The sequence below is a fragment of the Triturus cristatus genome, chromosome 2_2 (genome assembly GCF_964204655.1).
Source record: "Triturus cristatus chromosome 2_2, aTriCri1.1, whole genome shotgun sequence".
Taxonomy (NCBI): domain Eukaryota; kingdom Metazoa; phylum Chordata; class Amphibia; order Caudata; family Salamandridae; genus Triturus; species Triturus cristatus.
The window spans coordinates 322,919,844-323,496,559 of NC_140582.1; the positions used below are offsets into that span (position 1 = coordinate 322,919,844).

Here is a 576,716-nt window from a genome sequence, read left to right on the forward strand (position 1 = left end):
CTTGAGGACATCAATGTCCCGGGGGGTCACTCCCATGGAATTCACCTGCGCCTGGATTCCCAGCCAGATCTTCCTTTTCTCTGATTCAGCCACTTGCAGTGACTGTTTTCCAAACAGCTTATGGTGCTGCTTTACCACCTCCTCCACAAGTACCTGCAGTTCCTTTTGGCTGAATTTAAGTTTTCTCTTCCTTTCCCCTCCATCTCTCTCTGTGTCCTGGCTGGCCATTGTGTCAGTTTCTTGTGCTGAATCAGGCACTGGCTCTGTGCCTCTCCTCTGCACTCCCAGCCTCTGCTGATTGTGTGCACCTGCCTGGGTGTGGCCACTTCCTGGTTGGGTGGGGTTGGGTTTGCACAGGATTGGCTGATTCCTCAAATGATGTGTATTTGAATTTCCGATTCGGAAAATACCGATTCGGTATTTACCGAATCGGTAAATACCAATTCGAAACTCCGGTCGATATTGTGGATTCGGTATTCATTTACCGAATTTTACCGATTCGGTAATTTTTACCGAACTATTTGGTACATAGCAAATACCGATTTCTAAATACCGATTCGGTAAAATTCGGTATTTAGGAATCGGTATTTCTGGCCTACCTACATATGGCCCTTAATGTAATACTGGAAAACATATATAAAAAAATCTAGATTAGTTTAGTATAAAATATGGTAATAATGTTTTTAAATTTAGACATTAATATAACCTAATTTTTTTATAAAAAAATAATTACATTAATTTAATTTCATTCTATACATAACTTTCAATCATTTTTACTACATAATAAATATATATAAATGTTATCCTTTAGGTGGGATTTTTTTCATTTCATTCTTAAGAAAATTAAGTTTCATTTAATTTAATGTAGTGAAATGTTTAATTAAAAATTAGGTTACTAACAGTAGTATTTATTTTGTTCTACATTTAAAAGACATTTTGTAAACTAATTTACATATAGTTATCTTAAAGGTTTTGCTATTTTTGCAAACTTTAATAAACTTTTAAACAATTCTTTCTGCTTTACCATAGGGAGATCTCTGCCCCGGTGGCAGAGATCTCCGCCTACCTGTGAAAACATACAAGTAGTAACTATACACTCCTAACTTAGGTCCCCCTCCCCAAATTGAAAGGGGTGGGACAGGTGAGGTGACACTGTTGAGTAACATTCCACTTTTAAATGGTGAATAGTAGAAAGTAGTAACGTTACTCAAACGTGTAAGAGAAAACTTACCTTTGCAGATTTACTCATTACCTACGCGAATAGCCCCTACATGCCCAGCTTCATATAATACATTTCACAATTCCTGTATGTACTTTTGTGAAACATTTTCATGTCTTTTCTTCATTGCTATATTCCTGTCTTTCTTCTTTTCGTTCTTCCTTATTTGTAAACAGTGCTTAATTACATAAAGAAATCTGTTCATATATTAACCTGTGTGTAATTATTTTTGACTGCTGTACAGTGTTGCTGTCACTGCCGACCAATGTTTACTTGTAGAGAACTATGAGGTCTGCCTGGGCCCCCACAATGAATTATTACTAATGGTCCTTCGTGCCCTAACTCTCATTATGAGAGCAGTGTCATGTATTTCATAACACTGAGAACACCTGTCTAAATTATTTGCATGTCTCAAAAGTAATAAATAAACAAGAACAAAGGGACACAACTGATTCTTGTGTGCTTCACAACTTAACATTTGCTATAGGGCTCGTTTAACATTAACGCTGTATATTCACTGGAGCAGTGTTTACGTTAAGGGGACGTTATGTACTTTTATCAACACCCATATATTAGGCGGCACCTCAAGATTATTTTCAAATGAACAGAAATAACGTTCACTGCAGAAAAGGTTGGTGCCAGTGGTCTCCAGGCACTGTTGCCAAAGAGGAAATGCGGGGAGCTAGAAATACACTGATGGTTCGCACTCTTGTGGGGTTCCAGGGTTCAGGTTAGATGATTATAGTATTGTTTTGAGGACAACACCTTTCCAGATAGAGATCACTTTAAGGCCATTCTAATCATATATTCTCTTCAGTGAAGGCTTTGTGGTTTTGCTAAAGTCTCTTCAAGGTTTGCAGAGAATCAAATTTTGTGTCAGTTTTAAGGTCTCGCCTGGCGAACACAGCGCGAATGCGCTGTCGCCAGCGAGATCTATTGTTGCTGACTTGCCTCGGAAGTGGGACAGAAGATGGGCACGCGCAGGCTTTTGGCGGATGTGAGTTGGTGTACATGCACATGAACACGCACATCCACACACGCGATGTGCACATCTCCTGTCCCCCTTCCGAGGCAAGTTGGAGCGGCCCGCTGCAAGACGGGGCCGCTCAGAATGCCAAAAGGACACTGTGCCTCGATCAGGCACCAACAATAGCCCACACGGAGCCCCCCAGCCCTTCTTCACTCACCGGGCTGCTCTTCTGGGGGAGGCTCCTCCTCGCGGCTGCAGCACTTCTCTTGCAGGGCTTCCCTGCACTCATTGGAGGCCCGCGCTGCCGTGAGCAGCCTCGGCCGCTGCACTCTTCACCCGGGCCCCCTTCTGGGACCCTGGGCTTTTCTCCACTCCGGCCGCCACCGCGGGGCTCTCCCTTCAGCATGGGAGCCCCGCGTTAGCATGGCACGCCGGTTTCTGTTTTTGCCGGAGCAGGCCCCGCCCACGTCCCGGCCAAGGGCGCTTGACTTCCGGTTTGTTTATGTCAGAGCCTCTAAGGGTGGCGTGCACATCTATCTGGATCCGTTTTTGTGTCAGAGCCCTCAAGAATCACTTGTCCAGGCTTGCTGTTAAAATGTCTACCCCACAGTCAAGAAACCCATAGCCTCTCAAAAATAACCACGAATAACAGGAGCACATTCTTTTTTGTTTTGAGTGGACTCGATGGGTCACTTCGACGTCCCTTTGTACCAACAGAGGAGATTGCGTGTTAGCGGCCATTCTTACAGGTAGCCCATACCATAGAGTGCAAAGCGGGGGCCCCATTGTCTGGCCTGACGGAGATCACTTTAGCCCGCACTCTCATGTCATTTGCGGTTCATCGCGTTTGTACTTGTAGAGATTCTCGTAGGCTGTTTTGTCCTTTCTTGTTTACTGAGGCTGTGGGTTCGACCAGGTTGCGTTAATGTGTTTTTCGAACGGGCCTTTTTCCCCTCATTGAGCTGCGGAGTTACTATGCGTGTAACGCAGGCCCCTTTTAACCCTTGTGCCGTGTATCACGTTATCTCTCCTACCAGTCAATCGTGACTCTCCTCAAAAGAGATGTTTCGGGAAGGGGCCTGGTTGCTAGGCAGCGGGCGTGAGTGCGTGGCTCCGGAGGCACAGCTTCAGCACACAGAGCTGCCCTTTCACTTACCGTAGTGCCGTGTAATGCATAGCGCATCCACAATGTTCGCTTTTTGTTAGCACATGTAGTGTGTGTATTAATAGCACCTCAAATCATACTATTGATTTCATAATGCCGGAGAAGCTCCAGGGCTGTTTTTCCACACTGCTTAAGAGAGCGCTGAAGCGCAGAACCAGTGTTATTCTTTTTTTAGTATCATGTGATTTTTATGTGCAAGTGCAGCACGCCGTAAACAGGCCCGTATTTGCCAACTCACACAGTGCCACCGTGTGACACACGATAGGCTCCCCTCGCATGATCACCCGGTGAGGCGCCTATATCACATGTTGACAGGGAAAACGAGCTGAAACTCACTGTAATAGTGGTTTTCCAGTTTATTTCCCGAGGCTTTGAACAGTCGACGTCCATTAAGGTGTGTTCCGGGACATTGGCACCAGCCTCGGCAAACTTTTTTTGGGGATGGGGTCAGGCGCTTGGGGGCAGGGTAGGGTTCTAAAGTGCCTCTTAGGTACTTCTTGCCTTTGAGGCCCCGCCCCCTCTCGCTGTAAGATTTTTTTTCAGGTTGGCAGGTATGCAGGTCCCACAAGGAGATCTGGTCTAATGAACAAAAATTTACATTTTCGAAAGTCCGCCACTGTCACCCTTAAGAGTACTCTGTGGTGCTGGAAACAATTTTCAGGGTGGATTGCTGACATTATGTTACTTCACCGACGTCCTGGGTAGTGAAAAATCGAAGCATCACACAAAGAACAAAGTGTACCAAATGAGCCTCGTCCATTCAGCATGCGAGGTAAGGGTGTGGTGTGTAGCTGGTGGTGCATTTTAGGAGCACAGGGTCTCACAAATTAATAAAGCATGGTGTGGGAGTACAGTCATTTACAGACAGCACATTCTGCATTAAAACACCCAGTACATTTGCACAGACATGCAGTTTTACTGATGATACTTTGCAGCGCACAAACAGTAATTTGTGGAAATTGGGTTTCTGCAAATATTTATCATTTACACATAAAGTAACAGTTAAGTATCTTGCTTTCTTTTGATCCAATTAAATTTTTGTTTGTTTCGACCGCACTTCTGAATGACAAAAAAGTGCTTAATGTGTGCTTTCTTAACTGCTGATACTTTGAATTATTAGAACAGTACATTTATAGGTATTTACATTTTGTTATGTGTTAAGAAGAAAATTGACACTATACAGCCTTTAATTTCACACCAATAAGAGTGTCACATAGTTCACTTTCCAAAATCCTCTCGCTCTGCAGTCAGAGAAAGAAAAATTAACATCAATCCTCATTTAAAAGAATAATTAGCAATTTGTTGGTAGCTATCGCCTGGCATTTGACCTATGTGACAGGATAAACAAGCATTTGCAATGCAATAGGTCTCGCATTTACATGAGTTTGAGCTATCTGCATTGTAAATGACAATGCCTTTTATTTATGTTTTGGTTTTTGAAGCATAAATAAAACGCATTCTCATTTACAATGCCAATAGCTCAAACTCCCGTAAATGCGATACCTATTGCATTGCAAATGCTTGTTCTTTCAGCGCGTACAGATTGTGGTAGGACAGTTTTGTAAAGAACACTGAAGCTGGATGAGCTGATATTTATTGTTTAACAGTGCCCCCTTGTGGGTAGCTTGAGAAGTTAGGTTAGTTTTGGTCCTTTGCCTTATGGAGTAGCTATTGGAATAATACATATTAAGAATTGGAGGTTCTCTAATGTAGAATTTCTTAATGAAGCGAGATAAAGTGTACTGCGTTTGAAAATATTTACAACTGCTGCAGAGCAAGATGTTGCCATATGGTTACAGGGGCATATGGGGAAAGCGTTTCCCCTAAAAACCATGTACACTCTTAACTTGCATTGAACCACAATAAGGGTGCTGCAGCGACTAAACTATCCACATCGAGGGGTGTGTTAAATTTGTGATTTTTTATTTTTAAATACAGGCCATTTTCGCGAAATTGCATATATTATGTGGAACAATTTATGCCCGAACCATCTGAAATAACTTTTCTCTATGAGGGTATACTTCACTCAAAAAAGTTACACGAATCACCAGCAGTAGACTGGATACAGGGGAACATATCTAATTCGAGTCGAAGACAGCAATCGAGACATCATCTACTCAATCAAATCTCCCACTTACAAAAATCACACCAAACTTTGCATTATGGGTAATCGCGAAACTTTTTCACAACAATGACATCTCAAGTATGGCAAAACCCCACTCGTCATAAGGGAGCTATAATTTTTTTAAATGCTCAACTTTAGTGGCATTTCAAAAAAAGCTTAAAGACAGACCAATGGAAAAAAGCATGACAGCAGAGACAAGGCATTTTGTTGCACACAGTGTGATAGCATAATACATTGTGTAAGAAAGACAACGTGCTTAAATACAAGATACCTCCATGCTTGCCTGACAGAAGAATAAGTATATTCCACCTCCATAACAGGATAGGGATGACCCTAAGACAGATGTATCTTGAAATGGACGTTCTATAGGCACCAAATTATGTTATGTTTTTGCATGCAACCACTGGCTGGATAAACGCATCAGGCAACAATTCATTTCTAAAAACGCTTCATGTTTACAAAGGGCATCCTTATTTCTCCAGTTCAGCCCAATGCCCCTTTTGGTTATTAAAAGGCCCATATTAATAAGCTGTGTCATACTTCATTATCTTTTTTGTCTGCTTCGAGTCCAAAAAGAGCGATCTTGGGAGTCAAAGTGGCTTTCCACCTGACAGCAACCGGTAGAGCCTTTGCAACATCCCTCCATCACACCAGGATAATACTGCAGCCACACTCAGAGTGCAGGAAGATTCCTATTTCAAAGTCACATCGAAGGCAGTTGGTGGGGGAGTCTGGTTTCATGCACTAGAATCTCACCTTTTTGTAGTAAATATGTCAATCGACTCCAAAATGTACGCAGGAAATCTTTAAAAAGAAATCTAAGAAATATCCCATGTTAGAGTGTTGAAAGGTTCCAGCTACACCTCCCAACAACATTCGAAGATATGAAGGCCTTCTTCCAGGCTAAGACCTGTAACATCTGAGAGCCCATTATTAACAATTCAATGTAATCACTTTAGGAACTGCCTTCTGCTTCTGATGGATACATCTGCCAGTGGATTCCTCACCTTGTGAATATCCCCAGTGCCAGCATTCCACTGAACTTTTTTCCCCAGCTCTCTATGCCGACGTGGACATCATAATGCTTCGGCTCCGCTCGCGACTCCGTATGACGTCACCGGAGCCATAAGAGAGCCACGTCGGCGTGATGACGTCAGTTCCCTTTTTTCCGCGCCGTCGACGCGTAACGGTTTTCCAGCACTCTCCTGCTACTTTGTAGTCTTGTAGTGGTTATTGTTTCTGGATTCACCAAGTCTTCGACGAGGAAGTCTGGTTTCAAACCTTGTAGGGAATGTGGGGGCCACATGTCAATGACTGACCCCCATGAGGATTGTTTGTGGTGTCTTTCTTCTGACCACGACGTGGAGGACTGTTCCAGCTGCAGAAGAATGAACCCCAAGGCCCTGAAGGAGAGAGAGGCGATACTCTTCATGGCCAAAGCAAAGAAGGAAAGAAGAGGTAGAAAGTAGCAGAAATCGAGGCCAGAGTCGTTGACTTCGCACTCTTCGAAGTCGAAGAAACACAAGAAGAGGAAGCATAGCTCTCGGCGCCGGTCCTCAAGGAGTAAGATTTCGAGATCGCCGTCGCCTCGACATCGAAGTAAGGATGTTGTATCTCCTTCTCCATCTCCTAGGAGGTCACCAGAGAGGTCGCCTTCGCCGAAGCGAACTCTGGCGAGGTCCCCGGCGCGGTCGCAGGCGCAGTCACCGGAGCAGTCACCGGAGCAGTCACCGGAGCAGTCACCGGCGCCAGTGGAGTCTTCTGCTTCTGACACTGAACAGGAACAAGAGAAAGAGCTTTCTCCAGGACCAGCTGATCCTGCGGCGCCTGGCGAGGACACTTCGGCGCCGGTTCCGGTTACTCCTCGACCGGATTCGGAATCAATCCCTTATCCGCAGTTCCCGGCGCCGGGTGCAGATTCAACGCATTTCCTTAATGCGATGTATGGGATTTTTCAACGGGCTGCCTTCCCATCCGGCGCACCATCTGGTCCCGTGGGTCCTATTGCATACACCTTGGGAGTGCCGCAGCATTATGCTCAGGCCCCGTTTATGCCCTTTTTGCAGATGGCTCCTTCGTGGCAGTTTCCAGCGCCGTTTGGTGATCCATCTCGACTTCGGCTTGAGCGGCCTTCTTCGGAGCCTTCCTCGATGCCGTTGCCGACTCCTTCGGCTCCGCGCCTGGCGCCGCCGACTCCGGCGCCGCCGACTCCACGTTCGGTTCCTCCGACTCCGCGTACGGCGCCGCCGACGCCGGTTCCTCGGATCCGTACAAGGAGAGAGGCCCAGAGAGTCTTGGAAGAGGAGCGTTATAGGGAGGAAGTGGAAGAAGGTGAGGTGGACGCATCTTCTGATGACTTTGAAGGCATTCAGGATGCTAGTGGTCTTGATACCACTCCGGAGTGGGAGCATTCTTCGACTAGATCTTCGCCACCACAAGAATTGGCCCCCTATCATTCAGTTATCAAGAAGGCCGCAGAGTTGCTGGACTTGCGGTTACCCTCTGCTGAATATAAGCCAAACCTCCTGACTGAAGTCCTGCATTCACCAACTTCGAATGTTGAACCCTTGTTGCCTTTTAATGAGGCTATCTTAGAGCCTGTAATGGATGTTTGGCGTAAGTCACTCTCTTCGCCTGCAGTCTCCAGACAAGTGGCAAGGAGGTATAGGGTGGCTCCGGGAGATCCAAGCTTTCTTTCTTCCCACCCTTCTCCAGAAAGCCTTGTGGTGCAAGCTTCATGTTGGAAGCATTCTTCAGGCGCCTTCCCTCAGACTCCTGCGGATAGGGATTCTAAAAAGACTTATCAAGCAGCCAGAAAGGTCTTTTCTTCAGGGAGCATGGCGCTTAAATCTACTAATGCCACTTGTTTACTAGAGCGCTATGTTCATGCTCTGATGGACTCTATGAAATTATTAGCCCCTAAGCTGCCAGAAGGAGAGAAAGCTTCTTTTATAGAGGTGGTCACTGACACTCAGGCTGCTGCAAGGCAGGTAATTCAGTTGGGACTAGACACGGCTGATTCAGTGGCAAGGATAATGGGGTCTTCGATAGCCACTAGGAGGCAAGCGTGACTTCGTTCTTCTGGCTTCTCTACTGATGTTCAAGACACTTTGGTAGACTTGCCATTTGGTGGAGAAAAACTTTTTTGCGAGAAGGCTGATTCTGCCTTGCAAAGATTTAAAGATAGCAGGGTTACGGCGAAATCTTTGGGGCTACAGACTCCTGCTAAGGGATTTGGTCTTAGGAAATTTAGAGGCTTTGGGAGAGCCTCTTTTCGTTCCTTCCGGCAACCTCAGCAGCAGCAGCAACAGCAGCAGCAGAATCCCCTCTATAGGTCATATAGAGGAAGGCAAAGGGGACGAAGAGGTTCTGGCCACAACCCATCTTCATCTTCTGCCTCCTCTGCACCCAATGAAGCTTCAGGGAAGCAGCCCTAGATCCCCCATCCTAGATCATGTGAGACCTGTGGGGGGTCGGGTGTCCCACTTTCTGCGAGGTTAGAAATCTGTTACGACCGACCTTTGGGTTTTAAACCTCGTGGAGACTGGGTACGCCCTTCCCTTTCGGGAGTTTCCTCCCCCTTACCCTCCTTGCCAGGGTTTTTGCTCGGAAGACCATCTGCTTCTTCTGCAGACGGAGGTTCTTACTTTGTTACAAAAAGGTGCGATAGAGGTGGGTTCGGAGCAGGAAAGGGGTCAGGGATGCTACTCCCGGTATTTCCTGATTCCCAAGAAGGACGGCAGATTGCGTCCAATCCTGGACCTCAGAGTCTTGAATTTTTACCTGAAACAGGAGAAATTCAAGATGCTGACCCTTGCGCAGGTTCTTCAAGCGTTGTAGCAAGGAGACTGGATGGTGTCGATCGACTTGCAGGATGCGTATTTCCACATCCCAATCCTGAAGTCGCACAGGAAGTATCTCCGTTTTATGGTTGGGTCGCAACACTACCAGTTTGCGGTCCTCCCGTTTGGTCTTACTACTGCACCTCGAGTCTTCACGAAGGTGATGGCAGTGGTGGCTGCTCATCTCAGGAGGACGGGGATTCCAGTTTTTCCATACCTGGACGACTGGCTTCTGAAAGCGAAGTCCCCGGAGATGGTGCTACATCATCTGCAGGTAACATCTCGGCTGTTATTCGACTTGGGTTTTTCAATCAATGTGCCCAAATCTCACCTGGTGCCCTCTCAACGCAACCCGTTCATAGGGGCGGTACTGGACACTACTGTGTGTCGAGCATTTCCTCCTCCTCAAAGAATTTTCGACATTCAGGAGATGATCCCTTTATTCCAAAATGGAGCGGTTGTTCCAGTTCTGAAGGAGCTTCGTCTGCTCGGTCTGTTCGCCTCTTGCATTCTGTTGGTCAACCATGCACGCTGGCACATGAGGGCGCTCCAGTGGTGCCTCCGCAGGCAGTGGTATCAGCACAAAGGAGATCTCAGGGAGTCGATCAGGATCTCCAGAGAAGCTGCAGCGGATCTATCTTGGTGGAGCGCGGAGGGCAATCTGTCTCAAGGAAAGCCCTTTCATCTACCTCCATCGGTGGCCACAGTGATAACGGATGCATCCACTTTAGGGTGGGGTGCGCAACTGGGGAATCTGGAAATCAAAGGTCTTTGGTCTCCAGAGGAAAGGTTGCTTCACATCAACCTTCAGGAATTGCGGGCGATTCGTTTTGCGCTCAAGGCCTTCCTCCCTTCCCTTCGCGGACAGTCGGTTCAAGTCCTGACGGACAACACTACCGCGATGTGGTATGTCAACAAGCAGGGAGGAGTAGGGTCGTTTCGTCTCTGCAGGGAGGCGTTACGACTTTGGTCCTGGGTTCAGGATCATCGGATTTGCTTGATGGCAAATCATCTGGCCGGGGTGCTAAACATTCGTGCAGACAGTCTCCGTCGGCAGTTCTCCTCCGACCACGAGTGGAGGCTTCATCCGGAGGTGGTTCGTCACGTCTTTCGGACGTGGGGAACTCCTCGGATGGACCTATTTGCCACCCGCGAGAACGCGCATTGCCCTTCATTCTGCAGACTCCAGTTTCTGATGCAGGGGGCGTTGGGGGACGCGTTTCAGTTTAGTTGGGGCTCACAACTACTTTACGCGTTTCCTCCCATACCTTTGATTCCTCGGGTTCTGAGGAAGATTCGCCAAGACCGGGCCCAAGTTATTTTGGTCGCCCCGGATTGGCCAAGAAGGGTGTGGTACACAGATCTTCTCCACCTCTCCTCGTGCCCTCTGCTCCGTCTCCCTCTGAGGGCAGACCTCCTCTCGCAGTCGGAGGGGCAGGTTCTACACCCCCACCTCCAGAGCTTACACCTTCATGCCTGGAGATTGAACAGGGCAACCTGAATTCCTTCTCTCTCCCGCCTGATGTGGTGGATGTTATTTTATCGGCCAGGCGACACTCCACCAAGTCCATTTACTCCTACAGGTGGTCTAAGTTTCTAAAATGGTGTGGGGAGAGATCCATTGACCCTTTAAAGGCCCATCTTTCCAATGTGCTTCAGTTTGCTCTTTCCTTGGCTCAGCAGGGCTGTGCTGTGGCCACGGTTAAGGGCTATCTATCGGCCTTATCAGCTTTTCTGTGTCTTCCAGATCAGCCGTCTTTATTTAAATCTCCTATTGTTTTAAGATTTATCAAAGGCCTTACTAATAGGTTCCCACCTACTCCTTTTGTAATGCCACAGTGGGACCTTAATCTTGTCTTAACTTTCTTGATGGGGTCCCCTTTTGAGCCCCTTCATAGTTGCCCTTTGAGGCTGTTGTCTTTTAAGACGGTCTTTCTTGTAGCCATAACCTCGGCAAGGAGGGTGAGTGAGCTTCAAGCTCTTAGTTCAAAACCCCCGTTTTTATCCTTGCATGCTGAAAGGATGGTACTCAGGACCAGGGCTGCTTTCCTACCTAAGGTAGTTACTCCCTTTCATCTGGGGCAGTCTATTACTCTCCCTGTTTTTTATCCACCTCCTCATCCCTCCAAGGAGGAGGAAAGACTTCATCGTCTGGACCCAAAAAGAGCTGTGAGCTTTTACTTGGACAGAACGATAGACTTTCGTTTAGACGATCAGCTCTTCGTGGGCTATGTTGGACATTCTAAAGGAAAAGCTGTGCACAAGCGCACTCTGTCCAGAAGGATCATCTTAACCATCAAGATCTGCTACGCCCTTGCTGGTAAGGTTCCTCCTGAGAGTATTAGAGCTCATTCAACTAGAGCTAAGTCTTCCACCTCTGCTTTGGCCAGGGGTGTTCCTATGGCAGACATTTGTAAAGCTGCGACTTAGGCCTCCCTCCATACCATCGCAAAGCGTTATTGCTTAGACTCTGAGATGAGGAGGGAGGGCCACTTCGCGCGCTCTGTCTTGCAAGACTTTTTGGTATAGGAAGGTGGACACCCTCCTCCGGGAGTGGGACTGCTGTGGGAATCTATTCACAAGGTGAGGAATCCACTGGCAGATGTATCCATCAGAAGAACAAGTTACTTACCTTCGGTAACGCTTTTTCTGGTGGATACAGTATCTGCCTTTGGATTCCTCACTGGCCCACCCGCCTCCCCGTTTTCCACCTTTGTATACCTTAAAGGATGCCTTGTTTGACATGTTGTTTTATCTGGTACACTTTTAGGAAATGCTTTTGTTCCTTAGCTTTCCTTTTTTATATATGTACTATGTATATTTGTTCGAATGTTGTATACTGTGTATACTTTGAATCTGTTGTCGGTCCACCTGTTCGCCTCAGAGGCACGGAAAAAATGGGTGGAACTGACGTCATCACCCCGACGTGGCTCTCTTATGGTTCTGCTGACATCATACGGAGTCGCGAGCGGAGCCGAAGCATTATGACGTCCACGTCGGTGTACAGAACTGGGGAAAAAAGTTCCGTGGAATGCTAGCGAAGGGGATATTCACAAGGTGAGGAATCCACAGGCAGATACTGTATCCACTAGAAAAAGCATTACCGAAGGTAAGTAACTTGTTCCTCACTCCTTTCAGCGTATGTGAGTAAACAGGGCCGGCTTTAGCACTGGTGGCGCCCAGTGCGACAATGTTTTTTGGTGCCACCCAATGACCACCTCCACCACGGATTCCATCCCTACAACCCTTTAAAAGTCTACATAACCACTCTCTCTCAGATGCATTTAATTAATTTTATAGCGTCACTCATAAAAGTGAAGGGTGTCAGAGCACTTTACATAACACATACATTACAAAGAGACTATCAATCATAGGTGTGTAAATCAGTGTATAGGAAATGTTATATAAGACAGAGGACTACAAGGGGTGGATTCACATATTATTCATACAGGTAGGCAGTATAGTTGAAGAGTACTTGGTGTGCAGAAGCACAAACTCTGAATTTAAAATGTAACACAATGGATTGGGGCTCTCTTTAATAAAAAGAACTGATTTTTAACAAAATGAACCCTTTTAGCAACATTAAAATAATGAAAGTCTGGGGAAAAAATCCATATGCTCTGATCTATACCATAAAGGAATGTATGATGATACAACGCGATTATTTAGAAAGCGGTACATTACATTGCTGCTTTTACAATGCAAGTCGTTACAACGACTTGCGCTGGGGGGCGCTGGACTTATGAATAGTGTGATCTACTATTCCAACTCCAGCCTACGGTACAGTAGGGAAGGTGTTGGAATAGTAAATCATCATCATCATCATTTATCTTTATTTCGACAATCAGTCATAAAAGTATCTATACAATTGACAATAAAAACACAATAAAATTAATAGAAATATAGAAGATCATACAACCTTTTGCAATAAAATAGAGGAAAGTGCAATTATATATATGTCAAATATTACAGCAGCAAAAAAGTAGCAGCGCCCATAGAACATACCAATAGTGATAAGGACTCAATGTGTCTCCATTTAAAAACCACCTCATAGCAGTTGTCACATTTTGGTGGGAGGATAAAATTTCAAGCAAGGTTTTCACGGATCCTTCTTTTCCTCCACACAGCTGCGAGGAATGATGACACAGCGAAAACTATTACAATAGTTGGATCTGTTTTAAAAATTCGGTAAGCGTGCATACAATGCGTAAAGCCCCAATTTTTACAAAGTGGAACGATCCAGCACCTCCTACACTTTTTGTAAGCCGGACAGAAAAATAATATATGGAGTTCATCTTCCTGTTCGGCATCACAACCAGGAAAATTTTTTGGGGAGAGCGGAGACCATTTACTTGTAAAAGCTCTTATAGGTAGGGTGCCATATCTCCATTGCACATATAGTTTCCTTGTGAAATGTGGTCTGATATCATTTAGAACATGCTCAAAGTGATAAAAATCTTTGAACATTAAAAATGATTGTATTAAGATGGAAGATTGGGATTTCTGTATTAGGGCAGTTAATTTGCTTTCATAATACAAGTTAGCCAGGTACTTTCGTGAGACACTAATACATGCTGTCGCCGGATTAGACCACAGCTGCGGAAGAGCTATTCTCCCCATTTCCTCTCTCACGTACCTCAGCCAACAATGTTTCCCTGTGTAGGAGAGTAGGGTCTGCAATCCTATGATCACCCAGATTTTTTGCTTTTTGCTTCATTGGTTTACGACTTTCCCTGGCTGTGGGCCTGCCAATCAGACCCACAGCCTAGCTGTTCTCTCTCGAAATTAACACACATGTACATTAGGTGCATCCACTAATTGGAACTGGGCCGCCTTATCAGTCCCTGTATCAGCATACCACAGGTATCCAGGGCATCGGTGTACCCAGGGCCTACCAGGGGCTGCAGCATGTATTATGCCACCCCTGGATGGCCGCCCAAATCTGACACAACTGGCTGCACGACAGCTGGGGCAAGGTGGTGTAATCACCCGTTGCTGTAGGTGTAGTATTCCTATACCTAACCCTAAAATGGACACATGGATTCCTATCAGTCACTCCTATGGCAGGCCTTATCAATCCTGAAGGCAGAGTGCGGGGAATCATGTGGGATGGTGCTCTGGCGCGAGCTGAGCCCGTTGACGGCTTGCGGAACCAAGTCCTAATAGCCGTTCCATGGTGACGCGTGCCAACTACCTTAAAATGCATTATAATCCTCGCGGTTACTTGCTAACTCTGGCATCGCATCACCCACACATGTCGAGTAAGGTGTCATACGAATTGGAATACGAACCCCTCGCCAATTCTGGCGACGGGGTTAGCATTCCCCCCTTTTAGAGGGGCACGACATGGAAGTAACCTTGAACCCCGGTTAAAGTTGACTCAAGCCTCAGCATCACAAAATGGATGCTGCCACCAGACACAAGTCTGACCTCCTGCTGCTGGGAGACCTTCCAGCGAGGGGAGCTTGGACAAAGGGTTTCCTGTCGAGGGCGGTGTTAGCACCATCCCAGACAGGGTTTGTGTATCCCAGGTAGGCAGGGCTGAAAGGAAGGTGATTGCAAGTGGCACCCCGGTGCTCACTGTGCATAGCCCGGCTCAAACCAGTTCGGGGGCAACCCTGCCCCTGAGCTGGGGCGAAGCCGGACAAAGGATAGGGGTGTAACCACCCCCCTCCTGGCCCCACCCATAGGTAGGACCTAGTCACGGGCCAGCCTCTTTTCCTAGAATAAAGGTAGGAGTGAGTCCCCTTCCCAAATTGGTTAATTCTGAATCTTGAACTACTTTCCACGAAAGGAACTCTTGACTATTTCTGAAGACTCTCCCTTGTGGCTAAGGAGTAGCCACCCTGCACCAGCAGGCACCACCTAAGCGCTTGCGGTTTGCTGTACGTCTCTCCCACGGATCAAGACTGCCCAGCTCGACGAGACCCGGGTTCCCTGCCATCTCTGACCTCTACCTACATCGTCAGCCCAGCTGAGATTCGTAGGTGTGACGAGACCTGCGGGACCGGCCATCTTCAGAACCTGCACGACGCTTATCTAGCACGCCCACCGAGGGACCCTCGAGTGAGTGCACCTAGGGTTTGAGAAGCCCTAACCCTGAGCGGCTCCAGCACCGAAGTCTGCCTCCCCAGCATCCACGAGATCTGCGTGGGGGCCCTTCTGCTCCTTGCTGCTCACCGCGTTGTCTGACCACTCGCCGACCGGCTTGTGGCCCTCTTCACGACGCACCACGACAGTCTTTCATCACTGGTCTGGTTGCTCCAGACTGGCTCTTGCTCCCCTTCAACAGAGGAGTACCTCGGACCCTCCTGGTCCACTCCAGACGCCATCTGGACTCCACCGCGTGGGTTTGCCACTGCCAAGACCTGCTGCCCCACTCCTGGGCCCAGCATCATCGACAGCAGACACCTTCGTGGGACAGCTCGCCCTCCATCCTGGTCGCCGCCGCGCCTCCTGGTCCGAGGAACAGCCGAGTCCGACGTCATCCACTCACCTGGTCGAGGTGACTTCATCCGGTACCTCCCTGGTACCCACACGATCGCTGGCTAGCGGTTGAGAACTGAGTCCCCTCTGCTTTCAGGTTCCCTTCATCACCGATCCAGGCTTGGATCTCGCTGAACATCGACACTGGTCGCCTGCCAGCAACTTCTTCTTTCAGGCTCCTGAGACTACAACGAGGACTCCCGACATCTTGCTGAACCCCACGCAGCCGCAGCCTCTGGGCTAGGTAACTCGAGCATCTCGGTGCTCCATCGTAGGTTCACTCTACAAGTGTCCGGTTCCTTTTTCGTTTAGTCCCACTGATCGGATTCCTCCGGAATCAGTAACTTTAAACTTTCTAACCTCTCCCATTCCACTTGCAGTGTAAATGGTTTCGTGCCCTTCGGGCATTTGTGTAAATTGTGCAACCAGAAGTATTTTCCTAAGAGTTTTGTATTGTGCTTAGCTCCCTGATTCATAAAGAGCCAGGGTAGTCTTGTTATAAATAAATATCCTTTATTTTCATAACAACTTGTGTGGTGTCCTTTCACTTGGCGTTCAAGGGGTATATGTGATGGTAAACAGCTGGCTTAACACGCCCTCTAAAGTTTAGCCTGAAGACTGCTCTTGTCCACGCTACTAGGATAGCTGGTCTATAAGGTTGACTTACAACCAATCATCAATAAGGGTCGTTTGGAATGATACACAGTGATCACTAGAATAGTGAGCACAACATATCAGGCCAACTTCTCACACCCTGCATTAGGTAATCCCAAAAGTTCCGTAAGTTCTTTTCTATAGCCCTCTAGCTCTGGGGTAATCCAGATCCTCCGCCAAAATGTTAGCGGTTTAAGGCCCAATTCCTCATCTATAGATCTGAGGCCCAAGTCAAGTCTCAGTGGCAATAGGGGTGTACTGGAGGGGAGGGCCAACAATTGCCTTAAAAATGTGTTCTCTATGACTGTGATCTCCGGACGGCAATGAAAGCCCCAGAGTTCACCACCATAGGTTACACCACCCCTTGCCTGAAGTTTGTATATTTCAAGGGGTGGGGCAATTGGTTTGGCACATGATTTATTTAAAAGTCTTATGATCCCCCCCGTTGCTTGGGCTAGTTTCAATTGGGCTTTGATTTGGTGTGGTACCCATGTCATTTTTTCATTTAAGGTGAGCCCCAGGTACTCAAAGGTCTGAACCCTTTCTAAGCTAGCTCTCCCTATGGTCGGGTTAGAGCATGTCGTTGGTGGTGGGTTAAAGATCATGTATTTTGTCTTGAGAGTGGTTATTTCTAGGCCCCGCTCAAGGCAAAATATCTCAAAACCATCCAACACCCGTTGAATACCCATCGGAGACTTAGAAAGCAGAAGAGTGTCATCTGCGAACATAATCGCAGGAACCCGAGAACCAGCAAGCTTGGGGGCATCGCTATTTATGACCTCGTTCAGATGTGTGAATACTCCGTTGACATAGAGGCAGAAAAGGGTGGGGGCCAACACACACCCCTGTCTGACTCCCCTGTCAACCGGAAATCTAGATGTTAAGGCACCCTTTTTCCCACACCTGACCTGTGCAAAGTTACCCTTATGCAAACGAATTATCATGTTCAATAAGGGAACAGGTATGCCCATCAGTAGAAGGACAGACCATAATTTTTGCCTGGGAACCAAATCGAAAGACGCACGAAGGTCCACAAAGACAGTGTATAGCGAGCCACCCTCAACTTTAACAGTTTTCCAGAGTAACAGGGTCAGGCGGAAGATCTGGTCTATAGTAGACACATTCTTCCTGAACCCAGCCTGATAAGGGCTCAGGATAGAGAACTCTTCCATCCAGTCCCTGAGGCGGTCCAAAATCAGCCTTGCAAAAACATTTTTGAGATACATCAATAGGGCTGATAGGCCTATAATTGACTGGGAGGAGAGGAGAGCCCGTCTTAAAAATTGTGACTATCTCAGCTCCCAGCCAAGTAGTAGGTATCGCCATCCCTTTCTGGACTGCATTATACAAAGCCGTTAAGTAGGGAGCCCAAACCTTAGGTTCATGTTTAAAAAGATCTCCAGGGAGTTTGTCAAGCCCAGGCGCTTTGCCAGTTGGAAGTTTAGATTTTATAGCTAAGACCTCTTGTTCCCTAAACTCATCCTCATATGGATCAGAGGTAACTAAGACCTCTTGTTCCCTAAACTCCTCCTCATATGGGTCAGAAATGGAATTGGGCAGTACTGCCCCCTGCTCTCTGTCAGGGGTGGAATGATCACCTTCATAAAGGGTGGAGAAATGCTCTTCCCAAATACTGGCAGCGATATTGGGTACAATCGCCGGTAAAGGGTCAGACGACCCCGTGTTGACAATTTGCCAGAATTTCCTGGAATCTTTTGTTTTTAATGCCAAGGTTAGATTGGCCCAATTGTCGCTGTCCCACTCCATTGTGGCATGATGTATTAACTGCCTATATTCTAGTCGCTTTTTCCTTATTAGCGCCTTGTTGTTATTATGCTTAACGGCCTTGAGGAGTTCTGTTTTAGACTTTCTGCAAGCAGTATTATACCAGGTAGGTCTATTACTGCTCCTTCGTTCTTTAGGCGCTATGGGATTAAGGACATTAACCAAGACCGTGGTCAATTCCAAATTTAAATCCCTAAATTTTTGATATGTTTCAGGTTCAGGGCGCTGTAGCGGAAGGGAACCAATTGCTTCCAGTACCGGAATTGCCTGCTCGTACAGTTCTGCCACTGACTCTGGGTGGGTAACTAGTTTTTCCCACCTAACCCTACGCCTGTTACTAGATAGAAGGCACCTAACATCTAAGTCATCGTTTGAGTTAGGTGAACCAACAGAGTTGGCCGGGGATAGAAATACTAGGATCAATGGGTTATGATCACTATCTTCCCTAACTTCTATCTTAAAATCAATGACCTTATCCCACGCGCAACTTTCGACAAATATATAATCTAAGCGAGACTCTTGGCCTGGCTTATTGAAAGTGCACTTAGATGGGACGTCTGATAATGTACGGCCGTTACATGCCCTGATTTAATGCTTTAAAGTTAGGGCCATAATTTGAACAACCAAGGGAGCCCAGGACCTAGGTGAGGGGCCCACTGCTTGCGGAATTTTCCAGTATTCATCCTCCTCCACGAAACCACTATCCGTCAGTCCCAAAAGCATCTCAAAATGACTGTTAAAATCACCCCCTATAAGAAGAGTGGTGCCCTGTGGAATTGTATTTAAGAATGTAGAGAGTTCTTCAATGGTACCAGACTCCGATGTAATATTTACAGGTCTTGAGTAAATGTTAATCAAGGCAAGCCTGTAGTCATTCGGCCACTCTAGAATAACACACTGCAAATCCTCTGATGCCGTATTCAGAACCCTAGGTCGGCATCCCAAATGGGTGCGGACCCAGATTAATAAGCCCCCAGAAGGTCTACCCTTCCCCCTCCACCTTGCCGGGACTGAAAAAGAAGCATAACCACTCCGATGGTATTCTTCCCTAGCCCATGTTTCCTGGAAGAGGCATATATCATTCGTATCTATAAAGGAACCCCATTCGGGACACATTATTTTGTTGCCTATTCCTGCTAAATTCCATGACAAAATAGTTAGTGGAGCTGGAATAGGTATAACTTCCGGTGTTAATTCAGCTTTGCCCTCAAAATTCGTTTTAATCTCCACCATACCACCTTCTACTGCAATCCCGCTTTTGTCATCGGAAGTGGAAGTGCCAATAGAAGGCCCTAACTGGGCCCACTGTGAACTGTCCATTCTCCCTGGTCCACCCCTATTCGTGTCTGACACTGAACCATCATGCAGAACAGATTTGTTCGTGCTAGTACCACTCGCCCTCTGATATCTCCCTGAGTTGGAATTATTAGGTAGTCAGTCTACCCCATCCAGGCAGCTGAACCGATTATAGTCCAGATATTGGGGTGTCCTGTTAAAATAATAGGGGATATTTCTATTCCCTCTGGTATGGCTTCCACATCCCACCCTTGTCCAGCCCTCTTCCAGTCGCTTGTCAGAACATCTAACATGGGGTGGATAGAAGAAGGACAGTGAGAGTGTCCGGATTGTGGAGTCCTCCCCAGAAAACGGGCTAGTAAGAATATGAGAAACTATCCCTGGGTCCCTAAAATTGACCACAATACAGTCACCTCTGGTATTTTTCTTGGTTGTTCCCAGCCATGAGACCATTCTAACCATCAAAATTTCAGTAGAAATCTGTGGAGGGAGAGGTCTGTGCTTATTTAACCAGCCTATTACTTTGTTTTTAAGTGAAGGAAATGATTCAGGTCTTGTATTAATAAGTTCGGGAACTCCTACCAGAACCACTACCAAGGGAGCAGCTTCAGGGGGAGATTTATTACCAAACCATTGATCGATCTATTTCCCTCCGAGTTTTGATGTTCAACATTTGCAATAGGCTTTTTCGTCAGCACCTCGGAGGAAGAAGGAAGGGTGGAGTGAGTGTTCCCTTTTACAATGTCCTGGGCTTGAGAGGGGGAATTTGTCAATAGTAATGATGTTGTTAAGGAAGGGGAATTGACTAATTGTACCCCTCTTATGTTGATGTCCCTCCCCCTTTCGATGTTTTCCACAATTTGGGGGTGGTCTGCCCTAGACTCAATGGCCCTTTCTATATTTGCCAGCCTAAGATCAATTTGAGCAAGTCTGGCAATCATAGGGTCCAGTAGAGGTTTCAGAATACTACCAAAACCTTGTATTTGGGAGTTGGCCGTTACCTGCGCATCATCACTAATGGTCATAGTGGAAGGCTGTACTACTGAGGGACTCTGTACAGAAAAGTTGGAAAAATCATTGGCTGGAAAGGAGGTCGTCTTAGCTTTTGCCCTATCTTTAGGGATAGGAAGGGGTGCGGAGTTAGATAGCCTTGCCTTCTTCCCGCCCCCGACCTGTGTCCCTCGCTTTCTTTTTGGGACAGCCCCCTCCCTTTTGCCACGTGATTGAGATGAACTAGGCATAGAATCAATGAGAGACATCACTTTTATGGTAGTGGGTGGCGCAATACTTGAGTCAGTAGGAGCCGATAAAGAAAGTCTGTTCGGACCGGTACAGTCCCCAGGATCAGGCAACATAATTGATTCAAAATGGTCATCGTTGGATGCAATATTAGGCAGTGGACTACACCTATCAGGTGTTCTTACATTCGCTATATGGCAGAGCGACGATCTTTTAGCATTGTCAATGCCCTGGGAAAGGCGACGTTCAAGAATGGTAATCTCGTTTGATAACAGAGAATTAGCTTTGATCAGAAAGCAGTTCAGGGTGCCCGCCATGGTTGCACTAGACGACTGGGCTTTACTTCTTGTCTCCCTGACCGACATTAGCCTGGGAGTTCACAATGTTATAGCCCTAGAATACCAAACACTTACGCAAATACCTCCGTTCACACCAGCCCAAGAGGGGTGGCCCGGTCCGGTCTCACACGGTCTGTAACGGGCTAGAACGGGCCCGCCCTTGGCCCGGGCTTCGCCCGCGCGCGTCCCGCGTTGCGTTTAGATGGTGCCGTGATATCTGACCAGGCAGGGGGCGGGGTCGCGAGGAAAGAGGCTGCAGCTGGGAGGGAATGGGCTGCTGGTCCTCGCAGTCCCTCGCACCGTCTTTCACCCCAGCAACAACAACAAAGGCTCCCACGAGCGGCGTCCAGGCAGGGGGCGGGGTCGCGAGGGAAGAGTAAATCACACTATTCCTTAGTCTAGAGCGCCATCCAGCGCAAGTCGTTGTAAAAACAGCGATGTAAGTGTATCGCGGTGTTTTGACTGCGTTGTAAAGGTCATTTTCCCTTAAAGTCTGCACGCAGTTCTTTGATGACAGTTAATAGCTCACTGTAAACTGCAACTAACAAAAGGAAGTCTCCGACCTGTTTACATTACATTCATTTTGTGATCTGCATGGTACATGTTCTTTGCCGCAGGCATATTAACCCTCAGCGCTACCTTACCATGAATCAAAACTTCCAGGAGTCACAATTTCTACTAGACAAAACTCTGCTCTAGCCTGGAAGAACATTAATCACCAGAGTTTTCTTGACATATTAATTGTGGCTGGAGGCTAGGAACGCGGCAGCAGGTGCTTTTAAGCGCAATATAAACTAGCAAACAGGGGTCCCCATGCCAAGTCAGCACCTGCTGGGGTGGCCCTAGAACCGGCCCTGTGAGTAAAGGTAGTTACGTAGGCGTCTAAGAAATCCAAACCCTCAAACAGCCCATTGAAGCCTTATCAAGATGCATTCTCCTTTCCCCTCAAAGCTTAAATCATAAGTATTATTGATGTCTCCTTTCTAAATGATTTAGTCCTATTCTTTGACATTCGCAGACGTCACCACCCACCTTAGGGAACCGATGGCAAACTCCTGCCCTGGCAAACTAATGTCCAATATCACTCCTTCCACATCCAAGCATAATTTTGGAAAAAGAAGTTACCAGAAAACTGCAAGGGTATGTGGAACAGAAGCTCCTCCTGAATGAGCGATAGTCTGGATTCAGACCCACTCAAGGCATAACATCAACGTTGGCAAACATCAGAGAAGAGTTGTTTGTCAACCCAAAAAATAGTAAGCGGCCTTGATACTTATTCAATTCCTTAGCTGCTATGACATGATAGACCACACCTTCTTTACGAGCAGGATCGTTGAATGGGTAACATGGACAGTCTTTTTTGTGCAATTTTATATGGCGCAAACTCGATCCGAAGGTATTGGAGCACTTTACATCAGGACGTTACACAAGGATACATTCATTTTTTGGTAGGCACGGGGAGATTAAGGGCCAGATGTATCAAAGGGTTTTACCCATTCTATGTCTATGGTAAAATGTGTTCGTACATATGGCCCTAAGTGATTTGCCCAGAATCAAATGATGTTGAACCGATGCCGAGACTCAACCAGGTTCCCTAGTTCCAAAGTCATCAGCTCTGACAGGTATGCCACAGCCTTTGAATGGATTCTTACATTTCTCTGTCTCATCGTAATGAAAAGTGCAGCGTAGTCTTAAAGGGGTCCTCCCACCCCCATTTCTCTTCAACATCTACATGCTCTCCTTGACTCCAGTACTAGACCCAGGTCAGGTAAAATTCTCGATGTACGCAAATGCTTTCCAGATCCACTTCTGTAAATAGAACCCAGCATAAAAGCATACTCGGTCTGTACAGTGCTTTCACCATGTTTACCTTTGAATGAAGGAAAGTTGGCTCTTTTTGAACTGATCAATGATGGTACTTTCTCTTCTCCTCATAATCCTCTTTTTAAAATTTGATCACCATGTAGAGCTCACACACATGGTGATCATGGCCCTACTTGACTATTGTAAAATGCTTCACACTGGCTTCCCCAAAACATTAATTGCCAGACTGCAAACACTGTAAACTCAGGCAGCCAGAATGTGCCTGCATGCATGAAAACTAGACAATATTAAGTCAGTTCTGAAATCTATCTCTAGTTCAGGATTGTAGTTTTAACCCTTATATTAACCCCTTAGCCCCAAAAGGAAATGCACGCTTTTATGAGAAAAGGGGAACCAGCAGGTGTCTCTCACTTCTCTTACCTGCAGGTGATGAGAGACAGAGCTTGGCCCTATAGCCTCAAATGAGAATGCACATAATATGATTGGTATTTTACCATTATAAAATTATTTAGTTTGAAGTGTTTGTCTACAAATCATGTGTATCAGAAGTGCAAAGATTCTTAAAAACAAATCAGCATATAATGTACAGATCAGAGTGAATGCTAAGGCAACTCCGATCATATTTCACTAAACATCTCAAACCTATGAGTTCCTTCCCTATCCAAATAACCCAATGTCAGCAACCAAACTTACATTTCTATATCAGTTTTCTAAATTGACATGTATGCCAAACCATGGACAGTTTTCCCGCATAACTTATACTGTCATCACGTCGGTAGTCGGATTTCACCACATCAGCGTCTCCCCTCAGAAAGCAGTCCATGTGTCTAATCCAGTGCTTAATTTGTAAAATATGAAGTGCAGGTGCTCAAATGTTTGTCAGAGGCCACGCTTTCTTTTCTCCAGCTCCACCCACTTCCTCCATTGGCCCCACCCACTTACTCTATTAGCTCCACCCACATCCTCAACTGGCACTGCAAAAAGTCATATTAAGGTTTTGATCACACTAGAGGAATATTTTTTTACGGAGCAAAATAGAGTACATTTTCACCAAAACCTTGGCCTACAAATTACAAGCATTGCTCAAAGGTGTTGAACAATCACAGACGTTTAACACCCTGTTTGGGAGCATAATGTTGTGGATGCTATAATAAAGGGTGAGAATTCAGCTCCAAACGTATGATTTAGACAATCTCGATGCACAAATGGGTGCAATGTCTTATATTTATATGTTTCTAATCTCTCGTCTTCATTGCTTGATTTTGCTCATAAGGAAGTGTCATTCATAGTCGTTGAAATGTCAGTCATAATTACACTGAATTGAATGAAATTATGAAAATGGCACTCATAGCAATCTCAAACCTTGGCAGCTATGCGGCAGGTCTCAGTGTCACTGGGTGAAGGGTGCACTGCACTGCAACGAGAGCAGAAGGACTTCACTACCTGGCAAATGAAACTCTCCACTGTGAGCCCTGCTGCCAAGAGAAGAACACTTCCTTCCAGGCCTGGCTGTTCCCCATTTACTCACCCAGCCTCTGTCTGCAAGGGAACCAAACGGCTTCCTGCACCAGACATTGTATCCTGCTACCAATGTCTATACTTGCTGTTAAAGGCGCCCTACCCGAGTTAAGGGCCTAACTCAATGGCCTATAAGGGATAAAGTGCAACCCTTTAACAAGTGGTATTGACATACTTGCACAGAAGGTTAATAAAGCTGTTAGCATTTTGCCCAATGGTAATATGATATTTAAAACTGGAGCTAAAAGTCTTCCAAGGCAGTGCAAGCAGGCACCTCAATCCGTCGGTCTATGGTATGGGCCCCAGGCATGCATAGGTAAATGCAGAGAACAAATTGATGCCAAACTACACTCACCTGCTAAAGCCCCCAGGACCCTGCTATTTACAGAAACCTAAAGAAATGCCTCCATGCAAATGAGGAAAACCTTTTTTCTCTGTGCAGCCTCTCTACGCAACCGCATGGAGATATCAGTGCAGGGCAAAGGAGCAGGCAGGGGCCGCACTGTGTGCCTCATATGAGTTGGCGCACTGATTGTGGCACCCCTTGAAAGGGGAGAAAAAGAGGTACCGTGGATGCCCCAAACATCCCTCTCCAGGCAGGTGCAGTAACAACAGGCCATGTTGCCATTAAATTGTGAAAAGTGGAACAGCTACTTTAGTCAGCTGGTCAATGTTTTTCACTAATGTGCTGCCTCCATAGCAGTGTCCGTCAAGTGAGGTAGGGTATCAATCTTCTGAAGTGGAGGGTCTCTCAGTCCAGTGAGGGGAAAGTTTCGGCCCATTCATTTGAGGGTTTCTCAGGCTAATAGAAAGGAGTCTAAGAGACCAGTGAAACAAGAGTGCAGCTGAGTGAAGAGGTATTCGACCATTATTAAGGCAGGCATTTAAGGCCAGTGGCATGCTAGTATCAGTCAAGTGAGTGAGGTGGATGTCTCACAGATGACAGGAGGTGTATCAGTCTATTTAGGAGGGTTGCTCATTGTGACGATGAAAGAGAGTGTCTGACCAATGTGAGTAGGTATTTTGTAGTAAAATGGTGTTTTAGACAAAAGTGGTGTCTTGGTTCACATAGGTACTTGGGGGGCTCATAACAAGTGATGTACGATGTGAATACATTGCGGAATGGACTTGGAGGCTTTTTGTGTAATCTTGGAGTTGCAGATTATATGAAGTTAGGTGGAGGTCTCATTATATTGAGTTTGGAGTCCTATCCGGTCTGCAAGTATGGAGAAATCACACACCTTCAGGTTATGTGGCATCAGCCATGGCATTAGGACCCGGGTCTCCTTTGTGGCCGGACCCACATCCTCCCTTGCTTGTTCTCATGATTCTTTGCCCGGGGAGCTGCTAGTGTAAGGATACATGAGGCACTTTATTTGTCTGTGATACTGATAGGTGACGGACTTCCAGTCTGTTGAAATACTTCTAGACTCCTCAAACTTTTGCCCCTGCTGTAAGACCAAAGGCAGAGGAGCAGCTTTAAAACAAGCACGTAGCCAGGAAAATATCATTCTGATGCTCAGTATATCCAATATGGCCACCCCAAATCCTATATACAAATGAAAATGTATATGGAGCCAGTTGCACACAGTTTGGCGCCACACCTTTGTGGACTGAAGGCATAACAAATTGATCAGTCTGTATCTGGTACTCAGTAGCATGTCATCGGTATGGTAGCATTGGTAAACAAATAAAAATCAAATGGAGACTGACGGAGGCTCATATGAGGAAATAGATGCATGTGCCTAAGAGCAGCTTCACAGAAGACACAATTAACTTAAATTCAGCGGTCATGCCGCTATTTAATTCTGGCATGATTTCATTCCTGGAACTTAATCTATACTCACATGGATGGTCAAGAAGTCATACAATAACTGCAAGAACTGATGGTGAGCCAAACAGAGTGAGACCTACACGGTCAGGAAAACCACATTCTAAGTACACCCTGGTGCCCCTTGAATCATAGTGAGTTGAGTACATAATACATTGAAACTCCTACGCTCTTGCACAATGAATGAGTAAATGCTCTGGGATACAGGTTGGGCTTCCAGCTCCATGTCTGGCAAGTGTGGGGCTGGGGTCGGACGGCAGAAAGGTGACTGCTCAAGCTGCCTGCGCGACGTGCATGTCACTCCCGGTGTTGCAATGATAATGGGCTATTATGCCCTCAGCCTGCATCGGATTGGGCTTTCCGACTAGGCCATCGCATCATCATAACTGTAACTCCTGTTGTGCCCACAGGAATTGCTTCAATAATTCAGCTCCATTTTGCCGTTTTGTGTGCTAGGGCCTAGGGTGATTGATAACGCATTCTCTGTGGAGTGGACAGTGGACTCCGTTTGCCTATTTATTTTGGAGCAGCAGTAAGGGACCAGAATAGGACCGCATTTCAGTGATTGCCCTTTATTTATTGATAATCATCCATTCCGATTTCAGTACCTGAACTAGCGCTATCAAATAATGTTTATGTAACGGCGCAAGAAAATTGTAATTCAAACAGTGTCACGAAGCTCGACAGCCCCGTACACAGGCGCTGGTACAGTGCCACACCAAGAGGCTCATTTGGCAGCCCAAGCCAGGGCCGGCTTTAGCGCTGGTGGCACCCTGTGCGACAGTGAACAAGTCTCCATAACCACACTCTCTCAGATGCATTGAATTACCATGTAGGGTGTCAGAGCACTTTGCATCACACACACATTACGCAGAGACAATCAATCATACAGGTGTAAATCAGTGTATAGGAAATGTTTACATAAGCCAAAGGACTAACAGTGTAGGAGTCACATGTCATCCATACTGGTGGGCAGTATAGTTTAAGAGTGCTTGGTGTGGAGAAGCACAAACTCAGAGTCGAAAAAGAAACAGCATAGTTGGGAGTTTTCTTTAATAATAAGAATCGATTTCTAGTCAATTTAACCCTTTATGCAACATTAATCAATGTTCTAATGTATGCTTTGCAGTGTGTATGCAGTTCTATGATGAAAGTTAATAGCTCACTGTTGAATATTAGGACTTTAAGTTATAAATTGCAACTAACAAAAGCATGTCTCTTTTAAAATCAGTAATCTGCTGATCTATTTACATTATATGCACTCTGTAATCTACTTGATACACGTTCTTTGCAGCAGGCATATTAACCCTCTGTGCTAGCTTCACGGAGGTCAAAACCTCAACTATACAACATATTGATCTCTCTCCAGGAAACTAATAATCACACGAGTTATCTCGACATTTTTGTGAGGCCTGGGAATTGCCGGAGGAAAGAAACGGTGCAAAAACAACGCCGCCCTAGAGCCGGCCCTGGCCCAAGCTATGGCTGGAGGGGGACAGTAACGAAGACGCGTTTATTGATCCTACTGCTTACTATAAAAGGAATACTGCTAATTATTAGTACTTACTACTTACGGTTACTTGGACTGGGCCGGGCACACTGCCTTAGAGACATCATTAATAAACCAGCCTGGGCCTGGTGCTACTGGCTGGCGCCTGCCATCAACGTCGTTGTGCTGTGGCCGCTGCCTTCAATGATGATGACTGCAAGTGTGCTGGGGCGTGGCAATGTGAATAAAATATGCGCACGTTGCCGCACAGCCACTACCCGCGAACAAACAAATCCCGCCCAATGCCCCAATCTCAATGTCCCGCCCACCTGCAACAGCAAAATTGAATTAAGGGCCGGCCGAGGCTGCCAATGCCGTGATTGTCATCAAATTGCATCTTCTGTTCTTGGCCGAATCAATGGCTCAAACTCTCTCAGCCACCACTCTTCTTCACCGGGACTCGGGAGCAGAGCCGGACTCGGGACCTATCAAAACACTCTGCGCCGAGACAGTGAGTTATATAATATTTATATATATGTGAATAATACTGGGTGCAGCAGGCGTGTAGACCCGGCCCTGATAAATAAGTGCCGGTGCTAAGCACCGGAAGGCACCGGCACAAATTAAGCACTGGTCTAATCCCGACCGTGCACTGTTAGCTTATATATTTCTTAATCTCTAATGGTGTCTTACGGAGCACGGAGGGGCCACTCGTGTTCTGCTCCTCCTTTGCTATACAAATGTGCAAACAATCCCCTGTGCAAAAGCATACAAAAGATATGGAAGCAAGGGCCAGATGTACTAAGAAACCTTTTTGCGATTCCCTAATTGTGAATTCTTGTGCTTCACAATTAAGAAATCACAAAACGACATGTACAAAAGTGTGTTGAACACTTTCTGCGATTCCCAATAGGTCGCAAATGATCTACCTCATGAATATTAATGAGGTAGGTCGCAATTTGTGACCCATTAGGAATTGCAAAAATCACAGGGATAGTGGCCTGCTGAGGTCAGCAGACCACCATGTCGATGATTGCTTTTAAATAAAGCAATCTGTTTTTTTTTTGGTAAAGCAGCTCATTTTCCTTTAAAGAAATTGGGATGCGTTACAAAAAGAAAAATGAAAAGTTTTCTTTTAATTTTTTAAGAGCAGGCAGTGGTCCATAGGACTGGTAAAATGCTTCGTACATCTGCCCCTAAATGTTTCTTCTCTCTTCTTCATTCTAAAATGGTTTCAATCACCTTCCTTGCAGTCGCAGTTACAACACATGCACCAGAGAAGTGGAAAGTTCACCTCACCTGTCCTGTTAGTATGAATGGTGTCAAGAATGGCGTCCATGTTTTTTAATTTCCACCCAGAAAACTATGACAATCAAGCACATGCTGTTAGCATTATCCTTCAAGAGCTGGCCTGTTCTTTGGCTCTGCACCAATTCCATGCATTCTCTGATATTAAAAGTAGTAATCTGGCCTGTCTTGCATGTTGAATACATTTCTTTCACACAAAAGCTCTGCCATGCACAATGTAATTAAGCTCAAAACCCTTTTGATTTTGCACAAAACATAAAAGAGAATGTTCCTGGCTCCTTCCTGAATTTGGCATGCCACTACCCGCCACACTGGGAGCATTCAGTCCTTCTTGGCTCATTTGATTTTTAAACTTTCTTTTAAGAAATTAAAGTATGTTGGAAGATGGTTCGGAGTCCAGGATACAAAACCCTGGAATGGCCTGGGTTTGAAACTGGCTGGAATCTCATCTTCTAAGAATTTTTTATGTCTTTTTTTTCTTCTTTTTCGGATCCAGTAAGGTTCCCTAGATGTGTGTTGTCGTTTATAATCAGTGCTTAATTTGAGCCTGTGGTTTCCGGTGCTTGGCACCGGCACGTAAGTTGTCAACACCGACGCATAGTGGCACTTTTTGTCTAAATTAGAGAGGAGCACAACTATAGTTGTTTTTTCATTAATTATCCATTGAAATGACTAATACTTGCTGCCCAAGCCATTCTTATGGTTTTGTGGGCCTGGAATAGGCACACTTGTATGGTGTGAACGATTAGTAGTTGTGTTGATGCTACCATTGGCAGCGCTTGCAGGTGCAATGGGTGGTGCAAGCTGCAGTGGCCTCTTGAACAGGGCCTCGACACTAATATTTTCAACAAATTAAGCACTGTCTATAACACTCCATGACATAATAAAAATAAATAAAATGTCTCCATCGTCTTCTCTGCCAAGATGCTGTAAATGTTATTTCTGTTATGGTGGTGGAGTAGCCGCCAAATCTATGGTGACTGCCCTGCCATAAGCTCTGGCGGAGTTACCCCTGTGAAAGACTACCATGAAAAGTGTGGCATTTCATGGAAAGATGTGCATTGTGTACATAATATGGTGGGAAACACCTGTAGCATGTAGAGGGGCCCAAAACCAGCCCCCACCCGTGCAGCGGACCAGGGGATTGCCCGGTGCCCGCTACGGCCAGTCCGTCCCTGATGTAGACTAGATTTGTGGGTAGTGAAAAAATGCTCTACATTTGGCCACATTTTCAGTGACTAATGTATCTTTCACTATAGACACCAGTGGGATTTCTACACTTCCATCGTTATGGCAGAGATGTCAAAATTGAGCATAATATTTACCACTAGATTGCAGAGCTCTACATCGCAATACAGGCGATGGCAGACTCGTATTGAGGTCAAAGAAAGGATTGTTCTAGCTTTATGTTATTGCAATGTTTATTTATACAGCGGCAGACCTTTAAGTGGGATCAAAAAGCTTGGGTCCCTTCAAAAGGGGCGTGGCCAATGTAATTGAGGATCTTTCTTAAGAAAACATAAGCTAAAAATCCGTGTTTAGCATAGTGCGCAGCCTGACTGATGATTTGCTGCTTCTGTCATTGCATCCAGATATGTAATACAACAAGTAACAATATACCTACAACAATCCAGGACTATTGGCTTTTCCAATGGCTGTTATTTGCGTAAGATAAATAAGCAACAACTATGGCTTTGTTGTATAGAATATTGAAAATGCTTCAGTTCTGAAATGAGAATGTGAAATAACTATATTGAATCTCTTTGAAGTTACATCAAGGGCAGTGAAGGGTGGGATCGCTGCAGAGTTAAGATTTGTTTTTTACTCTAAGGATGAGGACAAAAATGGAGAGCCCAATAGGGATCCGTCTCAGCATCTGCTTTATAGAACTGCTGGGTCTGAGCACCAGCAGGACACGGCCCACTTAACGCCCTGCACAGCGCACAACTCACATGAGAGGGTATCCTGGTGATGATGCCTTAGAAAGAATGGGAACAATCTTTATTAAAGAATGTGTAAACGTTGTTTCGTTTGGCTCAAGCAGAGTTTTGCACTCATCAAAGACAAGTGAAAGAACAACTAGTAAGCTAGCTCAAGAACGCAGCCGAATGATTATGCTTTACAGGAAGGTCCTATCACAATGTTTGACACAATTCTTTCATAAAAAACTGAAGTCAACTCAAATTGTTTCAGGATTGAAATGGAAGCAGGGTGTGGTACATAGGTATGAGAAAGTTAGTTGTAAGACTGATAAGAATTTCATCATTCAACATCAAAACAGGGCTTTAAGTGGGCCGGGTCCTCCTGGGTCTCAGATGCGGTGGTAATAAGAAACGGACATTGAAATGGGTCACTATCCCGCCCTATGTTCACGTCCTTAACCTAACTGGCAAATACACTAATCGATTTCTGAGAAATGATTTAAATAAACATTTAGGGTATCTTCCCTGTCACTGAGATCAAGCCCCCAGGTTTTAGCTAATCAAGTGCAAAAGACTAAAACAGTGAATTGCTAACTGCTACTGACCACCAGGGGTAAGAATTCTAGCAAATGAGTGAACTGATTGTGCATTTGACTAATGGGTTACTAAAATCTGCACCTGAGCCTTATTCGTAATTCTACTGTAATTGCGCAGAAATACATTTGTCTAGGGTCACCTGAGTGGGAGACAGCACAGAGGAAAATTTGACATAGCACCCACAAGAGAGTTGTGACCAGGCTAAAAACACCCTGTGTAGTACTGAGTACTGCTGCAACATTAAAAAGTAATTTATTTTCTAAAAAGACAAGCACTGGGCTGAACTATTCTGCCACAGTTGATGGACAGAATGCAGAACAATGTCATACATTCACCCCAGTACAGAGATCTGGCCCTAAATTCATTGTTTTTTTGCTCACCATGCCGTTCCAGTTTGAACCCAACCATATGCAAATCAGTCTTGACCCTGTGCCTCATGGGAACAGTCCAGCTCGAACTGCCAAGCCAGGTCCTCCCTGGACTGGAAACAAGCATCCTAGGACCAGTTTCGGGGTTTCACCCCTCTTCAGCCAGGATAGCTTAATTCCAGTGACATGGAGAGCATGGGACCCACGTCTGGGCATACCCTTCCCAATCAGGGTGACAAATGCAAAATCAACAGTTGATGGACAGAATGCAGAACAATGTCATACATTCTCCCCAGTACAGAGATCTGGGCCTAAATCCATCGTTTTTTTGCTCACCATGCCGTTCCAGTTTGAACCCAGCCATATGCAAATCGTTCTTGACCCTGTGCCTCATGGGAACAGTCCAGCCCGAACTGCCAAGCCAGGTCCTCCCTGGACTGTAAACAAGCATCCTAGGACCGGTTTCGGGGCTTCACCTCTCTTCAGCCAGGATAGCTTGATTCCAGTGGCATGGAGAGCACGGGAGCCTGTCTACAACATCTACTGTAATTGGTCTTTTTGTGACACATGTTATATTACAGTTTTTCAGGTTGGATAAAGTTTGGTCGCACCATCTATGCAGGTAACTCTTGCTGCCTTTCTTGTTCTTTTCCTTGGTAGGCAGGATGTAAATATTGGCTTAACACCGTTTGATGGTGGCTGCTATCTACCATAGCCCTTGTAAGTCTACCAACCTCTTGGATTGCACTAAAGACTTTAGGCTATTCTGAGTTTGAGTGTTAAAAACATCTCATATGTTTCCAAACTTCATAGTTTGTTTTTGGTATGCTGAGTATTCCGTTTTCAAAGGTGTTGATTATCTTTGATATTAGATTCTAAACCCCTGAAAACAGTGATCATCTAACTCAATGATCACCACTAAAAACAACTGATTTTTTCTCTATGATCTGTACGTTTTAATTTCACGACTCTTTCCAGCATTGAGGGAAAGATTCCTTTTCAATTTATTTGGGGAGTTAGTCTACTTTTCATCCTGAAATGTTTCTTTCCCATAACCTGAAAAGTCCTGCACTCATATGTCCTCTGTATTCCTCATCATAAATGTCAGCACATAAATCTATAAAGTGTTTCCTGCTAACCCTCAACAGGGCTTTGACACTGCCAGTGGTGGCTGGTTACATTTGAAAGTGGTGAAACATAAACGTTGGACATTACTTTTATATAGAGAGTGATGTGAACAAGTTCAATGGACAAACCTGGGATCCAGGGTGAGCCCCTCTCCAAAGAAAGAAATGAAAAAAGATTGGCAAATGGTGCATTTTAAAGCAAATGAATGTAACGATAAAGCAAGGCTTATAAAGCAGAGGTAACGTATAGTCTTGAAATATTAAACACATTAAAAACTGCCCCATACCTTCCTGCATTAATATGTTCAACAGTTACTCTAATGTGTAAAGTGTACAGCATGACAACTTTAGCCCTTTAAAATGTATGCTTGCCAGTGTCTTGCACTGCATGCAGCATTAAGTTTAGAAAAAAATGCCCTAACCATACTACGAGAAGCACCCACAGCTCTGAGATGTATCCAAACAAACGACACAACAATTGACATACACCTAAAGCCTGTCAGTATGATTGGCTTTGTCAATGGGAGTTAGTTTAAGATAAATGAGTAACAACAATGATTTGTTATGAATAAATAACACTGGAAATGTTTCAGTTCTGAAACTGTGAGTCTGTGAATTATATAGCATTGAGGCCTGTGGAAGGAGTTTTGGTCTTCAGTTATGTGTGTGTTAGACCTGGCACCTTGGTGTGAGTCTCCCTTCCACTTTTTGTCGCTGTGCCTCATGTGTTTTTATGGTGTTGGCCGCTCAGAGCACTGTGCCACTGCCAACCAGAGCCACAGTGCAAGTGCTCCCTATTTAAAATGTATATGTTGGTTGTATTCCATGATTGGTTTATTTGGTTTACTGTCAGACCCCAGTAAAGTGCACCAGGAGTGCCCAGGGCTTGTAAATACAAATGCTGCTAGTGGGCTTGCAGCACTGGTTGTGCCACCCACAGAAGCGGCCTGGTAAAATGTATCTAGGGTCTGCCATTGCAGAGCCTGCGTGCAGTCTGGTACTGTCATGCTGACTGGGTAAGTGCACACACTTGCCAGTCCCTAAACCTTCACTTAACTTCATATTAGTCACCCCTATGGTAGGCCCTAGGGCAGGGTGCATTGTAAGCATAAGGTAGGACAAGCCCTGATGTGTGTGGCATGTCCTAATAGTGAATTACAGCCATTTTCGTTTTTCACTATTGTAAGGCTACCTGTTCTCCATAGGCCAAAATGGGCTGTAAGAATTGTTACATCCTATGATCCTAACAGACCCAGGGAACATGGTAGAAATTCGAGTTTAGTATGCCTGAACTCAGAATAATAAAATACATATTTTAGTAAAGTTTATTTTAATATTCTGTGTTTGCAAATACCACTTTTAGAAAGTTGGTATTTGCTTGCTTGACCATTTCAGCCCGCCTCTGCTGAGATGTGTATCTGCCTGTCTGGTTGTGTGAGTGACAGGGCTGGGGAAACCCAGAGGGGCAGGGCTAGGCAGCCTGGTGGTGAATAGGAAGATTGGCAGTCAGATGGGTGGGAGGAGTACACCTGGGCTCTGAATAGGGTTGTGCTCTGCTACCACAATGCTGGCTCCACCTCCTGCGGAGCGGCTGATGTCATGTCAACAGAGTGCTCAAGAACTGGTTTGGACTGGGCAAAGGCCCCTCAACCCCTGAGGAACCAAGGAATTAGGGTTATAAGTATTGGGACCCTGCTCCCAAGAAATTAGAACAGATCCTGCTGAAACAAGAAAAACCTCTGCCAGAAGAGAAGGAACTGGGAAAGCTGTAGGAGGAGTAACTGTCCCTGACCTGGGGGATTGGCCTGCGGTGGTTGCCTTGCTGCTGAAGGAGAGGAGAAAAGACTACAAAGACTTTTATTTCAACTTGTGCTTAAAGATCTCCAAGGGCTTGAACTAAGCTTGCCCCCTGAACGAAGTCCCAGGACCAGTGGACTTCATCCCCAGCTCCCCAAAGTCTTTTGGAAGTGCCTGCTGCTGTTGTTGGGCCTTCTGAGGGACTGCGTGTCGCAAGGAGCTGGAAGCGCGACGCAAGGGAGAGAAGCGTGCCGACGTCGGAGCCGCTGTCGTCGCATCTCGCAGAGAGTGTCGCCGCTGCAGCATCGCATCGAGCGGAAGCGTCTCGCATCATTCCGGAAGTGTCTCGCAACGCCGAAGAAGTGTGTCGCCATCGCAGCCATCGCAGCTGTCGCATTGCACCGCATCGAGAGGAGAGTCTCGCATTGAGGAGGAAGCGTGTCGCCATCGCAGCCATCGTAGTTGTTGCATTGCACCACATCCAGAAAAGCGCCTCGCATCCACGGAGAAGCGTGCCGCCATCGGAGCCGCTGTCGTCGCATCTCGCAGAAGGGGTGTCGCCGCTGCAGCATCGCATCGAGCGGAAGCGTCTCGCAACATCGGACAAGAGTGCCGCTGCCAAGGCCGCTGTCGTCGCATCTCGTCAAGGGTGACGCCGCTGTAGCTGACGCATCGAGTCGAGAATTCTCGCAACATCGGAGAAGCGTAACGCATCTGGAAGATCCCGTCTTTATTTCTTTTGCACCAAGAACTTCAACGCATCTGCATCGCTGCAACACTTTCGTTGCCCTGCGCGCCGCATCTAAGGTACATTGACTTAAAGTGTCGCATTTAAGAACATGAGGAACTAAGCAATCTTCTACCAACTAATAAACCATATTGTGTATTTTTAATCGTTTAATGGTCTTGTGATAATCCTATATAAAGATTCCTTATTTTTATTATAAATACCTGTGTGGTGTCCATTTGTAGTGTTGTCACTTGGTTACTGTATGTGTTCACAAATGCTTAACCTATAACACCCTGAGATAAGCCCTGTCTGCTCGCGCCAAGCTACCTAGAGGGTGAGCAAGGGGTTGTTTTAGTAGTGTAACCCCTCATCCTGACTAGAGGAAAGGTTCCCTGCTTGTCACAAGTACCTACCTGTGCCAACCAGAGAACCCGGATTCTAACAGTGTGCTTTATGTTAGATATGTATCCTCTTTTTCTCTGCATAGCTTGTCCATCTGCACATCTTCAACCACCTTTTTCCTCTTCAGTATCCTCGTTTCACACTTCTCAGAATGCGCTTCCTCACATCTTTGTCACTTCACTGTTCTCAAACATGCACTGCACTCCCTCAAATGTAAGCGCTTCAATTTCTCTTACTTTTGCCTTGCAAATATTTTGACATCTGTATACCCTCTTCACACACATATCCACAGAACTATAGTTGCAAATGGAATACATAAGCATTGTTCTGTATGCTCTGCAGAGAAGCCAACCCACTGACAGGCACTTTGATTGGCTTCAGCCTTAGCGCCTGTGCACTCAATCAAAGCCCCTCTTATTCACCTGGCATTGCTCAAGCCTCAAAGTATGCACAGAACAAAATACAGATAAACAACACAATTATAAAATAGACAACTCTTGGGGAATGCAAGATTAAGTAAAGCAAGTGAAATGAGAGGGGCACTAAATTGCCGAAATGCATTCCCTCAACGTTTTTAGCATTTATTGTTTGCAAGTCAATCCATGTTTTTGGCATCAGTGTTAACTTAGTGGCATGAAGACACGCCAGTTTTAATGTCATACATCAGAGAACTGTCCACTGTAAGCACATATTAATCGCCTTGCTTGACTTGGATATTTGGATCAACTTCGCAAGGGAACAAGAACCGTGCTTGTTATTTGGATCCATTTAGCGGGGGAACAAATACAGCAGCTCCACTTTTAACGCAGCGGAGCGAGCAATCTGCAGCAAGGGCCTTGGGTGTCACAGTAGGGGAAGTTAGCGTGATAAGGTGTCTCAGCACAATATACAATATAAAAGCCCTGAGTCCTGCATTGCAGTTCAGAAAGTTGATTTATTGCCTGGCTTCCATCTCCAGCTTTAGAGCAAGGCGAAGCAGGCAGCCTGAAACAGACAGCCCAGAATTAAATACATTGATTTATTTAGTGATGCAATTGTATCTCTAAATAAATCAATCTTTTTAATATGTTTTTATGTTAATGTGTAGGAATTGCAGAGGGCGCAGCCACTGAGACCTAATGGAGATACCGCCCCTGGACACTGCCATAGTCTGAGGGAAGGACGAATTGTATGTCAGTTTTTACCCATGCCATCTTGCTTGCAGATGTTACATAGCAGTAAGCTCTGTCCATTTGCAGTTTTTTTTTTAAAATACTTAAGAATGTCTTCCCATTTTCATACTTAACTTTTTTTGCATAGGTCCAGTCCACAACAATTTATTGAGGCTCTGGAGACCAACTGCAGTCTAGAGACTCATTCATTTACTTCTAGCACTAGGGTGCTTTGCACTGTATCTGCTTCTTTTTTGTTTGCGGGGTCTTACTGTGGCTTTTTTGACTACCAGCTTGATTGCCATGCATGGCTAAGAAGTTTTGGTGTGTCTCTGTTCGAATGCTCAAGGCAGCATATTTTGACCACACAGATAGGTCAGAGTGGGAGTTTGAGCTGTGCGTTTTAGTAATTTTTCTTTTTAAGTGCGCCATTCTTGGTTGAGAAAAGTCTGAAAGATTTATAGTCCTATAAGCTTTTTCTCATTTTCCGCCTTCTTTTTACATTCTTTCTCATTTACTCTCTTTTCTCCAATGTCCCCACCAATGAAACAGATTCAAAGCTATAGTCAACACATTCACTGACGTCGTCTAAGGGCAGCAGGACCCATCTGTCTGCACTGTCCTCTTGGTCTGTGTGCTCTGTTGCTCTGTGTCCAGTCTCAGTGGATGTGAATGGCTGGCATAGCCCCCTTTTTGGAAAAGGACCCCAACCCCTTTAGACTGAGAATGAGAGAGCAGGGACTGGTATCTCATTAGAGGATACTGTTCCATTTATTGCAAAATGTGGTGGTAGAGTGGGTGCTTGTTTTCTTAAAAAAGAAAACAAGACTTGTAAATGTTCTAAATAAGGGATGTCTTGGCTAAAGAATGATGGTTTTGCACATACCTGTCTCCAGCTGATGGTCACCTCGCACTCCAATAAGAACGATAATACAAAATCATTATTTCGTTTGTAGAAAAAACATTCATTTTATTTACTCAATAAAAATGGCACTTTTTTAAAGTACTAACCAGGTTTACAACTTGAAAATGTAATTCGAGCATTTTTAAATTCTCCATTTCTGTGTATAGATGTATTTTCTTGTTAGGTCTAGGCCTACAAGACAGCACATCTGTCTGGTTTGCTAATGACATCTTGGGGACATTCGGAAATCTTCCCTGGAAATGCATTCAGTCCATTGCTTACCATTGGCTTTGTGGTTTGGAACTCGCATTTGCTTGTTTTCTATTTGCTGGCTTTATTTGTTTTAGGCTGTCTAGCTTGAGTACTTCCTTTCCCTTTCCCAAACCTTATTTACTATATACTTCCACAGGCACTAAATTTCTGTAAACAGGCATTTAAATTTTGTTTTATCTTATCACATTCACTGTGCATTCAAAGACAGAGGTCAAATGTCAGGCTTTGTCTTCCAGGTAGTTTCGTGTTTACTTTTCTTTCTTGGTGAGATAATTTATGTGACAATCATTCTGGCTACTTGGATTGCGCTGTATGATGTTGGTCTTTTTCTAGCACAAAACCAAATTTAAATTTCTGTAAATGAACTGTGGAGGTATTTCAGAATATGGAAAGCATAAATGTAGAAATTGTTTTGGTATTTCTGAAGTGTGGTGGAAACAAATACATTCAAAACAAATCAATACACTACGTGATGACATTTCCATACATGTATTGTTTGTGCACTGCATTCTTCTATCAGTAAAACTGTAAGTCTGTGCAAGTGTGATTGTCCTTTCAATTGAAGATGTATTGTCTGTAATGGCAGTGCTCTACCTCATCATGCATACTCCTCTTTACCTCACTCCACTCTACCCTGCATTAGTCCATAACAATGCACTCTACTCTGCACCACTTCACACTATGCCACACCACTCCATGCCACTCCACACTGCGTCACTGCACTCTATTCTGTACCACTCCAATCTACGCCACTTTACTCGACACCTCTCTACTCTACTCCCCTCTACTCTATGCCAAATGCACTTTATCCCACACAACTCTACTATGCACCATTGCACTCTTTGCCACTGCATGTTACACCAATCCACTCTAAGCCACTCTAATTTACTCTGCACCACCGCAATGTATGACACTGCACTCATTGACACTCTAATAATAATAATAATAATAATACAGCATTTTCTAGAGCGTGAACAGCTACCTCACAAGGAGGTGTCCCGGTGCTAGGAGCAGGCATAGATACAGATACCAATTTAAGCAGTTAGCATGGTTGGGTGAAGAGCCAAGTCTTCAACATCTGCTTAAAGCAGGATTCGGAGGGGGCCTGCTGAAGCTCTGGGGGCAGGGAATTCCATAGCTCGCCACATTGGCCGAGAAGGTTCTTACTCCCAGCCGAGCCCTTTTTATTCGTGGAACTGCTAACTGAACGCGGCAGTTGGAGCGAAGGGAGCGGGCCTGGGTGTATCTCGGCAACCAAACTCTCAGGTAGTTTGGGCAGGTACCATACAAAGATCTAAAGGCCAGCGTGAGTGCCTTAAATTTGATCCTGCTGGCTACAGGTAGCCAGTGAAGTGAAAGAAGATGCGGAGAGACTGAATGCTTGAATGGAATACGCATTAACAGTCTCGCAGCCGCATTCTGGACCATTTGCAATCGCTGAATTAGGTACTTTGGCAAGCCCAAATAGAGGCCGTTAGCGTAATCCAGTCTTGATGTTACTGTAGCATGGATTACTGTTTTTCGGCAACTCTCTGGTAGAAGTCGCAGAATCTTCAGAAGATTCCTCAACTTACCTAGACAGCAACCAACTACCTGTTGGATATGCGAGGCGAAGGACAGGTTATTGTCCCAACGCACCCCCAGGTTTTTTGCCGTTTGGCTAGGAGAAGGGGCCGGTCCCATCGCCGTCGGCCACCAAAGCTCAGAGGGGGGAGAGGAGCCTTTTCCGAAGAAAATCACTTCCGTCTTGTCCGCATTAAGTTTTAATTTGTTGGTGTTCATCCAACACGCAACGTCTTGAAGACAGCCCTTGAAGCTTGACAAGGCCGCCTCTGACACCTCCGAATATGGAAACACCAGTTGGGTGTCATCGGCATAAGATATTGCCTTGACCCCCCAATTGGCAATCAACGTAAAGAGCGGAGCCAGGTAAATATTAAATAATAATGGGCTAAGTGCCGATCCCTGAGGGACGCCACAACTGAGAACCTTAGGTGCTGAAGAAACGGTCCCCAGTGCCACCTTCTGGGTTCTCTGAGACAGATACGACTGTATCCAGCCCAGCGCTTGGTCCTGGAGGCCAACCTCTGCCAGTCGCTTTAACAGCCTTGCGTGGTCGACTGTATCGAAAGCTGCCGATAGATCCAGGAGCACCAGCATAGCTGAGTCTCCTGAATCCATCGACCACCTTACTGACTCTGCCACCTCAATCAGTGCTGTCTCGGTGCTAAAGCCGGGTCTAAAACCTGACTGCGTCTCGTGCAGTATCCTATTTTCCTCTGTAAATTTACTTAGCTGCCGCTGGATTACTTTCTCAAGCATTTTGCCCGGGGCAGCCAGCAGAGAAATTGGACGAAGGTTACTGAGGTCCGTGGGATCCCCATTAGGTTTTTTCTTTAATGGGAGGAGGGTGGCGTGTTTCCAAATCTCCGGGAACACCCCGGAGGAAATGGAAGTATTCCAGATGTGCTGTATAGTGGGAGCCACAAAGTCAGCCATTGTGCTCCAAAGCTTGGGGGGACATGGGTCGTCAGGTGATCCTGACTTACAGCGTCTTAATTCCTGTATGACCGAGGTCAGAGCTATAGGCTGAAAATGAGCCATAGATTCACCAGTCACCTCTTTGACAGCCCGGTCTGTCTTCACCGTCCTCCTCTCTGGGCCGAAGGACTCATAAACTCGCTTAATTTTTTGGTCAAAGAAGTCAGAAATGCTATCGCACAAAGTGACTGACGGAGGTATCTCCCTCTCAATACACCTGGGTTTGAAAAAGGACTGAACCACCTTAAAGATTTCCTTGCTTGAATGTTCTGCCTGCTGAATCGAAGCCGCAAAGAACTGTTTTTTGGCCTTTCTGACAGCCTTCTGCAATTTATAGGAGGCTTCCTTGTATTGTGCTTTTTCCAGAGTCCCGTAATTTACCCTCCATTGCCTCTCAAGCCTCTTACACGCTGCCTTCTCTATTCTAAGGTCCTGTGAAAACCAGGGAGCAGAAGGGGATTCCCTCTTGGACATTGTGCGTTTTGCTGGAGCAATGGACGACACCATATTCCCAATCCAATCATTAATCCGTTGTGCATCAGTGTTGGCATTCAAGGTTAAAGTTGGTTTATTCTGAGCCAAAACTGGGCCCATATTGGCCGGGACTAGCTTCTTCCATTGTCTCCTCATAAAAACGCACTTGCTTGGCGCAGGTCTATCGGCCGCTAAATTTATTTTAAATGGAATGAGCGAGTGGTCTGACCAGACTAAAGGCAGTGCCGCCTCCATCGTCACATTTTTAATGTTGAAAAGAATTAAATCAAGCGTATGACCCGCTCTATGTGTGGGGCCATCATTGATTAGTCTCAAATTGGCAGCATTCAAAGTGGCCCTCAATGTCTCTGCAGGGGCGCAGCCCTCCTTATCCACATGGATGTTAAAATCCCCTACTGTGAGGAAATAAGGATGAAGGAGGGAGCTCTGCATGATCACATCCAGCAGAGCTATCAGGTTGGGCTCATCCCCGCCAGGAGGGCGGTATATGACTAGTCCCGCTAGTGAGAGCTGAGGTCCCACCTGAAGGCAAAAGTGTAATCCCTCCAGTCCCGGAATCAAGGTAGGGGCAGAGGATGTCAATATAAACTGCTCCTTAAATATAGCAGCCACCCCCCCTCCTCTTCTAGCGCCTGCCCGGTTCGAAAAACATATTGTGTATCCTGGGGGTACCGCCAGCGCAATGGCGGTCACATTGTCCTCATTAAGCCAGGTCTCTGTTAAAAACAGAGCATCCCACTCATGACCTTCCAATAGCAGCCAAATGTCGTCTGCGTGCTTCGATAGGGATCTACCATTCAGAAGGCCAGCTCTGAAACCTCTGCTAATGAGCGGCCTGGGCCTGGTATACACCTCCTCCCCTCCATCGCCCCTCACACCCAGAGATTTCCCACAAGCCCCACATGTCTAAGGGAGGGTGTCAGACCTTAGGTCTATCCTTTGAGCGCAACACGCGGCAGCCGTGTTGAGCGTCCACAGATCTTCCCGCGACCACACGATCCTCACCTCGGAAAACCCCTCACGGACAGCATGTCTGGCCCCGGCCGCAGTCTGGTCGCGGACGGGTGCAGACGGGCTTGCCTTTGGCGCGCCTTCGGCGCGCCCGCTGCGCGTTAGCCAAGGCATCTGTTTTAAGGAAGGGAAGGCGCGACAACTAGAGTGCCAACCCCCGAGCACCGGAAGTTGCTAAACTCCCTCCACAACAATCGGGACTACACCCGCGATGGAACGGGGAGGGGCAACCGGTCACTGCAGATACGGTAAAATGCACGGTAAAGTGGTACTGTATACCACTGCACTCTATGCCACTCCACTCTACCCCACTGCAACCTACCCTGCACCACTCACCTCCATTCTTCAACACTCTGCTCTACATCACTGCACTTTACACCAATCTACTTTGCACCACTGCACTGTATGCCACTATACTCTACTCTGCAACACTCTTCTCTACTCCACTGCACTGAACACCACTCTGCTAGTGTACACCATTGTACTCTATGCCATTTTACTTTACACCTTTCTATCACTGCACTCCTAAATCAATGAATTCTATACCACTCTGCACCATTATACTGTGCTACACTCTGTTCTGTAACACTGCACTCTCTGCCACTGAACTCAATGCCACTCTACTCTGTGCAACGGCACTCTACTCTGCATCACTGCACTCTACTCTGCATCACTCTACTCTATGCTACTGTACTGCACTCTATCCCAATGCACTCTATGCTACTCCAATTTACTGTGCCCCACTGAAGTCTCACACTGCACTGTACGTCACTTCACTATGTACCTCTACTTTACCCTGCACCCCTCTGTTCTCTGCCAGTGCACTCTACCCCACTGTACGATGCACCACTGCACTCTTAACAACAGCACCAGTGTACTATGCACCACTTTGCTCTATGCCAATGCACTCTATTCCATTGCACTCTAGGACACTCTACTCTGCAACAAAGCACTCTCTGCCACTAAACTCAATGCCACTGCACTCTATGTCACTATATTCTGTCACTTCACTCTATGCCACTACACTCTGCACCACTCAAATATACACCACTCTACTGCACTCTACGCCAATCCACTCTACGCCAAACCACTCTACACCACTACACTCAACATCACTCCACTCTACGACACTCTAATCTACCACTCTCTATTCTGCACCACTACACTCCACACCACTCTACTCTATGCCACTGCACTCTAGACCACTCTATGCTATACCTCTGCACTCTATCCTGCACTACTCCACTCTACCCCGCACCACTCCACTATTCTTCACTCTACTCGAAAACAATCTACTCTACGTCATTGCAATGTATGCCACTGCATCTATCCCACTCTACACCACTCTGCTCCACTCTATGCCATTACACTCTACACCACTACAATCTACTCTGCACCACTCTACTCTACGTCACTGCTCTCTAGCTAATGGACTCTTCACCACTTTACTCAAAACCATTGCACTCCACGGTAGTCTACTCTGCACCACTCAACTTAACTGTAGTCCACTCTATGACACTGCAATCAATGATGCTCTACTCTATTAAACTCTACCCCACTGGATGCCACTCCACTCTGCAACACTCTACAAAATTACTCCACTGTGTGGCGCTCTACGCACCTCCCTCAATGCCACTCCATGCCACTATACTCCACTCCATTCTATGACACACTACTCAACTCTGCTGCACAATACTCTGCTCTACTCTGACACTCTATGCCACTCCACCCTACTCTACTCCACTCAATTCTACAAGACTGTATTCCCTTCTGCCATTCCACTCTCCTACACTACTCTGCTCTATGCCACTCCACTCTTCAACAATCTACTGTATGTCACTCTACTCTATGCCACTCCAACCTGCTTTACACCACTTCACAACACTATATTCCACTCCACTCTATAACACTGTACTCCACTCTGACACACTACTCCACTGTATGCCACTCAACTCTGCTCCACTCTATGCCCTTTCACTCCGACACTGCTTTCTCCACAGCACTCCAGAACCACTCTTCACCACTGCTCTTTATGACACTCCACTTCACTCAACTCTACTCTAAACCACTCAACACCAATCCATGCCACTTTACCCCACTCCACAACTTTCTATGGTACTCCATAACATACCAGTCTACTCAACTTTATGCCCGTGCACTCCACTCTTCTTTACCACGATAACCTTTAGCCATACTGAACAGCAGCCACGCCGGTGTACAACATGGCTAAAAACATATTGGCAAAGCCAATAGCTCTTGAATAGGCGAGGCCACTAGGTTTGCCAGTGCTGGTTTTTGTATTGCGCTCACGTAATCAAGAGGCCACGGAGCTCACGCAGTTAGGAGGCTGCTTGGGGGAGCTAGTAAAAACAAAATAACAAAATGTATGCATTGTGTTGCACTTTTTTTAATGTATCAGTTCACGTCATCTCATATGAATTTGAAGAGTTCCAGATAAAATGATAACAGCATCAAAGAGCATAGCTTCTGAAACAATCTATGTATTTCTGAATTTATGTTGTACTGTGAGGCAAGTATTTACATTTGTTGATAATTCTAAGCTGTGCAATGTATTGAATTTTAACACATGAATGATTTTAGAAAAAAAAGACTTCTGTACAGCCCCAAAGATTGACTGCTTTGCATTCACAGACACATAGGGGCCGATTATTAGTTAGATGCCACAGTCACTCCGGATAGGATACAGCTCTGGCCTATCATGGCTTGCCTGGTCTTCGCATACTTGAATTTCCTGGGTGCAGGAATAGTGGACCCAATTTTGCTACCTATAAAATCTGCCCAATAACATTGCTTTGGCATTGGGCTGTAAGTGCATCCTGATAACAGTTCTCGCCCAAACACCTTCTAAGGCGGAGGGGGGCATACATGCTCGTCCCTGCAAAACCACATATTTCCCTTTCCCTCTATCATCCTCATCACTTCTCCACTCACTTTCTACCCTGCACATTCTCCTGGTCCATTTCACCATCTTCCCAGAGTAGGTGGTAAAGGGAGCATTAATTCCCATGGAACTGGGAATTTGGTTTTATAATTTCACCCTGAAAAACCATCCTCACTCAGTGATTTGTTATACCCTGTGATTAACTTGTAATAGCCAGATTTATACATGGGGATACTGACTGGAAACGTTATGTCTGGCCACCTGGTATCCCCAGCAAATAATTCTGCATTACTTGTAATCGGGCCTGAGTCATGAATTAATTGTTTTCATATGAATATATACATTGTGCAAATGTCCGGTCCAAGGAAGACCTGGCTTGGCAGTTCGAGCTGGACTGTTCCCATGAGGAACAGCGTCAAGACTGATTTGCATATGGCTGGGTCTGCACTCGGGTGGCGAAGTGAGCTAACGAACGATGATGGCTTCAACCCAGATCTGTGACTAGGGGTGAGTGTCTGAAAAGTTTCAGTGCCCCGTCCATCATCTCCTTGTGTTTGCTTTGTTCGCCCTTAGTTGGCAGGGTATGCCCAGATGTGGTCCCTTGCTCACTTTGTTACTGGATTCAAGCTAGCCAGGCTTATGAGGGGTGTTACCCCGAAACCGGTCCCATGATGCTTGTTTCCTGTCCAGGGAAGACCTGGCTTGGCAGTTTGGGCTCGATTGTTCCCATGAGGAACAGGGTCAAGACTGATTTGTATATGGCTGGGTCTGAACTGGGGTGGTGAAGTGAGCTAAAGAACGATGATGGATTCAAACCAGATCTGTGATTGGGGGTGAGTGTCTGAAAAGTTTCAGCGATCCGTCCATGTCCTTGTGATCGCTTTAAATTTAAATGCATGTATATGCATATATGGTGCTTATTGTCTTCAGTCTTTGAATGGAAGACACCTATTCCCAGTAAACCTAGCATTATGATATATCTATGATGCCATTTTCTATAACATCTGTTCCTACGATGCCACTCCATGTGTAGACATTGCACATCATTTAGGACTACCTAATTATTTCTTTCGCCTACAGGCTAGCTAGTTCATCACCATTCAACTGCTAAAACACCTTGCATACATTTGCATAGCTTTATTTTGAGGAATTTCACAGGATTAACATATCTAGCCCAGCGCAAATAAAATGTAAACTCGACATAAGTATGAATGTGCAAACGTATTTCGACATGCAAACCAAAATGTACACAATCGGTAAAAAACAGAGGTACGACATATTACACAAAGACGAAAGCTCAGCATTTATAGGAAGTCGCATTGCACTAAAACAACAGAATTTTCAAAGTCTGTGGTTTAGAATGTTCGACGCAACAGCAAGTATATTAAGTTAGTAAACTTAAAATGCATATTTTTTATTTTTAATAAACAATATCACAGGAGTCAAACAAAATGTCGAAATATCCCACACTGTATATACAGAATAATTACAATTGTACTATACAAGGCACTTAAATTACATTAAAACAGCATTTATTTTAAAAGGAATACAAATAGCATTTCTCATACAATAATACATATTTTACTGCTTTACTCTGTAACATGTCCCCAGATTCTGCAGCATTAGTCATTGCATAGAGGTAAATGAAATGCACTATCTGACTTGGCAAGCAGACTAGCTTTTGGAATACACCCCCTTTAAAAAAATACAATATTATGTTTGAGGTCTTTAGCTGCTATGTTTATGATCCTTTTCATTATTTCAAATGCACGTACAGTAATAAATTAATAAAACAGGAATCACAATATATTGTTCGCTTTAAAAGTGAAAAAATTAAAATGTGTCTCTGTATAACAAAGAGCAGTGTGTGGTTCTCGATTCACAATATTGGAAATCAGGACCTCCCTTCTTTACGAATTCAAGTATCCCCAGTGTGTAAGGATGATAGTTAAATAAGTACTGTTGGGAGGGCAGTTATCAATCCTTCATATGCAACAGGTCAATGTGGTCATATGGTGGGGTAGATATGGCTCACAGTTCTGGGATGCTCGTGAGGTACACTATGGTAAAGAAGGACAAAAGCAGGTCTTTTTTATAAATGCTGCTTAAGTCAATTGGGAAAACTCAACCATTTAAATTATGATGTAGGATAAATACATCTTCAAATCAGAGCACTCTTGTATACCAAGCCAAGCCATTGGAGCACCATTCATACTTGCTCTGGGAGGAGATTGGAGCATGTAGTTTCACATTTGTCGAATTGCAGATGATCAATTTTTACCCTGCGAAGCAAAGCTAGACTAAGAAGTCGGCTCCACCTGAAGGATATCTTTGGCTATGAATTATGGATAATAACATGCTCCTACTGCCTGTAGCTTGCAGTGAACTGTTGATACTGCAACAACTTTACTAAAGACCACTGTGTCTGACTTAGAAATATCTTAAATAATGAGATATGTATTTACAACATTGCTCTGTACACCTACCTGTACAAGTGAGTTGTCTCCCTAGCAACATATAAGAAGAAGGACCTGTGCGGTGGGGTCTCTAAGCTTTTTGTTGGTCGACGTGGTTGAAAATTCCACTTTATAGATGAACCCGTTGAGGGCAATGCAGAAATAGGCATGTTTAAAAATATTGTGCTCCAACGGCGAGAAAGTATGCTTTGATTGACACCACCAGCCAGGAACCATACCTTTTTCCCTGTTGGCTGGGGCATCTTCAATTCTCCAAACTCTTGTAGCAACTCTATTGCGAAACGAGGAGTGAGGGCCACTTTCCAAGGATGCCTTCTCAGTGGCTTTCACTAAAATTGCCAGTGAAATGGCTATCACCAAATAAATAATTAAATTGCTCACCACATTTCAACATCAGAAAATTCTGGATATTAGTAAAGGTTCAAAAGATATTCTTTTCTCAATGTTTGCCAACATGATTTCTTTAACAATATGGTGCATCTCCCGAGCCGCATTTCAGGATTCTGCTGATTTTTAATTAAGTTAAAGTGTATAATTTTATACATTTTCACAGCTTATTACAGCTCACCCCTGGTAAATAAGGGGGAGAAAAAACAAAATGCAACAGCCGGGATGTGCAGAGCCTGCAGTTAGCATGATGCTCACAAACATATTGTTTTCTGTAGTTGGTGCCCTGCCACATAGTTGACACATGGAGTTCCCTTTTCCACAAACTGATGGCGAAGAGTGTGTTTTGACCACGGAGAGATAGTTCTGCCACTTTTACACAAAGGACAGAGGGGGATTACAAATAATGCTGTCTTAAAACAGTGTCCGATTGGGTAAAGATCGCCATGGTGACTGACGGGCTCTTTCCTTCTCACTTTATGCAATTGTATATTTTTGAACTCTATCGTATCACCAATGTTGCCCATTCTTCTTTCCATTCCAGAAGTAATGGTCAACATTTAACTTAATAAGTAATCTGTGCTGAAAAAAAACACCCTTCTAGTTTCAAAGCAGAATCTTCTACCTGGATGGATTGTCACCAAATGTCCTCTAGGACAATCGTGTTTTGGAATATTAAATAGGTAACTGTTAACAACATGTTCTACATCCGGTGGCTGCTCTGGAAGTCCATTTAGGCAACATCTTAAGAGGCTCACATATTAAGGTAGGTCTTTGTGAAGGAACACAATTAGATTCTTATGACCCCTCAAAGACACCATGCAAAGTTGCAGCCTTTAAATCTTTACAATGTGCACAGTAACATTTCAAACAACAAATCCAGGAATGTGTACTAGCACCAGAGTTACCCAAACATAAGCTTGGGTTTCCTGAACAGTTGCCCATGACGGGCACAGCAAAGCATGGAGTAGGTATCTTCTGAATCTGGAACACTGTATCAGGAAAATGCAATTATGTCGAGAAAAACAGAGGAGAGGGTGGATACACTAATAGGACTCAAGAGTTGCATTCACATACAAATTTACACATAGTTCCACTAACTCAAACACACTGGCCTTTCAATCGAACTTTGGCTTTCTGAACGAAACCACGCTGCTTTTTTAAGTCAAATATAGAAACAAATGGATGTGTTTGACCAATTGGCACAGAAATGTCCTTGAAAAACAACAAAAGTTGCCTCCTTCTATTGTCATGGAAGATCAATGCTACTCCTGGCTAAAACTAGTTTTCTTATTTTGCACCCTTTAGCAAGGTGTCCGGGAGCGTCAGCTGTCATGCCATACATATGCACCTGCAGAACCTTTTCAGAAGCAACTGCAACTGATTCGTCTATTGATAATGTTTCAAATCTTACAAAAAACATAAGCACAATTTGTATGAAAGAGTAAATAAAATTATATCAATATATAAAGTAAGATTCTGGTGTCTGATAACAAAATGAAAACACCAATAAATAAAGGTATTGGGATATTACATCAACTACTCCTCTGTGTATATGAGAAATAATATACTCTCTCGACCCCCACCTTCACACCTCTTGAGATCCTTTCTCCAGGTAGCAGCTGCTCGGGAAATGACTGCACACCGGGAAATGCCAAGCGATTCTCCCTCCATCAACATGCTTTCAACCCTAGCTCAGAAACCTTGCTTTAGCTGTGTTGTGTCTGGTGGTTAATTAATAATGAAACACGTGACGTGTTTTTGGCACCTCCTATCAAAGCCCATTAGTGCGCCTCTATGATGTGCTCTTGTTCAGAGGGAGCAGTTTCTATTTACAGTCTGCATTGCATTAGCACTCTGACAGGCCTTTGGTGTGGATTTTATACTGGATAATACACTTGTGATAAAGTAATACTATTGTGTTTTTCTCTGCACAACTGTCTTTGGAATCTGTCATACAAAATTTGGTCCACTACATCATTTACAGATTTGTCACATCAAAGACTTTGGTTGTAGCATAATGTTTTTTTTTCTTTTTTTTGGTAAATAGTCTGTTTTTGTTTTTTTAGGTGGATTTTTCGTTGTCCTCGCCTGTCTTCTGGACGCGAGAGTACTTCTTGCAGGAGGATTTGAAGCAGCTGGGTGGCCAGGATATTGGCCAGGCGAAGCAGCATGGAACCGTGCCTTGCACATTCTTCTCGAAGAAGATGAACGCTGGGAACCACCATGCTCGGGACAAGAAATTCGTTTGTGAAGATGTTTTTAAAGACTGTTGCAAAATAAAGAAAGATAGTGTTAACAGGAGGGACTAAACAGAGTAGGCCAATGAGTAGTGGTAGACATACATATATGTGCATATAATAGGGAAAACCTGCATTAAAATACGTAATGATTGAGACATTAAACCCACAAACCACTGCAATGATCCAGTATTAGTTGTTTTTATGTAGCACTCTTCATTTGGGAAAAGTGCAATGCCATTACCTCAAATATACACGTCATCTGGTTAATTTCAAAGTTAAAGACTTCTTTCCAGATAATGGGAGGTTAATAGTTAGGTGAGGTTGCTGGTTGAATCAGCTAGTGCACTGCGATTGTTTTAGTGTTATGTCGATTTGTGAGAAGAGGATCCATACGGCAGCGTTGGCCAAATATGTTGCTTGGGCTTCTAGGGCACAGGTGATGGTCTTTGGGACTAGTCCGGTTGGTGGCAGGAGTATTATGGCAGGTTAGGCTCCGGCTCTTAATGATGCCAGGCACCACTGCAAGTGCTTTATATAACTGAGAGCTGCCTCAATCCTATTTCTCAGAATCTGAAGTACTGGCATAAGAAATGAATCACAGGGCACTTATGTGTGGAGTTCCTTCAGAGCTGCCCCAAATACATACATACATACATACATACATACATAGATAGATAGATAGATAGATAGATAGATAGATAGATAGATGATAGATAGATAGATAGATAGATAGATAGATAGATAGATAGATAGATAGATAGATAGATAGATAGATAGATAGATAGATAGATAGATAGATAGATAGATAGATAGATAGATAGATAGATAGATAGATAGATAGTGCATGCGTGCATGGGGATAGGACTGGTATCAGACTGTGATTGGGCCCTAAAATCTGTTGCCCAATATTTGGTTTCCTTGCACAGCCAACAGCAGAATGGAAGAAGGCTCATACTATAGGGTTTTGCTGGGCTTAGACATTGGACAATAGTGCCCTGCCTGGCCTTCCACCTGTGCCTTGACTTTGACTGTTATTTGCCCGCATGTCCCAATTTGACTATCATCTGGACCTTTATAAAAGCCTGCCCACAAGTTGCTTGCCTGTCCTACTGGTGTCGATACTAGTATCACTTGACTGGGCTCTTCAGAATTGTACTCAGCACTGCACTGCACTAGCCCATGAGATCACCAAACTGGGTCATTACTATAGGGGAGATCATGATAAGCGGTGATGCACAACCACAGTGGTCTAACCTCTGGCAACCATTCTGAGTGGTCAGACATCCAAACATGGAGTGACAAGACAGTAAGTGCTCACCTGGAACAATTTGAAACTGATACCGCAAAGGCCCTTTACTTAGGGTGCCGTGGAAGACCTACAGCCTTTCCACTTTGGTGCAGAGGTGAGTGTGCACAGTCTAGCATATGATTTGTATTGCAAACATATCCTTCTCCTACAAATTCCTATGCCCAGAGACATTTCAGAAGGATCCCATTCTTCAGTTGTGGGCCTTCTACTTCAGCACAAATGCACTGCGTGCATTTTTTTAGAAATGAAAACATTGCCCCTTGTTAACGCCAGCTTCAAGGAGGAGCTGTTTTATGCTGTAAAGGTTGGCCTGGCATTTTTAGTACATCAGGCTTTGTGTCAAAGCCTATAGGTATTTGCGCTGGTCAGCCTGAGGAATGCCCCATTAACTCACGACGCAAAATGATGCAGAGTAAAGCAAAGCACTTTTTGCACATTTCCAGGGGAAAATAACTTTTGAGCTGGAAAGTAAATACCAATGCGTCACATTGCGATATCGCAAAGCGTAAGTAAGACCTAGAGCATAATGGAAATAACTCTGTTTATGATGGTAGCCCCTTGCATAGAAAGGAATGCAGAAGGCATTATATTTTCTGACATATGAGTTTTGATGGGACATAGTCAGGTACTTGAACAATGGTATTTGTTTACTTCAGGGAGTTTCTGGGGTCATGTTTGAGTTTAAAGTAGTCTAACACAGCGAGTATCCAGCCTCAAGATGAGGAGGCCTCCTCAATGGAGGTGGTGGTAGTAAAATGCTCAATTACAAGGAATCATTCCAATGGCTAGATCATCTTCCTTTTGAATGGACTGTGATAAGCTGTGAAGAATACTAATTTTCTTGTAGAGGGAAATGACTTTTGTGTACACCGCTAAGCTACATTTGTAAATAGTGAATTACCTAGAACATATTTAGTTTAAACAGAGTGGTACACCGAATTGTCAAGTAAAACAAAACCAAGAGCTTTTATCATCTACCCTTCCACTATCCTTTTTCAATCCAAATAACAAACTCACATGTCCACTCCTGAACTTAATTTAATATCTCCCTATACTAATTCACCACTAATCCTTTTTGGGTTCCAGGGTAGCGTGCTATTCACCAAAAAAGCGCTTTGATGCCTCGTCAAGGGTAGTAAGCACTATATAAATGGAATTACAATTAAAATGTATTACAAACTCATGCATCAAATAGTGACATGCGTAATATCCACAAAATTCAGGACAATCCCCCTCAAACCATGATATTGCAACTTTCATAGAGAGAACATATGATATGAGTGTTAACACAGTTTGTTTCAGAGGAGTCTTGCCTGTCACTTCCAGCGATCAGAGGCCGGGAAGCAGAATCGGAACACCTTTTGTAGGTGGAAATAGGGCCTATACTGGGTTGATCACACAAAAAATCTGAAAATCAAGAGGCTTAGGATTTTCACTAGATATAAGTAGGTATTCATTTATAAAGTCAAGACATTGTGATAAAACTATGGAACCTGAAAAATTAAAGTGCTTTTTTACTATCTAACAAGTATAAAAGCATGTACAACGTTGTATAAAATGTATTTAAAAAAAATATTTTGTTGCATGTTTTATAGTCTACAATCATTTAGTACAGTAATTCATTTATAGGATGTGTGTGTTCTTACCTTTTCATTAGCCATTGAATGGTACCACCAGAAAAGCCTGGTGGTAATGTAATAAGCGATTATTACATCAACGGTGTAGTGTTCATGGCCGACTAAGATACAAAGAACGCCAGCAGCACTGAGCAACCAGCAGATCCAATGATACCACCAGAAATGACGTGGGGAATCTGTTGACAACAAGAAACATATTCACATATTCCGCTTGGTTGCCAAGAATATAGACTGCAGATGGTGAAGCAGTCTCACAGTAAACCAAAATCCAATATATTCATGATCAGCATAGTTTAGCAACAAGGTTTTGAAGGGTACAATGTCCTAGCTAATCTGCCAAAGACTTAATGGCATCCCCCATCAAACCGCCCGCTTATTGTAATGATTCTAGCACAGCCTCTGATCAAAACATGCACAAAAGAGGTTGAATCCTTTTTAGATCATGAACGTATCCCTATCTGAAGAGATTTTTCCTAGACCTCTAAAGGTGGGCCAAATAACATCCACATTTCTGTAAAAGTATGTGAGAAAGCAGGTGAAAGCAGGCGAACCCCATCATTTCTGCATGTTACCACCAACATCATATCAATTTGTCTTCAGACCTAGGTATAGTTCTGACATGGCCAAGCAGTGGCAGCTTTTTGGTTATGCACTGAACATTCTAGAATATGTTCATGCCTGTCTGTTGGTACTATTAGTCCATTCCAGTTTCTTCTATGTGGTTTAGCACAACATTCGTCTAGCTATTCTGGACATTGAAGTGCATCAGCTTTTTGGTTCTAAACTGGTTCACATCATTTCTGCCTGGAAGAAACAATTTATTAAAACTGAATCTTCCAAGTCACCCTCTCTTCTCTTTTGTAGATAGTGCCTCTTGGATCTATCCTGTCCCCTGTAATATTAAACAATGACCCGAAATCACTAGGCTATATGATTAAAGTCAACAAACTCTTTAACTACTGATAACCAGATGAAAAGCGGCAATGTCTAAAAGGTACACCTTATGTAATATTTCTGTCCTCATTTTAAATCTGGGTCGTGTAGAGAAACTCACTGCTGCATTTTCCCTCAAACTTATCTTTGGAACAAAAACAAGTTTATCTTCTTATTCAGTAGTGATTCATCATTGTTGATTTAATCACACCAAAATAGTACTCCTCCACTTGGGGTTACTCCCACCCTGATAGCTCTCTGAGATTTACCATTGACATAGAGCTACAGCCTCACATTGACAGAATCACAACCTTTGTTGTCTAGCACTGTTCTTTCTTCACAGAGTTAACCATCAGCGGTACATTTACTATTATTTCATGCAAAGCTGTGCAGCTGCGTTGTGTGAAAGGGAGAGAGCAGAAATGCTCTATATTTACAAAGATATGCACCATAGTGCAATGGTGCCTGCATTACGGGCAGGATTGTTCTTGTGCAGGAAAAGATACCTTTCTGCACAAAAGCAACCCGAAGAGGAAATAACAAGAAGAAAATAACGTTCCTCCTTTTTTTACCATCATCAGGGAGGTGTACCAATTTGACGTAATCCTACTGCAAATGTGTCAAATGCATGGGTGGTTGGAATGGAAATCCCGTGCTCCACCTATGGAATGCCTCCCTGCTCGAAATGTAATGTCATGCAGTGCAAGCAGCTGGGTTGCATTGCATTTCTTTACAAAGTCTCACAGTGTGGAACACATCACCCCTTGCATGGCTTTATAAATCTGAATTAAGTAATTGCACTGTCTTGCATCACCTTGAGTGATGCAAGGACAATGCTGCTTCTTGATAAATCTGGCCAACTATTCCTCAAGGTTTTGATGAAAGCAACGCCTTTTGGAAAGGCTTTCTAAATCCAACCTAGCCACAACCAAACAAATTCCCAACTCCCTCATTCTTTTTGTAACCTGAAATGGGGTCCAAATATTTATAGAAGGCACTTTGTAGTACCCCAAAACAGTGGCACCCTATGCATTTAAACGAGAAATTGGAAATGTCTTTCTATCCCCAATGAAAATCATAGAGGTTTGTGTTGGTGTACCATACACCTAAAGTGAATGAGTGCTTTGTAAGGAAATGTATTCTTATAAAAATTCCACACATGCAGTATCAGATCTAAATGCACTTCAAAGGACTTTAAACCTTCTGGGTAAGAGATAACCTGGACAAGCATGGAAAAGATACATGGCTTTTTTTTTAAGGATTCAGGTTTCAGTAATATACAAAGGAGTCGACGCATATCATAGAACATACCCTTTACTGACTCCTAATCCATAAGGCCAAGCTGAGGGGATATGCAGTACATTAAAATGCTTATTGGTTTATTGAATTTTATGATCAGGTATGTCCAGAAAAGAGAGGCTGCCTAGAATTCAAGAGACCTCAAGAACTATTGTCGCATCTCTAACACAGATTCCCCGCTACATGTACTTGAGAAAACTGACAACATCCAACTATGGCATTTTCTAGAACAACATCTAGATTGGAAAAGTCTCTGTCAGGCTTTAGGCTGGGTCTTTCTATTCAGGGACTCTAAAGTACGGTAAAACCTCCCACAGCGTTTATGTCTAAGAGATCAGCTATAATTCTTTTAAAAAGATTTAAAGACATTTGTTCTGTTGATGTGAGAGGGAGTCTCTTGGTTGGCCATGGGTTTCTTAAGTGCTGCAGAATAGCCCCTTGATTGACTGACTGACTGATTGAAGAGTCAACATTCAACAAGCTCATTCAACAAGATCAATCCTCTTCTTATCAAACCACATTGGTTTCTCCTCCGAACATGCACCACTGCTCAATTTGAAGACCGGCTTTTAAAGCAAGCTTCCTGACTAGGGTAACACTCATACTTTAAAGTTGAAGGGGCTCATTTATGAGCCCCTGCATAACTTTTGCCCCACCAGTGCGTCACTTTTTGTGACGCACCAGTGGTGTAAAACATGCGCCATGTCGCGCCATATTTATGAAGTGACGCATCTAGGTAGATGCATAATTTCGTAAACTCCTGCGCTACATTATACCTGCTCCAGGTATAATGTATGCAGGGTGGGCGTACCCCCGCAAGAAAGGGTCGTAGGAGTGGCGCAGCGAAATCTATGAGATTTTGCTGCGCCACTACTAGGACGCCAATGCGTCAAAACCTTACGCCTGCCTCATGGCAGGTGTAAGGGTGACGCAGGCCCTTTCACATGGGGCTTGCCCTGTGTGAAAGGAACATTGCTGGAGTTGCGTCAGGCTTCCAACACAACTCCAGCAATGCGCCACTTTTTGCACCGACAGATACGTCAGTTATACTGACGTATCTGTCCTTCCTTGCGACATGATGCGTCATATTATAAATATGATGCATCATTGGTGTCGCAAGGAGGGCGCACTGAGAAGTGACGCATCGCTGCTTTCATGCAGCGATGCATCACTTCTCATAAATGAGGCCCGAAATATCCATTGCAGCTGGCACCAGAAATATAAGGAGCAACCTCGCTGTACCCTGGCCATTCCATGAGCTAGAGATATAAAACACAGTAGCAGGCCTTCTAATGTATAGCTCAATAATTGAGAGAGGATACTGTTCATATGTGATTAATCCATGACCTAAAGGCCATATGAAAATTCGTGAGACTCTTTTTCATTACTATCTTCTCATTGACCAACTGCTCATATACTAGAAGTTCCTCCTGTTGTTGTCTTTCTTAAGATTGGCATTTTATTAAATGGAAAGTCCTTTACCCAGTGGTGAGTTCTGCTCGCCTTAAATCCTTCCGTAATTAAATGCGCTCCAGTCCATTTGCTGCTTTCATGGCTTCCTTCACCAGCTGCTTACCTCCATATGAAGACGTAGCTGCTCTCTGGTCCAACAGAAATGGATCCAAGGATTGAACACCAGTCTAGGAGCGGTGCACCCGATGAGCTTGGGCCTTGGAACTCCAGAGAAAGACTCACAGATTCATCGCCAACTCATAACTGCCCCTCTTCTATGCAGATCACAGAAAGCTAGTGGGTAACTTTTCACTTTCCTTTTTGTTTTGTTAACAGATGGGATAATGACACCTATTTAAGCCCTTTCCATTCACCAATCCCAAAGCCAGTAACTCCACCCTTCTACCCTCGCAAGGGCTATGCGACAATCTTGCCACACATTTCAAACATAAAATTGACAAAATCTATAACACGTTTGAAGTGGAAGAGGCGGTCCTGGCCTCAACACCTCCCTCGGAAGATCCTCCCTCCCCCAGTTTAGAGACCTTCTCAGCCATCACCACCGAGCAAGTGCGTGCCTTATTGGTACACACTAAATCAGGCTCGCCGTTAGATGTGGTTCCCCCCACATCATCGCAGACCTGGCACTGGCCTTATCAACCCCAATTATGGAAGTCTGTAATTTATCTCTAAATTCAGCCGTGTTTCCTTCAAAATGGAAAAAGGCCTACATAAAGCCACTGCTTAAGAAAGCGCTAGCGGATCCTGCAGACTTACAAAACTATAGGCCAATTTCTCTTCTTCCATGCTGTTCTAAAATTAAGGAATCCCTGATTAATCAACAACTGCGGGCCATCTAGAACAATATAATCTGCTCAATCCTTCGCAGTCGGGCTTCCGTGCTGGTCACAGCACAGAATCTGCGTTGACAGAGGTAACAGACTCAATTAGAATGTTGTTGGATGAGGGAATCCCCACTATGCTAGTCCTTTTGGACCTGTCGGCAGCCTTTGACACCATCTCTCATAGTATCCTTTTGGGTAAGCTGCGAGAGAATGGTCTCAGAGTTTCAGCCTTAAACTGGATGCATAGCTTCCTGACAGACAGAACACAATGTGTACAACTGGACACATTTGTGTCTCAAACTACAGCGGTGGACAAGGGGGTTCCACAGGGTTCCATCCTAAGTCCCACCCTGTTTAATATCTATGTCTCCTCTCTGGCCCCAACCATTGGTCCTGTGGGTTCCAGACCATCTCCTATGCAGACGACACCCAGGTGATAGTCCCATAGGAAAGGACCCCGCTCTGACTAGAGAAAAATTCAAGATCTGCATGCTAATAACAGCAACCTGGATGAGGAAGAACTTTTTACAATTGAACTCTAGTAAAACTGAGATCTTGCTATTTGGGAAAGCTGAGGAGTTATGGTCCACGGAGTGGTGGCCGGAGGAATTGGGGGAAGCCCCCATTCCCAAAAAATGTGCGAAGAATTCGGGCGTGGTGATCGATGACAAGCTCTCCATGGAGGAGCATGTAAAAATCACCTCGGGCAAGTGCTTCGGCATGATGCGCATGCTGAGAAAGGTCTTCCCATTGATCCCCCTTTATACCAGGAAAGTTCTCATTCAGGCGCTTCTAGTCAGTAGATTAGACTATGGGAACTCTCTACTGGTAGGGATTAGAGGAGATCTGTTATCAAGGCTGCAGGTTGTACAGAATACGGCAGCGCGCCTGGCCCTCACCAAGTCCGCACAAACCCCTTCATTACCTTTACTGCGTCAATTACACTGGCTTCCTATCAGGAAAAGATCAATTTTTAAACTCCTATGTCTGGTATTCAAATCCCTGCAAGGACATGGACCGGCATATCTAATCAATATGCTGGAATGGTACACCCCAGGGCGCCTCTTGAGATCTAGCAGTCAAAGGCTGCTTCGCACCTGCAGAATCAGAAAAACCAAGATGGGAGGGCGTGCATTCTCTCACCTATCCCTCACCCACTGGAATACGCTACCAGAGGATCTGCAAGCATTTCCTAACCTGGCATAATTCAAGAAACTTCTCAAAACGTGGCTGTTTGATAGAGCATTGTCCTTCTTGCTATCTGCTTCCCAGGCGCCGAGAGATCCCCTTGGGGATGATTCATCGCGCCATACAAATATTAAATACTAAATACATACCCTACGCTTCACTAAAGCATGTCCTGGTGGAAAAGGGGCGCTACATAACCCCCAGTAACCCATTATGTTTGGTATTCACCAGGTTTAAAAAAAGGGATTAAAATGAAAACCAGGATTGTTCGAACAATATGCTGCAAATGGAGTGGCTCTTTTAGGGAGATTGACACTTTTTGGGAAACTATGAAAGGCAGCTGAAAAACAGGGTTCATCATTCACTAATACTGCATAGCTGCCACATTCACGCTAATAACTTAAGGCGGTGTGGCAGATACCAGTGAGTGCAGTGGAAGAAAATTGACCAGAGTTAAAGAAGCGTGAAAGAGAGAAAGATTGCAGGTGAGACTGCAAAAAATGAGTGACCACAAGAATAATGTGGTATCAGCATATGCTGACTGCATCTATCAGCTTCTGGCTCTAGCAGCCAAAGGAGGGAGAAGGCTGTGCCTGTTGCTTTATCACACGGCAGTAAATGGAGTCTTTAGTTTGAGGCAATGATAAGTGCTCTGGGCGGCTTTGCAAAAGCATTTTCTGAATACAGGAAGCAGAGCGCTCATAAGCACCAATCAGATGAAATCAAGACTCCATGGCCGACTGAGAAATAGCTTTCACTGGGGTAATTACCACGTCACCATCAATGTCCCGACCTGGGATATTAATACGCGAGGACATTTGAGCTAGGATTCTGTCCTGGTTTGTATTTCTTTATAAATATTTGTAAATAATAACAACATATCTTGTTGTGGTAGGTCATGTTGAAGGTTGTCGCAATCAAACTACGCTAAAACAGTTGAGAACAAGTATGAATCGAGCGAGCAGTGATTCATTGGTGACAATCTCCTGAACACAGGCCCTGGTATCTGCTCATCGTTCATATCGCTTACCACGTGATGAGGATCTCATAACGGAGACGTATTATCATCCCTCAGATTGGGACAGGACTTGTATCTGCACATATAGTTATCTACAGTCACTGCCTGTGGCCTTTAGTGCTGCTTCTGTTTATCGTACAGAAATGCACATCAGTGAGCAACCCAAAAGCATGGGCTGCAACACAACGCTCCAGAACAAGTATTAATCCTCCACAGGGAGCAGGAGGTGTTATAAGAACAAGTTACATACATTCGGTAATGCATTATATGGTAGAGACTCTATCTAGGTGCAGATTCCTTACCTTTGAATTTCCCAGGCATCAGGCTGGATCTGGAAACTTTTGCTGAGCAATACCCCTTGCACACGGCATCGAGTGGCTTCATTAGGCTCCGCATGACATCATCGGTAGCGTCAGTTATGAGGTCGTGGTGCCTATATAGGCGCCACCCGGGCGCACAGACATTTTTTGTATTTTCCATACCAGAAGCGCAGAGCCACGAAGTAACTGGCATAGACGTCTGCTATAGTAGGGCCCTGAAAAGGGGAAAAACCCTAGCCCTGCAATATCAGTCCGCAAAGTGGAGAGGCATGGGTGGGGCTGTGATGAATCTGCAGTAAGATAGAGTCTCTACCAGATAATGCGTTACCAAAGGTAAGTAACTTGTTCATCTGATAGAAACTTCTAGCTGCAGATTCCTTACATTTTGAATCAGATACCTGAGCTATACCATCCCAGTGGTGGGTTGCCGCTCACATCCTAGACTAAGAAGTCTTGCAGGACTGAACGGGCAAAATGTCCGTCCCTGCGCAATTGACCATCAAGGCGAACGTGTGCAAAGATGCCCACGTTGCTGCCTGACAGAAGTCTTGGACTGGGACACACCGAGCCAAGGCTGTAGTCGCAGCCTTTCCTCTGTTGGAATGGGCCCTTAATCCCTTTATTAATGTTTGGTGTGTGCGTGCGTGTTTGTATGAATGTTTGGTAATGAGTGTTGTGAATGGATGTGTTTGTGTGTGCGCGTGTTTGTGAATGCATGGCTGTGATTGTACATGTGTGCATGTGTGTCCGGTCCACCCCCTTCCCTCCTAAACTTACCGGATGCCACTGGTAGTCACATCATTAAACAGAAATGCAATAGCTAGAGAAATACCTTTAGTGGTTCTACTACAGACACAGACCTAACCCCCACGGTGTGCATCTCTGTCCTTTGTTAATAAATGTCTTTGGTAATCAGAAAAAATGTGCCTAGTAAAACTTATGTTAGTTATGAGGGACAATGTGCTGCTCTGGTTGGTGCAAAACTGGATTCAAGCTCAAAAATAGCCAAATGACCTCACTTGCTCGTCAGAGCAATGTGTTCACATAAATAATGAACTAAAATTACTTCAAATCTAATGGAATCCTACCACCCGTGAAAGTTTGTGAATGTGATCCACTTGAAAAGAAATGCATATTGCTCCTTATAATATTTAATGTGTTGCTTCATCACTGCAATCATTTCTACCAAGTTCGACCTCAACTAGAAAAGAATATCGTCATGGAAATAATAGAGCAACATAAGCTAAAAGGCATGCATAGTTGATCTTGTGCCTGCATATGCACTAGTAACAGAAAAAAGCATTACTGTACCAGTTTTTTCACAAGTGCCCAAACGAAGATGTTTATCATATATTAACGCTTATGCATAATTTACTCCCCTTCGTTTACAAGAAATTATGCTTACACAATGAACTGGTTATTAAAGAGAAGGAAGGTTTATTATTTATTAAACAAGAGTTTCCTGTTACAGTCTTTTCCAGCCAACAGAGTTTCATGGAAATGTGCTGCTAGCCTGTGCTGAAATTCTGCAGTCGTGTTACGAAAATTTGAACAGTGGAATATGGAGAGCTCCACTAAAGATAATGGAGTGGCTCAGAGCCAATAAAGGCTGATTTAGGCCTGTGGATCCAACATGCTAATGTTTGTCTTTCTGTTTCTTCCTTTTTAATTTAATACATTCTACCCACAGCTTGTGACTAGGGCTTTTAACAAGAGCTATGGCCTGTTGACAGCAGGCTATAATACTATAATATTTGGATATCTATAAAAAAAGTGTTAAGGTAAACATTTTGAATTTACCTAATAGCAATTATGAGACACTTAATTAGATTGCCTCACAGATCTACAAAGGCCCTTAGATGAGCAGAGCTCCCCTCACTGCCGGGCAGTTACTGGACTGCAAATGCAGGAGACCCCATGTTAATTTCCTAAATTGCAGTTTTTTTTAGTACAAGACTAGACAAAAGGGAGCCTGCAACATTGAGACTTAAGTAAAGAACTAAAACCTGTTCATATCTTCACCCACCCTTCCTTCACAGCTAACTATAGTCTTCCTTCATCTGTGGCTATATGACACCTGTGGGCTGGGCCCCTCCCATCGTTCTATCCAAGCCAATCATGTTGCATTCAAAGCATTATGACACTGACAGAGTGGAGAAAATAAAAAGGCTGCAGAAAGTATTTAAGGTAGAGGCTTCACTGGGTCAAAGGAAGCTTTTCTATTATCTGTATCCTATGAGGCAATATTAACGGTATCAGTCTTGCCTTACACAAATTTAGAAAAAGCAATATTATCCCACATTTGAATGGAAGAAGTTTGAATACTGGACTATTTGGTCTTCTTGTCATTTATTTTCAGAATCTGTGACCGAAAAAATCACATGATCTTAATATTTTCCAAAAGAATATGTGAGAGAAGAATGCCTCTGAGCTTAGTCATCCAAGAATGTGCTGGTTTTATACAGTGTGCACCTAGCTAGAAGACAAAGCAGTGCTTTACCCAAAGGTGGCTCTGGACTGGTATCAAAAAATAAGATTATTGTTGGGGTCTTCACATATTTATATCAAATTTCACATATTTACAGATTTTTAAGCAGATGGAGATTAAGGCCATCATTAATAGTGGCTGGGTAAATGATGCAATGCTTATCGGGACTGAAAAAAACCGAATCCATCGAGATGGAATTTATAGGGTGTGATAAAAACCACCAAATTACTAGTTTGTAGGTTATATATGAATATGTTGGTACTTACTGCAACAAAACCTTCATGTTTTGGTTAACACAAGACATTTCAACTGATAAATATCAGCAGATTTAACCTGAAAATATTTATCACAAATGTGGTCACAATATGTGCAGTAACTATATGCCACTTCCTAACTAGCACACAGTTAGAGCACACCCAATGAGCCTGTTAGCACCAGTGTGCACATCTCTAATACTGTATGAGGTGTAGGGGCAAAGGTATTCCTTTTATTACACGGTCCATGTCCCCATGCAAATTTAGGAATGTGCCCCTTCTCATTGCGCACTCACTCAATTGGTATTACCGCAGGGGCTGCACAAGAGTGTGCAGCCCCCGCTGTAATAATAAAGACGTGCCCTGGGACTGCAAAACGGGAATGTACACTACATTTATACAACTATATGTCTCTATTTTCCAAATCAGCAATTTGGTAACTCAACCACATCACCCCCATTTAGACATTGAGCAACCCATGGTTCATTGTGCTCTATTGGCCTATTCAAAAAGTAAGCTTACACGTGAGTAAATCTACATGTTTAAAGTTACTCTTATACTTTGTAGTAAGTTTACAACTTTTGGCTATTCATCATTTAAGAGTGAAAATGTACTAAAAAGTATAGACTTGCATGTCTTCCCCCCTTGAAATCAGAAGTTGCAGTCTAATTTACAAGTGTAAAGTTACTACTAGTACATTTTCACATGTAGGCAGAGAATTTCTCCACCCAGGCAGAGATCTCCCTATGATAAACTACAGGGAAAGGTTAAAATATGTATTAATCTCAAAAAATATATTTGCTTAAAATATGTTTATGTTAAATATTAATGTCACTTATATCTATATATTTATTGTACATATAGAACATCAGATAAAATACCACAGCACTACTAACTTAATTTTGAATTAAATATTTAATTAATTTAAATATATAAAATTACATTTGAATTGTTTTTAAATACTTGTTTAAAAAAACTGCCTGAAATTAAATGTTTATATTTCTTTTTTAAGTAGTAAACCTTACTAAAAGTTATGTAAATAATTTAACTTAAATTATTTTGCCATAAACTGAAATTGCATTTATTTTTAAATTAAAAAAGAAAATATTTTATAAGTACATAAAAAGCTTTCATTATATGTATATATAATATATATCTGGGGGTGTATATATAATATATATATTATCTATATATAATATTCACTGAAAAAACCATAGGTTTCACACATGTTATAGTTAGCTGGACATTTTACTGATAAAAAACCAATGAAATTCCCCCGTTATAGTTACTGCAGGCAACTATAACTCACGCGACCGCAATCTTCTGCTGATGCTAATACTGTATTTAGACACTTATTTGCCCATGTCTTCTTCCATAAAATTTTAGCTTTACATATATTACAAATATTTTTTTTTCATAAAGACACATATGTCATCAGCAGAAGATTGCGGTCGCGTGGGTTATAGTTGCCTGCAGTAACTATAACGGGGGAATTTCATTGGTTTTTTATCAGTAAAATGTCCAGCTAACTATAACATGTGTGAAACCTATGGTTTTTTCAGTGAATTTGCAAGGTTTTTTAAATGCTAAGTTACTTTACGCCATTCGTGGCGTGCGCGCCCAGTTAACGCAGTTCGTTCCGTGCGCGCACGGTGCGCTTCGCGAACCGTGCGCGCACAGTGAGCACGCGGTGCGCTTCGCGCACCGCGCGCCCACTTTACGCAGTTAGTGCCGTGCACGCACAGTGGTCACGCGGTGCGCTGCGCGCACCGCGTGCCCACGTTAAGTGGGATGGGCCATGTACGCACGATGCGCTTCGCGCACCGTGCGCACATGGGGGACATATTTTGCGCATCTTTGTGAAATGTATTCTTTGTTAACTTCTTAGATGTTATATGCCATGCACAAATGGTGCCCTTCGGGCACCATTTGCACACGGGGTGGGGAGAATGTGGATAATTTCTTTTTTTTTTACAATTTTTTACCGTACGCGTACGGTAAGCGTAATCGGCGATTTTCCGAAAAAAAATTTTTTTTTTTTTGGGGGGTTTGGGGGTGGTTTGGGGACCCCTGTATCAATGCTGGGTGGTTAGGATCTCATGAAACTGCCTCTTTACACATTTTTGGGGTTCGTTTTTGCTGCCCAACTCAGGAAGCGAGAGAGAAAATGGCGGCCGCCGCTTCCTGGTTTCGACCGGTTCGAATGTTTACTAAGATCTAAGAGCCAATCAGAATCGCGCTCGCGCACGCCACCGTACGCGTACGGTAAGCTTACGGTAAGCGCACCGTAAGCTGCCACAGATATATATATTGATTTAAAGGCTATTTTCTCAGAATCTACTGAACAGATTTACACCAAACCTACAAAAGGCACTTCCTTGACCTGGGGACTGCCTCTCTGCCAAATTTCATTAAATTCTGTTCAGCCGTTCGGGCTGTAGCCCTGTCTAAAGGTCCTATGGAAAAATGCATGGGAAAAACGCGTTTTGGGACCCCCCTTTTATCTCAGCCCCCGCTTGACGAATCCCCCCGAGACTTTCAGGGTAGGAGCGGAGCGTAGCGCCCCACCTATTTTGAAAAATTCGCGAGGATTCGTCGACCGGCGCCAAAGTTATTCAAAATAGAATGTTGCGGATTTCCTATGGAAACGTGGTCCTAACTATAACTACCTACTGGCGACCGCCAGTAGGTAATATATATATATGTATATGTATAGATGATCTGTTTGTGGTGTGGGGCGGGAGCAAGGAAACGGCTGAGGAATTTATTATGTCCATCAACAAAAATAACCTCAACCTTAGCTTTACAGCTAGCATGAGCCAAAGCAGTGTTACTTTTCTGGACACTGAGGTTTATATATCTAATGGTGCCATTGAAACTAAACTTTTCAGAAAAGAGACCGCAGGTAACACAATATTACATGCCACCAGTGCTCACCCACAGCACCTCATCAATAGTATACCATACGGTGAGATGCTACGATTACGTAGGGTGTGTAGCAATGACACGGTGTTAGAAGAGGCACAAGCAGCTAGCAAATTGAGATTTCTACAACGTGGCTATTCAGAGAAGATAATTGATAGGGCCATTAATAAATCCTGCAGTAGATCAAGAACAGATTTACTTGATAAATATGACAACACGCTCAAAAGTGATACAGCAATACAAGTAACACATAAACAGAAAAATGATTTTAGAATCATAACAGGTTTTAATAAACAACATAAAGAACTGTATCGGATTTTCAACCGAAACTGGCCCATCTTACTCAGTGACCCCATTTTGGGTCCTACCCTACCACGTAAAGCAATTGTAACCTTTGGCAGGGCACCCTCCATGAAAGATCACATAGTGGATACCAACCCTGAAGTTATGGAAAAGACCAGCTGGCTTCAAACCAATGGGGGTTTTTTTAAATGTAAAACTTGCAAAGCGTGTACGCATGGGGTCAATACCAAGGAATATACCGATGGTTTTAGTGACAAGAAACATCGCATTGTGAAGCTTTTAACGTGCAAAACAGAATACGCTGTGTATGTGCTCCAATGCTCTTGTCCACTCAGATATGTAGGCAGTACCAAACTTGAGGTACATAAACGTATCCTACAGCATCTTAGAGCCATTGTTAACCAGGACAATACCTACCCGGTGGCACGCCATTTCAAGGAGGCACACCGCAGTAATAGTAAAGACCTGTCCTTCTTTGTCATAGATGCAGTACCAGCTAGCCGACGAGGAGGCAACAGGGAGGCGAAGTTGAGGCGGTTAGAAACAAAATATATACTTCAACTAGATTCTAAATCGCCAGGAGGTCTCAACATTACTGAGGATTTACATACGATTTTATATTAGGTGCCACTGCTCATTAATTGTACCCACCACCAACGTACTGGACGATAATAACAATGATGATGCTCTGTACATGTGGTCTCAATGTTGTGTTCTAGCCTATCAAAATATATGGATTTTATCTAAGGTTTTTATTGTAGTGGGATCACAATTTTAACCTTTTTATATTCTATTTATAGTTTTACCACCTGAGTATTTATTATTAGTGATATTGGTTACATCACCAATATGACGTACTTTTGTTAAGGCTAGGCAATACACATCCGCCTCTCCACCTCCTGGTCAGGAAGTACTACTTAGTACTGCACATCACACGACCCGTTTAACAATCATGTTAATATCAAAAAAATATAAAAACAATTTTTTTTGGGGGGGCATTAACATGATGAGGTAGGATACATACGAGCAGCGATCTATCACCCCGTTGCGTATACATAGAGGTGGACCTCAATTCGATAGGCAGTAATTGATGCTTTGGCCCAGGAATACACGAAAGCCACAGTATACCAAACCACAGGGTTTTCCATACCGTACAGCAGCTTTTATGTTGAAAATTGCCATGGATTTACTATGTGGATGTCTAAAATGAGAATGGTGATTGGGAGCAATCTGCTGTCCTCGTTAAATTGATCTACATATTTCGCACCTACGCAACAACCGTGACTTTTTATCATCAATGTTTTTAGCATTCGCATTTTCATATATGAATTTTAGAAGTATTTTACTATATGTCTTTGATGTTATGTTAAATTATTTGATGATGTGTTTATTTATTGGCGTTATTTGCACTGTATACATCTCCTCACTTTCGCACGCTGCAGGGATCTGCAGGGTACAATGGGGCAAGAGCAACATATCGTAGAGCATAAGGGGGATTCATCCCATTAGTAACAACATTACAGACTACTGGATGAATACATTGGGATTTAACCCGCGATTCATGATTAATACGGACATTACAAGGATTTTATGTCGACAGTAGATGGATTTGATTTTTTTCAACACGCATTGATAATGTTGATTATTGCACAACTATGTAAACTATTTCAATGTGATGCGTTATAATTTATTTGCATTACAGTGGTTTTTTCATGTGATTTTGACTTTGGTAAACCTTTGGGTAATTTCAAAGCATGATATGAATTATGCCTCAAGTTGGTAGCATTTGAAACCTTAATCCATCAAAGTCTGTTGTTTATGTCTATACTGACATATACCACGTGTAGAGCTCTTGCCCTCCTATTTAAGGAAGTTGATTGATTGTATATGTTGTCATGTGAACAAGGCTCTTGAGGAGCCGAAACGTTATGGCGACTACTATGCGAGCAAGCGAATAAATTGCACTAAAGAATAACTGGTCCGTGTCTGTGATCTCTGGGTGTGAGGCTTCAACGATTCAGCCACGCCGAGTTAGCACTACCTGTTGGATATATATATATATATATATATATATATATATATATACACATATATATATATATATATATATATATATATATATATATATATATATATATACATATATATATATATATATGGTTGGTTGGTGAACAAGCTTGCAGGACAAGCGAAACGCGTCCAGCAGCTGACGATTAAAATGTTGTTATTCAGCAAGACATGGCGTTGTCATCTTTTCACTGTGGTGATTTGGACTTTTGGAGATGTTAACGGATCTTGCCTGGTTGATCCGCACGGACGACGCGCCCTTCGTTTAGGAGCAGCGGCAGTTGGAACTAGGCATTCAAAACGTGCTCGTATATATATATATTCACTGAAAAAACCATAGGTTTCACACATGTTATAGTTAGCTGGACATTTTACTGATAAAAAACCAATGAAATTCCCCCGTTATAGTTACTGTAGGCAACTATAACTCACGCGACCGCAATCCTCTGCTGATGCTAATACTGTATTTAGACACTTATTTGCCCATATCTTCTTCCATTAAATTTTAGCTATACATATATTACAAATATTTTTTTTTCATAAAGACACATATGTCATCAGCAGAGGATTACGGTCGCGTGAGTTATAGTTGCCTACAGTAACTATAACGGGGGAATTTCATTGGTTTTTTATCAGTAAAATGTCCAGCTAACTATAACATGTGTGAAACCTATGGTTTTTTCAGTGAATTAGCAAGGTTTTTTAAATGCTATTTCCTAACTATAACGTGTGTGAAACCTATGGTTTTTTCAGTGAATTTGTACGGTTTTTTAAATGCTAAGTTACTTTACGCCATTTGTGGCGTGCGCGCCCACTTAACGCAGTTCGTTCCGTGCACGGTTTTTATCAACTTTAATAAGCCCTGTACATTTGGTGGCCTTCGGCCACCAAAAGCACAGGGGGTGAGGTCAATGTGGATAGTGTTTTTTTTATTTCGATTTTATAATTTCATGTTGCCAAAATTACGTTTTTTTTCTCTATTAATAAGCCCTGCACATTTGGTGGCCTGCGGCCACCAAAAGCACAGGGGGTGGGGTAAGTGTGGATAGTGTTTTTTTTATTTTTATTTTTTTACCGTAAGCGTACGGTAAGCTTACGGTAAGCGTACGGTAAGCGTACGGTAAGCGTACCCCGCGAAATTGCCGAAAAAAAAATAAAACCGTTTTTGCTCTTGGGGGATGTTTGGGGACTCCCTCAACATGACTATGTGGGAGGGAGTTGTCAAAACAGCCCCGTAACATGTTTTTGGCCATCATGTTTGATAAACAACACTCAGTGCGAGAGACAAAATGGCGGACGCCGCTTCCTGGTTTCGGCCGATTCGAATGTTTACTAAGATCTAAGAGCCAATCAGAATCGCGCTCGCGCACGCCACCGTAAGCTTACGGTAAGCGTACGGTAAGCGTACGGTAAGCGTACCGTAAGCGGGCTCAGATATATATATTGATTTAAAGGCTATTTTCTCAGAATCTACTGAACAGATTTACACCAAACCTACAAAAGGCACTTCCTTGACCTAGGGACTACCTCTCTGCCAAATTTCTAGTAATTCTGTTCAGCCGTTCGGGCTGTAGCTCGTTCTAAAGGTCCTATGGAAAAATGCATGGGAAAAACGCGTTTTGGGACCCCCCTTTTATCTCAGCCCCCGCTTGACGAATCCCCCCGAGACTTTCAGGGTAGGAGCGGAGCGTAGCGCCCCACCTATTTTGAGAAATTCGCGAGGATTCGTCGACCGGCGCCAAAGTTATTCAAAATAGAATGTTGAGGTTTTCCTATGGAAACGTGGTCCTAACTATAACTACCTACTGGCGACCGCCAGTAGGTAATATATTGAACATTTCATTACATTTATATATATTTTCAAGATGTCAAAATGCACTAATTTATTTTAACATTATTTCCTATCGGGTGTTATTTTAAGTAAGGGTGGGCGTAGTTCGCGAAGTAGCACTTCGCGAAGCTACGCAAAGTGAAGTTCGCACTACGCGAGCTACGCGTAGCACTTCGCGAACTGCGTAGTAACATGTTCGCACTGTGCAAGATGTTGTTTTCAATGATTGCACAGTGCGGACATGCAACCGGCACTGTGCAATCATTGAAAATGGCATCTTGCACAGTGCGAGCTGTAGTTCTCTGCTGCTCGAGTAGATTTTTACTCGAGCGGCAGCTTTCTCAACGCGAACTGGTAGTTTCTCATCGCGAGCGGTCGCGAGCATACGCGACCCCTCGCAATGAGAAACCTGACCTCCTCGCGTTGGGAATCTCGCCGGGAGGTTTATTTTCCAAGCTCGCGATCGCGAACAAGGAAAAAGACTCGCCGGGATGTCATTTTGCTTGCTCGCGGTCGCCAACTTGACGTTGAGGACCGCGAGCAAGCAAAAAATGACCGCAGCACTACGCAACACTACGCTACGCTTGTTCGCACTGTGCTACGTGCAGTTCGCGTAGTGCGAAGTAGCGCGAACTTCGCAAACTACGCGAGCATAGCGTAGTGCTTCGCCCAGGCCTAATTTTAAGTTCCTGTCTCCATTATTTTCTTTGGCAGGGTGTTGCAGTACCTGTGGTTGGCCAAGTGTGGTGCTGAATGATCTGGAGTACATTTACTACTGTTTAGGGTCCTTTTTTTTCTTGTAGTAACTTTAGAAGTTAAGTTTGTGAAATATCTTACAAGTTCTGAACTTGTGAGTTTCCCTCTTCAACATAATTTGAACCTTAGGGGTACTTCATTATTGCCGGTGCTCCAAGACAAAAAGTCTTAAATTTGCCTCTCATTATAAGTGGCAGCAAGAAGGAGAGCAAAAAATGCTGTTACTTTTCAAGTCACATCTCAAGTGTGTCGTTTTCAGATGGTCTGGGTGTAAGGTTTTTACAAAAGGCACTAATGGAGGTGCGGTGATCCGAGGCATTGAGTGTAGTCAGCAAAGCCATCTGTCACAACTAAGGCAGCATTTAAAAATATATGACCTGATTTATTGTCGAAGATTTCCAAATATAAGTTAAGATGTCATTATGAGATGATAAAATGAAAACAATAATAAAATGTCCCATTCAAGATAAAAATAAAGAACAAATTAAAATGTAGGTAAAGTGAACAGAAAAAAAGAAAAAGAAACGCTAAGGCAAAAGACCCCACCAAACCAAACTAAAAAACTAGAAATTATTTAGAAACCATTTCTGCATGCCTGTCTTGTACCTTTTTTTCAGATCAACCGTGATATAAAAAATAGATATTTTTTTGTGAGCACATCTTCAGAGGTAAAATGGAAATTACAACTAGCTTGTAGAGGTTGGACTCTTTTATGGTCTTTCCAAGATTATATGGGTCTAAGCAAGATATCTTAGCATAATAATCCAGATAAACTAAACATGTTTTACAGTGTGCTAAGAGATCCTTACTCTCACATTGTATAATGAAGGATTGTAATTGTTTTGGAAGAGTAACAAATCCAGTTAAAACTAAATTACTAAAAGTGACAAATATGTGGATCTGTTTTATCCACAAAAAAGCATTTGTTGATCAAATGGCCACGTACATCAAAGGAGCATGGTGGGATTTGACTAATGTGAACCCAAATTCAGAATGGTGTGGGTATACTTAAAGGAAGTATTTAATATATCCTACATTAAGTATTCTACATCAGAATGCTGCGTGGCCTCATAAACTCCTTTTCATTGAATATGACAAGATTTGGTAGAGTTTGTGAAAGGTTTTTTTAGCCCAGGTGACTGCATTTATTTCAGATATGTGCATTTGTTTATGTTTAATCTTTTAATAGTATCCCAATTAAAATTATGTGGTTATTAAGTCCAAGTGATTCCTCCTCTCATCTCTTTATGGCCATTTTCTAATGTGAAACTCTTTTATTAACACCATGCTTAATGTATCATTTCATTATCTTTATTTCGACATAAAAATGTCATAAAAGAGATCGCAATACATTACAAAACAAATCATTACAGATTGAGATATAAAATTCTGGAATACAAGGGTAAAAAATACAATTTCCCATCACAATTATTAATCATAAAAACATTTTCTTCGTTTATACCGAAAATCAACTAAAAGTCCCACTCCTCATTAGTAGGCTTTATGCACCTTGGGCTAAACACTGATGCACCAAGTCTCATTTTACCACATAATTTCTTCTAATATTCCACATGACAGCTAAAAATTTGCTTACAGCAAAAACAGTTAATAGGGATAGGTCAGTTTCTAATATTCGATAGGAATGCAAGCAATGCCTAATCCCCCAATTTCTACATATGGGAATGATCCACGTCTTCCTGGGCTTCCGGTAAGAAGGACAGAAGAACATAACGTGGATATCATTCTCGAGCTCCTCGGTGCACGCAGGACAGTTTTTGCTGGTAGATGGATGCCATCTACTGGTAAGGGCTCTTATTGGTAGGGAGTTATGTCTCCATTGGAGAAAGAGTTTCCTTAGCCCAATGTGACTAATGTCATCCAAGACAGTCTCCATCTTATAGTAATCTTTCGATGCTATGAATGTACTGGACATTGACCCCATTTGGTTATTCAGTAAACAAACAGACAAATTATAATCATAATAGATGTTAACAAAGTCTTCGCGCGATATATTTCTACAAGCCTCTTCCGGGTTTGTCCACAGTAAAGGGCAACCCAACCTCTCAAATTCCTGCTTTATATATTTTAGCCAGGGGAATTTCCATATATTAGGGAGTTTTAATAATTCCATAAGCTCTTGCCTAACACTAAAAAGTTCAGGTGTTACCCATAGGCGCCTCCAAAAAGTTAAAGGCTTCAGACCCAATTCCTCCTCTAATGATCTTATTCCCAAATCAATCCTGAGTGGAAGAAGGGGTGAACTAATAGGCAGAGAAACTAACTGCCTAAGAAACTTGTTTTCCGTGGCAGTAATTGCAGGGGCACAATTGTGTCCCCACAATTCACCACCATAGGTTATTGCCCCACGTGCCTGCATTTTATAGATTTCGAGAGGGGGCCCGATAGGTTTTGTCGTGGATTTATTCCATAATTTAATAATCCCCCCCGCCTTTTGCGTTAACTTTCATTGGGATTTAATCTGATGCTGAGGCCAGGTCATATTTTCATTAAGAGTCAAACCCAAATACTCAAACGTCTGAACTCTTTCCAGGCTCACACCATCTATAACAGCTTAATGTATCACTTGAAGAGCCTTATGATGTGAGCTTGTCATGCCCGAAGTGGTCTTTCCTGTTCCTTCACAATGACAAATGTGTCACTTAAGTAAACTTCTCTTTAGCTTTGTTGCAAGGGGTATTTGGTGATATTCAGCTAGTCAATTGTTGTGTCTATTCCCTTTAGTCCTCGATTCACTTTTAAATTCAAAATAGCTGTTCCTCTTTGGGTTTAGCATAAATACCCTGTGATCATAAATTAATACTTCATGTTTTCCATATTTACTTTTCTATTTTGTGACTCTAATGCCCCTCATGTTATTTATCCTCCTTCAATTTCTGTCTTCAAGTTGTTAACAGGACTTCAGCACCAAATTTGTTAATTCCTTTATCTGAATTTTCTGCAATGAATTCACCCTTTGCTTTAAGAGAAAATGTGTTTTAGATCTTAAGCTTTGTTTTGCTCCCTGCTAAGGCATGACGAGTTCAATGCACTGCAGTTAGTGGCACGAGTCAAATATCCTTTCAATACAGGTCAACAATATTAGGTAATACCCACGTTATAAACTCTTTGATTTGCTGATCCTATGTCAGTATTTCATTGAGGGTTCTAGTCATTCACAACACTCAAGCCAGAATGGCACCTAATGGTGTCACTCTGAGCTTGTTTTTCTGCTTTGTTTCGGTGATTCAGGTATAAATTTGACAAAAACCAACATTTAAGTCCTCTTTCAATGCATAAGATTAGCAGAGGAATTGTAAAGTCCTTACATTCTTTAATGAACATGTAGGTTAGGGTCAGCACAACAGTATGGCCACTGAAGAGAAAATCTCCACATAAGATGTGCGATCCAGTTATAGACAGACCTCCGCCGGATAGCAGTCTCAGTACCCGCTGCACTTTTGCATGAGAGTCCCCATTCAGCTAAAAAATAAAATTAGACATAGTTTTACTTCTTTTTCCTTAGAACAATTAACAAATGTTCAGATGACTACAGTTCTACAGCAATAGATCCATGGCATAAACACACATCAATGAAGGGGCACTTTCAGTCATAAGTCAGCCCTATTGGTTCTGTTAATTGGTTTACTAGAAAATATTTGGATGGCTATGCACAACCTGAGTTTTGTGGAAAAGGGCACACATTTCGAATGGAAAAAAAGAAAATGGAGAACTAACAGCCTTTTAAGACTGAAAAAAGAGGAGAACATTGGTTTAAGGTGTAGGGTTGATGAACTGCAAGGTGGAAACTCCGAGGCAACAGCTGCATTTCTCTGCAATGTGAATTCGTCCAAATTGGCATGGCTGTTCAGCCCGGCTGTATTTCCCACCCTTGGTAGCAAAGACTACTTCCCTTAGCTACCCATACCAATCCACTCTATGCTTTTGGTGGGTGTCACCCTCTTTTTATTTCTGTTCACCTGTCTGACAATCAAAATGCATCCATAGACTTTAAAGGGGCAGCCACTTTTCAAATGTTTATCACCCTCCCAAACATGTATGGCTGCCTATATTTTTTATTGAAGAGGTCGACAGGTATGCTAACCCCGTTCAGAGTAAGGAGCGAATAGGGAACGTGGAAATGTAACATGCTTCTTTGCAAAAATGTAATGTGACAAGATTTTCGAAATGTATGACATGATTTGTCAAAATAATTGCATTAAAACAGCACGAAACACTACTGGAGCTCAGGCTATGCTTCCTGTGCCTTGCTGCACACTGTATGGCATACAGCTAAAGTTTACGTGGTGTCAGGTGGACGCATTACTTGTGCACTTCTACTGCTCAAGTTTTTAGGCGCTATTTTTTTCTTTGTGTTTAAGCACTCTACCGGAGCGCGTCTTTGTCAGCTGTATTCCTGTGTACTTCTACCCCCGGCCAGCCTCCTGCCGACCCTCCACTGTTCTCTGCGTTGCTCCCCTCTCACCCTACCTTCATTGTCCATGTTACCCCCACCTGCCCTGCGTCTTTTGCCCTTGTTTTCTCTCCCATCAGTCTCTCCTCCATTGTCTAGGATTTCTCCCCCGCTGTCTGTGTTTCCCTCAACATATGCCCCCCCCACCACTGTCCGTGTTGACCTGCACATCCTCCCTCGCTCTGTTTTCCCAGTTGCAACTCCCAACTGCTTTGCCCCTCCCAACTCCCATCCCCCATTGTCCATGCTGCCCCTGCCACCTTCCCTTCCTCTGTTGTCCGTGTTGCCACTGCCACCTGCCTTCACTCTGTTGTCCATGCTGTCAACCCACCCGAATAACAATGAAAAGTGCTGTGATGTGGGCCAGCGCTGGCAGTCATAGCGCTTTTTACCATACCCTCCATTGGCTGAGTTGCCCTCCCACACGCCATCCTTAACTCCATATTGCCTCCTACGCAGCCCTCCCTCCAACCAGGAATAGAAAAAAGCGCTGTTGCTGTCATGCCTTTTAAAAAAACTTTCAGCCATGCTGCCCAGCAGCCACTCTGCTTTGCAGCAGCATAGTTGAAGCCCTCCCTTCCGCCTGCAATAACAAAAGCACTATGATAGGGCCAGCATTGGCTATGCATAGTATTTTAAAATAACATTTTGGCCATGCTGCACAGCTGCTGTGCTGCTGTACACCATGGCTAAAAACAGTGACAAAGCTAATACCTTACGTAGGCAAAACCTATTGGCCGTGCCAATATTTGTTGCTATTGTGAGTAATTAATCGCACAAAACAAAAACACAGTTTATTAAATGGAACGGCAAGACGCAAATGTGTACGCCACTAAAACATACATTGTCGCCCCTCCTGTCCTTCATACTACCTTATATGATGCAATGCCAAAAACTAGCTCTGTTCCATTTTTGCACACAAAGCAGCTTTATTGCAAAAGAGGCCAGTTTGGACATCTGGTGCAACATGCGTCAAACAACTGCACAAGGACTGCAATCAAGGGCATGAAGGTAGGTCGTTACTTCACAGGTAGTTTCAGTGGGAGTCATTACATCTCAGTTAGTTCATTGGGTGTTCTTTTAGATCGCAATTTTTAGGTCAAGCTTTCAAGACCTTTTGTATATACTTCAGTATACTTCTTTGTGAGCTTAACTGCTTTTAATTTGTTTGTTTCAGTGTCCTTTAAAACCAATTGCCTGCTAGTAGTCAATCCTTCACTTTTCCCTCCTTTTTGTCTTTCTGTTACCTCCCATGGAGCAGAGACTAAGTACTGTATCTTTATGCTTTAGCTGTTTACTTGTTCTTTGGGGGGACTCTTTTTTTCAAAAGTTTCCTGCTCGTGTTGGGTGAAGTTCCCCTTTTCATGTGCAGAGCATTCTCGCTCTGAGCTTAGGTTTGCTCCAACACTGTTTCTGTAGATAGGGCAGTAAATCATGCTGTTATCTTGGTCACAAGTGCTGATCATTCAAAAACTGAGATCAAATTGCAGAAGGGGCCTGTTTGTGCCCCAACCCCCTCATCACTGCTTTCCCCTCCTGACATATCATACTCATCACATTTTTATTTTTCATTTTTTCTTAACAATCACTCACGATTTTGAGCATCCCGCAGAGACTCAAAACCGGTTCCCCAGTTTCAAAGTCGGCCGCTCTAGTCATTACGCCACATTCACATTGACAGGACTGATCTAGCAGCCATCTTAATGTTTTGTCGCTAACTCCATGTTACAACATCAGTGTGCCCACCAAGACACTGTTGTCCATAGAAATGCAGTGCAAGAAGCAAAGGGCCGACCAGCCGTAGAGACTGAAGAGGGTCTAGCAATTCCAACACTTGCTCGAAGACAGTAGGCAGAGCATGACCCTGGAGGCTTCAAGCTGTTTACGGATAAACTTGCCGCAATCTTTTTATTATTCAGCTTGTTTTACAGTAGACCCCAGTGTGCGTCTTCCAACCAACAGATATACTGTGGGTTTTGTTCAGCTTCGGTGCCCGTATTTCTGGTGTCCATTCCCTGAGGCTATGCACGTTGTCCCGGTAGTCTGCTGCGCTCAGTGAAGTTCATTTCCTGTGTTACTCCGAGCTCGACTCAGGGCCACCTCCCTCCTGCCCCAGGCTACAACTTCACAAACAAAAATGGCAACTACTGACTCGTTAAGTGTTTACACAATTGGAACTCGGAAAGGGGATTCCCAAAATTTAGACTTGTTTCTCTGCTTTTCCAAAAGATTATCATAAAGTGCCACTCATATCTGAGGGGTGAACTGCACGGTATCCTGCTGTGTACTGATCATGAGTTACACAGCTCGGTCATTGAGAGAGTGAGTCCAAGGCACAGTGCCCCGTCCTATAGAAAGGGTGAGCATACACTACAGTTTTCTGCTGTTCCATCTCTTAGGGATGCGCGTTCACACTACAATGCTCCGCCACGCAGTGTGTGAGTGCATAGTACAGTGTCCTGCTGTGTAGCAAAGTGTAATTATGTTGCCTTGTGATAGGGACGGTGAGTTCACTGTAGGGTGTACTATCTTATATGATGTGTAATGGTAATGCATAGTGCTGTGTTCTGCCATTGACTAAAGGGGAGCTACAGTGCTCTGTCACATTAGTAAGGTAAGTGCACAGTGGAGTGCAGGGAAGGTGATTGTGCTGTTCACAGCCGCAGTGGTAGAGATCTCTCAGTGCAGCATAGATTTGCCTCAGAAGGATGGGGCCAGCAGCTTACACCTAAGAGACCTTCCAGGCATTAAGCAAGTGTGTGCAGAGGCCTGAGTATTTGGACCAACATATCCATGTCTGTCATTTTGCCCTGTTCACCATATGTGATGAAGCTTAGGGCAGGCTATTTTGCTTGACCTCTTCACCTGCTTTGATGGCTATCTGGAGCCGGTGCATACATTCTTTACCTATGTAGCACAGGTGATTGGCTGTCAGTGGGCCTGTGTAGTTGCCCGCAGTGTGTGTGTTGTCCCCACAACGCGGTAACTTTACAACACGGTTGTTACAACGACCGCGTTGTTACCACGTGTGCCATTACATCACAACTCATATCAACAACTTGCTTTAGGGGGTGTGCAGCACCAGGGAATGTGTTGGATTTTAAATCCAACGCCTTCCCTTGTTGCCCAAACTGGAGTAGGAATAGTCATTAATACTATTCCTAAGTCCAGCACGCCCCCTATAGCAAGTCGTTGATACGACTTGCGATGTTATGGCATGTGTGGTAACAACGCAGTCATTGTAACGACCACGTTGTAAAGGCATCCGTTGCAACGTCACATATTCGTGTATGTTTGGCACATAGAAAGTTCACGGCACTCCGTCTGTGTGAGAGGTGTACCCTTGCCCCCCACCGTTCAGGGTTTGTTGTTTGTTGACCAGTAGAGACTGTTGCTTGAGGATGTGAGGTGGCAATGAAGGGCCACGTGTCAGTGCGCCTCCTTACTCCGGTGGCCTGCAACTGTTCCAGGCAGTTGAGACCTTGATAAAGCAGTGGGTGTACAGCAGTTGCGCTCTATAGACACTACTGGTATTGTTTTAGTTGTGAAAGTCTAGTTACACTTGCTTCAATAAAGATACAGATATAATACAGCCCTGGCTGCCAAGTATTTCCATGCAACTTGTGACACCTTTCTCCAGGCCTGACGCGGCGCCTCCATTATTTTAATGGGAAAAGCAAAACTAAATGTCCCAGAATGCAAAGTACTACAAGTAAACAAAATAATTACTGGCTAAGGTGTCGGGCGTGACAGGGAGCCACTGTGCAGAATATTACATACTCTTCTTAACCAACATATTTCAGAGTAGTGGGCTGTTACTCATTAAAGGTGATTATGTTTCAGGGATTGGTCCAGGATGTTTAAAATGAACGCCCGTGCTTCTGCAGTAATTACTGATGGGGAGTTTTAAGATCTCTGGTTTAGTGCTCGGTACCCAAGAGTCTCTACCCGCTGGGGTTGTCAGTGGGGCTTATTATTTCCCCACGAGTAAAGCTGAAGTCAAGGGACGCAGCTACAAAGCCTGCACGCGCCAGCCACCATTACTTCATCTCTTCAATAACTATCAACAAGTCCAGCATTTGGTCACGAGGGCTGGGTCCATGCCAGATGTTCAGTATATTACACGGCATAAATTCACATTCAGTGGTTATCCTAAAAACCTGGCTTGCCAGATGCCTTTCTGGACCCCCTTCATGCGAACTCTTTCCTTCCTTTCCCACCCACCGTTGTGAAATCTTTTCGGGGTGTCTGACTGCAGTACTGGAGTGTTCTTAACATTTCTCCCAGTGAGCGCTGTGTACCAAGTTTTACCATGGTGTTTCTAATGGCTACAGTCATGACTTGTGATGCTGGTTTACACCTGTCTCTTCCTTTGTAATGTATCCTTGCGCTAGTGTATATGCTGTCTTTATGTAAACTCACATAATCTTGTGGTACATTTTAGTAACAGGGGATAGGGTACAACATATTACATACTCGAGTGAGCAAGTGCACAGGCATTCCCTGCAGACGGATAGGGGTTGTCTGTTTTGCGTTTTCTCCGTTGTACTTTAGTTTTATTAGGTCTTCACTCAGTCCTTGCAGCATGCATGTGACGTAACCCCTCCACTTACGTGTGTGGTAAACTCAGCTGCGAGTCTGGGCAGCGTTGGCCCAATGATCATCACCAACTCCTTTGGGCCTGAGCAGACTTTCCAAGAAAACTGTACATCGACGTTGAAAAAAAGCAGTACCTCATTTTGTAGGCCTTGCCTAGACAATAATGACTTTTTGGATATATATAAGGTAACGAACAGTGGCGGTTCCTGCATGAGGGCGTAGGGGGCGGGGCATCACCAGTCTCAGAGGACAGAGAAGAAGATTGGACTGGTCTGAGGCTGCGACACTTACACTGTCCAGTCTGGTAGTAGTGCAGCACAGCTGTGTACAAATACACGCTTCACATGCGAGGTCGATGACTTCAATACCGCCCAAATCCCGTATGTGCAGTGTGCATCTGTGAGACAGTGGTGAGGGCAAGAAGGCGCTATTTAAAGCAGCAGTTTTGCCCGGACTTTGGTTGAATGAATACTCGGCTCGCCCGGATCTATGACGTAGCTCATAACATCCTTCTAAGATCCTACCTCTTCCTCTGACTGGCTGTGACCCTTGTTACTGTCAGCCTATGAGAATAGGAGGTGGGATTTCTAGTACTGCTTCCTTCGGTCTGTGCTGGGTTCGTATTTCCCTCCTTCCTTCAACCAGCTGCAGCTGGGCCCGAGAGAGACATCTCTGGGAGAAACACCATGACCAAGCTGAAAACGGTGAGTTCAAGTGCGCCTTGCTTTGTTTTTCAAGCTGCCTTAGAGGCCTGGCGCCTCGTCATCTGCCTTCCATTACTGCCATATTTAAAGTCTGCTGGGATGAACAGAAGCCTCTCTACTTTCAAAATTCACCAGCCGCCACTGGTAACGAAACTGCTTATAACACTACTTTATTATAACATCTCAACATTCTACGCAGCATCTGCTCTACAACATAACATAAAGACACTAGCAAAGCCAATAGCTCTGGCTGAACACAATATCCCCAAAGCGAGACCTATTGGTTATGCAAATGCTTCTTTTACATTGGGAGTGCCTTTACTCTGCAGGTATGTTCACAATGATTATTTTGAACACCTATTTGATTTATATGTATATATTCAAATACAGACACACACACACATGTTTATATATGTATGTGTGTGTATATCTATACATATATAGATACACACACATACAATTTTATATCAATATAGGTGGTTAATAAATGCCCACACACAAATACACACACACACACTTCATTCTAAATTAACACATTTTAATACTCTGATAATTTAAATGTTCTCTTAATTAAGTTTCATTAAAATATTATTAGTTATTTAATTCACTGAATTTTATTTGATATAATTACATTTTATCTTACCTATTCCTGCACCCTGAAAAACCCTTAGCAACCCTAATCAATATTCATCCCTGAACCCTAAATCCTACCCATCTCCAGTAGCGGCCAGTGGAGGACGTTCCATGGGGCGGTGGGCAGTAAACTCCGGCTCATGGCCAACCGGAGTAATGTAAAGAAATAAAACGAATTTCATTGCGCGCGCTGAAATGCATTTGGCGTTCCAGCACCTGCAATGAAATCAGTTTAATTTATTTATGTATTTACATTACTCTGGTCGGCCGTGAGCCAGAGTTTACGACCCCCACCTTGCCCCTCCCCAGCTCCAGCCCACCGCCCCACGGAACTCCCTCCACGGGCCGCTACTGCCTGTCTCTAAACCCTAAAAACTTTTATCTCCTATACACTACCCATTCCTGTACCCTAAAAGTTCCTTACTATCCATCCCTGAACCATAAAAACTCCCTTCTCACAAACCATAAATGCTATACAGCATTGAACCCTAAAACTCATTACTACCCCTAGACACTACCTAGCCTAAATCCTAAAACCTTCTTACAACCCCTAAACTCTACCTATTCTTAACCCCCAAAACTCCATAGTGCCCCTAAAAACTTGTCATCCCTGAACCTTAAAAAGCTCTTACAATCCCTATACACTACCCATCCCTGAACCTTAAAAGCCTCTATGTCTAAACAATAACCGTCTTTCGGATAAACTCTTTTATATATATCTATATATATATCTATATATATATATATATATATATATATATATATACCTATATACATATACATACACATATTACATATACACATATAGAATGCTAAAACACTAAAAGAGATACATTTAAGCAGTTACAAAGACTCCGGATTTACTTCCCTGCTGTGTAATACTGATGACTCACAATGTAAAAACTGTACACTAGTAGCATACCGAGGGCATTCTTCTTGCCAGGTTCGGTAACAAAAATAAACACTCTTTCGCATATCCTGGACCACGGCCAAACCTTTCTTCCTACAGGAATGTGTGTACATGCAAAGTCGCTCTTTTTAAAGCATAACTCCTGGCGGAAGTTGCAAATTATGAAAATGTAAAGTATAAACAGGCATTATATCAACACACTTTGCTGCAGAATATTTTCAGAAGGCTCATTCTTGTCGTTTTGTAAGCTACCTACAAGACCAGAATACCATCCACTTTGTGCACTAGCATCTTTTATTTGGCTATTAATAGCTATTGTAAAAAATATGAAAATTGCTATATTTTCTTAAACAGCCCCGGAACGATTTGCAATTTTTGTAAGATTCAATCTATCAAGGGGTGTGCAAACCAGTATTATGTGCAGTTTGTACCTATGATTTGTAGAGTATAGCACCAGAATACCACGGCCTAAATATCATGAGACAAACATATCATGTCATAAACATCTTTTTTCATGCATATTGATCTATGGACCAGATGTACGGCCATTACATTTTGCGACTCGCAAATTGCGTTGCTTTGCAGCACGCAATTTGAAACTCACAAAATGCAAAGTACATCAGTGTCACCGACACTGTTAGCGATTCCCAATGGGGTCGCAAATTGCATGCCTCATCAATATTCATGAGGCAAGCGCAATTTGCTACCCCATAGGAAATGGCTAACACTCCCAGGGATGGTGGCCTGCTGTGGTCAGCAGACCACCATGTCTGGGACTGCTCTTTAAATAAAGCAGTTTTTTAAAAAAAAATGCAGTCCGTTTTCCTTAAAGGAAAACGGGATGCATTTAAAAAAATTAAAAAAAATGAAACTTTTCAGTTTAATTTTTTAAGGGCAGGCAGTAGACCCTGGGACCACTGCCTGCTTTTAAAAATATTTTCTCACACACTTACAAAGGGGAAGGGGTCCCCTGGGGACCCCTTCCCGTTTGCGAGTGGTTTACCACCTACTTGAAGTAGGTGGTAAACTGTGAGTGTTTTGCGGCCGCAAAAGCGGTTGCAAAACAATAGTACATGGAAGTGAGTCTCCCTATTAGGAAGGAACGCCCCTTCCTAATAGCGAGATTCGCAAACGCTATTTTACGCATCAGTGACTTAAAACATAATGTTTATACAAGCCATGACCTTTTTTTGTTGTCGCAAACAGGCTGATCTCCCGTTTGTGAGCACAAAAAGGGTTGTACATCCGGCCCTAAATCCACTAGAGCCTACATTCCCTTTTTAACCTCTGTTGAGTTAACTGTCACATTGAAATCAAGCCAGGGAGGACACAAAAACACACGCTGTGAGTATAGATCATCAGAGGCACATGAATCTGATGAATTCACCTACTCACTTGTTAGACTGTATGCATGCGCCCTGTTTGCATGCAGAGGTACCTATGTAGTGTGAACAAAGTGTAGAACTGCAGGCCAGAGTTAAGGTGTAGATTTAAGATAGTTATAATACCACTGGGCGACCGATGTGTGTTGTGGACGTGAATCGCTTTGAAGATATATGTCTTCCATTTATTTCAAGACTGCAGGAGAGTGGGAAGCAGTTCTGATGCAGAGAGTAGATGGTGCTGACTGAAATTAGCTTCAGTCGCAGCAAAGCAGTAGGAACCCAAATGATTATATACAACATATGCTGTCCTCACGGCGATATTAGAGCTACCTATATTACTACCTCACTTCTACATCCGTTTGATACATACAATTCACTTGATTGAATAAAGTGGTTCTTGAAGAAAAAAAAAAAAATTCACTTGATTGCCTCCTCACTCGCCTCCCTATTAGCTGCCGACATTCTGATCTGGCTGTGCTTTGCATGCGCATGGTGAGTAGAAGTGAGTTTTTTTTTTTAAAGAACCTTTTAGTATTCAAGCATTTCACACATTTTCTAGAATATACTGCATCAGAAGCAAAAACATAGACATGTATCCCTTGCTCATAGAATATCTTAAACATAATAATGAGTCCTCAAATGGGGATCACCTTTGATTGTTATGAAGAATGATGTTTAATGGCCTTGGTACCTGTGGGGCTGGTCCTTTTTCAAGAAGGGAGGGCGTTTGAACGGCATACCTGGATACTGGATGCCATGTTATCTACATTTTATGGCACATTATTACTACTTCCTGTGGCAATTGATGAGAGAAGGTTAATTCCATGGATACTTGGACTATTTTATATTGATTAACATCATCTTGCCGATGCATAACTATCCCAAGCTCAATACTCACAGCACAAGAGTGTAATGTAGGGGGGAAAATGGCGGCCGCTAGCTAGTAGCGGTCGCAGGCTCGGAATCTCGCTCCCAAGCAAGTACTGCGGAAGATAGCATGAACGGATGAACAACGTAACAAGACTCTCACCTGGATGTGGGGGGATTTTTCAATGACTTTCCCTTCAGACTCTCGGTCCTTTCGGCGCTGTGTTGTGGTATGTTCTCTCGGCGTTTCAGGTCCCGGCATTCTCAGGTCGCGGCGCTGAGGCGGCGGCGGCGGGGCTTGAGGAGGAGTGGTGATTCGCGGGAGGTTGGCGGTTGGAAGCTGCAGTGATCCAGGCAAAACGTAGGGCGTGCTGGGGGAATTTCTTTTTTTTTTTTTTTTTTTGTCTTTGCTGCTGGAGACGAAGAAGACAACGCTAAAAACGTCTGCGCTGACAGACTGTAGTTGTATTGGGCTGGGCTCGTTTGCACTATTTTCTTCTCCTCTTGTTTTCTTCTCGGTTTTTATGCCCTGACTTGCGTTTCCTTTGTGACCTCCGGAGTCAGTCGCACCGGGCAAAAACACGAGCGGCTTACAGTCCATGCCTGGCGGTTTGTCTGCTGTATCCCCCGTTGGCTCTGGCGTGTTTGGAACACCTACCCCAATATTGTGTTGGGGTCTTGCCACAGAGGTGGCGGCTAGAGAGGGCGTGGCGACCCGTGGGGGACGATGGTCTGAAGCCGCGTTAAATTTGGCACAGAGGAGAGGTTATGCGTCAGGAGCTGGTTTGAAGAGGAGCTTGGCACCGGCACTATCTTTTCCTTGCCTGTTTTTGAAGCGGGGTTGTAAATTCTCTCAAGCTGCTAAACCAGGAAGCAGAGAATTGGAAGGAGTAGAAAGAAACACCCTGGAGAACCACTGTTGGAAAACCACTCCCACACTAGAAAGGGTGGTGGTGGTCTTCCGGACACACTGTGGTAGCTTGGCTCGAGTGGTCAGGAAACAGGCGCAGTGCTAAGCATACAATATACCCATACAATAACCATGCGTGCATCCGTTCCAAAAACGACTCTACACCGTAAAAATTATGAAAATATTCTTCTTTATCTTTTTCTCTTAGTTGCTGATTGGAAAAATAAATAGGTCAATCACAATATACAAGTTTCAATTAGTGCAGGTCAAATAAATATTGGCTGTTTGATGAAATAAATAGGGGTGATCATAAATAACAGGGCATAAATACAAGTGCAATATATACAGACAATTAAATACTTTGAGGCAATAAATACTGTACCAATAAATATTGTACACCAACAAGTCCTGTGGACCTATAAATATAGTGCAGCAATAAATAGATAAAAATTCAATAAATACAGTATCCCCAATAAATAATTAAAAGTATACAGCAACCCTCATATAATCAGATGACACTTCACTTCTTAAGGGCTGATTTGGCCCAGGCACAGCTTGTAGGGTTGTGGAAGGCTTGAGGGGGGAGGCTACTCCCTGGCTGGGACAAGGCTGAGGCCTAAACTGAGGTAGATCAAAGGGGGGAATACCAATGCCCTGGCTTCCCGTCTCCACACAACCTCTCTAGGTCAGTCCCAGTTCACCCCAGGCACAGTCAGGTGGGTTTCAGCACCTCCCTAGCCCCTTAGAGTAGTCTCTCAGGTCTCCACAGGGCCTTAGGCGCCCTCTACTCCACTTACTGCCCTTTTTCTGATGTTCCGACGCCGCTGGAGTCGTGTCGACGCCGTGAGGCGGTTCCGGTTCGGTCTCGGCGGCCTCGGCACAATGTCAGTTCTTTGACGACGCCGGTAGGCGGTTCCGGTCCGATGTCGGCGGCCTCGGTTCGATCTCTACCTCCGGTTCGACGGCGTCGGGCAGTCTCTTCACGATGTCGACTTCGGGCGACTCCGGTCCGATGGCGCTCTCGGCTCCGATGACGTCGGCCGGCCTGGCCTCGATGTCGACTTCCGGCGACTCCGGGGTGCGATCCTCACCCCCGACCTCCGGTGCTCCTCCTCTCAGGTTCCGGGCGACTCCGGAGTGCGATCCTCACTCCCGACCTCCGGTTCACCTCTACCTCGGTCTCCGACGACTCCGGAGGGCGGACTTCACTCCTCCGATGACGCCGCTCGCTCGACCTCGGTTCACTTCCTCCTCGACCTCTGGTATTCCTCTCGACCCCCGTCGGCGCCCTCTCACGACCTCAGGCGGCTCCGGGTACGACGTCTGCTACTTCAGTCAGCGCCGCTTCTCCACCTCGGGCTCCAGGTCTTCAGGCTACTCGACGCCGGACTCCAGGGAAACCAGTTTCCAGGTCAGGATCTTGCTGCTTTCTTGGTTCTAAGGCCTGTTCCTGCTGTCCAGGTCCTTAGGATGGTTTTCTTCTGTCTTCTTCCCACACAGGGCTATAGGCTGGGATCCATCAGTAGGGACAAGTATCAAGGGTGGGTTTATGGACCCCACTCCAGGCACAAGTTTCCACCCCTGCTGCTTCACTCCTTCCTCCTTCACTGTTGTGCTCCTCTCTCTTCACCAGTCAGGTGCCAACTGCCAGCTTCAACTGCCAACTGCCTCTCTTATCCTCCCAACATTCTAAACGGTCTCCAACTGTCACAGAGTTCTGGAATCTCCTGGAATGTTCTGGAAGGTGCTGGTAGGTTCCAGTGGATGCTGGTGATGTCACAGGTGGCCACCATTTTGTGCTCCAGGCCCTCAGACAGAAGTTTCAGGGGTAGCTAAAATGGCTCCCTGAATCTGCAGCAACACGAAAAAGTCTGGTGGTTCCCAAAAAGGAAAAATTCAAACAGGGTTTGAGGCAAAAGTGGGACAAAAGAAATAATGATGAGGAGGGACCACCCAAAGGGCTGACAGGTCTAACACGCGTCCCCCCCAGCTGAAAGTGGGGAGAGCTACCCAACCCCTTGGGAGTTCTCATCACTAAGGCGGAAATACCTTGAGAGACCGTCTGCATTGGCGTGGTCCACTCCAGGCCGATGTTCCACCTGAAAGTCCATCCCCTGTAGGGAAATAGACCACCTCAACAACTTGGGATTCTCCCCCTTCATTTGCATCAGCCAACGAAGGGGTCTGTGGTCGGTCTGAACAAGGAAGTGCGAGCCAAACAGGTATGGCCGCAGCTTCTTCAGAGCCCATACCACTGCAAAGGCTTCACGCTCTATTGCACTCCACTTCTGTTCCCTGGGAAGTAGTCTCCGGGATAGGAAGACCACGGGTTGATCCAGACCCTCTTCGTTGAGTTGCGATAACACTGCCCCAATGCCATGTTCTGATGCATCTGTCTGGACAATGAACTTCTTGGAAAAGTCTGGGGCCCTTAAGACCGGGGCCTCGCACATGGCTTTCTTCAATCTCTCAAAGGCTTGCTGACAAGCCTCCGTCCAGACTACCCGTCGAGGTTGTTTCTTGGACGTGAGCTCCGTGAGGGGGGCTACGATGGTACCGTACCCCTTCACGAAGCGGCGGTAATATCCCGTGAGGCCCAAAAATGCTCGGACCTCAGTCTGTGTCTTGGGGGGTTCCCAGGCCATGATGGCCTCGATCTTCGCCTGGAGGGGTTGCACCGTTCCCCTACCCACCAAGTGTCCAAGGTACACTACCGACCCCTGCCCGATCTGGCACTTGCTGGCCTTGATCGTCAATCCAGCTTGTCTCAGGGCCTGGAGAACAGCTTGCAGGTGACGCAAGTGATCCTCCCAGCTGTTACTGAAGACGGCTATGTCATCCAGATAAGCAGCAGAGAAACTCTCCATTCCGGTGAGGATCTGGTTTACCAGGCGCTGAAACGTGGCAGGTGCGTTCTTGAGCCCAAAGGGCATCACACAGAACTGGTAGTGGCCATTGGGCGTGGAGAAGGCTGACCTTTCCCTTGCTCCATCAGTCAAAGAGATCTGCCAGTACCCCGAAGTAAGGTCAAAGGTACTTAGATATTGGGCAGCTCCCAGCCGGTCAATTAATTCATCCGCCCTAGGGATCGGATGTGCATCAGTCTTTGTCACTGAATTCAGTCCCCGGTAGTCCACACAGAACCTCAGTTCTGGTTGGGCACCCGGTGGTTCAGCTTTCGGTACTAACACCACCGGACTGGACCAGGGGCTGCTAGAAGGTTCAATCACTCCTAGCTCCAGCATCTTAGTGACTTCACTATGAATGCTGGCCTTCACCTTGTCTGACATCCGGTAGATCTTGGACTTCACAGGTGGGCTGTCTCCTGTGTCCACGTCATGGACGCACAGGTGAGTCCTACCCGGGACAAGGGAGAACAACGCAGAGTACTGCCCCAGGGCCTGGCGACAGTCCTCCTGCTGTTCAGGAGTTAGAGATGGGGAGAGAATCACTCCCTCCACCGACCCATCCTTTTCCTGAGACGCAAACAGATCAGGGAGAGGCTCGCTTTCCACGTCCTCTCCTCCGTCAGTCACCATCATCAAGATGACTTCGGGCCTCTCGTGGTGGGGTTTGAGGCGGTTGGCATGCAGCACCCGCAGGGGCTGACGAGGGGTCTTCAGGTCCACCAAGTAGGTAGCCTTACCCTTCTTCTCCAACACCTCAAAGGGTCCTGACCAGCGATCCTGGAGGGCACTAAGCTCTCCTGGTTCGATCACCCACACCTTCTGGCCAGGCTCCAACTCCACCGGGTGAGCGTTGTGGTCATACCACGCCTTCATTACAGCTTGGCTGGCTTCCAAGTTGTCAGAAGCTTGCTTCCACAACTTAGCCATTTGGCTCCGGAAGGCCAGCATGTAGCTCACCACATCCTGGGGGAGCTTTCTGGGAGTTCTTTCCCATCCGTCTCTCACCAGGTTAAGAGGTCCACGTACAGGGTGCCCATACAGAAGCTCGAAGGGGCTGAAGCCCACTCCCTTCTGTGGCACTTCCCTGTAGGAAAAAAGTAAACAGGGTAGGAGGACGTCCCATTTCCTCCGCAGGCTTTCGGGCAGACTTCTGATCATGCCTTTCAAGGTTTTATTAAACCTCTCCACCAGACCATTGGTCTGGGGGTGGTAAGGAGTTGTGAACCGGTAGGTCACTCCACACTCCTTCCACATTGCCCGCATATATGCTGACATGAAGTTGGTCCCCCTGTCGGACACAACTTCCTTGGGAAAACCCACTCGGGTAAAGATTCCCATCAGGGCCCTAGCCACAACAGGTGCTGTTATGGTCCTCAGAGGTATTGCCTCTGGGTACCGTGTGGCATGATCCACCAGAACCAGGATAAACCTGTGACCAGCTGTAGTTGGTGGATCTAATGGACCCACAATGTCGATGCCCACCCTTTCAAAGGGGGTGCTAACGACAGGGAGTGGTTCCAGGGGAGCTTTCAGCTTCACCCCTGTTTTCCCACTGGCTTGGCAAGACACACATGTCCGGCAGTAGGTATCGGACGACACTTTCATCTGAGGCCAATAAAAGTGTGGGACAAGACGGGCGAAGGTCTTGTCTTGCCCCAGGTGTCCTGCCAATGGTATCTCGTGAGCCAACTCTAAAAGGAAGGCTCGATAACGTTGAGGAACTACCAAGGCTCGTGACGATCCATGTAGGGGTGCCTTGGGTTCACTGTAGAGGAGGCCATCCTCCCAGTAAACACTGTAGTTCCCTTCAACGTTCCCTGCTGCCTGGGCTTCGGCCTGTCGCCTCAGCCCCTCAAGGGTAGGGCACTCCCTCTGGCCCTGGCAGAATTCCTCCCTGGACGGGCCTCCCTCCACGTGCCACTCGGCCGGGATGGGTAGGTCCTCCAGGTTGGTAACGTCCCCCTCCGCAGACTCCTGGTCCACCACCTCCGGTGGCCTATCCGTCCTACGGGGTGGAGACGCCGAGGCAGGCTCCTCCTGTCCTCGGTTCTTCCCTTGACTGGCAGCTGGCTGGGCCTTTGTTCCAGGCTCCAGCCGGAATGAACTCCCTCTTCGGGTAGTCGCGGACCTTGTGCTAACACAGGCCCAGTCAGGTGTACCCAGCATCTCGGTGTGAGTCCGGTATTCCACCTCCTTCCAAGCGTTGTGCTCCATGTCATTGCCCAGCAGACAATCGACTGGCACGGCAGGGCTTACGGCAACTCGAAGTGAACCTGCAACCCCCCCCCATTCAAAGGGAACCTCGGCCACGGGATAGTGACCTGTTCTGCCGTCAGCCATCGCGGCTGGGTGGAGTACATCGGGAATTACCTGCTCTGGAGACACCAGCTGGCTACGCACCATAGTCATACTGGCTCCTGTGTCTCTCAGAGCCTCCCCTCTTTGGCCGTTGATGGTGATCCACTGCCCATACTTTGCGGTATTTGCGGGCACCTGGATCTTAGGAACCATCTCCCGTTCTCCCAGGGACACTTGAGTGACACCCGCCCACTCCCTTCCCTTAGTTAAGGGCATCTCCTCCCCGAGCACTACACTAGCTACTCCGGGGGGCTTTCCTCCAGTGGGAGGGGGTGATCGTTTCTGACACTTCGGATCTCCTTTATAGTGTCCAACGCCACCGCACTCGTAGCAATGGACAACCCTTGGCTGCTGACTCTGGCCAGGATTAGGGTTTCTGGGTGGGTTAGCCTTAGAGGTGAATCCTGTTCCCTTCCCTTGGAAGTTATTTTGGGGGCCTTTGGAGAACTCCTTTTTCTTTTCCCCTCCCTCTTTCTTCTGGGGGGCGCCCTGTCCGGCCTTTTGAGTATCCCCTCCAGTCCCCCTTGTGGACACCCGGGTACTAGCCCAAATGTCCGCCTCCTCAGCAAGCTTCCGGGGGCTGGTCAGCTTGCTATCCACCAGGTGTTGCCGCAGTTCAGGGAAACATTTCTCGAGTAGGTGTTCCTTCAGTACTAGGTCAAACAGCTCCTCGTAGTTCCTTACTTCACTGCCCTGAATCCAACCTTCCAGTGCCTTCTTTGCATAGTCCAGGAAGTCCACCCAATTCTGTGTGCCCAGTTTGTGACTACCCCTGAACTTCTGTCTGTACTTTTCAGGTGTTAGTCCAAACTTTCTGATGAGCGCCAGTTTCATGGTGGGGTAGTGGGTCTGCTCATCCTCTTCGAGGGCCAATAAAGCATCCCTACCAGCTGGAGGCATGTACCTATACAATCCTCCTCCCCAATACTTCACTGGAACCCCATGGGCCCTCAACGAGACCTCATAGGCTGCTAGCCACTTGGCGATGTCGTCACCCGCCCCATAGCTAGCTACTATGTCCTTTGGCAGGCAAGGTTTGGATTCCCTGGTGATTTCTTGGTCTTTGCTGCCACCATTAGGAACAGTTGGTGCCCCAATTCTTAAGATCTGAAGCTCTATCTCTTTCAGTCTTATCTCATGAGCCATCCTCTCCTTCTCCGTCTCATGAGCCAACCTCTGTTCCTCCTTCTCCTTCTCCAGCTTTGCTAAATCCCATGTGAGCTGTCTTTTCTCTCTCCGATCTGCTAACTCCACGCTGGATAAGCCCCCGCTAGAGACAGTGCTGCCCTTCCTAGAAAGTGTCCTGGGCCCTGCTGACAGGTTCCCCACCTCAGGTTGGTACATCTCAGCCCCCTCGGGGTTAGGCTCTCCATCCCTGTCTTCCTCCTCAGCCTTGCTTTCTCGGCGTGCCTCCCCCCAAGCCCTTAAGCTGGTTTGGAGGGCACCCTTCTTTGCTCCTGGGGGACAGTACACCCCCTCCCGCTGGCAAAACTCCCTGAGTTGGGCCACAGTGTACGTTTCTAGATTCTCTAGTACAAACTCCATCTTGCCCACTCAGGTTAGAGGACAGGTTTTGTGCAGTAACAATGCAGGGGGGTACCTTTAATAATACCTCCTCCCACCACCAGAGTAAATTTGGAAAAAACAAAAACCCACAATTAGGAAGGCCGCTGTGAGAAAACTCCCGGTGTAGGCCTATGGACTACCCACAGTTATTGTTGAGTATATGTAGGCACAGCTCTATCCCACCACTGAACACCAATTTATGTTGGAAAACCACTCCCACACTAGAAAGGGTGGTGGTGGTCTTCCGGACACACTGTGGTAGCTTGGCTCGAGTGGTCAGGAAACAGGCGCAGTGCTAAGCATACAATATACCCATACAATAACCATGCGTGCATCCGTTCCAAAAACGACTCTACACCGTAAAAATTATGAAAATATTCTTCTTTATCTTTTTCTCTTAGTTGCTGATTGGAAAAATAAATAGGTCAATCACAATATACAAGTTTCAATTAGTGCAGGTCAAATAAATATTGGCTGTTTGATGAAATAAATAGGGGTGATCATAAATAACAGGGCATAAATACAAGTGCAATATATACAGACAATTAAATACTTTGAGGCAATAAATACTGTACCAATAAATATTGTACACCAACAAGTCCTGTGGACCTATAAATATAGTGCAGCAATAAATAGATAAAAATTCAATAAATACAGTATCCCCAATAAATAATTAAAAGTATACAGCAACCCTCATATAATCAGATGACACTTCACTTCTTAAGGGCTGATTTGGCCCAGGCACAGCTTGTAGGGTTGTGGAAGGCTTGAGGGGGGAGGCTACTCCCTGGCTGGGACAAGGCTGAGGCCTAAACTGAGGTAGATCAAAGGGGGGAATACCAATGCCCTGGCTTCCCGTCTCCACACAACCTCTCTAGGTCAGTCCCAGTTCACCCCAGGCACAGTCAGGTGGGTTTCAGCACCTCCCTAGCCCCTTAGAGTAGTCTCTCAGGTCTCCACAGGGCCTTAGGCGCCCTCTACTCCACTTACTGCCCTTTTTCTGATGTTCCGACGCCGCTGGAGTCGTGTCGACGCCGTGAGGCGGTTCCGGTTCGGTCTCGGCGGCCTCGGCACAATGTCAGTTCTTTGACGACGCCGGTAGGCGGTTCCGGTCCGATGTCGGCGGCCTCGGTTCGATCTCTACCTCCGGTTCGACGGCGTCGGGCAGTCTCTTCACGATGTCGACTTCGGGCGACTCCGGTCCGATGGCGCTCTCGGCTCCGATGACGTCGGCCGGCCTGGCCTCGATGTCGACTTCCGGCGACTCCGGGGTGCGATCCTCACCCCCGACCTCCGGTGCTCCTCCTCTCAGGTTCCGGGCGACTCCGGAGTGCGATCCTCACTCCCGACCTCCGGTTCACCTCTACCTCGGTCTCCGACGACTCCGGAGGGCGGACTTCACTCCTCCGATGACGCCGCTCGCTCGACCTCGGTTCACTTCCTCCTCGACCTCTGGTATTCCTCTCGACCCCCGTCGGCGCCCTCTCACGACCTCAGGCGGCTCCGGGTACGACGTCTGCTACTTCAGTCAGCGCCGCTTCTCCACCTCGGGCTCCAGGTCTTCAAGCTACTCGACGCCGGACTCCAGGGAAACCAGTTTCCAGGTCAGGATCTTGCTGCTTTTTTGGTTCTAAGGCCTGTTCCTGCTGTCCAGGTCCTTAGGATGGTTTTCTTCTGTCTTCTTCCCACACAGGGCTATAGGCTGGGATCCATCAGTAGGGACAAGTATCAAGGGTGGGTTTATGGACCCCACTCCAGGCACAAGTTTCCACCCCTGCTGCTTCACTCCTTCCTCCTTCCCTGTTGTGCTCCTCTCTCTTCACCAGTCAGGTGCCAACTGCCAGCTTCAACTGCCAACTGCCTCTCTTATCCTCCCAACATTCTAAACGGTCTCCAACTGTCACAGAGTTCTGGAATCTCCTGGAATGTTCTGGAAGGTGCTGGTAGGTTCCAGTGGATGCTGGTGATGTCAAATGGTGGCCACCATTTTGTGCTCCAGGCCCTCAGACAGAAGTTTCAGGGGTAGCTAAAATGGCTCCCTGAATCTGCAGCAACACGAAAAAGTCTGGTGGTTCCCAAAAAGGAAAAATTCAAACAGGGTTTGAGGCAAAAGTGGGACAAAAGAAATAATGATGAGGAGGGACCACCCAAAGGGCTGACAGGTCTAACAACCACAAAGAAGTGGAATTAAATGTATGGTTAACTTCGATGAGCACGGTAAGGAGAAGGGGGACAGACTGGGATCCTGAATTAAATCTTGAATGTGGTGTGGAAAAACAAGAGAAAAAAAACGAAGGACTACCCAAGGAATCTAGTAGAGTTAATAGATATACATTAAGAAGTAGGGACATCTGGGGTTTAAATAAATTACAGGGCACAATAGTTAATAAAGACTTGACTCCCCAGGTCTTCTGACAGAGCAATCTAAACTCGGAGAGTCAAAGCCAGTTAACGCTGCCTTAAATACAAAAAAATCCCCAAACCTCCTAACTAAAAACTCTACTAGAAAAGAACGAAAGAAAATACTTAAAAATAAACCAGGAAGCACTCGAATAACTCCATCCCTGAGATCCTACTTTAAGGTACAGGCCCTACATTCCCCCCAAAAAGATCTAAACCATTCATTAACGCCTAACCCAGGCTTATTAGCTGGGGAACAAAGGCCGGTAAGCTCTCATCATTCTTCACAACAACCCCTGAATATGAACGAGAAAGGGGGAAGAAAGGACATGAATCCAATATCCCTGGAAAATAGGTATGAAGCCTTGTCACAAGAAATTAATGAACTGATAGATGAGTCACCATCTGTCCCCTCCTCGCCCAAACCCGGAAGAACCGTTCTAGAAAAAGACATCATACAGGAAAAGAAGGGGTTATCAGAAGAAACAGAGACATCTGATCGCTCAAATGTAGAACGGGTTATGGGAGTTACCTCCCATACTGAGGGGTTATTAAATACATTACTCACAGAAATAAGAGACAAGTTTGCAATCTCAGAAAGCAATCAACTGAGAATACAGAAAGTCTGTGAGACCCTCGAATCCAAGATGAACGTTATTTCCAAAAGGGTGGGGACAATGGAACTAGTGGTTGAAGATTTAGTAAAGCAAGTGGACAAAAACACCCAAGATATCCAGAAATTAAAGGGTGAGGATAAGATGGTAAAGGATAAACTGGAAAGTCTAGAAAATGTTTCTAGGAGGAATAATATTAGACTGTTAAATATCCCAGAAGATGAAGAAGGTGGAGATATAAGGTCATTTGTAATCAATCTTCTTGTAGAGCTTCATGTGGATATTGATAAAGCGATAGCAGTAAGATGGTAACAGTTCCTTATGATAAAGCGACTCTTGAAGCTGATATACAAAGAGTCCATCGGGACCCTTTTAACAAAAAACCTGGAAAGAAAACCCCAAGGAAAATTTTGGTTAACTTTAAATCATACATGCTAAAAGAAAAAATCCTGGCAGGAGGTTTAAAGGCGGGGGTCTACAAAAAGGCTGGATGTACATTTCGTATCAGATCTGACATATCCCACATCACTCAAGAAAAACAATGGGAACTGGGAAAATCAATGCAAGAATTAAAGAAACTAGGCGCTACAGCAAACCTTTGTTTCACTGCTTCCCTTTAAGTAATGTGGAACAATAAGATGTTTACCTTTAAAGATCCAGAAGAAGCCAATGCCCTTATAAATAAGATAAAGAATTCATCCGAATAAGAGATTTTGGAATAAAAAGCTGGGAAAGAGATAGAGCCTAAACTCTAGAGGAGTTCCTCTAATAGTACAAAGGGGGGTTTCCCCAAGGGCTGGGGGGAGGGGTGTGCACTTAAAATGCAATAAAACAAGGTTTTTACTAGAACACTGGGTGGGGGAGCATGTGGGAGAAAAGCAAAAAAAATTGTCCTCATTTGACAAGGTCAACTAAAAAATCTCTATCCTTTTTTCTTTTCTTTTTACAATTTCTTAATAAAGGCAAATATATAAAAACCTATGCCTAAAAAAGATGGAGCTAAAGACCTGGGGATCATGTCGTGGAATGTAAATGGGTTGAGGGTTCTATCCAGAAGGAAAAGAATATTAGAATATTTAAGGCTATCAGACTGTAAGATCTTCCTTGTTCAAGAATCCCACTTACTGAAAGAGGAATGGACTATGGTGTTAAAACAACAGAAATGGATTGAACACTGTATTTGCACAACACAATCCTGCACAGTGAAAGGTGTAGCCATCCTAGTTAAAAAATCAGCATCAGCAATACTGGGTGAATATAAAGTTGATACGCTGGGGAGGTGGGCTATTGCCAAATTAAAAATTAATGAGGTGTGGATAACTTTTGTAAGTTATTATGGACCGAATGTGGATGTGGATGATCCAGCTCCCTTATATACTTTACTTCTACATTTAACTGAAGTCAGTGACTCTATAGTGCTAGGGGGTGATTTTAATTTGGTTCTAGATCCAGGTCAAGATTCCACCTCACGTAGAGTAGCCTCCAACACACAAAAAATGAGAACAGCTAAAAGACAACTAATGACCTATATAGGGTTGATAGACATCTGGAGGGAGATGGCTAATAGATCTAGAATAAATGGAGGAAAATTGAAAAACTAAAAGCAGAGACTAAAGAATTCTTTGATATAAATCTTAACTCTGCCCCAATACAAACATTTTGGGATACGTATAAGGCCTTCTTGAGGGGTTTTCTAATAGCTATATCCTGCTCACAGGCCAAGAAAACACAAGAAGACACTAAGAAATTAGAGAATGAGATACATAGACTGCAAGAAAACTTTGAAAGGGAACAGGGAAATCCAAATATCTTAAAAAATCTAATGAATGCAAAACACAAGCTCGCTGATCACCTAGAGACCATAATTAAAAAAAAGTGGGATGCTAGTAAACTAGCTCACCACGTATATGGAGAGGGGTGTAGCAAACTTCTCGCCTGGAAGATAAAAACTGACCAAACGAGAAATAGGATAAATGACCTCCGTAATGCAGATACTGGCAACATAATAACAGATGATACTGAGATTGAGGAGGCCTTCGCGCAATTTTTTGAAAACTTATATACGGAGGAGAAGATAACTGAGAAAAAAAAATCAATGAATTTTTATCGGAGTTGACTCTTCCCTCACTTCAACAAAATGAAAAAGAACAAATAAATTGCCCCATAGTTGTGGAAGAAATAACTCAAGCTATTAGGTTTTTAAAAAAGGGTAAAGCGGCAGGTCCGGACTCCATCCCGAATGAGATATACAGTCTATTAAAAGAAGAATTGACACCTATTCTACTTCAACTGTTTAATTCTTGCTTTTTAAAAGGTAACACCCCCCTGCATCATGGGAAGAGGAGACTATTACAATTCTGTTAAAACCAAACAAAAACCCACGAATATGTGAGTCATATAGGCCTATTTCCCTTCTAAACTGTGACCACAAGATATATACACAGATTATCACCAAACGTTTAGATAAAGTGATGGGTTCGATCATACACCCAGATCAAAAGGGCTTCATGAAAGGGAGGCAGCTCAGTGAATTAGTACAGGACCTTATCGGAGCTATAGATATGGCCCAAACATATAAGACCTCTCTGGCAGTAATGACTTTTGATGCTGCCAAAGCTTTCAATCGGGTCAATTGGACATTTTTGTTTAAAGTGATACAACGTTTTGATCTGGGTGAAACATGTATGACAGCAATTAAAGCCATTTATAAAAACCCCTCAGCAAAAATTTTGGTGAATGTGAAATTAACTAGACCCATACAGATTGGAAGAGGGACTAGACAAGGCTGCCCTCTTTCCCCGTTACTTTTTAATATGTATATGGAACCATTGGCGTATAAGTTGAGAACCAGCCAGAATATTATTCCATTTAAATGTAACGGATGGGAGAAAAAAATTGGGTTATATGCGGACGACCTCATCATTTTTTCAGGTGACTTAGAGACATCATACACAGGAATTTGGTCTAAAATAGAAAATTTTGGCAGGGATTCAGGATATTTACTTAATCAACAAAAGACAGCATTAATGAAATGGAACACAAATTTCGAAAGTATCTACACAAAAAAAGAAATAAGGTATTTGGGGATACAGATAACTCAAAATATTGATAAAATTGCACAGAAACTTTGAAAAAGTGACAAAAAAAGTAAGTTCTCAATTACAAACTTGGGGAGCGTTGCCTCTTTCCTTTCTGGGTAAATCTAACTTATTAAAAATGTCAATTCTTCCTCAATATACATTTCTATTTAATACCGTTCCCAAGAGTCTGGTTTAGGAAGGTGCAAGGGCTTTTTTTAAGCTTCATATGGGGAAATAAAAACCCGAGAATAGCCTTGAAAAAACTGAGGGGAAAAAAAGAATATGGAGGAATTGCAACCCCTGATCTATATGCGCGTTCCAGTTAAAAAATTTCCGGCAATTGATGATAGAAAGCTCTATGTTCTCGCCTCTCTATAAGGCGCTCACTTTTGACTTTTCCCAACAAGCTGGATGTTTCCTTCTAAAATTTGGTCATCCAAAATTTTTCAAAAAAGTTAAATTGAAGATTTTTCTATCTGCAGCAACGCTTTGGGCCCTAGTGAGCCTTACTATAATGATATTACACCCGTCTGGGATTCTCCGGGGACGCCTTTGTGTCTGGAGGATGCTCTTGCAACACCTTTGAGGAGATGTGGAATTAATACTTGGGGACAACTTTTATTTGAGGCGGAACTTATATCCTGGCCCCATATATCTGTAATCTGTGAAGATTAGGTATCAAAGTTTAAATACTATCAACTGTTAAGCTGGACAAAATCTTCCAGAAAAGAATTAGAAGGAAACTCGAACTTGGCTCTAAAGATAGCCTCTAGACAAACAGTGGCAGAATGGTACTGGCTACTTGTCCAAAATGGGGAAGAGGAGCAGGTCTTATTCATGGAGACATGGAGAAAGGACCTACCGGATGAAGATCTTGAAAATATTGGGCAAGTATCTATGTCTTCTTTATGGTCTTGTATAAATGCTGCACCTTTCAAAAAGAATCATCTCTTCACAGTCCATAAGGCCTATTGGACTCCTCAGAGACTATCGAAAATGGGAAACCGTGAAATCAAGAAATGCCCTAAGTGTGGAGAAGATAGGGCAAATGAGGTCCACATGTTCTGGAGCTGCCCGGTAATACACGTCTTCTGGAACAATGTGGGTAAGACCATATCAGATATCATGGGTTTGGATATAAAATTAACAACTATGTCGGTAATTTTTGGGCTACTCCCAAGGGAAGCTGTTGGAGGGGTATTAACAAAAAGTCATCAAGCTCTATTTTTTACTTTGATTCTACTAGCTCGAGGCAACTTTGTATTAAATGGATTCTATCTTGCCCCCCCACGAAAGAAGAATGGATTCATTCCATTCAGAGGGTATCTTTCTTAGATCAAGCTGGTAAAAGTACTAAAAAAACAAAATATTGGGAAATCTGGGATAAATGGGTGGAGACAGGAACTACCTATATATAAAGCCCTGTGAAATCCGATTTTTCTTTCTTCTTTTCTTTTCTTTCTTTATTTGTAACTTTATTGTATTTTTATCATATCTTGTTTGCTAGTTTTGATCTCTGGGTCCGATGATTAAAAATATGCCCCACAAAAAACCCCAGGATGGGATTAACTCTCTCCCCCTGAGGAGGGAACTGTGGTTTTATCAAACTCTCAAGATAAAGGTTGAGGCCCATATGAGTATTTGAAGGTTCGGATCTGCAGATATAAGGCATCCTCTCCTCCCCTTTGGGGCATGACCAGACCGGTAAAAATTTTGCCTTTAAATGTTCTAAAAATGGGTCAGAGAAACCTCTTTTTGAGTTGGAGCATATTGTGGTTAAATGAGGACTAAAAACATAAAAAAATAAAAATACTCACAGCACAAGCGCATGACTGAGAAAATACTTGTGATGTTGATAATATAAGTACTTTGACACAGAATTTATCACAGCACGATATTCACAACACGAGCATTTGGCTCTAATATTGCAGATCTTTTACTCTACACTATTCACAGCCAGATTGCAACTACTACTTTTCAACGTAAAATAGATAAGCATGTCGGGGGCATCACCTACAGCGTAGGACTCTCTTGATAATTACAAATAAAAAAATAAGTCTAAATCTTTAGCCCATGATTAGCGCTTTGCACGTGATGAAAAGATTTATAATTCTACTCTGTGCAGGGGCTTGGATTCAGTAAGTGTGTGACACCTGAAGATGGCCTCCAACCAACAGGGTTAAAATTGGAGACTTCCTTGAGTTCTGGTTTGAACTCTTGAGTATAGTAAATTTAGCCCATCGTTTATTTCAGAGACTGAAAGTTGATTCCTGCTTAACTAGACAGCATCGAGACAGGTTCGCGTATTCCGCACTTGGAAACGCACGAGAATAGACGTCCGCAGACCATTGACCATGGAGTATGAGTGATTACGGTAAGGGCTTATCATGATTGACTACTTTCGGTTTTTATAATTATTACAGGAATCCCATCGTATTTAGAAATGGGTTGGGTCACGAGCTGCTGTGGTCAGATTACTTTGGCTTTAGATCTAAGGCGGGATATGTGGTTTACGAAACACGATGCACCTAGCAGAGTGAGCACATATTACACGATGTATAACGTTAGCAGGACTGGTAAGAGGTGGGCTGCTAGAAGGTGGCAGAGGTCGACTTTGCCTTCTGTCCAAATACCACAATGTAATACATACTAGCATAGGGATAGCATCTACACGTGGGGCACACTTATGCCGACCGGAACTTTTGAAACAGGGACCATGTTTGATATTAGAATCTTGAGTCTATCCTAGCTCGGTGATAATCAATGTTGACTGACACTCAGATGCATTATTATGATGGGTAATTCTATTTTAAGGGTGACGCTTCCTTAGCGCACATGCCTTACACATATTCCTTTATCATGTTAATATAGAATCGCATGCCAAGCCAGAACATTTGGTGAATTGTAGATTATACCAATGGACGTCTAAGAGAACAGAACCCATCTGTGGGTTGGAAGTATCACCACAGACAACGTAGGTGACTCTTTTCGTTTGCTATTTTGATAGCAGCGGATACTTTGAGGCTAATGATGGTATGTACTTATGTATGATACTATTTTGTGCTTCTTACAATAGGGATAGATTTACAAAGAAGAAAGGTAGATATAGACCTGACCTATAACTTCACTTGGGATCTACACTTCTTTAAGCACCCCCTTTTTCGGCCATCACGACCCACCAACTCATTTGATCAAAACTCACTCTGCTAGTCAGTTTGCGGGAGCTCTCACAGTATACAAGTGATGACACAAAGAGCTAGGGTTTTTTTCTGTAGAGATATTTTCTCCTCACGCGTGTTTCACTTCTCTCATACCATTTCCACTCGTGGTTTCTGGGATTTTCGGAATCCCTTTTGTATTTTGGACATTTCGTGACTACTGCGTGTGTACAGACCTTGTGCATGTCTGTGTTATCGCACATGTTTCCATATCACCAACCACAGGGTGATGTTTTAGAAAATTGTGCACACTTAAATCAGTCACTAGGTGACACATCATGTTTCTCATTTGTTTCTACACAGCCTTGATAAAGTCGCGGGACAATTTCCCATGTTAGCGACGAAACATGTGTCGGCTGTTTTGAAGACCTGAAGAATTAAAAGGGAAAACAGAACTAGAACCTATGTACTTGTGTTAAAATTTGTGCTCACACTTTGCACTTTGACATCTCTGCTATGATATAATCGTGTGCTGAGGATTTTGCTTCTACATGGATATGTCCAACGGCTTCAAATTGTGCATGGGGAAATAACTCAGTGGGGTATAGGAGGGTTGAAAGAGAGGGTGACAGTTGCAAGGTGAGGTGACTAAAAATGGAGGGTAACAGAGGAGATAAAGAGAGTAGGAAGGGTTTCTGGTCCAGCTCCTCTAAATAATGATGGAGCCAATGAGCTAAGGAAGAATAAAGAAATGAGACTAGAAGGAAAGGGGGAAATAAGTGGAGGGTGTGAGACAAATGGATATGCTGAGTGATCTAAGAGGGGGCATGGCTGATAGGATGACAATCAGTATCTAAAATATTTGTATCTCTTATGGCCCCCAGTCACACTTAAAATAGGAGACAGATGCTCATCTAATACGACTTAAACATCTAATAGGATAGTACAGTTGGGTGTTGTCCAGTGTAAGCAGTACAGGCATGGTCATAATTCAGTCTTGATTAATATTGTCATGTTTGACTAATCTTCTCCGTTACATCCCTATATTCATCCTCTGGTGTCTATGGAATTACAAGAATTCCATCCCCCAAAGAACCTCAATGAGTGAAGTGCTTGGAGTTCTCGCATTAACATGCATGAATCAATAACACCACAAACCATTTCTCCGGGGAGCCCCCAGTGTGACCTATGCACCCCTAATGATAATCTCTCTCGGTTTAACGGATTTATGATGCTGCCTAACGTTACTGTCCAGGACTAACACTTTTACCTCATTTACAGTTGTTGTCGCTTGCATCCTATCCTCCATGTTGGTGCAAGATATGGCCTCCAGATTGATTCTGCTCTCTACTGTTAACGCCTTAGCCGCTAGAACAGTAACCTCAGCATAGTGCCTATGGCCTAAAAGTAATCAAACATCACGGCCAGCTGTGAAGCGTTGACCATTTTGGAGCTCAAGAGGGTGAAAAGATGATTTCCCCCATTTTCACCTCAGGCTGACAGTGTTATCCGCACTTGGCCAGTCTTCCATGGTTACTTTCGAAATTGGAGGAAATGTTCAAATATCCCTAGGCATAGATGACCTCTAATGGTGGGTGCACTGATGGTCATTCCCTCTTTTCCCCGACTGTAATTACCTATCTCCTCAGTCGTATAGTGACCCTTCAGTTCTGAGGAGATGTCAAAAAGTAAATCTGGTTTGACGCATCTACCGCTTACTGCAAGATTCAGCCACCACTCATGGCTGGCAGCAGCATTGATCCAGACTCCTTTCAGGGAGAGCTTGTGCCTGAGCCAGGTCGCTCATTCAGCACAGAGATCTTCAGGCGTCTATTTTAGCTTCCTCCTCTGTTTTCTCTGTTAATGGTTGGTGGGAAGGTCTCTGCCGTGCCTAACTACCCTTGGATTCACAGCTTCTCATAGAGGGCCTTTTTAAAATTTCTCTGCATCTGCCACCCATGCTGATGGTGTTCTGTCGATCTGAAGTATTTTCCTGGGGTGCAGATCCTCCCAATTGTCGGATTTATGATAAGAGTGCAAACAAGGGGTGACTATCAAGCTTTATGCCTATCCCCGCATCCTGATCTATGAGTTCTTGTCACTCAAATATTTCATACCAGTGTCTCCATGCCATTCATGTTTCAATCTACCACTTTGTGTGATTGTTAATTTGGTATCATTTACGCCCCACCCAGTAGTTCATCTTAAAACTGGGTGGATGCCCCCGGACTGTGTACATCCTCTCCAGACAGGATGTAAATGCAGTATTCTCTTCTTGCTACCCAGGTCTCTGATAATGCGACTCCAGTAGCTCGGTTTTCAGTCATTTTCATGATAGGCACCACGGTCAGTGCCAAACTCTCACCTCAAGACTCATACATCTTGAGTGATTAGTGTGCTTCTGTGGTTTTCAGCTAGTGGTGACATAAAGTTGTCAACGTTTTGGTCTTTTCCGCGGTTGTGCACATCCTATAGTTGTTCTCCTTCAGCCTGATGCTCTTTGACTTTGGGTTCCCAACACATTAAGTAGAAAATGATGGTCAACTACAATTTATTCATTTGTGGTACTTTAGAATGTGGTGATAGCCACGTGGTCAATGAAGCACTTTAAAAAATAAATATAACAAAAGATACATTTAATCAGATATTGGGAAAGGCGTGGTTGCACTGAAGCATCACATTGAGTAGTCTTGAAGGTGTATTCAGAAGAGGTAAGTCTTTTCTAAAAGATAATAGGTCAGCATTGAACCTGCGGTGTTCCAGGAGGTAACTCCTTTGGCATGAGAAGATTTCACTTAGAGTCTTGCTTATTTTCTTACTCAGAAGTGTGGAATTGAATAAACCATCTATTTGTTCAAGGAAATCCTCTTCTCCTGTAAAAAAACATGTTGTCCCATTTAGTGCCGTGCACTGCGGTAGTGAAATATGACTGCGTTCGCTTTATATGACAACTCTTATAAAACCCACTCTGATTAAGCCATTGCTCATATTAAGTTACGGATTCCAGAATGGTTCTCTATTCTCCGTCTCCTCTTCAATAACGTCCCGCAATGGTAAATGTCCGAAATTTACTTCTGACAAGGGCAGGTGGAAAACTTAATGCAGGGTGGGGAACACGACAAGGGTGTAGGAATGTTTTTTCTATAGGCAGATAATAGTTACCTCAGAAGAAACTGAAAAAACTTTTTAAAAAGTAATTTTGCAACCACTGAGCATATTTTCGCGAAAAACAAATATATTTGCTCATGTGAAAATATAACTCACAAAAGCTTGTTAAGACTATGGTTTTTAGGCCTACTTCTGTACAATTGTGAATTCGGAAAGTCCAAAACCTGTGTCAATGCAAGTTTATCAAACTTTGGGGTGCTTCTGTGGCTTCCTTTAATGTGGCACTTAATTTATTTTCATGTTTCCAATTATATTGACCATAATGGGTTTAATTGATTTAATTTAAAGTTTCAAAAGAGTTTATCAACATGTTTTTTTTAAGTTGCAAATATTTTTGTGTACATTTTATTTTAAAATCAATCACCAACATTGTTTTTCTGATTCTCCATGTACTTGAATATAATCCCAGAGCATTCTGGAAGCTATATAAATAGTCTCAAATTGGGGAGGGGCGGAGCCAGGGCGGCTAAGATGGCAGCCACTCGTTCTTGAGCTCCTGCTCGGCTCCCAGCCCACAGCCTATGGCAGCGGTGCTGACGTGCTACTCACCCTCACTGGGCAGGCCTTAAAAGCCCCGGGAGGACACTGACTGGCCAAGGTGGCTTGACGTAGCTGCGTACGACTGCACAACGATGAGGTGGCGAGCCTGGCTTGTGGTCCCGCCTGTGCTGCCCGTGGCTGCTGCCAGAGCTTGAGGACCCCCTGCCCAGCTGGGCCCCTGTACTAACCCCCGGACGACATGCCTGGGTGAAGGGGCATAGGGAGTAGGAGCGGGTGGTGGGATGGCTGTCAGCCCTTGCCTGTGCCACATGGGACCTATCACTGGCAGGCTCCGGCTGCTCATGCTGCCCACACCTTGGCTGCTGCAGGGCAGGAGACCCGGATTCTACATGATCCACATGCTGTCAGCCTTTTGGGGCCACTGGGGGGCTGCCAGACAGACAGAGTGGTACTCCAAGCATCAACATAGGGCACAACAGACCTGAGGGACCACAGCCCAATCAAAAATGTATACATTTACGGCCTCCTACAGGAGGAAACAAAGGGTGCGCGGGCGTAGAGACTCAGGCTGTCCAGGCACAGGGAAGAAGGAATACCACAGTAATCCTTCAGGTGATCCAGGACTCCCACATGGCACTCCAATCTAAGCTAAGGGAGGTGCATGTGGATGTGGCCCTCTTGAACCACGGTCTCATCAATACTATGGCAAGGGTCTCCGAAGACGAGGGGCACATCTCTGATTTGGAGGATGCGCTCCATGAACTTAAAACAGAGGCATTTCTCCTGAACACATCCTCCAAGATTACCGAAAGAGCCGAAGATGCCAAAAACCTAAACTGCAGAAGCAACATTCAATTTTTGGGTGTCCTGAGGGAGTGGAGGGATCGACACCTGAATTATTTTAGGAGAAATGGATCACAACCTGGATATTGACCCTCCTCAACTGTCGACATGTTTAATTGTTGAACGAGCACACAGGTCCCTGACCCAAAAACTCCCTGGGGGAGCCCCGCCCCAAGATTGCCATGGTCCTGATTTACTGAACCCGTCAGGTCGGGTAATGGGGTTTCCAGACTACACTAGACAGGCTCATTCCCATCACAAATCTTATGATCAAGTAAAACACAAAACTAAAAAACTATGGTGCTACAATACTACAATAAATATTTCTCTTCCTGGCATGCCTGAGGGTTATCTTTGAGAGCAATTCCCATTTTTCGACACTCCAGACGAGGCCTAGTAATGTGTGACTGAACAATGCCCCTTGCGTCAGGAGCTGCTGCCACCGTGGCAGGACCACCCGGCTCATGAACCCCAAAGGGATGCGGCTCCCGAACGAAGTGCTCTCAGGTTCAGGAAACGATCTCACAGGGGCTGTAGAGACCATCTGGATGTATCGGTTACCTCGAACTCTGAAAAGAAGGGCACAAGGTTCCCTCATTCATCGGGGATTGACAAAGCTGAAAATACTTCACCCTAGGTTCATGGTGATTAACATAAGGTGTATTTGTAAAGCACACATCACCCAAGGGTATTAAGGTGCTGAATAACAGATGTTTATTGTTACCCAACTCAGTGTTACTCCTTTTATCGACCTCAAAAGGGTGAAAGGCTGAGTGGACCTGCCGGGAATTGAACCTGTGACCATAAGGTCACACACAGGCCCCTCCTGTGGACGTAGTAGTCCACTAAGCCACCAGCCCTAGCCCAAGTGAAAGAAAAATGAAGTGTGACTATAGAACCTATATTTGCTATACCATACCTATGCACACCAGCACCATCTTATCCATCCTCAGTCCTTAGAAGCGGGAGCCTCAGGCTGGAGTCCTTGAGATCAACTCCTATCACTGCCCAATATTGTGACCAGGTTTTGAGTTCGGACAACAGATGCCTCTATTGGTTGGAAGTATAGGGAGGAGGGCCTTGAGGGGAAGGGGTTTTGGTTAACTGTTTATAATGTTTGGTTTGTAGTTAGTTTTCGGGCATCACACAAGGCGGGCACGCTTTACAACACTGTATAGCCCGCAGATCCACCACAGTCCCCATCCGCACAGTAGAGATAAACTGGGAGGCGACCAAGACCCCGTAAATGACATAAAGTGTTTCACCACCCTCCACTAATGATTTCACATGACCCACCATGAGGGCATTTACGGCCATGACATGGAACGTAAACTGTCCTATAGACAACATTAAGCAGGGTGCTGTCCTGCAATTTCTCTGCTTACACGACCCTCTGGTCATGATGCTGCAGAAAACGCATCTCATGGGGACCAACTGCACCTTTCTAGCCAGGTATGTGTACACCAGAGTTTACCATGTAGGCTTTGGCCATGGCTACAGGGGAGTAGCAATTATCCTGCACAGATCTCTGCAAATGGTAGTATCCCGTTTGACCAGAGACGCTCTGGGGAAATTCATGCTAGTGGAGGGCTCCGTTTACAACCTTGTAAGCATATGCATCACCCCACTGCTCGCCGCTTCCACATTGCGATCACTTTGGGACTGGGTATTATCTCTCTCATCTGGCAGGATCATCATGGGGGTGATTTTAATGGTATCCTGGGTCCTCTAGAATGCCTCAAGGGGACCCCAGGGATGGCAGGGGACTGGCCGGGTAGGCCTTGAGTTTGGGGTTGTGCGATGCATGGCGGACGTTGAATCCCACAGATTGGGAATACACACATGCATCAGCAGCACATAGCCCCCTCTCCTGTACAGAGTTTTACTGTTGTCAGCAACTGATCTCTTATATACAGGCGGGCCCAGCATCCTCATCAGGGGTATTTCTGACCACGCACCAGTCATCTTTCAGTTGGGATACACTGAAGGGAGAGGGAAAGACAAATGTGGCTCCTCACGCCTGGTTCCTCATGGGCAGACTGCTCACCTGGGACCTGGAGATAGACCTGCAGGCCTTCCTTGATATCAACCAGGGGGACTGTTGTTCTGGTGGGGTGCAAGGCCACTATGCAAGAGAAAGCTCAATCTCGCATTAGGGACCAGGCCCATAAGACACAGGCCCGAATTGCGCATATGAAGATCTTGATTCTGAGACTCGAAACCCATGGTGGGGGTAACCTGACAGAACTAGTGAGCCACTGCCTTGCTGTGGAGAATGCTGACCTGCGCCAACTGTGTGTTTGCTTTGTGTCTATATCACAACTAAAAAAAGCAATATTATAAAAATCAAATAGCCTCAAATTGCTAACATTTGTAAACACTTGTTGTTGGAAAACGAGGCAGTATCTGTGAGACCTGCACAAATAACATGACTACATTTGCCCTTCACTGGGAACCAAACACCCAATTGTAGCGCCTGACTCACAGAGGGTAGCGTTGCAGAGCAGTCTGAGGCTTACTCAAGGGAGGTGGTGTGGGCTAGTAATCGCCATTACAGGTGCGCAGAAGTAACACTCAATAATTACTTTGCTTTATAAAAGTAAGAGTACATTTATTAAACACATACACTACTCAATACTATGCACCAATCTACAAATATACATAAGCTGTTGGAATTACTTTGTGACATTGCATAACATCACCAACCCTCCCGCAGGGGGGTGGGGTCTTGTACCACCACTCCCATGTATGCACACCATCTTGCCCCCTAATGCAGGTAGTTGAACATCACCTGGAGCGATGGCCCTGCGCACTGGCACTATCCCAGTGGCGACCCACCCCATTACCTCAACCAGCATTTAAAATAGGCAACCCTGCCCTGGTGACACATAATCCTGTCTGAGCATCTCCCACTGACCATACATGATACACCTCTACATCTTAGGGGCTAACAGTCTGGATTGTTCTTCACCTATGCGCAGCAGCAAGATTACATGTTTAAGCATCACTTTAGAATGACAGTACTCATCACATTTGTGGGTCATTAGAATGCGTTGCAATTACAGCTTCTAAAGACATCACAGATGAACTCACCGGATTAAGCACATACAGCCAGCCACCCTAGCAGGAATGTCTGACCAACATAACCCCATTTGGCTTATGACATCACCTTACACAGGTACTTCACATTACACATGTGACTCTCAGTCCCTCTAAAAGAAATAACGTTAGTAAATGCAGTTCTGGTGCAATTACACCTCTTCACCTCCTGGGGATGCCCTTCTCCAGGCATCCCCAACTCAGCCCTTCATCCCTTGGCGCACTTCTCAATACACTCCCAACTGCAGAACCAAAGTTCCAGCCCAGGAGATGTTAAAATGCTGGCTGAGCCCTTGAGGGGTTATTCTCTTCAAGTCCCCAGGAGACTTAGGGAGGGACTTCCATTTTCGTGCTGGGGGAGACTGCGTTCTCCTGCAGCTCCCCCTGCACCTCGTCACACATGTGGTGGTGACCCCGTCCTCCTGGGGCCACCACAAGTAGAGAAACGCAGACTTTTCCTTGCAAGCCGGTCCGGGCCTGCAAGGCATTATGTGGCGCTTCCTCCATTCCCTGCACATATCAGAACAGCCGTTCTCCCGATGTGCCGGGGAGAGCAGTGCAAACTGCATTTCTTCGTGGGGGCCCGGACCCCCAGGTAAGTGGATGCGGCTCGGGGATCCCACCCCGGCCACTCTGTGGATTGTCGGGGGCCCAGTACCACCTGGGCCCCTTGCAGCTCCTCTCTCTGTTTGCGAGGTCCCGGTCCCACCTGGGACCCCCACATGCATCCATGTTGGAGGGCAGCCCGGGAGCCCACCCCCGGCTGCCCCCGCCAGCTCCCCGCATGGTCAGCACCCTCGTGTGCTGCAGCGGAAGCCGGCACCACATTTCTGGTCTGCCTGCTCTGGCGGGCAGACCCGGAAGCTCGCGCTGATCTCGCCGGCCTCGGGGGAGTGCGATGGCACTCCCCCACCTTCTTGCAGCTGCGGGGGAGTGCAACGGCACTCCCCCATCCTCCCTCCGCACTTCAGGGGACCGGAGATGGGGTCCCGGGCCCCCTGGGCATTTCTTCATGGCGCGCTCCCCGACTTGTGCTCTTCTGCGGGGTCCAGGGTGGGCTCCTGGCACCCTGCGACCACCTCTTCACAGGGAGCGCGACGGTGCTTCCCGGCTTTGCTTCGGGGGATGGGATCCCAGGCCCCTAGAGACCTCTTTGCGGGGGGCGCAACGGCACACCACGCCTCCTCCTCCACACACGGGGCCCGGACTTGGGATCCCGGGCCCCTCCCCCTTCTTCACAGGGAGTGCGACGGCTCTCCGCGGCTTCGTTTTCGGCGGGGGCCAGGGTGGGCTCCTTGCACCCCGCAGGGCCACCTTCACGGGGTCCGCAACGGCGCTCCCCGACTTCCATCTTCACGGGGGGGCGCGACGGCACCCACCACCTTCAGCGGGGCCCGGAGTTGGGATTTTGGGCCCCTTTGTCACCATCTTCACGGGAAGCGCGACGGCACTCCCCGTCTTAGCTTCTGTTGGGGGCAGCCCCCGGGACCTGACCCACCACGAGGGCATTCTCTGGACCGGCGGCGGAGCCCCACACGCTTCGTCGTCGGTTGGCCAAAGGCCGCCTACCTTCTGGGGGGCATTTCTTAGCCCCCCAGGAGTCCGATCTTCGTGATCTTGGCCTCTTCTTGCTCCTGGTGGCACACCCCAGCCACTGGGAGCACTTTCCTTCACCCTCCTGGTCACACGGAGGGTGGATTCAGCAGGGAGCTGTCTTCACTGGCTCCCTGCACCAGCCTTTCGCCTGGCTCTCCTCCTGGGCCTCTCTTCTCCCTGTGCAGAGGCCCCTGCTTCTGTGCGCTGGTCCTGGTCTCTTCTCCTGGCGCTTTTCAGGATCCTGGGACAGCCAGGGGGTTCCTCCTTCCAACTGCCCATTGCGCCAGGCTCCAGCACCCTCTGCCTCAGCAGACCACACCCCAGAGAGAGCTCCTCTTCTTGTGCAAGTTCTTTTAAAGAATTGGGGAGGGGGCTGGCAGGAAGTCTCTGTTTGCCCTATCACACATTGAAACCTCACTTCTCTGCCCCTTCTCCCTCCTTCCTGCCCAGGCCTCTGGTTTTGTTCAAAATGGCGTGGTCCAGAGTCTCCTGCCACATGGTCTCTGAGAGCCCCTTTCCCCGCGCTGCCTTCTCCCTGGTGCAGCTTGGTGCTTGGCACCAGTGACAGCTGCTGATGGATTAGCCTGTAGCTCCACCCATCTTCTCTTCTTGGAGGGAAGGTCATCAATCCAGCCTGCTGGGGTCAGCCCCCAGCCAGGACCTGGTTATGAGCTGACTCCGAGAAATATAACATTTCTGGATGACCCAAAAGCAGTACAAATATGACTTTGGACTCTGCAGAATACTTCTTCTCACATAGGTTACAGTGGACTTTGGTGCGTGTCTGGAATTTGTAGGCCCTAGGAAAGTAAAACTAGCCCATGTGCTCCCTATCCTCATAAGAGAATAATGGAATACACACTGTAAAGCACACTGACGTTCCCTGGCACGTTTTTTCCCACTGTATAAAACCTATTCCATGTCACCACCCAATTCTGCATATGTCCTGCCACACCATTCATTTTGTAGTTGCTCCTGGACTGCGCACGCCAGGAATCTCCCCTGCGCAGCCCGTACACGTGTGCACACGCATGTACACGTATCTGCATGTAACCAGCCCAGTGCCCCTTACTCCAGCTGCTGCGCAGCGGTCTAGTCAAGCTAGGGGAACACCAGTAAAATCCGGATGTATGACGTTACAACGCACACTTTTACAACGCATGCACTTACAACGCATTTTTTACAACGCATAATCCATTACAACGCATGACATTACAACGCATGACACTACAACGCATTTTTAAAAAATACCTTTACAACGCATTACCATTACAACGCATACTACCTTTACAACGCATACCATTACAACGCATAATATTAAATTACATTTAAGGTAAGTATTAGATAGTATAGGGGTAAAAATTACTATTCTAACTCCAGGGGGTGCAACAGTAGGGTAAGTGTTGGATAGTATAGGGGTAAAAATTACTATTCTAACTCCAGGGGGTGCAACAGTAGGGTAAGTGTTGGATAGTGTAGGGGTAAAAATTACTATTCTAACTCCAGGGGGTGCAACAGGAGGGTAAGTGTTGGATAGTGTAGGGGTAAAAATTACTATTCCAACTCCAGGGGGTGCAACAGTAGGGTAAGTGTTGGATAGTATAGGGGTAAAAATTACTATTCTAACTCCAGGGGGTGCAACAGTAGGGTAAGTGTTGGATAGTATAGGGGTAAAAATTACTATTCTAACTCCAGGGGGTGCAACAGTAGGGTAAGTGTTGGATAGTATAGGGGTAAAAATTACTATTCTAACTCCAGGGGGTGCATCAGTAGGGTAAGTGTTGGATAGTATAGGGGTAAAAATTACTATTCTAACTCCAGGGGGTGCATCAGTAGGGTAAGTGTTGGATAGTATAGGGGTAAAAATTACTATTCTAACTCCAGGGGGTGCATCAGTAGGGTAAGTGTTGGATAGTATAGGGGTAAAAATTACTATTCTAACTCCAGGGGGTGCATCAGTAGGGTAAGTGTTGGATAGTATAGGGGTAAAAATTACTATTCTAACTCCAGGGGGTGCATCAGTAGGGTAAGTGTTGGATAGTATAGGGGTAAAAATTACTATTCTAACTCCAGGGGGTGCATCAGTAGGGTAAGTGTTGGATAGTATAGTGTAATATTATGCGTTGTAATGGTATGCGTTGTAATGGTAGTATGCGTTGTAATGGAATGCGTTGTAAAGGTAGTTTTTAAAAATGCGTTGTAGTGTCATGCGTTGTAATGTCATGCGTTGTAATGGATTATGCGTTGTAAAAAATGCGTTGTAATGGTAGTGCGTTGTAAAAGTTGCGTTGTAAAGGTTGTTCCCCGTAAAATCCACACGCAGTCTCTTTCATCATTAGTTCACTGTGGGTGAGTCCCAACTTATGAAGCTCTCCCACAGTAAAAGCTCAACAAATAGGCGCTCAAAAAACGAAAAATCTGGGCGGCTCAGAGTGTCAGAACCACCTTCTAACACTTGTACACTTCTTTTTATATTGGAACGACTGTCACAATTTCAAACTGAACTTATAACTCATAGCATTTCCCTAGGGCACTCAGCCTAAACGTAAAGTGTGTGCATTAACGAATCTTATATGCAGCTTGAAAAGCTTAGATATTGGCGTATAAAACGTGTCTTACTAGTGATATTCCCTTTCCTACAATCATACGTTGGTGCTTTAAACTGGCAACCATAGAGTTTATGTGACATGGGGTTAAGCCTACCCATCCAGTGGACACAATAAATATTAGAACTTATTGTCCTTGACCCCAAACAATATGTCCTAGGCAACAGGGATGCTACACCTCTGACATTTTTAGATTTCAAAGAGTTAGTTAACTTCAACTCTTGTGTGTTTTTTGCCTCCTGTGGTAATAACTTTGTCCTTTTGGTTTGTATGTAAAGTGGAGTGTAGACATGTGGGGGTTCTGTTGGAACTTTAAAGTCAATTCCGGTTTTCTGAGGGAGATGGTCTTTTAGGATGGGGGTGATGTGACTTCTTTGCACCTTTGACCAGCAAGGAATGCTTTGCCATACAAAACTACCAAGATTATTCTTGTGCCCTGTCTGTGTGTGCCAGGAGGGCTTTAGTTTTGTACGGAGACAGAGCTGAAATGATGCAGTTTTCCAATGTACCTTGTCATATTAAGGCTTTGGTCAATGAAAAAGCCTAGAGATTTGGCAAAGGGAACCAATGATGGAAAGATGCCTTCAGCGCTTAGTATTGTGAGACATTTTGTCTGGGGTTGGAGTTCTTTAGAGAGGAGGAGTTGGAAAGCTGTTTTAGTTGGGTTTAGTTTCAACAATAAAGGCATCATCAATTTATTCAATTTTTGAAGAGTTTTTTTTAGGCTTGTTATTTTTGAAGTGTTGGCAATGTAAAGGTACAGCTGAGTATCATTTGCATATTGATTATTGGAGACTTCAACCTATACATGGAGGCAATGGGTTCAATATATAGGCTGAATAGGTAAGGTGGGAAAATTTAACTTTGTGGGCATCGCAGTTTAGGAGAAGTGCTGAAACTCTAAAGGAGTCTATTTTTACAGGCTAAGATCTTGACATGAGGAACTATTTGAATCAGTTTTAAAATGTATTTGTATTGCCATGGTCGAAGAGAGAATGCTTGCTTTACTTCCTGCTGGTATAGGAATTACATATCACTTTCCATCACCTTTTTCACTCACAATACACACATAAATATGGTGCATACACACACATCTGTAATTAATTTTTATATGGTGATTGTCAGAAAGTGTGTTATTAATTTGCGAAGAGAGTACACTTACTTACTAAATAAACCCACTGTGTTATGTCTCAACACAGTTCTCAGAGAAACTCTGCTAAACCTTTGCTACCTGTGGCACAAGCAGCAGGCAAATGCATCTCTTAAGTTAAAGCAGTACTAACAACTTTGAAGTCACAAAAATAACATTCCTAGATCAGTTAGAAAAACAGAGAACAAAATTAATGGGCAAAAGTACACCAAAAATGATCAAAATTGGATAAGGTGAACTAGAGAAATTAATGTTCTAAGGCTTAAAGGCAAAAGTACCCAAGAAAAAGTAAAGTGTAAATGTGAAGTATCTATTCCCAGTTAACCTGAAACAAGGTGAGATTTCTGTCAGACTGTGATGAAGTATAGCTCAGCTAAAATAAGCAGGTCACGCAGGTTAAAATGTTGGCCTTGAGATGTAGTATACTTTTTGGATTGCAAAGTTTTCCAGTGGGGCATGGTTTAATGCTGAAGCTAACGAGGGTTCCTCAAAGTTGAATAGATTATCATCAAATTCCCTCAGAAACTACTGGTTTTGACACCTGAAGCTCTGAGTGTCACAAAGGTGGATTTTGTAGCCCCTAAGGTGACTATGTTCTCAAAATCCCCCAGTGGAACAAGGGTGAACGCAATAGATAGGCAGGGCTGCACAGGGCTAGATACCTTTACCATGTTGTCCTGCTGAACCTGTTTTCATCAAAGCAAAAAGCTCACAGTGGAATGATCCTGGGAAAGTCTCAGCACCATGTCCTGGTTCTCTGAAGATTGAATTATGACCTACTTTTCCCCAACTGCAGAGTTTCCCATGGTCACTCCTGTAGCTGTCAGGACCTAGGATAGATTTATAAGCAAATGGACTCTCTCCAGCCAGGGCTACAGCAGGGCTAGTCCTCAGTGGCTCTTCTGCTTTTTGTCTCCCTATAGCAGGTAATGGGTGGCAACCACTTGATGCTTGTAGAGAAGTTCTAGTCCGTGGGTGCCAAAAGTGGTCAACAACCCTTGTTTCTTCTTCTGGCAGCCATGTAGAGTCTTCTTTCTTCAAAATGTTTTCTTCCAAGGTCCAGAAATGTTCTGAGGAGGTGGTTGGGAGGTGTGAGTCTTTTCTTGCCACAACCAGTGACTGAGAATTTCCTACACACAATCCTGAACCCCCTTTTTTTAACACATCTTTATTGGCACTTCAAAGCTGTGAAGAACAGAAATTTCCAGAATAGGACTATCAGTGAGACAATATCACACCCTCCTATCATCCATTACATCAACAGAAACAATCCATTACGATCATGTTTTGCATTCAATGAGGATGGCGGTGGTCGGAGCCCTATTCCTTTGTCCATGCCATTTAACTCTCCCTTACTCCCCCTTCCCCACCCAGTGTCGAACTTCCATGTGTAAGGTGTATCACATATGTGCATTGCCCATGACTCAAAAAGTCCCCGCAGGTGCCCTCCTGAGAGCCATCAGTAGCTCTCTGTTCCCTTCCTGGTACGTGTTTTCTGATTCGTCTGAGGTCTGTGGATCTCGTAGATCCGTTGGCATCGATGCCTAGGCTCTGATGTCAACCTCAAGTTTTTCATCTGTACGGACATGTTTTATGCATGCCGCCTCCACAGTGGCCCATTCAGACATGTCCTTCATCCAGGTCTCTGCAAGGGAGGGGGGTATATAGCGTTGCCATGTTATCGCAATTCATCTTTTCACCAAAACCAGCCATAAAAGAACACATTTCCAGCTCAACTTCTTTTTTTGGGGTGCTGGAAGCAGCCCCAACAAGACTATCGGAATCTCTCTGGGCATTACCCATCAGGTAGCTACCCGTAAACGAGTCTGCACTGCCTTCCAGTATATCGTCAGGGTCGGAAAGGTCCATACCATATGTATTAATTATAAGGTCTGGGAGCATTCCTCTCAAGCAAGAGATCTCACAGGGCTCTATACTGAGCCCTACCATATTCAGTCTCTATATTGGCCCCATTGCAGAAATTGTAGAAAAACACAATGTAACAATTGTCATATGCGCGTGATACGCAGCTCATTGTGACTCTAGCTCAGGACACAGAGGCGGCTGCAACTCAATTCTCTTTATATCTAGAGGAGCTAAAACTAAATGGCAATAAAACAGAGGTAATGACAGTAGGGTATGCGCCTTCTATCTTGTCCTCAGCTGGGTGGCCGAGGCCCTGGGCAAACCCCTGTTCCTAAAGCAGAACCTAAGAACTTGGGGTCTGGTTTGATCCCAAACTCTTGTTTGAGAGTCAAATTGAAAGGTAGCTGGAAAGTGCTTCGGGACTCTCAAAGTCCTAAGAAAACTCCTAGACCTACTACCTATAGTGGCCAGAAAAACTATTGTTCATGCCCTGGTTACATCTCAAATAGACTATGATAATATCCTCTATCTAGGAGCTTCTAAAAGAAGTTGAACTAAACTTCAACGCATCCAAAATGCTGTCACGCGTCTGGTCCTAAATCACGTGAGAAGAGCATCCACCTCTAAAGCTCTGTCTACTCTTCACTGGCTACCAATGGAGAAGATTATTACCTATAAGGCCATGTGCTACTGCTAAAGAATTTTGTGGAGCAAGGGCCCTAGCTACCTTCGATCTAGTATAAATCCTTACATACCTGCATGTAATCTAAGACTTGCAGGAGCTCATCTGGTCATGGTGCCAAGAATCAAAAGAGCCAGGATGGGAGCCCGATCTTTTAGCTATCTTGCGGCCAAAAGGTGGAACACTTTGCCATTGAATTTGAGAGCTGAACCTATTAAAAGGACCTTTTGTAAGGGACTACAAACGTGGTTTGACCCTTAAAATAGGGAACTTCTAGTTGCTTTCCTTCAGTGCTCCTGCTCTTTCTAGCTTGGGTATAGTTCTCCTCCCTTTTTCTCTTCTTCTTTTTTAGGAGGCTTTAATCCTAGCGCGGGGACACGCCGTTGGGTGTAACCAGGCGCATTACAAATGGTAAATAGATAAATAAATACATTTAGCGTCCAAAGTTCAGCAAGGGGGACATTCGACCGTGCGGTCTGGGTAAATTCTGCATAAAGTCCACGGCGTAAGATAACTCTGTGTATAAAATTATATTGAGTGAGTATGAAGCGTGCATTAGTACTCATGGTCCTGACTCCCTCGTTAATTTTCAGCCAGTCCTGTGCAGTAACAGGTTCCCCAATTACATCTTCCTATTTTGCCTGTACTGGAAGGGCCCCCCTAGGCTCGTCATCGCGTAGCGCCCGGTATAAATGTGAGACAAGACCACGGCCCTGAGCCATATATAGCATGACACTTAGCAACATTAGTGCAGAGGGGCTCCTCTGGAAACAATCTCGCAAGCCACACGTGGTGAGGGGGGCCCCCAAGCTTCAGAGGGCCCCCTCAGCACAGTAACCTGGCTGGAGAGCTTCTGATCAAGTCCGGAGGGGGCCCCTCAATGTACCTCGCTGAGGGGCCCCCTTAAGTTTCGTTACACCACTGGGAACTGTCACATCCCCAGTGCGAAGGAGGTTTCCGCCTCTGTCAGGGTTATAAAGTGCCCGTTGTGATAGAGATCTCCCATAATTTGGCAGCCCCCTGCCTGCCACCTTCGTATCGACATAGAGTCCGCTATTTGCCAGAAGGGCTTCACCACCCATAACGGCATATCCTGGGCATAAGGCGTGTGTCGTATCATCCTGCGGACCGCTTGTTCCCATACCTTCGTGACATGTTGTATGACATGGGCAAATCCACGGGCACCATGATGCAAGCCTCAAGAGCTCTGATATGGGCTGATCCCCATTCAATTCTGATTACTTTTGGGCAGAATCCCCACCTTCTTGTCTGTACTTCCTCTCTTGGTTTACTGCCAACCTTCATATTGCCATCCTACACCTGAAGGAGTTCTGGTCCTTCCCCAAACCACTACCCTTTCGAGGTAAGGTGCTCCCCCCTCTGTCAGGGCCAGAAATGTTTTTCCCTCCTCCTGAGCTTGGAGCCAGAAAGTCTAATAGGACCCTAATAATGAATGGTAGCAGTTCATGACATTGCCATTTGGCATATCTAAGTCAAAGAAAGAACTGTGAAAACTATCCCTTGTTCAGCCAGCTATTTCTGGGCCCCTCCCAGATGGCTAATCCCTGCTAATCGACCACTTGTTGACAACACCGCTGTGACTTTGGGCACAACGCCACACCATTTCCCTCCGGTAGCAAAGTCGTTGGCTGTCACCCGAGTCTGTGCATTCAGTCCCTAAAACAGAGCTGAGAAGTAGAGCAGTTCTAAACTGGATGTCTCTGACACAGCTAGACTACACTTTCGTAAAGTTACTTTTCCACTAAAGTAATATAAAAATGTACTTTCTCCATTGAATTAGATTTTTTTAAATAAACATAACATTTAGCCATCTCTCTAGCATTTCCCATTGACAGAGATATGAAAGACTGGATTTAATTAAATATAGTCTGTTCTTGGAAATGCAGCTTTATATATACAGTGTAAACAGCTTTTTGGATAATTATTCACTGGGAGTGCATAATATTTCAACTGTCTAGTATGTCACAATTGTATATATTAAACAGCCAATGGTAGGGCTTACATAACCCACTATAACACACTATAGTGGTTTTTCTACATGGCAAACGTATTGTCCCCTGCAATGTGTCACTGCAGTGATGTTGAACTACAGCTCAGTGAGTGGACAAAGGTGTTCCCTGATTTTATATATTTTTGTCATGCATGTAGGTGGTGTAAAGACACACTGCAGCCCACGTATGACATTTAACATGCACAGTACTAGTGAATTTCTTCCACCATTTACCATGGCCTTACACGAAATTTAATCGAGCCAATTAGGTGAAACCAATACACAGAACATGTTATGGGGGAAAGCACAGCTGCTATATGACTTTGTAAGTGTTTTACCACATGAAACCCTCAAGCCAACAAAAAACAGGAAAAGGGGAGGTACCATGGCAAAAATGAAGCCCTTTCTTTGGTTGTAACAATAGAATTTCACTTTTGTAGTCCTAAAAATAATAAGTCTGATTATTAGGAACCCAGTGGTTTTCATTATTTTGTCCATAGAAAGAAGAATAACAGAGTTGATCCGAACAAGATTTGTACTTGTTACCTGCAAGTTGAGCACAGGTTTCCACATTAAGAATATTAACCGGTTATGATCTTAGCAGCTATATCTGCTGACAAAGTTTGTTGTACTGTAATAACTTAGGAAATAGTTGCAGAGATCTTTGTGATTTAGGTAGGCATTAAATGCCTCTACTGATAGAATAACTCAAGAGGTTTAGGTGTGTGTTGCAGGGAATTGTGAGTAAGCTGCAGCCAATTTAAGTTATGCCTTTGCCCAGCCGTGGAGGTCCTAGCCCAATTCAACTTTGGGTATATTGGATTTTGGATGTAAGAACAAAAAACATAAGAATTGACAGTCCACACTTTTGGGGCAGATTTACAAGTCCCTTGCGCCTCTTTGCGTCACTTTTTTTAACACAACGGCGGCGCAAACAGTGCGCCCTATTTACAACGTGACGCATCTAGGGAGATGCGTCACGTTGTAAAGCCCTGCGTCACATTATACCTGCGTCAGGTATAATGTATGCAGGGGGGCGTTCCTATGCAGGAAAGCCTTGTAAAAGTGATGCAGTGAAATCTACAAGATTTAACTGCATCACTTTTAGGATGCCACTGCGTCAAAACCTTACGACTGCTTGAAGCAGGCGTAAGGAGTGACGCAGTGTAGTGGGAATAGGCCACAAAATGCATTGCTGGAGTTGCGTCGAGCTTGCGACAACGACTCCAGCAATGCGTGACTTTTGCCCTAACAGATGCGTCAGAATTTCTGACGCATCTGTCAATCCTTCCGCCATGGTGCACCGTATTGTAAATACGGCGCATCCATGGTGGCGCAAGCATTTTTTAGAGTGGTGCAAGGAAAGTGACACATCTCTATAGATGCGTCACTTTCTTGTAAATCTGCCCCTTTTGACTTTTGCATAGTGAAAGCATTTTGCTAAACTTCACAAACCCAATTAGCACAATTGGAAACACAGTGTAGGCTTCTGTAACACAGAGCACATGCAGCAGCACCAGTTCAATCTTTCCTCATACACATACTGAAGAGGTAAAGGCAGCATCAGTGATTCCACCAGATGTACAGAACACGCAGATTTTTGTTTCCATCACACTTAAAACAGCAGCAGTGCCAGCTTCCTTCGATTACAGAGGACAGTTATCAGGGCTTTAAGTGCGCTGGGGACATGCGGGACTAGCCATTTCACAAACCCCTTCCGTCTCCCATTTTATATGTGGAAAACAAGCTGCAGTCACCAGCCTGTACTGAAATAGATCGAAAGAAGAGAGCAGCAGCCTCTGGCGCTTCCGATTGCCTGCTGGGTGATTTCATTGGAGTAGCTGAATTGCTGTTAATGGATTCAGGGACAGCTTTTCTGCTTTGCGAAAAAGCAAACATATCATTAAGAAACAAAAATATCACTCTTTCACGAGTAGAGAAGCCATTTAAAATAAGAAATCTAAAATATGTTCGTCGGTGCTTTTGTGCAAAGAGCTTTAGATGATTATTGATGTATTATTATTGATTATTAATTTATTCTTCAATCAATAACAACAATTATTACAATACATCAATAATCATCCAAAGCTCTTTGCACGAACCGCTAAAGAACATATTTTACTTTTAATGTTTGTAAAATGGCTTCTCTGCTTTACTCTGTTCCATAATATTATTATTCGCCAGGTACCAAAGGTTTCTGTTGCTTCTTATATACTGGATCATGCCTTTATCATCAGTATCTGTATGTGCCACATTATTGTATACCTTATGCAACTATCGGATGTTGGAGGTTTATATTTTTTTTTCATCCTTCCTCATTTCCTCTGTACTGATTTTCATGATAAAAACCAATAACATGTATTTAAAAAAATACTATTTTTAAAATTATTATTAATAATGCATCAATAATCATCTAAAGCTCTTTGTGCGAAAGTGCCAAAAAGCATATTTTAGTTTTACTACTACTTCTACTACTAATAATAATAATGCATCAATAATCATCTAAAGCTCTTTGTTCGAAAGCACCAAGGAACATATTTTAGTTTTACTACTATTATTACTACTACTACTAATAATAGTAATAATAATAATAACGTTATTGCTGGGGTTTTTTTTATTGCTCAATACTCATTTCATTGATCTCTGAACGATGAAAGGTTGAGTTGTCTATGAGCTTATCCTGTGACATCAATAACACCTGCATTTTAGCAAGGACTGTGTTCATATATAAAGGTACAACAGTTTATAGAAAATCACAAGAAATGGACACAATCCTTCCTCGTTGATTAATAAGAACAATGCAAAAGTTCCCTTTTTACTATATGTTTTCTTGATCATGTAGCGAGGAAGATAGTTCTGCAACTCATGTACCTGCTGGAGAGATCTATGTCTGCAGCCTGAGGATCCAGCCCTATTAGGTGTAATCCAGACATTTATCCTTCTATGGTAGGATGTGGATTAGTATAATCTGTCAAAGAGGTGCTTGGAAATTAGATAAATCTGATGTGAAAAAGATTGCAATTTATGTTTACCTTTCGAGATTTTATCTTTCTATATATCTCTTTTTAGGTCTCGCCCAGGAAGCGCTTGCACTGTCTCTTCGAGGATGCTGTATCTAGGATATGGGCTTGAAAAAACACCAATCTTTTCCATTGGTTCCTCTGCTGTCCTGCTTTTCATTGGTTAATATGCTTAGCAGATCCTCCTTTTCTACTGTTGTAACCTCCCATGAGGACTTCCGCTTTTACATATGCTGTTACTGTTCATGATAATTTATGGGATTTGGAGAGCACTATTTTTTTTTGGTTGGCCTGCCTCTGCTCGTGCGTTTTATCTTTACTTTGAGCAGGCTGAAAGGTTCCCGGCTGCATCATTAACGGCCGGGAGTCATTCACCGATGATGTGTGTTCTGCACATGCTTCGCGGCATTATTGGTGTTTGTTTATTTAAACTTTTACAGGCTTCACGCAATGTTAATTTTATTTTGCATTGTTTTTGGTGCTTCCCCTGTCGTCACTCCTGCAACCCGCCCTCTGCATTCACGGTTCCTCCTGGTCGCCCCGATTGCTGCAGGTCCCAGCTGTTCTTGCTGAATACTTTATTTTATTAAATCGCATTTCTGCTATTGTTCTAGTGATGATCGATTCTCATGTATTTACATTCTATTTTTTATTTTTAAAGACACAGTTTTACCGATGCTGAGATTAGAACGTGCTTCCCAGATCCAAAGTCTGCACCTGTAAAGGTTATGCCACAGTCTCTCTCCTGCTGGTTAACTTTTGCTTGTTTCATTTGGAATGTCAATAGCTCAAACCGTCACTTATGTGAGAGCTATTGCATTGCAAATGCTTGTTAGATCTAGCCTCTAGGCAGTGTTAGCTGTCTGCCAGGCTGTAATGATAACAAAAAATCATAAATAAAAATTAAATAGTTGTATACATACATGGATGGGCTTCGGGTCCAAATAAATTCACTTGTCTGTTTAAATGGCATTCAAATTTTGCCTCCGGCTACAACATCAGACCCACTTCAGCCAACAGTGGCTCACTTGCATTGTGAGAGAAGACGTGTGAACATCCGCCTTATAAAAAGTGCACTTCAGAGCCTAGGCTGTTGAGCCAAGACTTCAATTTGCCAATGTTTTTCTCTTTCTATTCTTTGTCTTTTTCTTTTTTTTGTCACCACATGTCTGTCTTGCCTCAACACTATTCACAATGCAATGGTACTTCTTCTTTGCACCAGTAATATTCATACTTTCCTTTGATGTGCTTTAAAACTAAAAAAAAGTTTTCTATAACTGATCTAAGTGTGCCTGCAAGCTCTGAAGCACAATTACTGTTCCACTAAAATTCTATGCAATGGTTACTGCAGAAGTCAGCCGCGTGAAGTTAGTCACTTCTCATGCACTTACATGAATGTGCGAGCTGACTGTTAGCAAGCCATTGGCAGGCCGGCTATCTCCTATCCATGATGTCTGTGACATCATCAATCCGGTAAGGCCATATGCTTCTGTGCTATGGACTAAACCCCAGTAGGCTTCAACACTAAGATGCCCGGGGCTTTTCATCAATCATTGGACTTAACTGTCTGGGGACCTCATGGCACCCCACCTTTTTATAACCCATTACATGGTGTGGTGGGTCCAACAAGGCGCTCTGACCCCGCCATACCCTGTGACGAGCTGGAAAAGGGTGGTGCGAAAGTAGAGGCTGCAGGTAGAAAGCTGAGCTCTTGAAAATGTAGTCTATCAGCACACACAGTGGTGACTCACTGCGCAGGCTCCAGCTCTCAGTTTACCACTTTGTGCTAATATAGGGCAGTACTACTGGAGTGGATGCACTGCATTCAGTTTGTGCACATGCAGCCTTAGCCCAATAGGTGGTCATGAAATATGTCTAGTGCCTTAACATTGCTCTTTGGGTACTACCTGATTGTGCTACCCTTGTGGGGTCGGTGGGTGGTGGAGCGGCGAGGAAAGAATTGTTGGGTCTCGCCTGGTCACCCTGCAAACTAACAAGCATTTGTGTTGCAGCTTTTTCCTTGACCCCACCACTATTAGCCGGGAGCATTAAATGGGTAAAGCTAGTGTCTACAGACTATGGGGCACATTTTCAACCCTTTAATGCCACCGGAGTAGCACTTTTCCTGATGCTACGGTGGTGTTGTGCCATTCCCCATATTTACAGGGTGGCCCTAAGCCACTTAACGTGGTTTAACACCACCTTGCAAATATGGCCCCTTCCGCAGTCTGCTAGTGCAAAGGGGCAGGTTATGGTGTTGAAGTGGGCGTTCCACCGCAACACCCATTGCTTTTTGATATTGTGCCAGATTGACAAAGCTGGGGCAGCGCAAAAAACGAAGACCAGGTAATACCTGGTCTCAAATGATGATACGAAGAGAAATTATTAATATCTCCTAATGTTTTGGTCTTTCTGAGTGGTGCATTCTGCAACACACATAGAAAGAGCAAATCACCCTTACTGATTGTTTATGTGCAGGAAGGTGTCCCTTGCTGCACATAAACAATCGCCCCTGCAGCGCAGGCACCCTTGCAACATGGCACAAGGGAGCCTGCACTGCCGGTAGGCAGCTTTTTTAGTACCAACGCTAGGGGAAATGCAGGGATGCACCGAAATCCCTGCGTTTTGTACATTTAATGAGCCTCAGGCAGATTGGCAGGTGTACATTAGGTTCTGGGCACATAGCCTGTCATCTGATTGCTATAAGAAGGCTAGGAGATATGCACTGAGAACTGAGCCAAGAGGGCAAGTGAGTGATTGCGTTTAGAGAGGAAAAACTCACACTTGTAAAAAGTGCAGGATGGTTAGTCACTGGTTAACAAACTAGGCTGGTGAAGGCATGGAGCACAAGGACCGCTTCCCATCTGACTCCTATGTGCATTACTGGTCCTCTGTGCAGCAGTGCCAGTGCACAGAATAAGCAATGTTGAACGTTGGCCAGCAGTGCCAGTGAACAGAAAAGGCACATTAGGACATCAGCCAGCCGTGCAGTGCACAAAATAAGCACTGTAGAACATCGGCCAGCACACAGTGCGCAGAAAAAGCACTGCAGAACATCAGCCAGCAGTGCACTGCATAGACTAAGTTATGCAGAACACAGGCCAGCAATGATAAAGCACAACATAAGCAATGTTGAACATCGGTCAGTGCGCAGAAGAAGCACCGCAGAACACCGGCCAGCAGTGCCAGTGCACAGAATAAGCAATGCAGTACATTAGCCAGCAGTGCAGTGCACAGAATAAGCAATACAGAACATCAGCCAGCAGTGCAGTGCACAGAATAAGCACTGTAGAACATCTGCCAACAGTGCCAGTGCACATGATAAGCACTGTACAACGCCGGCCAGCCATTGCCACTCGCGCAACGTTCATTCTAATCCATTTGGTTGGGTAGATGTTAAGTTATTTTTGATTTGGCCTTCCACTTGTTATTGTGCTGTATACATATTCACGTATTAAAATAATATATTTTCAAATCCACAATTGTCTCTCCACAGTGTTCTTGAACTTATTCAAATATTGTCTTCTTTTGACTGTATTGCTAATATGTTTCCAAATTTCCGGACGATTAGTCGAAGCAAAGTTTTGACAGTATTTTTCTTAAATTTACTGCTCCTGTGGCAATCCCACGCCCGTGCACTGTAGTCAATCTATGGATTTCCACTTTGTTGCATCAGACACTGAAGCCTGCTACAGATGCGTGACCAGGGGAGTCGCCAGAAAATTGAAATACCCCCCACTTTGAACCAAAGCTTGGGAGCCTAACCCTCCCTAGAAGAGCTTACTTGTCTCTTCCATCCAAGCATCTTTCAATACACCCTTTCACCTTTCCATCCACCCACTGATATCCACCAATTCATCTTTACATTCTTTCATCCATTCATTCTTTCACCCAGCATTCAATCTTTCACCTTCAATCCACTGATCCATCCATCCTTTCAGATTTCCATTTACCTGCCATTCTTTTACCCACTCATCCCCTCAGATTTCATTTACTCTGCCATCCATCATCTCAAATTTTATTAACTGTGCTATCCTTACACCCACTCACCCATCCATCATTTCCATTCACTCTGCAATCCATCCATCCATCTTCTCAGATTTCCATTTACTCTGACATCCTTTCACTCACCCATCAATCTATCCACTCACCTATCCTTTCGTCCACCCATCAATATACCCACCTATTCATCCATCCTCTCATCCATCCATCCATCCTTTTAACCGCCCATCCATTTATCCACTCATTCATCCATCCAATCTTCTTTCCCTTTTTATATCCACCCATCTTTCTTTCTTCATTGTAGAGTTAATTATGAGCCTTTATATGCCAAGTTGCAGAGAGAAGGGGCTCAAAATGAACCCCTCCCCCCGCTGTAGTTGATGAAGCTGGGGGTTCATGATGCTTCTGTATGTGACACTAATAGATATTCCTTGAGGCTATCACTGGTACAGGTTGTTCGGTTACACAGGGTTCTACGGTGTAAAAGGCACACTTAGCCCTTAATTATAGCTGTCTTTTATTTTCTAAGTCAGGGTTGAGGACCCATCGTCCTTGGTTGCATTTGGACCATTGCTTTCTTGCTATGCCACTGATTTATCAGGTGTGGCTTCACAGCACTGCACTTCTTGCTGCCACCTAAACCTCCTACTGCAATGAGCAGGCCATTGTAAGAAATCAAGTTAGTAATTGAGGAGAGGGTAAGTACTCACCTCAATTAGTAATCACAATCCTTGTCAGGGTGAGTCACTATAGTCAAACCCGAGTTCAACACCCTGGTTGTTTTGGCACAGAGAAGACCGGCTTAACTTAGAGGCAATGTGTAAAGTATTTATGCACTATTAAAACAGTAATACAAATGGAATAGCTATTACAAAAGGAAATAGAAAAATAGAGTAGAATTTAGTAAACAAAATCATACCATAATGACAAAATTCCAAAAAGGATAAACAGAGAAACACATTTTGGAAGATTTAATTAGGAATTGCCCCGCGAAGCACAATATGCCAATGAAAGCAAATGGTCACAGTATACCTGGAGCTAGGTGTAATTTGATGCAGACCGCGATGGAGAGCGGGTCGAATACAGTAACCAGGTCAGTCCTTGACAGAGATTTCACCTTCGAACTTTATTCCTTTAAGTCCCAATCCACATCAGGAGTACATTTCTAAAGCCCCCGGGACCTCAGAGGTGCCACTTAGAGACTCACAGAGTGTCTGGCCGAATCAAGACCATGCCCAGTTGCCACTGATCAGCTGGGCAATTGCAGGAAAAGGCCTCTTGTAGCCAGTGGCATAACGAAACTTGAGGGGGCCACCCCTGCAAGGGACGTGGAGAGGCCTACTCCGGACTCAATCTGGAGCTCTTCAGCAAGAGTCTTGTTCTGAGGGAGCCCTCTGGAGCTTGGGGGCCTCCCGCATAGCGTGGGCTGCGGGGGCCTCTGTTACGCCCCTGCTTGTAGCTTGTTGTGTCCATGTATCGTTAACAGGAGGTCAGACTAATGACCCCTTATGACACCTCTTTGTCCTGAGTACAAGAAGGAAGGCAGATCCTGTCTTCTCAGGTCTCAGACAGCAGTTTCAGTACTCTTCTGATCTTCCACAAGTTCAGGGGTGTTCTGAAGTGGGTGCCTAGGAGTACCACATTTATGCCTGGCACTAGCTAGTCGGTGGAATTACCCCTGGAGATGCCCTAGCCAATGGGGTATAGGTTCCCAGGGCAAATTAGACCAACTTTAGACATTTTCAAGATGTCAAAGCCTTCAGCCACACTAAAGTTGGACTTTGAGGTTTAGGGTTGTGTGGGGAGTCTACTAAGGTACATGCCATCTAATGCCAAAATTCAGTTTGTACAGTCCCTGTATCCACAACAACGTCTGAGACAGAAGTATGGTATAACAAAGCTGATCATTCAGCAACCAGACAGCGGATACACACAAATTGTTTTGCATTCTGTTTCCCTCTTTTGATGTGTGCCCCAAATATAGCAGACCTGTCAGACAGGCTGTGACACTAATGTCAAAAGCCACCCACTGTGGTTGGGGCCTGACTTGCTGGGAAGACAACACCAGGACTCTGCCCAAATGTCAACTAACATTTTCCTGTGACATTAGAGGTCTCTTTAGAGGGTGCCCCAAGTGTCAAATAAAAAGGCCCACAGACCTGTCAAACAGGATGTGCTATTCAAGCAGGACTTGACACTTTAATGCCAAAAAAGATCCTCCGAGCCCTCCTGTCAGGTTCAGATAGGGCATCTCTAGTCATTGAGGCCAGCCTATTGCTTTGCTCCAGGGAGCAAGCTCACAACTAATTCACAACTATTTAAATGCTAAAACTGGCTGGCTAAAGTGGGGTATGGTATGGTATGGAATTGCATAGCATGGCCTGTCCTGGTATGGTATGGTCTGTTACTGTATGGTATGGTTTGTAGTGTGATAATATTGCATAGTATGGCTTGTTTTGGTCTGTGCTTATATAGTATGTTATGGTATGTTATGGCCCATCATTGTTTGGTACGGTACTTTATAGTATGTCCCATCATTGTATAGTGTGGTCTAGTATGGCCTATCATTGTATAATAAGGTATGGTATGGTATGTCCTGCTATTCCATAGTATGTTATGATACAGCCTGTTATTGAATGGTATGGTATAGCCTGTAATTGGATGGTATGGTGTAGCCTGTCATTGTATCGTACGGTATGGTATGGTATGGCAGGGCCTGCCATTGTATAGTATGGTATGGTGCGGCCGGTCACTGTATGGTATGGCATGGTCTGTCGTTGTATGGTAGGGTTTGTTATTGTACAGTATGGTATGATATAGTATGGGCTGTCATTTTATAGAATATTATCAGATGGGGTAGTATGTTATGGCCTGTCATTGTCTAGTCTAGTACGGTATGGTATGATATGTCATTGCATAGCATGATATGATTTGGCCTCTCATTGTATGCTATGGTATGGCTGTCACATTCACTGTTATTGTATACTATAGTATGGTATGGGATAGTATGGTAAGGTATGGCCTTTTGTATTATATGGTATGCTATTAAGCTGCTTTCCATGGCTACAGTGTTAGCAATGAAATGAGCCACAGAGGAGAAAAACAAGTAGTTGCACAAACTGATTTAATAAAAAAGTTAAATTGCACATTGAAAATGGTTTTAAACATTAAATAGGCCCACGACTACTGTGTCAGCTTGGAGGATATAAATTCAATGTTGTAGTAAAGATTGTATTTGAAAAATGAACAAAGTGTATTTGCACGTTGAAAAATAAAATGCTTTTAATCATGAAATACGTTTGTGGGTACAATGTCACCCTGAAAGATCTAAAATGAACATTGTGGTAAAGATTGCATTTGTAAATGAACAAAGTGTATTTAAACATTAACTAATTTGTATCCTTAGTACTTGTCTGGGGCTTTTAAGCATTAAATAATTCCATAGACACAGCTGACAGTCTCATGCAGTGGCATGAACTGCTTTCCCTGGCTACTGAGTTAGCGCAGACAAAATCATAGCTGAGAAAACCTGCAGTCGCACAAACTGCTTTAGGTAAAATTGTACGTTAGAAAGAAAGAAAATGCTTTCAAACATTAAATAAGTCTGTGACAACATTGTCACTCTGGAGGATATAAAAGCAATGTATTAGTAAGGATTGCAAGAAAACAAACAAAGTGCTTTTAAAACATTACAAAAGTCTGTCACTGTAGTATCTCCCAGGAGCTTTTAAATATTAAAGAAATCTGTGGCTACAGTATCAAAATGCCCCAATCCAAGCATGAGCAGCGGAAGGACACTAATAAAGACATTAAGCAGTACTTGGTCCATGCTCCATCCAAGAGACAGACACACAAAGAGAGAAAGTGAAACTGGCACACACTGACCAATGAGAAGCAAGGAAATGAGAATGAAGAGGAAGTCAACCAATGGTAAGTAGCAGGTGGGTGCTAAGCCCCCTTTAAGTTTAAATCAACAAAATAACTTGCAAGGTACTGCGCATGAGGTGTATCAGGTGAGACCTATAAAAGTACTTAAGTGACAATGAGCAAGAACACCATCCGCAGTAGTAAATACATTATGTCTGCAAGGAATCCTGTTATACGTTCCTGACAGGCTTAAATTAGTTATTTTTACCTACAAACAAATGTTAATGTCTGAATATACCTTGCTGATTTGGACCCATTGTTTAACCCCTTCACTGCGGGGGTAATTCCCCGCTGGTGCAAGGGGGGAAAGGAGCCGCGGCGCCGCTGTGCTCGTGACGAGCTGAGCTCGTCATGACTCACAGTGGAGCTGTGCTCATGACGAGCTGAGCTCGTCATGATCCCGCCCACTCATTAATTCTCCCGCACAGGGGGGAAATAATCACGTGTGGACGGGCCGCGGGCGTTATGACGAGCTCAGCTCGTTATGAGCACAGCTCCACTGTGACTCATGAGGAGCTGAGCTCGTCATGAGCACCCAACTGGTTAAAGCTCTTACACCGCATAATTTGTCTTTTTTTGTTGCATAATTTCGTCAGCACTGCTTTATAATATGGTCCTCCAGTGCCGCATAATTCCAGTGGCACTGCTTACCACTCACTAGGGCAAAACTGGCCTGTTCTGTCTCTGCACAGATCTGATTTAAATAGGCATTTGCAGGCCAGCGTGATGATGTTCGGTTTAATACACTAATTCATACTGAGTTCTCGTAAATCCACTTCAGGTTTACAAACACAGTCAAATACATTTGTTTCCCTGGCAGGGGTACACCGCATCATGGATCTGCCGCACAGTGCTTCATTTTGAGCAACAGCCAGTAAAATAAAAGCTAGTACCAGGCTTTTTATTGAACCGACAGCCATTAATCCACACTGGAAGAAAAGTGTTTTGAGCTAAGAACAAGACGCAATGAAGGAAGATGTGTGTCAATCCGTTTGTGGTCGTGCAAATCAGCGAAAACCCCCGTGCAGTAATTAGCAGTGGTTCTCCTGATTACATGTTCTTATTGTGACACTTATCAGTGCTTACCAAACTTTTTATTGCAACAAACTTTCACGACCCACCTAGCTTTAATGGATATATAAGGTGGGCATGTTTTTTATGTAACTATAGCATTGTGTAGTAGCGCTTTTTCATTTACAGACAGCACATTATACATTGAAATGGTTACAACCAAACTATATTTCACACAAATGATAATGTGTGGAAAGTGGGTTTCAGGTAATATTTATTATTTGTGCATCGCCATTTAAAGTGTCTCGATTTGTTCTGATCCTATTAAAATCTTTGCTTTCATCATACTTCAGAATTACAAAAAAAGTGCAGAATGTTTGCTTTCCTAACTTCTGAATGCATGCAGTTTCCTTATAGGTATTTACATTTTGCTGTGTGTTATGAAAAAATGCATCCTGCAGCCTTTCCTTTCACACTTCATGTATCCCAGCATGATTGTCACATAAATCAGTTTGCTTTCTCTGACTAGAAAGTGAGAGAAGTTTGCAAACACCAGACCCTTTTTAAAAAACATAAGCAACAGAAGACATAGGCTGACATTTGACCTCTGTCTTTGAAACACAGCAAATATGACAAGATAAATACAAATACCTCTTTATTTATTGTTTTGACTTTTGCGACCCACCAAAAATGAACTATTATAATATGGTGAATTTGAGGTTGATTGCAAATTGAGATGCACTACAATTCATTGCCATCATAGGGATGATGGTCTGCTCAGTTCAGCACACCGCCATGTCCGTGATTACTTTTAAATAAAGCAACATTTTTCCTTTTTAAATGCAGCTCACTTTCCTTAAAGGAAAATGGGATGTGATTTTTAAAAAACGGAAACGTTTCACAAACTCTTTTCTTAGGAGTAAGCTGCTCCTGAAAAATGTTTTTGCAACATTCACAAGGAAGGAGCTCTATGGAGAGTCTTCTCAATATGTGAATGGGTTACCACTTCCTTTGAGATGTCAGTAAAATATTAATGTTTTGAGAATTAATTTTGGTTGCGAAACATTAATACATACGCCCTAAAGATGCACCATCCAAATACCTATTTCGCATGGGTTATTTAAAGTTATTTAATGATTTAAAAAAGGTTTTCCAATTTGTTAAATGGGCGTAGTACATTTGAAAAAGGGTTTTAGTATTTCTAAACCCTCTGACTTACCAAATTAGACAGTCTGTAAATGCAAAAAACCCCTTTGGGCTACATTTATAATATTTTGACGCATGGCAGCGTAGCAGGCCTTCCTGCTGTGTTGCTGTGGGTCAAAAGAAAAGGGCAGAAATGAGCCGTATCTACAAGATGCGGCACATTCCTGTCTTTTTCCTCTGCGCTAGCGCACAATGGTCTGCTATGCGCCAATGCAGTCCCCTTTGCGCCATGGTACAAGGTTGTCTGCCATGTAGAGGTGGTTGTTTTGTACAGGAAAGGATGTCTTCCTGCCCAAAAACAATTACAAGAGGGGTTTTTCTCTTTCTATGTGTCAGGGGTGGCTTCTCTGCTATGGCAGAGGAGTGTCGCCCAATTGCTCTCAAAGCAGGAAAAAGAAACAATAAAATGATAATAACATTGTTAATATCATTGTATTTTTCGTAAGTATGGGGCAGGGTTAGGGCGGGGCAGGGCTGGTAGCATGGGGAGGAGGAGTGGTTCATTCACTTAAGTGTGCAGGACTGCTTGTCCTTCCGTCTTGGGCTGGCCAAACAGTCATGCACACTTAGCATGTTCTCCACCAGGCTGTAATACACAGCTTGGATGGAGAACATGCACAGAATCCCAGTCCTCATCTGGGCACCGACCCACGGCACTCAGACCAATCACAATACTGCATTGCAGCCTTGTGATGTGCTTAGGAGAGCTTGTGTGCTTCTTCCTTCCGTGTTGAAGCAACGACGGAGGATAGATGGCAGCCGGCAACTGTTAGGAAGTAAGTGGTTTTAGTTTTTATATTTTATCCCCAACGCCTGCCACCCCCATTTCCCTGCCAGCCTCCACTCTCCTCGTTGCGACTCCCTTACACCTCCCCTGGGGAAGCGTAGATATCTGACGCAATCCCAGGTTTACGAACAAATCTTATAAATCTGGGAATGTGTGAGGTTTCATGGATGTTGTGTGGGTCTCTTGCTCACCTTGCCACTGGATACAAGCTAGCCTGGCTGATGAGGGGTATTACCCCGAATCAAGTTCTAGGATGCTTGTTTCTGGTCCAGGGAAGACATGGCTTGGCAGTTCGAGCTGGACTGTTCCCATGAGGCACAGGGTCAAGACTGATTTGCTTATAGCTGTGTCTGAACTGGGATGGCGAAGTGAGCTAAAGAACTATGATGGATTCAACCCAGTTCTGTGACGGGGGGATGAGTGTTTGAAAGGTTTCAGCACTCCGTCCATCATCTCCTTGGGTTTGTTGTGTGGGAACACCTACAGCAACACCCAAGGAACACCCCTTTCATGCAGAGTAATGCATGAAAGGGGGCCATATTTACAAGGCCATGGAAAGGCATGCAAGGTGGCTTACGTAGCCTTGTAAATATGGGCAGGCACACTGAGCCATCGGTGCATCCAAAAAAGTGATGCACTGGTGTCGCAAGCGGCTTGTAAATTTCTTTGACTCTGGACATGAAAGTTATACTCACAGCTGACACAGCATTGCTTATTGAAATTTAGATGCCAAATAACATTTGTGAATTCATAAAACACAACCTTTCCGTGACAAGACCCTAGAACATTGTGTTTAAAAGAAAGCACTATGTGCTCTGCAGTCTATTTTCAAGCTTCACACTGTTCAAGTCTAGTACCATTGTATAATCTGAAGGCAGTTGCTCTACCCTACAATGTGTTGTGAATTCACTCATTTATCAAGAAACACTCAGCTCGTTCAGGCAACCACAAATTGCCCAAACTATACTTCATACCTGGTACTGGTGTCTAGACAATGAGGTGTACTTAAATTACCAAACGTTTAAGATGTCATACACTTAATTCAAACAGGTGGCAGAGATGAAAGAAAATATTCTCAAATCTCCCTGCCTCTAAACCCATTCTTCCCTGCTGTGCTGTTCATCCGTCTTCTACAAGCCTCTGAAACTGCAAATCCGATTAATTGACATGTGGTGGGGTTCCATGGTTGGCCTTGTGATCATTAGCTGGATTGCTTATTTTAGGAAATTGGGTTATTGTTTGAGGGGGGTGAAAAGCCTACTCAAGCAACAACCACAATCCTTGTCACGGTGAACCATAAAAGTCACTAAATCAACCTGTGCTTAACCCTCTTGTAGCTTGCCACAAACGCAGTCAGGCATAATGTAGAGGCACTATGTGCAGTGTTTATGCAGCACACAAACAGTAATGAAGAGAAAACTCAAGAGATATCCTACACCAATTTAGAAAAATAGAGTAACATGTAATCCATAAAATGAGACCAAAACAACAAAAATCCAATCAGTAGAGCCAGAGAAATGCTATTTTAAAGGTTTAAATAAAAAAACGCCAAGTAGCAGAAAGCGCTAACTGTGGGTATCTGGTAGGGCTAGACCAGGACATAGTCACAAGTTCAGGTCGACCACAATGGATTGTGGGCTGGATACAGCGGCCAGGTTAGTCCCTCTGAAAGATGTACCTTCTCAAAGACTGGTGCGCAGAGTTCAAAACGTCAGGATTTCCCAGAATGAGCTCAACTCATGCCAGCCAAAGGTCCAGGACCTTGGGGATCAGGAACTCAAACCAACAGAGATTAGCAGGGCTCAGGCGGATTCAGTTGCAGGCCAGCAAGATCCAGTTGCAGGAAATCAACTAGGCAGTTGCAGGGAGGCCTTTAGAGCTTGCTGTCTCCCTGTAGCTCAGAACAGCAGGTCAGACAACTGACTCTTGGAGTAACTCAGGTTAGTCTGGAATGAAGGGAGCTGGTCCAGTCTTTCTTCTCAGAGAGTTGGACAGTCTTCAAGCAACAGGACAGTCCTCTGAAGAACAAGACAGGCCTCAAGCAGAAGGGCAGTCCTCTGGGGAACACAACAGGCCTTAAACAGCAGGGCAGTCCTCTGAAGAACCAGGTAAGTCTCAAGCAGCAGGGCAGTCCCCTCAAGAACAAGGCAAGCCTCCCAGTAGTGAAAAAAGAATTTGGGAGTTTTCCACAACCAGGACAGGAACAACTAAGAAAACAGGTTCTAACTTTTAAATACAATGTACCCTGCCCTTTGGGCTGTTTGGGGCCTACCATAGGGGTGTCTTATATGTATTTAAAAGGGAGGTTTAGGCCTGGCAACAGGTTTATTTTGTGAGGTTGAATTGGCAATTTAAACTGCATACAAGCTGAAATGGCAGACCTGAGACATGTATTAAATGTCTACTTAAGTGGGTGGGGCAATTAAGTGCTGTCGGCCCACTAGTTGCATTGAATTTATTGGCCCATAGGTACATGTAGTACCACTTTATTAGAGACTTTTAAGTAAACTAAAGGTGTCAAATTTACCATGTTTAAAGAAGAGCGCACAATCACTTTAGCACTGGTTAACAGTGGTAAAACTGTACAGATACCAAACTTCAACAAAAATGAAATTCAGAAAACAGAAGGGGAAAAGGCAAAATGTTTAGGGATGACCCACGGCCAAGTCCAACACTTATAAATGAAAGCAGGATCGCCAACCATATGGTTAATGGACCAAAATTCCAGCACAGTACAGACTGTGGGAGCAGCTGTAATCTTTGAGGCGCTGCTCAGCAGGAAGCCATAGAACTCCAGTGCCTTCTCATGTCTCAAAACATAGAAGTAATTAAGTTGTACAATATGCAGCTTACACATAATTAAATAAATAAAAACCTCTTGAGAGGTTTCTCTACAGGCAGGACATTACAACAGAGCTGTCTTAAGAAGAAATTAAGCTTTTACAGTCTAAAGATGTATGACGGTATCGTAAGGTGTACCATTTCTTCATTGACACTCTTTCTCCCACATGCATTAGAGTAAATATTTCAAGGTTTTTATTTGAAAATAGTAAAAATACAAAAGGACTTCCTAAAGAATATGACCAGTTAATATTCGAACCTCAATAATACGCAAAACACGAAATGACTTTCTGGCTCTTTTTTTAAACTATTCATGCCTAAGGAAACAACAGCTAGGGCTGAACAAAATTTAAAATATTTATTTCAGGTAATTTTCACCCGCTGGGTCTTGCAGAATTTAGCAACAGGTATTTTCTGCTCAACCCTGTCTCCCGTCGGTATCTGTTGGAACTTTTTATCATTAAGTATGCCTTCCCTTGAATAATCAATCTAGAGACCAACAAACCAAATTTTTTCAGCTAAAAGTCTATATCATAAAATTTCAGAGATGCTTTGTGCAATTAAACGAAAGCAAATAAACAATTTCACCTACTCAGCACTAGCATTAAAAATCTAAAAATCTATGGATACCCACATACATGGCGTGACAGTGACAGACAGTAAGACTACAGCAATAACAATTCAAAGAAATTGCATGCTCTTTAGAAAGAAACTATGGTACGTGAAATATCAAACTTGTAGAAAGACATGGCACAGAGACAGAAGCCTTGCTTAATTATTTGTCTTACCTTAGGTGCACATTGAAAATGCATTCCAGGCACAGGTAGTGTGGTAACATACATGGTAATACAACGGTACAGGTACAAAGTTCCAATTATAAAAAAATATCTGCGTATCACTATCGATCTGTAAACAGAGAAGAAAGACTGTTAACAAGAACATTGCAAACAATGTGAATGTTTTTCATCAATAAGTATTAACAAGCAGAATAAGGATGGTAAATCGTGGTGAGAGCCGCAAGTCAAAAACAACAAGGGAAGCAAAGAGCCCCAGTGAAGACTGAAGCAAAGAGATAGTAGATTATGGCTGGTAAGGTCGTGAAGCACTGTTTGAAAATGAGTGTCCCGCGAAATCTTATCAATCAATCAATCAATAAGCTTTATTTCGATTTAAAATTAAATCATAAAAGCAATACATTTAAAAGAAAAACCTCACAACCAGTCAATACAATACACAATCTTCAAGTTCATTACAATGGATTAATAAACAACTCCTCTGGTTTTACGTAATCTCATAGCTGCCTTCAAAAAGTTTAAAACACAAAATAATGTCAAGTGATCAGTAGACATTTTTAAAAACAGTAATGCCACCCTTACATGTTTAAACTTATGTTTCTTGAGCAGATCTTTCAGATACTGTCTCCTTGGCCCAGCATAAAAAGAGATGAAAAATATAAAGTGAAGGGTGTCCTGTGGAGATCTGTGATCGCAGCCGCAGGGCCCTTTATCACTAAGTTTATCAATAAAACCCTCTGGCACTGCTAATAAAAAGTGGATAAAAACAAATCTAAAACGAGTCATTAAAAATCTTTCATTTGAGTTAAGTACAAAAGACAGATAGGGTTCTATACCAGTAGTTGTTTTGACCATGGCGTGATCTCTCACAGTCCGCTTTAAGAGTTTCGCCTTTTCACGAGTGGTAACCAGAAAATAAGAATGCAAGATCTTTATACTTCCCTTGTCGCTGGGCCTAATTATCTGGGGTGCACTGTACAGTTCCTCACGTCCCAACTTCATGAAGGTGGTTTTGACGTATCGCAGCCACGGGATTCTGCTGCTATGATCCAGGTTCAAGCAGTCCAATAAAACAGATTTTGTTAGGCCAGAATCTTCATTGAGCCAAATTTTAAGCCAGCAAAGAAGAGGTCTAACGGTCACCAAGTCAGAGAGATAGCTAAACCCCAACTCCTCGTGTATGCTAAAAGTGGGTGAGCTAGGCGGAACTCTCAACAAGCTTTTCAAATATTTATTTTCCACAGTTTGAAGTTTAGATGTTTCTATGAAGCCCCAAACTTCGCTACCATATAGAACCGCTGAACAACAGATGGAATTATACAATTTTAAAATTAGACAGGGCGTCCAGTACCCCAGCCGAGTGGCATATCCCTTGATGGACCCTGTAATCCTGGACATATTAAGACATTTTTCATCTATTAGATTTTTAAAATTCAGCTTTACATCAAAGGTTATGCCTAAATAAGTGAACATGGGTACGTTTCCTAGTACATGTGTGCCAATTGTAAAGTTCTGTTGTCTTCGTGATTTCTCCCTTACCGTCATCACATATGATTTAGTGAGATTAGCAGACATGTCCAGATTTGTCATAAAAGTTGTAAAACCATCTATTAAAATGTGCATGTCATGATCAATCTACAAGGGTGCATTGCTTTACATTAGCTCTTGTGTGTGTGCTCTTTTAGCAGTGGGTCAGTGGTCTACTCTAGTTTTATTGCTGGGAAGGCAACACACTATTCGATGACATTGAACTAATCCAATATGGTCAACAAACACCTGTGGCTTACCATGAGGACAAAGGGCCTAACTGGCTAACAAAATGGCTGCCCACCAATGTCTGTTACATGAAAACAATTTGAGTGAACTTTTTCAGCATGGGAGTCAGTGGCTAGTACAAGGTACTATAAAAAAAAAAAGCATTTGCAATGCAATCGGTCTCGCATTTGTGAGTGTTTAAGCTATTGGCATTATCATGTACAATGCCAATAGCTCAAACTATCGTAAATGCGAGACCTATGCAAAGAAGCTGCCACCAATGTCCCAGGCTGCTTAGAAAGTATGAATGTTGCAGGAAAGCATGTCGTGCCTGCAGTAGGAGAAACTACGTAACCTAACCTGCCGCCGGTGCCAGGGATCGAACCGTGAGTGAACCCCGTAGTCAGGCACCCTGGCTGCTGTGCCACACCTCTTCTTAAAAAGTGATTTTAACATCAGTCATTAGCTGAGACCCATTCACTGAATGAACCTATCGTGGCGTCGTTTGTCGGTGAGACATACTGTGAACATTACTGACCTCTTGAAAGCTCCAGTCACTTGGTGAGAGCTAGCGTGGCATGAGATGTGTTGTGAGATAATCCACTTCATGAGACGTCATTCCCTGGGTGATCTCTATTGTGAAATCATTCCCTTCATGAGAACTGCTATGAAATCATTCACTGGGCGAAATATATTTTAATACAGTTTACTGGTGAGCCCTCCTGTGACGTCATCCACCAGATGAAACCAATTCTAGCATAATTCACTGAATGAGACCTGCTATGCCGTCATTCAACAGTCGAGACCTAATTAAGGATCGTTCTTTGGATGAAACATATTGCAGCGTCATTTCATGTTACGATCTGGTGCATCATTACTCAGCAGAGGAAAATTAGGGTAGCACGATTCACTGGACAATATCTATTGTGACATCATTCACTCCTTGAGACCTACTGATACCATTCATAACACAAGACCTATCGTGCCCTATTGTGACAACATTCACTTGATAAGCGATATGGATGAGACCTACGGTCACCCCTTTCACCGGATGTATAGATCGTGACATCATCCAAGCGACTAGACGTATTGGCTCATCTTTCACTATACAAGAATGACTGCTATGATCCTCAGCTGTGAGAGGTTTCGCCTGCCTTGGGATACCGAGGGCAGGGGACAGGGTATTCCATGGTAAGTCTGTGGTGAGAAGAGAGAGGGGTGTGGCACTCTGGGGCTGGACTCGCCCCAAGGAGGTACAAAATATTAAACCTCAGCAGCCTTCACTTCGGGGTCTGTGGTTCCGGACTTCCCCGCGCCACGGCTTGGGGTTGTAAGGATGGTGTCACTGTAGACACATTACCAGATGATGGGTGGATGGATGTCTCTCTCGTCGCCTCGGTGCCAGTGGGCACTCTCACGCCAGCCTGCCATGATGCGGCAGACAGCCCATGACTCTGGGACGCTCTCATCTGTAGAATAGGCCCTGGCGTTAGATGCCATGATGGAGATGAATACGAGAGCTCACTCAGCTGACGGCAGTCTGTTTGCGAGAGAGACAAGTTGTCAGCTGTGAAATGTAGGGACGGCTGCCCGACATGCGAACGGTGAAAGTTTGGAGGGTGCCGGCCGGAAGGAGTGAGGGCGCCTGAGGAGGCTGGGCTCTGAGATGTGAGGAACGGTACCCCGAGGCGTGATATGGAGCGAGCAGATGGCAGTGACGTGGCTGAAGAATCAAGAGTGAAAGAAACCAGCTGAAACCTGAGGAGTGAGAGGACACGAGCAGCCGTGTGAGTGGGAGAAGAGGGGCTGAAGTCTGGGGCGTGACGGGCTGAGGAGAATGAAACCTAATGCATGAGGGGGGCGTACGAAACGGAACCCTGATGTGTGAGGGTGTGAAGGGGAGTGAGGAGGCTGAGATGTGAGGGGATGAGGAGGCTGAAACCTGGAGCGTGAGTGGAATGATGACAATAAGAAGTCTGGACTCTCAGGTGCGATTGTGAAGGGGAAACCGGTGTAGCAGCAGTGCCTCGTAGATGCGTCCTGGTTGCTAGGCGACGTCCTGCAAGCACGGATCGCGGCACAGTTCCTTCTTCCTCCAGCAATGACGTCCCGCTGGGGGCTCCCCTTTGAAGCAGCGCTGCCTAGTGGATGCGTCCAATCCAGTATAAATAACAAGGAGGAAGAGACGTGGCGAGACGACGTGTGCAAAAGCGTGCCTAAATATTTTTAAAAGCGAGTCTTGATTAGTTGTGGTTTGTGCGCACGTACACGTGGAATTGGGGAAATATAAAAACGAGTGGTGCGCGCGCGCCACACCAAGACATCTGTTTCCTATTATCGCGCACGCCTCTGTGCACGATAATTGAAAACAGATGTCGGGCCTGCGGGTAACCGACACCAATAGGCCATGGGTGGAGCAATGCGTCCGCCTTTGGCCAATTGCGTGCTGTCTTTGTTAAAAAGACGCACGCAAAGGCCAATAGCGTGTCCCAAAAGGGAAAAGCACACGCACAAGCATGTGCGATTCCTAGGTCAGTTTTGAAACCCCCTACAAGAGGTCTCTTGCAGCGCTCCTCCTCGACTCCGAGGCCTTCATTCATTGATTTGCTACCGGCATAAATAATTATTTCTCCGGCGCATGAACGCTGCCGCCCCGCGGCCGAGTGACTCCTTGATTTACCACCGCGTTTTCCAAGCTATCCCCCTCCGACCAGGGCCTCATTAGTGTGCAAATAATCGCATTCGGCCCTCGATTGTTTGAAAAGTTTTCACTGACGCTCACAGATACGGATACATTACACCGCCTCCATATCTACCAATTCTAGCTGCTCACATTTTGTCCTGAAGATGAACTCGAATAATTGAGTTCGAAACGTCGTCGACCTCTCACAACATGAACCCTTTAAATTATGTTAAAAATCTTTAAAAAGTGGTTCAACAATTGTTGTCAATGCGATGTCTTTTTTTAAGTTCACCCTCACTTCTCACGTCACGCTTATTGTCACTGAACATGTGAGCACTTGAATTCTATCTATGTATAATAAATATTTGTCATACTCTGACTTTCATGTCCCTCTCCTATATTAACTACTGCTCTCTTCTAAGATTTAAGCTCTCATACCTCTATTAACCTCATTGCCCTTCCTAGGGTAATTTTGTCCTGGACCTTTTTAGGCCATCTAGAACCATTGTTCCTCTCTACACAGACACTAACACCATGGCACGCAACCTCCACCGCTGGACCCCTCAAGAAATCCACGGGATTCCGTAAAGCCGATATGTCCCCCATAACGGACCCGCAAGATATAGTTAACCAATTTGCTGACCACTTCCACACCGTTTATACCTCGATAGCACCATACAATGAAAGCGACGCTGCCGAACTCCTGCGGGACATCTCTCTCCACACACTTTCAGTAGAGGACCGTGAATTTTTTGACAGTGCTCTGACCACAGATGAGATAGCAATGCCATACGTATGTTACACCCTGGCAAGGTGTTGGGTCCCAACGTTATCCCGATACAACTGTACAAATTACGGCCTGACAACCTGGCTCCATATTTAAAAGCCATGTACGTGGACAGCCTAGACCAGGGAATACTACCGTTAGACCAAAGAATAGCTTCTATCGTCACTATCCACAAAGAGGGCAAACCCAGGACAGAGTGTGCGTCATATCGCCCTATCTCGCTCCTTAATGCGGAACACAAAATTCTGGCCAAACTACTGGCTAATGGATTGGTCAAAGTTATTGGAGGCCTAGTTCATCCGGACCAATCCGACGTTATTCCGCACAAAAACACGGCACTGGATATACGCAGGGTCCACGGTGTCCTAGGCAGAGCGTCCACTATACAAGAACAGGCTACAATTGTCTCACTAGAAGCCACCATGGCGTTTGATACTCTAGAATGGTCATATCTCTTTGCTACACTCGCTAAGCTGGGGTTTGGGCCTGGTTTTAAACAATGGGAACGTCTCCTTTACCGTGAACCCCTGGCATACGTGGTTGTTAATAACACAAATCAGGGAATTTCCAGCTCAGTCGAGGGACACTTCAGGGATGCCCCCTTTCTCCCCTATTGTTTGCTCTTGCCCTCGAGCCCCTCACGGCATGGATCCGGAAGGACCCAGTTATCCGTGGAATGAGCTGGTCCCTGAACTGGGAAGATCGTATTTCCCTCTATGCTGACGATGTTCTTTTATACCTTACCTCCCCCAGGTAATCTCTGATTGCGGTGTTTCACATCCTGACTACTTTTGGTAGATACTCCGGCTTCAGCGTAAATTGGCAAAAATCTCTCCTTTATGTCCTCAGAGGGGACCCACCCCAAACACCGCTAGGCTGTCCCCTTCAAATCGCAACGGAAGGTTTTAAATACCTGGGAATCTTTGTTTCCCTAGACCGGACACTCTGTTACTCCCATAATCTTGTCCTGCCGCTGCAAAGACTCAAACAGGACATAACGAGCTGGAAAACGCTCCCTCTCTCACTGTTGGGCAAGGTAGCCCTTTTTAAAATTATGTCCTTACCTCGGTTCCTGTATGCTTTACAGAATTCACTTGATCCTGTCCCCAACGCTTACTTTAGGGAAAATGAAGGGCTTCAGACAGATCTTCTGTGGGACGGTAAACCGCGAATTGCTTTGCAGAAATTAACCCTCAACTGGTATGATAGTGGAATTAGTCTACTAGACATTAAAAAGTATTACTGGGCGGCGCACCTCGCGGCCATAAACCACGGTACCTACGGTCGCTTAGACGACCTTGGCTATGCTATGGATAGATGGCTCCTCCCTGGGGGGACCTTCAACCGGGCGCTATATTCTAAACCAGGCAGATATCCCCTTACAGACCCTACCAAACACTCTACTGCCGTATGGCACGCGACCAATAGGTCGCCAGGATAGGAGACGAAACTCACACTGGCTACCCCGCTGTGGGATTCCCAAAAGCTGGGGGACCTATGGAAATCAAAAGGATTTGATAAGTGGAAACTCATTGGGATCTCACGTGTCCAAGACCTCTGGGATAAAAACAGGATAAAATCGTTTACCACGCTGCAGCACCAATATGAACTAGCGGACTCGGAACGCTTTCGCTACACACAGGTGCATCATGCGCTTCGATCACTCCTTCCCCCTTGACGCGTCTCCCCTAGAGGACAGAATAATTGACGGCCACCTACCGGAGAAAACCATCTCACTAATATACAAAAAATGAATTAATAACATGGAGAATCCCCTACATGTACTACGAGAAAAATGGGTGAATGACGGTATTTTAATTGATGAGGAATGGCAGGAAGTGCTGTCCTCCCCGCGAGTAGTTGCAATCTCTGCACGTCTGCGGCTGATACAGCTTAAAATTCTTCACAGAGTCTGTGACGGGCCCCAATTGCTATGCATGGGAGTGGCTGGGGGGGGGGGGGACTGTAGGAGAGGATGCACTCAGCTAGGTAAATTTCTCCACATCATCTGGGACTGCAATTATATACAACCCTACTGGGTAAAAATACACGAGGTAATCAGCGAGGTCCTTACAATCTCTCTCCGCCCGGAGGCGCGTAGATGCCTTCTCAACTTCTGAGAGCCCACAGACCTAAACAATTATCAAACAATATGGGTCACTCTGGGGCTTACTATAGCGAAAAGGAACATAACGTGACTTTGGGGAGCCGCTCATGCGCCCACCCTTTCCGACTGGAAGAAAGACCTTGATTGGTGCATGTTCAGGGAGAAGACAGTGTATATTGCTCGGGGCTGCCCCCGAAAATGGACCAAAATCTGGGACCCGTGGAATTCCTACAGGGGGAATGTTTTTAACCCACCCCGTGTAACAGACCCCGATACTGTCTCTTCGCCATGACTTCCAATACGAAACATTGTTAATTGATGATCGTTGTTTGTCTCCACTGTACACGCAATTGCCTAATCCTTCGTACTGTATGTAAATGTCAATGACTGTTAATAAAAAGAATTATTAAAAAAAATTAAATCCACGGGATGACACATCAGGAGAGCAAGCTTTTTCACCCCTGCACTCCAAGAATCCAAGCGTTCCTGCCGACGACTCAAAAAGATGTGGAGCAACAACAGAACCCCAGAAATATGCCCTGCCTACGGAGCAGCCACCACAGCATACCACCAACTAATCAAATCCACAAAAAGGAAATTCCTCCAAGACAGAATCCTCACCAACACCCACATAACCAAAGAACTCTTCTCCATGATCCAAATATTTGCAAAACCCAACAGCGAAACAACAGACGTCCCACCCTCCCAAGACCTCTGCAACAGACTCAGCACCTTCTTTCACCTCAAGATTAATATGATCTACGACAACTTCAAAAACTAAGACCTCCACACCACTCGAGCTCCCACACCCAGCAACGCCACCCGACAGACCCTGCTCACTTGGACGCCGCTCACGACAGAAGACCCTAAAGACCATGAATAGCATCCACACTGGAGCACCCTCAGACCCCTGCCCACTCCACATCTTCCACAGAGCTGCCACGGCCATCGCACCTGAACCACGCCGGATGATCAACTGCTCCCTCGAAAACGCCACATTCCCCGATGACTGGAAACACGCTGAAGTCAACCCCCTCCTGAAGAAACCCTTTGCAGACCTGATGGACCTCAAGAACTTCAGGCCCACCTCCCTGCTTCCATACGCAGCCAAGGTCACCGAAAAGGCCGTCAACACCCAGCTAGCAATCTTCACCAAAGCCAACAACATCCTGGACATTTCCCAATCCAGATTTCGCAGCAACCACAGCACCGAGACCGCCCTACTCGCCACCACCGACAACATCCCCTCCCTCTCTGACCAGGGCCAAAAGGCAGCCCTCATCCTCCTGGACCTCCGAGCTGACTTCTACACAGTCTCCCACCGCACACTAGCCAACAGACTCCATGACGCCAGCATCAGCAGAAAGGCCCTTGACTGGATATGCTCATTTCGAACATGCAGAACTCCTGCCCTACCTCACAGAACCAACAGAGACCAGATGTGGTGTGCCCCTGGGATCCTTCCTCAGCCCCACCCTCTTCAACATCTACATGGCCCCCCTCGCAACCATCGCCAGAAACCAAAAACATTGTTTCCTACGCCAAGGGCATCCAGCTCATCCTCTCCGTCACCAAAGAACTCAACATCACCAAGCATAACTTCCAAGAAGGGTTGAAAGCAGTCGCCACCTGGATGAAGAAGAGCTGCCTGAAACTCAACTCTGAGAAAACAGAAGTCCTCATCCTTGGCTCCACCCCCTCAGCGTGGGACGACACTTAGTGGCCCCCGCCCTCCAAAACCCCCTCACCCCGACAGACCACGCACTAAGCCTCGACATTGTACTTGACTCCTCGCTCACAATGAACCGCCATATCAACGCCGTATCCTCCGCATACTTCGAAAAACGTTCAGATGAATCCCATCCGAATCCAGAAAACCGGTCATGCACGTCCTCATCAGTAGCAGACTGGACTACGACAACACTCCCACACCGGAATCAGCAAGAAACTACTTCGCAAAACTCCAGCCCGCAGCCAGACTAATCCTAGACATCCCCCGTCACAAACACATCACCCAACGTCTCAGCGATCTCCAGTGGCTCCCCATCGAAAGAAGAATAACCTTCAAGCTCCTCACTAATGCATACAAGGCCCTCCACAACATTGGACCAGCATACTTAAACAACTGTCTCTCTTTCCACGCACCCAAGAGACACCTACAATCATCTTACTTCTCTCTTGTCACCTTCCCACGCATCTACAAGACCAGAACGGGAGAAAAGTCCTTCTCTTACCTCGCAGCCAAGGCCTGGAACGACCTCCTCCTCCACCTCCAGCAAGCCCCTACACTGATCCAGTTCAGGAGGATCTCAAGACCTTGCTCTTCAGAGTCACCCCCCAAACCTCCTAGAGACCCCCGCCGGTGAGTATCTGAGCTTTACCAACCCTGATTGAGGTGGTGGAACTACGCTTTTAGTAACAACGTTCACTTGCTGGATGAAGGAAAAATCCTTGGCAAACATGCCATCTATATTTTGTGCCTTGAAGACTGGAAATGGTGAAGTACTCTTAGAACCTGGACTGGTGAAGAGAAGCAAAGATGGTTTTGTGTTGCACACTAAGATCATGCCAGTCTTTTGGCAGTCAGAGGAAGTTTTGTTGCATTTGGTGACGGATGGTTAGGTGTCTCCTGAGTTCTTCTCTAGTCCGATATGAATCTGTGTGCCTTTGATTCCCGGGATAAAAAAGTTTGTCTATAATACGGGCCAAGAGACTGTTTGTATCTTGAATGTAAGTGATGTTAATGTTGTATTTATATGTATTTTTAAGGACTGATTTATTTCAAATGAATAAGCCTTGAATTGAATGTATCGCCTTTCATAGTTAAATGCCTTACAGACCCAACCCACTAGTCCATCTTTTTAGAATTTCTGAAGATACCTACACATAGAGTGAGAATCTGGGTAGAATGCACGGGGAAATGCTTTCAGAAGCCACTGTGTGTACACAGGCTATTGTGAAGGCTTGAAAACATGTCATTGTTTGCTTGACATAGCTGTAGAGGTGCATACTCATTTCTGTGACGCCATTACTGAAAGAGGCCAAATCGCTAGGCCAACAGTAAATCTACACAGCCTCCCCGGTGGCAGGTGGAGGTAATAATCATTATATGTAAAGGACATGAGGCAGTAAAGGTCGGTCCCAGTAATGCCTAACTGAAGTAATGGAGCTTCTTGTGATGACGTAGACCCACTGCAGCACCATTTCATGACTCGTCACAAGTCACATCTTTTTGAAGGTGGCAAAAGATTAATTTAAATTCGGAGTATCAAATGGTGCTTTCTGTATCAAAATACTGTTTTATATTAAGGAGATCATAAACTAAAGGTAGACCATTAGTAAATGTTTATTTTCACTTTCCGTCCAAAAAAACAACACATACTCCCTTCAGACTTAAAATGCCCACACGTTCCTGTGCCAGGGCTGGAAAATCAGAACGCCATTCAGTGTGAAATATAAAAACAGCACAGCACTCTTGTCTGAATTCCCTCTAGTACTGTTGGTTTATTCACCACCAGGAATAAAGAGACATAGATCTTCACTTATCCTTGCTTAGGTCAACTAACCTTGTGCGCCTCCATTTGTAGCTGTTCTGCCGCACAACAAAGCCATGTACTTCAAAACCTCAATCTCCTTTTCCAGAGCTATAAATGGACCACAGTGCATTTATATTCCTTTCAGCAAAGGTAGCGGTTTTCGTCATGAGGTAATAAAGTATTTCAGGTCAATATACCCTAAATTGATTTATAGAACTATGGATCAGATAGTGAAGGGATTTATAAAGAGCAGATCATGCTTCTGAAATATATATGTGAAGTTATGGGGCATTTCAAGCATAGATTCCTGAGTATTGCCGATTTCATAATAAAGGCCTGAATGATATATTCTACTCTACTTGGGTTATATATATCAGCAAAGCACTCTCCTCACTCGTGTCAAACCAGCTGAGTAAAAAGGAGCACGGACCACGGGATTCTTGTTCAATATCTACTTGTTTATTCAAGGATCTCAGACAAACAAGACGGCCATTACGCGTTTCATCCCTCCTGGGGGACTTGATCACATGACGCAGATCAACCAATGGCATACGGTATTTAAAGAAAACATTTTTTTACATTTTTTTAAACAACATGTCATCTGATTGGGCAGCATTCCACCAATAATTTCCTATGTAAATTACATTTCTGGTGTCATTTCATCAACACAGATATAGAATAAGTCATCATTATTCAAGCTATTACGAAAAATCATAGGATAAATCCTGTAATGCTCACTAGTAGAAACTTGCCGATCAATTAGAGAAATCAAATCCGATTCTAACTTGATAGTCTAAAATAGGACCCGTTTTTATCCACAATAGAGTGAGGTATATATATATATATATATATATATATATATATATATACACACGTATATATATACACACATGTATATACATGTGTGTGTATATATATATATATATATATATATATATATATATATATAGAGAGAGAGAGAGAGAGAGAGAGAGAGAGAGAGAGAGAGACACAAATAACATGCATAGTAAACACTTTGAAGTGGCTCCTTTTAGAAGTGTTTTGTTACATTTTGATATGGAGCAATTTGCCAAGACCTGCTGGAAGTTTAGTTCGCTGCAGCACCTGTGAATAGTTGGTCTGACCACTACAAAGAACCCCATACTCCTTCTTTGGTTCCTGATAACTATATGGCTCATCATCATGGTGGTCTGCACGGTCATTTTATCTGTTTCAGCTAGTCTCATGGAGAGAGCTCTAAACCCGGGGTTAATTTTTCACCCTTCCACTGAACCTGTTTGTATTTTTGTGTGTCTAGTGTGACAGTGTTGTCGGTAATTGTTGGTGGTCCATAGGTGTACTATCATCTTACCGGTGCGCGTGGTTGTGATTCTCAAATTATGGGTAGTTCCAATGGGGGATCAGCAAAGTGGTTCATGGCAGTCTTGTAACATTAAGGTGTATCAGATACATTAAATAGAACGCAAACAACAGAACAGATTATTGTAGATCATCTGGCTGTATTATAGGAACTATTGAGACCAACATCTATTGATACACTCAGAATGAATTTTTCTAATCCATATGCAGTCTATGCATGGTGGAGAGGTATACTGAGCATATATGGTATAAGGGATGATAAGATGCAATCTTTAAGGGGAGAGGGAGAATGAGACACGTTAGAGAAGTAAGGGTCTCGAGATATGAGCAACGTGTGCTGGATAGGTTTAGAAAGAGCGTTAAGCCATGCTAAGGATGGAAAGAGATGGGGAGGGAGCGAGAGGTCAGTGAGAAATTTAAGAGGTAGTGGAGGGAATGGGAGGAATGGGAGGGATATGAGGTGCACGCAGTGGTAAGGTGGTTGTAAAGTATAAACAAGGAAAGTGGAAGGATGATGAAAAGCAGTTGTTGGTGGAGTTGATCAGGGGAAAGATGAGCACGAGAGATAAGAAGTGCACTGCAGGGACTGGAAAGAAGGGTGAGGAAGAATGTGAGCGAGGAGGAAAAGAGTGGAATTGGAAACAGGTTAAAGAGGTAAGATGCAAGGCTCATGCATTTTTTAGGGGGAGGGATCTATAGAAAGAGGTGATGTGAGGGTGGGAGAAGTGAATGAGATGGAGGCGAGGTTGAGTAGTCTGTGAGGAAGGTGTGGGCAGGCAGCGGCTAGATGAGGTAGATGAGTAAATGGGATGCATTTGATGGAAGAGTTAGGAATATTTTGAGGGTAAGAGGTGGGGATGAATTCGGCAAGAGGGTGTCAGTGAGAGACTAACGAGACTAACTTGAGATGAATGTAAGGTGAGAGCCTGAATCTTCAACTGTGAGATATCTTTGGCTATATTTGGGCAGACCTAAGTCTGTCAGCAGAAAAAGTAGAAATGACTGAGGGAAGTTAAGACAATTAGATGACTTGGAGAAGCGATCCCAAGAGGAAAAGATACTGCATATACATTGACTCATATGCCTTCCAGACATGTATACTGAAGTGTATAATCTAAATTTGAGTCACTACATGCTTTTAAAAACCTTGGTGGTATATTCCAGCAATCAATAGGATCACTCCAAATCCAGAGATCTGTCGAATCGGGCCATGGATTGTTGACATCAGTGCCTGGACTGGCAGATTTCTTGTCACGTGCAATACATAACGGGGCTCTCCAGCCAAGGGTCAGTTTGCCGTATCAGATATACATGCCAGCTTGTAGGCACGTTTTTCTCTACTCTGGATCACCAGTGTCCTTTGGGGCTGGATCTGGTTTCCTCTTGGCTAATCAAGTTGACATTTCGTTCCTTCATTTAATTTAAAGGCCAGATGCGAAATCCCAGTCTGAAGTCATATTTCTCAAGCAAAGGAGCATGAAACACACATGTAACTACTACTCCCAGTTTGACAACCAGTCAATTGAAGAAAGGATTCTCTGAGCCTTGGCTACCAAAATATCATGGAGCACTGAGGTCATAAGTATATATTCTAGTGACACAAGATTAAACATTCCTCAAATTGAATCATGAAACCTATATTGAAAGTTAGTCCTCATTGCTTGAATGCATGCCAAAATGCACCCATTATAGATATTTAAATCTGTTTAGTGTTAAAATGTTACTATTATATTTAATTTAAAGTTGATCATAGTCACATATAAAGGCTGTCATAATTGCTATGTTTCATTTAAAAGTATACTTAAACAGAAAGGTCCTGCAGTGAGTGTCCTTCCTGAGTGAAATGTTGCTCATGACCTGAAATGCTGTGTTGGTGTGTCTTGGCAATGCAATGCATATCTGATCCCTTACAAATAGTGTCACATCTTTGCTGAGTACCAAAAGCAAGAATATGAGCCTTGCTAAGCAGCATCCAAACAAAGCTTACGTAAATGTATCCTATAACCCAACTTTATGAATACCTTACATGCTCACTACAAATATTAGAGTCCTTGTAATCTAATTATTCTTAAAGTCAATATATAATCTGGAATTTATTTGGTTACATTGACTGCATTTTTAAAACAACAGGCAAGTGTTCCACACTGCTTTATTCAAGACACCAGTAACTTCCTCAAGAAACCACAACCCACGTAAACACAGATTTCAAACTCTTTCCTGGTCACCAAGGTCATGAATGCCAAATACCAGGGTATGCAAGATAGATCCACCAGTGCCATATTCTTTCCAGATGTTCAGAATATCTTTATACGAAAAATTTACAAGCAATAGATCTAAGTTGGACTTTTGTAGATACTGAGAAGTTATCCTGACTATCGCAAATGGAACCTGCCCTCTTGGGTCTATGTTGGAGACCCCTCCTAAAATCTGTGGCTTGTGAAGCCCTGCTTAATTCTGCAAAGCTTTTCTAGTTGTCTGCGAATTGATTGTCAATATGCAACAGTAAAGAGCACCCTTGTTTTCATTTAAGGGTCCTGTTGTATGGATTACAAGAGGGTGAAAGAGCTACAGAATGTTTTGAGGGTGCAGGGGTTGAGAGACGTCACAGCAATTCTGAAGTAAATATGGTTGCTGCAGGTATTAATTGACAAATTGGCTGCTTTTAAAGAAGGCTCTTTTTCTCTTGCCTTCATAGACATCCATATTTGACTGAGCATGACATACTCTGGAGCATGCTGATACAGATGGGCATTGATGATGTATAGCAAACTGGAATCCAGGTGTAACGGTTTTTCAACTAACCGAATGTGCATTGCTGTAGGAGGGGTAAGTCAACATACTTCTCCCTGGAGAGGCATGGGCCTAGAAAGGGGAAATACTATCCCTGAGCCAAAATGCTCTATGCTGAATGTAAATCTCCCCCCAACTTCTTTTATTAGATGTCCTTGTTCTTGTACCTAGAACTGAGGCATTGACAAAGAGTTTACAAAGAGTTTATTTACAAAGAGTTTACACAACACAGCGCAACAAATAAAGATGCTGGGGTGCGTTCTGTGAACAAGAGACGGCAGAATTGCGCTCTATCTACTTAGAAGTGGCACAGTTCTGCTCTCTCCCTATACTAGTACACTTGTGGCTGATATGAGTCAAAGCAGGCATTCTTGCTTCATAGTGCAAGGGTGTCTATGTTGGAGCCAGAAGAGTTTTTGTGCAGGAAAAAGTCGCTTCCTGCACAAAACAGTGCTTTGCAGCATTTATCTCTTTCTGTGCAAAGAGGAAAAAACAAGGAGAAAAGAAAACATGTCCCCTCGTTACGGCTGCTTGAGGGAGGTGCAGGATTTTGGAGCAAATAGGGATTAGCATCAAAACCCATAAATGGTTGCATGGGGATGCCCATGCATCACCCATGAAATGCACCCTTGACGCAAAGTAATACAAGGGAGCGCATTGTGCTGCCTTTCATTGCTTTGGGTTACAAACACAAATTGTGGTTTGGGTTGCGTTGTAAATCCCAGCAGAAGATCTTGCGTTTGGTTGCAGAAAAAAGTAACATAAACCTGATGCAAACTCTTTGGGACTATGGGTCTGATTTAAAATTTGGCAGCTCAGCTTTCCTATGCCAGGGAGACAGAGTGAATTACTTTTTAGCCCTGGCGGAGGTCCTGAAGACCACATTTTGAAATTTCCGTCTGGCCAGCAGACATTTCAGTTACTGACAGGAACTGCCGTCAAGGTGGTTCCTGCCAATGTATTGTAACTTTGCGATATGGCTCCGTCAAACATGACAGAGCCGCACTGCAAAGTTCATATTTTTTTTCAAAACAAAAAGCCCATGAAAATTAAAAAAACACTACCCCCCTCGCAATTGGAGTTATCTCTTATAGCGAGGGGGGCATTTAGCAGTTTTCACTGCCCTTTACCACCAGGATTTCCTGGTGGATATGGGCAGTGAAAACTGATCTCTATGTCAGCACATCTAAATTTGGTGGGCAGACATGCAGGTTAACCTCCAATGGCCTTTTCTCCATCAGGCCAGCAGAGGGTTGTAACCTCAGCGGAGATTAAGTAGTCTATGGTGTCTTTATACCAAACGTTTGCCCATAATTAAATCGGGCGGGCTGACAATTGTGTTGGGGCGGAAAGACCGTTGTCATTGCAACGAAGTACACTTTCCGCCAACATATAAATTAGGTTCTAAGTCGTTTGCAGGGCAAACCACAGCCATTCTAAGTATTCCGAATTATTAAAATATAGAAAATAACTGTTTTCACCTTTTGTCAGACTAGATGAACACGAACTAAACCATGTGGGAGATGACACTGAAGATTCGGATACAGATTTGCATGTGGCACTCCTCACCATGAGCAGGTTACAATTGTCTTTAGAATTTTATTAGAAAAAAGGAATTGAAAAAGAACAATGAGAAGCTGTTTAAGAGAAAGGTGGGAAGGAGATAAAGAGGAGACAGGAGAGGGAACGGGCATATGCAGCCTTTAGATAGGATCTCAAAAATCTACCCCTTTACTTTCCTATTACTTTCCCATTCCTTACTTCTCCTGTTAGTCAGGTCTATTAAAGCCCATCATAACTGAAATTCTGTCATTAGGTTCTCCTCCAATTACAAGTATATTTGGTTGATCATCTGTCCTAGGGGCTTATTTATTAAAGCCCTGTGTCACTTTTGCACCACATAAAGTGCTACATGCATGACGCAGGGCTGTCAATCGGATATATGAAGCCATGCAAGGCCACCCTGCATGGCTTTGAGTGGTCTCATAAATCTTGAGTAAGGCAACCCAGCGCAAATCAATGCGTCACCTTACTTTGCACATGGTAGGCGTTCCATGGGCATTGCAGTGGCTTTTCCCGCACAAAACCAATGAATTATTACCCTGTCCCAGATTTACAAATTATGGAAACCTGAGAAAGAGCATTTTGCACCACACATAGAAAGAGGAAAGTGCCTCTTAGGATTGCTTTGTGCAGGAATGTGCAGCTACAATGAAATAAATATATATGTATTTAATAATAAATGGTTTTGATTCTATACATTCGTTTTATTTATTTATATTATGCTGTTTTCTGCACATTGTAAATACAGAAAAATGAATAATATCTGGACGATAAACCATGGGCTCCAATATGGACATAGACAATTATGTTTGTGAGTATATAAGCTAATCCGATTTTATAGGAACGTTTTGCTAGGGATGGAGCCAATAAGAGAGGTGAGTAAGTTAAAATGCACTGTTGAGGTCTGAGTGTGAGCTGCAGTTTACACATCCAAATCGTGCTTAGGACGACTCATCCTTTCATCCATCCCAGGAGGATAAATTGAGTACACTTCAGCTGTATAATAGCAATGAACTGGCAAATCTGTGGTTGGCAACTGCTACGCACAATAAACCCAAGTGAATATTATAAAATAGCTTCATACATTACTGCCCAATGTACCAATTGCAGATGTTGTGGTGTCAAATCTAAACTGTACTGAGAATGTGTTATTTTCAGGAGAAACTGTAACTCATTTGATTGATAGGAAAGGAGGCAGTTTGTGAGATTGGTAGTCTCAAAATAAATTTGACAGAGCTAATGTGTGAGTCTAGAAATTTCAGTGGCACTTTTAAACACTCCGCATAATTCACCACAGACTGACAATGAGGCCATCCAATGAGTTCTGTATCTAGAAATTAGTAAGGAGGACCGAAAAGATGCCTTTACAGGCCGTTTTGTGCTTCTCCCGGGAAGTGTTTTATCCCCAGTTCTTCCGAAACTTAAAAAGGTCCCACACATACAGCAGTACTGGGACGCAGTCACCCGTCAAATTGTGAGAACATGTGATAAGCCTCTGCATGTGTCCCCCCAGCTCTGCCTCCTCACTTTTTGGAAGGCGACTGACCTCTCCCAGGCCGAACAGGCTTGGGCTGCGATGGGCCTTATTATCGCAAAGCGCAACATTGCACAGAAACGGGGGGTGGACGGGGTCCCGTTGGTGAGAGATTGGGCAAAGGATATGGACTCGGCAATGATTGCAGAAAAGACAATATTCAGAGGACGGGGCTGCCCTGGGAAGTTGGACCGCAAGTAGGGGAGGTGGAATAGATACAGAGGCGACATTTGTATCTCCCCTACGATAGCGCGGCGGCGCAAAAGACAAGAAATGTTGGACCAGTTTGTAGCCTCTCCCCTCCCCGTGTAGGGAAGTAAACAATGCATTGACCTACATTATTTGTTGTGTTTGTTCAAGTGTGCATCCCTAGTTATGTGCCCCGAGGATGGCTGACCAGCGACCAGAGGTGTTGAAGCGCTCAAGATTGTGCTTAGATGTATATGGACATAGAGTTCCGGACACACTGTGGGGGGGTTGTAATCACTGTACGTGATACATGATGTATGCCGATACTATGTTGCTGAAAATAAAAATTGTTTTTTTTTTACAAAAAAGGTCCCACAGAGTACACAGTGGATAGAGAAGGGAATTTAGATTGTATTTGATTTGGAAGATTTTAAGTGATATATCTAAGAGTTCATTAAAAAATAAATTTTGTTACAGAATTTTTGGTCTGCACAAATTCTTTGGGTTAGATTATCTCCCAAAGTATCCTTTTGAGAACCTTTAGTTTTTCAGGCAAGGAAACCCAGCAGCATTAATGTTTACACTGACAAGTAAGTACAATAAATACAAAAGAAGTACAAAGATGATACAGCCTGAAGGCTAACAGATAAATAAAATGGACAAAAGCTCTTCACTACAGTAAAGTGTAGTAGATAAAATTATTTTGCCATCGAGGAAGTGCACCACCGGAATTAAGGCAAAGAATGTCAGTGTTAATTCAGAAAGGGAAAAGTCCACGTTTTCAAATTCAGAGAATCTCCATGCAGTGTTTTAAACGAAACTTTTGTCAGGCAAAGACAGCCACACAGTCACAAAATGCTTACATTTGAAGTAAGGAGAAAGTCCTAAATCACTTTTTATTAGGATAGACAATGAGTGCATCCTCTTTGCCATGAAAGCCATATTACAAAAGAGACTCTGGTCCAACTAATCTATATTGAGATTATCTCCACTTTTGTGTTTATAATGATGAATGCTATTCAGGCATATTTGTTTCATTAATGTAGGGTATCTTATTTTATAAGATGCTGGACTCTTGCCCACAATTATGTGGCATGCTTCATCCTCGAGTCCACTGCTAAAGACACCTTGTCCTGGATGAGATACACAGAGATGTGGTGGATGCAAACAGCTTAGGTGCAATGGCATCCAGCGATCACCAAAAAGTATAGGGTGGATACTAAGAACCCTGTTCCCCCACATTCATGATGCAAGTTGCATAAAAACTTGGGGTCAACAGTCAAAAACTTAGGGCCTGAGTTATATATTGGTGGAGAGGGTACTCCATCAAAATAGTGACGGATTCCCTACCTGCCAATAGTGGTCCGCCCGCCAAAATTTAACTGCTGGCGGACGTTAAGTTTGGCCACGATGGAGACTACTCTATCTCCACCATTGTCAAACTTCTTCGATGGCCCTGTGGAGTAAGGGCCATCGAAGAAATGGCTACATGTCCACCCATCCAATTATGATGGACGGACATGTAGTCATTTTTTACTGTTCCTTACCGTCAGGTAAAACCTGGCAGTAAGGAACGGTAAAACCATTCTAATGTTCTCCTCATCATGGGAGAAGCCTCCCATAGTGAGAGGAGCATTACACTTTTTCTTTTCAAAAAGAAAGTCCAGTTTTGGGGTTATACTGTTTACTGCAAGGCTGCGTCATTCAAATGCAGCCCTGCAGCGGTTCCTGTCAATGCCTTTATAAATGACGGCTTGCTTGTCAGTCATTTATAAATTAGGTGGCGGGCCTCTTCACCATGGGGACAGAGTCATTTACTCCGTCCCCATGGCGTAATGGAGAGCCACCCGCTTAAATATAAATGAGGCCCTTTTAGATTTGCTGCTATAAGCATTGACAAGGTTATAACTTTGATGACGTAGGAGTCTACACTTGTTTGTCCTAATGAATACCCAAGAGCAGTGTTTGGGATTATACTATAGGGCAGAAATATGTTGACTTTGTAGTATAGACCGCTTGGTCCTAATATCCCACTATAGGTCTCCTTTGTGTTTAAGCTTGTGAATGGAAAATATCAATAATAAAATCAAAAAAACTGTCTACTAATACACAGTTGTAACTGCCTCTCATTCTAATGTGGAATATTTCCACGTGTCCATAACTGCTCTGAAACAGAATTAAAGTCAAGGGCCCTCATTATAAGTTCAGTGGTAAATTCAATACCTGTGCAAACATTATTACAGTGGGATCATCGGTATTAAGAGTTATGTGATCATTAATAGAATTCAGGGGCATATTATCAAGGACAGGCGATAAACTTATCGCCGCTTTAGCGTCCGTTTTCGGGCGTAAAGCGGCCTATTATGTCTTCAATGCATCATTGAATAAATTTAAAATTGGAGATAATCTCAAGTAGGTTTGTTGGACCATAATGCCTTAGTTTATATGAAAGAGTAACAATAACAAAAAGCCCACTTCGATAAGCATGTATGGAGACATTACTTACTTATATCTGAGAAACAGCCACTGTGCCAGCCAAACTCCAACGAGTATCATCCCATTTATTTCCGATATAGAAAAAGCCCATTTCACTCGATCAAAGTAATCAAAAAATTTGTCTGGCAGGGGAGGGCTAAGCTCCTTGGGGGGCACCCTCTCGTGCACCACTGTGATCATGACAGTCGTAAGCACCATGTTCAAGAGGGCGTAAATGAAGGCGATGGCTGTCTTCCACCACTCCAGTGGAAACTTGTTCCGAGACTCAGCGGGCATAGAAATCTGGACATAGTCCGGGTACTTTTTGGAGCCTTTCCGCAGACCATTAGATAACATCTTTGGCTTGTTCTTGGCATTTTTATCCTCTTCGCTGGCCTCTGGGGTGGGCCTGGTGTAGCCATTCGGAACCTCGATAGCGGGTGCTTCCATAGGCTCATCAACCTTTTCTGTCACAACGGCATCCATGAAAATGATAAGTATAACCTAGCTGTAACTTTGTTTGCTTTTAATTTGTTTTTAAATCAACGAGTCTCCTTTATGCTTGACTTGTATGGCTATACTTTTCGAAGAGGTAAAAAAAATATCAATTCAGCTTCTTTTTTCTGGTCATTGGGTACTGGATTTCAGGTGTCGATGTATAGCAACTTTCTTACTGAACAGAAAAGGTCCTTTTATCCCTTCCTGGGAGCGGTCAGATGTTCATCTGTAAAAAAAACAAAGCATGATTACATTTAAATGTTTATCCATGCCCATGATACTAATACCCGAGAAAGAAAGTAAACACCAGCCGAGGTGACGCGCACATTCCTTCCTCTTTACCTGCAGTGCCACAGGGTCTTGGTTGGGGTGGCGGGTGTTAGGAGGTGGCAGTACAGCCGAGGGGACAGTGATCTTTCAAAGCTGCCCCCAGCATCTCCACCAGGCCTCCTGCCATTTCCTTCTCAGGCCTGGCACGGCAGGGCATTGTGACATCACCAGTGACAGTTAGCACATGGGCCAGCACTTCCTGGAGGACATCCTAGTGGATGACAACAGAGTCTTGGCTACGCCCCGGTTGCTATGAGACCAGGCTAAACGGAGCTGTGGCGTTGCTGCCTGTCCCTCCGTCAAATACCCGACTCTACCAGGTGCGTTTCAACCTCTAAAACGGGCCGGTGCTGTTTGGTGTTACCTACCGCTGATTCTAAGAGGGCCCCACAGTCACTAATGATAGAAAAATAAACTCGCTTTTTAAAAAAATCATGGAGGGGTAGATTTCAGGGGACAACCCTCCTACTGACATTCGGAATTTTTTAAGAAGGGCATGGTTGGTTATTACCAAATGGTTCTAGTGTTCTTTTTTATTTTATTATTATAAATAATACATGTCCACTTCCATGGCCGATATTATTTTTAAATGGACTATCAAGAGAAACATGAATAAGACTTTTAGTGTCTCGCTCAAAAAGGGCCTTTTGGAGAGGATACTATAAGAAACAGCGAGTATTTGTACTTCATCTTTTTACATTACAATTCTGTTATAATTTAAACAAACCACGCTCTCTCCAGCACAGCTGATTAGAGGCTCACCTGCCACCACTGAAATTAGCCTATTTTAAAGAGGCAACAGTGAATGTCTATAATGCATAAAACATATCAGTCGTTTAGCTTAGCATCACTTTTTCAAGTATACAATGAAACTGCTCCTCCTCTTTGGAATGAAACAGAATTAACAGTGAACAAGGAGAGGTGCCTTTGAATGTTGGTTTTTAGTGTAGAGCAGCATTTTCTAGGGAGGTATTGTACCATTTTCGGAGCGACAGGCAAATTGACATTTTGCTGTTTGGAAACCACCTGTTTTAGCAACGAGGCACTATTTGCAGCCATTTGCTTTAATCTCGAGCCCTGATGTGGTCTCTTGTGGTCGAGCTGTAAGCCACCTGCCCAGAGCAGGCTTAGCATAGCACCAGTCCTTCTTTCAACACTAGGATAATAAGTTAGGTCTGTTGTACTGTACAACCTAAAAGTGCTTATTAATCAATAAGAAGTTGGGTGGAGCAATCTATCTATCTATCTATCTATCTATCTATCTATCTATCTATCTATCTATCTATCTATCTATCTATCTATCTATCTATCTATCTATCTATCTATCTATCTGTCTGCCTGCCTGCCTGCCTGTCTGCCTGCCTGCCTGCCTGCCTGTCTGTCTGTCTGTCTGTCTGTCTAAGATTTTCTGTAAAGTACCCGAGATTTGACTACTCAGTGCCCATCCTAAATTAACCCCATACCACTAGGGCGACAGACAATTTCATATTTGCCTTATTGTGAAATCTTATGAAAAATATTTAATCTTACATTTATTTGCTCAATAGACGAACAGTACAATCTCAGTGACACAATCACAGTCATAGTAGCACATTACAGTCACAGAAGCAGTGCTGCCCCCAAAGAATCACTTATAATCATTTCAAGAACTCTGTTCAAGATCATTCATTCCCCAATACATAACCCTGTTTCTAGTCCTCTTTTAGTGAAGGCAGCAGCAAACAACATTTTTCTCATCAACTCCCTCCATTGTTCTATTTCCTTTGCTGCTTGAGAGTCAGTGCAGGTATTAGGTCTGTCTGGTTGGAAAATATCTGTTGTGGGTTTACCAAGAACTTACAATGGGCTTTTTGGCCTGCTCATTTCTTACCATTGATTGATTTTATTGTCACTCTCTTTTGCTTGCTTTTTTTATGGCTTTACTTGTCCATCTTGTATGTCTCCTTCCCCTGGAGAATATCCTCTTTACCATCCTCTAGATTTGGTTGACTTATATCCTTGCACTGCCTGCTCACTTTTAGGAAGTACATTTGTTTCTTTGGTTAAGCAAGTGTTTGTGTGTTTTACAGCTTTCTTTCTGGTGCCCCCCCCCCCCCAAAAAAAATGACCTCCACCCAGCATTTTGTGTTTCTCTCTTGTGTACTACTTCCTCTGCCCCCCATGCTACATGTTGTTCTTTTCCTTGTGTGCTTCTTCCCCGCTCCCTGTGTTGACCTCTCCTTCCACCCCATGTAGCTTTCTCCCTCATCTGCTGTCTTTCCGCTCCTCCTTTGACATTTCCTCACTATTGTGATCTATTTTTAATTTGCACTTATGCACTCTAAAATTTAAATTTCTTCATTTACCAAGCAGATTAATTTTGGATCAGTAAATAAAAAACAGTACAAATGGCGCTATGTCCTCTGTTGGTGCACACATCTGTTGTTCTGCATGCACATGGACATTCCATTAGGACCAGCAGTTGCATCATTACCTTTTTGTTAGAATAAAGTTTGTATTTTAAAAAAAAAACAATATTGCAAAGCATTTGCTCTTTCTCCCCAACGATTGTTGTCAAAAGGCATTGGCAAAGCCAATAGGTTTTAGGGGCAATTAACATTGGCTTGGTCAATGCTTGTTCAACATATGTTACTCTTCATCCACTGATCACTCCTCCACATTGCACTACCACTTTGCTAAAGGGTGTGCGGGGGTCTGGTGGTTACATGCATGGTATAGCCACCCTCATTAATGCCAATAACGTTCAAAGAGTTGTAAATCTATAGCCAATAATCCTTTCCGTGGGCGTGGTTGTAGATCGGGCAGATGATGTTTACCATTCAGCTGAATCATGTTTCCCACCGTGTGCTCATTTCACCAGTATCATTTTCTCAATAAGCAATTATTAAAGGGCATGTCCAGACCATGTGAATGTAAACAGCAAGCGCATGGCATCTGGGGCAGGCCCAGTACTTTCTGGGTATAGAGTGTTGTAAGGGTCAAGTGAATTCTGTGTAGACTTTAGCATTGTGCCAATTGCAATTTAGCATTTCCTAACACCCGCTTAGCAAACTGACAAGACCCTTGTCATTCTGTTTCTGCTATATCCTCCTTGTAGTCCCGATCCCATGTTGCTATTAATGCCAATGGTGGGACCTTGCAATCTCCCCTAACGGCTCAATATAACACTTCCACTCCTGTGTTCCCCAGTGTCTTTATGAAACCTGCCCATGTTGTTCTCTCTGCCTGCACCAAACGTGCATATACCAGGAATTGACACTTCTGAAGATTAAGCTGCCTTTAACGCTCAGCAAACCCTACAAATCTGCCATTCTCAAACAGGTGCTCCATCTCAGTACATTCACCCTGCAACCATCTTGTGATCACAGTGTCCATTCATACACAATTTAGTCAGAGCCCACAGTGGTGCTTGGTGCTCGACAGAGGGGTTGGACACACTAGCATGCCCGATGGGCTAGATTGAAAATGCTAATGTGTGGGGCAGTGCTAGAGTGCCCGAAAAGCGATTCCAATGCTGATGGTGTTCATTCAAGATGACCACGCAGGTTCCTGCTTTCTGTCCACATCTTTTCCATGTATTGGGCATTAAGTGGACCACATAGGAGCAGGGGCGGCTCCTCCGCTAAGGCGGAGGAGCGTCACCCCACTGCTCTGTGAGCAGGTGAAAAAGGAAAAATAAAAGGATCATAACGCATTGTTATGATCATTTTATTTGTCCGTCCTTGCTCAGCTGGTTAGGGGCGGACGGGCTGGCGTATGTCAGAGGAACATGGGGAGGAGTGGCGTCACTCTATTCTAACTGCGCATTAATGTTTGGCTTGCCATCTCGGGCCGGTCAAACAGTCATGAACACTTTGCATGTTCTCCACCCAGGCTGCCTGCCCAGGCTCCCACTCTCTCTCTGAGCGCTGAACCATGGTGCTCAGACGCTATCAGCAGCGTCGTTATTGGCTAGGGGAGTCTGGAAGCCTGGGTGCTTCCTGTATCTGAATTGAATTGAATTGAATGGGGTACTTATAAAGTGCAAATGTCGCTCCGGAAGGAGCCTCATGGCGCTGAATGGATAGAGGCAAGCCCAGACCCTGATCGTGAGGCCTTGGAACCTAGATAAGGGCATGACTAAGTTCATCTGAGGCTCCAAAGATCCATGTTTTTAGGGCCTTCCTAAACTGCATTTCTGTCTCTAGGAATCTCAATTTGCTTGGCATGAGATTCCAAGCTCTTGCTCCTAACACTGCTGCAGATTTCCCTCCCCGCGTTTTAAGTCGGAAACCAGGCAATTTGAGGAGGTTTGCCGATGAGGATCTAAGTGTCCTTGTTGTAGAATATGGTGTAATTCTTGCAGAAAGATATACTGGACCCAGTCGTCGAGCTGCTCTGAAGGTGGTGACAAGAAGCTTAAATAAAATTCCCTTATGTTGCGGAAGCCAATGAAGAGATTTCAAAGCAGCTGAGGCGGAGGCCCTACTAGAAAGTTTCAGTACCAGGCGGGTTGCTGCGTGCTGAACTACCTGTAGCCTCTTCAGGGTAGATTTGTTAGTACCCGCCAGGAGGCTATTACAATAGTCCAGAGGTGAGAGTATCAATGCCACCGTGACTGTTTTCCTGGCAGAGAGGGGGATGAGGTTGAATAATTTTTTTAGAGTTTTAATTAAACCAAAGCAGGTCCCAGCCACTTTAAGTGCATGCGGCTTAAAAGAAAGGGAGGTATCGAATAACACTCCCAAATTTCTTGCCACTTCCACAGTGGAGGGGGGGGGGCTGCTGCCTCCTCTGGCCACCAGGCCTTTGGTTGAAAGGGATTGTCTTTTCCTATCAGCAGGATCTCTGTCTTATCTGTGTTGCAACGCAGATGGTTGCTTTTCATCCAGAGGATGACCTCCTTAAGGCAGAGTTTGACATTTTCTTCTACACATGTGCAATTGTTATCCAGGGACAGGATCAACTGCGTGTCCTCTGCATAGGATGTAATCTCAATCCCAAATTATGTAATGAGGTAAATGAGCGGGGACATATAATTATTGAACAGGAGTGGGCTAAGTGAGGAGCCCTGTGACACTCCTGCTGTAATGGAGCGTTCGGGGATAGAAAGGCACCGAGGGAAACCGCTTGCCTCCGATTGGTCAGGAAGGACTAGATCCAGGCCAGAACAGTGTTGGAGATGCAGCAAGATATTAGTCTGGCCAAAAGTATGTCATGAGAGATGGCATCAAAGGCAGCAGACAAATCAAGCAAATTCAGTACTGCCTTCCTGCCACTATCTGTAATATATTTTAGAGTGTCTGTTATCTCAAGGAGGGTGGATTCTGTGGAATGTTTGGGGCTGAAACCTGACTGGTGTGAGTGGAAGGTCTGAGAGTTTTCAAAAAAGTTTGAGAGCTCCTTGTAGACCATTCTTTCAATCATTTTGCCCAGAATTGGCAACACGGATATCGGGCGAAGGTTAGAATGGTTGGATGAATCCACATTGTGTTTTTTCTTTAATGGTTTTACTATAGCGAGCTTCCACTTGTCAGGCACCTTACCGGAGTCTAGAGAGGAGTTCACAATATGGTTAATTACTGGATTAACCATATCCATAATTTGGTGTAATATCACAGGGGGGCACGCATCCAGTGGTGAGCCTGATTTACAGGCTATAATTGAAGCTTGTGTGGCCGAAAGTGTGACAGGTTAAAAGGTATGCAGGGAGGGCCTATTGTAAGTATGATCTACTTCCTTATCATTAATGGGATCTTGTTGAATAGGTGTTACAAAATCCTTTTGGATGTTCTTAACCTTATCCTCAAAGAATATGGCTATATCATGGCAAAGTGCCTGGGAGGGGGGAATTTCAGAATGTAGCACTCTGGGGTCAATGAAGGATTTTACGATTGAGACTATCTCTTTTTGATCATGCTTGGCAAGGGCTATTTTGTTAGTAAAATAGTCTTTTTGGCAATTTAATAGCAGTATGATATTCTTTCCTGTATGTTTTAAAAGCATGCAGATCTGCTAAATCATAACCCCTCCTCCACCTACGTTCTAGTTGTTTACAGCGTAGGTGTTGCTTTGCAAGATCTTTTGTAAGCCAAGGGTCATTTTCCTTTACTACTTCTCAAAGAGTGTTTAAACTGAATTAATTCCTCATTTATAGCCGTCATCCATGTGTGAAAGTGAGAGGAGTCCTCTGTAGGATCACCAGTTAAGACTGGCTTACTTTCTTGGGCAAGTTTGGGCAACCCGGGGTTGGAGGCTACCAGATGCCACTTACGTTTAGGCAGCGCTATAGTGGATTTCTTAGCTGCTAATGCAGTGTTATGCGCTGAAATGGTCAGGGGGATAAAGCTTTGATCTGACCAGGCTTGGGGAGTGGGAGTGTCTGTAAGGAGTAGAGAAAAATTGGCGCAGACTCCATCCAACATATGCCCTGCCCGGTGTGTCGGTGCCCTGACTAGTTGACTCAGGCCAAGGGAATTAGTTATTTCCAGAAAGGTGGCCTCCCCTGGGTCGTTGCTACAGTCTAGATGGAGATTGAAATCACCAAGTATGGTGAAATTCGCGTATCTTAGCAGGGCGTGACTGAGTGTTTCACCTAAGGAGTCGAGAAAGGTGCCACTATTGCCGGGAGGGCGATAGATCAGTGCTCCAGAGAATGAGAGGGAGCCATTTATCGCACAGCAGAAGCAGAGGATGTCTGCCCCCTTAAGGGTATGCAGGTCGAAATCTTTCCATTGTAGTGAATCCCTATGAATAATGGCCAACCCTCCTCCTCTAATAACTTCTCTGTCTTTCCTGCAGATCGAGTAGTTGGGGGGCAATGCAATCACAATATCTGGATTGCAGCCTTCCTTTAACCAGGTTTCTGTAATACATAGGAAATCCAATTCCTGTTCTATAATTAGCTCTCTGATATCAAGTGAATGTTTGACTAAAGAACATGCATTGATTAATCCCCCTTTTATTAAAATCTGACGATGGGCGCCATTATTTCCAGCCGATGTGTGTTTTACTCCGATGAAAGGTAACTTAGCTCGGCATCCCAAGCAGGAAATAGGGTCTCTGATTTTATCTACTTCCTTTTGGTGGCTATACTTCGATTTAGGGTTTAGGTTTCGTAAATAGGTCAACGAAAATGAGGTAGATAAGTTAAAACTGGGTCCGCTGCACGTCTGGTGTGAAATCATGTATAAATGCCTATCTGAAAGCCCGCCAGCAGCCCGACAGCCGGCTGGAAGTGGGGGTGGTCTAAGTGGGTGGGAGGATTAGCCTATAGCGTTTCTCCGTACAATCGGCACATAGCAGCCGCGACGGACCGGAAACGCAAGTATGTGCAAATACGCTTTGTGCAAATAGATTAAAAGCTTTAAAATTTCCAAACACTATTTTAAAATTCCCAAACAGTGATAAAATTCCCGGACCTGAGTACAATAGTAATATTTAAAAGTTTTTCACCGAGGAGCCCTCTCCCTGTAGAGCGGACCTGCTTCCTGTCCTGGAGTCCAAACATTTTGTCTTCGCTCCTCCTGTTTGCTGAATACGTTTCTAATGTCTTAAGGATTCTGTACACTTAGCCACTGCTAACCAGTGCTACAGTGCTTGTGCTCTCTCCTTCAAGCATAGTAAAATTGTCTTACACCTAATTGGCATATTTAATTTACTCATATACCCAGTGCTGCAAATTAGTGCTATTAGTAGGCCTGCTTGTTATTAGAAACAAGGGAACCCATTTACAATGGTCAGGGACCTGACAAGCTGCCGCGTTTTTGACCGAGACACCTACATTGATGCCCCCGCTCTGACACACCGCTGCATTTTTGACTGAGAGGCCTACATTGAAGCGCCCGGCATGTTCTATGGTTGATCGCAGCATCCCTTCAAAATACCTCGAACTGGACACGCAATTGCGGTCCTCTAAATGGCAATTTTGATCCAGTGGCCCAACACCACAGGATAGTTGGTACGGCTCATCGAACCACTTCACTCAGTACCTGGTCTATATGTTTCCCATTTGGACACGCTGCTGCTGTCCTTTCACACGGCTTTAGGTTGGTGGCATCGCACCGCCATTCTAATTCTACGGCTCCTTGGACCACCATCCCTACCGGCCTTTCTCTACTCCCCAAGAGAAAATTGGCCCCCGCTTGGCCACGCTGCAGCGGTCCATTGCCAGGAATCCTTAGTGTGAGGCATAGCACCTCTCACAGCAATTTAACTCAGGCATGTAATGTAATATCCTGATGATGATCCCACAATTGCTTACATGGGATCGAAACTTTGTCGACTCTCTGTACACCGTAAACGCTATTTAACCTGTCATTACTCATGTGTAACGGTGTCTCCACACATTTATGCTTGTTTTATTTAATGAATGACGTACAAGCATATGTTCTGCCTGAGCCTCTGTTTTGTTTTGTTTTATGTACACCTAGTTGGATGCAGGATTGTGTCCCCGCTTTATTCTTTGCAAATATTTGAAATATTAAATTGATCCTGCCCGGCTGGACAGCACAAATATAGAATTGATTCTGAGTCTATAGTCATCTCCCTCTGCTCCTATTGTCCTTGTCTGGGATCAGTGTGTTCAAAACTCATTAGTAGGCCTGCAGCACTTGTTGTGCCACCCACTCAGGTAGCCTTTTAAAACATGTCTTAGGCCTGCAACTGCAGTCGGTAGTGAAGTTAGGGGCTCATAGGGCAGGTGCTTTGTAATTACAAGCATAAGAAATGCAATTGGTCTTGCATTAGTTAGAGATATTGGCATTGTAAATGGTCATATCTTTTACTTATGTGTAAGTTCTTGGTAATAAAACAGCACTGATGACCTAATCGTCTATGACCAAGTGGTAGCAAAATAACTTATTGACGTTGCCCTGGTATTCAAACAGCCCTTCTCTTCATTTGATCACATGAAAGTTGAAGGGTATACAACATAAGAGATGTGGGGAGGGGTTGAAGCAACAATAGACAGTGGGGGCCAAGACAAGGGAGGAGAGAGAACAGCAGGGTTGGACTGCCAAAATGCTCTCTTGGAGAGTGATTGGCCAAAAGCAAACAAAACACGCAGAGACTTAAAACCAGTTTTGATTTTACAATGAAATTATTATAAGTAGCCAAAACGCACAATGCAGTGTTTGTTCCATGTGTGTAACTTGAAGTGTGATGTTGTATTGGGGGATAGCAGCGTTTATGGTTGTTTTCTTGTGCCGTCCTGAGGCCCATGCAGTACCAATAAATATGTTTAGTACAGCTTCGACCCGCCCCCAACAAGTCTAACTATGCTGCTGGGTATCTCAGCTAACAATATTATAATTTATATTATTTGTAGGAAAGGCTGGGTGACCACATGGCTGTAATGGGAAGCAAAGTAAACAAAACACGGACACTTATTAACACAGTGCCCAAAGTAGATAAACAAGGGGAAATGGCTGCAATGGAAGGAGTGTGCTGCTTTTAATAGAGTATTTATTTTAGATTTGGGGGATGCACTTTAACGCCGTTGCACAGGTATGGCTCATGGCGAGTAATGTGGCCACTTTTTGTCTATTATTTTGTTTTGCCCGCAAAATTAAAAAAAAATGTAAAAGGTGCAAAACAGGGACATATTGTCTGAAGAAAATAAAAATTCCATTTTAACTGCTCTTGAAAATGTGTGCGTTGCTGTATGCGGTTGGCGTAGTCTATAGCATTCCACCCATAAACAAAAAAGGGGGGGGGGGAAACAGAATGCACAGCAAATGTGGCAAGATGACAGCAAGATTTACTGCCCTGTTTACAACAGAGCTCTGTAAACCATGAGCACTGGTCTCAAGTACTCCGGTTAAAAAAACAGTCTGAGTAACGACACATGTAACAGAGGCAGTCCTTGAAAATGGGCAGAGCTTAAAGCCCATATTCAGAAAACAAAACGTCTCAAAGAGACAGCGCAAGCACTGCCTGGGCGAGTCCAAAAAAAGTAGGACACATGGTTCTCAGTTACATATATCCTGGTAGTGAAAAACTCCTAAAGTCAGTTTTCACTACTGTAAGACCTATCTCTATCAGTGACTAACATGGAGTTACCTTATTATATTTTATAAGTGATAACTTTTCATTGAGAGCAGGTAGAGCTATTCTGTTTAGATTCAAATTAATTGTACTTTAAAATCCCCTTTAATGTTAAAATCGGATTTTAAGTCACAATTCTGAAAATGCCACTTTTAGAAAGTTGGAATTTTCTTGTCCTAACCATTTGTGCCTCCTACCAGTATTTTGGGTCACACGACTGTGAATGGCTCTGCTGTGAGGGTTTGTGTATTCTTTCCAGACAGTGAAACAAAAGCGGATTAGGTGTCCTGGCAGGATGGCTGGAGGCAGAGTTGTACCCAGTCCCACTTACATTTCAAAGAGCCTTGCCTCCTGCACACAAAGGAACCTGACACTAGCCATTTGTCACTTCAGATGTCTTGGAGATTCGACAGGGAAAGGGAAGAACTTTACAGAACCAGATGTTGGGGTAGTATAGTCAATCCCCCCACTTCAAAGACTGGTTCCCCAGAGGACTTCCCTTCTGCTTGAGATCTGCCTTGTACACAAGAGGGCTGCTCTGCTGCTACCAAAGGACTGCCTTAATGCTTGAGCACTGCCTTGACCTCCAGAGGCCTGCCTTGCTCTTTGAGAATGTAGATGACCGGCTCCTTTCATCACAGGATTCAAGAGTACCTCCAAGGGTCAGTTAGCTAATCTCTTGTCTGAGCAACATGGACATAACAAGCTTCAGCGGCCTCACTGCAACTGCTCAATTGACCTGCTGCACTGGACCTGGAACTGGACCTGCCTGAGCCCTGCTGGCCTTTGCTAGAGTGTGTTCTTGATCCTCAAGGGGTGCCTCCAGGGGTCCTAGACCCTCTGCTGGCATCGGTTGAGCTGCTCCCGTGTATAAAGGTGAAATCCTGATGTTTTGGGCACTTTGCAACTGGGAATGGGCCCATTGTTGCAGAATCTCTGCTACCTGCAACGATCGCCAATGCGAAATACCAGTGAACCTGACTCTTCGTGATTCCCCAACCACCAGCAACACGAGATCTGTACTTTGCGCTCCAGCAAAGACAGTCTGCCATGACTGCCAATGTGATGCTCCAGCAACAACAGTGTAAGACGCCCAAGCGGATCTTCGTGCTACAGCGATGACTATCCGTAACCATCTGCCTGCTTCTCGCAGCCTCCTCCACCGCGATTGGAAGGCTTCACGTTGGACTTTGAAAAGCAAAATTTTCAGTTGGACTAACCTGGTGCCTGTATCCAGCTTGGCCTCCATCAGGGTCTTCCTGAACTTGTGACTTTCCCTAGCATGACAAGGTGACCACGAGTGGCACTTTGTGGTTTTAGATGCTATATCTACCTAAAACTTTGAATTTGAATATCTCAGGTTCAACTGATTCAATTTTTTCATGCTGGTATCATTTACAACCTATAATCCAATTTCTTACAAATATAATAACTTTCTCCATGCAGTTATGTGTGGGCCAAAGTCATATTGGTGCAGCTCGTTACCACTGTGTTAAAGGTCTTTTCCAATTTAAGGAAGGAGACTGCAAACCTTACACATGCTTTCTTTAAGTGATGCTATTTTGCACCTGAGACCTTCGATTTAACAATATATTCCTCTGCAGGATAAATCTTAATAGGTCGGTATGTATCAATGAAATGACTCACTTCGATAGCTGGGTCGCTGCCGTTTTCCTCAGGATTTTAACATCAATATTGAGCATAGATACACTGTTATGATCTACATATTCATTTTTGGTACAACCATTATCAGCACCTCTCTCATCGCTGGGTGAACTTTGTTGTGCTCTCATAACACTTATTTTGATTAGGCAATAACTACCTAGGGCGTTTAGACTGGTACCGGGCCTAAATCTATACTTCTATAAGACTACCAATAACACAACCAATTAACATTTTAATAAAAAACCTATCTGTCCATATGTTTTTCCTTTCTCCATTTCTGATATGGCCAGCTACAGTTTCTCTCTAGTCAGCACTTTACTAGATAAGGTTAATGATCTGCCCAAAGACACAGCAGACAGGCGGCCTTCAAATATTATGTTATTTCTGTCTCAGTCAGTCATCAACTGTGCACACAGGCTGTTCATACAGTGAGTAAATGTTTAATTACACACCATAGAATATGGGTGCAATATGCTGCTGCTCTCACAAAAAAGTTTAGATCCACTGCGTTAGGGCCGTAGACACTCAACAAACCCATTTCTCACCTGTCCATCAGGCCCAGCATGAAAGAAATAGCTACCGTTTGGACTGTAATGTCCCAGTTACCCCAGGGGGAGTACCAAGGCCATTCATGTGGAATGGGATTTACAGATGATCAATAGGGGACCTGCAATATTTACAGACACTTACCTTTTTCATTTCCCACAATGTATTGTCTACATACTCGTTTCACTGTCTGAATGTAGCATCTCACAGGAGCGACCATGTGTAGTTTCATCATGTTTTGGTCTAGTTCTATTCCTTTTCTTGGCCCACACAGGTTTTTCCAGCTGCTCAGTCAGTTCTATACGGATTCTGGGGATCCAAAGAAATGCATCTTGCCATTCAGTCTGACCGGGGTATAGTGGCATATAGCAGAGTCTTCATTTGCTAAAACTTGGTTTAACTGCTTCAAATGTTTTAATCTGCCTCTGTATTAATTGGATGCAGTCAGGAAAAATCATGATCTTCAATCTTTTAAATTAAGCCTGTTAGACCTGTCAGCCCTTTGGGTGGTCCCTCCTCATCATTATTTATTTTGTCCCACTTTTGCCTCAAACCCTGTTTGAATTTTTCCTTTTTGGGAACCACCAGACTTTTTCGTGTTGCTGCAGATTCAGGGAGCCATTTTAGCTACCCCTGAAACTTCTGTCTGAGGGCCTGGAGCACAAAATGGTGGCCACCTGTGACATCACCAGCATCCACTGGAACCTACCAGCACCTTCCAGAACATTCCAGGAGATTCCAGAACTCTGTGACAGTTGGAGACCGTTTAGAATGTTGGGAGGATAAGAGAGGCAGTTGGCAGTTGGAGCTGGCAGTTGGCACCTGACTGGTGAAGAGAGAGGAGCACAACAGTGAAGGAGGAAGGAGTGAAGCAGCAGGGGTGGAAACTTGTGCCTGGAGTGGGGTCCATAAACCCACCCTTGATACTTGTCCCTACTGATGGATCCCAGCCTATAGCCCTGTGTGGGAAGAAGACAGAAAAAGTCATCCTAAGGACCTGAACAGCAGGAACAGGCCTTAGAGGCAGAAAGCAGCAAGATCCTGACCTGAGAACTGGTTTCCCTGGAGTCCGGCGTCGAGTAGCCTGAAGACCTGGAGCCCGAGGTGGAGAAGCGGCGCTGACTGAAGTAGCAGACGTCGTACCCGGAGCCGCCTGAGGTCGTGAGAGGGCGCCGACGGAGGTCGTGAGGAATACCAGAGGTCGAGGAGGAAGTGAACCGAGGTCGAGCGAGCGGCGTCATCGGAGAAGTGAAGTCCGCCCTCCGGAGTCGTCGGAGACCGAGGTAGAGGAGCACCGGAGGTCAGGAGTGAGGATCGCACTCCGGAGTCGCCCGGAGCCTGTGAGGAGGAGCACCGGAGGGCGGGGGTGAGGATCGCACCCCGGAGTCGCCGGAAGTCGACATCGAGGCCAGGCCGGCCGACGTCATCGGAGCCGAGAGCGCCATCGGACCGGAGCCGCCCGAAGTCGACATCGTGAAGAGACTGCCCGACGCCGTCGAATCGGAGGTCGAGATCGAACCGAGGCCACCGACATCGGACCGGAACCGCCTGCCGGCGTCGTCAAAGAACTGACATTGTGCCGAGGCCGCCGAGACCGAACCGGAACCGCCTCACGGCGTCGACACGACTCCAGCGGCGTCGGAACATCAGAAAAAGGGCAGTAAGTGGAGTAGAGGGCGCCTAAGGCCCTGTGGAGACCTGAGAGACTGCTCTAAGGGGCTAGGGAGGTGCTGAAACCAACCTGACTGTGCAAGGGGTGAACTGGGACTAACCTAGAGAGGTTGTGTGGAGAGAGAAAGCCAGGGCACTGGTATTCCCCCCTTTGATCTACCTCAGCTTAGGCCTCAGCCTTGTCCCAGCCAGGGAGTAGCCCCCCTCAAGCCTTCCACAACCCTACAAGCTGTGCCTGGGCCAAATCTGCCCTTAAGAATTGAAGTGTCATCTGATTACATGAGTGTTGCTGTATACTTTTAATTATTTATTGGGGATACTGTATTTATTGAGTTTTTACCTATTTATTGCTGCACTATATTTATAGGTCCACAGGACTTGTTGGTGTACAATATTTATTGGTACAGTATTTATTGCCTCAAAGTATTTAATTGTCTGTATATATTGCACTTGTATTTATGCCCTGTTATTTATGATCACCCCTATTTATTTCATCCAACAGCCAATATTTATTTGACCTGCACTAATTGAAACTTGTATATGGTGATTGACCTATTTATTTTTCCAATCAGCAACTGAGAGAAAAAGATAAAGAAGAATATTTTCATAATTTTTACGGTGTAGAGTCGTTTTTGGAACGGATGCACGCATGGTTATTGTATGGGTATATTGTATGCTTAGCACTGTGCCTGTTTCCTGACCACTCGAGCCAAGCTACCACAGTGTGTCCGGAAGACCACCACCACCCTTTCTAGTGTGGGAGTGGTTTTCCAACATAAATTGGTGTTCAGTGGTGGGATAGAGCTGTGCCTACATATACTCAACAATAACTGTGGGTAGTCCATAGGCCTACACCGGGAGTTTTCTCACAGCGGCCTTCCTAATTGTGGGTTTTTGTTTTTTCCAAATTTACTCTGGTGGTGGGAGGAGGTATTACTAAAGGTACCACCCTACATTGTTACTGCACAAAACCTGTCCTCTAACCTGAGTGGGCAAGATGGAATTTGTACTGGAAGACTTAGACACGTACACTGTGGCCCAACTCAGGGAGTTTTGCCAGCGGGAGGGGGTGTACTGTCCCCCAGGAGCAAAGAAGGGTGCACTCCAAACCAGCTTAAGGGCTTGGGGGGAGGCACGCCGAGAAAGCAAGGCTGAGGAGGAAGACAGGGATGGAGAGCCTGACCCCGAGGGGGCTGAGATGTACCAACCTGAGGTGGGGAACCTGTCAGCAGGGCCCAGGACACTTTCTAGGAAGGGCAGCACTGTCTCTAGCGGGGGCTTATCCAGCGTGGAGTTAGCAGATCGGAGAGAGAAAAGACAGCTCACATGGGATTTAGCAAAGCTGGAGAAGGAGAAGGAGGAACAGAGGTTGGCTCATGAGACGGAGAAAGAGAGGATGGCTCATGAGATAAGACTGAAAGAGATAGAGCTTCAGATCCTAAGAATTGGGGCACCAACTGTTCCTAATGGTGGCAGCAAAGACCAAGAAATCACCAGGGAATCCAAACCTTACCTGCCAAAGGACATAGTAGCTAGCTATGGGGCGGGTGACGACATCGCCAAGTGGCTAGCAGCCTATGAGGTCTCGTTGAGGGCCCATGGGGTTCCAGTGAAGTATTGGGGAGGAGGATTGTATAGGTACATGCCTCCAGCTGGTAGGGATGCTTTATTGGCCCTCGAAGAGGATGAGCAGACCCACTACCCCACCATGAAACTGGCGCTCATCAGAAAGTTTGGACTAACACCTGAAAAGTACAGACAGAAGTTCAGGGGTAGTCACAAACTGGGCACACAGAATTGGGTGGACTTCCTGGACTATGCAAAGAAGGCACTGGAAGGTTGGATTCAGGGCAGTGAAGTAAGGAACTACGAGGAGCTGTTTGACCTAGTACTGAAGGAACACCTACTCGAGAAATGTTTCCCTGAACTGCGGCAACACCTGGTGGATAGCAAGCTGACCAGCCCCCGGAAGCTTGCTGAGGAGGCGGACATTTGGGCTAGTACCCGGGTGTCCACAAGGGGGACTGGAGGGGATACTCAAAAGGCCGGACAGGGCGCCCCCCAGAAGAAAGAGGGAGGGGAAAAGAAAAAGGAGTTCTCCAAAGGCCCCCAAAATAACTTCCAAGGGAAGGGAACAGGATTCACCTCTAAGGCTAACCCACCCAGAAACCCTAATCCTGGCCAGAGTCAGCAGCCAAGGGTTGTCCACTGCTACGAGTGCGGTGGCGTTGGACACTATAAAGGAGATCCGAAGTGTCAGAAACGATCACCCCCTCCCACTGGAGGAAAGCCCCCCGGAGTAGCTAGTGTAGTGCTCGGGGAGGAGATGCCCTTAACTAAGGGAAGGGAGTGGGCGGGTGTCACTTTAGTGTCCCTGGGAGAACGGGAGATGGTTCCTAAGATCCAGGTGCCCGCAAATACCGCAAAGTATGGGCAGTGGATCACCATCAACGGCCAAAGAGGGGAGGCTCTGAGAGACACAGGAGCCAGTATGACTATGGTGCGTAGCCAGCTGGTGTCTCCAGAGCAGGTAATTCCCGATGTACTCCACCCAGCTGCGATGGCTGACGGCAGAACAGGCCACTATCCCGTGGCCGAGGTTCCCTTTGAATGGGGGGGGGTTGCAGGTTCACTTCGAGTTGCCGTAAGCCCTGCCGTGCCAGTCGATTGTCTGCTGGGCAATGACATGGAGCACAACGCTTGGAAGGAGGTGGAATACCGGACTCACACCGAGATGCTGGGTACACCTGACTGGGCCTGTGTTAGCACAAGGTCCGAGACTACCCGAAGAGGGAGTTCATTCCGGCTGGAGCCTGGAACAAAGGCCCAGCCAGCTGCCAGTCAAGGGAAGAACCGAGGACAGGAGGAGCCTGCCTCGGCGTCTCCACCCCGTAGGACGGATAGGCCACCGGAGGTGGTGGGCCAGGAGTCTGCGGAGGGGGACGTTACCAACCTGGAGGACTTACCCATCCCGGCCGAGTGGCACGTGGAGGGAGGCCCGTCCAGGGAGGAATTCTGCCAGGGCCAGAGGGAGTGCCCTACCCTTGAGGGGCTGAGGCGACAGGCCGAAGCCCAGGCAGCAGGGAACGTTGAAGGGAACTACAGTGTTTACTGGGAGGATGGCCTCCTCTACAGTGAACCCAAGGCACCCCTACATGGATCGTCACGAGCCTTGGTAGTTCCTCAACGTTATCGAGCCTTCCTTTTAGAGTTGGCTCACGAGATACCATTGGCAGGACACCTGGGGCAAGACAAGACCTTCGCCCGTCTTGTCCCACACTTTTATTGGCCTCAGATGAAAGTGTCGTCCGATACCTACTGCCGGACATGTGTGTCTTGCCAAGCCAGTGGGAAAACAGGGGTGAAGCTGAAAGCTCCCCTGGAACCACTTCCTGTCGTTAGCACCCCCTTTGAAAGGGTGGGCATCGACATTGTGGGTCCATTAGATCCACCAACTACAGCTGGTCACAGGTTTATCCTGGTTCTGGTGGATCATGCCACACGGTACCCAGAGGCAATACCTCTGAGGACCATAACAGCACCTGTTGTGGCTAGGGCCCTGATGGGAATCTTTACCCGAGTGGGTTTTCCCAAGGAAGTTGTGTCCGACAGGGGGACCAACTTCATGTCAGCATATATGCGGGCAATGTGGAAGGAGTGTGGAGTGACCTACCGGTTCACAACTCCTTACCACCCCCAGACCAATGGTCTAGTGGAAAGGTTTAACAAAACCTTAAAAGGCATGATCAGAAGTCTGCCTGAAAGCCTGCGGAGGAAATGGGACGTCCTCCTACCCTGTTTACTTTTTTCCTACAGGGAAGTGCCACAGAAGGGAGTGGGCTTCAGCCCCTTCGAGCTTCTGTATGGGCACCCTGTACGTGGACCTCTTAACCTGGTGAGAGACGGATGGGAAAGAACTCCCAGAAAGCTCCCCCAGGATGTGGTGAGCTACATGCTGGCCTTCCGGAGCCAAATGGCTAAGTTGTGGAAGCAAGCTTCTGACAACTTGGAAGCCAGCCAAGCAGTAATGAAGGCGTGGTATGACCACAACGCTCACCCGGTGGAGTTGGAGCCTGGCCAGAAGGTGTGGGTGATCGAACCAGGAGAGCTTAGTGCCCTCCAGGATCGCTGGTCAGGACCCTTTGAGGTGTTGGAGAAGAAGGGTAAGGCTACCTACTTGGTGGACCTGAAGACCCCTCGTCAGCCCCTGCGGGTGCTGCATGCCAACCGCCTCAAACCCCACCACGAGAGGCCCGAAGTCATCTTGATGATGGTGACTGACGGAGGAGAGGACGTGGAAAGCGAGCCTCTCCCTGATCTGTTTGCGTCTCAAGAAAAGGATGGGTCGGTGGAGGGAGTGATTCTCTCCCCATCTCTAACTCCTGAACAGCAGGAGGACTGTCGCCAGGTCCTGGGGCAGTACTCTTCATTGTTCTCCCTTGTCCCGGGTAGGACTCACCTGTGCGTCCATGACGTGGACACAGGAGACAGCCCACCTGTGAAGTCCAAGATCTACCGGATGTCAGACAAGGTGAAGGCCAGCATTCATAGTGAGGTCACTAAGATGCTGGAGCTAGGAGTGATTGAACCTTCTAGCAGCCCCTGGTCTAGTCCGGTGGTGTTAGTACCGAAAGCTGCACCACCGGGTGCCCAACCAGAACTGAGGTTCTGTGTGGACTACCGGGGACTGAATTCAGTGACAAAGAATGATGCACATCCGATCCCTAGGGCGGATGAATTGATTGACCGGCTGGGAGCTGCCCAATATCTAAGTACCTTTGACCTTACTTCAGGGTACTGGCAGATCTCGTTGACTGATGGAGCAAGGGAAAGGTCAGCCTTCTCCACGCCCAATGGCCACTACCAGTTCTGTGTGATGCCCTTTGGGCTCAAGAACGCACCTGCCACGTTTCAGCGCCTGGTAAACCAGATCCTCACCGGAATGGAGAGTTTCTCTGCTGCTTATCTGGATGACATAGCCGTCTTCAGTAACAGCTGGGAGGATCACTTGCGTCACCTGCAAGCTGTGCTCCAGGCCCTGAGACAAGCTGGATTGACGATCAAGGCCAGCAAGTGCCAGATCGGGCAGGGGTCGGTAGTGTACCTTGGACACTTGGTGGGTAGGGGAACGGTGCAACCCCTCCAGGCGAAGATCGAGGCCATCATGGCCTGGGAACCCCCCAAGACACAGACTGAGGTCCGAGCATTTATGGGCCTCACGGGATATTACCGCCGCTTCGTGAAGGGGTACGGTACCATCGTAGCCCCCCTCACGGAGCTCACGTCCAAGAAACAACCTCGACGGGTAGTCTGGACGGAGGCTTGTCAGCAAGCCTTTGAGAGATTGAAGAAAGCCATGTGCGAGGCCCCGGTCTTAAGGGCCCCAGACTTTTCCAAGGAGTTCATTGTCCAGACAGATGCATCAGAACATGGCATTGGGGCAGTGTTATCGCAACTCAACGAAGAGGGTCTGGATCAACCCGTGGTCTTCCTATCCAGGAGACTACTTCCCAGGGAACAGAAGTGGAGTGCAATAGAGCGTGAAGCCTTTGCAGTGGTATGGGCTCTGAAGAAGTTGCGGCCATACCTGTTTGGCTCGCACTTCCTGGTTCAGACCGACCACAGACCCCTTCGCTGGCTGATGCAGATGAAGGGGGAGAATCCCAAGTTGTTGAGGTGGTCTATTTCCCTACAGGGGATGGACTTTCAGGTGGAACATCGGCCTGGAGTGGACCACGCCAATGCAGACGGTCTCTCAAGGTATTTCCGCCTTAGTGATGAGAACTCCCAAGGGGTTGGGTAGCTCTCCCCACTTTCAGCTGGGGGGGACGCGTGTTAGACCTGTCAGCCCTTTGGGTGGTCCCTCCTCATCATTATTTATTTTGTCCCACTTTTGCCTCAAACCCTGTTTGAATTTTTCCTTTTTGGGAACCACCAGACTTTTTCGTGTTGCTGCAGATTCAGGGAGCCATTTTAGCTACCCCTGAAACTTCTGTCTGAGGGCCTGGAGCACAAAATGGTGGCCACCTGTGACATCACCAGCATCCACTGGAACCTACCAGCACCTTCCAGAACATTCCAGGAGATTCCAGAACTCTGTGACAGTTGGAGACCGTTTAGAATGTTGGGAGGATAAGAGAGGCAGTTGGCAGTTGGAGCTGGCAGTTGGCACCTGACTGGTGAAGAGAGAGGAGCACAACAGTGAAGGAGGAAGGAGTGAAGCAGCAGGGGTGGAAACTTGTGCCTGGAGTGGGGTCCATAAACCCACCCTTGATACTTGTCCCTACTGATGGATCCCAGCCTATAGCCCTGTGTGGGAAGAAGACAGAAAAAGTCATCCTAAGGACCTGAACAGCAGGAACAGGCCTTAGAGGCAGAAAGCAGCAAGATCCTGACCTGAGAACTGGTTTCCCTGGAGTCCGGCGTCGAGTAGCCTGAAGACCTGGAGCCCGAGGTGGAGAAGCGGCGCTGACTGAAGTAGCAGACGTCGTACCCGGAGCCGCCTGAGGTCGTGAGAGGGCGCCGACGGAGGTCGTGAGGAATACCAGAGGTCGAGGAGGAAGTGAACCGAGGTCGAGCGAGCGGCGTCATCGGAGGAGTGAAGTCCGCCCTCCGGAGTCGTCGGAGACCGAGGTAGAGGAGCACCGGAGGTCGGGAGTGAGGATCGCACTCCGGAGTCGCCCGGAGCCTGTGAGAAGGAGCACCGGAGGTCGGGGGTGAGGATCGCACCCCGGAGTCGCCGGAAGTCGACATCGAGGCCAGGCCGGCCGACGTCATCGGAGCCGAGAGCGCCATCGGACCGGAGCCGCCCGAAGTCGACATCGTGAAGAGACTGCCCGACGCCGTCGAATCGGAGGTCGAGATCGAACCGAGGCCACCGACATCGGACCGGAACCGCCTGCCGGCGTCGTCAAAGAACTGACATTGTGCCGAGGCCGCCGAGACCGAACCGGAACCGCCTCACGGCGTCGACACGACTCCAGCGGCGTCGGAACATCAGAAAAAGGGCAGTAAGTGGAGTAGAGGGCGCCTAAGGCCCTGTGGAGACCTGAGAGACTGCTCTAAGGGGCTAGGGAGGTGCTGAAACCAACCTGACTGTGCAAGGGGTGAACTGGGACTAACCTAGAGAGGTTGTGTGGAGAGAGAAAGCCAGGGCACTGGTATTCCCCCCTTTGATCTACCTCAGCTTAGGCCTCAGCCTTGTCCCAGCCAGGGAGTAGCCCCCCTCAAGCCTTCCACAACCCTACAAGCTGTGCCTGGGCCAAATCTGCCCTTAAGAATTGAAGTGTCATCTGATTACATGAGTGTTGCTGTATACTTTTAATTATTTATTGGGGATACTGTATTTATTGAGTTTTTACCTATTTATTGCTGCACTATATTTATAGGTCCACAGGACTTGTTGGTGTACAATATTTATTGGTACAGTATTTATTGCCTCAAAGTATTTAATTGTCTGTATATATTGCACTTGTATTTATGCCCTGTTATTTATGATCACCCCTATTTATTTCATCCAACAGCCAATATTTATTTGACCTGCACTAATTGAAACTTGTATATGGTGATTGACCTATTTATTTTTCCAATCAGCAACTGAGAGAAAAAGATAAAGAAGAATATTTTCATAATTTTTACGGTGTAGAGTCGTTTTTGGAACGGATGCACGCATGGTTATTGTATGGGTATATTGTATGCTTAGCACTGTGCCTGTTTCCTGACCACTCGAGCCAAGCTACCACAGTGTGTCCGGAAGACCACCACCACCCTTTCTAGTGTGGGAGTGGTTTTCCAACAAAGCCATAGTAGCTGTCTGTGCTTGCTTAAGTCTCAGTCTAGATAATTTGGGAATCAAGCAATCACTGCTTGCAGTAAAGTAGACATTGTGACCAGCACTCTGTGCATCTAATATAAAGAAAACAACTTTGAGTGGTCTTTAGGTTTTAGACTGTTCAATATCCAGTTCTCCAAAAACAGTTTTTTTGGGCGGACCATCCACCCTCTTAGGCAAAACGAGGAATCCAAGGTTGTTCCTTCATGTTCATCCTTCTACGTACCTGCCATGGGCTTCAAAAGTACAGGCACCCTCCTGGTATCTCCCATTTCTTTAATATTTGTAGTAGTTTCCGCAAACACATTCTCTGTGGCTTTATATCTATCAGTTACTTTCCTCAAACCAGCACTTATCAGGTTCATTTCAATTGACAATGAGTTAATTTTTTGTTCCAGTACCACATGGGACTACTTGATGGTGCACAATGTCTGCTGTCCATGGCCTAAGTGTCCAGACTTCGCCCACCGTGGTCTGTTTACCAGTTGCTGCAGATGTGTTTATCATTCTTAGGTACTGCAGCAATTTGATCCCCTGTGCTACTTTGTATTGCCTGCCTTGACCATAATGCTATCTGGGATGTCATCTCCCTGACAGCCTTCTGATCTCCTTGGCGTGACCCTGCAGTGACAAGTACCAACCCACAGCAACAGTGAATTCTGTTTTTGCCAGATAGGGAGCACATGCAAAGCCTAATATTTCCATCTCTCTTGGCTGAGGTAAGGTCCTCTCCCTCCATTGCCGACCACACCCCAGTTCATTTTCCAGCAGTGCCCGACAGCCCCCTCCAGACAGTGCACAGAAACAAAATACGCATCACCCGATTGGGATCCATGCCAAGTCCCAGACTGTTCCTAATGGAAGTCTCACAAACATCACGTCACTCAGGCCATCCAGACTGCACGGGTCTTCCAGGCATGGTTCCAGTCAGGGCACATGGGGGCCGTTGAATAGCCTGGAGTCCTGCAATAGATACCCCACAGCATCCAGGGCGTACAGCAACAGGCTGTAAACACTTCCCGAACGACTACTGTGGATTTACACTTTCACTAGTCACTCAGCCGCTTATGATAAAGCAGAATTTCTTTAAGAGTTGACACATCCTGGCAGATCACCTGAGGCCATTCATCTTGTTGGCCTTGCCCCTATCTACCATTTTAGGAACTCCATTGACCAGTGTGAGTTTTGCAGACTGCACAATTGAAAGTATTTCACAGTGATGTGGAGCGAGTAGGGTGGTCACTGTGTACATCTCAAAAAGGCAGAATATGCTCTTTCCTGAGAACTAAAGACTCAGTTTATAAGCATTGAGTCTGCAGATATGAAGCATTCTAGCATGTTATGCATATTTCAGTGAAGATGTCACTAATGCTGCTGCACCTATGTGGAGCTCAGTCAAGTCAAGGATGTCAATAAAAAAGTTGTGGCTTTGGACAGCATAAAAAAGACTGTGTGGATTCTGTTTGAAGAATAGTATTTAATAGCTGATACTGAAAAATGCATGAAGTATATGGCACAAAACTGGATGACAGAGTAGTCAGAATTGTTTGAGAGGTGCGCTTTAGAGATGGAATGGCGTGTTTCACCATGGAAGATCAAGTGGCCAAATCGGAGATATACATAGGCAGGATTATGAGGCTGAAAGAGGTGGTTATAGCAAAATAGTCCAACCTTACTGACAATAAACTGCCATAGCAAACTCTAATGGCGTGGAAGCCATAGAGACAATGTATTGCTTGAAGCTTTCCAAAAACAATAAATTCTTCCCTTGTAAGAACTGCTATATCTATTATAATTTTACAGATCGTTAAGTGGTAGAATCTACCAAAAAGAGCATCTACCAAAAAGAGAGCATGTCCCCACTTCTTGTTAGCTAGAAGCTAACAAGAAGTGGAGAGAAGGCAGGAGTAAGTGGGTTCTGGCTTTGGTTTTGGGATCCCGCTGGTTTCTCAGCAAAATGTGCATACCTTGAGATGCGTGGTAAACGTGTGTATGTGTAATCTTTTTGTTTATTATTGCCCAACTTTGAATTTCTGACATTAGTGTATGTACACAACAAAGTAAACTATCTTGATCTGGAAAGACTGTCAGAAAGAGTTTGAAATAAATGTAAATTGGCAAGAAAAGGAAGTACTAGATGCAAATGGTAACAAAGTTGTAGCAGGCAGGCAGAAAGTTACATCAGGTATGCTCAGAGGTCCTTAATAGCAGTGACAGGAATTGAACCTAGGCCATCCCCATCATCTGAAATCTCCTTTCTATGAAGGCCAAGAAGCACCCTAATCAATCCCTCACAATGACTGCGTTTGTTTGTATGGAGTTGATTGATGTGAGATGGTGGATTGTAAACTGGTGGGAAGGTAAGGGGGAATGTGGAATGTAAAAGGTCAGGAGAGAAGACGCCATGTTACAGTTGGAGGGAAGTAAATATGGGGCAGGGGCGTTCATGACTTGACCTTCTATACAAACGTGGCAAGTCGTTATTGCTTTGAGGATGTGCTCTTGTAGGGCTTTAAGTGGGATGAAAAAATTAGGGGGTCTCTCTAAGGAGCATGGCTGATATAATTAGGGTGTGGCTGAAAAAGTACGCTAAAAATCTATGCTTAACATAGTGTGTCACCCGACTGGTAATTTGCTGTTTCTGTTATTTCATCCTGATATATAATACAACAAGTAAAATTAAACCTACAACAAGCCAGGACTATTGGCTTTGCCAATGTTTGTTAATTGCATAAACTAAATAAGCAACAACTATGGCTTCATTGTATACAATATTGAAAATGCTTCATTTCTGATATAATGAGACTGAAAGAACTATAACGAGTCTCTTTGAAGTTACATCAAAGGCAGTGGAGCTAAAAAGCTAAGATTTGTTTTCTACCCGAAGGTGAGGGCAAAAATGGAGATCCCGATAGGGACTTGTCTCAGCACCTGCTCTTTAGAACTGCCAGTGCTGAGCACCAGCAGGTCCCAGACAACTTAAAGCCCAGCACTGGGGCTGGACAGAGGTTTTTCACTTCCTATCCGCTTTGGAGATGACTGGTTCATCTAAGGGTAAGTGACCTGAGTCCGGTCAGGATAGAAAAGATCTGTTGTAAAGACTTCCAAAGGGCTTTGCATTGGGATCCCCTCCTTGTAGGGTGAATGAATGTGGGCGTGTCTGTGACTTCAGGTGGATGAATGAATATGACTGAGTCTGCCCCAACTGAGAGTCAATAGGCATAGCTGGGCTCAGGCATATGACTTGCAGTCAAAGGACCCACAACCTACAGAACCGGGAATCTGCACAAAGCCAAACTCCTGGTGTATATTCAGTAATAGCAAATAATCCATAACAGAGTAAAGATATTGGATAAAGGTTTATGCCCTATTCCTGTAAAGTAATGCACTTGAATACGTTTATTTCCTGTGCTTGGAACAAAATGGTGCAGGAACTAACTAATAAGTACAGTGCCACTACAAACTCCTAGTGCAAATGCATCCCTTGTTCAGATCTCCTACCATTTTGGGGGTAGGAGACAGAGGAGGTCTTATTAAAGGGTGTAGCATTCCGGCTAATTGATGATGGCTGGCTGTAGAGAGTGAGCCCCAGCACTGAGCAGTGGAAAGTTGTCCTCGTAGACTCCCACACAGGGTGCTGGACAGCATTGGATTGGTAGCGGGGGCACTTGGGCAATGCCCGAGGGGCTGGTATCCGAATTCGAGCTGTAGGCTGCTTTTTTGAGCAGCCTGGGGGGCCGGTTTGGGCGGTTTCTGCGTTGCTCGATGCTGCCAGCGGCCCTGTGGGTGCCTAAGTGGCCCTTTCTGGAGGCAGATGGGCGTCAATTACCTTCCTTTTATCATCAGTAGGGGAGTCACTCCCTTTCTCTCACTGGGCCGGCCCATTAATGTTTGCATATCGAGCAGGTGCAGGGGGCCTGAGCAGAAGTGGCCTCACTTGTTTTCAGGCGTGTTTCACCAGTGTAAACTTGCTAATCCGTGCATATTCTTTAACGCCCCTCCCCCCACCTTTTTTAATAAAACTTTTGCCGAAGCAGTGTTTTGCTGAAAGGCAATATGCAAATGTGGGTCACTTTTTTTTTGCGTGCCCGGGCCGATTTTTAATCCCAATCCAATCCTGGTGCAGGAGGATAGATGGAGAGGGAGCGTGAGTCGCACGACTAGCGCATTGACACCAAGACAGATGGGGGCTTAGAACGCAACAGTGTAGAAAGGATGCCATGAGCCCTGGTGCAAGCAAATAAATGCCCCCTTTAACTGCTGTTGGGGTAAATAAAATACAGCAATGAACAGGGTTGAATGGGCTCTTCAGGGCTCTGGGTCCCGGTGCCACTACACCTACTGAACCAGTGTTAGCTACGCCTCTGTCACAAAGACCAACAGTCATATAATGCCTCTGCTGTGGGACCCTTGCATGGCACCTCGTGGTGCGATGACGCTACAGCAAGAATCAGGGGGTGCAGCAGGAGCAGCTGGGATTAGTTATTTACGTATTTATGTAGTGCAGCTTTTTACAGGAAAAGATTGACATGAATCGCGTCCTGAAGCTACCAAGCACCACATCTCCACAGTGCCTGTTCTTCATGGAACGCACCAAGAGCCCTACAGCTCTGTCCATTAGCCAAGACTTTCTTTAATCTCCTCACATCCTTCTGCTTTCTAATATACTCTCTTGATAACGGCCAGCCAACTTAGTCACCCTTTCTACCAGGGGCGTAACACGGGCCCTGAAGGCCCCGCGTGCGGAGGGGGGTGGGGGGGGGGGGGGGAGGGCCCTAAGGTCCGCACTTCGGCCGGAAAGCCCCATATTAAGTCCGGAGGGGGCTCCTCCAGTACCCTGCGGGGGGAAGGGGCGGGGGGGGGGGGGGGTCTCAAGTTTCGTTACGCCACTGCTTTCTACAGGACAGATGCAAACTGAAGGCATTTCAATGCCCACTGAAGGCATTCCACAGCCAGCCGGCATGTTATTCAACTTAAACCACAGCCCAGCCAACAAAAGGATACCATGCCATTCTGTAACAGAAAGTAACCGAAAGTATCGTAACACAACAAACCACAGAATAACATGACATAACATAATAACATATAACAAATCATAACAATAAGTCACCATAAGACATTATGATATACCACAATGTACTGCTATACACCATACCATAGCATAGTGCAACTGTACTTCCTCTACCGTACTGTAACATTGCAGACCATAGCATGAAATACTAAACATTCCATATTGTGCATTGGCATACCGTGTAATACCACACATGCCACACAAACTAACTCGGCCAATTTCGCGCCACAGCAAAGCATGCTTTACTGTAGCACATCACAGTATTTAAGCTGAAACCGCCCATACTATATAATACGGCAAAGTAGGAGTGGCATGCACATGTCACACAATACCATGGGTAAAAGAAGCGTACCTTGATCTAATGTACCGAGATGCGTCACGGGTTTCAACGGAAATTCTCCAGACGTCGCAACACCTGCTCACTCTCTTGAGTGAGGCTCGCGCCTCTGCATAGTTTCTACAGGGAGTTGCTGTCACTGGGGAAGTCTCCCCACCTCGCCTTTCAGCACATTCTCTCCTATTGAGCACGAGCCCTAAACAAACCAATCTTCACATCATGAAACCTGCTGCTAGGCACTGGGAGCGTTAACAATAGCATGACCTGCTCTCCACAAACAATACTGGAGAACTGGTTCTCCAGCCAGAAGACCACATTGCATTGCGCTCACGCTCCAGCAGGTGCCGTGTTAGTTTTTTGTCTTTAGTGCCGGCCACTGCATAAAAAGCAGCACTGGCTAATCTTATAGATCTGGAATTTCCAAGCTGGCCCAATGGTTCATTCTTTTTAGTTTATATTGTTATTTTTTTATACGCCACAAAAATATAAAGTATGCTTTCCCTTATACGTGCAGATGCATGACGAGTGATGTTTTTCAAACAAAAAGTCTTTCAGTTTTGCCTTGCATTTTTATGTCTCGTCTACAGAGCGCCTGCGCTGTGCTGCTAGACATATTGGGTCAGATTTACTATTCTTTCACACAACAAAGTGCAGCAAGGCAACTTGCTGAGCTGCATCTGCATTGCATGAAAGGGAGAGATCAGAAATGCGCCAATCGTACTAAGATATGGCGCACTTCTGCTCTCTCAAAAGCGCTGGCGCACTTCAGGCAAGGATACCTCCCAGCGCAAAAACAATCTCTGGCGGCATTTTCCTCTTTCTATGGGTGCTGCAAATTTCAGCACCCATAGAAAGAAGAAATAACGAGGAGAAAAAAGGATTTTTCTCCTTATTTATTTGTTGTTGAGTTTCATATAGCACTAGCTTGATCCGAAGGTATCAAGGCGCTAAACATGTTATGTAATTAAGCTTACTCGAACTACATGCGAGGATTGATGTGGGCAAAACAGTTTACAAAGAGTATAGAACAATACATCAATAAGGTAGTCAAATCAGTCACAAAAGTATATGATTCGCATTAAGATAACTGCATCAAGCGGAGCTGGTAGGCACCTCATTTCACTGTTGTATAAGGCCATGAGGGCAGATGCAAATGGGATGGGAGTGCGGGCGCTGAAGGTCACGGCATGGCTGAGAGATGTGCGTGAGTGGACACTAGATGAGGAGGTACGTATGAAAGTGTGTCGTAGAGACTAGAAACTAGAGGAAGATTTAAGGGCATGGAGGGAACTCTGCCATGACTTACTGGTTGAGAAGCCACAGGCAAGTCCATGAAGCACCCTCGGTGGGGCGAGGGGGTGTCTACAACACGAGCTCCGAAGGGGAAAGGCATTAAATGGTTGGCACAAATGTGGGGGATTCTCACGGGACTGTTTATGCCATGTCCAAAGGCTGGGATTGTAACAAACGTGTTTAAGCTTATACTATCAATGAATGCTGTGTTTGGAATGCACTCCAGGGCTATGTGTTAATCAAATTGAATATATAAAGTTAATTTAAAAAAAAGGTAACTGCGTTAGTGACAGATAAGAGACTGAGCGAGTCAGGCGACCGCATCGAGGGATCCTGTTGATGAGGGTTGCATCTTTGAGAATACATTAACTCAGTTTGTGAGCGTGTTGAAGTAGTTGTTAAGCAGTAGAGATTCGAGGGCTTGTTTGAAGCAGGAAAAGGAGGGGTTTCAGCAAAGATCCTTAGTGAGTGGGTTCCAAATTCTAGGAGCAATTCCTGAGAAAGGGTGTGCCTGGGATGAATTCTTCAGCTTTGGAGGTATAAGTAGGAGTGAGATGGAGCTTCTTAGTGCCTGGCCTCCTCCTGCTCTCAATAGTTTGGCTTCTAGGTATCTGGGGTTCTTTGTATGAAGGCCTTTGTGAGTGATACACGCTGTCTTCAAGATGCCTCTTCCTTCAATGGGAAGCCAACTGAGACTCTTGAGGGCAGGTGAGATGTGATCAAACCGTTTGATTCCTGGGAGAAGTCTAGCAGCCTCATTGAGGGTTGCTCTTAGGGGCGCAAGGTGACTTTTTGTAGTTCCAGTGAAGATGGCATTGCCGCAGTCAAGTTTCAAGAGGACTAGTGATTGAACTACCACCTTAAGCTCATCAGGGGAAATAAACACTCTGATTTTCTTTAGAGGTTTTAGTGTGTAGAGTGCTCCTTTGGCTGAGTTGTTGATGTGTTCCTTTATTTACATGTTTTTGTCCAGGGTGATACCTAAGGACTTTATAGAGTTAGAAAGTGAGACAGAACAGTTTAGTGAGTACACATTTTTCAGCCAATCATGGATAGGTAAAGGTTTATTTTTTGAAGAGAGAAGTTGTAGTTTATTCTTGTTGGGGTTCAGGTTTAGGTGATTGGTGTTTAACCAGGTTTGTATCTTTTTTAGTTTGGCGTTCAATCAATCAATCAATCAATCAATCAATCAATACATCAATCAATCAATCAATCTATCAGTAATTTGTTGACTGCGGCAAATCTCCCTTGAGGGTCTTGAGGCACTGGGGCTGTTTACCGCTGCATGGAGGTGGTTACTCAAACAGCCAGGTCTTTAGGTCTCATATGAATTGTTGGAGGGATGGTGCGATCTTGAGTTGCAGGGGGAGGTTGTTCCAGGTTTTGGCTGTCAGGTGAGTTTAGATGACCGATGTCTCTAAGTGATGTTATTTTGTAGCAGAGTTGTGTGTCATCAGCATATAGGTGCTATTTGACCCCTGCTTGGTTCAGAATAGCTGTGAGGGGTTCCATCACGAGATTAAATAGGGCTGGAGAGAGTATAAAGCCTTGATGTATACCTTGTGGAACTGGAGAAGGCTTCGACAGTCAACTGTTGATTTTTACTTGTTTGGAACAATGTTACAGGTAGGACATAACGGTACAAAAGGGGGTGGTGATGGACGGAGCATCAGAACCAACCAAACACTCACACCCAGTCAACAGATCTAGGTTTGATCCATCACCGTTCTTTAGCCCACTCTGCCACCCCAGTTCAGACATGGCCATATGCAAATCAGTCTGACCCTGTGCCTCATCGGAACAGTCCAGCCCGAACTGCCAAGCCATACCTTCCCTGGACCGGAAACAAGCTTCCTAGGACCGGTTTCTGGCATTTCAGCCGTCTTCAGCCAGGCTTGCTTGAATCCAGTGGCAAAGTGAGCAAGGGACTCACGTCTGAGCATACCCTGCCAACTTATGGCGAACAAAGCAGTACAAAAGGGGGTGGTGATGGACGGAGCATCAGAACAAATCAAACACTCACACCCAGTCAACAGATCTGGGTTTGATCCATCACCGTTCTTTAGCCCACTCTGCCACCCCAGTTCAGACATGGCCATATGCAAATCAGTCTGACCCTGTGCCTCATGGGAACAGTCCAGCCCGAACTGCCAAGCCATGCCTTCCCTGGACCGGAAACAAGCTTCCTAGGACCGGTTTCTGGCATTTCAGCCGTCTTCAGCCAGTCTTGCTTGAATCCAATGGCAAAGTGAGCAAGGGACTCACGTCTGAGCATACCCTGCCAACTTATGGCGAACAAAGCGGTACAAAAGGGGGTGGTGATGGACGGAGCATCAGAACCAATAAAACACTCGCACCCAGTCAACAGATCTGGGTTTGATCCATCACCGTTCTTTAGCCCACTCTGCCACCCCAGTTCAGACATGGCCATATGCAAATCAGTCTGACCCTGTGCCTCATGGGAACAGTCCAGCCCGAACTGCCAAGCCATGCCTTCCCTGGACCGGAAACAAGCTTCCTAGGACCGGTTTCTGGCATTTCAGCCGTTTTCAGCCGGGCTTGCTTGAATCCAGTGGCAAAGTGAGCAAGGGACTCACGTCTGAGCATACCCTGCCAATTTATGGCGAACAAAGCGGTACAAAAGGGGGTGGTGATGGACGGAGCATCAGAACCAATCAAACACTCACACTCAGTCAACAGGTAGGACATAAACCATCTCAGGACTTTGCCCTTGATAGCAGTACAGTACTTGAGTGTCAAGTAAAGCTTGATGATTCACTGTATCAAATGCCGCTGATAAATTGAGTAGGATTAGGAGGCAGGAGTTGCTTTACGTCATCCTCTGGGAGGCGTAGTGATTTCACACAATCCCAGGTTTTACAAATCTTTGTAAGTCTGGGATTGCATGAAATCCATGAATGGATGCATGGGAACGCCTATGTTTCACCAATGGAACGTCACCCAGACAATGCACATTTCAAGCTGCTGCGTTGCGTTACATTTTTTTCTACACAGCTACACAAGTGGGCCCAAATCGCCCTTTCCTTGGCTTTGTAAATGTCTACTAGCATCATTTTGCTTCATTGCTGTGCCACAAAAGCGGTGCGTGCGACCATGACACAAAATGTTAGTACATCTGATTCATTGTTTATAATTAAGTGGGCTTACAAACTGAACTGAGCATACCATTAGTTGTTTCATTGCTACTCATTCGCAATCTTTAGATTGCACAGGTCTTGTAGGCTTCCCTTCCTTTCTTGTGTTAGCTCCTGCCTGAAGCGTGGACCATGTACACATTTTTCCTCGTCTTTGTTCTTTCTCGTCATTTTGCAACACACATTTAATTTATTTTATAAGCGTTTTGGTATTATTGCTGAATGTGCGTTGGGGTATTCTACTTTTAATGCAGACATACAGCTTCTTATTTATGCTGCTTTCACCCTATCAGCTGTCTCTATTGATGCTTTAGTTACTTACACCTACAACAGTACTACTCTATGCCACTCTACGCTACTCCACTCTATTCCTGTCTACTCTATGACGCTCTACACCCCTCTATGTCACTGTACTCCACTCTATACCACTCCACTCCACTCTACCCCACTCCACTCTACGCCTCTTCATTCTACTTTAAGCCACTCTACTGTATGCCACTCTACTCTACACCATTCTACTCTACACCACTCTAGGTCATGCCACTCCACTCTACTTCATGCCACGCTACCCCACACCACTCTACCCCACTCAACTCTAGGGCAATTTACTCTACACCACTCTATTCTATGCCACTCCATGCTACTCTATGCTACTGCATTTTACACCATGCCACTCTACTCTATGCCACTCTTTTCTATACCACTCCACTCTATGCCACTCTGCACCACACCACTCTACTTGGTTTCACCCCACTCTATGCCAATCAAATCTACACCTCTCTATTCCGTACCACTCTACACCACTCTAACCCAGCCCACTCTATGCCACACCACTCCATGCCTTTGCATGCCACTTCACGCCCCTCTACTCCAATCTATGCGACTTAATTCTACTCTATGCCACTCCACACAATGCCACTCTACATTACTCTACTCTACACTAATCTACTCTACAACACTCTACTCTACACCACTCTATTTCACTTTACTATACACCAGTCTATTTTATGCCACTCTACTCGATGCCACTCCATGCCTCTCCACAATACACTACTCCACTCTATTCTACGCAACTCTACACCATTCTGCTCTTTTCCATGCTACTCTACTACACACTACTCTATCAATCAATCAATCAATCAACACATTTGTAGAGTGCGCTACTCACCCGTGAGAGTCTCAAGGTGCTAAGGGGAGGGGGGGAGGCAGCTACTGGTCAAACAGCCATGTCTTGAGGCATCTCCTGAAGGTCAGCAGGTCCTGGGTGTGACGTAGGTGGGCGGGGAGGGTATTCCATGTCTTTGTGCCGAGGTGGGAGAAGGATCTGCCGCCGGTGGTCGTTCGGTGGATGCGTGGGACGGTGGCGAGGGCGAGGTCGGCGGAGCACAGCTGGCGGTTCGGGGTGTAGAAGGACAGTCGTTCGCTGAGGTATGCTGGTCCGGCATTGTGTAGAGCTTTGTGTGCGTGGGTTAGGAGTTTGAAAGTGATCCTCCTGTTGACTGGGAACCAATGCAGGTCTCGTAGGTGGGTGGTGATGTGGCTGTGGCGGGGAAGTCCGAGGATGAGGCGTGTGGAGGCGTTCTGTATGCGCTGGAGTCTCTTCTGGAGTGTGGCCGTGGTTCCTGCGTAGAGGGCGTTGCCATTGTCCAGCCTGCTGCTAACGAGTGCCTGGGTGACCGTTCTCTTAGTTTGAGTGAGGATCCATTTGTAGATCATGCGGAGCATTCAGAGGGTGTTGAAGCAGGAGGAGGAGACGGCATTGACTTGCTGGGTCATGGCGAGTGTTGTGTCCAGGATGAACCCCAGATTGCGTGCGTGGTTTATGGGTGTCGGGGCAGCTCCCAGCGTGGTCGGCCACCAGGAGTCGTCCCATGCGGAGGGGGTGGAGCCGAGGATGAGGACCTCCGTCTTGTCCGAGATCAGTTTCAGGCGGCTGGTCTTCATCCATTCTGCGACGGCCTTCATTCCCACGTGGAGGTTGGATTTGGCGATGGCCGGGTCTTTGGTGAGGAAGAGGATCAGCTGCGTGTCGTCGGCGTATGAGACTTCAATTCACTGTACTCCGCTCTACAACACCCACTCTATGCCACTCTACTCTACGTCACCTATGCATTCTCCTATAGGCTATTTAACTCTCTGCCACTCAACTCTACGGCAATGTAATCTATGCCACTCAGCTCTATGCCACTCTATGCCACTCCATTCCACTCCACACCGCTCCACTCGTGTATGCCACTCCACCTCACACAATGCCACTATCCATCAGTCTATGCCACTCCACTCCATGCTACTCTACTATAATCCACTATAATCCTCTGCACTTTACTCCACTTCACTGTACGTCACTTTACTTCACACCGCACCACACCACTCCATTCCACTCTACGTTACTTAATATCACTAAACTCTATGCCGCTCAACACCAGTCTACTCTATGCCACTCTACTCTACACCACACTACTCTGGTCCACCCCACTCTATACCACTCTACTCCTCTCAAAACTACGCATTCTGCTCTATTGTACTCTACTCCACTCCACTCTATGCCACTTTACTGTATGCCACTCTACTCCACACCACTCTATTCCACTCTTTGTCACTCTATGCCACCCTACCCTATGCTAATCTACATTACCCTACTGTACGCCACTCTACTCTATGTTACTCTACTCTATACCACTCCACTCTATGCCACTCCTCTGCATGGCACTGTACTGTACACCACTCTACTGTACGCCTCTCAAATCTATGCCACTCTACTCTACGCCGCTCTACTTTACTCTATCCCACTCTAATCTTTGCCACTCTACTTTGTCACTCTACTTTATGTCATCCTATGCCACTCCACACTACTCCACTCGAGTGTACAACACTTTACTCCATGCCACTCCACTCCAGGACAGTCCATGTCACTCCACTCCCCACAGTACCACTCTATGGGACTCTAGGTCACTCCACTCTGTGCCACTCTACTCTACGCCACACTCCTCTATGCCACTCCACTCCACTCTACTTTATGCCACTCTACTCTACACCCCTCCAGTCTATGCCACTCAGCTCTATGCCACTCTACTCCACACCACTCTACTCTACACCACTCCAGTCAATGCCACTCTACTCTAAACAACACTACTTTACGCTACTCTATTCTGTGACACTGTACTTTATTCCACTATACTGTACGCCACTCTACTCTACACCACTCCACTCTACGGCTCTCTACAATACACCACTGCGCTAAATGATACAGCCACTTCAATCGACTCTACACCACTCCACTCTACACCACTCTACACCACTCTTCGCTATGCCACACCAGTAACTTTAAGCTATGCTTAACAGCAGCTGTGCTGCTTTACAACACGGCTAAAAGACATTGACTAAGCCAATAGCTCTTACATAGGAGAAGCCCATTGGCTTTGCCAATGCCTGTTATTATTAGTATTATTTTCGAAGGAGGCTTAAGCATTTAATTAGCCGACAGCTACACTATTTCAATGTCACTTAAACACTTTATAACATAAATATTAAAAAAGAGGGCAGCAAAAATAAATAGCTAGAAAAGTTACCCTAAAAAATAATTAATATACAAAAGCTCACTTTAAACTAGCTTTAGAACTGAAGAGAAAAGAACTATTTTTTAGGTGAACAAACGTGAAAAATGTGCACAGGCTTTGTGCAGTCACTTGAAATGAAGGGAGACAATAGGTAAAGTGGGCTGCCCCATGCTGTATGCTGTGGTGGGCAGAGGCAAAATACTTACCTGGGAAAGCCATGTTACCTCATGCTAATATATTACGTCATACAGGTTGTTGAGGGTCTTCTAATTGAGCCCTTCATCGATCTTAAAACAACTTCTGTAACTGGGTTCTTTCTCATTGTCTCCTGGCTGAATACTATAAAACCAGTGAGAGAGTAAGCAAATAAATGCTGGAGATATTCTCAGAATGCAAGGAGAGGGCCAGGAGATATGAGGCGGGTAACCGTTGTCACCATATAGCAGAGTAAAGCACTTAATGATTTTGCCTTTTATAGTCCAGTCTCTTTCACAAATGGATAGGTCAAAGTAATTGCAAAAATATTGGCAACCAGCTAATTTAGGGTTATGTGCAATGAATGCATTTATAGGAACTACTTTCGTTCTATATCCCAGAAGGTCCAGATTCACTCTTAAAATGGTTTATAACTTAGTAGTCCTAGCTAACAATACCGAGTTACCTTTATCTACCACAGCCTTATTATCGGGTATAGCTTTCAGCTCCACTGTGTGCACATTTCTCTAGGGTTCATTCTGTAATTTAGGTTTGTACGGAATTGTGTCTTTTGGTGCAATTTTGTGTCATTGTCAAATCTTTCGAATTTCACATCTGTAACATCTTTCTGAGTCACAACTTTTAATATCTGAATATAACAGTGAATAAAACTCTTGCTTTAGAAAATTAGAAAGAAAGATGATCCTTAGTTTATTCCTGAAACTTCAAACTTCAAATCCTATCGAAAATGATTTTGTTCATTTCAGAGTCGGACAGAAAAATAGTGTTGCTTTCCATAATGGTTTCTTCTACGAACTGCTGGGTTATCTTTAGCCTTCGCTCAATAAGCAAATCGTGGGTGCCTGAGCTTTATTAAAGAGAAAACATTGGCAACGTATATCCCAAATGCTCAGATTCCTCTGCAGAACCGCATACAATGTGTACCAAATGGTCAAATTCAATTGCAACCTGCAAATGCAAATACGTAGCCCGTCTGCCTACATTTGGGATGAAAACCAACTATACCCACCCCCATTAATCTTTGCTTATCCTCCATTAAACTATAGCAAACCCCAAGTTATTTTAAATGTATAAATACAAGATGCGGTTTTCCAGTAGGAGACTATAAATTTACCATCACAGTATACAATTCTTGAATTCTCCCGCCCTGGGCCTGAGGTCTTGCATGATCTCCTGCACCTACTAAAAGAAGCTAAATACATTGTTATTCTACTTAAGTCCTCGTCACAAGCGGTGCATTAAGATCTCTTTCAAAACCCTCGCCAGGAATTACCATTAGATGTGGCCTGATAATTTTGGGGTGTAGGAAAAACATGGATTACAAGCTTTTGGAGAATAACATAGGGGAGTTAATATTTCTGCACCAGATCCCACATGCATGCCACAAGAGTTTCACAAAGATGCTTTTAGCAGCTAAAATTTCCATATGAAAAACGTGTAAATCTGATGGGCCTTGTAAATACCGCTACCAGATCCATCGAAATTGATTGCCATTTGTAATCAAGGCGGAACTGTCAACATCCTTTCCCGTTCATACTGCCATCTGTGTGCTGATATAACATCTGATGAGTCTTCTACACAAGATTTATTTACACTGTTGGCTTAAACAATAGTTGTAAAATAAAAATGGATGCACTAGAAATAGAGAATTAGTTCTAGCTTCTATGTGCATCTGGAACATAAACATTGCTCTCCTAGCTAACTTGGCGCAGATCCTCGAAGCAACTGGGCAGGATCTATTATTGAAGCTGTTTTCTATCCATGGCTCAGCCAGCTGGACCTTCTACTTGTCGTCCAGGTCAAAGAGAAGATCCAAAAAGCACTGATGGGGTGCATTTCGGCCACTCTGTGGTGGATGAACGGCAACTTATTGAGACTCAACATGTTTAAAATTGAAGTACTGATGCTTGATCATAACAATGCCTTATCTCAAGTCCGTTGGACCTCCAATTTGTGAACGGCACAGTTGAAAAGGTTAAAATCTTACATTTCTGGCTCGATACGGCTCTCACTTCAACATCCCATATTAATGCAGTGACTTCTTCCTGTGTATTCCTGATACAAATTCTTACTAAAATGATGTTGTGCAGCCCTCTCATCATAGAGCCCTACTGGTGAATATAGCCATCAACTCCAGATTAGACTATGCTAACACCTGCTACGTGGACATTCCTACACATCATTACAAAGGCTGCAACTTGTCCAAAACATGGTGGCTAAGCTAGCGTATAATGTAGGGAAGTTTTATAAACGCTCTGAAGTCCTTTGAACCCTTCACTGGCTCCCAGTTGAAAAGGGAATTCAATTCAAGGAGCTGTGTCCCCGTCAAAAAGCTTTTACAAACATGGCCCATCCTTTTTCCAGCAGTTGTTACCCACATACTCTTCGTCTTACTCTCCTAGGTCCAGCAGATACCCACAGTTTACCATACCTTGCTTTGCTAGAGCCAGATTGGGTGGTCAAGCCTTAATCATTGTGGCAACCACTCTATGGAATGCTCCTCTCCCATCTACAAAAAGATTTTTTTTCAACTGTATAGAACGTCTCTCAATACACATCTTTCCAATGAAGGCCACTCATCTTTCTCTGTCAGTCTCTAGTGCCATGAAGCCCTTTAGCAACTGTTTTGCACTTTGTAAGGTTTTCATTCATTCATCTAAGAATGTACCCACTTAAATGCAGTTGCTATGTTCATATCAGAAAACATGTTCAGTGTGTTATTAATGTTCTGTGCTCAAAACATATTTGTTAAAACTGTGAAACCTTTGCCTGGATCAGACATGGTCGCCACTGTGATCCAACCTCGCCAGCACCAACAAGCCAGTCTTCAAAAAGCCTGTGATGTGTGTTGTGTTAATCAGTTTCAAAGTATTAGTACTTTGTCTTCCAGTCACTTTAACTTACAGGAATAAGAAAAATCAATTAACCGTAAATGGTCAGACCGTCAATGTGATGTACACCACAGTTCAGATAATAGGAAAAAAACACAATTACAATTGCAATACACAGTGTAGCATACACAGTTCTACTTTTCAGTAGCAGAATGCTGACAATGCATTAATATGACCTGCCTCAAAAATGGCTTCTGCTGATTTTAGATAATGATAGGGAACATCTAGAAGATGTTGTGACACGAGACAATGGGAATGCACATAGAAATGAAGCCTGTGTTACAATTAAATGATATTATCTGCTTAGCTCAACTGGAATGGAAGATTAATTGGATCCACCAACCATATGTCTTTCCTTTGTTGCACATTAAGCTCACTGTCCCTTTCTAATTCTTGCCTGCAACAGCGCATAGGCTTCATACGCTCTCGCTTGCCATAGATATTGTATACAACAAGGGGCTTGCAGCCTACCCATAGCTCCGTATTCAGTGGCTTTATTGCCACTCTTATTTGCTACCTTCCAATTGGCCAGCATGTGCAGGCTTCACTTCCTCTTAGTTCGGCTGCAGCATGAACCAAGTACTGATTGCTTCAGCTTGTTTACTGCCCTTCCGCTGATTGTGTTGTGATTGAGGTACTGCTTTTATTTTTCCTTCTTCCTTGTCGTCCTTTTTGAACCTCTTGTTCTTTGTATCTATGTTTTACTATGCCGCAGGCACTTCAAAGGAGCACTTTTCACCTTTGGAATGGATGTCAAGTGTGACAAAAAATGTTTTCTGCTTTTATTGAGACAACAGATGTTATCTGCTTCCAAATGTATTCTCACCAAGACACGGGCGCAATTACTGTCTTTATGTGATAGGATTTTTTGCTAAATGTCATATTTTTTACACGAGGAGATTAAGTGTGCTCAGAATCACAGGGGTGTTGTGCCTAAACCTAACAAGCATTAGCAAAGCCTGTAGGTCTTGTCTGTGAGACAAATGGCTCTGCCATTTGACTATTTTCCATGCTGTACAGCCTGGCAATTGCTGACTTTAGCAATGATTTGTAGCCATGCTGTATAGCAGTGTGGATGCTGTGCAGCATGGCTAAGAATAATATTAATGGAAATAGGACTGTGAGGCATTCAGCAATAATGCACTGAAAAAAAGTGTGTAAATAAAGGTCTGGCAGTGTAATTAATCTTTTTAAAATTAGTTTTAGCCACAGTGCAAAGCATCCGCGGTGCTGTACAGCATGGCTTCAAAAGATTGACAAAATTAATGGCTCTCATACACGAGATCTATTGGCTTTGCCAATGCTTGTTTCATGTGAGAGTTTTTGTGGACAACCTGATGAGCAACATTGCCTATGATGTCCAGAGGAGACTAGCCGCTTTCAGCTTTTGAACTCCCTAGCATTCATTCCAGCTCCATCAAATGGCAGGGAATTAGCAAATATCTAAATCTGAAGCACTCCTTGAGCTCCAGGCAGAGCACACATTACCCTTCTGGTCCACCTTCTGGGGGTCTATGGATGATCATGCCACCCTCAAGCCTCCAACCATCCCCCCCTCCAACTTTCAAAAGTGAATGAAAAACAACATACATATGTTGCTCCATGCCTTGCCCAGAACCAGGCAAGACACATAGAGAAAGTTTGAAGTCGAGCTGAGCTGACCACAAACAGGGACTGCTTTCTACACTACTACAAAGAATGTATTAGGTAATAACTGGGCGCAGCGTCTCATCTCCAGCCAGATGGGCTCTCTTGAGCACAAATATAAATTCAACAAGCTAAGAGAAGGTGTAGGACCTGAACATTGTTGTGACAATGTTGTGTGATATACATAGTGTCCTAAATACTGTTAACAAAAATATCGCCCATTTGAAGTTAATATTAGAAACTCTACACCCAATAAATTGATATTTTGGCAAACGACATTTAGGACACAATATTTAGATCAGTTGATATTTTCATATTTCATTTTCTAATTTACAGCCATGAGATACTGCCTCAGAAGAGTTTGGGGTACCCAGCATATACCTGGTGTTTTGGGCATGTTGAATTACCTCCTCACTTAAATCAACTGTGGCCCTGCTGCAGATAAAAGCCTTGTAGCTGCTGATGAAAATTCATGCCTTCATTGGTGCAACCGTGGAGTTTCCACCGGGGATTACGTGATTAATTACAGTATAAGAAAGAACCAATGGGTCTCTAAGCCAAATACATGGGAAACTGAGCAAGTGGACGAGACCTGTCAGCAGCTGCAACTAGGAGCATTAACCCCCTTGCAAGATTTTACATTTTTAAATAGCCTGTATTATAGTTCATTCTTCAAGTTTTTTTCGATAAAACGCAATAAGGCTTAGAGACAGGCCAGCATCCTCCCTGACTCAGCCAGGGCATCTTGCTCACCCAGACTCCCCGTGCCACCACAGATCAACAAGCTGCCCCCTGCAACATCATAAAACCTCCATCACAGGGTTTGTAGTTATCTTTTAATGGCGGAAGCCTAAGGTATACTTAGCAACCGATATAGGGCCGGGCCATTGTTCAAAACCTGGTAGGATTTTAAGACCACTCACTATACAAGGACGTCAGCACCAAGATATCAAGAAACAAGTGCATTTTAAATCAGGTTGGTCCAGTATCACTGATAACATATTTGAAACTACCTTAAATGTAATTTATTTTTTGTCTCCATTAAGTTTTAAGAGGCAAATTATGCATTTTAAGATACAAAATGTTGGTAACATAAATTTAAGCTTCAGAATATTTCAAAACATCTGCATAGGCTTTGAATACGTGCTGCGGGTGAGGTGATTCTGGAAATTTGGCAGTACGGATCAATTAAGACTTATTTGTGACATGTTCTGTAAACAGGGCTGTAGTGAAATGTAGACCTGGTGGAAATTCAACAAGCAGAGCACAGATCACAGCTAGCCTGCAGCAATCATGTTTTACTGCCCATCTGTAATCTGGGGTACCCCCTGTACAAGATGTGATTAAATGCCACAGCCATGTGCACTCCTCAAAGACCTACATTATGATAGGAAAGTGATGTCGTCCTTTGTGATCCTACTCGTTATGGCACCGATGGCTGCTGGCCTCTTAATGCACTCCATAAAGGCATCTGGAGGTGAACATTATCACTTTTAAGCCAGGTTATGGCGACAACTCTTGCTTGGTAGCTGCTTTCATAACCAAATGTCCTGCCTGCCATCGTATCCCTCATGAAAAATTGCAGTAAACTGTTTCACATGTATTGATAAGAATTTGAGATGACTTGGTGCCAGTAGTATTCATTCTTTATAAATGTCCCATATTTAAGATATTACTGATCGTCACCTATGGGACACCAGTGGGGCAACCTTACACATCCTGTTAATATCACTGACCATCATATAGAAGCACTTTGTGATTATGGCCATCAACCCAATTAGAAGCTGTGCGTATAGTGCTCAAATGAATTCTTAGGTATTCCTAATGTTTAATTATAATCTTTTTGTAGCCTTTACAGCTATCAACAGCTGTACCAGATACATTGTTTTTTTAGACTGGTCTGATTTGTTGGAACCTCTGTATGTATGTGTAGAGTTGGCTAGATGGTTTGGGACTACCTTAACAGTGCTTAGACAAATATTTCTGTTATTATCTAGAAGGGCAGAAAAGCATAGCTTTCAGTGGATGGTTTACACGAGTTCTCCCCAATGTGTAGCTCATGAGCAACATGTCACTCACAGCACCAACATGTGTTGCTTGCCACATGATCTTTACAACTAGGCTTTTCTTTTCAATCGGAGGCTGGAGAGGCTGTTTTGGATCTCAGCTGCACCCCTGACACTTGCTTTCTGGGGGATTATCTAGAAGAAGCACATAGGTTTCAGGATCCCAGAATCTGAGACATGAAAGCCAGATAATATTTAACGGCAAGTTGCTGTCTGTAAAAGGGATCTGTAAGCTCCCTGCTGAAGGACCTTCTGTGGTCAAGAGCAGGGGCCATCGAGTGACAGCTGATGAGCAGATCATCTTGGGAGAGTATGAGACAGAGAAAGACAGACAGACTGTTGCTGCTCATCTCTGCCTTCTGCCTGTTAGCACAAATCTGCCATACTGCACTTGTCTTACCATTGCTGATGCCTTCTCCTTTGTGAGCAGACTGGGCAGTGGAATGCAGGGTTGGGTAAACACCACAGAACATTTGACCCCAGTAGAGTGATTTTACCCAGAAAGCCCCTGTTCAACTACCCACAGCCTGCCAAGGAGCATGCACTGTGCTAAAATGAATGTTATAAAGTTTGTGAAGTGTATATACTGCATGCTTTATGGAAAACAGCAAGGTGTGCTGCCTGGGCCCTAAAGAAAACTGCAAAAGTGTGATAACTCGGACACTATGGACATTTAACTGAAAATGTATGAAACTCCAAGTATATTGATTGTTTTTCCTGCTTAAATTTTCATTTTACCCTGCTGGAATTGTGGCCTCTGCTGTTTGATTAGACACACCAAACAAACATACCCAACAGAACTCTGGCACCTTTGGTCTTCTATAATGGTGTCTCTTGGCTCTCCCAGGTCAGTTCCTACTATAGTGGGACTGGCTGACTGCCTATCAGGTCCGAGGTGGCTACGTGGGAATAATTTAATATCAATACATAGCCCATTTAAAGGTAAGAGTGGAAGCGGTCTATCCTTTCTGTAGCCCCTGGATCAGTCATGGAAATGTGGAGTAGGATATTTTCCCCATAATTCAAAGTGAGAGCGAAGCTACACTTATCCTTCACTCATCTGCCCATGACCCATAAGGATATATGTAGTTATTGATTTGCAACTCGGAAATGGTGGATCCTGCCAGTGGATTTCCTTATTGGGTCATTATGGAATTACACGATTCTGCACAGTGAGGCCACTGTGAGAGATTGCTAAGCAGAGTGATAAAGGATGCTTTGCGGAAACTAGCTATGTGTATTAATGGGGGTATTGTGGAAAATCGCAAACTGTCTTTAGTCACCACTGTAAACAATCATAACAATTTTTCCTGGACTAGTCTGCTATAAAATCTACTATTTACGTTGGTGCCTCCCAAAACAAATCATCCTTGGGTAGAACGCAACACCCCCTCACGTAAAGTGGTCTTTATATGCTACCACATTTTGGCCACTATTAACAGGTTTCTTTCTACTAAATTTACTAGAAGGCCGATGGGAAGAATCCCTGAACCCCTCCAAGTAAAGTGATCTTCAGTTTTGACCAATGTTGCTGGAATATTATGCGTTCAATGTGTCGTTTACTTCTAAAGTCTCCATTAAGAGTGACCCGGTGAAGTGTATAATATTTAACACACCTAATGAAATTTGACACTGCAAAAGTCGGAATTTATCAGGTGCAACCATTAGCACCTTTTACAAGATTTGGGGCATAATGTGACAATTTTTGTACTTACCTGAGCAAAATAGGCATGTTCCAGTAATTATTAGACATTTTCCCCTGTTAAATTATGGCAAGTTTGACCTCTTGAAATTGAGCAGAATATTCGAACTTTATCACGTCCTACGAATTACCTGGTTGGTGGGATAACGTGTGCATAACTTGTAATTCTGATCCCAGCAGAACCAGGAGTTTCGCAATGGTGGAAATTATCCAGGCCACTTGCAATGAGGACCTAAATGCAAGGTGTTCACATCTCTATGCTAAATTGTATTTTAATCCCAAGATGTTTGTGCAAATGTTACTGCCCTAATGTATGGTAAAATGCACCATTTGTCATTAATGTCCCAACAATATAAAGGGGAGAGGAGTCAGCTACCTTCCTGAGTAGTCTTTAAATATTTCCAGTTTTGACCAGTTTTTCTGGCACAATGTTATAGTTTTCAAATATTTTTTCCAAAGAAAAAGCAGCAGGCAGGAAGTGTGTGTTGAGTTCAAGCACTACCACAATTTTAAAGTGATGAAAATAATACATTAATATTATCATACTAATTTAGAAAGGTAGAGAACAATGTATGGAGCAACCAGACACTAAGTTCATTACATTTGGATATAGTGAAACAGGGATATGAATCTTTTTTAGGAAAAAAGTGCTCAGGAATGTAAAGCACCATTGAAAACCAACAGCTTTACTGTTGGCCGGTACCAAGGTGTGATTTCAAGCCGACACTGATGGGGTGAATGTCAGTTACATCAAGGAGGTTGTTCTAGGTAATGTTTTCACCTTCTGACTAAGGGCCTCATATAGGATTTGGCACACGCGTACTCCGTCACAAAGGTGAAAGATATTCCATCCACTGTATTACAAGTGCGGTTGGATACAAGGCACCTGCAATACACCAGTTTGGAAATCAGTCATGTTTGTTTCCATCCACCAAACCAAAGCAGGGCCTAAGTCTTTGATGTAGACATCAAAATACTTCAGCAGGGCAAAGTCCAAGTCTGAGGCTGGTAAGGGGCCCTCAAAGCCAGATTTGTAATTGTCAAGCTCTCACTAAGGGCCTCATGTAGGTAGCCAAATACCGGTCGGTAACGGCCGATTTTCGGTAATTATACCGTTACCGACCGGTATTTTGGCTTTTGGTATGTAGGGGGAGAATTTCTGTATTCGGAATTTACCGAATCGGTAAAATTACCGAATCGGTAAAATTACCGATTCGGTAATTTTACCGCTTCGGTAAATTCCGAATACAGAAATCAGATGTAGGGGGACTGTGTGGTGTGTGTGGGGATTCGTTATTTACCACCAACTAATAGTTGGTGGTAAATGACGAATATGTGTGTAAATGCAATATTTTGCCCGTAGATGTGTGCAATGTGGCAGACACACATGCCCTCAGGGCATGTATGTGTGCCACATGTGCACACATGGCCGAATCAGGGGTGCAACAGGGTTTCAATGTGACACCCTGCCACCCTTGCATGTGCTCCCCCATTACCGAATCGGTATTTACCGATTCGGTAATGAGGCATACCTTCCCACCAATGGGAAGGTATGCCTCATTACCGAATCGGTAAATATCGATTCGGTAATTACCGAATTATTCCGAATCGGTAATATTTACCGACCAATTACCTACATAGCATTTACCACTTCATAAATACCGAATCGGTATGATTCGGTATTTATGAAGTGGTAAATGCAAGCCCACCTACATAAGGCCCTATGTCAGCTGGTTTTGGTGGCAGCAGCTCAGGGTGAGACAAGGTTTAATTGTGTAGCAGCCGAAGTTGCTTGATTGATGAGATGGGTTTACCATCTCACCCCAGTTCAAGGTTTTTTCCTATGTACTCAATCACTTTTTGGTTTTCAAAATCTTCCTGCTGGGAAAAGTTGGAAGCTTTCAGGGCGCTCCAATGCTGGATACATTTACTGAACCCATTTGAAGAGTGACAAAAAGATCCAATCAGGACAAACTTGTTTTTATGTCTGCCCTGAATGTGGCCTTTTTGGCTTTTTATCCTGTTACTCTTGAGGTAGAAAAAATTACTATGTGCCACTTTCCTCCATTTGCTGGGAAAGCTATTTCTGATCAGTGCCACAGCCCCAGGTTCAGGGGTCCTTAAGTCATTTTCTTCAGCATAGTCAGAAGTCCTTCTGTCCTTCAGAAATGTCAGAAGTCTTTTTTTTATTTTAGCAGAAACTTCTTATTTGGATGGAAGTCTTTGCAGGTCTGGGAATGTTCCGAGGAGGTGCTGGCGAGGAGGCAATCTTATCCCAAGCACTAGCCAGAGATTGGTGAATTTTTCCTAAACAATCATGTCTACTTTATGCCCTATACCTATCCGCTTTTGCAGTATTTTCTCTTTGCTTTACCGTACAAATTCCCAATAGCCTAAATTAAATATGGCTGAACCCTCCTTTCCTCTGGAAAAGCTCCAGGCATGTGTCTAGCCACATCAATATTTGGATAAGCTCTCGTCCCATATCCTGGGGTCAAAACAGTTTTTCTCTCCTGTTGGGATTTGAGCAAAATAGTCTAGTAGTGCTCTGGGAATAAAAGACAGCAAAACCTGTCAGCTGCCTTTGAAATCAGCAAGTCAAACAAAAGCGTCAAGGCTGTCATTTGTTCTGCTACCTGTACTGTAACCTTCCCAGATAGCTAATCTCTGCCACGGGCCAGTTGGTGACAGTACCTTGAATTTCTGTGCCCAGAGGTCAGGCTATTGTCCTCAGGCAGACAAAAACCTCAACTCCAGTCAGGAATATATATTGACCTCGAGAGGTGTGATGAGTGGCAGAACTAATTTTAAGACAGTTCTGACTCCGGCCATCCCAAGTACATTTTTACAAAAATACATTCCCATCCAGCTATCAAAAATCTAAATTCACCATTAAATAATACTGTTGAAAATTAAGTGGAAATAACATTGAATTATTTTTCAAGCAAAGTACTTCCCTTAAAGTGAGCAGTGGTAGAACACAAGTAAAACGTCTGTGCACCAGGGGATGGACAAACACAAGGAGGACAAGTAAAGCCATTAAATAAGAAGCATGCAAAGAGGGTGACAATAATACCAACAAGCAGTAAGTAAAGGACAGGCTTAAACCCACTGTAAGTTCTTGATAGGCCGACGCTAAGGGTCATATTTATCAAAGGGTTTGTGTCGTCCTGTGTGACTTGGTAAATCTGGAGTAAAGCAAAACAGAGTTACTCTGCCCAAGGGAGGCACTCCATGGGTGGAGCATGGGTGTTCCAACGCATGTACCCATAGATTTTGGTGCATTCCCAGTTTTACCATGAGTGGCAGCCATGAGAATGCTTCAAAAGGCTAAGCCTCGATAAGGGAGGTGTAATGTGGAAAATATCTTTATTTCTCCTCTTTCTAAATCTGCTGTACTCTGCAGCACACACAGAAAGAGGAAACAGCCTAAAAAGATTGTTTTTGTGCAGGAAGGTGCCCCATCCTGCACAAAAACAATCCTGCCTGCAACGCAGGCACACTTGCACCATGGTGCAAGGGTGCCTGCATTGGCACTCGGCAGCCAAAAGTGCGCCAGCGCAAGGAGAGAGCAGGTATGTGCCATATATTGATAGATATGGCACATTCCTGCCCTTTCCCTGTCACGCAGCAAAGTGTCTTTCTGCGCTGGTTTGCATGACATTTTGATGAATCTTCCCCTAAGTCTTTTGCAAGTCTAAGTATATATATACTTTTTAGGACTAGATTGGAAGAACAGCTGTCAGCAGACATAATGTATTTAACCTAAAAAAGAGATTTAAGGAGTACTACAGAGAGGGACTTTGGGTCCGCCCACATGTTGGTAACGAAGAGTACATGTTTTCATAGGGCAGATATTGTCTGCTTTATCAGAAAAAAATGCTTGCACTCCACACAGCTTTGATTATTTGGTTAATTTATCCAGCTGTCTGAGCCAGCAGCAGCACACTGCTCAAGCTTTAATTTTCAGGGAACACACATGGTGTTGTGATGCTTTTAAAGTGCCTTAGATACCTTGATAATTTATGGTATTTGTATTCTCTGGCAGCAGCACAGATGGAACAGTACAGTTTTGTGTTTGAGGGCAGTATGGGATGCCCAGTGCTAAACTAACCTATAAAGATTTGTAGGCCTGGCCTGACAGTACAGCTGTTGTCTGACCTTATGTGATCAACGAAAAAGAGCTATCTGAGTACTACTGAAAGAGAGGCCTAGGATCCACCCACACGTTGGTTCCCTTGAGTATACAGGATTTGATCGGGTTGAATTTGTGTGCTTCCACTAAAAATAATGCTTGTATTGCACTTTTTGGACAGTGGCAAAGCTTATAATTGATACAGCAGGACTGAGTTGGTTATGGTGGCAGGCCAAGGATCATGGCTATAGGCCTGATCTGTTTATTATGAAGTGCTATGTTAAAGGCAGTAGGCCTGATGAATTTATTGCGAAAATCAAAAAAAGTAATTAGGCATTTATGGGTGGATTGTTATTACTCTACATTAAAGCTTCCAGATAGATATTTTGTTATTTGAACAGAACAGAGTAATGTAGATGAATTATTGATCTGCGACACCTAGTGGTCTGGTCGACATGTTTCGGCCAAGTGGTTGCCCCTATGGGTCTAATGCCTTTATCAGGACGGTTTGTGTGGGAAAACCTAGACTTAAGGGGTTCCTTAGTGATTGGTGTGTGTGAGGTTACTAACTTACAGGTCTTCGTCCAAGGTTAGTATTGTGCCTTGAGTAGATATTTTGTTATATTCTTTGTCTTTAGCCTATACTGGAAGGAAAACGAGAAAAGGGTTTAATTTCTGAACAGGGGCTCAACTTGCACGTTGATTTCACACACATTTTTCCTTCGTGCCCAATGATGTAACTATAAATGATGCAATTCATTTGTTCTTATTCTCGATGATGAATAAGTGCTCAGGGGGAAATGGCTGTGTGGGGAGCACGGTTGTGCACTGAAATACAGGGGTTGCACACATATGTAAATGGCAGGGATATCCTGTTGTGTGTTAAGTGGTGTACCAGAGTATTGGGTACAGCACCAAAAAGTACCTATATATGTTGCCCCAAAAATGCTGTATACTCATAAAAAGGCCTTAAGAGCTAGAGTAAACACAATAGGTTTTCAGAGAACATGTGAGGAGTATGGTTTTATACTAAAATGAAGGTACAACGCTTGTTAATGTAAATACTTTGTTATACAAACATATCTTATAAAACACAGATGAAGGGAAGACATTTATGCAACATTTTGAAATACCTTGTGGGGAATATAGGTGTGCCCCATGGGAATCAGGAGGGTTTGATTGGTTTATTATGATCTATACAAGTAGAAGGGGTATTTTAAAAACACAGCGGTAACGGCATTGTGTCTTTTAGACCCAATGGCATTCGTTCACATACTTGGTGCAAGGCCATCCTACGTAGAGTCGGTCTGCCTCTCTCCCATCCTGAATATTAAAGAGTATTAGGGGAGGTGCTGTATTTATAATTATCATGAATCCCCGAAAGTCTACTTTTTCCCACACACACATACACACGGTCCAAATGAAGGCCTTAGACCCATAGGGGCACCCGCTTGGCTGAAACATAACAACCAGACTCCTAGGTGTTGCGGATCAATAATTCATCCACATTACACCATTCTGTTTTTTACCCTTATCCTTGTCCCTAACTTTTATTAAAGTTTCCTCTTTAAGGACTAGAGATAATTTTATGATCCACTTCCAACATCTTGACACTGTCACCACTCAGACAGTCTCCTTTGTGGTGGAGGACGTTGTCACTTGGAGAACAGGACCCTCAAGTAACTAGACCCAAGGATCTTTCTATCCACCATTGAGGGTGTTTCAGACAATCTTCTTAGAGATCCTGTCAAATATTTTGTAGCTCACTCTCATTAGATTAGGAACATTGTAATGGGAAGCTAAACAAACTTCTACCTCTCTCTTACCCTTCTTGATTAAGAGTATGGAAGTACGATTTTAGGCCGACCATGATGGAACATCGGTGTGATACATCCCGGTCAAAGATTTTACCTTCTGACTTGGTCTTTTTTATGGAGCTCAGAAGCCTCCATCGGGGCCAGCCTGAAGCTGTGTCTGAAGAAGGTGCATTGAAATCGGACACCTTAGCCGTGAGGTCCCCTGGCAGCTCCAAAGGTCTTGGAATGTAAACCAGGAAAGTTTCAAATTCCGAACTTTTCAGGGTTCTGGAGCAGTTCCTCTGGGTCACTTCTAAGGCTCCCAGGATGTTAGGGACAGCAATTAGGGACCTGGACCTACTCCTGCAGAGGCTACCAACAAGGCAAAGCCCATGTCTATTTGCTATTGGGAAACTGGTCACTTCAGGAAAAAGGCCTCTTCCAGTTTGTTGTACTTTGTAGCCACGACGGAGGTCAGCCAACAGACACTTGGAGTCCACTTCTTTATCTTGGTTACAAGAGGGAGCAGTCCTAGTCCTTTCGGGCTCCTCTCAGGTCACAGACAGCCATGGACATCATTTGGGAGTAGTCAGAGGTCACAGCTGTGACCTCTAGCTTTCTTCCTGCTACTCCTGCCACTTCCTTTGTCACCCCTGGCCTCAGGGGTCACAAAACAACAGCCAGGAGTAACAGGGCGCAAACTACAGCTCACACATTTGACCCCTGACTACTCCCAAATGACGTCCATGCAGACAGGAGGTCCTGTACTCTTCTGATCTTTAGCAGTTCCAAAAAGTGTTCTTAGGAGGCTGTCTTGGGGGTGGCACATTTATGTTGGCACCAGATAAAGGGTGTGGGTGACTCTTGACTGCTCCCAAACCAATGGAGTAAACATTCCTAGGGCAACACGACCCACTTTTTCAGGAGTTCTTGTTTGTATTACCTCAAACAATCCTAAAGTGATCCTCATATCTAAAAATCCAATAAGAGGAAACCCATCTCCCTTATGCAATGCTCTTATGGTTACCCAGAGATGTGGCCAGGGAAAGGAGCAGTCCCCTTCCACTGAGTTTTGAGCCAATCTGGCTAGTGTGGCACTTAGAGATAAAGGCTTTCCCTTCTTCATATCTCTCCTTACCATAAACTATGAATGACGAGGCCTTACTTCTGTCCTTTTCAAATTAATGACGTTACTGGGTCCATCCCACTCTCCTTCCTGGGCTGAGAGGGATCACATGCCCCACACCCATTCTCGCCTGTCAACAGGCCTAAGCCACTGTTCTAGTCTGGGAACAGTTTGCTCACCTCATTAAGGTCAAATACTTGCTAAGCAGGTGCTGGGAGGCTAATATAAAGCAGCCTTCATGAGCCTCAGGCAGAGAAAAGGTAGCTTTATGACATTTCTAAAATATTTATTAAAAATCTAACCTCACCAATGAATTTGACTTTTAATAAATGTGAAAATAGACTTTGAATTGCCATCTTAGCCATTTCCTGTCAACAATTACAGATTAAAGTTTACAATCTGTACTTTGACATGTTCTAGGATTCAGCTACATCCCTGTCAATAAAAAGAGCTTTCAGGCTTAGTGACTGGAAGAACATACCAATTTTAATTTTTACATGTGTTCCACTTTTAAATATCAAGCACCCTATCTTGCAAGCAACAAGTTCTACTGGGGGGTGGCACTTGTTAATATTTAAAAGCAGGTTTTCCCACCTGTCAACACATTTTTGACCGTTGTTTGACAGGAGTGAAACCAGGGTTATAAGGCTAACACAGTCAGGCAACATATGGTAGGCCTGAAGCCATGTTTTCCAGGCCTATTCTGTGGATGGCACAATAAATGCTTCTGTCCACAGGTGGCATTTAACTTCCAGGCCCTGGGTACATTTTCTATACCATTTCTTAGGGATTTATATGTACCGTAACTAGGTAAATTAGGGGTAAGCCAATTCAACCATATTTGAAGGGGGAGCACCAACATCGTACTACAATTTAGTGGGGGTAGTAGTGCTCAGAGTTCTAAGTCCAGCAAAAATAAGGTCCAGAAAGAGGTGAAAAACTTAAGTGACCATGCAAAAAAGGCATATTTCCCACAATATCCATATATCCTACTCCTCCCCTCAAAACCATTAAACACAGGAAACTGACTAGAAACCTTCACCTTATTCCCCCGGCAGAGTTGGAGACCAAAGTCAAAGCACAACTGCAACTCACTCCTCTCTGCCAAAATGCAAATTATCTCACTGATCATTTTAACAAATCCATCACTGAGGTCCTCGACCAAATTGCCCCAGCAGAATTAAAAACACAAAAAACACCTCCTCCAAATCCTGGTTCAATGCTGACCTCAACAGGGAGAGACATTCTGTTAGAATGATTGAACATACTGGGAGGCAACACCCGTCCCCCACAAATCTGACCCTCCTAAGATCTGCTAGGTCTAAGTAGAAAAACACATTCTCAACGAAAAGTCCTCCTTCACAACTAAATCGGGCCAAAAATAGACCCAGGGAATTGTACAGCATTGTTAAAAAACAAACAGCCTCGCCCCCCCCCCCCAAGTTGATGGCCTCAATTGAGAAATGTGAAGAAATTGCTAACTTCGTCTCTGAAAGAATCACCAAAATTGATCAATCCTTCATCTTAACCCCCCTTCCTCACAGTACCTTACCCCACTTTGACATTTCCCCCAAAGATTTCCCCTTTTCTCCTATTCCCCTGATGCCTCTCTCCTCCCTCTCATCATTTCCCCGTCTGAACACAACCCCACCTACTCCCTGTTAAAAAATAATGCCTCCTGGCATAACTTCCACCCAGTTACCGAACGTGATGTCCTTAACATCATTACCAGACTTAAACCTTCCTCTCACACCAGAGACCCTCTCCCTGATAACCTTGTCCAAGATTTAAAACACATCATTGCTCCCTTTTGGACCACCTACATCAACTCGGCATTGGCTACGGGTTGTGTCCCTGTCTCCCTCCAACTTGGACAAATCACTCCCATCCTCAAAAATCCTCAAGCCAATCCAAACAACCTTAATAATCTCCGTCCTATCTCTAACCTCCCGCTTCTCTCTAAAGCCCTTGAAAAATGTGCCCTGCTTCAATTGGACAAACACATTAACACTTTCAATCTGTTACTTACTACAATTAGGCTTTAGAACGGACTGTAGCACTGAAACAGCCATGCTTAACGTTATTGACGACATTCGTCAATCCCTTGACAAGGGTGAGTCCTCCCTTCTCATTCTCCTCGACCTCTCTGCTGCTTTCGATACTGTCAACCATTGTACCTTACTTAGCACTCTCAAAGATCGTTTTGCCTTAATGGCTCAGTCCTCAAATGGTTCTCCTCCTTTTTCTAACAAAGAACCCAACAAATTAAAATTCTCAACCGCCTTTCTAAACCTAAGCCTGTCTCCCTTGGTGTCCCCCAGGGATCTATACTCTCTCCCTCTCTTTTCAACCTCTTCATGGAACCTCTCACCCTCATTCTTTTTTTTTTGTTAAACAATTTTATTAACATTTTGCGTATCATCACAATGTCTTGTGTTACATCAATAGGTTACGGTGTACAAACAAAGATGAGATATAATAGGTATAATAGTCTTGGAGCATATACACAGTAACATCTTGTTGCTCTGTGTCAATGGGGACAGGAGACCAACTAAAACCGTACAGTATTGTCACAAATTAAGGTGTGGTCATTCACTATTATCTGACCCTGATTTCTCTTGTGGGGGGGGGGGGTTCGCATATATTTCCACAATAGGTGTTCCACTTCCCCCATACCCTTGCCCATTTTTTGGGGCACCCTCGGTGAACATAGACTGATCTCTCTGCCACCATAGCCATGTCCATATCTATGCACCATTGCCCACCCACATTCTTAAGCACGCGGGAATCAATTACCACCTCTATGCCGATGACACCCAAATCTACTGCAAGATTAAATCACGTTCTAATATCCTACACCTCAATGACACCCTGATTAAGATTCAATCCTGGTTCCATTTCAACCACCTCAAACTCAACCCTAAAAAACCTAAATCATCCTCTTCTCGCCAAAAAACAACCCGCTTCCCATCCAAGCCTGGATCTCTGACCTTAAAGCTCTCAACTGTTCTCTCACCATTTCCAACTCAGTTAAATCCCTCGAGATTAACATTGACCGGAACCTTAGTCTTATTTCTCACATAAAAAAATGCAGCAAAGGGTGCTCTCTTCATGCTCCATCACCTCAAGAAAATCAAACCATTCATTCCTGCACATGACTTTAAATTAGTTGTCCAATCACTGGTCCTATTGAGAATCAACTATGGTAACACCATCCTCGTTGGAACACCTAAAATCCACTTAGCCCCAATCAAATCTGTTCTCAACCTTACTGCTATGCTTATCACAGATTGCAAACGGTTCGATCACATCTCCCCTGCCCTCAAATCCCTCAAATGGCTCCACATTGAAGGCAGATCCACCTACAAGACTGCTTGCAACACGCATAAAGCCCTTCACCAAAACACCCCGCGGTACCTCTCGGTCAAACTCCACAAAGCCGGCGGCTCTAGAGTGTTTAGGAGCACCGACACACTCGCTCTCATTCCCCCACTTTTAAATAAGAAATCCACACAATCACGCTCCTTCTCTGGAAATGTGCCTACCATCTGGAATTCCCTCCCTATAGAATTACCCTGCAACCCCTCCTACTACAGCTTCAAAAAAGCCCTGAAACTGCACCTTCTCAACAAATACTGGGGTCCTTAATCCCTACACCAGGCACTATTCCCAATGCTGCTTCTCACTGTTTTGGGTTCCCCTTATCGATCTCCTGACTTCCTCTCCCCCCTCTTCTTATAACTACCCTATTTTACTACCTTTCCCCTCTTATATAACTAAGTCCCCTTATAGTCTCAGCCTGCGTCTCACTGTTTAGGGCTCCCCTTACCAATCACTTGACTTCCTCTTCCCCCCCCTCTTCCTATAACTACCCTATTTAACTACCTTTCCCCTCTCATGTAACTAAATCCCCTTATAGCCCCAGCCTACACTTACCCAGTTCTTCCTCACACTTCCCCTTCCATTGTCTTCCGCCATTCCTGCTTCCTCCCCTCCTTCTTTAGCATTTCCCAACCACACTTGCTGTATTACTCATGACTCGCTGTATTCTAATGTAAATCTTGATGTAATTAGCCCTGATAAATATTTTGGTCTGTTTTTATTGTTCTAAGTTTGTGTATGCTACTTCATTATACAAATGGAATTTCGCAAATTTTTTCCTCAAAAAAAAAAAAACCATGTAAAGTGCTCTGATACCCTCTGGCCTAGCCAGCGCTATATAAAACCTTATAAATAAAATAAATAAATAGGTATATAGAGGGTGTTTGGGCCTGCTCTGTTCTGCCATGGTCTGTCTGAGTGTCATTTACCCACTACTTCTTTCCATGACAATGTACTGCATGGGGTAGTGGTTCATTCCACATCTGTCATTGATTCTCCTGCCCTGTAAATGATAGCATTTTCTAACTACATGAGTACATCCATCAAAAAATGTTGTGGGCTGGTTGGCTAGTCCTTTAGTTTTTAATTTTTTCCTTTTATAGTTTCATTTTATTTCTTTTCTTCTCCTCCTTTTATTTCAATGTTTCTTAAGATGATACTACAAATCTCCAAGCAGTGGTTACTTGTCACTTGCTTGCTGTTCATTTCATCTGTAGGGTGCCATATCCCATTGAGCAACTTCCTCTAAACCAGGAGACCAATGTAGAATGCTTTTGTCCATAGTCTCTCATTGTTTTACCATTTCAAAGTTAACAACACATTGCTTCAAATTGTGGCAGCCTGATGGAACTTTAAAACAACAGTAGACTACTCACAATACCTATGCAAGACAGACACCAGCTGTTAAGTTTAGTTTAAATATTGAAAGCATATGCCCACTGTGCTTAGACTGAAGCATGTTTTCTTTTTTTTAACTTTTTTACTTGCATTCTTATAATTTAGCTGGCATATGTTGCTGATTTTTTGTGTTTTTTATTGTGGTCATGTCAGAGTGTGAATACAGGAATTAGTGAATTGATGGATGAATGCATGCACAAGTTTAAAGATAAGTAAGAGAGTGAATGTATGAAGACTTATTTAGTGACTAAACCGATCAATGACACAAAAGGCACTTACAGTCATCAGCCACACCAAATGAAATTGCCAATACTTGTTTCACTGGGTGGTGTTTAGAGGTCTTATTCCGGTTTTTAAAAAATGCATTATTTTCATTTTCTGTACCCTACAAAAGTTGTCCGTATGAAACCTCATGAATTTCTAATGAAAAGATGAAATCCAATAGCATATTTGAAGTCAGACAGGGATTTCCTCTTGGGTGATATAAAAGTCTACTGTCTTTTCAAACAGTCAGGCAATGTGATTTATTTTTGGATTCTTTCGATAAAGTCAGTTCAATGTATACAGAAAGTCAACAGAATTTGAGCCCTTCTTTTCAGTGATAAATAATGCAACAGCTCATTTAAATAAAGAAGAGCCTTAGATAAAAGTGACACAAAACCAATGATTAACATATCAGACAATAAAATACAGAAATGAAAAAGATGTAAACGAGGAGCTAAGTACTCCAGGCACTGAATTAAACAGAGCAGTTAAACATATACTAATACAAAATGCATATTTTAAAAAGCATACAACAACTCTGGTGGTTGCTATAACAACATAGATAAAAATGGTTCATACAGGACATTAGCGACAAACAATAGTGAATCAGACTTCCGCTTCAGACCGTCTCACATCATTGGTTTATAACGTAACCCATAGGACGCAGCAAGGACCGTTACAACTGAATAACCAACTTGGCAGGCTTGACTTCTGGAAAATTTTGCTCCAATGATCAATTTGTTTCCGATCCAAACTTTGCCGATTGGGATGCTCAACCTTTTCTTGGTATCTTTGCACAATAAAAACACTTTAATAGCCCTCCCTTAGCTCCATATAATTAAAAAGGAATGGAAGTCATCCATACCAGCCATCTTGGCATATCTTGGACATATACGTGCAATGAGTATAACATCTATTCAAATTATTGAGTAACTCACTAAAAGCAATAGATAGTGCACATTGCCATGCTGCTGTTTATCCACACGGGCATAAAAACCCCAGTGAAAACAGGGCCACTCAGGTTAATATCGTCCTCAATTTATATTGCGTTTGTTATTATGATTCCTAATGGATTCGTTTGATATGAGCTGCTTACAGTAGGTCTATTGAAACTATACAAATTGTAGGAAAAGTGCATATTGTGGTTTATTTAGGTTAGATCAGCAGTATTTTTGTACAAGTTCCTATTCAAAAGTAGTCTAGCCCACTACCACAGTAATAAGAGAAGGACACAAGTGGAGTCACTGCTGACTTTCTAATGTAGTCTAGCGTCATGTAGGAAATTAGAATACACATATTGTAAGATATTCCTCTGTCTCAAACGAAATGCCAAGGACTATTTTGAATAGGCTGTTCCTTTTCTATAACAGTATTCCTCATAATTCTGGCATATTTGTTTCCTGGTGCTCTCCTAGGGATACCATAGTATTTCCCCAAGAAACCCACAGGAGTCCATTTGGTTTCATATAAGAAGTCTCAGGAACAAGGAACAAGTGTAATGAATTTTGAATGTTTAGATCTGGCATTAGCCAAAACCTTACGATTTTACCAAAATGATATGCATAACATACTTACTCACAGGGGCTTTCAGCCAGCCCTCTTCATTTATTGGTCTGCCATTGTATCATATACATTTTAATTCCACCTATTACAGTATACAGCATGGGGGAATGATTCAGACCTCTTCAGCCATTGGCCAACTACACTGTGAATGATGGCTTTCTGCCCAGTTACAAGAGCACATTAGCACCAATGTAGTTCCATTCAGTGCCAGGGTGTATTATGGCAATGTGTGATTTTTTAAACCAGACACTGACAAAGCCAAAAAGCTATCAGCTAAAGCCAGACCTATTGGTTTTGCATATGCTTGTAGGCACCACATGGAGCAGTCCTATTATCCTCGACTGGGTGTATACAGTACACCCTCACACTCATACACACAGAGACACTCACTTTATCAGTAGGTGCTGTCTTCAACTTTCATTTCTGCTCAGATATTGTTGCACCTATAATAAGCCTGCCAGACCACATTATCAATACATTCGTCGCACTGTTTTTCACAAACAACTTTAACTTTTTTGCAAGTGTTGCCAGACACCTCAAACAAGGTCACATGAAACGGTCTGCTGATAATGATTAGGATGATCACAGGGCTGCTTTTAGCATTGCAGAATTGATTGGCGTCTATGTCTTCTGAGAAGCAATTGGTTAGGTTTTCAGTGTGTTTTTAGCCTGGCAGTGATTCCATTTTGTGGTGAATGAGTGACAGACTGCCGTCTTAACAGAACAAAGAAAGCCTTCAGATCAGTGGGGTTCCTGCCATTTGTTCTTCTGTGCTGTGGTCTATTTTCTGCATGGGCATGCTTCCAGCTGGCTTTGAAGGCCACACACGCGCACTCACGCGCGCACACACACACACACTCTCCTTATTGTGCAAAAAAACATGAGCAGAGCAGACCCACTCCCACACAAGGAGATACAGAGGTAGAAGTGACCACAAGTGCGATTATAAGGATTGAGACTGAAAGGTTAAATTGTAAAAAGAAACATAATGGTTTCCATCCATATCCTTTATCACTCAATGGACACTGAGGTGAACTGGACTCCTTTACACGGAGTAAGATTCCCGCACGTGTTAGAAGGCTCTACCACATTAAAATCCATGCTGGGTTTTCAGTCTTCCCAGTGATGGAGCAAGGACTAGTAGAAAAGAGACTTGCTCGGAAGCAAACCTCGCATTTAACTTTTAACAATGTATTAATTACGTATTGTATTAATCTAATATGCACGACATTGAACATAAAAGACAGAGAAGCTTGCCTACGTGTTTACTAATAAGTAACTCGAGCGAAATTTTAAAATGGCTGCTAAAGGGAAATCTTTATTACGCATGCATCAGCTGCATCTACGTAGTATGACGAGGGAATTTCTTGCGCCTGCACAGATGCCATTAAAATGGTGGCTTAAAAACTCATATGCTTAGCATCTGTTTTGCTGAAACTAAACCCAGCTATTTTACTAATGCTAACGCGGGGAAAGTAATATTGATTAAAGGGGGTTAGAGTAGAGGTAGGTGGTATACAGTGAAACCATTTATTTTTGGAATTAACATTTGTTTTTTTGACTCTTTTATTATTATTTTGGGCCTCTCGTATGTATCCAGAGTTTGTTAGTCACGAGTTCTCCGCACATGCCTGGTGAAATGGAGTCGGAAGAGTGACGGTATTCTTGAATGCGGTCCAAGGACACAAAAGTTACATACCCTAGGAGCAAGCACAGAAGACCTCTGGATGAATAGAAATACATGATAAAATATACATTTGGGCAGAAGTTGGCGAATGATAGGCAATGAGAGTGTGGGTAATAATGTAAACTTTTGTGGTTGCATAATATGACAACTATGTAGGGGTGAAGGGAGGAGCACAGTACTCCTGAGTATTGAATGCATCAATTATGAAAGAGATGATGCTGAGATGGAAATGGAAAATAATAAAAAAAATTGTTACAAAAAAAAAAAATACATTTGTTTCTAATATGATGTAAATACGGGTTGGAATCACGTTTTTTAAAATTAAAATTAAGGGGTGGGATCTTTTGATCAATAGACTGATAGACTGAAATGAGAAATAAATACAGTGTGATGATCTTCCCCCCCTTGCCTGTCCAATCAGAGTTAGTATTTTTACAATATTGAAACATTAATGGGAGGTAAATGAATATAGATAGGTATAATTGAGGTTGTCTTAGTTAGTTACTTAGACGGAGATTTGCTGAATGCTTCAGAGCTCGGGATGCTGTCGGAGTGACAAGTGATGCTGATGAAGAATCGAATGCAGAACCATCTACTTAAACCTAATTAATTTAAAAGAAGATCGTGGAAGAATCTCAAGGCAGAAGAGAGTGTCAGAGAGGGGTGCTACGCAAGCGTCGGTGTTAGAGAGGTCATCTATCCTGTCCTGATTCCTGTCCTGAAGACTTTGTCACCTTATCTTTTCCTGAGGACCTTTCCCAACTCCGTGGCCAGGGGGTTGGTTTTCACACCCTCCTAGGTAACTATTATTTCTGTGAATGTGCAGATGTCCTTTTCTCTCTGTCCTCTCCCTTCTGAGCATTAGTCATTGCAAGTTTAATGTATGTGATTGGTGATTGATTAATTGAATCTTGCTTCCTATGAGTGACGGAGACAGTACTGTACTTTGAAAGTGGTTCACATGAAATTAATTTAGATAAAGATTTGAAATTTTCCCGAGTCTGTGGTTATTTCAGTGCAAAGAGAAATAATTCATGTCATTTCACCATCAACTAGTTCAACTAATGGTCCATTGACCAGAGGAATGAACTTTTTGATCAGTGAAAGATTAGTTGAGAACGAGAGGAGACTAATCTTGAAATGGTAAAGTCATAAACTTTGACTCCAGCGTTTAGTACCAGGCCGTGTGTGAATGTGTGTTTATGGGCACAGTTGAGTATATGGTTTTGGAATATCTGTTGCTGGTTCACCACTGGATCAGTTTTCTGGTAGCAGAGCTATGGTTATTATTGACTAGTTTGGTGATAATATTGATTTTTGATTGACTGATTTATGTCTAAAGAGTTAGCGTCTTGTTTTATGTTGTCTGGAAAATTCCCGGGGAATTAATAGCGGGTGGTGATAGAAGCCATACTGCAGTGAGGTTACTCGTCTGTTGGAATAGCACTGAGAAGCTATGCAGAGCTGGCAGTGTTAAAGTAGGGACTATTTCGTATAAAAGTTGAGAGTGATTGATAGCAGAGAGTTCGCTGGTGAAACTTTGGTCTTATATCACCTAGTAAGAGTAACACCGAAGGAGTAGCAGGTTCTTCCGAGCTTGAAAGAAGGGTAAGCGGAAGGTTTTTACTCGCAGTGTATGAAGAGTAAGCGGAAGGTTTTACTCGCAGTGGAAAGAAATAATCTATCTTTTGATTTTAGTGGAACAGTGTAGGAGAGTAGGATCTGCACTTATGTTACCCCCACTTTTTTTCTGATGTTTACACTGGTTTCTGGCTATAGTCTGGCTGGGTCCCTGCTAATCAGGGCCCCAGCCTCTCTTTTCTCTCTAAACAACTTGGAGTGCATACTAGATGCACTAGTGATTGGATACTGTGGTACCTTATGAGCCCCCAGTATATGGTACCTTAGGTACCAAGGGCATAGGTACTTCTCAGGCCTACCAGGGGCTGAAGCATGTATTATGCCACCCCTGGGAAGCAGACTAAATCTGACACCACAGGCCTGCTACTGCAGCCTGGGTGAGGTAGTGTTAGCACTCCTCACTGAGGTATAGGTTCCCTATATCTCAGCTTACACACACATATAAACCTATCAGTCACCTCTAAGGCAGGCCCTATCAATCCTGAGAGCAGGGCCCCTCTGCAGCCCTCAGAGTCTATTCTCTGTGGCTGTTTGTGGATGCGGTTAAACCATATACTCTTAAGTGCATTATAACCTAGCGGTAAATGCTAACTTTGGGATGGCTGCATCAAAACATGTTGTGTTTGGTGTCAAACACCTTGGAATCATACCCACACACCAGTAACTGGTGCGGGAGTATGATCCCACCCTTCTAGAGGGATAGACATGTACCTACTGTGGAAACACGGTAGAAATCTGAAAGAGCCCGGCATCACAAAATGTATGCCACCAGCACAGACACTGGGCTGCCCTCCTGCTGCTGACTGAAACTCACAGTGTAGGAGGCCCAACAATAGGCATCCTGTCACAGGCAGGTGTCACCACCTTCCAGACTGGATTTATTATATTGGGGCTGGGTGGGTGCACTCTTAGAGTGCTTTGAAGTCCTGCACTGGGGGAGCAGTAGGCTCCTCTGTGCATATGCCAGCTCAAACCAGTTCAGGGTCTACCTGCCCCTGCTCTGGCGCGAAACTGGACAAAGGGAAGTGGGTGTATCCACCCACTCCCCTGCCCCTTCCAGAGGAGTGGTCATAGAGCTAGTCCCTCCCTTTCCTTTAGTATAAGATAGGGAAACCTTGCCATTGCAAACTAGATATCCCTGGACAACGCTCTACAAGAAGAATCCTGGACCTTCGATGTTCCACTAACTTTGGAAGACTGAAGAATCTCCCTTGGAGTCAAGGAGTGACAAGGAGTCCGAAGTCCCTGCAGCCCCAGAAGTGGATTTCCTGACTTCCCGACGGCCATTGTGAGTCCCCAGCAAACCTGAGGCGAGTGAACCCCACGAGTGACGAGGAACAGCAATACCCGTGTACCGTGCACTACTCTCAAGTGCAACCCCTTCACGACGTTCTATGAACTTGTGCATTGGACCACTTGTGGTCCAAGCCTCCAGCAGGATTTCCCTAGAAAATCAGAGGCCTACCTCGTCCCGAGTGACCGTGGGCTCCTGTGAAGCGAATCCTCACGAGGCGTCTTCGCGATCCCTTGCCGGTTGGCTTGTGGGTTCCCTGAAGACTTTCTCATCAAAACAAAGGGCTCCCCTGGTTGCTCCAGTCCTGCCCTGACTTACCCTTGCTGGGTGAGTCCCTCAGACCTTGCTGGTCTGCACCGCTGACTTTCTTCACATTCCACGAGACTTGCTGTTGCCAAGGCTTGTTGGCTCCAATCCAGTTGCCGACACCTCATTAAGCTGCAGACTTCATGGGACACTCCGAATCCAGCTCCTGGTTGTCGTCGACGCCTCCTGGACCTCGTGGCTGATGAGTCAAGACACCCGTGAATCACCTGAAATCACCCGACTACCGTGAGCATCCATCTTCCTGGCCCCGGGTCACTGGCAAGTGACTGTGAACACTGTCCCTTCTGCTTTCAGGTCTTCCTTCTTCTGAATCCAGCCTTGGATTCCACCGGGCACTTCTCCAGTCTTCACAAGCAGCAAATCTTCGGCTTCCATTGAAAAAGACGCTGCGACCCAACACCAAAAGACACCTATGCACCCGGCTTCCCTGGGTGAGGTAACTCGTGCATTCCGGTGCTCCTGTGTGTGTTAGCCCTCGAAGTACTTACCTTGTAAGTGGCTTGCTTGTAGACTCTTCCGAAGTACCCTAAAACTTTAAAAATCCAACCGCGACTTTCTCCTTTGAAATCAATAGGGAATCCGTGGCTGTGTTCTCCCACTGCACGCGTCTCCCGTGGGTCCTTTACTTACCTGCCTTGGGTGGATTAGTGAGGCCCCAGCGATTCTAAAGGCCCTAGGCCTTGTCCCCTGGCAAGTCGACATTCCTAAACCTCTTTTTTAGTATATGGTCTGGTACGCCCCTAGGTCCCCAGCCATATAAGTGCTTAATTTGTTGTGAAATTGATTTGTGCATATGTTCCTGACTTCTAATCTCATAAAGAGATTATTAGAGTGTGTCTAGAAATAAATACATATATATTATATATATATACCTGTGTGGTGTCCTTTCATTTGGTAATTCAAGAGATTATGTTATGTTATGTTATGTTATTTTCATTTATACAGCGCACAGCTACTCTGAAGTGTCCCGGCGCTATAGACCGCTGGGGAACCCGTCCTGGCTATCCCTGTGAGATGGTCCCTTTCTGGGTATCTCCAAGGTGAAACCAGGCATCCCCGGCGTCTGTGGGGGGCCGTTGTAGAGATGAGGCAAGCTTAATGCCCAGAGTTGCCGAGTGTGTTCCTGGTTAGAGTAGGTACCGAGGCGAGAATTATCGAGTCCGTTTTGACCCTGGTCCATGACCCTGCCGCGTCGAGAATTGAACCCTGGTCCCTGGCCGATTCTCTGCTTACGGATCTGCCACCTCTAACCAGTGAGCCACACCTCTCCACTCATTATAAGGTAAAACAAGCTGCTTTACATTCCTCTGAGACTTAGCCTGAAGGCTGCTCTCCACAGCTACCACTAGGATAGCTTTCTTTAAAAGGTTGTCTTAAACCTATCTACCATAAGAGTCGAATTGGACTGGTGCAAGGTGGCCACTTTAACTAGTGACCAGCATATGCCAGGCCAACTTCTCACAAACAGGCAGAGTAGCAAATGTTTTCATGTCGTTATTAACGAGAATTTAATGCAAAGCATTAAGAAAATAAGTTTTCGTAATACCTTGTGAAGGGAGGGTACATTGCCGGAGTTGCACTGACGTCACAGAGAGCAGCCATGGGATAGGCTGAAACAGCGGGCGTGTAACTGCTGTGGAATTGTAAAGGAGGGTACAATAGTAAGAACTGACGACATTGAGAAGGCCGCACTGGTATTGGTCAAGATCAGGAGCATGAGCCGCAATCTGATTGGGTGACCGAATGAAAGCTGTTCTAAGATTGGTTGACAAACATTTGTATGGTTGATTCTCATTTGCCTTTTTAGGTCTCGGCTAGCGAAGGCTGCGCTTGCACAGTCTCGCTCGCGAGATTTAATGACTTCAGTACGGGGCTTAAACCCGCCCCTCTTCTCCATTGGCTGGCTTCCGTTTAGGAGGAGAGGGGCGTCTGTCCGTTTAAGCCCCGTCTTTTTTGGATTCGGGGGCGTGTTTTTTACTTTCTGTCTCTCCTCTGGAATGTAAACATTCCAGCCAATGGCAAGAGGAGAGAAAGAAAAACACGCCCCCGAATCCGAAAACGCCGCCGTGTTTCTCCGAGGCATTTCTGCTTGACCTCGGAGAAAGGCGGTGGTTTTCATGGCGTCCTCTTCCCCCTGCTCTCGGCTCCCTCGGTGCTCCCGTGTCCGGCTGCTGCTCTGGTCGCGATGTACTTCTTTGGTAGGTACCTCTTATCTTCTCTCAGTGGTGAACCTTCCTCCCCCCTCCGCCTCTTCCCGCTTTGGAACAAAACACAGCTCTCCGGATCCCAAGACTCAACTCGGCCGAAGAAGCGAGCGAGCAAGAGATTTCCTCTTCCAGGCAGCAAGGAGCGATTTGGCAGGCACCCAGCGCAGTTGGGGCCGGTCCACTAAGTTGACGGGGAATTTTCGATACGTGTAAACGTAGCACTTTTCAAGAAACCAGGGTCCACTAATCGCCAGGGGAACTGGACACAAACAGTACAGACCTCGAAAATCAAAGTAGGGCTAGCCCCGGGACCACCCAACACTTTAGTGGTGAGTTACTTCATAATCTGTTATTCAGGGGCGGGGGTGCTGCAGGCGCCATGAAGCCCAGCAGGTCCAACAGTTAGCGCTGAAGTGCTTGAAAGTAGAGTTGCGTCAGCAAGAAAGAGCAACGTGCCCACCTGCATAGCCCACTGCCGGCGTTCTCAGCTATTCCACGGGAACACGTACCAGTCATATAGTGTCTGCAGCCGCAAGCGTAGAGCGTGATGTCTACCTGGCGTATTGTATATGACGACTAGGCGATGTTGACAAGCGGATGCAATATTTAAGCGTCAAACCATTTAAAATCACGTCTTTCGCATTAGAGTGCACTGTGTGATTCAGAACTCCTCTGTAAAATAATCACGGAAGACATTGTGTGTGTTGTCTGCCTGGGGTTAGTTAGATTTGTGGTCTGGGAATATTTGAATCAGTTAGAAATGGCACTTCCTAACCCCGAATGTTCATTATTGGCTATATAAACAAGCATTGACAACGTGAACAGTTCGGACTGTTGTTAAGTCGGAACTCGGAAGATTTTATCAAACGTCACAAACGCACACAGAACAGGTACAGCAAAGCCAGCAGCGGTGCAAGCTTCCCACCCACGGAAAAGGTTCGGTAGAAGGAAGTGGAGGAAGTTTGCTTTACGCGCAGATAGGCACAGCCGAGGTACACGTAGTGCAAACATCAGATACAACCACAACAGACGAGTTGTGGCACGGACAGCAGCACTACAAAATTACCTCATCCACAAAGCAAGCTTCCCTCAGGCGCACTGAACAGGTGCAGCTGTCCGCGATGCAAGCTTCTCTCACGTACACATAAAAGTGGACAAGACAGGAAGTTCACAGAGAGAGCAGTTGCAGAGCCAGCCAGGGGTCTGGCTTGATTCTAACAGTCAAAACACGAGCTGAGTCATAAAATGTTATGCATGTAACATATACTGCAAAAGTCTTGTAAAAACGCGATAAAGACTTTCAGATTTGAATTTTTATTCTAGGAGCGAACCAAGAGATGTCAGTGTATCATGTGCACTGTATACATGTCCGCCGATGTTATACGTCGAACAACATTACCTATTAAACCACGCGTGTGTGTTTTTTTGTATATAGCTTGCATCCAAGTTTCCAGTTTAAGTTTATTGTTTAGTTATTTAAAACCTTAACAATTGTGGCAAAGAAAAGCGATCGCAACTACATTTATCAGATAGAACAGATTACTTTGAATTCACATGATCCTGATCGGTCTGAACTAAATAGTTAGTTGCTAATCCTTAGCAACACCTAACACTTCACAATGAATTGTAAAACCTATTAAACCTTATTTAAACCTGAAAACAATCTGAAGCTTTCTTCTGCGAAGGAGACAAAATAATTTGCAATACGAGACATTTCCACCGCCTGAATATTGCACGGTGCATGGGAGTAAGGTTGGAGATACATTGTGCTAAAGTGCCTATGTGCGTTAAATAACTCATCCTGCTGCTTCAATGTTCTTGGTTGAGTACTTTCTTACCCTTACAAAACGTTTTAAAATACACAGTCAGTCATAAAGCCTTATTTACGGGAGAAGGTGTGGCCTAACGGCTAGAGTGGTGGACCACGAAGCTGAGGAACTCGGTTCGAGGCTCAGCAGGGAGGATCAACACCTTAATCTCCCCGTGCCACACAAAAAAATGAATGAGTGCTTGTGTAATGTAAGTTGTGCTTATGTAAAGCGCTCTGATACCTTCGGATCTAGTCGCGCTATATAAAACTTAAAACAGTTAAACCCTTTTGAGACACTCGGGCTAACCAGGTACGAACGAATGAACAGTAATAGACCCTGGGTCCACCTAGTTCTTACATTTGGGCCGGGCAAAAGATGTAATTGAGGTCTGTCTAGGAGAGCTGTGGCTTTTCTTGATAAAGCTGGTACTTCAATGCACTCACGTATTTGGCACATCTCCCCAGAACCCTAGGTGACCTGCTATTATTAAAGCAAATAAAGGAAGCCTGTGTGTAAATCCGTGCTCCCTTGGGCAAAAAAACGGTTTTAGTAAAAGTATCTGTTGCAGATCTAGAACGAAGGAACAACACAACTAATGAGCCATGATTCTTGGCTTTTGTGGCATAACCTGCAGGCGCTGACGGTACCCAGCCCAGAGCAGACGATTGTCACGCCATCATAAACACCTTTTAATAACTCTGTGTCTGTGTGTGTGTGTGTGTGTAGGTGGCTCTGTGGGTGGCTCTATTTGTGTGTGGGTTGCTCTATGTGAGTGGCTCTCTGTGGGTGGCTCTGTGTGTGTGGGTGGCTCTATTTGTGTGTGTGTGGCTCTGTGTGTGGGTGCAAATGCAATAGCTCTCGCATTTGAGAGTGATTAAGCTATTGACATTGTAAATAACAATGCCGTTTCTTTAAATGTTTTTTTTTTTAAAAAACATAAACAAAAATAATGTCATGAGCAATGCCAATAGCTCTAACTTTAACAATGCCGAGACAATTGCATTGTAAATGCTTGTTATGTGATTCGCCCTGACAGAAAAGCTTGAGAGTTTGCGGATTACTGTTTTATGCATCGAGTGTCTAGAATGTATGGAGAAAAGAGAAAAATTTCACTAATAAAGAGAAATAATTCATGTCATTTAACCATAAACTATTTCAACTAATGGTCCATTGACCAGAGGAAAGAACTTTTTGATCAGTGAAATATTAGTTGAGAACGAGAGAAGACTAATCTTGAAATGGTACAATCATAAACTTTGACTCCAGTGGTTAGTACCAGGCCATGTGTGAATGTGTATTTATGGGCCCAGGTGAGTATATGGTATTGGAATATCTGTTGCTGGTTCACTGCTGGATCACCAGGACCTGGAAAGCTGTCACCTTAGCATGGGAAGCACTAGCCTATGCTAGCCTTCTGCTGAGGCCCCGCCTCCTCTCCATGTCTCCTTCCCTTCCAGGCTTCAGCCTCCGCTTTAGGACCACACAATCTAAAGAATTCCAAGAGTGGCAGGTTTTTGTTGCAGATTTATATAGCGTGGACTCGACCCGAAGGTATTGGAGCGCTTTACATGAGCACCAGTTACGTTACACAAGGACGCATTGATTTTTTGGTAGGCACGGTGAGATTAAGTGATTTGCCCAGAATCACAGGATGTGGATTCTGCACTGGACACCCAAAACAAGTCCAGCTAGGGGCTGCTTCATAGCTGGATGGTCTGCCATCACTCACCCAACCATGCTCTCTTGGTACTGTTCTACATGTGCTCGAGTGTGGGTCTGGGTTTAACGTTTTTGCCAGGGTTATTTTAGGTTTCTAGTCTGGCCCTGACCCCAAGTTCCTCTCAAAATTCCAGAGAGGAAAAACATTTACAAGTGTCTAAATTTGAAGCACTCTTGCAGTTTGAAGCCAGGCCAGTTATTTACGTCCGCATCGCATCATTCAATGTCATTGTTTTGACTTCCTGAACTATTAAATATACGGTTTAACTTGCTAACATATTATTTTATTCGTTACGTGAGAGATACCTAATTGTGATTTTATGACAACCTACTAGTACCTCATAACTTTCACTCGAAGAAAAGTGTGCAACCTTTCATCAGATATTGTGAAGAACAATAATGAAAGGGTTCAAAGCCTGAGAGAATGTGGTGAGAATTCAAAAGCTTCTCGACTGCAGACACTTAGCTTCCATGTGCCACGTCACTGGGAAAATGAGGATGGGTAATTCTCGTTCATTCAGTGCGAACTAGGTTTTTAGCCAACAACATTTTGCATGCTGGGAATTGTGGTTCGTCAAGAAGCTGTGGTGGCCCTCAATATGGGAGCAGTTGTGGAGTAAAACAATATGTTTATGTTTTGCTAGACGTTATTGTCCACACTGCATAAAAGACTACAAAACATGCCTATTCTATTAGGATTTCACATTAAAGGCGTGTGAGCATTCCAAAGCAAAGGTTGTTTGCAGCTAAATGCATTGTCGTGAACATTCAAGATTTTTGAAAACAGACTCTCTAGGCTTTTACAAGTAGTGAATAAGGCTTCGTTACTGTTTAGGTTGGCATTAGAGCAAATCTTTTGAGGGGTGAATTTAAACAGGCAGAGGGCCAGGCCACTGGTTGCAAAGGATTACGTTAAACCAAGCTTCTTTGTATGTGCAGACCCCAAACACACAAGAACAAAGAACACACACGATCAAAGAATACACACGAACAAAGCATGCTGTAACTCCTCCTTCTATATTTGATCTCATTTGTTTTTTATATGATTGTTCACTGCATATTTCTGTTTTGTTCCTCTTACAGCCAGTGTTATGTAAAGCGCTCTGATATCCGCAAGGATCTTGTTCGCGCTCTATAAAATTTTCTAAATAAACACACAAGAACTAAGAATACACACGTTCTTGGAACCCGCTGAGTCAAAGCTCACAGTAAATTCGTTTCCCTAAGAAGTATGTTGAATTCCAACTAATAAGTTCAAAGAGCTGATTTGTTGGCAAATTTCGTACCAGGAAAGAAACCCACGTGACAATAAAATAATTCCTACTTCCATCACCCTGTGGTTTTAACAAGAACCACTGGCAGGCGAGGACGTTTCCACCAATCAGAAACAGCCTGTTGCAGTAACAAGCTTATCTCTTTAACATCAAAGATGGGGAGCGTTAATTCCACATTAATTCAGATCCAGACCTTGAGCGACCGTGTGATGTGTGATGTTTGAGAGGATTGTTCTATATGGAGTATGTTCTTATTACTCACAGTGGCTTGTTACGTTTAGTAAAGAAGGAAAGGCATAATATGCACATCCTCTTATTAACATAATGAGAATTTCTTTTATGCAGGCTATCAAAATGTCACTAAAGCACTTTGGCGGGTTCTAAAGTGTTAAATAGCACATTTGTAATAGAAATCTGTTTATGTTTTCATTATGTTTTTTCACTGTGGTGTACTGTTCTTGGGAACCACCTCTTAGCTAATGCAAACAGAGGCAACAGAGAACAAGTTCTTCTTCTGATTTATTACCACATTATCTTGTTTTCTTACTCTGAAAATTCTAAGAAAAGTCCTCCCGTTAATCCCGATGAATCTACAGAAAACAGTGATCGTAGCCTTGATATTATCAGGGATAGACTACTGTAACGCTATATACCTGGGAGCAAAAAGCAGATTGTTCTGAAGTTACAGTCACTTCAAAATGCAGCAGCACATATACTACTTAAAATCCCAAAGTTTAGTCCTGTTTCAAAAGCTCTCCGTGATCTGCACTGGCTGCCTGTTATGGAGAGGATTCAATTTAAATCATTGTGCATTGTTCATAAAACACTGTACGGCATTGGCCCTGCCCATTTCAACAAACACATCAGACGGTACACCCAACAACGTAATCTTAGATCACTATCGGCCTCCTTGCTCCACATTCCTAAGGTACAGACTGCACAATTGGGTGGTAGAAGCTTCTTCTACCTCGCCTGTAAATTATGGAACACGTTACCACTCACCCTGAGAACCCAAACTTAGACACAAACTTTTAGAAAACCTCTCAAAACATGGTTGTTCTTAGCCAGGTCTTCAGCCAGCGTCAGTCTTCATTGTACAACGCCACTAGCAATTACCAGCGCTAAGACGCCAATGGCATTTACGAGCTTTATAAATCTCATCATTCATTCATTCATTTTAATGATGATTGCTACGTGGCGGAACACGTTCAACTACGCCTACCATTGTTACAGGAAGTGCTGTCAGCTCATACACAGTCCCCCCTGCTTTTGAAGAACCTTCCAGTTGAGCAAAAGTAGTAAAGAATCTCACTGCAGTAACCTTTCTTAAACTTCTGGCATTCCTCAAATGGAATGTCAGAAGGGAAGTTAAAATGAAGTGGTAAATAGACAAATGCAGCAGAAGAAGAAAAGTATAAAATCTCTCTCTAAGAATAAGTCAGCATGAGTAATCATCCTGTGGTGAAAAGCTGTGATATGCATGTTTGGGGGAGGGGTGACAGGGAGGAGAAGGAGAGAATGAGCATCCTGAGTGTATAAATTGTAGTAGAAACAAAAAGAGGGGATTACAGCAAGTGAAATGGCGGAAATAGAAAACAGGGTGGATCCCAGAATTAGTAATGAGGGACTCCAACTGGTAGAGAAGTGGGTGAAGATGACCTGGAGGACTTGGTGGCTAAGAAGTAAAATGTGAGAAAAGGAGTAGAACCAGTTAATGATAGAGCTGGTGATGCCTTGGGAGTTGAGAGAGGAAGGTAATGCCTTGGTGACTGCGTAAAATTACTAAGATAGGTGTGTTGTTGTGATGAGCTGCTGTGATCAAGTTGCAAGTGGGAGAATACTGTCTCAGAGTGGAGGGCATGAAAGCCAAGTAGTAGGTGAGCGAGCAGGTTGTTAGAGGAGAAGAGAAAAAAGAGGTACTGGGAAATATTTAGAGGAAGATGATGAATCGGCTGAGGATCTTTTGGGGAGGTAAGACCAATGCAGGGTTGAAGCACCATGGAGAGAGAGAGCGAGCAAGAGAGAGAGAGCGGGAGAGAGGGATATGGAGAGGGAGAGGGAGTGGAAGGGGGAGGGGATGGAGAGGGTGAGGGAGAGGGAGAGGGAAAGGGAGAGGGAGAGACCATTTTCCCCACCGTAGCTCCATACACACCTAAACAGATCAGGCATAGGTGCTGGTCCTCCGTCATCTTTCTGTAGCCCCAGCCGGCCGCAGGCAGGCTCCCAGGCTCTCCTGAGACATTCACAATGCTGCAATGCAGCTTTGTGATTGGTCTGAGCGCCGTACTTCTATTTTTATTTTTTAATACTTTTTATTTACTTTTCACATTTACATTAGCTGTCATATTCAGGGTTGCAAATGCAGTGCTCCATCTGTTACATTTCACCGTAGTTCAGCGCTCAGACGGGGAATGGGAGGCTGGGCATGTTCCTCATCAGGTTGTGTAATGCAGTCTGGTGGGGAAGATGCAAAGTGCACATGACTGTTTGGCCGGCCCAAGTGGGCCACCCAAGCAGTCGTATGCACTTAGGGAGTGTAAACCACGCCTCTCCCTGCTTGGCCAGCCCCGCCCCACCCAGAGAGTCACTGACTGCAATAGGAAAACTAAAATGACAATAATGATAGATATTATCATTTTATTTTCCCTTTTGTTCAGTGGGGCGACACTCCTCCGCCCTAGCAGAGGATCTGCCACTGGAATGCATGCTGTCTATGGGTGTATTTTCAGCTTTCCCGAGTGCATGTATGTATTAGAATACCAACTGCCTGCAGGTATGTTTTGTTTGTTGTCATGGCAAAACATGAACAAATACAGCGCAACAGAGAAAAAGATACCACAAATCTGTGGTTCATTTTTAAACAATGATACACTTTTACATGGTTAGCCACCTGCCTATTTCCAACAATTGTGCATAAAAGAATCATATTGTTTTAACTTATGATTTCTCAAATTGCTGGAGTGATAACTATAAAGTTTAGAAAGTTTGAATTTTTAAGTTCTGGAGTCTGGAGAGAATGAGCGTTCTTTTATGTCGAGTTTATACATTTTGGATACATTATGAAATATTGTAAGGGGGGATGAGGTCATTTTCTCTAAAAAATGTAGACAAAGGTTAACATTCCTTAGTTGCTTTTCAATTTATCAGGATACATTATATGCTAGGTAAAGCACTGCAAGTGAGCCACGCTTTTCAGGTGAGAACATACGAGCCATCTTTAAAAAAAGCGTTCTGTTTATTTTTTTAATAAATGAAATCCATAATATAAAATTATAAAACTGTAAGTGAGGAAGCTTAAACTTCTACGGTGGAGGTGAGAATGGTATACAGGGGTTTAATATAATCAATAAATGTTAACAAAGATGGATGTTTATCAATATCTTTTAATTTTTTTATTTTCTCACAAGCAGGCAAGAAAGTTGTTGTTATGGTACGTTGAGATCATTCTCAGTATTCTAGGCAAAGGCAATGAATTTAGGAGGTTGATGGGTATTGAGCAGGGCCAGTTCTAACATTTTTGGGACTCCGTGCAAAAGGGAAAATCCAAGTCCCCTCTATTTTGCATGTGGCATCACAAGAAGTGACATCCCAGAAAGTGACATCACGGGACTTTTTTGGTATCGCCAAGGGACCTTGTATGGGCATATCAGTCACATGGATAAAAAGATAAATACCCAAATGAAATAAGTCAGTCTATTTTAAAGCTGTATGAAGTGTATTACATTAGTCACATTGAACATAAAAGCTAGGCACAGGTCTCACAAAGATGGATCTTCCTTACTCAGTGTTAACTGACTGTTTCCAGATTAGTGCATGATAAAAGGTCCAGAGCACTGTGGAATATTATTTGAATGGCATCACTGTGATAAAAATGATGCAATTGGATATAGCGAAATAAAGTTGAGTTCAAGTACTTGTCCCTTTTCATTTTTATTTAAAGGCTTTATAAATCACAGGTCAGAACTAAAAGGGAAGCAGAGTTCTGCAGAAACAAAGCAAGACATGTATTGTAAACAAGCACCATGCCCCCATGTGAGGCAGCATCAAAGAAGGGTTAAAATCGCCCCTTACTGAAATGGCTGTTTAAAATGGAAGTTTTTACAGTTCCCAAGCTTATACATCATTTGATTTATTCCTTTTATTTGGATCTTGTATTGTTGCAGTTATGTCCTCCTGCACATGACCACACAATACTACATCTCCCCTTTGTTAAATAACAAATGTGGATAACGTACAGACATTAGAGTTCCTCAATGAGTCATCGAGGTGCTTGCACCAATCTTCCAGAATGAGTTATACGAGGTGAAGAGAAGGTGCGCAGTCATCTGACATCGTAGATGGAAACTCTGATGCTTGACTTGGGCACTCAGGTGGACTTGTTTCACTCACGAGGTCTGAAACCGATAAACATCAAGGCAGATGTTTGAAATGGGACGAGTCTCTCCTAATTAACTTTCCGGGACATTGAGAAGTCACCATATGTCCTTTACTTGTAATGACTCTCAATCGATCAGCATCAAATGGAGCGTCAGTCTTGTGTTTCCATTTTTGTTTGACTAGGACTCTGTCTCTTCTACGAAAATCGTGTCACTAGCGCTGCAGCGCTTACCTGCATAGGACTTCATCTTTCTTTTACGAGAATTGTCTGTTACACAAATCTCATCACTGGTTAGTACTCAGCTTGGGGTCCATTGTGGTAGCATTGTCCCAGTGACTCTCCCAAACAGAAATGTGGCATGGCTTTCACCTGTTGAGGAATTGGGCGTTGACCGATAGGCCCGAAGGGCTGGACACAAAGCTGACTTGAGATCGATTCCTTCAAGAGGAGCATGCAGAACCTCTCTCTTCAGGGTTCGTTCAACAACGCCATTTGTCTGTTGGCAGGGAGACGTGCTTTTCAGTAACTTGACGTTCAAACAAGAAAGTCCTTAAACTCACTGCTATTGAACGGTAGACCGTTGTGTTATTTGAGAATGGAGGGAACACCCCACGCTGCAAAAAATATCATCCAGCCTCTCAATTACTTTGTCATGTGTGGTCAACTATAAATCTTCCACTAAGGGAAAACGTGAGTAGTCATCAATAATTACCATAAGATGATGATGATGGCCATTGTTTAAAGGTCCAAAGAAATCAACTGCAATTTTCTTCCCACTCTTGTCTAGGGAGGTCAGACAAATTTAGCAAATGCCGTGTTGTCTTGGGATTACACAGGTGACACACTTTCCGTTTTTTTCTCGACTTGTTCGTCAAGGCTAGGGAACCACACTAGGTTTCTGAGGGCTCTCTGGGTGGCTACAATGCCATGATGTCCTTCGTGTGCCAGTTCAAAAACTTGTCTCAATCTCTCAGATATAACAGTTCTCGAACCTCTTCGTATGATACCTTCTTGAGTGACAGAAGGTTCTTCCTGCCCATTCTTTAATTTTCATGAGCATGTTTTCTCCATGATTGCGTTGAAATTATATCCTTGAGTTTGAGCATATCTATGTCTGTATTGGTAGCAGTAAGGATCTGCTCAATAGATAGAGCTGCAGGAGTGCTGGGTTTGACTATAAAAGTAATGAACGCTTCAGCCGCTTTAAACGTTGAACTTTGTCGCTGTAATGGCACTCATGAGAAGTAATCTGTGAGATTTTGATCCTTCCCCGGCTTATGCACAATAGTGTAATCAATCATACTCTTGCAATCTCAGCCTCCACTCTCAATGCAAGGGGGCATCTTAGCTTTTGGATTTCCACAAATGGTGAGCAATGCATGCTGGTCAGTGACAAGGGTGAACTGTTTTCTGTACAGAAACACATGAAAATGTTCACAAGCCCATACTACAGTGAGGCTCTCTATCTCTGGCTAAGAATAGGCACAATGTGCCTCTGAGCATTTGGAACTCTATTGTGTTGAGCACGGATCGCGCCCAACCTCACCGGGATTGCATCTACAACAATCTGAGTATGTAACTTTGGATCAAAGTAAGCTATTTCAGTTACATTTTTAATTGCAGATTTGATTTTTTTGAAACTTTGATCACATTCAGAGGACTATTGGAAGGTAACAGTCTTCTTTGTCACTCTCGTAATGGGGCACTCACCATGGCAAAATCACCAATGCATCAAAGAATTTGAGTTTGGTTTTGTGAAACTCACACTCTTCTGCATTTAACGTGAGACTTGCATTGGCGAGCAAATGACACACTTATGTAAACACTTAGTCAAGTTCTTTTTGTGTGGCCCCAAACACCAATATATCATCACTGTACTTAAAAGCATGTGTGATAGGTTGTATTATTCGGAGGAAGGCATCCTGAAAGACTTCTGCAGCCGACGACACACCTAAATTGAGCCTTTTGTATCTGAACAAACTAACAACAGTTGAAAAAGTAGCAATATACCTACAGTTCTCTTCCAGCTTGAGCTGATGGTATCCATTATTCAAGTCAAATCGGGAGAAAACTTTGGCGCCATTCAGCTGAGTAATCATGTCCGCTATGTGTGGACCTGGATATCTTTCTCTCTCGATTGCTTTGTTGGATTGGTGCATATCAAAACAAATGCGCACTACACCTCCATTTTCCTTTCTTTGGCACTACCACTATGCACAAAATCCATGGTGTTGGACCGGTAGTGTGCTCAATGATATCCTGCTTCAATAATGTTTCCAGTTGTTTCTCAACGGCCTCCTGTAAATGAAAAGCAATCCAACAGTGTCGCTGAGTAGTGATGGGCGGTAATCTCCGCTCTGCCGGTGGAGTTTTACCACTCTGCGCTACGCTTGGAGCACGAAGTTTGGCAAAAACTGCAACACCGCCAGGGGGCGGAGTTTGCCGTGCCCAGCACTTAAATGAACGCATATGTGTAAACAAGGTGGAAGCAGCAAGTAATGTGCTAGCCCCTCCCACCGATATAAATCGATTTCAACGCCCTCAAGCAGTCAAAGCATAATCTACAAAGAGAGCCAGCAAATTGAGATTTCAGAGTGTGGCGTAAAGTCACGGATGACTGCTTCTGCTCCAGGCGGCATGAGAACACTTCATTTCTCGTCATGGGACTTATAATCCCTGTTCAGTGATAGTGAAATGCAAGAAGCAGAAGGATCAAGAAAATAAAAATATCTGATTTTGTGACTGAAACAGCCCAGCAAATTCTCATTAGTACAATATACTAATAATCACTGAGCACATGCCCTCAGTAGCTAGAACCTACTAATTAAACTGAAAAAGTTGGTTTGTGATGAATGATGTATTGTGAAAATATTACACACTTGCATTCATAGGCTTTAAGCATGCTGGTCATTACATTTAAAAATTACCAGCATGACACCACCCTTCCATGTAACAATTTCTTCTTATTTTCGGAAAAATTGTGTTGTCTTGATACTGAGTTTTAAACTGGTGATAGACGCAAAATACAGTTTTTAGAAACCATTCTTTGCAGCCAGATTCTCTTTCTCCTTGTACCATTTATCCACTTTTTGTTGTGACTCATGGTGCAAAATGTAAAGTAAACTTCTTCTCCAAGTGGTGGAACACACTGGTAAATAAAATACTAATGTGTATGTCCTAGTGGCATTAAACAGAGTAGTTCCTTATTGTGCGCTTGTTAGCTTGCCCAGTCACTGGGGTCCCAGGAGCTGAAAGACACAAGGTGCAGGAAAAATATAGTTATATAATAATGGTCCTGGGTTCCCAATTCATACACCCTACATGGCTCCCGCCGGAACAACATAGCTATAGATTTATGCCATGGTCTATCCTTTACAGCTTGCCAAGATGTTTTCACTGATCACTGCTTGTGTGAGTACGCCTGCATGACCTGGCAAAAGGTAGTTGTTTTTGCCTACCTCGACTCGTAGTGCACTTGGCAGAGGTGGCAGCGGCCCCCGTTCGCAGAAGAGCAGTAATGGGTGTGCATTCTGCGTAGCGCTGCACACCCGACAACTAAATCATGAGCACCTGTGAGCCCGCGCTTCGTTTGTTTTTATTTTCGCGGCCGGATCCGCAGATCCTCTGCGCATCCTGCGATTTAAAATAAAATAACTCTTTTTTTGGCCCTGGGAGGCCTAGGGGGTCAGGGTGTTCCTACCCTGCCCCCTTTTCCTGTTTTACTTATTTGTTTTTCTGTTTTCTTGTGCCTCGCTTCTACCGAGGCACAAGATGGCTGCCAACACTTCCTGGTTTGGAGTGTTGACAGCTGATTAGCATGAAGCTCATGATCGGGAGGGTGCGCGGATCCTTCGCGGCCATAGATATCACTATCTTTATTTCTTAAATTTCTCAAAAACTACTGAATGGATGTACACCATTTTTAAAAAGAACGCTTTCTGAGCCAAGCAGTACCCTTTTGCCAAATTTGGTGTAATTCTGTTCAGCAGTTTTGCTATAACTGTGTCTAAACTTTCCTATGGGAAATTGATTTTTTGACCTCTATTGCTTGATTTTCTCAGGAGCTACTGAACGGATTTACACCATTTAAAAAAAAGGTCTCTTTCTGAGCCAAGGGCTACCTTTTTTCTTGGCCCCCGCTTGACAAATCACTTTCAGGATAGGAGCTCACCGGAGCACCCCACCAGTTTTGAAAATTTCGCGAAGATTCGTCATCCGGCGCCAAAGTTATTGGGAAAAGAAGGTTACGAATTTCCTATGGCTAATAGGTCCTTACTATGACTACCAACTGGCGACCGCCAGTAATATATATATGTATGTATGTATATATATATACATATATATATATATATATATGTATATATATGTATATATATATATATATATATATATATATATATATATATATATATATATATATATATATATATATATATATTCACAGACTGCATGCAGAACCGCATGTCACGCACCTGACAGCACTATAAGCTATAAGCCAGAATCACTCATACACTGGGACATGCAGCAATTTGCGTAAACTGTGCACCCAGAGACCCCAAGAGGTACAGACGAAGGCCATGTGTGACTCCAACCTGTACTATAATACCTGGTTTACCTGATTGTGTATGGCGGACCGGAATTCCGCCGCTCACAGAACACGATGGATTCTCATGGAGTTTTGATGTAGCTCCATAAAATTCTGCAAAGTACAACTCTGTGAGCTTCGCCCAACCCTGTCACTGATCACTGAGCAACAGGCTGAATGTCCTCATTGCACCTTCATTGTCCTAAGTATCCATAGTCCATGAAATAATGAAGGGAATCGACTTAATATTTCAGAATGTGCATTGAGGTTGTATTTAATGGATATCGGTCCCATGTAAGCAACAGTGCTGAAACTGAGTAGGCATGCACTAGACGAACTAAGTTGGAGAACATTAATTGGTGCTTGTTCTGTCGTTTTCTTATGCCTCATGGTCGCTGCAAAATACCCTTGACTTTGTAATGGTGTAGAAGCAGCCCACATGCACACCTTTGTTTTTAATGGTGTTAGACATGGTACCAGAGACAGTTCCTTGTATTTTTCTGCTGGCATGATGTTGATCGATGCATCACTGTCTATAATGAAAGTTGTAGGGCAGCCATTCACCTTCAACATAATATTGGAGCATCAGCCAAATGAGTTGGGTCGTTTCACATGGCGATCTCTCTTTGATATGTGTTCTTCTTTGCAAGCAGACAATCCTACATGGGAATGTTTTTCTGCGGTGGACATCTTGATGGCACACCCATCTTCTTCACTCTTGCTCGATGATGATGCTAATAGCCTTTGAAATGTGACTCTGATGACAATTGACTTTGTTTAGTCTCTACCTGCCTCACTTGATGTTGCAGTATGGCCTTGTGGGCATGGCTAGAATGCTTCTGGAAATTTCTGGCACCTATTTTGTCTTCTTGTCATGATGTAGTTAATTTATCTATTTCTTTGCAGCCCGTTATGTAGTGATTTTCTCTCCCACAGCCTTTGCATATCTGTCCAATGGTGGGACATTTACCTTAATGTGGAAATGAGAAGCCATATCGGAAACACAATTTCTGTTTCTTCTGAGACATCGTCTTCTGGGCCTCCAGTTTGTGTTTCTGTTTACTTTTCATGATCAATGATGATTCACCTTGGGTTGTTCCAACTTCCATATCATCAGACTATCGATCTGCATGCTCCGAAGCTCTCGCAGCCAAGAGTGCCTTTTCTACATGGAACATCTCTCTCAGCATGCATAATCTGATTGAATCGGGGAGGCATCCATTGATGACTCTAAGATGCATGACTTCTTCATCATTGAATTCACAGAATTGGCAATGTTGATGAGGGTATCAAGTCTTTGAACAAACTCATCCATTGTTTCACCAGGTTGCTCTCTTGCCTGGTTGAAAATGTATCTTTTATAGTTGGCATTCAGCATTGGCTTGAATTTGGCTTACAATGTTTTCTCGATTTGATGATACAATAGTTCGTCAACTTGTGATATTTTCTTTATCACTTCTTTCACACCATCTCCTACAAGTTCTTTTAATATTTGATGATCTATTTGTTATCTGTCACCAATATTCTACTTTTTGGCAGTATTGTATGGCAATGGTGGTTTCGGGAATGCAGTTGCGCAGTATTTGGCAATCTTTTCTGTGGCCATTGGAGAACTTACATTTCTTGAAGACCTTTTGAGTTGCACTGAGTGCCCCCAGCGGCATTTTGGTTGTTTCTGCAGGGACCAACAGCTTTGTAAGCACAACTCCCATGTTTGCACTCAAGTCGCTTTGCCGGATATTGAGGTTGTACGGCAATTTGTCCGTTTTTTGCTGGTGAATAGGCCTTCGCTTCTTGTACCTGATTGCCGCTGCCTTTAGTGTTTCTTTGCAACTGTTCATCTCTGCATCCAGCGTTTTCTTGCCCCTGCCTGTCGTTGCCTTGAGCTTGTATTGATGATGGCTCTGTGTTATTCTGTGGTGCAATATCTCTTTTTTGGGCCTTACCATTAGGCTTCTGGTGGGCTTTCTGAAGTTGCTCCTCTGTAGGGCCTTCACCTTCTTTGAGGGCCTTGTATGAGCTAGAGTTGCGGTTCGACTCCATTTACACCAATTGTAGCTTGCTTCTTTGGGCACACATGGCATGCACAAGCAGTAGCTGGACTTCAGTAATCTCAGGGAGCGCAGTCTGGTTTCTTCCGGGCATGCACCTCTTACCTGTGTCCAGTTTTAGCATCCACCCCAGCTCTGGAGCATGCAATTGACTACGACACACACGGAGCTCAGTAATACACGTCTTTATTCTTCAGCATGCAACTTTTAACTGAACATACTGAATCATAGACTTTATTGACCACACCCAGACACACCCAAATACCTCCCAACTGATTACGTAACTTCGTAAGGAGGTAAAGGTAGACTTTATACATGTTTACATTAATAAATATATAGCGCCTTATACTTGTGACAGTCTATTTCTAAGAGCTTATTCTTTAGATGATATGGTAACTCAGATCCGATCCAGGGAGTTAAGTGACTTGCCCAGGATCACACAATATTTTGGAGCGAGGATGCGTAAGTTAAGAAAACACAAATAAAAAGAGCCCAATTCACAGAACAAACTTAAGACAAAATCCTAAACTTAGTACCATTTTGGTATTCACAGAATGCACTTACTACTTCTGGTATTCACAGAATGAACTTACTACTTTTGCGATTCACAGAATAAACTTACTACTTTTGCTATTCACAGAATGGATTTACGACTACTAACTTTACGTCCGCACTCGGGCCGGAAATTCCGGCCCGGAAGCCCTACCTCCGGGCCGGAAGCTCCGCCTCCGGGCCGGAAATTCCGGCCCGAGTGCGGACGTAAAGTTAGTAGTCGTAAATCCATTCTGTGAATAGCAAAAGTAGTAAGTTTATTCTGTGAATCGCAAAAGTAGTAAGTTCATTCTGTGAATACCAGAAGTAGTAAGTGCATTCTGTGAATACCAAAATGGTACTAAGTTTAGGATTTTGTCTTAAGTTTGTTCTGTGAATCGGGCCCAAAGTGTTTATATGTGGAGAGGGAAGTGTGAATATCAGTGCGCCCTGGCAGTTATCTGTGGTTTTGAGTGTTTCATCTATATGTGTATTTTCCATAATTTTCTCCTATAATTCATCATTTCACCATAAGAGTGTACAACACCCACTATCTTTGGGGCTACAAAGAGCTTTATATACTACAGTAATAAAAAAACTATACATATGTGTCAGTGGGTGTCTTTTGGGATTCACTGTATGCTTGTGCCTGTACGTTTATCTGTACTACATGTGTCTGAAAGTGATGTAAGTGTGTTGGCCGGCCCAATATGGCAATGCCGGAGGGACTGAGACAGCAGTAAAAAACACATCTCATAATAATAAGGAGATGCATGCTGTTTATACTGCACATGTTTATATAGACAGATAAAAAGGGAAATGCAGAGCGAATGTATGGACAATGTAAGAAATTAAGATAGAAAGTGAAAAGAGAGTCAAGTCTATTAAAGCATATAAAGTTTGGAACACTAATTGCCCCAGTGGACTTATGAATGAATACATTTGGATTGATTTTTAAACATTTCCTTGAGAGTAAATCCTCAGAAACCCTACAAAGTGCATTTTACAGTCCTTTCAAATGTTGACCAATGTTCAATCCTTTACGTTTTTACTTTGCAAATTTCTAAATAATAGAACCTCCTAAAGAGGCCCTTCAAGGACGTGTTGGCCGTGCCCCATCAAAAGAGTGGCAACCCTGCTGAGAAGTATACAGGGCCTCTTCAGAAGTGCTGGTTCCAATATGAATGTGAAGAGTAAAGTTCCTAAACTTTATTTTAACTGAGCAATTACATTACATTGTGACTCCTGATCCATAGTGGACCCTTTTATGCCATTTGAATTGCTATGCATTGGGCCTCGTCAGCCTAAAGGTATGCACTGTGCAGAGGGAGGGGAACATACTGGCATGAAGAGGGGGCATGTCGGGACTTCTCTTCCATTATATGTGTTGCATTTTGCCGTCAATTCCCAAAAGGACATAAATTAAGTCCCCTGTAAATTTGCATTCCAGCCATGCAGCATCAATGGTTCTGACAAAATGCCCACTAATTTCAAAAATGGACCTGGAAGCAATTCAAAGGCGGCTGTAAAAAGTTATTTAAATGCTATTAAATCTTCACCACTAGTACTGACCATATACGCTTCAAATTTTACCCCTCATTTTCCCCCAAAATTCCATGCGCCAGACCCCAGAAAATCCCTATAAAGTTCCTTTTAACTTTCATTCTGTTTGACACAAGGTGACTGCTCCTGCGTGCTTCAGATTGTATGTTTTCTCACATACATCTCAATGGGAAGAAACGCTCTGCAAAACTCTTTCAAGTTTCAGCCAATATTCTTTCCCACGATTCTTCAAAGAAGAGAGCACTAATATAAAAAAGCAAAACCAACAAAGTCTGCTTATAAATCTTATCATTTGACGCCACTTTAAACAGTATTACTGCTGGGAAACTCAGCCCCTGTGCCTCTCTCATGTTGTAATCACGTGGGCCAAGCGCCTCAAAGCTTATATTTCTACGACGAACTTAATTCCACACACTGGTGGGAAAAACACACTCGCAGACATTCTGTTCCTGCAGAAAGAGAAAAATTGTTGGAGTGAACAATTGCCCTACACATAATATACTATATGCAGGAGTGGGCATAACTCACACAATTTGCTGTACTTTGATTACACAAAATTATGAGAGATTACGAGGTGCATAACTCAGTATTTAGTGCTATTTTGGTCCCGAGAAGGAATTTTGCACTAAGGAAATATTACTAAATGCAACAGAACATGAATATAAGCAGCCAGAGGCCACTTGTGCTCTGTTCATGTGCTCTTGCAGTAAGCATGTTGCCTCAAATTATGCAAGCAGGTGTAATTGCGTTATTTTCAGTAATTTCATGTCAGAAGAGTAAAATTACTCCGATTACACTGGTTTAGTTCAAATGTCTCCCAGGCCTACTTTTATGACCAAAGAGCCTCGCCCTGGCGCATACAGGCTCCCTTTTGATTTGAGACATGGAGAAGGAATATGGTTAGGGCCTAACAGGGAATGGCTAATTTTTTTGTGTGAGCATTCCCGATGGCAAGAAACCCTGCTTAGAATCCCTCTCTAATTCGTATAGTACACTGTATGATATAGGTATTTATGTGAGGCTTACTATCCCCTGATGGGGCTCCGAAGCACTTTGCAGATGGGTAGCACGCTATTCCACTGGCACTAAGCGCTAATTATTAGTTCACACATAACGGCTACAGTTTGGCAAGCTGTTTATTGTGCAATTTGTTAATCTTCTTATCCAAATTTTTTATGCACTTTCTTATGTAATCAGATTATATATGGTCATGTATTTTGGTTATGAAAGGTGCAGACCATTATTAACTTCATCATGTATAAGAGACCTGCAAAAGTCATGCTGGTTGTTATCTAGGAGCAAGTTCAGATTGGCACATAAAATAGGCCCAGGCACCAAACTAAAAGTTTCCAACCTTAGCGAATCAGATTGCTAAAACAATGGCCTTCATTAAGCAATCAAGATTGGGGCAGTTATGAAGTTGTAAAGACATGCTGTATGGTTATTTTGCAAGGTATGGGAGACTGCATGCATGTGTGCTCGCTGCGGGCTATGTTTGTGGTAATATCAGGGAAATCCACACACCCACCTTTCATACCAGCCATTCTGGCACTGCCAGATTGCCTTGCCGTCCCATCTGACCCAGCCTAGGAATGTATTATGCGGCTTTCGAGCAGTTTTGTTTATTTATATGTCAATAGACAAAAGCCGGGTGGTACGCGCAAAGAGAGTACTCATGAAAGGGGTAGGCAGCAGAAAAACTGAATTTCTAATACCCAAGACTCACAAAGGGCAGTAAAGTTGGGACATCCAAAGTAAAGCAGGAGACAGACTTAAGAGAGTTTCCAGGCATTGCAACATTTGGAGAAACAGGCAGACTCCTTGTGTCTGGGACTCCTTTTACGGCATCGTTTGTGTAATAGATCTCTGAGTACTATGATGGCCCCCCCAGAAGTCACTAGGATGCTTGCACCTATTTATGCATGGTGCTTGTCTGTTTGAACTGTCTGATAACACTGCGTTTTCGTTTTTGTATTGCTATATACTTGCAGTGTGTAAGAAATTGGGTTACTGGTTGAGGGGGGCAAAACCCTGCAGGAGGCTGGCTTAGTATATGGTGCACCCTTATTTAAGTCAAGCACCTTGCACTAATCCAGACAACCTTTATGGTGGTTTTAGGGGTCTTAGACGACCATAGAAAGCTCTCTGAGTGGTAGCTGTGGACAGCAGCCTTCAGGCTTAGTCCAGAGGGAGTGTTAGGCAGCTTGTTTTACCAGATCTAATCATATAGTGTAGATTAAATGAAAAAGAACTACACAGTATATTTATAGAAATATGTCTATTTATTATACAACACTCACCAACACATTGTCATATCTCCTACCTGGAGATATCAACACAAATACACACACTATTGCAATTGTACGCAGGTAAGTAAGCACAATACACAGTGGTCTCCAGGGGAAGACCGAACCATATACTAAGAAAGTGGAATGCGAATCGTGGCTGAAGTCGGGACTTGGACCAGGAGACTCAAAAATGGGAGACAAGGAACCACCCAAGGTAACTACCCAGGAACCCCAAGGAGGCTGTGTGCAGAGTGGGAACATAGCCGTGTACTCATTAGAAGTCAACAGGAAAGTCGTGGTTGCAGTTTTGAAGAAGGAACCTTCCCAGTGGAACTTGAAGAAAACCCCATGGAATCAGAAGGTTGGAGAGTCACCCCGCCTTTGGATACCCCAGGAACCAGGATACCTACACCAGGTAAGCTGGGTGCATAGGTACGAAGTGATTACGGAAACCGATGTATACCACAATGGAGGACTTCAGAAAAGATGCCACTGACGAAGACTGTGCAACAGTCTGGTGGAATCCCAGGGTGGATTCTTGAAGAGAAGAACCTGCAAGCAAAGGGGACTGAGTCTATGTCACTCGAAGGTGACCAAGAGGCACGTAAGAGCAATGACCACTGATGACGGAAGATGCAGGAGTGATGACGGTGACCTTGTGGTTGCAGTTGTGAGGACCAGGCCATGCTGTGGAAGACCAGGAGCCGTTCACAAGCTGTCCCACATTGGAAGTTGAGACCAGGGGGTCGGTGTCCAGAGGGAGCACCAATAAGCCTTGGCAGCAGCAACAGACATGAAAAACGATGAAGGAGCAACAAGGGACTCACCCTGTGCAGGAGAGTCAGAGCAGGCCCGAGCAAGCAGGGAAGTCCACTAAAGCAAGAGAAGACGCTCGAGAGGACCCCTAGGCCGAAGTCACAGAAGTCGCAAAAGGACCTCGATCAGCTCACCAAAGATGAAGGCCCAACGTGCAGAGGATATGGTGTGGACAAAAATCTTAGCAGAAAGAGATGCTGGAGCTTCTTTTAGCCAGAAGATCTCTGGAGTGCAGAGCCTACAAGCCTTGGCAATGGCAAGTTGACGTGATGCACAGGGGTTTGGTCCCAGTGGTTCTGACGAGGGATACTGACCTCTAAATAGCAGAGAAGACAGGGCGAGCCTAGAGGGAGTTGCAGAACCACCACCTGTGTTGCTGAGCCCCTTGAAGTCCGTGGGACGTCAGGAGCAGCATACCGGTCAGCTTTGTTGCGGTGCCTGTAGATGCAAGGGAGTGACTCCACTCCAAGGGAGGTTACTTCAGGTGTCCTTGATGCCCACAGGTCTGTTATAGATCCTGGATGAAGCATAGACACAGCCGGCAAAGAAAATTTGCAGAACAGCAAGACCAGGAGCAGCAGGAGTCTTCCTTGATGCAGTCTTGGTTACAAGCAAAGTCCAGCAAAGTCCAAGTGTCCAGACATTCGAAGAGTTACGTGGTTTCAGCCTTGAAACTTGTCCCATGATGAATCTGAGGGCCCACCCACAGGTAAGCCCTTTTATACTCTAAGAAAGGGGTTAGGGCAACTCAGGGGTCCCTCCCAGGGGAGGGGCTGGACAGAGGGGAGAACACTTCCATGTCCTTTGTCCAGTTTCATGCCAGTGCGGTAGCCAAGGACTCCCAGAACTGGTTCTAACTAGAGCATGCAAGGAGGGCACCAAAATTGCCCTTCAAAGCAGTCTGGTGGTGCTGGCAACCGCCCCCACTCCAGCCCAATACACTAAGTCCTGTCTGGGAGGGGACAGGAAACTTATTGTTCTACCTTCCCCTGCTCGAGCTCAGCTCAGCAGCAGGAGGGCAGAATAGGTGGAGGTACCAAAGTACTTACCATGTCAAATTTAGGGAGGAAGCTCAATGGCTGTGGTCCTGATTAGCAGGACCCCAGCAAGACTAGTAAAAAAACACATACTGACAACAGCAAAAAGTTAGGGTAACCATGCTAGAAGGATCCTACCTTCCTACAAACCGTAATCAAGCAGGAACCACAATTCTTATCAGGGTGAAGTCACAAGCAATCCCCAAATTAAAATGTGCTGAACCCTATGGTAGTTTGGCACATAGCAGTCAGGCTTAACTTACGATCAATGTGTAATGTATTTATGCATCACTGGAATTACTAATAAAGAGAAAATACACCACAAAAAAATCCCACACCAATTTAGAAAAATAGAGTGAATTTTGATGAATAAATCAAGACCAAAACAACAACAAATCCAATCAGTAGAACAGCAGATATGCAGTTTTAAAGATTCCAGTGAAAATAGCACCGACAAAAACAAAGCACCGAGTGTGTTTATCTGGTCTCGCCGGACAGGGACAACGTCACAAGTTCAGGCTGCCCGCGGTGGAGTGCGGTTGGCTACAGGCACCCACTTAGGCCCCCTGAACATGATTACCTTTAATATTGGCTGCGAAGAGATGTGAAGTGCAGGGTTGAGAATGTGTTGCGCGGCAGAAGCAATGTGAGGTCCGACGGAGGAGATGCGTCGCGCAGTGGCGGGACTGGGACTAAGTTGGGTTAGGTCAGTGGTACTCATAGTACGGCCTGCGGGCCGCCAGCGGCCCGGCAGGCTTTCCTTGGTGGCCCGCAGACCTTGCAGGTAACGTATCCATGGCCCCCCAGAAAGAAAGAGAAAGAGAGAGAGAGAGAAAGTGGAGAGAGAGAGAGAAAGTAGAGAGAGAGAGAGAGAGAGAGACAGAGAGTGGAGCGAGAGAGAGTGGAGAGAGAGAGAGATTGGAGAGAGAGAGTGGAGAGATAGAGAGTGGACAGAGAGAGTTGAGAGAGAGACTGACTGACTGACTGAGAGACTGAGATACTGACTGACTAGGAGACTGACTGACAGCGAGACTGACAGAGAGAGAGACTGACTGACTAAGAGAGAGACTGACTGACTGACAGAGACTGACAGAGAGAGACTGACTGAGACTGGCTGACTGACTGAGAGAGAGACTGAGAGAGAGATTGACAGAGATATTGAGACTGACTGAGAGAGAGAGAGAGATAGAGAGAGAGAGAGAGAGACTGACTGACAGAAATAGAGAGACTGATTGAGAGAGAGACTGACTGACTGACAGAGACTGACTTACTGAGAGAGAGACTGACAGAGAGAGAGAGACTGACTGACAGAGAGAGAGCGACTGATTGAGAGAGAGACTGACTGAGACTGACAGAGAGAGACTGACTGACTGAGAGAGAGACTGACAGAGAGAGAGAGACTGACTGACAGAGAGAGACTGACTGACAGAGAAACTGGCTGATAGAGAGACTGACTGACAGAAAGAGAGAGACTGACGGAGAAAGAGACTGACTGACTGACAGAGACTGTCTGACTAAGAGAGCGAGACTGACTGAGAGAGACTGACTGACTGACTTAGAGAGAAGACACTGACAGAGAGAGAGAGAATGACTGACTGACAGAGAGAGAGAGAGTGACTGAGAGAGAGAGACTGACTGACAGTTAGAGAGACTGTGATGGAATTGAAGTCGAAGTGTGTATGAAGCTATGCAATGCCTCTTACGTTTGCTATTGTCGGATAATAAAAATGTATTATCAAAATGTGCTCTTTGTAGTTACATCTGCTTTTAAAATACAGCATTGTCTAATGTTTTGAAACGGGTTTGACTTTTTTTACTCTAGCCCCGCCACCCTGCTGACCCCGCCCCCCCCACTGACCCCACCCCTACCGGTGCGGCCCTCAGCCACAAACCACACTGTTATTTTGGCCCCAGACAGAAGGTTTTTGAGTACCCATGGGCTAGGTGATGTCCTTGCGTGCAGATGCATTGTGTAGTAATGGTTCTGAGAGGCTGTGTTGGGGGAGACAATATCCTTGCGTGGAGATGTGTTGCGCAGCTGCGCTTCTGACGGGCTGCATTGGATGAGGTGATAGCCTCGTGCGGAGATGCATCGCGCAGCGGCAGTTCCGATGGGCTGTGACAGATGATCAAAAAGTCCTTGCATTAGGAAAGTCCACACAGCAGAGACAATACGTTGGTTCCGAGGCTGGTGCATCGAGCAGCAGAGGCAGCGCGCCAGTTCGGCAGGAGATGCACCGCACTGCAGAGAAGATGCATCAGTTCTGCTCGATCCACAGATCACCTTCAAGGCTCCAGGACTGGGTTAGCACGACTTGGGAGGGCAGGGCTCACAGCGGGCCGAGTCCAGGTGCTGGGTTCAGGGTTGTTGCAAGCATGTTATATCCCTGAGGCTTCTGATCAGCAGGCCAGACAACTAGCCCTTGGAGTCACTTTGGGGTCCTAGGTTCAGAGATGCAGGTCCAGTCCTTCTCGCCTAGGGAATAGGGCTGTAGGTCAGCACAGCAGGGCAGCAGTCCAGCATAATGGCAGTCCTTTCAGCAGCACAGTAGTCCTTCTTCCTGGCAGATTCCACAGGTCCAGAAGTGTACTTAAGAGTTGGGGATCTGAGTCTACCTATTATACCTGGTGCCCATTTTGAAGTGGAGGAAGCTTCTAGAGTTTTCCACTCCCCTGAGGTGTCAGGCAACCCATTCATCCCTGTCCTGAACCCAGCTGGTGTGGTATCCCAAAAGACCAGTGCCAAACCTTTTGTGAAAGGTGCTCAGACAGAGCCTTTGTGGTGTGCAAGTGTGGTAGGTGACAGCTTCTCCCCCTCATTAACTCAAGAGTGGCCTATTCTTCCAAAACATATCTTCCCTTTGCTCACTGTCTGGAAGCAATACACAAAGACCAACTGCCAGCTGCACCTACCCATGTAACACAGGAACAGGCAGCAGGCATCAAATGATGAGGACAAGAAAATGCAAACTTTCTAAAAGTACTGTTTTTGAGATTGTGACTAAAGATCTGACCTTACCATTAAAGAGGGCATTTAATTATAAAACTATACACACCAAACTTGACCTCTCTACCTGCTCCCAATTGGAAGTTACAGCTCATTAAATCTAATAAGGCACCAATGTTATACTATGGGTGAGGATGGCCATGCAGTAGTGAAAAACAAATGTAGAGGTTTTTCACTACCAGGCGATGCAAAACTTAAACATAAATGGCCTACTTTTTAAATACACTGCACTGTCCTCTGGCTGTTCAGGGTCTTCCTTAGGGGCGACATATGTATTAAATGGAAGGTTTGGACCTGGCTAAAGGTTTATTTTGCCAGGTCGAAATGGCAGTTTAAAAACTGCATGCACAGGCTATTTAATGGCAGGCCTGAGGCATGTTTACTTATGTAGGTGGCACAGTCAGTGCTGCAGGCCCACTAGCAGCATTTAATTTACAGTTCCTGAGCACATGTATTACCACTTTACTAGGGACTTACAAATAAATTAAACATGCCTATTGGGTGTAATCCAATTCAACTATGTTTAAGGAGAGCGCATAAGCACTTTAGCACTGGTTAGCTTGTTAAAGTGCACAGAGTCCTAAAGCCAGCAAATAAAATATAAAAGTCAGCAAAACAGAAGGGTTGAAGGCAAAAAGTTAGGGTAGAACCACACCAAGGATGCCAGGTCTAATACAGTGTATCTGTGGTTTGTGACGTCAGTGAAGGCAATATCCATCTGCGCCTTAAAACATCAACATAAAGAGATGTAAACCCCTCTCTTGCATTGGATCCCGCTGTATTTGCATTGAGAAACACAAGCTGCTCCCTTGTGCTGGCAGAAAAGGGCCAGGCTTAGGCACAGCTCATGTGGCATGTGCTTCTTCTTTCTGCCTAAAATGTAGGTCGATCTGACCTTTCTACTTTTGGATCTGTAGGGGACCACAATATTTTCATTTTTTAAATCAGCGAATTCTATTTTCTTTTTTAATTTATCAATTTAACCTTTTATTAAATAATGGACTAATTAGTTAATTTATACTTCCACGTCAAATCCAAATTCCAGTTGGCCGCTTGCAGGTTGTTTTACTAGCTCCTGTTGCAACAAATAGGCTCTGGAATATTCAGGTATGTAAATCCAGGGAGAAAAAAACTGATTTTGAACTGGTTGAAGAAAAACACCACCTAAAATAAATACATAAACAGCCCCAGTTCGAACTGGAATTAACTCTTTTCTACGAGGCACGCCAGTATGAGTCCAAAAACATCGAAAGGAGTCCAACAGAAACCACTTGCAACCGGTCAGATGCAATTTGCACCAAGGCACATGAACAAGCCAGCAGGAAGATTAACATATGCGAGCTTCACTAACGAAACTCCTGTAAGTACTTGAAAAAGTAACAACAGGGAGAAGAAAAGGAGTGTTTTCGTCCTCTAGTCATGGTGTTTCGCTTAATAAATGCCCGAGATTAAATTAAACTTCTCGCAAAGGACAAAAAACATTGCCAAGCCAACAGGTCTGTCCATGGCTGCCAGACTTTTGGCTATGTCAATGTATGTTTTGGATTTTTGGGCGTAAAACGCTGTTGTTGGGAGTGTTGCTTGGGCCCTCGATAATTTAAAAGAAGAATACACTGGCTGACATCAAAACTATTTTTGGTCTTAAAAGGGCACACATTGCTATAGTAGTCCCTGGCCCTTTGTGTGTGGATGTGATCCTTGTAGAATATCATCAGTCACAGTGGAGTCAGCAAAGGCTGAAGTGGGCCGACCCATTGCCCCTTGTTCTATGCTGTAGTGGTGGCAGTAAAATGTGAATGACAAAGTAACAGACCAATGGGTGAAGACGGATTGTGGAAAGCCCCAGTAAGAATATTACATATATAATTTTAGTAAAAGCAAACGGATTTGGCTAATGCGAGACCTACAAAAGATGGCAGGGGTGCTTGAATTACTCTTAACAACCAGATTGCATTCCATTCCATCTTGTTGTTTGGGTCATTGTGTAGCATTACAGACAGGGAGCAACCATATATGCAACTCACTTTTGGCCATGCTGCAAACTACTTGGCCCATCTCCTATGAACAGAATCCAAGGAACCCCGGAAACACCTCACCTGTGGGATAAACTCCTCCCAGCGGATTTGTAAAGCCCTCAGACGCGCACGAGAGAAGTGTCGCGTTGCACAGCCGCGGAGACATGCTTTATGGCGGGCTGGCGCTGCGTGTATCCCTCCGCCAGCCTCACGGGCGGGCGGCTAGAGCGAGAGATAATGGCGCTGCGTCTCAGGGGCCCCAGAGGCAGCCGTCCCGCTGCTCAGAGGCTGTAGCTGTGCTTATGCAGAGCGCGTCCCGCTAATAGTACTTGAGAGGACCGGAATCGATAGCGTGATTGTCTGTCTCTTCGCCGGGGGTCTCACGAGAACAAGCGAGCTCCTGACAGAGAACCCCAGAAGGGTTGCTACAGTGCGAAATGGGAGAGATGCAGGGTTTCTGACACCAAGTGTCACCCTGGGGAGTTCATGTTTGCAATACATGTCACACAAAAAAGATTCGCTTGTGAGTTTGTCAGTTCACGAATACAAGCTGTATATTTCAGGTAGGTTTCACATTTATTTGTCGAATAAACAGAAGCAGGATGATGGTTCTGGTCTTGGACGACACTATAGGGTACAAAGGTGCGGATACGGTGTTCTGTTCATTTCCCATTTAAGGTCGTTCTGTTTATTAGGGTTTAGAGGTTACTGGCGCTGTTTTGCGTTGCTGATGGCCTGCGTCTCCCAGTAACTGGAGGTGTCTCCTTGAAGGGCGAGCAATCTCCCTGACTGGCTCAGAGTATTGACGCTTCCCAGTAAATAATCTATCCATTATAACCACGTCACCAACCGTCCTTGTCACAGTCCTGGCACCACAGTATGTATGTACATGAATATATATCAGGCAGTCACACCGCACACTCAGATACATGAATACTGAGAAAGGTATGATGCGGCAGCAAGCAGGGGTGAACAGCTCAGAGACTACCAGCACCAAATGACGCAGAGCAAGTCACCCGTCAGAAATTCAGGAATAATACACAAGGCCAAAAGTAGGGTACACATAGCAACACAATAGATAATAGACAAATCCCTGCATCCTAGGAGGAAGTCAATTGACAATTGCACAGTCCGCCTCCGGGCTGGTGGAGTGGCCCCAGAAAAAGCACCATTTTGAATCAGCAACTGAAAGGACCCACAGTAGGCCAACCACCCAAGCCAGAGGAACCAAATGGTACAAACAAGACCACCGGATTACGAAGGCGGCAGTAAGAGTTAGAGACACATATAGAGCCCTATCAATATCAAGGCTGGGCCTCAAGGAGTCCATAAGGGACTGGGGAACTAGAAAGAAGCCCAGCAGCAGAATGACCTGGTTGAGATGGAAACCCAAAGAACCAGTGGTACCCAAAGTACCAGAGGTCAACCAATGATTAGTTGAGATGGAAACCCAAAGAACCAGAGGTACAAAATAGGCTCCGACTTCGCCCACCCGACGAGCCAAAGTAACGGACTCAGAAACAATCCTGTTACTGAAAGAAGGCCCAGCGGATCTCCTGAATATATGCAAAAGGGGCATCTGCAAAGCCCACAGGGCCAATGGTAGATCCCATGCAGGGACATGTGAATGCAGAACAGACCTGTGACCTGCTAAACTAAAGGTGAGCCAAGAGACCAACGGCAGAAGGAAAGAGAAAACTAAGCATGAATTGGGCCCATGACAGAAGTGCTGAAGAACACCAAGCCTAGGAGGAAAACCCTCACACAAAAGTCAAGAACATGCAAGGAAGCACACTGCCTGGGATGTAAGCCCTGATAACAATACCAGGAGGAACTGAGACCAGTGGGCAACACAGGACTACATGACAGAAAGCCAACGGCCCAGATTGAGGAAACAGCCACCACCCAAAAACACCCTAACTGCCAAAACACATTCTGACCAATCACCAAAGACCCAGAGAGAAGATACTGCTGTCAATCACAGTTAAATTAGACAATGGCTGACGTATACTGATTCACCTCCCCATGCTGTATGCTGTGATTGGGGCAAATGGGAATGTTACAACTGTAGACCCCTGAATGAAGGAGACTCGCTGAAAGCCCATATACGTGTATTATATATATATAATTTTTTGTAAAATCAAGATGTCTTGGCTAATGCCAGATCTAAAAATGAGAATGTGCGCAAAGCAGTTGGCTCCCCTACATATAAAGAGATAATTGACTGCTTCATATCACCGGCAACGTGTCCACAAACTTGCACCATTCCTTCGTTGTTGCATTCTGATTATGGTGCTGTTTATCGAGTAGTTTGGGCCATAAGCTGGATCAAAATAATAAGTGATCACAGTAATAAGCGATGGAGGCGGAAGCCTTTCAAGAGCAGGATACAGCCGCACTGGCGAGACAGGGCCGGAAGCTTGCACTGCTGCTGCTGCTCGCAACGTCCTCCATCCCTGTGGCAGAGGGCAATCCCAATGCACGTATTCTAGAACATTCTTCAAACGTTATAAAATCAGAAACTCAACTCTCAAACAATACTTTTGTAGAAACGGACTACATGGAGACTAAATCACTCAAAATAGAGCATTACGGAGCAGATTATCAAGACACGGCGTTAAAATTATCGCCGCTTTAGCGTCAGAAAACTGCCGCTAAAGTGGCGATAATGGACTTGATAATATGCCCATGAGCATTCCCATAGAAGCCCATGTTCTGGTGTCAACATGGGCTTCTATTGGAATTCTCTGCGGCATATTATCAAGCCTATTATCGCTGCTTTAGCGGCAGTTTTCTGCCGCTAAAGCGGCGATAACTTTAACACCGTGCTTGATAATATGCCCCCCAGTCATTAAGCGGACTGAATTTTTAATGCATGTTTTTCGTTGAGTCCTGCCACCCATATTTGGGCCATATTATCAAGGATGGAGTTAAAATTATCGCCGCATTAGCGGTAGGAAACTGCCGCTAAAGCGGCGATAATGGGCTTGCTAATATGCCCTTGGGAATTCCCATAGAAGCCCAGGTTCTGGTGTGAACCTGGGCTTCTATGGGAATTTACAAGGGCATATTATCAAGCCCATTATCGCCGCTTTAGCTGCAGTTTCCTGCCGCTAAAGCGGCGATAATGTTATCGCCGTTCCTTGATAATATGGCCCGTGATGTTTTAAAAGCTGAGCTAGCCTCCGAAACGGAGAAAGAAATATGACTTTCTTCAAAAATATTTTTAAGCTGTTATTAAACCTTACTAAAAGTGTTTCTACCTTTTGTTTCACGAGAAAATGTCTCCTCGCATTAGCTGACGTCAAAATGGTGAAAGAGTTCTGTAGCTACGCGCAACACTCGAAACTCAATAGTATCAGTCGATAGCGCTGGTTTGTGTGTCATGCACAATACACAGTGGTAATGTATTTGTCAAGCTATAGATATAGTCTGTGACAGAAAGGTGACTCAACGCTAGAGTTGAGCAAGAGCACCTTAACCTTCGACTAATGTAGGACATATGGGTTGGAATATTTATCTATGGTTGGTGCTTGAGTTAAGTTTGTTTGCTGGGCTTCATGGGTTATTTAACCACTGGGGGCTGGCTGGTCAAAGGGGACTGACCAGGTTGTGTTATGACATTTCTTCCTTAAGGTACTTCACAACAGGGCATACAAAGCATTTGATAGTGACCAGATGATTTTTGAATTTGACCATGCCCCTTATGGATGGCCAACTGAGCCTTCCGTAGTCTGTTCCAGTGTGCTACCTTTCTCTCAGTCGAGTGGTGAGCTCAATGGTTGCGTTCTATACTTTCTGTTGCTGGTCTTTATTACTGGTAATACAGTTTGTGTTTATTATGGAACCGAATACTATTATATGGTCCGGGGGAGGGGTCGGAGGGGAGAGGAGCAGAGATTCTTTGAGAACTTTCAAGGTCCTCATTTAAGATCTGAAGTGGGTGGCCTACCAGGTTAGCTAAAGCTCTGCCCCCCCTTCCCTGATGGGGGATCACCCGCCATAGTTAGAGATCCCTGCCTCGCTGATGAATACCATGGGGGCTCTATGTTCTCTGCTTAGCATTATTTTATTATTTTGTCAACAGAAATTAACTCTTGATGCTGGAGTTTGTACCAGTAAAACAAAAACCAATGGCCCTGATGCCCAGAGAATGTTCTGCCTGCATGCCTTAGTCATTGTTTGTTTTCACTGCCCAGAAAATGACTGTCTTGGGAGGCAGGGAAATCCAGAGAAGGCCATCTACCTTAAACCGGGCAGCGTACCTGTCGCTGTGACATGGAGGCCCAGTGACAGATGACAGCCAAGTCAAGAGTTTCAACTAGGAGAGCCAGCTGAGGCTTCAGCAGTGGAAACCCTGCAGTCTCCTCATCTCAAAGTGGGCTAGTGGAACTGCGTGGCTGGTAGAAGCTCATCCACAATGTCTGTTAAGTCTTTTGCCATATTCTTGAACGACTCCCGAGGGATGTAGAGCTTTATGTTCTCAGTATTGAAGTGAAAGCTCACATTCTGTTTTAAATATGGTTCACAACGAGGACTGCGATTGATGAATAAGATGTCCGAGATGGAAGAGCATTATTGAACTCGGCATACAACAAATACTGAAAAAGAAGCAAAGTATGACCTGTTGGGTGTAAAATAGAAAGGTTTCAACTGGGTGAGGGTCCACTAGGTGGAACATTTAGTCAATGAGAATAAGTATAGATGGTGTTGCTAAGGCTTAGAAGTCGATGAGGACTAGCACAGGGGTGGAATTAGAATCAGCATCAATGTTAGCCAGGACGTTGCACAAAATCATGACTAGCATGGTTTCAGTGGCATGTCTGCATTGGCAAATCATACTCTTGTGTAATCTATCCTGTATCCGAAGGACGATCTTATATCTGTGTTTCCATTATCCGAGATACTATCTATTTTTAGATAAGGATTCACTAACATTTTTTAATTAATAATACACTTTTAATGTCTTGTTTCACACTTTCCCATACCTTGTTAGAATACTTTTTGTAAAAAGAAATTTAATTAACCTGTATCTCATGTTAAAATGTAATGGGGCATTAAGATATCGTTGTAGCTTCTTCTCTGTAGCACCTAGAAGACTTGCTACCCATCAACAATTTTTACTACATTCTCATCAGTACATGTTTACAGTAAGTAAGCTTTGATCTGTGTCCTCTTGAATGATGCCTTGTCAGACAAGACTGCCTGCAAACTATTTATTATTCAAATGGTCTAACAAGAAAGTTGCTCCTTTCAATATAGCAATAACATAACACAGGCTACTGTGTAACTCAATGTAATTATATACGAAAACCTGAAAAGTATTCAAATAATGACAAATTGGAACTTTTCAGAGGAAATATGGTCAAAAGTGATACAACTCACAGGTGGACTTAATTGGTCAGAGCCAAGGTTTGATTTCCCTGCCAGGGACGGCCACCCATGTGTAAAGGTTGGTGAATACCTTTAAATTCAGCAATAGTCTTGTGTATGCACTCACTAGCCTGATCAGGTGGATGATGGGGAAGATGAATCTACTTCTCAAAGGTCTTCGTGAGATTTTGAAGCTTATTCTTGTATTTGGGACCCACTGACACCTTTCACTGCTGCCCACAGACGAGAAGGAGCAGGCGAGGAATGCAACTATGAAATCTTTCTTTTCTCTGTAGGCCGATGCATGCTATGAGCCATGAAAGACACCGGGCTCAGGTTCCAGTTGGCATAAGGGGGCCAAGAACACGTGTCGGCTGTTTACTTCTGCTTCAAATATGCTTGTTCGCTTTATTTGAAAAAATTTAATCCTGAATGATTGGATTAGCTGAAACAGAAGTCCTTTGCCTGAACAAATAAAATAATAATTTGGATTTACCAATCTATATTGATTTTCTTGTTCTTTAAACCTAATTGAGAAGGAGTGAATTGACTCACAACTGAATGCATGTACTTTTCTGAGACCATAGAGGTCCAGTGTCTTGAGTCATCCTCCACAAGGAATAAGTTACATAAAAATTTAGCAATTTTCTCCAGAATTAGGATCACTGGACCTTGGTATCTCTGCAATAGTAATGTGTTGAAGGGGAGCTTGCAATGTATTGTAGGTGGAGGGGGCTACGGCCACGGCATTCTGTATGGAATCCACGGATACAAAGAAGGACTGTGGGAGCATATTTTGTCAGTCTTTGGGGGAAGAAGCGGGGAGTACTGCTGTAGAGAGGTGGATTTTACAGAGCTGCTCAAAGGTAATGTGATGCTGAATTGAAAGCCACTATAGATTGTGTGGGATGGGTAAAACAGGGAGCTGCCGATACTAGACGGCTTGCCTGGTTTTGAGTAGCTTGTATTCAGGAAGCAGCAAAGCTCTGAAGCCCAGGTTAAGGCTAATGTAGTGGTCCAGCTTTGAGCCTTGAGGGCTCCCATGCAGGTACATCTACAATCTGTCAGAAGCAAAGGCAGAACAGGATGACAACATCTCACTTGGAAGATGCAAAGTGAGATAATGAAGGAGATCTCGTTTTCCATCTTGATGCCAAAGTTCTTCACCACTTTAGCAAATTTAAGATAAATGCCAAAATCACTGAGATAGAAGAAAGAATGCTACAGATTGGGACTGTCAACAGTAAATTACCCAGAGACTGCATAATACGAGGCCCTGAATGCCTCTGTGCTAATGTGATGACAGGACATAGTACGCAATTAGGCAAAAGTGCAGCTGGGGAAATGGTATTTTGCTTAAGTTTACAAATGTGGCCCGCTCCTGGATGAAAGGCAGTGTCAATTTACATAAATGTGGGAGAACTGAGGAAGGTACAAAAACCTCAGTGGCAATCCAAAAAAACAAGGTGATGAAAAGGCAAAAATATTGAGGTGCCCACAAGAGCACGGGCAATCCTTATACTATGAAAGTGAATTTGTATTTGAAGTAAGTGTACAGAAGTAGTCACATGAACATAAAATGATCAGAGACCAAAACATCCTTCTTTCAGAGATCTCCAAAGGCCTTATTCTGGGCTTTCCATGGTTCATACAAATTCGGCTGTTATGTTCAACATCATAATTTTAAGGATAGGTCTTTTTAAGGATAGGTCTCCACTGTTCAAAACAATCAGTCTTAAAAATTTAATAAGAAACGCCTTCTGCAATCAATCATGGAAATCAAATCAGCTGTACCTCAGTTTATTTGGTCGAAGTGATGGCATGCCAGTGAAAATAGGTCTCAAGTTTTCAGTTAATTGTAGACATCAAGGGTTGCCTCCTAAAATTCACGATTTCTTTCAAGATGTGTTAAATCTTCACTTATCACACACCACAAAGGGCATTTTAACATGTGGAGACCCACTTCAATGCACATGGGCTGTTTGAGATTTGATGGCTACCTCATGCTTTTAGGGCATGCCTACCTGGTGGGCTGCTACCACTAGAAAGTTGATCAAATCTATGATTGAATTCAATGCAACGATTCACTGAGAAATCTTCCACAAGAGCCCAGTTATTTATGGTTAGATATTCTCTTAATCGGCCCTAGAGGTATCATTGGTAGAGCTTTCGGAACTAGTTCCACCATTTCATTTTCTCATTATTCTCCTGGTGAGATGTCTTGGGCGGGGAAACCTTGCTTACTGTGTAGAATTACATGATAGTTTGGAAGGTATCTTTAACAAGACAAATTACATTTTCCGAGTTGGTGATAAACATTTTGTCTTAATATTTGGTTAGCGGAACAAAAGTATTTCAGCTAAAGACACTCTACACCCTTGTATCCAACTAGACCCTAATCACATCACGCAAGCACACATTCAGTGTCTATCTTCACGGAGGATACTAAAGCTTTCACAAACAAGGACACGCCCAATAGGTTTGCTATGAATGCATAGAGAGGCACACAACATTCACGCACCTATGCATGCAGAGCACTCATACATGAACATATCTGTACAGACCAACATAAAGATATATAAGATTCATGCAAACAAGCAAATGTATAGACACGTATGTTGCATGCAGACTAAGATAGTTATACAGATTCACACTAAACCAGAACTACTGGTAGGTGTGCAGACAGACCAATAAACACATAGGCTTCCAGACACAGAGACCAGCAGATGTACTGACATTCATGCGATATATGCAGATAGGCTAGCAAGCACAGAGGCACCAATCTGCCTTGGCCAACAGATTTACAACCATTTGTAAGTACAAACCTACAGTCATGCAAAGCCCTATTTAGTAAGGTGTATACAGTGAGGTACATAAAGGAAGTACAGTGTGGTGTGCATAGGAAAGCACCGGATGGTGTGCAGCAGATGAACACAAACTGAGGTGCATCATAAAAGTACAGGCAGCATGCTCCAAGGAAGCATGGAGTTTTATAACTTTGGGGAGCACTGGGTGACGTGCCTCAGGGGAGCACTAAGGATTGTGTATCAAGTGAGTATTGACAGCTTTGTATCAGGAGAGCACAGGTTCATGTGCAGCAGGGGACAACAGGGCATCGTTTAAGTGCAATAAAACCATGGAAATCTTTAGCGTTTGTGATTACCGAAGTCTGTGAAATTTGTACTTTACCAGGCTTACCTTTTTTTACAGATAACACACATTTTGGGCTTTCCATGCTGTCAATTTCACTTATTTTGTTTTTACAATTCTGTACATCAAATAGCAAATTTGCTACATGAAACATTTAATTAACTAGTCTGGAAATTTTTTTATTCTTGTTTTGCAATCTCATTTAGTCAAGTTGGGCACATCTTTTTCCCTCTTCTATCCCTCCGCGATCCTTCTGAATCGAAATAACTGACTAACCTATCCACCTTTCAATTTACTTTCATATTTCACTATACTAATTTAACAATAATCCTTTATGTGGTTCCGGAGTAGCGTGCTACTCGCCAAAAAAGCACTTCAACAACCCATCAGGGGTAACCAGCGCTATATAAATGCAAACCTTTTTTCCTCTTCAATCCATCCGCTATCCTTGTCAATCCAAAAACCTAACCTATCCACCACTGCAATTACTCTTGTATTTCACTCTACTAATTAAACACTAATCCTTTATGGGTTCCGGAGTAGCATGCTACTAGCAGAAAAAGCATTTCAACGCCTCATCAGGGGTAGTAAGCGCTATATAAATGCAATCACAATCGAACACAATACATGCAATATATTGTTCTAATAGGTTGTTCAAGTAAATATTTTATGATATACTGAAGCAAGCATGTTGAAATTGAGGAATTGCTTATCAGACTGCTCAATAATAATATGTAAATGGACAATGACAACAAAGTCTCAGCTCGAGAAAGGATTCCATGAAGACAGAATCCATGTTCACAATGAAAACGGCAGATGCCTCTTTTGCATGGTGCAGCAGATATACTACATTACTGAGTTATCCACGCGCAAACCCGGCAATACTCACAACACTTTAATCTCATAACGCCAAAATAATGCCGCTTGCTAAACCTAAAAAGGTTTAGGTTAAGAGAAGGAACAGAAAGTCACCACCATTGCAAAGTCATACATTATGGTTCACAGGTGGCCTTTTAGTCATGTGTTAGCACAAGTTTGCTGAATCATTATCCAGTCACATGTATGGGCGTTTTGGAAAGGGAAGGCCAATTCCCCTGCAACCATGTTGGTCCAGATCTATTATTCATGTCCTCGCCATAATTGCTCGCTTTGTAACAATGGCAATCTTCAGCTCCATGTTCATAGCCTTTTTCAAAGTTTCTACATCCCGATGGAGCCACAGACAAAGACAGCCATTGAGGTTGGGCCCATGCAGGACTTCCGCCAAAAATATGGAAGGAATTCCGCATTGAGAAACTCATTTAAATGAACATTTGTAGGTCACGTACAGGACAATCCTTTTCAGGACATATATAAAATCACCTCCATCCTTCTTTGTCAGGCACTGTGCAGGACACAAAATCTGAAATGACCCCTTGCCAATTGTAAGAAGTTCATTGATGCCAGTTCATAACACTTTGGACCTTCTAGGTATTCTTTTCCCATTGTGCATCTACTAATAGTATTAGAGTACTGAGCAGAAACAAGAACTTCATGTAGTTGAGTTGAGGTCTCTGCTGTAGGCATTTCAATGTAAGGCAACATTTTGATGAGCTAGTTAGCCCCAATGGGCTGAAGTGACCCCTCCAGTATGCCGGCCATCTGACCTACCCCTTAGTAATAGAAGTGCTTGCTTTGCAATGCAGGCAGTACTCACTTATGCAGAAATGTATCTGATGACATTTCTAAATAAACTGTAAGCAGAAGTATCATTGCATCACTAAAACATCACAGTGCAATATCATTTTCATATACACATTTTTGCCTGGACACCCATGAGTACCTGGCATTTCAGTTCAGTGGAATATCCTGGAGACGCCATGGTACGCAGCACTACTGATCGCAAGGGCTGGACTGATAGAGAGCAAGCAGCTGGCCACCTACTCTTCGTTTCAAAGGGATGGACGACCAGGAGAACGTTGTGCCACGATTGCTGAGCTGCACCGGACCTAAAAGGGGAAGAGTCAGAATTTTATGTCAATAGGCTATTCGTATGTGACCACAACTGCAATACAGGTACAATCCACATACTGCAATTGTTCTACCACATCAAGAGGCAAAACAATCAGTGCTGAATTTGTCTCGGTGGCTACGGGTGGTGGACACCGGCATTTATTTTTGAGAAATTAACAAAAAAAATGTATCAACAGACTTTTACCCAGAGCAAGAAGGAGAAAGGAAGAAAAGGGGAAGAAGAAGGAAGAGAAAGGAAAACACTGATCAAAGCTGAAACAAGGATGATAAAGAACATGCAAGACTGAGAATAAGACTGGGGTAGTGCAGGGTGGTCGATGCACGAGACACGAGGTGAAATAAAGATTAGGCATCCTTCATATTCAGCCAGCATTCCCAACATTCGGCAGTGCAAGCGGTGGACTCCTGAGGATAAGTCTGAACCTTGCACTTCTTTTTATTTTCTACAAATGTAAGTATGACATTTTTTTAGGAAGTTTGTTGTCACGTACAGGGTACACTGGGGTCGATTTTAGACAAGTCACTGCTGAGTTCAATTAAACTATCGTTCTGGAAAGTTCCAGAAGGCAGCCTGTGTAGCTGATTCTGAGTTACCTGATAAAGTGATTACAACAGCTCTTTCAGCATTTTCTAAAGCCATTCACTTCCACATCAGCCAAAGCAACACAAAATCGTTAATAGTTTTCAATATGTTTTAACGTTTCTTTTGTATGAACTTTTTAGGGCTTATTTACAAGTCCCTTGCGCCACCAGTCCATCACTTTTTCCTATTTTTTAAAGTGACGCACCGGGGGCGCAAGGCTTGTAAATGCGCCCCCGAGAGAGGTCAGATGGAGATGACCTGGAACTAGTTCTTGGGAACTGTTAATCCTCTTCCAGTGGCATTATGAAAGTTGTTGACACATTTCTGACAAAAGTCCAGGTGAAATACCACTTTTGTCCTTTATACACTCTGGAGGTCGTAATTACAGGTGTGTGTAGGACGGAGAGGTGAAACGGACCCCATTAAAACTGGTCGCAAATGAAGCCTGCACTCCCCGCTGGTGACCTCAGCTGTTTATCTGCTCACCATGCTGAGAAGAGATCTAATCAATATGTGAACAATAGCCTGCCAACGAAAGGTGGACAAGCCCACACTTGTTCTAAACAATGATGCCACACAGTCCATCTCATAAAAATACTTCCCTGTTAAATGAATAACGCGCCATACAGAGTGAAAGCCATGATGTGATGTGTGGATATGAAAGATAACATCGCCAGTATATCTACGTCACTGCCCAACAACTGAAGATTGTAAGTCACGGTGAATTACTTTATCAGCAGATTTCCCAAGTTACTTTCCCATCCCTCGTGGACCATGTGTTGTTCCATTGACATCGAGATGTGCTTAGTTATTTTTCTCTTTCCGGCCTCAGCTTGTTTATTGCACTTGGGCTTCTTTCCACAGAAAAACAAGAGTGCTTGATAACAACTACTACTGCTTCACAAAGTGAAACCATTCCCTTCAAAGCACAACTTCAGAAGGGCCGTGCAACACTATGTCTATCTGTCCCCAATGAATGCTAAGGCTCATTTGCTGCCATTACAGAAACCCATCGAAGCCCCCTCAGCAGGCTTTGCTACTTCTTGCTGTGGCATGTCTCATCAAAGTTTGATATACAACCTCAGTGCTCCTCTGGGTTCCCTTGCCCACCTGCACAATCCTGGCACCTTGCTGCATCATGTATAGGGAAGCCGATATTCCTAAAGGTGAGGACCCTGGTGGCAGTCATGCCCAAGGGCCGGTCTACCTAAGGAAGGGTGCTCTTACCATTAGCCCATGCTAATTACCGAAGACCGCAGAGTCACAATTTGCGGGTGTGCAATTAATTCCATATGTACCTTCCTCTGTACCTATGAACAGATTATCTGGTACAGTGGCGTCGTGAACCCCCGATTTCACAGCTTAAGTGGGGTGATTTTGACAATTATAGTTATTTATGACCCTGTCCTGGCTGCAGCTCTGCAGATGAAAGCTATTAAAAAATCAAAAGTAATGGAAAATGATAAACAGCAGAGGGATCAGGAGTTAACCACAGCAAATAAATTAGAGGGGGTATGAAAGAGAGAGGGGAGGGAGGTTTGGAAGGAAGAGGAAAAGGAGGGACATATAAAAATAAGGAAGGAACCGTGGATGAACGGATGAATGCAAAGGTAAAAGGACTGATGGATGCCAAGGGAAACAAGATTTACATGGGTGGGTGGTATGAAAGTGTCAGTAATGATGAAAGGCTGGATAAATTGGTGGATGAATGAATAGACAGCTGGATGGAAGATGAAAGGATGAATTGGTGGATTGATAAACGGAGGGTGAGTTGGTGAATGGATGAAAACAAATGATTGGATGAAAGTTTAAAAGTACGGAGGAATGGTGGGAAGTGTGAGTAGAAGGATGGATGCAAGACTGCAATGATGAGAAGCTAGATGGATGGAATGGTGAAAGGATGGATGTACAGTGGAAACATGAAAAGATGGATGGATGCATGACAGGCTTAAAGGATGGAGAAATAGATGAACAGAAGGCTGGATTAAGGAACTTCATGTAGAGTATGTAGAGTTTACTCGCTTTGCTCACCTGACGGTGTTCGAGAGATGGATCCAAGTGTGTGGGGGAGATTTTGATTTTCTGGCTACTCCCTTGCTCTGGTAGAAATCTGCTCTGTTTCTCTGACAATGAACAGTAAACAGGTTTTTCTAAATTGGATTTGAGCTAGTGAGAGCACATTAAGGGCTGTTGCCGTGGTGTTTTTGTGACGGCCTGGCATTGTGTTCTCTTCTGAAGAGCTATACTGACCCAAGAAGCAGCAGGCTCTGTACCTGCCAGCTGTTTACTTAGCAAAGAGGCTCAAGCAGGTCACAAGGTATGAGCCTCGCTCTGCAAGAGTCACAAGAAGCCACATTGTAAAAACTGCAAAACTAAGTGCAGTAGAGCCTGCCAAGTGTTTTCACAAGTCGGCCTGAAAACCTCTTAATTAAATGTCAACAGACATAAGCACAAGACACAGAAAGTCAGTTCTGTAAACGTGGTGCTGACTATCTGTCTAAGTGTAAAAAATACATTGGATTGTCTCTATAGAGACACGATCCCTGCTGGTGCCTTTATTTGTTGTGATATTGTCTTGAATATGACAAAGAAATGTATTTATGGGCTATGGCTACATCCAGGAATAATACCCTAATGTGGTAATGCCGATGCCTTCTTAAGGGTGTGGTGCAACCCTGGATTTATGTTTCCTGCAAATCTGTACGAATAAATACTCCCTCTCCTTCAGAATTGGGTCTTTTAGGGCATTTTTCTGCACGTTTCGCAGTGCAATACATAGGTGAGAATACTTCCAGAAATTATGCAATTGCATTACCTGGCGTGATTACGCCGCCTTCACATCAAAATTTTAGTGACGCAGAAAATGGAATGGAAACAATGAGAGCAGCTGTTGTTTGTGGAATTGTTTTTTGCGCTATTTATTAGCATGGAATGCACCCTCGCATCCCAAATGGTTGCAAGAACACTTTTTGTGCTAAACTATTGCGCTAAATGATGGTTTGATAGTTGGATGGAGAGGTGGAAACAGCTGGGTTTTTTTGTTGTTGAAAAGTTTGCTAAACATCTGATTAAAAGATATTAGGGTAGGGTGAAGAGTAAAAGGGGGTGGTTAAAGACGGAGAAAAATAGGGCTAGTGAAAGGGGTTATTACACCTCAATATATAGATAGGCAAATGCAACATTTTACCTGAAGAAGATCCGAGATGTCAGCAGAAAGAGAAACGTGGCATAAACACGTTTGCCAAAGCTAAAACTATAAATAGATGCAGGAGAAATGAACCATGGTAATTAGTGGTGGATTCTGAGGGGTAGGACACGCCTGTGCACCACACATCAAGAAAAGCTGTGCTTGTGTCAGCAGCTGAGGTCACCCCCAGCTTCATGAAACCACATCATAGCACAACGCCAGACCCACAATCACCCTTCCATTCCCAAAGGCGAGGCCTCTGTGAACATATGTCAAACAAGAGCAGGCGGCCATGACCAACTCCCTATATAAGTACACGTTCCCAAAACTAAGTAAAGACCTGTTCGTGTTTAGTGTCACTAGAACCAGACAGTAAACGCCTGATGCATATGTGTGCCCTGACACTATCTGTAAACGCCTGTTTCTAAAACAAGTAAAATAAAATGTTGTTTTCAAGCATTCTTGTCCAAAAGATTCTTCAGGCACCTGCTCTAAAACTCTAGACTGATCAGTGGAGGAAATAATTAAACCCCATTAAAAAAGCCACATTAAAAACATATACTTTCAAATATTGTAAATGAATCGCATCTCTCTCTTTTTTTTTTTAAGAGGTGTACTTTATAATGTAAAAGTATCTAGAGAGATTTAAAGTTTTCAGATCAGAAGCCTATTCTGTAACAGTATATCCACGAACAGTAAATGTGCACATGGTGACATAAACAGGCTCCTCCCAAAAGTGATGTCCATTGTTCAGCAAAAAATAAAGACAAAGGGATCTTTTATGAAACTATTGGGTCGCCAGCAAAGCTGGGAGCTGATGTATGTGTATTGTTTTATCGCAAATATTGCCCTTGCATACCAAGATAATTTACACTGCTGGAAATGTTTGTGTTGACAAAAGTTAACTCGTAGTACTAACGCGTTAATCAAGAACATTTCTGTATAATACATGTATTCACGCTAATCCTATTTTTGGTTTAATTTCTACACCTGTCATGCTTTGGATGGTAGGGGTGTGGATAATTATTTGGTAAATGTGGTAATAGCTAAGCAGAATGTCCAGAGTGAATATATTATTGGAGTACGTGTTACTTTATTAGCGCACATAGAACCAAGTTCATAGTGAATTTCAACACTGAATCTTTGCTGGAATGTTTCGCGCCCCCTAGTACGACAGTAAAACTCTATAGGACCCACAGACAGAGTTAACATACTAATACTGCCATAGGATTTCACTGATGTGATAGACTATATGCTCTAAATATGCATGGACTTTTTATTTGCTACTTCCCAGGAACTCACTGACTGAAAATAGCCCAAGAACATTCACTTGGGAGTCACATTTTTTAATAAAAATACAAGATAGATGCAAATACCAGCTGCCGAAAAATGCTTTCCCAGAAACCTCAACAGACCATTAATAAAGAACATACATAAAAGAGACTTTGTTGACGACGCCATTTTGGGCCTCAGATTGTCACTGGGAAACTTTTGTCATTAGCAGCAACGTTAAATACACAATGTATAAATAGAAAATACATTTGTATGGTAACAACAATGTACATATTTTATTCCAAAGACCTACACGGTTCAGGTAGGGAATTGTTTAAGCCAGTAGAGATACAGGCTTTCCAATGAATAGTTAAGTCAGATTCAAACATACATAGAACTAAAAAGCATTCCAAGCCAGTGGAGGAACGCAAAATGATGGGGTGCCCAGGCATGTGGAGCAAGCACACCGCTGGCAACTTAACTGCTCAACCACAAGCCTGCCCCCAACAATCAAACCTCAATTCAATGACAGTGCAGTTATAGCTTTCTATTTTAGGGCCATTTTAATGACAGCCGAGTTCTGTCTGGAGTCTGGTAGTCTGGGGTGAGGTGGAGCCCCTTGGTCAGCGGAACACCCATGACACACACGGTCTGTGGTGCGTGTCCTATTTTACAGTCTTCATGTTTATTCACACTTTTAATTCATGGGGATCTCCAAGACTCATATAATACATTCGTATTTTTCATGTAAAACCCTCTCTTTTCATTTACAAGGACGAGAGCTTGGGTTTGAGAGTTAACTGTAGCTAGAACTAAGTAACCTGAGCCACAAATGACCAAATCTAGTGTTTTACACATTTTGAAATAGAAATCAGTGGCGGCCGGCACAGGTAAGAGTGGTAGGGTGGTGAGGCGGTGAGGTGGGGCAGGGGCAGGGCGGAGTGAGGGGGGAAGTCGAATGATGACTGGGTAGGTAAAATAACAATTAAAACCACTTACCTTGCGCACGCCACATCGCCGAGTCGGCGATGCAGCGAGTGCAAGGTAAGTGGTTTTATTTTATTTTTGATCACATTTTACCTACCCCGTCATCTTTCGACACCCCGCTCGCCCCACCCCACCGCTCTTACCTGTGCCGGCCACCACTGATAGAAATTGCCCAATCAGCCATCTATCAAGCAAAAGTAGAGTGACAGGTTCAATCCCTGAATCTAGAGTGCAAATAATAGATGTTGCCAACCCTGTTGAGTGAACAAATTCAGTGTCTTAACTGGAGCGACACTGCAACATCTACCAGAAGGCTCTCGCTTCAGTAGTATCACCTTCTTACCCAGCACAAGAAAAGTGTGTTGGCTGGTTCTCGGAGCCATATTTCGCAGACATTGTTAGGTTTCACCTGAGCATTTCTCGCTATTTTGAATTCTCATCCTCCCTCAGATTTGGAGATCTCCACACTTTTTAAATGTTGTCTGAGCAAATGTCCTTAGAGGGTACTTTCCCTTCTTGCATCAGGTTTTCCTTCAAGAATGTGTCCTGCAAACAACCTACTGGTTATCTGGTGAGTGCAAGTGTGAGCTACAGCTGACCATCTAACACCCTCACCCGAAAAGGCATGAAACCCATTCTCTGATTATTCCCAATTAGCATAAGATAATTTCCAATATTTACTGAGCAGTATTGGAACTGCCAAAATCATTGAAAATTACTTGACAATTTCTAAGTGAGGGTCTGACACCCTGCCCCCTTCCTTCACTCTAACAGGCTGAGAATATTAAACACTAAAGTACCCCAATGGTTAGGCAAGACAGCAGCTGGTCAAAGAAAGGTCAGTTGTTAATAATCTGAGATGTGTTCTGCTGTAACCTGCATTGCGATAGTGAGCCTCATCTGGTATCTTATCCATCACGGTCCTTCGCCTAGTCACTCTTACCACTCTTACCACAGACCCCTGCCTATTGTAACATGATAAATACAGAGTTAAGCTCCATTTTCTCTGGTTGAGCTTGGTCCATGCCCTCTGGCCGGCCCTCCATGAAAGTCCATTGCAATAATATTAATACAAATTAATTCATTCACACTCCCTGTTACTGCAGGAAGGTAAAATTGTCATACTGGACCTCATCACTCAGGTGCACCGCCATGTCAGGGCGTTCATATTATCCTGAATAACTCACACTAAAGTCTGCAAAAACAACAGTTGATGGACAGAATGCAGAACAATGTCAAACATTCACCCCAGTACAGAGATCTCGGCCTAAATCCATAGTTTTTTTGCTCACCGTGCCATTCCAGTTTAAACCCAGCCATATGCAAATCAGTCTTGACCCTGTGCCCAATGGGAACAGTCCAGCCCGAACTACCAGGCCAGGTCCTCCCTGGACTGGAAACAAGCATCCTAGGACCAGCTTCAATTGTGTATCTTTTGCTTTCTCACACTAAAGTCTTACAATCCATAAACAAGGAGCACAGGTGTGAGAAGTTGGCCTGATATGTAGTGCTCACTATTCTAGTGATCACTGTGTATCATTCCAAACGACCCTTATTGATGATTGGTTGTAAGTCAACCTTTTAGACCAGCTATCCTAGTAGCGTGGATACGAGCAGTCTTTAGGCTAAACTCTAGAGGGCGTGTTAAGCCAGCTGTTTACCATCACATATACCCCTTGAACGTCAAGTGAAAGGACACCACACAAGTTGTTATGAAAATAAAAGATATTTATTTATAACAAGACTACCCTGGCTCTTTATGAGTCAGGGAGCTAAGCACACTACAAAACTCTTAGAAAATACTTCAGTTGCACAATTTACACAAATGCCCGAAGGGCACGAGAAACCATCTACGCTAACAGTGAAATGCGAGTGGTTAGAGTCTGGAGTTACTGATTCCGGAGTGATCCGATCAGTGGGACTAAACGAAAAAGGAACTGGACACTTGTAGAGCGAACCTGCGATGGAGCACCGAAATGCTCGAGTTACCTAGCCCAGAGGCTGCGGCTGCGTGAGGTTCGGCAAGATGTCGGGAGTCCTCGTTGTAGTCTCAGGAGCCTGAAAGAAGAAGTTGCTGGCAGGCGACCAGTGTCGATGTTTCAGCGAGATCCAAGCCTGGATCGGTGTTGAAGGAAACCTGAAAGCAGAGGGGACTCAGTTCTCAACCGCTAGCCAGCGATCGTGTGGGTACCAGGAAGGTACCGGCTGAAGTCACCTCGACCAGGTGAGTGGATGACGTCGGACTCGGCTGTTCCTCGGACCAGGAGGCGCGGCGGCGACCAGGATGGAGGGCGAGCTGTCCCACGAAGGTGTCTGCTGTCGATGGTGCTGGGACCAGGAGTGGGGCAGCAGGTCTTGGCAGTGGCAAACCCACGCGGGGGAGTCAAGATGGCGTCTGGAGTGGACCAGGAGGGTCCGAGGTACTCCTCTGTTGAAGGGGAGCAAGGGCCAGTCTGGGCAACCAGACCAGTGATGAAAAACAAGCTATCGTGGTGCGTCGTGAAGAGGGCCACAAGCCGGTCGGCGAGTGGTCGGACAACGCGGTGAACAGCAAGGAGCAGAAGGGCCCCCACGCAGATCTCGTGGATGCTGGGGAGGCGGACTTCGGTGCTGGAGCCGCTCAGGGTTAGGGCTTCTCAAACCCTAGGTACACTCACTCGAGGGTCCCTCGGTGGGCGTGTTAGATAAGCGTCGTGCAGGTTCTGAAGATGGCCGGTCCCGCAGGTCTCGTCACACCTATGAATCTCAGCTGGGCTGACGATGTAGGTAGAGGTCAGAGATGGCAGGGAACCCGGGTCTCGTCGAGCTGGGCAGTCTTGATCCGTGGGAGAGACGTACAGCAAACCGCAAGCGCTTAGTTGGTGCCTGCTGGTGCAGGGTGGCTACTCCTTAGCCACAAGGGAGAGTCTTCAGAAAAGTCAAGAGTTCCTTTCGTGGAAAGTAGTTCAAGATTCAGAATTATCCAATTTGGGAAGGGGACCCGCTCCCACCCTTATTCTAGGAAAAAGGGGCTGGCCTGTGACTAGGTCCTACCTATGGGTGGGGCCAGGAGGGGGGTGGTTACACCCCTATCCTTTGTCCGGCTTCGCCCCAGCTCAGGGGCTGGTGTGCCCCCGAAACTGGTTTGAGCCGGGCTATGCACAGTGAGCACCGGGGTGCCACTTGCAATCACCTTCCTTTCAGCCCTGCCTACCTGGGATACACAAACCCTGTCTGGGATGGTGCTAACACCGCCCTCGACAGGAAACCCTTTGTCCAAGCTCCCCTCGCTGGAAGGTCTCCCAGCAGCAGGAGGTCAGACTTGTGTCTGGTGGCAGCATCCATTTTGTGATGCTGAGGCTTGAGTCAACTTTAACCGGGGTTCAAGGTTACTTCCATGTCGTGCCCCTCTAAAAGGGGGGAATGCTAACCCCGTCGCCAGAATTGGCGAGTGGTTCGTATTCCAATTCGTATGACACCTTACTCGACATGTGTAGGTGATGCGATGCCAAAGTTAGCAAATAACCGCAAGGATTATAATGCATTTTAAGGTAGTTGGCCCGCGTCACCATGGAACGGCTATTTAGGACTTGGTTCCGCAAGCCGTCGACGGGCTCAGCTCGCGCCAGAGCACCGTCCCACATGATCCCCAGCACTCTGCCTTCAGGATTGATAAGGCCTGCCATAGGAGTGACTGATAGAATCCATGTGTCCATTTTAGGGTTAGGTATAGGAATACTACACCTACAGCAACGGGTGATTACACCACCTTGCCCCAGCTGTCGTGCAGCCAGTTGTGTCAAATTTGGGCGGCCATCCAGGGGTGGCATAATACATGCTGCAGCCCCTGGTAGGCCCTGGGTACACCGATGCCCTGGATACCTGTGGTATGCTGATACAGGGACTGATAAGGCGGCCCAGTTCCAATTAGTGGATGCACCTAATGTACATGTGTGTTAATTTCGAGAGAGAACAGCTAGGCTGTGGGTCTGATTGGCAGGCCCACAGCCAGGGAAAGTCGTAAACCAATGAAGCAAAAGCAAAAAATCTGGGTGATCATAGGATTGCAGACCCTACTCTCCTACAACAGGGTCACATGTTCTGGTATCCCTAAAGAGGCAGATAAAGTGATGGCAAACAGTGAATTTGGAAAGTGGTAAACAGTCCTCTTAAATTTGTGTCTCTTGATAAAGATCTTCCACGTTTCATTTCCATTTCAATGTAGTAATCACACTTGTGCATAGTTACCATTTGCATGTTTGCCTGTTCCGAACTTAGACCGAGAGCCTGCTTTTAGATGCAATCCTTGGCTAGGTACAGAAAACATTGTATGACATGTCTCTGAGGGATATGGGAATGCACTACGGGGTTGATGATTGACAGTATTTACAGTATGCGAGTATTTCAAATACAGTTCATCTAGCCTACCTTCCTGGAGGAACCAGAGCAGTCTCATGTACTCGGAGTGATCCTAGATCCGAGCTCCTTTAAATGTATTACATCCTGCCTGAATGTGACCCTGAAAGCGGGTAGGACAACGGTGTCTGGGAAGTGGCGGGAGGAGTGGGACAAGGAATTGGAGTCTCCACTAGCAAACATAGCCCTACCGGCACTATTGCGCTGCCGGAACGTCACTTTTTTTACATTTCGGTGGCGCAATGTGGCACTGGCATATTTATAAGGCCACGTAAAGCCACGTTATAAATATGTGCCCCTTTCACGCAGAAAATTGCTTGAAAGGGGCGTTCCATGGGTGGTGCTGGGGCGGCGTTCCCAACAACATGCATGGCTTTTTGACACTACCCCAGATTTACAAGAACTCGTAAGTCTGAGGCAGCGTCAAAAACTTACGCCTCCCCAGGAGAGGCATAAGGGAGGCACAACGAGGAGAAATATCTTTTATCTCCTCATTTTTCCTCTTTCTATGGAGCATATTATCAAGGACGGCATTAAAAATTATCGCCGCTTTAGCGGCAGAAAACTACCGCTAAAGCGGCGATAATGAGCTTGATAATATGCCCTTGGAGGATGCTCGTTTACATACCTGGGTCCTAAACTTTGGAATGCCATACCGCAATTCTTAAGACACTGCACCTCTCCGTGGTGCTATTTTGCAAACATCTTAAAACTTGGTTATTTGAATTCTTTTCTCTTCAGCCCAGCAACATCTCTACTTATGCTCAGTGCCGGGAAACCCGCCGGGTTGCCATGCGCTCTATAAATGGAAATTATTTAAGGTTTACAGCAAAGAAGAACATCCCTGATCCCATCCACTACTCCTCAGTCACTCACCTCTGTCTTAATACTTTACATATAGACTTACACTTGATTACATTTGAGTCCCCGTGTATTAAAAATATGAAATATGATTAAAAAAAATCCTACCAAAACGTTCTTTTGATTAGGCATGAGAAACAATAGTAATAAGTTTCTGCCTATTTCAAGGAATCTTTTTCTCTGTTCTTCATCATAATTAAGTTTACTGAATACCTTTACTTATAAGAATATGGTTTACCAGGTCTAAGATCTCCCATTACCACACAGAGGTGGAAGTGGTCTAAGGTAGGCAGTGGCAAAATAACATTGTGAGCTGTTGTTTTCTGAGGCATGGCATATTATGTTATGTGGAAGCAATTTCTGAGATAGGAAGTCTACATGGGTGCAGGAATCTTCCTTTATTAGTCCACTCATGTAACTCTGAATAGCGGGATGTCTGGTGCACCCAGTCATGTGCGCACCAACCTATATTGAGCGGGCCTCAACTAGTTAGATGGAAACATGGGCATAACAAGAGGTATCCTACTGAAAAAGTTAGGGACTTTAGCTGTGTCCTCAGCCAGCGAACACACTGCCCCAGGTCCTCCATCACTAAAAGCCTTTTAATGCTCGACCCAGATTTCGCCCCATTAAGTCGGCCCACCAGGCATTGCTAATACTCAAAATAACTGTACATGTGGAAGTTGGAGTTAATAGGAATTACTAGATGGACCCCAAGGGTCCCCGAGAAATTAGGCAAATTGAGAATTCCAGGTCTGATTGCCTTGGCATCCCCTCATTTTCCCTCAAAAGTTTAATCTGCTTTTAGCTGCCAAAATCTCTGAGTGAAACGTTCCCAGGAACTTGAATTCAGCTCCTGTGAGAAAGGACCACAGGAATACTTATTTATTTGTTTGAGAGTTTTATATAGCGCTGTGAGACCTGAAAGTATCGGAGCGCTTTGCAACAGTAAATGTTCACATCAAAGATAAGGTTACACAGGTTAGATTTTATAGACCCTCATAGCATGCAGCCATGTGAATAAATGAGCACATTATTATGAGGATTGCCCAGCACCACCCAAATTGAGGATAGTCATATTATTTAATGACACACATTTCTTAAAAAGGATTTAAGAAAACAATAATAACACAATGAGAAGATGTGAACGACTGCAATTCACAATACATACTGTAGGAAATTACCATCTCTTATTTGGCTCACCCCAATTTGTGCCTAATGTGTTTTGCTGGCTTCAGAACTATGTGCACATTATCCTTACTAAACAGCACTAACTGGCCTGTGCTTCCACTTTAAACGTGGTTAAATTAGCGTATCCTTGACTTAATTGACTTATTTAACTTGCCTAAAAGGCTTTAGTGTATGGGATAGAAAATTAACCCAGTGCCTGGAAGTTAAAAGCAGCCACGGCCCGTAAAGGGCGTGCTAGTGGGGCGGTGACGTAGGGAGGGGGAGGGGCAGGGTGGGGGGTTGTAAAATGCGGCATACGGCCGATTTCAGGTAAGTAACGGAAAAAAAAATACAACGAATTTCGGTGCGCGCGCTGCATCGCCAAATGCGATGCAGCATGCGCAACAAAATTCGTTTTTTTTTCTGTTACCTGAAATCGGCCGTATGCCGCATTTTACAACCCCCCACCCTGCCCCGCCCTTCATCGCCGCCCCACTAGCACGCCCTATACGGGCCGTGGCTGGTTAAAAGCCACCTGTGGACTACACTACCCATTGTGCCATCCATACATTTTGCCTGAAAAACATGATTCAGGCCTACCATGTGTTGCCAGCTTCAATACCTTCTGTTAGACATGCCACAATAACCCTTTTTGACAGGTAGTAAACCCTGCTTTTAAATATTAATAAGTCACTTCCAAGTACAGTTTGCTGCCTATATGGTAAGGCACTCAAATTTAAAAGCTTGCAAGAGACTTGGAGCACAAAATCCCAGGCTGCAAAGGGCCACCACAGAATCAGCTGCACACACTCTATTGAAAGTTAAACAAGCATTGGCATAGCCAATAGGTCTCGCCTTTGGGACCTTATAAGTGTTTAGCCATGCAACAGTTGCATAACTAAATACTTATAAGGTCCCAAAAGCGAGACCTATTGGCTATGCAAAGCGGCCGCGAAAGGTAAAGTGATGGCGATCAAACATCAAAGCGCGAAAGTGAAAGTAATCGCGGTAAAGCGCGACGCGCGCGCCCGCGCACATGCACTGTAGCTCTAGGCTGGCCTGGTAGCACTTTTTGGAGCCCTCTCAATAAGTCTCGCCAGACCAGCGCATGCGCTGGGTCAGGCGAGACCTAAAACGGTGGGTGCACGCCACAAAGCCCCCAAAGGGTATTCTTGCTCATATTTTGGGCACTCTGGGTTGCCATATATGTAGTGCTAAACAAAGTACTGCAAGGAATTAACAATGTTATTTGTATACCAAGGAATACGTGTAAGCGCTAGTTTGGGGATATAACACTGTGGGCCCGATTACAAGTTACATGGTACAGAGGGCACAGCAATACTGGGAACTGAATTACTGATTCCAGATGGTATTCCAGCTTCTGTGCTGTGCAACTACAAATAGGGAATACCATGCAGGTCCAGGAATTACTAAGGCTATTCCTGCATGCAATTGTCCAATTCAGGGTCCTTTTCCAGCAAGAGCCTTTCCTTTTACTGGGCAGGTTCACGCACCCAGTAAAATTTTCTACTCAATCTAGCTCTGTATACTGGCTGAACTCAACTACTAAACCAAGGAACGGCAAAGTCAATAAGTCTGGCCTTCCATGCCAGCCTTTTGGCTTTGTCTATGCTTGTTTTGTTTTGTCATGGTTTTTGAAAAACTTTATTGTTGGGGAAGTAGCCGACTTATCAATCGAAACAAAACCAGTTAGCTAAAAGCCAAAATATTTTTCTGGTCTCAAAAACCACAAATTGACATAGTAGTCCATGGTACTGAAGGGAACTATGTTGTGTGGGCGTCTTGTGCAAGTGCAAAATGGCGACACTCTCAGTGAAGTTAGCCACATATGCTGGAGTGAGTTACAGAAAAATGTGAATGATGCAAAAACAAGCTAATGGACGAAGAGAGCTGGCTGAAAGCCCCTATAATTAAGCATGAATACAAAATAATTTAAGTAAAATCACAACGCCTTGGGTAATACTAGGCCTAAATGTGCAAATACCGGGCCATATTCATTTTTTTGTTCGTCTTAAATTTCAAGTAGATGCGTTAAGCAGCAATCTGCGACATATACTGATTCAACGTACATTTACAAACACAAGGTAATAAACAACATGTTTACCTTGGTGCATGTACTACACTAATTAAACTGCAGGTATTCTAAAAATGCGACTGAAAAATGGGAAATTACAGTTGAAAAAACGAACAAATTGTTCAGACCGTTCTGGTACATCCTTCAAACAAACATTCTCATTCTGAAAGGAATCAAACAAACATCTAAGAATGAAATCCCTGGTAGCTGCTGACAGACCTGGCTCTGGGAATGAGACCTTTCCGAATCCCCCTGGAGGAGAAGGCACCTTTGATAAACGAGTCCAAGGGCAGCCAAGTGAGAGGGCGTCTTATAAATAGACAAAAACTAAACATTTGAAATGCTCGCACAGCCAGGAAATGGAGGGGAGCACGCGGATAATATTAGCCTGCGGCATTCATGCGCTGATGTCCATGGAGGAAGATGAAGGGCAAATGATGATAAGGGTTGGGAACTAGGACCGGAGAAGAGGAAGCTTGCCAAGCAGCAGCAAATACATCAGGAGTGGAGGTACATGTGCTCAGTCCATCACCAGCATCTCTGTCCTCATTATTCACAGCTTGATTTAGAGTTGTGCAGTAGGAGGAAATCCCACAAAATGTGGAGGAAGTCCACATTCTTGAAGAGACTCCACCTGTGGAATTTCTCCTACTAAAAGTTTGTATACTAGAAAAAAATCCATAGGGTGTTTCTACATCCGAGTGCCTGTATGTGCCACCCGAGGAGCGCTTAGGCAGAGAAACACTTAGGCAGAAAGTCCAACAATGTCAAAATGGGGAGCTGCAAAATGTATCCACAACCTGGCGGGACATTGTCGGTGCTCACATATCTACTCCCTCTCATCTTCTTGAGGGTGCTTCCCAGCATGCTTTAGACGCCATGATTGCCTTTCACTGAAAGTCTGATATTGTTTGCTTGGTGAACTCTTACAGTGGTAACTGGGCTCATCCTCTTTAGATCTGGTGATTGAACCTCCCACTTGTCTGGCAGAGTTGTTGATGAGCATAAGCAGCACAGAGGGCAGATCCATAGGAGTTTCCACCCGTGGAACACCTGTGTCCACATGGCTCTAACTAGAGTCAATAGGCTGCAGGAGAGAAATGCGGCAGGAAACAGTGAAAATCATCTATGGTGCCTGAATCAGCAAGTGCATACTGAACTTAATATAACATTCTCACTTTACAGATTTATGACCCCAACTAATAATTCTGCCCATTTAGTTGGGGAAGTTCCTCTGGGTGCACTCACAGAAAACCATACCGATGTTCTCACTAATGGCCGCTGTTTGTGACATTGAGGTTTGCGAAACAGGTAGCCAATCAAGACCCCATGGTGATGGGTGCCCAATGTATGACATCGCTGGTCCTGTTGATGTGCCACCCGCCAGGTGAAAACCAAGCATGAATAAACATAGTGGGAGCAATCCTGATCTCAGCTTCAGTAGAGCAGCCCTGTATGTAAGTGGGAAGAAGCATTGTCTTTGAGGGCATTAAACAGATGAGTAACCCCACGCCCACATGCGCTAACATCCACAAACTTGTGAGGTTGCCCAGATGCTTGAATCAACACAGACCTGCCTGTAAGCAATATTTAAGTCAAGCTCAACTTGGAAGTTTTTTAAGCCAAAGCAAGTTTGCAACCAAAAACAGTGCCGAGCAGGGTGAAAGGCTAAAAGACATCCATATTTTGGTGTGTGTATTCTTAAAATGGCTGGGGTCGGATCACATAATATAGTACAATTATAGCACATTTCTGCTTCAACATTTGACCAAAAAACAAATACAAAAACATCATTTGCATCGGGGGAGGGGGCAGGGAGAAGTTGATTTTTGCACAGGTCAGTACTAGTAGTTGCAAATATTGGGGTCATAATTACGCTCTCCTCTTTTTATTTAGTGTGATGTGATTTAAAAAGAAAACGGTATGTTTGAGCTGTATAGTTACAAAACTCAACAACATTTCACAACTGTTAATAAGGATTCAATAGTTTGCCCAGATATAGGGCAGCAGCCATCAGATAGAATTCTTCCTACCTCTTTATTGCCCAGCCAATGCTTGTTTGCTCAGAAAACAATGGGGTATGTTACATATGTAATGTTTTGGGAAAATAGATCCTTTGCACCAGTGGCAGCTCTCAGCATTTAGGATAGCTGCAGAACAATGACCAGCATCATGTAGCACCCACATGCTCAACATCTGCAAAAGAACCAAATTAAATAGAACACCACTCGAAAACAAAACACAACTCATAAATAAAATAGTTCACTACAACTTAAAACCACACATCACAAAAGATCAACACACAAAAAACACACCTTACCAACACAGCACAATATCAGCTATTACAACTCAACACAACTGTATGTGTGTTGTTATGCTGTTGTATTTTGTGTGGACGCTAGTGTGTTGTGGTGGTGTGGTGTGTTGTGTTGCTGCACAGTGTTGGTGTGTTTTATTGGAGTGTTCTTATGGTGTGTTGTTATTGTGTCTTGTCTTCTTGATTGATGTTGTGTTTTGTTTTGCTATGTTGGTTTGTTCTGTTAGTGTGCTGTGCTGAGGTGTTACTATCTTGTGTTTTTGCTTCTTTATCATTGTGCTGTTACGCTGTCTAATTGATGCTTTGTGTTGAAGTTGTGTTGTACTGTGTTTAGTTGTTATTGTGTGGTTTTATTTTGTTGTGCTACGTTGCTGATGTGCTGTATAGTATTCCTATGTTTAGGTGTGCAAGATTGTTCTGTTGTGCTGTTGCTTTACTGTTGTTTGCGGTGATGTTATATTACTTTTGAAAGGATGTGTCGTTATGATATTTTCTTGTGTTTCTTTTATACAAACACTGCACTCTGCCCACTTGAATATGTACACACGGTCTTGTCTTACAATACTGTTGCTAAAAATCCACATTCATTATATAGTGGTAAAAGGTGATTTCACTAAATAAATGTGCTATTTACTATTAAAGACATCTAATAGTGCTGGCTAAAAATGTTTTGTGTAGCGGCCGATAAAGGGGTTACAAAGCTGCAGTTCTTGCTCACTTAGTCACAGTCCAAAATAAATGTTGGACTTTGTTGTGCCCTATATGCAGCGGCAGTCCGTGCAGGTAAACGTAGTGGGGCGGCGGGGTGGGAGGGGGTTAAGTTGACAAATAAATAAACCCTATTCCGTCGTCTGTTGAGATCCCCCAACCCCGCCCCACCGCGCTTACCTGCACGGACCGCTGCTGCCTATATGTGGTCATTAATTGTATATTTACATTCACCAACCTACATAAGAATAACACTTTAATAAGACATGCGTTGAATAAGCATTATTATTTTCCTTGGTTATCCTAAACACAGGACCCAGTATATCCTGCTGCCCCTCACTGCTCTGTGATAATCAATACATATATTCTCTTCATGCTTCCTTTGCTTGATAACAAAACATACATGAATTTCTAGGTTTATCTCTTCCTACTTTGAGAGGTGACAGGGCAGGGTGCATCTTTGTTTCCCCTGGTATGCTGCAGGCAAAAGTGTGGACCCTTCCAGCTGAATGGCCATTGGCACCTTCTCACAGCAGTGGATCAAGTGACAAACACAATTATCTACAGAATTTCTTGGATTTGTACCAGTGATTCCTAGAAAGGGGCTGAGGGGGGCTGGACAGTGTCAGCCTTCGATTCTGCTGTCTCCACTTGGCATGACTGTTCTCTAGCTGCACTGCAGTGTTTGCTGGGCTAACCACGTGATCTGAAGTTCAGCTGAACACTGGACACTCAGTGACATAGAATTATAGATGGCTGATACTGAATTACGAGAATGTTTTTCACTGAGGGGTTCTCAGTGACATCACAAACACAACAAGAGCACAGCTCAGGGTGTCAGTGAGGTCACTCAGAACCCTGATGCGAAAAACACCCCTGCATTCACTTTATACCCATCTATAATTTTATGTCATGCATGGCCCCAAGATCATCTGCCCCTGATTTCAACTGCTACGCAGGGGCGGAGGAGTAATAGATGACCCATAGATAATATGGCATCTTCTTCCTGACCCAAATATGAAAAAAATGAGTTTTGTTATCAACTGTTGCTATAGCATAGCAGTGAGTTACCAGAATCAGAAATGGATATAAACGATAGTGGCTCTTTACCAGAGCCATAAATAACAATAGGAATACCACGCACTACTCACACCACCACTTGTCTCATGGGTCTGAAGGCTCCATGCTATGACAATAATGCCTCACATCATTCTGATTTACAGGCTTTCCCTTACACACTACACCTTAATAGTCCCTCATTTACTGTCTAAAAGTTCAGTCTATCATGGACGGCTTATACAGCGGCATATATATGCCCTTCCCATATCTAAAATGAATCCTTCCACCTGAGCCCTCTTCTTGAGGTGTCAGGGGTCCTATCTCAATCTTTATTAGTGGGATCACTGAACCATGCTCACGTTGACATGCATAGTGGCATGGAGCTAAACTTTACTATACATTTGCAGACCCACTGCAGAATAGCCAATTAAATAGTTTATACCAAGTGCAACTTAGACAGAAGTAAAAAAGTAAGGGCAGAAAGACAAGACTGTGAAAGTGACAATGACAGGGGCAAAAGATGGACGCAGGGAGGAGATACACCAGATAAAGACCTTCAAGCGGTGCTTAATTTGAGCCGTGGTTTCTGGTGCTCGGCACCGGCCCTTACTTGTCAACCTCGGCACTTATGACAGTCTGCCACATGGTGGCACTATTTGTCTAATTTAGAGATGAGCACAACAACAGTTGTTTATTAGTTCAATATGAGTTACAATGATAAATACCTGATGCCAAAGCCATTCTTATCTCTCTTGGGGCCTGGACTAGTCAGAGTTGTCACAACTGTGGGAGTGTGATGGTTGGTAGTTGTGTTGTTACTGTAGTTGGCAGCGCTGACAGTGACAATAGGAAGTGCAGGAGTAAGTGGCCTCCTGATGAGGGCCGTGACACTTATATTTTTTTGAAATTAAGTACTGTCTTGAAGAAAACGTAATGTTAGTCAAAATGTATAAAGACTGAGTGGAAACTTGTAAAACAACATGAGTCAACAAAAGAAAAATGAATGCATATCTGAAAAATTGTTGGAGTTAATTAGACAAAGTAGAAGAAAAATCTGCTTGAGATTTGGAGACAGGAAAAATATAATAGACTCGAGGAAGATGAGAGTATCCATTAGTGTGGCTGCCAGCACACAGGGGATATGAGATGGTGGGGAATGGGAAAAGAGGCTCTCTGGCACATCATGCTAACATTAAAACATAATGTGAAAGGGACATAATTGACATGCTCTAAAGTGACACCCTCTGTATTACCCTTTTAATAATATAATAAATCAGCTGTGCTTGGAAAATGAAGAGGGTGGATGTGAGGATCTCTGCGTGTACTGTTTAATTTATAGTGCCATTACTAAAGATGCAAGCTAAGCCGTGCCTAATTTGTGAAAATATAAGTGCCATGGCCCTCGTCAGGAGGCCACTGCATCTTGCACCTGTCATTGCCCCTCCCATCAATGCCAACAGCATTACCAACACAACTACTAACTATCACACTCTTACAAGTGTGACAATTCAGACTATTCCAGGCCACCAAAGCTATAAGAATGGCATGGGTGACAGGTAATAGTCATTTTTAATGTATATTGTATTAATAAACAAGTGTTGTTGTACTCATCTCTAAATTAGATAGACAGCGCCACCATGTGGCAGACTGTCACAAGTGCCGATGTTGAGAATTAAGTGCCGGTGCCGAGCACTGGAAATCACAGGCACAAATTAAGCACTGTAGCTAAGGCAGAATGTAATTACCTAATCATTTAAATATTTCATCATCATTACTTTTTATCACGATCACTTACCTTCACTAAAGTGGGCCTCGTGGCACTTTCCGAGTATGGTGTCTATATTTACTATCAGAAAAAGTTACATTTGACAGAGGTAGCCAGAAGTTTGTGTTCTGGAATGGAGCTGGGGTGGAAGGTGGTCTGGAATTTAATCTGCAAGGTGGAATAAATGGGAGGATGAAAGAAATTAACGCTTAATCTGAATTGCAGATAACACGTCCATGTGACAGAAGCAGGAATGACAAAGGCATGCCAGCACAGTGACCTTTTAGCAAAGGCAAAGTCATTCAGCTGCTGCTAATCCAGGTGCAGGACAGTGTCTATCAGTTTAAGCCTCCCGTGTTTCCAAGCCTCCTGTCCTCAAGCAGCAGGGGAATCACAGAAACATGCCCAAATATTTGAGGACATAAAAATGTAATACTTTCAACTCGATCTTCGCAGATGTAGGGAATGGTTGTTCTTACTGCAGGGACAGAAAGCAGGTAGAGTAGAATTATGAGCTTGTTAGAGTGCATGCGGGCAATGGATTCATATGATCAGCGGAGGTGACTGGGCAATGAAAGACAAGCAGTGCTAACAAATGGAACACCAGCAGTAGAGACAAAGATCAGGCCGCATCAGCAGGCGCAGGGGGGCAATGCAAGAACACACCAAGATGGTCCGAAAGAGGCAACGGGATGTTAGGGTTAGGAGCAATCAGGGGCGGCTCCTCCACTAGGGCGGAGGAGTGTGGCCCACTGCTTTCTAGCAGTGCGGGAAAGCCAAAACATAAAATGGTAATAACTTTTGGGTATTACCATCTTATGTTTCTTTGGGCATTGCGGGCGGGTGGGCGGACGGAGCTGCCCAGGCAGGGCAGGAGTTGTTTGCCCACTCCTCAGTGAGCAAAGACTGTTTGGTCCGCCCTCTCGGGCCGCCTAAATAAGTCATGCGCACTCTGCACTTCTCCATGTAGGCTGCAGTGCAGCCTACATGGAGAACATGCCATCCCCTACAGCCTCTGGCTGGGCGGCGTACCCACCAGTCACAACGCTCCACTGGAGCTTTGTGATTGGCTTAGGGGAGGAGAGGAAGACTGCCTGCTTCCTGTTCCTGTCGGAAACAGGAGAGAAGGAGCAGTGAAGACGCGGGAAACCGGGCCGGCGGAAAAGTAGGTTTTCATTTTTTATTTTTTTTAATTATTGACACCCCCTCCCTGCGCGTCCCCGTGCAACCCCACACCCGTCCCCGCCCCACCACCCACGAGCCATGTTGGCCGCTACTGGGAGCAATGGTGGGAGAAAGAGAAGGAAGGTAGTGGGAATGTGTGTGACTTGGTAAAGGACGGATAACAAGCCCTTCTCCCTGCAGGACGTGGATCTCTGGAGAACAGACAATGAAGCAGAGCAAACATTTGCCCCTGGATGTCACCCTCTGTATCTTGAGATGGAGCCAGTTTCGGACTAGCATAACATGTTTTGGATAAAGAGAAAAAAAGGAAAGGAGAGGAGAGGAGGTAGCCATGCCTTTTTCTTATGTTATGTAGATTTTTATGGCGCAGCTTATCATCTGTGAGGTTATCCAGGCGCTGGAGCAGGAGCGTAGATCTGGCTGCGGTCCTAGTTGAACAGCCAGGTCTGCAGCTTCTTATGGAAGTTAAGGAGTGGAGTGACAGTCCCGATGTGTAGAGAGAGTTCGATCCAACTTTTGGCCCCAATGAAGGAGAAAGCGCACCCTCCTGTCTTGCCTTCATGGATGCAGGGGATTCATGTGAGGAAGAGAGAGAGGGGGAGCGTAGCTGTCTGGAGGGTTGGTAGAGTTGGAGTCAGTCATTGAGGTAGGCTGGTCATCTTCAAAAAAATCTTGAAATGTTCTTAGTTTCGACTTACCATGAACTCTTTATTGCAATTTGATCAAAAATAGATTCCCATTTTTAACTGCACTGGACTAATTTACTATCCTAAATCCTCTTCTAAAGAGGTATGATTGCTAATTTTTATCATGCCGACATTTGGTCTTGAAATGTCTGGATTAACTGGTTTTGTCATCCCATAAGAGCTTCTCATGGGATGTGGCACCGCCTGTGAATGACGCTGTCTTTAGCGGTAGATTGAGGCAGACCCAATGTTCCTACCATTGTTGCCCAAGCTACCCCTTTGGAAGCTTGCAATAAAAGATAGTATTTATTAGCTCCCTGGCATAGCAGGAAGCAGGTAAAACTAGTCAATTTCTTTAATTTGTCAAGTGTCGTGGAGTAAAGCTTGTACAACAGTTTTAAGATGTGCAGAACAGTTGAGGAAATGAGGAAAGCACTATTACTAATAATATCTCTCACACACAGGTAAGAACATTCCAGAAACAACGTGTGACGCAGTGCATATGACGGCACGGAATAATCATCCACAGTATTCGAAAAAAAATCTATTTCCTCTGCGTAAACGCTTCAGCTGTGGGTGGAGTTGAATATAACCATAGGATGCTAGGCTGACACTAAGGCTGGCAAATTAGACACATTTGATGACTTCTTGATTACAGAAACATACCATGCCTTTATTGCGCGACGTTTGCTGATCAGCTCACAGGTCCCAAATGGACAGTTCAGGATCTTGTTTGTCCATTGGACACATAATTTAATCCAATAAATTGTTGCACTGTACACATGTTACACATAGTCTCTGTAGGCTGACAAGTCCACAAGGCTGTTGTAGAGTCTAACCTCGAAAAGGTTTGTGTGGGGAAAAAAGAAATGCGTGTTTGAACGATACGCATAAAATTTAAAAAAAGATGAATGTCTTTGGAAACAAGCCAAAACATTTATTGGACACTTAATAATGCTTTATATGCCTACGGGTGCGCCAGTCTGGTTTGTTATCTTCTAGTTCCTTTAAGATTCATGGCTGTTTAAAGTACAGTTGTAATTTGCTTGGACAAGCCGGTGAAGGAGGTTGTTTGCTAAAGGTCTGCATCATAGCATTTGTATAGTGCATTCTACCCCCGCGGGGAGTTGAAGTGTGCATTCACAAGGTTAGTAAGCTACACTATGTAGGGTGTGTGGCTGGAAAGATGCTGTTTTTATTTTGAGCCTCAGTGGAAATGATTTCATATCCTGTGTGGTGACCACCGAGGTACGGTTATCATGTACTGGAATACAGCGAATTGAGGTGTGATGGGTGAGGGTATGTGAGAGATCGACGTACAATTTACAATTATAACAAGCATATAAAACATATAGGCAACTACACAGCACCAGCCTGGCAGGAGGGCAGCAGGACATGCAGTGTGTGTACACCAAAAACAGAGGGGGACTCAGAGAATGTCAAGTGAACTATACAGCAGTATGGGCCAGAGAGTGGGTGTTGGCTGAGTGAAAGGATGTCATAAGGGCAATAATTGGAAATGAGCAGGAGCCAAGCACTTATTTTAAAAAGTAAAGATACTGCCTACTGCTGAACACATATACCGTATGAACGAGAAAGGAAGTGGAAGAGCGTTCAGGGTTGGCAACCTGAGAAGAAAATACACAATCGTTAAAAGGCCCAGACTCCATATACACCTAGGCCAAAAGAAGCCAAAATGTTGAGCGGGGCTTTGTGGTTTGTCTTTCTCAAGTTCCCAAAAGCGGACAAGCTCCAGTTGAGTGAGCCTTTGTTGAGTTGTGACTCACACCCTAGCCAGAAGGGCACCCTGCATGTAGGTGACCGAAAAAGTGACAGTCAAAGTGTTTTGTTGATTCTGCCGTGCCAGTGAAAGGGCCGATCTGCCTGCCTCATGTTACCCATCTGTGCTCACCACTCCATGCAAGCCCCATACTTTCTTAGATCCTCAAGACTCTTGCTCTTTCTAGTTTACACAATGAGGCATCCTTCTGGTCGTTCATCTCTGATAACTTCCTCTTTCATTACTAGTAGTGAATGCCATTTCAGGGTAAAAAGATACTTTTTGGTGAAGAGAGACTTATTCTAGTTCAATTTTGTGACTAGAACAGCAGCAAGGCAGCAAGGCACAGGTTTGATAATTCTCTTTTTGTGCAGACTTAGCCCAGCTCTTCCCTGACCTTGACAAAGACAACTTTTATCTATGTCTTCACAAGTTAACTTTCTTACAGATTACCTCTGTCGCATCAGGTTCCACTCTCCCCCTTCTCCTACATTATCTCTGCTCTCACCTCCAGCAGGCGGCCTTCGATTGGAAACAACAGTAGCCAATAGGTTTCATGCCTGTCCTAGATAGCTCTTAATTCAACTTCTCTAAATGTTGGCTCCAGCCAGCCGAGTGTGCTGATGGAGCCTGCTGGGCAGTGCACTTAAGTCTACCCTGCTTGCCTTGTTCATCCAAGAACTCTGGCCTCGGGCCCTCTTGGCACATTTTAGTAAAAATGTTAATTATCCCTTACTAATTTAAGACTGGTCGTAATATCTTAAGCTAGCCCTGCCAGTCCTTGGACACTTAGACCCATCATACTGACCTTTCCCATTGCAAAGATATGATCCACAATTTGCCTTCATCGGCATTAGAAGATAACAGTGTGCCAAACCATGGCAGCCAGGATAAATCAAACTACCCTTTCCCACTTAAAGGCTGGTCTCAATGTCTTGAGTCAGGCTTTCTGATTCCAGGGCACGTGGACCCTTTCTACTGACCCTCACCACTTCAGAGATATATCCCGCAATTCACCTTTTTCAACATTAGAAGATAAAAGTACGCTGAGCCCTGCCAGCCGGGAAAAATCAAACTATCCCATTCCACTTTAAGACTGATCTAGCGTAATCCAAGGTGTTAGTCTTGCTTAACCCAAGGCGCTTGGTCCCACCCTACAACCCGCCTTTATCAGCATTAGAAGATGGAGGTACGCTAAGCCCTGCCCAGGAAAAATCGGACTATCCCTACCATTTAATGCTCATTAGAATGTATAAGGCTTGCACGGCCAATTCATGGGCAGTTGTTCCATCCTTCTGATCCTCACAATTGCAGAGATGTCATCTACAATCTGCTGTTATCATCAGCATTTGAAGCTGAAGTACACTGAGTAACTTTACACATACCTAACTTTGACCAATATGTGTTGGTGGCTGGAGTGCCGTTTGGTGGATTTATCACAACTTTAAATCTCAAGTCGGCCTTTAAAGTAAGGAGCCATTTGCTCCTTTGCAGTTTTGTCCTGTGACTTTTGCATAGCGCTAACTATCCTTATGTGGGACGCACACACGCTCACCCACATGGATAGCAAATTACACCATCTATGGTGTGTTTTTGGAAGCATGTTCTTTTTACTTTGAACCTATGTGGCAAACATTTTTTTATTGGGCTTGATGACCTCCAAGGTGTAGTTTAGTGTTACGGTTTTGACGTTGTATTGTGTGTTTTTTTGGCAAGTTAGTGTATATCATTATCTAGTGGGACATGGAAATGTGTAGCAATGTAGGCGGGGTGAGCCATTAATTCCACGAACACTGGGCAGGGCAAATGCTTAACATTGATGTGCATATTATTCCAGTGGAGAAAACAGGCCCTGAGATCACTGAGGTGATTGGATGTACCAAAATGTCTAAACGTGGATTGTTTTTTGCATTCTAACAGGTAGAAGCGGCATTTAAGTAAAGCAAACAGCTGGGAAAGGTGAAAAGCAGAAGCATGGAGAAGATGAAGAAATAACATGCAAAGTACAAGGCAGAGAAAGAGGCAAATAGCCAGCAGTAGATTGCAATAAAATAAAGAGGATTGGATTAAACATTGTGAAGCATTAGATAAAGATATTCGTCACTGAATGAAACAGAGATGCCCACAGAGAATGCCTTGATCACTCCCTGTTCCAGAAAGTGTCATTCTATTTTAAATAAATATAGCTTTGGGTCATAATATCAGTCGGTGCCTTCATCTTTGCTACCCATGTCCCCAAACTTATCACCTCACCCATACTGAGCCTCATCTTCAGTGAATGCAAAACCCTCTTCATGCATAAACCTGTTCTTTTGCACCAAGACAACCTTCATTGCTGATTACTTTGACTTGCTCTAGCCTCCTCTTCACTTCCATCCCCAGCTGGCATCCACACAGACCATGCACTTGCCAAGGTTGTTGGTTAAGCCTTCTCCTCAGAACATTTATTGCTTTCATTACATCCCTATCTTAAGACACTTCACCCTCCTCTCTGGAACAAAGTGGTCATAACACATTATCATCATTCAAACTACATATTATTTCAGTAAATCAACCTCCGGGAGCCATCAGCCCCTACTTTGATGATCCCAACTCAGGGGGTGATTACGATGGCGGAAGGCCAGCCACCTCCAGCCGTGCGGTGGCGGGCCCTCCGCCATCTTACAGCAATTCCCCCCGGCCAAATTATGATGGCAGGGGGAATCGCTTTTGGACCGCGGCAGTCACAAAGACCGCCCACCACACTTCCGCCACAGGCAATCGTACCGATTGCCTGGCGGAGCTGTCAGCATGTGTAAAATGGTGGAGGTGCTAAGCAGTCACCGCCCGCCCAATTAAGATGCTGGCTGTAGCCAGCCTTTCCATGGCGGCAAAACCGCCATGGAATGGCTGGCAGGGTTTGGTATTGGGGGCCCGTTGTGGGCCCCCCTTGTGTTGGAGGAGGTGGTGGTGCATGGGGGGTACCTATGGCACCTCCCTGCATTTCCCTGCATGAAGTGACAGGCACCGCGTGGTGCCTGCCACGTAGTGCAGGGAAATGCACTACATTGATTTTTAGCATGAAAGCGGGTGCTGCAGCCAGCAGCACCCGTCGCAATGTTAAATTGCTGGATGTGACCGCCATGGTGGCTATCCGCCACAAATGTGACAGATAGCCTTTCTGCCTTATTACAAGTACATTATGTCCCAAATCATTTATAATAAGGCAGACAGGACATCCGACCCATTTGAGATGGAGCAGCCCATCTACAAAACTCTAAATCAGGCCCTTGGTCTGATAATGGGGGAGGCCCTTGTTCCTGAGGCTAAATAGTGTGATGTATTTATCCATCTAGATGCCACATGCAAAAATCAGTTTTTTAAGTGCTGAGTTTGGGATGGTTGGCATACATTTAGGAGTCAACTGCTTGTAGGGATTTCCCAAATCTACTGGAGTCAAGATTAGATTAAAGTTTTATAGTAATGTGTATATCAGGAGCATAGTTGTAGCAGCTTAGATGAACAAATGTAATGATATGTGTTTATGGGCTAAGCTACAAAAGGTGAGTCATAATAGAGCCCTGTGGTACTCCTGTTGTGAATTGGAATGGTTCATAGGAGAATGGGGGTAGCGATATGATGAACATCTATCTGCAAGGTATGACATAATCTATTTCAGTATGTGACCTTGAATTCCAAAGTCATTCAGCCTCTATAGTAGAATGGTGCTGTGAACCTTGTTCGAAGCTGAGGTCAGCTCAAGTAGAATGCGTGCTTCTACTAAAAGTGTACAGTTGATTTGATATTACCCCGCTCTGCAATTAGTGATGCTGCAAAGCAAAATCCATGACAGAATCTCTTTTGACTGTCCGAGTGCAATGTTTGGTCTTGCATGAATGTGAAAATTTGTTTGAATGCAAATCTTTCTATCAATTTGCATACAAAGGGGACTTCCACTATTGGTTGGTAGTTGTTTGGATTGAAAGGATCAAATCCATGTTTCTTTTCAATAGGTTTGATGTGTCATTATGAGTTTCATCCGCAAAGCTCCCATTGCGAAAGAATGATTAATTATGGCCCTGGCCAGTATGACCACAGAGCTCTTGAGCAGGATATCCCTAAATATATGGGCTGAGCATGAGTCTACTGGGATCTGGATGAGACACTTTCCTTTGTTGTAGTTGTGAACTCTTCTGGTGTAACAGTGCTAAAGTGAAGTAATTTAACTTTAATTTAGAATGGAGGTAGTTTGAGCGTTGCATGAGGAGGCTGAAGTAAATTTGCCTTTCTTTTGAAGGTTTCAAACCTTTTGCTTTTGGAAACAAGTGCTTGGCCAGGGAGTTGCATAGTTCTTGTGAAGAGGATGTTTTCAGCTTAATGTATTCAAGGTTCTGGAACTCGTTAATGATTTTACGTAGTTCAATGGCTGGGCATGCTGCTGCTGAAATACAGCAGGAGTAGTTTCTCCTTGTTGTTTTCTTCACAATGGCCTTATAGGGTCAGAAATGGTGTTGAACTGCAAACTTAGACTACTGGAGAACTGATGAACTATTAACTGTGTGCTAGAGGGTATGGAGGTAAGTAGAATGGAGTTAATGGATGCTCTCCATGCCACTGGAATCAAGCTATCCTGGCTGTAGAGGGGTGAAACCCCGAAACCGGTCCTAGGATGCTTGTTTCCAGTCCAGGGAGGACCTGGCTTGGCAGTTCGGGCTGGACTGTTCCCATGAGGCACAGGGTCAAGACTGATTTGCATATGGCTGGGTTCAAACTGGAATGGCATTTTGAGCAAAAAAACGATGGATTTTGGCCCAGATGTCTGTACTGGGGAGAATGTATGACATTGTTCTGCATTCTGTCCTTCAACTGTTGTTTTTGCTGCTGTAATACAGCAGGAGTAGTTTTCCTTTTTGTTTTCTTCACAATGGCCTTATAGGGTCAGAAATGGTGTTGAACTGCAAACTTAGACTACTGGAGAACTGTTGAACTATTAATTGTGTGCTAGAGGGTAAGGAGGTAAGTAGAATGGAGTTAATGGATGAGGTGTTCTGTTTCTTCAATAATCTGACAGCTACAGATTGATTTGAGGTGTGACTTACTTGCAGGGTCGATGGAATAAAGATGTTGAAGGAACACAGGTTATAATTGCTCCAGATGAGTGGATAAGAGTCAGTCACTGAGATCATATTGGGAGACGCAAATATCACGTCAAGTGTGTGACCTTCAGTGTGTGATGGTCCATGGATTACTTGGAAAAGATCTATCAATTCGAGGTTGCCGGGTAAACTATTTCCTTGATAAGATTTGGGTTTATTTAACCATGTGCTGAAATCTCCAAATATGCAAAGGTTTTGGGTACTTTAAGAAGATCTCAGCAATGAGGCCCAAGAAAGTTTCCGCAAATAATGCCGTGTATGGATGTGCTCTCTAGACATGGAGGAAGATGCAAGTGAGAGTTAGTAATGGATAGCAGTGGATTCACAGTGAGGCACTTGAATGTCCTCTATTTGTGTTGTCTGACACTTCTTTGTGGCCAATTGCTGGTGGAGTTTTGACTACACAGTTCTGCTGAAGTTTCTAATATGCAGTGGGGATGTTTTTTTTTTAGTATTTTATATAGCTCGAACTAGACCCGAATATATCAGGTATCAAAGCTTTTTACATGAGCACCAGTTTCTTTACACAAGGACACATTCATTTTGTTAGGCACGGGGAGATTAAGTGATTTGACCAGAATCACAAGATGTTAAGTGTTGTTGCCGAGACTCAAACCCGGTTCCCCATCTTCAAGGTTGGTTGACCACTCTCATCTAGGTTTCATTCAGGCTGGGTGGAGCACCATCAGTATGACATGTTTCAGTTACAAATAGTCAGTCAAAGATAGACTGCAGAACAAGGTATCATATATTGAGACAATGTTTACTCATTGATCAAGTTGGAGAGAAAATTAGGGCACTTTGTGGTTTGAGGGGGGCTAGGGTGGAATACTGGGTAGAATGAGGAAAAGGATTCCCTGGTGATGAAGTGTTCAGGTTATAATCAAATGTTCTTAACAGTGATTTTGTAGGACTGGGAGGTAAAGGGGAAGGGGTCAGACAAAGAGCAATCAAGGACATTAATGATAATGGGTGGTCTGGTGCTAGGGGATGAGTGGAGGAAAGATGTGATGATAGGGTACATGAGGAGTAGGATGAGAGAACTGGAGAGCCGAAAGATTACGGTGTAGTGAAAGGTGAGTGATGAGCAGAAATGGAAGGGGGCAGTGGTTAGAGCAATGGTTATTGTGAGGTTTGATGCATTGAAGAACATGTGTGAGCTAGAAAGCATTTAGAGTTAGGAAGTGCAAACTGACTTTCTCAGATGGACGTAATGGGTAGGGTGCTTGCAGCTTGAGTAGGGTTGATGGGGAAGAAGTAGAGAGGTTTATGAATGCAGGGTTACAGGTGTGTGAATTAGATGGAGAATTAGGGGTGTGAGTAGAAGTTTGGGAGGAGTGAGATAGTGAGATAGTGTAAGCCAGGTAGGGTAGAGTCAAGATGAGACAGAGGTAGCGAAGTGGGGGAAGAAATGTCAGGCTGGTTTAGAGGTGCAATGACAGATGGGGATGGAACAGTAAGAGGCAGGGTGGAATGTAAAGGGTGTCTTTACTCACATGCACGTCGAAACAGTCTTTGTTCATCTTTATTCTGGTGTTACTTCTGCCTGGAAGTAGGCCTACGTATTGTTGTTAGCCTTCTGTAGGTTCCAATCATAGAAGCATGGGATGATGTGTTGAGGACTGATTCTGAGTTATAATATTAGGATATGATTGTTGGTCAATAAAGGGGTAGATGCTTTTAAGTTATGGAGCCGAGCTAAAGATGTGCCACTTGACACCTTAGATGTTTTTGGGCAGAGAGTTTGCTAGAAGAAACTCAGTCAAATAGCACCTTCTTGGATATTCTGGAGTAGTGGAAGCCGGCTACCATTTACTACATGCATTGGTGTAGAAATTCTTGATAAAACTACAGCTCCGTCAGGTCTAACTTGAGATTAATAAGTGGACATGAGCAAGGGACGTGATCCCTCTAGGACCTGTTCCACAAACCTTAATCACCTACTTCCCTGTGACCTACCTAATCTTAAGCCCTTTCAAGAAAACCTGTGCAGTGCCAACCTCATCAACAGACATGGAGCTGAGTCTTTCCTTCTTGCTTTGAGTGTACACTTAAGGCCCATCACCATAGCCTCAGGGGTCAATGCGGCTAACCTACCACGTCATCGACTTTTTCCTTCGCCACTTTCCCATTCCCATCGCCCCTTTTCCATCAGGCTCTCTATACTGCGTACAGCTGCAAATGAACAACATGCATTATTACATCTAATGTAACATTTACTCTTCACCTCACGTGTGGTGTAATAGATTACAACCCTTCCTTTCGTGTTGTGAAATTCGCATGCTTCAGGAGTGAGTGTCGCTTGCCATTAAATGTGGAAACATCAAAATCTAACGGCTTTTCATTTCATACTGCCCGTTTCATCACTTCTAGAAAGCAAGTAGTATGCTGTCAAAGGAAATTTGAATCATGCAGCATAAACAGATATTCTAAGTAATAGTTATGAAATCTGCAAGGGGAACAATACATTCTGCGTTCAATTGCAAAATAAGGTGCATTTCATGAATCAAATAAGGAATCACTTTTCAAAATAAAGAAAAAAACTGAATAATACTCAGAACAGACAAGGGCCAAATAAAACCGGAGGTTTAATAAGCATCACGAAAACAGAATCAGTAAAAAAAACCTGTCAAATTACACCTGAACTTTAGAAGTTGTGTCCACAATGCCATTTCAGAAAAAAAAGGAGGAAAGGTTGTTGTAAGTTAACCAAGAAAGCGGTGCTTGAAGTGTCCGCGAGGCAGACCCATTACTGAAGAACTAAGCAAAGGAACTATCACAAGTTAACGTTTAGAATTCAAAACGAAAGTGATAACACACAGATCACCCATGTATGTGTCTTGGTCTCTACTGTATATTATACCGAATGCCGTAGTCAGGACCAGACTGGCATTTCGGCTGTTGTGACATTACCCCTTTACCCATACATCTTGCAATGAGTAACCACCCACGTCTTTTTAATTCATGTTATTTTACCGCTTCTTGCTGTGTTAATGTTTATTTCATGCAGTGCAACATGTTATTGAAGCAGTCTGGGTTGATTGTATTTTCATGTTCATTATGTGCTTTTTTCACTTTATTTTTCAATTTTGTTAGAAAGAAGGCAGTAAATATACAACGCACAACAAGACCAAAAGACAGTGCATATTTTTTAACATAATTCAAAAATTCATAGAGCCGCTGCAAAAGTAAATCAAGAAACCTATTATAAAAGTAAAAACAAAGCAATGCAAATAATAAGTTGCACTAGTTCAGGTGTCTCCAACCTTTTCTGTAGTAAGAGCCGCTTATGTTCAATGAAAATCTTCCTGAGCTACTAATGTTAGTGGTGTAATAGTAACCAAATCACATAAGATTACATTGCTGGCCATGACATTCAAGACCATCAGCAGGGATCACCTCAGCGCATCAGGCAGAGTTACCAGCAGTAAACAAGCATTGGCATAGTCAATCGGTCTCGCCTTTGGGACATTATAAGTGTTTGGCCAGAGCAATTAGCTCTGCCAATGTCTTTAACCTAAGGTGTAGAGCACCGTGACTGCTGTGCAGCATGTTGAAAAGTTAGATTAAAAAAGTCTTATAAGCATTTTTCTTACCGTATATATATAACCAAGAAGAAATTATATACAATTGAATGACCCTATTAGAAAAGAGTTAACATAAGAAGTCTTCTGGTTTTTTTGTCCTTGCAATGCTGGCAACTTCCTACTGTCTGTTCTAATGCTTGTTTGGTATAGCTTTTTTTTTGTTCTGGAGTGGGAGGGACATAAACATCAGGAGGGTGGATGTTGGGAAATAGTACCTGTTAAAGAATGAAAGCAGAATTTCTTGTTTTGTTGCATTCTGTACAACTAAAGATTTCCTGCAACATATCCTCAATTGTCTGGAATGTTATGTAAATCAATGTACAGGATGCGTTACAGGTGTCTTAACTCCTTAAGGTATTTTAAAATGCAGACTTTGCAACCAATAAAGCAGAACTAGAACACATTTACTGCCACGTTTTTCCTTGTTGACAATTTCTTTGTGGCAGAGTTTAAAAAAATTAATGTATAAGTTAAGGCCCCGATTTTGCGTGGGGGTTATTTTACTCTTTTTTTGCACAACCCCGATACAAAATCCTGTTTGTCAAATACTATAATGTGCTCAAATGTACTTATGATGGACCTGCGAAACATGTGCGTGAGGTCTTAAGATCTGATGCCACTTTTTGTGATGTCACTTCTTGTGAAGTCATGAGTTGTTATGCCACTTCCTGTAATCCATGTGAGATGTCACACACAGTGATGTCAGGCTATAAGTTCAAGCGCCATGATGTCATTTGCATACTGCCTAACTGGGTTAGTATACCCCACTTCTTTTTTTAGGACTTGTGCCCTGCCAGTAAATAACAGGGCCATAGCAATCAATAATATAGATTGCAATATACTTGCATTCAAACTGCGTTAAATCTTTTATAACAGATCCTAAGCTGTACAAGGTCGGGCATTAACACTTATTCTGTCCAACTTCTTTCTTTACATTCCGGTACTTGCAGTCCTGCATTTAAATGTGCAAATGCCACACTACGCATGTATACAAAAATAAAACAAAACTGTGCAACTATTCAAGTTTGGCAGGTAAATGCTACTTCTTTCCATGCTATAAATGAGCTGTCATTTGATTTCCTGCTTTTCACGCAGAAGTGAGCATCTAATAAAAACATACAATTCTGGTATTTTCCTATATCCACAGAGATTGACCCATGAGGCAGCGCCGGTTTCACTCTTCTGTCAACTCATCTTCAGCCTTCCCAGTTCAGTTCACAACATGCATGCTCGCAAAACAAACAGCTCAACTTACCGCCTCTAGAACCCCTGGGGCATTATAGCCTTGGTCAAAATAGGGTAGGGCATCCACCACTACATCACTAGCCACCAAACTCGTTCCGGCCAACTCCTTGCTTTGTCCGACATTGAAATAAAAGACGGTGGTGTTTTTTAAGCCTGGGTCTAATTCACGAACATTAGATAAAGAGCTGCTGCTCAACAAAAGGACTGCACAAGTGTAACGGAAACAAAGAAAGGACTCGAAGACTGAAGGCGATAGTTCACAAATATAGCAGCCATCTCGGTTTCATTATATTTCAAATTAATGAATTTGGGGGAAAGCGGATTCTAAAATGATGCAATGGACCAAAGCCCATTTGATGGCGATCCATTTTGCTTTGTCAGGCGGCAAAGTCCATCAAATCGCTCATTTAGTCCGTCTACTAGGGGTTAGTATTCGTGCCACGAAACATGACCTCTTGTTGGAAGAGTTGTAGCTAGGTGGTAGCGCAAGAATATATATTTCTGTAATTAACCTCTTGACTGCTAAAAAAATAATAAAAAGCAAGTAGCAACAGTCTCGAAGCACTGAAAATACGGGCAGAACGTGGTGGCAGGAGGGCGGCACGGGGAGATTAAGTGAACTCGACTGGTAGGAGGTATTGGCGGAGGGACGGCTGGGAGCCAAAGCCGAGCACGCACCAAAGAGCCAGCAGGAAAGAAATAAAAAATAAGCAGGAGGGAGGCGGAGACTGCAACCTTGAGGAGAGGGAGAGAGCGTAGGCGCGAGTGTTTGCATATTTAAAGAGCTGGTCAAATAAAAAAAGGGGCCCTGAGCCTAAGGTAAAATAGAAACAAGCAAAAATAAAAAAAGAGTTCTCACAAAGTGTAATAAATAACATAGGGGCCGGTTCACAGAACTAATCTGAGGCAAAATCCTAAACTTACTACTTTTGGTATTCACAGAAGACATTTAGTAGTAGTAAAGTTAGGATTTTGCCTTAAGTTAGGATTTTCTCTTAAGTTAAACTTAAGTTTGTCTTAAGTTTTGGTCTGAAGACAAAATCCTAACTTAAGACAAAATCCTAACTTTACTACTACTAAATGCCTTCTGTGAATACCAAAAGTAGTAAGTTTAGGATTTTGTTTCAGATTAGTTCTGTGAATCGGCCCCATAAAGAGTAAAGGCACATGTAACAGGGGCAGTCCGCATGGGAGGTTATGTTGCAAAAGTACAAAAGGAGGGACTGCTAAGCATATTAACCAAACAAAAGCAGGCCTTTACGATGGACAATAAAAGGAATCAATTAAAAATAAGGGCAGTGGCAGCTCCTCCGCTAACGCGGAGGAGCGTCACCCCACTGCCTTTAGCAGAGGAAAGAAAGGAAAAATAAAATGAAAATAACTTGTGGTATTTTCATTTTATTTGTTTCTGCTGGGCATCTCGGCGGCGCGAGCGATCTGCTCTGCTCTCAACAGGGGGAGGAGAGGTGGGCACTACGTAAGTGCGTGTGAATGTTTGACCGGCCCTCTCGGGCCGGCTAAATATTCATGCGCACTTTGCATTTTCTCTATGCAGGCTGCATTACAGCTTGCGTGGAGAACATGCCCAGCCCCCATTTCCTGGCTGAGCGGCGAACCACGACACTCAGACCAATCACAACGTTGTGATTGGCTATATGGAGCCTGGGAGCCCGGGTGCTTCCTGCTTCCTGTTTCCACAAAAGAAGCCAGGAAGAAGATGGAGGAGAAGTGACAGCGACCGGCAGGTAAGTGATTTAAAAACATGTTTTTTAACCCTCTTCCCCCCACCACGCCCCACTGCTGCTTGCCGGGAGCAGTCGCCTCTGAAGATGGGTGGTGGTTGAAGCCCATATTGTAAATACTCCATAAGTTTCAGTAACATGCAAATCATGTCAAACATTAAGGGCAACATAAAGTAATGACGTTTTTCAACATATGAATTACATAGACAAATAACACACATGAAAAATTATTTACAAATGTGTATAATACATCAGCCTGTTGTGTACAGTTGGAGAAACAAAAAAGGTAATCAAAGCTCCACAATAACAACAAATTGTGCGAGAAACAGATTCAGAAAGCAAGCGCACGGACACTCTCCGCTCCATGTTGAATCTCAACCCAAAACAAGGACACCACAAGTGTGGGAATTGCCCTGTTTGCAGTATGACCATTGAAGGTAACATCTTCTCCGATGGCCAGACTAATTGGCAACACAAAGAATTTACCAACTGCAAAACTCAGAACGTAGTGTATGCTATACAATGTCCATGTCCAAAGATTTATATAGGCAAAACCAACCAAGAGGTCAAACAAAGAATTGTACTACATCGATCACGCATTAAAAACAAAAGATTGACGGCTGCCATGGTGAGCCACTTTGTTGAAAAAGCTCACACTGATACAGACTTTAAGTGGACTATGTTCAATTCTACCTAATCCTCGAGGAGGAGCTACTGAAAGTTTGATATTACAGAAAGAAGCATATCTTATTTTAAAATTTGACACTGTACACAAAGGGTTAAATGAGATGTCCGAAGTTGCAAGGTTGTAGTTTGAATTGTAACTTTAGTGCCCTTTACAAATAATGTATCAACTGACATGTTTCACTTAGGACTACATTTCCCATAATACACATGCCGAAATCGGAACGTTCTAATAAATCCATTTCAGCTTTTGCTTTTCACTCATACATTCATATCACTGCAGTAGTGGCGGAAACAGGTTCAGTTCCAGTCAATACGACCGCGTTTACACGTTTGACCGAAATAGCGAGTTGAATCTGTTTGAAATGTTCCCCCAGAGACGCGCGTTTGTGAACAAGCTTGCTGCCTTCATTGTAATTATCATTCTATACAACAATGTAGCCATTGGATTTCAAACGCTTGATGCAAAGCGAGTTTGCGCTCTCGATGGTTAGATTCCACAGCGTGTATTCTATCTGACTGAAATAGTGGGCTCAATTCGCTTGAAATGTTTTCCCTAGAGACGCGCGTGCATTAATCAGCTCGCTGCCCTCATTGCAATCAATGTTTGACACGACAATGTATACGTTCCAATGCGAACGCTTGAGTAAAGCGGTGGAGCGCTCGTGACAGTTAGATCCCAGAGCGTGTATTTTATCGTGCACCAAATACAAGCATTCCGTTTTTAAAGAAGACCGCCCGATACCAAGATTCATAGTTTCACTTTAGATCCATGTTCGACGCACTCTGCGTTAGTTTAACCCAAATGTTAAAGTAACAGTGTATCGCGCTCAAATACTACAAACATTCACCTTTCAATGGAGGGTGTAATAAGCATTCGTTTTTTCTCTAAATAGGCATTTCAACTATGTATCAGAATTGCCTTACCGAATTCACACAGCGAACGTCTGTTTCCATCTCCAACTTAAAAATTCCACTTGACGAAGACACGTTTTTTGATTACAAATAATAAGTGGGTACGCTTTATCTCGCATCAAACACACCCCATTTACGATCATTCCTCTTCCTCAACAGGCCTCATAGATTTTTCCAGTGTCAGCCATTTCTGAACACACCGAGCAATCTGCAACCATGATAAGAGGTACTTTTCTTTATGTGCCAGGCGTAACAGTGGAAAATTAACACACCACAATTAAGTTGGTAGGTGTTAGTAACCCACAGCTTGTTTTTTCTGATTTTCCCTAATAGACACCACCACGTCCAAGTCCTGATGAAGACCCCTTAATGGTGACAGGGTTGGAAACGCGTTGACGACAGTGTCTGGGAAAAGTTAACCTTGGGCGCTTAGGGAGAAAATCTAATTATTTTCCCTCCCGTGTTGCCCCAAACTTGATTCAAAGGTCCCACAGAGCTGTGCATACGGGCAGGAAATATTGCCGTGGTGTGCAAGTTTAGACTTGCCACTCCGCCTGATTGCTATTTTTGATTTATGGACTGGTGCTTTGATTACCTTTTTTGTTTCTCCAGCTGTACACAACATGCTGATGTATTATACACATTTGTACATAATTGTCATGTGTGTTATTTGTCTATGTAATTCATATGTTGAAAAATGTCATTACTTTGTTTTAACCTTAATGTTGGACATGATTTGAATGTTACTGAATCTTATGGAATATTTTAAAAACCTGTGAAATAAATCACTAAAGCCTATGAATTGAATCCACTGGCCCGGTATTGAATAGGTTCTAATCAAAGCAACTGGATATTCTTGCTTATATAATTATTAGTTGTCCCATCCAGTTAGCTCAGGACCCAAGCCTTCCCCAGGTTTCATATTGTAAATACAGCATGTCTCAAAGAGACAGCGCACATGCGCTGCCTAGGAGAGACCTAAAAAGGCTTTTACATTTTGCAATGCCTCTACAAAGGTGATACATAACAGCCATAGCACATTGCCCCTGGGACAAAGGTAATAACAAACCTCCCCAATGCTGCAGGATATAACACTCAAATATTAACTTTAAAAATAACATAACTTGTGGATCTGTAAAACGCATGTGCAACCTAAAGGGTACATTGGCGATGAAATAACATATGTTTACTGTTATCCAACTCATTGTTTGGAATGGTGAATTGAAAATTAGATTGGAAATTCAACCATTTTTCTCCAAACATCAGTTTATGAGTTCTGAAAATACATACCTTTTCATCTTAAATACACACTTTTTAATTTTGGTAAAATAAATATTAATTCAACCAAGCAAAAACTTCTCATTTAGTAAGCCGGGTTGCATACTGGAGAGATACTTATGTGTCGTGCAAGGAAACAAAAGTAATACTAACAAAGGGCGAGAAAAAGGATAAAGAATGATAAACAAGGGATCAGAAAATCAACAAACAATTTAAATAGAAGGTATTTATTACATCTGGTAAATCCCTCAGTCTGCGGTAATGGTAACTCCAAGGTGTGGTATGCATGTCACTGGATTATGCACAACATATAATTAGGATGTTTATGACAAAATAGTTGCCATACACTTGAAATTCAGAATGTGAGTACTGCTGCAGAAACCCTGCACACTTCGAATGTGTAGTAAAGCACAATGAAGGCTCAGACACAGAGGGAGAGGTGCAAGAGGAGTACAGTCCCAATACAGAGTGTGAATTCCCAAAAACGTAGACTAATTTAGAAAAAAACAGAATCTAGAGTTAATATTTTAAATATTTTATTTTTTAATATTTTAAAATCAAACTATTTTTGGGAAACTTTAATATGGCTGATATGTTTTTGTTTAGGTATTGTATAGTCTTTTTTTTGTAAGAAATTGGGTAACTGGTTGGGGGGGTGAACCCTACTCAACCACGAACCACAATCCTTATCAGGGTGTAATCACAAGCAACCCTAAATTAACTTGTGCTCAGCCCTTGAGTAGCATGGCACAGAGCAGTCAGGCTACAGTGAAAACACACCACAAAAGGATCCCACAGGATATTGCGAAATAAAGGAATAGATACAACAATATCAAAATCACAAAAATCCTATCAGTAGAATCAGAGAAATGCAGGTTTTAAAATGACAGTTAAAAAATAGCCCCAAGAGGTACAAAGCACCATCTGTGGATATCAGTTCTCGCTGGACTGGGACAAAGTCAAAAGCTTAGGCCTACCGCGATGGACTGTGGGCCAGGCACAGGTACCCAGTTAGGCCTGCAGAACAAAGTGCCTCGGGTACTGGTTGCGGAGATTTGCGAGGTTCTGTGACAAGAATGTGTCATGCAGCCATGGAGAAGCACCAGTTCCCAGGTGCTGCGGAGCTACGATGTCATGTCCTGTGTCATAGTTGAGGATCCCGTCGATGAGGGCATGTGATGTGAAGTCTGATGTCCAGGATGCACCACGCAGTTGAGGCAACACATTGGTTCCAAGGAGCTGTGAGGCTGTGATGCGCGAACCTGCGTCGTCATCGAGGCAGCAGTTAATGAGCGATGCGAGGGTCTTCGTCGAGAAAGCTTCGCACAGGCAGTGGTTCCGATGCATGTGGGAGTTCGATGCTGAGTCCTTTGCGTTGGGAGAACCCTCACAGCAGAGGCGATGTGTTGGTTCCTCCCAGGATTGCTCCGTGCAGCAGAGCAGATGTGTTGGTTCTGCTGGATCCACAGATGGGCTGGCAGAGCACCTTCAGCCCCACTTTCAAGGGTCTAGGACTGGGGTGTCACCACTTGGCAGAGTAGGACTCACAGCTGGCAGGTGCTGAGTTCAAGGTTGTTGGAGCCTTCTGTCCCTGAGGCTCTAGTCAGGAGGCCAGCCAACTAGCCCTTGGAGTCAATTTGGAGTCCTGGGTTCAACAGATGCAGGCCCAGTCATTCTCACCCAGGCAAGAGGGCAGCAGGTCAGCACAGCAGTTCCTTCAGAGCAGTAGTCCAGCAGAGTGGGTGTGTTTTCAGCAGCACAGCAGTCCTTCTGACTGGCAGAGTATCCACTGGTCCAAAGCGTAGTGAACAGGTGGTGTCAGAGGCCCAATATTTGCACCTTGTGCCCTTCCTCTGGAAGGTGGGAGAAGCTTCTGGAGGTATCCCTTCGAAATCCCAGGCATCCTGCCTTCCTTGTCCTGGCTTCAGGCTTTAAACTTAGAATTGCATATTCTACCTTTTAAATACATTGTACCCTGCCCTGGGGCTGTTTAGGGCCTAAGCTAGGAGTAACTTATATGTATTAAAAATAGAGGGCCTCATTTATGAAAAGTGACGCATCGCTGCGTGAAAACAGCGGTGCGTCACTATTCATTGCGCCCTCCTTGCGACAAGCTGGATGCGTGATATTTACATTATGACACATCATGTCGCAAGAAGTTACAGATACGTCAGTATTTCTGACGTATCTGCAGGCGTAAAAATGAGGCATTTCTGGAGTGTCACAAAAGTGACGCAACTCCATCCATGGGTCATTTCACATGGGCAAGTCCCATTTCAAATGTGCCTGTGTCAGTCTTACGCCTGTTATGAAGCAGGCGTAAGATATTTGTGTCCTAGAAGTGACGTAGTGAAATCTCATAGATTTCACTGCGTCTCTTCTACAAGGCTTACTTGCGTCAGAACACCCACCCTGCATACATTATACCCGGCGCAGGTAAAATGTGGCGCAGGGGTTTACAAAGTGATGCATCTACCTAGATGCGTCACTTTGTAATTATGACGCAACATGGCGCATTTTTTACTCTGCTGGTGCGTCACAAAAAGTGATACACCGGTTGCGCAAAAGTGACACAAGGGCTTATAAATAAGCCCCAGAAGGTTTAGGCATGGCAAAAGGATTATTTTGCCAGGTCGAAATGGTGGGTTAAAAGTACACACACACACACACACACTCACTCACTCTTTCTTTAAGGGCTAAATAAGTGGGTGGCATAATAAGTGCTGCAGGCCCACCTGTAACATTTAATTTACAGACCCTGGGTACATGTTGTCCCACTGTACTAGGGACTTACAAGTAAATTAACTATACCAATGTGGTATAAATATTACCAAGAGTCCTAAGGCCAGCAAAAACAGGCTCAGCAAAAATGGAGGAGGGTGGAAAAAGGTTTCAGGGAAGACCACCTTAAGGCTGACAGGTCTAACAATTTTACTTCTACATTCTAAGTTTTCAACTTGTTAATGAGGTAGAGCATGTAGAATTGTGTTGCTTTTTTTCTGGGCGCTTACCCTTGATAAATTTGGCAGATATGACCTGCTGCAATCTGTCAGTGGGAAACATAGAAGGTGTGACAACATACCACACAACTCTGAATCATAATCCCTCCTCAAACTTCTGTTTGCACAGGGATTGCAATTGAACCCCAATTTATAATCGGGATATGAGGGCCTAATTATGAGCGCCATGTTTCGGATGAGCTAATTATTGCACCCAGTAAAATCCGATACTGAGCTGCTCAGAATTTATCGAGTGAGATACTTTCTCCAATTCTGCCTTTTTGGGGAATAACGTGCAGCTTTTGGTGCTCACTGTACCACTAGTGAATGCTGAGCCCTGTACAAACGTTTTTTGCGCAGTGTTTGCAAAATATTGGGGTCCTTTAAATCAGGATCTTTGTGTGCTAACTTGATGTGCCCCTCACCTAAAGGACATAATTAAGACACAAAATGCAATAATAGGTTATCTACTGTCCTCCATCATGTACCATCTGAATCGAGGAAAGCCGATGTTCAAGAATCCATAATAATGTTATTATGGATTCATGGAAACTGTGTTTCTTCCATTTTATTATTGTATGACCCATATCAGTGGATGGATTGCCATACAACTATTGACAGACTTAATTTCTTATAACTATATACCATCTTTAAGGTGTGTTTCACCTAATAAGCGTTCATCACTTCTCACCACCTGATACGCCTGTGCAACACTGAAATCTCGTAATGCACATCTATATCCACGGATACACCACAAAGCCAAACATCACTGTGGACCCCACAAACTTATATTAGTAAAGCTGATATAGCCATCCTACCACTGAGTGTAACAATCCTATATCTACTTGGTGCCCAAGTCTCCCTGAAGCTCAAGTCTTCTCCAAACTGGCCAACGGCAGGCCTCATCTACTGCTAAATACACTTTTAAATACCAACCACTACTTCCTCCAGCCTCTTTCATCTGTCGAGGTTACTTAGTTAAAGTTTTATAAAGTGCTAGATAGACCCAACAAGGCATTTGGGCGCTTCCCAGTAAATCGTATAATTGTCAAAAAGTCATCATAAAACCCTGAGCAACCAGAGTACAACCTAACAACCAATCCTGAACAGAACACAAGAGAAAAGCCCTGAGCTAGAACAAGGAGAGTTGCAGTGACATTAAGTTACATATTCAGATCTTCTGGGTCTGACTAGGAGAGAGAAGCAATTCACGCAAAACATTGAGTAGCAAAATGGAGACTTTGATAGGTCAGACAGTGACCATTACCTGTGTCGACAAGGTAGAACCAGGACTTGGACTGCCGTGCCCAATTAGTTGCTGGAATAAGATATTGGAATTTATGTAGCAAAACAAAAGTTAATAGCTTGCTCATTAGAGAATTGCCTGGATATGGGATTTCAACTCAATCCTGAGTTCAAAGCAAAGTCTAAGGACCTTGCCTGGCCCACCGAGTCCGCCAACATCCCTGTGCTTTGTAGAAACAAGAGAGAACAGCTGTCCAAAGATTTCTTAGGAGCCTGCCACATGCACTGCTGAGTGCTGAGGTTCTCAAGTACCAAGGTTGCCTAATTTCCATTCCACCTCTTGCCTCTTTCTTCCATCATCCTACACTTCATGTTTATTTATCTCACTCTTGCAGGCTCTTTTTCAACCTTGATTTATCCCTTTGCCAAAGTTTTCCTATCTTTCTCTTCCTCATTCTTTCTCCTTTGTCTGCATTTATCTCTCTTATTCCGGAGCAAAAGGTATGAAGAAAAATAAGTATCAGTCCCCAAAAATGAGTGCCAATTTACACCACCAAGGCAAATTAAGCTTTGGACACCCCCATCTCATACATAAGCCTCAGTGGTTTACATTAATCACCTGGGTGACATTACCTGACCAGGCTGGCCATTGTGACAATATGGTAAAGTACAAACCTAGATATAGCAAATTTCTGTGTAGTACCCACTTGGTGGCTGATTCTGTAATCCTGTTTGAAGTTGGAAACTCCTATTTTTGACGAAAACAGGATCAAAAGTGTCACAGTATTTCAGACACATAGGCATCTTTAAAAAGGAGTTAGAAATATATCCTGACTAGGGGGTTAGATGTCTGGAAAAACATGTAGAAAAATGTGCACTGATGCACAGTTTTCCCGTTATTCCTCGTTACGCGTTAGTCGGGGTGGCTCCTAAATAGCGGAGGAGCATCACCCCTCCTGCTGCGAGCACAGCAGGCAAACACTAATAAATAAAATGCCATCTTAATGCCATTTTATTGTGCCACCAGTTCATGCTGTGTACATCGTGAGCATGAGCCAGGGGGCGGGGCTGAATCCTGGTATTGCAGTATTACTGCCAGCCCTTTTAGTGCGCATGCCATTTTGGCTGGCGGGCTGCCGACGGCCAGTCCAACATGTGCACTGTACACCCAGTAATCCCTGGGCTGTGAAACAGCTGGGGGATTGCTGCACAGGCCCCCAGCCTCAAAATGAGCACTGGGTTAGACTACGCCCACCAATCCTGGAGCTGCTCTCATGATGAGAGCTGCTCCAGGATTGGTCAGGGGTCGCGTTCCACTGGGCAGTAAGGGCAGTCCTTCCCTTTCCTGCTCGTGGATGTCATGCCAGTCAGACCCCCATCGTCGGGAGTGCTGCACATGGCAGGTGAGTTGCCCCCCCCCACATTTTTATAATGCCAGCCACCGCTGGCACTTGAAATTGCCTGATAAAGACACGGTAATACCTTCCATTATCGATATTACAGTGTGCGGCACTACCGTTCTTTATCCGTGAGCCACCTGTGATTGATGTCATTGTGGCAATTATTTTGGTGAGGTCAGTACAAGAGGCCAAAAGGAGTAAGGTTAGATGTGATCATGAAGCTCACTGCCCCCCACGCCCCCTTCAATAATGGGACTTTTAAATACACATGCCATACCTTTTTTGAGGAATTTGTCCATGAGCTTCTAATGGTCTTAGGAGCCAGAGCATAGCACTCATAAACATTTTAGCTTGCATCTTATCCACTGCTTCCTAGATTTCGATTTTGGCAAGCGAGGCCTTTTGCATTTAAGCATCTGCATCATATTTGAAGTTAACACCAGCGCTGTGTCAGCAATGATTACTCTGAAGTGTACCCACTTGATCTAAGTTTCTAAGAAGCAAAACAGTAAAACATGACAATAGTAAGTAGAATGCTTCTTTTAAAAAGTGAAAAGATTTTACTTTTCTGTCTGTACAAGCACAGACAGAGAGGGGAATAAGTGTAGGAGTGTAGTACGAGTGTAGGAGTGTAGTACAGGTGCAGGAGTGAAGTACACATGGAGGAGTGCAATACAAGTGGAGGAGTGTAGTACAAGTGGAGGAGTGTAGTACAAGTGCAGGAGTGAAGTACACATGGAGGAGTGCAATACAAGTGCAGGAGTGTAGTACAAGTGGAGGAGTGTAGTACGAGTGCAGAAGTGGTCATACAAGTGGGGGAGTGTAGTACGAGTGCAGAAGTGGTCATACAAGTGGAGGAGTGTAGTACAAGTGTAGGAGTGTAGTTCAGTATTTACATGACTGTTTTCAGTTGACGTTCAAGTGCAGGAGTGTAGTACACGTGCGGGAGTGTAGTACACGTGCGGGAGTGTAGTACACGTGCAGGAGTGTAGTACACGTGCGGGAGTGTAGTACAAGAGTAGTACAAGTGGAGAAGTGTAGTTCAGTATTTACATGACTGTTTTCAATTGACGTTCAAGTGCAGGAATGTAGTACACATGCAGGAGTGTCATACAAGTGGAGGAGTGTAGTACGAGTGCAGAAGTGGTCATACAAGTGGAGGAGTGTAGTACAAGTGTAGGAGTGTAGTTCAGTATTTACATGACTGTTTTCAATTGATGTTCAAGTGCAGGAGTGTAGTACACGTGCAGGAGTGTAGTACACGTGCAGGAGTGTAGTACACGTGCGGGAGTGTAGTACAAGTGGGGGAGTGTAGTACAAGTGTAGTACAAGTGGAGAAGTGTAGTTCAGTATTTACATGACTGTTTTCAATTGACATTCAAGTGCAGGAGTGTAGTACACATGCAGGAGTGTCATACAAGTGGAGGAGGGTCGTACATGTGCGGGAGTGTCGTACATGTGCGGGAGTGTCATACATGTGCGGGAGTGTCGTACATGTGTGGGAGTGTCGTACATGTGTGGGAGTGTCGTACATGTGTGGGAGTGTCGTACATGTGTGGGAGTGTCGTACACGTGCGGGAGTGTCGTACACGTGAGGGAGTGTCATACACGTGAGGGAGTGTAGTACGAGTGCAGAAGTGGTCATACAAGTGGAGGAGTGTAGTACGAGTGCAGAAGTGGTCATACAAGTGTAGGAGTGTAGTACAAGTGTAGGAGTGTAGTTCAGTATTTACATGACTGTTTTCAATTGACGTTCAAGTGCAGGAGTGTAGTACACATGCAGGAGTGTCGTACAAGTGGAGGAGTGTCGTACAAGTGGAGGAGTGTCGTACAAGTGGAGGAGTGGTCGTACAAGTGGGGGAGTGGTCGTACAAGTGGGGGAGTGGTCGTACAAGTGGAGGAGTGGTCATACAAGTGGAGGAGTGGTCATACAAGTGCAGGACTGCAGTACAAATGCAGGAGTGTAATACGAGTGGAGGAGTGTAGTTCAGTATTTACATGACTGTTTTCAATTGACGTTCAAGTGCAGGAGTGTAGTACACGTGTAGGGGTGCAGTACTAGTGCGGGAGTGTAGTACTAGTGCGGGAGTGGTCGTACAAGTGGGGGAGTGCTCGTATAAGTGGGGGAGTGGTCGTACAAGTGGGGGGAGTGGTCGTACAAGTGGGGGAGTGGTCGTACAAGTGGAGGAGTGTAGAACGAGTGGAGGAGTGTAGAACGAGTGGAGGAGTGTAGTACAGGTGGCGGTGTGCAGTACAAGTGCATGAGTGTAGTTCATTATTTAAATGACTGTTTTCAATTGACGTTCAATTGAAAAACATCATCTTATTCAACTCATTCATACTAACTGCATCAAAATACAATTGTCTGATAAAAAAATGGAAAACTGACAATGTGTGTACAACAAAATCATTTCAGGGTTCCGTTGGCATTTAAAAACAGCCCGGTCTTAGGCTTCGTGCTTTATTATATGACTAGAAACCCGGGGTTGACATTAATGGAAGTAATGCAGAATTATATGCCGTATAGCCTATATACATTTAGGACCAGAAAATGTAACACCTACTACAAAAAGGGAAAATGTTGTACTGTTACACTATTACCTTTATAGTCATCGCTATCTTAATTATATGATTATTAGCCCATCCACCCCACCCTTGCTAATGCAGCCAGGAAACAAGTTAGGGCAAAACCACTAAGTCTGGGTTTAATGTGCTAACAAGCACTTTGAAAATGGACACATTTTCGAAGCAAGCGTCTGTCTATACAGAAGGCTTCATTGTTTTTGGTTCCATGCAGGGCCAGACTGGCCAAAGCGGGATCTGGGCATTTCCCCGGCGGCCAAAGGCAGGTTGCCTCTATTTTAGAATCAAGGCATGCCAGAGAGGCACCAATGAGAAACTGTCCGGAGGTAAGGGTGGGAGGGGCGAATATGGAGTTTACAAAGAGGAAAAGGAAGTGTTGGCAAGGAGAAACAGGGAGTGGCAGGGCTAGGACCACACACGGATAAGAAGGAGTGTAGGAGATAGGAACATGAGGGGGGTTGGTGGAAAGGAGAAACAAAAGAGTGAGACACGCAGGAAAGAAGACAGTGTGAGCCAGCAGGAGCAGACTCAAGAATGGAAAGTGGAAAGAGCTGAATGAGCTTTGAGGAGCCAACAGAGAGGCATATATTTGTATATTAGTCCTTCATGCAGTGTAATGCAAGTACTCCATTGTAGGTGGAAAGATACACGTTAACAACCAATAGAATCAGGTGAGAGAACAAGACTAAAGCCTGTAGCGAGTCTAGTCAAAAAAACGAGTTGTTGAAACGGTCATTCAATCCAGATACATCAGAAACAATAAGTCTGTTCCATAGGTGCTTTGTCAAACCGAGACCCAGCAACAATGCTGGAATTATGGTTAAGTTAGTCTTGCTGGGGTTTGAATATCTTACAACTTGATGCTCCCAGAAACTTGACAAAATTGGTTGAGGGAGCCTTTTTGCTGTTTTTCTCATTTTAGAGCTAATTTTTAATATGATTGCAAATCGATTTAAACCAGGCATGTGTACATTGGCTTTTTTGGCTTTCTTTTCCAGTTTTACAAGGGTCTATTACAACGCAGGAGCCTCAAGACCCTGCTACAACTAATGCCGTGGTTTCAAAAGTCTGTCTGAAGAACATGTTCTCAGGTGGCTGATCTATCCATAAACACCACACTAAAGTTTTGTCAAAGTAACGTGCCATTTCCTGTCATCCACTTTAAAATAAAGAGTCCTCGCCTTTAGTAGCTGGTGCATGTTTATGTGCCAAATGATGTGTCCTAATGTTCTTCTAGGCTTTCTCAGTTCTCAACAGTGTAGCGTTGAGTTCCCACAGCAGGGACTGCTTTGTGTCCTGGGATTAGATCTCTGGCAGGGCTGTCCCAGTCATTAATCCTTCCAGTGTCAAAAAACTGTCCATCATTAAGTAGAGTAATGTGAAAGACTGTGATTCATGGCCAAGAGGCTCTTCGGTGGGTGGAATGTAGTATATGGTCAGTGAGGTTACGATGGCAGGAGTTTCACATGCATTCATTATTGCTTAATAGGAGCTTCGCCCCTTCAATTTCTCGTTAAGGTAATGGGGACTGAAAGTTAGCATCCACTTTAGAGTTTTTGGCTGAACCCCTAAGTAAGAAAGAGATGCATCCGGCGTTTACAGTTAATATTAGAGACACCATGATCATCATACGACCTTCCTATTTTAGGGGGTTTCAAGTCCTGTTATAAGTCGTCCTAAGCTTAGTGCTTCAATAAAACCAGTTCTGGAAATTTTAAGGTGTGGGCAAAGACAACAGATTTCCAAATATACGAGCCAAGAAGTTAAATAGCATTGATTGTGTTGTGTTTAAATGATGACTTCCAGATACAAGTACAGGAACAAATCTTTAGCTGGCAGGCAACCAACCGGTGTTCTTCCCTTTGAAGTCTACCTAGGTCCCTCTCTCCACCTCTTGTGCCTGGATTGTGTCTCTGACAAATCTTTTTTTGCTGCCCTGCTTTCTGTTTTGCTCTCAGAATTGAAAATGATTCAGGAGTGTTCTGCCTGGCACCTCAGACCAACCACCAGTGCTCTCCTTTTTTGGCAGTGAAAGTTATCCAGTTCCAAATGTGTACACACAGAAGTACTTAGAATTCAGAAAAGTTACATTATTTACAGAATTTATTTTATTTGATTTTCTGATTTCACCTCATAAATGCCAAGTTTCTTCTAGATGTAGCACTGCACCATTTGTTTAATTTCCCCTGGTGATTGACTGCACTTCATTCTGCATTTATCAGGCGACAGCGAGTGCACATAAATCTTATAATTGGTCCTATATTTCCATGTATTGCTTTCTTGTTCAATACGACCCTCGCCCGCAAATATCTTGTAATAATTTAGCAACAGAATGAAGCACAAGCCACGAATGCGCCACATTCCCGAAGATGCGCGAGCTAAGGGGGTGGGGGGCTGGATAATTATGTTAGTCACCAAAATTAGAAGTGACATCACACGTCCTCTCTGACATCACATCTACTTTAAGCATCATGGTATCACAAGAAATGACATCACAGGGCAGGCGAGGAATCATGTTACATTTCTTCGTCAATGTTTTTTGAGAACTTTTACTGCAGCATGTTAATAAGCAATGATTTTGAGAGGCTGAAACTAGCAAAAGCTACAGACATATTTACATTTAAAAAGTGGTCTACATTATGTTAATGAATTCATTCCTAGGATAAACATTGTCACAACCCTACTGCTTAGAAACCCTCCACAATGTTTTTATTTTGTCTTTATGCCATTATTTCGTCTTTTTTTTGGACACATCACCACATTCCACAAGCTGTTCACCCCTACATTCCTGTACAGGTCACACCTCAACCTCCCACTCTCCCCAAACAAGCATTGTCAAAGCCAATAAGCGTCACAATCTCACCATCTCACTTGAGCGCTGTCAGAATAAAAAACAAAATGCCTGCCACGGTGCCCAGCATATAGGAAAAGGGATTACTTTGAGTATACATGGCATGGATGAGAGAAATAATTAAATTTTCTGTGATGAAAGAGGGTACTCTTTAGGCATAAAATAGTCCTTCATGCATTCCAGTGGCGGAGAAAGATAGGTCCAAACATCCAATATAGTGAAGGTGAGACTACAATATTCCTGTAGCTGACCCAAACCTAAAAAAAATATGATTTTGGTTTTCTTGGTAATGGATTGTGGTCAGAGGTTTCTTGGCTATACATTTGGGAAATGTGCATAATGCTGTAAAAAAACAAGTATTCTGATTTACTGGATTGGATGATGTGGCAACCAATGCAAAAGAGTTACAAGTAGCAACATAGGGGAAGCGTATGCATCCTCTTGGTATCTCTAAGTTAAGTCTTGGGATGAATTTTTGAAGTTCAATGACTATATGTATAGAATGTGCGACCTGAGAACATCCACGGCAAGATGAAGCATATGTTGTTCTCAGGAAAACAACTTGCCTTTTTAAAGTGAGACGTGCACACAGTACTTCAAGTGATTGTGCGACTCAGTATCCGTGAGGTTGCTATAAAAGCCCATTAATCCATCCATTCATACATGCATGCAACCAACTCCTTCCTTCTGGCCTCCTAATATATTCGAAAGCAAAAGTTGCAAAGATAGAGGTTTTGTGAATTTTCTTTCAGATAGAATAAAAACAACCAGCTAGAATGTGTGACATATTTTGCTACACGTCACTCTTCATCTAACTTATTGAAGCACACATGAAAGACAGTAATCGACAAATGAAAACTCCATGTGTATCAGGCACAGCAGGGACTGAACAGCAGCCAAAAATAACACCACATAAAATGCGTGAATCTAATCCTTCCCTCTCGTCTTTAGGGCTGGGTCACTTTTAGCTCTTGCTCCATAAGCTGTCTGTAGGCAGACCCATTGTTTTCAATCATTAACATATGCTGAGAGTGGGCATTGAGTCAGCCCTTGTTCATTATTGTAGGGCTGTATTGTCTGCCTCAGGTGCCTGCTCTTGTTTTGATAGATTTACTCCTTGCTCTTGTATTTGTGGTACCCGGGAGCATTTCGGTTTCATAATGTTCTGAGTGGATGAGCTGAATCCTTCTTCAACATACTTGAGGGGACTCTTTTTTTCTTTTTTATTGAGCACTCCATGGGAGTGCACGTGTTTCCTTGCTCTCACCACCTTTGCCCAAGATACACATGCGCCTTGACGCATGAATTTGCATACTAGAGCCAACAAGAAATGGAAAAAGCCAAAAGTTCTGCGTTTTTAAAGCTAAGATGTATTGACTTTGCAAATGCTTGTACAGGTTGTTCTTGGTGTTGCTCCATTCCACTCTCATGTGAGAGTTGATTGGCAAACCAAAATTACCTGCTCACTCCTTTAGATGTATGGTCATGACACAAAGACACCAAATTTCCCTGATAAATAAATTGGGATCTCCACTGTTCAGAGCCCTGTAAATGCAAAGCCCTCAGCACCTTTCTGTGAGATTCATTTGAGAATTTAGACCTAAGTCTACCATTTTAACAGGGGCCAGTTAGAATCGTCCTGCATTAAAGTATGTTGGGACTGCCACAGAAGGATACTTGTTCTGTGGGATTAGGGCTTGCAAAGCCTTCAGTTTGCCTCTTCCTTGGGGTGTCCACCAGATAGAGCGAAGGGATTCACACCTATGTTTTTAAAACTGTTATAAACCAAAGAGAAAGTACCTGGGGTAAAAAGTCAGAGTTTCACACACATGTAGCATGTTGGTCACAGACAAAGACTTAGCTTACAAGATACCATTGCTCTAAACCTCACTTCTCCAACCACACATTTATAAACAATGTATCAGTGATGGCAGCCAAAACCAGACAGTTCAAATCAGGTACAGCCAAGGCCCAAAGAGGGACTCAACTCGAAATTAAAAACAAGCTCGAGCAAAGTCAATAGGTCTCGCTTTAATGTGCCAATCTATGTAAACATACACTCACAAATGCTGTTTTCAAGTGTTGCATACACAAATGCTATTCATCACATTAAAACCATCCCTATTGGATTTCCCAATGCTAGGGGGAATAGTAGAAAAAAAGAATGGGTTTCTGAATAGAATGCATATGGGCGATAAACAATTGAATATGACAAGCACTGCAATGATGGAGTGTACTTCTGAGACATAAAAAGTCCCTTATCCCTTATGCATTCCAGTGGAAGCATAGTGGAATGCAGATTAAAAAAGCAAACAGCCAATAGCATAATGTATGTTTTCAAGAATTGACAACATTAGGACTTGCAGACAGCTACGATGCCAAGATAGATGTAAAAATTGCCAAATTACATTTTTGGAGGGACAGATCAGGAAATTACCCCATATATAATGAATGATGTGTGTGTGTGTGTTAGTAAGAGGCTAACCCTCCTAAAATGAAGCACTTATGCTAAATGCTTAGAAACTAATTGGTCACCATCCGCTGTGCAGCATTTAGAGCAAAACTAGACATTTGCATCATTCTACAAGTGAACAACTGAAAAAAGCAATCACTTGCCTCCAAAAATGTAAAACTGCAGACAAAATCCTCACTCAAACCAAGATGAGAGCCCACATCTCCTGTGTAACACCTCAAAGGCCCCCAATTCAAGCATGTGATACTTGCACACTATTGTGCACTAACTGATGCAGAAGCGCAATGCATTCTGGACAAAATTACCTACCAGAGTTCCAAAATCAACTATGGGGTCAACATTCTCATACCCTTCAAAAATTCCTAGGAGTGGGTTGTTTCCTGTAGCATCTGGCTCCAGCCACTGTGGATGAGACCCTGCAACAAGCAGTGGCGTGACGAAAAATGATGGGGTTCCCTTGCAGAATGTGATGAGGGGTCACTGAATCTCCCAAATCTCTCAAATATTCATTGGCCTTGGGCTGAATTTTCCCACTGAAGGTTTGGGGTGGACTGAGGGGTTGAAGGCAACCTGCGCTACAGGGGCTTGTGTTACACCCTTGGCAAAAAAGGCCTACAAACCCCTCTTCCCTTTGGGAAGCAAGACTGACGTGTCACTTCATCATCCTTAGAATAGGCACTTCCATACAGAAAGCGCTTCCATACACAAAGTGCTAGAATGGGATTTGACTGTAACCGGTGGAGTATTAATTACTCTGTCACCTCGTGTTATTGGCTGTGTGCTGTTTCAATCCACCTTCTACTAAGTGCCCCATTGGAATGCATAAGGGACATTTTAACATCTGAAAAATACACTCAGTCATCGCAATGTTTGTCATATTACATTTTTATCGCCCTTATGCTTTCTATCCAGATAGCCATCCTTTTTGCTACTTTTTCTCCTAGCATTGGCAAAAAAAATAGGGCTGGCTTTAATGTGCTATATAACATATAAGTATTCAACATTTGTAAAGAGCATTTATGAATGCCTGGGTGTTAAGGTTTTAATTAACACACATTACTTAACACGAAAAGAGTGCAATGAATGGATAACACAAAGTTGTTCTTGGTACCATCTTGGCAGATTTAGTACATATAAACGAGCATTGTCACACAGGCAGAGCACAATGGACCACAGATCGGGCACACATACTGTACACACTCGGCCTCCTTGTGTTTCCAGCACTGGTCAGTTCCTCCTCTCCCACTGTGCGTCTCTCTCTCCTCACTGAGATGGCAGCCGTGCGCCTGCGGTCCAAGCCTCCATCTGTTCCGAACCCCGTGTACCCACAGTTCCGGACCATCCGCCTCGAACAATGCATCAACTCTGTCACTCTGACGTTACAGGTTCGGAGGGAGAGGTGATTGGCGGCCTCCTGCCGGCGGCAGCTGTCCCAGGATCGGTCCCTCGGCTTGAGCTCTGTCGGGCTGGGCGACCGGCACACCCAGCTCACGGAGCGGAGGAGAAGTTTGACCAAACCTTATTCTTTTTTCTGCACGAATTCAACGAGCGCTTCGGTTGCTTGTCAAACATTTACAGAAGGCGCCCTTGCAAGTTTGCCTGCCACTGAAGTGTCTGCCGTGATAGAGCGCCGTGTGCGACATGGGTGTTGTCACCGCGCTACAAAACCAACCGGAAGATTGACATTTATTTGTAGTACACCAGTAGGTCTATGGGGTAATTATGGTAGAGGGCAGAGGTACCTGGGGCTGGCCTAGGAAACTCGACACTGTAAATCAAATACAAGCGCCCCTCTTAAATACATCATGTATTTTGAGGCTAGATCAGTCACTGCCCGCAGGCGACAGGTTCGCATCCAAGTGGGGCTGATTCAGGCCTTCATCCTTAGAGATCAATGTGTGAGTTCTATTGGGTTTAATAATATTTCCTTTAGCTTCACACAGCCACACATTATCATCCAAAACAATAAGCTAACAGCAAGTGCTCGTGGGTCCACTGCAAGCAAGGAAAAGTAGACGTAAGTAGTAAAAATAAAATCCATAACTGTTAAGAAGGCGGCTCCTCACAGCCCTGTGTCCCGGCGCCACTGCACCGGCTGCACCATTTATAGCTGCGTCCCTGAATAAATGATGCTTATCAACATTGCATCTTCAGTTACATTGCTACGTTCATGTACCTGTTCTGGGCGTAGCTAGGTCAGAAAGGCCGGGGGGTTGCGAGCTTCAGATTTTCCAACAATCACACCGTCATATAATAATATTACTGTGAGTGCCTCTGACTCCCTACTCTGGCACTGCATGCTGTGACCCCCACCGCCCTCTCCCTTCCACTCCCCCATCCCCACTCCCACATGAGGCCAGCACTGACCTGTGGCTGCAGATATGCTGCGCGAGCTCCCCCCGGTTCTCCTCCTGCAGCTCCTGCTCGGCTGGGATCCCAGCTCCGTCTGGGCTGGACTTGCACGAGCTGTGTTTACTCCTAGGCTTTCGCGCGCGCGTCGCCAGCCCTCCTTCACGGAGCTCCCCTCTCCCCGCCTCCTCCTGTGTCAGTCTGCCTGACATCACTCACATTCTCCTGTTCAGAGAGAAGCACTCGGCGCCCAGCCTCATTTCCAAACACTGACTCACCGCTGCACACACACCGTGTGCGAGAAGGGAAACCGGCAGGGCGTCAGACATTCCGCCAGGGCCTACTGGAGGTGGGGATGAGGGCGAGGCAGAAGGCGATGCAGAATAAACAGTGCAGTCGAGGCAGCCTGCGCCTCAGTGCTGTCCAGTGCTGGTGGTCACTCCCAACGAGTTCGTTTTATGATATTAAGAGCGATCATGCTGTGGAAGATGAGGGAAGGGCGCAGGGTGGGATGACGTGATTTGTCCAGGATCAGACAGTGCGGTCAAGTATTGACACATGGGCCGGAAATCGTGCACCCTGAGCTGCATCAATAACTTGGACACAATGCAAAGATCTTGAATCAATTGGTTTAATACGTTACATTTTATCACCCCAGCCTCTTCTCTCCATCTTCGTCTCTAGCCCAACTGTTCTGACCTTCTCATTCCACGCAGGGAACATTAATAGAGAATGTTGACATAGAGGAGCGCCGCCCCACTGCTTTTGAGCAGTGAAGTAAAGGAAATATAAAATGATGATAATAACTTTGAGTTATTATCATTTTATGCTTTCTTTGTGGATGGGCGGGGCTGCTCTGCTCTTGGAGCAGGGCAGGGGAAGAGTGGTTTGTGCACTTTCCCCGTTCTCCATGCAGGCTGCATTACAGCCTGCATGGGGAACATGCCCAGATCCCCATTCCCTGATTGAGCGCTGAACGTGGACACTCAAAACCAATCACAACGCTGCATTGCTGTGTTGTGATTGGTCAGGGGAGCATGGCTGATCTTCCTTGCTTCCTGTTCATCAAGTCCCACAAGCAGAGCACGAGCAGAGATGCGGGACCCGGCGGCAAGGTAAGTGTATATATATATATATTTTTTGTTTTGTGCAACCCCGCGCCCCCCCACCCACAAACCCCCCGGTGTCACCCCCACCCCGCCACCCGTGAGTCATGCCGGCAGCCACTGCATAACATTCTATACCAGAGAGGATACCACACACCTCCCTTTCCATAACAAATTCAAAATAAACTATATACCGCTTATACACTAAAGAGTACAACACAAATTATAAACAGTAACCCTGGAGTGACACTGAGTTAAGCTCAGAGGTACTACTACTGCACATAATCATCCAAGTACTTGGATCTGCCAGTAAATCTGACACTTCTCTGTTTTCCCCCGACTGCTAAAGTCTTATCAGCTTTGGCCAATTCCTCGCTCTTCCTCACCCCATACATCACTTTTGCCGCATGACTCAAATTCTAAACCCTATGGTCCTCTGTCTTGATTGCATTTTTGAAAACTGTAATCACTTTCATAGGCTGTAAATATTTGGACCCATGTGAAGAAGAGCCTTTACATGGAGATTTTATCCTCACCACATCGCCTATATCCACTACGGTACTCCTGACAGCCTTGCACACACCAAACCACTTCTTGTTCTTAATCATCTTTCCATTTCCATCTTATTCTTTACCACGTCATCCCTCACACACTCCAAATTATTGGTCTTGTCCAACACTCAAAAGGGACAGAGCAAGGTACCTGCTTTCCTTTTCCTAAATAACTCTAACAGTGTTTTTCCTGTCATGGTGTGAGGTGTGAACCTATAATTCTTGACCCTATTTGAAATCTCAGTCATCCTACATTTCTGATTGGCTAACGCTCTCTGAATGGTTTCCTTCAGAATACTGTTGAACCTCAACCAGTCCATTGGCCCCTGGATGATAAAGGGCCGTCCTCCTATGTGTGATGCCTCTCTCTCAAGTACTTTTCCATCTCCCTAGAGGCAAATTGCACAGCATTATCAGAGAGAATATTTAATGACAAGCCTTCCCTCTCAAAAATCTTTTCCAGAAAGTTTATCACGTCTTTTGTTTCAATAGAGTTTGTTACAGCTATATCCGGCCACCCTGAGTACATGTCCAGTAGGAAAATGACATGCGTATCCACACCAGTGGCGTAACAAAACTTAATTGGGCCCCCCTGCAAAGTACATGTAGGGGCCCCCCTCCGCACTCACTCTGGAGCTCTCAGGCCACTGTACTGTGCTGAGTACCCTGTTGTATTTTCCTATAAATTCAGAATATGACTAATGATTAGATTTTTATAATTGATGTATTATAATATTGTTTCTTTTTAATTCATGGATGTTATTGACTTTATATTTCCAAAAAAAAGATTAGCTGTCTTTTGCAATAAAGAAAAAAAGGCATTTTTAATATTATGAGTTTGTACACTGTGCTTCATTAAATAATTTACTGTTTGCTCGTTTTGTAGAACACATTTATTGTGGTATTTATTTTTACTTGATTGCCTAGGAATTTGTTACTCACAATAACTGACAGAAGTGGATGCTTGCTTGTGCCCCGGGGGAACTGCAGGACAGCCGTTAGCATTTGCAATGCAATAGGTCGCGCATTTATGCGAGTTTGAGCTATTGACATTGCAAATGACAATGCCTTTGATTTATGTTTTAAAAACTAAAACCAGCATAAAAGGCATTGCCATTTGCCATGTCAATAGCTCAAACTCGCGTAAATGCGGGACCTATTGCATTGCAAATGCTTGTTTTAACAGCTGCCTCAAATTGTAAGTTTTATCTGCAAACGTAGGAATGAATTTGCAGTAAACCTCGGACATACCCACAAAATTTCACAACTTCATCTTTATTTTCTGATGTAGGCATCCTGGTAATGGTATCAACAAGTTATTTTCTAAGGTACAATGCCAGAAGCTGAGATCGTATACCCTAAATAATCAATCTCCGTCAGATTGAATTTACATTTCTCTGCCTTTAAGGTAAGACCAAATTCACTCAACTTCTGCAGTACATTCCTCACACATACATTGTGTTCTTCTAAGCTCTCGCCAAAGACTAAAATGTCATCTTGGCAAATTCTCACAACAACCATACTCCCAAACATATTCTCCATCATCCTCTGAAAAACTGCTGAAATGAGTCCAAAGGGCATCATCAAAAATTCGAAGGTACTATACAGGGTAGTAAATGCTGTCAGGTCTTGTGAGTCTGGATGTAACCTCACTTGGTGATAGGCATAAGTAATATCTAATGAAGAAAAATATCTGGCTCCACCCAGTAAGGTAAGCATCTCTGAAATTCTGGGGAAGGGATAGTGATCCACAATAATACATCTATTGAGCCCTCTCAAATCTGCACAAAGTCTGGCTTCACCATTGGCCTTATGTGCTATGTTACCAGTGCCCTCTTTATATCTTAGGATGTAGGAATTGAGGATGAAGAAGTCTCTCCAAAGACTGGGAAAATTATTTCTTGTGAGAGGTGAAAATGTTTTTGGACTTTTCGTCTGGCATAAATACCACTTTATATGAGAAAATTCTGTGGTACAGATAAATAATTATGAATGCCACTAATTTACGCATCCTTCTACCCGATGCTGTTGCTAACAGGAGGGCTACTTTGAACAAAAGCCCTCAAATAGTTGACCTCTACAAGGGTTGAAATGTTCCTTGAAAAGCCGTTCTAGGACAGTAATTAAATCCCAAGAGGCCACCGGATTAGAGACCAACATTTCTTTTTACCCTAAAGCTCTTAATATGTCTAGAGGCTAAGAAGACAATCTGAGATACATGACCTAAACATTCCATGAAGACTCTAATTGATGCACATAGTGCAATACTAGTAGCCGAAGAGAGACCTTTAAGAAATAATTCTCTTATCAGATGCAACATTTTTACATGGATCACAGACTTTCGGATCCTAATTACTCTACTTCTGGAAGTTTGCCGAATATTTTGCTTAAAATCTTAGCGTGAATGGCTTTCTCATAGTCAACCCCTTTTGAGCAACCAAGGTTATCCAGGGCAAGCCTTTTCAATTTTCAAGCCATAACATTAGATTCTTCAGATGAAGTTGCAAAAGGTCTGAAAATCAGAGAGGCAAGGGATTTACTAGGAGACGAAATAGTTAACAATAATATTGAACTATGAGCAAAGGGAACCATGGCTGGTGTGCCCACAAGGTAGATCTCATAATCACTTCCACTCTCTCCTCCCATGTCTTCTGCAGTACCCTCGGTAGAAGGGGAATCAGAGGAAATGCATACAGAATTCCCCATGGTCATTGAATTGCTAGCACATCTACCACCCATGTCCGTTGATTCTACCTCTCCGAACTAAAGCACATTCTCTGGAGAAGCATCCAGGTTCCAGCCATGCACTGCAGAAGTGATGCAATACCTTCCTGAAAACCTCCTGACTCAAGTTGAACATTATCGAAGATGATATGTTCTAAATGTGTTTTTTGCAGGCTCGCCCTCCTATCTGTGGAATGCAATTCACCTTCAAGGAAATAACATAGGATTTCTCCCAGAGGCAGATAGTTATTGATAATTCTGCTGGTGCTTTGCTCATCATGCCCTCTCTGTTAACACAACTGGTAACTACCTGGTTATTGGTCTTGACCAGCACCGATTTACCCCTCCAGGTGAGCAGAAAAGGACTGAGAGCTTTCTGTAGGTCCATCAACTCTATCCAGATGGAAGAATAGGTTTCTGTTCATTTTAGTACACATTGTTTTTAGACCCTGTATGAATAGATGAGTTGAATTGTGAGTGTATTTAAAAAAAAACATTTTTTATTTGTATTTTGAATGAAAGAACACGTAAATACATTCCAGTGATATTCGATGAATTGTGAGTGTATTGAATACTCTCTAGGCACCCTTTCTCTTTTTTTTTTTAATACAGGGACATTCGCTCAAATATACAATGTTTGTTCAAGTGGGAAAGTTTGCATCAAAACCCATATCTCCTACTTCCACTTTCTGCAGCTCGGCACTAGACTCCTTGTTCGCCTCCTGATTTCTCTTAGTTTGGACCAAAATATGGGTAGCATAAACATGTCAAGTAGGCGAGTTGCATATTAACCTCAACCTACACTCCATAGTACTCCATCCTGTGCCTGTGGGTTAGCTGCCTAAACCAGCTATTCAATCAAATTCTCATTTTTAAACTCCACTTAATTTTTTCACATCTTCCTCTCATCTTTGGTATGATTGCTGTCTTTGCCAACTATACACATACCTATTTGTTCTATGTAACAATGTAATTTGATATATAGCTAGTGCTTAATTTAAGGCAGTGGTTACAGGTGGGACCCACCAGCACTGATTTTTAGGGACTGGCACTTATGTTTCCTCAACAGATCTTGATCCAAAGCAAGAGAGAGAAAAATCACAAAAGGGGGAAAGGCAGTAACAGAAAGACGAAAAACAGTGACAAACGGAGGGAGCAGGGATGGAAAAGAACCTGTATGAGAGAGATGAAGAGGCAGGGAGTATCTGCTGGTGGATCAAAGAGCCATGAGATGCAATCAAGGATGCTCAGGCTTGCTATTCGCAGCTCATTGAATTCTATTGAGTAGGAGTTTGTTTGACGATTAAATCGTCCTCTGCTTTATCCTGTCTCCTTCGAAGAGAAGCGCGAAAAACGTTCCGTTTTTTGTATGCTGCCGATTGAATTGACGGACCTACGTGATCCCTATTGAGAAGTGGAAGAAAAGCGTGAAAATCGTTCCGTTTCTGACGCGTTGCCCATTGAAGTAACGGACCAACGTGATCGCTATTGAGCCCCCTTGAATATGGCTCAGTGCCTCTGTAGCCCTGCTTCGATCAGTGGTTCCGGTATATAACATTGTGGATATACAAGAATAACCAATAGCCCCCAGAAAACTTGTCCTGAAGAGACCCCACATCAAGAGCGGGTTGAAACGCCGTTGACACTGACAAAGAGAGGGCAAGAAAGATTCATCACATTACTGGAAGCCCCCCATTGTTGACTTTAGGACCTTTGGTTTAAAATTCACGTAATTTTCACCTTTCTTAGGCTATGATCACCTCACTGGGTTGCACTGCTTCACTTTTTTCAATTTTGTGCTTGTAGTATAACGAAAAAATTGTTTCTGTGGTAAGATTGGTAATCACAGTCTATGTTTATGAAATAAACTATATTTACTTCAGCTGAAGTAAATAACCTGTCCATGGTTCCTCGAGTATCAATCTATAAGTATCTATGTTAATTGATTTTTACAGATCTCAATTTATTTGGAAAGTTCTGTTGCTTTAATCGGCTGGGAGTACTTTTTTTGCTCTCTGCTGGCAAATGTGGTAAACTTAATAAGTTCCTTGTGGACATTGTTTCTTGCTTTTCGCAGGCTTGCTATTCAGCACCTCAACCTTTTATTGCGCCGGCCGTGGGCTTCTGAGCAATACTTTGCACCTGGCCTTACTTTAACAAATTAACCTCTGAGGCAGCCCCCGGTTGCTACATCCACAGCAACAATGCTGCCAGCCTTTTCTGCCATTTGAATGCCATAACCCTCCGGAAACCCCGACGTGAGTCTTCCGCAACCTTTTTTGGCCGTTCTGCCTTTTTGGCCGTTCTGCCTGTGTTTGGCAGCTTTACACTCTTCGGCCCAAAAGCACTGCAGATTCCATGATGGCGGAGCCCATTCAACACACTGGCGCTCCACTAAGTGAAGCGCAAACAGAGGGGCCTGCCGTCAACGACACCACCGGTCGGTAACTCCTTCCGAATTTCTGGAACCTCCGACATGAGACAATTATAGTCTCATCCTGGTTCTTCTTCCTGTTTTATCGCCATCTGTAAAGTGGAGTGATGCAGGGCTCAAAATGGTGGCACATACTATCTCCCGATGTCTCCCACTGCTTGGCTGAAGGCACCCTCAGTGAATGGACCCTGCCTGAGTCTCAGGATCACGGACACTGCATCTGCTTACCCCCTAATTGCCTCTGGAAAGGCTCCTACAGTGCTTTGACTTACGCTCCACCGGGAAAACATTCCAGCTCTCCCCCTTTATGTCTTTGGACTTCATATTAAGCATACTCACCCACACGCTGTTTTACAGGTGAGCCTCTGCATCATCCTGCCTGGCCAAAAACCTCTCTGTGTTCAGACTCTATCCAGATCTTGAGGAGTTATAATTACTTAGACATGCCGCTCTGACTCACAGTGATGCGGTTTCCTCACGCAAACTTTGGGCCTTATTTATACCTTGGCGGAGGGGAATACTCTTTCACAAACGTGACTGATATCCCATCTGCCGTATTACTATCCCATTATATCCTATGGGGGTTGTAATTTGGGCGACAAGATATACATCACGTTTGTGAAGGAGTATTCCCTACGGCAAGATCTAAATCAGCCCCTACATCTCTTTGATATAATCACTGGCCTCTCAACGCACCGTGGTACAGCACCAGTTTCTAACAATAAGGTGCTTTGCTCCACTGAAGTGCCCTTGCTGAGCATTATACATATATCCATCACATTGGTGCTGCCATCTTATGATTCCGAGAAGACTAACAGTAATCTTGGGGCTTGTGTAGGGTGCCTATTTGTTCGTTGTGACACTCTGCTGTCTGGGCTTTCCATGCTGTAACCTCCTGCGCACTGACCGCTCAATGCAATAGCAGAATTTGAGGAGTCAAGAAACAAAGAGTCTCGGAGGGCTCAAAAGAGCCATTCAAGAGCCTCCAATACCGGATTCACCCATTAAGGACAAAGAGGTCTCAACGCTGGAAGTCATCTTGAAAAAACGTAATGTTGTTCACAATATTGTGCAAAGTTCCAAGGCCAACACAGATTTACTACAGGTGGAGGTGGCCGGCATTATGAAGGACCTGAAATATCTAAACATCAGGCTCACTCAATCGGATATCAGAATAGGCAACATCAGACACTATTGGTCATGCCAAACACGTACAGAGATCGGAGAAACTCATCTTCCCTTAAGCAAGATATTACCAACCCAGAAGATCATGATAGACAGTGCAACATTCGAATTTTTGGGCTCCCCGAGGGCGTGGAGGACAATGCTACATTTGGATTTCGGATCCCAGTCACTTTAAATATTTCATTTCATAAAGACTTTGAACTTGAAAGAGTTCATCCGATTCCTACCTTCAAACAAAAGAGCTCTACGAACCCATGCCCAGTAATCTTTACACCACAAGGATACCAACATTCTGAATCCATTCTTGCCCATATGAGGAAAGTTAAACCGGTCTCCTGGCAAGGAGCCAGAATTTCTATCCCACAAGACTCTGCGAGAGACACTGTGACGAGGTGGAAGGGATTTCTGGATCTAAGGAAGAAGCTTGCTCAAGGAGCAATTCCACACTCATTTGTTGCTCCCTCCAGTTTTAAAATCGATTTTAAGAGCAAGACTCAGATCTTTGTGTCCTCCGACCTTTGCACCTTTCTTGACATCACCTCAGAATCAAAGATGTATGGGGATGGGGCCTCCACCAGCATGGCCCACTCCCCTCCTTCAGCTTTCAGACGCAAATATCAGGGCTATCCCATCTTACCTAATGATGGTCCTACCAACTACAAGGGGGCCTGCTGCTAGCAGGGCATGTTGTTCCCCCACTGAGGTGATGCCCCGCTTGCCTCCTGGAGTGAGAAGATCTGGTCTGGTATTCGTTATTAGATATGCTGTGTTCCTCTTTTACTTATAGTTCTAAGGGATTATTCATATGGTTATTTGCATGCAGTCCCTAACATATCCGTTGTTCTAGAAGGCACGATGGTTGTGTAACGTTATGTTGTGTCCCCTTCCTTGTAACTCCGTATGATTGTACTATGGCAATTATAATGATCCGACATGTATTTGGGGACAGAGACGATTCTAAGGCAATGCACTGTCTCACAACAAATTGTTCTTCTAATATTGTCACTCTGAGGATGGGTATGTTTGAACTATTTACTGCTGGTGCTCCTAATTAAGTATTACCATTTTCTCCCTCATTTTACAGTACTTTGACTTGCAGTTGGAACTCTTTGCTTAATTTGTTCTGGGCCTGTTAACAGTTTGCTATTCAACTTCTGACAATAAGCAACCAGTCCATTTAAATGAGATTACATGTGATTACAAATAGGCTCAGCCTATTGCATTGTTGGCAGCTTTCTTATACCTTTGTGATTCATTATCCTGTTGGCTTGACGGGTTCTACCTCCATCTGCATGGATGTCCCCACAGTCTGTAAGTTTCATACCTCTCCCCCTTGGATGCTTCCTTTCCCTTCTGAGAGAGGACACTTGGTTTTTCCTCACTCTGCTTCTCCATTCTTTTCCTCCAAATCTTTCCCCACCTCTATTCAACATGTGGCCCTCTAAAAGGTCACCAGACATGCTGACTCTGATGCCCATCTCCCTGGGTGCCCGCTCACCAATTCATACACCATACACACAGACTACTATGACAATGACCGCTATGAAGGTGGTCTCGCTTAACGTCACAGGCATTAACTACCCTTTGAAGCATACAAAAATCTCAGACAATTGTAACAATCTTAAGGGTGATATCATTTTTCTTCAAGAAACATAGATTGGGTACAAGCATACTCAATCCATGCGAGATGGTCGATCTCTGGTTTGGCCTGCACCCCTGCAATCTTCCAAGAAAAAAGGTGTGGTCACCCTAATTGCATAACTCTTGGGCTGTCTCTAATTGCAGTGCAGCAGGACAATGACGGTAAATAGCTGATTGTCAGACTGTTACACAGCGAGGGGGAACTCTACGTGGTTAACATGTATTTCCCTAATGGTGAGGATCCACAATTTTGGTCCACCCTTAACGCAAAACTAGCTTTCTTCCCCTAATCTGCACGCATTGTTTTAGGAAGCAACTTTAATCTGCCTATAGATGTGATTCTGGATAGACAAGTATAGAGCCCCAAAGCACACAAATCTATGCTCAATCTTTGCACTGCCCATAGACTCAATCGCAATCTCAATCTCTGCATTGCCCATACACTCATAGATATTTGGAGACTCCATAATCCCACAAGCTGCCATTTTACATTCTTTTCATCTCCCCACAACACTTTTTCTAGGATTGATTATTTATTAAGAAATGCAGGACTTCTCCAAGACTCACTATCTAAAACCTATCCTGGTCTCTGATCATGCAGCAGTCACAATCTAAATAAAAATTTCCCCCATGCGTACTGAGAAAAGCTCATGGCACATGAATATCGAACTCTAAGACTGTGACGAAAATAGGCAATGGCTATACTCATCGCTGGTATTGTTATGGGACACTCCAAAATGAGCCTCTAGATGATTTTGTATCAGCTGGCTGTCTAAGAAAAACAAGGATTATAAGAACTCTCTATCTAAGCTAGAAAAAGAAATCAAAGACAAGACATCTTTCTTGAGACATTCCAAAGTCCCTAATCTGATGACAGAGATCAAACATCTCAAATAGGAATACAACTCTATTGTTAGCAAAATAGTGCACCTTTTAGTTCAGATACAGAAGAGCAAAAAACACTTCTATTTCAATAAAACCAGGAATTCTATAGCAGCATACTTGAAATTTAAACATATTAACCCTCTTATAATAGCCGTTAGAGACCAATGAGGTTCTAATATATCTAAAACCTCCGACATCTTGGAAGTTAAAAAGAAATGTTATGCATTGCAATATACCCCTAATAGCGCAGCCTCGCAAGACTCCTGCGCTGATTTCCTCCAAACCAACCATTCCTATGAAATCGCTCTCAAAAGTAGATAAACTGACCCTTAATAAACCAATTAATCGCAACTAAATCTTAAAAGCAACTAAGCTTATCCTGGGTGACAAGGCCTTGGGGCCAGTTGGTCTTCACATGAATTTCTAGAAAACCTTTACGGATACGATTCTACCGCCCCTGGAATCACTTACTAAGTAATTTACCACCTCTGGTAAAGTGACCGGCTCCACAGCTGAAGCTACCATGGTAGTCCTGCCTAAAGAGTTAGATCCCAAGAATTATAGGCCTGTCTCTTTATTAAACATGTAAGTGAAGATACATGCGATGGTCTATGCCAAACATTTGGAACTACTCATACCAAAATTGATCCACCCCTTCCGATCGGGATTTGCTAAGAGCAGAATGGCGAGCGACAACACCCGCTTATTCTGTCACATAATTCTCTCCAATCCCCAGCTACCGCCACCATTGCATTAGATGCCGAAATGGTGTTCAACAAAGTCTATTGGCTTTACCTCGAAGTGGCACCAAGCAGATAAAACCCATGTGACCTTTTCTTCTCCATGATTATGTCATTGTATGATGAACCCAGAGTGAGAATCAGAATCAACCGTGCTCTTTCTTTCCCTTTCTCTCTGCATCAAGGTACTAACCAGGGTTGCCCTCTCTCACCCTTTCTATTTCTATTCGAGATAGACCACCTACTGATCATGATTAATAATAGTCCCGCTATTGAAGGCGTCAACTTTGGTTCCCTTCTTTTTAAAAGGACTGCCTATGCAGATGATATACTTGTTTTCTCAGAAAATCTCAATGCAGCAATCCCAGACATTATATCTATAATTCAGTCCTCCTCAGGTTATTCTAGCTACTCCTTGAATAGGGAGAAGACGGAAGTAATGCCACTTAACGTTCTTTGCCATCCCTCCTGCATCAGGCTCTCGGGTCTTCAGTGGCAACCAAAAATGATTAAACATCTAGGCATCTGGTTTTCGAAACAACTTATCAGAATCAACCCTACATATTGAAAAAAAATGATAAACAAGATCAAAGACCTACTAACTTCATAGTCCCCCCAAATATATCTTGTGGTGGGGGAGAGTGGAGACCTTGAGAATAAGGATTACACCGCTAGGCCCCATATGGGTAGCAAAAGCTTCAACCTGGTGTTCGATCTATTTGCTGGTGGTAACCCCTTTACCCTTGCTTCGATACAGGAGAAATACTTCCTTACCAACATAGATTTCTATGATTTTCCCAAAATCAAATCTAAACTCTCCAAATTGGGCCCTTTACAACCACCAACTCTGTTCCAATGTATCCAACAAGCCAGCAAGAGTGGCCACTTGGTGTCCTAAATTTACAAAATGATACACAACTCACAGTCCGCCTCTATTCCTCCCATTCAGAAGTGTTGGTCCAAACACTTCCAAAACTCGAGCACACCCCCCTTACCGAATTCTGCCTGGCCCAAAATCTCCACCATCTTTCTTAAGAATAAATTGATCCCGTCATTGTCCCAGAAAAGATTTTTTGTGGCACATTTCTTATATTGAACCTCATACAGATCATTCAAACTAAAACAGATTGACTCTGACTCTTGGTGGTCCTGTACAGAACCCCCTGGGGACTTTGAACACACGTTCCTTTCATGCAAATGGCTTTCCTCATACTGGGCTGATATCAATAAATGACTTATGGCTATCTTCAATGTGGACTTTTCGCTATCCCTACCCTTATACTATTAGCACTGCCTGCTTCCACCCTTCCATTAGATCTACCTGACAAAGACTTAGCTCTACTAGATCTTCTACTAACAGAAGCAATTAAAATAATTCTATTGGAATGGAAAACGCTAAATAACGTATCATAACACACATATTGGCCATGTGTGATGTATCTTAGTAGCCCACTGTCTCTAAGGGGGAACACTTTCGCTGCTCAATCCATTTGGCACACACTTGATAATTTTGTAGCCGTCAACTCATGATCTCTTGGTCCACACCTCTCCGCCCTTAAACATGAGCTGTCTTCAGGGCCGGACTGACTACCGGGCGTTTTGGAATTCTGCCGAGCAGGGGGCTGATTTCACTGCGGTGGGGGCTGATTTCGTTCATGGAGACCTGCGTGTACTTCGAAATAACTAAAGCAAAACGAATTTCGTTCAGTACACGCAGGTCCCCATCAACGAAATCAGCCCCCAGCTCAGCAGCATTCCAAAACGCCCGGTAGTCTGTCCGGCCCTGGCTGTCTTGATCACTCTTTTCTTCCTGGCTCTCACCCACATGGTGGTCATCCCCCTCCCCCACTCTTTCTATCTCTTCCCCTTCATGATTTATACTGGGGGCTATGCCTAAAATAACACTCTTCAACATCTGTATTTGTTACCACTCTGCATCACTGTTTTTGTATGCTCTGTTTATCAAGACTCATTGTTGTCCTTGCTGTTGTACCCCATCGCCTTCTGCCTGCCGACAAGTATAAATCTGACCCTGCTTATCTATACTCCCCTTTGTACAAGGTTGTAGACAGAAGCAATGTATTTCGTTACTAACATAGCAAGTCCTAGTAGTCTTCATGGATGTATGTATTACATGCTTTCTGTTTCGCACTGTCTGTAAGAAAATAATAAAATATTTAGAACTAAAAAAATCCCAGATTAGTAAAATAACACGGTCATTAGTAACAACATCCATCTGTTGTGTTGAGTGTAAATAGACAAGCAGCTGGACCACTGAGTTAGAAGCCCTCTTTGGGGGGGGGGTGCACAAATGCGCCTACTTGCCTACATGAACAGAAGTAGCCTTCACTGCAATATTCTTCATAAATGAAGATATCTGTTGTGTTTGAAGCATGTCCACCACCATCATTCGGTGTGGCCGCCACTGTATCAGATGAAACCGAAAGGTGTGCGGGTGAGAAGAGGGGGATAGTGGGTGAGTTGGGGTGTGTGTGTGTCCCCTCCGAGTAGACCCCGCCACGCGTATATAACACAGTCCCCTTTCTGCACCACCCCTAAATAGCCTTTTTGCATTGTCATTCTTTCTCTTTTTGCCTGGACTTGGACTATCTGTAGAACGCACCTCCGAAATGGGAACCAAAAGCAGCCCAGTTTGTCATAGCAGCCTCCATAACGCATTTTTCTATATACCTTTTTTCTCCCCACCTTATTTTCCCCATCTTCCGGCTTTCTTCTTTTTTTTCAATTTTACCATCACTCTCTCCTTCTTACCCTTCTTTCTTCCTTCTAACACTCGTTTCACCTCATCTGCTTTTCTTTGCTTCACTCATTTTCCTCCTTCATTTCCTCTACTTATGTCTTTCGCTCTCCTCCTTCTGTCTCATGCTTGCTCCTCTTTCCTTTCTCTTACTTTCCCCCTTATCACCTCTTCTCTCTGTCCTACCTCCCCTCTTCTTTGTCCCCTTTCTAACACACCTTTTCATTGTCTCCCTTCTCTTCTCAATCCCTGTCTCCTTTGTATTTCCTCTGCTGTACTTTTAAAGGCACCGACAGACAGAGGCACGTCATGTAAGACCTGCACCTGACGAATCTGGAGAAGGCGAGGCCTGGAGGCGAGAGGATTGAAAGAGTCCGATTTTAAGATCCTTTTTAACAGGGAGTAATTCTATAGAGAGAGTGGGAGAGAACACCAGTGTTTAGATGCGAAGAAGGAATAAGACTGCCCTACACAGACCTTAGAATCTGAGGGACAATGTGAAGGTCGTGGAGGAGCAGAGTTCACTAATAAGAGTCTCTGTATTATGCTAAGTTTTGTTATCAATGCCTCACCTTGATTTAGGTTCTCAACACGAGGATCTGAGGGTCCACCATCACAAGAAGGAGTCTGTGCTCTACGCTTCCTTCCTTTTTAGGTCGAGCCTAGTGGCAGCGCGCATGTGCTGCTTGCTCTGCTCGGTATGCTGTAGTAGGGTATGCTGTGGAAGCTTCGTCCACTCTCTGCCCATATTTGTCATTGGCTTTGTGCCATTGCCCTTCTTAAATGGTGGCTTATGATTTGAAATGAGCCTGTTAATCCCGCCTTGGTACCGCCTTGTCTCCATCTGTTACAGCCCATAATGACTGGACCTTTTACTTGGCTTGTTACACGGCCTGCTTTATCTAGGGGGTGAGCACTATTTTGTTATTGTCACTGATGGGGACAATGGCGGCTGCTTTTTTGGGAATTTACATAATGATCGCGGCGCCCGCTTTAGGGACACTGCAATCATTTTCCATTTTAATTTGATTTATCTTTCATGTTGAACGCGACGTCCACTTCTGGGACACCGTGCTCTGTTAAGTAATGTTTCTTAAACTTTAATAGTGAGCGCGGCACTGCATCAAGGACACCGCACTCAGTTTCTTTTTTTATTTTATAACTTTAACACTCAGCACTGCACCCGCTTCAAGGACACCACGTTCAGTGTTAATGTAAAAAAAAAAAGAGAAACCGAGCGCGGTGTCCTTGAAGCGGCGCCACACTCAGCTTTAAAGTTAAACAAAAATTTGCAATGCAATAGATCTCTCATTTACGTGAGTTTAAGCTATTGACATTGTCATTTCCAATGCCAATAGCTTAAACTCGAGTAAATGCAAGACCTATTGCATTGCAAATGGTTGTTAGCTCTAGCATCCCTCTCTTTCTGCACCTTGGGAGGCATATCACCCAGTACACTGCCCTACACTTTCCAGAGTAATTCAGCCGGCAGTGCTGTGCAATTGGCTGTGATTTAAGAAGGCTGAGTCTCAAGGGCCTCCCATCCAGGTCAGCCTTCACTCCAGTACCTCTCTCTTCCCCTCAAACTAACCCTGCTGCCACTCTGAGTCTGGTCTAAGGGGACTAAACATCACCAGGCTGGCTAATCATGGACTCCTCAAGTCAATATGGTGTGTCCCGTCCTCTGCTCTCGTAACATGACCATGAGCAGGCACTCTCCCTTTCCTTCTAGAAGAGGGCCACAGATTCTTCGCTTGCTACAAATGCTGACTGGAGGCTCGGTCTTGTTTTACAGAGAGAAGGGGATTGGGGGGCGGGGGTAGAACTTTTTCACCACAATATATGGGTCCACTCCTATTTTGTAAGAGGCCTGGACCTGCCCAGTCAGTGCTCCATTGGTCCATCAGCTCTGTCCAGCTTCCAGAGACCCTCTACAGACAGAGACCTCAACACCCAGCCCTATGGTGGAAACAGTGCTGAAGCTCCATCAAAAGGTGCCCATTGACATAGCCTGGGAATCCTGGGTCCTAATACAAGCAAGGAAAATGGACCCACCTTCGTATAAAAATAAGATGTACTTGGGGTGCAGTGGACCAATCACACCTCTGGACCTGCTCACTGCACCTGCTGCACTAACGATAAGTACATCACTACGTACGCATCTCCAAGTTCTACATTCTAACTATTTTTCAATGCGACTCTCCATCCCTCTCTCATCTACTTGCTCCCTTTGATGCCATCCTGCCTATTCCCCCCGCTAACTTTCTCTCTTTCCCCTCTTTCACCTCTTCCGTCTCTCACTCTTTCATGCCTTTTTCCTCCCTTGTCGCCTGACATCCTTATTTCTGGCACCTTTATTTTCCTCTTCCCTTGCCCCTTTTGCTTGGCTTTGCTCCCTTTCCCTTACCCTCTGATCCGTAAGTCCACCTCACATTCAGTCATTTTCTCACCTCTTCTCTGTCATTCACCCTCTCATTTTCTTTCACCCCTTTCATCCATTCTACATTATCTTCTACTCCATTTGTCCCATAACTCTCCAACCCTTCCCAAAGAGTAAACACAAAGCCAGGCCCCAGGTTGGCTTTGTGTTTGCAAAATTCTGAAAGGGCAGCCTCTAAAATAAATGTTGCTGATGCACGGCTAAAGCCCCCCTCTCACTTCTTTGCTCCGGAGCCACTGCACCAGCTCTACCACTGGTAGCTACTCCCCTGTTTAATACATGTCTCATCCTCAGTGCACTTAATCTAGGTTGGCAGATACTGTTTTATTTTAGTATTTACTGACTCAGGGCTCCTTCTAAAAAGGTCAGCAAAACCCGATAGAGGAAAATGGCTGCATCAATCACAGACAAGATTTGCTTTCTATTTTTGTGTAAAAAAAGTATCCCTTTCCTCACTACCATGTGCAAATGGGTTTGCCTATTTTAAGCTCCACTCATGTAAGACTGATGGAGGTGTGCACCTTTTTTAGGTTTTGCCTGCATAGCACTTGCACTGTGCTTGTGAAATCTATTGTACTTAATACAAATCTTAAAAGGGGCTTACATCCGGCACTAACTTTTCGTTTGTTGGTGTGCTTACACTTACTTTGCCTCCGTTTCTAATGGTTGTAGCATGCTATTTCCTGTTGCACCTGCACAGCACTTGTCTTATCAGTGTCTCATGCCCCAAGTACTCCTATTCATACGCGAGCTACTTTGTTATTTATGAGCGAGCATTCCCACCCTCCTCCCACTCTCAGCTGTGTTTGTATTACTTGGAGACATTCACCGAGCTCACTTTCCCTGTTGTCCCCCTCCTCCACCCATACTCCTTTGTGTTTATTTTTTTTATGTGTGTGTGGGTGCATTCCTTTTTCTATTACGCAGGTTGTTGCTGTGCGTGCTCATGTACTCCTTTCTCTTCCTCTCCCTCCGGTGCGTTCCTGAGTAGGGCGCTCCTAGGGGAGGATGGCCGGTGAGCAGGAAGAGAAAGTGCTTTGGAGGCAGGCAGGGGCCTGGCTTCACGCTCCACTCCTCGGCGCCCAGTGCAATGACCAGCAGGTTTTTAAACTTTGCCAGAGGTGACTACAGATGCGCTACTACACAATATGCTTCCCACGGTGCAACAAGCAGGCTTGGGGCTGCAGGGACACATGAAACCCTGACTACGCTGCTGTGCGGAGCCCCGCATGAGTTGCCTGCTTGATGCCCAGCAAGGCCTTGCGATACATAACATTAGCGCAGCACAAGTACTCTGAATGGCCTTATCGTCGGCCGTGCCGCGGATTAGGAGCTTCTCAATGACTTACTATTCACGCAATTACTGGCCATATGCGAGCAGGATCCGAGGTGAGAATGCAGCGTCCCTTTACCCTGGTCCTCTTTTACAGGTGGGTGATGTAGGAAAGTGAGTGCTTGGCTTATGGTTGGGGGGAACTTGATATGTTGTAAATAATGCTGGCTGCATGACATAGAGTGCACTGGCTGATGATACGCTGCTAGACCGTTCCATCCCCCTCCTCCTCCGAATAACGTTTTGGAAGTTCAGGGTTGGGCAGCAGAGAGGCACAGTCCAGGCACTCGTTGGGCCCACACTGGGGAGCACTTTGGAAGTCTGTTGCTCTCTCATGCTGCTAGAGCAGAGCTGCAGCACAGCAACCTCCATAACCGCAAACACTTCATGAACCTGAGGGAGCTGAGAGGGCCCCCCCCAAAGGAACTAGTGGCGGAATCTGCAACTCCTGGTGAGGGAAAGGAACCACCCGAGGGAATGGCAGCGCTGAAGGTAAGTCTGCTCAACTCTTAGGCTGTGGAGCCGTGATCTGCTGATAACATCGTCACCTGGGAAGCCAGCATCATATGATCTGATCTACAATCCTGGCTCCACGCGTACACACATCCTGTGACAGTGGGCAAATGATTCCATTGCTTGCGGTCTCTCATTAGCGAAACTAAAAGTCATTTTAAGGGTGTCAAGCGCAGGCCCACAGGGCAGGCTATGTGTCAGATATTCAGGATAATGTAAATTGTTTTCATTTATATGTAAAAAAAAAATTCTATGGATAGTTAGGAAATATGAAAGGTCATCTGGCCCCCTCCAGCCTGATCTACATACGTCCCCTCAGGATATTTTCATTTCACAACACATCTGGACCTCTGTGTGGTAGTCAGACTGTAGGAAAGCCCATGGGAGTGACTCTGGCCCAGCCCTCCTGGACTTGGAGGTGTTCTGACAAACCAGCTGCCCCCCACCTGCAACTGAAAGAGTGACAAGACACCCAGTCTTTGACAGTGAATATGTGCCACTTTTGAAAGACGCTTTCATTGAAAGGAGGTGCAGCTTCTCGGCTGTGTATGATGTGTTTTCACAGCCAAGGCCTCTTCTATGTATTGTATTGAACTGTTTGTTAGCACTTTACTTCCTCCTGTCGAGGCCCTGAGCGCTTTTACAGGTACCTGGTGTGGGGGAGAGAGTAGTAGAATATATTCACAGCAACGCATATTAATGTAGCACCTTACACAGAATGCATCTGCTTCTAAGCGCTTTCGAGCCAATTCCCAAGGTAATGATCACACGTGTTGCTTGTAAAGCACACACTCTCCCACTGGGGCATCTTAACAGATATTTATAGTTACCCAACTCAATGGTACTCCTTTAATCGCCCTCAGAAGGATGAAAGGCAGAGTGAGCCTACCAAGATTCAAACCTGTGGCCACGAGGTCACACACAGATTTCGGAAGTGGCAATGGTAGAAATGTAATGCGCCTTGTGGGGATGAAAGGCAGATTTGACCCTGCCAGACTCAATTCTGAGATTTGAGGATACAGCCATAACTGAGTAAAGGGTGCAGTTTCCTCTGAACTACCTTACCATCTGGAGTTTTGTGTTCACAAGTGAAAAACAAATCTGGAGTAGTGTGCCCAGCTCTGTTAGTCTCGTTAGCTTCACTGTGCCCACCCAGAAGATATCACCTGCAGTCGTGTTCAATTCTGGGCCTACACCTTGCGTATTGTGTAGTTGTGCCATGCCACGCCTGGATTGTTGTGCCCAGTCCTGGAGTTCCCATCTAGACTTTAGAGTCCTGTTCTGCAAGCCACAGCTTTAGCACTGTGTCCTTCTCAAGAGAAACATTATATGTGTGTCTTTATTGTGCAGCACTAACAAGAGATGTTGCCTTCTCATAAAATAAGTTGTCCTGTGAGTTCTAGAGGTCTCAAGTGGAGTACTGCATCCAACTCTAGGGGTAACAACAGAGGAGCTGTGTGAAGTCAGGTGGTCGCTGTTTTGGCCATATGCCATCAGAGAAAGGCTGCCAAGATTACGGCTTTATCTTTATTTCTTTGGCTAGAGGCTTTGCTGCCTGGGTAAAATGTTTCTTGCTGTTAGCACCGCTATAGCGCTGTAATATTTGTATCATATGGAAAGTGAATTCCGCTACTGTTGACGTGTGCATCAAACGTTCGTCTGTTTGTTTCTCTGACATGTTGTCGTGGCATTCAGAAGGATTGGTTTCAGGACGTTATTGAATCGTAAACTTACATCCCTTGGTAGCTTTTTATTAAAGAATGCCATTGATTTATTGGTTCTGCGTCCAGCATAGGCAGGAGGGCCGGGAAGTTATTATGACAGTGACATGCAGCTGAATTAATTTGTTTGTAAAGCATTTCTTTTAAAGCTCTGGCTATATCCCATGAGCGCCTAAAATTTGCTCACTGCAGCCGAGATGATGCAGGTGTGAGTGCTTTGATCAACATTGCAGCACTTCACTGGTTAGAATACTGATACTACCAGTGTCACATGTTTCCCTGTCAATGCATGTTTTCAATTCAATTTAGCCACATTGGTCAGCAGACACACATTGTGACATTTTATATGTCGCCTATGACTGGGTTCAAACTGGAACGGCATGGTGAGCAAAAAAAGATGGATTTAGGCCCAGATCTCTGTACTGGGGTAAATGTATGACATTGTTCTGCATTCTGTCCATCTATTGTTGTTTTTGCCTATGCCATGCCATGCATTCTAAATATAATGATTTCCTAAGTGCATTGCTGCACCTTGTCTAGACATAACAGAACGCGCACTGGATTTAAATTTGTTGCTAGTTTCAGGCTTCCACGAGAAGCCGCCATATGGGTTAATGGTTTAAAAACTGAATACTTTTGTAGGCTGCATTTTTTGGATTCGTCTGATGTCTTTTATTTAATGTCCTTGTGTCAGCACGCATTGTTTAGGTTTTGCCTACACAGCGCTTGTGCTGTGCTTGTTTGGTTTTTGTACTTGGCTGGGGAAATGCTTTTTTTCTTTATCCTCCGCCCTTTACCTAATCTCCCTGGTTTATAGTACCACCAATAACAGCAAAATATATTGCCTTTCTCAATAAAGAAGTCATAACACTTTCACGGAGTTTCAGTAACTTATATTGCACATCTGCTCACCAAGCTACAACTTACAACAAAAAGCAGCTTATTATTAATCACAGAGACGGAAACGATTGCATTTATCAATGCTTGTTTGTTCCTGGGAGTGCTGTCTCAGTAAGAGTGGTGAGTTGGCTGCCGGTGTTTGATTGGTTCAAAGAATGAGCATGCTCACCCATTGATCAGTCTAGCCGGTTTCTCAGAGTGCTCCATGGCCTGATGTATCATCAGGCCTGTGTGAGGTAACTGGTGACGTCTGTGAGAGGTTCTGATTGGCCGAGGTGCGTGTATGAAGTATTTGGCTTCCTACCAGTCTGCATCCGAATGTTTTCAGACTGCCGTGTTACGTATGCCCGTGACTGACTGAAAAGCCCCTTCTCTCTGGTTTTAGTGGTGTAAAGACTTCTTAAGATTTCCTCCACAGAGGCTTATCCCATGCCCTGCCCTCCTATCTCAGACGCCCCTCATGTGCACTGCTTATGCCATGAGCGGTCTGCCCTCTTTATGGGATGATCTAACAATAGGTGGCCAGGAAGGATTCATGTCAGGGTGATGCCATGGACAGCCTTCTGGGAGGAGAGCAATGTTAATAGGTATGGTTCCCTGGGGTCCTGGGACAATATACTGTGGGTGGGCTAGGACCGTTTACCTAGCAAACTTCGTGAGTCTCTGATCTTTTCTATGCATGAGCAAATGACAAAGAATGTCACTTTCCAAATGCCTGCTTCTACTTGCTGGCACTCTTCACCTCAGAGGCGTTTCAATGCATGGGTAAAGTGTGCCCTGGCCCAGAGCCCCAGAATTCCAAGGGCCCCCTCTGACAGACCCAGCTCTGTCCTTGCCCTGATGACTTTGAATAATTCTAAACAGATTGTTTTAAATACCATTTTCCTTTCATGCATTTTTAATGTGGGTGGCGTAGTAGAGTCTATTGCAGACATTTTGCAGAGAAATGTTTGTTTTTGAACACCATGCCACATTTATAGAAACTGTTTCTTATCCATTAAAACATCACCTCACATATGAGAAATGGGTGGGGGTCACATACATTATTTGCAATAATATCAGTGAGCTGCTGCTTAATTATAATATTGAAAATACATGTCACTATCCGTATATATTAGATGTGAAAACATTTAGAATTTTGACCAGTGTGCCTGGGCACTGTCAGGGACCTGCCCAAAGAAGGCATATAAGAGCTAAATTTGGATAATAAATTCAAAGCTGTTACGAACAGGGACCCACAAAATAGGTTTGGCCCATGGCCCCCAAATCCTTAAGATGTCTGTTAGACCTGGCACCTTGGCGTGAGTCTCCCTTCCACTTTTTTGTCGCTGTGCCTAATGTGTTTTGCTGGTGTTAGCTGCTCAGAGCACTGTGCCACTGCCAACCAGTGCCACAGTGCAAGTGCTCCCTATTTAAAATGTATATGTTGGTTGGATTCCATGATTGGCTTATTTGGTTTACTGTCAGACCCCAGTAAAGTGCAACAGGAGTGCCAGGGCTTGTAAATACAAATGCTGCTGGTGGGCTTGCAGCACCGGTTGTGCCACCCACAGAAGCGGCCTGGTAAAATGTATTTAAGGTCTGCCATTGCAGAACCAGCGTGCAGTCTGGTACTGTCATGCTGACTGGGTAAGTGCACACACTTGCCAGTCCCTAAACCTTCCCTTAACTTCATATTAGTCACCCCTATGGTAGGCCCAAGGGCAGGGTGCATTGTAAGCATAAGGTAGGACAAGCCCTGATGTGTGTGGCATGTCCTAATAGTGAATTACAGCCATTTTCGTTTTTCACTATTGTGAGGATACCTGTTCTCCATAGGCCAGAATGGGCTGTTAGAATTGTTACATTCTATGATGCTAACAGACCCAGGGAACATGGTAGAAATATGAGTTTAGTATGCCTGAACTCAGAATAATAAAATACATATTTTAGTAAAGTTTATTTTAATATTCTGTGTTTGCAAATACCACTTTTAGAAAGTTGGTATTTGCTTGCCTGACCATTTCAGACCGCCACTGCTATGATGTGTATCTGCCTGTCTGGTTGTGTGAGTGACAGGGCTGGGGAAACCCAGAGGGGCAGGGCTAGGTAGCCTGGTGGTGAATAGGAAGATTGGCAGTCAGATGGGTGGGAGGAGTACACCTGGGCTCTGAACAGGGTTGTGCTCTGCTACCACAATGCTGGCTCCACCTCCTGCGGAGCGGCTGATGTCTCTGCCCTGCACCCTGAATAGAAAGGTAGAGTCATGTCAACAGAGTGCTCAAGAACTGGTTTGGACTGGGCAAAGGCCCCTCAACCCCAGAGGAACAAAGGAATTAGGGGTATAAGTATTGGGACCCTGCTCCCAAGAAATTAGATCCTGCTGAAACAAGAAGAATCTCTGCCAGAGGAGAAGGAACTGGGAAATCTGTAGGAGGAGTACTGTCCCTGACCTGGGGGATTGGCCTGCAGTGGTTGTCTTGCTGCTGAAGGAGAGGAGAAAGACTACTAGAGACTTTGCTTCAACTTGTGCTTTAAAAAGATCTCCAAGGGCTTGAACTGAGCTTGCCCCCTGAACGAAGTCCCAGGACCAGTGGACTTCACCCCCAGCTCCCCAGAGTCTTTTGGAAGTGCCTGCTGTTGTTGTTGGGCCTTCTGAGGGACTGCATGTCGCAAGGAGCTGGAAGCGCGACGCAAGGAAGAGAAGCGTGCCGCCGTCGGAGCCGCTGTCGTCGCATCTCGCAGAGAGTGTCGCCGCTGCAGCATCGCATCGAGCGGAAGCGTCTCGCATCATTCCGGAAGTGTCTCGCAACGCCGAAGAAGCATGTCGCCATCTCAGCCATCGTAGCTGTCGCATTGCACCGCATCGAGAGAAGAGTCTCGCATCGAGGAGGAAGCGTGTCGCCATCGCAGCCATCGTAGTTGTCGCATTGCACCGCAACCAGAAAAGCGCCTCGCATCCACGGAGAAGCGTGCCGCCGTCATCGCATCTCGCAGAAGGGGTGTCGCCGCTGCAGCATCGCATCGAGCGGAAGCGTCTCGCAACGTCGGAGAAGAGTGCCGCTGCCAAGGCCGCTGTCGTCACATCTCGTCAAAGGTGACGCCGCTGTAGCGGACGCGTCAAGCCTTCTCGCAACATCGGAGAAGCGTAACGCATCTGGAAGATCCCGCCTTTATTTCTTTTGCACCAAGAACTTCAACGCATCTGCATCGCTGCAACACTTTCGTTGCCCTGCGTGTCGCATCTAAGATACATTGACTTAAAGTGTCGCATTTAAGAACTTAAGAGAAACTAAGCAATCTTCTACCAACTAAGCAACCGTATTGTGTATTTTTAATCGTTTAATGGTCTTGTGATAATCCTATGTAAAGAATCCTTATTTTTAATATAAATACCTGTGTGGTGTCCATTTGTAGTGTTGTCACTTGGTTACTGTATGTGTTCACAAATGCTTAACCTATAACGCTCTGAGATAAGCCTTGTCTGCTCGCACCAAGCTACCTAGAGGGTGAGCAGGGGTTGTTTTAGTAGTGTAACCCCTTTCCCTGACTAGAGTAAAGGTTCCCTGCTTGTCACAAGTACCTACCTGTGCCAACCAGAGAACCTGGATTCTAACAATGTCCCTGTTTCACATGACCAGCAACATGTTATGGTAGCAGCCACATGCAAAACCACAGATAAGGCCAGATTCCTTTTGCCAGAGGTGTGACGCTGACGCAGCAGCCAGGGCGGCTGACTTCGGAGCGCAGGGCTCACAGTTCGATACCCAGGGGCAGCTCATCTCAGCACAATGTGACTCTGGGATACAGCTCCCCTAACAGCCCCCAGTGCCTTGAAACCTTAAGGGGTGATATGTTCGTGCTTTACAAATATGGATTATTATTATTTTGTCAAGCAACATGTATGGACAGCCTCCACAACTGTAATAACATGAAGAGGTTGCTTTAACGCTGGTACTAGAACTCTTTGGCAGTCTCCACAAGCCTACTTACAGCGGAGTTCAGTCCCTAGATTTCCAGTAACAGACATGTCCAGCTTCTACAAACCCAGGATCATGCTTTGCCAAATTCCACAGGGGCAGAAACATGTATGACCAGCACAAAAAGTGTTTGGAGGCACCTTGATACATCCAACAATAATTATAGCACAGGAACTTTTTTTCATTAAGTTTATCTTTATTTTTAACAATTTATTTTTTGCAATTTTAAATAGCGTGGACTAGACACATATGTATTGGAGTGCTTTACATGAGTACCAGTTAATTACACAAGAACATGTTCTTTTTTTGATTTTTGTTTTTTTTAAGCAAGGGAGACTAAGGGCTCATCTACAAGAAAATTACACATTTAGCTGCACCCTGCTGCGTCATTTTCAAAGCACAGGGATGCCTAGTATTAACAACAATACGCACATTCCTGATGTGCACAATTGGCTGCCATGCGCCAGCGCAGGCACCCTTTCATCATTTCGCAAGGGTGGCTGCTCTGCAGAGATGATTGTTTTTGTGCAGGAAGGGACACCTTTCTGCACAAAAATAATAATTAATGGTATTTTCCTCTTTCTATGCATGCTGCAGAATGCAGCATGCATAGAAAGAGGAAAAACCGAGGAGAAATAAAAGAATTTCTCCTCGTTGTGCCATTTCTATGCCCTCCCTGGGGAGGCGTAGGATTCGAATGCATATCCAGTTTTACAAAATGTTGTAAATCTGGGAATGCGTCAAGTTCCATGGATGTTGCATAGGGACACCCACAGAAACACCCAGGGTACGCCCCTTTCACGCTGAGTAATGTGTGAAAGGGGCCCATATTTACAAGGCCATGAAAAGTCACGCAGGGTGACTTTATGTGGCCTTGTAAATATGGGCAAACTCATTACACTGTTGCTGCGTCAAAATACGTGATGGTCCGGTGATGCAAGGGGATTGTAAATAAGCCCTTAGGTGATTTACCCTGAATCACAAGATGTTGAGCCGATGCTGTGACTCAAACCTGCAAAAGACACACAATTGATTGACATAATGCAGAACAAATCAAAACATTCACACCCAGTCAAGAGATCTGGGTTAAATCCATCATTCTTTTGCTCACCATGCCACCCCAGTTTAGACCTGGCCATATGCAAATCAGTCTTGACCCTGTGCCTAATGGGAACAGTCCAGCCCGAACTGCCAAGCCATGTACTCCCTGGACCGTAAACAAGCGTCCTAGGACCGGTTTCGGGGTTTCACCTCTCCTCAGTCAGGATAGCTTGATTTCAGTGGCACAGTGAGCCCGGTAGCCACGTCTGGGCATACCCGGCGCACTTAGGGCGAGGAAGCAAAAGACGCACAACTGATGGACAGAATGCTGAGCAAATCAAAACATTCACCCCCAGTCAAGAGATCTGGGTTAAATCCATCATTCTTGTGCTCACCATGCCTCATGAGACTCAAATCTGGTTTCCCAGTTACAAAGTCGGCGGCTCTGGCCTTTACCTCACATCCAATTCAAAAAGTGATCAAACAAGAACACCAGATATAATCAGGGTACAAAACATTTCAATATGGAGATTTCAAATAAAGTCTAGCCATAGAAGTGCAACCTAAACATATACAGTTCACAAAAAATGTAATCATAGAAATACAGACAAGATGTGTTTAGCAGTCAGAGACCGCTTTTTCAAGGCTAAATGTAAAGTTTCTTGAAGGGGCCTTTATAGCAATGTGCATAAGGACAAGGCATCCAAATTAATATCGGTCTCTCTTGCATAGATTCCTTACGGGGGAAGTTCCCCTTTTTCCTATATATATATATCGATTTAGGGAATAGTATCATGAGTTCCAAAGGCTGTCAGTCATCCTGGTCATCATCTAATTCTAATACCACCTGATTTGGTTTCCTTTTATTTATGCACTTTGTCTACTAGAAGTCAATGGTAATGGTTAAATTACTTACCAGTAATCTTCATTATCCCGATTCGTAGTGCCTCTCGTCCCAGGCCACCACCCTCCCACCCATACCTTACACCTCCACTTGCACTTGTTATGTACAGGGAGGGGAGGGGAGGAGTATTATTGTGGGAGGTGTAAAAATGAAAGAGTGTTTTCAGGTTGTTTGAGGGTGGGATAACTTAGTGTCTGAGGAGGGCCGCCTCATGTTGATTGTCCTGGGACGAGTAGGACAGAGAATGAAGGGGTAATATGAAATCTCTTTGAGTATTATACACTTTGGCTTATAGTGCATACTTTGTGTATTTTACTCTGAGTACTGGCACATATTTATGCCAGTTTGTCTATTTTTTTAGCAGAGCACTTTAGCACATCAGTTTAACAATGAATATACAATTAAAAAAATGACCAGCGGGCCCAGGCCATTCGTGCAGCTTGGGTAGCCGGTAAGAGTCCAAATTGCCAAACTTTTGCAGGAGTGTGATTGTAGGTAGTTCTGCTTCGTGTATTAGGCACTGCTGGCTGGGGTAGTGGGTGGTACCAGGTGAAGAGTCCTTCTAATCAATACCTTGGAACATTTCTTTACAAATTAAGCACTAACTTACCATGTGCTTTGGTTGTTTCCTCATACCCTACAGCTTTGTCTTTCTTGGTGTGATTATGAAAGGGAGGAGCAGGCAGGCTTTATACATTGGTGAAATGCAGAGGCTAGTATCATCGTGGTAACAGTAGTATGATGGGTAACTTCTGTCTGAGGACTGATACTGTTAGATCAATAACCCGGAAGTAGTTTGTAACTTCAACGGTTCAAGTACCTTGAGCAGCAGAATGGAGCTCCTGGTTCCCAGCATTGCACAGCGAAGAACCCCTCTGAACAGTAACATACCCTGCCAGAATAAGTGGAACTGGCATATTGGAGCAACTTTGGACATTTTTGATAGGCTGGCATATTGATCATCATTTTTGTATATTTGGGCAAAGCCCCATACAGGCAGGCATGCTAACCATTACACTATTTAACAGAATTTTAATTGAATTGACCACACTTTGAAATATTTGAGCCACACATAGTACACTTGCAAATGACGGGAGCGCTGTTGAAACCAAGAGCACGTTTATGACATGGTTTTGTTTTCAGGTCTATTAACAACCACAGCAACAACGCTGAGAGAGGTGTGTTCATGGCATGCATTTTTTGATGAGAATATTTCCGGAGGCATCCCCCTGTATTAGATAGGCACTGTTTGACTGCTGCGAAGCCACTATTTGGTAGCAGACACCAGTGGCAGCTGCCTCAGAATGGGGGTAGTAGGGCGGAGAGATGAAAAAAATATAAAAATAAACGTTGCTGTGATAGCCAAACCGTCATGCGCACTTAGAGAGTGTCAACCACTCCTCCTCCCTCTGACGGCGGGGAGCCCAGCCCCGCCCTAACCTGGCTTTGAGTCCACAAAGAAAAATAAAATGATACTAACATCTTGTTATTATCATTTTATTTTTTTGCACTGCTCAAAAAGCAGTTGGGCAACGCTTCTCCGCCTTAGCAGAGGAGCCGCCACTGGCAAACACATAGTTGTCTCAGTGACTCATTGATGTGTTACCTTTTGCAGAGATAAATGGCTCCTTAGTGTTGGGATAGGCCATGAAATACTTACATATTTCTGTTAGCTCCCCTCCAGAACTGCCTGCCTGACGGTAAGAAGGCTCAGGCATGCTTTCAATGCAAGCTCACTCTATTGCATTTTGGGACAGGTATAATTATGTTAGCACTGGCTTTGACCCTTGGGACAAATTTATACAAAAATGACGCAACACAGCAACCAAAGTTGCTGCACTGCGCTGCGTCAAAAGGAGAAAGCAGTACCGCTCTGTACTTACTAAGATATGGTGCTGTTTCTCTCTCCCCACATAAGCATGATTAACATAGCTTTTGTAGAGAAAAGGTTCATGTACAGTACAAAATACTCGTCTTAGATATAGTTTAATCATTTTCCAAGTTTGTACGTGTGCTGTACAGTACAGTACACATGCACATTTGGAGACGTTTGGAGTAAAGAAACCTGTCACCACTAGTAAGCCTACCTGAAGGAGGCATAATGTTTTGATGCAAATCCAAGTCTACCAATGTTATTATATAGGACATTTGTGTCAGAATTCATGGATGGTTCCATTGGTATGCCCATGTACTACCCATGGAATACACTCTTAGCATAAAGTAGCGCAAAGCAGCATATAGCGCTGCTTTATACTACTTTAGGACACTTTCCAGTGCAAAACAATTTTTTTTCTTTAGTCATGAACATATATATAGAACAAATGTCGTTGGGACCAGGGTAGAACTTACACACAAAAAAGTGAATGAGATACACACATACAAGGACCAAATGGTCTATTAATTAGAGGAGCTCTCTGAGTTTAGTAAATCAAAGTGTGGACCTGTACGTGACCCTATACATTATTAAATCTTTTAGAAGGGTTGCATACATTCTGTTGCTTTTCAAAATTAAAAATGTCAAGAAATTACTAAGTCCATAGAGGGATCTCAAGCTGAACGTTGCTCTTCCAGTAATGTGCAATATGCAAACATGCAATCAATATAGCTAAGAAAATAAATTGTGAAGGTCCTTGCTAAATCCCATCAAAATTAGTTTTGAGCTATATTTAATGTTAACTCTAGTGGCAACCAAGATTTTTGCTAGTACTTCCTCCCAATAAAGTTTATTTCCAGATATGTTGCAAAGCTAGACCTGTCAGCCTTATGGTGGTCTTCCTCCAAACATTTTGCCTTCACCTTCTTATGTTGCTAAATTCATTTTTGTTAGCTTTAGGGCTCTGTGCATTTTACCACTGCTAACCAGCGTCAACCAGTGCTTGTGCTCTCTCCCTAATAGATATGCTTTTTGTAAGAGTTTGTTCTGATGAAAAGTGTCTCTCTCACCTATAAAACTAATGTTGTTATTTGAAGGTTTTGTTTGACACTTAACCCAAGGAAGTGGCCACTGATGTTGTAGTACAACTGTAGTACGGCTTGTGAAAGTGGCATACTGATGCACAACCGTCTTTCAATATTGACTCAGTTAATTAACTGATACTGTTAAGGGCATATGATGAGTTTCCTGGATCACCTGCACCAGAGGTGATGGGAAGCCAAACTGTTTGTTCCATGACCCCCCATAGAAATGCCTATTCCATGCAGTCAAATGCCTTTTCAATGTCTAAAGCTATAAGTGACAGGGTGCTGTGTAGCTTCAGCCCAATCTATCAATATTACTGCTAAATTGGAGTGCACAATGGTGTCAATTGCTGCCAAGGGGAAACCCAGCAAGTTATTTTTTATACGTCTAGCTAAAATGAAGATAGCGGTGCTGTCACTGGGGTTAGTATCTGATAGATATCAGATGGTATTGTGTTGGCACCAGAGGCTTTACGTTGTGGTGCCAACTTAAAGGTTTTGACCAGTTCTTGCATAGTGATAGGTCAGATTAGTTCAACCTGTTCATGTATGGAGAGACTGGGTAGATTCTGGGAGTCCAAAAACAGCTTAACATTTGTCTGTTGAATCGTGGAGGTAGTGTGCTTAGAAAATGACAGCTTTTCTTAAAATTCCTGTAATTCTTCAACTATTTTCACTGGGTATGCAGTTATTTCCCCTTTCGCCGTTTTAGTTTCCAGGACTCGATGGCCAGCAGCCTGTGCCAGTGTTTCTGCTGCCAATAGGGGCACCTGTCTGATCTTCATGCTCTAGCTGGAGAGATCTGCATTTCCTGATCTGTTGGGTGTGGACTCGATTGCTTAACATTTTGATGAAAGACCATCTTCTGCCATACTGCTAATTGTCTAAATGCGAAACCAACTGAACATGTATCTGCTCCAAGATGGCCAATTAGGCCTAAGGTGATTCTCTTTTACTTGTCTACATGTGTATTTTAGAAATTCCTGACTGGATCCTTGGATAATTGTTTTTAAGATGTCCCACACAGCACTAGAGCTGACTGTTTCTTGGCTAGCTTCAATATGTTTAATGACATGAGCCTTCAGTTCTTTCGTGTGTTGTTTTTTCTGTACTATGTACTTTGGGAAGGTCCACATCCAAGTTGTAGAATGGGGACCTAGGGACTTGGGGATAGGGTAATGGTTCAATGCCCAAGTAGAATGAAAAGTGGCATTAGACCTGGGTACAAGACCTTTGCTTATTAGAAAATAGCCATTCTTTAAATATTATCGATGAGCTGGGAAAACATTTAAAAGACCTTTGCGGAGGAGTTTCGCCATCTCCATGGATCTATCAAATCCAATTGGTCAGTTAATAATGACGTGGCTTTCCTAGTTTTAGACATACGAGAACAGACTCTTGCGTTTGCAGTGTAACTATCCTATGCTTGATGAACCCAGATGCAAAGATCTATAATTGCTTCAAGTCCTGATCTTGATCCAAATCATGTTATTACATGCCTATTTTTGTACACTTTCACATCTCACCCTTCTTCTGTCGTGCTCATTCTGGATTTCTCCCCAGCCTGGGTGCCCCCCAACATCCCTTGGTCCAAAGGGCCCCGTTTGGATGTTTGATAGGGCCTCTCCTCCCTATGCATCCAAGAAAATATGAACTCGCTCATACCCACCACCTCCCGTCTTTTAACACATCTCCTAAACCATATTCAATTAAGTTAAATACAGATGTAAAAAAAGATTTGTCTATATGGATATACATTATAATTTTGGCCCCGCTGTGGCTTGTTGTAGGGAAATAAACTGTTGAGCATTGCTTGGGTGTAGGAAACGTTGAAAAGCCCCTGCCAGTTGATTCTCAGGTTGAATCCCTTAGTTGACATGGGAACAGACAAAGCAGTAAATTCAGAGACCGTGGCTCAGCGGTCTCACTATCTCTTGACTGTCTCCCATGTTTAACCTGGAAAAATAGAAAAAGTAAACAGCTGCTTAGAAAATAACACCTCTTTGTCTTGCAGTAGAAAGAATGAATTCTTTAACCTTAAAATCCTGAAAATAGACAATGGTTGCTTTAATTTTGGGTCTGCTTTTGGGTCTAATAGTGGGAACTTGGTATGCCCTGGAAATTGACAAGCAAGTAGTTGTGTTAATATATTTTGAATCATCACCTATAGTGTCCATAAATAGTTGTCTGACCGAGTTGATCATGTCAGATCAGTTTCCAATCCTTCTGGAATCCCTATAAGTCTTAAATGTGAGCACCTAGACCAGTTCTGACAGTTCTTCCCACTTTCTTGACAATATTTTCAATGCTGATCATGCTGGCTAATATTGATTTTAACTTGCTCCTCAAGCCAAAGTGCATAGGAACCCATGTCTTTCTGTCTTTTGATAAAGCTAAGCAGTCTCTCATTGACGCCATCCACAGTCTTGCAGGGGCCGTTCCTCCATAGGAGCGTAGGGCCGTTGACCCCCTGTCCCCACTGAGTGGCACTACATTCCTTACTCTTTATTTAAAAAAAACTAAAATCCAAATTAAAATACTTTACCCATACCGCATGACATTCATTTCTTTCTTAATGGGGGCGGGGCTACCACAGAGCAGTCTCTCTCTGCAGTAGGCGTGATTGACAGTTGACCGCTGAGGCTGTGCGTGTCAGATTGGCCGATATTTTGCTGCGGCCAGCCTGACATGCGCAGTTCTGCCTTCCACAGTCAGCACTGTCAGGGAGATGGGGAAGCAGAGTCACAGTCCCATCCGTATAGGATGGAGCGCTGGGTTTGCGCGTTTCAGAAAATCCCGGCGCTGCTCTTATGCTGTTTACTATTATGCACAGCATGAGAGCAATGCATGGATTGACTGGGAGAGGGTGTGGCACTTAGATTGGCCCTGTATGCATTCCATTACAGCCAGGCAGCGAGGGACGGGTGTATTTTCATAGCGTCGGCCCTCGGGTGTATAACATTTCAAAGAAGATCGCCGGGATAAGATCATTTTTTAATTTCCAGATGACAGTACTCGCTTCACAAACACCTCCCTTCCCTATCCTCCTATAAAGTGGCTACTTTTCAATTGAGACCGACATGTGTGTACACAAGGAAAAAGTGAAATGTTCTATGCACGTAGACGCAGGTCGGACAGAACCTGGCTGTTCGATTTCATTTTGTCTAGTTTTGCAAGGCAGGTCAGCAGATGCATTTTGCACTTGAAATAAAAATATTTAATTTGCAAATCACAGTTACCAGGTGTTCTGTGTTGAAACTTGTAGAGCTGCTTCTGTAAATGAAACGTTTGCATTTCAGATGTAAAATGCATGCAGGTATCCAGAACTCATGGGTGCCAGGCAAGGGGCGCTTCAGGTACAACAAAGTGATCTGGGGGAGGGGGAGGTGGCAACCCTGGCCCCTTTATTAGCTCCGCCACTGTTATATACATTATTCCTCACTTGAACCCTAGTCATTTTAGATTGAATCCTGGATTCTGAACAACGGGGAGATGTGTTGGATGTTTTGTGTTACTAAACATATTCCTCTGGAGTTTCAAGGTGCTACATTTCGATTAAGTCCAGGATACAGTGGTATAAGATAGAACAGTCTTACTTTGGGAAACTCAAAGTCAACACTGGACGAATTTGGTACTCCATCGACGAGGGTAGTATATGATGGCCGTGGAGTTTGTATGATTAGAGACGCTGGATTTAAAGGAGAAATATGAAACAGTCAAGAAACTTACCTGACTTAAGAAAAGTTACCAACAATTATCTTGGTAACTATTCTCACGCCCATTGAAGCGATGCATTTTTTGACTGTATGGAGTCCAATGAACCAAATCTAGAATTTTCATTGATCTTGCAGGTGAAGATTGTAAATGACCACACACAAACTGTCTCCAGCACTGGTTACTGGAGCTACTGCCTCCTAACAGCACACTGTCAGGCACAGTTAAGCAGAGCACTTGTGCTCCTTAGCGCTATATAATAGCACACCACTGTTTAGGATCAGTGTTCGTGGTGCCCCCACTCTTTTGCATCTAAGCATGCCCAGTCTACTCATAATAAGATACGTATACATTTTTTTCTCAAACTCTCTTACTCCGAACATCTTCTAATGTGCCCCCAATGCATCTTGCCCACAACAACAGAGGCATAGGCCAGCCTGAATGTACAGACGGCTATTTGTGGATCTATGTTTCTGCACACTTTTTGTTCTACTTTGTGGTTTTTTTGTTACAAAGACACACATTGCAGCTTATGAGGTCTCCTTGAACAGGTGTTTATCACTCTAGCAAAATGAAAACCAGAAAAAGCCCTTTTCATTTCTACTGCTTCCACACAGTAAAGGCCGGCAAGTCACCAGATAGAGGTAAAAAATGCAGCCTGTCTTTGAAGAGTAAGCACTTTATAATTCACACAAGATCCCCAGATCACTCCTAAGTGGCGTAGCAAGCGGTTTGGCGCGGTCCGCCCAGGGCGGCAAGAGATTTGGGGGCGGTGGCTCCCCCACCCCCTTCTACATGAGTTTGCCGCAGGGGCGGCAAATGCAGGAAATCGCTGTGGTGCGGGCCGGTTGTGGCGAGCCTTGAGGCGTGCGATACCCTCAGGTCATGGTGCAGACATAGGTTCGTGGTGGTCGTCCGGCAGCATCTGTGAGACCAGGGCTGCAATGGGAAATGGGGCAGGCGAAGTGCGGCAGTGCCCTCTGTGGTGCCTTCAGGCCACGGAACTGCCAGCGGTCTTGTTGACTGCCTCGTATTGTGGTTTCGTTCTGTGGCCACTGAAACACAAGGTCCCAGAGGCGGTACCACGAAGATGTTGACATCTTTAAATTCCCTGAGACTTCCAACAGGAGGCAAGCTTTACATCAAGCCCTTGGAGATACTTAGGCTGCATAAAGAACAGTCCAGTCATTTTCCTGTCCAAGACAGAAGCAGCAACTGCAGGCCAACCCAACAAAGCAACATCAGCAAAGGGGCAGTACTCCTCATGAAAGCTCTTTCAGCGCTGATTCCTGGCAGGTTGCTTAATCCAGCAGTAATCTAAAGTTCTGGGGTCAGGGCACCAATATTTATGCCACTTGTTCCTTTGAAGTTCTGTGGTGTTAGCACAAAGTTCTCCTAGCACACATATGCCAGTTCAGCCTGGCTCAGGCCAGGTTCACCACAGGGGGTAGATACAGCATTGTGGAAGACAGACACATTCCCTTCGGGTGCAAGCAACAACTCCTCCCACTACTCTCAATGTAGCCAGGTCTACTTAGCCTGGCTATGAGCCACCCAGGAAAGGCAGGACACACCTCAACCCCCCTGGTGTCTATCTAGTGTGAATGCACAAACCAGCTCCTGTCAGTCTGAAGCCCATACAGCTAATACACAAAACAGGCAGAGGAACACTGCTGGTTAAACAAAGAAATACCCAGTTTCTAAAAGTGGTATTTCCAAACACACAATATAAATATCATCTTTACTAAAAGATGTATGTTTAAATCCTGAGTTCAGGCGTACTAAACTGCACTTGTCTATCAGCTCCCTCTGGCCAGCTACATTTGTAAAAGTGTGACAAGGCAGTTCTCATGTTAACTTCGGGGAGAGACAGCCTTTCAACAGTGAAAATGAAATGCACAGTATTTCACCATCAGGACATGTAACAAACATGTCCTACCTTTTAATTACACTGCACCCTGCCAAAGGGGCTACCTTGGGCCTGCCTTAGGGGTGACTTAGATGTAAGAAAAGGGAATGGAAGGACCTGGCTGGTGGGTGCACTTGCCAGGTTGACATGACAGGTAAAACTGTGCGCACGTACTGCTGTGGAAGGTCTGAGACACCTTTGAAAGGCTGCCTGTCTGAGTGGCAAAATCAGTGCTGCAGGCCCAATAGCAGCATTTGTTTACAGGCCCTGGGCACGCACAGTGCACTGTATTAGGGACTTAGTAGTAAATTAAATGAGACAATCATGGAAACACCTATCCATAAACACAATTTATATGGAGAGCATATGCACTTTATCACTGAATAGATGTGGTAAAGTGCCCACAGTCCTAAAACCAATAAAAAGTAGGTCAAAAACTGGAGGTCAAAACGTAAAAAGTCTAGAGGTGAACCCGCTGAAAAAGCCAAGTCTAACAGTATGTGAAAGATGTGCATCACATTAAGAGAACCCTTTCCTGATTGAGACAATAGGCATAATGAAAATAATTAGTGTCACAAGACCTGGGTGCACTCTTTCAAGTTTTTTAATATTTCCATGGGACACTGTTTCTTAATGCATCCTCCTCAGCATTCCAAGTCCCTGCTGCTCAGCCAGTGTGTGAGGTCACATAGAATGATGAGTGTGTGTGTGGGAAGGAGTAGCAGTTGAAGATATGGGCTGAATAGCAAGGAGGCTGCTCCTGGTGGGGCTTGCTTACCTATTTGTAACTGAGATCTAATAAACCTTAATACAACCTACACTACGGATACTGGACATTGTTTACAGCACTGACAATGATAAAGGAGAAGAAACCAAGCGTGAGAAACTAGTAATTGGGTTATGGAGATCTGCGAACTACAAAAGAAACTAAGAAGCCTGAAAGAAACTGTCTATACAGAGAAATGATAATCAAAAGGAATTGAAGCTTGTGAGAAATAATTCGCCCTGGACACAGCCCCACCAGTGTTTTCTAACATCAAACAGCCTGCACTCCAGGGCGTTTTTACAGGCCAGTGTAAATTGTGCAACAGATCGTGAGGATGTCTGCTGAGTTAATAGGATTTTGGTGCCAACGTGATTGAAGTGTCATGACAGCTGGAATTGAACTGTCAGCATTTATATAAAGTTGCAGCGTGCACCCTCAAGGATTGAGACCTGGTAATTGTGAAGTATATGGAGGGCAATTGCCTATGAGGAGTTTACAAGGGTCTGCACGGCTACATGTTGGTGTGCAAAAGTGAACAAACAGAAGTGACCGGAGGCACTGGTTGGGCCTTGGTGAATACTGTATTAGGAGGCGGTCGGGGACATTCTTACTTAAACTATTGTTGCCATTGCTGATTGAAAAATTACAAACTTACCGACATTGTTGTATTTTAATTACATCGCGCTCAAGTGCACGAGCCGGCATTGAGGCAATTTCATTGGAGGAAGGTCTGCTGTGAAGCACCAGCATCAAAGGATTGGCCAGCTACGTCAATGCGTCATATGTTATGATGTAGTCACCGATTGGCAGCTGCTGGGGAAACTGTTGTTAGTGGGATCCTAGCAACGTTGTGCTGAGTAGCTCTTGAGGGATGGTGGTATACATGCTAGGGGCACACAGGCATCATTGTGTGGCAGCGTGCATCGTCATTACTAAAAGCGTGTCTCAGGGGTGGCGCCCAGCAGTGGGAAGCGTGCCTCTGTGATCCTTGCAGTACAGGGAGCCCTTCTTTCTGGACACTACCTCCTTTATGTCATTTGTTTTGTCCAGTAATGACAAGAACTCTTAGGCAATATCAATAAAGTAAACAAATTACACAATATCTACGACAATAAGAAGACCAAGGAAGACGGAAAAAATATGTTCAAATTTGTTACTATTTTAATAATTTCTTCTCATATTATTTCAAATTATATTTATACAAAACATCTAAAAAATGAAACAATATATAACACATTACATTTAATCAATATGTATAAATAAAAAGTGGCAATATCTTTATTAACTCAACTTTGTCCATGCATGCTTGACATCTCCGGGGCTCCAACGTTCGTGAATAATGGGTCCAGCATTCGTAAGGAACTTTGGGTGAGGAATCGCTCACAGCTGTAAAAGCCTAATGATCTGACTGTGATAGAATGTTTAATGGTGTAGTATCATTACTGTTGTACTTTGAGATGTAGGACCCTCAACAGCTATTTTCGGCTGATGGTATATGCTTTGCCATTGATGTACTAATAGTTGGTAGCCTTATCATTGGGTCTTGTTTCCTCCACCAGGAGGTAATACCTCCGATTCAAGAGACTAGTTGGGATCCACATAAGAATAATCTCTCGAATCAGAGGGATTACCTCCTGGTAGAGGAAATAAGGCCCAATGATGATGCTACCAACTATTAGTACACCAATGGCAAAGCATATACCATCAGTCAAAAATAGCTGTTGAGGGTTCTACAGATTGTTTCTATTGAGATCCCTCCAGAACACACGGTCTCACTCCCTTTTGATTTTTTGACTAGAGGAGATTCATGAATATCTAGAGAGTCTAGAAGGTTAGTTATCAGCCCAGCAGGATGAGTATTGATGCAACATCTGCCCTTCCATCTGACCATTTTAGTCCCCTCAAGGACAAATTTAGGTTGATTGATTCATTTAGCTAGTTTAATTTCTTTGCTTTTGACACCATTGTAACAGCCTCCCAATCCCTTGCTACCCACAGTAATCTCAAATAAAAGCTGTATGGAGTAACTCTTGGCACAAATAAAGAAATTACTTTAGTGGTTAATATTTAAGCACACTCTAGGGATGCGCGACACAGAAAGAAACAAGCATTTTTAAGGTTCTAAGTATGTGACTAATTTCAACCTCAGCTGTTGCCAGTCTAATCGATGATACAAGAGCTGATAAACAAATAGAAAACTCCTCAAGCCTCTGCAAGCTTCATGAGCTGCTGACAGGAGTACTCTAAGAGGAGTTTATTTTTGTATTACTGACAGTGCAACACTCCCAGCGTGACAATGTATTAGAAAACTCCACTCCTTGATTAATCTTATATCATCCCAATCTCCCAATTCCAATTGTTTCCCCTTCCCAGTGCCGATAACTGACTCCATTCAGCTGGGCGTTTTAGCGTGTGATTGATCTGTGAGGCAGACTCAGACATGCCAACACACCCGGACTCATATTTATCAAGGTTTTGCGTTACCCTTGCACCAAGATCTCATCTTGGTAAAATGAGATTTACCAAGCCACTCAAGGCCCTGCGTGGTGTGATAAATGTAGAGTAATGCAAGGCAGCGCAAATCGCAGTTTTGCGTTACTCTGCGGCAGGGAGGCGTGCCATGGGTGGAGCGTGAGTGGTCCCACACATCCACCCATGCATTCTGATACATTCCCAGATTTACTAAAACTTGTAGACCCGGGAATACGTAAGAATTGTACGCCTCCCCACCAGAAATGCAACGAGGACAAATATATTTATTTCTCCTTGTTGTTTCCTCTTTCTAAGTGCGCTGCATTTTGCAGCACACCTAGAAAGAGGGAAATGCCTCTGAGGGTTGTTTTTGTTCAGAAAGGGAAAAACAATCCTGCCTACAACACTGGCACCCTTGCACCAAGGTGCAAGGGTGCCTGATTTGGTACTAGGCAGCAGTTTGTTCGCCAGCCCAGGTAGACAGCAGGAATATGTTGCAATGTTAAATACGGTGCATTCCTGCCCTCTCCCTTTCATACAGTGCAGAAGGGTGGCTTGCTGCGTTGTTTTGTTGCATGAAATATTGATTTACATGGGCCCGATACGGGCGGGAAGCTCAAGATTTTTTAAGAAAAAAATGCTTTTATTATAGCTTTCCCTCATCTAAAATTACCCCAATTTCAATGCATGTCAATTGAGAAAATTAATTCCCCAGATTTATTTTGGAAAACCTCCCTCTTTCTCAGCTGCAAATGTTGGCATGTTGGAATAGCTAGCTGGCTGAACCGGAGTGAGTCCTGCGTGCGTCACCTCCCTATGGAAACTTCCACCCTGGTGATAAGGGTACTATATCTAGAAAGAAGCAGCACGTTTGGTACAGGAGAAACGTTTCTAAGGACATTGCAGCTCTAGCATGTTACCGGTTTTTGCATAGCTTTGCATCCTACAGAAGTGCTGAAATCAGTAGTAAACCTACACTTCGCTATATATGCTTACCTTGATGACGCAGTGGTAATGGATATTGTGGTTTCATTATATTCGCAGGTCGATATACTACTGCTAGTACACCAGTGTAGTTCACATTTTGCTCTCCTGCTGGGCTAGAGAATGTTTCTTTATAATGTGATGAAAACAAACACGTGGGGTGTTGGGGTGTTGCGGTGTCTGGCTGACTCCTGGAGTCAGGCAATCTACTTACCTTACTGAACTCTTCCGGAATTGGATGGACACCACCTCTTGGAGTCAGCAAGTCCACTAGATTCACTAAAATACCCTATACAAAAGGAGGGAGCTGTGTGCGGTATTCAGTTTCCTATTAGATTGTAGAGCCTGTCTGTCCCTGTGACTGGTTGCTCCTTCTTACAGTCACCTCAGGGTGCAGATGGTATATGAAGCCTTTCCCCCAAGGAATCTCCATCTCCTGCTCTTGCTGATGGACCTCCTTGAATGAAGACCAAGGGAGAGCTGCTGTGGCTGCAAGGCTGGATAGGATCCCCCCATCTGCAGATACCCCGATCGCCTGTTGGATGCCCTGGGAGCACTGATCTCTTGGGCTGTTGCATTTCACCACAAACTCACACCTCATCAGTGCTCAGAACATAGAGACCACACATTCCACATTTCATCATGAACCATCTGCGCCAACTGCACAGATTATATTCTCAGGAGACATTTAGAACATGTTTCAGTGATGTTCTACATTGCTGCCTTGTCTGAAGGAGAAAAGACCTGCAGCACCCAGTGTCCATTCCTGGAAGGCCGTGGCCCCAGAACACCTTTTCCTCTTCTTTCAGCCATGTAATTCAGCTGGAAGGCTCTCCCTTTCTTTTACCCCATGTCCTCCCTTCAGAGCCCCTTCTCAGCTGCCTGAGCACGCACATTAAACCACTCTTCACTCCTGCACGGTCTACCATCTGCAATATTTATGCATCTGGACTCAACTGGGCTGTGCCTTCTTTTCTGGGCTGGGGACTAGGCTGCTTATCTCACCCCTTGCCACCTTCCATGGACTGCCACTCCTAGAGTGCCCAAACTATGCAACCAACTTCCGCTCCACCTCATATTTTATCTTTTTACATGGGCCCGACTGATAACCCATACCGCTGACGTCTGGGGGAGGCAGGGCATTGCTGAAAGGGGAAGTAGAAAATGTGGCCAGTTATGAGTTTGTATATAATTTGCTGCACTATTTTTTCCCACTGGTTGAAATATTCTGTTTGTTTGTTCCATGCATTATTTTGACGTTTAGTGTCCTATATGTTCTGTTATGTTTTTTTCCCACAGGTAGGCAGTGTTCCAGTTGTATCTGACTCACTTACCTTAGCCAGTCCATCTCTCTTTAGGAACATTAAGGCTTATTCACACACAAAGTCGATTGTAGAATTAATTTTATGACGCAATTTACGTGTTTTACACCTGTCTGGAAATCGCAAAAGGATTCCTGGCAATTGTAAATCCAGTTACAGGTGTGGCGCCCCCTGCAGCTGTAACAAACTTGTGCATGGTGTGTTCGCGGTGTTCTAACCTGCCTCTATACCCAACTGTCTAAAAGTGGCCCACAGTAAATACAATTGCACATATTACAGGCTTGTCCACACAGTTGCAGGCAGTTAAAGGATAATGCTCAATCTTGGTGGTTACAGAGTTCCCCAGGCATGGAAACTTCCAGGTGTTAAACATGATGTACTACTGGTAGGAGGATACAAGCTCGGAGTAAGCTAGACTGCTTGCAGAAGGTTGAACACATAACTTACCATTGTTGGTGCCAACATATTACTGCCAGTGCCTACAGCATGCAAGTCATTTCATACCTAAACTGGAGGCTGCCCTGCTGGAAGGGACCCAGGACTCTACCACTCTCTGCCTGGGGAGAGGGGTGAGGGTTTATGGTAGGATCTGTATTCCCACTGTCTCTGTCCCCCCTCTTTTCTATATTAACATTTTACCATCCCACTGTCCCTCTCATGATGGCATGCTGGGTTCTGCAAGGAAGTGTCTACATACATGACAAAGGGTCTAAAGCTGCTCAATGTGTCATGGTCTTTTTGGTAGTTTGGGATTCAGTGTTTCCATGGCAGCTTCCAGTGCAGAGCCATCTTGCATGCTACACCCTGATAAAAGAAGCTAGCAGATGTAGAAATGCTCTGTCTCAACTGTAACACTTTCCAGACGCAAAACTATGAATTTAGATTATAAAAAAACTGGCCCAGCCATCCATGTAGCTCTTACTTGCTGACCACACAAGGTTGCACTGACACGCTGAGAGATGCAACAGAAGAAAGGCGGGCCAAGGGTTGGGTTGGCTCGTCGCTGTGAAGAATTAAGTTCTTTGTAGAGTTACTTTGGGCGTTTCAAATCAGAAAAGAAATACATGAAAGCACATTACAGCAGGGATAGTGTGGGGTGCAGAAATACCAGACATTTCTGCTTTTTGATAATATTTCCTCTGCACCCTCTGTGGACCGGCCATCAAGTACATACATACTGAACTCACAGACGTAACACAGGTCCCTGCAGCCTCTGTGACACAGTTGGGCCTCAACCCTTCAGGGGGACCCCATGCAGCCAAAGGCCAATGAATACCTGCAAGATGTGGGAGAATCAGGACTCCTCTTCACGTTCTGCAGGGGGCGGCAGCATTTTGTTTTACACTCTTGACTTTACTGTGGTGCCAGCTTGTCTTAATCATAGACTATATTGTGTGGAAGAGCAGTACAGGCCCAAAGAGGCCTGGAGGACAAGAAAGAAACGTAGTGTGCGAACCTATAGGCCAGGATACAACATCTAGGGCTCGATTTATATTTTGGCAGATGGAGTAATCTCTGTTGGTCTGGCGGTGGTTTTAACGTCCGCCAGGTCAAGACTACGCTCACCAAATTGGAAATGGCCGCCAAGCTGGTGGTCATTTCTAAAGCATTTTCAGGAACTGCTGTCACAATTGTTACTGTCAATGTTGTCACAGTTTGGTGCAGGCCTCTGTCAACATGACGGAGCCCTGCACCAAACTTTATTCTTTTTTATTTTTAAAAAGAAACCCCAAAGCGAAAAAAAAAAAAATGCTCCCCTTGCTATGGGAGTCCTCTCCCATCATGAGGGGAGCATGTAGCAGTTTTCACTGCCCCTTGCCGCCAGGGTTTTCCTGGTGATGACTTGCAGTGAAAACTGACTCTAATTCCATCTAAGGTATGTGGGTCTGCCTCTGATGGCCCTTTCTCCACAGGGCTGACAGAGGGGTTTAATCACAGCGGAGACAAAGTAGTCTCTGCCATGAATGATCCTAGTATCTGCCCGCCTGCAAATTTGGGAGGTGGACCACAGTCTTGGCTGTATGTATAAATACTCCATCACCGTTGCAACGGAGTATACATACCATCAAGATATAAATCAGGCCCTTATCTCTATAAAGCTCGATTAATAAATAATACCAATGCTAATGCTGCCATTACCACCACTGTAGCTACCAAAGTTTCTTCTCCTGCATCTAATGCTCCTCCAACGTCTAATTGAAGACCTAAACTGCTATATACACCCACAGTACAACCAAATCAACATTAATTCTCAAAGGACCTTCACCAAAGTCATGTACAATATTTCTGGTCAAAATATTTTTCTGGCTGCTTATATATAAATAAGAAGTGAATGGAATTTGGATTCTATTTACCTTTAACACAAAACATATGCCAGTCTCTTTTCAATATGAGTTTTCTTTATCAATAAATATTTATTCTAAAGCGCCCGATAGGCAAAAACCCAACGGACTTCTGTAGAGACTTTGAGCACTTGAGGGGTTTCCTAAGATTGGCGAGTACAGCATTGAATGATAACTCAAATTTTGTTCTTGACCTAAGGAAGGCCCTAAAGGAGCTTGTTTCCCCTGATGCACTCACTATTCTTTTGGATGCTTCTCATGCCCAGGCCTCATTATTACTGTGCTGGATTCCTCTATAGTACAACACCTCTTTGTTGAAGAGTAACAGTGTAACTGCTACGGTCTGGACCCAAACGTGGACTCTAGCTGCCTGTTTGATCCGGGTAGTGGATATTCATCATCGTGGTACGGCCTCAAGAGCACCCCAATGATGCAACTGAGAGTGGCATGGGGAGGTGAACCCCTTCTAAAAATGTTAATTTCCTTCGTCCTAGTAGGAGTAGGTGGAACCTAGACCTTTTGAAGTTTATGTGTAGTTTATGCTCAGGTTACCAGCCTTCATTGCTCTTCCACATCCTTCCTCCTTCATGGGGTGTATTCGTGCTGCAGGAGACAGCGTGCCTGTGTTTAAAAAAATTAATACATAAAACAAAATGGTGCACGGCAACTGCTTATGTAACCAATTCCTATTTTGCCCTTTTACTCATTTAACAGGATCTATGCCTGGCACATGTCGCTGTATGGATTATCGGCCTTCTCTGATCACCCTTCTTTTTGGTGTATGGGCACACAGCATCCTGCTGCCACTGTGGCTAAGCTGATTAGTCCTTACTATTTTTATAATTTGCCCATCTATCTCTCCCATTCATCCTGCCATCATACCCCCAGGCGCTATGTCCCATAATACGATAATCGCACCTTAGGGGTCATCATGTACGACATGAAAACACTTCACATATAGGCTTAAAACAAAGCCAACACCCTCCGAATTACGCACCCTTAATGGTGTACCTTGCAATTGAGTGGGGAAATGCTTCAGCACATCACATAGGGGTAATTCAAGCTATACACATGCTATGATATGATACAATACAACTAAATCACCCACGATGCATGCTTAATGGTCATCTTAGGCTGTGGAAGAGAGCGAGAGAGAGAGAGAGCCCTACCCTTTAATTTCTGTTTGATATCCAGTGACTCTCACTGAGTGAGCAAGAGCAGTTCCCCAGTCCCAATCAAATACCGCACCCTGCTGTGGATATCAAGGGACTCTCCTGTCCACTGGCCTGGCAGTAGGCCACTCTGGCCATGTGCATTGTCTCTTCAAAGATGCTTGTTGGATGCGCCTAGGTGTGGTGCACCCCAAGACTCTCTTTTCTACTGACACTGATTGTGGATGCCCTTCTCAGAGACACTGCCATGCATACAGTCTCTGAGACACTGCAGTTTATGGCACATACATTTCACTTTGGAATCAATCTCTCCTTTATTCTTTTGAGTTTGGGTTATATTTGAATTTTAAAGAAAAATTAAGCTGGACTCGGGGGAAAGGGTTACCCTCCCAATGAAGCTCCTCAGTTATAATCTGATATCTTCAGACACTAAGGACCGGATTCACAAACTGCATTTTGTTTTACATAAACTAGCACAATATTATTACTACGCACATACGAGAAAATGCTATTCACAAACCTATGTGTGGAGAGCTCCGCCACTCCTATATTTTTGTGCAGAGAACTCCACCATGAGTGAAGAACCCTCCAATATCAGTGTAATGTGGGGTATCAGCAGAAATCCAGTGTGTTTACTCACAGCAGTCTCCTATCTTCTACTGCGCCACCTGGAGCTACCTTATCTGTTGAGTTGCTTGATAAAGTAAGACTTGGTAAAATCCAGCTTGGCCTTAATGTCTGCATGAGCCTGGATCTGAAAGTAGGAACTAGAAAAGCAGGCTGCTTTTTATTGACCCACCTCTAGATTGGTAACCCTGGGCGTAGTTCGCGAAGTAGCACTACGCGAAGCTACGCAAAGTGCACTTCGCACTACGCGAGCTACGCGTAGCACTTCGTGATCTGCGTAGTACCCTGTTCGCACTGTGCAAGATGACGTTTTCAATGATTGCACAGTGCGGACAAGCAACCGGCACTGTGCAATCATTGAAAATGGCATCTTGGACAGTGCGAGCTGTAATTTTCTGCCGCTCGAGTAGATTTTTACTCGAGCAGCAGCTTTCTCAACGCGGACTGGTAGTTTCTCATCGCGAGTGGTCGCGAGCATACGCGACCACTCGCAATGAGAAACCTGACCTCCTCGCATTGAGAATCTCGCCGGGAGGTTCATTTTCCACGCTCGCGATCGCCAACTTGATGTTGCTGATCATGAACGAGGAAAAAGTCTCGCCGGGATGTCATTTTGCTTGCTCGCGGTCGCCAACTTGACGTTGAGGACCGCGAGCAAGCAAAAAATGACCGCTGCACTACGCAACGCATGTTCGCACTGTGCTACGTGCAATTTGCGTAGTGCGAAGTAGCGCAAACTTCGCAAACTACGCGAGCGTAGCGTAGTGCTTTGCCCAGGCTTATAGATTGGTGAGTTCACATACTGATCAGCGTTAATGTGCAGCGCAAGGAGACAGATGGTAGGCTTGGAGATTACACTGGCATGCTGCCTGTGCAACCTAAAATAGGGCAGGTTAAGGGATGTCTGTTTGCTGAGGTAGGATGTGTTGGTGGATGACTGCAGATTGCACAGGGCCGTTGGGTACCTGAAACCCTGATCTTGTGACAGCACTAGGACCTCTTTCTACTATTATCTCAGCCAGCTCCGTTGATGCATCTGGTGGGCATCCCACTGCCACAAGCCCTGCATGCAGGAGTCGAAGTGGGCGGGATCTGAGGGGCACACCGTACCCATACTTTTCTAAATTCGACCAAAACAGTTCCCCAACTTTATGTTAAAAGGCAACTGTCCCAGGACGGTTAATTATTGCATTTGAGATGTCTCAGCTGAAGTGTAAGGGAGAGAGTCTCCTGTGCTGTGCAGCTGGAGGGAGGGGCAGACAGCTGAGCAAGAAAGAGACCTTCTTGCCAGGGTGTCTGCTGCCTGAAAGAAATGTAAATGTGCACATCTGGTTAATCTGCAAATGGCTGCTTGGGAGATGGTATTGGCTTTAACTGATAGTCACTTGAAGAGTATTATTTTTAAGAGGTATTGTAAGGTGCCAGCTGAGCTGTGGAATGCGTGCTTTTAATGGACAAAATATTGGCACTAGGTACAGTCTGCATATTACTCAGATGTAGATTTTGCAAGCACTTTTTTTTATCTAAAAACGAAGGGCCCGATTTAGATCTCGGCGGACGGGTTAATCCATCACAAAGGTGATGGATATCCTGCCTGCTGAAATATTAATCCCATAGGATATAATGGGACTTATATTGCGGAAGACAGGATATTTGTCACCATTGTGATGGAATAACCCGTCTGCCGAGAGCTAAATCAGGCCCTAAATTTTTGGGAGGAATTTGTGGCAGCATATCTTATACTGTGTGCAATGCTACAATGCCATACATATTCACAATGCTTTCTGTCACAGGCTGGGACCTCCTAAAACTAAAAACCCACAAGTCACTGTTCCTCATCGCATCAACCAGAATTCAAATCTGTGAATCCATGGCTACACACACGCAGATATTTGCAATGATGCATTAACCAGTAGAGGTTTGACAACATAAAGAACAGATTGGTGTACCTTGCATTTATTTTTCATTTAAGGTGTGCAATATTTATATGAAGTTACTTGAATGTGAAAGCCCAACAAAATAGTTACAGAATATGTTCTTCTTTTTATCCACGCCTTTGATCACACTCCCACTCACTGACTCCACCCCATCATATTCACTGCCACAGTTCCCATACTTTTTTAATGCACTACGAGTACTGCATGCATGCATGTTCTCTGCTTTTCCTTTCTCCTTTCCTAGCTCTGAAACTTGCAAAGTGCCCTCTTCTAGGCTTCTAGGCCTACTGTCTGTCAAATCAGGAATTTGCAGAGCAGAAACATAGCAGAGTGTCAAACTTAGTGGATCTTTCAGCATAAGCTATGCCCTGTAGCCACAGAGCTGACAAATAAAATAGTGATAAAGTTTTTTTATTACCATTTTATTTTTTCAGCGATCCATCCTGAACCGAGTGTCGGTGCGGGACAATTGCTGCTGAGTTTCAGCAGGGAGATGTGCACTTATGTATAAAGTGCGCATGTCCCTTTGCAATGGCCAGCCAGATATGCGCATTTTAAACTTCTCTAACCTAGGTAGGTTATAGAAAGCACAGGACTCCAGCGCTCTTAAGAGCAATGATAAAAGGCCTTTCCCTCCAACCCTGATGCTTCTCTCATGCTGTGAGAGCAGCTCCAGGATTGGGTAGTGCAGTTTCCTGAGTCCCGGAGCTTCGATGAGAGATGAGGAGGATGTTGTGTGGCAAACTAGGAAGGTAAGTGTCATTTTTTAAATTTATTTTTGATTTTAGTACCACCCGTCCTACCACTCTAAATACTTGCCAGCCGCCCATAGAACCCCTGTCAGGCTACCTGCACAAAAGTGAGTGTGATGTTACACTCTGCTGCCTGTATGGAGCATAAGCTTTGCCCACTCATATGCCCATTTAAAATGGCATTTCATGTGCTTTAGCTTTATTTACGTCATATGTGTAATGCAAGTAAAAAAACAAGTCTGTGACCCCACTACACAGCAAGTGAGAAGAAACTTCACTTCTGAGCGTAGTTAAGATTAATTCTAAGTTAAATCAACTAAAGGTTAAAACACACTAGCATGATCTCTGCAAGCTTCCATGGCAGGGAAATGTTAGCACACAAAAGTGTTGTCTCAAAGAACACAGCGAGAGTAGACCTTTTGCTTCACTTATTCTTTGAATTTCTTGAACCTCAGTAACTCCTGAGGAGGAGCCCCAGGATCCAAGAGAGAATCCCGCTAAATCCAGGTACCGCTTGATGGTCTTTGAATTTTAGTGATATCTCATTCGAGGACCAGCTTCTGGAAAGTCAGTGTCATTAGGAGGTCCTCGTTCTAATCATTGCTGTACCATGACATTAGCAGTGCCCAGTAGAGAGTAAAAGGCTAGTAACAAATCCATTCACACCTGTGTGGAAAACGCCATTTAAGTTAGACACTACAGGTGCCTCCGATTACGTAATGCCGGTAAAATACAGGAGTCAATGGTCCTGTAACAGGCAGGAGAAACATTGGGGTGACTCTAGGTTTTCCAAGGCCCATTGTTTGAAGTTGCTGCTGCCTTCCCAGGAACTGCAAATGAGTTTGGGAGATGGGCCTGTGGCAAAAGAAGTAGCTTCAATTTGCAGAGTCTAGAAAACCTGGTGCACAAGGTTTGGCATTGACCAATGGAGTGTTTTCTTCTGAGTATCATAAAATTCGTATTGGGCTCAGGAGAGTGATAGTAGATGGAAAGAAGAGAGGAGCACACCTGTGGCTAATGGAGAACATATGAGGGATTTGTTTGGTTCAGCAGGGAGTAGGCATGAGTTGAAGTGCTGTGGGACAATCCTGTTTGGTGGGGGAGGCACTTGCCATTTGGGGAGCTGGTACACAGTGAGGCAAAATAGAAATGTGGCTGAATGTGTGCTAGATGAAAAGGGAGATTGTGAATTAAACTATTTGTCATGGCTTCTCGAGGCTGGCACAGCAGTCCTCGTTAATTATGTGTTTTTCTGCGACATATGAAAAAGTTAGCATATTTCATAAGTCCTCGGTGGCTTGTTATCACATTTAAGTGAAGATTGTGCTGTAAAAGGCTCAATTTTACCCCATTCCATTTCCAAACTTTTCTTTGGGGTGAACCCCTGCAACCTAATTTTGGGAAAGATGGGTACACCTGATTGCTGCGGCCCAGCTTTGCGTTTTAATGTAGACAGCGACATTGGTGGAAATGAGTGCTGTCGGTAGGGAAACTGGGCAGTGGCAGTACAGAAAGTAGGTGCTGGCTTCCCAGGAAGAGCCTTGGGCACTTTCACTTATCTCATTACAAATTAAACACTGGCTGTAAGGTTGTTGTCTATAACTAATGTGCTGGTGTTGTATTACAGCCCTGCTTCCACAGGAATGTGAAAATCTTTCTGACAAGACTTAAGTAAGCATGTTCCCTGTAAGTCGAGACACACCCTTAGTAGTTTGTTGTGTTAAGCATTGTTAACATTCTATCACCTTACATTCCAGGTCTCCTTCCCAGCACCACCTTACCCTACTCACCTACTCTTCTCACTGGTTCACCCTGAACCTTTGTGCCTTGTTAAGGCAAAGCCGGTGCTGCTGAACGGTGATTTCAGAAAGGTGTAGTCCCCGAGGAGTTGGGCTCTGGCACATTCTTTCTCTTCAAGTACCCATTCAGAGTTTTGTGAATGTCATGAGGTCAGCCAGAATCTCCAATGTATAGCATAGTTCTCTTAATCATACTTATTTCTCTCCATATAATTCAGTTTCATAATAGCTCAATTTCCGGTGTTGTGGGCAAAGCATCAGTAGGGGTGTGGCTTGCAGGAGCAATAGGACATGGCAATATAAGAGTGGAGAATGTGCTTAATCATTTTGTTTCTGAGAGGATCTACACTGAACTGTAGCCCCCACACAGCTAACATGGTGGGTTCTTGCCATCACACCCACACAGCCACTGACCTCTATGCAGCCTGCTCTCAATTCATCCCTGGAAATAGCTTCCAAATCAGCTTCCTCAAAAAGCCTTTCTACATTCAGTGTGCTCTCCCAAGCCATCTCAATAACTCCATTACCATGTGATTCCCTCTCTCCTCTGTACCTTTGGCTTGAGTGTTACACAAACCTTGTTTTACATTTTTTACTCTCCCCTTCTACACAAATTCCTTCATCTCACTGGAAGTAAACAGTGTGATATTGTCTGTCACTAAAGACACAGGCATGGCTGCCCTCCACAATATCTCCTTCTGTATATAAAAGTACTTGCTCTGGTTATTTCCTTAACAATACCACCTCTAGCCATCTGCTATGTATATCTACCATTAGCACTGCACACCGTTTTGCCTCTGTTAGGCTCATCAACTGTCCTTTAAAAGCAAAGCACACTTTTACCCAAAGAGCTTCTGGGTCTTCGATTTGTTTCTCCTTGCCTCTGCCAAATTTCAGTCTTTTTCCCTTCCTTGCACAATTTACATTCCCCCATACTTTCGATGTTTTCCTCATGCATTGTTGGCCATCAGTTTTTCCTGATCAGTTTCTGTGTCATTGTTTCCTCCAAGTGGTGCTCATTTCCTAGGATTAACATCTCTTTATTATTTTTGACACATTGCTTACACTACTAACCGCCTACATCGACAGGCCGGCGGCGATAGAACATTGCACATACAATGGGGGTCATTTAAGAGGAACAAAATACAAGATTAAGGTGAATAAAGACCAGAACCGAAGAAAGAAAGGGGGGGAGAAGGGGGACATCACAGGGGTAGACCAACTAATCGCCCGTTAATAATTGTGTAGCGTCATACAACCACCACTGGTGTTTGTGTCGTTAGGCGTAGTATTTTCAGGTATTGAGGGCATGACAGTTCTTGGAATTCGTCTGGTTAAATTGTATACAGGGTTGCCACATTTTATCAAAGCGATGCAATTGCTGCGTGGCCACAGCCGTCAGCTTTTCCATGCCCAGTATATCCCAGACCTTGTGCAGCCAATCCAAGTGGGTTGGAACCGAGTCTGTTACCCATCTGGCCAGCTGGAGTTGTTTTGCTGCACCCAGCAGCAACATGATCGCCCTGCCCCTATGAGAGCGCAATGGATACGTGAGGGGGTTAGGGAGACCAAAGAGTATATAACTTGGGAATTTGGGTATGTCTGTTTGAAATATACTATTGACCGAGGTCAAATCTTCTGACCAAAAGATTACTAATTTGCGACAGTGCCAGAGTATATGTGTGAGTGTGCCCTGTTGTTCCCAATGGCGCCAACATCTCCCATCTCCAGACCGGTTCCATGCTGCTGTTCTGGCGGCCGTCTGGTACCAGTAGTGGGTGATCTTGAGGAGCATTTCTTTGCTGGTGGTGGTAAGTGCAGAGGTGCACGCTCTGTGGAGAATGTCATTCTACTCCTTATCAGTAAAAGTACGTTCACATTCCCTCTCCCAACGGGCGCGAACCGGTCAGTCTAAAGGACTAGTCGATTTTACTAGGATGTCATAGATATCCAAGAGAAGTTTGGCATCTGAGGATATAGTAAGGGTCCACTTCTCATATGCCATCAAAGGTCTACTAGCATGCAGGCGAATCCAGAGCTGAGAAACCCAGTGCGCCACCATGAGATATTGCCATTTTGTCGAGTGTGGTAGGTTAAAGTGGGCTTGCTGAGTGCAAAAGTCCATAAGCCCTTCTACATCAAATAAATCGCCGACTCGCTTACAGTTGGCCTCCTGCCAGGACTTAAACGCAGCCCCTGTAAGTGCTGGTGGGAAATCTGGATTACCAATCACAGAAGTTTGTGGTGACATGGGTGTTGAGAGCCCATGACACAGCTGTACTTTATCCCACACCCCCACTGTGGCCAGCGTGACTGGGGAGACATACACTCCTGTGGGTCTAAATGGTTTCGGTAGCCAGGGGACCTTCCAGATGTGGGTGGCTGCAATGGCCTGGTCGATGAAGCACCAGTGGTTCTCAGTGAGCGGACGGGGCCATTCGTCCAAGTAGCAGAGCTGTGCCGCCTAGTATTAGCACCACAGGTTCGGGACGCCTAGACCACTGGCAGCCAGGGGTAGGTAGGCACGGGCCTTGGATATACGTGCAAGTTTGCCTTCCCAAATAAAGTCGCTCAGGAGGGAGTATTCTCTCTAAGACCCGTGGAGTGGGTTGGAGGGGGAGTGTTTGCATAGTGTAAAGAAGTTTAGGCAGGAGTATCATCTTGATCGCTGCAGGCAGCCCAACCATGAAAGTTTGTGTGTCTTCCATTTGGCAAGGTCATTCCTTGCGAGTGTTAGGAGGGCCCCACAGTTATGGATAGCGGTGGCTGGAGTTGTGGGGTGTGTTCGAAGACCAAGGTATTGTATGCTATCTTCTACCCATTGATATGGAGTCGTGAGTGCTCTATGTCTGGTATGGTTAGGCTTAGGATCAGGGACATCTGAGGATTGATCTTGAAGCCGGAGGCCACTCGGAACTCTTCCATTTCAGCGGAGACCGTTGCTAGCGAGGAGTCGGGGTCCATAAGGGTGAGGAGCACATCATCAGCGTACAACATAATCTTGTGTTCCCTGCCTCCCATTTTGATCCCAGAAATAAGCCGGTTAAGCCGTATTCTTTCCGCAAATGGCTCCATATAGAGCGCGAAAAGTAACAGCGCCAGAGGGCAACCCTGTCTGGTCCCTCTTGTGATAGGGAAGGCAGGCGACTTAACTTGTACATTCACTTGTGGGGCAGATTAGTAGGAGTGGATGCAGCCCCTTAGCTGTGGCCCAAATCTTTTCAGCACCCGGTGTAGATAAGGCCAGTGCGCTCGGTCAAATGCTTTCTCAGCATCTATAGTCAGCACCAAGTCCTGGGCCTGCTTGCACTGAATTTTGTCCAGTAAATGGCACAGTCTTTTGGTATTGTCGTTACAGTCTCTTTCCTGGACAAAGCCGGCTTGGTCAGAATCCACCAATCCATGCACATATGGGGACCTGTGCGCCAAGACGCTGGTGAAGATCTTTGTGTCCACATTCAATAGCGAAATTGGTCGATAGGAGGCGTAGTCCCTAGGGTCTTTACCTGGTTTCAGGATCACTATGATGGTTGCCTGAAGCATTGATTCCGGCAGCGCCTCACCCTCCCACAGTGAATTGTACACCCATGCCAAGATAGGAGCTAACTGCTCCCCAAAGAGTTTATAAAACTCTGCGCCATAACCATTGGGACCAGGGGCCTTATTAGACTTTAGGTTCTGAATTGCTAAGAGTACTTCTTGTGTGCTCACGTCCCTCTCCAGACCATCGAAGGTGGACCCTGTCGCCACTGGTGAAGGCACCGGGGCTAGATACTCCACAATATCTTCCTCTCAAAGCTGCGTCACCTGGTACAGCATCTGATAGAAGTCTCGGAAGGTGTTAGCGACCTCCGCATCTGACGAGCAAAGCGAGCCGTCAGCCGACCGCACCTCTGGAACCCTACGTTCCGATGCCTGCACCCGAAGGCGATGGGCCAACATACGCCCTGCCTTATTTCCCCCTGCATAGTAGGTCTGACGTATCTTAAGAAGGGCATATTCCACACGTCCCATATCGATTGCCCGCAGCTGCTTCTGTGCCACATTTAGCTGGCGGCGGATGGCCACTATGCCTGCCCTGACATGTGCCAACTCCAAATCTTTGATCTGTGACTCTAAAGCCTCTCTATTCACCCTCTGTTCTCTATTGAAACTGGCCGATACACTTAAAGTGCCCTCGCAGGACCACCTGCAGAGTCTCCCAAGGAGTGTGTATGAATGTCCAGGGAAGGTCAGGAAGGAGTGGAGTGCCGTTAGCGCATCCGTTTTTACCTTGTCATAAGTCAGAAGTTTAGTGTTCAATAGCTACCGAAGGGGGTAGGAATCTGATCCCCATAATCAAATTGCAAAATTAAGGGGGTGTGTTCCGAAAGTGAGGCTGCCCCAATTTCATCCGAAAGTGTATTCTGAGTGATCTGGGATGTGGTGAGAAAGTAATCTATACGCGCATATGTCTGATGTGATGCACAAAAGAAAGGGTACTCTGTCTCTCTGGGATGCAGGTGTCTCCAAATATCTTTGAAACCTGCCCCGCCTACCCACTGTTGGGTACCCTTAGTCAGTCCCCCACCCTGTCCTGTCCTCTGGGCAGATCTATCTAGCTGGGCATCTATGGCTATATTAAAGTCCCTACCCACCACAATATCTCTGTTGGGAGAGGTAAGAAGCAGGCCCATCGTGTCCCTAAAGAAAACTTCCTGTCGCTCGTTTGGGGCATATGCGGTAGCCACCGTGAATGTACCCCCTTGAAAAATGACCTGTAGGAGTTTCCATGAGCACACGGTCCACCCTTCCTGCAAAGTGCATCGCAAGCAAAATAGCCCCTACCCTTCTTGGTGGCACCTGAAGAAAAACATTGCCTGTCCAGCCAGCGGGACTGCAGTCTCCGCCAGCATTGCTGAAGGAGGTGGGTCTCTTGTAGTAGGCATATATCACATTTCAAGTCCCGAAGAATCGCTAGAACAGCTAGCCGCTTGGCCGGGGCATTAAGGCCTCGAATGTTGAGACTAATTAGGGACACCACCATGGGGAAATATTCGAAAAAGCTGGTATGTCTGCTGTAGTCTCCTGCAGATGTCTAGTTCCCTCCTATAAGGATCTCGATTAGGGGACAAACCCTTGAAACAAAGAAACTGGGACATGAAAAAGAAGATATAGAGAGGAAACCACAACATTAAAGTAATGAACTTCCCCCACTGGAGGGCACTTGGAAAATCATAATAAGGCGGGTCCATGTCTCAGGCGAGCGCAATCAACGATGAGCATCTGGTACAGTGGAGCCCCGCCGGGGACTGCACATTCTGCTCGGCACGGGCGGCCTTCATGTCGCAGCCGCAGGATCACAGCGGGACGCGCCTCAGCTTTCTTTCAGTTGGAGGTGATGGAACAGCCTCGACTGCTCCTCTCTTCTATCTTATTCCGTGGGTTTACCCGTACCTTCTTCACCCGCCTGGTTGAGTGTTGGGAGCCTTGTCCTCCCCTCTGTAAACGTCGCACTGGTGTTCCCACTGACCCTGCGTCGCCGAGCTTTGGGATATCAGGCAGATTACCAACCTCATCCAAGGAACGGACCACTCGGACCTCATCTCGCCAGACAAATTGGAAGCAGAAAGGGTGGCCACATTTATATCTGATCTTCTGAAGTTGTATGAAGTCCGTGAGGGGCCTGATGGATCTGCATCTCTGAAGTGTGATCGTGGAGAGGTCTTGATACAGCCAAATCCAGAAGCCTTCAAATTCATTGTCTTTCAGATCTCGTGCCGTCATCATTATGGCCTCCTTCTGCCGATAATAGTGGAGACAGGTGAGTATGTCTTGTGGCTGGCCCCGCCCAGAGGACGGTCTTCCCACGCGGTGAGTGCGATCAAGAACGATATCTTGGTCTTGCAACAGTGGCGCAACATGCTTGAAGAGGCAGACCACGAAGTCCTCCAGGTTGCCCGTGACCTCCTGGCAAGGAACTCCCTTAATGCGAATATTACCGCGCCGGGATCTGTTCTCCATATCCTCCAGCTGATACCGGAGCTCTGTATTCTGGTCGCTCGACCTCAACAATTCCTGGGAGTGAGCCTCCACCTCCTCATCTCTGGCATCTTGATTCTGCTCCAGGAAGGTCACCCTCTGCCCCGGTTCCTCGACATTGTGTCGGATCCCCTTAATATCGGCAGCTATATCGTGCTTCACCTCAGCAAAGTCACCGCGGATGGATTCAAACAACCACTCCAGGAATGATTTAGTGATGGGGGAGTCGTCTCCTCCGGGACCAGCGCCCTTGGTCATCTCTCCCGACATCTACGGTTCACCTCCCTCTGGGGCTGCCTACAAACGTTTTTTAGAGTTTTTAGTGAACATGTCCTTCACCGACATGTCTTTCTTATTGAAGCAGTCGGTCGACATGACTCTCACTGACCGGGGATATAATCTCTCCAGGGTGTCGGTCGCAAAGGCACTGGCCTCCTTGTCCGTGGCAAGCAGCGCCCCCTTACGTAGCGCTTCTCTAACCAAGAATCGCACTCGCCCCTCCTGACATATGATAGACGATCCCTCAGGGCCTCACTTAACCGAGGGGCAGAAAACAGGACTCTTGTCGACTGGCCTGTCCGATTCTCCTCAGACCACAGAAGGCTGCTAGCACGAGCCCTCGTCCCCAAAGGAGCGATATCAGCAGCGGTTATGGCTCAGCACCTCCGCAGCCACCTCGGTAGTCACCAAACGGAGCTTCGCTAGCTTCCCGTCTGAGTAGGAGATCCGTAGGGATCCGGCATCCAGCAGAAAAAGGGGGAGTGGGTGTGCCCCTTCCGTATCTCCTCTCTGACCGTATCAGGGCCCACGTGTGGACCACAGGGACTGGCCGGTCCACAGCTCGCAGACAATCGTGTCAGCTCCAGGCCCCAGCCCATGTTCTCCCAGAGTTGTGGACAACACCACACACAATGCACGTTGCCGGGGGAGCGGGCCGAACAACACCCGCCCCTTTGATTTCCCAGTTCCACCACTCTGCCTCCTTCGTGCCACGCCACTAGGCCAGGGGAGCTGGAGCCCCCCTCAGTATCAGGTCCGGTGTGGCTGTCCCAGACCCCCAGTCCACGTCTTCCCCGGGCCCGGGGCAGCCAAACACTCACAGTTCGTCATCGGGAGAGTGGGTCATGCCACACCCTCTCCGGGATCTCGATTTCCGGCACCTGCGCTTTTCTGGGCACAGCTCTCGGCCACGGCCGCTCACTCGGCTCAGCCCTGCGGCTCCACGTCACTCGGCTGCCCGGCAGGGGTCTGCCGCTGTCCCCAATGCACCCGACCGGAACCAGGTTCACCGCAGACATTGGGCAGTTGAGCAGGTGTGCCTCCGATGCATCCCGCACCGCTTCTGTGCTTCTTGGCCTGCACACTCGGCAGAGCTCCAATGGCTGCGATCTACTCCGCTGCCATCTCTGTGCTATTTTCTTAGTACGAATACTCTCTGATGCAACCTCTCAGAAGAAACAAATCTCCCTTCATGTATAAACACCACTTCTTCTTCAACAGTCAATGTATCTCCCCCTCTTGAAAAATGGTCTTGTGCCCATGGTCACACAACTTTCCCAATCTTCCACTCTTTCTGATTAAATATCTCACATCCCTCAACTGTGCATCTGCTTCATCTGCAGCATCTACTCCTTGTGGTTATTGCTCGCTGTCAACGCATCCTGCACACTGATCACTACCTCTTTCAGTTCAAATTCTGTTTTACCCTTTTCCAGAGCTAATGGAAATTGGGTAAGGCAATCCATCTTAGATATATTCTATTCTCTAAAGGTACCTTTGCAAACTGGCAACCAATCTAATCGAAGTCACTGATATTCACTGATTTTCTGTGCTGCAATACTAAGTAGATGATTTGTATCAGTATGCAAGATCAAAGTAATTCCCCAGATATATGTTCTAAAGTAGTTCACAACCCACACATCAGTCAATGCCTTTATCTCGATGATGAAATAATTTCTGAATCAGTCAAAGAGCAGGAATCAAAGTTTTCTGTTTTGTCCACCCTTGCATGATGACACAGCACCCACCTCTTCAGCATTCATATCCACTGTTATTGTAGTGTTTCTTTTTATATCCTATAGTGTCAAAATATGGATATCACAAATTTCCATTTTTATCCTATCAACTGCCACCTTCAAATGCCTTTTCTTTCTCAGAGGTTCAGTCTCATTCATACAGTTCTTCCCAAACTTGACATATTTCTCCATTAAGCCCATAAAAAATCTTAACTGGTTCTTGTCTTGATTTTGCACCGCCTTCATTTCTCTCTCCGTTGGTTTCACATCGTTGGTGGAGATAGTGCACTAAATTATTCCATCTCTTCATCATTGAATTTACATTTCTTCCTACGGAATGTAATCCCTGCTTTTCCCAGCTCATCCAAAACTTGCTTCAATGCCAATTTGTGTTCCTCCATAGTTTTGCTGAAAAACAGAATGTGATATAGGAAGAATGCAACTTTACTTTGGTCTTTATATTACTCTGACATCATGCATTTGAGTACACTCATCACAAAGGTGAGACCAAAATGCAGTCAAGTGAATTGAAACACCCTCTCAGTGCTTATACAAGCAGCTAAACCTTTTGATTCTTGTGTAATTTGATTTGATGGTAAGCAAAGTATTTCGCCAACTTTAACATCAACATCATCTTGCTTATATGTGGCAGTAGAATGCTGTCCAGCACAATGTTCTGGTTCAAACTGAAAAGGTCAACTAAAAACCTTAGTTTGCCATCAGATTTTTTAGTAATTTCCACCTTTGAGACCCACGGTGCAAATTCTACTGGTTCTATCCACCCCTCATGAACCAGCTCCTTTAACTTGTCCATGACTTTCTCTCTTACCACCATTGATGTCCTCCTGGCCTTAAGTCTCGCTGGCATTGTTTCATCTTTCAGCACTCTCTTGTAGATGTCACTCTTTGAGAATCCTGTTTCCCTCCACATGCTCCTTTAGCATCCCTCACAATCTCTTTTACATTGCTGCCCTCCACTACTATAGCTTGGTCAGTGGCTTTCAGGTTAATATTTTCTGATGCACATACTCCAAATCTTGTGGTTCTTTGCAAAATACACCTTACCTCTGGTTCTTCTGTCTTTGAAGGTTATATCCGTCCACATCTACTTCTAACACATTCATTGAACTGCCTTGATGCCCACCTAGATTAATGTTCTTTGGCTCTAAAGCTATTTTGGCCCACGCTTTCTCAATCCTGTGGATTATCTCAAATCTATAATCCAGTCTACTTGCTTGTCATTTATCACATATATATCACGTTAGGTCTGCATCTCCTCACCTGCATCTCCTTGGCATCACTCACTTTACACTAGCTTTTTCAATAATAACACCTGCTAACCTTTTACTTTTCTCTTCGCATCTCCTGCAATCTTTGTTTAAGGTATACCAATTCTTTGATTCAGCATTATGATCATTGCTACCACACTGCTACAATACTTGTGTCCTTCTCTTCCTCTCCCTATTTTGGTCTTGTTATTAGCTCCTTTCACATTGGAGAATGTTTTCACCACACTCGATCCCTGGCCAGCAATTGTTACCTCTCCCCTTTTCCTGTTCTCTATGCTTTCCATATCCCTAATGGGTTAGATTCTTCCACAATTTGGCAACGTCTATTGCATCTTTCACGGTTTGTTTTTTCTCTGCCCACAGTCATTCTTGCTTTTACTTACTTGAGCATTGTACTAGCAACTCATCCTTTATCAATTTATCGGTTATTGTAAGAAAGTGGCTCTGTATATACAAATAGGTACAGTGTGCACAGAGTTACCAGTCCCCAGAGGTTTGGCAGAGGCTAAAGTTAGATATAACCTTACTCTGTAAAGTGGTAGCTTGGTCGAGCAGTTAGGCAGTATCAGAGGACAGTGTAAATCATTTGTTGTACACACTCAGGCAGCAAATGGTCTCACACACTCAAGAACTGAACTCTAGGCCAATGGTTTTGTATAAAAATATATAGTTGTTTTATTTTAGAACCAACAATAGGTATCAAAATATACTTTCTCAGAATGAGATGCTTTGGATAAATACTTTCAATAGGCAATAGACCTTTGGATGCAATAGATACAGTTGTTGCAATAGGCAACACAATTTCAAACACAATTATACATTGAGCTCAATGGGAATTTCTAATTAAATGCAATTGATTACTTTTTGGATTACTTTTCTTACCACAGGACTGGATCCTAGATTCAGACCTGGGACATCTCCTGTAAACAGTGAGTAAAAACTTTTGGTTACAGTTGTGATTTTTAAGGAATATTATTGTATTTTAAAAGTTGACACAAACTTTTTCACATAGAATCACCAATGTTATCCTATGGGAGGAAATTCACTTAGCAGGTAAGTGGGGTTATTGTTACTTTTTCTAACTCAGTGTTGGATCCTGGATCCAGCACTGGGGCATCTCCTGTAAACAGTTGAAAGAATGTGTTTTTGTCATACAGGCGATTTTTAACTAATATTTGTAAATTTGCAAAATCGACACTTAGAAGAATTTCTGGTGAAAACCAGGCAATGTTATCCTATGGAAGGAAAATCAAGTTATAGGTAAGTACGGTTGTAATTACTTTTCAGGGTCAGTGCTGGGCACCAAGGCCCAGCATTGGGATCTCTCCTGATAACAGGTGAGTAAATTCATTTTCGTAATTCGGCTGATTTTAGATGAATATTTTAAAGTTTCAAAACTCTACACTTAGAAGAATTTCCAAGTGAAACCAGTCAATGTTACCCTTTGGAAGAAAAGTGAGTTATCGGCTTTTGGGTAAGTACCCGGCTGGCAGAGTTAAGGTTCTGGGCATAGACTCAGGGGTCTCCCAGGGTCAGGTAAGTACAGTTGTTAAACCCTCAGCAGCACAGGGGCAGCCGGGTGCAGAGTGAGTTAGGCCCAATGTTATCCTATGGGAGACAGGGGGCCTTTGGTTGGTGGCTGCTGGCTAGCAGGCCACGTGGCTGTGGGAGCTGGGCTCCTGGTCACTTGCTCAGGGCAAATGAGGAAGTAGATTAGAGTAGAGGTTGCACTGCCAGGGGCACTCGGGCGGCTGGGTGCAGGGTGCTTTTGAGCCGTCGGGCGCTCAATGGATTTCAATGGAGAAGCTCAAGAACGAACAAAGGCTGCAAGCTCGGGGAAGAAGACTCTTCAAGTGCGACCACCACTTTGAGAGGTAAGTTGGGTAGTTGGAGGATAGGTAGGCACCCAGGAGTTGGGAACAGGGGGCCGCAGGGCGCTGGGGTGCCTTTTGGTGTCGGGAAATCTTACCCTCTGCTGGTCGCGGTTGGAGGGGTCCCTGGTTCTGAGGCTGCAGGCGTCGTCAGAAGCATCAAAGTGGGTCTTTGGGTGCTGGATTCGGGGTCACTCTCGCTGGCGGGACATCCTCAAGGTCTTTGTTCACTCCGGAACAGGCCAGGCTTGGCGGGTGCAGAGTGTGCAGGGTTCGCGGTTCCTGGCTGATGCCAGGGGTCAGTTACTTGCTCATGGGAGTCCCAGGTAGTTAGAGTCACAAGGCAGTCAGGTCCTCCGGGGTTTTTGAGGTTGCTGACCACTGGAGATGCCGGGGTTTAGCAGGAGCAGGTTCGAAGGTTGACAGGCCGGTAGGGCTGGGGCCAAATCAGATGGTGTCTTCCTCTTGTGAGCAGCTGCACGGCAGGTCTTCTTGTTCCTTGTTCTTCTTTCTTGTTTTGGAATCTGGATCTGAGGAAGGAAGGTTCAAGGTGCCCCTAAATACTGAATTTAGGGGCGTTACAGGTAGGTAAAGGGCAGGGACCAATGGGTCCCCTCCCTGGGGTGAGTTCACCCTCTATCCTGCCACTCTCCTGTGGGAGGGGGGCAGTAGCCTAGTCCTGATTGGGCAGGGCTTCTCATCTTCAAGATGGTGAGAGCCCAGAGATGTGCTTCACCTCGCCTCCCCCACCTGAGGGGTGGGGTTGGCAGAGGCTGGCACACCCCCTTTCCTTCCTTGGGGTTTCCGGACAGTCCTCCCGCCAGAGTGGGGGTCAGAACTGGTAGGGGCCAGTTGCTGAGTACAGCAAGTGGCCTGGAGAAGCTCACAAAGGCAGCATGCCTTTGAAGCTTCCTCCTGGGGGACGAAACCTAGCACCTCGCCCAGGATGTGCATTGTTGCAGGCCCAGGAGAGCGGATGGCTCTCTACCCAGGGGTCCAGCAACATGTCTGCTGTGTGGCAGCTTAGGCAGCCCCTCAGACAAGACGTGGATTGTACGTTAGGTTCAGGGGGCATCTCTAAGATGCCCTCTGTCATGCATTGTACATTAAATCCCGCACTGGCATCAGTGCAGGTTTAATGTGCTGAGAAGTTTGATACCAAACTTCTCAGTCTTCAGTGTAGCCACCATGGTGCTGTGGAGTTCTTGTTGAAGATCTCCCAGCACCATATACTCTTAAATGGCAGCACTGCACTTACAGTGCTCAAAAATTGACCTGGGTACTGTAGGGGCACAGGGCTCCTGCACCTGTACCCACACCACTGGCATAGGGCACCCAGCTAGAGGGATGGCTGATGTATGCCAGAGCAGTGTGTGTTGTGGGCATGGCTCACAGGGATGTGTGCCATGTCGACTCTTTGTTTTGTTCTGTACCAAGACACTCAGCCTGCAAAGGTAGTGTGTGTGTGTCAGGGTACAGGGCCTCTAAGGGTGACACAATAAGTGCTGCTGCCCTTAGGGGCCTTCTCTGGGCACAAGGCCCTGGGTACCTAGGGTACCATTTACCAGGGGCTGACATGTGACCAGAGATGCCAATTGGGTTTTGGCTGTTAGGCAGTTTTTAGGGAAGGAACACAGGCCCTGGGCACCTGATTGGCAGGAACCCAGGGCAAACCAATGAAAAGTGCATCAGTTATCAGGCAAAAAGTGGGGGGTTACTGCAACAGAAACCCACTTCCTTACAGTTATCTCACCACATTTGCATTTGCTGTTGAGTGTAAAACTTGTGGTGTGTCACTGCTATATTAATTGATTTGGTAAACCTAGGCTCCAGTCTCCAGTTAGTTTATTTTTATATATCAGCAATTTGCTGCCCTTGCATATCCACAGACACTGGAAGGTATTTAAATGTATGTTTTCCTAATACACTTAGTAGTAATGCTTTCTTCTTCTTTGGGCTAAAGTTTAGCCATCGAAAGCGACCAAATAGTTTTTAAAGATTTCGATCTGGAGGCAGGGCTTGGCACGTCTAGGAGTGCTCTGGACCCCTCCGTCATCCGTGCCACGATCTGCCGACATCTGCGGTATTCTGACCTCCGGACCGGTGCCCCGTTTTCCTGGCAGTTCGCCTTCCTTGTTTGCACCGTCACCTGCAGAGATTGGCCGCTCCGAAGTCTCGTGGCCCGATCTCCCGCCTTGACCCAGCCATAATGGAGGCACCCGCTTCCTGTGTTGCCAGGCCTTGAGTGGCGGCCCGCCCCCGGAGCTGACGGTCGCGTGTGACACGGGCGCCGCTGCACCTCCACGGAGTCCCCCACCCATGGGGGGAGACGGAGAGATCGGGTGGAAGCGGCCTGTAGCGGGGCACCAGTCGGTGCGGCTCGGCCTGCACTCCCCTTTCGGCGCTGTGCTGCCTCAGTTCTGCCTGTTTCTCTCCCTTCAGTTTGACGACTCCTCCTGTCTGCTTGAGCTTCTTGTGTTCTCCCCTTGTCTGGCTCAAGAGTAAGAGAACCCATTACAGGTAGTTGAACTGAGTTTCCCTTTTACAGCTGTGCTTATTGCTGACACGGATGTTAAGCAGCAGACTCGTCTTGGGAGAACTATGGCTAGAAGCAGTTTTCTTCAGCAGACTCAGGCTTGAACCAGAAACCAGAATATGACCTAGAATGCCCATGAGAGAAGGTGGAACCCAGAACTCTTGCCTGGATACCCAATGAGTATATAAGGTGAGGCTTACAAGTCAGGGTAAACCCACAATCAAAGGATGATGTGACTGGGTGTGGCAACAAGATAAAACGAAACTATTTCTCTATGGTCTCCAAAGGTTTCATGTAAAAGGGTTTGTTAGAACATGCAAGGGACATGAAGCTAACATTGTACCCTCCAATGACTGCACCAAGAACACTTGTTTCTGATAGAATGAATGAACTGTTGTTTCACTAAAATCTGGTCGATATGGTTGCCAAAGACTCCAGTCAAGAAGCACTAGAACTTACAGGTCGTGCCCAGAGTTGCTTGAAGAAGAAACAGTGTAGAAGCACCAGTAGCACTGACATAGACTGACTCCGGGATTGTGGAGCTGGTGATGCTGGGCACGCCCTGAGGCCTGTGCGGGAGCCCCCCCCCGGATCAGCTGTCGGTTCGGACAGCGGGTGGATCCTGCGCCACCTCGGGGCCTGGGGGCATCGGTGGACTTTGGAGGCCTCTGCTGCTAGGTCCGGCGGCCGCGGCCTGGGTGCCGTCTCGGCGGGCCTTTGACCTTCGCCCCCCCCTCCGGAGAGTGCGGCATCGGGAATCGCTGGGCAGTGGAGCGCGATCCTGCCTGGGGGGGGGGGGGCGGGGGGGGGGGTCGGCTGCGGCATCGAGCAGCGAGGTGGAAGAGGTCTCCCTCCCCGCACTGGAGTAGGATCGCGATCGTGCTGTGGCCGGCAGTGTGGTCCTGGGGGGAGGCCCGCCTTGAGGCCTGCTTTCCGGCTGACGCCCCTGCACCTGATAGCCCACGCCATATACGGGCTGGGGCCTACTTTCCGCCCCCCGGGAGCACCGTGTTGTGTACGGACGGCGGCGTGGGGGTGAAGGATCGGCCTGCCTACCGGGGAGTCTCGGCTGCACCACTCGGGCAGCGGGGTTGCCAGGGGGACCTCCACTGTGCATTCCTTCGGTGCGCTGCATCGGCTCCTGCGGCCTTCATGCCGGACTGACTCGGGGCCCTGTTCCTTTTGGGCCCCTTTCCGGACTGCTGCTGGCAGCGGCTGGCTGCGCTGTCTCTGCAGGCCCTATTGGGGACCTCTAGGCTGCCTGAGCAGTGGTGGAGGGGTGGGACCCCTCCCCCCGAGCCCTTGATTTGCCTCCCTCGATGCCCTGCACCAGGCCAGGGGGCCTGGTGCTTTGGGGATCTGGTGTGACCTACCCCCGGCTGCAGGATCGGGTAGTGGAGGTTGCGCGGGGCTCACCTGGGGGCCCTGCCCGCTGTGGAGGGAGAGCCGACACTTTGTTGGTGTGCCCGAGACTGAGGGGTTGTGGTCCGGCCGCTATACCGAGTGGCGGGAGGTGCGGAGGTGACCTGGTGCCTGCCCTTCCACCCCCTCCACTGTTGGCCCGTATTCCCCCTCCTCTGATCTTGGTCTGACTCCTTGGCCACGTGGCTAGCCGCAGGGCCCTCTTCTGAGCCGCTTGCTGTTCCCTGCAGTGATTCCTTGTCACACTGGATTAGGCGGCCCCTGGACTGGCCCTGATCACTGCGGTGGAACGGTGTGAGCGCGGCGGTCCACCTGCCTCCATTGGGCCACTGAGACTCTGGGTCGGACAAGACCTCCCTTCCGCCTCTTCAGTGACTGCTCTGGTGAGTGGGATCCACCCCCTCTCCCTCTCTCATCACCTTCCTAAGCGGGGCTCTGAGCGGGGGACTGTCAATACTCCTGACGCACGGTCTGACCTGGTCCTCCTGGGAGGGCCACTCCACCCTACCCCGGAGCTGGGCTTGGGGCATCTTCTTCCGGCTTCTGCTGGGACCTGAGGGGGTTGGATTCCAGTGCCCGGACCTGAGCATTGAAGGTCTGGGGTTGGGGGTCCACCTCCCCCCCCTTCCTTTGCTCTCCAAGACCGGCGCTCACACCTGTTGGGGCCGGAGTGCCCTCTACCCTCGGAGATGATGGGCAGAACTTGCACCCCACAGAACCCAGTCCCTCCAACCCAAACAAAAATGGACCAGTTTACTACTCCAGATCGGGACCCTGGCGGGGTACACCCATTGCACTTGGAGCGCTGGGGGTGAGCTATCCACCATTCTTCAGGTGATAAGCACGTCGCAAGCCTCGGTGGAGAGCAAGATTGGCGAGGTGAGGGTGGATGTGGCTCTCATCCGCCAGAACCTGCGCAACGCTACGGCACGCATCGCAGAGACGGAATCCCGCATCTCCACGGCAGAAGACGACATCAGTCAGCTCAAGACCCAGGTGGCCCGCCTCCAGACCCGGACCTCGGAGCTCCCTCGGCGGGCCGAGGATGCCGAAAATAGGGCACGGAGGAACAACCTACGCCTTTTGGGGTTTCCTGAGGGAGTGGAGCAGGGTCATGCTGACACCTTCGTAGAAACCTGGGTGCTCTCATGGATGCCGAAGGAGAGACTTTCTCCCTGGTTTGCCGTGGAGCGAGCCCACCGCTCCTTGGCTCCCAAGCCCCCACCTGGTGCCCCGGCTCGACCCATTATTCTGAGAGTTTTTAACTTTCGGGACAGGGACGCTATCCTGGGGGTGGCTACGGCTAATGGTCCACTGCAGTATCAGAGCTCCAGAATTATGGTTTTCCCGGACTACTCCAGGGAGGTGCAGCCTCAGCATCGATCCTATGATGAAGTCAAACAAAAACTCCGTACCATGGGCCTTCGCTATGGACTACTTTTCCCGGTCCAGCTCAAAGTCATCTTCCAAGACAAGACATTCTTCTTTGACACCCCCCAGGTGGCCTGCATCTGGCTCACAGAGGAACGGCCTCTTTTGCATGGACCAGCCCCCTCTCCCACCCGGCGGGCCCCCCCCCAGTCACACCCATCCCTGCCTAAACCGCAGTGGCGCCGGACCAGGTCCCGCAAGAAGAATGATCGCTGGGGGGAGGGATCCCGCTCCCCGGGGGTGCTGACTCAGCACTCCCTTTCACGGGTTCTGCCGTGGCGGTCTGCCTCCCCCAGCCCGACGACCTCCCTGATCGATCTGGGCACTATCCCAGGCCCCCCGGCGGCCCTGCGACACACCGTGTCAGACTCAGACTTGTCTAAGAGTCCTGTGATCCGTGGATCCGATGAAGATGGGACTACCTGAACCACGGGGCGGGAACTCCGTCTCCCCTTTTCCGGAGGCGCCAGCAAGGTGACTGCTCTTGAAATCCCCACGAGGGGGGCGCTCTGACTTAGCTGTTCCCCTGCGTTGGTGAACTAATTTCTAATCCAATCCCATGACCTGCCTACGGTACTGGTTGCAACATCGTCTTAATATGATTACAGCTGTCGACGTATCTCTTATCCGGCTACATGGAGGGGGTCCATCTCTGCCACGTTCCTGTTTCGCTAACCGTTTTATCTTAGCATCTAACCTCACAGTGGGGTTGTTGGTTTGATTTGTTTCTCGTTCAGGGCGACAGATGCTTCCTCTTCAGAAGTGTAGGGTGGGGGGAGTTGGGGGGCGAGGGAGGGAGGGAAGACCGTTGTCTCCCAACAGTTTGTTGTTTTTAGCCGCCTACGGGCCGCTGGTTCTTGTTCTTACCGGTAGCTGCAGCCACGTGTATGACTTTGCCGACGACACCAAGTCCACCAGTTCACACACTTTCCACCCGGCACCCCAGGCCTTGGGAGGCTGCTGCCATGGGTACCTGGGCACCTCCGCGCTTGCATCCGCTCTTCCACACACTGTCCAACTTGATGACCTCCAACTTCAATAGGACCCTCCACATCCTATCCTGGAATGTTAATGGATTACTTGACCGTATCAAGCGTGCTGCTGTCCTTCGCAGTGCCCGCCGCTATGCACCCGACATCCTGTTTCTACGGGAGACACACCTCCTGGGCTTCCAATGTAATTTCTTCACCCGCTATGGGTTTGACAGGGTCTGGCACTCGGGCTTTACACGAGGTTCCTGGGGGTGGCCATACTACTTCGGCGAGGACTTACCATTACCCTGGCCAAGGTTGAAACGGACGCTCAAGGCCTCTATGTGGCCCTGACGGGTATGATCGAGGGTCACCCTCTTAGTCTCATATGCACATACATCCCCCCCGCCACCATGGCCTCTACCCTCCGCCGCCTCACGTCGGTGATTTCCTCCTTCCCACATGGCCTGACGGTGGTTGGAGGAGGCTTTAACGCCGTCCTGCAGCCATCATGTGATGCGACTGCATTCCATCGGCCTCCCGCCTTGCCTCTGCGAAACATTTATCTGATTGGTCCTCCACCCTAGGTCTCTGTGATGCCTGAAGGGTGTGGAACCCCCGTAAGGAACAATACACACTTCGGCGGCCCATCATACCCACTCCCGCATCGATCTGTTTCTGCTGCCCGCTACGGACTGTCAATTGCTGTCCGGGGCCTCCATACTGCCCTGGGGTATTGCGGACCATTCACCCGTCTCGGGACCTCCCCTGCTGGCACCCGTGCAACATGGTGGATGAACGCTTTGTTCCTACAGGATGCCACATTTGTCGAGTCCCTCCGGCGAGAATTGCGACTTTACTTCTCAGCCAATGTGGGCTCGGTTCCTTCGCCGAGAACGCTGTGGGAGGCCGGCAAGGCTGTGGTCTGGGGTGTGGCCAAAGGCCTGGTCCACGCGAAACGCAGGTAGCAATCTGCTCAGCTCATGCAGCTGGAAGCCCAGGCAGCGCGACTGGAAGGAGTCCAACTTACAGACGACAGCGACGACTCCATTCGGCAGCTTTCATTGCTCCGTGAGAAGATCCGCCGGATGTCGCTGGAATCCTCTAAAATGCTCTGGCAATCTTTGGTGGCATGCGTCTATGGTTGGGGCGACAAAAATGTCAAATTGCTTCATAACTTAGTGTCTTATCCCAAGGCTAACGGCATCATCCCCGAGATTCGGGAAGAAACCGGAACTCACCATGTGATGTCCCATGCCATTGCCCAAACTTTCGCTAGATATTACACGGCCCTCTATGCAGCCCGCCCTCCTCAGTCCTCCATGGCGGATCTATTGGCTGGGACTGGAACCCAGCTGCCCCGCCTCCCCCAGACGGCCTCAGAGGCTCTGGACCATCCTTTCACCCCAGAGCAGATACATGGAGCCATCTCACTGTTGCACTCTGGCAAGACGCCCGGGCCCGAAGGTTACCCCCAAGAGTATTATGCGACCTATCACGATGAGTTGGTTCCCCACTTAGCGGAGCTGTTCAAGCATGTGATAGATGAAGGATCCTTCCCGCCCAAAACCGATCGGGCCACTATTGTGGTCATCCCAAAAACGCAGCCACCCTCCCTTGACTGCGCAGACTATCGTCCTATCTCTCTCCTCAATACGGAGGTCAAAATCTTCGCCACTGTGGTGGCCCAATGGCTCTGTCCTCACCTGCAGGACTTGGTCCATCCAGACCAATGCGGCTTCATGCCTGCCCGGGGCACCCGACACTGCATATGCCGCCTCCACCTGGCCCTTGCCCACTGTCATCACCTCACCCCGTACTTGGCGCTGCTTTTTATAGATTTTGAAAAAGCATTTGATACGGTAGATTGGGGTTATCTTGGGGACGTGCTGGAGAGGATGGGTTTTGGCTCCCCTTTCCGCCATCTTAGTCGGGTGCATTACTGTAATCCCAGGGCACGTGTCCTCATTAACGGCAAACTATGTGAGACGATCCCCATCCGAAGTGGCACCCGCCAGGCCTGTCTGCTCTCACCACTTCTATTTGCATTGGCGATGGAACCCCTGGCTTCCCTCATTCGCCAGGATCCCCTCATCCGTGGTTGGGCCTGGGACCGGACTCAGATTGACAAGATAGCCCTCTATGCAGATGATGTCCTCCTTTTTCTGGCGGACCCGGAGCACTCCGGCCCTAGATGCCTGGACGCCCTTTCTGCCTTTGAGCGGACCTCTGGTCACCGACTCAACCCGACGAAATCCACCCTGGTCCACCTACACCCATCCCGGGCATGCTTTGACCGTAACGACTATTCCTCTCCGCAGGCAACCCTTCAAATACTTGGGTGTGTGGGTCGCCCTCCTCCCGGAACTCGAGTGGGCTCTGAATATTACGCCCCTGGTTGCTAAGGCCAAGGCGTACCTCAGGAAATGGCACTCCCTCCCTCTCAACCCTTTGGGCAGAAGTGCACTCTTCAAAATGATGGTCCTTTCCTGCTTCCTTTATATATTACAAAATATCGCCATCCACCTTCCAGGCAACTGGTTTCGGGAATTAGACGGAGTCTTCACCTGGTTTTTATGGGGTAACAGGAGGCCGCGAATATCTCTAGCACATTGCCGCATTCCCCCCTTTGACGGGTGACTAATCTCCACCTCTACTACCTGGCCACAAGGCTCATCGTAGTACATGACTGGTTCGCGGGCGGCTGGTCCGACCCGGCGTACCGGGTGGAACTCAGGGTAATTGACTTGGTGCAGATCCAAGCGTACCTATACGGAAGCCCCGTGCCACAGGCTCTGCCCCCAATCACTAGGACGGTGCTTACGGCCTGGCGTACAGCCCTCCGACATGTACGATGGGACCAGAAACTCACCAGACAGACGCCCCTGTGGAGTGGAACCTGGCTGCGGGAGGTTTCATCCCTCCAGGACTACTGCCGTTGGGATCTCATCGGGATCTCGTTACTCGGAGACGTCTGTAAGGGGGACCATATCAGATCTTTCACGGACCTGCAGCAACACCATTCTCTCCTTCCCTCCCAATGTTATAAATACTTACAACTCAGGCATGCACTCCGCATACACATTCCGTCCCCCACCTCTCTCCTGGAATTTAGCCCCTTGGAGGCCCAGGTGATGATGGGGTACCTAGGTAGAGGTGGGGTGTCACGGATATACCGATCCCTGGTGAACAATGGCCCCGCGTCACTTGATCGGCTTAGAGCCTTCTGGGAGGGGTGGCTGGGCCCACTGGAGGAGGCGGATTGGAGAGATGCCCTTATGGCCCCCAAGGCCTTGACAACCTCCTCCAAGCTGCGTCTCGTCCAACTCTACTACCTCCATATGGCATACCTTACTCCAGCGCGTCTGCACAGCGCCCACATGCGACCCTCCCCAGCCTGCGCGCGTTGCACTCACGCCCCCGCAGATTTTTACCACATGGTTTGGCAGTGTCCTGCGCTGGCGCCGTTCTGGAGAGGGGTGGAACTTGAGCTCACGCGGGCCCTTGGGTGGAAGGTTCCCCACGACCCACTACGTCTGCTCTTGGGGGTGTTTGATGGCCTCGATGGATCCAGGGCTGATAAGCGATTCTTGGGGACAGAGCTGGCGGTGGCGAAGCGGGATATAGCGGCGCTTTGGTCCCAGGTCAAGTCACCTACTGTGAAGAAATGGAGGTGGGAGTGGACTGGTGTGGGGCCCAGGAAGAGCCCCTCTTTGAGGCCCAGGGATGTCCCGAACTATTTGGCAAAGTGTGGGGCAAATGATTCAATCTATTACCCGCATGAAGGGGTTGACAGTGTCGCGTACTTGTATTCCTGTGAATATATGTCGTACTCATCCCACCTGTGCCTTGGGCTCTAGTCGGCTTTTATCGAATGTAATTCATCTCCATGATGCGCTTGATTTGCTACCGATGAATTTTGTTTTGCAAAACATTAATAAAAATTTGATTATCAAAAAAAAAAAATTCGATCTATTCCTCCCATTCTATTGGGACACAGGTCCAAAGATGAAACAAGATGCCTGAATGATTGCTGTGATAAATTTTAGCTTACAGTTGTAACAAGTGTTTCAAACAAGTTCTTTGGGAGAAATGCTATTTTAGCTCTTTATTATTTGGAGAAGCTGGGCAGGTGGATTTATGCAATTGAATCACTGCAGTACAAGCGCCATTATTTTTTCCTTAGTCATAGTTTATAATTAAGCTGAAATTCATAATAATATCGCTGGGTTGCAGTGAAACTTAATTTGGCTCCACCTTTGTCTTGAGTTGCTCTTTATTCTTTAAATATACCTATTGTCTTCTTCCTTGTCTTGGGAGTTTCTGTTGGATTACATATGATTTGCTCCTTGGATGGGCAGGTGTGCTTCAGGGATGAGAGGTGTGTTTCTCAGGTATGGCAGAAACAGTTTAAGTAACAATGCCTTGTGGTCCAGACATCTGCCTCGCATAGGACTGAGGCAGGCTGGTCACCACTAGAGCTACAGACGTGTGCAATCATTTGCCATTTTATACTGCTCCCCTGCACTGCTGCTATGCGCACTTGTGTCTGTTAGCGCTCGTGGCCCACAGTGCTTGCCTCACAATGTATCCTCTACTGCCATTCAAGTCCAAAGCCTTCAGTTTATTGGCTTGTACCATCGGGTGTTCCACACTTGCACTCACGGCCGACAGTGACTGGCTTGTGATGTAAACTGTTTTTCCTGGGCACTCATGGTTCACGTTGATGTCCTCACACTAAGGTTGTGGGGGCGGTGTCTGGGCCAGGCGTGTCTTGAAGTGGCGCAAATTGACAAATATTCACTAGAATTAAATTCACTTTATACAGACTTGGGATCGAGACTAGTTAATCTCTCAATGTTTTTGAGTTTCTGATTCTGTCCACAATGTTGTGTGTCTCTTGTAGAGCGGAGGCCTTCTGAGAGGGAGGGTGGTGCATGCAGACACCTGGGAACATAGGTCTACATTTATGGGGTTTTGGCGTAGGGCAGCACAGCAAGTCACTTTGGTTCGCTGCCCTCCGTCAGAGTGAAATGGCAGGAATGCACCGTATTTATTCAATACGATGCATTCCTGTCCTTTATCCCTGTGCTGGCGCCATTTCAGCAGCCTAGCACCAACACAGCCACCCTTGCACTATGGTGCAAGGATTCCTGTGTTGTAGGCAGGATTGTTTTTGTGCAGTAAGCGGCACCTTCCTGCACAAAAACAACCCATAGAGGAGTTTTCCTCCTTCTATGTGTGCTGCAAAATGGTGCAAATGTGACGCAAGTCTCTCATAAGTATGCTCCATAGTTTGAGGTAATGTGACCGTCTGGGCAGGTGAACTGTGAGCTTGGGAAGCTGCTCTCAGTCATTCAGTGGATCTGAGATTCACCTAACGATTGGGGACAGGTCTGTCTCTTTTGTCAGTTGTTACTACCAGGCTCTTTCTAGAGAGCCACTTGAAGTCCAAATGGGAACTTGAATACCTGCCTGGTTTACACAGGCCTCAGATGAACCTGGGAGTTGGCTTTGGTCACTACTCTGTGTGCACAGGATTGAGCATGCAACGGTATTCATTTCCAAGGGGCATATTATCAAGACAGGCGATAAAATTATTGCCGCTTTAGCGGCAGAAAACTGCCGCTAAAACGGCGATCATGGGCTTGATAATATGCTCTATGGAATTCCAATTGAAGCTCAGGTTAGATGTCCTTCACATCTAACATGGGCTTCAATTGGAATTCCATAGAGCATATTATCAAGCCCATGATCGCCGTTTTAGCGGCAGTTTTCTGCCGCTAAAGCGGCAATAATTTTATCGCCTGTCTTGATAATATGCCCCCAAGTGAGCTGAAGGAGCAAGGATGAAAGGTGAGCAGCAGAACAGAAAAGGGGCAGATGTAGTCAGTCCAAGAGAAGACCAAGAGAAGCAAGTAGCAGACAAGCACTCGCTTGCATGTGAACGAGATTTAAACAGCCAAAGAACAAGACCGGTCTTCACACAGCAGCATCTAGCACCCACCCTGTTGTGGCATCACATGCTCACAACAGGGTGGGTGCAAAGTAAGGGTGACTACAAAAAAAACCAAATAGATTTCTTTCAATTGCTATATTGAGGAGGACTGAAAATCTGGTAAATGGCAATGCAGGCAGGTTTAACTTTGTGCCGTCGATACTGTTTTGCTGGTGCATACATTCTCAGTCAGGCAACATCCTGCCTTTAGTACTTTCAAATCGACCAGTTGAAGAGCTAAATGAGAGGAAATGCAAGTTAGAAATCCCACAAAGTAACAAAAAAATTACCGTTTGGTACTTGGTAGTCCTGCTGATCTCATTAGAAATATAGGCTTGAAAGAGTCACCATGGGAAAGTGTCTCAGCTGCCTCTGTCTTGCTGCATATCCCCCACTTGTAGGCCTCCAGAGTTGCAGCCAAAACTCCCCACTCTGAGCTGGGCCATTCCTCATTCTAGGAGGTAACGTGATTGCTCGGAGAATTAGATCTTTTGCAAGAACACGGCCAGGGGAGGTTCCAGGGTCCTAGATTTATGCTGCCTGGGCTGTGGGGCTCGCCCCACTTCAACCACACCATCATCCATTACTTCTACATCTTCATCTACAGTTGAGATCAGTGCTTCACCCCGAGGCTCCCAGTTTTGGGACATCAGTTCTCGCCATTCTACCGAATGCCCCCTGCATTTAAGGACAATGCTAGATTTCCAGTGGTCAAGGACTCCTTCGTCCAAGGTTCAAAGACCTTGGAATCTGCTGTCATGTTCCTCGGGTCCCCATGGCCAGCCTTCCACTCGTTTCCAGAGCTTAATCCTATTCCCCTGTAGCCCAGTTAGCCCTTCTAGTTCTGCTGAGATGGCATCAAGGTGTAGCGCTTCTTGTCTGTTTCAATATGAAAGCTAATTCACTACTGCTTGGTTCAGGCTTTGACACTCAGTCCCTCCTCTGCCATGAGTTGTGCTGCAGGGGATTGGGAGTGAAAGATCCTTTACTCTTCAATGTGCGTCTTACAGAGTTTTTTTAGCTTTAGAGTGTTTACCATAGAACACAGGAACTTAAATGCTCTATTAAATATACCCTGTGGTTCTGAATTCAGCAACAATTGCAGTGTGTTTCACAATTTGCTCTTTAGGCCCAGGAGGAAAATAGATGGTTTGTCCAGAATCGCACAAATGTTGATGAAGTGCTAAAGGCTGGATTTGGATCCAATTCCTCAGGGTCCAAAGTCATCAGCGTAGGTACAAGACAGCATATCTTCCCACTTGAGTTACTGGAGTAATAGGATGTCCTTCTGACCACCAAGGACAATTTTAACCACAGGCTGGCTCCAGTGGCATAGCAAGGTGGGGCATGGGGCAGTCTGCCCCAGGCGGCACAAGTTTTGGGGGCGGTGGCCTCCCCCTCCCGGTCATCCCTGCGGCCGTCATGGGCCAGAAAAAACAGGAATCGCCAGCACCCCCCCCTTACATGCTGCCGCCATGGGGCGGGAAATGCAGAAACTGTCACGGGCGGACAAAGGTCTAGTTACGCCGCAGCGTGGATCACACTCCTTCGACTGTGACTGATTCTTCAGAGAAGTGTTTCTGATCAGGCGTTGTGGGGTCCCCTGAGCCAGGCAGCACAATATGAAGCATAGCTTTAGCTTGGTAGGCTACCTGGGCCTGCACCACTGACCCGTAAAAATCTAGTGGTGTCTGGTCTGGTCACCATTTTGTATTTTCAAGAAAAGGTGAATGAAAGACCCAAAATATTGTGATGAGTGATAGAAACATGCCTTCTGCAACCAGCTGTGCCATGGTTTAAACCGTGTTTACAATGGCAAATATCCACTATCCTTATTTTTAGACACGCTATGCACATGAGCCTCACATTACAGGTGAACTGCTGGCTTACTGTGCACAAATGGTGTCACAGCCTACATGTTTCCTAAGGTAAGCAGTCAGACACACAAGCTTTCCTGAAGACATTCATCTGCGAGCAAGCACTTGTTTTCTGCTTTCTCATTTCTCCTGTCTACTATCAGGCACCCACTGTCTGAGGGGGCAATGTTTCATGCTACTCAATGCCAGTGCTGGCAACGCTGACTATTAGGGGGCCAAGGAGATTAATTTGGACTCGACGAAGAGAAAAAATGTGGTCCAGCAGAAAGACCAATGTGGCTTCCATTACTGAGTCACTAGTGTTTGTCCATCTTAAAGTGTTGGGTTTGCTTGGTAGGGAATGATAAGAATAAGACAATGAGAGTATCCCTCATGGGGAGTAATGATGACAGAACACTGTGGGTTGAATCAATCAGGAGTGAAGATAGACTGAGGAGCATTGGCTACATTAGAGCTAATGCCAACATTGCGGCAGCTAGAGGTTGGTGAACATCATATAGCCTGTGGTGGTTGTAGCTAGGGCTTGGGTAAAGTCATGGGGCCTAATTCACAAAGGGCCTCCGCACTCGTGGCAGAGGCTCCATAATCGTGGCGGAGTATCCGCACTCGGGTGGAATGTCTGTAATGAGAATTCTCATTGCGGAGATTTCGCCCCAAGTGTGGAGACTTCCCCACGACTGTGGGGCCTCTGCCATAGGTGCCGGATGCCCTTTGTGAATCAGGCCCATGATGTTTAGGATTATTTGGAAAGGGAATGGTGAAAGGAGGTAGAGTTGGATGTCCTTGATTATATGTGGTGTTGTGAGTGAAAGTCAGGTGCAGGGATTCAGGCAAGAGTGGTGCTGTTGAAGAGTGGTCTAAGAAAATACATGGTTAGGAATTTTAGTTGTGTCAGTGGTGGACCAGTTGTGAAGAGTTAGAGGATCAGCATGAGAGTTTTCTAGAAATGTGTATGGGAGTCAAAGTTAGCAAGGGCATTATGTGGGGGTATAGAATAAGGTAGGGGTGTATTACCTTGAGCGGTAGTAAGATTTGCAGTTCCTTGTATTTCCTGCTGTCAACTTTTTTTTTTTTTGCAGATTTATATAGCGCGAACTCGACCTGAATGTATTGGAGCGCTTTACATGAGCACCAGTTACATTACACAAGGACACATTCATTTTTTTGTTAGGCACGGGGAGATAAAGTGATTTGCCCAGAATCACAGGTTGTGGAGTCGACCCCGAGGCTCGACCCTTGGTTTCCCAGCTCCAAGTTCGGCAGTCTAGCCGTGAGACCACATCCTCTCTCCCCTGACATGCCAGCAGAATTGTCAGATCTCTAGTAAAAGTGTCTTACTGTTCTCCAATAAACCATGTGGTACCTTCCTATTACTTCTGCTCCTGAACCTCTTTTCGCATTCTCTCTGAGCAGAATGTTGGGATTTTTATACACTCTCCAGGCACAGCAACCTACTAGATACAAGAAATCACCTAAAATACAAGAAATCACCTACATGTACTGCCCATCACCTTTACTCTACTCCCTTATGCTCCTAAATACTCTAAACAGGAGCCCTCAAACCCGTGCTTAATTTGAGCCGGTGCTTTCCGGTGCTGGGCGCCAGCACCTAATTGTCAGCACCGGGGCCTGTGACAGTCTGCCACAAGGTGGTGATGTCTGACTAATATAGAGACGATGACAGCAACAGTTAATTATTAACTCAATATACATTTAAAATAAATATTACCTGCCAACCAGGCCATTCTTATAGCTTTGTGGTCCTGAAATAGTCCGAATTGTCACACTTGTAGGAGTGCGAATGTCAGTACTAGTGTGGTTACTATCATTGGCAGGACTGACAGGGGCAATGTGTGGCACACGGTGCAGTGGCCTCCTGACGAGAGCCCTGGCACATATTTTCTTGCAAATTAAGCACTGCCTCAAACTTGCTAACAAAGCCGCACCAGCACTATGTAAAGGTCACCTTGCTCTCTTTTACGAACCATTTGATCCCCTTCAATCTAACCTGCCCCAGCCTCCATATCTCAGCATGGATTTTGGGAGCCAAAACATCAGTATCACAGTCTGCACTGCAGGCACTGCACCCCCCTAACACATTCTAAATCACCTAGGCACCTTCACCCCTGCCTTCAAGGTCTCAAGTACCATGAGGTCCAACGCTTCAAAGACAGCTGATGCACCAACACCAAGGTTATAGTAAAAGTGCAAACCATCTTGCCCATGATTCGTTTGCATCTGTTTGTTATCCTCTGTCTCCCAGGCCACAGCATGGAGAGCTGCAGCAATACATCCGAAATCACGATCCAGAGGCCCAATTACCCTCACAGTATGCTCAAATGTACCAGTCCCCTGTGGGTCAGAATATTCTTCACATTCTTATCACACCCAGGTGTTTTGTGCAGGCACCTTTCAAAGGTATATGCATATTAAATGCATAAGAAATGTCTCTTGACTACTAGTTGGTACAGTTGCACTTAGGCATCCTAGTAATAACCCCATAGGCAGAGCATACTGACAGAGACCATTTTTTCAGGAACAAGAAATCCTAGAGCCTAATCCTTGTGGGCTATTTAAGCCCGTTCACAGCCAAGAGCGGCTGGCTTTGCTTCTAAAGGTCTCTCTGCTGTAATTCATGGGGGTTGGCACTGTTTCAACGCACGGTGTTTCCAGAAGTTCCAGAATAGCAAATCTAATTGAAGAATCCCCCTACCTATCCCCAGGGCTAATGCTTCCGGGCTTCAAGGTAACCGGCCTAAAACCGCCATTTTTAAAGAGGGCAATGGCTCGTCTATTGGCGATGAAGGCAAAAAGCTTTTTGTCCAGAAATGATGCTCACTTCGGCTTCAGCTGCTGCAGGCGCAGCCGTTTGATTTTATTATTAAATCAGCGAGGATATTATTGGAAGCAGCATTGCTGAAATCGGGCAAAGGTCGAGCAAGACAAAGACTCCTGTTCCAACAGAGATGCCAGGCAGCTTGGATGCTGCAGGGGAGATCTTGTTAGACTGTCACCTGGTCTTTAGAAAAGGGACTACAGTGGATGGCATCGGTCGGAACATATTCACGCGACACGGGAGGTTTAAAGTTCATCTCGTGCTGCGGAGAGTTTAACTGTCCATAGACAAAAACAGTGCTTGAAATAGATGCCTTCCCGCAGGATCAGCTTGTAGTGAAGGAAAAGATGCTTTTATTATTGGAATATACTTAAGGAGATCCACCCTATACAAGGCACATGAGCAAGAGAATTTATGAAAGCAATGAGAGTTACGTGTTATGTTATGTTGTGTTATTTTACGCTCCGTTATGTTATGTTATATTATAGCTACTTTGTGATGTTATGCTACTTTGTGAAGTTATGCTACTTTGTGATGTTATGCTACTTTGTTATGTTTTGCAACTTTATGTTATGTTATGCTGCATTATGTTATGTTATGCAACTTTATGTTATGTTATGTTGTGTTATGCTACTTTGTTATGTTAGGCTAAGTTATGTTGCTATTTGTTATGTTATGCTAAATTATGTTATGCTACTTTGTTATGTTATGCTACGTTATGTTATGCTACTTTATGTTATGCTACTTTATGTTGTGGTATGCTACTTTATGTTGTGTTGCGTTGAATTGTATTTGGTGCCCTATGTGAAGGCATTGACCTTGCGGAATCTGTTAAGGCGAGGGCAAGGGAGACGACGGGAGGGGAGAGGAGAAGAGAGAAGAAGAGAGGGAATATGGTGGAGAGGAGAGCGGGGGGGAGGGGAGGGGAGGGTAAGAGTTACAATTATCTACACAGTTGCAGACTACACCCACTTATTTAGGCGAACCTAAAGTAAAAAAAGAGAAACATTCTGTACTAACAACTGACTCGCAACCCTACAAAAAGAACAAAAGAACCTAAATTGCGCCATCAACCTGTTTAAAACACCCACCAGACACAAACACCAATACAGGGATTTCCAACTAGAAAATAGAAAGCAACTCAACACAGAAATGTGCAAGTAAAATTTTAAGTAATTGCTAAAAAACAAGAGAAGAAACACATTTGCCAACACGTGGTATCTGTGAACTAACAAGACTACACAAAATCCCCTGTACATTTGCAGCCAGAAACTGTGCCACTATTAATCCAGATAAGCAGCTACTCACCACTGCAATCACTGGCTTCAGAGATGCATGCTCTTGAGTACAACCCTCAAACACATCGGTAGGGAGAGGAAAGCTGTCAGTGGGATCTAGGGAATTATCACTCCCATGTACAGCCCTCCCATGGGCTCTATGGGATTATCACTTCTTACCACAGACCATCCACCAGGCTCAAGAGGGTTATCACCATGGGGGCAGCCGGCCAATAGATCAACTATGAAATAACTCTCCACGGGTACCACTCGGCTCTAATTCTACATGGAGAAGATGGCCACCCCTTAGACTACATTTTGCTATTCAAACACCAGCAGCATCCAGGGCAACCACTCTTACCTACGTAGGATGCAATAAGTGACCTGGGTATTTGATAACCACCATTTCACCTCAACCTGAAGCCCTCACAGAAGCACCTAGGTCACTAATCAAGCTACATCCACTAAAACATCTCATAGCTTGCCGAAGGGCAGCCCTCTCGCAGGAAGAGTACATCCCAAACAGGGCAAACCACAGTGTTGCTTGCAAGAAGAAAGTAAAGACTCAGGCAAAGGTCCAAGCACATGATCATTAGATTTCAAGACCGCACCTTCTCCACAAACCTTCTCCGACCCATTCACCCTACTATGCAGCTCTGAGCTGAACCATAGACCCTTACACAAAAAGCTTCCAGAACCATAGCATCTCTTGCGATACACTAATCCACAAACCCACCATACAGCGACCCCTACCCATACCATCATGATCTCCTTCCTCCTTCTAGATCAAGGTTCCCTAAGCCTCAAGCCCGCCCTTCAATCCTTCCTCAGGCCACAGCCAGAGCACCTCCCACAGTCCCCAACCTATACCTCATGCCCTTCCTCCCCATTCTGTACCAAGGTTCTCTAACCCACAAACCTGCCATCCAGTGACCCCTCTCCCACACACCAATACCCTACTTCCCCCTTCTACACCTGGGTGTTCTAACCCATAAACCTGCCATCCAGTGACCCCTACCCATACACCAATATCCTACTTCCCCCTTCTACACCTGGGTTCTCTAACCCAGAAGCCTGCTCACCAATCCTCCATCAAGCCACAAGAGGAGCACCACCCACTGACCCCTACTGTTACCCCGATGCCATCCGTCCCCGTTCTTCACTGGGTTCTCCTGCCGCTGAAGCACCCCTATCTGTCTCTGCACCCTCCTTCCCCCTTTTACACCAACTCAACTATTGAGCTATACCCATCCCCCCATTAACACTGTGATTCACAAGTTTTACCTAACGGACATGAGTATAACATGCACCACCATAGATATCAGATGTCATCAGCATTTTAATAAGTGAGGACATAAGTAGTGCATCACAGTGGTGCAAGCTACACTTCTGTCAGTGATCGGTGAATGTCAGTGATTTTTAAAGAGTATTGCTTTTTCAGTGACTTTCTAAGGTTTTTTTTAACATATGTTAAAATCTTAATATCTTCTTCGCAGATAACTTTACTTTAACTTTTAGGGTTTTCGGTGAATTTTAGTGTTTTTTTAAAGTAAAGCAATATCTTATTACAATACGCTTGCAGACAACCTTCACCTGTTTGCAGTGCAGGGTTGGCCTGACCTGAGGCCAGGCTCTGAACCTACCACTCACAGGTATTCAAGCCCTCATTAGTAGGCAACCACCTATGGACCCCCGCGCCACATGCTTTCTTTTTTTAAAATTGTTTCCTTGATCCCGCAGGAGTCCCTTGGCTGCCAGGGGCACAGCATAGGCGCCCCCGCAGCTGGAGTACACTGAGCTGCACTGAGTTCTGCATGACCGTGACACTCCAGTTTTTTTCTTCAAATATGACCCCAGCGGTGGTCCAACTGGAACCCACCCCACAAGGTCCAAAGGATCAGGGTACCCCCTACTCCTCCCACATATACCTTTAAAAAACATAAAATAAAATTCAGGACACAAGAACCCATGCTCGGGTTCTGTAATGGGGGGCACAACATTTGTTTTCAGGTTGCGGCTAACCAATCACAGCATGAGCTACCTCGGTACCCTTTCCCTGCAGCGGAAACAAGACGACTGACAGAAAAAAAGCCCTAGTAACCAATCAAAACGCTCCATGACCAATTCTCAACATCTATACATATTACACATTAATTTCTCAAAAGCAACTGAACAGAATTACATCAAATCTTAATAAGCAGATTTTCAGACTTAAGGTGTGGATTTCTTGCTAACTTCTTGTAATTCTGTTCATCCGTTTTCTCTGTATCGATTTTTAATCAAATGAAATCCACGTTCCCTTTATTGCCGCCATGCATGATAACTTGCAGGGTAATCTGTATATTCCTGGCCTGCCCGATCACCCCATCTAATCTACCAGGAGAAGTGTTGCCATCAATGGCATGTTATGGTCTCAGACTCAGGTGTCATTGCTGAGTCTATGACATGCATATCAGGTGGTAAATGCATAATGATTGCCACATGCCAATAGTAGACCTTTCACTGGGAGACAAATTGATATATTTGAGTCACTTCTACCACGCATAGCCAGAGTCATAGGTGAACAGATCCATAGAGACAAGGCAAGTCTGAACAGTGATAGCGTGATAACCCAAAAGAGTTACAAGAACGTTGTGAGTGTGGGCATCTCACAAAAAGTTACGGACTGGTCTCACACACCACCTGGTGTCATGCTTCATCATTGACCAGTCCTCGCCCTCTAAAACCTTCGTTTGATAGAGGGCGGGCATACACTTGACGAAAAGGATGCACTTCTAAATACCTAAGTGGGGGCCCGTGATATTGTGAGTGAATTTAAAAATCATTATGGTTATCAGGAGTGTTTTAATGTGGCTGATAACTATATGATATTAAAAATATATGTGACGGTGAATGGGGTAATTAGTGTCCCCTAACCGTCTCGTGAGTGGTCAACATGTTTCTGCCGTGTCGGCCCGATTGGGTCCAAGGCATTCATCAGGACCTAAACTAGACAGGGGGCTCCGTTTTTACCAACTGGTGGCAAGATACTACCACTGCGCGGGTGTGGCGAAGGCCACTCTCCACTTCCTAGATGGCTTCCAACGGTGAAGCCTAAATAGAGTATGGAAAAAATCAGAGTTACTTCGAACCAATTGGGTCAAAATACATGCATTGATTTCTACAAGTGAGTGATAAATGTCTGTGACTTCGTGGCACTCTATTAACATCACGGGCCCCCACTTAGTTATTCAGAAGTGCATCCTTGTCGTCAAGTGTATGCCCGCCCTCTATCAAACGAAGATTTTAGAGGGCGAGGACTGGTCAATGATGAAGCATGACACCAGGTGGTGTGTGAGACCAGTCCGTAACTTTTTGTGAGATGCCCACACTCACAACGTTCTTGTAACTCTTTTGGGTTATCACACTAGGAGCAGCTTTTTGTGGTAAACATTTAATATTGAAGGCTGCTAGCTCCAAGAACCCCATGCCTCTTGTTCCCCCCTCCACACATGCAGTGGAGCCCCCTTGTGATTAGATGAACAGTGATAGCCCCTGGTTTGTGATTCGAGTTGAAGGCAGAACAATGGGAGTTGTAAATGCGCCGACACATATGAGACAGTGACACAAGGAATTATGCTGCTGCCTATACTATTCCACCACTGATATTAGCTGCAATGGTAAATCTATATGTTGCAGTTCAACACTTTGAAGCCATCATGACTGAATTTATGTGTGCGGTATATGTCATGCAGCATGGTGGGTGAAGATATTTGGTTCTCACGTGATCATACATTGTAGTCCTGAAGCTCTGTCATAGTGGCAAGTGGTAGTCCATGCTTTGTTCACCATTTAAAATGGTAAATGTGTGCCTGTTTGGCTACATTGCATGCATTAGGTGTGAGAAGTTGGCCTGGTATATGCTGTCCACTAGTTATATTGGGCACCTTGCACCAGTCCAAACAACCCTTATTGATGATTAGGTTAAAGACAACCTTTATTGAAAGCTATCCTAGTGGTGGCTATGGAGAGCAGCCTTCAGGCTAAGTCTTGAAGGAGTGTAAAGCAGCTTGGTTTACCAGATTATAACCTCTTGAATGACCAAATGAGAGGAGAACCACACAAGGTATATATAAAATATATGTATTTATTTCTAAACACTCACTACTAATCTCTTTATGAGATTAGATTCCAAGATACGCAATCTCACAGTACTAAAACAACAGTAAATAGCCCAATACACAGTGGGCCCCAGGGGGAGACCAAACCATATATTAAGAAAGTGGTATAACAACCACAACTTGACTAGACACAGTGCCTAGAGCACGTAGAATCGCTGCGACCCCAAGGAACCACCCAAGGCAGTGACACAGGGGACCCACGGGGGACGCGTGCAGTGTGAGAACAAAGCCGCGAGCTCCGTAGAACTCTATGGGAAAGTCGCGCTTTGAATTTTAAAGATTAAGGACACTTCGGAGAGGACTTGGAGCAAACCCTTGTAAACTTAGAAGGTTCTAAGGCCAGCACCCTTGAGAGCACCGGAGTACTTGTGTTACCTACCCAGGGAAGCCGGGTGCATAGGTGTCAATTGGTGTCGGGAATCTGTTGTTTCCTATGGAGGGATGCTGCAAAGTGCTGCTGCCGTGAAGGGAAAAAGTGTCTGGTGTTATCCAAGCCTGGATCAGAGCTGTGAAGAACCTGAAAGCAGAGGGGACAGAGTCTGGGTCACTAGCCAGTGACCAGGGGCACGATAGACGAATGCCCACCAATGTCGGGTGCTTCAGGTGTGAAGAGGCGAAGCTTGACTCTGCAGCCACAGGCACCAGGAGATGTCGACGATGACCAGGATCCAGGGGTGAGCTGTCTCACGAAGGATGTCGAGTGCTGGGGGTGGGGGGGGGGGGTCAGTGTTCGGATGGAACACCAACAAGCCTTGGCAACTGCAACCCACGCGGTCAGAGAAAAGATGCTTCGGTTTGGAACAGCAAGGTCCTGGAGACTCCCCAAGCAATGGAGAGTCAGGGCACATCTGAAGCAACCAGGGAAGCCCAATTAAAGTTAAAGATGCCTTCGTGGGGACCCTCAGGTCAACGGACCAGGGATCGCGAAGGGACCTCGAGAGAAAACACAAAGGGCCAGCTCACGGAACACTCGTGGAGTGTAGGCCAGCAATCTTCAATGTAATTGCTGTTTGGGGTCAGGGCTACAAGTAACCCAAAGCTCAGCCTCAGAGGTCGCCTCAAAGCTGATGCGTCTGCAAATGGTCATGGTGTCCAGAGGTTCAGGTTGCACGGTCTTCTGGAGGGATACAGACCTCAGAATTACTGAGCACACAGATCAACCTCAGAGGCCATGGGAACCCACCTCCTGTGTTGCAAAATTCTTTGGAGTCCTCAGGAGCTTCGGAGATGCAAACCAGTCAGATGCGTCTTTGATGCCTGCCAAGCAGGGGAGTATCTCCTTTACTCCAAGGGAGATTCTTTGGTCATCCAACGTCGTGTAGATAGTTGAAGTTCTGGGATTCTGTAGCAGAGTTTCGTCCAGGTAAATCTAAAGTCGTGTAGCAAGGGGTTCCTACTTTATACCCAAGGAAGGGGTGGGGCAAACTCTGGGGACCCACCTATGGGAGGGTCAGGACAGAGGGGTGGCTACACCCATATCCTTTGTCCAGTTTAACGCCAGAGCAGGGGCTGAGTGCCCCTACAACCGGTTTGAGCTGGACTATGCACAGGGACAACAAATGTGCCCCCAGTGCAGACATCAAAGCACTCTTGGAGTGCACCCACCCAGCCCCAATACACTAAAGCCTGTCTGGGAGGTGGTCACACCTCCCTGTGACAGGAAACCTATTGTCCAGCCTCCCCTGCCAGAGTTTCGTCCAGCAGCAAGAGGGCAGACTAGTGTCTGTGGCTGGCAGCATCCATTTTGTGATGCCAGGGTTCTGTTAAGCTGGTACCGGGTATACCGGTGGTGCCATGTTTCTCCCTCTAGTAGGGTGGAATCATACCTCCCACACCAGTTAATGGTGTGGAGGTAGGATTCCAAGGCATTTAACACCAAACACAACATGTTTCCATGCAGCAGTTTTAAAGTTAGCATTTACAGCAAGGTTATAATGCACTTAAGAGTATATGGTTGGCTGCATCACAAACAACCCCGGAATAAAGGTTACGAAGGCTGCAGAGGGGCTCTGTTCATGCAGTTGCACCCTCTCACACAAAACCCAGCACCCTGCATTCAGGATTGTTAAGGCCTGCCATGGGGTGACTGATAGGTTTATATGTGCAGAGATATAGGGAACCTATTTCTCAGTAAGGGGTGCATACACCACCTTAAACAGGCTGCTGTAGCAGACCTGTTGTGTCATTTTACATGGCTTCCAAGGGATGGCACAATTCATGCTGCAGCCCCTGGTAGGCCTTTGGGGTACCTATGCCCTGGGTACATAGTACATCACATACTAGGGACTCATAAGGGTACCCCAGAATCCAATCTGGAGTGTACCTAAAGTATATGTTATCAATTTAGAGTGGAAAGCAGATAGACTGGGAACCTGCTAATCAGGATCCCAGTCTAAGTCGAAAAACAGTAAAACATCAGCAAAAAGTGGGGGTAACTATAGGAAGCAGATCCTACTCTCCTACACTAGGTACAAGCCACCCACCACCATCATCACATGCATGTAACAGGCTGGATCAATGTGCACATGCCAGTAGCCAAGGTAGCAACAGTGAAGCAGATTATATTGCCACTCTTCCCTTCACTTAGAGTTTTACGCTGGAATTCTCTCTTCTAGGCACAGCAATGTCAGTTGACCTATGTCCGGCTGTCTTGTAGCAATCCAGTACTGGATATATGATGGAACTCTGCATGCATTTTCCACACATGCCTTTACTCTGCAGTCACTACCCTGACCGGTACATTACCACGCGTTCCTTCACCATGCAAGTCGCTACAGCGACTTGCCTTGGGGGCGTGGGCGCTGGACTTTGGAGTCATATAAATGACTATTCTAACTCCGGTCAGTTTATCAGTAGGGAAGGTGTTGGACTTAAAATCTAACACCACTCCAACAATGTGCCCCTAAAGCAAGTCATTGTAACGACTTGCATGGTAAAAGGACCCCCGGTAACGCCGCAGTGGGGGTAGTGACAATATGAATGTAATTTAATACGTTTTTATGTGTTATTCATCTCAGACTAAAGTCCCTTCTGCACTCTTTCCATGGCCGTGGAAATAAAGCAATATTTTGCCTCCTATGCCTATTTCCAACTTGGTTCATCTGTGTCAGCCCTTGCTGGAATCCTATCCCTCCTATGTGCTAGTGACTGCTTCACTTTCAAATTTAGCTGGCATTATGTCAGCTTGATCGGTGACAGTGGATCTCTGTGTTCAGCTGGGGACACAGAAGTAAGTTCAGGTGGCTTCTCATGTTGACATAAATAGAGTAATTAGATACTAATGCCGCACACCCTCTTCCCAGGTCTCAGGTACGGCTCCTCCGCTTGGGCCGAGGAGTGTTGCCCCATTGAAATGCCCCCAGAGATGAAAATAAAATGGTAATGAAGTTAATTCTATACCATTTTATTTTTCGTCACCCCGTCCCTAATGAAGTGTCTGGATGGAGGTGGGATAGCGGCTGATTGGCAGCAGCAGAGACAACAGAGCACTTTCAGTTTAAAGTGCGCATGTCTTTTTGGCCTACCGTCTTGCAATGGCCAGCCAGACATGCACACTTTGAACCTCTCTAACACAGCTGTCTTAAGACAACTTGGTTATAGAAAGCAAAAGCCTCAAGTGCTCTTCTGAGCACTGATAGAGGCCACTCCCACAATCCTGGTGCTGCTCTTACGCTGGTGGTTAGATGAAAACATTAATGTGCAGAATTCGTACATGTCGCTAAGAAATATTCACCCAATTGATGTGCATATGTAACGTGTTAACTTAGATGTGCTCAGTAATAATGTTCATTTATGTGTGTAACTTTGTGAATCCTTTTGCCATTCCTTATGTTGACTGATTACTGTAGGCCTGAATTGTATTTTTCCCCAAGAGATTCTTGAATTAGACTTATTAGTGAAATTCATGTGCATGTTGAATTTGTTCTTTCTCATGTTGCTGTTGCAGGTGGAGAAATTCATCTTTAAAAAAATATATATTTCATTGACAGTTTTTCAATAGCCGTTTTACATCCATTTTTGCAAAGGATATTGACGCTGAGTACATTCAGTGTATCACGACATTGTCACGTTACTGAAACTAAAACATATTCAACAACATTAATGTAAACCCACCCTCCCTTGTCCCCCTCCCCGCCCTCCCGTCAGGAGAAATTCATCTTTGTTAGCATAATAATATCTTTGTTTTTGAAGTTAGGCTTAGGGAGGAGAAGATACATTGAATGGTGATACTGATAATAAAGGACTGTTGTACTCTCTCATCTAAGTGAGCCTGGGAATCAAGGTCATCTAGCCAAGGCCTGGGAGCATCGTTGCCACATGGAAAGTTACCTACAAGGAGGTGGCTTGACTTGATGGTATGATTTCGCAATGCATCTTTGGATACTACCTGCAAGCTCATGTATGGAAGTTAGGGACAGTGCCCGGGGAACTTCTGCTTTTGCCTTGAGAGAGAGCATCTTAGAACGAGCTCTGCAGCTTTATGCTACTTGACCCATCTACAAGTGAAGAGACTTCTTAGGAAGACTTCACGCACTGACACCTTTGCGGATCTTGCATTGGGGAAATGCTAAGTAGGGATGTCACGTTAGTGGTAGCTTAGGGACAGACTAATGCTTTACACCTACAAACCTCCAATGAAGGGGATTCTCGACGTGGGTGCCATTATTTTCTGTATTCTGATTCTGGAACTGATTATTCCGTGCACGCTGCACCGCCTTTATTTCACCCACAGGTTTGGCTTTGTATTAATTCCAATGTATTTCTACACCCTCATCTTGAGGTGCTTGTATGTCCAGTTGTTCTTGGCTTCGCAATAAACTAACTAAACTTAACTGGAAGTCTGTGATTCTTCGGAGTAATAGTTAATTGGAACTGTAAATATTGATTGGCTAACGATTTTCCTCCACTCCACGCTTCCATGCTGACAAAAAGACATCGACCTGGGGTTCCAGAGTAGATCTAGAACATGGAACCCTGCTCCTTCACTATCGAAGAATGTTGTGTCCTAAATATTATCTGCAATAACATCACTCCGTTGGAGAAAATAATTGAAAATCTATACCCAATGGGAAAATATTTTGCAAACATTATTTATGATACACAATGTATGTTATTCTATATTTTTGTACACAATATTTTGACATATAACCAACTGAGGGATTTCATCCAGCTCTCACTCTTGACCAACCTACATCATAATTTTGATAGTACCCTCTCCGTAGAGAGTCTATGTTTCCCTTACCTACCAAAACTTGCTGCCCTGAGAAACGGGCCAACAGCTGCTGAAGACCAGTGCAGCCATGGGCTGTTCACCAGCTAGGTACCTTTAAACAAACATGCAATAGAGTATTTTATTCGATTAGTCTTAAAGCAAGTACTTCACTCATAGTAAGTGCGCTGCTGCTATTAAACAAAGATCACAATATGGACACACGCACTGCCCTCTTCTCTCTCCCATGCAGGGGTTTAAGTGGGATAAAAAGACATGGGGGGTCTCTCACAGGGGCGTGGCAAATGTAATTAAGGGTGTGGCTTAAAGACACACAAGCTAAAAATCTGTGCTTAGCATAGTGTGCCGCCCGACTTTGCTGCTTCTGTCATTGCGTCCAGATATATAGCACAACATGTAACATTACACCTTCAACAAGCCAGGACTATTGGCTTTGTCACTGGTTGTTAGTTACATAATATAGATAAGCAACAACTATGGCTTCGTTGTACATAATATTGAAAATGCTTCAGTTTTGATATGTTGAGACTGTATAAGAACTATAACGAGGCTCTTTGAACTTACATCACAGGCAGCACAGAGTGGTTCTGCTGCAGTGTTAAGATTTTCTTTCACTCTGAGGGTGAGGGGAAAAAATGGAGAGCCCGATAGGGCCCCATCTCAGCACCTGCTCTTTAGAACTGCCGGTGCTGAGCACCGGCAGGACCCGGCACACTTAAAGCTCTTCTCTCATGCATGCGCACACAACACACGCACACACACAGAGTTTGTACAATGTTAAAAATATTGAACTTGTAAGTTATAAAATGGTAACGTTTTCCTAACTCATAGCAAGCGCTTGTTTCATTTGGAATCTAGTCCTAGTATTATGAAGAGTAGTGTAAGGGAGAGGCTCGTGCCACACTCAGCCGCACACCTGCCTTCAGTTTATGTCCTCCTGAGCAGTGTCTGTGTGATGGTTTCCTAACAACACGAGCTGGCTGTGAATTGTTAGTCAATGCACGTTAAAAGCAGACACAGATATTACCGGGGGCGCGCTGCCAATGACCTTGATGTTGTGATCAAATTATTTCCCATAGCGCTGTTCTGCTCCTAGAGGCTATCTACCCAGACATTATGTAGTCTACGGCGGCTCTGGCTTCTGCTTTATCTCGTTACTGTCTTGTTAGTAACTCTGACAACGCGTTTAGTTTTTGGTCTGCGTTTAACAACATAACAGCATCCAGCTTATTCCAGCACCATCAGCTGTCACACCTTCATCACGTGTGATTTGTTTGCATAAAATCAGATTCACAGGCCTTTCCAAATATAGCGTGAAAGCACCGCAACACCCATTGATTTTGACGCTGCCCCATATTTACAAGGGTGGCCTAAATATGAGGCAGCGCCAAAATTAAGACCAGGGAAAACCTGGTCTTACCCTGGTGCAACAAGCAGAAGTGTTTAATTTCTCCCCGTTTTTGCTGCTTTCATGTCTGCTGCATGAAGCAGCACACATAGAAGTTACTAAACGCCATTTGAAGATCGTTTATGTGCAGGAAGGAACACCTTCCTGCACATAAACAATCTTCCCCTGTAACGCAGACACACTTGCACAATGGTGTAAGTGTGTCTGCGTTGGCGCTAGGTGGCTAAATTAGCGCCCGCGCAAGGGCAAACGCAGGGCTGCACTGTATCCTTGAAATACGGTGCAGTCCTGCGTTTCGGATGTGGAAGAGCGTGGCATTAAGCAAAGTAGGCTAACGCCACGCTCCACCACTTCCTCTTAAATATGCCCATAAGCAGGCGCGGGCATCCATTGGGGCGTTGGAGCGTAGAGGCGTAGACCCCCCGCCCGCAGCTCCCTCTGCGTCTTTGAACTTAAGTAAACTGAATCAGTTTACTTAAGTTCAAAGACGCCGAGGGAGAACTGACAATCATGTCAGTCAGCATGACGTCGGACCGCCCACCCTCTTCAGAGTCAGAAGGGGGTGGGCGGTCCGGCGTCATGTGCGCTTGAGTGGGGAAGGTGAGCGAATTTTCGCGCCGTGCCCAGTCATGCGCACTAGTGTCTGCTCTGGCTGGCGCATGCCCATTAGGAGAGCGAGGGTTGAGCAGAGGCTCAAACTTCGGTCTCCTAATGGGCAGGCGGGCGATCAGTAACCGTGCCCTAAGCCAATCCTGATGCTGCTGGCAGCGCCAGGATTGGCTGAGAGGGGCTGTAGGCGCCAACGGACCCGAGGCCGCGCGGACGGCGGACCTGCTCTCAGGTAGGATTTTCTTGAATTTATTTAAAAACTCCCCCCCTCACGACCCGCAACTGCGTATGAATAAAGCAGTGCGCAAAACAGTAAAAAAAAAAACCCAGTCACGCATATTACATAAATATAATTATCAAGACGGTGCTGAGAGGGAAAGTGGCAGGTGTATCGTGTCTAGAACCATATACAAGACGGCTCGGACAAGAATACAGAGCAGTGAATGTTATACATCAGGTGGAACCGTTGCTTTAAAAGAACATGTCTACAGGCCGTGAAGACAGACGGCCTTTCCACCCTGGTTTGTTCCGCGTCATCATAAGGACAGGAAACAATATTAAGACAAGAGCTTAAATTCTTTCACCGTAAATGAAAAGAGAGATAGGCATTCAGTGAACAAACAGCCTGTGAGCGTGAAGCATAAACTCGTAAAATTACTCTCTTCAATCTCATTATGTGGCTGGTGTTTTATGAAGGGCAACAACGGAAGGAATGCAGGGTCTAGAAGAGAAACGAACAGGAGGGACTCCGAGGACCCGATGGATCCCGGTGGACGGATCTGTGTACAGGGGTCAGCCTGAAAGGGGAGCAATGTAACAAGGTGAAGTTTGGCCGGCTAAAAACAACGTAATCCTGAGAATTTTTAACGGTACCACAAGCTTTGAAGCTTCTGTATTCGTATTTGCCACGCTGAAGGCCTCTTCTAAGAGGTCCGTGTTTTTACATGCTGACTTTAGTCTGAAGTGCTACAGCCAGAAATTTGACATTCACACGTTTGCTTGGTCGCAAGAGGTCTTTCTTTATTAACAGTCTGATCTCTCCCGGTAAGTATTCACTTTCCCCGCACTGATTCTGGGTTTTGGTATACTTATGGTCCAAATCGAACAGTGGTTAGTGCTGGGTGATCAAAGAAAAGAAACGGATGCATGTGAAGTCTGCGAGTCGCATGTCACAGAGGGCCCAGCCTTTCTTTGCTTAGGTCTGTCCACTCGCATCCTTTGAAGAAGTTAGCAATATTTTTACTGGCATTTTTGGTTTGCGTTTTTTTAAATGTTTGTTGTGCGCAAGCTGCAGGGTCATGGGTAAAAAGTTTTTTATATATTTCTCTGCCAAAGGGTTGATTTTATTCTGCTTTCGCCTGTGCCCAACCAAAAATATGTTATATTTAAACCGATGAAATATTACAAGGTGATCAGGACTAGTGCAGAGATTCAGTGAGACTTTCTTTTTAGCCAATAACACTTTGCATGCTGTGATTTTTGGGCTGGTACTTACGATGTTAAACAAGAAAGTACAAGTACCAGAATGCAACATGTTGAGTTAAAAAACAAGAGCTAGGACAAGCTGAAGGTCCACACATGATAACAATTTGCCAGTTTGTGAAGCTAGCTGATTTCTAACAATGTCCGCGCGCTATATAAATACAATATTGTATAATAAAGTGACCAGCCACGGCCCGTGGAGGGAGTTCCGTGGGGATAAAACGAATTTCGTAGCGCACGCTGCATCGCAAAATGCGATGCAGCGTGCGCTACGAAATTTGTTTTATTTATTTAATTGTTTACTTACCTGCAATTATCCATATTCCGGTTTTTAGAACCCCCCACCCTGCCCCTCCCCCGCCCCGCCTTACCGTCCCACGGAACTCCCTCCACGGGCTGCGGCTGAAAGTGACAGATACTGACTGACGTTTTCCGCTATTTAGCAGGCCGCCAAAAGAGCAGCGATCATCTACTGGTTGTCAGGCAGCCGGATAAATAATCACTTCCTTCCTTGCAGTGAAGCTGGAACAGGGCTGCTTGTCTTTAAGAGATCTATTCAAAAGTCGCTAGTTTAAGGCAGAGTTGCTGTGAATGTCATTGCAGCAGTCACATGCTTGCTAGTAACGGCATTGAGTGTTTGTGCAGAGCTGAGCGAGGCAGATGACCCGGCGGTGAAATCACCTCCAGTAATTGCAGATGTATTGAAATGCACTGATTGCATCTTTCGATATTACTATGTTACGCAGTGTATTGATGATGACGGAAGTTGTAATCTTGAGGAAACCAATAAAGTTTGTTAAAAAAAAAAATGCACTGATTGTGGTAAGCCTTGCAGCATCTAGCAGAGGCACCTGTGTTTATTTACTGAGCTTACCCTCCTGTTGACTCACATGGTAACGCTAGATCCCTGTAGATATTTTGAATTTGAGCTGCAGGCGGTTCAAAATGATTTAATCAGTTGCGTTTAGTATGTTTGCATTGCAGAGCTCTCGAGGTTCCCAGTTCCACGAGTTTGGGGTTTGATATTTTTATTCTGGTGTTTGTAGGGCTCTTCACCCCATTATACTAGGACTGCAAATCCCACAATGCAAATCTGGCCTGGATGGGCTACTCACATGGACCTAGGAAATGTGAGTGCTGTCAGTACTACTTGATCTGTTCGCCCTGCTACAAACCCAGGACTGCAAGTATCAGAATGCAGTGCAAGGAACTGGACCGGAAGACCCACTTTCCATCTATGATGGGGCTTGTTGAGATCCGGTGCCAGGAGCCGGTTGCCTTCTGAACGGACCTGGGTTTAGTGTTGGGGGTGAAGGCACCAAGTTGGCAGGATGCCGCACGCAATGTGCACACTTGAGGCTAACTGGCCGGTTTGGACAGTGTCTGAAGGGAGACTGCCTGTGAGGCAGACTTCCAGTTTAAAGAGACGCAAGACCTGACTGGCAGCCTCTCACTAGCCTAACACTTGTATGAAATACTGGCTCTGGCATTCAAGAACGATCTTACAGAATGCTGCACATGATGAGGAGCACTGGTGATGAATGTTTCTGTACATTTATTGTCTTTTGCACAACTTAATCCGGAGGTCTGCCGCTTTCGAGCTGTTAGCGGTTTATGAAAGCGTTTGAAATGGCCGCTGTTTCTGGTCCCATAAGCCTTGAATCAGCTTCCCACGTGGTTATCTCTTTTGGGGTTCGGACCATGGCTATGCAAGTTTACAGAATTGGCCATTGGCAACAGGTGGGTGGTGGGAGTCAAGGGAGGATTCCACGTTCTATGAAGACTTTAAAGTGACGTTTGTGTATCTCTTAGAGGCATCATATATCAATAATTTGCTCAATAGATTTATAATAACAAGTAGAGTGCTTCATGTTACTGTTTTGTTTCTCCTAAGCGCTGTAAAAAAGAGGTGTTAGTTTTACATAATTAATTTTACTCAACCATATCGTCCTCCAAATGATAAAAGGCTGTTTGCTTTACCAAATTCAAATTTAATTTTACTCACATGTTGAAGGCAGCGCCTGTTCCATCTAGGTGGTAGCTATATTTGGGAGTTGATTTGTGCACCTCTTTATTTTGTGTTACCGTCCATTTGTCTCAATCTGTTGCAATGGGGAGTCGTCATATATAGAGTTCTGGAACGGTAGCAAAGCCAGAAAATAGAAAAGACTGAGGCTAGTTTTGTATGGTTTAGGCTTGAGATTTGGCAGGATTCCCGGAGTATAGGGCTCTGGGCCCATTTGAGGTTGGTGCATATTGGAGTTGCTTGAAAAGGCACAATTTGCCCACTCTTTTTTCAAAATTTTCCCTGGAGGTTCAGGCTCGCTCGCTACGCTCGCTCGCCACAGTGAAGTACAACAATCGCTTTCTGCCCGCCACTTTCAAATGTCACCAGCCGGCCTTGCCCATCAGACTGTTAAGTGGCTCCATGTCAACTGCGCACCACCCTAGAAAGATAAAGGCTTTTGCCTTGCCAATTATTTTTAGGTGTATTTCACCTATGAAAACAAACTGGCCATTATGCAAATGAGGCAGTTATTAATCAAATAACACTAGCTCAGTCCATGTTAAATATTCATCGTGCGTCCACGCTGCACTATTTTTGCACTCAAGAAGAACAGCATTAAAGACAAACTAGTGCACACAAACATGAAAGCAAAAAAACAGGAAACTAATTTACGAACAATGTTGTCCTTACCACCAATTAAAGGACACAGGAAATCTGTAAATTGCCCCTCATGTGACAGCACTATAGAAGGCAGGTGTTCATCTATGAGAATAAGTTTATAAAACATGATGAATTTACAAATTGTTATACCCATAATGTGGTCTATTGTGTAATCTGCCCCTGTGCCAAAGCGTACATTGGAAAAACCAGTCAACCAATAAAAAAACAGATCACACAACATCGGTCACAAATTAAATGTAAGACGCCAAACGCTCCCATGGTCTTCCACTGCATTGAAAAGGGCCATGGCCCGAATGAAATGAAATGGACAATACTGAGACGTATAGCAGGCAGAAAAATCGAGAATCTTTTATCCAAAATAGAAGCCAAAACCATCATGTTCTTGGGCACGACCAAAAATGGCCTGAACGAAATGTCGGAAATAACAAACTGTGGATAATCGTCTTATTCCCCCTTCACCAGCAACGCATGCTACTGATAACGTAGGTTCCTGAACACTGAACTGAATACCGGACCAGCCGGTAGAACAACTGATCCGATCATCGCTACGATAATTAATCTAGTAAAGCGATTTCATTCATTTTTTTATAAAAGGGCATGCATTTAAAAGCAGGACCGGACCTGCATAAATTTCAAGAGGCACAAGCAATCAATCCATTTAAGCTACCTGTGAACTCAAGTGACACTAGAGTAAAACAAGCATTGGCATAGCCAATAGGTCTCGCATTTGGGACCTTATAAGTGGTTAGCCACGCAACAGTTGATGTGGTTGCACCAAAGATATTGTGCACATCTGCTCCGACTGAAATGGCACTGAATTCCTGTTCACAAGACTGAATGATACTTAAATTCAGATGAAATGCCGCCCAATTACGATTTATTCAAATTAAGTTGTACTGAGCCCCATTACTTTGACTCAAGTGGCACTGAAACGCCAGATTCTATTGCTTCGGTACAAAGAAAACTCAGTGAAACACAACGACCCGGAATTCTAGAGGTCTCTGGTAGCCAGGGTGACTGAGGCCATGCGTGGCGGATTACCGGCTAGCAAGATTGTTTTCTTGTATTTGGACACTTCACTGAATAGGGTTTACTCACCTCTTTTTCCCTCGCCATAAAACTACAATTTAAACTACAACTGAGAATCCACATACAGCTGCACAATTGCTTTTCAATGTGCTCCATGAAAAAGTACTGAGAAAACTGTGCACCACAATGCACGTTGAAAATGAAACAGATCCAAGTTAAAGCAGAGAACATTTAAGTCGTATACAGTAAAAAGTCAACAACATAAATAGATCAGCTGACAACAAACACCACAAAAAAACACATCAGGGAGAGTTTGGGCAAGTAACGAGATCCGTGGATAGTCTGGAATGCGGGGCACCAGCTTAAGAGGAAGGACGGATAAGGCCATGAGCAAGATAAGACAAGGCCTGGGAAGAGATAAGGGAAACAGAAGTAAGAAACAGATTGTGTGGCTGCAGATGGGCTGGCGCACGCAAGGCTTAATGAGATAAGAAAGGCAGATGGTGGCTGCGCTCGTGCACGCGAGCGTATACGCAAGCTTACAGCCAGGATAAGCTTTGGGTAGCACTTTGAAAACTCCCTTACTAAAAGTCGAGCAAGGCTCGACCTAAGAATGCAATAGGTCTCGCCTTTTATTAAGTTAAAGCCATTTGCTTTGTTATACAATACCATTAGCAAAGCAAATGGCTTTAACTTAGTCAAAGGCGAGACCTATTGCATTTTCAATGCTTGTTTAACACATAATTAAATGCCATTGTCATTTATAATGCCAATAGCTCAACTTGCGCGACACCCGCTCCTCCAGGGAGCTGGTCTGAGAAATATGCCCGGCAGCTTTGGGTTCCCAGTGCCTGAAATACTGTGAGAAAGCTCCAAATTAAAATGGGGGTACATTTTTATTGTCCATATCCGCAGAACAGGGGAAGCCAACTTTGGGGGTGTGGGTGGGGGCGGAAGTGTCACTATAGACGAGGGGACCTCTGTTCTGATCAATTCTTGATGTGAGACCCTTAGCCCCCTTTCCTCACAGCATCTTGCTAGTACCACCGCTCCCCCAACACCTCATTATATTGTCGGCTGTAGTGATTGTGTAATTGCCCTTTGGTCTCACTTTTCCATCAGAAGGCAGCCTGGGTTGGGTAATAAAGGGGCCATAATTTGACGGCATGAGTGGGAGTGGGGGAGTTAAAGCGGGGTCAAAAAAGTTGCGTTTTATGGTACCACTCTAAGAGCAATAGGAATTGTATCTACACGTCTATGGAAAATGAGAAGGTGGGGCGAAAGAGGAGAGACGGATCGAGCGTAAGAGGAAATGTGAGAGAGAGAGATAAGCAGAGGGAGGAGAGACACATTTAGAGGAAGAAAGAGAAGGGGAGTGACAGAGTATATGTGAGTGAGAGAAAGGGGCAGAGAAAGGAGAAGAGGGAGCGATTAAAAGGGAGGCTGTGAAGTAGTGAAAGGGCTTGTGACTGAAGAAGCAGCCATATGGGGTGAGGCGGTTGGATAATGGGGAGACCCAGGGTGGCTCGGCGACGGATTCACAGGGGGGCCGCCAGTCGGGTGAGAGAGAGGCCCAAGCCTGCGGCCTCTCTAATTATTTTTGAGCTGGAGGTCACCGTCGGGTGGACAAGGGTTAGGGTTTAGGCACATGCGGATGGCGCAGGAGCGCGCACGGAGGATGCCACAGAGGGATGGCTGATGAGGGTTATGAACCCGAAACCGGTCCCAGGATGCTTGTTTCCGGTCCAGGGAAGACATGGCTTGGCAGTTCGGGCTGGACTGTTCCCATGAGGCACAGGGTCAGACTGATTTGCATATGGCCATGTCTGAACTGGGGTGGTGGAGTGAGCTAAAGAATGATGATGGATTAAACCCAGATCATTTGACTGGGGGTGAGTGTTTGATTTGCTCAAACGCTCCGTCCATCATATCTTTTGGTATCACAGAGGGATGGCGCAGCATCGTTGGCTGTAGAATGGCTCTCGTGCTCGGGAGGAGGGGGCAGGAGAGGCAGATGGGTCCCAAGGCTGCTAAACTCCGTCGGCAGAAGTCAAGCAGACAAATCACTCTTTCTGCCTGGCTGATCGGGCGGAAAAAAGAAGAGCACAACTCTGGGAAGTTTGGTGCGCGCGCGAGAGAAGAGGGGCGCTTCTGCCAAGTGGTAGCAAGGGAATGAGGGTGCCAAAAATGATTATCGCACAGGGCACTACCAGCACTAAAGCCAGGCCTGGTTACCACCCTTGCCATGCCACTGAGACAGTACTAGTCCTTCTCCAAGCTAGCTGTCAGTAGATACCAACTTCTGAACATTACACCTTCCAAAGCAAGCACTGAGGTAGCTCCCCAAATATAAGGTAATTTGGGAAAGCTGTGTTGGCCACCCGCCAAATGGAGATGACTCAACAACACTTCAAAAACGCATGCCACTGGGATGCGACGATTCGACTGCAGAGGAGAGGGCAAGGAGAGTAGTCATAGTGGACATAGGAGTGGCAGTAAATATGGACAAACTAGGGCAAGGATGCATGGAGATTCAGGGACAGGAGTACAGAGGAGGAAAATGGGTGCGCTGAGGAGTTAGTGAAAATAACATTTTGTAGAATAGAGGGAAGCAATTATGGTGATGCCCAAACTGAGGGCTAGAGTGTTAAAGATTTGGAGGGAAGCAGAGAGATCGGCGGTAGGGGGAGGGGGTTGGACAGGAAATGTATTCCCCTACCTTTGATTTGAAAGAAAACATTTTGTTGCAATCTCACAATTCCAGAGGTCATTTTGTGGCGTAATCTCAATTGTGCAAACATGCGCGCTGAGTAAATACTGTAACAAGAAACCAGCCCATGAGCATTTAATATTTGCTCGTATATGAATCCAACGAAGTGTATATCTCAATAAGTTTTAAGAACCATTTGTGGGGGGGGGGGGATGGGAGTATATATATTTCATTTTTTTCTTTTTAGTAAGTCAATGCCAAACCTTCTTTTATGATGCTAGTAATACGCAATCTCTCTCTCTCTATCTCTATCTCTCTCTCTCTCTCTCTCTCTATATATATATATATATATATATATTTTGAGAGAGAGAGATTGTGTATTACTAGCATCCTAAAAGTATGTTTGGCATTGACTTACTAAAATGTGGAGAAGGCTAAAGTCAAGTGCACAAAAACTTAGGTTTACCCTGATACAAATTGTGGACGTGAAGGGCAGTATATTCAAAAGTGTGGTTTGTGACATTCCCAACAAAAAACATAAAGATCTGCTTCAGCAAGAGGGTGGGTGTTGCCCAGGATCAAACATAGTGCTGGCTGATGCCTACAAGGCCTGGATCATTTCCCGCCTCCTACGTGCATTATTTTTATGATTCCATGTTGTCCATAAATGCTATAAACCATAGACTCCGTAGCAGGTGGAGTATGGAAGGGTTTACAAAAGGGGTAATGGTTAAAATATTTAAAAAAATGGAATGGAATTTCTATAAACGACTCATTGCGTTGGTAAGTAGCGCAATAGGCTGGCAGATTAAGTCCCTGTACATTTTAATCTTTATGAATGTGCAGTCCTACGAGATTAGTAAGTGCACACCTTCTATTGGCTAACATATGTAATTCGTGAACATTATGAAGTTCAAAAGATTAAGGAAGTAATATTCTCAGCTTTGACATAATTAATGTGAAGTGTGGTCAGAAAACCTGTGCCATTTGTCCAGTATATATGGGCTTTGAAATACTGACTGAGAAAAAGTGAAAGTCAGCTGCCATAATAAACTTGTACTTCTCAAAATAGCACGCCAGGATACTCACCGGTCGGAGGACTCTCACCACCTCTTTGAGGACCCCCTCCACATTCCGCACTGAACACAGCACCAGCGTGCAGACCACAGCATCCACGGACCCACTGGCCACCGCCGACATGTCTTCCCCGGACGCCACAAGGAAGCGCGTGAACTGGACGTAGTCATTCTCTGCGACGCTCTTGCTCAGGAACCGCTCGAAGCCTGGGTTCAGATCCGTGCATGTGACTTGGCATCCTGTGGGAAAAACTGGAAATTTGTTCCCGTTCCGCTTCCGATCTCCAAAAGGTTGAGCTTCCCCCCCGGGGCCGGCAAAGTCTAGCATGTTGCTGAAAAGAGTCTTCTTGAATGAATGCATCTTCCGGTTGTAGACGTGGCTAAATTTGGCCAACACGTATGGAAACCTCTTATTGGCTAGTGGCTGCCATACTCTCAACAGAGCCAAGAGGTGCACTGGCAGGGTCAGGAGAATGAGGCACACCTGGATGGTGGCTATGAAAAGGCCCATGTGGAAGCCGAGGGCGCCGTCGCCTCTGTAATAGAAGCTTGGGAGGCCTGGTGCGTGTCAGACGCGGACTCTCGAAGGCCAGAATTACGTATCCATTTACAACAATCATCGACACATTACAGAGGCGACACGATGTCATCCCCATGCCATAGTGTGTGTCCGGTTGTCCCAGATTCCATCATCCGGGTCACTACAGGCTACAAGGCCAGTTGTGGCACTCACTCGGCGCTGCTCAGTGAAACTGTCATGAAAGGAAACGTCTCACTCAAACTTACCCACTTGCAATTCAACTCAGCATCGGTTCATTTTAGCGTTTTTTAAAATCTCACCTGTACATAATAAATGGATGCGGTGAGGGGGGTCGGCAGCGGCGTGTTGTGCGCGCGTGTGTCTGTGTTTGCAAGTCAGTATGAGGTGTGTGCGTGCGCGTTAGGCAGCAGTGCGGTGAGGGGGGTCGGCAGCGGCGGGGTGTGTGCGTGCGCGTGTCTGTGTGCGTCAGAAGCGCATCCACAGAACCCAATCGCTGCGCGTGCGCCGGTCTGTCTCCCTTGAGAGGCATCTCAGCGACAATAGTTCTCGTTGGCGGCAGCGCTTCGCGCTGCAACGCCAGCGAGACCTAAAAAGGTAGCATAAAAGAATGAAAACATTGCGTATTCAGTGTCACAACAGGAAACCCAGAAGAGTGACGCCTATATGACACATTATGTAAATGATGCTCGGTTGACAATACAATCCAGAACCGGCCACGAAAAGAATGAACTACAGAGACCCGAGGGGCTACACGCATGCGCGATAAGAAGAGTCACATGAGGTAAATAGGAAGCTTCGGCCTGAAGACCCGCGCCTCGAATTGATGTCACACGCCAGGCAAGCATAAACTTCCTCGATCACTATAACAGCCACAACGTCGGGAAACTTCCAGATGGTTGCAAGAACCGGGATCCTGAACCCTTCCTTGAAAAGCAGAACACGCCTGAAGAAAAAGGTATTGAGCTCACGTATGCTCGGAAATTTGCAGTAGCAACCAACCGTATCCCAATCTTAATGGCGCCACTTGCATTACTCACTAGCACGGGGAACTGTTGGGAACCGGCATAGATCACACCATAACTGGCATTAGACACAGATAGTTATTGCGCCTCTGTATACCTGCATGCTCCTCCCTGTATTGAAACCTAAGCACCTAAACCCGATCACGGCGGCACATCAAAAACCAAAGAGCACGGGGCTCCACCTGATACTTTTTTAAACCACCGCAAAAGAATGGCTGGAAATGCATGTATCACCCCCGAGCACGAGAGCACTTCCTGCTCTCTTGCATATACTGGGAAAGCTTAAAGAATTTTACACCATCCCTTTTGAAAGGTATGCTTAAGTTAAGAATCGATTATTTCCACTTAAGGGCAAAAAGTATAACACAGTGCCCCCTTCTTTCTCCCACCAGCCCCCATAACGACTAACAAGCTCAGGCACTTCAGAAAAGAAAAATAAAGACTACCTGCCATCATACTCATAAGTAACACCGGTAGGTGCTTGATAATGAGAATTTCAAAAGTTCGGACCCAACACAGCAAATAGTCAGATAATCAAATTGTTTTTTTCAAATCTATTAAAACAGGTAGAAAACCCACAGCAATCGACTTTAGCAACAGTAGATGGTACGTAAGGTCCCTAAAACATTCGAACACACACTATTTCAATTACTTATGAGTACATACTAAAAATAGTTATATTATTATTTCATACAGATTCAAAGATGTCCTACCTCAATCTAACCCAGCCCTGATGAAGATCTTTGTATATACCAAGTGATGGTCCCACGTCCACAAGGTCGAAACGCGTCGGCTTATTTTAGTGGTTTAGAGCTAATGAGGATACCAAAAGACGTTGTTTCATCCAGCCAGTAGAGTTGGATTGGTCTGACTCACATTGACAAGTTGCCAAGCAGTCTCTGACCCCTAATAGGACCGTAGTAATAGATAGTGCAGAGAACGAAGTGGGACTCAATTCCAGCACCCCAGACATAAGTAGGAAACAAAGCGATTTAGGAAAACACATAGTACTGGTATTCCCTCTGATACGAGTGTAATTATGCACTGCAACGTCTGAAGTCAATGAAATACTATATGACATATGGGAATACTGAAATGTTCTTATGTGTATTGATGTTTAAAAAGTGATGTCTTTTCTTACACATTTTGTCCAGTGAGTTATGTATTATGTATATGTGTTTTTTATAAATGTAATGTCTATTTTGAAACATTGGAGAGATTTGTATGTACTAGGTGAAGGGATACTCAAATGTTAAGAAGCTTTTGATGAAAAAAGAAGTAATAAGCATGCAAGCACAGAGTCAATAAAAGGGACTCCTGTGACAGGAAACCTATTGTGATTTATGGTGTCAGAGGTATTATGCTTGTTGAAATCCATGCTGCACTGGACACCTCGGCAACCTAAGAAAAATTGGCAAAAAACGTTGTACAACCACAAATTCCACATCCTGATTTACATCACCGGAACTTGGCCAACTCTAAGATCAGAAGTTTAGGATTAAGGGTTTTTTCTCACCGTGCGCTGTCTAGTCGAACAAGGGGAAAATGAGAATCCTTATAAGTTTCTGGGCATTCCCAACATCTTGCAAATTGTTTCCGACCCTGAACACACTAATAAATGTGCTTCTGTGAAAGGCAGGAGTAGTTGTCTGTGGTGGGTGTGAAAGGAGCACCCCTATATTTCACGGGTTGTATGGAAAGAGGTTTCAGCATAGGGAAAATATTTTCCTGGTGCTGGCAAACATAATAAAAAGTAGCTCCATGTTCTAAGAGACATCACTGCACGATTTACTAATGTGGACTTTCACCCAGTGTAAAACCCCGAAAATTGCCTGATAGGGATTTCCTGACCCCAACCCACTCCACGGGCCCTGGGGATACTAATTCGTCAAGCGTGCATCTCAGCAACAGACAGGGAGCATTATTTCCACTGCTGAGAGTGCACACATTGCCACCACATATTTGTTTTGCTGTGTTTCCAGTTAGTCATTACATCAGTGGCTACGAGTATTTGGAACTTACAGTGTGATATCTGTTGTGCAACAGGATTTTCAATGGATATAGAGAAAAGTATTACCAATCTTCAACCATTGTAGCTCCAGGCCACGCTGGAAGTCTCTCCAGTGCAGATAGATGTGCCATCCTTCCTGCCTTTGTTCAACTTCTTCTGCCTTCCCATGTGTTTTCACCCAGTGCACTTGACATCTCCGGCTCCCCAGATGTGTTGTATGCTGGACTGTGGGCGCGCCCAAGGTGTGCCCACACCCACTGTGCTACTGCCCTCTCACCAGGCTGTGGGAGATTGGTGGTTAGTGAGGCCAAGGCCTTTTAGCAGTGATATTAGGAGAGGTACTTCTGATTCACATATAAAATGTTCACTCAGTTCCCTATAAAAAGGATCCTTCACTTCTCCTTAGGAGCCGCTAAATCCTGTTTGGGTTCTGGAGAAGCGTGCTACCCACCGAAAATCGCTTAAACACCTCATCAGGGTCAGCAAGCACTATTCTTTTTCAATCCAAATAACAAACTCACATGTCCACCGCTCAAATTAATTTGAATTTCTCATTATACTAATTCACAGCTAATCCTCTTTGGGTTCCAGAGTAGGGTGCTACTCACCGAAAAAGCTCTTTGATGACCTGACCCCGGATCATCCACCACGCCGCACGGCTCCTCGTGTCTGACCGAGTCTCTGCCCTCCGCTCCGCCGCTGCTGAGGGTTCGCCCCTGGTATCCGGTAACTGTGTTTTTTGTCTTCCCCCCACTGTACTCGCCGTGGTCTGTATTTTATTTGTATCCTTGTATTGTATTCTACAGTATTTTTAGGCGCTCCCTGCAACCCTCTGTGCCCCCCCGCTCCCCGCTTCCCGCCGCTGCACCCCCGCGGTCCCCACCCCCTCTCCCTTCTGGTTCCCCTGCCCTCGCCCATTGGCCGCCCCTCTCCCTCCTCCCAGCTGCTCCTCCCTCCCACTTCGCCTCATATGGAGGCCGCGCAGCGGCCGGGCGCAGTGGGCGCGCCGCTGGCGCGCCAAAGGCGCGCCAAAGGCAAGCCCGTCTGCGCCCGTCTGCGCCCGTCTGCGCCCGTCCGCGCCTGGACCGCGCCCAGCGCCAGGACCCCTGGACCCCGCGCCACCCGCAATGCCAGACTGCACTACGACACCAGCACCCTCCACGCACTCAACACCGAACGAGACCACCCCTGCTACCGGGCCACCCCGAAGCGCACCCAAGGGCCCTTCACCTGCCGAAACTGCAGATTCACCAGCATCCAACCCATCAAACCATCAGCCAGAGAACCCAACCACCTCCGCTGCATCCTCCTCAACACCCGCTCCGCTCGCAAGCACGCCATCGAACTTCGGGACCTCCTAGACTCCACCGCCCCTGACATCGCCTTCCTGACGGAGACCTGGTTGAACGCCACCTCAGCACCAGACATCGCCATAGCCATCCCACAGGGCTACAAGATCTCCCGGAGAGACCGCACCAACGGAGTGGGAGGAGGAATCGCCATCATCCACAAAGACACCATCAGAATCTCAACTAACACCGACGACACCCTCACCACCGCCGAGCACATGCACTTCCAGATCCACACCGACCCCAACACCACCCTCAGAGGAACACTTATATACAGACCTCCTGGACCCCGACCACAGTTCAGCGACACCATCGCCGACCTCATCAGCACCTACGCCCTCGCCTCCATGGACTACATCCTCCACGGGGACCTGAACTTCCACCTCGAGAACAACGACGCCAACTCCACCGCCCTGATCGACAACCTCGCCAACCTCGGACTCAAACGGCTCGTAACGACACCCACCCACGCCGCTGGACACACGCTGGACCCCATCTTCTCCGCAAGCCCCCACGTCTCCTTCAACCACACCACCGAACCCCACTGGACCGACCACAGATGCGTCCACTTCACCCTCAGGAAACCCACCACACACCACCGCACCCAACAGCTACCGCGCCGCTGCTGGGGCAAGGTCACCGAGGACCAACTGACCACCACCCTCACCCTGAGACCACCCACCGACCCCACCGACCCAGACACCGCCACGACCAACCTCACACAGTGGATCAACAACTGCACCAACACCCTCGCCCCTCTCAAGACCTCCACAACCAACCACACCAACAAAGCCGCCTGGTTCACCGAAGACCTCCGGATCTCCAAGCACACCTGTCGGAAGCTGGAGAAGAAATGGCTCCACGACCGAACACCAGACAACCACACAGCCCTCAAGAGTGCCACCTGCAGACACCACCAACTCATCAGGACCGCCAAGAAGACTGCCTTCAAGGACCGCCTAGACAACAACGCACACAACACCAAAGAGCTCTTCAGCATCGTGAAAGAACTCTCCAACCCCAGCTCCAACACCAACGACATCCCACCATCACAAGACCTGTGCGACTCCCTGGCCACCTTCTTTCACCGCAAGATCACCGACATCCACGACAGCTTCAACTCCGACCCCCCTGCACCCACCACCGAGTCCACCACCCCTGCAACTACCACCCGCACCAGTCGCCTGACCGCCTGGTCCAGCGTCAGCAATGAAGACACCATCAAAACCATGAACTTCATCCACTCCGGATCCCCATCGGACCCCTGCCCTCACCACGTCTTCAACAAAGCCAGCACAACCATTGCGCCCCACCTTCGGAAAACAATCAACTGTGTCTTCGAGACAGCAACCTTCCCAGAAAGCTGGAAGCACGCCGAGATCAACGCCCTTCTGAAGAAGCCCAAGGCGGACCCCAAGGACCTCAAGAACTTCCGGCCCATCTCCCTGCTCCCGTTCCCGGCAAAAATGACTGAGAAGATTGTCAACAAACAGCTGACCCGCTACCTCAAAGACAACAACATCCTGGACCCTTCCCAATCCGGTTTTCGCAGCAACCACAGCACCGAGACCGCCCTCATCGCCGCCACTGACGACATCAGGACCCTGATGGACAAAGAAGAAACAGCCGCCCTAAACCTCTTGGACCTATCAGCAGCCTTTGAGACAGTCTGCCACCGCACCCTATCAGCACGCCTCCATGACGCTGGTATTCAAGAGAAGCCCTGGCCTGGACCACATCCTTCCTCTCCGGCAGAACCCAGAGCGTCCGCCTCCCACCCTTCCTCTCAAAAACCACCAAGATCTGTGGCGTCCCACAGGGATCCTCCCTCAGCCCGACGCTGTTCAATATCTACATGGCACCTCTCGCCCACGTCGCACAACAACAGAACCTCAACATCATCTCCTACGCCAAAGACACCCAGCTGATCATATCCCTCACCGAAGACCCCCACACCGCCAAAGCCAACCTCCACAGAGGAATGAAGGCCGTAGCCGACTGGATGAAGGACAGCAGACTGAAGCTGAACTCAGACTAGACGGAGGTCCTCATTCTCAGACCCACCCCATCAGCCTGGGACTACTCTTGGTGGCCCACATCGCTAGGCACAGCCCCGGAACCCACGGATCACGCACGCAACCTTGGGGTCATCCTCGACCCCACTCTCTCCATGACCAGGCAAGTCAACGCCGTCTCCGCGTCCGTACTTCAACACCCTCTGAATGCTCCGCAGGATCTTCAAATGGATCCCCCTCAACACGAGAAAAAACGTCACCCAGACCCTCATCACCAGCAGACTCGACTACGGGCATGCCCTCCACTCAGGAACAACAAACAAGCTCCTGAGACGACTACAACGAATCCAGAACGCCTCGGCTCGACTGATCCTCAACGTCCCCCGCCGCAGCCACATCACACCTCACCTGAGAGGCCTGCACTGGCTCCCCGTCAACAAGAGGATCACCTTCAAACTCCTCATCCACGCACACAAAGCACTACACAACACCGGACCTACTTACCTCAACAACCGACTCAGCTTCCACACCCCCACCCGAAGCCTCCGCTCAGCCAACCTCGCCCTCGCCACAGTCCCTCGTATCCGGAAAACCACTGCCAGTGGCAGATCCTTCTCCTACCTCACCGCCAAGACCTGGAACACTCTCCCTACCAGCCTACAACAGACCCAGGACCTGCTGGCCTTCTGAAGACTCCTCAAGACCTGGCTCTTCGATCAGTAGCGGCCCCCCCAGCGCCTTGAGACCCCCACGGGTATGTAGCGCGCTTTAGAAATGCAGTGATTTATTGATTGATTTGATGCCTCGTCAGGGGTAGTAAGCACTCTATAAATGCAATTACAATTACAATTTGTGTGGCTGTGTTTCTGTGTGGTGTAAATGAAGACAGTGTCCTGCATTAATTTGGTCCTCCATGAGAACAAACTGCATTTTGTGCAAGAGTGTATCACCCTGTATCAGCGCTGAAGCCTCTCAGTTACCCTGTCGCAGGAGCTCTGCTTGGAGCGTAAACTTTTGACACATTGTAAGAGTTTCCCCCATGTCTGATTGGTACCACTTAGGGATCTGTATAGTGGCCAAAGCTTGTTTTTGGAGCCTGGACATTCTTCCGGTCAACCCCACACGGGATGTCTGGCCTTTTACATCCCAATTCACATCATTCTGACCGTTTGTTGCCCCCTCTATCTCCAGTGTAGCAAACCTGGGAAAATATCTATAAACTTGCTGCCTGCTGGTTGGCTGGGGTTATAGGTTTTTAAAGATAGCAAACCTGTTTGGAGGCCTGGCGTTCCACCAGTGCCCCAGATACCCCTAAGCACCATATTTCCAGAGAATCCAGTGCTTGGATCATAACCCAGCATTTATGATTTCCACAGAGCCTGAAAGCAGAATTGGTAGATCCAGGGAGACTCCCCTGCCACTGTGCTTTGCTTAGATGAAAAGGAGCTCTGAGAAATCTGCATCACAAGAAGATCACAGATGGACAGGACACAGTGACGGACAATGCTGCTGGTGAGCCTGCTGTGCCCTTTGGACCTGCATCTAGACTCTTGTCTTACTGGCTGGTGGTGAGCACCTGTACTGGTGACCCACTGCTGGAGAGGAGTGAGTCGTCGTGAAGGAGGCTGGAACCCCTTTCACTTTATGGGGGACTGCATTTACCCACTACATGATTATCCAACTGGAATTCTGCAGTATCTAAGTTCCAGGGTCACAACTGGTAAATGACTATGCCTACTATGGACAGTGCCAAGAAACCAGTGACTATGCTAGAACTCGGATAAAAGATATTAAAGAATCGCCTTTTTATGTACCTGGGATGGGCATAACTCAAGAGCATCCCTAAAGATATTTTGAAGAGGTGAGATTCCCTGTATGATATTTGAAAGCCTATTATCCCAGCATGAAAGCCCAGCTCTAATTTTCTTATTACAGGTGATGTGAAGTCTCAGGTCAATGTAGGTTGTCCGCCACTGCTGTATTGTTTTGAATTTGTCTCTAGACACCTGTTATAGCGAAATGACTTAGCGGTTCAGCTGTAATAACTTATTACAGTTGAGTTCTGACATCACAACGCCTACTGACTAGTCTAGTGAATAATATATTGACCAGAACCAGATCTCCCGAAGTCTCCCTGAATCGAGTTTCGGTTTTGCTGCTTGGCTACTTTTATCCACTTCCTCCCTTTGCCAGTGGCTCACAACTCTATCCACCCATTCCACACGGGCCCACCCTTGCACACAACTTTGCAATACCAAACCCAAACCATTTTGAGAGGCTGTCTTCTTTAGCTGGTGTGGATTGACTTGCTGTAGAGCTACCATCCGTTGTCACCTGAAAAAGTATTGGCCTCAGCACACATGATGGCCCTAGATCCCCCCTTGCCATTTATCTGCCTTTGCCTTTGGACAGCCCCATCTCCCCTATCACTACCAGGGTTAACCTGGGCAATCGTTCACACCCAAATATTTTCCCTGAGCAAAGTATTTAACCTCTTCAGTGCCCATGACGAGATAGTCCCGTCATGGAGCACGGTTGCGCTGTGCCCATGACGAGACTATCTCGTCATGCACCCCACCCACTAGTGCAACGCCCGGCACAGGAGGGGGAAAGGGCGTGGCACTGAAGGGGGTAAGATTGCTTATGTAGTATCTTATTTTGGAATGTGGAAGGGCTAAGTGGAAATATTGATAGAATAGGATGGGTGAACTTGCCACCAAGTTTCAGATCCTATGTCTAGAGGAGACTTTGAGCCGAGAACCTATACATATTAATGGATAGAGGACTTTACATGTAACAGCAGCTTCAAAGAAAGTTGGTAGAGCTCTTTTGCCATTTTGTATCATATACATTCTGGCAACTTCCAGGTACCATCAACTGATTAACATCAATATCTTGCCCATCACTCAAGTTGTATTGATTAACTTTTACAACAATGTCCTACCAAGAGAACTTCTAAGCATTCTTAGACAACTTGAGTATGAGCTAGAGCAGCAGTCTTCAATCTGTGGGACGCGACCCCCCAGTAGGGGGGCCGTGGAGTCCTGGGAAGGGGGTTGCGTTTTTCCAGGCCTAACTTCTGCCTGGAATGCAACATGTGCTTTTCCTTTTGGACAAAGACAACACCCGGACCCTTCATTCCGATCGTTAAAATGCTTTAGCTGATGTTAATTGAGTCTCATGTGCTGTAAAACGAAAAGGCCCAGCAAACAGATAAAACAATCCTTCAAGTAAGTGTTCATGCCAGGGTGCCTGCTTGTCTGAATGAAATGCAAATGTGCGCTAGGAGTTAGGGTGCTTTGGAGCCGGTTCTGGCTTCAATTGCTCGAATCCTTCCAGGCATTGTGATGGGAAAGATTTTTTTTTTTTAGTGGTCGTAGAGAGAGTTAACAACTGGGCTGTGAAGTGCATGCTTTTAATCGTATTTGCATTTACACAGCACTTAGCACCCCTGAGGAGGTGTTGAAGGGACAGTTCTGCAAAAAAAAAAATATTACTAATGGTCTTGTGTAATGCAAGTATAAAATAACGACTTACACATTCACTGTGCTTTCTGTCACAGGATGTGACCCATTAGCACTAAAAATACATAAGCCACTATTCTCCACTACACCAACCAAATTTAAATCTGTGTCTATCTGGTTACACACAGACCTCTGCAGTGCATTAAATAATAGAGGTTTCATAATGTACTACAGTGCATTTCCCATTGAGTACATTTATTTTTCATTTAAGCTACACATTATTTTATATGGAGCTACCTAAAAAAATGAACAAAATATTTGGGGGCTTATTTATTAGAGGCTGCACTGCCTGAATCTTTGGCGGCACAAGCGTCTCAATCATATCTATGAGGTGACGCAAAATCACCCTGCGTGGCTTTGCATGAATATAGAGTAAGACAAAGTAGCGCAAGTCACTGCGTTGCCTTACACTATGTCAAGTAGGCTTTCCATAGGCATTGCAGTGGGTGTTCTCACGCAACACCCATGGATTTTGACACGGCCCCAGATTTGTAAAACCATGTAAACCTGGTGCAGCGTCAAAACCTTACGCCTCACCACAGCAGGCGTAACAAGAAGAAATGTTTTCATTTCTCCTTGCTTTTCCTCTTTCTATGTGTGTTCCTCTTTCTATGTGTGCTGCTTTCTGTAGCACACATAGGAAGAGGAAAACCCCTCTCAGGATTCTTTTGCCCCTTCCTGCACAAAAACAATCCTGCCTATGTTGGCGTTAGACAACAATTTGTGCACCAACGCAGGGGGGAAAGGACAGGAATGCAACATATTTCATGAATAAGGTGCATTCCTGTCCTTTCACATTGGCGTAGGGCAGTCCAGCAAGAAGACTTGCGGCGCTGCCCTACGCCAATGCCTCATAAATGAGGCTCTTTGTTTTAGCCACACCTTTGACCACGCCCCCATGCTCTCTTACTGACCTTTGGTTTGCTAAACACTGTTTAATTTATTTTCAGAATGTAAAAATTATTTGCTGTGGAAATTGGGGGAGTTTATGGTTGTCGATAGTTGGCAATGATGAGGAGGATGAAGTTCTAGAAATTGCTGTCAGAAGGGGGTCCTTACTCTTATAATTTTTTGACAGGGGGTCTTGGCATCAAAAAGTTTGAAGACCTCTGAGCTAGAGTCATCTTGTAATAATAGTGCGAAAGGTGTCATTACCCTTTGGGGCGGCAAATTTTAACATTCATTTGTGCACCTTGGGAAAGGCCTGTGGTCTGACAGATACACACGGTTGTGCCTTATCTCACTTTAAGCATACCAGACATGGGGATAAACTAAATGAAATGCTATTTAAATATGATCTCATTTCCTACAACGAAATATGCACCCCTATTCTGATTCTAATTGTACCTTTAATGGTAGACGGGAAAACATTGTTATTGACTATATCTTATCCTTTTACAGGCATTCTTCCCTTCTATCTAACTTTATTACACACAGCATTTCTGTGAGCGACCACTAATCTCAAAGCATAGATTTAAATTTAAAACATCTGACCACCCAAGTATGTCCAGTTAGACTCTGTTTTGTTGATAATATTGAGATCGCAACACGTAATGGTCTCTCCCTTTGATGGTCGCAGATAAAACCTGACGACTTTATGGATAAATTGGTCTTCGCACATATATTTGCTTTTGAAACATGCCTGGATGACTGTACTTCCCCTAGTGATATTATAAAGGCAATCCTTGAGATAACACAGGGGGTCAAGGAAGGCTTATTTGCAGTAAGGCACCGCATTTCTGGCGACGGACAAAGCTGGTTCAACTCAATCTGTACTACTGCCCACAAACCCTACACAAAACCCCCCGGAACACAAAGGAAGTTCAGGAGAGTAGGAGTGAATATAAAGCTTCAGTGAAGGGGAGGAAGTAAACTCTAAAGAATGGTGCATGGGACTCACTATCTGAAGCTAGTACCTCCAAGGACAGTGCTGCTTTTTTGCATGCAAGTTATACCTCTCATATAAGAGAGGGCTCCGCCCCTAGACTGGAGGCTGCCATTACTGACACAGAGTGGATGGCTTATTTTAGAAACATCTATTCAAATCCCACTTGGGAGCAAAGTTATTTAGCAACCTATTCCATGGAGGCTGCCTCTTCAGATTCCTACAGTAACATCCATACACTAATGTTCTCCCTTGAGGAGGTCAATAGGGCCCTTGTGGATAGCAAAGGTGGTAAAGTGACTAGCCCTGATGGGATTCCCGTCAATCTTATTAAATCTAATATTCTCCTTTGGGGCCCTTTATGAACTCAGGTGTTAGGTACAAGTTGTTCTGTAGGTTTCTTGAATACATGGTAACAATCACCTATAGTCCCCTTCTTTAAAAAGGGTGACCGCTCCTCATCAGCCTGCTATTGCCCAATATCACTGCTTGATTCCTTAGTAAAAGTGGAAGTGCGTATTATTCTGGGAAGACTGGAGGAGTGGACAGTAAGTAATAATATGTTATCAGATCTGCAATATAGCTTCCCTAGTGGCCTTGGAACAGTAGAACAGGGCCTTAATTAAAATTTGCTAGTCGGAAAATACACTCAGATCAAACTGACAAATGTGTTTTTAGCTTTTGTTGACCTATCTTGTACTTTTAATTGTGTAAGACATGATAAACTGTGGTCCATTATGTAGAAGCTTGGGGTGCATCCTCTCATTATTCAATTTTTGAAGAAGCTATACTCAGGGATCAGGGCCAGTGTCTGCTACGGTCTCAAGGGGGAATGTACCAATTATTTTTAGTGTAGAAAAGGGTGCCAACAAGGGTGCATCCAAGCCCCCTTTCTGTTTAACTTATACATCAACAATCTAGGTAGCGTTCTAGCAGAAAATGGTGTTGATCTCCCCTTAGTCGGTCAGCGGCTGATTCTGGCACACCACTACGCACACAATGCCGTCCTCATGGCCCGCACCCCTCTGGCTGTCCAAAGGTTACCTGCATGTTTTACAGACTAAATGAAAGATTTGGAACTTTTGGTCAACATTGGCAAAACCTTTATAATGAAATGTGGGAGAAGGAAAACGTGCTTTCGTGATTTTATGATTGAGGATAGCAAAATCAATGTTACCTGATCTTTCTCCTATTTGGGCATTGTGTTTGACAGATGGGGGACTTTGAAACAGGTGAATACTACCAGAAACCTTAATTTCATGAGGGCCATAAAGGCACTCCAGAATTTCACAACTAATATTTGTAACAAACCACCCAAGGAAAAGCAAGCTATTTATAAGGCCAAGTGTTTGTCAACTTCCCTGTACAGGGCTGGAGGTATGGTGATTGTCAACCTCTCCAAGCATTGGAAAAGTCCTTTTTTAAGAATCTCTTACCGATCCCCCAGAGTTGCCCCTCGGCAATTTGCCATTCTAACCAGGTGTCCCATTTCTATCAGATGCTGCTAGAACACAACCACTGTTACTCTGGTTATAAGACCTGGACTTCAGAAGAGACTACCTTCAACAGGGAGATTATTGGGGAATTCATCTCTCTCCTTACAAATCCCTCGGCTAAATTATATTTAAAACTTGTCCTCTGACTTACGGCACCCATGTCCCAAATCAGTAGAAAAGATCTCAAACAAGCTTGCTCTTCTCTGTTTGAGAAACTCAGACTTACGTCTGAGCTAGTAAAACCTAGTGTTCTAACAACCAATTGAAACTGGTTACTTACGACATTCAACCCTATCTAGTTTTTGTTCAGAATGCCAGACATAGATTCCTCCTTGCAAGATTTAGGTTAAACCTATTCCACAGATTGGGTCCATTTGATAATGACTGGTCAAGGTCTCTTATTAAATGCTCCCGTGATAAAGTGTCTGAGCAGAACACAAGGCATGCAGTGCTATTTCGCAAATTGTACAAGGCTCTGTGGAAGAGAATATTATTACCTTGCCTACGTGAGCATTCATTTGCACAATGTCGCCCAGCGTCTTTGTTTCTACAGTTATTGTCCACCCTTTGCTTTGCTGTATTATGTCCTCCTATTTATCAACAGTATTCAATCGGAGGGAGTCTTTTTAACACCTGTTATGATCTAGCCAGCCTATAGATCAATGCACTTAGGCATTTGATTGCACCTGCTTAGTTTTATTATGAATCTTGTATAAGATGTTTTATAAGACAAAAATAGTGTGTTTTTATCTTTTTAATGTTTTTATACTTCTAATGTGTTATGGCTTTTATGAATGTATTTTGCAATTCAAATAAAACTTGATTTGATTTAGTTTGATTATATACAACAATATGTTTTTCTTACATGCTATAGACCATTACAGAATCTGAGCCACCGCATTTAAAAAAAATATGATTTATCTTAAAATAATTCTAATATATTTCTGTAAAAATTAACTGCTTTTTATTGTATTTAATTTTGCAGTGTAGATTCTGCTTTTATTGTTCATGTCGGCAATGAACCTGAAAGAGAAGGACACCAATGATGCCAACTGATTCTGGGAATATGTGTCATAAGTAATAAAATACCCTCTACCATACATGAAAAGGATTTGCAAGTCACTTCGATGTTCCTCTAAATGGCCATGGAACTCGTCTGTGACTTGTAATATCCTAATAATGTACGGCGGAGGTAACTCATCCAATAGATCATTATTTTATTATAGGCCCATAAGTGGGGTGAAAACCTTGCGAGCAGCATTTTAGGGGAATTCTTTTACTGGTTCCAATTATCATTACAACACATTAAAAACCTAATCAACAAGCAGTTCTTGATCATGAATATGCACATTAAAACATGTTGTTCCTGTCATTAAAGGCTTTATTCTTAAAAATGTCTATTCCAAATATGAGATTCCTGGTGTCACGCTGCTCACAGTCTCGGCTATTGCATCCCCAGGAATTAAAAGGAGTTGTATCTACTCTGACTGGCACTTGCATGGCAGAAAATGCAACTTTCCACTTTGAAACTTTGGTGCCGTGTGGAGGTGTTGACGCCATTTCCTGTTTAACTTTCTGCAACTTCCTGTTGCTGGGATGTAGGAAGTTTACAAAATGAAGGACAGCCTAGTTAGCCAAAAAATGAACATTGAAGGATACGGAGAGAGTTGTGAAGTCCAGCACAAGTTATACCATCAAAACTACACACATTAAAACTACGCAGCAGCACGTTTTATATTCGACACAATTAAAATCCCAAGCGAGGGATAGAGCGGAGGAAATACTGTAGGCAGCTCACTCCTCGGTCAACATGACTTTCCTATTCCGAGGCCTTCGGAGAAGCGAAATATGGAAAGAGGCAGCAGCTGTTTTTATGCCAGCGCCGCCCAGTGTAGTTTATTTGCACTGAGCCAACACTGCTGTTAAAGCTGAGATTATACAGAACGCTCTAAAAACGAACAAAAAGCCTTTAATTTTTGTCTGTGTTGAACGTTCGAGGTTTGCTGTTTTGGTTAGCTTGCTCAAAATTATACAAATTTATGAAAAAAATGCCTGGTAGATTAACCACTAAGCAGATGTTACATGAAAGATTTTATTTTTAAACATGGCCAGACGCAAACCTCTTAATTACAAGGGTGGTGTTTTGTACAGAGAACAGCCCATGTTTGAAAGATGTGCTTGTTTCTCAATTTTATGGCAGAGTTATATGTGCATCAGTAGTTACTAATTTAGGTTGGAAAAAATAAAATTACATGGTGTTACTCTGTGGGGAATCCGTTGGCAATGGGAATTCTCCCTCTGCGAAAAGAAAGTCAAACAGTTGCTTCATAGGACTAGTATTTTAAAGCGTTTTATGCTGAGCCTCCTTTGGAAAAAATAAACTTGGTCAGACCCCCCAAAAAGTGGGTCGGTTAATATTTTCGTTTCCTCTGAACCAGATTGTAAAATGCCAAATAGTATGCGTGAAATAGTGAGAACGCTAAAACTTTTAAGGCCTAATATTTAAAAAAAAGCAAACAAAAATCTAAATTCAGTTTTGAATTTCTCAAACTGAATGCTTCAATGTAGAACAGAAACGGTCAATCCAAATATTCATAAGGGTATTTGTGTATAGAAACTTTTAAAAATGTTGTTATATAAATGATGCAGCACTTAATAATTGCTTTAAATAACATGAAATTTCTAGGAAAAGTCTATCGACTTTTCTGCCTAGTTTTGTGTTTGTCCCTCCTATGAGCATATCCGTCTCACAGTGTTTTGAGTGGATGACTGTATCCTTCCACTGCTGATGTCAGGACCTTACATCTAATGCATCAGGGACAATATTTACCCCCTGTCTCTTTCCATGCTCTCCCTACATTCCTCCTCCCTCTCTCTTTATTTAAAATTCCCAGATGTTGCCGCTCCCTCCAGTATAGTGGCAAGCGGCCATTTCTGAAATGTTTAAAACCATTTCAAAATGGCCACTTGTGCATTAATGTGGGCGAGTACACCACATCTTTCTTGTAATCGGTTTTTGTTGTCATTTATCAACACCTATAGAAGTTGACTATTATGCATGTGCACATATGCGCTGGGACCATTTTGTAATGGTCGCTCATAAAGCTTAAGTAAAATAATTCCAAAATGGGCACTGAACAGGCGCTTGTCTGCACAGTGGTCATGATATAATGGTATTTTTTGTTTGTTGATGAATAACCATTACAAGATGGCTGCCGCATGCTAGAGAGAAAATGGATGTCTATGAGCATTTATGAAAAACAGAGTAGCAGAATCATTTTCTCCAACTGCTCACCAATCTTCCAAAGCACTCCACTTGTGCCACTTCTCTTAGATCTTGGCATCTATCCATTTACCCATAAAGTAAAACTCAGACCTTTGATGTACAGGAGGAGGATCTGGTCTTCATCAGATCTACTATTCTATTGGCTGGGCTAGGAAGAGATTAGGAAACTACTCAGGGCCACCTGAATTCCATGGTTGGGGTACATTACAAAATGTTATGTCATGTTAGTCTGCATTTGTTATAGCGCACATATTGTTCCCGAAGGGACATCTCGGCACTGAGATAGCAGAGAACCAGGAGCTGCGAATTAAAACAGCCTGGTCTTAAGCAGTTTCTTGAAGACAGCAAAGTCAGTACATGCCCTAATGGCCAAGGAGAGTTTGTTCCAGTGGTACGGAGCCAGATGAGAGAAGGCTCGTTCTCCATATTAAGATGTGCGGATGCATAGAGGGCACAGAAGGAGCTGATTTTTTTATCTAAGGTTTCTAGCAGGGCAGTAAGGTCTCAATTTGCCCTGTAAATATTTGGGCCCTTTACTTGCCAGAGCTTTGTGTGTGAAGCAGGGAAGTTTGAGAAATGCTCTTTTTTTTTAATAGGGAGCCAATGCAAGGCTCTAAGCAAAGGGGTGGAGGGGATGCCCAGAGGCTGTCTATTAACCAGTCAGGCTGCGGTATTTTGAACCACCTGCAACTTGGCATGGAGAGATGCGTTGGATGTGTTGAAATCACTCGAGGAGATAGGGTGTGGTGACGTGGGCTCACCTGGAAACGACTAGTGGCATTTCCAAGTCTACGCTCACGGAGCAGTATTGGAAACATGTAGATGGTAGACTGCACTAGCATGGGGGGGCAGGTACCCTAACGTCTACCTTTTTAGATATTAAAGATACTTATCTCTTGGAAAGGTATATGGACACAATTGAGCCTCCGGGAGCAAAGACACTTTAAATCAAGTTCCAAATTGGAAACCTTGGCTCTTCGATCATTGACTGCGAAGTGGTGGCGCGTTAATGCTGAACTCGATCTAAACTGCCCATTCTGCCCAGAGGCCAAAAAAACTGTAGATCATGTCCTGCACTTTTGCCCACAGTACCATGCACATAGGAGGAACTGGATTCTTCTCTTATGCCGCAACTTGGGCATCAGGGACTATAAAATTGCAACTAGGGTACTCAGGGCAGACACAGCTCAATTAATTGTCTTTTCTGTCTCCCAGTTTCTTGCATATATGTGGAGACTCAAACAGAAAAAGAATGGCACTTTGTCACCCAGAAGTTGCACTTCGCTGTCATCTATGATTTCCTTCTCAGACTGTGTAAGAGTAGGCAACCATTATAGGAGTTTTGTAGATGAAATCCACTCTCGCATCTCAAAATTGTTGTGCTGTTACCCCTTTATGCTGCTAGTCTCAATTGTGGGTATGATAAACATTATAACAATTTTATATTATATATATTATGCTCCTCCTATACGCTGCTAGCGTTAACTGTGGGTTATAAATATTTTAAACAAATTTTCTTTTTTTTATATAAGTTATGGTTTTAAGTGCTTTTATGGATGATTTTATAGTTTTAAGATATTGAGCTTGCTTTTATGGCAATTCCTGAAATAAAGCTTATTATGATGACTAGCAGAAAGCAGAGTACATAGCGAGAATATGATGTAAGCAAAACACATAAATAAGAGGAGCCAGCAAAAAACATTTGAACACAAGACAATGGAAATAGTGCCAAATTGAAGCAGCAAAGTTAACTAGCAAAGATGAACTAAAAAACAAGAATTTTGTGCCAAATTAGAGACCAAAAATTGAAAAAAAACACATCTCTTCTGTTTCTTAGTGCAAAGAACCATCAATTTCTTCTTGCTTTGAACAGATACTGCATTGCAGAAGCAGCTTGACATGTTTTATAGGAAAACTCTAATCCTAGCTCCAGAGGTTTGACATGGGCCGCTACAGCCCTTGTGGCACGCGGGTGACGGATAGGGAGCAGCATGTTGCAGCACTCAGCTCTAGGCATTTGTTTATCTGTGAAATGATGGAATCTCAGAAATCCCTCATCATATCACAGGGAAGGGAGGAAGCCTCGTTTTCAATTTAAACTTTTACTGATGGAAGATTGATGATTTGTATGTTTATGTCTTGCTTTTGGTAAGATGGCCTATGTCTCCCTTACCTAAGCTACAACATGTTAAAATACTGAGAGATCTGTTTTCTGGTCTTCCCGGGTTATTCACGATAGTTGCCAAATTCAATATGGCTAAGTCCTTCCATCCTGTCGTGCAGTAGTATATTGTGCCATACACATCTCCAACACATAACATAGAAATAAAATATCTACTGTGTGCTGTGGGCTATTTATCACTTTGTTAGATCCTTCTGGGTATACCTGCTATGCTAGGAATGTTCAAGGTGAGTCGATTTGTATGTACATGTTTATATTCAGCTTTGCTCCTCCAGACTGAACTAAAGTAACAATTATTAGCCTCTGATAAAAGCATCATTCTAATTTAAACTAATCTGGTATTCACAGGTTTCATATTAAACTGCTGATATATTTGACATTTTGTATATGCAGCTGCTTCCCCTAAGGAGATATGAAAATATACTCCTAATTAAATTCAGAGATTACAGTGGCGGCTGCTCCAAGTTTTGGGTGATGCAGCAATGCGGGGGTGGGGGAAAATAATTAAAAAAAACGTTCCTGCTCCTGCGACTGCCGCCTCGGTACTCTTCTTCCAATGCTAGTCACGTTGCACAGGCTCCCAGGGGGCAATCGCAGCGCTACTCTCATGCTGGTAATGGGATCAGTGCTGTGATTGGCCTGAGGGGGCTGACTCGATGCCTGCTCGGGCCCAAGGAGCCTGGGGCTTTGCTCCAACCCGGCTGTAGGTACAACACAGCTGGGTTGGATTACCATGAGTATGCATGTCTGTTAGGCCAGCCTGAGACGGCCGGACAAACAGACATGCGCACTTACGAGTGCCCAAATATTCCTCCTCCCTGACTGTGACGCTCGGCAGGATGGCCGCACACCCACCCTCACCCTAACCTCGCTGGGAGTAATGAAAAATAATAAAACCACTTTATTATTTTATTTTATCATTTTATTTTTCATGGGACTGAACACGGAGAAAGGGCTGCGTCCATTTAAACAGAAACAATTCAAATTTATGTTCTCAGACGTCCTAAATAAGGGTATTGTAAGCAGGCCTCCTGGGACCCGAAGCAGCCACAGACCTCATTTGTTTGCCCTACCCCTAACCCGATTCCACATTTGCCGCTCTTGCCTGTCAGTCAGTTCTCTTGTTTCCTGCCATGCTGGTCGTGTCACAGGATCCCTGCTGGAGCCGATCCACTCTTCTTGGCCGGAGCCGTCTTAACAGCATTATAGGCCCCAGGGCAAAGCAGTGCACTGGGCCCTGCCTACACAACCACTCACAGGAATAAAAATGTTCAACGGAAAATAAGTGTTACATTTTGGTCTGCATGGGGCCCCTATTATTATTATCTGAAAAACTTCTTCCTGTTCCTCAGTCCTCAGTGTCCCAACGTGGCCTCCTCCTCCTCCTCCTCAGGCACTCGCCAGGAGGTCAGGATGGAGAATCTCACAGGCAGGCATGGAGAAGGACAACTGGTCATGACATCCTGCAGATGCTCCCTACATTTTTGGGTCTTGCCAACATTCAATGCACTGGGGGCAGGGCAGCATTCCATGTGACAAGTTCAAGCAAGTGTCAGAAAGGCGGAGAGGAGTGAATCATGCTCTGGGTTCCTCAGAGAGAGGAACTGTGGAACATATCATAGGTTCCAAATAGAAGCAGAATGACACCAAGAGAGCTACCAGAGCCCACTGGAAGATGGTTTACCTCTGAAACCTGTGATCCCTGTCCTCCTGAAAGCAGGTGACTGCCTAAACCATTCTTCTTGATGGGACTAACTACTGTTGTTAACCTTTAAGCAAACCAATTAAGTATTGAAATATCTGCTTGAATTAATTCTGGTACACCCTCTTTTTATGGTCTTTGCTTCTGTCACCAGTGCTTAATTTGAGCAGGTGGTTTCTGCTGCTGGGCACCAGCACTTATTTGTGAACACCGGCACTTATGATAATCTGCCACATAGTGGACGAGCACGACAAAAGTTGTTTGTTAATTCAAAATATCTTAATAATGACTAATACCTGCCTCCCAAGTCATTCCTACAGCTTTGGATGCTAGGAATAGTCGGAACTGTCACACTTGGAGGAGTGTGGCCGTTAGTAGTTGTGCTGGTACTGCCAGTCACAGCGCTGGTAGGGGCAACAATAGGAGGTACAAGCTGCAGTAGTCTCCTGACAAGGACCTGGCACCTATTTTTTCACAAATTAAGCACTGTCTGTCACCTGGTGTGCACAACGTATAGAAAACATTTATGGGTTTATGTGAGGGAAACACTAATTATAATGATTATTATTATTTTTAATCTTACTACAGGAATCAAGGTGATAAATATAAAGAAATGAAAATAATATTCATTTTAAGGGAAGGTAGATTAACAACATTTGCTGAACTGTTGAAGTTTACGGAGTAAATATGCAACGAAGAACGCAACAAGAAGCACCCACCCTATAAAGGCCTACAGTGTCTATACTATAAAATGCTAACGTATGTTCTCACAAAAAAATTACAACTTTTAGTTTAACAATAGAAGGCCCCTCTGTAACTTCCTACATTCTTTCTCCCAAATCTCTTTCCTAGATTTTCACTGTGACACAGTTCTCCTCTGGGACACCCTAAATCCTTTGAACATGCCAGTGTGTAGTTCCGCTCCACCGAAAAATACATTCTAGGGAGCAATGTTAAGAAACAATAGGGCATATTTACAAGAGTTCCTGTGGCAATAAACCCTTCGCCTTATTTACAAGGTGGCGTTAAGCCACTAAATGCGGCTTAACGCTGCCTTGTGAATAGGTCTCCTTTCACGCCGCACTCAGCGTGAAAAGGAAGGACAATGGGTGTTGTGGTGGGCGTTCCGCTGCAACACCCATTGCTTTTTGACGCTGCCCCAATTTCTTAGGGTGGCGTACATATGAGGCAGAGCAAAAATTAATGCTAAACAAAACCTGGTCTTAACATGGGGAAACAAGAGGAAATGATTAATTTCTCCTCGTTTATGCTATTTCTATGTGTGCAGCATTGTGCAGCACATATAGAATCAGCAAATCGCCATGAACGATTGTTTATGTGCAGGAAGGTGTCCCTTCCTGCACATACACAATCAGCACACATAGTTACACATCACCATGGGACATCTTCCTGCACGTAAACAATCATTATTTCATTGCAGGCACCCTTGCACTGTAGTGCAAGGGTGCCTGTGTTGGTGGTAGGCAGCTGAATTTAGCGACAGCGCTAGGAAAAATGCAGGGGTGCACCGCATCCCTGCTTTTTTCAGAATGGCAGAGTGCAGTGTTAGCAATTATGGCTTAACGCTGGGATCCACCATTCTCTTGTAAATATACCCCAACATCTGCCAAGTAAGCCATATGAAATGCATTACTCCGTGAAAGACTTAAATTGTAATTCTTTTCTTGAAGCAGCTAGAGAAGAAACAAGACTTAGAAGGGCATTTGCCTGGAAAATATATTTTAAAAAATGTGCCTTGACTGATCTTAACCCCTTGTGCCCGCCCAAAGTTTTTTTCACATTGCGTTCCAAGTAGGAGAAAAATGCTTATAGATTGGCAGCTCATTGCTGCTATCAAAGGGCATCTTCTTCCCTCAGCCTCTGAATGGATTGTCTCCAGACTTCTCACTGGATCCCTCAGGTACTCTGCTGATTGGAAAGAATATGTTACGTCTCACCTGGGAAGGTGTATCTTTTTGACGTAGTTCCAGGTTTACCAGGTTTGGTAAATCTGGGAATGCATCAAAAACCATGGGGTTTGCGTGGGAACTCCCACCACAACGCCCATGGTTCGCCTCCCCTGTGCAGAGTAATGCAACGCAGCAATTTGTGCTGTGTTGCATTACTCCATATTTATGAAGCCATTCAAAGCCACGCAAATATAAATATTACTTGGGGCTTTGCTTCATACTTGTACAATGTTGCTTGGTGCAAGCATGACGCAAGGCCCTCATAAATATGCCCGTTAGTGTTCTATGTTTTTGGGTGGGACTCCTATAAATAACAAGGGCCCTATTCACAAAACAATTTGTCAATCTGCCCCTGCAGATTTATTTCTCTGTGCATGTGCAGGTTTGCTGCTTTTCGGCATTCACCAATTCCTATTGCAATGGAAAACTGCACCTGGCACATGTTTCCATGTGGAATCCACTGGGAACCGCGCGATTCCAATCTTTTGCGTGCATTCCATCTGCATGGACTGCGTGGCAGAGATCGCAGGTACAGGGGAAATGGATTCCTTTTTGCAAATATACTTGTATTCTCTGTGGGCAAAAATATTTTACCCTGTGGAGAAAGCCCTTTGTCCTACATTACCAGCAAATGTGGAGATGATCCATTATCTTTCCCACCATGGAAGCAGAGTTACACAGCCCTGTGCCGGAGTAAATCTCCTACCATTTCTATGATGGAAATGGGTCAGATCGTAGTTTGGGAATGCTGACAAACTTCCATGTTTGACTCAAACCTTTAAGGCAACACCACACCTAGATACATTCATTTTCCACCCTTTTATTGGATTCATTGCTGCATGGTTCTTTGCAGTCATGGCAGAGATTACCACCCTCTGCAAAAGTAAATCCCTTTGTGACATTTTGGCAGATGTTAAAAAAGGTAATTTTTTAAACTCATGTTTAGGACTTATTTAATATTGTGAGCAGGGCCCAAAATGTGTAGTTTATTTATTTATTTTTGAGTTTTATGTAGCACTAGCTAGACCCGAAGGTATCAGAGCGCTTTACATGTTATGTGCATAGGTTTACAAGAGGTACATGGGAGGATTTGTACAGGTCATAAAAAGTCAGAGAGTCAGGAAAAGTATAGAACAATACAGCATTAAGGTAATGGTGTTGGTTACAGAATAGAGACTTAGGGGCATATTAACAAGGAACAGGGAAAATTAACTCTAAAGGCGCTTAGCGTTAATTTTTTTAATGCCCGCTATCGCTGGATAATATCACCTGGTTATCGCGTTATTAACAACGCTAACTGCCTAGGCGATAAAAAACCCAGCGATAGCGGCATTTTGGGAGGTTATCGCTGGTAATGCAGCGATAAAACTACAAGGATAGGGATATCCTTGTTGATAGCCCATGGTGGATTTAGCCATGTAATCCACCTCCCATTGGATTACATGGCTAAGTCTGAAAATTAGCAGACGTAAAAAAGTAGCGTTAACCGTGGTTAGCGCTCCTTTTTTTGTCTCTAACAGGGTTAGCGTGAAGCTTGATAATAGGAGAAATGTCGCTTAGCTACATTTCTCCTATTATTTTGCTCTGGAACGCCCACATTGCATCTCATTAGAGATGCAAAGGGAAGCGTAGTGAAAAAGGGTGCTAACGTGCGATTTTGCATGTTAGCACCCTGTTGTTGATAGGGCGATATTTTCATCTCCGCTTCTTTGGTTTTTAAAGCCAAAAAAGCGCAGATAAAGCCCTTGTTAATATGCCCCTGAGAGAGTTAGGCGATCATTTTGAAGGATCATGTAGTTGGTCTTACAGTTAAAACCTTGCAAATAATGAAAATGGAGTCACCAGTCCTAGCTCTAGTCTTCAGCTGATGGCTCCAGGCTACAATGTATAGCCAGGTACGACTCATGCAAGGGAGTGAAAGCAGCGGAATTGCCAACAAGTTCTAGCTGAACTTATTTTTGGGGATTGTCCTTAAGTTGGCGCATCCAACATATGGCCCAAGGGTCACAAAGTGGCCCCCAGTGCTTTTTATGCGACACGCCTGTGGAGAAGGTGTGTTGCGATTTTTTTAATTACTGCCTTGGTGTGACCAATAGCCTGCAGGCTACAAGTGTCTCTGCTCCTGCTGCAGATTTACTCTGCGCTGTAAAAACCAAGCAAACAAAAGAGAGAGCCCACCCAGCCTGCTTGTTAATTGTAGCCAGATTATAAGAAGGCCATTCACAGCAGTTACTCAGCATGCCAGCTGGGGAAACACAGGTTCACACTTTTGCCAAGAAATTATCCAGCACCCCTCAGACCCATACAGGCTTCTGTCTCTAATCTGCAGTTTTATCAGATTTACACATTGCCTGTGTCGAATGTCAAGAAAATCCTTGAAAAGGCTTAATAATGTCAGTTACATTATATTCAATGAGTATTGGCAATGCCAATAGGTCTCATCTTTAGGACCGACTGGGTCTGCAGATGGCTTTTAGCAATGCTGCACAGCACCCCGACGCTGTGCAGCATGGCTAAAGAGGAACCCCTCCAAAAAAGGAGCTTTGATGCTGCGGTCGTGCCATTTTGTAGGTGCACGCAAAACTCATGCACTGACTCATGCACTGGACTGTTCCCATGAGGTACAGGGTCAAGACTGATTTGCATATGGCTGGGTCCACACTGGGGTGGCGCAGTGGGCAAAAGAACAATGGATTTAACCCAGATCTTTTGACTGGGGGAGAATGTTTGGATTGTCAGCATTCCGTCCATCATTTGTTTGCTGTAACACTTTTCGCCCTAAGTGGGATGGGTATGCCCAGACGTGGGTCACTTGCTCACTGTGCCACTGGATTCAAGCTAGCCTGGCTGAAGAAGGGTGACATACCCTGAAACCGGTCCCAGGATGCTTGTTTCCGGTCCACGGAGGACCTGGCCTGGCAGTTCGGTCTGGACTGTTCCCATGAGGCACAGGGTCAAGACTGATTTGCATATCGCTGGGTCCAAACTGGGGTGGCACAGTGGGCAAAAGAACAATGGATTTAACCCAGATCTTTTGACTAGGGGAGAATGTTTGCATTGTCAGCATTCCGTCCATCATTTGTTTTCTGTAATACACAATGATGTTGGCACTTTATTTTTTTATGTGCCGACCAAAGTTGTATCGGTAAACGATGTAAGTAGCGGGAATGCATTTCTATATCAAAGCGTGTGTGGGGAAATAACACGGAGGGTGGGAAGGGCCTGAAGTAACACGGAGGGCATTGGTGGGGGGAAGCAACATGGAGGGCGTGGGAGGAAGTACACAACAGGGGAATGAGAGCAATGTAGAACCGAGGTGGAGAGAGGTAGAAGCACATGGGCAAGAAAGCATGGGTGTGAGGGGAGAAGCACACAGGTGAGAGAGAACAACATGAAGCTCAGGAGAGCAGGAAAGAGAAGTACACATGGGAAAACTGGAAAACACCTTCAGATGCACTCTCATGCAGTGCATAACCAAAATGCTAAAAGTAGTGTAGTGCCTGGAATGTAAGTAGTAGAGAATACAAATAATAAGGCCATGTTCCATGGGAGGGATAAACACAAGCAGAGGAAGGAAAGCCCACACAAGCTAATAAATAAAAGGTATGCTTATGAGAGTGACAATGAAGGCAATCAATGGTAAGCAAAGGGCGGGCCCTAGGTTCACTGTAAGTTGACAGTAGGTCTTTTCACAAAGACACAGCCTGTGCTGTCGGGTAGGTGAGACCTGAAATTATGAATTCAATGATGAAAAAACTGTGGCCTTTCAGGGAGTACCAGACCTCAACTTAGAATGATTCCCAATCTTGCTTTTCTTTGGGATTTGATAATAGTACTGCCCAACTCAAAGGCATCCAGAGAATAAAGTCCAGCAAAAATTCAAACTAGACCTGGGTGAAAGTTTATGACAGTATTAAAATTAGCTATTTTGCATTAAGTAAAGTTTCCTGAATTCTGCCATTATGTGATTGCAGTTATTTTTCTGGTGCAGGACACTAGCAGAAAATGTCTCGCTTAAGAGATATTTCCTTATTGAGATAGTGCTCTGCTGTTATTTTTGTGAGTTTTTTTTGTGGAGTTATTTCCCATGTAATTTCACTTAATACACCAGTTAACCGAATGTTTCATAATTTTTCTCAAAATATTGTCCTGCCGTCATCGTGCATTAGTGTTTTGTATTCCCTCACGTGATATTTTACTCAAGATACTTGTACACCACATTCTTTATGATTTTGCATACATTTTCCAAACTTTTGTGAACTAAATTTAGCAATTTCGAACACAACTCTAATGAAAACGAATGCCACATAGATAGCACACATCATGTGCATTACCCACTGAACTATGTCTAAGGATCAGAGTGTGTGATCTGTAGGTTGCATAAGGATCACTACAACAGCTGCAAGAACGTAGGGGCATATTAGCAAGGGCATTTACGCCGCTTTAGCGGCACTTTCTGCCGCTGAAGCGGCGATATTATTATCGCCCAATTAACAAGCTGTCGCTAACAGCTGTTAGCGACAGCTTTCCGGCGACAGCGACCGTTTCCCTTGCCACTTTGCATGTCAGCGATATTTATCGCTAATGACATGCAAAGTAGGCGTGCCCCACGAAAACAACAGGAATTCACTCGCAAACACACCTACCTCCTATCAGCAATGCGGCCCTGGGACCCGGTTAGCGGCGATGAAAGTCGCGCTAACCGTGGTTATCACAGGTTTTTTACACCTGCTCAAAACCTGACTTGTCTATTCAACTCAATGGGGGGGGGGTAGTGGATTGTGTGGCTGAGACCACCATGGCCTATCAGCAATCACCCCCCTAACGCTGGGTTATTATCGCTGTAATTCATGCGATAATCCAGCTTTTTGCCGCTATCGCTGGATTTTTCATCACCGTGGAGATAGCCGCTGCTAATAACGTGCTATCTCGGTGATGGAATCCAGCGATAGCCGGAGATCAAAAAATACTCGCTAAGCGTGCTTTGCGATATTTATCGCAAAGCGTTGCTAATATGCCCCTAACTGAGTTATCTCACTAGGATCAGAGCCTGTGACTTGTAGGTTACAGGCATTGCTGATCAAGAGGTACATTAACATTGCTAATAAACTACACAACTGTGGTACTAAGTTGAATTTAAAAAACACACGTTCACCTAAATTCTCTGAATAGTGAACAAAGGAGCCTGGGGTCTCCCTGGACTGGGGAGCAGTTGTCAGGCTTGCAAGGAGTCAAATGTCTTGTGAAGGATGGGAAATCCTCAAACATTGACATCCCAAAACTAACAATAAAACTGGGATCTCACCAAGCACCACTGTTCTCAATTTCTGAGTGTTCCTTCAGAAATGTCTAACATAAAGCCTACAACTTTTACTGATAATAAAGCCTAGAAAATACAGCTTTTGAAATCTATTATTTTAAAAGTTTGCTCATGGGGAGTACCTGTCCCCGAAACCTGCCTTTAGAGGCACATGCTTACATCACTCACTGTCTAACAAAAATTGTGCAAACTGGTCCACCACTTAAAAATGTTAGACATCCCTGTCCTAAAACATAGTCCCCTGAAGTCAACTTTATAGGGCGTTTGACACCATGCGCCCTCAACATGTGTGTATTGATGTCTGGGAAGCCATACCTTTCTTGACTAACCGCACCTTCTCAATGCCACTAGCCTGTTTGGGATAGTACAAGAGACTGACTTTTGTGTTGTTCACTGTGACCAACCAGTGGAAGGAAAAAAAGTCCCTCTAATGATTCCGCTGTTACTTCTTGAAGCCAAAGGAATGGTCCTCCCTTTGAACTGGAGCCAACACAGGACTGAGCCAAAATAACTTACTCAAGGGCACAGGCAGTGAAAAGAGGTGTGTGGGGGTGCTGCAATATCCCAAGAAGAAATATACTGGAGTTTAGAAGGTGAATGAGCAATAAAGAAGCCTTTAAATTGTATTTTTGTCTTGTCACAATTGCTGTAGTTTCAAAGGCAGAGGTCAAATGTGAGGCTATGTCTTCTGATAAATTGTTGCTTATTCTGTAAATATGGAGTTTGGTGTTTATAATTCTTTCTCTGACTCCACAGTTAGAGGATTTAATGAAGGGAACTATCTGACAATCTTGCTGGGTACATGGAGTGTGAAAGGAAAGGCTGTAGAGTGTCAATTTTCGCTAATATACAATTACATTTAAATGCTTGTGAATAAAATGTACAACTATTTTAGAGTAAATCAGCAGTTAGGAAAGCACAAATGAAACACTTGCTTGTGTTTCTGAAGTGTGATGGAAACAAAAATGTTTATTGGGTCAAAACAAATCAAGATACTTTGTGATGCGCCAATAATATATATTTGCTGAAACCCGATTTCCACACATTAACATTTGTGCACTGTAGGAGGCTGGCTTAGAATATGGTGCACACTGATTTAAGTGAAGCTCCTTGCACTAATCCAGGAAAACCTTATGGTGATTTTAGTGGTCTTAGACAACCATAGAAAGCTCCCTATGTGGTAGCTGTGGAGAGCAGCTTTCGGGATTAGTTCAGAAAGGAGCGTTAAGCAGTGTGTTTTACCAGAACTAATCATGTAGTGTGGGTTAAAAGAAAAAAAGCCACACAGTGTAGTTATAAAAATAGTTATATTTATTATACACTCACTAACACATTGGTTTATCTCCTACCTGGAGATATCAACACAATACACAAAACTATTTCAAAAGGAAACTGGTGAGTAAGCACAAATACAGTGGTCTCCAGGGGTAGACCCAACCATATCCTAGAAGTGGAATGCGAACTGCGACCGAAGTCGAGACTTGACCCAGAAGACTTAGAAGATCTGGGGCCCCAAGGAACCACCCACGGAGGCCGTGTGCAGAATGGAAACACAGCCGCGTACTCAAAGCAAGTCAATGGGGAAGTCAAGTTTGTAGTTTTGAAGAAGGGCCCTTCCCAGTGGACCCTCAAGAAACCCAGTGGAAGATGGAGGGTTGGAGAGTCCCCCCACCCATGGAAACCCCAGGAACCAGGATACTTACATCAGGGAAGCCGGGTGCATGTGTGCGAAGTGAGTTCGGAAACAGCCGTAGACCACAATGGGTTACTTCAGTGAAGATGCCGCTGGCGAAGAAGGTGAAAGATTCCGGTGGAATCCAAGGGTGGATTCTTGAAGAGAAGTACCTGCAAGCAGAGGGGACAGAGTCTATGTCACTTCAATTGACCAGGAGGAACATAAGACCAATGAACACCGATGATGGAAGATGCAGGAGAGTTGACAGTGACCTTGTCTCTGCAGCTGTGAGGACCTGGTGACCCTGTGGAAGACCAGGAGCCATTTCCAGAGCTGTCCCAAGTCAGGACTCATTTTGGTATTCACAGAAGGCACTTACTCATTTTGGTAAGTGCCTTCTGTGAATACCAAAATGGTAGTAAGTTTGGGATTTTGTCTTAAGTTAGTTCTGTGAATCGGGCCCCAAGAAAATAAATGCACACTTATTATTTCTAAGGACTGCAGGAGTTTAACAATAAACAAGGATGTAAATGAAATATACCAACCTTAATAGGAACCACCTTCAACTATCATTAGACACATAATAAAATATCATCCTGTTTGCCTGAACCAGGAAAAAAACTAAAAGCTAATTTCCCTAGTCAGGAGAAAACAGAATGTAGAATATATGTGTGGCAAAAAAGCCTGGATCAAACTATAAAACTAATGTGAGTAATAGTGGCCTCTTTATATTTCTTGCAGGAAGGGGCGAGAGACAATCAAAGAAAAATGAAGCAAATACCGGGCGAAGACAACACTGCTCAACAACAAAGGAGCCTAGCAATCAGATTATAGGAGTGTTTACCAGAAACAAAATGCAGTGTGTCCTACAACCACTCAAAACAAAGATTATTTAAAATACTTTATTTGCCCATTTGCAGAACACTAGGAGTCAAAGAGTTAAGCTGCAGTGCATTGCTCGGAGGAAACAATGTTGCAAGCCGACGCAGTAGCACCGAAGAATCTCCTAACCCCGGAAGAATACTAACAAAAAAAGGGAAGCAGAAGGATGCTTGGAGAGGAATGCAGGATCAACACTCCACCCTGGCGTGGAATAAAAAAAAAACGCCAGGTAAGATAGCAACAACTGGGGAAATGCACAGGAGGCCTTGTGGGATCTGATCTGGAACGCGAAGCGCGTTTCCGTTGCAGACCCCCTCCCTATGAATACTTCATGCGCCGCATCCACCAGCTGGTGGGAGTCGGCAGGCAGGGCTTCCGTAAGAGGCAGCGGGTGGGCTCAGAATGGCTGCCACGGCCCCCCCGGCCAGACAGTCACTGATAGGCACATTGAATTTTCTTTTGGGATATCCCCTCAACATGTTTCAAAATTAACAAAAATCTGTAACCATAATTAAAGTGCCACTTGGCCACTTGCTTAAACATTTTAGGAACAGTGGCAGCAGCCATAAATAAATGGTGGCAGGGCGGAGGAGGTCGCACGGGGGTTGGGGCGGGTGGGTTGGTTAGAAATAGAAATACATTACAAAAAAAAACGTACCTTTTTCTGCTGGCCGTCTCCATCTTCACGTCACATTTCGTCGCACCGCCTCTCCTCTTCTTCCTATGTCCCAGTAGCCCTTCTGACAGACTCCCTGTCCAATACCCGCACTGCAGAGTAGCGCGGGGATTGGCCTCAGTGGGCAGGAAAGATACCCTGCTCAGACCAGGGAGTCTGTGGGGTTTCTCAAGCCCGGCTGCTCAATGCAGCTGGGCTGGAGAAAACCTAGGTGCGCATGTGTGTTTTGGTCTTCCTGAGATGGCCGGCCAAACACACATGAGCACTTAGGGAGTGGAGTGCATGTAGCACTCCTTCTCCCACCTCCCATGCTTCAGCCCCGCCCCTTCCAACCCCTCGGCCTCAGAGCCGGCAAATGCAAAATAAAACGAAGTAAGAACATCGTTATATTTTACATTTGCTGCCTCTGACCCAGGCAGTGGGGCACCGCTCCTCTGTCATTGCGTAGGAGCTGCCACTGTTTAGGAATATTGTACATTTTGGGCAAAATTTTGTATTCTTTTATGGAGAATTTTTGCACCAGAAAGAAGAAAATGTGGTATCTTTAAAATCGACTTCCATGTTTCTATATAAATTTTAAACACACATTTTGTAAAGGAATTTAAGTAATTTGTCAAAGAACCACACACAAGTACGGATTTTCAGGTTAATTACCCTATCAGGATTTGATCACTGAACAAATAAAAAAGGCAAAAGGCAAAATGATGTGTTTGGTAAAGTGTTACTGATAAAAGCAAATATGAAACATTTAAAATTGTTCATGAGTCGTGTTTTGTGCTCCCCTATGTCATTCTAGGGGGTCATGCAGGAATTATGTTTAAATACCATTGCAGCCTGAATGTCATGTAATTTTCCAGCCAGTAAAACCAGGCTTGATGTTCCTGAACTCAGCTAATCTAGGTGTGGGAACACCCAGTCATTTATAATTGAGCAGAGCGGTATCCCACCGGGCATCGGATTGTCTGAGCTTATTACACCAATAAATCCAATCCAAAGATGTACCTCCTCTGCAAATCCAGGAATTTGCATTTGATCAACTAGAAATTGCTGATCATCCCCAAATCATTTCGTGCAGCATCCAGATTCCAATCTCTCTACTTTTTAGGCCTCTACCACTGACTCTCTCTGGCCACTGAGAGTGAAGCCTGCCTTACATTAACTGAATTCTAAACTCCCCTCAAATGCCAGTATATGAACCTGAAACAAAAGAACAATTAATGAAAACAATGTACAAAATATGCAACTAGTTTACTGTGTCCTGGTGATTTGTTGTCTCTTCATAACAAAACATATTTTTTTCCACAAACTCCAATCATCGCTCCACTGCATGTTTCAATCTCATCTACTTAGATGTGTACTCTTCTTGACCGTATCCAGATCACTCTTGATAGAAGGTTCATGCCACTTGTCACTAATAAATAATTGCAATTGTGATCACTGATGGGCATTTTTGGAAACAAACTAAAGATTTGTTGGCACGCAGAAATGCTATTCAGGCTTCATCAACGGGCAGGCGCTGTGCAATTATTGCCCTAATTCACAGACTTGTGAGATACTCAGGGCATAGGTACCCATGGCATAGGTACAGCAGGGGTCTCCCATGGGCTGCAGCATGTATTATGCCACCCATGAGAGACCACTCGAACTGTGACTACAGGCCTGCCATTGCAGCCTGTGTGATCTGGTGCTAGCACCACTTACGACAGATATACGTTTCCTTATATTCGAGGTCACTACACTTAAAATCTATAAGACACCACTAAGGCAGCCCTTTCAATCCTGAAGGCAGGGTGCTTGGTTATAAATGTGAGGGTACCCATACATGAGCAGGAAACCTCTACAAATCCCTGAGTTGATTCTCCAGGTTTTGTAGGTGCAGTCAGCCATTTTAATACATATAGTGGACATCAGTCATTACGAGATGTCTAACGATATAGTGGCTGCACCAAACCCGGTCATGTTTGGTATCAAAGATGTTGGAATCAGACCCCAACACCGATTCCAGTGTGGGACGTATGATCTCATGTACTGAGGGGATCCCTTGGGGTGCCCCCTGTACTCCTGGTAACAGCCTTTCAGGGTATGACAGCAAGCTAGTGCTGCTGCCGACCACAAACATGCCCTCCTGCTACTGAGCCAAGCTTGAACGGGGGAAGGTAAACAGTAGGTTTCCTGTCGCAGGTAAGTGTGACCACCTACCGAGACAGGACTTAGTGTATTGGGCTGGGGTGGGGGGCACTTGCCAGCACCACCAGACTGCTTTGAAGGGCAGGTTTGGTTCTCTCCTTGCATGCTCTAGTTAGAAACAGTTCTGGGAGCCCTTGACATAGGGTGACCAGACGCCCCTGTTTTCCCAGGACGGTCCCCGTTTTTTGAGAAGTGTCCCCGTGTCCCGACACTTTTCTCCAAGTGACCCAAATGTCCCTGATTTCAAACAGTGTCCAGGTTAAACACAGAAATGTCCCTGTTTTTCATTGTTCCGGTTGAGCATGCGCGTGCATGCTCTCTTTGCACTGTTTACGGCATGTGTCGTCACTGAGGTGAGCGCTTTAGCAAGAAGGGAAATCCTTTGAAGATAGACATTTTACACGCAGCGCCACCTACGTCATGGTGCCAGCCAAAGTTTCTATTTTGGATAAAACAATATTTCTTCGACCTGTAGCTTGTATTCATAGCCATACAAACTTTTCAGTAGCCCTTATGCATACCGTGCAAGGATTAATGCATTGCTCATTGCCTGTTTTATTCATAACCAATTGATGCATGCTCTGTGTTCTCCATATCAAAGCTATGACTTGACCTTTTGACTGGCCCTTCAGATCATGGCAAACTGTTTAGCTGGAAAGGACTTAAAGGAGCAGTATTAATGCCTGTGGAAGAGGCGAGCAGCGCTGCTCGAGCTTTTTGCTCAGGTCTTCACACTATTGCTCTATGAGATGATACCAATGGCTAGAGTGCACTATACATACCCCAGTAAGGTAACATGACATCCCAGCAGTGACCACGCAAATGTGGGAGGACTGTGTGGTCGGCCAGCCTTTGCGACCCTTAAGACCCTAAGGCAGTAATACCTGGAGAGAAGTGTTTTTTTTTTACATTGGTCCATAGCTGCCATTTGGCAATTTAGCATTCCGCAGTTTACCTCCCATGCTTTTCTGTCATGAGCAACTAAGCAACATTGGTGAGTTGTACTTTACATGGTACTGGCACGCAGCTATGGAAACGAGCATTGATAAAGCTGGTAAATGTGGCGTTTTCTAGCCTGTGATGTTTTATTGATTTTTGGCAAATATATGCTGTAGTCCTTAAAAGTGTAAATGCAATAAAAAGTACTAATGCTGCTGTGTAAAGGAGAGGGGTGCCAATAAAAGACCGCAGATTTGTTGTCTGTAATGCATCATCTCGGTCTGTGGAGGGAACTGTCATTGTAGTCCTTTTTCTATGTCTGTGACAGCTGTCAAATAGTCCTACTTTTATATCGATGGTTACTGCAAACCGTAGTCCTACTTCTATGTCTATGACCTGTCACCGTTTTTTGTTGTGAGAATCTGGTCACCCTACCTTGACACCTGCTCTGGCGCAAAACTGGACAAAGGACAGGGGAGTATGCTCCCCTCTGTCCAGTCCCTGTAACGGTTCTCAGGGTTTTCTGCAGGAGCGTCAGGAACCTGAAGGTTAGATCTCAGTCCTCCCCTACGGCCTTCCGACTCTATCAAACACTGGAGTAACGGATGACACGCCAGGGGAAAACAGGGAAACAAAACAAGGGAAGGCTGGTGTGACTTTTGTGGTGTGGCTGTGGCTGTATCAAGGATGAGGCTCTACTCCGCTGTAATATAAAGGCCTGGTTAACTTCAGTTGTCACAATGTCATCTCTAGATATCTAGACATCACTAACCCTGGAATACTACATACCAATGGTCTGTAACCTCCAATCTGAAGCAGTGTGAATCTTGGGAAGTTCAGGCCGGGATTTCCTATACCACACAAAACAGATGATTCAGAGAACAACCCCCTCCACTGAAAACATATGGCTCTCCTCAAACGAATAACTCACCCCACTAATCAACAATAGAATCACAGGTTCTCCAGCTAGGGTTCATATTACATGTTAAAATGAGGTTCAAATCAGGTGTAGGGAGAGAGCTGTGGAAAGAACAAAATAACACTTATTACCCCCCAAACTGTATTTATATACTGAAGGTAAAATAAAAGGCAGCGCACAGCGCTGTTACCGTGCTTCGGTTGTACAGCAGTTACAGGCACAGTGGTCCACGCTAGCGTCCCCTACGGACTTCAAGATTCTTCTCCCACTTCTGCCCCGTGGGAAATCTCACAAGACTGTGTGGTGATTAGATAGGTCTTACAGCGGAGAGGCAGTAAGGAATATGCTTGATGTGATGGCACAAACAGCGGGCCAAGCGCCAGCGAGGCGTGTCAGACCACAGAGACACGTAACAAGAGACTGAGGCTATTGAGGGATTAACGGGGGGTGTGTGAGAAATACGAAACAAAATACATGGGACTGAAATGTCCTATTCTATCTTAAGTGAAGGAGCGGTTAGTGGGGTAAAGTAATGGGAGCTAGGAAACCCCCTGAGGAAGTGGAGACGAAAGGAAATCTGCTGCAACTTGAAGGGTATTGGTAACACTCACGCCGCAGCCAAGGGGTGGATGCAACATCGGGAACAACGGGAACAAGGAGGCACGAAGACCGTACTGAATTTGGAGGACCACGACTCTTTTTAGAGAGCGTCTCTACCGAAAACGCCAGAAACGCGGGCATTACCCGCGAAACGCTCAAAACACCCAACACGAACTCCGGAAGCAGGAAGCAACAAGTCGGAAGTCAGGCAACGCGAACAAGGGACGGAAACAGGGCTCAAGGCTAGAACGCTAAGCGCGTTCGAGAGCGCTTAGGGACCTTATATACTGGACCGTCTTCCGAGCCGGACCTCGGGGCATGACAGTCCCTCCTTTGGGAGGGACCGCTGAGTCGTTCAAAGCCCTTTCTTAGGGTATAAGAGGGCTTACCTGTGGGTGGGTCCTTGGATTCACTGTGGAGCAGGACTCAAGCCTGAAACCACGTCACTCTTCGACCGTCTGGACACTTGGATTTTGATGGACTTCTCCTGGAACTGACACTGCATCAAGGAAGACTCCTGTAGCATCTGGTCTCGCTGTTCTACCAGTCATCTCCGTTGTCTGTGCTTCTTCCAGGATCTTCAACAGACCTTTGGGCATCAAGGAAACCCGAAGCAATCTCCCTTGGAGTGAAGGAGTCACACTCTGGTCAGCTTCATATCAGTGTATGCAAATGCAATCTGCTTCTCCTGACGTCTCACAAACTTCGAAAGGCTCAGCAACACCGGTAGTGGTTCTGCAACTTCCTCCACGCCTGACCTGTCCTCTTTGCAATTTTGAGGCCAGTATCCCTAGTCGGAACTGCTGGGACTGAACCCATGTGCACTGCATCAACTTGCCATTGGCAAAGCTTGTTGGCTCTGCACTCCAGAAATCTTAAAGCTACAAGAAGTTCCAGCCTCCAGCATCTCTTCCTGCTAAGATCTTCATCCTCACCACATCTTCTGCACTGCGGACCTTCATCTTTGGTGAGCTGCTTAAGGTTCTCTTGCGACTCCTGTACCTTTGGCCTGTGGGTCCTCTTGAGGGTCTTCTTCTGCTTAGGTGGGCTCCTCTGCTTGCTCGGGCCTGCTCTGACTTTCCTACACTTGGTGAGTCCCTTGGACCTTGCTGGTCCCAACGTTGTCCCTTCATTGTTTGGATCCCACCGGACTCTTGCACCTTCTTCGCCAGCGGTATATTTTCTGAAGTCCTCAATTGTGGTCTACTGCCGTTCCCGACGTCACTTTGCATCAATGCACCTGGCTTCCCGGGTGTAGGCATCCTGGTTCCTGGGGTATCCACGGGTGGCGTGACGCTCCAAACTTCTGTCTTCCATTCAGTTTCTTAAGGGTCCACTGGGAAGGGCCCTTCTTCTTGTAAACTGCAATCACGACTTTCTCATTGACTTCTATTGAGTACGTGGCTGTGTTTCCTCTCTGCACACACCCTGCGTGGGGTTCCTGGGTACTTCCTTTGGGTGGTTCCATGGGTCTACAGCTCTTCTGAGTCTCCTGGTCCAAGTCCGACTTCGGTCGCAGTTTGCATTCCACTTTCTAATCTGATGACATCGCAAATGATGTCACTGACCATGTCATGAGTAATGTAATATGTGAGGTCATAAGCAGTGCATTGCAGGGACGCAAGTTATAGTTAACTCAACTGACTATAACAGCTGAATTTCACTGGTTTTGCACCAGTGAAATGTCAGCCTAACTATTACGCCCCTGTAACCATTGTTTTTTTCTGTGAATTTCTAGGGTTTTTAAAATGCTAATTCCTAACTATAACGTCCCTGAAAACTGTGTTTTTTCAGCGAATATAAATATATATATATATATATATATATATATATATATATATATTGTATATTAGTTTTATATATAACTACACCAAGCCATTTGTGTTATACGTCCACGAGATTGCTGGTTGTGCGCTTTCTGTATTGACACAAAAATTTGTGGATAAGCAACAGCCGTGTGCTTATTTCTCTGCTGTGCTTGATCCCATCACAAGGGCCATCCCAAGTTGTCTAAGAGCAGTCGCGTCTGTGGCCACTTCAATCACACAATTGGCTGACTCATGCTTTATACTGACCTTACAGTTATGGTACCCCATGCTGTGGGCACGTTTTTGAACAAGACAAAGACGAAGCACCTTAGCAGTGCTCGTCTTACTGGCTATGAGTTGACATTGTTTGCTAAACACATCACGATCAAAAGATGTGCCACTCTGAATCCAGCCACATTACTACCCCTCCCTTCTGAGAGTGATGAAGTTGATGAACATGGCTGCATATTTTGGACAGAGGAAGAGATGAAAGTACAAGTAGACTTGACTGATGTTCCCTTATCTGACCCACATGGGGAACTATATGTCGATGGCTCTTGTTTTAAGTTATAAGATGGCACTAAGACTGCAGCTCATGCTATTACCACACTGTGCACGGTAGTAGAGACATCACAGGTCCCTTATCAGTCGGCTCAAGCTGCCGAGCTAGTTCCCTTTATTCGAGCTTGTGAATTGAGTGAGGGACTGGTTGTCAATATCTATTCTGACAGTCAGTCTGCCTTTGGGTTCGCACAACATTTTGGGCGACTCGGGCTGAGAGAGGGTCCCTTACCTCGCATGGCACCAAGATCCAACATGGGCACCTCATATTGAGGCTTCTGTCTGCTTTGACAATCCCCAAGAAAATGGCAATTGTGAAGCGTGGCACCCACCGGAAGGTTACTGATGATATAGGCAGAGGAAAGGCTTTTGCAGATCAGACAGCTAAGAAAACGGGCCGGACAAAAATGAAAAGAATGTTTGTAGCAGGTCCCTCTAGGTGGGTTCCTGAGGTTGTCATGTTTGAAGATACCCTTGAAAGTGTAAAAGAAATACAGAGTGAAGCCACAATAGAAGAATTAGTGGTGTGGCAGGAAAGTACAGCACAATTGAATGATGAGGGATGTTGGATTGATAAGGCAGGGAAACAGTGATGGGTGTTGCCAGATGGATATGTTCTTCCTGTAGTCACTATGGCTCATGGTCCAGCTCATATTAGTGATAAAGGCATTTGCAAATTGTTAGATCCTTTATGACAGAATGATAATATTTCTAAGACAGCCGCACACTTAGTGAAGTATTGCATGGTGTGAATGATGCATATTCCTGGAAAAGGTACTCCTACACGCCTGGTAATTTTGCACCCCCCACTTTTCCTTTTGAAGTCCTTCAAATGGACTGCATTGAGCAAGAGCGATGCAATAATTTGAAGTATGTTTAAGTGGTCGTATGCGCATTTAGTAAGTGGGTTGAGTCTTATCCCACTAAAGATAAAACAGCCATTACGACTGCAAAGGTACTCCTGAAGGAGTTCTTTCATTGTTTCAGCTTGCCCCGAGTAATCTGGAGTGATAACGGAAGTCATTTTAATGCAAAAATGATTAAATTGATTTGTGAAGGTCTGCACATAAAGCAAAAATTTCATGCTGCTAATCATCTACAGTCAGCAGTTTGGTTGAGAAGTACAATGGTACTCTCAAGCTCAAGCTGGCAAAAATTCAGGAGACAACACGTTACAGTGGCTAGATGCTTTACCATTAGCACTCTTGTCAACAAGAATGACAGCTCATTCTAGAACAGGATTGTCACCTTATGAGGTCGTGTTTGGACACCCAGCAAATGTCTGGGGCGTCCCGTGTCCTCGAACATTTTCTGACATTGAATACCCTGTGTTGGATTATGTTGGCCATGTAACTGAAAGTTTATGTTTTATTCACCAACAGGTGCGCAAATCTCTGCTGTCCACACCAGAGAGGCCCGGCCATGATATCCAGCCCGGCGACTATGTATTACTGAAGAACTTCTGCCAAAGAAAAGTTTGGAGCCGCTTAGGAAGGGGCCAGAGCAAGTCCTATTGGTGACGCGCACCGCCGTCAAAGTCGCTGGCCGTAAGAACTGGGTGCATGCTACCCACTGCAAGATGGTGCCTCTGCCCTTACCCTATGACCAGTGGGTCTGGGACAGCTTGGTACTCCGAGTGCAAACAAGTGCCTCGGTTTGTTCCCTTTAGCGATGCTCAACTGACTTGGACGTAAACGGAAAAGGAGAATGAAGATGTGCTTACTGCGGCTGTCCCTCTGGAAATACGGAAATAACTTTGCCTCGCATTTTAAAAATTGTAATTTACCTCTGTTGTGCTTCGTCACTCCGCTCCTACCCCGGTCCACCATGGGCTTGCCCGATTGTTGTGGAGGGTAGGGCGGCCAATCACCACGCTGGGAGGGTGGAGCCAGGGGTCAGCGCATCAGCCACTTAAGGAGATGCACTTCCGGACGCGCAGCGGGCGTGCCGTTGGCGCGCTGAAGGCGCACCTAAGGCAAGCCCGTCCGCGCCTGTGTCACGACCGGCGCAGGGATTACTGCCGATGGCCCCCCAACCAGGCGAATCTGCTTGTCAAGGTCGCAACCATCAGCACTAAGGCCATCGCCCGGCTGTGGTAATACCAAATGCAACCCTTCACAGCTACTCACCAAGCATTTTTCATGTAAGAACTGCTCCTTCTCGCTCGCCTATGTACCAGACTGCCCGCAAGTTCGCTGCTCAGTGAATCCTTATCAAGCACCAACAAGAAAAATAAAAGCCTGCCTACTAAACTGCCGGTCTCTCCCAAAACACGCGGGTGATATCTGGCTATCTCTTACATCTCACTCTTGGGACCTGATGTTCCTGACTGAGACCTGGCTCAAAGACACTTCCAAACCTGATATCACCCTCGCAATTCCACTGGACTACCATTTCGCAGGAATCAGTCGGCCAGGTACCAAAGTGGGTGGGGGGGTCGCCATAATATTGCGAAAAGAATGGAACATCATATCTAGGAAATTAGACAATTCCGGCACTATTGAAGCCATGTATTTTAGCATCTCAGACGCTATGCATCTGATTCTGGCAGGATGGTTGATCTACAACCCTCCTGGCACACAACCATCTTATCTCTCGGAGCTACTAGTGACCCTAGCAAACCTATCACTGAAACACTCCCACTTTACCATTTTAGGCGATTTCAACCTACATGTTGATGATATGTCATGTCCAAAAGCGAGATTTCTATTAGAAACTCTTGAGGGTATAAACTTAGACCAGAGAATCCATGGTCCTACGCATAGTGCGGGTCACACCCTAGACCTTATATTTACAAACCTACCGGCCCTCACTACCCTGCAGCCGCTTCCCTTGACTTGGTCTGACCACTTTCTTATCCCATTCTACCTGACCTCCAGCCCCCAGCTGACTAATGACAGTAGAAAGGAGGGTATGGGGAGAAAATGGTATAAAGTCACCCGTGACAAAATCAAGCCCATACTGGACAACCTGAAATGGCGTGCCTCGGATGATCCTAACTCCGATGATGAGAAGTGTAATAGATATCTCTCCTCAGCAGTTGAAACTATTGCCCCCTTACAACCCTTCTCCTCGGCTCAGTCTACTCCCTCTGTCCCCTGGTTCTCTCCAAGGCTTCGTGAAGAAAAAAGTAAATGCAAAAAGCTCGAACGTCGCTGGCGACTAACTTATGACCCCTCTGCTAAGGTCATTTACAGAGCTGCTGTGAAAAAATTCCATACACTCAAAAAGGCTACTATGAAAGAATATTTTGCCAATAAAATTACTACTGCAAAAAACTCGACCAAAACATTATATCAAATTGTGAAAAATTTTACTAAACCAACAGCCCTTACTTGTCTTACAAAACCCAGCCAAGATCTCTGAGATGGTCTCTCTGACTTTTTTCATAATAAAATCATTGATATATTCTCCGCCTTTAATACCTCGGAGAGGGCAGGTGAGGGGACATCCCCTCAGGATCCTATCCCCTCCAAAGCAATATTGTTTCATGCCTTCAAAACAATCACACTTGACACTGCTTTATTAAAAATACAGCAGTGCAAATCAGGTTCACCTCTCGACCCGGTTCCTGCTCAGGTGTTTACGACCCTTGCCCCTGCTATTGTTCAACCGCTTATCCCTATCTGGAATTCATCTCTTTCCTCTGGCCAATTCCCTTTAACATGGAAACAGGCCATGTTGATCCCTATCTTAAAAAAGGCAGAAGCTGATCCATCAGTCGACTCTAACTATCGACCGATATCACTTCTTCCCAAACCAGCCAAAATATTAGAAAAAGTTGTGCAGGAACAGCTAGCCGACTATTTAGAGACCCAAAATCTCCTCCACGACTCACAATCTGGTTTTAGATCCGGCTACAGTGCGGAGATAGCACTATTGGAGGTCTCTGAAACTATTAGGGAAAGCGTGGACAGAGGCGAAGTCGCCATGTTGGTACTCCTCATTCTGTCCACAGCTTTCGACACCGTTTCGCACTCCATACTGTTAGACAGACTCTATAATATAGGGATTCGTGACACGCCTTTGGCCTGGATTAAATCCTTTCTAACGGACAGAACGCAGCAGGTGTGGTGTCATCCCTTTATGTCCAAAGACAAAAAAATCCTCAGCTGCGGAGTCCCTCAGGGGTCGGCGCTCAGCCCCCTCTTTTTCAACGTCTACCTGTCACCATTGGCAAAGGTGGTAGAGGCTTCTGGAGTCAGAGTGGTCTCTTATGCTGATACACAGCTTATCTTTTCCTTCAAAGACCACTCTAACAAAGGACTTTCTAACTTTAAAACCTGCCTCTCTAACATCGTATCCTGGATGACCTCCAATACCCTGAAGCTAAACACCGACAAAACCGAGGTGCTTTTTTTCACCAAAAATCTCCTTTACTTACATCCTTATGGTGGCCGTCGGAATTAAACCCTCCCCCTTCACCGGTCAAGGCTGCCCGTAATCTGGGCTTTCAAATTGATAACGAGCTGTTAGGTAAGTCTCAAATTCATAAGGTCACTTCTGCCTGCTTTGGCAAACTGCGCATGATAAAAAAGATGTCCGACTATTTGCCCAAGGATTCCTTGAAGACTATCGTACATGCTCTTATCACGTCCCACCTGGACTATTGTAATAGCCTTTACGTGGGGGCTCCAGCTTATCTCCTTCATCGACTTCAGATGGTCCAAAACGCGGCGGCCAGGCTGATCTGCAATATCCCCTACGGCCATTCGATCTCTCCCTATCTGAAGAACCTCCACTGGCTTCTGATTTCTTCACGGATTCAGTTTAAAGCCCTGGTCCTGACATTCAGGGCCTTGAATGGTAGGGTGGCAGGATATCTCAGACAAAGGCTGAAGCAAGTTCATTCCTTCCGTACGCTTAGATCAAATCACCTTCGACTTCTGCTCCCCCCAGGTACTACAGATCTAGGAAAGGTGGTAGAGCCTTTGCAGTGATTACGGCAAGGCTATGGAATGCCCTCCCACTCAACATCCGTATGATCGACTCAGAATCTCAGTTCAGATGGAAACTGAAGACCTGGCTGTTTGCAAGCTGCTAGCTTTTCTGTTCTCTGCTGCTGTTGTCCGCAGCGCCTGGACACCCCCGTTGGGGGTAGCCGCACGCTTAACAAATTTCATAATAAATAAATAAATAAAATCCAGGAGCCCTTATTTGTTGACCATTCTGTGTCCGGAGCTACCAGGTACAGTTTGAGCCCTCGGCTGAGGGAAAGTGCATCCAAGGAGAAAAGAGATTAGGGATGGACTGCGTGAGATAGGTTGTACTGAGTCATAGTACCAACAGAGATCTATTGGGCTTGGTAAAGGAGTTCCGCTTATCTTAGTTAGTTGTTTGAACACTAGATAGGGCAGACCGAAGTATACCATGGAGGTGTACCATCGCGATAGACGTGGGATACAAACTTAGGACAGAGCAAGCTCCGACGCAGGCACTCAAGGTCACCAACATATTTGATGAACAATAGGACCCTGTACCAGAGAGGCTCTGATGGACACTGGGAACTTATACGTTTTCTTTGCCTTCTTGTCCCTTTTTGATTTATTATGCATCTCTTTGGTAGAAAGGTTGCTGAGGAAGAGCAGCTGATGGTTCCTATTGCACAGCAGGATATCATGTGGACCCGATAAAGAAAAATGATTTGTGTTGCTTTTGTTTCTGGTGATATTGTGTGGAGTATCCTTGGTCTTGGAAAATAATCAGAGTGCACCATTTCGTGGTGTGGGTAAGGTTGTTTCCTCGATGAGAAACACAAGAGCAGTCCCAAGCAATATATTCCTAGAAAGACATAAGAAGTTTTTGGGAGAAGGGACAGCATGTTATCCCACTCAATCTGTCACTAGTCTGTGGACCGCATATCCATTATTACTTGTGAATTATACATATACTCGTCCACCTGATTTTGTAGAAGTAAGAGGAGTATTTGGGTCTGGGTATTTGGGGCCATTCCTATACCATAGAAAACCAGCAGGAGAAGGTTATCCAGCTGGCGATAACAACACCTATTGTGATCATTTCTATATGGATGAACAGAACATAACGTTGGCGGGTTGGCATTATAATGAGTTGACAGTTCCCCAGAAAGCCGGTTATTATCCTGCCTGTTGTCCTATTATCAACAGTATCGATAATTCATTGTATATAAATTGTTCAGGAATGGTGTTATACAAAAGAACGTTCCCTTTAGTGAATCTAGAGGATCCCAGTACACCCGGGACGAATTCTTGATATTATGCAGTAGATTACAATAGGCCAGTTTACGCTCACCCAGGGTTTTACTTCTTATCATATGGGACGTATTCAAATGTCCATAATGGTACGGAAGATGTGGGTCTTGGAAAGGTACTGCCTTTGGGTTTGCCATGTAAAAGTGTGAAGCCTAAGGTTAAATGGGTCAAAAGAACTTTGACGAAAGAGTTCTGCGAGGGAGTGACAGATATTAAAGTCAATATTTACAGCAATGGTATTACCTTTGGGTACATTATTTCTACAATTTTACATTGGGTGGTACTGCTATGGCTAGAGGTGAAAAGGCCCGAGAACATTTTGGATATAAATTACAAACTCAGTTAGAAAGCATGCAGATATATTCTGAACAGACTAGATATACAGTGGATTTCATTCTGGCTAAGAGTGGTGGTGTATGCGTGTCAGTTGGCGATCAATGTGTAGTCGGAATAACGAACCCAGAAAAGAATATTACCCAGCACATATTAGATATTCTTGACAATGTGAAGGAAATGGAGAGTGGGAATTGGAGTTGGTCTCTTTTTGGTAATTGGGGCTGGATTTTTGAAAAACTGATCTATTTTGTTGCGGTATTGGTACTTTGTTGTGTTCACGTCCAGTGTCTTCCCCTCTGTTGCTCTTTTTGCACCACCATTCTCACCCCTAAAAAGAGAATCTCGATTCATGATACTAATGCCGCAATCATGGTGCAGAAAGAAATAGATGACATTATGAATATTGATGAGGGTATTTTTTAGACTTCCTCTGTTCTCACTGTTTCACTTCCTGATGTCGAAACATGGAGTGTTCCTAAAATGTTTGTGTTTTGTATAATGCTTATTATTGTGAGTTGCGATTTCCCTTCCCAATAGAAAATGTATAGCTTATGCTAAAAGGAAGGTCTGTTAGATTAGAAATAATATTGTCTGTGTATTGCCTCATGTAAGTTAGCATTTGCAGCGCCATTTTCTTTTTTAGATGCCATCTTCAACCAAGATCAAAACAAATTCCTTACTGTTTCTGAGAAAAGGCCAACAGTATGTTTAGTTTCTGCAATGTTAGGTTTTGCTTCACTAATAAATGGACTGTCCTTATTAGCACATACCTTTCCCACTAGATAGAGGCCTTCTCCCACTTGTCTAGTGGCGGACACAAGCAGAGTGACCTTGAGTAGCAGTTAGTGTGTGCCTCAGAATCGAAACTTATTCTCTGTACTTCTTTGTTAGCGGCATCTGCCTAGAAAATTCCATGGTGGGTGTGCCTTCATTGGTTCTGAAATGTACATAAAGTATCTTTATGCTTACTGATGTCAGTCCCTCTGCAGCACTCCTAACGACTGGGCAGACTGGGCTCCACTCCGAGTGTACCTGAATAAACAGATATTGGTTTGTATTCTCTTCTGTCTAACTTCATTTGTATGGAAGGCTGAGAGGTGGTCGTTAGTGACCTGAGTGACCCGAATCGGGCCACTTCCTTCAACAGTGAAAGATCTGGAAAAAAACAACCCGATCCTGATGACTTAGCCCATTATGATCAAATTTAAATAACCTACTGCACCTGCCCGAGCTATTTGAGCAAGTGGCTATCAACCACCAACCTTGTTTAAGGAGCACAGCTTGCAGGACCCATTGTGGGCAGGCTTTAAATCAGGCAGAGGCACTGATTCTATCACTTTGTCCTTTCTGGGTGATTCAACAATACATGTGAAAACCAATGTTGTTAGGGCACCAATTTTGGTATCCCTGTCGGCTGCTTTCAACACCATTGATCACTACATCCTGCTTGTCAGGCTCTTTGACCTCAGTTTAAGGGATACAGGGGCATATTCACAATGATGTGACGGAGCGCGGCGTTAGCCTTGTTGGCTTAATGCCGCTCTCCGCTCCATCACTTCGAAAACGCTGGGCTGCAGCGTATTTACAAGAATACTGTGCAGCTCAGTGGTTCACCCTGCACTGGCGCTAATTGGAGCTGCATAGCACCAATGCAGGCATTCTTGCACCATTGTGCAAAGGTGCCTGCATTGCAGGGAGAGATTGGTGGTGTCCCTTCCTGCACATAAACAATCACCAATGGTGTTTTGTAACTTCTGTGTGTGCTGCGGAATGCAGCACACATAGACGTTGCAACAATTCATCTTTTAAAAAAGATTCTCTGTGTGCAGGAAGAAACACCTCCATGCACATAAACAATCAATTTGCTGTTTCTATGTGTGCTGCACAATTCAGCACATATTGAAACAGCAAAAACAAGGAGAAATAAAGCATTTCTCTTTGTTTCACCAGGGTAATATCAGTTTTTTTTGTGTTAATTTTGGTGCTGCCCCATATTTACGCCACCCTTGTAAATATGGGGCAGCATAAAAATCAGTGGGTGTTGTGGTGGAACACCCACCACAACGCCCATTGCCCTCCTTTTTCACGCTAAGTATGGTGTGAAGGGGTGCTGGCTTAATGCTGCCTTGTAAATAAGGCGAAGCCCGTATTGCCAGCACAACATCAAAAAAGTTACATTATGGTGGTGATAGGGGCTCGTAAATATGCCCCACAGTACTAAATGTAGCCGCTTCCTTTCTGCCTGGCTTGCAGACAGTACCAATGTCTCAGTACCAATGTCTGTCATCAGCCTCACACGATTACAGGGCTCTAGGTCTTGGAACTTTCAATAGCATTCTTAAATGCACATAAGGTCACTCCAAAGTAACAGATTCGCAATTACAACATTGATTTTAACAATTATATTGATGTTACTTCATTATTTTTCTAAAGGTCATAAAACTGATGTCCTGTTTGCTGATAATTCTACCTTGGGAATAAAATTGTACTGAGACCCCAAATCTCCAAGACTTGTTTCTATAAGTAAAGTCACTGTTAGAAATTGTGTTTCTGGTTGGCAGAGGTATGCACCCTGTCCGAGAAGGAACCACCACTCTACTCAGGGTAAGCTAGATACACACTAAAAGATAGCCTGTGTTCACCCTCTGGTAGCTTGACACAGACCAGTCAGGCATATCTCAAGAGGCAATGTATTTTTGCAACAGACACAGTGATTCAATGAAAACACCACAAAAAGACTCCACACCGGATTAGGAAAATAGAGAATATTTTTAGGAGAAAATCAAGACCAAAATAACAAAAATCCAACAAGTAGAACCGGAGTTATGAAATTTTACTGAATACACAAAAAAATAGGGCTTAGAAGTCAATAGTGCTAAAAGGTTACTTGAGGACACACTAGTACGAAGTAAATCCAAAGTTTAGGCCAACCACGATGGAGGGCAGGCTGGCTACAGACAGACAGATCCCACTAAAAGAGTACCTTGGATGGAGCACAGCGTTGAGGTCGATGAGGCGCCCCGTCGATCTAGTAGTTGGAGGCGAACATCGGCGCCGATGAAAGTTTCATCGACAAACCCCTGTATGATACAGGCCATGCTGTCTGTCGTCATAGCCGCGCCGTAACTAGAATGTTATTCGTTGAGTGGGCGCTGCGTCGGTGTTGAAAGCGATGCATCAATTCCGATCATCGCAACATCGCCGCTGCGTCAACATCGCTGTAGGAAAAGCTGCAAGAACCCACTTCTGAGGCCCAGGACTAGAGGCGCACCTCAGGCAAGGGTAGGACTCACAGATGACAAAGTCCGGCAGCACCAGCAGGATTGTAGGAAGTCTTTTATGACCCTGAGACTTCAGAACACAGGAGGCAAGCCAGCAAGCCCTTGGAGTCCCTCTAGGTTCAAGTGAAATTGGTCCAGTCCTTGTCCTCAGCAGGGCATAGATCAGCGGGCAGAGGGGGCAGCTCAGTGCAGCAGTGAAGCAGTTTCTTGGAACAGTTAGTCAAGCAGAGTGTCAATCCTTGTAGCACAGCAGTCTTTATTACTTGCAGAGTTCTTCACAGGTCCAGTAGTGTACTGAGTTGGTAGGTCCAGAGCCCCAGTACGTATACACAAGTGTGCCTTTGACTTGGGGATGACTTTGAAACGACTCTTTGAAGTGCACAGGTCCCCTCTCATCTAAACCCTGTCTGCCAGGCTACCTGTGTGGGGTAATCAGATCTTTGTGTGGGACACAGGACACTGCCTAATCAGATGTAAATATCAGCTCCCACTCCCTCTTCCTGTCCAGGAAGGCCATCAGAATGAAGATGAGTCCTCTGTCACACCCTCCCTTCCTATGTTTGTAGTTGTCTAGAGGGAATGCACAAAGTGCAGCTGTCACCCACCCCACATGTGCATTGGAGACAGCCTGTAGGCACACAGAGCTAAGTTAAGAGCAGAGAAATGTTCACTTTCTAAAAGTGGCATTTCTAAAATAATAATGTTAAATCCAAATTTACCACTAAAGAGGATTTATCCTTACTATCCCAAAATATGAAACATGATTTAGCTACTCCTTTCTAATCAGCAATTACAGCTTAAAAGTGTTTTAAGGAATTCACAATGCTAGCCCATGAGAGGAGTAGGCCTCACTTAGTGAAAAACTAATTGAGCTGTTTGTCACTGCCAGGACATGTAAAATGTAAAGGTGCATGTCCTACCTTTTAGCTACACAGCCCCCTGTCCTAAGGGCTACCTAGGGCCTACCTTAGGGGTGGCAAATATGTAATAAAAGGGAAGTAGTTTTAAATGCCAAACTGCACACACAGGCCCTGCAATGGCAGGCCTGAGACAGGATTGAAAGGCTACTTGTGTGGGTAGAACAATCAGTGCTGCAGGCCCAATAGTATAATTTTGATTACAGGCCCTGGGCATATGCTATACTACTTTACAAGGGACATTCAGGTAACCTAAATATGCCAATCAGATATACACCAATGTCACCATGTTTAGGAGAGAAGCACATGCACTTTAGCACTGGTTACTAGTAGCAAAGTGCTCAGAGTTCTAAAGCCAACAAAGAAATACAGCAAAAAGTGAAGGTAAGCAGGCAAAATGTTGGGGGAAGACTACTCTAAGGATGATAGGGCTATCAGTCACCCATAAGTATGCTACCTGACTTGAAATTAACGGATCAGTCAGAAATGGGCTTGGTTTGTAAAAATCATCTACTATGATAAAATATATCTAGATCTTCAAGTCTAAGATTGAATCATCTTCAACAAGTACAGAAAGCAGTCGCTCATCATATGTGTCATTTTACACAATGGGATTATGTGTCCCCGCAATAAAGTTCTGCCATTGGCTGCCTGGCGAAAATGAATTTATTGAGCTGTTAATTATTGTGATCTCTTCTGGCACAACAAACCACAAAGAACAGTCTGAGCTGAATGTCAGAATACTGCCATCCTACTGAAATTCAAGAAAGCATTTACTGCTGGAAGGACATTCTACGTCCAGGCAAGAAGGCTCTGGAACCACATACTGCTGCTTCTTAACAATAAGGAAGAACCCTTCATTTTTTGATATGTATAGAATGCCTGGCTCTTTTCTATTTAACTACTTGCACTGATTGCCTGTTTCTTGTGTGTGAGATCTCACATTATTAGGGACACTCTTGGAGCAATAATAAATATGGAAGTTGTGCTTTTTCGGCCAACAGGTGATGTCTGACAAAGCAGAATCGCGATCATGCCATAGTTACAGCCTGATTTAGATCTTGGCAGGACTCCCGTAGTCCCTCCGAGCTGGCAGAGTCCCGCCCACTGGATTCAGATGTGGGCAGGCTGTGCCGCTGTCTGCATCAACAGACTGTCTTCCGTCGCATAAGCGACTCACCTCCGCCGATGCTTCGGACTCCTCTGCTGGCTAACAGTACTCCATCACCGTCAGGCCGGGGGTTTGTGCCGAGCCTATTTAGAGTTCCCTGTTTTGCTGGTGTTGTCCTAGCGGCGCGTTCCTGATTGAGGTAATCCCTGGTGGAGTGGAGACTGGTAAGTCCTACTTGCTAATGTGACACCAAAAATATATGTTGCATTTGCTTCAAAAATATATGTAGATCATTTGTTATGCCCCCTTTTTTTAAATATAGCATAGCACAGCACATAAACAACATACAGACACTATTGAATGTACACCCACAGGCACCACAAACATAACACCCATAACAACCACAACAAAGAATTTTTTTTAAGTGTCAATACAGGTGTGTTTATTCTATTTTGCTAAGTTGTAAAATGAACACTACTGCATAACACATAAGAAAAAACTGTGTGTAAGAGCAACATAAAAATACAAATCAAATGTTATTGCATGCTTCATAGTAAGACAAATGAAGAAGAAGCTTACCTTAGATCCCTGCGCCAATGGAGTTCATTAGCATCGCGGTCAAGTAGTAGCAGCAAAGAAAGGACCTGGGCTATGGGGTTCAAGATGGTAACAGAAGTGTAAAACAGAAAAAAGGTACGTTTCTAACTAATTTCCTTAAATTTTGCCAACTCAGGTTTGGAGGTGTCCTTGCCACAGTTTCCTCGATGGAAAGGCACATTGTGATTTGTTTGGCGGTAATCTTGGCTGGACTCCCCCCTCAACAGCTGATTTTGCCTTTTATGCCATTGAAGCAGGAGGAAAAGTCTGGCGGAGAGAGAGGCACTCGGACGGACTATTGTCTACAGACCTGCCAACACCTTAATTGAGAAGGCAGGCCGCCAAGTTGGTAGGCGGTGAAACTGTCAAAAAATTGACGACAGGACCAGATCCGCCAAGATCTAAATCTGACCTTTAGTTTGTAGCTGTCTCACTTACTGGGCCCATTCCGAATAGTTAATTACCTTGCCACTCTTAGAATTCTATGTATTACTTTATGTAAAATGTGCAGCTTTTACCCAGTGTTGGACTTGGCCCTTTTTACAGTGTTATCCCCAAACTTTTTGCTTCTTCCTCCTTATTTTTTCCTGACCTGTTGTTGTTGGTTTTAGGACTCTGGGCACTTTACCACTGCTGATCAGTGCTAAAGTGCATATGCTCTCTGTGGAAATTGTTAATATGATTGGTTCTCCCTGATTGGCATATTTGATTTACTGGTCAGTCCCTAGTAAAGTGCACTGAGTGTGCCAGGGCTGGTAAATCAAATACTAATAGTGAGCATGCAGCACTGATTGTGCCACCCACATGAGTAGTTCTGAAACGGTAACTCAGACCTGCCACTGCAGTGTCTCTGCGCAGTTGGTAACCGCCATGTCCACTTGGCATGTGCACCCACTTGCCAGGCCGTAACCTTCCCTTTTCTTACATGTTAGTCACCCCTAAGGTACGCCCAAGGTACCCCTGTGGGCAGGGTGCAGTGTATGTGAAAGGTAGGACATGCCCTGGTGTGTGTGGCATGTCCTGATAGTGAAATACAGCCAATTTCGTTTTTCACTATTGAAAGGCTATCTTGGCCCATAGGATTGAATGGGAGTTTATTTATAACATCTTTTAAATATAACTTCCCATTGGAACAAGATAGAGAAATCACGTTTAGGCTCTCTGAACTCAGAAATTAATAACACTTCTTTTAGTAAAGATGGTTTTTAAATTGTGTGTTTAAAAATGCCACTTTTAGAAAGTACAAAAACAACAATAGATGGACAGAATGCAGAACAATGTCATACATTCACCCCAGTACAGAGATCTGGGCCTAAATCCATCGTTTTTTTGCTCACCATGCCTTTCCAGTTTGAACCCAGCCATTTGTAAATCAGTCTTGACCCTGTGCCTCATGGGAACAGTCCAGCCCGAACTGCCAAGCCAGGTCCTCCCTGGACTGGAAACAAGCATCCTAGGACTGGTTTCGGGGTTTCACCCCTCATCAGCCAGGATAGCTTGATTCCAGTGGCATGGAGAGCACGGGACCCACGTCTGGGCATACCCTACCCACTCCGGGTGACAAATGCAAAAACATCAATAGATGGACAGAATGCAGAACAATGTCATACATTCACCCCAGTACAGAGATCTGGGCCTAAATCCATCGTTTTTTTGCTCACCATGCCTTTCCAGTTTGAACCCAGCCATAAGTTGGCAGGGTATGCTCAGACGTGAGTCCCTTGCTCACTTTGCCACTGGATTCAAGCAAGCCTGGCTGAAGACGGCTGAAATGCCAGAAACCGGTCCTAGGAAGCTTGTTTCCGGTCCAGGGAAGGCATGGCTTGGCAGTTCGGGCTGGACTGTTCCCATGAGGCACAGGGTCAGACTGATTTGCATATGGCCATGTCTGATCTGTTGACTGGGTGTGAGTGCTTGATTGGTTCTGATGCTCCGTCCATCACCACCCCCTTTTGTAGCACTTTTAGAAAGTAGGCATTTTCTTGTTTAACCATTCTGTGTGCCTCTGCCTGTTTGTGTATTGACTGTCTGGTTTTGGAGTGACAGGGGCTGAGGAGGAGGTGCATTCTCTCAGACAGCCACCAGGGAGTTGATGTGTGTCCTGCCTTTCCTGAATGAGTCAGGGCTGGGCTGAATAGACCTGGGATGCATTCATAGTAGGGGGAGGAGTTCTCACTAGCACCTGAATAGGCCCGGTCTGCATTTAGAGTAGTGGGAGGAGATTTCCCTTGCACCTGAATAGGGCGTGTCTGCCTTACACAATGCTGTCTCCAGCTCCTGCCGGGCAGATGCACCAGACAGGACAAAACTGGTTTGGACTGGGCTCAGAGACCCTTGCACAAAGAGAACAAAGACATTTTGGGGTATAAGTATTAGACCTAAAACCCCTGAACTCTAGATTACTTCCGCAATCAAGAGGAACCTTTACCAAAGAGAAGAGCTGGAGAAACTGAGGAGAAGTCAGTGCTTAATTTGGCCGGAGCTTTCCGGTGCTCAGCACCGGCACCTAATCATCAGCGCCGGAGCTTCTAGCACCAATTAAGGGCACACACATATGGAAGTAAGGTGATTTTCCCCATAATCACAGAATGTTGCGACACGCCGAGATTTGAACCCGGTTCTCCAGCTCCGAAATCGGCAGCTCTAGCCATTAGGCCAAGTCCTCTCCAGTATAATAAGTGCCGGGCTCTAGTCAGGAGGCAGTTTGCACCAGCACATTTCTCCTGTTGACACTGCCTCCTAAGGAGAGCCCCGGCACTTTTTATGTTACAAATTAACCACTGGGAGAAGTACTGCCCTTGCTGTGTGTCTGGGGTTGGCCTGCAGTTGCTGTTTCTGCCAAGGAAAGGAGAAGGACTTTGCTGTGTGCTGTGTCCCCTGCTTGAGGAAAGTCTCCAAGGGCTTGAGTAGAGCTTGCCTCCTGTTTTGAAGTCTCAGGAACACAAAGACTTCACCCTCACCTCCCCTAAACTTCTTTGCTGGGAGTTCTGACCAGCCAGGAGTTCCTGCGACTGTGTGTGGCCTCTGGAGGTTGTTTCTGCTGCTGGAAGCTGGAAAGCAACACAACAACAAGAAAATTGACGCATCGCTCTTCTTGCGACAGATTTTTCCGACGCAACACCGTTGAGCGAGAAGAATCTCCCGCACCGCCACGCGGCAGCTGAAACCGACACAGCGCCTGTCACTGCTGCAAGAATTTACGCATCGAGGGATCGTGGCTGAAGAAATCAACGCAGCGCCGCTCCAAGCCACTGCATCGTTCGCCGACACATCACTGGTTTCCACGCATCGTCCCTTTGCGGCAAGTTTTCCCCGACGCATCACCCGCGGATCTGAGTCATCTCAGAATCTACGCATCACTTACCCCTACAGACTGGAACCGACGCACCGCTCCCCTGTGTCCAGCGGAACTGTCGCATCACATCCACAAAGGTCTCATGAATCGATGCATCTCTTTTTTTTTCCGCCACTTCCTATCACTGCTGCTGTTTGACTTGGTGAATTTTGTCCCAACGACAGGTACTTTGCAAGAAATCACGCAACCATAGTTTTCTATGGACTAGTTGCTGAAACCTTTTGAAAGTCATTTTTAGGTCTCGTCTGCGAAGGCTGCGCTTGCGCAGTCTAGCTCCGAGATTTAATGACTTGGAGAAGAGGGGCTTGAACCCGCCCCTCTTCTCCCCTGTTCTCCATTGGCTGGCCTCTTGAATGCTGGCCAGCCATTGGAGAAGAGGTCAGTCATTCCGATTAGGCCCTGTCCTTTTCGGATCGGGGGGTGTGTTTTTTGCAAGAAGTCTCAAGGAGGAGATAACAGCAAAACACGCCCCCGAATCCGAAAAGGACGCTGCGTTTCTCCGAGGCATTTCTGCTCTGCCTCAGAGGAAGGCGGTGGTGTCTTCCGGTGCCCTCGGCTTGTTACAGAAGAGATAGGAGACCCCCGACATGAAGGAGCTGTTTGGTGCAGTCTGAGTCCTCGTGTAGTCCGTTTCTAAGGCCTTGGCTTGGGGAGTGTGCGTAGTTTTGGGGGGGGGGGGGGGGAGGGGCACACGCAAGGTACAGAGTGTCAACTGTTAGAGCCGGTAGTGGGCAATGAAGGATGTGCTTATATTCATTAGATGGACTGAATAGAAAAAGCGGCTGCGTCTTCCCTGCAGTATAATGTAGTTGGAGCCCAGGCGTGTGGTGGTGTCCTAGAAGCAGGGCCGTACGAGATTAACTTCACACAGCTTCCACCAGGAATGGCAGGGTGCAACTCATTTCCTCCTTCTGCCACAAACTTTTCCCTCTTAGGGGGTCTTACTTCCCCGCTCTCCTAGGGGTCTGTTTAACTTCCTCGGGTGACTGAGAATATTTCCTGGGTTGCCTCGCGTCACTCCCTTCCACCGGGAGTCTGACATTTCTCAAGTGTCTCCGCTCCCATGGGTCTTGACACCGCCGACGGGTTTGGGGGGGGGGGTGATTTGCACCCCTGGCTCCCAAGATTCTGGTCACTCTGCCGCATGGCCCGATTGCGACACCCTAGGGGGGCCCTAGACGCCCCTGATGCGAGCTGTGTGCTGGCACTCTGGCCTCCCCATAACCCATTGTATACCCGGTGGGGGCACTCACTGCCTGCGGCGAGGGCGCCGGCTCTGGCGGACGTGGGTTCGGCTTCAGTCTCGGAGACGGGTGTCGTTAATGACGTGCAGTTTAACAGACGCTCATGCAGCCTCGTGGCGCCTCTTTGGTCTTTAATTTTCCCCTCGGGCCCTCCTTTCTGCTGCAGGCCCTCGGCAATGCTTGATAGTGAGAGACTCCCTCAAGAGAGAGGGGTGTCACGAGAGTGAGACCTCGCCCCCTCACCTAGAAGTGGTTTCATGTTTCGCCGGCCCCCTGACTTCTCTTGCAGAAATGGCGCTGGATTCACTGCCTGCACCGGCTTCCCTTGCAGTGAATCCCTTCAGGAATCGACCCCGGTCTCGCTGCCTGCTCCGGTTTCCCCTGCCCCACTGTGGAATGCGGCCGGGCTCGGACGCCGGGCTCTCAGCTGGCTCTGGCCATTAACGGGCGGATTCCAGGAATACCTGCGGCACTTCTCACCTGCTGCTTCCGCCCTCCTGGGGGGAACGGGGGGGGGGGGGCTTGTTCAGGGGTTTTATTTGTACAAGGCAGGTCTCGGGACGCTGTGGGCAGTGGAGTGACAAGCAGAGTCCATAAAAGCGGCATAATTACTAAATGAGGTAGCTGAATAAAGTGCCCCATGTTTGCAGATAGTAACTGGTTTGAACTTGTAAAGACAGTGATGAAGTGTTTTGCAAGGTATGGAAGGCTGCATGCATATGTGCTTGCTGCAGGCTGTTTGTTGAAATATCGGGTAAATCAACAGTAACAAGCATTTACAATGCAACGGTCTCGGCATTGTTAAAGTTAGAGCTATTGGCATTGCTCATGACAATGCCGTTTCTTTAAATGTTTTAAAAACAAAAACATAAACAAAAATAATGTCATGAGCAATGCCAATAGCTCTAACTTTACCAATGCCGAGACCATTGCATTGTAAATGCTTGTTCTTAATACTTTTATGTTGGATTTTTGTCGTTTTGGTCTTGTTAAGTTTAGATAAAGATACTTTATTTTCTAAACCGGTGTGGTGTCCATTTGTGGTGTTATCACTGTGTTACTGTGAGTGTTGGTACAAATACTTTACACATTGCCTTTGGGATAAGACTGTCTGGTTAGGGGGTGAGCAGAAGTTATCTAAAGTGTGTATCCCCCTTACCCTGACGAGAAGCAAGGGTCCCTATTTGGACCTCTGCCAACTAGAGACCCCCATTTCTAACACCCAGTCATGGAACTAGTTTGAAATGTTATCTCTTTAGGGTGTTAGCTGCTGCACAGTGATCAAAATCACACACAAGCACATGTACATTAGCACCTATGCGGTTTCACTTTGAAGGTGTCTCATGATCAAGTAGATATTGGAGGACGTGAATGAATATTAAAGAAATAGGTAAGTGAATATATAAAAGTCACAAGTGCAAGGGCAGACAGAAAAGACTGTTAACAAGAAATCAACTGTTAAACCGTGTGGCAGAAGGGGAGACGTTATAGCAAAAACCTAGATTTAATCGAGCCAGTTTATAATTTGCAGCAGTAAAACGTTTTGCATTTCGTTTTTGTGGACGATTCATCCAAATAGATAAAAAATTACATGTTTGTGTGCGTGAACTAGTAAAAGAACCATACAAAGTGTTAATGATGGACTTGCAATTCTTGCCAAGCATCATTAAGGGAGCAAACTGCCTGAAAGAAAGTATGCCAGTTTTACAACGTGCCCCCAAAACCAGCCCACTGGTACATGTGGTAGTCCACACGCCATGCAGGAAAGATACATTTTTGATGTGAGCTGTGACTGAGTTGTACCACATCTGATTAGTGGAAAATACAGGTGTACACCAGTTTTTCTGAAGGTTATCTTTGTCATACTTGTTAAAGTCTGCTATGAGCAGCTAGACTAACCCTTCAGAAGTGGATGCATGGTGTTACAACACAACAATCAACAATGCACTGGAGAAAGAACTTTAAAATGCAAACTAGCCTGTATTAAAATGGAGATAAATGCATTAATTAAATGCCGCAAAAATACGAAAATGGGGAAAACTGAACGTCCAGAAAAACGGTCATAGGAGTTATACAATAAAGAAAATGTCGAAAAGCTACAATCAAGTCAACCGTTTGACAAGATTGTCCACCAGAGGGCAGCAAAATACCATTAATAACCACTTGTGTGCGTCATCACTAAACAGTTTGCTGAGACGAGTGAAGCTCCGTGGAAAAGAGTTGGCGGAATGGCGGGTGTTCACTGTCAGACTCAGTCTGTGGCAATCTTGAATCAGTGACGGGGGCAGGTTTTGATGCAAGAGAGACCTAAAAGTTCCTCGGGGGCACCGATCCAGAACATGTCTCTGCTGTCAGGAATTATGCATAATATGGATATTCATCACGCACAAGACTGACATATCCGCATTTAAGCCACACTACAGACCTTAACCCTGGCACTAAACACAATCATGGGGGCAGTGTGCTACCCATCTGCCCAGAGTTTTGCAAAGCGATATATACTGTGAATGCAACTCCAGTACATAAAATGATAAAATATATAGTCTAGTTATACTCATATCATGCAGGCTTCCTCTGAATTATGCTGTTGGTTGCATTATGGTATTGGTGTGCAAACTGAGAATGCATAAGAGTAAAGTTTAATAATTATTAAAAAATATTGAATGTATTTTAAGGTACAATAAAAATGAAAATTGATGTAAAAATAATTATTATTCTAGAACTAAGAAACAATAAAATGTTACAGCACATTAACTCATTTAGTTGTTTTTTGTATCAATAATTAAATAAATTAAATATATTAATTAATTACAAATCTATTATTTACCTATATTTCATTTTTTGCTGATATTATTAAAACATATTTGTTAAATTAATTGTGTATACATTTGGGCATAACCTGCCAATTTAGGGCGAACTAGGTTGGCAGAGTATGTCCAGATGTGGGTCCCTTGCTCACTTTGCCACGGGATTCAATCTAGCCTGGCTGATGAGGGGTGATAACCTGAAACTGGTCCCAAGATGCTTGCTTCTGGTCCAGGGAAGACCTGGCTTGGCAGTTCGGGCTGGACTGTTCCCATGAGGAACAGGGTCAAGTCTGATTAGCCTATGGCTATGGCTGGGTCTGAACTGAGGTGCCGAAGTGAGCTAAAGAATGATGATGGATTCAACCCAGATCTGTGACTAGGGGTGAGGGTCAGCGCTCTGTCCATCATCTCCCTGTGTTTGCTTTGTTCGCCCTAAGTTGGCAGGGTATGCACAGATGTGGGTCATTTGCTCACTTTGCCACTGGATTCAAGCTAGCCTGGCTGATGAGGGGTGTTACCTTGAAACAGGTCCCAGGATGCTTGTTTCCGGTCCAGGAAATACCTGGCTTGGCAATTCGGGCTGAACTGTTCCCATGAGGAACAGGATCAAGTCTGATTTGCCTATGGCTGGGTCTGAACTGGGGTGGGGAAGTGAGCTAAGGAATCATGATGGATTCAACTCAGATCTGTGACTGGGGGTGAGTGTCTGAAAAGTTTCAGCGCTCTGTCCATCATCTCCTTGTGTTTGCTTTGCTCGCCCTAAGTTGGCAGGGTATGCACAAATGTGGGTCCCTTGCTCACTTTGCCACTGGATTTAAGCTATCCTGGCTGATGAGGGGTGTTACCCCAAAACGTCCCAGGATGATTGTTTCCAGTCCAGGGAAGACCTGGCTTCGCAGTTCGGGCTGGACTGTTTCCATGAGGAACAGGGTCAAGACTGATTTACATATGGCTGGGTGTGAACTGGGGTGGCGATGTGAGCTAAAGAACGATGATGGATTCAAACCAGATCTGTGATTGGGAGTGAGTGTCTGAAAATTTTCAGTGCTCCGTCCATCATCTACCTATGTTTGTAGAGTAAGAAAATGCCAATTTTCTAAAAGTAGATAAGTCATTGTTGAGCAAATGCACTCCTTCCCTTTAATCGTTAAACTTGTTTTCCAACTCAATAAATGAAATGCGTGCGAACAGAAGCCGTGAAAACGCCCCTAATCACAGCTTGATTTGAAAAAACTCTCCCAAAGGGCACTTTTCTCCTGCACCCAACTGTCGCACTGCAGAAAAAGAAATCCTTCCTGGATGAAATACTTCCTCCAAAGTTGCGTAATTTTACCAGTTCATCAATCACAATCCAAAACCTTATGTCATACGTCTTCCTTTTTGCTTCACCACCGCAGAGACAGCATGTTTGCGCTATGATTATTTATTGAGTGAGGTCATGCTGCCGGTTGTGGTGCTGAGAAGGTAAATGGTAGATAAGGAGGGTGGTTTGGAGTTTTTGGGGAATTCGTCAGTTGGGAGGGAGTTGTGATTCATTGCATATGGTGGCAAAATTGGGGATGTACATTTTGAGAGCTGGAAAGGCTGTGAGTATGGTGGGAGTTTCACTTTTAGTGTTAATACTGGATGGTTTGCAGTAGAGTTCAGTTCGGGTGAGGGTGGAGGCAGAGCAATGAGTAAGGTTTTTTTGCACAAAGTAAGGTTGAGCAGCTAGTTGAACTGTTTTTTCTATTTCATTTTAGTTAACCCCTGACGAAGAATTGTAAAGATTCGAAATGCATTGGGAGCACACAAATGTAATAAGCCCACTTTCAAAACATGTTTGATCTCACATGCCTCTGTTCAAGCCTGGATTGGCAACGTTTGTCACTTGAAAATGTTGAATAAATAATCATAGCGCAAACATGCTGTCTCCGTGGTGGTGAAGCAAAAGGGAAGACGTATGACATAAGGTTTTGGATTATGATTGATGAACTGGTAAAAATTACGCAACTTTGGAGGAAGTGTTTCATCCAGGAAGGATTTCCTTTTCTGCATTGCGACAGTTGGGTGCAGGAGAAAAGTGCCCTTTGGGAGAGAACTTTCTAAAAGCGGCATTTTCAGACCTACAGTTTAAAAAACAACTTCACTTAAAGATGTGTTTTTAAATTGTGAGTCCAGAGACACCAAACTCCAATTTTCAATCTGCTCCCAATTGGAAGTTACACTTGTAAAGTGTTACAAGGAAGCTCAAGTGCAAACCTATGGGAGAGATAGGCCCTGCTTTAGTGAAAAATGAATTTAGCAGTTTTTCGATAGCAGGACATGTAAAACTCAAAAGTACATGTCCTATCTTTTTAGTACACTACACCCTAGTCATGATGCTACCGAGGGCCTACCTTAGAGGTGATTTATATGTAGTAAAAGGGAAGGTTTGAACATGGCAAGTAGATGCACTTGCCAAGTCGACATGGCAGTTAAAAACTGCACCCACATGCTCTGCAGTGGCAGCCCTGAGACATTTTTTAAGGGCTTCTAATGTGGGTGGTATGATCAGTGCTGCAGGCCCACTGGTAACATTTGATTAAGAGGCTCTGGGCCCATGAAGTGCACTGTACTAGGGCCTTATTAGTAAATCAAATATGTCAATCATGGAGAAACCAAATGCCATTACATTTTAGACACAGAGCACTTGCACTGTAGCACTGGTTAGCAGTGGTAAAGTGCCCAGAGTTCTAAAACCAATAACAAGAGGGTTAGAAAAATAGGTGAAGGAAGCCAAAACATTTGTGGATAACCCTGCAAGAAGGGCAAGTTTCAACACAGCCTCCTTCCAGCCAAAAGCCAGCGTAGACTAATCAATACCTTAATGGGCCGCCCTGCTTAGGGCGATAGAACATGGACCCTGGCCCGCTACTGCAGGGGCACATTCTAGTTCTACGTCTCTCTGAACACAGTTGGATCCATCTGTCTATACTCTCAGGTCCCACTAAGCTAACCCATGGGGGATCCTTCTCCTCACCTGTGGACCCCATCTGTGCAGCACCTAACCTTACTTTGTTCACAGATGCATCCCTGTAAGCAGACAGTACCACAATGGCCAATGTAGTGATGTGGCCCATTCCTCCTCCTGGGTTTGACTTCTGTGCCCAACCCAAGGGCAACTCTGTCCACAAGGACGGCAACCAACAGTGGCCACTGACAGCTGTCCGTGACAAGAGCCAGGCCTCAGGCCATTCAGGGCTCTCTAACCACTGTGGTTTCTCAGAGTGGGGGTGGTAGCCCCAGGTGACGGGCCCCCTCTGTCCACGCTCCCACCCATCAGCTCAGGGTGGTATCCTGAAACTGGTCCTTCAACCCAGGGTCTTTACCCTAAGGCTGAACATGTGCCTGGCAAGCCAGAACTTCGGGGCGAGTTCTGTCAGACCACGCAGTCCTTACCTGGAGCCTGCAGTGTGACCTTGCAGATACAATATGAACCAACTCCACAGTCCACTTCCTCTTGCTTGCACTGTATCTCAACTAGACAAGGAAGAAGGCTGAGGGACCGGTGGAGGAGGTCCTGAGTGGTTTGGGTATGTCCCTGTCAAATAAGTGGCTGAAACCTACAGAACAAGGAATAGAATCAGACATTAGAAAGGCGTGGGACATTCCTGGGTAACCCCACCCACCCTATGTTTTGATATCTACCTGAAAAGGGGAAGGCTAACATATGATCACACATTGGGTACAGGTGAAAGGTGATGAAGTGGGAAAATGATACAGAACCACTCAGCCTGAAGTTTCTATATTAAAGATGAAAATGTGTGGTATGATATAGAACTAATACATCCAAAACATGGTGACCCACCGTGTGTGCGTCAACTGGTTTGCACAGCCTGATACACATTAGGAATTTCATTCTCGTAGTCCCAAAGTATTCAAAAAGTAATCCATTTTATTCCATTTTAATCCAAGTTCATCAATCACGTCAAAAGTACGAAATTCATTTGCTTGTGCGTGTTACATATTTCAGAATTGCCCATCCAGGCCTATTCAAAAACACTTGAAATTTCGCGTCCTCCAAAACATCACCCAATGCATTTCGGTCTGTTTGACCTTCGTCAGGGGTATCTGTGGTGTATAAAAAATGCTTCTGTCAACGGTAATTTATATTACAGACCACCTCTCAAACTCGTTCGTGATTGCCTTAACTCTATCACCACCCAAAAACATAATTTCAAAGAATGTACTTAATTTCGATTGTGAAACATTATGTTTCACAATCGAAATTAAGTACATTCTTTGAAATTATGTTTTTGGGTGGTGATAGAGTTAAGGCAATCACGAACGAGTTTGAGAGGTGGTCTGTAATATAAATTACCGTTGACAGAAGCATTTTTTATACACCACAGATACCCCTGACGAAGGTCAAACAGACCGAAATGCATTGGGTGATGTTTTGGAGGACGCGAAATTTCAAGTGTTTTTGAATAGGCCTGGATGGGCAATTCTGAAATATGTAACACGCACAAGCAAATGAATTTCGTACTTTTGACGTGATTGATGAACTTGGATTAAAATGGAATAAAATGGATTACTTTTTGAATACTTTGGGACTACGAGAATGAAATTCCTAATGTGTATCAGGCTGTGCAAACCAGTTGACGCACACACGGTGGGTCACCATGTTTTGGATGTATTCTTCAAAAAAGGCAAAAGGGACGAAGCCTTTTAAATGGGTGCTGCACGCCGAAATTGATTAAATTGAAAAGGATAAAAATAACTTTAAAAGAGGGCGTGCTCCAGGTTATCGCATTATGATATAGAACTAAGCCATGCTCCAGCATACACACAAACACCATTAAACATTAGAGAGGGAGATAAGAGTATTGACCACGACATGGTTTCGCAATCCCGGAAATCCAGGAAAACATAAGGAAGTGCATAGACACCACAGAGCACTTCTCACCATACAGCGCACACCATAGTGTTCATTCAGAACTTCTGAAGTAAGGGAAATGTATGAAGCAACACCATACAGGAAGTGTGATCCCAGTGTGTGGAAGAGGTTTTCCCCCATTTGGTGCTCCAAGCACAGAGAAAACACGGATAAATTCTGTGCTTCAGGTAGGAGAAAAGAGATGACCCCGTAGGTACTCTCAGTGCGCAGGTAACCAACAAAATATTAAATGAGGGGCTTCTAAGTGCTTTGGGCAAACAATGAAACAATAGTTGAGGCACTTCCAAGCACTTTGGGCACACACAAAATAATAGATGAGGAGCTCTCAAGAGCTTTGGGCAAACAACAAAATAATAGATGCGGCGCCTCCAAGCGCTTTGGGCCGACAAAGAAATAACAGATTCGCTCCAGAGCGTGGGCAACAACACAGAATACACTGTGCTCCAGATCTGTGAAAATGAAAACAACAATAGAACATGCTTCAGCATATGGGAAGACATACGATAATGAAAACGTGCACAGCGCGTGGGCAAACACAAAATAGTTACTGTGCTCCAGCGCACGTACTCACTGATCCTCCATCTGGGGACTGTCTGCCCCTCTTACCCCTCCATCTGGACTTCTACACCCTCCTCTGTGGAGTGGTACTGCCAGACACAGAACTGGTGGAACGCTTGTGGCAGCCCCCTTCCCCCCCCAAGTTCTCCTGACCGTATGGGGCCCTCCTCAGTGGATGGTGTCCTGGTGCAGACTGGGCTCCCTCCCCGGTGTCCCTCTGGGAACTATCTAGGCTCTGGGACTGGTTATTGGGTGCCAGGGGCCTCTGCCTACCCCCACCTCTCCTCCTACCCTGAGAAAGGACAGGGGACTCTCTACCCATCCTACTACACTGGGACCAGTCTCGGCTGCGACAAACCTCCCCGGCCCTCTGTTGGGGGAACCCGAGCCACTCGCTTTAGGATCACTCCCAAATGCCTTTCCAGACCCTTTGGCACCCTAACCCCACCCCCCCCAGAGGTCTGCCTCCTTTGAAAAAGATACACATAGTATTAAATAGGTAAAAGTACTTTTAAATGTTATTTTCGCAATTTTCTTTATAGTAGTGTACTTCCAATGATTGGGTGACATCATTGCCTGTGCTAATTGGTGTGCCACTGATTATGTTTGGGAACGTGATACTTGATCTCCAGTTTCAGAGATGGGCATCTTGTGCGTCCAGCACTGGTCAATTGGCATTATGCAAAATGAATTAGGGAGTAGTTTCTCCATGGTTCTGGAGTCGGGCGTTACCACACATATCTGCATTAGGCATGCTGCAGTTATAACCGCACCCCTGCGTTGGCGCCATGCAAATTTGGGCAGGTCAACCCTGGTGAAATTTACAGAAGGAAAATGTCCTTTCAATTTTTGATAAAGGCACAGCTTATATTCGAGTACTCGTAATCAGAGCAAAACTGCCCAGGGCGGTGAATGAGCATACCGTCAGTTTATTTATTACATCATTGAACCAGCTAGCATTTCCAGAATTCTAAACATACAAATTGACTACAACTCATTTACAAATAGTTAATCGATTTCAATTACCTATATATTTTTGTTATACTTCGGCATTCCTTGTCCTCCTGCCCATTGGCCATCACTCCTGCTGTTTTTACCACGTTTCGCTTTTACTGATAACCACAGTACTTTAGTGACACCTAGTGTCTGTTTGAGGAAACTGCACGTATGTCTGTCTAGGTCTTGACTCCACGATGACTTTGGTCTTTAAAATGAATAGCGCTGAGAAAGGGCTGCATTGTGTTAAGAATAGGATATATTTTACGTTTTGTTTTTATTTTGAAAGATTATGATTATGTAGGGTACTTAATTGCAAAGTACTGTATTGCTAAAGAGGTGCTGTGTGTAACACCGAAGGAATGGTGGGAAGAGCAAGTGTCTCGTTAGAGTTATGTCAAAACACATTCCATAAGCCAAATGAAGAACATGCATTTTAAAAATAGCCACATCTTTCATAGTGTGATGATGAATACAGAGGTGGAGACTAAATCCGTTCTGGTTGCTAGGCACTGGGCTAGGATGCATCAACAAAATGCTGTCCTTCTTCTTTTCTTTGCTATTGACAGGATCGAAAGAACAGTCAGAGGTGGTAACAGAGAGAGACATTTGCGGCAGAAAGAGTCTGAATACATCATTCTGCTGGGCAGCATGTTTCCAGGAGGACTGAATGAGAGTGAGGAACTCCACATACACACCGGTTGATGTGGTACTTTACTGAAGTTTGATCATTCCGGTTGTCCTCATGATCTTTTCTAGGGTCCAAGTACTTTCCCTTCTGCTGTTTCCTGATTTAGCACATTACCATGTGTGCTCTTTAGGGGTCTTTTGTGAGGGTTTACTATTGTTATTTACCTCCCATGTTTGGCATGACGTGCTGCTTGTGTTCCTTTAGAGGATCCCCTGACCTGTTGCTCTTATTGGCCACTACCATGCTCCCATGAAACCTGAACCCCTCCCCCCTCCCCCCCACCTTGGAGCTCAGTTTTTGAAGTGTATTTTGTGCGTTTTTTTATATTTTTCTTTATTTTATCAGTGTAAGCACATTGACATGGAAATGCTCTTTATTAGAGTACGTGAGCACTTAAGGTTAAGAATTTTGTCCCCTAGATGAAGACTCACACAACAGCAGGTTCCATTCTTTATTAAACTGCAGTGAACAGCAGATAGTATCAACAGTAGCAGGCCAAACGCCTTTCGGGTTTCCACACCCTTGATCACTGGCCAGCACGTCGAGCAGAAAATACTTCACCGGGCACCAATCACTGTATTTAAATAACAAGTCTGCCACCAAATGGGCTTCCAGTGAGTATCAAAGTGCATGTTGGTAAGTGTAGTCTCATTTAGTCTATCCAAGTGGATTTGCTGCTAAAAACATGTTAAAATTGTCTCATATCCATTAACCCAGTGGGTTTGTTATGTCCCATCCAGTCAGCTCGCCACAGAATCCTTAATCTCTCTGTCGTTTCTGCTTGTAACTGCAGTCCTTGCCACAGCAGACCTGCTCTTACTTCCGAGCAGCGGTGCACTCTTCACTGCTGGACCGGCCGTTTCAACTTTTTTAAAGAACTTTTTCCCCTGGAGGAAGACGCACTCAATGGCAGATTCCATTCTTTCTAAAACTGCAGTGAACAGTAGATAGCATCAACAACATCAGGCCAAACGCGTTTCAGGCTACCACCCCCTTGTTCACTGGCCAACATGTCAGCAGCAAAAGACTTCACTGGGCTCCAAGCACTGCATTTAAATAATAACAAATTCACCCTCAAGTGGGCCTCCTGTGAGTATCAAAGTGCATGTTGGTAATTAAAAATATATATATATAATTGTCGTGTTCGAAAAAATCCCAATAATATCTGGGATAAAAATGTTCCCGTGAGTGCTGGTATTTTTACCACGAGCCTGAATTGTTGCATGGTGTCCGTCACCACGCTATAGAGCACCCGGCTGTGAGTGAATGGGAGAAAAGACGGAAACTGGAGCGTTAATATATATATATATATATATCTCGAAGTAATACGCTACTTCCCACCGTGTCTTCGGAACAAACCACAAAGTATGTGCAATTTTGCTGTGTATTTTCAGTCAGCCTGAATATACTTCAGTACCTGTGAAACTTTAAGGTAATAACTCAGCACTTTACCGCATGTGCAATGCAAGGACAAGCAATCTGCACTTTATAATTCATATATTTCCTACTGCACTTTCTTGCGAGGTTTTCATATCTAAGGTCACGTGCAATGACCCAAGTAATGATGATCAGGGACTTAGTACTTGACTATGATTCTCTGGCCAGGTTTGCACAACTGACCGTAATAGATGCACTATATCAACTTGCCTTTTTAAACCTGTGCAATTACGGACAAGCATGTGGCACTTTAATATTCTGTAAATAACTGATGCTGTCTGCGTAATTTGCACATTAGGGGCGGAGTGAAACAAGGGGCAAGAGAATGCACACATCATACATGTAATAGATATGCAGTGTATACCATAACAAAACTCCTTGTGATGTATGCACATGATTACACATTCCAAAGAGAGCCTCATAGAGTGGTGATATTTGATGACCCCTAGTATCGTTTAATTATTGGATGTCCCGGTCACTGTACTTTACCAATATTATGTCTGTCATAAATACATCCAATTATATACTTTACAGTCATAGTTTCAAACCAGAAATGTAGCTACTATGAACTTGCCTAAGTAATATTTAGTCGGTCTCTCCCCCTTAAGACACCCATATATACTTTTAATTAGGTGATGGGATGGAGGGCTACTGGCCCTTTAAAAATGACACTCTCTACACTTACTCTATGACCCAGTTGAAGGCTACAGCAGAAACGAAAAGGTCTGTTTCGTGATGCACATACTCCTCTACACTTTCCTTAACAGGATGATAAAAGAAAAAAGGAAAAAGCTTAATAAAATACTCGCTTGAGGATTCTTGTGTGTTGCCGTCTTTCTGTGTCGCTCTGGAGGAAGCGTTGTTGCAAGGAAGGGTGGTTTCCAGGAATTAATGATATGTATGATATGTATGATATTACCTACTGGTGGTCGCCAGTAGGTAGTTATAGTTAGGACCTATTTTCCATAAGAAAAGTATTTTTTGTTTTCTCAATAACTTTGGCGTCGTTTGACGAATCATCGCCAAATTTTCAAAACTAGTGAGGCACTCCGGTCAGCTCCTGTCTTGGAAGTTTTGGGCTGATTCGCCAAGCGGGGGCCAAGAAAAAAGAGGGTCCCAAAACATGTTTTCTCCATGTTATTTTCTATAGGAAACTTTAGACACAGCTACAGCCTGAACTCCTGAACGGAATTACACCAAATTTAGCAAAAAGCTAGCCCTTGGTTCAGAAAGAGTCCTTTTTAGGTCTCGCCTGACCCAGCGCATGCGCTGGTCTGGCGAGACTTATTGAGAGGGCTCCAAAAAGTGCCACCAGGCCAGCCTAGAGCTACAGTGCATGTGCGCGGGCGCGCGCACCGCACTTTACTGCGATTACTTTCACTTTGATGTTTGATCGCGATCACTTTCCCTTTCTCGGCCGCACAGGCGCTTGGCATAGCCAATAGGTCTCGCTTTTGGGACCTTATAAGTATTTAGTTATGCAACTGTTGTATGGCTAAACACTTATAAGGTCCCAAAGGCGAGACCTATTGGCTATGCCAATGCTTGTTGTTAAATGGTGTAAATTCGTTCGGTAGTCCCTGAGAAAAAAAAACAAGCATTTACAATGCAATGGTCTCGGCATTGCTAAAGTTAGAGCTATTGGCAATGCTCATGACATTATTTTTGTTTATGTTTTTGTTTTTAAAACATTTAAAGAAACGGCATTGTCATGAGCAATGCCAATAGCTCTAACATTAACAATGCCGAGACCGTTGCATTGTAAATGCTTGTTGTCATACCTTTCAGAAGCATGGAGCGCAATGGCAGGCAGCGAGAGGGCGAGTGCCCACCCCCGGGACACTGCTGTTTGCTGTGACAGGGCGGGAGACGTGCGGCTCCCGCCCTGTCATAGCAAACTTGCTTTGGATTTTGGAAGGGAGAACAGGGAAACCTGCTTTTTCTTCCAAAATCCAAAGTAGATTGCTTTTCCACATGAGGAGCTGCATGTCAGCAGCTCCCCATGTGGAAAAGCAATGCCGGCTCCCGCAGGAGGCGGGGTCCCTAACCATGAGGCCAGGTCCCGGGAGATGGGGTCCCCGGGGCCCAAAATGGCAGGGGAGGGGGCGGTAGTCCCCCTCCTTTGTAAACAAATATAAATATATATATATATATATATATATATATATATATATATATATATATATATATGTGTGTGAATCCGTATACTTGCTGCAATTGTAGCTCCACACCGTCACAGCATAAACGGACACGGACCAAAGATGAGTGCTGAATTATTTTAATCTGTGCCTTTTTGCCGCCATAACGTTTCGGCTCCTCCGAGCCTTGATCACATGACAACATGATCCAATGAAAAGATGGCTTATAAAGTGACTGTGCATACAACCAAGGGATCATGTGACTGTTTGTAGACGAAATGGATAACGGACTTGACAATTTGAACTGTGCAAAACAACGCGTTAAAAATATATCAGCAAGGTAATTGAATTATAAATAATTTAAAAACCTGTATTATTATTTACATCATATAAATAAATATTGTATATTGAGACCGATGTAAGTGCAAATAGCAATTGAATTCAAAAGAGAATAAATAAATAAATATTTTTTCACTTGTGCAAAGTATAGCTGTTGTATATGCAAAGCACGAACATATATGTACCTCGTCATGATACAGTCAATGAACATGACAATTGCAGCAGTGAGAATTCGTTGCTACAAATATGTGGAACTACCAGCATACAACATACCCATAGTGGTCTCAAAAGGAAATCTAAGTTCAACCCTAATGTGCCTTTCGACAACATTGAAGCATACAACTCAGCAGTCATTCTTGAACTCAAGAAATCACGAAAGTCATTCCAAAAATCCAAATGGGATAATCTTTCAAAGACACAGCGGGAAGCTATTAAAACTTTGGAATCTGACACCAAAATCATAATTAAGCCCTCGGATAAAGGAGGCAATGTCGTTGTGATGGACATGGAACATTATAGATCCGAAGCGATGAGACAGCTTTCAGATGCAAGCTGTTATGAACTTATTGATTGGGCACAATATAAGGAAACTATCCAACATTACCACAGATTGTTAAGTGATTGGTACTTCCAGGGCCTTATCGACACTGACGAATATAGTTTCCTAAGAACTGACAAGCCACGAATACCATGTATTTATTTTTTACCCAAAATTCATAAGCACGCCACTTTACCACCAGGGCGTCCCATCGTCTCATCAAATGGAGGACTCCTTGAAAACACATCTATTTTCTTGGACTCCTTCCTGTCTAAATATGTTCTCAATTTAGCATCATACTGTAAGGATAGCTCAGACTTCCTACGACAACTCCATGACATACAATGGGAAGACACCTATACTATGATTAGTCTGGATGTCTGCTCGCTGTATACTTGTATAGACCAACGCAAAGGAGTAGAAGCCTGTATGCACTTCTTGAAGAGCAGACACATAGACCTCTATAAACATAACAAAATGCTGGAGACTATGATGTTGTTTTGTCTCCAACAAAATATTTTCCTCTTCGAAAAATCTGTATATCGCCAGCGGTCAGGTACTGCGATGGGGACTTGCTTTGCCCCCAGCCTAGCGAATCTGTTCCTAGGTTGGTGGGAAGAACAGATAGTGTGGACTGATGAATGGAAAATATATACCGACCATGTACTTATATGGATCAGGTATATAGACGACCTGTTCCTAATTTGGAATGGCCCCCAACATCTTGCCAATGAGTTCATTGACAAATTGGGGACTAATGATCTAAATCTAAAGTTTACTCACAAGATCAGCCCGACCTACTGTGAATTCCTGGACATTGCAGTCGAAATTAAAGAGAATAAAATAACAACACGTCTCTTTAGAAAACAAACCGCAGGTAACACACTCCTACACGCTGCAAGTCATCATCCAGTCCCCCTTAAACAAAGCATACCTTATGGTGAGCTTCTCAGAGCACGTCGTGCTTGCAGTACAAACGGGGACTTCATGAATGAACAAAAAACCATGCTTACACGCTTCAGGGTAAGAGGATATAAAGATGAAACTCTAAAAAGAGCTCAAAATAAAGTTAAAGATCTAAATCAGCATGACATACTCTTTAAACCCTCAATGAGTACGATTAAAAGAATCAACACTGACACCAATCAAAGAATTATCCCCAGAATGATAACCAAGTTCAGTAGGGGAGCATGGACTCTTGACAGAATTATGAAAAAACACTGGAACCTATTAAGAGCAGACCCCATCATTGGTGAATCAATAGGCACCAGACCGCTTATCACATACAGAAAAGCAAGATCACTAAAGGACAGATTGGTGCATAGCTACCGTGATGAGACCACGCAACCACATTGGCTCACAAGGCCTAACGGTTTCACCACCTGCGGGATGTGCAAGGCAGATCGCAATGGCGTCAACTGTAAAGAATACAGTATAGGCACTAACCACCGACGGCCCATAAAACAGCAAATTAACTGCAACAGCGATTTTACTGTCTACATACTTGAATGCCCTTGTGGCCTCAGGTATGTGGGCAGCACAAAATTGCCACTCAAACTGAGAATCTTGCAGCATTTACGTGCAATCACAAACCGTGATCATAACTATCCGGTAGCCCGTCACTACACTGAACTCCACAACAGTGACAACAGCAGCCTGCGATTCTTTGGAGTGGAAAGAATCCCCAAACATATTCGAGGTGGGGACCGGGAAAAAGACCTAAGAATACTTGAATCCAGATTCATCATTGATCTGGATTCTAAGATCCCGAAAGGACTTAACAGTGGGGAGGAACTGGCAACTCATATAGGCTTGTAGTTAGTCAATTTATGGCCTCTTAGACAATCCGATTTCTGTTACATGGTCCCAAGAAAAACATGAGCACTCCCAACATTCTGTTGGGATTTTAAGTCTGAATTACTTTAGTCTTATTTCTTTCACCTTTTATTGCACTTTTATTAAGATAGGGATCTTGTTGCACTTAGGCTGAGACACTTTTTCCCCAATTGGGATGGCATATATACATTGTCCGTATCAGCAGGTGCTTTTGGATATACCCACGAGCCTCCTTTGTGCCTCTTATATCCCTAATCCATCACTTACTCTATATACACCACTTTCCCTCCACTCCCCAATCTCCAACTTTCACCAATAGGATACTTCCGTTTCTTGCCCATCACATAATCGATTTGATAATAAGAGAGTACATTACTTACTGAGAACGACTGACTTATCTCACCCTATCATTCACAGGCTCCTCATCCAGTATAACCCTGGCTGCACATTATGATAATAGGATTATCAATAAACATATGGGCAAAGTCAGTTTATTTTCATCCTCTGACTTGTCAGAGGACCTGCGCAATTGCGCGTAATATTTACTCCTTAGTTGAGTGCTAGTGAAGGATAGTCATTATCTCACTATATGCGCAACCTTCTTTTCTCCTTTTGATTAGGCACAATGACGCATGTTATTACTGTTATCTTTAATTCAGAAGTATGAATTCGTCATGTTATAATATGATTAGCATGTCCATTTAGAACAGGTGGAGTGATTACCCCCATCGGTATAATTCTAGCAGCCCACATAGATCTATTTGTAGGGCTTCTAGCATGCTACCACGAAAAAATGTGTTGAAATGATTGATTCAATATAACTTTATTGTTCATGAATTTTGAACAAAATTTGTTTTCTCAAAATTTAACGCACGATAATTGCATATGTTCCACAGACAATTGTCTTTGAATTTATACATTTATACTCATTACAGTTTTTGAATTATTTACTTGATTTAATGAATTTATGTGTCAATCATGGTTGCGAAACAATGTATTCTCGAAGTATTTTCTTTATGTTCATGAATGTTGTTTTCGTATTTCTATGGCCGATGGGCATACAGGAAGTAACTTGACAAAGGCAAACGCCGAAACGCGTCGTCCTTCGAAAGCTAGTGCACAATAAAGTTTTTGTGCCGTTTCCTGGTGTGCTGTTTCTTATTCCTGAATCTTCTGGAATTTAAGATTTGGATCATATATATATATATATATATATATATGTGTGTGAATCCGTATACTTGCTGCAATTGTAGCTCCACACCGTCACAGCATAAACGGACACGGACCAAAGATGAGTGCTGAATTATTTTAATCTGTGCCTTTTTGCCGCCATAACGTTTCGGCTCCTCCGAGCCTTGATCACATGACAACATGATCCAATGAAAAGATGGCTTATAAAGTGACTGTGCATACAACCAAGGGATCATGTGACTGTTTGTAGACGAAATGGATAACAGACTTGACAATTTGAACTGTGCAAAACAACGCGTTAAAAATATATCAGCAAGGTAATTGAATTATAAATAATTTAAAAACCTGTATTATTATTTACATCATATAAATAAATATTGTATATTGAGACCGATGTAAGTGCAAATAGCAATTGAATTCAAAAGAGAATAAATAAATAAATATTTTTTCACTTGTGCAAAGTATAGCTGTTGTATATGCAAAGCACGAACATATATGTACCTCGTCATGATACAGTCAATGAACATATATATGCTTGCCAGTAAACATGTATCTGTTAACCGACAGCTGTATAGTGGAGATAAGGTGCTAAACAAAGGAACACCTATGCAGACATGAAATGGAATACACAAGTCATCTAGAATATAACGATTCTTTTGACAAGACCTCATGTATAATGTGCACCTGGCTTGTGATTTAATAATAACATCTCGTGTGTAATCTGAATGTAAACATTCTCATGAAGAAAACACAGAGGCACTCCGCGTTCATGATTATGTTCATTATTATCATGGCAAATCGCGGGATAAATCCCCTGTCGTAGGTAACGCTGTTAACAAGTCTGCCTTTACTAAAATAATGTCGTAAGGATAGTCACATGGATGAATTGTGCAAATGTGCAACGTGAAATATGTAAACCAATAAGCCTCACCTGTGAGATAAGAGTAAAAAAGATAATGAATTAAAATATAATTGTAATGGAGAAGATTCTCTGATAATCAAACAATGGGGGAAGTACTCCAATCTTGAAGCAAACTAAATCAAGTAAGAACAAGTCACCAAATAGATGTAATTTCTAAAAGTAGAAATAGAAACAGCCAGAGGCATGCTCTAATATCCAATGTCATTTGTCCAACTGGTAGATGTGGACAGATCAAGAATACTGACATATCCAGCAGCCCACGATGTAAAAGAAATCATGGGGACTTTATTCAAGGTTAGATGCAATGTGGTGAGAGCTCTCACCATAACTGATGGTAATGTCATGTATTTCAGCCTGAAAATAAGGTAATTAAAAGGAAGATTATAAATAAAGGGTACTAATGTAACTATTGCAAGAAAAATAGGCCAATATGAAACCTGGTGTGAGATAGCAGCTAAAATGGGGGTACATGAGGTATGCATACAAAGAAGTCATTCTCACTTCACTGAATGACTGACAATCTTAAAATACATAAATAAATATATATTAATCTAAAAGACAGAGAGCCGCCTCAAGGTTCTGCCAACTATATATATATATATATTCACTGAAAAAACCATAGGTTTCAGGGGTGTTATAGTTAGCTGGACTTTTCACTTGTACAAAACCATTGAAATTCCCCCGTTATAGTTAGTTCAGCTAACTATAACTCGCGCGCCCGCAATGCACTGCTGATGACGTCACATATTACATCACTCATGACATGGTCAGTGACATCACTCATGACATCACTGATGACATCTCAAATGACATCCCTGATGACATCACTGATGACATCATCCAGTGAATGTGTGTTATTCTGAAAATTAAATATGTTTTATATATGTATATCTCAAGGTCGATGGAAGAATAAATGGGTATATAAGTGTCTAAATGGATGATTTGTTTTTGAAAAATTGATTGTGTAACTGACTGATTAAGTGTATCATAGTGAATACATGGCTTAGTGAGTAATGTTTAAATATGTAAATATCTGTATCAGTCTCTCACTTTGTGTATAAGTGGCTGCATGGGTTGGTGAGTAGCTACATGGGTGTCTATATAGGTTATTAGTTGGTTTTTTGAGTATCAGCCTGAGTGTCTGCATGGTTCGGTGGGGGTATTACGTAGTGCATAGGTGCATGAATGAGTGACTCACTGTTTGTATGTGTTGAACACAGTATGTGTGCAGGACTGTATGGGTGGATGAGTGTGTGTATGGGTGTGTTAGTGAGTGAATGACTGTCTCAATAGTGTCTTTATGAGTAACTACATATGTTTTAAACTAGTATATGTGACTATTGGTGTATATATGTGAGTATATGTGAGAGTGAGAGATTGAAAGAGTTCCTGTATGAATAAGTATGTGTTTCTATAAGTGATTGTTTAAAAGACTAAGTATGTGTAAGTTTCCGTAGAAGTAAGTGTGGTGGTGTGTGTATAACTGTATATGCAAGTAAATGTATGTTTGATTCTTTATTAGCATGAGTGACTATGTGTGTGAGTAACTCTATGGATGAGTGGCATTGTGTAACAGGATGTATAGGTGTATGAGTACATATGATGAGTGAGTACATGTATGAGTGACTGTATTGGACTGTTGGTGAATGAGTGGATGTGTATGTGGATCTTAGAATTACTGAAGAGGTTGTTGTAACTGGTATTGGTATGTCCATTGTTTTGAAAATTTTAGTCTCTATTTTTGAATGTGTGTATCAAAGGTTATATTAGGGTGAGAGGAGGTCTGCCACTCTATCACAAGGATGATGTCATCAGTGATGTCATTTGAGATGTCATCAGTGATGTCATGAGTGATGTCACTGACCATGTCATGAGTGATGTAATATGTGACGTCATCAGCAGTGCATTGCGGGCGCGCGAGTTATAGTTAGCTGAACTAACTATAACGGGGGAATTTCAATGGTTTTGTACAAGTGAAAAGTCCAGCTAACTATAACACCCCTGAAACCTATGGTTTTTTCAGTGAATTTCTGAGGTTTTTTAAATGCTAATTCCTAACTATAACGTGCCTGAAACCTATGGTTTTTTCTGTTAATTTCAAAGGTTTTTTAAATGCTAATTTCTAACTATGCCTACAGAGATAGGACATGTGAAGAAAGAAGAAAAAATGCACAGAAAGAAACAAAAGAAGTGCAGAAAGAAGCAACAGAAGTCCTCAAATACGAAGATAAGTGCAGGAAGAAGGATAACGTGCAGAAAGAACAAAAAGAAGAGCAGAAAGAAGCCTTGTTGCAAAATCATCCTGTACCCTCAACTTTTTCAGACGGATACTGGTGGTAACTGAGTCTGACTAACCAGTCCTAGAGCCAGTGCTATGTTAAAAGACACTTAGAATACAGTGAAAACACCTACATACACTAGGGAACATTATGCGTTGGGGTCCCCCTGTGATTAGCCTTACCTCCTCTATAAGCCCCTAGTATATAATAGGGCATGGGGATTAAAACTACCTCTTAAAACAGGCCACAGGGCGTTTTTGCACACGTTAACTCAGGCCCCGTCCCCTCCTTTCACCATTGTGTAAACACGCCCTGTGTCCGTTTTTAGTTGGGAGATTAAGTTCATTTGAGTCCTGAGGGTCCCTAGGGTCCATCTAGCCCACTAGGTACCTCCAGTAAGTGCCACAGAGCTGCATTGCAGAGAGGTGTAAAAAGTGGCACGGCCTGGACCACCTCTCTGCAATGCAGCTCAGTGGCGCTTACTGGAAGCACTTGGTGGGCTAGTTAGCCCCCAGGGGCCCTCAGTATTGAAGGGAAATTATATCCCCAATTTAAAACGTGCCATGGTGCGTGTTTGCACACGTCACCTCAGGCCCCGTCCCCTCCCTTCACCACTGTGTAAACGCGCCCTGTGGCTGTTCTAAGTTGAGAGATTAAGTCCCCTTGAATCCTAAGGGTCCCTAGGGTCACACTAGACCACTAGGTACCTCCAGTAAGCGCCACAGAGCTGCGTTGCAGAGAGGTGTAAAAAGGGGCTTGGCCTCAGAACACCTGTCTGCAGCGCAGCTCCCTGGCGCATACTGGAGATGCCTGTTGGGGGCGCGTTTGCAGAGTGCTGCATGGAGGGGGCATGGCCTCCGGCACGATGCCAGTCTTTTATTTATTTTATTTTTTTAAGAAGGGGGGCTGTGTGGTTCCCCTTCTTATTCTAATTTATTTGCCCTGATGACCCCATCCCCCAGGGCCTGTCTCCTAATTATATTTTTTTGACCCCAATCCCCAGGGCCGGCCACTGTTTTTTATTATTTTTAAAAAATATATATTTATAGACACACCTAGGACATGCTGGACAAACCGTACGTACCTATCACCATGACGATTTGCGTGATATTCATTAAAAGGCGACTATGCATGCAATTATTCCACGTGGAATGTATTTACACCACTAGTGAAGCTCTGACATGTCTGATGCTCTACCGTGCCTAATCCCGGTAGACACCCTTGTCGTTTATTTATACAAACATGGGTAGCTATTGACGGGCACATTTAATACACATGCACACCAAGCCATTCAAAGGGGATTCGACAAAAATTCGACCAAAACTATGCAAGAAACCCCCCTCACAGTTAATAAAACACACATCCACTGCCGGATGTGTAATACTTTTTATTTTACTCTCTGGAAAGGGGACGAACATCACTTGCGAGTCACAGCGCGCTCCTGACAGAGCCCAATGCTGTGTTACACCCACCATTGCCTGCCGAGTGCCACACACCTCTGTATTGTATTCCACTAGCTAGTGCATATGCTATGACACTCTCTAGCCCATGTGCACTGTAACACCACCCCGTGAAAATGTCATGCCACACTTGTCTTCGCACGGGTTATATTGCCCCATCTAACGTGCCTTCCTCGATGCCTATGTTATAACGCACAGTGCTATGCCATACATATTACAATTTGGGATCCATATCTTTGTCACAGTGCATATGCAACGTTACACTCCCCAGCACATATTTTATATTACAACTTTAGAGACTAGTTAGGTTACACAACACTGCCCTGTGCATATTACACTCCAAGGCGCATATCGCATAGCACGCGCTAGTGCCTGTGCTATCTCGCGCTCTCCAATGAATCTGTCATTGCGCACAATGTATTGCATATTATATTTCACGCCTGGTTCATCTTATATCACACTTTTTGGTGCATAGTTTATACCATACACTATATCTAGTTTTCATTTTCAATCGTGCTCTCAGGACTATGTTCTATATAACACTGTGTTCACCTACCCTTTTCACGGGCATTACATTTTGCGATAGGGGGTGGAGGGTCAGGGGGTGTTTTTGCCAAGTGAGCCCGGAGTCACAGTCACTAACGTCTTCTTCTTCCTGAATAAAAGTGAGATTATGCTGCATACTTGTTCATATTTTAAGTAGTTTGCACAGACAAAATGTTTTAAAAACAATAAAGTTTCTAATACCCGCCTTCTCTGAACAGTTAGCTTGCTGCCCCATCCCCCTCCTCCCTATCCTCTGTTGTGTGAATCCATGGACTAGCCTCCTCCCTCCTGCCATGCATGGTCTGATGTGCTGCCACTGCCCTCAATTTAGTATGATGTACAAGTCCACTCCTCCTGCCCTCCATTGCCCAATTCTATGCCCCATCATTGACCTCCTGCTTAAACTCTGTGCTTAGCTTGCTGCCCCTATTCTCCTTCCCCCTGCCCTCCGATGTCTTTGTGCATGCCCCTGCTCCATCCTGTTTGCCCACCATGTCCCATGGACCTGCCACTCCTATCTACTCTGAGTGTTCTGTTGAGCTGCCACTCCCCTCCCACCTGCCTAGCATTGTCAGATGACTGTAACCTGTCCCTGCCACCTCCACCCTGCCTGTCCACATGCCATGCCTCTATCCTCTTCCTCCTGTCCTACATGGTCCATTGTACTGCCACACCCTTCTGCCCTCCCTGGTCTGTTGTGCTGCAACTGCTCCTCCTGCCTGCCCCGTGTGGTCTGTTGTGAGGCCCCTTCCCCTGAACTTTCTTGTCTGTGCACAGGTCCTGACCCTCCCTTCTATCCTCCATCGTCCTTTGTGCATGCCCCTGCACCCTCCTTCTTGCCCATCATAGCCATTGTGCTGCCACTAACCCTCCCACTTGCCATGCATGGTCTTCTGTGCTGCCATGGCCCCTCCCACCTTCCCTGTGTGGTCAGTTAGCTGCCCCTGACCCCCTCCCACCTTCCCTCCATGGTCTGTGTGTATGCCATCACAGTCTCACTGTTGCTCTTCATGTTGTGTCTTGCTTCTAGTGCCCATCCTGCCTGACCTCCATGGCCATCTTGCTGCTCCTGCCCTGCCCCCTTGCCCCCAGCCCTCTGTTTACATGTGCAGACCCCTACTCCCTCCCTCCTGGCTTGTCTGTTCCATTGTAATGCCCCTGATCCGTCCCTCCTGCCCTTTATGGTCTGTTATGCTGCAGCCTTCTCTCCTGTCTGTCCATTATGGTCAGCTAGCTACCATTGCCTCTTGCCCCTCTGTTCTCTGTTGTCCATGTGCATGGTCCTGTCCCCTCCCTCTTGCTTTCTATGGATTGTTGTGCTTCACTCCCGTCCTGCATGCCCTGTGTGGTGTATTGTGCTGCTGCAAACCCTGATGCCTGCCCTGCAGGGTCAGTTTGGTGCACCTCTCCATGTCTCTCCTGTCCTCTGTTATCCAAGTCCATGTCCCTATCCCATTTCCTTCCATGATCCAATGTACCATACTTGCGAACATTTTGAACTTGGTAAGAGGGAGATTTTGAAAAAAAACTGGGGTATTGATTTTCCCCTTTGAGTTACATTGAAAAAGAGGATATTGTAGACAGGAGACAGATCAAATAAAGCCCATTTGAGCTTAAAAACATTGGACGTTTCCTGGCTGAATCGGGTCTGTTGGCATGTATGGTTGTACTACCATTGCCTCTTCCTTCTGCCCACAATGGTCTATTACATTGCCACAGCCTTGAAGGAGGGTAGATTTTGTATCACAGGGGGCCCCTGGCCCGTTCTGTCCACACCTGAAGTATGAGACCCTTGTCCTTGCCCTGCCAGCCGCATTTGTAGGCCGTATTAAATTGACCAGCGGGTCCTGTGTTGCTATATAATTATCCTGAGACATCCTTACCACTCAGCCAGCATAAAACCCCTGTGTAGGCCCTTCTGTTCAATATGTAGGCCTCTTTGTTAAATTGACCATAGCTCTGCAATTTTAGTGTATAGCAGTCTGAAGGCAGGTCTGCGAGGCCTTCTGCTCCAAACTAGTAGCCCCCACCCTACCCGAGTGCTCCGTGCTCGGTATCAAAGTTCAACATCCCCCTGAAGCTGTCGACATACAGTAGGCTGCATCCTGGACTGGTACTTGCTTCCTGGGCAGGTTTCCCGCTTTTAAGGAAGTGGCAACCGCAGAGCGTCAAGTTAGGAGAACTGAGGAGATTTTATACATGAATATATTGAATTCCTGTACAATACCCATTATTTTCTGCTTGCTCTATGGAACTTACGATAAGCGATTGGCCTGAGAGACTGACCTTTTCACCCAGTCCATTGTCAGCATTAAGTGGGTAAATGACGAAATGTCTGGTAAAATCTGCAGACGAAGCTTTTGGGTAGCATACGTAGGTAGATGTAGCGTGCAAAGGAGCCCACAAAATGATATAAAAAGGGAGCACACACAGATATCGACGGACAACCTCGCCGTCTGTATGTAGGTTAACAGGCTGTGCAGGTTTTCCCCAAGAACTGGGAGCTCTTGTCTTCCTTTGCTTAAAATGTCTTGCTCTGCTTTGCTTGAAGTATCTTATTCTATTTTACCTATATGAAATGTCATGTTATGTTTAACCATTGTTCTCTTTACTTTTGCATTTAAAAGATGTTGTATTGTAATTGCAGGAATGCTTGCTCTAAGAGTTAATGTGAGTGTCCCTAGGTAACATTTTCCTTGGTGTAACTTGTTTCTCATGATGCATTTATAGATGTGTTTTCTCTCTCTCTCTGTCAGTCCATTCATTGAGATACAGAGAATATCATGACAGCTGTATGATTATCTGGATTCTGTATTTTGTACTTTATGTCTCTATTCTGCGGTTTCTTTGAAGTTGCATCTTCTCATTAAACTGCCATTGTATTCTGCCTCCAATTCCATGTCTCATATGTCTGTTTTCTTCATTTTTGGAGCAAGCGCTCCTAGGCACCCCGGCTCAAATTAAGGTGCCCCTTTTGTCCCTGACTCACTCTCCTGCTCAGTTCTGTGGTGGCTCCCGGGGCTCTGGGGACCGCCCCTAGCTTCCTTGACCCGTAATAGATCTTCCCTCCAACAGCCTCTCTTGCAAGTCCTGTATTGTTGGTTTGTTGCCCCTGCCCCCCTTTCCACTGCCCTCCATAGTCTGTTGTGCTTCCACGGCCCTTCCTGCCTGCTCAGTGTGGTTAAATTGTTGCCTTTGCACCCTCCTACCTGCCTTCAATTTTCAGAGTCCGTGCCCCTGGCCTCTGCCTCTCAAAAGTATCCTAATGAACAACTAGATTGCTAACATTCTATATTTATTACAAAAGTGTGGAACGCCTGACATCATCTTGATGTAATCAAAACTGTAATACCTAGAGCATTCCTTTAGAAATTACATATATGAGAGGGTCTTATTGGCATCAAAATTATGGTTAGTGCTCTAAAAGACTAAAATAAGGACATATTTTCTGAGTTTTCAAATAGCGACAAAGCACTTTTAAATTATTTGTTATCTTTATGTTTTTTTATCTAGTTGACAACTTGGTTAAATGTTGCACTTAGGGGAGAGGATGTGGTGTTACTTCCAGAACTGCAGACTTTGCAACTGGGGAACCAGGTTGAAGTTTCTGCTTCAGCTCGACATTCTGTGATTCTGGTCAAATCACTTAGTCTCCCCACGTCTACAACCAAAATGAATTTGTTCTTGTGTGATGTAACCAATGCTCATGTAAAGCACTCCAATACCTGACAAGTCTGCACTATATAACACTGCAAAAACACAAAATAATAAGTGTTTTGCACACTTCTGTCATTGGGCTATATTTGGGCTATATCTGGGTGATTTTGGGCTACATTTGGGCTCTTTTGTCTCCGGTGGCCATCTTGGGAGATTTATTTGTTATGAAGTTTCCTAATTTCCTCATGTACTGCAGTCTCCTCAGTCGGAAATGCTTTCAGTTTTTTACTTTGATTCCATCATGAAGGTATTCAGATATGTCACACATTTGCCATGAATTCTGAATGTTAGCACTCTAGTTGCTCATTAGATCACTGTAGTAAAACTACTGTTCACCATGGAAGTCTGCTCCTGGTATTAAAAGTGCATGTTTCAGTCTGCATGTCAGAATTTTTTAATGAAATAGAAGAGGATTTGAGAAGTCACTCAAAATGTGCCCTCATTTTCTTTCTTCAGCATTAATCATAATTTCTATGGCAAAATGAACCCCCTCATTGTGTTCCTTTTTAAATTAAATGTTTTAAGTGTTACCAGTTTATTCCAATCAAGATGGCTTCAGGTGTGCCATACTTTTGTCATAATGAAGACAGTAAGTGCTCTAGTTGTTTTTAAGAACATTCTTGGACATTCTGTCATTGGGCTATACTTGGGCTACATCTGGGTGATATTTGGGCTACATTTGGGCTCTTTTGTCTCTGGTGGCCATCTTGGGAGACTTATTTGTTATGAAGTTTCCTAATTTCCTCATTTACTGCAGTCTCCTCAGTAGGAAATACTTTCAGTTTTTTACTTTGATTCCATCAAGAAGGCATTCAAATGTGTCACACATTTGCCATAAAATCAGAATGTTAGCACTCTTTTTGCTCATTAGATCACTGTAGTAAAGTTACTGCTCACCAAGGAAAACTGCTGCTGGTATTGAAAGTGCATGTTTCAGTCTGCATGCCAGGATTTGAGAAGTCACTCAAAATGTGCCCTAATTTTTCTTTCTGCAGCACTAATCATACTTTTTATGGAAAAATGAACCACCTAATTTTGTTCCTTTTTAAATTAAATGTTTTAAGAGTTACCACTTTAATCCAAGCAAGATGGCTTCAGGTGTGCCATACATTTATCATAAGTAGGACGGTTAGCGCTCTAGTAGTTCTTTGGAACACTCTGGAAAGCTGCAGTAGAACACAAAGGAATCAACTGACAGTCTCTGCCCTTGTTGGATGTACATGTTTTACTGAGAATGTCAGACTTCATTCTCACATGACTGAGAAAGATAATGTGAATTTACAGAAAATAAGCTCTCAGTTTAGCTTATAGATCACCTTCCAAACCTCTGTGGTAAAAGCATGAGAAAATATTTTTCTCTCAATCATGATATCCCAGCAGAAGGCTTTTTCACATGGTGAAATCACCTTAGAACATACCACAATTCCTAAAATGAGTATGGTACCATCAACAAATGATTTATAATGTAACTAAAGTCTTAAAATCTTCTATTAACTGCAATGCTTTTTAATGAGGTGCTATCATGTATATTGGTCCCAAGATGGCTGCCAACACTTCTTGGATGAAGTGCTGACAGCCAATCAGATCTCAGGATGAGATGTGTGGTTAGGCTCCGCCCACATATATATATTGATTTAAATGCTATTTTCTCAGGAACTACTGAACAGATTTACACCAGACCTACAAAAGGCACTTCCTTGACCTGAGGACTACCTCTCTGCCAAATTTCAAGTAACTCTGTTCAGCCGTTCGGGCTGTAGCTGTGTCTAAAGGTCCTATGGAAAAATGCATGGGAAAAACGCGTTTTGGGACCCCCCTTTTTTCTCAGCCCCCGCTTGACGAATCCCCCCGAGACTTTCAGGGTAGGAGCGGAGCGTAGCGCCCCACCTATTTTGAAAATTTCGCGAGGATTCATCGACCGGCGCCAAAGTTATTCCAAATAGAATGTTGTGGATTTCCTATGGAAACAGGGTCCTAACTATAACTATCTACTGGCGACCGCCAGTAGATAATATATATATATATATATATATATATTCTCAAAAGGATTGCCACATGCTCGGAGATGCACTCAAGAGACAGAAGCGGGCCCCCTTAGCTTTCAAGAAGGTCCTTTATTGCATCGCAAACCGGATTTCATTTCAAATTGTTCAGAAAGGTCCAACGCGTTTCAAAGCTCCTGCTTCTTGTTCACGGACCGGCTGGTTGGAGGCGGTGATAACGTCATCTCGGCAAGCACCTCGTTAAATAGTAGTTGACTGCCCCCAGGTGGGTTGGATCTGTATTCAGTCTGAAGGTATCCTGGGACTTGTAGGATTGAGCGTTTCTGCCACAAAACATAAGTAACAAAGTATTAATCCTCTAGTAGGTATGAAATGAATTACGGTTTAAATTTAAAGCACAACTTCGTCTCTTCTGTATTAGCGAGATGCAAGTATATCGCTACAGTCCATATGTATGTGGCGGTGCAAGCTCCACGACCGTGGCCGGCCGTAAGATATTCTCAAAAGGATTGCCACATGCTCGGAGATGCACTCAAGAGACAGAAGCGGGCTTCGCGCACCGCTCTCCCACTTAACGCAGTTAGTGCCGTGCACGCACGGTGGGCACGCAGTGCGCTACGCGCACCGCGTGCCCACGTTAGACTGGATGGGCCATGTACGCACGATGCCCTTCGCGCACCGTCCGCACACGGAGGACATATTATGCGCTTCGTTCTGAAAGGTTTTGTGTTATATGTTCACTGGGGTGTTATATGCAATGCACAAAAGGAGCCCTGCGGGCAACTTTTGCACACGGGGGGGGGGGGAAATATGGATTTTTTTTTTTTTTTTATTAATTTTTTCCCCTACGCGTACGGTAAGCGTATTCGGCGTTTTTTCAAAAAAAATAAAATATATTTTTTGGCCTTGGATGGCCTTCTGGCACACCATAACCAAGGCTAGGTGGTTAGGAGCGGATTAGCCTGCCCCCTTTTTAGAATATCCAACATTGTTTTTCCTCCACCCCTCCGAGTGCGAGAGAGAAAATGGCGGCCGACACTTCCTGGTTTCGACCGATTCGAATGTTTACTAAGATCTAACAGCCAATCAGAATCGCGCTCGCGCACGGCACCGTACGCGTACGGTAAGCTTACGGTGCGCGCTCGGAGCGCGCTTACAGATATATATATTGATTTAAATGCTATTTTCTCAGGAACTACTGAACAGATTTACACCAGACCTACAAAAGGCACTTCCTTGACCTGAGGACTACCTCTCTGCCAAATTATAAGTAATTCTGTTCAGCCGTTCGGGCTGTAGCTGTGTCTAAAGGTCCTATGGAAAAATGCATGGGGAAAACGCGTTTTGGGACCCCCCTTTTTTCTCAGCCCCCGCTTGACGAATCCCCCCGACACTTTCAGGGTAGGAGCGGAGCGTAGCGCCCCATTAGTTTTGAAAATTTTGCGAGGATTCGTCGACCGGCGCCAAAGTTATTCCAAATAGAATGTTGCGGATTTCCTATGGAAACAGGGTCCTAACTATAACTACCTACTGGCGACCGCCAGTAGGTAATATATGTATATATATATATATATATATATATATATATATATATATATATATATATATATATATATATATATATATATATATATATATATATATATATATATATATATATATATATATATAAGATTTTGCTGAGCCTAGGTTCTGAGTTATTATTGCAGCTTTTTTCATGTCTGCCAGTCCTTACGCGTTTCAGCATCTTTGTGCCTTGTTCACAGGTGGGAAACATTTAAATAAAGTGCGAGTGCTGTTAATTAAGTCATGTGACCTTCTTCGTGCACCACAGGTTCCACAAAGCATTGGTGTCAGTAGAGCAAATGGTGGCATTATTTAATTAGGTTTAATAGCATCTCCAGCCAACTCTGCACTGTTAAAACATCACCAGTGGAATAAAGTGTCTGTGTGCATCCAATTTTCCCAAAAGCGGCAGTTAATACATTTTGAAATTGCAAAAAGACTCGGAAACTGTCCGGGTGAGGTGTGCCCTCACCGCTCCCTTTCTCGCTTTCACCTCCACGAAATACCTTGGCAGTCCTTTAGGTCTGGTGTGGAGCGAGCGGGTCATGCCCCCAAGGGTGTTGGCAGCACCAAAATCCCCGTCTCCAACATGGGGGCCCCGACCCTGCAGGGTGGCCCTGGCGATAATGGGAACGGAGGGTCCCGTCCAAAAACATACAAAAAAGATTTTGCCGAGCCTCGTTTCTGAGTTATTATTGCAGCTTTATTCACGTCTGCCAGTCCTTACGCGTTTCAGCATCGTTGTGCCTTGTTCACTGGTGGGAAACATTTAAATAAAGTGCGAGTGCTGCTAATTAAGTCATGTGACCTTCTTCGTGCACCACAGGTTCCACAATGCATTGGTGTCAGTAGAGGAAACAGTGGCATTATTTAATTAGGCTTAATTGCATCTCCAGCCAACTCTGCACTGTTAAAACATTGGCAGTGGAATAAAGTGTCTGTGTGCATCCAATTTTCCCAAAAGCGGCAGTTAATTCATTTTGAAATTGCAAAAAGACTCGGAAACTGTCCGGGTGAGGTGTGCCCTCACCCTCTCCCTTTCTCGCTTTCACCTCCACAAAATACCTTGGCAGTCCTTTAGGTCTGGTGTGGAGCGAGTGGGTCATGCCCCCAACGGTGTTAACAGCACCAAAATTCACGTCTCCAACATGGGGGCTCCTGACCCTGCAGTGCACCCCTTGCGGTAACGGGAATGGAGGGTTCCGTCCAAAAACATACAAAAAAGATTTTGCCGAGCCTAGTTTCTGAGTTATTATTGCAGCTTTATTCATGTTTGCCAGTCCTTACGCGTTTCAGCATCGTTGTGCCTTGTTCACAGGTGGAAAACATTTAAATAAAGTGCGAGTGCTGCTAATTAAGTCATGTGACCTTCTTCGTGCACCACAGGTTCCACAATGCATTGGTGTCAGTAGAGCAAACGGTGGCATTATTTAATTAGACTTAATAGCATTCTCAGCCAATTCTGCACTGTTAAAACATCGCCAGTGGAATAAAGTGTCTGTGTGCATCCAATTTTCCCAAAAGCGGCAGTTAATACATTTTGAAATTGCAAAAAGACTCAGAAACTGTCCAGGTGAGGTGTGCCCTCACCCTCTCACTTTCTCGCTTTCACCTCCACGAAATACCTTGGCAGTCCTTTAGGTCTGGTATGGAGCGAGTGAGTCATGCCCCCAAGGGTGTTAGGAGCACCAAAATCCCCGTCTCCAACATGGGGGCCCGACCCTGCCGGGTGGCCCTGGCGGTAACGGGAATGGAGGGTCCCGTCCAAAAACATACAAAAAAGACTTTGCCGAGCCTAGTTTCTGAGTTATTATGGCAGCTTTATTCACGTCTGCCAGTCCTTACGCGTTTCAGCATCATTGTGCCTTGTTCACAGGTGGGAAACATTTAAATAAAGTGTGAGTGCTGCTAATTAAGTCATGTGACCTTCTTCGTGCACCACAGGTTCCACAATGCATTGGTGTCAGTAGAGCAAACGGTGGCATTATTTAATTAGGCTTAATAGCATCTCCAGCCAACTCTGCACTATTAAAACATCGCCAGTGGAATAAAGTGTCTGTGTGCATCCAATTTTCCCAAAAGCGGCAGTTAATACATTTTGAAATTGCAAAAAGACTCGGAAACTGTATATATATATATATATATATATATATATATATATATATATATATGTATAGTAACCCTAACCCATGAGAAACGTTTAGCCCAAACTTTGAAACACTTTATACTGTGCTGCAGAGTTACTTGATTACTGTTTTTTTATTTCTGACATTGAGTTTCTTTGTTGCAGCGAATCTCTGGGGTTCAGGAATGTTATGGGGCTACAACAATGATACAAAGTAATGAGGTTTTGGTGGGCGGATTGTGATCCTCCGTTTTACTGTTATCTGTTTACGATTGGGTGAATTGGGGGAAATTGAAAGCGTTTTTATTTCATTCACTTTTCTTTGCAAACTTGACTTTCGTGTTATTTTCTGTTAAACCTTCATTTTTTGGGTATATTTCTAAGATATTACAAAAATGTGAGTTTATTTATTGTATAAACTCACAACACAGCTGGAAAGTCACATCTTTATTGTAACTACAGTAGATATGTCGTACTATACCCAGACTTAACCCTACACCACCCACCATCTTTGAGCTAAGCTTTGACTGCGTGGCCTTCGCTACTTGGACAGCCAAGGCGAACGGAGACATCAACTTTGCTTTATAGACCCACTACCCAATGTTTTCGGCCTTCACCACTGGATACTGTGGCACTCCCTCTGTCACTGCAAGGCTCAGGGAAAAGCCTGCAGCAAAGTCATGCATTATTTAATATGCAATTAATTGTATTACAACGGTTCACGTCCATACAGCCTGAGTGAGTGATCTAGTATGGTATCATCAGGCTTATAAGACTGGATATTTGGAGGGTGCAAGTTTGATAGGTAATTGCTGGTATAATAATGCAGCATTTCAATATTTGTTTCATATTAACCTCTATCAGATATCTGACTTTTTACAGACATCTCAAGTTTTCTTTAAAAAAAATTGTAACATGCCAAATATTGCTTGACTAACAGGATAAAACTGGAAGTTTTAATAGACATATGTTCTAAATAAGAACGCTGTAAACAAAGGATGCGGGTATCACGTCTACATTAGGTTTACAATGGACTTCGAAGAATGCACCTTTTTTCCTTGGTTGTGTAGCCTTTGTTGTTTGTTTACACTCCACCTTATCAAATTAACATTAATCCCCAATGTTGTACATATATTTTATATGGTATGGGGCAGGCAGGTGTTACTGGGTCACAACCTTGGTGGTCGAGGTATTTTGCAACTGTTTTCTACTATAATGTGGCAAACTGAACACCAGCACACCAGCGCACCCTTTCAGAACTTGATGCTCATGGCAGCATGGCTAATAGGCTTACTGCTGGGGGTAGAGACTCAGAGCTCAATAGTTACCAAATAGCATGAAAAAAATGATTTCCCAAAAACCTGTCCTTACCATTCATAAAAAAAGAAGTACTTTCTTATATCAAAATGAATTACCACACAAAGGAATATGTCAGTGAACACAGGGATTACAGGTATTACAGGGAATATAGGCAGAAAACAATAAGGTTTAGAATAATCCCTCACCTGCTGGCTCAGTGTGCTTGGCGTAAGCAGACTACTGTGTGAGTAACCCATAGACCAGTTCTTCAATGTCCCAATCACTGTTGCTTTTCTGAAAACCAAAAGAATCCCAAGATCTGGTGAACATGAGTTAAAAGGTTCTGCTATGTTATGTGGATTGATAGAGCATGGGTAATCACCCACGAGTGTGTCCAGGTGCTGAGTAGGGCAGGACTTGAGGGGGGAGGATGAGATTGTGCTTGTTTCGTGTGAAAGAGCCATGTCTTAAAGTTGCTTCGGAAGTCCATGAGGGAAGGGGAGATTCTGAGGTGTTTCATGAGGTTGTTTCAGGTCTTGGCTGCAAGGTATGAGAAGGAGCGTCCTCTGCTTCTGGTCTTTTGATGCAAGGGAGGTTTGCTCTTGTCTGGTATGCAGATTGAAGATGTCTAGTGGGTTGTTAGAAGTTGAGGCAGTAGTCGAGGTAAGCTGGATCAGTGTTGTGGAGAGCTTTGTAGCACGAGTGAGTAGCTTGAACTTACATCTTTCCTGGACTGGCAGCCAGTGGAGATTATTGAGGTGTGGAGAGTTGTGGTTATGTTGCGCAATATTTAGGATGAGTCTGGTGGTGGCAATCTGGGTGCTTTTGAGTCATCGAAAAACATGGGCTGGGATTCTGACGTAGAAGGCATTTCTGTAATTGAGTCTAGGGAGCCTGGGTGGCAGTTCGTCTGGTGTTCAGTGGGATCCACTAAAAAATCTTGCATTGCATTTGCAGGATGTGGAAGCATAATGAGGAGATGGCATTGAGCTGTTTGCTCATGGAGAGGTTGGTGTCTAGGATGATACTGAGGTTCTTGGCATGGCCCACGGGTGTGGGTAGGGGACAAAGTTCAGAGGGCCACCACGAGGCATCCCTGGGGGAGTGGTTGTTGCTGAAGATTAGGACATTGGTTTTGCCTGTGTTGAGCTGAAGGCAGTTGATTCTCATCCAAGCAGCGACGTTCCTCATGCAGTTGTCGAAGTTTGTTTTTGCAGTGCTGGTTGAGTCGGTAAGTGAGGGGATGAGCTTTGTGTCATCAGCATGGGACACTATGTTGATGCCGTGGGCCCTGATGATGTCTGCAAGGGGCGTCATGAAGACCTTGAAGAGTATTGGGCTGAGCAATAATCCCTGAGGGACTCCGCAGATGAATTTCTGTGGTTCTGAGGTGTATGGGGAGAGTCTAACTCATTGAGTTCTGTCCGTGAGGGAGGAGGATATTCATTTGATGGCCAGTCCACAGACACCCAAGTGCTGAAGTCTTCCAATGAGTGACTTGTAGGAGACCATATTGAAAGCTGGGGAGAGGTCGAAGAGGAAGAGTGCTTCAGTTTTTCCTCAGTTGAGGAAGTTTCTGATGTCATCAGTGGCTGCAATGAGGGCTGTCTTTGTGCTGTGGTTGGTGTGAAGGAGTTGATGGAGTTCTAGGTGTTCTGTGAGTTGGGTGTTGATAGCTTTCTTACTGACATTAGCTGGAAAAGGCAGGAGCGAGATGGGTCTGTAGCTGCTGAGGGTGTTGCGGCCCGCTGTTAGTTTCTCCAATAGGGTGTTGACTTCTGCATTTTTCCACTAAGACAGGGAGGTGGCAGTGGTTATGGAGGTTTTGATGATAGCGGTAAGCATGGGGGAAATGAGGTTGCATATGGAGTGGAGGTATGGGTATGTGGGGCTCCTGAGTGGATGGTATTAATCAGGGAAGGTAATTCTTTATTCGAGAGGGGCTTCCAGGCTTAGTTGCTATTTGGCAATGAAGGAGGCTTCCAGCAGGACGGGGGAGTTCGCATTTGTATGCTGTGGGTTGAATGTATTGTAGATCTTTGCAATCTTCTATTCGAAGAAGTTTGAGAGGATGTCAGAGAGTGCTTGAGATGGGATGCTGTCATTGCTGGCAGCTGTGAGACTGGAGAGCTCCTTGACAATGGTGAAGAATCCTTTTCAATTGTCAAAGCTGGCTTCAAGTCTGAGAGTCAGAGCCTTTTTCTTTGCGTCTTATAGTTGTTGATGGTAAAGGTTGAGGGTGACTTTATATGTGGATTTTGCAGTGGTATTTTTGTCGACTTCCCATCTTCTCTCACGGTGTTTGCAATGATGCTTTGACTCCCTGAGGTCGTTCATGCACCGGCTGGGTCGTTTGTTGTTTTTGTGGGTCTTTTTTCTGGTGGGATTGGTGTGTTTAGCACAGTCTGTGGGCCATTTATTGAAGAGCTTGGTGATGACATCGAGGTTCCAGGTGTAGTTGGATGGGTGTTCCTGTAGGGTCTTGGTTTAGTTTTCTTCAGATATTTTGCCCCAGTGTCTTGATGGTGCTTTGGTTTTTTCTGGTGGGGTGGCTTGGTGGGCCAGTATCTTGAAAAGTATGATGTAGTGGTCGGACCATGTGAGCGGGGTCTTGTGGGTAGTAGTGATCCTGGTGTTGGAGAAGAAAATAGGGAAGCTGTGGCCTGCTGTGCTGTTTGATCCTTGAAGGAGCTGGGTGACTCCAAGGAGGCCGTGGAATTAGGGTCTGTGGTGTCTTCCAGGTGGAAATTGAGGTCCCGAATAGGATGTATTTAGTTGATTTGATGGAGAGGGGAGCGATGAAGTTGTCGGTGTGGTTGCAGAATTCAGCTCGGGGCCAGCGGAATAGTAGGTGAGGATTCCCTTAGGGGTGGCATTGTAGTCTGTTCATATTTTGAAGTGGGGGTGTTCCATGAGGTAGCGTCCGAGTCTGTGGAGGTGGTGCAGTCAATCATGTTTTTGTAGATGATCGCAAGTCCTCCGCCTAGTTTGTGAGTTCGATCCTGGTGTATGATTTTGTAGGTGGGCAGAGTGGCAGCGGTGATGTCTGGGTTGGAGGCTGGGTTGAGTCATGTTTCGGTCAGGAAGGGAAGGTCAGGTATGTTGCTGTCGGGGAGGTCCCAGATTTCAGTTTAGTCCTTCCAGAGGAATCGGACATTGATGAGCATGGTGGACAGTTGCTGCAGGATGACTGTAGTGGCATGTGTTGGTTGTTTGGAGGTGGTGGAGTCGGCATCTGAGGTGTGGAAGGTGAAATCACAATGGGTGCAGGTGAAAGGTCCTACGATGGTGTTGGGGATGCGTTACAGCAGCGTGTTTGCTGGTGTATGTTGTTGAGGTCAAGGAAGATGGCAGAGGAGTAGTGGTGGAGTTTGTTGGCTCTGGTGATGGCTGTGGTTGTGGTGTTGCATTGGAAGGTCATGGGTCCAGGGTTCCTGGCACCTGGTGCAGTCCCGGTGCGGATGAGTGCAGATGGACTTGCCTTTGGCGTGCCTTCGCCCACTGTGCAGTCACATTGAGGCGTGCATTAAGTAGGGCCTGCCATGGACAGGACTTCTGTTGGCGGGAAGAACGGTGAGCGGGAAAAACACGAGTGATAAAACCCAGGCAGGGCAGTGTCACTTGGTCAAATGGAGGCAAATGAATCAGGCTGGAACAAGCAGGAACTGGATGCCACTGGAAAGTGGCAGGCAAGGTGTCCAGGTGGTAGAATTACTCAAGCGTAACAGCAGGAAGGTCCCTATCAATAGGCCCTCACTTCTGGTTGCTTGTGGGACTTTGTTCATTGTTGATCCATGCAGACTGCGACTGGTCTACAGGAGTGGCTGTAGACTGCAGCAGAAAAACAGGTTTAAAGCAAAAGCTTCCTCAACCCCAAAACCAAATAAGCATTGGCATAGGCAATAGGTCTCGCCTTTGGGACCTTATAAGTGTTTAGCCATGCAACAGTTGCATAACTAAATACTTATAAGGTCCCAAAAGCGAGACCTATTGGGAACATCAAAGCGGCCGAAAATTAATCACGGTAAAGCGCGGCGTGCGCGCCCGCGCACATGCACTGTAGCTCTAGGCTGGCCTGGTAGCACTTTTTGGAGCCCTCTCAATAAATCTCGCCAGACCAGCGCATGCGCTGGGTCAGGCGAGACCTAAAAACGATCCCACTCTCTGGTGCTAGTGATTCTTTTACCGTCATCAAACCTCTGATCGCAAGCAGAGTCAGAAAAGGACATTAAGTATTAGGTGCCGTTATTTGTTTGTCTGCCGATATGGTCATGCTCACTTGCTCTTTCATATTCCTTCGTTGGCTCATCATACTGGTTATGGTTTAAGCAGTGCTCCAAAGGCAGGAAGACTCACTTGAGCACTTAAGTTGGCTCCTTGTTGAGGATCATGTAATATTCTCTATCCTTTTGTCCATTTTCCCTACATGTTCTAGACCCCCACCTGTACCCCTCCTTTTGTAGTTGGACCCAACATCTACAATTATGGAGCACATACATACGAGAGTGCACAGAACATGCACATTCTGTCCTTAAGGGGGCTAAATGGTGAATGATGCCACAATAGATTTCAAAACCAAAGCAGGCATTATCAAACATAGAAACACTCTGGAATATCAATTGGTGGTGATTGTAAGGGATATAGGACTGGGCGAACAATATTGTTTTTTTCTCACTGAATGGCCCTTTAACTTGGCTTGAGGGCAGAGAATAGTGGTACAGACCTGAATGCCTATATAAACTTTGGGTTACTGAGAGAAGGTGACTGAGGACAACCTTCAACCCCACCAGTAGCACCACCACATCTTCTGTTATGCTTAGGGTGTTGGCTAGATGTTTCAGTCAGGACTTTCCTAATGAAATCAATGTATTTTCTTAAACCTTCATAAAAAAGGTAAATTAAAGGGGGGAGAGCGACCAGGCCTGGTCCAGTTGGTGTAACAGAGATAAGGATTTTAAAATGGGAAGATGCTAGAATAGCTTAAACTTTTAAGTCTAGAGGATTAGCTCCCACTTTAAGAGGATGTGCAAGAGCATTTGGAGAGATCCAATGGTTTCCCTTTTGCACTTACAACAATTGACCTTGATTCATAGATCTGTACTCTGAGACCCAATAATGCTACTTTAGCATTATCAGTGATGTTATTGATACTGGTACTTATCATGTGCAAAGTGTTGACTACAGGCTTCAAAGGCAATTATCCTTTTTGTAATCTTGATCGGGAGGATGGCAATGCTCAGGAGGGGGAGCGGCGACCCAGGAGAGCTAGGGAGAGAAGGTCGTACTTGGAGACCACATGGGGGAAAATCTAAGTCTGTGCGTGTTACTGCCACTCATGCTTTTTTCGTGGAAACAAGCATTAGCAAAGCCAATACACCATACCATTTAAAAGTGAATGCCAGCCTATTGACTTTACCGTGGCCTATTTGCAATTTGTTTGGTTCACTATTCCAACACAGCTGAATAGTAAAGCAACAAAAAAAGCCACTACATGTAAAGATGCTCATACATTGTGACACCAACATACACAGTGGGCATATGGTTACTATTGCCGGATGGTTTCCGTGTACGCGCTTGTGGGCGTACACATTGTGACACATGTGTAGATATGCATCGCAACGCATGTCTACACATACATTGTAGCATGCATCTGCCATCTTGCCCTTTTTTTTACTTTACCATTTTACTGTACCAGCATACCTGGCTCCTATGTTGTAACGGTACACTAAAAATAAAAGAATGAAAGTGTTCAAAGCTCTTACAAGTAAGGAGAGTGGTCAGGAAGTACTTGTCTTTAGAATTAAAAAAGGAAAATAAATAAAACCAAAAACCAGTAGGACTGGTACTGATGAATGGGCACTAATACGAGTGTTTAGGAAGAGGCAAGATGGAAATATACTAAGAAAGTGTGCAAGCCTTCCCAATAAAAAAAATGAAGGATTCAGAAATAATGCCAATGTGGGTGGACCACTTTTTAAAAATGGTCAATATCAAATACACATGCTGAGCAATATCAAATACCAGCATTTGTAAAGCACACAGCTACCTTCGGAGAGGTGTCCCGGCGCTGGGGAACGTCTGGAAGATTACGCGAGCTATTGCCCAGAGTCACATGGTGCTGGGCTAACCTGTCGCCGGCACCGGGGATCTAACCGTGAACTCCATGGTCCGGAGTCAGGGCCCCTGACCACTGCGCCACACCTCTTCCACACAATGCTGTGGCATTTTATCAATGTTGATGGGCAACCTAATCAGCTAATGACCAAAGCCAGCGGAACAAACACAAGATGATGGCTGGAGTGCTGAAACTTTACAACCACTCACCCCCAGTCAATAGATCTGGGTTTAATCCATCGTTCTTTTGCTCACTATGCCACCCCAGTTTGGGCCCAGATATATGCAAATCAGTCTTGACTCTGTTCCTCATGGAAACAGTCCAGCCTGAACTGCCAGGCCAGGTCCTCCCTGTACCGGAAACAAGCATCCTGGGACCGGTTTTGGGATATCATCCCTCATCAGCCGGGTTAGCTTGAATCCAGTGGCACAGCAAGCAAGGGACCCATGTCTGGGCATACCCTTGGCCACTTAGGGTGAACATAGCAAACACAACAAGATGATGGATGGAGTGCTGAATCTTTTCAATCGCTCACACTTAGTCAAGAAATCTAGGTTTAATCCATCACATAGTGAGCAAAAGAACAATGGATTTAACCCAGATCTCTTGACTGGGGGTGAGTGTTTGAAAAGTTTCAGCACTCCATCCATCATCTTGTTGTGTTTGTTATGTTCACTCTGATGGCCAAGGGTATGCCCACGCGTTGGTCCCTTGCTCACTGTGCCTCTGTATTCGAGCTACCCTGGCAGATGAGAAGTGAAACCCCTCACTGGTACAAGGATGCTTGTTTCCAGTCCAGGGAGGACCTGGCCTGGTAGTTCGGGCTGGACTGTTCCCATGAGGAGCAGGGTCAAGACTGGTTTGCATGTAGCAGGGTCCAAACTGGAGTGCATTGGTGAGCAAAAGAACAATAGATTTAAGCCAGACTGGGTGTGAGTGTTTGAAAAGTTTCAACATTACGTCCATCATCTTGTTGTGTTTGCTATGTTCGCTCTGAGTGACCAAGGGTATGCCCAGACTTGGGTCCCCTGCTGGGTGTGACTCTAGATCCAAGCTAGCCTGGCTGATGTGGGGGTGATACCCCGAAACCGGTCCCAGAATGCTTTTTCCCAGTCCAGGGAGGCCTTGTTCTGGCAATTCCGGCTGGACTGTTCCCAATGAGAGCAGGGTCAACACTGATTTGCATATGACTGGGTCCAAACTGGGTAGCATGGTGAGCAAAAGAACGATGGATTTTACCCAGATCTCTTGACTGGTGGTGAGTGTTTGAACATTTTCAGCACTCCGTCCATCATCTTGTTGTGTTTGCTAATGCCAGTTGAACTGCATTATCCAGTGGGTGAAAGGGGCTGTCCAAAAGCACTTTCCTGTATCTACATGTATGAATATTATATATTCTGTGATGACATGGGCTCCCGTCACACAGCAGGTGAGTTCTAAAAAAAAAAAACAGATACACATGCATATTGTAACAAGCATTGGCAATGCCAACTGGTCTTGCATTTGCAAGAGTTAGAACTATTGGCGTTGTAAATGACAATGTCTTTTACTCATGTGTTTTGGTTTGGAGTGGAGTGGATGTGCGTGGTGTGGAGTACATGTATGTGGTGTGGAGTAGAATCATGTGGGGTGGGGTGATGGGAGAGGGGCAAGAAACAACGGGAGGGGGCAAGTCACGAAACGACTGTAGATAGGGGGTATGAGGCAAGCACAATAAACGGTCAAGGGAGGAGGTGTGAGGTGGAGGAACAACAGGCAAGCAAGGGTGCAGGAGGGGACACAGGGAAAGCTCAAATTATAGGAGAGCCAGCAAGAACGGAGCAAGCTGCAACAACAACGGTAGAAGAAGAAAAAATTGATGCAGGTGCTCTCTTTTTCCCTTTTTATGTTCTGATCTTAGTTGAAAAATGGTTCACCACGTTATAGTCTACAGTTCAAGATTAGGGCCACTGGAATTATGAGATTCTGCGACCGCAGAGATTTTTGCATAATTGTGGATTCGCTTTGTAATCCATAATCCGCTGAATAATCTGCAGATTTTTTTTAAAAATGAAGCTCAGAGCAAAAGTTTAAAAAAATATGGCGACTTTGGTGCCTGCGCACCAGAGCTCTCTCACAAAGGTTGACTGGTCAACTTTAAGTTGCTTATTTCTGCTTATTTCTGAATTTGGGTGGTAAATTATGGAGGTGAGAAGGGGCCCTAGTGCAGGGGTACAATTCATAGTACAAAATCAAAGACAGAGCTGCATCCCACGTGAGCAGTGTTGCTGCGTAAGGCAGAGATATGAGCAGAGAGACTAGGTTGGTATCCGTCTACATATGTGAACATGTAAGGCCTCACACTCCAGCTTAATAGAGCATGCAGCGCCAACGCGGCAGGCTTCAAGGCGCTTCTCTGGCTGGAGCAATTTTTGACAGACGTTCAACATCTTGAACAGAACAGAAGTAGTGCACCAGGATGCATCTTTCAGTAAAGGAGACCTCCCTACAAAAAAGAAGTCAGAGACTGGAGGGGCAGTGTGTGGTGATGGGAAATATTTATTCACCCAAAAGAGACTGAGTGCGTAGGCCACTCTCCCAGCAGACATGGTGGAGGCACACTCTGTAAATGATTTTACAGAAGACCACAAGGAAAGCAGGGGTGAAGCTGGTGACCTTGTGCTTTGGAGTGCAACTGGAGATGGACAGAGGGAGCCAGGGGCCCCTGTCTGCATCCAAAGCCCTGGTTTCTCTTGTCCAATCAACCCGCTCATTAAAGAGTGAAAAGACAAGCAAGGCATATAGTTAGCTGCACGTTTCACATGACAAGGAATGATGTCACTCTGAGTGTAGATGATCTGTTGCTTCTGTATCACATACAGACACAGAAACACACATACATACATACACACAAAGATACAGGGATTTGCACAAACACATAATATGCACACGTGCAGGGACAAACAAACACCAGAAACACAAGGATATACAGATAAACACAAACACCCATATATACACAGACATTCGCAAATATATACACACAGATGGATTCACCAACACACAGAAACATGCACTCACTTAAGCTCAAATGTATACATACAAATATGCATACACACAAACATATACACAGACACAGCAACACACATACACAGAGGCACATGTGCAAACACAGAAACATGCACAGAAACATGCATACAAAAACACCAGAAGCTCAAACACACACAAACATATACACAGACACGCGTACACATACACACACAGATACAAGTGTGTGCACAAACACGTACACACACAAAAACATGCAAACACAAACATAAACACAAACACACAGGCGTAGGGTTAAACCACCTCTAGTGTGAAACTACTGCAATGCGAAGAACACATTCTGTAAAGTACATGTTCACAATCTCTGCATGCCAACACTGTTCACCTGTGTGTGGAGGAAGAATGTGCTGGTGAAAGGGTGTCTCCTTGTGTGGGCATTCGTCTGTGAGAGGAACAGCTTGTGAATCCATGTATTGTATCAGTTTGTGTGTGTGTGTGCATTCACTAGTGTGTCGAGGACAGGGTGTGTATTGTATGTGTGAGTACAGCTAGTGTGTCTCCTTGTGTATGGAAAGTGTGTGCATGTGTGCAAAGCATCAGTTTATCTTTGTGCGTTCACCTGAGCGCCGGGAGACAGGTTGTTGGTGAAAGCGTATGTGTTTGTGAAAGAATCACCAGTTTTCTGTCACTAGTGCCAAAATATCCATGGGGTGGGGGGGGCGGATTGGGAGGCGTGCGACCTATAAATCTACCTGTTTTGATTTTGTGCAAGTAATCGTGTGCATGTTTATTTCCACTCACTCACGAGTGTCTGCTTATCGACAGGGGTTTTCATGGAAGGCTTGGTGAACAGATGCTTGTAAGCTGGGCTTCAAGTGGGATGAAAAAACTGGCAGGTCTCTTAAAGGGGTGTGGCCAATATAATTAGGGGCGTGGCTTGAAACATGTAAGCTAAAAATCTGTGCTTAGCGTAGTGTGCCACCCTGACTTGTATTTTCCTGTTTCTGTCATTGCATCCACATATATGATAAAGCAAGTAACATCTTACCTACAAAAAGTCACGTCTATTGGCGTTGTCAATGGTTGTTAGTTGCATAAGATAAATAAGCAGCAACTATGGCTTGTATATAGTATTGAAAAAGCTTCCACTTAAAGCCCTGGTCACACCACGACAGTGTTGCTGCTCCTGAGTTTCAAAAAGAGAAGAGAAATCCAGAGAGAAAATGAAAGAATTTCCCTTCCCCCTACAACGCTCACCTCGCATGATGTCATGCCGTAACTTCTCCACTAGTGAGAAGTGAACAGTGTGAGCACGCGCACATTGATATGCCTTCTGTCATTGCAGTCCAGAAAAAAAATGGTCCGCCTGTGCCAGGGTACAAAACAGAGCCCAATAGAGACCTGTTTCGAGGCCCCCTTTAAACAAGCATTTGCAATGCAATAGGTCTCGCATTACTGAAAGTTTGAGCTATTGGCGTTGCATTATTATATGCAACGCAAATGGCTCAGACTTTCAAGAATGCGAGACCAATTGCATTGCAAATGCTGGTTATTTTTAGTATTTTTTTAACCTTTTTTTATTCTCCTCCCAAAGGCTGCACTTCTGGAAAAGAAGGCATTTGAAGTCAAAGTGTTTTTTCTTATTGTTTTTTCGATCCACTTCACAGGGTAACAAATATAGGAAAGAGAAAAAGTGCCATTTGTTGAAGTAATGGTTTCCAGCAAGTGAGGAGGAGCGAGACAGAGGGAGCGAGTGAATAAGAGGAAGAAAAGGGGGGAGAGGCAGCAGCAGAGAAGGAGAAGTGAACAATGTTGTTTAAAGAAAGAAAAGAAAAGCATTTATAATGCAATAGGTTTCGTATTTGTTAGAGTTAGAGCTATTAGCATTGTAAATGATAACGTTTTACCAATGTGTTTTGTTTTGAAGTGTATTGGAACCATGTGTGTTGTATTGGAATTGTTAGTTGTTTATTTGTGCAGTGTGTAACTGTGTGTTGTGTATTTATGTACTGAAATTATGTGGCATGGTGAATAGATAGTAGTGAGAGCTGTAGAGAAGCGATAGTAAGGAAGAATGCAAGAGATAGGTCGTTTGTGAAGGTAGTGGTTATTGAGATAGAGGAGGATAAAGAGTGTGTGGGAAAGAAGGGGAGAGCAGGCAACAGATGCCTAAAGAGGTATTTTTTGTGTATGTAGAAGACACCCTAAGAAGAGGAGGAGAGCATGTGTTTGAGAGAGGGCAAGTTTGAAAAGGCACGTTTTATGTTTTTAGCCCGTAAATTTGTCATGAAGAGCAAAGTCGATTGTTTCCTGTTTCTGTGCACTGTTCCCTTAAAGAAGCTGATGTGCAAACAGGAACAGAGCTCTTCCGAAAGAGCCAGAGAGCGTACACAGCCATGGTTTCAGAGTTTCCATTGTGTTCAATGTAAAGTTGGTTTTCTTCCAGTAAGTATAGGACTACAAGTCCCATAATGCAAAGGTAGAATGAGAGTATGAGCTCCCAAGGTGTGGTTTGGGACGATGTGTGATATGCGGCCAACCTGTTGGGGGGCCGAGGGTTGTGCTTTCTTACAGGCTGTTGCAGCTCTCCGATTTATGTATTAAAATGTAAGGCGATAAGTGAGACGCCTTATACAATGAAATTCACCCGGTCGGCACAAGCGTTCTGAAGAGCTGAAACAAGTGTCATGGTATTCCCCTAAATCTGTCCCAAAAAATCAACGTTGAATGTTTTCAGCTTTTGCGCAGCGCTCCCTTAAAGAAGCGAATGTCCAAGCAGGAGCAGAGCTCTTCCGAGAACGGGGATGGCTGAGAGCTTGTGCGTGTCCGAAAAAGAGACTGGAAGAAGATTTGAGAAAAAAGGAAGACGGAGTGTTAAAGTTATCGCAAGAAAAATGAGTGGAAAACGGATGAGAGAAAGAAATGACAGGAGGCAGTGGAAGTGTGATGGTGCGAGAAATAGTGTACAAAAGTCTGGAGTGAAGAATACAGAAAGGAGTAAATGTGAGGTGCACAATTATACTGTGGCAATAGTGCAAAAAAGCTGAAGAATTTGACAAATGTAGAGAAGGGTAATTTAGTGAAAGTTGCATAAAGCCCTGAGTATCTGGTTTAAAAATAACGCCTTACAATTAGTGACTTTAATATGAACTGTAGGTGATGTAGGTTGGCTGAACTGTTAAAAGCTTTATTTAACGTCTGGCCTAGAGATAATGTTAGCTATTTTGCTAAGCTGGTAATGTTATGCCCAACTTACTGTACTCTTCCTTTAAGAAAATAAAGTCATCAGCTGCTGTTGTCTTTTTAACAAAGAAATGCCGAGCCAAATGAAAAGCAAATGTTAGTACATTCATGCTACTTAAGGGGAAAGTAGGGGAAAAAAGACACCTGCCAGAAACACGGTAACAAAAAAAGTATTCAGGCCCGGCCACCTATCCGTCGCCACAGCTGCTGCCGGGCATGGTGGGCTGTGGCAGCTTTGATAGCTAATGCACTAGCAACCGAGATGTGTGGGTTTTCAGTGGATCGCACAAAGATGCACCTTTAATCTTTCTAGGTCGCTAACAAGAGGGCCAGAATTAATTAGTGCATCGCTACTAAGCCCCAGGAGGAGGTGAACAGTTGCCATCTAATGATTATTTTTATCCATTTGCTGCAGGCGGAGTTAACCCCCACAGCCTCGAAGAGCTCCCGCAGTTGCCTTGAGCAGGGTACAATCTATAAATTAGAAAAGGCTACTCGCTACCGGCTGTTTTGAGGCACTGCAGAAGACTGTTCTAATACCGGCACATACTCTGTAGCAGGGGCATTAAGCTGCTGAGCTATGGGCCACCGTGCAGTGTTTATTGGAGGTGGTTATGCTGCTGTTCAGTGCTTTAAATATCATATGAACCAGTTACCAGTAGGCCTGAGGCTCGTGCGCACCGTCTCCGTCTTGTTCCATAAAGGGGGGTGTAGGCCAGTGTTGGGCAGTCAGCTGCGCGAGGCATGCTGGGACGAGTAGGTCCACACTTGTGACAGAAGTAAAACTGCAAGTCCTAGCATGCTTAGAGCTGCTCTCTGAGATAAAGCACCCTCGCTCCCCGACACTATTTTGTGTCCGCCTCGATGTCCAAGCTTCTTTGCACTGGACCCTGAATCTGGATTGCTGAGCGGCACCTTAGTGGATTTTGAGTGGCTGGCAGCTTGTGCTATGCCTGCAGTCAGGGCTTTAAGTGGGATGAAAAAACTGGAGGGTCTTTCAAAGGGGCGCGGCCAATGCTATTAAGGGTGTGGCTTAAAAACACAAACTAAAAAGTAAAGAATTAGAAAAAAACATCTATTTCTTTACTTTTGCTATTATCGCGCCACCGGCACTTTACTTTTAACATTAAGCAAAAGTAAAGAAATAGATGTTTTTTTCTATTTCTTGACTTTTGCTACAATCGCGGCACCGGCGCTTTCCTTAAAGGTAAAACGCCGGTGCCGCGATTGTAGCAAAAGTAAAGAACAAGCAAATGATGCGGGCGAAAGTGATCGCGAGTAAATCGGCCAGGACAAGAGATAGATGGCGGCTGCGAGCGTGCACGCGCACGTGCACTCGCGCTTGAGGCCACCAAAAGCCTCTGGTAGCACTGTGAAAACCCGCTTAGAAAATGTCTCTCCGAGCAGCGCATGCGCTGGCTCAGGCGAGACCTAAAAACTGCCGGTGCTCAGCACCGGTGAGACCTGGCCCATTTAAAGCCCTGCTTGTAAGAATGGACTACTTGATTCCGTGGGTGACATGGGTGACATGGGAAAGGTCATGACAGGTCGTGATGAACATGGGCGTGGGACATGAATGCCTTAATAAAATGGCACTAACATGAGTCTTTCCTATTTTGGCAGCCATTTAGTCAGAAAGGGACTGCGACATCGGCGCACAATGCCATTTTCACTCTGTGAGATAAAATGTCGAATTTATGTCACCTTGTGAAACACACACATCTAAATGATGAGATACATGTGATAGTGTACCGCCAACTAGTGCATTCAACACCTAGCTTCTTTGTACGTTGATTGCAGTTTTGTATGTGTCTTTCGATCTGTTTAAGTGCACCATTCAGGGACAGGAACTACCAAGTGTTGTACCTGATTTTAAAAAAACCACATTGGAATATGTCTGGCATATAGAAAAATCCAAAAAGAAGGCAAATATATCTCTGCTTGCATAATAAAAAAAGAAAGTATTAAACGTATTCAAATATTATAATACGAACAGAGGTTTAAGTGGGCCGAGTCCTGCCGATGATCAGCACTGGCAGTTCTAAAGAGCAGGTGCTGAGACGGGTCCCTATCGGGCTCTCCATTTTTGCCCACACCCTTGTAGTGTCCTGCTGGACATGTTCTAGTGTTTCACCCTGTATTATACCCACACTAACACCAACCCATCATAGGCGTCACCGGTCAAGTGACCCTGCTAATAAAAGGGGTCGGGCGCACGTGTCCTGGGCCAGTTATAGTACCCTACACGATGTGTCTGTACCATCATTTATCCAACATGTGGGCCTAGGGCCCAGACACCACATTGGGGGTCTGACCCTGTGTGCTTGCTGGCAGCTGCTCTCATGTTCATCATGGGAAGGGGAGCCAGAGTATGCAACACCCCCCAAACCTGCTGCCAGCGCATGCCAGCAGGATGCAGGACAGGGCATGAGGGCCCAGAGAGCGAATCCAACGGCGTCCGTTGTTGGTGCCCGGCAGCCGCCCGCCGTCCTGACCCACCCTGTGGTGGAAGAGAAGAGACTGTTCGGCTCCTACAGTGGGATGCCCTGCTGCCATCCACCTACTGCGAAGCTGAGCGAGCTGGTGAGGAGCGCGAATGAGCCAAAAAGTGCTGTCAGCGAGACACTGATGAAGTAGGTGCACCACGACCCATAGAAGTACGACGCTCTCACACACTGCCATGTACCCCACATGATGCTGCAACAGTAAGCTGCACCCAACGTGGAAAGAAGGGAGGAGCACCCTCCCCAATGATGCGGACGGCACCGTACGTGCCAAAGAAGTTCCCACATATCCGAAACCTGCAATCAATTGTGCCAGGGAAGATGTGCTGCGGCCTGGGTGAGAAACATCCCGCAGTGTGAAGTCGGTGCCGATAGCAGAGCATAGTGCCTGTAGAGTTGGCGGGTGCTAGGCCCACATACTCATGGAATGATCACACAGATAGTATGGGTGGATAACTGGCCCAGAGCATGTGCGCTCGGTCTCTTTTATTATCAGGGTCACCTGACTGGTGATGCCTGTGGTGGGTGGGTGTTCAGTGTGTGGTACAGCAGGGTGCAACACTAGAATGCTGATCGGACGATCACTACATCGCCCCGCCTCAAGACAGGGTGCCAGGCCGAGAGGTAATGTGACCGCACTACGACTTCCCCCCTCCCCCGCTCCTACATTTCCAGTACCCCCAGGAAGCTGCTGCGGACAATAAAGACAAGCGGCAATTGTGCCTTGTCTACAGTGCCCTGATCCTCACCGCGATAGGCGCATGGTCCGAGAGCAAGAGCTAGACTCCCAGGCAGCGATGGTGACAGCACCTACGACTGTAAGCATGGCCTGCTGTGCTGCGAAGGCTGCTGTAGCCTCTAGGTGAAGTGGCAGCACCACTTACCTAAGCTACTTGTCTGCGATGTGTTGACCGGCACTGACTTACTTCGATGGACAGCAACGAAGCCACATCAGCAGCGCGATTTCTTCTGCCCTGCCTGCTGCATCTGCCATGGGGATGAGGACCTGAATGGAGGCGCCCGCAGCTAGGAGACGGTGGCTCTGGTGCGCTGCGAGGCGCGTTGCATCAGGAAAGCCTCTGCGGCCTCCTGCACTTAAGCCAGCACCACCTGGCGGTCGTTAGTATAGACCGCATCCACGAGCCCAGATGTGGCTCACTGTAGCATTAAAGGCAAACCGCCCAAACCTAGGAGTAATCTCCAGTGTCCCCACGGTACGCCCCATGGCGTGAAAAGAAGCGTGCACAACAGGAGCAGCCCTCATGCACAGGCATTGTTTCCCCGTGCATCCGCACCTTCACCCCTGCAAGCCTGACATCCATGCCAGCTGCCATAACATTAGAATGGTAGTTGCAGCGCCACCTAGCGGCCGATCTGCCACATTGCACCTGAAAAAATAAGATACAGCCTTGTTTCAAAATAAGCGCGGCCTCTTGAAACCAAATAAAGGAAAGAAGCCGCCCTGCAGCCCGACAAGGAAGCACAAGAAGAGCCCCAGTGACACTGCCAAGAGTCTGCACCTGTACTAAGTGCCTCCACTTCAGTCTCCACAGCACCCGCATGGTCGGAATGACCAGCAACAGCATAGAGGCTAACACAATAAGACAGGAGTTCATTACAATGCACCAGAGCCTCTCCCCAACTGACTGTAGCTCAAAGGCAAAGCCGGCACAGGACCATGAGGCCCCTGGTGACCGCGTGTCATCTCTGCAGGAGTGGAAAAGAACTGTCCTTGACACACTGGTTCATGGCCCACAAGAGTAAGAGAGCAAGACAACCCTGAGGTACAGCCTACACTTGAGGCTGCAAGGGAGCAGAATGCACCTGAGGGCCTCTTATGCCATGTGCTCCAAGGATGCCACACGCCACTGACAGGCTGCTAGGTGTCATGAAGGAGTACGAACTGGGCCACACACACCGGGGCCCATTCACAGAACTAATCCGAGACAAAATCCTAAATGTACTACTTTTGGTATTCAAAGAAGGCATTTAGTAGTAGTAAAGTTAGGATTTTGTCTTAAATTAGGATTTTGTCTTAAATTAGTATTTTGTCTTAAGTTAGGATTTTGTCTTAAGTTAGGATTTTGTCTTAAATTAAACTTAAGACAAACTTAAGTTAAACTTAAATTTAATTTAAGACAATATCCTAATTTAAGACAAAATCCTAATTTAAAATAAAATCCTAATTTAGGACAAAATCCTAAATTAAGACAAAATCCTAACATAAGACAAAATCCTAATTTAAGACTACTAAATGCCTTCTGTGAAAACCAAAAGTAGTAAGTTTAGGATTTTGTCGTAAATTAGTTCTGTGAATCTGGCCCAATGAGACCAATGGCGCCATGCAGGCCCAAGTAACCAGCTTGAGAGCTAGCAAACACACAAACAGCCAGCGAGGGCACCCTGGATAAGAAGATGCATGCACAGACACGAGACACTGTGCACCACCAGAACTCCATAGAGCCAAGACGAGAGGAAAGGCCTAATGTGGCCCGAAGGCAACAGGGAGAACCGCCACATCTCCACCGCACCTGCAAAGCTTCCACGTGGACCAAAGACAGCTGAGTGCCATTCCTCACACTGCCTCAAGATGGAGTCGCCCGTGGCCCAAGACAGGCAAGAGGAGAGTCGCACACTCCACGTGGCAAGCTGCCACCACAACATGTGCTCCAAGGACACGCAACACATGGCCGGACGCCACATGCACACTGCAAGCATGGACCGCTTCACTCGGAGTGATCGACCCCGCCAAGCATGCCTCAACAGAGGCAGGATCAAGCGCCACAACAGCGCATCCTCGAGGCGCAAGCATGACGCCCTCGAGTGAAGAGCAGAGGAGCATTGCGAAAACCCCTGAGGAGGAGAAGGGGCCTGCAATAGGTCCTCAAGGAGAAGCACGTCCTACTACCAGGACAGACCTGCGACAGGTCAGCCGCAAAGTGAAGATCGTCCCAAGAACCGGACATGACCAGTACGATGTCCATGTTGCGCAAACATGGAACATGTGGCAGGACGCCACATCCACATGAGGAACCTGGTCGGAAGGAGAAGAGTGTGGCTGGATACCACTTTGCGAAGGAGAAGAGTGTGGCATGATGCACTCCGCAGAGAATGGAAGGAGATTGGCACTACGCCACAGGGCAAACAACCACCACAGGCACGCAAGAAGGAAAGGAAAAGAGCGACGGGACAGAGGACTCGTGCCAGCACTGGAGAAGGTGTTCATCAGCACAAGCCAGCCACCGGGGTGCAGCGATGTCACTGGAGACAGCTTCGCGGGAGGACCAACTGTAAGCTGCTAGCAAGCGTGATCTGCGTCCAGGCCCCACGCTTCGCAGTTCGATCATCCTCTCACCTGTCACCAGCTGCTTGGCATCGATAGCACCCCACCTAGCAAGTGCACCTGCTGGAAGACAACTGCAAGTGGCCATGAAGCCCCTCCAGTCCTCCTCATTCCACAAGATCACCTCCAGCAAGAGATCACCCCCTGTTGCCCAACTGAAACAAACATCATCATGTCCATCACCAAGGTGCATCATCACCAAGAACATCAAGGTAGCATCGTACCACCAGAATGGATCCAACCACTCGAGACAGCCGGAGTTCAACGAGGCATTTCTGGTGCCATGGGACGCTAGCCACCCACAAACCCTCTGTGTGCCCCTGTAAACCTGAAGCCTGCCGAAGAAGAGCTTGCCCAACCATTGGAGCATCCACCCTCAGGGTTACACAAGGCTTGGCTGTGGCCTATGTTCCCTCCAACCTGCGCGCCTGGGCGCACGCGCACACTGCCTTCACCAAGCGCTTAGAACGAATCTGAAAGCGCGCAGATCGCTCGAGAAATTAGAAAGGAGAGAGCCTGCCTTTTGTTTGCAGATCGTCTTTTGGAAAGACAATCAGTGTAAAAGGCAGTGCTGCTGAGAAAGAGAAAGCAAACCCGCTGGGAAGGGGCTCGGAGGTGTCAGACCCCTGTGGTGGTTGAAAGCTGCACAACATCATGGGTGTGCAGAGCACAGAAGGGGGGGCGCGTGATTTCTGCTCTTTACATGCCCTAAAGCTACAGCAGATCTAAATCATTAAAAACGTTAAACCGCTGATTCAAAAACACTGCGTTGGTTTAATGGGACTGAAACACGCAGCTAAGGCTGTAAATAAAACATTAATATGCATACTGCTTGCCCTGGGGTATGAGACCACATTGTCGATGAACGAACAGGCGAGGTTCGCACAGGTTGGCATCCATTTTGCCTCAAGTCCTTACCGGTTAGTTTTTCCAGACAGTGTCCGCATTGCCTGTGGTGTGGTTTGCCCAGCCGAGCAGACCGAAAATAAATATATAGGAAACAAGTAAGCGATCGTATTCCAGGGGCTTTGTTTCCGGGTGTAGGCGTTAGCAGTGCCGACGTCTGCAGGCTTACGCAGCTTTGGTCAGAGTAGTGTAACCCTCAGAACCGGGCTCCTATTCCCAAGCGGGATTGCGTCATCCCTGTCTGGAGAGCGGGGCCTGCCGACGGAACACCGCTCTGGGGAATCTACTTACTTACGGGCTTTGCTGCCTCAAAACCCTGATCTCCCTCACGTGCAGGTTGCAGCTGTTATTCTTATATTGTAGGGACTAGGGAGCAGGTTTGGTACTTCATTTTGTTGGTGATGGACATCTGCCTATAGAGCCCATGCCATATGTGCCACCTGTGGCATCAGTGTTTTCCACTCAGAGGTGTGGCATCAGTGTTTTCCACTCACAGCATTCAACATGCTGTTTGTTAATGGACCTTGATTGCCTGAAGGTGTCAAAGAAGGAAGGCCAACATAACAGGCATGGTTGTGGCTTCTATTGCTAATATACTCTGGTGCACGACTGTATTATCCTTTCCGTCCTTCTCCTTCAGGCCTGTCACTTTCGTCCTGGATTTATGTAGGGCCAAAACATGCTGACATATGTTTGGCCTTGCTGCCATACCGAGCCTTTTTAGTTTTTTTTCATATTGACTTTAACAGAGATAAACGCCTATTTTATTAATCAAGGTGTTGAAAAATTGAAATAGCGGTATGAGTAAGCATTCACTGAAGACATGAATTCTCCTCCCAGAGCAAGTTTCTCTCATTATGTTGACTAAAGTCTGTACTCCATTTTGTATTGTCATGCCTCCACGTGCGTGGCACGAGAAGAGTCCTATCTTCGTGTTAGTTGCTCTTGCAATCTGCCTAGTAACAGTCTATAAATAGCTCCTTTGTCCGTCTGGCGCATGCCCAGACTTGACCACATCTGTTATCAGTTAGTCCTTGCTTGACCATGTTTTCGCGGGCTCAAGGAGTGTGTCAACTCCGCCCACATATTGATTCTGTATTGAAAATGTCCATAAAAGGCAATATTCCTTGCTTCATGTTGTATCCACCCACTTATGAGCCCCTCTGTTGTGTATAAAAGGGGACCGTGTACGCAAGTTCTTTGTGCTACTCTATGCAATACTGAAGGGTGTTGTATGGATTGTAGGACCACCCTTAAGGGTTAATAAACTTTGTCTTTGTACTTTGCAGTTTCCGTGCCAACTTCCTTATAGATTCCATTTGCAGGAGAGCGAACCCTTGTGTCCTGCTGGCCTAGCTGGGGCCTGTATTCATCAATTGGCGCCCGTCACGTGGGGCTCATCGGCGACTCGGATGCTCGAAGGACTGGTCGTGACGAAGGTGAGGAATTTGGCCGGGGATGTGATCACTGCCAGAGGCACTTTAGTCCTGGCATCCCGAGGTTTTCTTCCTTCCCTTCCGAGCTGACCATCTGGGTGGCGCCGGTCCTCGACTGAGACCTCTTCTGTCGGTCCTGCCGTGACAGCCGTTTGGGCGAATTTTGGAGCTTGGCAGTTGGAATCTGGACACTCTTGATTGGTAAGAACCGCTATACGGTACTTGCTCCGAGTTTTTGAAGCCGGGTTTGGCTATTTGAGTTTGATTTGTGATGACCGGTCATATCTTGTATTGGTTATTGTGAGAATATATGCGTTGCAACACATATAGGCAGGTAATGTGGAGATATTTCTCCGGAGCTGTGTAACTTTGAACGGCACAACGTTTAAGTGCCATTTTTGATAATACTGCATATTTTGCATTATTCTTGAGCATGCCTGCTTTTAGCGCACTCCGTAAGTGGTGCTGCTGCTTTGGAAACCGGTTAAACCTCGAGGAATCTGCTCCAGCTCCCCCAGAGGGGACTCCTAATAGGGATATGTATGTGAAGCATGGTCTTTCCTCTATAATGTACAGCACAGTATGGAGGAAATACACCAAGAAGCATCCTGAGTTACGATGGCCTTTGTATGGATCATTTGATATGCGTAAGATTGAGTATGTGGAACAGTGTATGTGTAAACGGCGTGCTCGGCAAGACATGTTTGAATGTGTGCGATTATGGGTGAAGGAAGTGCGTGAGCGAGAGAAACGTGAGAAAGCGCTGTTTGATAAAGAGCAACGGAAGAATGATCATGTGCGAGCACAGGAAGCGAAGCGTCGGGAGGAAAGAGAACAGACGGAGAGACAAGAGAAAGAGCGTAGGCTGCAAGTCTCGGGTCAATATGCTGTCCGTCAGTCACTTTATCCTGTCCTTACTAATCTTGACGATGATTTTTATTTATTAGATCGCTCTCCGCCCCCTTATGTTGGCGCGTCTGCCCCGAGGTCACAGGATTCTGGATCGGTTTCGGATAAGGTAGACACGCGGTCCATGTTATCGGTTGACCGAATGGGTGAGCTTCGGCAAGTTTCTTTTCGTGCACTCAAGGGCAAGTTATCCCTTGCTGAGTTGTTGAATTCTTGGGAGAAGTGGCAGGATAGAGAGAAGTTGTATTTTTTGGGCCACTTTTCTGATGAAGTGATTACTGTCTTTCGGAAATATTCGGCAGTTTTTGAGCCTGATGATGTAATATTAGATGCTAAAGCATTGCGTAACGGTGTTTTTTCTCCCTCTAAGGCGCCTGATGCGGCTCGACGGCTGTTTGCATTGCGGGACGCAGCGAGTGACCTTAAAGAGAGAGCGCGCCTAAAAGCAGAGGAGGAAAAGCAGTCGGATTCACGTGTCGGTGATGACCAATCATCTACCTCCCACTCAGATAAGAGCGACCTAGTGCATGCTAAACCAATGCGAGAGGCGGCACCCTTGTATGTTCCCCCTAAGGGAGCGGGAACTAGTGCGGACATTACCTCCGCTGATGCTAAGGGATATTTTGTGTACAATTGGGTTTATACTCCTTGGCATAGGGCTGATGTTATGGCATTAAAAAATGCATTGCCTGATCCCCGCAAGAATCCAGCGGCTTTTTACGAAGAAGTCGAGGGGGCCTTGAATTCTTGCACTATGACCTTAGCAGATATAGATCTGTTCTTTGGGCTTATTTTACCACCGGATATGTGGCGATCCGTGCGGAAGGTGGACGATGTTGCCGCTTTTCAGGCTCGGTGGTCTGAGCTTGAGGATGAGGATAGGGAGAGGAAGCCCGCGCAGAAACCACCTCAGATTATTTTAGATCTCCCTGCTGCTATTCTGACTAAGTTGAAAACAATCATTCCCCCTAAAAAGATTGACTGGAATATGTTAGCTTCGTGTAAACAGAAAGTTGATGAATCAGTTGCAGATTTCTTTACGCGCTTTGAGGAGACGTTTCATGATTTTAGTGGTCAGTCACTTACGGATGATACGGGTCGACACCTTTTTGCTGATAAATATGTGGCGAATTTATTACCGGCAATAGCGGCCCGCCTAAAAGCGAGTGAAAGTTCTTGGTCCACCGCGTCGCCGACAGCCCTCCTAACTATAGCTCAGTATTATGAGCGTCAGGAGCAAGAAGCGAAGGGGCAGGAGGAAATTTAAAAACGAAGGTGATGTTAGCGCAAGTGTATGGTCCGCCTCGTCGGGGTATCAATAGAGGTAGGGGAGGATCTTATGGTCCTCCTTTGGGCCGATCTGATTTGAACAGGAATCAATGTGCGTATTGTAAACAATCGGGACACTGGGCCAGAGATTGCCCGGCGTTGTATGCTTTGCGTCAGGGACATAATCAGGGTGGCCCGAGAGGTAGAGGGGGTTTCTCGAATTTTAGAGGGAATTCTAACGATCACGCTCGTTTTGACCCTGCCGGGCAGCAACGAGATAGACCTAATGTCTTTGATCGACAAAACCAGTATCAAGTGTCAGGGACTGACCGCTCTGGGTACCATGATTCACAGCATGCATAGGAATGCGTTGGATGGGGGTTAGAATCAGTTGAGGTGCCGGTTGATCAGAAGGGTCCTTATGTATCAGCGGAGGTTTTGGGTTCTACTGATCAGTTCCTAGTAGATACAGGAGCGACTCGTAGTGCGCTGTCTAAACAATTGGTTCCGAGGGCTCCCCCATCTGGCTTAATGGTTACATCGGTAGGGTTTGACGGTACACTCTCCCGAAGCCCTCTTTCTCGACCCCTCACATTTCAGGTTGATTCTTTTTCTGCACCCTGTCCGTTTTTGCTTGCCCCGAACACGCCGGACAACATTATGGGTCTTGATATGCTAAAGCACTTCAGAGCTACGATCCGCTGCTCCCCTGCTGGAGTGCGGGTGATATTAAATGATAATTACCCTCGGTCTGAACGGATGTGTGTGGTTGCAGAGGATGCTGTGTTAGCGACCCTCCCTCGTACTTTGTGGGCCACTTCGGATACCGATGTGGGACAGATGGTGATTCCGCCTGTTCACATTAGTGTCCAGGAGGGGGCGGTGTTACCACGCCTTCCGCAGTATCGTATTTCCCAGGAGGGGGAGGAGGCTCTTATACAGATTGTGCAGGATTTGATTAAGGTGGGAGTAGTGGAGGAAGTTCCCTACAACGTCTGTAAGAGTCCGATTCTACCCATTTTGAAAAAGGATACGGATGCCAAAGTTTATCGGTTTATAATTGATTTGAGAGAAGTAAACAAGATCGTGATACCTCAGTATCCAGTGGTTTCTGATATCACGACGTTGCTTACTTTGGTCACTACGGCGACCACGTTTTCAGTCATTGATTTGAAAAATGCTTTCTTTTCGATTCCTATTCATCCCGATAGCCGATACCTTTTTGGTTTCACTCTGAATAATAGGTCTTATCGATTTTGTAGAGTTCCTCAGGGCTACACAGAAAGCCCTAGCATTTACAGTCAAGCTTTGAAAAGACAATTGGACTCCTTTGTTCTGCCCGAGGGTGTCGCCCTCATTCAATATGTCGATGACATCTTGTTGGCGGCTGACACTCCGGAGTTGTGTGAGAAGAGTACGTTATCCTTGCTTTCCTTTCTGGCATCTCACAATCACAAAGTGTCGAGGAAAAAATTGCAGTTCTGTAGACCAAAGGTGACTTATCTGGGTCACCTTTTGTCTAAGGAGGGGCGTGCACTCACACCAGATCGTATTCAAGTAATTTTGGACACGCCAGTGCCTTCCACGCAGAAGGACGTGCGTGCATTTTTGTGTCTTGTTTCTTTTTGTAGGCAATGGATACTAGGGTTTTCACACATAGCCAAGCCATTGTTAGCCCTTTTGACAAAAGACACACCTATTCCGCTTCCTTGGTCAAATGAGTGTGACACTGCCTTCCAAAAATTGCGACAGGCCCTTTGTTCAGCACCAGTGTTAGGGACTCCTGATTATACAAAACCCTTTTCGCTGTATGTGCATGAGAAAGATGGATGTGCATTATCAGTTTTAGTGCAGATGCATGGCGACAAGCAGCGCCCTTGTGCGTATTTTTCAGCTGTACTTGATCCTGTTGCCCGAGCATTGCCTGGTTGTTTTCGCTCGGTGGCGGCGACAGCTGTGTCAATACGCCAAAGCGAGGGAATTGTGTTATCTCATAAGCTGTTGGTATTAGTCCCCCATGCTGTTGATGCCTTGCTTAATCAGACAAAGACGCAGCATTTGACCAGTGCCCGTTTAACGGGATATGAGCTGACGCTTTTGGCTCCTCATATTACGTTAAAGAGGTGTGTAACGTTAAACCCGGCTACATTGTTGCCGTTCCCGGAAGCTCAGTCTGAGGCGCGGAAAGCACATGATTGTATTCTTGTGACTGAGGAACAAACAAAGGGTCGTATTGATCTCCAGGATACGCCCTTTCCAGATGTAGATGGAGAACTGTGGGTGGACGGATCATGCCTGAAGCTACCAGATGGTACGACTTCAGCAGCGTATGCAATTACCACATTGCAAACAATAGTGGAGACAGCACGCATACCACAGAAATCAGCTCAAGCAGCGGAACTGATAGCATTAACACGAGCATGTGAGCTCAGTACAGGATTGTGTGTGAATGTTTATACAGATAGCCGCTATGCTTTCGGAGTAGCGCACGATTTCGGCCTACTCTGGAAGGAGAGAGGGTTTCTGACGTCGCATGGAGTACAAATAATGCATGGAGTTAGTTCACAACCTTTTAACTGCATTGACATATCCGAGGAAAATTGCTATCATTAAATGTAGTGCCCATAAGAAAGTGGTTGATAAAGTCGGAGAAGGAAATGCTTTGGCAGACCGGGTGGCACGGGAGACTGCGATGCAGCCCGGTGCTACTGCCATGTATGTAGTAAAGTCGCAGGTAGAAAGATGGTACGATGCGAAAAGAGAGGTGCTGGAAATACAGAGGACCGCTTCCGACAAAGAACGGGAGCAATGGTCCAATGATGGAGAATTGGATGATGAGGGTTGTTGGAGAAATAAGCAGATGGATAGATGGAAGCTACCCACAGCTTTTGTACAACCTATGGTTCAGATGGCACATGGGCTAGCACATGTTGGAGCTTCCGCAATTGTAAAATTGCTTACCCAAGTCTGGGAGCATCCAGAGATTGCTAGCACGGCAAAGAGGGTGGTGCAGACCTGTATGATTTGCCTGAGGTACAACCCAGGAAAGGGTACTCGAACTCCAGCAGGAGGATTTGCGACACCTACTGCACCCTTTGAGGTTTTGCAGATGGATTACATCCAGCTTGAGCGCTGTAACAATTTGAAGTATGTTCTAGAAGTGGTATGTGCCTTTAGTAAATGGGTCGAGGCATACCCTACGAAAGATAATACTGCAATGACTACCGCCAAGATGCTATTGAAGGAGTTCTTCCCCCGATATGGTGTTTGTAGACTGCTGTGGAGTGATAACGGACCCCACTTTATAGCGGATGTTATAAAGTATGTTCTGAAGGGTCTGGGCATCACTCAGAAGTTCCACGCAGTGTTTCACCCTCAGTCTACAAGACTAGTCGAGAAGTATAATGGTACACTGAAGCTCAAGATCGCTAAAATCCAAACTTCGACGTCTTTGACTTGGCCAGATGCTTTACCGCTGGCATTATTGTCAATTAGATCGATACCGCACTCTCGAACCGATCTTACACCGTACGAGATTGTTTTTGGACGCCCAATGAATATTTGGGGTCCACCACGACCTAAGGCTGTGTATGATGTACCTTGTGTAATGATGAATGATTATCTGGCACAGTTAACGGATAACTTGGTTTCTATTCATCAACAGGTCCGGGAGGCGCTCCCTGATCGGTCCACCGGCGAAGGTCACAGTCTCCGACCTGGAGACTATGTCATGGTGAAGATTTTTGAAAGGACGAACAGCTTGGAGCCGAGATGGGTTGGTCCTGAGCAAGTCCTACTTGCAACGAGGACGGCTGTGCGGGTTTCCAACCGAAAGAATTGGATTCATTCCCTGCACTGTCGCAAAGTACCGCCCGGATTGGTGGAGCCTGCTGTATTGACCGACCATCGAGAACTTCTGACTGCAGAGAAAGGCCGTGCTGGGGAACCGAACGATACTGAGGAGCTCTTTCCGGACCACGCGACTCCTGGAGGAAAGCGATATCATCTCAGGCCAAGGAAGTGAATTCTTCAGTATCAGGACACGTTGTCAGAACGGCCCTTGGGTTAGTGAAACGGAGAGCCAATGAGGCAAGGGGGGGGGATCAGCCCTGCATTAGTGTAGCGACACCCGTCTTGGCCCGTTGGTGAAGAAATCAACCGCTGCCTAAGGGGAAGAGTTCTGACAACCTTTTAGTTTCAGGAAGATATTGATTTTTTTATTCTGACATGGAGAAAAAGAAAATCCTTTGTGCAACAGGTTTTATGTTTACAGTAGCTATTGTTGGGATAACCACATGGTTTGTGGAGGATGTGACTCCTGCTCGAAAGTTACTTGTGTTGACTACTCCAGTGCCTGAGGAGCACTACTTTTATACACTACCGTATCAAGAGTTGAAGCATCGTCAGTCTTATTTGAATAACACTTTCATCCAGATGTTGTATCACACCCATGTTGCCACCAATGCTACGAACTGTTGGATATGTGGTATGATGCCAGCTCACCAGAAGAAAGGAGGAACTCCGTTCATACCCCTTCCTTTCTCTCATAACGGCTCCTGTAGAGCATGGTACACTTTGCTTTTTGCCACCCGGAAACCTACAGTGGGACGGTTACTCTTCAGACTTAATAGGGAATGTCATCAGGATAAAGATGGATATCCGCAAGCGAATGGGACAATTTGGGAATGGGAAGAGTATCGACCAGACAATGAATCGATTCCCTATATTTTCACGAACACCAGAGACACTGTGGGAAAAGACCGATTTGTGATTCAAGTGGCACAAGCTCAAGCGGACCTGTGTGTCCAGAGTGTGGGTTATATTCCTGTTGGTGTTAGTGATTGCATCACTATTTTAAACATCGACGGGTTGAATAACAGTACCTTCTTAGCATCCCATAATACATACTTCGTATGTGGAAATAAAGGTTATTACCGTTTGCCAGCCGGTTGGTCTGGAGTATGTTATGTGGCATTTCTATTGCCTCCTGTATTCTTGGCACCTGCATCTTATCATAAGGATTTGAAGTTGTTAAATAATGTGACTGTAAATAGGTATAAACGTACTCTATCGATTGATGACGTGGATCAGACTGACACTAGTCTGCAGCAGTATATTGATTTTAATTTAGGATTGTTTTTCTTTGTTGGAGCTGCCCTAAATAGTAGGAAAGTTCGAAGGTTAACAAGAGTGGTAGAGGCTGTGACAAATCAAACCGCTGCTGCTCTTGGGAATCTTACGGAAGAATTACAGATTACTAGAATTGTTGCATTACAGAATCGTATGGTGTTAGATGTTATGTTAGCTGACCGAGGTGGAGCATGTAAAATTATCGGAAGTAGTTGTTGTGTGTTCATCCCTGACCACACGCCGTCAGTCTATAATGCTATCAACAGGTTGCATAAAATTGCAGCTGAAATCCATACAGAAAACGGCACTTGGACCTTTTCTGGATGGTTTTGGGCATTGATCACTGCTTGGGGGTGGAAGGTCTTAACTGGTCTCTGTATCATTGTAGCAATTCTGTTTTCTTGTTGCATTTGTATTCAATGTGGTCCTTTACTCTGTTCCCTATGTGTGTCACTCTGCATTCCTGATAAGAAAGCTATTGCCAATGTCACTTACCAGAAACATCTGACTAAAGAAATAGAAGAAATGATGAAAATTGATATATACGATGATTATCCTAACAAACCGGATGTCTTCAGTAAATGCTGAAAGGGTCGTCTGTTGAAAAATTGAAATAGCGGTATGAGTAAGCATTCACTGAAGACATGAATTCTCCTCCCAGAGCAAGTTTCTCTCGTTATGTTGACTAAAGTCTGGACTCCATTTTGTATTGTCATGCCTCCACGTGCGTGGCACGAGAAGAGTCCTATCTTCGTGTTAGTTGCTCTTGCAATCTGCCTAGTAACAGTCTATAAATAGCTCCTTTGTCCGTCTGGCGCATGCCCAGACTTGACCACATCTGTTATCAGTTAGTCCTTGCTTGACCATGTTTTCGCGGGCTCAAGGAGTGTGTCAACTCCGCCCACATATTGATTCTGTATTGAAAATGTCCATAAAAGGCAATATTCCTTGCTTCATGTTGTATCCACCCACTTATGAGCCCCTCTGTTGTGTATAAAAGGGGACCGTGTACGCAAGTTCTTTGTGCTACTCTATGCAATACTGAAGGGTGTTGTATGGATTGTAGGACCACCCTTAAGGGTTAATAAACTTTGTCTTTGTACTTTGCAGTTTCCGTGCCAACTTCCTTATAGATTCCATTTGCAGGAGAGCGAACCCTTGTGTCCTGCTGGCCTAGCTGGGGCCTGTATTCATCAAAGGCATCACATCACATGCGCTTTAAACAAAATAAAGATGAGGCGCTTAGGCAACGTGATGTGGAGTATGGCTGTCTGTCACCAGATAAAATGAATACTGTTGACATAAAACCATTCTGTTATATAGGTCTGCAATGGTGTCTGCGTCGTCTGCAGTGTAATAAACTTTGTCTTTGTACTTTGCAGTTTCCGTGCCAACTTCCTTATAGATTCCATTTGCAGGAGAGCGAACCCTTGTGTCCTGCTGGCCTAGCTGGGGCCTGTATTCATCAAAGGCATCACATCACATGCGCTTTAAACAAAATAAAGATGAGGCGCTTAGGCAACGTGATGTGGAGTATGGCTGTCTGTCACCAGATAAAATGAATACTGTTGACATAAAACCATTCTGTTATATAGGTCTGCAATGGTGTCTGCGTCGTCTGCAGTGTTATAACATTCACATCTACACCAGAATGAGGTGTGCATCTACAGCAGTCTGATATGTGCATCAGCAAAAGTAAAATATGCACTAATATAATGTAATAAACGACATAGAGCACACAATAGACAAAGATGCATAGCAAAACTCCTGAAGGTACACAAGGAACGATGGCTGCTCCATTGATACTGTCCAATGTGCCACAAGTTTCTTCCTTTCCATTTAAGAATTTAAAATATCCAAGTTTGATAAATTTTCCAACATCACAGGCTACATCCTTTAGTTATTAGCAAGCTTTAGCTCTAGTGGTATGCAGTCTTGTGCATGTTCCCAGGTGGACCTGTGTATGATTGGCTGCCCCAGTTCAAATCTTTTTATCTTTGCATTCTGGAATTTTTAGCGTTATTTGTCCCATTATAAAAAAACTGGACTTCCAGTTCCAGAATACAAAGAAAACCTAGACTGAAGCAGCGAGTCATACAGAGGACTGGGAAACTTTGATACCAGTGTGAAAATCTCTTGCATAGGGTTAGTGGATTGTGTGAAATTTGTGTGTACGTTATTTTCACATTCTTTCAACTGTTCCAGTGAAAATAAAGTAAAACAAGCATTGGCATAGCCAATAGGTCTCGCCTTTGGGACCTTATAAGTGTTTAGCCATGCAACAGTTGATGTTGTTGCACCAAGGATATTGTGCTGCATAACTAAAATCTTATAAGGTCCCAAAAGCAAGACCTATTGGCTATGCCAATGCTCTCTGCCCCCCCAACAGACTCTTTTTTTTAAATAACTTTAATAAGCGCGACACCGTCTTCAAGGACACCGCGCTATGCAATGCAATAGGTGTTGCTTTTGGTATTATAAATAACAATGCCTTTTAATTTTTTTAAAGGCATTGCCATTTACAATTTTAATAACTCAAAATAATGTCATTGTGAGACCTATTGCATTGCAAATGCTTGTTTTTACTATTAGCCTGGGGGTGTGAGCTGCACAGAGGGGCTTTTGCCAGGTCCGCCTTCTGCCTCATCTGCTTGGTATAGAGCAAAATAATTCCTGTGTTTAGAAAATCTTAAAAGTGACAGAGCTGTACTTCATAGCTCTGTCACTTTTAAGGTTTTCTACAAACAGGGCATTTTAGCAGGATTCTGCTTATTTTTGTACCGACTGGACATTACTATACCAGTGGTAGAAAACAAACCAGGTGGCTACCCTTGCTGCAGTCCATTATGCATCGTGCACATAGAAAGTACATCGCATGAAAATTATATGGTACAGTATTTATGAAGCCTCCCCAAACCCAACGAGGTACTAAAGCACTTAGATGCCACTGCAGAATATAAACAGCCAATTGGTAATGTAACTAATAGCTGTGTGCCAGCTGTATGCCTGTTTGCAATGTTGATGGTGTATTATACAGCAATAGAAATATCTAATTAATGGTCATTTGTATGGACATTATACCGAATGTGAGAGTTGCTGTGTGTCTGTTTAACAATAAATAATATACTAAGGCCCAGATTCTCAAAGGTTTAACATCAGGTTAGCATTACTTTTTCAATGCTAACCCGACAAAGCCCGTTTTGGGATTTACAAACCAAAGCAAAACAAATTTGCATTGGTTTTTATGGAAAAGTAACACAAAGAAGTGCTAAATGCTGCTTTGCATTACTTTGTGTTAAGGAGGTGTTACATGGGTGTTCCCATTTGTTTTGTACAGCTATGTCTTCATGTGGGACAGAACATCAGCCAAGGACTTGATGAAGCTGGACCATGTCTCAGCCTGTAGAGCCATGCACGGTCTCCCAGTTAAGGTTTACACCCTTATGTATAGCCTAAATCTGTGTTTCCTTAATTATTCTAAGCCCTCACGGATGCTTAATTACCGAACCCCAATTTTTTCCACAGAAATGCACCTTAATTTTCAAGTGATCTCATTTAATTGGGTGAATTGATTGGAATTAAATCAAAACACACATTAAGCACTTGTTAGCTTATAGAGAGCATTTGCTTGCATAGGGATTTTTTTGTATGTCGGCGCACGTAGCCTTACCTGTGGTGCACAAACATCCTTCTTTGCCGCACACAGAGGAACAAAATTAGAGGGAACATTGGCCGTGGCCCTGTTGGGAGTTCTGCAGCGACCCCTCAGCGCGGCCTACGAAAGGCCCACGCGGTCACGTGGCAATCCAGGGGCAAGGGCCTCTACGGAGTTCCTGTGAGAGGGGAATCCGAACTGGAGAGATGAGTTGACAGCAGCTCCACAACTGGGAACAGGAAGCATGGAGGTCATAGAAGAAGACTGGTCACCCAAAGACCATCTGAGGAAGGCATAGAACCGGAGTCCTGATGGCAAGAACACCCAGACTGAGACACCACCCTGTGCAGCTACATGAGCGACTTGGCTGTGGTCCTGTTGGCAGTTCCTCAGCGACGCCTTCTCGTGGCCTACACGAAGCCTGCACAGTCCACACAGTCCCATGGCAGCCCTGCAGGAAGGCCCTCCAAGAAACTCCTGTGAGAGGGAAGGCCAGGCAGGAGAGACAAGTCTGAAGCTGCTCGGGTATCGGGAACTGAAAAGATCATCAAGGAAGGGCCTCGTCCACCACGGTCATCCTCAATGGCTGTAAGTTTGTCATCCACCGCATCCTGAGCACCTGCAAGATCTCCCAAGTGGACTCCACCACTGCTCCAGATGCACCAGTATTTTGAACTTTGTAAATAGACGCCAACACCGCGAGACCAGGCCGGTCTGAACTACATCGCCAAGGCGGACAAAAGGATCCTGACCCGGCGGTCCAAAGCTCTAGCGCTGCCTGGCAGATGGCCTGAAGAGACTCACTTGGTGCTGTTTATTGTTTATTTGTTTCCCATGTGCTGTTTATTGTTTATTTGTGTCCCTTGTGTTTGTTGTTTCTTTTCATCAAAGTGTGGTAGGGAAGTAGTGTCCTGCTGGGCACGTTCTAGTGTTTCACCCTGTATTATACCCACACTAACACCCACCCATCACAGGTGTTCACTGGTCAGGTGACCCTGCTAATAAAAGGGGCCAGGCGCACGTGCCCAGGGCCAGTTATAGTACCCTACACGATGTGTCTGTACCATCATTTATCCAGCATGTGGGCCTTAGGCCCAGACACCACAACCCTCAGGATGAAAAATAAATCTTAACTCTGCAGCAGTACCACCTTCACCGCTTTTAATTAAACTTCAAAGAGATTTGTTCTTTCACAGTCTCATCAATTCAGAACAGAAATATTTTCAGTATTATATGTACAAGGAAGCCATAGTTGTTGCTTACATATGATATGCAACTAACACTCACTGGGAAAGCCAATAGTCCTGGCTTGTTGCAGCTGTAATGTTACTTGCTGTATTATATATCTGGATACAATGACGGGAGCAGCAAAATAACAGACGGGCTGCACACCATGCTAATCACAGATTTTTAGTTTAGGTGTTGTTAAGCCACGCCCTTAATTACATCGGCCAAGCCCCGTCAAGAGATCCCCCAGATTTAACAAAGAAGATGGCGCCTAAGACAACTAATATCCCCCTTCCAACAGCATGGCACGGACGTCTACCTTCTGAACCCGCCGAGACTGAAAGTTATATTTAACGGGGGGATCAAAATCTTCTTATCAGAAATTAAAGCAGGGGATATTATTACATATAGTACTGCCTCCACAACCTGCTGCTGTCCTTGTTCAAGACTGATGGTGCTATGAAGTGTCAGTTCCCTCCCCTTCGCCTGCCACTACCCCGGACACAGACTTTGGCAACTAATGGTTCTGTGAAAAAACAAAACATGCAATGTTAGTGTGAATGAAGCCTCTGTTTTCCAAAATCCCTGAGTATCAGCCGGTCCTTGGCCCTAAACAACCCCAGGGAAACTAAGGCACCAACATGAGGTTTGGAATGCATGCATGGGAGATGGCGTGTCTCAGTGTCCCCACCCAGAAAACACATTCGCAATGCAATAGCCCTTGCATTTGCGAGAATTAGAGCTATTGGCGTTGTAAATGAAAATGTCTTTTACTTCTGTGTTTAGGTTTCCAGTTCAGTGGCATTTGAGACCCTATAAGTGTTTTTGGATGCAGTATATTATCCAGGGTTCTGCACCGCCAGGAACTGAATATCTATATAATTACTATACAGTGGGTCATGCAGTCTGATTCAGGAATACATGCTTGACCCGACTACATCTTTAGATGACTTTACAATATCAAATAGTGCCCATTCTCATTAGTTGCAAAAAGACAAATAATGGACAGAATGCAGAACTATGTCAGCCACTCACCCCAGGACCTAAATACATAGTTTTGTTGCTCCCTATGCCATTCCAGTTTAAACTCAGCCATATGCAAATCAGTCTTGACCCTGCGCCCAATGGGAACAATCCAGCCCGAACTGCCAGGCCAGGTCCTCCCTGGACTGGAAACAAGCATACTAGAACCGGATTTGGGGTTTCACCCCTCATCAGCCAGGATAGCTTGACTCCAGAGGCATGGAGAGCACGGGACTCACATCTGGGCATACCCGTCCCACTCTGGGTGACAAATGCAAAAAGACAAATAATGGACATAATGCAGAACAATGCCACTGCCGCTGGATTCAAGCAAGCCAGGCTGAGGAAGGGTGTTACCCAGAAACCGGTCCCAGGATGCTAGTTTCCGGTTCAGAGAATACCTGGCTTGGCAGTTTGGGCTGGACTGTTCCCATGGGGCACAGGGTCAAGACTGATTTGTATATAGCTGGGTCTGAACTGAGGTGGGGAAGTGAGCTAAAGAATGATGATGGATTCAACCCAGATCTGTGACTGGGGGTGAGTGTCTGAAAAGTTTCAGTGCTCCGTCCATCATCTCCTTGTGTTTGCATTCTCATTAGTTGGCATTTTATTATAAACAGGATTTCTCTTAATGTTTTTAATGCACATATGTACTCCAATCTCAAAAAAGTTTGTGGTAAGACAAAAAGACAGTGCAAATTGATGCTATAGGCAATTCTGAACACACACCAGATGACACCAGAGAGCCTAAAATAATGGGGCTGTAGAGCACCTGGGGCCGTATTACAGTAAGTGACCTGGGGGTGCAACGGGCTTGGAATTATAGTAGGGGGCGCAAATGCTTGTGCGTTCCCGTCAGCAATACCGATAGCCATAGCGCACTTAAAGTGCCAGCGCTACCTTCAGGGGGCGTTTCCTCATTTGCATAGGGGTGCGCCCTAAACCTGCAAAGAAAAAATGCATTACCTGAATGTTGGTTGTAACCTCATTGAGTCCACCTGAATCAGGTTGGACTTGATTTTCAGCACCTTAAAAGTGTGTGAAAACACCAGAAAGATTCAGTCCAGATCATGGCCCTGTGAGGGTGACACTAGGCACGAAATAGAGAAGTCACAGCAATTACAGTTTGTAATATAAAGAAAAGCACTCACAGCATTTACCCAACAGAATATATCCACTCAACATGAGTGAACAGCTCACCATCAAAGAAAGCGGGTCACTGGCTCTCAATGAGAAAGAACAGCAGACCAAGATTGGCATATAACGTGCCATATTGCCTCTTGGTAGCTCCTAAGTGCCCTACACAACTGTAGCATTTGTGCCTATCAGTATACCATGGCATTGGCATGTAGAATATAATAATATTAACCCTTCTGCCACAGACTAGTTTAGAAAACAAAATGTTTGTTGAGGCAAGTGGGGAGCCATATATGAAACTTTTCAACTGTAACTAAACTGTCAATGCATTTTAATGCCATAGTGAATATTCCTAATGTTATGGATGTAAGTGACCATGGCTGGAGGAAGCTCCTTCTCCTACCTCGCTACAAAGACCTGGAACTCCCTGCCTCTACATCTCAGGCAATCACTGTTGCTGCCTCAATTCGGGAAGGACCTCAAAACCTGGCACTTTGACTGAACAGCAGATCCCCGCCCCCTTCCTCAGCACCTTGACATCCGAACGGGTGAGTAGTTTGTGCTCTACAAGAAACCTGATTGATTGATTGACTGCACCCGCATCCCATTGGTCTTGCCAATGTCGAGGGAAGAGGGCATCTCTGACAGGAAACTGGCCATGTCAATCAATGTTTAGAATGATCCACAACACAGATTTAACTATTACCCATGAGCGTGCACAATTTCTTGCTTCTGAGCATGGCTCCTTGAGGAGACAAATTCTCGGGGGATGAGACACCTTGGTATGCTTCATCTGGCTCGGTGGCATATGGCTGGGTATCACTTGGTTGGCTTTCATCAGCGGGTCCAGCATCTAGGTGAGTGGTGGTGACTTGCTGGGTGGCTACCTTCAGGATTTCAGTCAGAAAAAATTGGGTGAAAAAGAATTGGTTCGGCAGAGTACGGCACAGAAACAGGTTCTATTGAGTTTCCAAAAAAGCTTGAGGAAACAGAAGACCGGTTCTCGGTGGATGTGGCCTACAAATACAGAACTACAGAGCCACACGCTTCTAGGTCAGGACAACCAGAGGCAGGAGGGAGTTTACATTGTTTCTGGGCCTCTATAAATAGTCAGAATAGGAGAGATGGTGCTTGGCAATTTTCTGTGTGTTGTATGGCTCCTACTCTTGCAAAGTTCAGCATCAGCTTGCTTGGTGTTCCTCACCTTTTTTGTTCTGAATTTCCCTTCCTTGATTTCACTTAGTTCTTAATCTATTCCCCTCTGCAGTGATTTCCGATATGGCATTACCTGTTTCCACATCAAGGGAGTTTTTGAATATGTTGATCACATGGAGGCTGTCTGAAAGCGCCTACAGATGCTGGCCATTTTCACCCTAGTGGAGAGTGCTGTTTAAATAACCTTGTGGTCTCCATTGTATGTATGACTGTCACTATGAGATAAATTAGTTGCTTTCATGAAGTTGTCACTCTCAAAGAGTGGGATCTTTTGTATATCTCAATTCAAAATTATGGTCCTGAAGATGGTCTCGTGGATTTACACCGTGTGAGACCCAGGAGCAGATTCTGTCAGGGAAAAGAGATGGGGCAGGGGAGGGGGTCGGGGAGGTGGGGGACAACGGAGACAAATAGAAAAAAAAAGATTTCACTTAGCTGCCAGCATCTCGTCTTGCTCTTCTGCTCCTCTCCTCTCTGCTGCAGGCAGGCACAGGCTCCCATCCTGCCTTGTGGCCAATCCTGAAGCTGCTCTCATGAATGAGAGCAGCTTCAGGATTGGTCTGAGCGACGATGATGTGCACTCCAGGACAGACTGGGAGCCTGCGCCTGCTCTCTCCAACTCCAGCAATGCAGCTTGGGTTGGAGAGAGCTTCACTGCACATGTGGGTTTGGCCGGCCTCAGATGGTCGGCCAAACCCACATATGCAGTGAAGGCAGTGCCCACCACTCCCCTTCCACCCTGTCACCACCCTGGCCCCGCCCCCAAGACTGGGCACAAGAAAAATAAACGATAATATAATGGGTTTTAAACCTGGTTTATTATTTTATTTTTTACATTGTTTGAAAGTGCTGGCGGGGGGGGGGGAGAGGGGGGGCGATGCTCCTCCGCCATAGTTGAGGAGCCGCCGCTGGTGAGACAGAAACATCGATGAACCGCCCATCTCTCCTTTGGACAATTCTTCCTTACCTTCACAAGTTTTGTCTTAATACAAGACGGACATTCATGTGCTTTCACTAGAGAGTAGGCGTCCGGTACACTGACAAATGTAAAGGAGCAGCAGTGTGAAGCTTTATTGGCCTAGCATTGTCAATGTATTATACGATATCATTATCATTGAACCCCATCATTTAATTTTGTTTAAGTTTAATATAGTTTGCTACATTTAATAAGCATTTACGCCCGTCTGTGTGATTAATTCATCATTTTATTGTTTCAAATTAATATCATTAATTCATGCATGATGTCACCTAAGGACATCCTTAACTGACTTCAATGGTAAATATTTACGAACCATTCTTCAGCGAGGCAGTGTCATTCATGAAAGGTACCCACAGGAGTTACAAATTACCGTCAGCTCTCCTCATCCTGACTGATTTCTGGCGGGATGGCTGGCATCCGGCACACAGTTGTTTGTAGCATGTTGATTTTTCTCTGGTTGATGTCTGTTGGTCTGATGGCTGGATGGGTCGTGGCTCACTGACAATTGGGTGTTGCCAGCCTGATGGTTACGTGATTGGTGTGAGATCTTGTTTCCTTCTTTGGGGCGGTTGAGCACTGGATGTGTCCAGAGTGTCCGTTAGAAGGGGTGTATCTCTCACTGACTGTATATGCCTCGCTATACATTTGTGAAGCCATGATAAGGTGAAACACTTGCTTTGTTTATCTATGTTATCAGCTCCAGTGTCCACTCTCTGGACAACCTTGTCTTCCAATGGGTATTGTGACTCTATGGGGAAGGACCACCCTGGGGGCCAGACTGCACCTATGGTGTTCCACAACCAGCAGCTTCCCGCGTACCTTTAAGCCATGCAATCGCTTTTGCACATGTCAACTATCCTTGCCGCCGGAGCTTCCACATTCCTCAAGTGCACTTGGTGGCACAGGGAATGAATGAGAAGGTGGTCACTAATATTCCAAACAGTCAGTCAGACTCAGTGATTACCTAATTGTCCAGTTCCTCAAGTCCATACTTTCTGATTGGCAGACATTTGATACTGAGGAAAGGAGAGTGCCAGTCACTGTCCTTTGCTGCTAGCTGGTCTTGGGGCCCTAGATGTCACTGAGCAGTAAAGTAGAGACCAATGAACACACTCCACAGGCTCCTAGAGACTGATGATTGCTGCACTCACTCATGCGGAGACACCGTGCATACATACACCACATGACCACATGCAATGTATGCTTCGCCAGTAATCCTGCACTCATTTTTTTACCAGTGGTACCATTTTGTCTATAATATGCCAAAGAGGCATTCTGCAGTAACGTTAGCACTGCATTGCATCATTTCCTGTGACGCTTCTTCTGAGAAGCAGAAGTGGCCCCTTCCTCCTTTCTCAACCCCCACAATTAGGGCCCTTGGCATTTTTAGAGATTCTTCGTTTTTGGTCGTTATGCTGTTTTCTCAAACATTACAATTACTGCAACATGTTTTAGGGACTGAATTTCAACCTTACAGTCTGTTCAGAGCAATACAATTTAGAAGAACCAAAAAAAAAAAAACCTGTGTAACTTGACCGCAGCCCAGCCTAAAATCCACACAGACGGCACCACAAAGTCTCTTTGCCTTCGTATAAGGTGCCATTATTTCCACGTCCAGGTTTTCAATGAGCTATTCATATACCACGGCCCTGCGCTCACCTGAGGAACAGAAGCTTTTTGTTACAGCGCAGTAACTCTAGAAGGTGCAAAGGGACGGCTTGTGTCACACCAATAAAGGAAGGCGGTGACATTTCAACGGAGCAAAGCCTAATGTAGACTTTGTTACTTAGTAAAGTAACAGGGAGGGGCTTATAAAATGTGAAAAGCTCAAAAATGCCAGCTTAAGGAATTGTCGGGTACTGAAAAACGAGTGGACGAGGAGACTTTCTCCTGTGCAGCAGCACAGCAATGCTAACACCAGTAAACACTGTCTGACAAGGGAGGGTTGGTTGAGGCTTCACAGACCGAACAGCTCTTCAGTCAACTGCGTCAACTGTCTTCAGTTCCGGATTGGAGACAGTAGATCCGAAGGGTTCTAATGGGTGGAGCTAGGCAAAGAAGGGTTACATTCCTTACTACAAATGCCAGTCTTCACAGAGAAGAAAACAGGAGGGGCTTACAATTGCTTTTTTGTTTTTGTATTACATTTCAGTAAGTAAATATCTTCATAAAAACAGAGAAAAAAACAGAATATGCAATGTTTCAATGTAAACAATAACAATATTAACATAAAAAAATAATAACCCCAGTCACCATATGACTCGCCTGTTCTTACTTGTCTATATTGAACTGCTATGATTGTTAGTTGGTCTGTTGTTACCACTTCCTGTACCTTCGTAACTGCTAATCTGTAAAGCGCTCTGATACCCCCTGTGGTCATGGTCGCGCTATATAAAACTTTTTAAATAAATGAAAGAAAAGTAAAGAGAAACAAAAACAAAGCAATAGCACAAGTACCTTGATTACACACGGAGATGATAAATCAATACAACGGAATGAAAGTCTAGTGCTGCATACAACAGAAAGTGTTGTACATACAATATATAACAAGCATTGGCATAGCCAATAGGTCTCGCCTTTGGGACCTTATAAGTGCTTAGCCATGCAACAGGTGATGTTGCACAAAGGATATTGTGCTGCATAACTAAATACTTATAAGGTCCCAAAAGCGAGACCTATTGGCTATGCCAATGCTTGTTTCGGACTGCAGTGACAGCAGGCACATCGCTGCTCACAGTGCTCTTTTCACTAGCGGAGAAGTAACGGCATGACGTCATGCGAGGTAAGCGTTGTAGGGGAAAGGGAAATCCTTTAAAGAGTGTCATTTTCTCTCTGGATTTCCCTTCTCTTTTTGAAACTCAGGAGCAGCAACTTTGTCATGGTGTCACAAGGACTAAGTGGAAGCTTTTTCAATATTATATACAAGCCATAGTTGCTGTCTATTTATTGTATGCAACTAACAACCATTGACAAAGCCAATAGTCCTGACTTGTTGTAGGTATGATGTTACTTGTTGTATGATATCTGGATGCAATGACCAAAACAGCAAAATACGTCCGGCGGCACACTATGCTAAGCACAGATATTTAGCTTATGTTTTTAAGCCACACCCTAAATTACATTGGCCACGCCCCTTAGACCCCCCCCAGTTTTGTCATCCCACTTAAAGCCTTGAGAGTACGTACATAAATAGATGTGCTTTCCCATAAGCCTGACATCTGGGGTTAGTTATACGGGAAAGGAATGCGGAGGCAAAACTGGCCCTTCCAGATTCATGGCAGTACATCTGTTCGACTGAACTGATATCCCGAGAAACACCCAGGACTGACAAGGGAGTTCAGTGGGTCACATAATTTGTACCACCGATACACACCTGAGTAAGGGAGAGAAAGGGGGTAGTTTGGTTTAGAGGAAATGAGAGATACTGGGATGATTGGGTGTGGCAACTGTGACTTAGATCAGGGGATTACGGGATATCGACACATGACATTGTATATGTTATGTTATGTTAACTCATCTTCTAACGCGCACAGCCACTCCAAGGAGTGTCCCGACGCGAGCATAGGGAAACTGTAGACATAACAAAAAGCTCAGACAAACAGATGAGTTTTTAACAATTTTGTAAAAACAACCGGGTCTTCCATACTGCGAAGTGCCAACGGATGGGCATTCCAAGCCCGGGCCGCCAGGACGGCAAGGGACGCACCACCTAGTCGGTGCCGGTGGAACCAAGGAACCTTTGCCAACCTAAGAGCAGCGGAACGCAGTAGCCTCCCTGGCACGTAAAAGGAGAACCGTTTCTGCAGATAGAGTGGCCCCAGGCCGTGAAGAGCACGGTGGGCAATAGTAAGAGATTTAAACATCACCCGAGCCTTCATAGGAAGCCAGTGGAGAGAGCATAGATAGCCTCGCACGCTATTCCTTACGGGAATCTCACCCAAAAGGCGAGCAGCCGCATTCTGCACCACTTGAAGTTTGTTAAGGGAATATGCCGGGATCCCACGTACAGTGCATTGGCATAATCCAAGCGGGAGAGAATGAGCGCACGTACCACTGACTCTTTCGCCACCTGAGGAAGGAGTGGTAGAAATCTTCTCAGGACACTAAGGAGGCCAAAACAGCATCCCACAAGTCTCTTAACTTGAATTACGAAAGAGGAATTCTCTTCAAACCACACTCCAAGGTTCTTAGCCACACGGCTGTTTGACAATGGGGGCGGGAACTCAGTTGGCCAAATCTTGTCTCTAAAGCCAGGGGAGAAATTCCCAAACAACAGTATCTCTGACTTATCTTCATTACACTTTAATTGGGCCTTTGCGAGCCACTTGAATACCGAAGACAGACAGAACTGAACAGGGGCCACGGCTTCCTCATTTTTATTCCAAGTGAATAGTAACTGGGTATCATCCGCATATGCGATCACCTTAGCCCCCAAATCTTCCACCAATATGACTAGAGGAGTAAGATAGATGTTAAACAAAAGGGGTCTAAGGGATGATCCCTGTGGTACCCCCGTGGAAACTAGCCGAGGTAAAGATGCAGCTGGAGGAAGCCAGACTTGCTGAACCCGGCCCTCCAAAAAGGACTTAATCCAACCCCAGGCTGCTCCAGAAACGCCAATCTCCACAAGTCGGTCAAGCAATAAAGAATGGGGGACCGTATCAAATGCAGCCGACAGGTCGAGCAGCACTAAGGCTGCTCTCCCGCCGGCATCGAGGCAGTCACGAATCGCCTCAGTCACTTCTACCAACGCCCCTTCCGTGCTGTGAGAGGAGCGAAAACCCGACTGTGCCGGATGCAGGAGCCCCTCCCTCTCCACAAACTCAGACAATTGTCTGTTCACTATCTTCTCACACACCTTAGCAAGGCTGGGAAGAAGAGAAATATATGATGAAACTGAATAACAAATATTTTAAAATAGCACGTGCGGAAGTCACAATCGGTTCTTAAAATGAAGAAGTGTTAATGCTTTCTCCTCAGACGTGTTGATACTCCCACATTAAAAGTACCGAATCCTTACTTCGAAATGCTGGCACTCTCCCTTTCGAATTATATACGTGCAGGTACTCAGTAGCTGCTCATGTAAAACATTAATTCCAGCATTTCAAGCACAGTTAAATGAAAAGTCAGAATGACATCACACGCCGGGACATGGCAGCAGGGGGGATTATGTGTCCTTTTATGTACAGTAAACTGATGTAGCTAGGAAAGGTATTTTCTTTACATTCTGGATTTGTAGTCCTGGTTTTATAATTGGATAAGCTGTACTACGAATCCCATAATGCAAAGAAAACGGTGTAGAATGGCTGAGCCATTCAAGTACGGAAATGTGAAACTTGGAGGGTCTGCAGACTTGCACATACTTTTCAACAGCATACCAATAGTATGCCCCACTCCCGACTAAAAAAAACAAGCAGTGGCTCACAGAGAACATCAAAGCGGCCGTGCAACCGCGCAAGTGAAAGTGATCGCGATCAAGCGCGCCCGCACTGCACATGCACTGTAGCTCTAGGCCGGCCATTGTAGCATTTTTTTAAGCCCTCATAAAAAGTCTTGCCAGGCCAGCGCATGCGCTGGGTCAGGCGAGACCTAAAAATGAAGTGTGAGCCCATCAATAGTAGATATACATTATGCAGTTGGTTTAGGGGATTATGAGGTAGCAAAAGTGCCATGCTTCTAAAATAATCCAGGCAGAAAAGACACTGGTCTTGGGTGCAACTCCTCACATGTTAAGTTAGTCGTTGTGGCTTGGTGATATGGGTGGCGATGAGTAGGGGTGGGTGTATTCCCTTTTTTCAATCTGTGGTACCTGCTTACAAAACGTCAGGCAAATCCACTGATTTTTGCTAGCTTCTCATCTCCCCCAGCATTGAATTCAGTGTAAGGTGAAATATAGGCAGAGAGCCCTTTAGCACCAAAACATCCGCAGACTGTGCATTGAGAAATGCATGGAACGAGGAATTCTTGAGCCCTCCAGCACTGTCAGGGGCCAGACAATGTAACGATCTTAATAGTAATTGCTTTAATTTATTTGCATTGTTCAGCCCCTTACAGTGAATACATTGCCCGGTAACTCACTGTGCTCTTAAAAACATCTATGTTTTTTTTTTGTTTTTTTAAAACCTGTTGAGACGTGGAGCAATCCTGATTCCACTCTGCATACAACAAAAAACAAAAAAAATTCATATTTCATCCTTCGCCCATATATTTTGCCCGCCCCTTCCGGTAAGTGGTACAGATAGTGGCTGTTAAAAACAGAAACAGTAAATGGCTTCTAACCATGTGGTGCTCTGAGAGGTCTGGAGTGACAGGGCGCTGATGAATGTGTGTCAGTGGTATTTGGGAAAGTCTGTGGGCAGTAAGTATTGCAATTGATTGAGGATGAGTGGTGCGTGTGAGTGATTTTGTTTGTGTGGAATTGTGATAGACTGGAGGCAGGTGAGTAATGTTTGTGAGTGGTTCTAGGTGGTACCTTTGTCACGTGGTCAATGGTGTTTCTGAGTGGCTGCAAGAGAGTTATCCTTGTGGTGATGGCCAGAAGTTTGTGAATTTGGGTAACTGGTGTATTTGTTTTCGAGAGAACATTGTTAATGAGTGTGCATGAGTTGTGGTGTGAGTGTGGTTTGGTCAGTGAGTGGCTTTGTGATGTGAGTTGGTAACATGAGTGGCTGCAGTTTTTAGTGTTTAATGAATACTTAGTTTTATTCGAATGACTGAGGGAGAGTTGTGTTGTGAATCACTGGAACTCAGATCTGACAGAAATAAGCTTGGCTGAGAGCATATTCTAATATAAGGCTTTTTGGACCATACTATAAATAAAAACAGGGCCATTTAACAAATGATATTGGCAGCCGCGGTCCGAGCAGGTAAGAGCGGTGAGGTCGAGTGGGGGAGATTTCGACAGACGACGACGAGGGAAAATTAATTATAATTTTCCCTCATAGTCATCTGTCAAATCGCCCCCGCAACCCGGCCCCACAGCCCCACCGCTCTTACCTGCACAGGCCCCGGCTGAATATTGACCCCCAAAACATTTTAAATGTCATTTAGTGGCATTGATTGTTTTGAGAGATGTGCAGACCTTGATTGCACTGTCCTGCAGTTATTTATAATATGCCCATTGCTTTGTGAATTATGGAAAAATATTTCATGTAGATTTAATACAGTAATGGGAACGAGTATGAAGCCAGGAAAGATGATTATTTTGTAAATACCTGCAGGTTAATAAAGTGTCAAGCAAATAGAGAATTTTGTCGACCGTAGGAGTTTTTAATGTGGTAAAAAGTATGATCTTATTAACATGGAATCAATGCCAAAAATAAACGTTTCTTCGTGGCTTCAAGACCTTCATGAACCTGCTTCTTTTGAAGATCTGTACTGCAAATGAAAATATAAGATTAATCATGATATGTAGGATTATTGTAGCTTTCTGTAAACGAAGAATAACACAGTGAAGGTATATATTTATATTAATTTCCTTATTTCGTTTTTTTGTTTAATTCCTTTGTCTTTACTGGCTGAATATTTATTGAAAGAAATCGTTTAATTAATATGTGGAATGACATGTCCATTATCCATAATGTTGTTTTATTGTTGTATCGACGATTTCATAATTCGTAATAATAAATAAAATAATGTACCTAAAAAAAAAAAATATATCAGAAACAAGTCCATACTGTATGCAGCACTTTTTTATGTATGTTTGCTCCTAAAATGTGACGAGAATGTCTTAAATAGAAAATATAAATTGAGGTGCACCTGTTCTATTGCTGTCTCTCAGTAAAATGTATTTAGCTTATATAGACTTACAGTCTAATAAACTTAATTATTCCTGGGCATGTTAGAAATAATGTGACGAAACAAAATGCATAACATCAGCAATCCAGAGGAAGTCGATACCTTCTTAGCACAGATGGAGGGATGAGCTTTATAATTAATGGGGTGCCGTTAGAAAAGATATAGAAATTGTATATATTTAATATGAAGTAATAGGCTGTTTCTTTTTCTTTCTTTTGTTTAATGCCTCTTTTTGGGATGGAGGGGTCACGAAGGGCGGATTGTATCGCCCAGTGAGTAGAAAGGGGGTTTCCCGGGGGAGAGGGGGGTGGGAGCACAAGGTGTGGGGAGCAGGGCTGGACTGGCCGTAGCGGGCACCGGGCAATCCCCCGGTCGGCCGCACGGGTAGGGGACGGTTTTGGGCCCCTGGGGGCCGCTTTTGTTACAGGGCCGTTTTTGCAGCATAGCTGCAAAATCAGCCCTGTAACAAAATCGGCCGAAAACCGGCCCTGGCAAAGAGCTCAGCCGCACCCCCAACGGGAGGGGTAAGGGGTGGGGGGGGGGGGCAGCCGAGCACTTTGCCAGGGCCGGTTTTGGTTCCCAGTCCGGCCCTGGTGGCGAGCAGAGAGAAAAATGAAAAAGATTTAGTCCTCATGATGGTATTCCTTGAAGGGGAGAAGGGTAGGCCTAAGTTGGGCCCCACATTAAACGAGGTGAGATGCTGTAAGGAAAAAAAGTGCCGAACATGGTTAGGCCGAAAGTAATTAATCTGTTAACATGGAACGTTAATGTGCTGAGAAACAGGAGAAATAGAATAGAAATAGAATTTTTAAAAGACAGTGAGGCACAAATTATATTTCTACAAGAGACCCATCTGGAAAAACAGGAATGCAGACAGTGTTATAGTAAGGTACAATGGGTTCAGGAGGTACGCTGTTCCGATCAAAGGGGAAGTACTAGGGTAGTGGCCCTTATTATAATAGCTAATGTCGGAATAAGGGTAGTTAAGTATGAGTCAGACCTCTCAGGGAGATGGTTAGTGGCCACCATACTGATCGAGGATAGGCCTTTAGTGTGTGCAGTTTACTATGGGTCAAATGAGGACAACCCAAAGGCCTTACTAAAGCTCGAAATGTGCCTATTAGGGACATCAGCACCGATAATACTGAGAGGAGATTTTAATTTAATTCTAAATAAGGAATTAGACCGAACACCACGAGTAAAGTATATTAGCCCCCAAAACTATCTGCCTGCTTGAAGAATATGATAAGGGAATTTAATCTGGTGGATATTTGGCGTAGTAGGATGGGGCAAGATAGAGATTTTACTTTTTATAGTAAAAAGTACAGACACCACTCCCGCATAGATTATTTCCTTTTAGATCAGGAGCTATATACACATGTAGAGGTGGTAAATCATATCCCTGCAACTTTATCGGATCACTCGGCAGTGGCCATGACCCTGAGGCTTCATCAAACAAGCATTGGCATAGCCAATAGGTCTCGCCTTTGGGACCTTATACGTTTTTAGCCATGCAACAGTTGATGTTATTGCACCAAGGATATCGTGCTGCATAACTAAATACTTATAAGGTCCCAAAAGCGAGACCTATTGGCTATGCCAATGCTTGTTTTTATTAGTCACAGACTCAGAAACTAATCTAAACTGGTTCTCAGATTGGCCCCAGGTGATTGGTGTTTCCTCTGTAATTGTTTATTACTATCTTAATACAATCTGCTCGGTGGTGTAGGGTGTTTCCTTGCCTTTCCTAGATTACTTAACCTCTGTCACGTGTTGAGGAGACAGGTGTGGACAAGAAGAGAATGTGCAGGGATGTGCGTGCTCTTGATTCTGCCCTTGGCCAATCACTATCTCGGTCTTGTTGAAAACCTTTCTAAATTCTTCTGTGTTAGGAGTTTCTTGAAGTGTTAATGGTTAGTCTCAGTACTTCGTTTCAGATTGAGAGCATGCCAGAGTTTTGGTCTTGAACTCCTAATGCTCTGCCCCTTAGTTCTCCAGTTTTTTTGTTGCTACGGATCTAGAATTCGTGTTTTGATCAGATCATTACCTGCTACATAACTGGGTACAAACCTGAAGGTGTTCTAGCTCTCTGCCCCAGTAGGCCTGTGAGTGTTGCACAGTATTTAACTTTGATCCTGAACCCTAAGGGATGCTACAGGAGGACTTTTGAAGCTGATGTGTTTTGTTCCATCATCTAAAGTTAAGAAACAGTCTCTACACCTGATATAAAGTTTTCTGGAGTTTACGAGTTTCTTGGTAAGACTATCAATTTCAATTTAGAGCACTCCTGAAGTACATGTTCAGTAGATGTCACATGTCTTAAGCACTGTCTAAACCAACAATAACCAGGAGATAAATGATGCCATCTGCCTATTAATGCAGGTAACAGGAGCTGATTCACACCAAACATCCCATGCATTCTCCTCGGCTTTGTTTCCAGCGGTGGAGTACAACAACTCAGGGTGGCAGTCGGATGGTGCAAATACAAAAAAAAACCAAAAAACAATATGATGTCTTCTGATATAAGTAAGCCAGGTCTTTGGTGCAAGACCATTGATGAATTGTCTTATTAAGCACTTGTTTAAACTGATCTTTGAAAGTTGTTATCCACCAATCCCATACTGTGAGCTGGTCTACCAATTCAGCTGGTGTAGGAAGCCCAGACATCTTCAACAGGTCTTTCCCAAAAATGTGTGGCAATCTGCCAGAGTCAGACACTTTGATGTCTTATAGGGACAGACCATCCCCCTGCTATTTTTACCATCTCGGATAACACTAGCCTGGATTGGAATAACCTGACACCTAGAACCGATTTCAAAATTGCGCTCCCAGTTGTATCTAGCCATGCTTGCTTCTTCTGGGCCCCAATGACATTATAGCAATCCAGACGATCACCATGGATCTTGTGAGTTCAATTCCATGTCTGGGTTCCAAGAAAGGCAGAATTTCCCTCAGTGGTCAGTGCTGAAAGTTTGGTAGCCTTGAGAATTTATTAGAAGAAGGATATCTGTAAGTACCACCAGGTATCTGTTAGACGCTTGACCTTCTGTACTGGATCCGGAGCCATCCTCCGTGTGGTGGGCAAGTCGAGTGGAAGGCCTCTGTTCTTGTTGCCGCCTGCCCGCAGGATCACTGATTTGCGCCATTTTGGTAATTTCCCTTAATCGGGCAGGCCATGCAACCCAAGCAATCCGAAGCACTGCTCTGAATCCAAGATCCGATGCAAAGCTCCAGACATGTTCCAGCTTCTGATAAAAGCGACACTGTCCAGTACATCACCGAGAGAGATAGAGAAAGACACCCCCTGGCATGCCTCAGTACCATCACATGCAAAAAGAACAATTGATGGACAGAGTGCAGAACAATGTCATACATTCACCCCAGTACAGTGATCTGGGCCTAAATCCATCGTTTTTTTGCTCACCATGCCATTTCAGTTCGGACCCAGCCATATGCAAATCAGTCTTGAACCTGTGCCCAATGGGAACAGTCTAGCCCGAACTGCCAGGCCAGGTCCTCCCTGGACTGGAAACAAGCATCCTAGGACTGGTTTCGGGCTTTCAGCCCTCATCAGCCAGGATAGCTTGACTCCAGTGGTATGGAGAGCACGGGACCCACGCCAGTACCATCACAGCCTACTCATCTTGGGGGTTGACTCGCATCGGGTCCAGGGCGTTATGTCCTGTATGCACGAGAGGAGTGATTACCAGAGAGGGAGAGGATTTTGGAAAAACACATTTGCGGTGAGCTAGCCGACATCTCCCAATGTGTGCGCCATACAGACAAACACACCTCCCCTCCACCTGTCCCATAAACGGTCATCAATTTGAAGATACAGATGAAAATGAGAATCACCTTTTTCACAGTTTGGCTCTCCACGTGAAAGTGAGATCCATTAAAAGGATAAGGAAAATCAAATATGTCTAGTACGATGGGTTTTTCGAGGGAATAGTTTAATTTTAAGACAAAGGAAACATTAGAAGTGATAACGGGAGGGATTTTAGATTCATAGCTGCCAACTAACCCTGTGTCTTGAGGGTGCCTTTCAGACAAGTCTTTCATTTTACCCACAGCACTAAGCATGCTGGGATTTGTAGTTCGTTATTGTCAGCATAAGGCCTCAAGTCCCAGCTTGCTTGTAAAAAGGGCATGGACGCTGAGCTCGCGTGCGCCTCAGAAGCTCTTGCCTGGCCTCATTGTACCAGTACCATAGGGGTTGTGAGAGAGATATCACGTGCCTGTGCCCTTGAATCTAACTCAGGAAATAGCATCACTCATCTTTTGAACTGTGACGTCGTGCACTTGTTTAAAATATGTTTTTATGAAGAAAGCAAAGCTGCAGCATTTTAATAAACCAAACAGTGGTTACTAGGGAAACTAGCTACAGAGAAAGACATCCTTTCGCGTTTGGATAGCGGTCGATAATGCGTGCAGGTACCAATATACGACTAACAAACGCAACTCCGTTTAAACTAACGTTACTGGACTTTCCAAGACACCCAAGTTAAGGAAATCTCCCAAACTCCGCAAAAATAGCGTGCAAAGGGGCAACTGCTAAAAAAACTACATGTAAAGAGAGCATGATGCTCGTCCCGCGGTAAGCTCAGCGTGCATTCGGAGAATGTGTCAGAGAGCCCGTCTTTGCTGCAGACCCTGACCGGTGGGCGCCTGCAGATGGAAAGCTGTGAGCCGTGACTCCTAGAAGAAGCTTCAGTCAGAGACACGGTGCCTGGCCTCGCCCCCGACGCAGTCAGGTGATGCGAAGTTTCCTCACACCCACACCAGAGCCCCCCATTCTCTTGCCCTCGAGGCCCGCTTTGCATATGAGGAAGGCAGAGGTTTCATCGCTGGATTACGGTGACAGGCAAACAACAATCTGGAGCTTGGGCCAGCGAGAGCAAGCAGAAAGGTGACAGTCTGTCATTTCCAAAGGTTAGTGGGTCGATGCACGTACTGCAGTGTGCGCAGCAAAACACACGAGTAGGAATAAAAACAAGCATTGGCGGCAAACGAGCGGCCGCAAGACGCGATGGGGGGGGGGGGAGAAGCTGGAGAGCGACGTAAAGCCATATGACTGCTTTGTGCATGTGCACGCCTCGTGCACTTTAGCTCTATGCGACGTAAAGCCATATGGCTGCTTTGCGCGCGTGCACGCCTCGTGCACTGTAGCTCTATGCCAGCGGTAGCACTTTGAAAACTGCCTTACAAAATGTCTCGCTAGCAGCGCATGTGCGCTGGCTCAGCGAGACCTAAAAAGAGGGACAGAGGAGGTGGACACTGGACAGGACTGTCTTATTGGATGAGGATGTGGTATGTGATTTGGGGGAAAGAACAGCTCAGTATTTCCAGTTTAATACAGGCTCGGCAAAAGATCAGATAGTTTGAGATGCTTTTAAAGCATATTTAAGGGGGTTACTAAGGTCTATAATGGGGGGGGGAAGGAGGGTTGTGAAACAGGAAGAAGAGAGATAAATCTGAGAATTAAGGAAAAAGAAGGGGAGCTGCAGAAAGCTTAGATGGAAGGCTCAAGTAATGTGCCAGTAGTGGTAAAAGAACTGGAGAGTCTGCAGGCTGAGTTTCAGGTGCAGCTAGATAAAAAACTACTCAATAGATGGAGAGCGAGTAAGCTTCAGCACTTTGCCTATGGAGAGAAGTGTAGTTCGTTGCTGGCCTGGAAGGTGAAAGCAGATAGGGCCAGAAAGACAATAAGAAACCTAATCAGTAGAGGGTCAGGAGAAGTGCTCTATGCCAATAAAGATATTTGAGGAGAACCCCGAAGCTTTATGAGCGATCTCTCTAGTGAAGATATAGCACCAGGTCGAGAGGGTTAAGAGGATTGTTTAAGAATGATGACACTCCCACAATTAACACAGGAACAGAAGAAAGTTTTAGAAGTAGAGATTACAGAAGAAGAAGTTAGGGCGCAGTGCAGAAAAATGGTAAGGGGAAAGGCAGCCGGACCAGATGGTCTGCCAGTTGAGGTATACATATGCATTATAGATAGAGTGGCGCCAGTTCTAAAAATTCTATTTAACAAAATATTTATGGATGGGGAAATCCCACCTAGATCTTGGGCAGAGATCACGGTTACGTTAATTTTAAAACCAAATAAAGATCCGCAGGAGATAGATTCTTATAGACCCATATCTCTTCTAAATATAGATCATAAGATTTTTTCAGGAATTGTGGTATCACGAGTTGCTAGGGTTATAAAAGGGGTTATTCACCCTGACCAAAGATGTTTCATACCAGGGAGGCAGCTTAATGAGCTAACATTCCAGATGATGGGGATTATAGACATGGCGGAGGCTCGAAATATCCCATTAACCATAGTGGCAATCGACGCTTCCAAAGCCTTTCATCAAGTGAACAGGGCATATTTGTGGGAGACACTAAATAGCTTTGGCTTTCCAAGAAATATGGTAAGGGCGGTGTAAAATTTGTATTTGAACCCCAGGGCCAAGGTGCTGGTTAATGGGGAATTATCAAACTGGCTCAGCATTACTAGAGGAACAAGGCAAGGATGCCCTCTGTCCCCGCTCCTATTTAATCTATATATAGAGCCTTTTGCTAATCTGATTAGGGAGGACCCCACAATCTCTCCTTTTAGATCTTGTGGGTTTGAAGCTAAATTGGCTCTATACGCAGATGGTCTGATCCTCTATACTACAAACCCTCAAGAGGCAATCCCTAACCTAATGGGGAAGGCAGAGAGCTTTGGGGTAATCTCGGGCTATAAGGTCAATACTGGGAAAACCGAGATAATGGAGTGGAATCAGAGGTTGAAGAGTCAGGGGGCCAAAAATCAAATGTGCTATCTTGGGGTATTGATTTCTCAGAAATTAGAGAATATACCTAGAGTGAATTGGAAGAAAGTTATTCAGGAGAGTATGAGTCTATTGTCAAGATGGGCGAACCTACCGCTAAACATCTATGGCCGGGTAAACCTCATAAAAATGATTATTCTCCCCAAAATTACCTTTCTTTATAACTCCATCCATTTAACTTTTCAGAAGGAGGATATAGCCAAGCTACAGGGGAAAATAGGTAGTTTTATTTGGGCCTCGAAGGGTCCAAGAATAGCTTGGAAAAAGCTGAGAAGGAGGTTAGAGGCTGGAGGACTGGTTTTACCAGACCTACTTGCTTATTGTTGTGCTTTCCATTTCAAAAATTTCCGTATGTTGGCAAATAAGGCTGATGGGTCATCAATGGGCTTATTGTTTGAAGCTATGTTAGGGGATGTCTGCCAAGGTCAGTAACATTTTCTTTTTAAATATGGCGACCCAAAGTATTTTTAAAAAGTGAGGCTGAAGATCTTAAGGTCCGCTTTAAAAACCTGGTTCTACATAAGGAAAGGACTGAGAATTCCATACTATTCATAACAGGCACCAATATAGGAATCCCCGGGCACCCCTGAATGTTTGAGAGACCAACTTAGTCAGCCCTTAAAAGCAGGGGGCATATATTACTGAACAGATCTTAGAAAGGACTCTAGTTTAGTGAGCTGGGAAGTGCTTAGTAACCTTACTATGGGAAGACTGACTAGGTTTAAGTACTATCAGCTATGCTCCTGGTGGGCTACACAAGATTGGACACAGGAGGAGGATGATTCAAAGCTGGACCAGGTGATGAGAACGGACAAGTGGAATAAAGAATTATCCTTCTGGTACTGGGCCTTCCTAGAAGCAGAGGACAACATAGAAACTGAAATCACAAACTTTTGGGGTAGAGAGCTTAGTGATGAAGATATAAAGAAATTGTGGTTTGATTCTTTTGGTATGTTACGAATAGTGGTAAAACCGGCATCACTCAAGCGGAATCATCTGTCTACCGCCTACAGAGTCTATTGGTCTCCATTGAAGTTGTCAAAGGTTACAGGCAACATGTATAATTGCCCAAGATGTATGCATACTGCAGCTGTTTCTGGAGTGTCCAAAAATTAAACCTTATTGGACCGCGGTTTTCAATTTTTTGGGAGAAATACTTGGCAAACAGACCAAGGCAAGTCCTTGTTTGATATTCTTTGGACTTACTCAAGAAGGATACCGGATTAATGCCCATAGTTCTAAGTTTATATTCTATGTGACAGTGTTGGCGAGACTTGAGATCTGAAGGCTAAAGGAAAACCGAAAGCCCCCCATCTTTCACTGAGTGTTTAAAGAATATCATCTATACATGTGAATCGGACATGGCCTGTGATCCAAGAAGTAGAGATACGATCTGGTCTTCACTGGTATACTGGAGGGAGAAGACAAGTGGGTCCAATGATTAAGCCAAACATGCTTTTGGTCCTGGCCTCTCCAGTATATCTCCGATGGCCCCCGATGCAAACAAGAGATGGAAGTGGAAACAGCACTGTTCTTGTGGGGTATCACTATTCTTTCTCTCTCCTTGGCAGGTCTCTACATTTGGGTATAGAGAGATAAGAGGAGTCCTAACAAGAGAGTTGGAAAATGAGGACAAAAAAAAAAAGTCTCATCATCCAGAAGATACACAATAACCTATAAATGTACTGTTAGATCATAAAAATCTTGGTCTCCACTACAAGGAGATGCAGCAATCAAAAACAAAATGTGTGTGCCACTTTCTTTGTAAGATTTGAGTTTGCCATTAATTTCAAGAGTAGCGTGTGCTCTATCTGAGATGAAGAAAATACTTGCGATCTTTTAAGAAGGCATCCAGAGAAACTGGTGGTACAAGTGTTGCTGTGAATGAATATCAAAATCAGATTCAGAAATGCTATTGTGCTCATATCACAGAAAGTTTTCTAGACAATTACATTTCATATAAACCTAATATTGTTTCTACAACGCATACTATGTATTCCTGGGGCTTTTTTGTGCATAATGCCCTGAGGGCGCAATGGGCATTTGCACTCATTTTTTACTACACCCCTCCGACACTATGTTATTACAGATGCGGCCACAGAGGTTAGGGCGACCTCTTCTGTAACATGGATGTGCACTGGCGCAATTGCAAAGAGGGCATTTCCACATTTTCCTGGTGATGGGGTCCCAAGCAAATGAAGGAACCATTTACTTATGCATCTCTGCCATTTACAGAAGCAGGTAGAGCAGTAAAGAAGCCTTCAGGAGGCTCACTGATTGTGCACTACTTATGAGGTGGCACACCTTCGTTGTGTCCATTGAAAGTGCCCCTTTGGAAGGGAGAATAGGGATTAAAGTGACACCAAGGTATACCCCTACAGGTGGATGCAGGTACACACTGCATTGCCTATGAGAGAATCACTGCATCCCCTTGAAATTGGCCTGTTCGCCACCTGCAGTTAGAGAAAACACCGCCATTCACTAATGTGCTGCTCGTAGAGCATTTCTTTTGTAATCAAGGATACTCAACCAGCCTACGCTGAGAGTACCTATTACTTAATGGTGCGCTATGTCACAAACAGGGAAAGTGCGGCTGAACTCTGACCGCAGCTCTGACACTCCATGGCGTGTTCCTTTTGCAATGGTTCTACTGGTGCAAAGCCATTCTGCTCAGAACAGAAACAAGTAAAACTTTTGTCATAAGTTGGACCTAGCGCAGCAGAAGACAGGTATTTTTTAAGTGGAAGGAAAGAGTTTTCAGCTTCAGAGGTCTAAGGAAGGAGGACGGACAGAGACAGTGTGTTTAGTGAGGTCTTGCTATGGTTTTGCCTTTTTTTAAATTAATTCTAGAATCCATTGAGGGTAATACCTAGTTATGCCAAAAATTTGCTGACCTCAGCATGCATGTGAGATCTGGGCAAACTAAAAAAAACATTAATTCTATCCACTGAGATGAATTGGAGGCCAGTGTATATGTGTGTCCTGAAAAGTGGACAAAGGGTTGACACTATTGTAACTTATGCATAAAACGCTTTGAGGCTGGCAAGGGCTTCTGTGAAAGAACACTTGGCGAGAGCCCAGCAAGTGATGTCATCCTGAACTTTCCGGAGTGTCTAGTTTTCATAAATGTGCAGGTGTGGTAGGTTTCCCTAGGTGCAGGCTGAGCTTGGGCCCAAAATACACAGCTAAACATATTTTTTTTAAAAGGTCGGTTTTCAGTGGATAAAGTTGATGAGTCTGTGTTGCATTTTGGGCCTTTCCTGTCACTGGGGCTAGGCCCACACACACAAGTGAGGGGCCATTTTTATTGAGGGACATGGGGGAATGCTGTGTGGTAGGACATCTGTGGATCATCGCAGATTCCAGAACTCTCCCTCACAGAAATATGAGGAAAATATGTATTTTAGGCACAGTTTGAGGTTTGCAAGGACTTTTGAGTGAAAACACCTTCTTAGGAGCACAGACGTCACAACACCCCTGGGTGTCCAATTTTCAGAAATGTCTGGTTTTCCTGGGTGGTGGCTGAGATACCAACATTTTTTATAAAAACAGAGATTTTACTGGGTAAAATACAATGTCTCCAGGTTGCGTTGTGGGATGTAGTGTGTTGCAGGTGCTAGGCTCAACCGCACAAGTGAAGTACCTATTTTATTGGGAGTCGTGTGGGAACACAGAATAGCACAACATTTGTTATTACCAATTGGATTGCTCTGATTTGTGCTTTCCAAATGTCAGCAAGTGTGTAAGAAAGAAGCTGTTTTGCCAAATGCCCTCTGAATCACATGCTAGTAAGGGTACCCACACATTCATAGATGTGCAAACAACTAATGCTCTTAAACTCAGCATTTCGTGTACTTTTCAGAAATACACAGGCTTCTGTCATATCCACTTTTCGCTCTTTATATTTTAACAGACAAATTGCTTCATACTGAGTACACAATGAAAAACCATTGTATGGTTCAGCTTAGTTGTTGGCATTGGGTACCTCCATTTTTTGGAGCACCTACAAACCTTATATAATCACAGTGTCCAGATGGATCTAGCAAATGTACCAGTTTATTGCTTTTCTAATTTCCCCATTGTAACAAGAAGATACAGATCAACATTGCCACTAATGCCTGTTTCTCTCTCATATTTTTTATTTTTTTTATTCCAACAGTTAGTTTCTTAGGGAAAACCTTGAGGATCTACATAAATAAACAGCTGAATTCAGAATTTTTCCACTTTTCAGAAATATATAGCTTTCTGGCATCACCCATGGGTTTCATGCCTGTTTCCACCACAAACTAGAAGATGTTTGAAAGCACCTGAATTACAAAAAATAGGCTACTTCTTAGAAAAATGCATACAAATTGTGTAAAAAGAGTATTTCTTTGATACAGTGCTGGGGTGGAAAAGCCTCAGCAGTTAAGGGGATAAAAATGATATGTTTGTGTCAGATGAAAGCCAGGGGTCAGTTCTGGCAAGGAGGACCTGTAGTTTTGTATGAATTATTATTTGGTGTGGTTCAGACAAAGAGTCAGTAAATGTATCAGTCTATAGGTATAACTAGCATGGTGGTGTTTTTAACCATGTAAAATGCTATAGAGCTTATTTACAAGCTCCTTGCGCCACTTTTGCGTCATTTTTAACATGGGAAAAAGGACGCAAAAGTGGCGCAAGGGGCTTGTAAATAAGCCCATATGAGTCCTGTGGTGTGTCTTTGAAACTACAGGCACCACAGTAGAGGGTCTATAGGTTTCACATGTAAGAAGGGCGGATGCCATCTGGGAGGTTTCTCACCCATTAGTGTGTGTCCAGGCACCTTTGTAAACGGCCTAAGGTTTCTACCTGATTTAAGAGGGGCACAAAATCAAAACATTTCACAGACACCTCAATAGAGGGATGCTGCTGTGAGGGGGCGTGCCAAGGAAATTATAGACCACTCAGAGAGTTGCAAGGGGCTACACTTAGAAAATGGTCTTTGGGGCCCATCAAAAGGTACTGCTGAAGTGTTTTGTGAATTAGAAACCTAAGCAAACTGTGGGTTTTGATTAAACATAAGGTGGAAGGCAGTAAGGAGAGAAGTCAGAACAGGATATAAGTGACATAGTTTCTGGACTTTCCAGGATCAAACAGGTAAGACACTAGAGGACAACTCCTGTAACCTTTACCCTTCACCTGATCTCCCTTGCTGGATGGTCTACTGGTAGGGGCTAAGTACGACCACCAGTGGTCATGTGACCACTATAACCCAGAAACACAAGTTCCCAAACTTTGAGGAGGTGGAACAGAGGATAAGAGAGAGCAGAAAAACAAAGCATGCAAGTAAAAAACTGTATCACTGGGAAACAATGCAGGCAAAGACAAACAATTTACATTACAGCCTTCACCGTACAGCGTAAGCATCACAGTTTCCAGGAAAAAAACACAACTCCCCTACCTAAAGAGAACACACAATAGCAATCAACACAGAACAGAAGGTACTCGTTTAAAATATTTAAACCGGTTTTGCTGCAGGGTTTAGGAAAACAAAACCCTGCAACCCTTTGCATTCATAAAGGTGTTTCCAGCATGGGTTTGGGTTCAGAGAGAGAGAGTGCCACGCAGTCTCTCCCAGCACCTATAGGAAGTGCCAAGGCGATGCCACAGAGAAGCGACTCTAGGTTTATAGGGAAGATAACCTCTTCTTTGCATGTTGAATTTGTATTTGGAAAAATCGGCATTATTAAACACAGTGTACCTGTTTATATCTTAGACAGAAGCGAACACAAAGCATAGTTGTAGCAACTGAGAGAGGAGATGACATTTTCAAGTGAGTATGTGGCAAACTTGATCTCGAAACTGGATTTCCCCTCTTCACTATATTCTGGGATCCTAGGCAATTGACATAACTTTCGTATATGTCACTTTCCTTAAATGCTAGATATGGAAATGCCTAGTAGTAAGTTAGTTCAGAATGGGAACTGCACAAAAAGAAAATCCTGAAAAATAAATAATTTAAACTAACAATATCGCTCTGAAGATAGAAAACTACAAAAGTATTCATCTGTCTCAGTCAAGACAAAGTCACAAGGGTTTTTAGGAGGTTAAATTCATTCTTCAAACTTTTTAAGTCTATGTTTAAAAAGGAATAGTTCTAATAAAACATACTCAATTCAGTGATATGAACCAATGTAATAAAATCAACACTCACATGTTAAAGCAATAGAATTATGTTTTCTCACGTAGGAGAGGGCGAGCCACTGAAAGCTTGAGTAAAATACCTGGCTCTTGCTCAGCTCGAGGCCTTCTTGGATGCTTGCAGGGCCGGACTGGCCGTAGCGGGCATCAGGCGTTTCCCTGGAAGGCTGGAAGGGTGGGGACCGATTTTGCAGCTGGAGTGTAATCCCGCCTGCTGTTGCAATTGGTTTTCTCCTGTGTAGCCAGGAACAGGAATATGAAGAGGAGGATAATATCCCCTGGACGGTTTTATGTTCACCGGACTCACCTGCACCCTCTTATCTTCCACCACAGTCCAGCGATTCTTCTGTGGCATTTTTCCTTTTCTTTTCCCACTCAATTAGCGGCTTTCCAAAGTATGTAAAGAAGGTCATCAACTTCAGTTATATTAAGGGAGGAATCCTTATTTCTGTCTTCTCTAGGTGACTTAAACAAACTAATTTCTTTAAAAGAAAAATCACCATTTCTCTTGTGATAGGACCACAAGTGACTATTCTTTCAGTGATTAGCCCAACCGCTAACAAATAGGGTAAAGTGAAGTGACTTACCCTGTTACTTATTTCTTTTCTCAAGGGCGTCTTGAAACTGGGCCGACGATTTCACCCGGATCGAACCCGAATAGAAGGAAAGAGTCAAAGCCATTAAGAAAATGGACTCTTCTACGGTTTACAATATAAGTCTACAGACAATTTGTTGTGTGATAATAAAAAAACACCATAATTCAACTTCCAGACTTTGTAGTCATACTTGCCCGCACTTGACATCCTGCGTTGCTTTTATTTCCTGGCTCCTTATGTGTTAGTGCTCGGATACATCATTTCCGGTTTTATACGAGGAGCACCGTTAAATTACAGTTTCCCTACACTCATAAATGTTGTGTGTTCTTTAAGTACTACTTGTTTATTAGGTCTCGCTGAGTCAGCGCGCATGCGCTGCACTGCGAGACATACAGGGGCCGATTCCGATCCTGGAGAAACCGGGTACGAACCGTCGGTCGGAGCGTTTTCTCCGTCCGACTCGTACCCGGTAAAAACACCATACAAACATGCAAGTACGATTCGTACGGAAACACCATTTCCGTACGATTCGTACAAAACACCGACCGACACAAAAACACATACAAATGTGATCCGGGACGGCGCGTACGCGACATGCAGATGGAGTTAGGCAGCTTTTTACGTACCAGCAAGTACGATTCGTACCGACAGCACTCCGGACGGCTATATTTTTACGGCACACAAAAAGTGCCGGTAAAGCTAAGTACGCCGCGAAGCGTGAGGAAAAGGGGGCCCGGTACGCACCGAACACCCCCCCAGCCCCCCCGTATGTCCGCGCCGTACCCCCAGCCCCCCCCCATATGTCCGCGACGTACCCCCAGCCCACCCCCGTATGTACGGTGCGGACCCCCACCCCACCCCCGTATGTACGGTGCGGACCCCCACCCCACCCCCCCTGTTTGTACGGTGCGGACCCCCACCCCCGTATGTACGGTGCGGACCCCCACACCCGTATGTATGGTGCGGACCCCCTGCACCGTACATACGGGGGTGGGGGTCCGCACCGTACATATGGGGGTGGGGTGGGGGTCCGCACCGTACATAAGGGGGTGGGGGTCCGCACCGTACATACGGGGGTGGGGTGGGCGTCCGCACCGTACATATGGGGGTGGGGTGGGGGTACGTCACGGACATACGGGGAGGGGGCTGGGGGTACGGGGCAGACATACGGGGGGGCTGGGGATACGTCGCGGACATACGGGGGGATGGGGGTACAGCGCGGACATGGGGGGGTGTTCGGCGCGTATGCGGGCACATGTTTGGACGTCTCCATGGTTGCTGTGGAGGTTCGCTCCATACGGTGTTTTTACCATACGGTTGTGGATTCGGACGGACGGGACGGATCGTACTTGCGCGTTCGGACGTCGGTTTACCGAGTCGTACGTAAAAACGTCCGGGGACGTGTCGGACACTTTTTCCGACCCGAGGACGTGTCGGGGTATATTCCCAATGCGATTCGTATGGTGTTTTTTACATACGAATCGTACTTGCCAGTTTGTACGGGACTTGTACGATTCGTACGTTAAAAAATCCGGATACGATTCGTACGGGGAATATTTCTCCAGGATCGGAATCGGCCCCACAGTAGGTGAGTTTTCAATGTGCTACTTGTTGGCCTAGCGCTTGCGTTCACGCGCGCAGCCGGCCGCCATCTGTCTTTCACGGGTCAATAGCACCGTGATGACTTTCGCAAAAGATAAGAAATAGAAAAAAACATCTATTTCTTTACTTTTGCTATAATCGCGGCACCCGCGCTTTACTTTGAACATTAAAAGTAAAGCGCGGGTGCTGCGATTATAGCAAAAGTAAAGAAATAGAAAAAAACATCTATTTCTTTACTTTTACTATAATCGTGGCACCCGCACTTTACTTTTAATGTTAAAAGTAATGCGCTGGTGCTGCGATGCTTGTTGTAGCTTTATATCCCCCACCTGGTCTACTATTTCTCCACCGCTTCACTTTTTGCGTGTGTCACGCGCAGTAGTTTGATGCCAATGCTTGTTTCCTCGGGCAACGTGACTTTAAGGGGGGTCGAATTCGTATAAAACACCGTTGTCTCGTCATGAGAAAACTGTAAGGTAGAAAGCAAGGAAATAAAAAACGGGGAAAATTTTTCTCTGGTATGATTCTGTTGTAATTGTTCTATTCTTTCTTATTTACCTTTCTGGTCGTGCTTATCATTTCCTATATCCTCTGCTGCCTCTCTATGGCTGGAACCGTGAGGTAAGGCCTATCCCACCTGCCAGGAAGGGGGAGGTTCGGGGCATAAATACTACACACCCCTGTTACAAATGGGACGGGCCTTATTTATCCCATCTGCCGAGCCCAGCCCAATAGGTGCGTGCTTTGACTATCCCGCAGAGAGGTGGTGCCCAAGTGGCTCACTGTTACATACAGGACGGTTTCAATACATCTTTTTTTTTGCAGCTTTATAAAGCATGAACTCGACCCGAAGGTATTTACAGGAGCACTGAATGTGTTTCAGACGGACACATTCATTTTTAGGGACAGGGAGATTAAGTGATCTTTGAGCCTCCCCCCAGACTCCAACCTGGTTCCCCAGCCATTAAGCCACACCCTCTCCTCAACCATTTCACCATAAGCAAAGAGTTCTTGCAACTAGCAACATGTAACGTGTAGAATGAGAATGGGAGAATCTCGATATATGGATGTAGTATGCAATAAAGGCAATGTGTCAAAGTTAAACCGAGCATATTGACAATAGGGAGAAAAACATCACAAATTTCACAAAATACTTCTACACATGGCAATAATATGTATCCCTTATTAGAACCTTGGAATGCTAGGATTTCCTTTGAGGATAGCACAGTGGTGGACAGCCAATGGGGGCTGGTTTTGGCCTTCTGCACCAACATTCCAACGCAATTCGCAGTATTTCTCCCCTCTTAAATTACGGCACTCCACACTTTAATGGTGGGATTTTCTAACAGCATTATAGGGCTAAGCATTTTGTTAAAATCCCTCTCTCTCATTATGGACTCTCTCCAGCAGCCTACGATTTAGAGGGGATGGCATTTTACAACCCGTGTAGTCCTCGAAAATGACCTATGATGCTATAATAGGATGCAGAAACAAACTTGAATGCAAGTTACAGTTGAAATGAAGTGAAATGCAAACCTTCATTTAGAGTGATTGACAGAGATGAATCTCGAATAATTCTTTAGGATTCATCAACGTGTGCTTGTTGGAAATATATAGACGAACCAGTCAATTGGGGTGATGTAAATACATTTGGTTTTGAAGGGACTGGTTGATCTGGATGGGTTGTCCAAATTTGATTTTCTGACATTTGAGAATATGATTTTCAAGGGCCTTGAGACAATCTTCACTTTTCCACCATGGCTTAAGCCGACTGAAATGCATCTTTTATTTGAAGCCAGTAAGTGCACTCTTAAGAAGAGGAAGCATAAACATATTTTCTTTATCCGCCTTACCCTTATTTATTAAACCACTAATTACTTTCTAATTGAAGTAATTCCAATGGATAGCAAAGCAATTTTCTTTTCTTTATCAAAGAGTATTCAGTTTTAGTAAGATCAGTGACACATTCTATGGTTTATATGCCCATCATTAATAACACCACTGTGGGTGTTCCCTCATCTTCAGAGTTTCAATTGGGAGCCACGGTGGCAGGAGCGGAAGTAGTTTTCAAAATCCAGCTTTGGCTGCAGAAGTCCTATCTGGAGGCAAAATGTGCTTAATAGTATTATGGTCCACTCATTTTATAAGTAATAAGTATACTTGAAAAGCACCAAAGTGAAACAAGGAGCCTACATTTTAATCTGAATAATAATAATAGTAATGTACAGATTATAATGTACCATATTGTGACTGTTCTCCAGTAAATGAAAAATGCAAGATGTCACATTCACATTAGAATATACCAATTAGATTCACAGTGGAAGAATATCTGCCATACCTGAGTGCTAGCAGCCGTGGCCCGTGCAGGTAAGAGTAGTGGGGCCAGGTTGGGGCGGGGGGGGGGGGGGGGGGAATTGACAGACGAACACTAGGGAAAATGAAATTATTCATTCATTTTCCCTCATCGTCGTTCGTCGAAATCTCCCCCCACCCGGCCCTAACGCCCTACTGCTCTTACCTGCACTGGCCGTGGCTGAGTGCTAACCATGGAAACAACCATTGGCATAGCCAATAGGTCTCGCCTGTGGGACCTTATAAGTGTTTCGCCATGCAATAGTTGATGTTGCACCAAGGATATTGTGCTGCATAACTAAATACTTATAAGGTCCCAAAAGCGAGACCTATTGGCTATGCCAATGCTTGTTTAATTTCATGCTAGTGTGAGGCACAGTGCACTTTCACTTTAAGTATAGCAGCTTCTGCTTGCTTTTGTTTAAGCAGGGCTCACTTTCACTTTAAGCATGGCAGCCGCTGCTTGCTTTTGTTTATGCACTACGCGCTTTCAAGTATGCCTTCACTTGTTTTTAATCCTACCCCATCATTAGAGGGCTGCAAACATATATTCCCTGAGGCCCGGTTGTTTTTGAGCGGGCATTATGTCAGTTTGATCCAAGACCTGAAGTATTGTCTTGTCTCTGAGCTCACAGCAATTCTGCAGTGACGCCTCTCCACACGCAAGCACGCGCTGCTCAATTGAACAGTTCTAGGAAATCTCTCTATTCAAGAGTTCGGTTGCTCCCAGGCTTCCTGTTGAGGCTCGTGCACTACCGTGAAGAGACGACCTCTGTTGCAGAGGTGGGCGAGCAAACAAATGAACGGAGAGCAGAGCTAAGGGTCTGGCTTGAATCTTAGAACCTGCGTGCGGGCCAATGCCTTAAAATGGGTTATGTAAATCACACAACAAACCATGAAAACTATGATGGAGTCTCTTCAGATTTCAAAGAAGTGTATTTAGCATCGTTAGGGCGGAGTTACAGCGCTGCACTGTTAAGTACTTCTTTAAAATGATAGTTTTGTACAACTGGTAGTCTGGACTCATATATTCGAAAGTGCTTATAATGCAATAGTGAAATAAATGACAAAGGTGAAGTAAAATATCCGCTTAAGATCACACAATTTAAGCAATTCATCCAGGTTTTCTGGTTCCACTCTGTATAATTTAGTCAGTAAATGGGTATCTAATAGTCTTTCATTATGGTAAGGCTTTGAATTGACCTCTTAGTGCATACTTCTGTAGTTTTTAGAATATAGCTCAACCTCGATCTGAAGGTGTTGGCGCGCTTTACACATGCATCAATTACTTTACTCAAGGTGATGTATTGTTTATAGGGAGATTGAGTGATTTGTTCAGAATCACATAATGTTGAACCGACGCCACTAGTCGGCTGCATCTGGCCATAATATCACATCTCGGGTAGAGGGAGGCAGGAGCCACATGTCAGCTCGGCTTGTTGTGGGTTTGAGGTTGCTACAGGACCTCAAGCAGATCCAGATTTCAGCCTGGAGCCTGGCTCTAGCTTTCAGTGGATCGACCACCTCTACTATGTTGCGACAAATTGTCGATATTCCCCATAGCCAAAGTACCGTGGTTCTAGCCAGTTTTTCGTTTAGAGAAAAAAGACCACACAGGTTTTTCATTACAACTAATTTGTTGCCTATTTATTAAACACAGTCATGGGTTAATTTGTCGGCGCTGAGAGAAAACCCAGCGGCGAGATGACCTAAGCTCACTGGCCCGTTGATTTACTACCACCACGTGGAATATTTATCTTTTTTGTTGTCTTGTAGGTGTACTCCCCTCCCCACCTTTCAACACCATAGTCAGGGATGACATTGCCCCTCCGCAAGCCGGGCTATACAAGAACTGACCCACAGACAAAAGGCAACAAAGAAGATGGACACCTTTTCCCCACCCCTTAAGTTCCCATGTGACAAGCCCAGGGGTTTCTTGATGAACCAGGGCCTCCTCTTGGATGCTCCCGCTCAAGGCAGTGGCGGAAGTGACAATTTATTTGGGCATGGGGATGCAAGGCTAAGCTTCTTAGATCTAAAGTCGAGCAGGCAACGCCGTCGGCTTCATTGTTGCTGCATCGTAACACCACAACTGCAGTAAATGTGATATAAACTAATGCAGATCACCGTGTAGGCAGTCCTATCTTAGGCTAGTGCAGGTTACACATTACCACAAGATCTCTCTAACGCGTTTCTCCTGAGCAGCAGTTAAGTCTAGCGTAATGCCAGGATGATGGGTATTTTGGCACACTGCTGCTAAAAGGTTTCTTTATCCCATGGTATTTTTCATCACTGACGGCTTGGGTTCTGGCCCTCGCCATTAGACCCCGCTCTTCCGTGATGAAGACTAAATAGCATGTCTGGCTGCTCATCCATTGGTTGGTTCAAGTGAGATGTTGATTCCTTATTTGGTTGGAGTGGGCACGTAGAGGTTGAGTCCTGATGGGTTCGGCTCTGGCAGTAAGATAGAGAACCCATTCAGTTGGGCTTATGATTGCAAAATGGCCAATGTTTCTTTTGCCCAGTATTGCTGATTATTGCATTTTGGGTTTTTTTTCATGTGAAACTGAGCTTGTTCTTATTTGAGCTTGAGTCATGGGTCTTTATCACGAGATCGCAGATTTTCTTTTTTACTCTTTTTATAGCGCCAATCTGACCCAAGAGCGAAAGAAACCTTTACAATAGAACCAGTTTACATCACACTTTTTTGGCTCCGGGAAATTTAAGTGATTTCCCAGAATTACAGGCTGTTGAGCCGAATCTGTGATTCCAACCTGGTTCCACGTTATCTAAAGCTGGGAGTTCTAGCCATTATGCTGCTGAATGGCTAACTGACTGCCTTCTTCCATCTGAATGCTTTTAAAAGCAGAAAGTCATTCTGAATCACTTGACTCATTTAGTCAGATAGTCTGAGTCTTGACATGCTCTAGTTGCCAACACAGCTGATAACAGCCAGTTTTTGTGACTCAGTTCAGAGCACAGCTGTGGCTCTTTTTCTAAAACGTTATTGATCATTTTATCATGACATAAACAAAAACAACAGTAACCCCAAAGTATAGAAGTGATCCATAGAGGTGGCAATGCTGTGGCTGTCTTGAGTTTTATTACACTAGATTGCTTTTCAGTTCTTGCCTACCTGCCTTGCCTGTTTGGTTGCGAAAGACCTCTTGTGGGCTATCCCAAAAACATACACTGGGCTTAGAGCAGGCCCATTAGTTCCATTGGTTGACTTTATTGTGCTACTTTTATTTCCTGGTTCCTCTTGAATGGCTTTCTTTACTCTTCTTGTGTTTAACCCTCCCCTGAAGCATGGGCTCTATACCATGCTTTTGATTGACTGGCCTGTATCCTTCCACTGCTTCCTTGTAGATCACTACTTTTTTCTTTTTCATTGAGTACACCGTTAGAGGGCATATGTTTTTCAAAAACTTTATTTATTAGTATTTCTACAAGTACAATCTTGTAGATACAGCACGTCAGCCATTGTAAAAAGCTAGCTCATATAACTCTATTCATGATGTATATTTTCCTACCCATCAGCATTCATCTGCTCCCCGTCCTCTGCATTCCCTGGTCCCTCTTCAGAGGCAGGAAGGTAGGGAGGTATGGAGCAAGTCATTTGCAAGTCTCAGTAGTGGCTTTCCCAATGTTGTTCAGTGAGTTCTGCCCTCCCCCACCTGCCAATCCGCTCCATATAGTGTTGTTAGGGCAGTCCGGCCTCAAAATCAATCTGAAACGTTTGCATCCCCTGTATCTGATGGATTTAGTTACATATACAATTTTAGAGGGCTCCAAATATCTCTCAGTCTGGAGGATGGTGGCATCAGTTCAGAGTATATAGATAGCTGTTCCTGGCAAAACAACAAATCCTTGATCCAATCTTTAAACTTAGGAGCCCTCCCCTGCCCCCACCTGCATGCCACCCTTCGTTTGGCCATGAGCAAACCAAGTGAAACGTTCCATCTGACTACAATATCCACCTTTTCAGTGTACCCAACAAGGGGAGTAAACTGTGGTTGAGTGCTTATTATCTGGGACAGGGTGTCCTCTATTTGCATCCAATATCTATGAACCTCAGGGCATGCCCATGCTAAATGTAATATGTCGGATTCCTCCGCACCGCACCTGAGAGTGCATATGTATATCAGCTCTCTCCCTCTTGTGTTTCCCCTGCCAAATACCCGAATACCCACCTCTGTGCTCCCTCGTGTATTGGTCTCTTGGGTGTTGCTCCCTCCTGACAGTCCCTCGCCACCCATGCTCAGTGTTGTTTTCCACCTCAAGTGAGCGTTGTCCATTTTTGATGGCTGATGCTGCATTTAGCATAGCTGTAACCTTTTTAGGTCGAGCCTGGGTAGCCCATACACTGCTCTGCGAGGCATGCTGTATTTAAGTATGGACTTGAAGCCTCACCAACTCTTCGCCTATATTTGTCATTGTTTTGTGTCATTGTTCTTTGTAAATGCTGACTTCTGATTTGTTAATAGGCTTGTTAGTCCATCCGTAGTGCCGCTTTGTCTTCATTTTAATCTTCCCATGAGGCCTGGCCCTTTCACTTCTGTGTTACATGGTATGTCTTATTTAGTAATTAACACTATTTTCGTTAAGGACTTTCTCCTACTGCAGGCAGGACATGCGGCAACATTCAACATGCCATACCCAATTTCAGTTTCCAAGCAGCCCGGGACAATGGCGGCCGCTTTTTTTAAAATTAAATAGGTCTCCCATTGTGTCTGTTATACTTGCTGCTCAGCCAGTGTGAGTGTGGTGTGGAATGTTGAATGAGTGATTGTGTTTTGGAATGTTGTATGAGTGAGTTTGTCAGTTGGTGTTTGGGCTGAGCAGCAAGAAGCCTGCTCCTGATGGGGCTCTACTTAACATCATACCTGAAATAAATCTATTTAAGAAACTTCTTGGATTGGACCTCTTTTTATTCAAAACATTTTTGGCGACGATTTTAATTTAAAAAACCTGTTTGTGCTACCTGAATGGACTAGTACTATGAAGCATAAAGTAACTGGAAACTGAAGAAGCGTAACTGGAAGAAGCTCCTCTTGTAACTAAGTTTGGCACAGCTACCTGGCACCCTGAGCCCCACCAGTGACCTCAACATCGGTCGGCCCCAACCCTTGAGTGCCAGTTCCTGCCAAGCCTTCAAACCACCGTTATGCAGTAATCATGCGAAAACTAAGTTCCCCAGAGGAGCAACAAGTTTACCAGCTAACAACTTTGAAGAATTAGGTATTTTGTGAGGTAGAGCATTTGGTGTCTTTGGATTTGTAAAGGTGTTTCTCTCGTGAAGAGTCTCCCTCTTGAAGTGCCACTGCCAAGTGTCTCCAGAGTGTTACTCTGCCCTATGACCATCGTGTGGAGATCCTACTCTCGGACTGAGCTGATGTGACTTAAGGGTGTGAGAGTAGTCCTGGGAGTTTACCCCTCACAACTCGTTTGAAGTTCCAGCCGTGCCAAGATCTGTGAGTGGGCATTTTGCCTTGCATGTTCTGAAAAGATGCAGCTTTCATGCAGTGACCTCTGGATGTTGTGCTCTGTGATGTTGTAGTTACTATGGAAGATGCTTGGAGAACGCGGGCACGGGGGTGTCCCGGTGCCCTTGGTGAGGTGTCTTTGGTCTGTGATTTTGTTTTTAAAGTTAAGACTAGTTAGTGTTGTGGCCGTTGGGAGCGCGCGCACCCTTTTCAAATACAATGGCTCTTGTCCCGCAGCGCGAGCAACCTTAACTGCAGTACACACGCAGCAGTTTGTGTATTTTCAGTGACGCTGCACCCCTCCATTATGTCGCTGCCTCTTCGCATCTCAGGCCTGCAGAGTGTTGCCCAGCTGCATAGATGCGCCATGAGCCATCTGGCTCAGCGTCTCAAGCGTGCCGCCATCTTGTGTTTAGAAGTAGCACCTGAGCACATGAAGGTCAAATTGCTGTGTAGCATCCCGCACTGAACTTCGTTATTGCCAACCAAGTTATTCATGTTCAATAAAGCCTAAGAGTTTCCACGTGATGTCGTTTCCAAATGATGTCGGTGATGGCGTACTTCAAAGTGAATTTTTAAATCTTCAGGGGATCGCTTGCTTCAGAGTAACCGTGAGTCACCACCTTCGTTCCTTTTTTGCAAGGTAGGTTGTTCGATGCTTTACCTTCATGGTGAGGTGTGTATTGTGGTAAAGAGAGTGCAACATGGGGGGGGGGCGTGGCCAACTGCCGGGCATGGAGGACGTGAGCTGAAAGAGCTCTGTCCCATACCCTGACAAATAGCGAATTATCCTGACCCTGCCTGGACCTGCACGGCTGGGACACCTTTCGACAGCGGAGCACCCCTGGGAGCGTTGGCTGTGTTTTAAGCTCCGTAGGCTCGGCGGACCTTGCCCATATCTGTGCTGATCCTGAGCGATGACGAGGCAGTGAAGTGACGGAAGGCGGAGCCGTGTCTGCTGTGTGGGGCTCCCGCTGAATATCGCGGCTCCTGCCGTAGCGGAGGTGCGTGCGAATGGCATTGTTGTGGGGATACAAGCACCGTTTATAGAGGACAATAACTCCTGAAGCGGACGATTGCACGCCCGATCTGGCTGGCGACAGTGACGACCGCGAAAACGAAACCAAGATGGTGGATGCGATCGGCAGTATATCGGACCAGCGCAAACACCGGTGAGTGCGGGAGACGCCGCAGTGACTGCCGAAAGATTGTGGACACCGCGAACATTACAGCACATGTGAGCTGCGGGCGCCTCCCCCCTCCTAACGGTGGAAAATCCTGGCGATCCTGCTGTGGGCTTGTGGGGAAGAGGCATTTTGTGTGGCCCATGTGGAGATCCCCGATGCCTACGGAAGGCATAGCTAGCGTGGAGACGCCCTGTGGTGACCTGCACATATTACATCTGCCTCTGTGCATGAGTACTGCGGTTGCTGCTGACGAGGGAGTGCTGTATTGAAGTTGGAGCCACTTCTGGGTGCTGTGCCCCCCTGCCCCATGGTTGATGACCTCACGCACTGACTGGGGTACAGTTTCCTTTCTGCTGACTGCCCTGGCTGTGGTGGAGTGCCCCAGACCAAGCTGGGAATGCGTTGTTGCCGCCACCGCTGGGACTGATTTATTGCTTGTTGGCTGTGTGATGACTGGCATTCCTGACGGTGTTCACAGGGAGTACGAGATCAGTGTATGACCGGGTGTGAGTGATCGTGCCACGCGGATACCAACATAGTCTGTCCGCACCTTTGACCGGAACCTCCCTGTGCACATATACTTGCTAAGTGAAGTGCCCTGGTGGCCCCCCCAAGTCAACATACTGGAGCAGAGACGGGCGGGCGGACGCCGTGGCACTATGGGACGTACCAAAAACAAACAAGCGGAAGCGACTGTGGGCAACGTTATGCAGCTTACATTTGGCAGTGACCCCTCCAATGCTTCAGACAATGATGTGATACCTCCCACCGGGATGGGTCCGCATGATGCTAAGCTGGACTTAATCCTGAAGGAGATACGTGACTCACAAAAGGCGCTGGAAGAGCGGATGGGATCAATGTCCAATAACCTCAGTTTACTACAAGCGTAACACAAAAAACTTGCTGACAAGGTCAAATCGAATAAATTGGCGTTGGACGATCTCATACCCCAACAGACCATGCATTCCACCCATCTCGAACAATTCCAACGACAACTGAGGGGCTTGCAGGACAGAGTGGATGATGCGGAAGAGAGATCCCGTCATAATAATGTCCGCATACTTGGAATTCCGGAGCGCAGTGAGGGGTCCAACCCCACACAGTTTGTAGAAGACTGGCTGAGAGATCATGTGGCGAAGGAGGGCCTAACATCTCTGTATAGTGTGGAGCGGGCGCACCGAGTGCCTCCTAGACCTTCTCGACCGGATGCACCACCTCCCCCGCTGATAGCACGCATACTACACTACAAGGATTGCAACACGATTCTGCGAGCCTCCAGAGAGAATGCACCCATACGTTTTGAGAATAGGACAATTTCACTCTACCCAGATTTTACACCAGCAGTCCAAAAAGCTAGAGCTACTTTTCAAGACATCAAAAAGAGCCTACGTGCACGCAACTTGTAGTATGCACTGAGGAGGCGGCAGACTGGCTCGAAATAACTTTTACACCGAGTCTTCAGGGATGGACAGAAGGGTGGGAAATTCATGACGCATGGCAGGCAAAACATCCGGGGCACAGAGAATATTCCTTTTATTCACCACCACACAGACTGCACACTGTCTAGATAGGTTCTTGTGTTCCGGCACCCTGTTGAGCTCCGTTACTTCTGTGCTCCATATGGGCAAAACCCTGTCGGATCATAACCCGGTGGAACTAACGATCCAGTGGGGCAAGATTCCGACTCCGATACCGACCTAGAAACTGCAGCCAGCGATGCTGGAGGATCAGGTCTTCCGCCATGTCCTCTCGGAGGCGATTGCCCATTATTTTTCGGAGAACACGGGGTCTGCTAGCACTCGCCAGATGGAGTGGGATGCCTTTAAAACGGTTATCACGGGCGTGGCTATTAGCACTAAAATAGGAGTTAGACTTGCCCTGATAGACAAGCTTACTGATCTTGAGGGTAAATTGGCTGCATTGGAGGGGGAAGCTGCAGGGACAGACGAACAATTGACACAGCTGCGAGAGGCTAACAAACAAATACGCAGAGCTCCTTGAGGAGCTACGTGTTGTTGATCACCGACTGTACACGCAGAAACAACACACACAGGCAGACAGGTCGGGCCGCTGTTAGCATGGCTGGTTCGGAACGCTCCCTCGCCCACTCCTATATTGGAAATCCGAGACAGTGAGGATGTTGTAGTTAACACGCAAATAGACATCAACACTGCGTTTAGAGACTACTATGAGCACCTCTATGGCCCCCTAGCTGGACATACTGATACTGACTTCGAACCCTTCTTTGATAGATTATGCTTACCACAGCTCACACAACAGCAGCGCGACGACTTAGCACAACCGATAACAGGGGTGGAAATCCGTCAGGCGATTAAAACTTTACCACGTAATAAAACCCCCGGGAATGATGGCCTGCCGGTTGAATTTTATGCGGTATATGCCGACTTGCTGATTCCTCGTTTACAATGCATATATTGTGAGTCGTTAGAGGGAACTGGGCTCCCCGCTACTATACTGCAAGCACTGGTGGTTTCCTTACTGAAGCCTGGGAGGAATGGATTGGTCATTTCAAGTTATAGACCTTTATCACTCCTTAACACGGACTATAAAATCCTGAGTAAATTGCTGGCCAACTGCCTCTGTCAGTTTATCCCCAAACTAATACACACTGATCAATGTGGGTTTGTACCTGGTAGGAACACGGCGCTTAACATCAGACGTCTACACCAACTTATGTTGGGCACACTCGGCACGGGAACCAAGGAAGGTTGCATATCACTTGATTTGCGGCAGGCTTTCGACTCCTTGCGTTGGGATTATATGTTCCATACCCTTGCACGGTTTGGTATCCCTGCTGAATATATTGCATGGGTGCGCTTACTATACACGAACCCCACTGCACGAGGACGCACGGGTCAACATATCTCGAGGCAATATACAGTTGCTCGGGGTACCCAACAGGGATGCCCCTTGTCACCGTTGTTGTTTATACTAGCACTGGAACCGCTTCTTCACAGGCCAGTTGTAAGGGGATAACGCGAGGTCTAGCAACTCACACTGTATCAGCGTACGCAGATGATCTCATTCTTTATATCAAAGATATGGATGCAGACCCACATCCAATGCCCTCGATCTTCGCGTCCTTCCGAGAACTTTGGGGACTGGCTATTATTGCAGCCAAGTTGTATGCCTATTGCTTTGATAACTGTACGAGGAGCAGACACTTTACATTCGGCCCCTGGACCTTCAACATAGCGCCTGATACTTTTAAATATCTTGGAATACAGATCTACCATGATGCCTCTGATCTCCTGGATGGCAACTTAACACGTGCGATTACTGCTCTCAAATCTCAGATCCACTTCTGGATTTCGCTGCCCCTATCGATGGCGGGCCGAGTAGCCATCACTAAAATGGTGTTGCTGCTGAGGCTACTTTATTATTTTACTAGTCTACCTATACTTGTACCCTCGAGAATTTTTAAAATATTGAACTCTTCACTGGTAGAGCTAATCTGGGGCACGGGGCGCAGGCGTATTGGACTGGCGAAATTACAGTTACCCAAGAAACAAGGGGGGGATGGGAGTACCAGACTTGCGCGCATATTGCTACGCTAGCCAACTGCAGTGGCTGGCATATTGGCTTGCAGGACGTAATCTACACGAATTGGATATGTCTCTGCGGGATAGGGACAACGGGGTCATCCATAAGCTCTTAATACCTCAGGCCTTCCTACTGGCATCGACACCCCACCTACTACCGATAGCCATTACGTACTGGAGGAGCGCGGTGAAGTACACCAGGCGGACACCTCCGTATGCTCCCACTATTCCGCTACTAGGTATCCCCACACGAGCGGGACTGGTCACTACTCGTGTGGGGATACCTAGTAGCGGAATAGTGGGAGCATACGGAGGTGTTTTACAGGTATGGGCTGATGCAGGCATTGCCATGGTAGGGGATTTCTTTTCTGAAGGTGTATTAATGACACATGCCATGTTTGTACGCGTCCATGGCGCACCCGATACACTGTTCCTATTACATGCACATATCTCCAGATATATACGCACTACGTGGTCACCGGAAGGTACCGAACCAGCCACGAACACACTTCTTACCATGCAATACCTAATGGGAAATAGGGCACGCCTGAC

The 576,716-nt window shown here is 44.8% G+C and overlaps 1 protein-coding gene, 1 long non-coding RNA gene and 1 pseudogene across 5 annotated transcripts; 1 reads left to right on the plus strand and 2 right to left on the minus strand.

Moving 5' to 3' along the window:
• Positions 1-44,794: 44,794 nt before the first annotated feature.
• On the minus strand, positions 44,795-315,134 carry SGMS2 (sphingomyelin synthase 2). 4 transcript variants are annotated; one of them, XM_085641391.1, is made up of 7 exons: positions 314,980-315,134; positions 260,235-260,400; positions 157,525-158,217; positions 136,710-136,827; positions 74,368-74,521; positions 53,372-53,538; positions 44,795-50,442 (listed from the first exon to the last, which is right to left on the minus strand). In XM_085641391.1, the coding sequence occupies exons 3-7, from the start codon at positions 157,977-157,979 to the stop codon at positions 50,239-50,241; spliced, it is 1,098 nt and encodes a 365-aa protein (XP_085497517.1). In that variant the 5' UTR covers positions 157,980-158,217; positions 260,235-260,400; positions 314,980-315,134; the 3' UTR covers positions 44,795-50,238. The 4 variants fall into 4 exon arrangements, with proteins under 4 accessions (XP_085497517.1, XP_085497518.1, XP_085497519.1 ...); XM_085641392.1 differs by lacking the exon at positions 314,980-315,134 and adding an exon at positions 313,804-313,924; XM_085641393.1 differs by lacking the exons at positions 260,235-260,400; positions 314,980-315,134 and adding an exon at positions 185,484-185,622.
• On the plus strand, positions 297,148-298,355 carry LOC146862206 (uncharacterized). Its single transcript, XR_014978393.1, has 3 exons — positions 297,148-297,281; positions 297,943-298,009; positions 298,117-298,355. It is a non-coding gene; the product is annotated as an uncharacterized LOC146862206 (long non-coding RNA).
• A 99,246-nt stretch (positions 315,135-414,380) lies between the features above and the next one.
• LOC146862207 (thiol S-methyltransferase TMT1B pseudogene) lies at positions 414,381-414,998 on the minus strand (annotated as a pseudogene).
• Between the last annotated feature and the right edge of the window lie 161,718 nt (positions 414,999-576,716).

Excerpts from the sequence above, each read along its gene's own strand:
- SGMS2 (XM_085641391.1), bottom strand. The coding sequence starts at position 157,979 with ATGGATGCCGTTGTGACAGAAAAGGTTGATGAGCCTATGGAAGCACCC. Across the intron at positions 53,539-74,367 it reads CTACATGTTCATTAAAGAAT|ATTCCCCACGTCATTTCTGG; the intron begins GTAAGGACTTTA and ends TGTTGTCAACAG. Across the intron at positions 50,443-53,371 it reads ATTCAATGGCTAATGAAAAG|TCTTTAAAAACATCTTCACA; the intron begins GTAAGAACACAC and ends ATTTTGCAACAG.